The sequence below is a fragment of the Phalacrocorax carbo genome, chromosome 15 (assembly GCF_963921805.1).
Source record: "Phalacrocorax carbo chromosome 15, bPhaCar2.1, whole genome shotgun sequence".
Lineage (NCBI taxonomy): Eukaryota > Metazoa > Chordata > Aves > Suliformes > Phalacrocoracidae > Phalacrocorax > Phalacrocorax carbo.
In genome coordinates this window covers 16,860,305-17,421,048 of record NC_087527.1, presented here as the reverse complement: position 1 = coordinate 17,421,048, position 560,744 = coordinate 16,860,305, and the positions used below count along the sequence as shown (strand labels likewise).

Genomic DNA, 560,744 nt, shown 5'->3' with positions numbered 1-560,744 from the left:
AAAGGACATGGTGGAAGTCACCTGGATGCACAGCAATAGCTTAACCGATCCATAGGTTTTGCTCCCACGTAGGAATACCATGTAGAGCCCAACTACCACCTGCCGTTAAAAGACATACAGTAACTCAAGCATTACACCCTATACACGTACAAACCTGAAGACCGTTAGGATGTACTCTCAGCTAGCACTCTAGCTGCCAGCTACATTCATCCCCTTAACATCTACAAAATACTACTAATGTTACTGACCTTTCCCATTGCTTTTGGCTATCGGCTCTGCACAAGGCTACACAGGGTTTTACAGAAGTCTATGGATATTAACTATCCACTTGTATCGCTCTTCTTTTCCTAAAGAAACAGCATATATAAATTCCCATACGTAAAAGCATACGGAACACTCACCCTAACCCCTACCGCATCTTATCAATACCCTTAACAGTTAATGTCAACACCTTCCAGATTACACAAGAGAGTTAATGAAAATAATTTTAAGATTCAATAAAGTTGAGAATTCCAATAATAAAAAGAAACATACTTAAAACTAAAAAGAAAAAAATAACAGAACAGCATACTATCAAGCCATCTTACCACACCTGAACCTCCAATACAGTATTAGATAAGGAAAAACATATAAGTTTAGACACAAATGATCTTTCAAATTTAAATGCCACCAACCCTTATCGAGTTCTAAAAGCCTTACCTCCCACAAACATCTGCATTTCTTTAAATATCAAAACATACCTATGCAAAATATTTAAACAGCTCAAAACTTACAATTAAGTGCAGGAACACTAAAGCACCCACACTGGAGAAACCCAGGAGGAAAGTGAGCTCCCTCACCAGAGGCTGTGGCTCATATACCCCGGGCCCTGCCCACCACCCTTCCCACAATCACCTGGGAAAGGGGAGGGGTGAACCACCACAGGGTATAAAGGCAGCTGAAGGAACAGCAGGGAGTTTTCTCAAGTACTTTATGTTTACAGCATGGAAGAAAACTAAAAGAGTGGTTCTTACTGCAATTTTACTACCGTTTGTTTTTCTTCACCTACGTGTATTGCAGCAGCAATGTAGCCAGGTAAGAAATTACATTTCATTTTCCTGGGATGCATACAGGGAAAAACCATGTCTTACTAATTTATATAGAAGAACAGCTCCTGGATTATAACAACACTATTATGACTGTTAGTTGCATGTTTTACTTTTCTGTAAAACAGAAGAGTTATACAGTTATGGTTCACTTCTAGCAAAACCACACATACTATCTACATACTAGCAGAGCTATAGTCTAGCTATGACTGAATGGCAAAGTGAATTAAATCTCTGGTTCAAACAAAATTATTTTGTATAAATCACTGATAATTCAGAGTAATTTTGACACTCTCTGACTGATTTCCTTAAGAGATTGATAGCAGTCTCAAAGGACAAAAATTACAAAAGGGAAATACAGGAATGGTATCAAAAGTTATATGAAGAGTCCTAATGAGCATATAAGCAGCTAAATAAAGAATAAATGGGGAAGTGCAATAAAAACTCATTGAGACGCGTGTTGCTAAAAATAGATCCACGCTATTGATTCTCCAAGAACCTCGAGAGAAGATCAGAGCCACCTGTAGACATTTTTGGGGTACCAGATACCAAAGAGAAACATACAATAAGACAGAAAACAAATTAATTACTGCAGAGTCCAAAGATGGCTTTAGGAAAGGTTCTGGCAGAACAAGAGGCGTTGTCACAGGGATAGAAATAGTTTCTAATGGACCAGAGAAACTAAAGCAGTGGTGAGAATGCAGGAAGCGCAAAAGGGAATTCACCAAACTAACAGATATTCTCGGGGGAGCCGGAACAGGGGGGCGGCAAAGAATTGAGAAAACAAAATGGGGATCGGGGTAACAGATACCGACTCAGGAATAGAGCTGGAGGGTAAAGAGGGGTGCAGAGTGCCCTTCTGAGCTAGAACAGAGTCCTGGGCTATAGGGGATGTCTCACGGGAACTCAGCAAACGGAGCAGAGGAGTGCCGAGGGAGCCCGAGACACCAAAGAACCCTTGGAGCGGGAGCCTGAGGGAAGTCTAGGAAAGGACCGTGACTAGGATAGAAGATGTCCTGAGGAAGGCAGAGAGACAGAAAAATATTTGGGGATGTGACAATTACATCCAGAGGGCATCTGAGCTCAGTAAACGCAACGTGAGAAAGCCAGGGAACAAATGGAGGCACAAACAGAAGGAAGAAAGGACAGAATGACTGCTGTGCGCAGCATATACAGACTCGGGAAATTTTCAGATGGTGAGAGGGGCGCGAGTGCCGCGGCAAAGCTAAAAGCGCGCAGAATGCGACCTCAAGGGGACCGATAGGTGTGGTGGCACCCTGAGGGGTCCCGGATGAGGCGCAGAGACAAAAGAATGCTCTGGGAAATGAGGATACGGTCTGGAGGGGTGTGACCAAATTACAGATCTCCTCAGGAGCCGGGGACCGGCTGGAGGTACCGTAGTCAGCAGACGGTATGCTGAGAGTGCTCCGAGGCACAAGCAAACCCGAAGACTGGGTTCAGAGATAACAAGGGAAGACCAAAGTCCGCTACTGAGCTAAAACAGGGTTGTGGGACGCAAAGGGGCTCTCTGGACGCACGGTGACTGGGAGCAGAGGGGTCACGAAAGGCTCGCGGGGTAAGAGATTGAAAAGGAGAGTAAATGCTACCAAAATACTGTGGAGCACAGGGAAGGTCTCGGGAGGCATCCTAGATGGCATAGAAAAGAAAAAGATTGCTCTTTTTTGGGAACAGATGTCTCGGGAGAGGTGCGATTGTGACAAAAATGTGCTGCTGGGGAACGTCTAAGACGGTGAGGTAAAAGGACGATGAGGTAAAAGAAGAAATTTAAAAAGCTGTGACACTAACAAAAGACAAGAAATTATTCAAGTGCTAATACAGCCAATGGATAACATGAGGCAGAAAGGTTAAAAACTGATAGTAAAGAAATAGGGAAAAACATAAATACCAAAGGCCAATTGAATTGGAGATGTAGAAAAAAAAAAAATTAAACACTGAGGGATGTTAAAAAAACAAAGAGAAAAATGAAAAGACAGAGACAGCAAACTGAAACGGGAGCGAAAAGAAAGTTAAAATGCAGCGGTACTAATGAAAGATAAGAAATAATTCTGAGAAACAGCAAAGGGAATAACAGTAGACAGAACACTTAGGAAGCAAGACATTAGGAACGGGAAGGGCAAAAATAAACAGGGACCGCAATCTAAAAGAGAAAGCAAATTTTAAAATCTGTGACACTAAGGGAAGAGAAGAAGTAATTTTAAAATAAGACAGCAAAGGGAGTTAAAATTGGCATAGAAAAGGTTTAAAAAGCAAGGGGGATTATGGAAATAAAGATAAAATTTAACCCATAGGGACAGCAAACAGAGATGGATAAAGAAAACTGGTAAAGTGATGGTGTTAAGGGAAGACATATACTTTAAAGAAAACAGAGCAAAATAAGCACAGGACACTGGCTAAAGGAAGAAATCTGAAAAATGACGGGGATTAGGGAAACCGAGAGCAAACTATTAATAATAGGGATGAAAAATAGAAAAATATTATAAAAGCAAAGGTACTGCTACTAAAGACAAGAAATAACTCTAAAACATAAAGACACCAGATAAAATTATACAAAATTTTAGAGGCAAATACAATTCAAGAAATGAGGAAAAAGATTTAAAAATAGCAAAGGTCAAGTAAAATGGAAATGTAGAAAGTGGAAAAAGCAAGGTCATTAGTGAAAGAGAAGAAATAATTTTTTAAAACTTCCAAAGGAATGAGAGTTAACTTACAAATAACATTTAAAAAGGAAGGGCTTATAGGGAAATAAAAGAAAAAAATTAAAACAGAGACGGTAACCTAGAAGAGAGGTAGAAAGAAAATGGAAAAAGCGAGGGCGCTAGAGAGAGACGAGAAATAATTTTGCAAAGACAGCAAAGGGAACGGAGGTTGCTGTAGAAAGAATGCTTAGCAAGCAGTGAGTATTAGGAAATAAAGACAATCTTATGAAATAGGGACAGCGACCCCAAAAAAGACATGAAAAGGAAATGTAAAAAGCGAGAGCGCTATGAAAAAGAAAAATAAATGAGAAGTAACACCAGCGAAAGAGACAAAAGGAGAAAACTTTAAAAGCCAAGGGATTAAGAGACAATAATAACTAAAAAATAGTAACAGAATTAAAACACAGACATAAAATTTAAAAAGTGATGGTGCTAAGGAAAATGCTGAAAATGAACAAGTGACCACAGCAAAGGTGATAATAGTACACAAAAAGAACACGATAAAAGCAAGGGTGGTTACGGTACCAATGGAAAAAAATTAAAAGGGATTGAATAAGGAGTTCCGCTATCTCAAAGGGGGAAAAGCATTCTTCCCTGGGAATTTGCAGGGCTCGGGGAGGCGGCTTTAAGGGAGACTTGAAGGGAAAGGGATATAGCCAGGCTTGCTAAAGAAGAGCCTAGGGGCGGCGCGCCGAGCTCGAGGGTGAAATCGATATCCCAGCTTGAGCGTGTCTATCCTGGTGCACGTAGCACGGATGCCGTAAGGCAGGAGATAGAAGCTGTTGTGCAGCGGGATAGCTTTGGTTTTCTTGCCGTCGCAGACATCGCAGAATCATAGAACATTCTGGGTCAGAAGGGACCCACGAGGATTAGAGTCCAACTCCTTTCCCTGCACAGGACAACCCAAAATTCACCCCACGCCTCCAATGGTGTTGCCCTAGTGCTGCTTGATTATTGTCAGGCTTGGCGTTGTGCCTGCTTCCCTGGGGAGCCTGTTCCATGTTCCGTGGCCCTCTGAGTGAAAAACCTTTTCCTAATACCCACCCTAAACCTCCCCTGGCCCATCCTCCTGCCGTTCCCTCAGGTCCTATTGTTGGTCACCGGAGAAAAATGATTGGCACGTCCTCCACCCCTTGTGAGGAAGCTGCAGAGGGAGATGAGGTCTCCCTGTCTCTAGGCTTAATAAACCAAGTGACTTTAGCTGCTCCTAGTACAGTTTCTCACCAGATGCGGTGGGATGCCTCGTACGATTCGAGTGCTGTGATGGATGGCTCTAATCTCTTACGAAAGGTTAGGCAAGGAAGGAGATGTGGTGGGGTGGCTCTGTATGTTACGTACTGTTTTGGCTGTAGAGAGCTCAATGATTGGGAGGATGAGGTTGATGGCTTATGTGTAAGGATGAGGGGAAAGGCCAACGAGGCAGGTATCCAGCTGGGGGTCTGCTGTAGACCACCTGACTGTAATGAAGAAGTAGCTGAAGAATTCTACAGGCAGCTGGCAGAACTCTCCCAATTGCTACCCCTTATTTTCACAGGGCACTTGAACTTACCAGATGTCTGCTGGAAAGAAAACGCAGCAGAGGAAACTGTCTAGGAGGTTCGTGGAGCACGTGGAAGGTAACTTCCTGATGCAGCTGGTAAATGAGCCTACTGGGGAGGTGCCTCGACTGACCTGCTCTTTAGAAACAGAAGAACTGGTGGGAGATGGGGGGGTTGGAAGCCATTTTGTGCCTAGCGACTGCACCCTGATGGAATTCCTGATGCCTGGCAAAATAAGGAAGGGGGGCTGGCAAAATCTATACCGTGGACTTGCGGAGGGCAGGCTTTGGACTCTTCGGGACGCTGGTTAAAAGGGTTCCTTGGGAGGAAGTCCTGAAGGGCTAAGGGGTCCTGGAAGGCTGGACGTTCAAGAAGGAAATCTGGAAGGTACAGAACCAGGTTGTCCCCGTGTGTAGTAAGACAAACGGGCAGGAAGATGACAGGCCTGGCTGAACAGAGAGCTTTTGTGGTGGCTCGGTGGGGGGTGAGGGGAAAGGAGAGTTTACTGCTTTTGAAGACTGGGTAGGCAAGTCAAGAACAGAACACAGAGCTTGTTATGCCAATCGGAGAGCAAACCAGGAAGGCAAAAGCCCAGCTAGAACTCAACTGGCCACTGTTGTTAGAGATGACAAAACATGCTTTTACACATATGCTAACAGCAGAAAGAGAGCCAAAGAGAATCTCCATCCTCTACTGGGGCCGGGGTGGGGAATGCTGCCACTGAGGAATAGACTGAGGTACTTGATGCCTTCTTGGCCTCAGTCTCTAGTAGACTGGCTGTTTATCACCAGGGTAGTAATGGGTCACCTTCAGTGCATTCACCAGGCATGTACAGGATGACCAGGGGATCAGGCCCAGACACCACAGGTTCTTGAAAGGCAGGTTCTGCCTGACCAACCCAGTCTCCTTCTATGACCAGGTGACCCACCCAGTGGATGAGGGAAGGGCCGTGGATGTTATCTACCTGTACTTCAGTAAAGCCTTTGACACTGTCTCCCACAGCATTCTCCTGGAGAAGCTGGTGGTTCCTAGCTTGGACAGGTGTACTCCTTGAGTACAAAACTAGCTGGATGGCTGAGCCCCAAGAGTAGTGGTGACAGAGGTTAAACCAAATTTGTGGCTGGTCATGAGCACTGTTCCCCAGGGGTCAGCTTTAGGGCTAGTCTTGTTTCATGTCTATATCAATGATCTGAATGAGGGGACAGTGTGCCTTCAGTAAGTTTGCAGATGATACCAAGTTGGCCGGGAGTGTTCATCTGTCTGAGGGTAGGAAGGCTCTGCAGAGGGATCTGGACAGGCTGGACCCATGGCCTGACGTCAACTCTATGAGAATTAACAAGGCTGAGTGCCGGGTCCCGTGCTCGGGTCACAACGACCCCATGCAATGCTACAGGCTTGGGGAAGAGCGGCTGGAAAACTGTGCAGCAGAGAAGGACCCGGGGGTGCTGGTTGACAGCCGGCTGAATGTGAGGCGGTGGTCTGCCTGGGTTGGCAAGGAGGCCGATGGGGTCCTGCCTTGTATAAGAAATAGCGTGGCCAGCAGGAGTAGGGAAGTGATCGTACCCCCGACTTGGCACTGGTGAGGCCGCACCTTGAATATCGTGTTCCCTTTTGGGCCCTTCAGTACAAAAAGGACATTGAGTAGTTGGAGTATGTCCAGAGAAGGGCAACAAAGCTTGGGGAAGGGTCTGGAAAACAAGTCTTATGAAGAGCGGCTGAGGGAACTGGGGTGGTTTAAGTCTGCAGAAGAGGAGGCTCAGAGGAGGTTGTAGTAAACTGGGTGTAGGTTCCTTTTCCCAAAGAGCTAGTGATTGGACAAGAGGAAATGGTGTCGAGTTCCATCAGGGAATGATCAGATAGGGTATTAGGAAAAATTTCTTTACCCGAAGAGTCGTCAGGTATTGGAACAGGCTGTCCAGAGAGGTGGGGCAGTTGCCCTCCCTGGAGGCGTTCAAAAGATGCGTATACATGGTGCTTTAGGAGGCACGGTAGTGTTGGGTTGATGGTTGGACTCAATGATACCACAGGCCTTTTCCAACCTTATTAACTCTATAAAAAAAAACAGTCACCTTGATAAAATATTTTAAAAGCAATGGGGTGCATGACCAACAAATAACCCTTAAAATTAGGGATTGGCAGCTTCGTTAAACTAAACCTAGAAAGAGAATTTTAAAAGCAATGGAGTAAGGGTCAAACAGGAAAAAGTAAGAAATAGGGACCGCAAACTAAATCAATGAAGACAAACAAAATTGAAAAAGTGATTTAGTTGAGGACAGGCAGGAAGAAACAAACGTGGATGCGGAACTGAACGTAGACAGACAGCGCAAATGTAAAAATCAACGGGGTTCTGGCCATGTGGGTAGAAGTTAAATATCAAGAGAGGGAGACAGATAGATGGCCACAGAGAAAGGCCGTAGGAAGAGCAAGCCAGGGCAGAGCAGAGGGAGTCACTGAAATGGAGATAGGTCGCTGGGTAGAGGCAGACCTAGAAATGCAATTTTTACAAGTAATAGGGAAGAAAGAAATAATAGCAGGTGTGGAGCCAGAAAAGGAGAGGTATAGAAAGGACACATAGAAGGTGATGGGGTGCAGGGCAGTGTTGGCAGAAGACCAAAAAGCTTTGGTGAGCTGTGCAGCCTGAGAAGGAGACAGAGGCAGGGACAGGCAAGGAGGCAGACAGACACTGGGAAAAGCATAGCAGGGATAGGCCCAGGTGCATGGGAGGAGCTGTGCGACTCACTGCAGCTCCTGTTGTGGGCAGGACACCTTCACAGCCCTGAGGTTTCTCTCTCTCCCTCTGCCCCGTCCCCCTCCACAGTGCTGGCTGCCCAAACCATGCCCCTCCCGGAGCAGGAGGCGGGTGCCCCGACACTCCTCTCCGACCATGTTTCCTGGACGCACGGGGGCCAACACACATAGCCAACAGAGCTGCTGATATCCTGTTACCTTGTGCTGGTGGCGTGCTCTGGCCGGGACGGATCCTTCCTTGCTCAACGACACGCTGTTCCTGGCTGGAGGCACCTGCCTGTGGAACACCCTTCCTGTCACTCCTCAGCCAGCTCCTGCAGGCAGGAGTGTCCAGGCAGCCCTCTCCCCAGCTAGAGCCCCTTGGCACAGCAGGGCCAGCCCTGTCCTCGGACTCACCGGCTGCATCCAACAGCACATCACCTTCTCCCTTGGACCCAGCTGCAGGCACTCACCCCGAAGTCCAGGGGCTGCAAACGCATCTGGGAATGCGCAGGAGGCAGCGAAGCCTCGTCCCTTCACGCGCGTCAGATATGGTTGCAGTGAGCTGGCTACCAGGGGCAGCACCCAAAAGCAGTGTGACAGAGGAAAAAGAATAAATAGGGAGGAAGGACAGCGGAAAGAGCCGGAACAAGGCACATGGGAACAAGAAACGAAGAGGTGAAGCGTACAGGGCAGAATTGGCAAAAGAGCAACAACTTTTGGGTCACCAGAGAGGTAGGTGGACCAGAATCGGGGATTTGGGGGTGCATTAGTGCTGTGGCAGCAGCTCTCGCTCTGCGAGCGCAGCCCTGCAGGAGCAAGTCACCAACTGGGAGGATGGGCCCTGACTTGGAGAGGAAAAGGGATAAAGGGCAGCTTTAGAAAGCGCTTTTATAACTTCAGTACGTATGAAGGGGGGGTTGAGCTTCTGAAACCGTTCTATAAATAGTGTTTTTCTTAGTGTTGTAAAAACCCTATATAGCAGAGATATTTACACTGAAGTATCTACTTAAATATATGTATATTTAGGGAATACATAGATGTTTTATAACTTAATATCTGTTTACACTATCTATTGTGACTATATCTATATACATCTATAGAATATTTATGCATCTAGTTAGACATACCGATCAACACTTTTATCAGAACTTCTATTTAGCTATCTGTTTAAACTTACATATATTGTCACTAATTTTACACTTCTCTATTTAGACTGAGATATCTACTTATCTCTATACCTGTTTACGCTTATTTTATTATCTTTATTTAGATTACATAGGATATCTAACAGAAGGGTTGGACTAGATGATCCCTGAGAACCTTCCAACCTGTGACCCTGCAGTAGGCTTATTATAGAACACACACTAAATTCAGATAGCTTTATCCAGGCAGACGACTTCTTATATATTTTGAAAACCAATATTAACTTACAAATAAAGAAGAAACTTTAAAAAAACCTTTTACCTACTGTATAGTACAAAGAACTTTAAATTTTTTATATTCCAATTAGAAACATGTACAGGCTCTTAAAATATAAAAAACTTGTATAGACATAAAATAAATTTTTTGTGCATTTTAAACTCTATATAGAGGAAGGAATTCAAAATAGGAAAAAAAACCTTTTCCTTTATTGCAGTGTCACACACCCATACTTATAGTTTATAATATTTAATAATCCCCCCACGACTCTTTGGGGAGGGACCCCCCATTACACCCCCATTTGTAACAGGTTAGCAGGATTCCTATGCACAAAATTCACCCAACACATGATATTTCAAAAGCACAACAGTATTTATTGCTCTGTTAGAGCCTTGCAGAAGGAGTTACTAGCATATTGTTTTCCCCTCATCAGAGTCTGACCAACCCGACTATGCCCGAGACACCGCCGAGCGGGAGGGTGACCGCGAGCAAGGTCATCGCGGAGAAGGGAGGTAGGCGTGGCACCTTCAGGGTGTCCCCGGTGGTTCCCAGAGTGTGCTCTGTCTCCCCCCCCTCTCTGCTTTGAGCCGCCCCTTTTTATACCCTCAGCAGATTCAAGGCAGAAGTACTGCCTAGACGTTGCCGCACGCGTGGCCGGCACATGCAACAAGGCCTGCCGGGTACGTGCTCTGCCAGCTAACGGCGGTTCTGGGGTTGCAACAACATATTGTGCAATGACAATCCTCCGCTTCCCCCCTTCGAGGTTGCGTTCTCACAGCTGTGGTCAGCTTGTGATTCTTCCACTGTGGCCCTACACTGACCACCATCCAAAATCCCTCACGCACCATCCCCCCTCACCTGCTCCTCTGCTGCATCATTTCCCCCACACATAGTTGACATTAGTGTGCCCCGAGTAACAGGAAGCAAGTATGGGTGGGGACGTATTTACTGAGCATACCGAGATGCTTTCATCAAGATGTTGGAAAAACAAAAATCTAACTATGTCACCATATTAAAAAAATTGGAGCAGATGAAAATACAAACTGTTGTCAGCCTAAGGCATAGTATATCAGTTCAGTCAAAGGAGGTTTCTCAGTAAATGGATCAGCTTGAAACACAACATATCCTTTACAGCTTAAGTGAGTAGAACACTTAAACACTATTAACAGCTATTGATACTAAAAATCTGATCAAAATGGTACCACACTAAACATTCTTGCTGGTGTTAGAAAAAGCCTCATCCCTTCCTTACGGCACTGCTGCAGGGAGATAACCCTATGAGACCGCAGGGCAATGCTATAGCGTAACAAGAATCTATGCTTACCGATTCACCACCACAGCTACAGCTCTTTCACTGCTGCTGCTGCACATCATGCTTACTCAATGAAGCCCAAAGTGTCAAACCTGAAGGAGTAAAATCAGGGGAACACAGCTGCCCTTCTGAAGGCAGGCTGCCCGGGGTGAGGGGGGCAGCTGTGCGTCGGGGCACAGGGCAGCCAGGCAGACCAGATGCCAGCGGCTGCCCTGCAAAGGAGTTGTGCGCTGCTGAGCCTTGGGCTTCGTTGGCTTGGCAGCGCCTCGCCTCTGCACTGCCAGGACCCTGCTCTGCTCATCCTGCGTAAGCACAAGGCTTCAGCGAGCACACAACAGGAGAGCAGGGTAAGTGAGGGCATGTCACCAAGAAAAAACCCACACAGGAGAAAACCTCATGCAGGAGGCCCATTTCAGTGGAAGGGAGGGCACAGACACATGCAGAGGAAGGGTGGGGGAGGAGACAGACACTGCTGGACAGGGGCATGTCTGGGCAGACATGCCATGGGGAACGTGCATGGGGATGACTGACACCAGGGGGTCCCCCCAGGATAATCCACAACAGGCAACTCACCTGGGATAACCTGCAGCAGATGATGATGCGCTCCAGATAACTGATGCACTGCAGGAAACCCATTCCAGACAAGCCCCAGAAATGCCCTTCCAAATGCAGGTGTTTCACACCTAGTAATCCCCAAATTAGGATTTTCATGGTGTTTTTTTTAATAGGGTTGGGTTGGTCAATTATTGCTTTGTTTCTTTTTTGTTATCTTTGGGTTGTGTTGTTTTCCATTTTGCTGGGTTTCTTGGGGATTGGTGTTTTGGGTCCTTTTTTTTTTTCCCCATAATATAAAACTTGGGGTTGTTCTTCAAAAATATTGTATAAAGTGGGGGTGTGTGTGTTTTTGAACCACAAAAATTGGTCATTTTCAGTTTGTTTTGTGGATGAGAGTGGCTGGTCCATGGGTTTCTTCATTTGGAGTTTTTTGTAGGGTTTTTTTGTGGTGTGTGTTTGTTTTGTCACTCCCCAGCCCACCTACCTGATGTGCGGAAAGCGGACTCCACAATCTGTAAGATTGTGAAGTAGGTATGTTTGTTCAGCACGGGGGGTAGTCCCACCAAAGTCATGCGCGCCTGTGTGATAGTTTGTCTTCCATTTATATAGTAAAGCATTACAGATACATACAATTTCCCAATACGTCTATAGATATGCATGACCTTTCCCCACGTCGTATTAAATTAGCCAAAAAAGTAGTTTCCATAAATCTTTCCCAACTGAGCTTGCACAGTGCCTCCTCGTGGTGGTGATCGGGGGTAGTAAAGATGAAGGCTGCTGGCTCCTCTTCATCACCGCTAGTAACCTTTTGGTTTTGCGCAGACTCAGTTATCTCTTGACACTTGTCCAAACTACTGTTTTACCTGGTTCTTTAGACAATTTTCTATCCTTCTCAAGAATTTGTCCTTCGCAAGTGGATTCCAGGCCTCCTTGCTAATTATTTTACACAGCGGCTAGATAAGCGTTCCGCAACAATTAACTTTCAGCTGGATAAGCATTCAGAGATAGAACAGTTAACTTCTGGTTTTGCATCTTAAGAGCCCCTTCCCCCTTTCATACCCCCCAGCCATTTTCTTTCTTTCCCCCAAAACTGTTTGGGTTTTTGTTTAGTGTTTTTCTCTTTGCTTTGGTTCCACCACCCCCCACCACTGCAGACCCAGACTCGAAAGGTTTGGCGTTCTTTTGTGCCCTGGCAGCAGCTCCCATTCCGCATATGCAGCCCCAGAGGGGAAAATTCCCATTTGGGGGAATCGGGCCCACACTGGGATAGGAAAAGGAGAGGGCGAGAGGGGCAGCATTTGAAAGCGCATTTGTATCTTCAATTGATGGGGGGAGTTGAGGGGGGTTGTCCAATTTATAAATCCTGTGTATAAATAGGGTTTCTTTGCATTTTAAAAACCTTATATAGCATAGACATTTACACTTATGTGTCTACTTACACATCCATATGCTTATGGAATACATATATTTTACACATATCTATTTAGATATGTTTAGACTTGGCTATATTTACACTTACACAGAATAGCTATTTACACATACCTGTTTAGACTTACATATCAATGCATATATAGAACACCTATTTAGACTAGCTATCTGCTTACTTATACTTTTCTGACACTTTCATCTTTTTCAACTTCTCTATTTAGACATCTACTTACAATTACATGTATTTAGACTTATTTCACGATATGTATAATCTCTATTTAGATTAGACATCTACTTAGACTATGTAACACACAGTAAGTGTAGATGCTCACTCTAGTCAGACTTCCTTCTATTTTGAATTCCTTCATAAATCCTTTTTCTTCATCTTAAACTCCTTTATTTTTTTATTTTAAATATATGTAGACAGGCGAGTTACTTTTGTATTTTAAAATCCTGTATCTCAATGTAGAATTCTTTCTATCCTAAAATCCCTTTAGGGGAAGGACAGCGGAAAGAGCCGGAACAAGGCACATGGGAACAAGAAACGAAGAGGTGAAGCGTACAGGGCAGAATTGGCAAAAGAGCAACAACTTTTGGGTCACCAGAGAGGTAGGTGGACCAGAATCGGGGATTTGGGGGTGCATTAGTGCTGTGGCAGCAGCTCTCGCTCTGCGAGCGCAGCCCTGCAGGAGCAAGTCACCAACTGGGAGGATGGGCCCTGACTTGGAGAGGAAAAGGGATAAAGGGCAGCTTTAGAAAGCGCTTTTATAACTTCAGTACGTATGAAGGGGGGGTTGAGCTTCTGAAACCGTTCTATAAATAGTGTTTTTCTTAGTGTTGTAAAAACCCTATATAGCAGAGATATTTACACTGAAGTATCTACTTAAATATATGTATATTTAGGGAATACATAGATGTTTTATAACTTAATATCTGTTTACACTATCTATTGTGACTATATCTATATACATCTATAGAATATTTATGCATCTAGTTAGACATACCGATCAACACTTTTATCAGAACTTCTATTTAGCTATCTGTTTAAACTTACATATATTGTCACTAATTTTACACTTCTCTATTTAGACTGAGATATCTACTTATCTCTATACCTGTTTACGCTTATTTTATTATCTTTATTTAGATTACATAGGATATCTAACAGAAGGGTTGGACTAGATGATCCCTGAGAACCTTCCAACCTGTGACCCTGCAGTAGGCTTATTATAGAACACACACTAAATTCAGATAGCTTTATCCAGGCAGACGACTTCTTATATATTTTGAAAACCAATATTAACTTACAAATAAAGAAGAAACTTTAAAAAAACCTTTTACCTACTGTATAGTACAAAGAACTTTAAATTTTTTATATTCCAATTAGAAACATGTACAGGCTCTTAAAATATAAAAAACTTGTATAGACATAAAATAAATTTTTTGTGCATTTTAAACTCTATATAGAGGAAGGAATTCAAAATAGGAAAAAAAACCTTTTCCTTTATTGCAGTGTCACACACCCATACTTATAGTTTATAATATTTAATAATCCCCCCACGACTCTTTGGGGAGGGACCCCCCATTACACCCCCATTTGTAACAGGTTAGCAGGATTCCTATGCACAAAATTCACCCAACACATGATATTTCAAAAGCACAACAGTATTTATTGCTCTGTTAGAGCCTTGCAGAAGGAGTTACTAGCATATTGTTTTCCCCTCATCAGAGTCTGACCAACCCGACTATGCCCGAGACACCGCCGAGCGGGAGGGTGACCGCGAGCAAGGTCATCGCGGAGAAGGGAGGTAGGCGTGGCACCTTCAGGGTGTCCCCGGTGGTTCCCAGAGTGTGCTCTGTCTCCCCCCCCTCTCTGCTTTGAGCCGCCCCTTTTTATACCCTCAGCAGATTCAAGGCAGAAGTACTGCCTAGACGTTGCCGCACGCGTGGCCGGCACATGCAACAAGGCCTGCCGGGTACGTGCTCTGCCAGCTAACGGCGGTTCTGGGGTTGCAACAACATATTGTGCAATGACAATCCTCCGCTTCCCCCCTTCGAGGTTGCGTTCTCACAGCTGTGGTCAGCTTGTGATTCTTCCACTGTGGCCCTACACTGACCACCATCCAAAATCCCTCACGCACCATCCCCCCTCACCTGCTCCTCTGCTGCATCATTTCCCCCACACATAGTTGACATTAGTGTGCCCCGAGTAACAGGAAGCAAGTATGGGTGGGGACGTATTTACTGAGCATACCGAGATGCTTTCATCAAGATGTTGGAAAAACAAAAATCTAACTATGTCACCATATTAAAAAAATTGGAGCAGATGAAAATACAAACTGTTGTCAGCCTAAGGCATAGTATATCAGTTCAGTCAAAGGAGGTTTCTCAGTAAATGGATCAGCTTGAAACACAACATATCCTTTACAGCTTAAGTGAGTAGAACACTTAAACACTATTAACAGCTATTGATACTAAAAATCTGATCAAAATGGTACCACACTAAACATTCTTGCTGGTGTTAGAAAAAGCCTCATCCCTTCCTTACGGCACTGCTGCAGGGAGATAACCCTATGAGACCGCAGGGCAATGCTATAGGGTAACAAGAATCTATGCTTACCGATTCACCACCACAGCTACAGCTCTTTCACTGCTGCTGCTGCACATCATGCTTACTCAATGAAGCCCAAAGTGTCAAACCTGAAGGAGTAAAATCAGGGGAACACAGCTGCCCTTCTGAAGGCAGGCTGCCCGGGGTGAGGGGGGCAGCTGTGCGTCGGGGCACAGGGCAGCCAGGCAGACCAGATGCCAGCGGCTGCCCTGCAAAGGAGTTGTGCGCTGCTGAGCCTTGGGCTTCGTTGGCTTGGCAGCGCCTCGCCTCTGCACTGCCAGGACCCTGCTCTGCTCATCCTGCGTAAGCACAAGGCTTCAGCGAGCACACAACAGGAGAGCAGGGTAAGTGAGGGCATGTCACCAAGAAAAAACCCACACAGGAGAAAACCTCATGCAGGAGGCCCATTTCAGTGGAAGGGAGGGCACAGACACATGCAGAGGAAGGGTGGGGGAGGAGACAGACACTGCTGGACAGGGGCATGTCTGGGCAGACATGCCATGGGGAACGTGCATGGGGATGACTGACACCAGGGGGTCCCCCCAGGATAATCCACAACAGGCAACTCACCTGGGATAACCTGCAGCAGATGATGATGCGCTCCAGATAACTGATGCACTGCAGGAAACCCATTCCAGACAAGCCCCAGAAATGCCCTTCCAAATGCAGGTGTTTCACACCTAGTAATCCCCAAATTAGGATTTTCATGGTGTTTTTTTTAATAGGGTTGGGTTGGTCAATTATTGCTTTGTTTCTTTTTTGTTATCTTTGGGTTGTGTTGTTTTCCATTTTGCTGGGTTTCTTGGGGATTGGTGTTTTGGGTCCTTTTTTTTTTTCCCCATAATATAAAACTTGGGGTTGTTCTTCAAAAATATTGTATAAAGTGGGGGTGTGTGTGTTTTTGAACCACAAAAATTGGTCATTTTCAGTTTGTTTTGTGGATGAGAGTGGCTGGTCCATGGGTTTCTTCATTTGGAGTTTTTTGTAGGGTTTTTTTGTGGTGTGTGTTTGTTTTGTCACTCCCCAGCCCACCTACCTGATGTGCGGAAAGCGGACTCCACAATCTGTAAGATTGTGAAGTAGGTATGTTTGTTCAGCACGGGGGGTAGTCCCACCAAAGTCATGCGCGCCTGTGTGATAGTTTGTCTTCCATTTATATAGTAAAGCATTACAGATACATACAATTTCCCAATACGTCTATAGATATGCATGACCTTTCCCCACGTCGTATTAAATTAGCCAAAAAAGTAGTTTCCATAAATCTTTCCCAACTGAGCTTGCACAGTGCCTCCTCGTGGTGGTGATCGGGGGTAGTAAAGATGAAGGCTGCTGGCTCCTCTTCATCACCGCTAGTAACCTTTTGGTTTTGCGCAGACTCAGTTATCTCTTGACACTTGTCCAAACTACTGTTTTACCTGGTTCTTTAGACAATTTTCTATCCTTCTCAAGAATTTGTCCTTCGCAAGTGGATTCCAGGCCTCCTTGCTAATTATTTTACACAGCGGCTAGATAAGCGTTCCGCAACAATTAACTTTCAGCTGGATAAGCATTCAGAGATAGAACAGTTAACTTCTGGTTTTGCATCTTAAGAGCCCCTTCCCCCTTTCATACCCCCCAGCCATTTTCTTTCTTTCCCCCAAAACTGTTTGGGTTTTTGTTTAGTGTTTTTCTCTTTGCTTTGGTTCCACCACCCCCCACCACTGCAGACCCAGACTCGAAAGGTTTGGCGTTCTTTTGTGCCCTGGCAGCAGCTCCCATTCCGCATATGCAGCCCCAGAGGGGAAAATTCCCATTTGGGGGAATCGGGCCCACACTGGGATAGGAAAAGGAGAGGGCGAGAGGGGCAGCATTTGAAAGCGCATTTGTATCTTCAATTGATGGGGGGAGTTGAGGGGGGTTGTCCAATTTATAAATCCTGTGTATAAATAGGGTTTCTTTGCATTTTAAAAACCTTATATAGCATAGACATTTACACTTATGTGTCTACTTACACATCCATATGCTTATGGAATACATATATTTTACACATATCTATTTAGATATGTTTAGACTTGGCTATATTTACACTTACACAGAATAGCTATTTACACATACCTGTTTAGACTTACATATCAATGCATATATAGAACACCTATTTAGACTAGCTATCTGCTTACTTATACTTTTCTGACACTTTCATCTTTTTCAACTTCTCTATTTAGACATCTACTTACAATTACATGTATTTAGACTTATTTCACGATATGTATAATCTCTATTTAGATTAGACATCTACTTAGACTATGTAACACACAGTAAGTGTAGATGCTCACTCTAGTCAGACTTCCTTCTATTTTGAATTCCTTCATAAATCCTTTTTCTTCATCTTAAACTCCTTTATTTTTTTATTTTAAATATATGTAGACAGGCGAGTTACTTTTGTATTTTAAAATCCTGTATCTCAATGTAGAATTCTTTCTATCCTAAAATCCCTTTATACATCTACAAAGTAATAATACTTTTCAATATATATAAAATAAGAGGTTTTCTCTAATTCAGTGCCTCACACCCACGTTGGCTTAAAATATTTTTCTTAATAGCCCCCTGAATTTTCAGGCATTTTTGGGCTGCAACCCCCCTTTTTGAGGGGGGGAACCCCTAGATGACCCACACACACACTGACCTGCTCCTCTGATGCATTATCAGCTCCCCCAGTGACACTGGGGTGCCCTGCATGACATCATCACCCCCCCAGGACTCCCCCTATTTTATTATAGTAAGGTTGGACTAGGTGATCCCTGAGGTCCCTTCCAACCTGAGATTCTGTGATTCACCCCCAAGAAGGGCACTAAACAAGGGAATCTGCTCCAACCTGCAGCTCATTAAGAGTGTCATTTACAAAGGTACACACACCCACCCCCCAAAAAAAGGGGAGCTCTGCTAAAATCTAAAAGGTGGGGCAGCCCCCCCAGCCCCTGTCCGCAGGCTAGCGGCCGCCCCACGGCGGAGCGGGAGCGTGCCAGAGGACGGTGTCACGTCTCTCTCGGGCTCTGCTCGGCCATGCTCCCGCTCTGGGACGGGCTCCCCGGGGCGACAAACAGCCCCGGTCCCTGGGGGCCCCGACTCTCCCCACCAGGCAGCCCTCGTGGCCACACCTGTAGGGCACCCGCTGGAGACAGAGCCGGGAGCCCCCAGGCAGAGGGATGGCCCCTTACCTTCACCACGCTTAATGACCGGCAGGCAAACCCGGGCCGGGGGGCATCTCTTGAGCATCACGAGACACTGAGAAGACATCTGAAAAACAGAAATCCCAAACTATATTTCAGCACATTAATAAAATAGCAAAGAAGAAAATGGAGGAGCTCAGTCAGCACAAGGGATAGGAAGGAAATTGAGCCGCAGCAAGATTCTGGGCAAACGGGTCATGTCAAAACACAACACCTCCTTTAAAAGCTAGAGGGACTGGAACACTTGAAAACGGTATTAAGACTAACCGATACCATTTTGAACAGATTCTTCGCGTAACACTGAACACTCTGGCTGGTGCTGGAAAACGTCTCATCCCTTCCTTACGGCACCGCTGCGGGGAGATAACCCCGTGAGGCTGCGGGGCAAAGTTGTACCGTAACCGGAACCTCCGCTTACAGATCCACCGCAGCAGCTACAGCCCTCGCCCTGCCGCCGCACGTCTTGCTGCCTGGCTCAATGAAGCCTGAAGCGAAGCGTCAAACTTGAAAGAGTAACGTAAAAAATTAAGAATAAGTCTCAGTAATTCACTTTGTGCTGAGAAGGCGGGCGCGTGTTTACGCACATCCAATATGAACGTCTATGCTATAAAAGCTTTTTATTTTCCTTCTGCGTTCATTTAACTCGCACAGCCGTTCACGCGCGCCATTCCATTATCTATCTCCAAAATACACAGTAGTAATGTGACTAGGGGGTTTTGGCGTATTATGGAGTCGGGAGGGACGTCCGCCCAGCTGCCCTGCCCAAGAGATGCTGCTGAACTGCCAGGGAAACGCGCATCGAAAGCGAGACTGAAATAAAATACTTAAGAGCGCTCCCTCAAAATACTGGTGGGAAAAAACCGCCCCCACCCCAACATTCAGTCGCCCCTCATTAAATATTTACAACAAATACCTACCTGCTTAAGTACACCTAACAAATCGTACGCTACATCTGCTTGGCAGTTACAGCTGAAACAGCGCAAGTCACATCGTAAATCAGACGCTGTTAGCTTTTTTTAAACTTTCATTTATGATAGAAGAATCAGTGAGTGAAGAGATCCCCGATACAGTTTTACTTTTTTGGGGAAAAAAATAATACCACAACAAAAACCCACACAAATCAAATCCCCAGTGTTCCAATACATGGGGCTACCAAGAAGGACCGGCAGATATGCTAATGCGTTTGGCTGTACCGAAGCATGCAGGGGAACCGTATTTTTATGGTATCTCGACTGTTACAACTGAGAACCCAAGCACTACCAATGCCATCAACATTTGGAGTATGTGCTGTGCTTGGATCTCCGCAAGGACCATTGATTTTTTTTATCTTAAAAAAAAAAAGCAATACTTCGCAAGTCTTGTGCTGATGAGTTCTACTGACAAAGACATTGTCTCTAAGATGCACTCTGATGGCAAGTTCATAGAATGCAACCTCACTGAATAAGAAATATCTCAATTTTTCAAAACCTCTTCCTAACAAAAGTCACACTGTGGGGCTTTCAGATGGGTCAGGTTATGAATCCTTTCACAACAAGAAACACACCAGCTAACCAGCATAGTCTTGCAGTGGCCAGGTGCCTCTTCAGCATGTAAAAAAGAAAAAAACCCAGAGCCAGCAATAAGTATCACACGGGTCAACACAGACCTCTTCCAGAGCACCCCCCTCATCAAAACGAACATGCCCATCGGCTCACCTGCTCTGCACAGATTCCAGCATCACCCCCCGCTTCTGTCATCGCTTGGGGCACCAAATGTATCAACACACAGTAAACTACCATTACGCTCATGAGCAATCACCGCCCCGTGACTTCCTCATTACTACCCAGCTCGCTTCTAATGCTCATACGCCGTTCCAAAGATGGCCCACGTGTTACCTACAAAACTGAAGAGCTCGACGACGGACCACAGCATTCTCTGGTCTCAGATGCTGGCCGCTGCCCCACCTTCTCAGACCTCTCATAGGCATGCGGCAGCACCGCTCCGAGCCTGCCAGCGGCACCTGCAAAAAGCCAAGTGAAAAGGCACCTCCTGGGATGCTGCCCAATGCCACAGCCTGCCCGCACCGATCCCCGTCTCGCACCCCTTTCCCTCGACAGCCTCCCTCCCAGCCTACGCCACTTCCAGGTGCCATGTTCAGCTCGCCCGCCATCCGTAACACCCAAACGACACGCGTTGCTTATAACCAGCAACACAACGCCTCAGAAAAGAACTGCTACTTCAGCCCACCAATCACCACTTGCCTTGCTCGACTTGCCTCCGGTGCCCCAATCACGCTTTGCTCATTGCTACGCTACTTCAAACCCAAAACAAAAGAAACGCAAGGAGCAACAGAGTCATAGAGGCATCGGTCACATCTTCCCTCTATATACACCACGCACCACCTCACCCGCTTACATTGGTCCCCTCAGTTCCCCTCCGTCGCCCTGCACGACTCGTCCCTCGGCATCTCCAAAACCAATACCAAACAAGTCACCTGGTTGCATAGCAGTACCTTAACTGTTCCTGAAGACCGACTATAACCTGCCATTAAAACAAACATATGACATCAAACATGAAGCCCTACGCACGTACAAGCTTGAACACCCTGCAGAGGTAATCTGCTCAGCTGAACTCTAGCCGCCTCTCCCAGATAGCTACGGTCACGGCCTCCGAGCCCACAAAATGTCACGGTGATTACGGTCCTCGCCCGCTGAGGAGGGCCACTCAATCCGAGATGATGGTACAACCTTTCCCCCAACAGCCTTGGCACAGCAACAGATGAACCCTAAGCTCTCATCGCTGTGCCACCTACCCGACTCTACAGGGCCAGCAAGGCGGTCTGAGACAAACTCACAAACGCACACACCAACGCTATGAGAAACGCTACAAACTGCGCGCCTCCGAGACGAGAGAACGCTCTCGGCAAACAGAGGGACAACTGGACGGAAGAGCTCGTCCAGCAACAAGACCTGCAGAACCCTGACAGTGACGCAAGGAGGCCCTAACGCGATCCAAAAAGATTAGAAGAGCGTCAGGGCCCGTGACAAGAAGTTCCTCTCAAAACTGAGACGAAGGGTGCACAAGAAGCCCGGCTACAAGACCTAAGAACGTAAGGATGCAGGGAAGAAATTACACTCCTTGAAAACGGACAGCGACAGAGCAGAGCTGTTCACGCATCTGGGAACGATGTCGCAGACAACAACTGCCCAGAAACTCCTCAAACAACAGAGCGATCCACACTTTAAACTGTTAACGCAAAAGAAGAAGCACCCGAAGGGCGCCGGCCCCACAATTAGAACCTTGCCAGCCCCTCGGGATAGTGCTGTGCTCCTGAGAGTAAAGAGAACATCGTGACCCGAGAAAGGTCTAAGACGCCGAACACACACCACACAAACTACACAACACACGCAACCCCGAACAGCCCTGCCCAGCACAAACTAGCACCATGCTGAAGAGGAACTCGCTCCCCTTACCTGCCCAAAGGGGACTGCTTCCTGGACAGCCCTCGCCCCTAGGCTACCTTTAAAACCCCTTCCTGCCGTGGCCAACCTTGTCCCCACCCTACCCCGAACCCTTCCCCAGCACCCCTGCCTCAACTTAGCTTTCAGAGGGCCAGGAAGCTCAATCCATCCTCAAGAAGGAAGAGCACAGTCAGACCACTGGATTTGTCCTGCAGTTCCCAGGTGCCTCTTCATTGTCCAAAAAAGCTGGAGAGTGCTGTCAATCAGCATCACATCACAGACACTTCCCACAGCATTCCCCTCCTTACTCTACAGCAAGTCCAGAAAAGGCCACCACTGCTTTTAGAGGGCCGGGACACTCAATCCATCCTCAACAAGAAAAACACCAGCAGCCCACTAGATCAATCCTGCAGTTGCCAGGTGCCTCTTCACTATCAGAAAAAAAAAAAAAAAAACCAAACTCCCAACCCACAGACAACAAACCGTGCTGTCAGTCAGCAAAACATCAGTCAACACAGACCTTTCCCATATCATCCCCACCTCACATGTAGCCCGGGGTTCCGCTCAGCCGCTCTATGCCCCCTTCCAGACTTAGACAGTTGTCATCACTTGCAGTCCCTAGAGATACCGTAAGACACAAAATCACCGCTCTCCTTGCAAGAAGTCACCAGCCCCATGCTCCTCCTCACTGCAACCCAGCTCACCTGAAATGCTCCTCAAATACCCTTCAGTGGCATCTTCCCTTTAATCCTGCACAGGGACCTGCTGCCTTAGTGTGCTCTACTCAGCTCTGCTCTATCACACTGCACAGGTCAGACCAAAGGGAGGGCCAGAGGAGGAGGAGGAGGAGGACAACGAGCAGGTGCACAAGGGCAGGCAGAGGAAGAGGAGGAGGGGCCCGAGGAGGAAGATAGAGGGCCCAAGAGCAGGCCTGAGGGTGGGCTGAGGAGGAGGGGGAGGGGCCAGAGGGTGGGCCGATGAGGACAAGGAGGAGCCCAAGGGTGGGCACATGAGGACGAGAAGCAAGAAAAGGAGGAAGATAGCAGGGCCCAGGGCGAGCACAGGACAGTAGGAGGAGAGAAAAGCAGCATCCGGCTGGACGGGGGGGCGTGTGTACGTGTAGTGAGAAGGCACGAGGCAGGGAACAGGACGGCCAGAGAAGGACAGGGAGCCTGACGGAGGTGGAGATACAAGCAGCATAGAGAGGGGAAGAGAGGCAGCAGAAAGAGGGAAGAGCAGGACACAGACGAACAAAGAAGGAAGAGGAGCAGGCTGGAGACGCACAGAGAACCTGGGGCAGGCAGCATGACAGCGAGGGAGGGAAGAAGAATAGGGGCAGGAAGCTGGACCGAGCGTGATGGAGAAAGACAAGATAAGCGACAAGAACAGGGCAGAAAGGGAAGAATGAAGCCACGGGGACAGGGAGCCGAGACAGCCAATGACGGAGGGAAGGGGCCAGGGAGGGAACACCACAAAACAAACCATGGGGCTACGTGGTACAGAGCATGAGAAGGCAGAGAATTAACTATTAGGGACAGGGAGCCAGAGAAAAAAAAGAAACGAAAAAACACCAAAGGGAGATGGGGAGCAAAACGAATGGCAATGAGTACAGAAAGAAGAGAGAAACAATTCTAAAACAGGGACATGGGGAAGCCAGAGACGGCAAGATGGAGAAAGGACAAAAGCTACAGGGCAGAGAGGGAAGAATTAACAAACAGACACAGAGAGACGGGCAGAAAGAGATGGAGAAAGGCTGAAGATCACACGGCCAACAGGGAAGAGAGAAGAGAGGGAGGAATTTTCAAAACGGGGCAAGAAGCCAGAGAGAGGGAGAGAGAGGCAACAATAAAATGGGGACAGGCCACAGGGCAGCGAGGAGGGAATCGATGAATAAGAACAGGAGACCAAAGAGAACACAATGTAGAATGGAAAAAAGGAACAGCGGCCTAACAGGGAAGGAGGAATTAAAGATCAGGCACTGGGAGGCAGACAGAGACAAACGAAGAAACAAGTGGGAAAAAAACCAACAGCAATGGGCTACCAAGACAGAGAGGGAGGAAATGAGGAAATAAAACATAGCAGCAAGGAGCTGGACAGAGAGAGATGAGGACAAACAAACAGCACGGGTCTACGTGACAGAGAACGTGGAATTAGAACACAGAGAGAGGGAGCCGGACAGAGAGGGGCTGAGAGAAAATCTAGACAGGCTACAGTGGGCAGAGGCAGGAATTAAAACCTAGGGACAGGGAGCTGGACAGTTAGAGACAGAGATCACAGGGAACAGCGGTGGGTGCAGGAAGAACAGGAATTCATGAGTAGGGAAAGGGAGCTGGACAGAGAAGAACTGAGAAAGGCAAGAACAGTAGCAGGGTACAGAGCAGAGCAGACGAATTAAAAAGCGCGGCGGGAGCGTTGAGGCAGACAGAGAGAGATTAAGAAAAAAGTCACGGGCCAAGTGGCAAAGCAGGAGGAATTCAGAAACGGGGATGGCAACCAAGGGAGAGTGAGCTGGTGAAGGATAACGGGCATTCAAAGTGAGGGACGGGGAGCTGGGAAAAGCGAGAGGCAGAGAAAAACAGAATCACAGAGAGAATCACACAAAGCCAAAAAAGAAGAAACTGAACAACAGGAACAGGTGTAACCAAAGCGATGAAATCAACCAACCAGAGACGGTGTTACATTATGGGAACACGGAGCGTATGAATCAGCGTATCTGTTGATCTGCATTTTAGTCCCTAGGTAATCGTTAATGTGAACAGAAAAACAGACAATGTGCTTCTGTCAGAAAAGGATGACAAAATGCGGTTTCGTGTAGCAGACTGAGAAAACTAGCCAAGAGTACCAAGATTAAGAGCCAAGAAGGTAAAAGGTAATTCCGGCAGGAGGAAGATCGTGACCACCGACTCACGGACCACCACCGACCCAAGTAACACCACCTACTCAGAAGAGGACAACCGAGCCTGCGCAGTAATTTACATAAGGAACGAGCAAGTTTGTACAAATCAGTAGACAGGACAATAATGAGTACGTCTGACTACGTAAAATTTTGATCTATAAATTGTAGGGGAAAGGTGTGTGAGGTACGCACGCCAGGAGGAGCGATCCCCCGTGCATCCGGCGCCGTGAATAAAGAACGCCTGCTCTTTAATACTAAATTGGTGTTACAGAGTTGTTTCCAATTTTACCATGTTTTTTGGTAACACGGGGAGTCAGACCAAGAGAGCCAGAGAAAGACAAAATACCGACAGGCTACAGGACAGAGCAGGAGGAATACAAAATACGGAGCCAGAGCCAGGCAGAGAGAGGCGGAGAAAGAACAAGTAGCCACAGGCTACAGGACAGAGAGAGGGAGGACTGAAAAGACGGGGAGGCAGGGAGCCACTCAGAGCGAGATGGAGAAAGAAGGTGCGGGGGGTGGGGGGTGAGCGCAAAAAAAAATTAATTTTGCAGCAGGTAAGGAAAGAGAGGGGGCCGGGGGAGAGACAGGGAGGGTCCAGGACGCACAAGAGAGGCAACGGGGCCCCAGTGGCCCAGGACTCACCGCGACTCTCGCTCTCAGCGCTGCTGGCACAATTTAGCCGTTCAGATGCTTCTTTCCCCTTCTCTCCTCCCTGCCTCTTCTGCAGCTCCAGACTCTAGGCCGTCCTCCACCTGAAGAGAATACAAGGGTGTCTTACCGCTCTTACGAGATGAGGCTTCCTAGGCACGTAGCCTAGCTCGCTCGTGCACTACACGCCCGTACCCAACTCCCGGTTACGCGTACAGACCCTGCGGTGCACGTTGGTGGCCTGGCCCGCTGCGGGCTACGAAGGGGGATCCTTCCTCCCTCACCTGCAGGGACAGGCTCTCTCTTGCCTGCGGCAGGAAGGCAGCTGGCAGCCAGAGCGCCTTCAGTTTCTTCTGCTTTACCTTTCGTTGGCGTCTCCAGCTTCAGCCGAGGCAGCTCCTGTCCACAGCCGGGAAGGGCTCTGTGTGTCCCTTTTCGCCCCCGCGCTGCGAGGATGGCAACGCCGGGCAGAGAGAAGCCACGCAAGCCTGAGACGGTCGCAGTCAACGGCATCCCCGGGGGAAGGACAGACAACCACGTCCTCAGCACGGTCTCTGGGAGAGGGAAAGAAGAAACAGCGACCGTCATTACCGTCGATCGACCCTGGCCAAAGCCCCTCCTTGCACAGGGGCTTCTGGACACACCGCCCCTTCCCCGCGCTACTGCTAAGGGCCCCTGCGCCGAGGGGGAATCCAGTGCGCTCGAGGGCCGGCTCGCTGCCTTCACGACAGGGCCTGGGGGCGGCCAAGGGCTACGCAGCACGCTTCAGGGGAGGTGCCGGGGCTGGGGGCAGGCGCACGGGGCAAGGGGGGGGCCAGGGGAGGCTGAGCGGGAGCTCCGGTGAGCCGGGGAGGCGGCGGCCATCATCTGCGCCCTGGGCAGGGGGAAAAGGTCCTCCTCCTTTCCCTCTTCCCTTCTGTCAGCTCCCGGGGAACTCACCGCTTCTCGGGGAGCGGCCGCACCTGGAAGCCCCCAGAAATCAACACGAATCCAACCCCAAAAATACACCGCGCCTACCGTACGCGGCACGGCCGCCCGGCACCCGAGCGCCGGAACACCGCGCCTCCCGCCGCGCCCCGGCGAGCCACGTGACAGGGCCGGCAGCCACTGCGCCAGGACTACAGCTCCCGGCATGCTCTGCGCCACAACACGGCCGCCCGGCAGCCCCCCGCCACAAGGACTACAGCTCCCGCCATGCTCTGCGCCACAACACGGCCGCCCGGCAGCCCCCCGCCACAAGGACTACAGCTCCCGGCACGCTCTGCGCCACAACACGGCCGCCCGGCAGCCCCCCGCCGCAAGGACTACAGCTCCCGGCACGCTCTGCGTCACAACATGGCCGCCCGGCAGCCCCCCGCCGCAAGGACTACAGCTCCCGGCATGCTCTGCGCCACAACACGGCCGCCCGGCAGCCCCCCGCCACAAGGACTACAGCTCCCGCCATGCTCTGCGCCACAACACGGCCGCCCGGCAGCCCCCCGCCGCAAGGACTACAGCTCCCGCCATGCTCTGCGCCACAACACGGCAATTTGGTGGCAGATGAACACACATTCAGCAGGACTCAGCAAGGAAGTTAGAGGGTGAGGCTTACTTTCAGTCAGCTAGATTCTTGAGAGGTATTCACAGAGATACCTGCAGATACATACCCAGACACATCCAGTGTCTTGACCTACATGGAATACCATTATATACAAACCTAGTTTAAATACTTTAAGGGTTTTAAGATTTAAAAAGTATTTAACATTTGAACACAGAGAAGACTGTAAATGACTGGTGAGTCATTAGGTATAGTAGTTTATAGATGCTATCACTGAGAAATAGCTCATTGCATAGGCAGCGCTGCCTAAATAAAGAAAACATCTGAGCATCTGGACTTACCTGTGCTCGTCTGCCCATTGCTTTTGATAACTGCTGAGTGAGCTCCCCAGTGAAAGACTCTGGAACTTTATCCTTGCTTACATTTGTGTTAACAATGAACTCGGGCATCTTTGGATTGCGAGAGGGTTTTCTTTCAGCTCACCTTGTTCACAGCTTTATTTCTAACTCACCTGCAAGATGGCTTACCATACTGTACTCAGCACCTCAGGAGCCTTTACGTAGCGGTGCCTGCCTGAGGTGCGCTTGGAGAGGTGGGAGAGGCGAGGCTGCACGCACCATCTGCAGACTGCTGGTTGCTAATGCACATAGTCAATGTACAGCTTTCCTAGGAGGGAAAGCAGGCTTTTCGTAATCCAGAAATCAAAGCATCCAAAAGGACACTTCATATTTGGATACAGCCTGATCATGACAACCAGTGGAAAAGCAAGTGTTTCAGGGACTGTTTGAAAGTGCGAGAGTTATAATGTGCCTCTTTATGCAAGTCCTATAATTACTTAAAAAATGTAGATGGATGCCTCAGTTGTGAGGTCTGGAACTCTTTCTGTGGAATAGACCATAACAGAAAAACCCCAGTAGCACCTGTTGTGGAGACTTCCCTGAACTGTGACTAAGGCACAACAAAGATGCCTTAAAATCAGGGTCTTGATTTTCCACTGTGGTGAGCACTGAATTCTACATACGCAGAGGAGGGTTGTTTTTGGCTTGCTCCTTTGTTGTGCAAAAAGTCCCATAACAGTCAACAAGATCTCCTGAAAGACAGGAAATCCACAGGCTTTCTAAAATGAGTGGGTTTTATTCAGAGTGGAGTATGTGGCAGATCTGGGATCGGTTCTCTTTGCTGCCTAGTAGAGCCTTACATGAGAGAAGTGATTTAGAGGGGTCATATGGAATTTTGTAGGGAGTGTTCGCAGTGAGATATGTGTGGGGAAAGCAGGTTGAAAATGCTGATAGGGATAAAATAAATGGTTTGTTAATCTCTCCGTGTTAAAGGTGATGGGTGTCTTTATGCCCGATATTTTCTGAGTTAAGGGCTTCTCTACTCACTCCATTCCCCAGCCTGCAGAACAGGAGAACTTTCTATAGCTTGTGCTAAATGCTTGTACTGCAATAGTGTCATTTAAACAAATACTTTTAAATGGTGAAAACCTCCATATGAATACGCTTAAGTTGATTGCATGGTGTATATTGACTTTAAGTGAGCTCCTTCCCTGTAGCACCCTTGCTGTAAAAAGCCAGCAAATAAAAAGGTAGGAGTGTGGCCAGCAGGTCAAGGGAGGTTATCCTCCCCCTCTACTCTGCCCTAGTAAGACCACATTTGGAGTACTCTGTCCAGTTTTGGGCTCCCCAGTTTAAGAAGGACAGGGAACTGCTCGAGCAAGTCCAGCAGAGAGCTACCAAGGTGATCAGAGGGCTGGAGCATCTCCCTTATGAGGAAAGGCCGAGAGACTTGGGTTTGTTCAGCCTGGAGAAGAGAAGACTGAGGGGGGATTTCATCAATACCTATAAATATCTAAAGGGTGAGTGTCAGGAGGATGGGACTGGACTCTTTTCAATGGTGCCCAACGACAGGACAAGGGGCAACGGGCACAAGTTGGAAGTTCCACTTAAATATGAGAAAAACCTCCTTTCCTGTGAGGGTGCCAGAGCAGGGGCACAGGCTGCCCAGAGAGGCTGTGGAGTCTCCTTCCCTGGAGACACTCAAACTCCCGCCTAGACGCCGTCCTGTGCCACCTGTTCCAGCAGGGGGGTGGGACGAGATGATCTCCAGAGGTCCCTTCCAGCCCCCATTCTGTGATTCTGTGATCCTGAGAGATTAATTACTATGTGCCAGTGTTCATCTATAGCCCATGTTAGTGGATTGTGTCTCCTGTATCCAAAGCATTCTGAAAATAATGAAAATCCTGAAAAAATTTCCAGAAATAAAGTCTGTTTGTACAAACAGAATTTTCAGGGCATGTTTCCAAGCATTAAAAACAAACTCAAGTGACGGCTCCATCCATAAAGAGAGGAGCTTCTCTTTGTAATAATGGGGAACCTTCTCTTCGGAGATAGTTGAAAGCAGGTGGCATGAGCCAAAGCATTTAGTCACAAATCAAACTATAGTTGTTAGCGGTCACTTGGAAAAACTCAGACTGTATTTCTGATGAACTTCACAACCTATTTTTTCTGCTGGGTACAAAAATTGCTGGGTATTCCCAGCTTGTTTACATAACAAGAAAAAAACATTTCCAAAACAAACTCTTCCTTCCCTGAAAACATCTGATGTAATTCCCAGAAGCTTCTGTACCAGACTGGAAATCAGATCCTTAAATACCACAGATGCTTTTGGGAGTGTGCTGTATTTTATAGGAGCCATTTTACTTCTTTTGCATACAATAAGTAGTCTGTTTGGCTGGTCCTTCTCCCTGCCTGGAGTTACTAGGATGTTCTCCACTGAGACTTCCATTACATCTCCAGAAGTATTGTTGCGCAGTACAATTTCATTTTCAGTATTTTTTTTGCTGTTACCGTAGCTGGAACATTTTTCCTAATTTACTGCGCTGAGTTTGAAACCCATGTCTGCTCAGGTCACCCTAAACCACTTATCTAGCTTTTGCTCTATCAGCCTGCTAGGAAAATCTTAGAGACTTCTGTGTTTCCCCAGCCTCCTGAGTGATGATCATTTAGCCTTCTTAATCCTTCCTTCCCTTGGTTTGCCTTAACTTATTTCACTTGTTCCTTCATATTTCAGATACTCTTCCCTGAACTATTTGTCAGCAGTTTCCTGATTCTAAGTTTTGTACAGCTGGTGAGGTCTTGTTTAGGAAAGCTCAATAACAAACTGTTCAGATGTCTGTGACGTTGGACGGGACTCCTGGGAACAAGAGAGATCAACTGAGGCCCAGGGTTGTGGGACCAGGGCTGTGAGCCAAGCTTGTATGTATGTTCCTGTAGCAGGATTTGTGCCCTATGGACTGTTAACAAAATGTTTTAAAACTTCACAAGGTAGACTAGCATTAAAGGTGGGGTTTTTTTCTTTAGAAAAAAATATCGTTATAACCAGTAGATCTTAAAACTGAGTGATGAAATTGTCTGTGAAAATATTTAGATACAGCAAGAAATAATATTCTAGCATAATGAACTTCATATCTATGATTTAAAAAAAGAAAAAAGGAGTAAGACACAAAACAGCTTGCAGATTGTTTTTAATGTTTCCTGTTTAGTTCTGCAACATTTTTTCCTGTCTTTTCTAAGAGATGCAAATTTGTGTTCTGGACATTCAGAGTTTGGTGCAGAACAGCTGTTCCTTAGGAAAGTTATTTTCAGTGACTGAGGTTTCTTTTTTTCCAAAATTCAGCTTGTGGAACTCTGCTTTTATTTCCATGATTGACTTTCCCTTGGTCTCGGGGAGATACAGGTAGATGAAAATTGCTGATAAAGCAAGGATTCCCAAAAAGATAAGGAAGCAGAAGGGTCCAAGGTTATCCTGCAAGCAGAAATGGGAGACACTATAAGGAAAATAAAAATCTCATTTCTGTTTCCCTGCCCTTGGGTGCAAGTCTGTGTCTTAGTAATTAAAATTCAAAGGTGTTCTTAATACACAAACCAGGATGGGGGTATCAAAGAGAAGTTTCCAACTGCTGCTCCTCTAACAGGCTTGGGGGATTCCTGAGCAGGTTTGGTGTTTGGACAGAGCTCTAAGCTTTGCATGTCATTGCAACTTATTGCTATTATTTTGCTCCCTGTCAGCAGTTGGAAGTGGATTAGCCTGGAGGGAGGGATCCAGTTAGAGTCACTTACAACAATGAATGGAAAAATCATCCCCAGTACAAACAGTCCCATCCAGTTGATGCAGCCAACAATCAGAAAGGCTGATGGTCTGAATGACTGACTGAAGATTTCAACCATGATAGATATAGTGGCTCCAGCTGAAAGAGAAAAGCAAAACACAAACGAGGTATACTCCTTTGCTTGCTCCTGACAAAGACCCTCGCAACAGCAGTGGTAGAAAATGACAGACAGGCAGAATCAGTGGCCTGCTGGCAGGTAGGCTCTGCTATGAAGGTGAAAGACCTTGATTCCAGAAAGGGACTACAGCTGTTAATTTAGGTTTCTCTTGTACATACTGGAATCCTTTTTCTGATGCCAGTGGGTATGTGCAGTTCTATATTGCACTGGTAGCCATTATTAGTGCAGTAATTTATAAAACCAGCTCCCATTTTGGTTCCTGTGGTCAGTTCCCCATGAAGCATGTTGGTAGGCATAAAGCTTAACTTACTAAGTTAATGAAGATGATTACGGTAATATACCTGGCAATGCCTAGAATCTTGTTCTAGTTGAGTATTTTAGAAATCATCCTGAAATTTCTGTCTCACACCCTCTGGAGAGGATGATACTGTATTTTAAATTATTTAGATCATGTGATCGGCAATAAACTTAGAGATGTCTGTATCCTTTTCCTGCCTCCTACTTGCACATATTGGCCCTTTCCTCCTTAATTTCCAGAACTTTTTACCATGGGACTAGTCTGTTCTTCCTCTGCCAGTTGTGTCACCAGCCAATATGACGCAAAATTTCCTCTCAGCATTGCCACTGATGTACTCACATGGTCCAATTCCATAGAAGATAACGAACAGGAAGATCAAGATAACACTGAAGTAATGCATCCAGAAAACCTGATGCTAAAAGTGAGAAACCAGTGATATCAAACTGTTAGATACATGACAGAATGGCAGAGCTCTGTGTTTTCTGCCACCAACTCAAATTTTTGTACATATCCTGTGAGGCAAGACCAGAAAGGTCGGCTGATGCTGGGTAAGTAGCTAGAAGGCTGCTGCCTCATTACCTGCAGCGACAGGGTCATGGTAAGGAGCGCTAGCACAGAACACATCAGCGTGTATCCTCCCCATAGCAGCACCTTCCTCCCAAATCGGTCTATAAGGGCGCTCTGAAAAGCAGAAAACAGGGATCATAAATCCCAGTTCTCAAATGAAATAATTCCTCCCCTCTCCATGTGTTCTTCACAGAAGACTTATCTGAATAATAGCCAGAAATTGATGTCATTTGAGACTCTCTTAATTCCTAATGATTTTTATCAGCTTCTACAAAGCTAGTTCATTATTAATTAAGCTGTGTTTATTAGTCAACCCTAGGCTGTTGTTAGACAGTTCTCTTTCTTGATTGCTCTTAGATATCAAATAGTGCACACATACATACACACATCTAATCCAGAATATCAGAAAATTATTTTACAGAATAAAAATTAGTCTAAAGACATACAGTCCTGCAAATAATTTAGGAAAAGAGCTGCCTTTTATCCTGCATATGGTTTTGCAGAAGCAGGAAGGTGAATCTTAGATTACGCAAATCTTCTCCAAGCCCAGTTGTAAGTAAGAAAAAGTACAACTGTTGACCACAATAAATTTTTCCTTCAAACTCAAGTCTGAAGACTTACACACAGTATAGAGGATAAGCATTCACACAACCCAACTCCCAGGGACACGTATGGGATAAGGTATTCTTCAAACTTGGCTGTGTGGAATACTTCAAAAGAGTAGAAGTATATCTGAAAAATGCAGAGAGGAAATGCACCTGTGAAGAAAGTGTGGCAACTGTGATGCAATTCTAAAGTGGTGTAACAGCCAGTAACTTAGAGGGGTTTGTAATGCTGCCTAGTGTTGTCTCTTGTTCTGGGAATAAAGAGAGCACTCAACTGCATTGATTCCACAGAGCTGCAAGGTAGTCATGACAGTCATCAAGATGTAAAGTTGCCAGCGCAAAGATCGCTCCTTTATTACTTCGAGGACACGCAAGGTTTTCGTACTCGTCATTGCAACCTTCTCCTTCATAATGTCATCAATTTCTGCTTGATGGTCTCCTTCCCCCCAGAGCTTCCTGATGGCTGTTGGGGAGAAAGAAGGCAGTGGATTATTCTACCAGTATAGCTCCATCACAAGTGATTACATTAAACCTTTTAGTCTGCCTGTCCTTTGGCATAGGTGGTGGTGTTGGTGCTGTCTGTTTCTGCCATCTGGTTGGGTCTGGGGCAGTCAGCAAAGGGAAGAATTTGTTTCTCTGGTTGTCAGTATAGCATATCTTTCTAATGTTGTGTTGACTTAATTGGAAACAAAGCAAACATTTAAGTACCTTTTTATTTAATAAAAAATAAACTGCCTAAACTGTTCCCTTTAAAGAAATAAAGTAGTTCCCACCAAAGTGGGAAATCTTAGACATGCTAATATATATCTATCGTTCTTGTCTTAACTGATTAAATTAGACTGAGTGAGGCCCCAGGTTAATACAGATCTATTGCCGTAGGGTACCTCAGCTGTTTTATTTAGAGCTGCCTCTGCTATTACTCAATGGGACTGCACTGTGCTGCACAGCTCTGCCCTGCTCTCTTGTGTTCTACAGAGGCTGTCCCTCTAACGTACCAAATGAAGTGAAGAAAGTAGACACACTACCTTTCCTGCAGGCTTCCTCATTACCCTTCTGTATCAGAAGGTAGGATGGTGAATCAGGGAAAAATGGGAGGGTAACCAGTTGAACCAATGCTGACAGTCCACTAGATGCTAACAACCATGGCCACAAAGCTTCACTTCCTAAAATCTCCCTAGAAAGCATATGTGAAATAAAATTATGTTGAAATAATGGAATGAATGTTGAGAAAATTTTTCCTGAGTGATGAGGGCTGCTCAGAATCCATTCAAGGGTGCAGTGGAGCAAATATCTGAATTGATAATTCAGGAAATTTCATAAATTTGGCTATTTTGATTTCTGACAATCTTAAAGAAATTATTTGGCATTTTGAAAAACTTTCTAAATATCATCAGGATCCAATATAATGTCTAGAGAGCAGATGAGACTGATTTGACCACTGTTTGACCAAAAGTCCAATATATCTTGCTAACACTTTTCATGTAAGTGTAGTAAATTTTGAAGGGGGAGTCACCTAGTAGAAAGGGTGTGGAAATATGAAGAAAACATTATGAGTAATTAATTTTTCTTTCTCCTATATTTAACATTATGTTTGCCTCAAATATGATAAAAACTTTTCTTCTGGCATAAGCTAAGGCCTGTTTGGAGGAAGGTGAGAGGGTTTCTCAGTCCCTGACTAGGTGATAGGTTAAGGTCATAGAAAGATTTCTCCTACTTTTAGTGTAATCCAATAGAAAGACTGGAATATTTACCGTAGTCCAATAACCTGTCCTGTGAGTTTTCCCAGTGTCAGAAAAACAGCAACTGTGGAGTTGGTAAATCCACGCAGCTTCTTGGGTGAAATCTCTCCTACATACTGAGGATGTATATTGAGAGAAAAACCTTTGAGATAGAAGAGGATAAATGACTGTTAAACTACTGAGAAAAGCTTAACTTTCTGACTCCATCCTCTCTTACATTGTTCCCATTTATTCTGGTATTTGAATTAAAATTTCTTGTGAAAGAAATGATGTTGTTAACTTTTGTTAAGTGTCTAGTTTATTTGCTTTAAAAATAATTCTCCAAGAATGGCAATACCTACAGAGACATTTGTGGGACAGCAAGGATGCTTGCTCTCCACAGTGGCATGAGCACGTACCTGTACCAATGCCGTAGAGAAAGCGTCCAACCAGAATCATCTCAAAGGATTTGGCTGTTTTACTGAAGGCCATGAAAAGTGCAGCTACCAGCATGATCAGGTTGGTGCACATTTGGCACTTTTTTCTGGGAAAAAAAGCCCACAAGAATTCAGTGTGAAATCAGAATGTCTTGCCCTCTTTTGACTAATCTTGCTGTGACAGGAAGCATGGTACAGTTATTCCTGCTGTTTTGAGGAATGGCTGAAATAATTCTGACTTTGGATAGTCCAAGTGAATCTTTAGAATTTCAGGATCCTTAAGATTTGAATTAATTAATATTTCTTAGCTTAGAATTTAAAAAGTTGGAACACTTCATCAGCATTTCCACAGTACAAGTAGGGAAAGAGCTCAAAGAACTGGCCCAGGTTGTCACCAAGTTTTTTAAATGGCTAGAACTTCTCATAAAATGTCAGGTTGTTCCCCAGAAATAATCCGAGTCCATGGCTCCCCTGGACTAGAATGGCTCATATTAAAGATGCTCTTGGCTAAATGGATGTGATCTGAGATGGCCAAAACAGTTTTTAGAGGCATATTTCAAAAGACACTCTGTGAATTGTGGGCTGGTATTTTCACAACCCTGATGTCTCAGGCTCAGACCAAAGTCTTTTGCACTCAGTTATTTTTTTCGTGATGCTTGCTAGACAAGCATCCTCTTGTGTGTAGTAAGGATTCACACAGATCCTTTGTTTAGAAGGCTTTGATTCAGCAATTACATTATCATGTGTTAAATAACCCATGGGAGAAGTGTGTGATCTTGTTTCCAGTCTTGGGAGACCCTCTGAGTGTGGGATGAGGCAGTGTCCCACAAGAAATTTCTTGGGGGCACTTACCTGATAGGAAAGAACACAATTGCAGGCAGGCTAAGATGGTTTGTTGAGACCCATATGAGGGGCCTCTGGATCAGTGGGTTGTGGAGCAGATCTTTAAGTGGGTCACACCAAGTAGATATGTTTGCCAATTTCTCTGCAAATGAAATTAGTGGTGTTACACACAAGGCACTGAGAACAGATGAGAGGGTGAGCAATCCTTTGTCCATCCAGTGGGAAAGACAGTTTGGAACTGACTTTCATTAAAATGGATTGCCAAGAGCAGAGTTGCCTCTTGGATCATTTATTTGGTGCTGATTGTATCTTTACAGTGTAGTTACAGGGAATTTTTTTTTCCTATTCTGTTCACATTTTCATTAGCTTAGATCTGAATATTTAATATAACGTCATCACCCCAGAATGAGTGCATTTAAATGGAAATCTGGCTCTTCTATGACCCTTAAGGATATCTTCCACAGAGTGGTTTCCAGGTGGTTCGAGTAACTGCATATAGCGTGTTACAAGACATACAGCTCCTTTTTGGGGGTTTGTAGAGCTTGGGAGATTTTTATGAGAATCATAGGGGATCTTGAGGAGAACACGAGGCAGTTATGCTTTCCTGCTACTCCCAGAGGAACTGATCCAGTGATGTGATGATGAAGGCATCCTTTACAGAAATACAGTTCACTGGGGAGAGCAGGTAAACAAGCTAGAAGACTGCTTGCTACTTGAAAGAGGTGGATGTGCTGGCAAACCAAATCAGTTTAGTCTTCAGTCAGACTGCTTCAACCAAGAGGTTTATTTGTTCACCTTGGTATTTCCCTGTACTTTCTGACCGTTGAGCTGTTACAAGGAACACTTACTTCCTGTATTTTGTAGTCAGGTAGCCACAGCAGAGGCTCCCCAGGAATCCTCCTATCCCATAAACAGACACAATGAAGGACCACAACAGCATGATTGTCTCAGGATGGAGGGGAGAGCCATGTCGCTCTATCCAGGTTTCATTAATAAACTTCCTGATGTGCTGAAAAATAAAAGGAGATTTGACTAGACAATGGGTATAAGATCCCTTTGTATTATTTGGCTGTTGTACTTCAGATCTAGCCTGTGGTTCTAATATTAGACTCCTTTCGAGACTAACTTTCTTAGTAAAACAAGTTAGCTGAGATGACATTGCAAAATCTTGTTTGTATCAGTCAGTAAGCTTCCTGAGGAAGCACGCTAAAAGCACATTTTCTGCCTTCCTTTGGAGGCTTGTATACTATGTGGTAACAACTTATTTAAAACTGAAAGTACCATCCTGTCCTTTAAAGGAGAAAAAGTGCTCTACACACTTGATGTCACTCTTAGGCAAGGAAAAGGCATGGATGTATCAGCTGAATGCTCAGTAAATTTGAAATTTATGGTGGAATGATGAGCTCAAGCTCTACATTTTGTGTTTTCAGCCTCAGGGAGGTGGCTACTTACCACAGAAGGATAGTTGATGATAGAAATGTGGAATCCATATGGGAAACTACCACCAATTCCCAGCACTAAGATCATTTGAAATAGTCCCTGGAACTGAACCTGAAAAGCAAAAATAAAAATCTCCATCAGCTTCTCAATTATCTAGTTTTGTGCTTGGATTTAAACATTTTTCCAAAATGCCTCTAACCTACTGCCAAGGTACAATCATCAGCTACAGTGCCATAGCAAGACTAAGTGTAAGAGTGATAATCCACCACTTTGCTTTCAAGAAGGAGAAGGAGTTTTAAAATATGTTCCCAATAGTACAGTTCTCACTGTATGCCTGCAATATTTGACAGGTTAGCTGGATAAAGGTGTCAGTCCTGGATGTGGGGAAGAGGGAATCAGTTTCCTCGTCTGCAATCCACAGTAACCTATCTATATCAAACCACAATGTTATGCCACAAAAGTACAGCATTAAAAATCAACAACATTTTATCATATTCTCTGCTTTCATTTCTGACTGTTGTGTCTTTAAGAATAATAAAGAAAAGATCCTTCTAACATTCAACTTTTTCAGAAAGTCATGGACTACGAAAAGAAGATAATAATTTGGAATAGCCCCTATAATTGCATTAAAACAAAAATCTTCCTGACTTTGATTTAGAATATAATTTCTCCTTTCTTAATATTTTATTTTTCTAGTTATTTAACCATGAAAGTATGTGCTTGGCATCTTCCAGGCTAGGGAGATACTGTCCATCTGTAATTTCCTTGGTCAAGGTTTAGGGATTGAGATACACTGGCTGCTCTGAGGAATGAAATAATTTTAACTGTAAATACAGAAAAACAGAACATGTAACTACTCAGACCTTTTTGAGATATGTGATACCACTGGTTGTCTGTCCTGTTTCCAAGTGCCTGCAAGGCTAGATGGAGCTATCCTCAAACAGCTTATACTGTACCTAGCAGAGCAAACGTAGGACAATTTTGATTTTAACCCCATCAGGATCTGTTCAGGGTCTTTTGAGGTTTAACTGCTTCTCCCTTTTTATTCAGCACATTACAGACCAGGACAGTAACACCATCTCTGTACAGAGGACACTGTGCTCTGTGTTCTTTTCATGTCAGTTATGAACTTCATGAGCTCACAGCTTTTCGGAGATCAGTGCCTGGATGAAGAGAAGCTGGTAGAAAATGCAGTCAGGCTGGAACAAAGGAGTGTGAATAATGCTAGACTGGGAGATACTTAGAAGAATGCCCCTTTTTATAGTTCTTAGGTCTGTCTTTCAAGAGCTTGTTAGTGAATTAGTCCACAGCTGGATTTCCCAAGTTATCACATGACAAGAAGCTATGGACCAGAACACTCTACATTTCCTTTAAAATCCTGTCTCGAATTCAGTGCATTTTCTGATTGGGAAAAGCTTTCAAACAAATAAAGAACTCACCTTCTCACTTTTCCTTATTTTTGCAATAGACTTACAAATTAACAATTTTAATACTTAAAAAGGAAAGCAAAATAGCTTCTTGCTGGCAGTTGAGAAATGGAGCAAGAAGTACTTATCACTTCTTCCCTGTTTAAGACTATGGAAACTCTTGGTGGATCATATTAATCGTCTTTGGATGAAATGAGGAAAGTAATTTGTTTTAAACCTTATGTCATTAATTTCTTAGCCTGTTGCAGTACAGTTAATCTGTTCATTACTTTGGGAAGTAATTCGAGTGCTTAATAATTAGTATTGTTTTCAGTAATTCAGAAGACAAAAATACAGTAGCATTGCCAGTAGTAGAACTGCCAGGACTTTAGTTATTTTATTTTATTTTATTTTATTTTATTTTATTTTATTTTATTTTATTTTATTTTATATTTTAATCTTGTTGCATGGAACATTATTTTCATGGCCCCAAGCCCCATTGTTCTTGGTGATTTTTAAATGCAGAAGAGAAAGATGGTCTCTGTCCCAAAAGAGCTTATAATCTTTAAGGAACCTGGATCTTTACTATTTTGTTAGCTTTGTCCTTTATAAGTCAGAGCCCTGAGAAAAAGTGACCAGATACTCACCAGGTCAGAGAAGAAGGTAGCCATCTCCTATCAAAGAGCCGATTCCTGTTGCTTACTGGGTAGTACCTGCTGAAAGAACCAAATGCTCACATTATGCAATAGCAGTGTTAGTGAACTAGCCCGATGTTATTGAAGTTAAATTTTACTTCAAAGGTTTTTGAGTTAATTACACATATTTCAGCTAATGTACAAAGTTTAGAATTGTTGGATTAAATATTTCAACCAATGGTTGTGACTAGCCCAAGTAAACAAGATGGTCACCCTTGCAGGCAGTCTTGTGCTAGGGGGATAGGGAACTGAGACATAAATTTTAAACATTATTCCGATAATCATAACTTGCCTAGTTTTCAGTATAAGCTGAGAAATAAAAAGACAAAGATATCTGTTGGGAATTTTAGATGGGGCTTGGACAGTGAACTATAGGACTTTGGCATTTAATAGGAAAGAGCTATCCTCTCTTCACGTGACAGCAACTGGAGCACATCGTAACTTAATCATTACTTAAAGGAAGTGAAAAGCTCCGTCATTTTGGAATGGGGTGTAAACTTAACTATTCTGCAGTGGCGCACCAGGTTTGACCAGCCAGATGTTTAGTAGTAGCTTGGGAGAGGAAGATTCAACGTCATGCACAGTTTTGTCTGGCTTTTGCCATTAGTCAGTATGTTTATTTTTGTGTCTGTGAGAAAAAAAAATGCTTTGAAACTGTCCTGTAACCTCCATAGCTGGAGTGTTATCTCTTCCTTCAGATAGAAAAGTCTCAGGCTTTAACTTCATTTATTTCATAGTTAAGAGCGTTTTGTATGTATTAAGTTGGTAAATGGCTTAAATATAATTTTCCATGTTAGTTGCTAGCATCTGCCTTGCTTTGATGATACTGGGGGGAAGACACAAGCAGGCAGTAATACCTAGCTACCAGCATGGGGCATTCCTCCTCAAACACAGCCTGTTGCACATGTTTTCTTACATTCTGCTTCACCCACTTCGACTTAGTATACTTTATACATATTGCAACTTTTACTCCTTGCTCTTGTACTTTCATTTAGGATTCCTGCTTTTGGTAGATTAAGAGTCTTCCTCTCGTAATGCCCTTAATGCGTAATATCTTTTGCTTTTATGTTGATTAGTTACTGTACTGCTCTTCTGCCCTTATTACTCACACTGTGCAGAGGCCACCTTTATTAGATGTGCAGTTTCATAATTAGTGCTAACAACTAGTTAGCAGGTATCTTACAAGATATCCTTTAGTTGTAATTGTGATCAGGACAGTAAATCTCACAATATCAAGTCATTTAGTCATTTATCTTGCAATTTTACAGTCACATGTGACACAGCCAAGCTGTGCTAAGCCTTCCTTAATACAGACCAACTAGACCAGATCTATGTTTTTTGTGCCTATCTGACAGCAGTTCACTGGTTCAGTTTTTAAGTGTTTATATCTGCCTCAGTTGGAGTCAGTATTTGAGACATATCTTGCCTATCAGCTGATGTCTCTGGAAGGAAATGTACGTATTGTGTTCCTGAAACTTGTGAATGACTGTCCTCTTTGTCACCTCCTATGTATATCTGAACCATAGCTTTTCGCTGTTTCGTCCGTTGACCAGACTCTTACCAGCATACAGCTCTTGCTCCACTGAGTACAGGCAAAGGTTGACCTGTGCTCCAAATAGCTGTTCTGCTTTGTTGTCACGTTAATGTTCCACAGAGCATCTGCTTACTTTCTGGTGAGGATCTTATGAGGAAGACTTTCCTAATAACATCTAATGAATAACTGAGAGCAGAGAAGTGGCTCACTAGAGAGTCACTCCAGCAATGCTACCTGATGCCACTCTACTTGTGTTTCCAAAGACTTCAGGTATTGTTGTAATGGAATGAAGGCTGTTTTCCAAATGACTGGTTAGGAAAAGTGAATTCTGTTTTGCAAAAAGCTGAGATTTCTTTACTATATTGGTAGTTGTCTACCAACTATTGGTAGTTTTAAATCGCATTGTTATATATATATGGAACACTCCAAAATTATCGAGCTTTTCTGATTTTAAGGTCACTTCATGTTTCATAGATTATCTTCTAGCGCGAAGTCTTTAGTAGTGAGGAATCTCAATGCTAAAGACAGGAACAGTGGAAAACCCCAGTCATGGAAGGGCGTGTGCACGAATAACTTGTTTTCTAGTCAGCTGTCCCTCAGGGAGATGCTGATGTTGGGAAAGAAACATTTGTGGAGGCCAGAAGTATTATTACAAGGCAATCTGCCATTTTTATTATGGTTCACATTTCCGAATAAAAATACGCAGCAATTAAGACGAAAAATTGAATCAATATTTTGAATAGCCTTATTTGAGTTGAAGTAAATATGCCAGTCAAAGCAATACCAGAGTTAAAAACACTTATTTTACTGTGCAAGTCTAGAGTATAGATTTTAATTTGTATAGTGTGCTCCACTGCAAACCTTAGCTTTTTTTCATGTTCTTGCTAATAGTATTGCTTTGCTACTAGGACTGTGTGAGCCTCTCATTAATAGAGGGAAAAGTGCAGAAAATGAGACACTTTCTAAAGAAAAGAAAAGTCCCATGAGCTAGCACATTTTAAAAAAAGTTTCTGGTGAAATTAATTGCTGTGGTACTTTACAAGATCACGCTACCCTGTAAGGCTCACAAACTCTTTTCATGTTTAGCTATGTAGAGCAGGAAGAAGAATTAGGAATTCAGTGTCAGATTGCCATGAAGGTCATTCACAGTTTGAAAGCCTGCAGTATGTGAACTCAAGCATGGATGTTGATTATAGATCAGTGTAGAAAATTATATTGCACCCATTCCTACAACAGAGATCATTTGGAATGGAATATCACACTAAATCTGGAAGTTAGAAAACTTGCACATTATATATTTTAACATATTCTTTCGCTTTGTTTCCTTATCTTAGTGCACATTACATGCTTGTAAAAATGGCAAAATTCCTATGGTAAATGAAACCATGAATTGTTATAGGAAATGCTTAAATGAACACCTTGTAATTCTAACATAAGGAACTTCTATTTCCTACTTTCACTGTAAATGGGTCTGATAAAATATTTAGTCATCTCTATAGCTGTCAATCAGTACCTACAATTGCAGGGAACAATAACTGAGGAGTCTGTACTGATTGCACATCCCTGAAACATGAGGATATGTGATCACTTCTTAGTCATGATGGAGAAATACACCCCAGGCAGGAGCCCTGCCTGTATCAAGAGCTGAAGGACATGACCGAGCATTTGCTGACAGTATGCTGCACGTACAGCAATGTACTATATGGAGATTTTTTAGGAGAAACTGTAAAGCAAGAGGTATTCCATTACAGCCAGGATTCCAGACTGGGGTCTGGGGCGGTTCTTCTGGGGTAAACTGGATCCAGGTAGCCAAAATCGCACAAAGTAGCAGCTAAACTGTCACGGGATTCATAGCCTGTGAGATATCTGAGGGAACTGTCATGCTAGAAGAAGAGCTACAGAGTCACGATGATGACGGTGATGGGAAAGATAGCACAGAGTATCTAAAATGACTCTAGGTGCTTGTGTTTTATACCACTGGATTCCACCCGTAAGTCCTTTAGCTGTATTGCCACTGAAAGGCACTATCCCTTGAGAACAGTTGTATATGAACGTTCTCCCCATACTTTACCATGAACAATTCTGAGCTTGGAATCAAGTGGATGCATTTTTTAGCAAAAACTTAAATTTAAGTCAAAGCAAGGAGGGCTGCTGCCCTGGAAAACTTCAGTCCAAAAGGGTTGAAGTCTGTCAAGCTAGATACAACAGAATGACACGATGTTATGCATGGGAACCTGGCAAGGCTTGATTATTTGGTTGAGTCTAGAGAAACAAAGAATTTCTCTCCTATTCCACTCAACTTTTCTTTAATCTGTTATGGATTGAACCCTAGCCAGAGACAGCAAGTCAAGGACTTCACTATTCCCATTTCAGGGTTATAAAAACACACTCAGAAATCCTAGAGAGAGAGGGGATTGCAGGTCTTCCCTTCCTCTGTGGTCACCAGAGTGTTTATAAATTCTACATGTAGTTTCAGTGTGTATTAATTGCTCTGTTATAGAGGAGGTTTACACATCAGCAAATGAAGCCAAAATGCTCATGATTCATACAAATCTATCCTGTTAATACCAGCCATCGTCTCCTCTGTAAGCTGCCCAGAGTGGAGTGTTTGAGAAAGGTGCTGGTTTGGCAAAACGGGAACCTTGTAAGTGACAGATATGAAAGCTGACAGTCCATCTGGACTGACTTGCTAGTCAGAAAATGACAAATGTCTTTTTTTTCCTTCCTTTTAAGAAGCCTGACTCCCTCTAATGGTGGGTCAAAGCCTGGTGCAGAAGGTGTAATCCTCTGTGACATAATTTGGAGTTGCTGGAACATGCTTCTTTTTAAAGTTTAGCTTATTGAATTCTTCTGTGATTTCCACAATTGATTTCCCTTTTGTTTCTGGAAGGAACAGGTGGATAAGTGTCCCTGAAGTGAAAAGTACCCCCATAAAGATGAGGAAGCAGAAGTGCTTGAGTCTTTCCTGCAGGGAAGAGCAAAGTGAGAGAGAGAGCAAGATAAGCCTATCTTTTCTTCTGGCACTTTCTTGGCACAGTTTTTGTATTTGGGTCCCAAAGTACTTTGAATTTGATAAAGAGTTCTTGCATTTTGACCTTTGACAAATCACAGAATCACAGAAAATATTTCAGTCAGTAAATATTTCAGTCTGAATAAGTATCTTGGGCAAATCAGGGCCCTTCAGCTGCAAAAGTGGACTTGGGAGAGCAGGTGCCAAGGCCGGTTTAGTCTGACATGGCATTGTCATCTCCTGCTTCTCTTCCTGCTCCCATGGCCAACTTGAGCTTCGTGCCCCTGGGGAGTGTTCCAGGGAAAGTCACTCACCACGATGAATGGGAAGGTTGTTCCTATCACAAAGACTCCCAGCCAGTTGAGAACTGCACTGATCACAAAGGCGGATGGTCTGCATGAGACCTTGAAAATTTCAATCCTAATGGAAACTGTGGCACCAGCTGAAAGGAAAGAATAAGAATTATTACTTGTTGATGTGTTCGATTTGAACATTTGGTTGAAGCGTTACTGTTACACAGTCAGCAAGTAGGTGCTAATGTCATGGACTGGCATTCAAAAGACTTGAGTATGTCACTGGCTTTTAGAAAAGAGAATGTTTGTGGCATCTTATAAACTGCTAGACATCAGTTTATTAAAGTGGCAAATTATTCAAATACATTTACCGGGGAGATTCAAGAATTAAGGTGTTAACACTTGAGGAAGTCTGACACCTAATGAAGGAAGCTGTGTAAGGATGGAATAATAACAGCTATTACTACTAAGAAGAATTCCCAGCATGATACTGCTAGATCACCAATGAGTGATCTTCCAGATTCACTTCCTGGGCATTTCAGTTATGTTTTGAAGTCACAGGACTTTGACAGCTTTGAGTTAGGAAAATAATTCCGCCCTGCCATATAGTATGGCAAATATTTTAAGAACGAATAGGCTTTTAAAAAAAAAGTTTAAAAGGAGCAGGTGGTATATGCGAGGAAAATAATTACTCCAAAGTTGGTCTTCTGCACTGCTGTCTATGTGGGATAAGATGTAACATAATACAACACTGAATTTAAAAGAACACTTGCTTTTCTTTTTCGTTCTTTTTTTCTTAGTATTTTAAAAAAGAATCATTTATCCACCTGCTTTTGCTCTTTTTTTTCTGTATTTTTCCAGTGAATACTTTTTGTTCTCTTCTTTTCCTCACATTAGCAAAACCCAAACCTGATGGCGTTAAAGTTTCTGGCAAATGATTGGACCCACAGTGTTTAAATGACTACAGGATTAGGTTAAATGAATTTACTTATGCTAAATGTTATGCACCATTTTCCTAGCTGTATTAATAAGCTCACATGACTTGATTCCTTTATTTCTTGTGAATTAAGTACTCACCTGGCCCAACTCCAAAGACAACTACAAACAAGATAATCAGACAGAGGCTGCAGTATGGCATCCAGAAATACCAGTCCTGGGGAAAAAAAAAAAAAACTTCTAGGTGAAATTTGTTGATAACCATAGCTGAGAAATGCTGCTTGTCTTCCAGCACTGGCTCTCAAGAAAAAATATACAGTGTGGGGGAACTGACAGAGAAATATGTGTGCTTTTTCCTGTGGATGGAGCAGTGAGGTTTTTGTTAGGTGAGCAGAGAAGGAGGTTTGCTAGCAGCTGTCCAGCTTGGAAGCCTTCAATTACAGGAAGTCTGAATAGTACTTTTCCACCCTGTCCTTTCTTCTTGACCCCACAGTGCTTCCCCGAACACTTAGAGATATGAGAAAGCCAAATCATATCTTTCTTCACTTTTGTTAAGTGATAGGCTCAATAACTGGTACTGGAAGGGAACTTTCCTAGATCTTAGTCAAGAATATATGAGACGAGATTTCTCTCTCCTGTGTTTAAGAACGTACATGAATGAAGCAAAACTGGAAGTCTGCTGCTACCTTGCTTCAAGGCTAATTTTACAGTAGTGTCTGTAGAGCAGCTCTTGGATGAATACTGGTAACCCAGTAGATTTGCTTCTGAAGAAGCTACAGCGATGTCACAGTGTTATAAAGGTGAACTGGTCTCCAGTCTGTGAACAGATATGTGCATTCCTAGTGTCTTCTGCAGCAAAGTTAAATTTCAAATTAACTGATGCAAAAAGTCTGGGTTTTTATTGTTACCTGTTAAAAACTGCGAGAATAGAAAGGACCATTTTCCTAGGACCATCCTTTGATCTATGCTGGGTGGTGTTTGGTCCTTGCAGTCTGATGAAATCAGGAATCAGTGCTAGTCTCCCAGTATTTTATGTGCTCCTGTGCCGAGGCCATGGTGAAAGGAAGGCAGGAGTACAAGAGAGTACTTGCTGAGAGAGGGTTTAATCCTATGTATAGACAAGCTTGACCTTTAGGATATTCCCCTCCCAGAGGGTAATCTGTTAACACAGAAGTTATTTTGGCACTTCTAAGCCTAACTTTCCTTTCTCAGTAGCATGACCCTGCCCGTGAGCAGAAGTTAGAACAGATAATAGAAAGATCTGCCATGGGAAGGGTTTCCTTACCTGTAGGGAGAGAGTCACAGTGATACCAGCTAGCAGTGAACCCATGATCCAATACCCTCCTCTTAGGAGCACTTTTCTGCCCAGTCGCTCAATGATGGAGCTCTGAAGGACAGAAATCATACTGGTATCAGTGGCAGAAGAGCAAATTGTGGCCCATTCCTGTAGTAATGTGACTTACACAGATGACAGTAGCTACAAGTTCAGAGAGGCCAACACAGAGGGTCATATAGGAGATCATTCTTTCATCAAGGCCAGCTGCCTGGAGGACTTCAAAAGTATAAAAATAGATCTGGAAAAAAAAAATACATAAAACAGTAAGAGGAAAAAAAATTATTTCTTACCCATACTTGTGTGACATTGCCCTGGGTAGAAGCTGCTAAGCAAGGAGCATGCACCTCAGCTTTGGAGCGAGCTAGAATTCTGCACTCTTTTTGGTAGTATTCACTTTAGTGGCAGACAAAAAACATTATGAAATGTAATTAATTCATTCATTTGGTAAAAGATAAAATGCTGGGATAAAAGGACCTCCAGCTGCTGCAATGTAATTGGGTTTGCAGAGTCCCATTTAGGTGCTTTCAGAAACAGCCAGGTATATTGTCTTTTCTGGAGCCCATCCAAAAACATCATTGTAGGATATTCTCAAGAAAGAAGAGCATGTGTTATGGGGTCATGAGGGAGTAAAACAAGCACCTTTTCAGGTATCTCTGCTACTCTATGGAGATATGCTAAGGTGATAAAGATTTGGGTTTAAGCTGTGTTAGACTCAGCTGTGTATTTCCTTTACAGATGTTGCTGCATCGTGATGTTAGAGGCGGAAGAATCATGCAGGTAATTGCAAAGCTGTGGCTTCAAAACGATCCCAGAAACATGCTGCTGTGAGGAAGACGGGGAGAGCTGCAGAAGCTGCCAGAACAGTGAGCATGCTCATTGATTAGCTTTAAAGGTAGAGTAAGCATACTGCCATCCCAACTTCTTAGGCTGGTAAGAGCCAGGGGGCAAACAGCAGCAGTTGCAGGGAGCAGTAACATAAAACTACACTGCAGATTTTGCCAATATAGGGTGGGCTCATTTGTAAGAGTGGGTTCTGGGGCCTTGTAACAGCTTCCCAAAATGGCTGTTAAATAAGCCTAACTGAGGAAGGTAACTCCCGCAAGGACCAAGAGCTGGGCAAAGGGATGTCACGTGAAGACCCCAGCCAATCTTTGCGGACTGCTGCTGCTGTCCTGTAGGAGGGCTAGCAGACAGCAAGTTGTGGCCTGAGAAGCCTGAGAAAAATGGAGGAACTCCTGGAAGCCATAATGTGTCCTTTAAGATTGTCAGTAAGTGTTGAGACTTTTAAGGGCGAAATACACTCAACTGCATTGATGCCACATAGCTGAACTGTGGTGGTCAGAATAACTATCGTGTACAGCTGCCAACGGAAAGCTTGTTCTTTCATTAGCTCCAGGACACTCAAGATCTTGATGTTTTTCATTGTTGCCTTCTCTTTCATGATGTCATCAATCTCTGCTTGGTGATGGCCTTCACCCCAAAGCTGCCTTATGGCTGTGGAGGAGAAGGAGAGCAAGATCTGCCATGTTAGTTTGTCTGTGTTGTTTGTTGCCTAAGGAGTTTGTTGAGTAGTTGATGCATGTGTCTGGCAGCACAGCATGCATGAGCTGTGGCTGTGATGCAAGGCAGAGATATCCTATAGGATGTTCCAGAGCCCTGGTCCCCTTCTGCACAGAGGGACCTGTTTTGACAGAGGTGCCTAATGGGGTGCACGATGACTCCCTGCCCATGGGTCCTACTTTTCTCCCTTCTTCCTCTCAGGGTATGATCAGGGTACACAGCCAACAACCAGAGCTAAGAGGTGCCCTGTGGAGCCCTACAGTGCAAACAGCCATTTATCATTTACCATCAGAGCGATAGCACAGGTAGTGGCAGCTGAATGCAAAAGGCTTTGTAATACTGAACTGTAGAAAGAAGTAGTTTTGTGTTCTATGTGGGGACTACAATAAAAATATACATAGTAAGTATTCACAGAATCATCTTGGAAATGAGCAGGGAGAAGCTTTGTCCTGTTTATTTTTTACCATGTGGAGAGAGCAAACATCACAAAGCAATTGAAAGTCAAGTGAGGAACAGGAACCCGGAGCCCTCAGTTACCTTTTTTGCAGCCTTCCTGGTCTCCTTTATGCATGAGGAGATATGGTGGGGACTCAGGGAAGAAGGGCAGAGTAACCAGCTGGACCAGTGCTGGAAGTCCACAGGAGGCCATCAGCATGGGCCACAGGGACTTGCTGCCCAGCAGCTCTCTGGTGGGGATAAAATGTGCGTATAGAATCAAAGTTAATTGCATTGGTTTTGAGGACAGAAAGGAATGGATGGAAAAGCAGAGGAAGAAGCAAAATGTAGAGGGGATCCAGAAACTGATTGGGTGGGAAATCAATTGTATTCTACCTTTGTCCTGAAATTTGCCCTATGGCTTTTCCCAGTGACCAAAAGAAAGAGGAAGTAGAGTTTGCAAATCCACGTAGCTTCCTAGGGGAAATTTCTCCAACGTATTGATGATGTAGAGGAACACAAAGACCTTGAGGTGAGGAGAGAATTATGGGAGAGAAGAGAGAAGGCATTCATAACCATTGGAAATAAAATTGCATGTCAATAATTAAGCATTACAGAATATAGCTGCCACACACACCAAATTGTTTCTCATACCTCAACCCATGTATGAGATTTTTCAGTACTAGCTTTTCTAACCCTTTCTACAAAATGTTTGGTCCTCTTTTCGTAGTGCAGTTTCTGATCTTAAGAAATGTACAGTTTTCCCTTTGGGGTGTAGGTGAAGTCTCATCATAGTATCTCTTGTGAGCCTTAGCATAATTTAAAGGACACAGAGTACGCAAGTGCTGCATAACCAAACATCCTGTGGTAATATTAAATATGCTTGTAGTTAACCTGCATAATCTCAGCCTTTTCTGACATAATGCTGTAGAAGAGCTGTATGGTAGGTCCATTGCAGATTAAAATATACAGCGCTGTGTTCAACGTTGAATTGTACATGATTTAGGGAGAGACACAAGTATTTATTTTCCATTGTCCAGCAATAATTTTGATGACTTCAGGCAGAGTTGATGTTTCCAGCTATACGTGAAGTACTTAATTACTCAGACGTGCTGAAAACTAGACTGAACAAGAGCTTTCTCCTGATATGGTGGTCACAGCCCCTTCTCTCTGTTTTGAAAGCAACACGTTCTTCTCCTGGCTTTATGTGATGGCAAAGGAATACAGGTATGTGGTATCTTTAATAAAAGTTAAGTCTTTGCATGAAGCATGGTGCAGGTTCTAGACTATAGCAGGGCCCTTGTGGGTGGGTAGTTCTCAAAATACAACTGTAGTTCTTCAATACAACTGTATGTCAGAGAAGCAATGTACAAAATCTGGTTATTTGAAAAATAGATATGAATTTCTAATGAAATAAGTTAAAATAGGCATCCCTGTGAATATCCAAACTGAATGAAAAAGCAGCTTCTTGTGTAGGAGAGAAATACGAGGCATACTGACACCAGCACAGGATGTTTTTGCTGCATGTGATCTATCTGCCATGAGTGATTTTGCTTGATTATGTCCAGTTCTTTGTACTAAACCAAGGACTGACTTACTGCTTTGAAGCACGTTGAATAATCTTGTAGAACATCCTGAAATATGTTCAGAGTCAAAATTAAGTGGCCATGGCCTTGGACAGCCTGGTTCTCTGGAGCCTTATGAGAATACTAGCTTTGAACCATATACCATGTAATTTCCAGTGCTGCTAGCCAAAATTAAGGTAATATTATACATGTTTTTCCATCAGAAAAACCCCTTTGTTTCATGTTGTGTCAAAATATTTCTGACAGCTCTGAATATTTATGCACTTGGCAAAGCTGAATTTAATTTGGTATCAGCGAAATTAGTAGTAATTTTGCTCTTTATTGCTGGGTGTTATAGAAGATCTTCTGACAAGGGATCATTGACTTTAGTATTTTATTTTCTTAGTGGAAGGGTATTATTTACTTTGAATAAAGATGTAAAATTTTGGGAAAGCCTGCTGACCTGTGGGAGAAATCACTTTACCTGCACTTATTCCACACATGAAGCGCCCAATTAGAATCATCTCAAAGGACTGAGCTGTTTTACTGCAGCCCATGATGGATGCTGCCACTATCATGAGCAGATTGTTGCACAGGAGACATTTCTTTCTGTAAGTGCAAGAAAGCAAAAAAATTTTTTGTAAATCAGAAGGGAAATGGCACGTAAGCTCCTGGCATGTAGGATATCTTGGGTGAAATTGTCTTGCCAGTTTTGTGAAATTATACGTCAGTGGTCCAGGACAAAATAAGCCCTTCCACACTGTTGGCACCAGATATTCTGGACTCACGGTGTGTCTTGGCACATGGCTAGACCTAGGAGTTTGGAAACACTTTTGGGTTTTGTAGCAGAGAAAAGTTTTAAAGCTTTTCTGCACTTTAAAATATATCATGAAACATGTTGATGTAGCACTTAGGAGCATCTCAATGCTGCTATATTTTGAGTAGCACTTCCAAGAAACCTATTCTGTCTTTAGGCGGGGGTGGGGCTGCCTTTCCTCCTTGCCAAGACTAGTCCAACCTAAGTAACTGCATCTGGTGTGACAAGCTGGCAGCACAGCTGATTAGCCTGTGCCACAGGACAAGGGCAAGAAGCAGCAAAATCTGTTGACACCACTGCTAAGTTGGCAGTATTACAGCCGTGACTAAGCCTATGTCTGTCTCATGTTTGAAACCTCAACTGTAATTTCCTTAAGTTAAGATTCAGGTGACAAATCGTCTTTAAAATACATACTTGCCATACTTCACAGTTAGGTATCTACTTCCTGAAGAACCCAAGAGACCTCCTATACCAAAGACAGACACGGTGATAGACCATAGAAACAAGAGTTTATCCTCATGGATGGGGTAGCCATATCGCTCCAGCCAAGTTTCATTAATGAAAGCCTTAACATGCTGAGACAGAAAAAAAGAATTTTCATTAACAATAACTGTGACTCCAGTGCATGTATTTTATTATGTTTAGAACATAATTTTCTTGCTTCAGCTAAAGTCACTATTTCATAAAGACACACTATTTCATAAAGTGTGCATTAGCTAACGGACATAGTATAATAGAGTATGGGGTGTTCATTTTGCCATTAAAAGGAGTTCATTCTTTGTTTTTTTGTCCTTGAAATGTGAGGAACCGAGGCACGGACTTTTAGTGAAGAACAGTGTCAAATGAGACCACTTAAGTAGGCACATGTGCTGTAGGCTTACCGGGGAGACAGATGCCACCCCAATCAGTGTGCATCTTCTGACAAACAGTTCTATAAATAACAACTTATTGGTCTCCCTCTTGTCTTCTGTTTTCAATGCTTTGACATGTTCTGCTTTACATGATAGCATAGAAATGGCAAAGAATTGTGAGAGGGCAATATTGTGATTAAACCCTTGCTGACTGCCAGAGAGGAGCATCCTCAAGCAGGAAGGTAGACTCAGTGCTACCGTTAACCAGTGTGCCATATACATCTTTGCCTACCTGAGACATGTAGGTTATTGTAGAGATTTGAAAGCCAATTTGGAATGTTCCACCAATCCCCAGGACAGTGATAATTTGAAAGAGCCCCCGGTACTGCACCTGCAGAGGTAGAACAAAATCGTCTTAAGCTTGTAGTCACATCAGGCTGGTCTTGGAATGTGTCTTTCGTTCTCCAGACACATCTCATTTGTTCAAGGGATTTGCAGATAGGCATGTTCCCTTTGCTTACCCTGGTGTGAAGCATACATCCCACTGCGATTTCCCTACATCCAAATCAAGGAAATGCAGCCTTTATCTATGGAAACATTTCCCTCCCCTTCTCTATAATTAGTCAACAGAGTAGCAAGGTGAAGGTCATTCCACACTCCAGGGCTAAAGCACGTGAGAGTGGTTTTGGGGCAGGAGGTCTTACTTTTCTCTCTGCTGTCTGGGCAGTGGCCAGGCTACCTGCAGCTCAGACCTGTGCCCACAGTAGTGACCAGGCCCTCTGTACGCAGACCGTTCCTATCTTATCTGAGAGAGCAGCTGTTGTGCTAGCTACCCTTCAGGCCCTTGAATAGCAGGCAGTGATCCCTCAACTCAAGTTTTGTGGCAAAGCCTCCTGAAATCACCCACAGCAGCTAAAACTTTAGAAAAGTCTGAAATGGGGAGAAAAAAACCCAGACTGTTGTTGCTTGTAGCATGTTTTTCCACTCAGATTCCTGTCAGCATGGTAGCCCTTGGAAATCCATAGGTTTTTACCTAGATGGAGAGGAAGGAACAGCAAGGAAGGGTTTTGGGGCAGAAGTGCCCTACTGCGATGGTTCTGCTCAGGATGTGCTGTAGGAAGAAAGTGTCATTTCTAGCTCTTATCACCATCATCAGTTCTGAACTCTTGCCCCACCTGCCTGACTCAAGCAGCATGGTCATCTTAATATCTTGGGCGCTCTGAGAACAGGAATCACATTTTGACTGGATATTTTTTCTGATTTTTCTCTGGTTTATTACAGAGCTGAGAATACACAACCAGCACTGCGCTTGCTTAGGTTTATTCTACAGCAGCCTTTGCAGCAGGACATAGTGAATATGCCATGAATGAATGAAAAATCGACATCCTTTCAGAGGTGCCCTGCCATATTCCTCTTTCCTGAATGGGAGGTTAAATGTACCCAGCAGGAGCTGAGAGCTCTTTCTCAAAAAGGATTTGTCCGAATTGGAGGTATCTCACTGATGTGTGAGGGTTCAAGACTCAGCCATAGCCTGGATATATATGCTACAGGCCCCCACAAACATCCCTGTCAAGATGCTACAGCTGCCATCATCCGGTCCTGTTCCCCACCTTTCAAAACCTCTGCCTGCCATATCTTGCACTAAATAATTAGTCACATATTTAACAAAACTATTTTTTCAGCAGATAAGCAAAGCAAATGATGTTTGAAGGTAAGCAAATATTTTCCAGTAAATTAAAACATTTAAGAAATGTTAATATATCAATAAAAACATCATAAAGATGGATGACAGAGCATATGAAGTGCTAACATCTGTCATATGTCAAAACGGTGGGCAGAACCACTTCCAAAATGCTTTTAGCTAATAGAAGCCTTGTTGGTTTTATCAAGACAGTGATTTTTTTTCTATGAAACACTAGTAGCATCCAAAAATGTCACAGATGTAAATACCCCACCAAGCACTTACCAGGTCTGATAAAAAGCCGGTCATCTCTGGCTAGGGACTGGTTGTCCAGTGTGTGATGTGCCTTTGTCATCACAGGCTTCTGTGTCTCTGTCTCCCGCCTGCTGGTATGGCAGTGGGCATTTGGCTTCAAGGATCAGAGTTAAATTTTTACTATTTAGTCTTCACTCACTTACATTTACTTTGACTGCCAGATTAAATATTTCAGGAAATAATTGCATCTAGTCCAGTCCGCAGGGGGAAAGTTTCAAAGCAGAGGAAGTTTGCACCCTGGGGGGCAGGGGGGAAGAACAGTTCAGGCAAAAAAATCTAAACAGTTTTCCAGGAACAGTAAAATACTTTACTTCTGTGATACAGACTGAGGAGTACCTCTGCCGTAATCTACACAAAGCAAAAAGCAGCTGCTAAGAGGCTTAAGTACTGTTATTTATTATTAAGTAAAGTATGTGATGTTCTGTTTCAGATTCATTGGTATAGTAAATATAATTTATTACATGAAAAATATGCAAATTTCAAAGCCTAATTCTGCTGTTCTAGCTGTATATATCAATTAGACTGTACTGAGGAAAGGTATTTCTTGTCTGGTGTTTATAGGGATGTTTGTTGGCCAGGAGTGGTGAAAAGGCAGTAAGAGATAGATATTGTGCCCTGGCAGAGGCTTTTGGAATAAAGCACCTGGTCCTGAAGGCTCTGCTTGAAAGAGACAGTAACTGTAAGACCCACTTACTTGTGAGAGTAATCAAAGAAGGTAAAAATTCCTTAGGATGGGACAACTGGGATCTTAATCCCTCAGCTTTCAGCTTTGACACAGAACAACTCCAGAATCAATGTTGCAGCCATTAAAAAGTCACTTTTGGTTCCCAGAGGTTCTTCTTAGGTGAAGCCCAACCTGTAGCTCTATGTGTCTTCCACTAGAGACACCACTTGGAAGAAAGAAGTTTGTCCGGGGCTTTCATGCGTGGTTGGTGCCTTGTGCTGTTCCTGCTCTCAGTCCTCTGCTTGGTCTTATTCATGCCAGGGGACTTTTCCCCCTGCCCAAGGTTTGGGGTGGGGGCAGACAAGGCAATGGGGTTCTACCGAAGCTGTCAGTAAATGCCCAAGCTCACCCTCAGGACTTGTACTTTCAGTTCATAAAACACAGAACGCAATTATATACAGAAGGGTTTACTGCAAATACTGTGAGTCTACAGAAATGAGAAAAAATACATGGTGATCGTAAAACCTTGGTTACTTCTGTAATTCCAACTATTGCCTCTATAACTGCATAGCAGATGCTGTTAATTCTGGCTTGCAACAGCACTTAGATTGATTTGGCATTTTTGTAAGTATTTTCCCTTGAAGACCAACAATTTTAACATTTTGATTGTACAAAAATGAAAGTTGCATAGCTATTGACTATTTATTATTTCAAAATGTTAGTGTGCCCTTTTTATTACATTGTTTTTCTCGAATTGTATGGAAGTGTAGAGGGGTTTAAGTCATAAGGATTCCTACATTCCTTGAAAATAATTACTGAGTATCTCAAAGAGCAGCAAATTCCACCAGCTCACAGTGAAATTTCTCTTACATTTTTTGGGATTTCTGGTGATTCTGAGCTGCACATGACTGTATAGCATGGTACCATTTCACTTTATCAGCAGTTTTAGGAGGATTTTATCCTGAGAGTTTACCTCGTTTTTTGTCAAATCAATGGAATTGATTGTTTTTGTTAAAAATGTCACCTATATTCTAGAAAAAGCTCTGTTACGCTATGAAAGTTGTGCATGTTTAAGGAATTATCACACAGTTAAGGAGATCTTTCAGTTTGTTCTGCATAGACGTCTAAGGAATGTTTGCTGTGATATGGACAAACAAATGAAACTCACTTTTATGAGGTGTGTCTCATAAATTTGTCTAAAGAGCTGAAAGCTCTAAGCCAGCTCGATCTGGACTGCATTGTTCATTGTGGATGATTTATTGATTATTGTCTGCTCTCAGGTTTTTAAGGTGAAATGAGAGTGACTTTCATTCATGAAGATTCCACTTGTGTCTATGAAGGAATATTAATATATTTTCCAACAATAGAAAACAAATAATTTGCCTTTGTTTTGTTTTGCAGTCTGCAATTGTCAAGGTCTTTTATGACCTTACATAATATATGGTCCCTTTGCTGACCAGCTAGAAGCTAGTGTAAATGATATGCTCCTCAAGAGAATTATTTCTTCTAAAGGAATGAGTTCTCTTCCTAAAAAGTAAAGCGCCAAATTCTTTGGGTATTTCCATAACCAAGTTCCCCGTTGTCTCTGGAAGGAGGAGTTAGGTGAGGATGCCTGAGCTGAGGAGGCTTCCAGTAAAGATAAAGAAGCAGAAAGAGACAAGGTTCTCCTGAAATAAACCAAAGAAAGATAAATTTTTTTTGCTTCTCCTTTTACAGCACCTTGAACATGATAATATAATTATGACCATTGTAGGGGAATAGACAGGGATCGGCGACGGGAAGATCACGGGATGTGACGGAAAGATAGACTCCTCCCCATAGGAGTGGCAGGAACAGGAACCGCAAGAGCTATATAAGCGTGTGACGCAGCCAAATAGACGGACGTTTTGTATCCATCATATTGATGTCTGTGCATCACTGTCCCCAGGGTGGGTAGAGCCCTGTGTCCCGGAGGTATGCGGCCCAAGATAAGTTCTCCCGTAGAAGCGTACAGCTACAAGTGGTGACCCCGACGTGATTAGCGGGGAGGCTTGGCAGGTTCGCCGGGGGGAAAGAGAGCTTGGGGCAGGCAGGGGCGGGACGGGGAGCCGCAGGTTGGCGGGCGCGCCATGGAATCAGTCGTAAAGGTACTGAAGGGATTGGGGAAGGAATATGGTACTTCGATATCGAAGGCGCCTACCTCAAAGGCCATCCAATGGATGATTACGCAGGGGCTCATACGAAGTCCCGCAGACATATTTAATAAGGATAAGTGGGTGAGGATTAAAGAGGAGTTAGCCGAAAGGGCTATGATGGGAAAACCCCAGTACATACAGCTCTGGGGAAAGATACACCGATTACTATTGAAAGCTCGGGATGATCAGGAGACGTGGCGGCAGGCGCGGCGGTGCCTGCACGGTGCTACAGGCGACAGTAGCCCAGAAATAGACCCAGGAGGGGCGGTGGGGACGCAGACAGGGGCAAGCATCGCGGGGGATGGGAAAGAAGGGGAGAGTTCGGACGGAGTAGCCTGGCCAGCGACTCAGTCTGAGGCTCCCAAGGAGGTGGATCGGGAAGCGGCGGTGTTCCTTGTTGAGCCAGCAGGGCCTTTAGAGAGTCGTCCCCCCGCATACCCCTGGGATGATTTGACACAGGCTCGGGAGGCCGCGCGCGGGGAGAGTGACGTGGCAGCGGACGCAGCGGGAGTGACGGAGCGGAAGGAGAAAGATGACCAGCGCCGGCAGCGGCACTGCCCTCTGCCCGACCCTTGAGACTGGCTCCCGGGGCAACCCTTGAGATGGGAGTCGGACGAGGAGGGGGATTGGGGTGCCTGGAGGGGAGGACAGGGGGAGTATAGAACAACTTCGAGTAGCAGCGAATCAGAAATTGGGGGAGAAACCGATGCCCACATGTGGGAAGAGAGAGCAGCTTGTCTGCGGTGTGCAAAAAAGAGGCACAAAACAGCAGAGACTCGGAGGACCAGTCAGAAGGAGGGAGGAAAGGGACCGTCAAAAGGGGAGGCCCGGGGCGCTGCAGCTCTGGAGGGGTCTCCGGAGGACGCGCTGCGGCAGCTGCAGCAGGCTATGCGCGCACTAGGGGAAGTAACTCGGCGGCAGACAGGACTCTTAACGAAGGGTGCACCCCAGCGACAGTCAGTTGAGTTACCTAACTGGCGGCTGATAGCTAGAGATTGTAGCCTCGATGGAGTAAGGATAGAGATGCCCGGGATCTTCCCTGTCCGATTAGCTCCAGGAGGAGGAGTGGAGTGGACGCCGATAGATGCCAAGCTAGTGCGAAGTTTATGGCGAGAAATTAGAGAAAAGGGGCTCGAAGTACCCAAGAATGGTGTAAAGCTTGGAATATTGTATTAAAACACGGCATTGCTTACAATAGCACAGGGCAGGCAATAGTAGAACGCGCTCATCGCACCTTGAAAGCAAAAATAATACAGCTTGGGGAGGGGGAGGGGTATAAGGAAACTATACCCATAGCAGCTCAGCAAACTATTTTAATGCATGCATTATATTCGCTTAATCATTTTATACGCGGGCAGGAGCAAGTTACAGCAGTGGAGAAGCACTTTGGCAAAGCTCAAGCAGGCGAGCGCTATCCGCAGGTACGAGTAAGGTTCCCAGGCAGTGAGCAGTGGGAGAGAGGATGGAAACTGAGATGCCTGGGGAGGGGCTACGCCGCGGTTGAGAATGAAGGGCGCATAGAATGGGTGCCTGCAAAGTGTGTGAAAGCAGAACTGTGCAAGGATGTACAATGAATAATCCCTTTCTGAGTTGTCTCTTTGCAGGGTCTGCTGACATGGATCCTCATGCTAGCCGTACCATTGGGAAAAGAAATGAGCTCCTTGACAAGATCGCAAGCAATATTGCAACGAGAGCGACACTGGGAAAGGGCGGCAAAAGAGAGATATAAACTGGAACTGGATAGTAATAATTGGGGGGATCTTGTTGTGTGTAGTAATCATGGTTACTTGTGGGCTGCCATTGTTATGCTGTGTTATAAGACAAATCAAAGAGCGCCTGCGAGCGTTACATGACCGCAATATGTATCCGCTTACGCAAGTAGCTTTGTAGAATTTTAGTAGCATGGGGAGGGGGAGATGTAGGGGAATAGACAGGGATCGGCGACGGGAAGATCACGGGATGTGACGGAAAGATAGACTCCTCCCCATAGGAGTGGCAGGAACAGGAACCGCAAGAGCTATATAAGCGTGTGACGCAGCCAAATAGACGGACATTTTGCATCCATCATATTGGTGTCTGTGCATCACTGTCCCCAGGGTGGGTAGAGCCCTGTGTCCCGGAGGTATGCGGCCCAAGATAAGTTCTCCCGTAGAAGCGTACAGCTACAGACCATGATGGCAGAGTTTCACTTTGTAGCACACCTAAAGTCTGAGTAACACCCTGATGCAGTGCCCCTTACACACAACTGAGTGGGAAGGAACACACAGAGACCAACCCCTAGTGATACATAAGGAATAAGACCTTCCTCAAACCCAGGGGTGCACAGCACATTAAAAGTGCAGAAATAGATCTAGAAAGCACAACAGAAGAAAAAAACTTGCATTGGAAACAATAAATTGCATGTGCGATATCACCTTTAATGTCAGGACTGGTAAGCAAGCAAATGGGGTACATTTCCCCCAATGAGCTGTCCTTTTTGCTGATTGTTGAGAAAATACTTCTTTTCAAGAATGGGTTAGAAATAGAAAGTGTCTTTTAAAAAGCTTTTTGCATGCTTTTAACAGAAATAAACCACTATCATTTTAGTTTTCAGTCCTAGTCATCATCTGATGCAAGTCAGCTGTGGTCCAGAAAAACAAGTGATACACTTATCATCATCATTTAGTGTTGGACCTACAGAAGTGAAAATAGAGGTGTTAATGACAGGTGAATTTCCTGAGGAAGATGAGGGAATTCAAATGAAGCTTCTTCCTTTCTCTTTTCATTGTTGGTAGAGCTATTCTAGCCCCACCATGTCCAGGCAGGCCTAAGAAAAAGAGACGAAAATATGGGATGAGAAGGCTCTAGCAGGCAGTAGCTCGAAGAGACTGTGCTCTCTGCCTTCTAGCCAGTTTTAGTGGCCCTCCTGACAACAGCAGCAACAACTACTGAAGCCGTAATATTTACAGACCATAACTTCCTTTAAACAGATGCAAGCATAACCCTGTCACACTAATGGTGATGCCACGGCTTGTATTCAGTTCTGTTGGATGCCAGCTGCAGCCTCCTAACAGTGGTTTTGGCACTGATGCATGGGCCTGTACTGAAATAAGTAAGGATGGATGGCACCTAAATTTCCAACGACTTCTTGAGGGTGTTAGTCACAGCAATGGCACTGAAGCAGTAGCACAAAGATGAGAAAGCTAAAAGAAAAAAGCCTAGCTTACTTGTTTTATCTGTCCTTTTGGGTAAAAGATAGGCAGGGTGAGTAGTCAAAATAATTAGAGATGTTGCTTGCAGAAGTATGAGAAAAAGAGGCCTTGGCATCTCATGGGGTTAAAACAACACGCAAACATTAATTTTGGCAGGTTAATCATGTACTGTCTGGTTTATCAGTAACCGCAAGAGATGCAACAATAGTAAGCATTTGGGAGAACAGGCCTCCTAAGGTGGGACACGTTGGATTTGTGGAGCCTGGGAGGATGAACGCTTGAGATGGAAAGGTTCTTTAAGCCATGAAGTAGTGAAGGTGCCCAGCAAGACTACCTGCGAATGACTGACTTCTTGCAGGAGACACTGGAGCTATATCAGAGCAAGCATAGCTGGACTTCATAAGAGATGGACAGAGGGATCCAAAGCTCATGCTGTTAAACCTGACATGGTGTTGTGTGACAGGGATGAACAGTCCCTCTGCAACATTCTAGCTGTTCTTCTTTTGAGACCAGTTCCTGCAAAAGGACTAGGAAAGCCAACGTTACAGTGCCCAAGATTACAACAGAAAATTCTCTCTTCTGTATATGCAGAAAGGTTGAGGCTTCTGAAAATAAGATATGAAAAAGAGAAAGAGGAGAGTAAAATCAGAGAGAAGGAACTGACAAACGAAAGTGGAAGTTACCACAGCAGAATACACTATTGATCTGGTACTGTGCCAGTAGTGAACACTGATCCTAACATGTATTTTCCATATGTCTATTTAGTTAGCTACTGCATGGCTTTAATGTCCCTTCAGCGCAGTTCAGTAGTACTACCACTTGCAATTGCACCACATTGTGAAATCTGTGCAAACTGGGTAAAGAACAGCATGGAAGAAGATAAACGTTATATTTGTGTTCCGTTTGGTCTTATGCCATTATTTTCAAATAGGCAACTCAGGCATTAGACATTCCCCTTTACAACATTGTTAAGGGAAGCTTCAAGCTGTATAGAAGCACTGCCACAGAGGGCATGGGGGAAGCGGGCATGGTGGCAAAAAGAAGCAGAAGATTTCATCCTGGATGACAACAGCACCTTGTTAGCCTTTTTGGAATCAATGAGGTATGGGGGCACAGGAGCTGTGTGGGCAGATTAAAATACACAAGCCAGTCTGCCCCCAGCATTATTGCAGAATACATGTCCATAATTCAAAACTTCTTAAATAACACAGTGTATTTATATAGCACTTTGCCAGCTCAGTGAAGCTCTCTCTTTCTCTGTTCCGTAGACAGATAGCAAATGACAGGTTTCCAGATAAAGAGTGGTAGATGGATGGGCAAAACTATCCAAAGCCAAATCAGCAGCCAGTTGATGGCCAGGAGTAAATCTCCTGACAGCTTGACTCCCACCCAGACACAACTTCTTTTATAGTGTCTGCAAACTTAAACTGCAGAATTATGGATGCTTATGAGTTGTTTTAGTGAGTGGAGAGGGGAAGATACCCAACTGCATTAGTGCCAGAAAATTGCAGCTATGATCTCAACAATCAAAATGCACCGCTTTCCAGTGCAGAGTTTGGTCTTCCATCACACTCAGGATTTTGTTGTTTTCCACTGCTGCCTTTTGGTTTTGCAGATCGTCCACTTTCGCCTGGTGCTCCCACTCACCCCACAGTTTCTTCATAGCTGCGCAGAACAAAGAGGAAAGCTTGATACAACTGTACTATTCATGCATCATAATATTTGTACATTTTTACTTAGATTTACTTAGATTGCTAATTAGGTATTCCCCTAGGGTTTCAGATATCATGATATTAACAAGCATGGTATGAGAACACCAGACACATGTTTATATCCTGTGGTCACAGTCTTGCAGAAAAGATCCTATTTCACAGTTGTTAGTATATAAACCTTAATTAACACTATACAGTTGTCAAAACATCTCTTTCCCTTCTGATCACATGGCTCTTGTTACAGCACCTTGGAAGTGCCTTCCTTGAACCTGAACAGAGAAACTGGTCACAATCACTGGCAGTACCTTGCACTGATAACGTGTTTTGCATATTGATTCTTTAAAGGGCTGTGTGTTTGTATGCATGTCTGTTTTCATGTAGACTTACAAAGATGTGCTGTATCTGGGCAGATCTGTTGGAAAGAATTTGTAGTAAATCGATAAGGTAATTTGTGCAGTTTGCTGGCAAGATGAGACAGTTTCCTGTAGGCTGTCTGCTATTTCATTTAGGTGGTTGTGGTACCCAGATTACCTCATTTAAAACTACCTTATATGATATCTTTTGAAAATTTTGACTGCCCATGTTAATGTCTGTTAAGTGGAGAGACTGATGTGTTTGTTACCTGAGCATACCCACTCAAAGGCTGCTATAGTCTAGCTCATAGCCTTTTCTTCTGCAGAGAAGGGTGAATAGAAAAAGCTGGGAATGGAAACAATCTGCAACTTATTTTGGGAAGCATCCCTTACATTTTGACCCCACTACCAATGACTCCTGAAGATGCTGTATCTGCTTAAACTTTTCTTACTATGGCTGGTCATTGAGATTTGAAAGCCAGTTGTGAGGGTTCCACCGGTTCCCGACAGAAAGAGCATTACAACCAACCACTGGTACTGAACCTGCAAGGAATAGTACAAGCTCATCACAAAAGAAACTGGTGATATCATAGTCCCTGCATTTCTAGGATATCAACTTGTTTGATGATGCTTACATAATCTTAGCAGAACATGCAAAGCATCAATGCAAGAAAGGTCAGCCAGATAAAGGTTCTGGATTATCACTTTTGTTACTCTTCTTCACATTAATTAATTAACCAATCCAAACTTTATTTTCCAATGGTATTTCATATCACTGTCAGGCTACTAGCTAGGAATGCTTAGTAGTATTTCCGTTACACATGGGGAGATGTGGGAGCAGGTGAAAACAGTATGAAAATGCCTCACCGTTTAAGTACTAGAGGTCTTTTTAACCTCTTTTAAAAGATCAGTTTCTCTAACCAGCTGGAACTTCCTTCAAAGTTTCCGTGATGATTTAGTCCAGAAAGTTCATTCCCTGCCTTTTGATTTTTTTTTTAAATTTTAAGTGTTAGCTCTAATTTTTGCAGTAACAAAATCAAAAGGATTATTTAAAGAGCATCCACTGCCCACCCTATTATTTTGAAAATAGTTTGGTACATATATATGTATTGTATTTTCTTTAGGAATGGTAATTACATCAGATAACCTCTCAATCCTTTTGACAGCTTAATATTAGCATCTGATACTGCCAGCTGTAGTACTTACCAATTCTGAAAGGAGTTTTTTCATCTTATATCAAAAGCATGGCTGATCCCAGGCCAACAGAACTCTGTTAGATTGAGGAAGTGTCTTCTGTCATGCCTTTTCTGCACCTTCTGCTTAAGTAATCATCTGACTCAGACTCAGGTTAACGTTTACTTTGTATGATTTCTGTTGACTGATGTTTTTTGCAGCAATTGGACAGCACTTAGAATGGATGGTTAAATATTTCAATGACTCAACAGGAGAGGTCGCTCTGAATGGGAACATTTTGTAACATGAGTGCTCCCTGTTCAGATACAGGGAGTTGAACAAGATCAAATATAAAATCTAACCCAGGTTTCAGTTGCTGGAACACACACCGGCACTTTAATATCAGAACTTCTTCTGTGGCTATTCCTTTAGAAGTAGCAAGCACATGATTTGACATTTTTAAATAGAAAACTCCCCAAAACTCAACACTGTTGAGTGTGCTCCAGCACAATCATAGTCAATGATGTGAATGGTTAAATTGCAGAAGCACAGGACTTATGGTCCTACTAAAGAGGAGGCGTGGTATACCATTTGTAACTGTGACAGAAAATAATAATGGACTGTCCTATACAAAGGTAAAAGAATTTGGGGAGGGAAGTAATTACACGTTGCAGTGTTCAGGAGGATTAACAACTCTTGAATAGCAGCAGTACATGGGTGCTGTGGAGCATAGCAGCGATAAAGTGTAGTACTGTATGCTGATCTGCACTAGTAAGAGTGTAATGTGTCCTAGGCCAGTACATACCTAGCAGATGTTTGCTATCACAGCTTCTGCATTTTTTTGGAGCAGTTAATTATCTATAAAATGGGCTGGATTGTCAAAGTGTCTCCTCTCTCAGTACTTTCTCAAAGTCTCACTCCAAGGCTCTGGCCCTCTAGCTCTCAGCACTGCCTGTATGCTTATTAACCCTTGTGCCACCCATGAGGTACTCAGAATAAGGCTGAGAGCATTGCTTACACTACAAAAACTTGCTCCAGATTTTTCTACAACTGATATGTACGGAGGGTGCATTCAGTTTGCTCCAGTGGATGCAGGTGAGAGTTCTTCTGTACTAATTGCCCAGGGATGGGGGCTGATCCCTGACAGTCATTATAGAGACAATCAGGACATACAGTTACTTGATGTCAGCTCAAGAAAATAGAACAAAATTGAGTATCTGTTCATGTGCAGTGTTAATGATCAATACTAAGTCCTTTACAGTGTGATATCACAAAGTGATGACGTGAAAATTGTTTGCAAGAACTATGTTTATGTTTCATCCTCTCTTCATCCTGCTTTCAATCCTGAGCAGAGCTTTCTTACAAAGTAGCAAACATGAGGACAAATCCTGCTTCCTTAAAATTATAGCAAAGGAGGAAGACTTGAAATGTAATTGATGTTTTATGCCTGAAAATGTTTTCCATTTGCCAGTTATGAAAAGTGTCTGTAGTTACTAATGTCTTGCTGCTACAGAGCTGTTCTAGGAAGGAGCCTTTGTCTCTCACCATGAAAACCAAAGATGAATATAAAATAGGAGTACTTGGATTAATGACAGGCTATCTGTGGATTACTTTTTGGATTACATTTTACTGTGAAAAGTACATATTAAGGTTTAGCTTTCAGTTTGATTTTGAGACAGGGCTTTTTGTCAGTGGAAGTTGCTTATGGTGGCCTATCAGAGCTTGGTGCAGAATGTCTTTTCTTTGGTAGCATTCTTCTCCACAGTCAGATGACACTTCTTCTTATATTGGTGTGTTTTGAATTCCTCTGTGATTTCAGAGGTTGACTTCCCTTTTGTTTCTGGGAGGAACAGGTAGATGAGAACCGCTGAAATGATCAGGACAGCAGTAAAGATGAGGAAGCAAAAAGGACCAAGAAGCATCTGGAGATAAAAACAGAATAAGATGAGTGATTTCCCTGACAAAACTTGTCCCTATAGATTCTTGAAAGTTGTTGATTTGTCCCTGTGAAATGAGGAATAAACTGATTTTACAGAAGGAATATTTATTTATCTTCTCAATCTATTCTTGAGGCAGCAGAGGATGTCTGAAGTCTAGGGTATTGTTTTACATAAATGGCCTCCACATGCCAGTAGCAACAAGGGTTTCACAGCTTTAATCATCTACAAGGCATTTCATCCTACTCCCTGTCCAGACCAGCCTAGAAAGCCAGTTTAAACTGGTGGACTCAAAGAAGATTTGAATCAAATTACATACAACAGCAAAGGGGAAAATCATTCCAGTGAAAGTGAGGCCTAGCCAAATGACGATTCCACCAATTACGAATGCGGAGGACCGTGTCGAGAGGGTGAATATTTCATTCATGACAGATGCGACAGCTCCAGCTGAGGAAAAATCATAAAAACACAGTTAAAACATTGTTGTAGATAACCATATTCCTCAAAGAGAGTGAACTGATGTCACTGGTCAAACACAGCCCCAGTAAGTCAGGCTACTGTGAGAATATCTAAATTTGGGCCACACAGCCATCTCTATCTGAATTCCCTTGCAGACGTCTCTTACAGTCCATGGGGAGAGATGGACACCCCTGAAATGCAGTTTCTATCCACCTAAGATGTCTAAAATATGGGGATGAATGGCCCTAATGGGCTATTTCTCTCCATTTCCCACAGGAGACACCTGGGTTCTGCTACTGTGGGAATTCTGTTAGGTTTTCAAGACTTTCATGGTCCTTGTATAAAGCCATTACAATAATAGAGGCTGCCATTTCAATTTGCAGACTTGTAATAACTAAAAGTAGTGTTTAGTCAGGGAACTTTCAGAGTAAATATTGGTCATAGGTGAGTGAGGTCCTAATAAAGGCCTCTAAGTTTGGTTCTGGCATTACTGATGTAGGTGATTCAAAGTGACATTAAGAGAGGATGAGAAAGGACAGAGCAACGCTGAGACAGACGATGCATGCTATCAGGCATCATTCTTTAATAGTGTAGGATTTTACAGGTGAATTGAGAAAACCCTGGTATTTTGCTACCTCTGCCTTTGAGCAAGACAGAGACGGACCTGTTGAGCCTGTGTGCACCGAACGGCATTCACATCCTCCAAAACAAGTCTCAGTGAATAGATTAACAAGTAGTATTTTGGCTTTAACCTGTAATCCAGTGAGAGGAAACAGGGTCCTGATTCATCAGGATCTGAATCATTTCAGTGTCGCATTGGAGCATCTCTCTTATGAGGATAGGCTGAGAGACCTAGGTTTGGTCATCCTGGAGAAGACTGAGGGGTGATCTTATCAATGTTTATAAATATCTGAAGGGTGGATGTCAAGAGGATGGGGCCAGACTCTTTCCAGTGGTGCCCAACGACAGGCCAAGGGGCAACGGGCACAAGTTGAAAGTTCTACCTGAATACGAAGAAAAACTCCTTCCCTGTGCGGGTGCCAGAGCAGGGGCACAGGCTGCCCAGAGAGGCTGTGGGGTCCCTTCCCTGGAGACATTCACACCCTGCCTGGACGTGGTCCTGTGGCCCCTGCTCTGGGTGTGCCTGCTCAAGCAGAGGGGTTGGATGAGATCATCTCCAGAGGTTCCTTCCAACCCCTAGCATTCTGTGATCCTGTCACATTTAAATAATTTGTTAAAGAAATTGTTTCTCATTTCATAAATTCATCAAAAATTGGGACTCTCCCAATTTCAGTTCAAACTAAGCTGTTGATTTTCAAAGATGTATTCACACAGTCTAGTTTTACTTCCATATATCCATGGCCTGTGCTTATCCATGTGGTCCAAAGTTTCTTGTTGTTGCTTTTATTGTTGTACTCACCTGGTCCTATTCCATAGGCAATGATGAATAAAAAAATGAGAATAACACTGCAGTAACGCATCCAGAGGAACTGATCCTAGACAAAGGTGAAAGGAGGGAAGATAATGAAAATTAATTTTATAGCTGTATCATGGCTGATCCGAAAATACAGGAGAACCAAAATTCACGAAAAAGCCTATGGCGCTGGGGTCTGTAGTAGGTGCTCTCTAGAATTACTTATCTCTTGGTACTGAATATAGTTGAAGGGCAAAAGCAGCCTGTGGTGTCATATCTACAGAGTTGAGCTGAACTGCACCCTGGTCTGAAACATGGGTAACAAATTCCAAGCTAATTACAGCATGGGGAAAATTGTTAATGATTTAACCAAATTATCTTATTGAATTAGACAACTGCAGAGAAATGTTTAAATCTCTTGTGAACCAGAAGATATCTGTGAAACAGAAAGAAGCTGAAAGTGTATGAGCTTAGACCAAGTTTGCAATGCAGTGCAAAACACTGGCACTACTGAAGCCTCATCATAAAGTTCCTCACTATTCCATCCCGAATGGAAGTAGCTAGAGAGCTGCACTACGTAGCTGGATCACTTATATCAAGGGTGGAAACTGGTGGTCGTTGGAAGGGTCAGTACACACTGCTTCTGCTGTAGGAGGCATGGGATAGCAAATAGGAGAGGTGACAGCAGGGATGGTCATCTAGGGATTTAAAGGACAACAGAACAAGACACAGGTGAGGTTTAGAGAGGTCAGGCAGGCAGAGAGCTGGAGAAAAGCTATGCCAGGCCAGTGGTTTTACAAAAGGTTTTTCACTGGCTGTTTGAAAGCCTGATTAAAAAAGATGATCTACAAGGCAGGACAAAACAAGACAAAACAAGCCTTGCAGAGGGGATATGAGTTTGTATTCAGAAGATATTCTCACATATTATTTTGGGCAGGAAAGCTAAGGCTGACTATCTGCCACCATGCACAAAGAATGCTGATGCAGGCCCACCCCCAGAGAGACCTTTGCTTACGCTCAGTAGAAGGCTTGTTTCAAGCAACACCAGTATCAGTGCCATCAGCAAATAACCACCCCACAGGAGTATCCTGCGTCCAAAACGATCGATAATGGAGCTCTGAAGAGTAGAAAAAATTGCATGTCACTGGAGGCATGGCAAAATCCAGCTGTCAGCTGTCCAACAAATCAAGCATTCTTCTTGAGTTCTTTTTAGAGAACTTTAGAGGACACAAATCTTGTTGGGACCACATTTGTTATTTTATTGGGTTTTTTTCCTAGCCTCTCTAATGCTATGAATTGCCAGCATTGCAGCTACTTTTTCATAAACACTGTAACAAATGGAAGTATGCTATTATTCCATTTGAATATATATTTATACACAAATATATGGAAATAAGTATACGTATATATGTTTGAATGGCATTTCATTTATATCTGTATGAAAAAGAGAGGGATTTTTATAACAAATTACGGAGAATGAAGACGGGAAGAAAGATGTAGAAGATAGGACAAAATCTGGAGGGCATGGTAACAACCACTTTACAGATTTATGCAGTGTCACAGAAAAATTCTTTGGTTCACAAAGAGATTAATTTTCTTTAAGAAAGAGTAGACTCAACTCACATGCCCTTTAACTCTTAAAGCCCCAGAAAGATCTGACTTACACACAAGATGATAGAGATGAGCTCGGAGATTGCAACTCCTAGAGATACATATGGGATTATGCTTTCCTGCAGGCTGGCTGTCTGAAAAATTTCCGAGGTGTAAAAGGTGATCTGGGAAATAAACATTTTTAACATGTAGCATAGTCAATAGATGTGATATGTGCTTATCCAGCACCACTTTGAACTAGACTTGTCATCACTGCAAAAGCAACAGTACATTATTGGGGTTTAGTGGAGGTTACATATCTGCTTGAGATGTGAAAAATCAAAAGGTTAATGGAGATGAAGAAAAGGGATTTGAAAGCCCAGGAGAAAAGAAAGGAGTCGAAAGGACCATACTGCCTGTAAGACATGGGGAAATTATGTTGTTTTGGCAAAGAGGAAGAGGAAAGGAACAGGACAGGGAGTGAGGAAAAAGAAAAGCAGATCTCAGTCATAGCAGACCATACATCATCATTCAACAGTTGATTCTATCACCATTTTCCTGTTGCAAAGCAGAAGCTGCTCATCTGCAAGGTCCCTGATGGACTGAGCACCATTTCCCTGTCAGGAAAGTGCACAGGTGCCTTCTCTGCCCACATTGCTGGGAACTGTAACGAACAAACTCCAACAGAATGTGCAAGCTTAAGCAAGGCTTATGGAGAGAGACCCATAGGCAAGTGATAAAAATTACATCCAGGAGCATGATTATTAGCTTGGGCTGTATTGGGCTCAGCCACTTTGTCTGCAGAAACAACTGGAAGGAAATGGCTTAATGGATAAATCTCCATTATCAAATGGAATGCAAGTTGGGTGGCAATAGCTGGCCACCTGCTACCGCAGAAGTCAAAGAAATTGGAGATGGAAGTCTAGATAAATAGATCTCTGAGTTGTAGCAAGCCTTAGGGTATTTATAACCCTTTTTCCTACAAGGCCTTTGGTAATAGCGCCAGGGGAATGAAAGCAACAGTGCCCTTGCAGGAACTTCTGCTGAGTTGAATCCCTTGTATTCCCATCCCAGAAGTTTCCTTAAAGGCATGAAGAACATTAGTGATGATACCACAGAGCTTCACAGGCAGTGGGCTCTGTGTAAGAAGCAATAATGTAGTTTCAGAAGAAGGTGACAAGTTGGAATTGCGGCACTTTGGTTACTTAACAGTAGATCTAAGCATGGAAATAGGGTATACTCAACTGCGCTCAGGCCACAGAGCTGTAGACTCAGTAAAAGGAGGAGCATGGTACTCAGCTGTGGATATACCGATGGTTCCTTCAGCACCTCTAGGACATTCATGATTTTAGTGCCTTTTGTTACAGTCTTTTCCTTCATCATGTCATCAAAATCTGTGTGATAATTCCCTTCTCCCCAGACCTGCTTCATGGCTACAGAAAAGACAGAAGGAAGCATACTTCTCCCTCATCTGATCCACTCAGTTCTGTGTTTTTCAACTTTTAATGACATTTGCAACATTTGCAGTTCAGTCCATGGTTTGATTCGTCAGTCACTGAGCAAAGAAATACAACATGGTTTACTGGAACATGCTGAAACTTCCCTGGAAAATGGCTTTCAACTTGCTGTAGGGGTAGATCTTAAATATTTCTGATGACTGTTTCTAGTCTGGAGTAATATAATTCAATGCTATGATCTTTACAAGGTCTTTAATGATGTAATTATCAAGAAGTCTGTAGTTGGCTAATAGAAAAGCCGATTCCCAACACTTTCCCAAGTGTTATGGTTTAACAAATTAAGGATCTAAAGTTTTATTTTACCTTTCAAGCAGCCAGCCTTGTCTCCTTTTTGCAGCAAGAGATAGGGAGGGGACTCAGGAAAGAATGGCAAAAAGAGCAGTTGAATCAATGCGACAAACCCAGAGAAGGACAATAGCACATTCCATGTGTCTTCAGTTCCTAAAAGATCTCTACGAAAGCATGTTAGAGTGTATTTATAGTCCAGTACAGTTACAGTCTATAACTAGCTTGGTATTCTCTAGATCCTAGACTTGCTGAAGAAACACAATGTACATACAGACCTTGAAAAGATAAATTGAAATGGAAGATGTTTAGGCTAGGGAAAGGAAAATAGACTAATACTTTATTTCTACTGCAAGACTGAGATTTTTCTTGTAATTTGAATATTATCTAAAGATCAATGGAGTTTGAATATTCCCACAGCAGCTCTATGAACCAATACTGCAATTCTGCACGTTATCAAAAAAATTAGCAGAGATTTCAGATCTCAAAAGTTTATTAAGAGTGTTTACATACAATCTTTTCATATTAACTTCAGCAGAGACACTGCACCTCCAGAGATGGATTCATACTTTCTGAAGAGAAGGGCCTTTCTCTCCTCAGTGACTGGTATGGGGTAGATGCTTCCTTTTTGACAGCTGTAGTTAAGCAAAGTAAAACCCCACCCTTAGTGTATGTCCATTTCTAGGACTGGGAGAACAACTCCTTCCTGCCATACAGAAGACAAATACATAGAAAATAGGATGAGAAGGAGTAGCATAAGTACCGTAATCCAAGAATCCTTGCTACAGTTTTTCCCAGTGCAAGGAACACAGAGGAGGTCACGTTTACAAATCCACGCAACTTCTTAGGTGATATTTCTCCAGCATACTGAACATGGGCATTCATATGTATTCCTAAAGTGAAGAAAAGACATGAGAGCTAAAGCTATTGAAAGCAAGACAGGGGGTCCCTTTTCATTTCACGTCCAGCCAAAGGTAGCTCTCTTCTCTCTCTTCTGAATTGTTTTCTAGATAACCTCCACAATAATAGGCAGAAAATGTACCTTTTACTTTAAGCAAGGTGTTTAGCTAATCCGTCAGATGTCTCTCTCAACAAGACTTCTTGAAGGCAAAGGACAGCTCATCTTACCTTTTCCCAAGCTGTTCCTTGTTCCACTGGGGTTACTGTGCATGCCCAGATACTCCCAGCAGGAAGATTTCTGTATCCACCCCAAAGAAGTCACATTAACATGGAGTAGTGGGGAGTCCTACCAGCACCGATGCCCTCAAGGAAGCGCCCAATCAGGATCATCTCAAAGGATTTGGCTCTCCTACTGAAGCCAGTGTGCAGCGTGGCTACTATTAGGACCACATCGTTGAACAGCAGACATTTCTTCCTACAACAGCAAACACCATGTGGGTGTGATCCGTGTTTTACTTTTTCATCTTTAATTACTATCTGCCTGTTCCTCTGGATTTACAGACCAAGCCAAGGCCATGTTAAAAACCATCGCTTATAGGACATACAGGAAAAGGCATGATGTCTTCACAGGGGAGCAGAAAGGGAGAGGCAAGATTCCTCTTTTCCATGCTAATGCTATGTGAACATACCATGAGGATAAAGGATATTCCTGCAGGATAAGTACTGATAAGGAATGGTCTTATTCACTTTGTTCCTGTGGGCGAGGCTCCCATCTCAAACACTGCATGTGTCCCCAGAACAAGGCAAATCCAGCTTCACTGAGAACTTGCTTCACTGCCCACCTCAAGCTAGAGAGTTCTGGCTTTGTCTTTTATGGCCACCCTCAAAGAAAAAGATTCTGATTGTGGCCTGAGGGACTTCTGCTTATCTTTGACAAAGCTCTGATTATTCTCACAGAGGAATGAACCTGCACAATTTTTTTAAAGGCTGTGATCGATTAAAAAAAATTTAAAAAGACAAAAAAAGCAAAAAAAGCTTTTGCCCACAGAATATCTATCTCCTTCTGCACTACTGCAGTGTTGTTGGGCTCCCCAGGGCATTACTACCCAATAAATAAATTTCAGAGATTTCTTTTTTACTAAAGTTTCAGCAAAAGTACAGGAATTGTATGGCACCAAAAACTGTGACAAGGGAATCAGAAATAGTTGCTTATTCCTGTCTCTCCAGTATACATAGGTGTAGTTATACATGCTGAGGTGAGTAAATTCTGCACTGGAAGGGGGCAGTCAGAATTCTGACATCCATTACATTAGGTGACTAATATTTAATTGCTTCCCTTCTTGCATTCCTGATTAGTGAGCTGTTGGAGAGTATACTTACTTTCCATATTTTGCAGTCAGGTACCCACTACACAGACACCCTATCATTCCACCTACACAGTACATAGACACAATGAAGGACCACAATAATGTGAGTGTCTCCTGATGCAGCACAGAACCGTATCGCTCCAGCCAGGTTTCGTTGATAAACTTCTGAATGTACTGAAATGACAGGATTTCTGAATGACAGAAAAAGGGATTTGCTTTCCACTGATGCACTAATCACAATAGTTCTTTATTATGTTGACAACTTAAGCGAATTAAATTAATAGTTATTACTAAAAGCATTGCTATGGGACTTTTGTTTCTAAATTTGGATTGATATTTCCTCTCATACAGCCTAACAGTGTAAAAGAATCTTTCAGAAATTGATTATACTCTTTAGCCTGTAGAATCCTGACTCTCCTACACCAAAATATTGGGACCTTTTGATGCTTGTGAAGTGCAAATGTTCTTGAGTGCAAGCAGACAATAGAAAGACAAAAGGGCTAAACTGAAGATTGAGACTCAATCAGCTAGTTTTTAACCTTTTTCTTCATGGCACAATCTTTAAGGAGGGTGTTCCAATATGTTGTTTCTACACATTGCTCATTTTTAGAGAAGTTTTATAAAAGAAAAAAATAGTTTAAGGAGCTACCAAAACTTCCATTGTCCCTCCATCAGCTCTAGACCACAGCAGGAATAGTGTTGCCTTTCTGCTTTTTTCAGCTTTTCTGGTATTCTGTGGGAAGTTGTCTTTGGCGTACAGCTCCTAACATTCATGCAAACTCCTTTGACAGTACAGTACTGGAAAGCTCTGGGAATACACTCACATAGCAACCCCTAACAGATTTTTAGAGCGTCTTCAAAGTGTAAGGTCTAGTCCCATGAAGAGCAGTTACAGATATGATTTTATGAAGGCTTTGCTTACCGGAGAAGCATAATTGATCACAGACATTTGAAAACCAGATAGGTGGGTTCCACCAATTCCTAGCACCATAATCATTAGAAATAGCTTCCGGTACTGAACCTGCCAAAGATGATAAAACACACCCTAAGTTCCTGTTACCAGCATGGCTTTCAGACCATGAGTTTATGTATGAGATCTTATATCTTCACATTTCTATGATTAACAAGCCTTTAAAATGCAAAAAACACATTTTGAATTTTATAATAATCAAGCAAAATTGCTGGGAAATTGTTAAGATGTAAATCTGCACATTCCTTTATGTTCCTCTCCTGGTTATTAGCAGCCTGAAAAGTTGCAGTCTCTGATTTTGTTAGTTCTGCTAGCCATAGAAATAATAATTAAAACCAAAACTTGAAAGCCTTGTTCAGATAGTTTGTGTTTCCTTTTGTACTAGTAAGAAGCTAAAACTTTCTTGAATCCTTTTTTCCTTAAACTTTGCCTCCTCAGAGAATTTGTTCACCAGTTTCCAGAGATTAATCATCTGTCCTCTTAAAACTTACTTTGTTTGCATTCCACTTTTATTATCCCCATAGAAAACTGCATCTTTAGAGCCCCTAATTGAATGACTCCTGTTTGAAATGCTGTATTTCCATGATGTACACTGGATTTAGAGCACTCTTCACAAGCACATATGTTTTCAGGCACTTAGGTCACACTCTAAACAGATGAGTATACTCAAATATCCTTGAGAGTGCAGGGCAGTAGAGTGGGAGGGGTTTTCCTGTTTTGTCTTTTTCATTGCTGCTGTTTTCTCTATCTTCCTCAAAATGCCTATTCTTTCCTGGTTTCCCAGGTCCTCTTCTAAATCTCTCACTCTTTTGTATTTCTAATATATTTTCTGGAGATGCCGTGTAGTCAGTTTTATTGCTGAATCAGTGTTGTCCCCAGCCTGTGCTCTGCTGCTCATTTTTGTTACAAGGAAGGACTGTTTGATTCCCTTTGCTGTAATCTTTAAAGATCATGCTGCTGTTAGTGACTAGGGCTAGAAGACAAAAATTTGGGTACTCACCAGGTCTGAGAGGAAACCAGCCATTTCCCCTTGAAACCCTGCCTGCTCTGAGAGCCCTTGTCAAGTCTGTCAGATGAGATACAGGTTTTCTGTGCTTAGATTATAAGAAGTTAACAGATTTAACAGAAGTTAAATTCTAACTATGTGGCTTTTAGTGTGTTGTGTCTTCCTCCAAAACTGGCCAGGGACAATTCTTGCTGGTTTAATTATTTTAAGACACAGATATGCCAAGCCGATTATGACACTGGTAAATGTTTATCCTACTTGTATTGAGAGCGATCCCCCTTACTTGCACTGCTAAAACGACTGGTGTTCCTGTTGTGTGGGGAGTTAGATGATGCTACCATTTTTCCTTCAGGGGAACAGAGTCCCTCTTCATCTCTCTGACGTGACCCTGCTTAGGCAGAGTGTGTTTTCCTCCTCTCCAGTCCACCACAGAGATAAGCCACTTCGCATTGTAGCTGAGCTGTAATGCCTGTCTTCTTGCATGCTACAAAATTTTCAGTTCCTTGATGTGATTTGAACAATTTACCAATTGCAGGACATGAAGTATCTGAATATGGGCACTGAGAAGGAGCATGGTCCTTGCTAACACCCGGGTTCCTTTTAACTTCTTCCAGTTCCTGTATCGAATTTGAATGTCATATCTCTGTTTCCAGACCTTTTCATGCCGTACTGCTCCTTGCAAGTCCTTTTTTTTTTTTTCCTCCCTCTCAAATGGGTTCTGCCAGGCTAACAGCAAACCATTTTGCTGGACTCTGAAGCAGGGTTCAGGCACCTTAGAGTGGGAACATGGGCAGGAATCAGATGAGCCTGAATGAACCAGAGGGGAAGGGAGGATTTTTTCTCTGAGCTGAGGATGGGAAGCTTGGCTGCTGGAAGGAAGGACACACATGGCAGCTCTCGATCTTTCTGGAAGGCCTTTTAAACACACTGTCTGTGGCCAGATTTTAAGATCTGGTTGATCAGTCATTGCAGAGTCCTGTTCCTCCTGTTGTCTATGTTTCGCCCAGAATACTCATACTGCTGTCTCATTTCTATCTGGCCTCACACTTTTGTTCAGTGCTATAATACGTAAAAAGCAAGACTTAAATGCCTAGTATAGTTTTTATTCATCTTCCTAAAGAAGAGGGCAGGACAAGTCTTTCCACCTAGGATTTGAACACTACAAGAAACGTGCTTATTCCAGACCCAGTACCTGGCTCACCCAATACCCTTGGCTAGAAAGGATTTTGTTTTCAAAGATGCCATGTGTTGCACTTGTGTGATCCTGGAAATCAATAGATACATTGCAGATTCACAAGTACTACTTTAACCTTTATCCCAGTCCATGCAAGTTTATGGCAGTGTTAATGCTTTACCATGCTTTCCCTCTTGCAGACAGTATTTACTAGTAGGAGGAGAGCAGTCAGGCACGCTGGACAAGATCATGCTGTAGAAAGACATGTATAAGGAAATGAATTTTTAGTGTCTTATAAGACACTAAACATTTCTTCACTGGGAGCCAGTAAGGTTGAGAAAGACCAGGCCAAATAAAGATTTTTAAAATAATCCAGGTCTTACCTAATCCTTTCTTTTTAAAACATTTAAAAGTTTCTTCTTTTTTTTGTCCTGCACTTTTGACCAGAAGAACGAATGTTTGTTGGTTCTCTACTGTGGTAGTTTGCAATCCATGACATCTGGCCTTGAAGCTATAAACTTTGTCTAGCTTTTTTTGTAATATGATGATTATCATAGGAATGATGGCTGTGTTGGGGAAGTCCACTGCTCTTGGTATTAGCTCTTGGCACTGCTACAAATATTATTAGAGGATCGTGTGACGATAAAATAGCAGGAGCCTTAGGGCTGTGAAAGAAACTACTGCTTAATATGTAGGCCCTTTTGCAAATTTTATTGTGTAGCATCTACAATAGTCAGTAGTGAAGATCTTATTTCCAGAACAAGACAGGCACAATATTCCTTGACCCCAGCAACGCACTCCCAGAAACAGGCCCTCCTCTGTCCCTGAGTCTTCAATCAATGAAAACCAAATCCAGGCATGATCAGGTAGAATGTGTTTTCCTAGTCACTGCTTTTTTTTATTTCCTTCTCAGTAAAATGCAAAGCATGAAAAAGAGCAAGAGTGTGTCATGTCATATAGCAATGAAGACAAAAAGTTAAGCCCTTTTTACAATGTTTTGTAATGAAAATGTGATTGGGTTCTCCAGGAGAGGCACCACTCTTTTTTTGTCTTGTCTATATCAGTTACTCTTGGGAACTCAATCCCATTGTAACCCAGTGTTCATTCTCTCTGACATGAAATAACTCCAGGCTGAAGACATGATACATAGTTATCGCTAATGAAGAAGGAGAACCTGCCCACTGTGGATTAGCCCACTCATTATTTCCTGCAACTCTGCTTCCTTTGCTCATGATTTCTTTCAGTGCTGATATATCCCTGTTTGTCCCAACACAAGAATCTCCACAATCTAGGCAACGCACCCGATTGCCAAGCAAGAGGTTTGGCTTGAGATGATAGGTTATGCTTGGGTGCTTCTCTAGCATTGTGTCTCCTTTACACCAGGACCTTATATCTCCTTTACATTTTTTTACTTCAGACATAGCAATGACACTCCCTCCCCCCCCCCCAAAAAAAAAAAAAAAGGATGAAGACCATGCTGCAGGTCACAGAAGTGTGGTCATAAACCCTTCAAGAAAGTCCTAGTTGCCCCTGTACTATGTACTTGCTCTCAAGTCTAATTATAAGAGGGGGAAACATTGCATACCAGTTCTGGCTACTAATAGGCAAGGTACTCTTCTTTCACCAGATTAAAGAGCTAAACATCTGTTTTCATCTGGACTGAAGGTCCTTCTCTGGGAAAGGTCAGTAGCACTGACTTGTTAATAGGAGCAAATAATTTCAATGTGAAAGCTCTGTCTTCTTTTTCTCTCAATTTCACAAGTATGCTATACATCTGAACTTTCCACACTTACTTCCTCCAATACCTGTGGAGTCCAAGTTTTGGTAAGAAAAATAGCAGACCCTGTATTTTCAGTTTACACAGCTAATAACTTGCAGGGACTGGCAAAGATCTTATCTCTTTATACACTGTGTTTAATTTTTTTCTGCAGAGGATTTAATTCAGCTCATATTTCAGCAACTGGAGAGAACCACCATTCATCCTGCACCCTGCACTACAGGTGATTATTTTTAAAATACACATGCGTGCTGTTTGTGGAGCAACGGATTCTCTCTTGCTTGGTGAGGCTTCTGGGCACTACAGTAGTAAAAGAGTGAAATATGGAGTGGAGAGTTTGCTATTACAGTCTAGTAACAATCTTCACGGAGCAGTTACTCTGCTGTACAGCTGTCTGTCTCTTCTTTCCACGGTAGTTCAGGCAGTTGAACTCCTCCATGACCTGCAGTATGGTCTTTCCTTTGGTCTCTGGCATCACCAGGAAGACAAAGATAGCCATGGACAGACAGTACGTCAGGAAAATGATGAAACAGAAACTACCAAGACCTTCCTATAGGAAAAGAAAGAGACAAAATGTGTTCATATATATTGATCAAGATTTCTTTCTCTTATGATATGGAGTTTCTAGGTTTGTATTTACTAAAAAACTTGGTCAGGGATACAGCTGATGTAAACCCTGCTTGCTGCCACCTGGGGAATGGCACCGAGTGGTAAGATGAACCAATTCTCCTTTCCTGTTTTAAGGAGGAAAGTTGTATGCTCAGCAGACATTGAATGTCATTGCTTGACAATTCGGAGAAGTGCTGAGCCACAGTTACTCTTCCTTTCTGCTCCACGCTTCTCAGTCAGTGCTAGACTGGGGAAGGTATGTAGCGTATTAGCTCTGTCCCTCCTTGCACAGTCCAAAACTGCAAAGACTATAGTTTCCTGCTACTTACTAGTGCTCGGTGAGATCTCTGGGACTGCCCATTTTCCACATTAGCCCCAAAGGAGATGCACATACAGGAGAAAGGGGGAAAAGAAGGGAGCCCATCATGACATTCAAATGATGTCTGACAGTGTTGGTGCCTTTGTCACCGCTTCCATGTTTGCCACTGTCACACTCTGTGTGTAGAGTTAGAAGCATTTTGTGGTTTTGCTATGCTTTCACTAGATATCTGGGTAAAAAGAAAGAGGTCATCAGAACTGCAATTAGTTTGGGCTCTGTCTTTCACAAGAAGTGTTGAAAAAGAGAAGTACGCTCTGGGTTCGAGAAGGGTCTAACCTCCACTGAATTGAAGCAAAATAGCCTACTTTGCTTACCACAATAAAAGGGAACAAAAGTCCAAGGATGAAGAGTTGGATCCAGTTTGTAGCACCATTAAAAACATAAGCAGCTGGTCTGTATGACTGAATAAATATTTCTGTGGGCAAGGGGCATACTACTGCAGCTGAAAAAAATGTTGGAGAAAAAAGGAAGTTTAGAAAATTTGCAAGATGCTTCTGTAACTCACACTTTGTATTGCCACATAAGTTAATGGTTTTAACTGACCTGGAAGTGTTTGAGGTTCTGCTTGGCTCTTCAGGAGGAAGGCATGCAGAATTGCAATATGAGTCCCATGGAGAGGACAAGGGGGAATGGACATAAGTTGCTCTTGGGGAGATTACGATTGGACATGAGAGGGAAATTTTTCACAGTGAGGACAGTCACCGTTGGAATAATCTCCCCAGGGAAGGGGTTGACTCAGCCACGTTGGACACCTTCAGGAGCCGTCTGGACAGGGTGCTGGGCCGTCTTGTCTAGACTGTGCTCTGCCTAGAAAGGTTGGACTAGATGATCCCTGAGGTCCCTTCCAACCTGGGATTCTGTGATTCTGTGAAACGAAGTTTTACCTCCTACCACAGTATGGAGGGGAACATCTACCCTTGCGCTGAATTAGGAGTAGGGGTTCATGCTAACTGTGGAACAGCTATGCCTGGGACCTCTCCTAAAGGCTGCAGTGAGGAAGGAATGAATATATGAAACTGTTCCAGTAGAAAATACCAACCTGGCCCGATGCCAAAGCTCATGATGAAAATAAAGATAAGTGCAACAGAGCAGTATGGTACCCAGGAAAATGAATCCTATGGTAGGAAATGAAAAGCAAATAAAATCAGAAATTAAAATTTTATTTATCCAGCTCCATTAGAAACATTCATCACTGCTAAGTATGTTAATGTTAAGAATGCATCTGTTTCCTCTACTTCCAGAAACTTCATAAGGAGATAGTCTTGGCAGTGATCATGGATGTATAAAGCTATTGGCTTGATCTGCATATACGTGGCTGGGAACAGACCTCTGTTATTATGATGGTTAGCCCCAAAAATACTGATACTCCTACTAAAAAGTGATTTGTGGGGGAGGGAGGTAGTAATGATATCTGCCATACAATAAAGCATGAAGACAGGACACAGGTCTAATGCATAAGTGGGGTCTTACCTGTAGTGAAAGCGTGACTGTGAGGAGCCCTAAAGCCAAAGCCATAACACTGTAGCTTTTCCACAGCAGTGCCTTCCTCCCTGCACGCTCAATTAGGAAACCCTGCAACCAGGAGGACACACTGTCAGCTCCCAAGGACAGACCTTAAAGGCAGGCACTGGTGAGCTGCTCTGGTAGGTGCCTTCACCATCTCTGAAGAGTTGGGGACTGGGATAAGAGACCTCCTCTGGGAGGGTGAGAAAAGGCATCTGGGGGACTGAGCAGGACCAGGAGCTGCAGGGAGTTGGGTGGAAGGTAGGGAGGTGCAGGGCTGCATGGAGCATTGCCTGGGCAGAGGATGCCTGAGGGGGGCACGCTGCAGGCAAAGGATAGCCAGGGAGGACAGCAAAGTGGAAATGCTTGCACTGTTAATTGCCATGAATCCTACAGCCACGAGTCCTACTGACAAGCGGACACAGGGACTGTCATCTGCCCTAAGTACAGAGAGGAAATGGGGCTCCCAAGGCTTGCTCAGGCTGCACTGACTTTGAAGGAAAGACCCTCCTGTCCTCCCATAAACTGAATATAAATGCCCATGTTTGCAGGATGTGTGGAGATGATTTTGTGTGATCAGTGCAAAGTACTATAGTTGATTTGTTGCAGAAGTTTGATTCCTGAAGCTCCATTTACAGTAGTTCTAAAGATTGACATGAACCATGCATTGCAGCAGAAGGAAATTCAGCTGAAGAGCCACTTACACAGAGGACTGTGGTGAGGATCTCGGTGATCCCAACTCCCAGGGAGACATAGTGGATTTGATCAGGGGGGATTCCAGCCTTTATAAAGATATTGTATGCATAAAAGTAAACCTGGAAAGAATAGAAATGTGTGGAGGCTGTACCCATGTCATCATGTTTACACTAGCTTCTGTCTTTTTTGACAGAAAATAACTAATCAGGCCCTAACAAAAGAGCAAATCTTCTTGATTTCAGTAACTAATCCTCAGTGTTTTCACAAGGCTTATTTGTGCAGAACAGCTTTTACTAGCAGCTCTGTCTTGAACTCAGTAACAAATACAGCCTTTTTCTTCTATTTTTGCTTGCTTTTAGCAGAGCCTTTGTCTTATGGTAAAGGTTATAATTCTAGCTGACATATCTTTCACAGGTTTTAGTGTCTCATGTACTTTGAATGAGGAGCCTACAGAAATGTGGGCAATACATACTAAGCAAATGGTTTAAATTGTCTTTCTACATCATCTTTAAGCCTTTGCAGTGATTTTGAGAGTCACTGTTTTTCCAGATGTAAGCACTTCTAATGCACAAGAAATTCCACTGTTAATACCCTCAATTTCTACTGGTCCTTCGTGGTATAGTTACTGCTGCATTAGTGGGGGTAGAAAGGGCTCTTATGAATCTTGAAGTCTTTCTGAATTTGCAAAATTAACCTGGATTTTTGAACATTTATGCTTTTACTGTAAGCTTATTCTCTACAATAACTATTCCAATACTCAATAGTGTCTACTGAAACATAGATAGAGATATTTCCAGAGAAAAGATATATTAGAGAGTATATATCAGTAACTTTCACATATATTACTGGGATGTTGTAATTGTCTATAATGTGAGAAAGTGCAAAGTTAAAGGATTTAGAAAGAAACCCAAAGAGGTAAGAGTACAGAAATACACTATCAGTGTACATTACAAATCTAACTCAGTCTCTACTGAAATGGCTGAACAATTTTGGGCAGTGCATTCTGGAGTTCAGAGACCCAGAGGAGGTTATGCTGTTCTTTACTTGCTCTGTGTTTGAGATTTTATTTTATCCCCTTCCATTCTCTTATCATAATCGGGTAATCCATTGAGATGCCTTCAGATGTCACTTGCTAAAACACAGTTCTCGACTTATCCCAGGTCCCAAACTTCCATGGGGAAAGATTACAATAAACAGTAACAACTGTTCCCCTCCTTTCAGCCACTATTGTAATCAGCATTTTACTACTTGTTGCAGAGCTTACTTTCTTCCAAGAAACTGTAAGCAACCTAGAAAGAAAAGTAGGACACGTACCACATTGACGCCAATTAACTGCATGCATGAGGAGACAAGGAAGAGAGTGATGAACTGCCAACGGACAGCTTTGTCACGAAAAAGATCACAAACACTCTTAGCCTTCTCTCCACGGATGGCTTCTTGCTCTGCCATCATGTCATCTATTTCAGCCATATGGTCAGCGTCTCCCCAGAGCTGCTTCACAGCTGGAAGGAGAGGGAGAGAGAACATGACTCCTGGTCCAAGTTCACCACCACAGACAAATTCAGAGGATTACTTCCTGCCTTGCAGAGTCTTATTTGAGCTTCAGGCTCTTCGCTTGTGTGAACTTCCTAGAGGTCTGGGTTCAGATTAGACACACGTCCAGTTCATTGTTATCTATTTTTACCCATAAATCTTGATCACAACCCTACCTTTGGCCAATGGCTGCTTACAGTGTTTCAGGGTAATTCATGCCTAAATTTTTACCAATTCTTCCCCAAATACCCTCCTGCTAAAGGTGTAGTTCTAGTACATACACCAAAACACAGACAAGGAAAAATGACTCCTACATTAAAAGATAAGTCTACATCCAAAGAATTCTCTCTTTTGATAGTTAAGAACCCGCAATGGCTGTTTCTCTGTTTATGTCAGTAGTCACTGTTAGGGTTCTTGAAGAACTGGAATACTTACAGATATGGCATGACAGTAAAGAGCATCCCTTTCTTACAGAGAGCCAGAAGGTACTGTGTCCACACCCTGTTCAGGGCAGAATCTGTATTCATGGAAATACAAGCTCTGTGTGATCACATCCCTCAGAGTATACTGGCAGAGTGTAAGGGAACTACGAGTACCAAGAGCACTTAATATCCAAGCAGAAGAGGCTGTCTTTCATTACAGCTGAAGGTGGTTTCAGAGCCTAATGACCAAGCATCTGTTTCCCAACTGTACCTCTCTTCCAGGCGCATGTTGGGCTTCACTGTATTTTCCACTTTTTGCAAAAAGGAATGCTTTGTGGTCCATATCCTTACCTTTGATGCACCCCTCCTTGTCCTTTTTGTCAATGAGCAGGTAGCGGGGAGAGTCTGGGAAGAAGGGGAGGGTGAGAAGCTGAATGAGGGCAGGAAGTGCATTGACTGCCATGAGAATCGGCCAGAGAGCATCTACTCCGAGGACTTCTCTGAAACAAAACCAGCAGAGCAAGAGGAGCTAAGCAACCATGTGCACTGGCCATGTGAGCACACAGAGAGACAGGGTGGTCCCTCAGCCGTGCTGCATGTGTCCTGGCAGCTCCTACCCAGAAGTCTCCAGCATTTCTCAGCCCAGAAAAATTAAAATCTCGATGGGAGGCAGAAGGGTAGGGCAGAGTGCTGTTACCTGCAGCACACGAATCACACAGTATTGCCACCTGTGCTCAGTGGTGAGTGCAGCAAGGCTAACTGCATCCTCCTGCAACAGCTGAAGACCCACAGGGAGGAACAGTGTCCCCGCACAAGTGCTGAAGAAAGAATCCACAGAGGCTGATCCTTCTGTTTCTGACCCAAAGAGTCTTGGGTTACAATGAGGACAGGATTCCTGGGTTATCAGCCTGATACTGACTGTCCCAAATAGCTGCTGAGCTTCCTGCAGCTTTGAGAACACTGTGGCCAGAATGACGTGTGCCTGGAAATGGGACAGACCATCTTTGGCACAGGACAGGCAGAAGGAGCCTGTGTTGGGGCGGGAATGAATCCACCATAGGTTTCTGTTTTGTGTGTGTGTGTTTGATGGGTGGGTGTGCCGGTTGGTGTGTATTTTCAAGAAAGTTTGAATAGACCTGACATTTTCTGCTGCTTCTAAAAAAATTAAAATTAAAGGTTGGTTCTTACAAAAGATGGATTTCTTACAAACCCATTGAAATCTGCTAAAGGTTTTAATTATCTGTATTTTGATCTGTCTTTGCTGGGAAGCAACACTGTTCTTCAGGGTTAAATGTTTTGTATGATTTCTCTTTCCCATTCACTTAAGTCAGGAATTTTGGCTGAACTAATTCAGTCTGACTGCCTAGGATACCCTGAAAACATGTCTAAAAACAGTTGCTGATTTGCCTATCCATAGGCTTGCATTGTGTATATTTTAATAACAGAAGAAGTAAATTGGTCTCAGACCCCCTTACCTGAGACCCAGAGCAAATCCTACAAACTTTCCGATGGCAGTGGCAGTAGAAGCTGTTATGGCAATCAGGCCGCGGAGCTCCAGTGGGGCACATTCCCCAGCATACATGAGATGGATAATCAGAGCTAAACCTGCAGTGACAAATGACTGTCAGGGAAATTCAGACTCCCATAGGTCTGGTGTTTTGGAGGGGACCATTATGGGCAAAGCACATAACCTTAGGCTCTGAGATACTGTTTTGACTACACTGAGTATATGTCTGCCTCACAGGAAGCATGTTTCCAGTACTGTGGCCTTACGTGTTTGCTAAATATTAAACTAAGCAATTATGTTCCCCTGGGAAATCTGTTCTTCATCGGGCTGGCCACATATACTGGATCACTATTGCTCCCTTTAATCTCAGATTATATATTTCAATACCTACTTAGGATGCTATGTGCCTTATTATGTACTTTAAACCAACAAGTTATCAAATGCTGTATATTCCATTTGCTCCGTGAATGAATGAATGGATATTTATCCTCTCAAATTTTTTTGCTGATTAGTATTACCTTTATCTAGCTGCTCAGGGATTGAAAACACTGGCAGAATGTAACCTTCTGAGGCATCTGGAAATCAGAATTGCCCAGCTTGAAAACCATTCCCTAGTCTGTAATATGGAAGGCAGTATCAGCCACAACAAGTAGCAATAGAAACAGAGGTCAGCTTTCTATTGAGTGAGCATGCTCCTCTGAAATATTGTATGTTTGGGCTTTTTCACAAATTGTCAGCACTTTTTATATGGACTGGATGTAAAGATAATGAGAAATGGAGATGCCACACATTATTAATTTTCTTATGTTTGTATTTTTCTCATTTAATTAAAAATGCATTCAGTAATCAGGCCCTCTGCAGGGTTTAGTAAAAATCTGTGATACATATACTCAGTCTGGTAAATCCCTGTGACCCTCAGTCACTGCTCTCCCAACTATTTAATACCATAGGTAGGAATGCTAATTTACCTCCACACACTCCGGAAAATAATCTTCCAGCGATGATCATCTCAAAGGATCCACACAGCCGGCTAAGTCCCATCAGAGTTGCGCTCAGCAGAGCAGGGATATTGGTGAACAGCATGGCCTTCTTCCTGGAATTCATTTAAATTAATGTAACTATAAATATTGTCCATGTGTCATTCACAGCCTGACAGAAGTGTACCATGGTTAAAGACTTTGTGCTGGCTTCTGAGATCAGCTGCAGTGAAGTAAATGGGAAATGTGAATAGGAAAACTTTGTCACAGACTGATAAGCTAGTTGAAGCTTTTGATGCCTCCAGTGGAGCCAAGATCTACACTGAACAACAAGCTTTGTGAGCGGTTGTCTGTGAAGGGCTGCCCACAGTGCCACTTTACAAATAGTGTTTCTCCCAAGATGCACTCGCTTATTTTTGCAGTCGTGGGTGTAGACAGAAAGATTAATGTAATCAATATTCCTACCTTCCAAATCTAACAGACAAATATCCAGCAGACAAGGACCCCAGAAGCCCACCGATGCTGTAAATGGACACAACAAAGGACCACATCAAAGTAATCGTCTCTTCACTGGGAGAGGAGCTGTATCTCTTCAGCCAGGTCTCATGGATGAAACTTTTGATGTACTTTAAAAGAAAAACAGAAAGCAATGGACTCAGTCAACATGTTTTTGCATAATTGTACCTTTTTTTTTTTTACTTCTCTTACCTACTTACTGGTCTTTTTGATACGTTTCTATCGACACCTTGGTTGAAATCGTAGCCCTGGTGAAATCAAAAGGAATTTTGCCACTAACATCCCTGGAGTTAAAGTTTTAGTAACAAGGTGCAATAAATAAGCCAATGAATTAATACATCAATATTAAATATCAACAGTGAGTGCCATTAAGAGGGTGGCACATTGGTCTTTTGTTTATGTGCTAAACCCTGATTGTTTTGCTTATCCAATCTTCCCCTCCATTCCCACTTGTCTGTCTTGTCCATCTGTTGCATCCTGTCTGATGCCTTGGGTGAAATCTAGGTTTGACTTCAACTGACTTCAGTGAGACCAGGATTTGTCCCTCATTGTGGCCCATTGTGGGGGTCTTTCTGACCTACTGTCCATAACCTCCATGGCACTCTCGTTCTTGATGAGGGTTCCCAACGTGGTGATAGTATGAGCTCAATGTCCTCAGCGCTATTCAGGATGAGAAGCACCTCTCCTAATTTTCAATTTCCAGATGCAGGTATCAGTGCTGATCTCAGCTCTAGAGCTGAACTCCTTCCCTGTCCTATTTCACCTCACAGTCACTTAGACTAGTGTGTGTGGCCAAGGACGTGGTTCAAAGGACTCCCTGAGCGCTGGAAAGAGGAGAATGTCCTGTGAGCAATCCAACCCAGTAAGGGGAAAATGTCTGACTTTATAGACACCACTCATCCTCCCCTTTCCCAGTTCTGTCACACCAGACAAAAGTTAAAACCCAATGAAACACAAGAGCAATAGCAGCTACTCTTAGAACCAAGAAACCACATCAAGTCTAGTGTTGAGGGCAGAAGTGAAAAAGTTAGTGATTGCAAATAGTGGCAGGAATGCATGACAACATTGAAATCCATGCTGGCAGCTCAATTTTTTCAACTGTCCATGCTTACCTCAGCGGGAGAATTTATAATGGAGACCTGCAACCCATACTGGAAAGCTCCACCAATGCCCAGGACAAAAGCCAGGAGGAAGAGATTGTAGCTCATTTTCTGACAGGAAATAAAAACAGCAAACAAAGCTAGTATAGCTATTCAGACATGCCCTTTTTTACCTTCAGGAACCCTTACAGCTTGAGCAATGTTACGCACATGCCTCCTCTGAGACCAAGGAGGCAGTGCAGAGTGCAACAGACGACCACAGCTACTAAAGTGCAGGATAGTGAGAAATTTGAGGAGAAACAGAGCTGTTCCTATACTTCCTTGACTGGAAAGGATTATTTTCCATCATTTGGTGTTTACATCTCTCTGATACTTTGTTATTCATAACTCCTTTATTGTGGAGTACTTTTTCAGTCTTCTAGCCTTTCTCCAGCTATTACATCATGCAGCTTTTTTTTTTTGTTGCTCTGCTCTGAATGCCCTTGTTTTGTCTTCCTCTGTTATGTAGCAGACATTAAATATAAATATGCTCGTAAATACAGTTTTCTTTGTTTCTAAAAATAATTCCTTGCAAGATATTAGATATCTTTCAGGTACAACCTCATACTATTATTTTAACCATATCTGATTCAGATTTACTTTCCTTTCTGTACTTAATTTATACAGCAGGTATTTTAGAATAGCAGAAATGAAAAAAAAAAAATATGTACTGCAAAAATTCTGTTTGGGTAAAAAAAAGAGAAACATATACCAACTTGCATGCAAAGGTAGTCATCTCAGCTTGCAGGCTAGGTCTTTCCTGACGCTTTCTTTTGTTACTTTGGAAAAAGTCACTCTATATATAGAGAAAGAGGCACCTGAGATAATATTTCAACATGTGATTTCATTCTTTCTCAGTGTTTACACTCCTTTGGTTTGTCATGAAGTTCTTGCTATTTGGTTTGTCATTGTGTTGGTTACTGATGAAACTGAGGATAATTTTGGTGAGCTGTGCATTCATGTCAGGTCACTAGGGAAGAGAAGCTCCATCAGCGGCTGACAGGCAATAAGAGCTGCAGGAGATGAGTAAAGGACAATAAAAAAGGCATTGCTGGAAGCCAAAGTCCAGGGACTAGCGCAAACTAGAGTGAACTGGCTTGGACTCCCCAAGTCATAGTTTGGGTAATCAGTTATTACATTTAAAGGAAAAGTTCCTGACTGCTACTTTGAGTCTCAGTACAGCAAAGCCTTCTGAAGCCTGACTTGACCAAGCCTGACTAAGCCTGTGCATTCAACTCTTGAATTATGGGGTCAGTTGACACTTTAAGATTAATGCTTATGGCTTGACAAGTCTGTATCCCTGTAATATATGGTAGATGCTAGGAAAGTTGAATGTCAGATTTAAGTCCTGAGTGTAAAATTAATAAATGACATCTTTACTTTTATCCATAACTCTCAAAGGGCCTCTTTATCTAGCAGTCTCCAAGATGGTTCTGTTAAAAGGCTTTTACAAGTTATTCAAACAGCTTAGGGGGTAATTTCTTCTCCTGCTGAGTGGCTGCACTTGCCTTGCAATATTCCAGGCCACATCTCTTTTCATGGTCACTATCAGAGCTTCTTTCTCATATAAAACACTAAAGAGATGCAAGTGATTGCTTTGCCTTGGGAACCCACCACAATGAATGGAAAGGCTGTTCCAACCATAAATAGGTTGAACCAGAGCGGGGAGCCACAGATCATGTAAGTAGCTGGCCAGGACATTTGAGCAAAAGCCTCTGTGGGCAGAACTCATGTTACACCAGATAAAAAAGGAATGGCAAGAAAGTTATTAATACTGTTGACAATACATTAAAAACAAGAGAACACATACTGACAAGCAAACCCAACATGACATATATGAGAACAGTAAATTGTTATTCAGTAAATTATTCTCACTAGTCAACAATGCCAGAACAAGTGGTAATAGAGATTAACTGCAGTGGGAAGTTTTAGGTTAAATATTAAGGACTGGCTAATTATTCAAACTGTCTCATGTTAGAATGAACTGCCAGGAAAGGTTTTGTAATCCACACTATTCTCACCAGGACCCAGCTGCGAGAATGGCTTATAATTAATTCAACCCTATGGCACTGTAGCGACTGGGACAAGAAATTTCTGCCAACTCATGTGGCATGTGACACTGGCAGCTTGGTTCTTTTTTTACCTGCCTTCCTTCAAATTCACGTACGTGAACAGAGCCTCACATCTACTCACACACCAAGCAAACACCTGCACACACAGAGCCTGTGTACTGCCCCCAAAACCACAGAAACGAATTGATTCTGCCAAGAAAATGCATGTTAGTAGGCTAATTGTGCTTCCAGGTATCTGCAAGTAAATAATCAGTTGATGTAGCCAGCCATCAGATTAATGTAACCATCAATCTCAAGGGTTAAAGTGAAGCATTAGAAATGCTGGGCCCTAGTGGTTTGGGCAGCAAATAAAACCTTGTTGTCCATTTAAGACAAGAATCACCTCCAAGTGCCATCACAAGATGGCTGTAAGGAGAAATGACAGAGAATGACAGACTTTCCCTGCACAACACTGACTGACCAGGGACATGCAAGCCCCCATGAAACAGCGGAAAACTGCTGGCAGAAATTGCCTCATTCCTTTGAGAGTCCTGTGGCTAAAGAGGGTCTGAGAGTTTCCGTTAGCTGCTTGCACGCATCTCCAAGCCCCTGCTATGCCCAAAAGTTTCAGTAAAAACACTGAGGGAACTGACCTGAGCTGATTCCAAAGCTCAGGATGTCAGTGAAAATGCAGGCCATGCTGAGATAAGGCATCCAGCTAATCTGAGTCCACAGCCACAGAGACCAACATAAAACCAGTGAGGGCATTTATGCTTTGTCCTGGTTTTGGCTGGGATACGGTTAATTTTCTTCCTAGTAGCTAGTATAGTGCTGTGTTTGGGATTTAGTATGATAATAATGTTGATAACACACTGATATTCCTATGTAGTGCTTATACTAAGTCAAGGACTTTTCAGCTTCTCATGCTCTGCCAGGTGCACAAGAAGCTGGGAGTGGGCACAAGGGATATTCCATACCATATGAAGTGATGCTCAGTATATAAACTGGGGGGAGTTGGCAGGGGGGCAGCAATCGCTGCTCGGGGACGGGCTGGTCATCAGTCGGTGGGTCATGAGCAATTGCATCGTGCATCACTTACTTTGCATATTATTATTGTTATTACTACTACTACTACTATTTTACTTCCTTTTATCTAAATTATTAAACTGTTCTTACCTCAACCCATGAGTTTTCTCACTTTTACTCTTCTGATTCTCTCCCCCATCCCAGCAGGGTGGCAGTGAGCGATCGGCTGTGTGGTGCTTAGTTGCTGGCTAGGACTAAACTAGACACACTAATTTGCCACCACTAAACACCCAGCCAAATAAGAGGCAAAGCCTAACTCCATTCCACTTAAATAATTAAGTAAGATTTGTTACCTGCTGGCTCAGAGCAACCATGAAGACAATGGCCCATCCTGCCATGAAGATATATATATCCCCCCAGGAGCAGTGGCCTCTGACCAGTATAGTCTATAATCATTTAAGGAGGCTGGTAGAGTCACTGAACAAAATAATTGTGTTGGAAAGAAGTCTGCATTTCAATCTGCTTTGGACCGAACATGCAGGACTGTATGTTAAGAATATGCAATCAAACTTCTTGCTCTCTATCTGCCTAGTTAGTAGATCTCACATGCTCAGTGAGAGGCTGACAGTCACGCTAAACTCACCAGCATTCTTTGTCTCCACGGTCAATCAAGAGGTATCTGGGACTTTAAGGGAAGCAAGGCAGAGCCGTAAGGTGGATCAGGGCAGACACCACATTGCTAGCTAAAAGGAATGGCCAGCTTTCCTCCCTCCTAGTAGCTCCCTAGAGGAAAAAAAAAACCCAAAACACACCATTATTTGCACAGTACATTTTACAACCTGTCAAAGGCCCAGTATGGGCAGTGGAAGAGAGCGGGGTGGTGAAGGGGAAAAAGAAAGAAAAAAAAAGGTAGAAGAAAGATTTAATAAACTGGGCTTCTCGCTCTACATTACCTGAGTCCAACAACCTGCCCCAGCACCTACACCAGGGCTGTAAATGATGCAGAAGTTAGGGCCACAGTTCCTCTGAGCTTCTTTGGGACACTTTTCACATGGGCTGAATGGTCATGCTTACACGTGGGTGAGGCAGACAAATGCTGACCTCAGCATTTACATGTACATTTATCTGTACAACAGATATTAGGTCCATTCACACTCTGAGTGGTGTGACGTGAATATTAGAATAGGCTACAAATGTTGTTGTAAAATGGGAGGTGCCAAAGGCAGAAAAAACCCCCAGATTTTTAAACTATCTCACTCTAGTGCTGCATAGTATTAATAATCCATTGTCATTCACAAAGAATTTGGGACTATTTTGGGGCAAAGGCCTGCAAATGTCTTTGGTTTAATATTTAACGTTTATGCTTACAAGAAGTCAGTGCAAAAACCAGTAAATAATGGTAGAGACTGATGTTATGGCTTCAATTAATTCAATGCATTACCAAAACCTGTATTCACATGATGAATTATTCAAGAAGTATTGCCAAAGTTTAATGACTTCTGTCTCATATCTAACTAAGCTCTATTAGATGGAGCTTGTCTGTGATATTGGGGATTTTCTCATGGCTATTTATATCCAGTGTATTTCTGATTCATTGGCATGCTATTTCTTCTACCTTTTCATGGTAATGACACATATTTTAGTATGCTTCACATATTGTACAGAGCAGACAATGTCTCTGCTGAACTTTCTCAGACAGTTGTTCCTACACATTCTTGTGATTAGCAGCCTATAATTGTGTATTCAGGCAGAATATTTTCTACATTTTCAGTATTATGGGTAAAATATGGACAGACAGAGAGTCCTGTGCTGTATTCTGGTTTCCTTGGGGTCATTTCTTCATCAGTATTGTCCATTGCTTATATTGCTGTCTAACACCTCTGCCATGCCTGTGGAAGCACAAGCAGGTGAATGGGGCTGCTTCATGCAGCATTGTGGCATCGGGGTGTTGGTATAAAAGTGAGGTCTCTTGCCTTTCTGAAGGGTGTAGAACAAGCTGTCCTGGCTGACAGTATGGGAACTGAGAGCTCACTGGCAGGCTTGTGAGCAAAAATATGCATTTTTCTTCCCGTTGCAGCAAGCTGCCCTGAATGTATAAATGGGTGTCCCACATCAGAACAACACTGGGGCTAACATCCAGGTACACTGTGTAGAAACTTTCTAAAGAGGTTTGTTGATCTTTCCTCCTCTGTCATGTTTGTAAGCTTCAGGTCATTCTTGCCACTATTGCCTGGGCACTTTTTTGTACGACTGCCTTCAAACTGACCTACAGCTTCTGTAGAACAGCACAGCTGAGTGTCAGCAGCATCATGTCTCCACATTCAGCTCACTGTCCGTGAACATCCCTTCCTCGTTGCACACCACGCTGTTGGTTGGTCTCCCTCTGTGTCATCTCCCCATCCTTGTCCATTCACACCTATTTTGTGCCTGCGCCTTTGGTTTCCCTATCTGTATGTCAGAACCTGTGACTGGCAAACTGTGCCCCGATGGTGTCCTTGGACTGGGAGCACTGTCCCATGTCTCAAGGCCACTCTGAGCTTTCTGGGGGTCCCTGGCCTTTAGCCTGACTCCTCCTGCACAATGTTCTGTCTGGCCCAGGGTGAGGATGGCCTTTGCCAGCCCCTTGCTTGCAAACTCCTCTCAGTGGGACCGTTCTATGGGTGACATGAAGAGCCCATGCTCAGGCTTGGCTGTTCGCCTGCTAATGCAGGGCACCTCAGGCTAGACTGTGTTTTGCTACATGAATATGACCCCGTTGATCCTGAGAAGAACTTGGAGAACCCAAAGCTGGGGAGTTCTTTCTGCTCTACCTACTCATTTATTTCTTAAAGAGCCATCTACCAAAGAAAATTAAAGTTTTGCCTAGTCTCACAATAGCTCTAACATCACAAATTTAAATTATCTTAGATTTTTCCTTTCCTCAGAGCCTTCTCATGTAAATAATTTCCATACCAACCTAAGACAGGATGCTGTCCCTGGACAGAAATGAAGCCAGACTCTTCCAACCCTGCAGCAAGAAGAGGCTGAGCTCTCTCCTGTCCCAGTTAGAAGCGGGTATGTTTTGCTTGCACTGTCCTTGGCTACAGCACTTCCCTGTCTTGTTTCTGAGAGTTGATCTAAGTATTGTACACCTGGTATCTCTGCTCTTCCCAGTTATTCTAGTTCCCCAAGTGAGAGAGATCTCCTCTCCCTACAATAGCACATTTCTTTTTTAATCACAATGCGTAGAGATGTAACACTGCTCCTGCTCATTTCCCTGCCTTCATTATAGAGTACATCCCTTATCAGGTCCTGTATCACAGAGCTCTTTTGTGGACATGAGCTAAGGGAAAATGGTTTGCTTCTCCCTTCAGATGCCACCAAACAGTTCTGTGCTCAGAGATGAGCTGTATTTACAGGATGACCTTCCCAAATCTTCCTTAATGCCCGGCTTCTGCACTATTGTCCCAGCCACTGTGGTGGCATGCAGCTGCCAGGAGAGCCATTAGTCTGTCAGCTTTATCCCAAGGACTGTGATGAGTTGGACAAATACTTCTACAGAACCTGATAGTACTTACACAGCCTTATAAAGATTCAAATTTTTTAAAAAATGCTATGTCAACAATAATAGTAAAATAGAAGTTTTTTACTAGTCTCTGCACCTGGCTTATCCTCTTTGGTAGGTTTTCCTCTGTCTGCCAAAGTCTCTAGTACTCTCAAAAGTGCTCTAAAGGACTATTTGAATCTGCAGCATAAGAATGTGTATTTAGTCACCCATTATATTAGGATAAGACACTTGACTTGGCAGGTGTTTTGCCAGCTGATATACATTCTCAAAATGAGGCTACACATTCATTAGCCAGGCAGTTGAATTCATTTTTTTGGAAGTACATGGCAGTTTGGGGAAATGATTCTGCAAGATCCAGAGCTGCCTAAATCCTCTTGAAGACCAGTATGGTTTATGGCATAAATTCCCTCTCAAAGCATCTGGTACAGTTGCCCAGTAGTGCTTGTCTGATTAAGTGTGATCAAAGAAGAAGTAAACTACAGATTTTTTCCTGACTTTATTTGTCCTGGAACCCAATCTAGGATCTGAAAGACAAACCAGACTATTTGCCTTGGTCCTGTCAGTGACAGGAATGAACGCACCCCAAACTTTCCAAGTCCCTCATTATGGCAATCATTTTCACCATACTCCTGTCTATGTTCAGGTGACATACAGGCAATGCAGCTGTTGCTGAAAAGGGACTGTACACTGAAGCACAGAAGGCTGCAGGCCTGTTGCTTCTCTATACCCTGGCATAGAGCAAACAGCAACACAGCACTTGGTTTTGTCACTGATCAACCATCTCTGGCTTTCATTTCACAGGAGGGCTTTGCTTTCACATATGCCATATGACTTTTTTTACTTCTAAAGTGCATAATACATAATATGTATTATATTGTATATCACATTAAAGTGCATATTACATAATATGTAATATATCTACATAATATGTAGTGTTGCAGGTAGACCTTGTACTAAGGTGGGCATGGGAGAGTAGGCTGCTGGGGAAAGAACGAGTATCTGATCAAAATGTTCTCCGTTCATTTTGAGTTGTCACAACCTCTCGCAGAGCATTATCCTTCTTTAAGTCATCTTCTCCCTCCTCTCTAAGCCACAGGGGGAGAGAGAAGAGCCCTTCTAAGGACAATGGGGGCTGGTGTGGTCACACCTCGAGTGCTGTGGGCAGTGTTGGGCGCCGCAGGACATTGAGGGTATAAAGCTACTGGAGAGTGTCCAGAGAAGGGCCACGAAGCCGGTGAAGGGTTTAGAGGGGAACCCGTGCGAGGAGCGGCTGAAGCCCCTGGGTTTGTTCAGCTGGAGCAGAGGGGGCCGAGGGCAGCCCTCATGGCCTCTGCAGCCCCCTCCCAAGGGCAGGAGGAGGGGCAGGGCTGGTCTCTGCTCTCTGGTGACCAACGCCAGGCCCCGAGGGAACGGCAGGGAGATGTGCCAGGGGAGGGTTAGGCTGGGCATTAGGAGAAGGTCCTTCCCCCAGAGGGTGGGGGACCACTGGAATAGGATCCCCAGGGAGGCAGTTATGGTGCCAAGCCTGGCGATATTAAAGAAGCACTTAGACAACACCGTCAGAGACATGGTATGAATTTGGGGTTGTCCTGTGCAGGGACAGGAGTTGGACTGATGATCCTTCCAGGTCCCTTCCAACTCAGGACATTCTGTGATTCTATGATTATACATACGACTATAACTGGTGTTGTGCTTGGTAGGCATTGATCAAGGAATCAGCTGAGCTTCACCATAGTTGTTCACAGAGGCATGATGGAGGAGCCTTCGTATGATGGATTTATGTCACACCCTGGGAGTACAAAGTTGAAACTCACTTCTTTTTTAGTATCTTGGTTAAAAATTAAATAACTCTATGCAGTAAAAGCCCTGCCCCTACTCTTGAGGGCTCCAGCTAAATTCTAATGAGTCAAGAAGGTTTCATCCCACTGTAGTAGTGACTTCTTTGGTGCTCTCTCATCTTTGTCTTTTGGCTTATCTTTCACTAGCATGTGAGTTTTGTACTCTTCTGTTGTTAACTACCCATCATTTAATCAGGTCAGAGCAGCTGACAGGCATTGTGTAGCGGGTTTGACTCATGTGGTAGCTGCTTATTGTTCCAGAAATGGTTCCCTTTTTCCATGTAAGCTACAGAAGGCAGCAAGGCAGCAGTAACAGCAATGACAGGTTTGCTTCTTTCTGTAAAATAGAAAGACACTCCCTGGCAGTGAGAAATGGTGTATCCTCATGAACCCTAGAGAGAGGGCCCAGTGGAGATGGAGGCCTATTGCATTGCCAGCAATAATAGCATAGCTGATGTTTCATATAATATCTGGCCTTTAGGAGTAATCATGGTATTTTAACATCCTTTCATCCTGCAGAGTGTAATTTGTGAGAGGCCTGACAGATTTCAAAGTATTCAAAATAAGTGAAACTTTTTTTTTAAATGCCTCTTTGTCCCTCCTCAGATTTTACTATGCCTGTACAGAAATTTAAACCTGTTCCTCATCACAGAAGGATTCTCTTACGAATGCGTAAGTAGGGATGTGGTGCTGCATCAGCTGCAGCCACTAAGTGGCAGGAGAAGTACAAACTTTCCTGTATTAGGCTCTGAATCCAACATGTCAGCAGTTTGCTGCCTGTGGCTTGTGGCAGGAGTCAGAGGACTACTTTTAACAGCTTCCCAGACGATAACTTGTTCACTGGGGAAACAGACATAACTGTACATAACTGTACAAGTTAACAGCCACTGACGTATAGTTTAGGCAGCATGTATCACGAACAGTAATGCATTCAAAAAGGAAACCCCTAGTTTCTTCTTGCTGTCTATTTTGAATGAGACCAGGTTTGGGTAGATCTCTTCTAGGAAGAAAAACACATATTCTGTATTAGTCAAGAGCTTTCTCCTTTTTCCTAGCATCTTATAAGCAGGGACGACCTAGTGCATGTCTTTGTCCCCTCAGATGATGGCGTACAGGAGTTTCAACCTGCAGCTGCCCAGGTGGAGTGTCCCTGGTTGTTCTAGTCACTGAGATGTGTCACGGGAGCTTTTGAGGTAGATGGGCATTATTCCATTTCTAGCTCCCTAGACAGAGGCCAGCATGTCAAAGCATGTCTCTAGTTGGATAAGAGGCAAAGGAGTGTAGCTCATCCAGGCAGTCTGGTCTCCACCTGTTCCCTAGCCCTAAGTACCATGAATCTGATCCATCTGTCTTATTTCTGTTGCAGGCAAACATAGAAATATATTTTTCTGCAATGACCTGGTCAAGGACTGCCTTCTTAGACCATTGCATTGTCTTATTTTTCCAAGGCAATTATGTGCACGTTCTTCTATTTAACAAAAGACAAAGGCAGTATTCATCACAGTCCAAAGGAAATCCTTGAGGCACTGGACACCAATGCACAAGGACAGAATGAGAGAAAACTCATTCCTGCTGCTTTTATGTGGTGGTTAAAGCAGAGAGCTTGCAATGAAGTGAAGCAAGTGTCTATGGCAGTCTGGTCAGAGAAGGGAAATAGCAGGTGAGCTTACAGCAGCTCCAAGAGATGAGTGAAGTCCTGTGGGTAGGCAGAGGGATGCTGTGGACTGTGGCACAGGCTGTTCAGAAGCCTCCCTGTTCCATAAGGGGCATAAATTGGCTGTTGCTATGGCTAGATCTGTGTGTGCAGCCAGCTAGCTGGAAGTGGGAGAACCTGGAGGTTGTCCTCTGTCTTTTCTAGTAACAGCCACCTTGTTGAGGAGTGGATGGATAGATTTTTTTTCTCTTACATAGCATCTATATGACTTGTGCTTTGATGCTGACTGGTGTTCACATTGGTTGTTTCTAACTGGCTTCCCACTGCACCTTAAAAAAAAAATAGCATTCCAATGTTCAGTCCTTAGGATAAGTTCTCACAATTTCAGAGTCACAGCTGGTGTAGATGAGAAATATCCAGTCTCAGGGTCTGTCACCAGAGTATAAACACCACACTGTAGTTACCCAAACTCCTGGCTTTGGGAGCTATCACATAAACCCAGAAGGTTTCCAGCACCGCTACGGGGACCTACCACCCTCTTCCCTCACATACTTTTTCAATGAACTCAAATCAAGGTGAACTCATAATCAAGGTGAAATATGATGCCATGAGCATGGAAGAGTAGTTATTTGGAGAATGTGATGGCAGTCTCTCTCTGTAATTATCTGACTGCAGGAATAAGCAGTAATCCTACCATTAGGAAACACCATCAACACCTACTCTTTGATCTGCCATGCATGGAGAGGTTCCTATGTTTTAGAGTGTTTTCACTCCATGACCCTCTGGACCAATTGCAATTGCACTGCAAGAGGAGAAAAGGGGCTCCATTTCCATCTGTGAGGCTTGGATCTACAGGATGAATTCTGCCTACAAACACTACACTGTAAATCACAAGACAGATTTGGAGCTGTTCCCTGGCTGGTTGTTGGCTATCTCCCAACCTCTAGCCTGCCTATTTCTGTAAACCATTCTCTCTTTCCTGTAAGGACCATCACAGTGAAATACGAAATACCTCTGTCTGCTAGTCCTGACTCATGCAGGACTTGCTCAGAATACAGAACACAAATAACATCACCTACAAACAAGCAGCTTTCTCAAGAAACAGCCAGCAGATCTGCTGTTTTTATGGTGAAGGCAGTGTTTATGGAACTTAGCTGTTAAAACAGATTTTCTTTGTAGGAAATGAGTGCCCTGCTGTGACACTATTATTCTGTTCAGTAATGTTCCTTAGAAAAAAAACACAATTTATGTAAGTTCAAGTGTATAAGATCTTCAGGAAGTGGACTTCATTGCAGAGGTTTCTCAGGGCAGGGACCCAACGCTGACAGAGCTTCTGCTACCACAGAGTCACTGGGATGCTTTCCAGACCAGCAGGGATACATGGGAGCTGAGTCCTCTGAGGACACGAGGGCTGATACATCCAAGAGATCTAGCTGCATTTTTTTTTTTTGCCAGCTAGGAATTTTGGATGTCAGAAGAATGGCTCTATGTTCCGTGCATTGGATCAGCAGTCTGTATCTTCATCCTCCTGCTAAGGAATAGAGCTTCTGTGGGAAAACTGAGGAAGCCCAAAATACTAAAAATAACTGAAATACCCTTTTCTCAGTCCATTGTGACCTGTAGGTCATGCTGTGGCTGAACTATTCCCTTTCCTTCCTTCATTGGTTGAAATTGGGTGACCTGAAGGCCAGAGAGAACAAACTGTATGGTGGAACAAAATCTCTATTCCTGTGTGCAAGAGAAGAACATTTAGACTCTGCCAAATGGCAGTAAATGTTGCTGAATGTTCCTGTCAGAGGAGAGGAAGGTATGTGCAGCAATGTCAGAGTGTCAGACTCATCCTGATTTCCTATTTAACACTCACTTCAGATAGAGCTTTGTATTAGAGCTGTCCCCTGGCTTACAGAGAGGCACCTGGACTAGGACATATAGTCCTGCCTCTGGAGAAAACCAAAGTATAAACATGGTATATGACTCCTTGCAGAGGTCTTCAACAGCTGACAGCATGCTCAGTTGTACGCGCTGCTATTGTGTAGCTGAACATTGATCTCTTTTTATAACAAGCATTGTTTTTCAGTTCTCTTGTTGCTTTTGCCACACTGCTTATGAAACAGATGTTACAAAATAAAGGCCCTTGAAGGTTATTCCCCACTGACAGCTGTGGGAGGTGACCTATGGTGTAGAGGACAGATCACAAGGCAGAAGAATTTAACAGGAATGATTAAGTACTGGAAAAAAATAACTGTGCAGAGACAGACGTTTCCTTGCTTGATGTTTTCAACTCATGATCAGAAGTGGTTTTGGAAGAGGTGCTTTATTTGGATATGTGATCAGGCTCTGCTCAAGATTTAGGTGAGATCTTCTTTCTCATGATATGCCAGATACAAAGCTGTAATTTTGAACTACAAAACCCTAGGAAATTAAAAATAACATAAACTGATTTACAGCAAACCCTGTGCAAACCACATGGCCTTAGAGGGCTAAGCTCTAAGTGCTATCTTTAGTTTCTTTCTAACAAACAAATTAAAAACCCCATGCAATTCTGTTTGATTCACTTACTCCTGACTTTAGCCAGTACACTGTATAGTTAGCTGATTGGGACAGGAAATCCTTCAATGAAGGAGAAAGAATTTATATATGGCCATTAAACATCAAAAAGTAAACATTTCAAGTGCCTCGGGCAGTTATGATTACACAGCTTATCTATGCACAGCAGCTTCATGGAGCCTTGTTTCCAAACCTGGAGCAGAAACTCTTAGTGACTACTCTGTGCTGGATCTGGAGCTCTTGGCACCTGTTTTCCATGCCACCGAAGACTGAGTGTGAGAGCTGAAATAATCTTCCAGTAAGGTCCCTCTGGCTGTTGTGGCTTGCCTGTAGGGGAGCTCAGTGCTGCTATTTCTGAATGTGTTCCTAGTGCCAGTGCGTCAGTCATGCCTCTCGTAACTGGGGCTAACAGGGGTCTCAGGTATGGCGTGTCCTGGGGAGCACTAGGGTGGGTGAGACCTTGTGCAGAGCTCACAGAGCCTCACATCCTGGATGGGGGGAGTGTCTCAGGGTGGGTGGTGGGGAGATATCTTTGTCTTCAAATGAAGAAAAGAACTGGGGCCCTACTGCAGGGGGATGGAGCATTACTCCAGCCGAGGGGCTTGGGGTTAGGTGGTCAGGGAATGAACCCTGTCCATTGTGCGCCCTATAGCCCAGTTGGAGGAAGTGCCTATGTGCCATCAGGTCAGGTATGACTTGTCACAGTAGGACATGTAGCAAAAGGTCATCAGATGAATTTACAAACAAAATGCCAATGTCGTTACAGAGCAGAGGGCACATGCCACTGGCAGGTCACTCATCAAGTGCATGGCTGGGGGGCTGGTTTCCCGCCCCATCACCTGCTGATGGAGGTGAGCGCCCCTGCTGAGGGCGCCAATGCTCATTAAGGCCTGTGCTGACATGGCGCACAGCTGCTTTCATCCTGCGACCCCAGAGTGCTGGGCTGGGCAAAATGGGAGCTACTGCTTTTAAACAAAGCATCTGTTTATTCTTGAAACAATTAATGAGGGCAGTTAGATCTTGAACTCGTTACTGGGCCAAAAATAACTGCGATAAAACCAAGTTCCAGATGGGCTCAGAAGGAGTTGTTTTTGTCTTTAGTAAATTAGAATGGACTCCATGTCTTCAAGTTCCTCTGGCATTTATGGACAGGAAACATGAATTACACACAATAATTCCCTACAAACAAAAGAGACAAATGCTGCAACAGCTCATTTATCTTTTTCATGTGCCTTCTTGAGGTTTATGTGCTGTTTAACTCATGGGGAGAGTTAATAGCTTTTTTCTTTGTTTTCTAACTCTGTGCTATTTTCATTTGCAGAAACTGAGACAGGAAGTGTTGAGTTTCTGTTGCAGGGCTAAGCTTACCTGCAACCCCAGGCAAATGCTTGCACGTTCCTTAAAATCATCCCAGAAATGGGGAAAACTAAAAACAGAGGTAACAGGAGGGTCCAGTAGCAATCTGGCATTGTGTATGTGCAAAACTGTACCTTTCAGGAAACAGATATATTTTTAAATCAAGGGCCAAGTGGATCCACAGTGACGAGCGTGCAACACACATTATTTCTTCTTTTCCGGGAATATTTTCTTGTGAGTTCGTTTGTGGATTGTAAACATTTACAGCACAACAGTTATTATCACTAAGCCTGCAAATGCAGAATGGGTACTGTCTGGAAAAGAGAGTTGCTTCTGGTACCATCGTGTTTCTGTTCTTCCTGTGAGTGACTTGAGCAAAGGTTACAGGTAGTTCTTCCAACTAGTTCCCTCGGAAGCTTCAAGAGCCCCCAGACAGAGACCTTTTTCAAAGCCCATCCAAAATGGACCGAAGTCTAGGCATCAGACTTCAGAAACTCTCTTTACAGAAATTCTGAATTTCTGATGTCTTGAGTTTTGAAACTGATGCTACACATTGACATGAATTCAACTGCTCCCAAATGGAAGAGGAACCCAGAGGATGGCAGGCAGCAACAGTACATCATTGCTGCTCAGACCTGTGCTGACATCTGCTTTGGGTCCCTGGTCAGGGGGAGGACAATAGGACAAGGCAGAAAATCAGCAAAGAAACTCCTGAGCAGTGTTCCTGTTCTGGCAGACCCTTACACCTTGCTGCAGCTGAGACAAAGACTTTGGGTTTGCTTTTTTTCAGGTTTTTAGTGGGATTCCATGATTTGATAGAAGGCAGCATGTCAGCATCTCTACAAATGTGTATAATGTGAACTCAGCTATGCCGCTAGGCTGATGTGAAATCATGGGAGGACATAATTCCCATAACCCATAAAATGTGACAAGGATTATAATAAAGACTAAAGCTGACCCAGGGCGTACTGTAGTGCATGAAGTCAGCTTGGCTGAGCTCTGAAGGCAGTGAGATCATGAGCAGAAAGTAGCCTGGGAACTGGGGGTGTCACTGAGATTTGTTTGTTCTCCTCCAGTGTGAGATGGTGAGCTTTCCAATGCGTTTCATCTCTTCTTCCCCTTCCCCCCATGAATCTTAGAAAAGAAGGCCTGAAGTAGGAGCCTGGACAGTAGGGTTCTCCAGTCTTTGCTGACAAACAAGGGAAAAGAAGAAAAATGAGAAACTGATTACTTTTTTTTATTTATTTCATGGCACATCTGATTTGCACATAGTCCTCCACAGGGAGTAAGCAGGATTGATCATTTGGATTCTTGTCTCTGTGAAGCTAGTGGGATGTGAGCTGCAGGATGACAACCCCCTTCCAGCAGAAAGGCTCCCAGTGTTCACCTCCAGCCTTGGTTCAAACAAGGAAGGGGCAGGAATCGCAGTGCTTAAATTCAGCCTCTGATGAGGCCATTGCCCAAAGGCAGTGAGAGCAGATAGGAAACCTCTAGTCCCCAGTCCGAAGGAGCAGGATATCTATTAATTTATTTCATATGTCATTCATTTATTCACTCTCAGTTCTTCAACTCAGTTGCCCCTTCTGCTGGGACTGTGAGCTCTGCGGTGTACTGAAGGGCTGAGCTGCAGCAGCAGGGCATTTAGGCTGAAATAACCACATGAATATGAGCAGCCCTTTGCAGAGCTCCTGGCCATGATAAGTTGTCTTTCCCTGTAAACTCAGCTCTTCTCACCTGCCAGAGCTCTCACACCCATCCCAGCTCCCACCAAAAGCCTGTAACAATACAGCCAAGCTTATTGACACTGCTGCAGTTCAAGGTCCAAGAGTCCCCTTGACTCCATTCCCAGGATCCCTAATGCAGCTCTGATTATAGAGTGGTTTCTGCTTCCCCCCAGAGCAGCCCGGTCAGAGACAGCATTCAGCACTGCAGTGCCCAGGGCACTCAGGAACCTGTGCCCTGGTCTCAGGGGTGCCTGCCTGACTCTTGCCTTCTCCCCTCTCTCTCCCACTATATTCCTTTAACCTCCTGTCCCCTTATCTTTCGGCTGGGTTTTGAACTTCATCAAACGGCAGTCAGGGTGGAGGTGGTAGAAAACACAAAGACTCATTGCCCCACTACTGATTTAATTTCCCATTAACTGAGGGTTTAATCTTGGGGCTCATTAAGGCTCTGATGACCTCTTAACCCTCTCCTGCCTCCCTCTGAAACCAGGGTGGCTGTAAAGTTAGACCTGACTCCTGAGCACAGCAGCCAGCTCTGGAAAGCATAATCAGCAGGAGAGCAGAGGATGTCAGGTTTATGCAGACCTTTATCAGATCGTCCTTTCAAAGAGCATTTTGTAATTTATTTGACATAGTTATGTGCGGAGCAGACACTCTACTCTCTCGAGTGCTGAATGCAAATGCAGTCACCATTCCCCAGGGCTTCTCTGAGGCAGGCCTGATCCACTGCACCCAGTGGAACCGCACCATCTCTTGGCTTCTTCCAGGGACCTGGCACTGCCTGCTAAGATCTTGCACAGCTTGGGGAAGCACCTCGTTGCTCCAGCCAAGAGGAAGTAGAGGTTTTAGCATGAACTACTTAAAATCCGAAGCCTTTGTGTATTAGGGAAGGCAAGACCCTTCTGACCAGTGAAGCGCCTGACACACCCGCTGATGCATTCACACAGGCGCCCCTTTCCACGGCCCGGCTCTCAGCAGCGTGGCCCTCTCCCTCCGAGCCACCAGGTTCTCGGGTCGCAGGAATAACCCGCGGAGACGCCCCGGCTCCCGCACGCCGGAGGGCTGGCCGCGGGGGACCAGAGCCGTGCGCCCCGCAAGCCCCTCGGCCGCTGCAGGAGCCGGGCGCAGGCCTCGGCCCCCAGGCGGTACACCGCCCCGCAAGCCCCTCGGCCGCTGCAGGAGCCGGGCGCAGGCCTCGGCCCCCAGGCGGTACACCGCCCCGCAAGCCCCTCGGCCGCTGCAGGAGCCGGGCGCAGGCCTCGGCCCCCAGGCGGTACACCGCCCCGCAAGCCCCTCGGCCGCTGCAGGAGCCGGGCGCAGGCCTCGGCCCCCAGGCGGTACACCGCCCCGCAAGCCCCTCGGCCGCTGCAGGAGCCGGGCGCAGGCCTCGGCCCCCAGGCGGTACACCGCCCCGCAAGCCCCTCGGCCGCTGCAGGAGCCGGGCGCAGGCCTCGGCCCCCAGGCGGTACACCGCCCCGCAAGCCCCTCGGCCGCTGCAGGAGCCGGGCGCAGGCCTCGGCCCCCAGGCGGTACACCGCCCCGCAAGCCCCTCGGCCGCTGCAGGAGCCGGGCGCAGGCCTCGGCCCCCAGGCGGTACACCGCCCCGCAAGCCCCTCGGCCGCTGCAGGAGCCGGGCGCAGGCCTCGGCCCCCAGGGCGGTACACCGCCCCGCAAGCCCCTCGGCCGCTGCAGGAGCCGGGCGCAGGCCTCGGCCCCCAGGGCGGTACACCGCCCCGCAAGCCCCTCGGCCGCTGCAGGAGCCGGGCGCAGGCCTCGGCCCCCAGGCGGTACACCGCCCCGCAGCGCGGGCGCCCGCAGCCGCACCCCGCGGGCTAGCTCCGCTCCCAACGCTTCGCCCCGCTCCCTCGCTGATTGGCCTTCTCCTGGGAGGCACAGTGACCTGCCGTTTGCCTTCCCCGCCTTCGCTCAACCGCCTGTCACTAGGACTAACCGCTGCCATTGGCTACGGGGCCTCGCCCCGCCTCCAGGGGGCTGCACCCCCAGGGCTTTCCCTTCCCGGCCCGTCAGCAGCTGCAGCGGGTTCGTTCCGGGTTGGCGGCGGCGGGAGGCCGAGGGCATGAGGCGCGCCGCGATTGGCCAGCTCGCGCTGCCCGGCGCGGCGGCGGCGCGGCGGGGGGCGCGTTAAAGGGCCCGCGGCGCAGCTGGGCGCTGTTGCTGTGCGCCATGGCCTACCAGGGCTTCGCGCAGGAGTACTTGGGCATGCCGGCCGTGACGCGGACCTACACCACCGCCTGCGTGCTCACTACCGCCGCCGTGGTGAGGTCGGGGGGGCCCTGAGGTCGGGCCGTGCTGTGGTGGGGGAGCCAGGGGGTGGTTGAGGGTGGTGGGTGCCTGGCAGCGGGTGGCAGCTACTCTGCCTGTCTCTCGCAGCAGCTGGAGTTCATCACCCCCTTCCAGCTGTACTTCAACCCCGACCTCATCTTCAGGAAGTTCCAGGTGAGGCCTTGCTTGGGGTCCGGGGCCCCTCTTGCCCCTTCACAGCGAGGGGTGGGTGTGGCAGGCTGGGCCCTGGGTGTCCTGTGCCCAGGGTGGTCAGGGAGTGCTGTGTGATGCGAAGGGGCTTCTTTCCCACTACTCCAACCTTCTCCAGTTAGTGGGAGCTGGGTCCCTAACATAGTGTCCCCTTTTGTCACAGATGCTTGGTTGGAGATAACTTCCTCTAACCTTTCCCTGCCATGCACCATCTTGGCATTTCCCTTCTTCCTTTACTCAAAACCTGCCTCCTGCTTTTCTGTGCCACTGAGGTGTTTGGCCAGCTGATGTCAGGCTGGCTGGGGAAGGCTTATTGTAGAGGTGCGTGAACAGTGATTTACTTTGGCTCTGTGTGCTGAATCGTCACTGTTCGTCCCTTCCAGAAAAGTAGAGAAATCTTTCCCACACCTGGAAGGGCAATATACTCTGATGGAGAGAAGTCCTATTTGAAGGTGCAGCTGTCTGGTGTCCTGGGGTGGTTCTGAGTGGATGGGTGCATGACTGGGTGTTGCCAGTGGATAGGGTGATGAGCTGCTGTACATGGGATGGGGAGAGACCCATCTCTCCACCTCTTTTTCTCTCTCCTCCCTCTTCTCTTTCAGATATGGAGGCTGATCACCAACTTCCTCTTTTTTGGGCCCCTGGGATTCAGTTTCTTTTTCAACATGATATTTCTGTATCCTTTGGTCTCAGTGAAGCTCTCTGCTCCCTTTTTGGCTTAGATGTAATTCCACCTGTCCTAGGCTGACTTGTCAGTCTAGGGCTGTGGATTCTTCCCTTCGCTGTCCTGGTCTGAACTGAAGCCATTCCCCCAACAACTGTGGCTCTCTCCTGCACCTCCATCTCTGCTTGCTGCAGGGCAGCCCCTGCCAAAAGGCTGAAGAAGCTGGCAGTGCTGCTGTGGCTCACGCTGGAGAGCTGTGCCCATTCCTGGGGTGAGCTGTGGCTGGAGCACAGGAGATGCCTCTTTCTTTCCCTGGGGTCAGTGGTACGAGGTGAAGTTTGCACTGTTCTGCTCTGGGGCTTGGACACCTGGCTGACAGCTTCGTGTGATGAAATAGCTTGCAGCTGGCTTATTCCCTGTAAAGTTGTGCTGTGGGGACACAGGGTGGCTAGCTGTTAATTTCCTATACTGCAACCCCTCCCTTCTCTCCTGCTCTCAGGTACAGGTACTGCCGCATGCTAGAAGAAGGCTCCTTCCGTGGAAGGACAGCTGACTTTGTCTTCATGTTCCTCTTTGGAGGGTTTCTTATGACAGTATCCTTTCGAGTTGGTTGAGGCTCTTTGCCTTCTGACATGCTGTGGATAGTGTGGGGCTTGTCTGCTGGCGCTTTGGATCCCAGCTGCATTGTGTGGTCTGTAGCAGATACCTGCCTGCTGATCAGGACAGCTGGCTTGTGAATCTTCTTGATGCCATGGATCAGAGAACTGTGGTGTGCCCCAGGCCTGCCAGACTCATTCCCTGAGGCTTGGGAGAGCTCCGCTGAGCATGTGGTAGAGGGGCAACTTCTGGCTGTACGGCGCAGCTTGTGCTACTTGTCTTGCCCACCCTTCTCTTCTGGCCTGTGCCTCACCCAGTATGCTTAGAGCAGAAGCAAAATACAGAGGAAAGCTGCCTGTAATTGTGCTGGTGTCTGCAGAAGTACTGATGTACCTGGCAAGGGGATGGGCTGCCTGATCCCAGAAGAGGACATCTGGCAGTGTACTTAGGAAGCTCAGCCTGAAAGGAAGCCCCTTGTTACGCTCTGTGAGAAACTGTCCAGCTGTGGCAGGGTGATGGTGTCTGAGCTCTGGTGGGTGGAGTGCACTGCAGTGTGGCTATGATTAGCATGAGGCTGGCTCAGAAAACCGAGCTGCAGCTGAAGGGAAGAACATGAAGCTGTCAGGACAAGGAGTGGAGTGCCCACATACTGTCTGACATCAGCATGTCAAGCAGTGTGAGTGCAGCGCTCTGTCCTTGCAGCCTGTTAGTGGCTGGAGATACTGTCACACATCTTAAGTTCTTTTATTGTAGGACAAAATAGTCTGATGGGGAGAAGTATCTCCCCCCAAGTATAAAACCTTTTCTGAATGTCTTGCTTCTGTCTCATGCAGAGGGCTCAGAGCACTGCTCTACCCACACAGCTTTGCCTGAAGCTGTGTGAACTCTCGTGGCTGTCAGCCATCCTCCGGTGTTTGGATAGTCAGTGCCCAGGTGCTTGCAGCAGCCATGTGCTTGGCTGTAGGTGGATTTGAAGTCCAGCTACAACAAGGTTAGGGGAGCTTTTTGCATCTGGTTGTCTCCTTGTGCTCTGGAGAAGAGGGCTGTGAATTGCAACAGCCATATCACTGCTGAAATTATTCTGTAGAAGGCAGATACTGGATGTGAGGTAGTTGTTAGTAGGTGCCACATGTCCCAAGTGCAGTGAGAATGTAAAGGCCGTTCTCTAAAGGTCACTTTTGATGGTCACTTTGTAGAGGTGATTATATGAGTTCTCTGGTGGTTGTAGACAGCAGCTTAAGGAGTGAGAAATCTGTATGTGCCACTGCAGAGAGTCTTGTTCTGGGTTGGCAGGGGGTGAAATATGGGTGGGTGGGAATACACCACAGCCAGCCCAGGAAAGGTTTGGTGGCAGGGGCAATGTCTTGCACGCTGTGATCAGCTGCCTGTAGTTCTGGGTTTCCTAGTCACAAAGCTGGAGGTGGTGCACAGAGTGGGTAGGTTTTTCCTTGACTCCATAGTTCCTAGCTATTTGGACTCTTTGCCAGCCTGTTTTTCCTGGGCCAGGCTTTCACCATTATGCTGGTATATGTGTGGAGTCGCAGGAACCCTTATATCCGTATGAACTTCTTTGGGCTTCTTAACTTCCAGGCCCCCTTCTTGCCCTGGGTCCTGATGGGATTCTCTTTGCTCCTGGGCAACTCCATCATCATTGACTTACTGGGTATGTCAAAGTTGGCGGGTGCTGGGAACAAGGGCACTTTGCAGCCACAGCGCTCTCTAATCTCATAGATTCTACTGTGTCACTAGTGCTTTCTTGGTTCCATTTAAAATGGTGGGTTTCCTAAAGTGAGCTGGCTGAGGTTGCTGGGTGGCCAGCCTTGTGCCTGAGCTCTTGCTTGTGACCGGCATTGCGCTGTCTTCTCCAGGGGCAAAAGTTGAGTATGGTGAGCTCTGCCTGACACTTGTGCTGTGTCTCATCTCCTGGGTGCCTGGTACTGCCTTCAGGCTGACAGGCTCCCTGCCTGCTTGTGCACTGATTGCAGAGACAGCCTGGCCCTCTGGCACTGCAGTGCAGGCGGCTCTGGTAGGAGCTGGGCCATGGGTATACAGCTGAGGGATTCTTGGAGCTTCATCCTGCTTAAGCTTCTGCAGTTCTGGTTCGAGGGCAAAGGAGTCACAGCTAGTCCTGACCTTGATGACATCTCTCCCCAGGGATTGCAGTGGGTCACATCTATTATTTCTTGGAAGATGTTTTCCCCAACCAGCCTGGAGGAAAGAAGTTGCTGTTAACCCCCAGCTTCCTGTAAGTAAAGCTGATTCTTTCTGGGCTTTGCTGTTGCTTCCCAACCTGGGTCACTTTTATAGGAAACTGTGGTCTCTGACAGCATGGGGTGACTGTAGGATGCAATTGCACGCGGATAGCACCTCAGCTCAACCGGTTACACCTCTGCTGCAGAAAGCACTGGCACTTTGCATATTATATGCATATATACAAAAGGTCCATAAAGCAGCTGCTGGTACCTTAAGCTTTGCTAGCTGGAGTGTTCTTACTGCTTGTGGAAATGCAAGGTGCAGGCAGGATTTTTTTCTGATATGCTTCTGTAGTTTAAGAATGCAGACTATGTTCTACTTCATGCTGAGGATTAAAGCTGACCTAGAGATCAAGGAAGCAGGTACCATCATTGTTACATATTGTGCTGAGCAAAAGAACAGTTAGTGCTGGTGCAGTAGGTGGGTGGCTGTGGCGTACAGCAAAGCCCTGTAAAGGGCTAATGTGTTCCATGGAGGGCTGGGGTTTTTGTCCTTTGCTCACTTTCCTAACCTGCCTGCTTGTTGGGATGGGCATGACCCTTGCCAGGAAGATGGTATTTGACACACCTGAAGAGGATCCCAACTATAACCCTCTCCCTGAGGATCATCCAGAAAACCAACCTAGAGACCAAGGCCAGAACCAACAGCAGCATCCACAGTAACACAGGGGACTTCTCCATTTGGCCAGATTCCTCTCTTCTGGCCGGACTTAGGCTGTGGCCCAGAGATCCTACTGGAATAACACCAGTTGCCATTTCAATGTGTGATGTTTCACTGTTTGTATGGGTAACCCATCATCCCCTTGTACCAAGTGGTTCCACGGAGCTTTGCACATAAGAACTGAGAGTGCTTATGGACGTGTTCTAGGGACAGGGACTGGAATTTGTGATGGCTCCTCTGTTACCCCGTGGAAAATAAGTATCAAATGGGGTGTTAAACCAATTACTCCTTCTCTTGCTGTTAATGACTTGCTCTGTGCTGGGTCACTCTTGCCCTCTGTACAGACTGCTCTCACTGTGGGACATCTTTGTGGGCTTTCAATGAAGTAGTACTCCCAACTCTACCATGGTAGAAAGCAGCTCAGCCTCTTCCTTTCCTCTAAATCCCCCTCTTTGTTTTTCCTTGTTGTTTCCAAAGAGTCTTTACATTAAAGTCTTTATTTTTCAGTTGTGTGTCCATTTCTGCCAGGGGCAGAGGCGGTAATTCACCAGTACTCAGCAGGACTTTGCTCAAAACTGCCAGGCTGCTTGATTGGGCTTTTTCTTTTTCTTTTTTGTTTTTCTGGGCAAAGCAAAGTTAAAGCTAGCAGGAAGTTGTCCTTCCCCTCTTCTGTCAGCAGGACTGCAAAGCATGAGAAGGGTGGGGGGGGGTGGGGTGTGTCTAGTTGGAGAAGGGTATGCCTGGGAAAGGACAGGAGACAGAACTGGATACTTGATCCAGGCAGTGCCAGGAAGGAGCACTTGACACTGGTGATAAAGGCTGTCTGCACATGCAGTGTAACTCCACTCTTGTTGAATTTTTTCATTCTGAAACAAACATTGGAATTCTAGGGGAAAACTAAACAAGCTAGCCCCTACCATGAACAGCTGTACTAAAGTGTGTTGCTCATTCTTGCTAATGCAGTACACATGTGCTTGTACCAGACCTTAAAGCCTTTGGAGTATATCTGCAAACATTTTTATCTTAGGGTAGCTCGCTTGGTAATGTTGCCATCTGCTCAGGTAGACCAGCTTGCAAACCACCGCTAAACTAAGAGATACGTGTGTGACCAGTATGCCATTACGAATGATACAGAAGCCTGTGGCAAAGGAGGACTGAACCACAGTATCCACACACACGCATATATATTCCCACCTCCTCTGTGAGCTTCCCAAGAAAACACTTTTTTAATGAAAAAAATCAGACTTAATTTGAACAAGCTATTTTGCTGCACTTATGTTTCCCTCTAGGAAGACGATGAAAGAGCTGTATAGATGATACTCTCGTTCTAGAAGACACAGTGCTATTAAGGGCTAAGCAGCCTCAGACTCAACAAGTAATTGCCACATGATTTGCTTGTGACTTAGTAACACAGAGCTGGTTTTCAATCCCTGGAAGGAATTTGTCTTTAAAGTCTGCAAATATTCTGTTTTAAATTGCTTCCGAGATGGGACTTTGAAATGCAAAAGCTGGGCTACGCTTTTAGGTAGGATACTAGATCAGCCTAAGGAGTTGTGATTATAGAGCGAGAAAGCTGTTCCCTAGTAGTCCTAATGCACGGAGAAAGCTGGCTGAAGTTCTCATCTTCCTAGGACTTTTGCCCCTGGACTGTCCTACCTTGCCCCTGGCTGCTTGGAGGGACAATCCCTACAGCCTCTCTGGGGCTTGAGAAGCAGCAGGAGGTACCTGTAAACCCCCTACAGAAGCTGAAGTCCTTCTGTGTCCATACTGTGTTGTGAACTTCAGGTTCAGGTAACCACAAGTTTCACAGCAACTTAAAAATAGCACCACAGATGCTAGTTTAAGGCTACAGTAATTTCATGCTTGTTTTGGTCATGCTCCCTGAAGAGGCTGCTCACAGAGGTACCTGAGCATAACAGAAAGAGGTTGAAACATTCTCAGGAAGAGTTGGCGTTCTTATGTCTGTGGAAGAAAAGGAGTTCTGCATGGGAGGCTAAGATGCAGCAGCAGTCCCAGGTTTTGTCTTACTTGCTGAAATAACCTTTCAACCTCTCTAATTAATAAAGAATAGAGTACTACTTTGGCACAGGAGCCTAGGATAAGACTGCAATAATATTATTGCTAAATTTCAATGTTTTGGTTTCTGCAGACTAACATCTAGAAAAAGTTCCCTCCCACTCAGGAATCAGAACTGGTCTGTTATTACTCAAGACTAAACATGATAAATTAAGGCTGGAAAGTGTGTTTTTTTTTTTTTTCTGGCTGTGCTAGCAGTGTGGGTGGATCAGCAAGGATTATAAAACCTACTGGCTTTGTCATAAAGGCCTGAATGTAATTGTCCAGTTGCCAGCAAAATCTGCCCCACATGCAACACTTGTCAGTTCTGGCAGCTAATAGTAAGAACTCCATCAAAGAGCTGGTGTACCTCAACAGTGAGGTACATTCTAATTAAGCTGTTTAAGCAAGCTTTAATTTTTTTTAATCTCACTCCAATGGATTTTTCTGTTTTTAAACTCCCCAGGGAAAAACAGGTTGGTTTTTTTTTTCCCCCCCCTAGGGTTGCAAAACCCTGGCATTGCAGTGCAAAGGGTATTTAGGACACTCACTTTTCTTTGGGTGCTCTGTGCACTGTAACTGGTAGCTATGTGAGTTGACAATGACCAGAGCAAAGCCACTTGCCGAAGAGAATAATTGATTCATTAAAGTTGGAAAAGACCTCTAAGATTGAGTCCAACCATCAACCCAACACCCCCAGGCCTCTTAAACCACATCCCAAAGTGCCATGTCTATATGTTTTCTGAACACCCCCAGGGTCGGTGATTCCACCACCTCTCTGGGCAGCCTGTTACAGTGCCTGACCACTCTTTCAGTAAAGGAGTTTTTCTTATTGTAGAATCTAAACCACCCCTGATGCAACTTGAGGCCATTTCCTTTTGTACCATCACTAGTTACTTGGGAGAAGAGACACACACCCCACTACAGCCTCCTTTCAGGCAGCTGCAGAGAGCAATAAGGTCTCCCCTCAGCCTCCTCTTCTTCAGGCTAAACAATCCCCGTTCCCATACCAGAAGGTGCAGTCTCATCTCAGTGATTGCAGGCTTCAACTTTTGCACTAATTCAGAAACTTTGTGTTTTCCAGATGCATTCTTCACAGAAAAAAAGGGCTCACCACACAAGAGGTTGGCATCTAATGGAAATGTATGTTAAGTTTGTGGCTTCAGTTAAACTGTCCTACCCTTGCCAAGTAAGCCAGCTGAACACCTGAGTTTGTTACAGACTGCACCAAGTATCGTAACAGACCAGTCCTTTAGAGAGTTGTTTGCTGCTTCTAGTTTTACAGCTCATTCTCACTTTGCCCTGCAGCAAAAGGTTTTTGGGCTGTTTTATCTGTTGAAGTAAAGCACTCAGTTTCCACCATGCTTCAGGAAAACTGAATGCAGGCAAGTATTCATCATTATACCCAAAAGCATCAATATTAGGCCCCAGGACTGCTCAGTTACCAGAACAGCACAGAACATGGTGAGATTCACTATTTGTTCAAACTTACTGCACTCAACCTAAGTAGTACGCATTCCTTTTATTTAAAAAGTTGTCCTAATAGTGCCTGTTGCACCTATAGAAAAGAATCTTTACACTTTCCACACACACAGGTATATAAGGGCTCCAACTGTGGCCACAGGTCTCAGCTAGATCATGTGCTAACATAGCTTTCTTGGTATGTGGCTTTTAGGTGGAGGGGATGGGGGCAGAAGTCAGCAGTACTGGGAACTCTTGGCAAGTGGAATATATGTCCCCTTTAGGGACAGAAAGACCCCTGCCAATCCTAGATCCATTTGGGGAAAGGAGTAGGGATAAAGTCTGTACGAAGAGCACCAGTGTCACAACAGGAAGATTACCAGGCTGGAGCAGTATTGGCCAAACGTCTCATGCGCCTAGGAGAGAGAGAAAGAGGTACAGTGAGTGCTGCATTACAGTCATGTGAAGTCTTACTAAAAAACAGAACTTTTGAGGTGGCTGCTGCAGCTTTGTGGACTGTGTAGACAGGTTTATTGCATAGACAGATTTCCTTGGTTACCTGAGAGCACCCCTGTTGATAAGACTAAGACACTATTCTCAGTAACAGCTTTTTGGACACTTTTCCTCATCAACTTCGATTGAACTGATCGCTCCTGAAAGCTACTGAGACAGCCATAGCTGAGAAGCAAAATAATTACGCATGTTAATCAGCAGTAAAAAAAAATCCTGAGAAAGAGCTGAGCCAGCATATTTACTATTCCCACAGCATATCTTTTGGAGAGATTCTAGCAGTTCACTTATATCTGCCAGGGCATTTTCACCAAGAAGGAGCAAGTGCTCTTGACTGCTTGTCAAACACTGCTCAGTGGGTCTCTCTGGCAGGCAGAGCTCCTCCTGGAATCACAAGAGCACTCCCATGCCGGCAAACACGTCAACATCAGTCATGCTGGAGCTGGGAGCCTGCCCATTCCTACATCAAACAGCACTTTACCCTACATAAAAGGAAGCCTTGTGGCAGGATTCTAGGTAGCATGACAGTGCATTAAACTCCAATATTTTTGGTGAATGCGTTCCTATAGAAACAAATGCCCCTGCAAAAGCAGAGAGCCCAGGAAAAAGGGAAAAAAACCAAACCTGAAACTTTGCTTCAGGCAGGAGATGGTTAAAGTGGAGATTTAATTGTTTGTTGAGCAAGGTGATAACAGTTTAATAACCTGAAGCTAAAGGGATATGATTTTCTGTTGTGGTGTGCGAGTTTAAAATCCAGCCAGTTGGCTTTCAGCAGAGACACACAAACATCAAAGATTTTAACTTCTGACTTAGAGACAGACCAGAAGGAGAACTGTCTGAACAAGTGGCAGCACCTTGTATTTCTGTCCTGGTCTCTGATCTTCTTCTCCATCTCGGCATCTGTGAGGGTTTCCAGAAGAGGGCACCACTGGTCAGCATCCCCGGTGTTGCGAATGGCAATTTCCACAGTCGGCAAAGGGTTCTCACTGCAAGGCAGGGCAAAATGCAACAAAGCAACATTCATCCGTTGTTCTAGACCACTCCCCTGGGTTACCAGGTCAGATGCAAGACACAAGGACAAGAGAGCATCATTTACAGTGTTTCAGGCTTAAGCATTCATTCTTAGCCCTGCTTAGTACAGTCTGGTTCCCAGATGTACACCAGGGGCTGATGGTTAGTCTTGTGGAGCCTGAAGTTTCTGGGAGACCAACTATGACCATCTCCTTTCACCACCGGAGAAGGGTTTGTCAAAGCAACTGTGGCTGATGCCGTCCTCTCACGCAAAGGCTGTTACATAATTGGCTGACTGCATTCAAACCCAATAAGCACCAGCAAAGTTCATACCAGTTTATTAGTGCTGGGAGCACTTCTCCCAGAGCAGCCGCTGAGTAGGGACTGTTAACAGGGCTCTTTCTCCAGCTTTGCCATTCTGCAACTCTGACTTCCTAGCTGTAGTCTGCCTAACACACCTCTGATGGCTCTTCCCTGGCAGAAGTCTGGCTTTCTGGGAGTCTGGTAGGATGGGAGCCTGTTAGCTAATCAAGCATTGTTCTTGCAAATGCCATGGAAAGGGTAGTCTTTTAGGACCTGCTGTTGCAATCAGAAGCTGTGGCTACTCTCTGCACAAGCAATGAAACATCAGGCTCTGTCCCAGATAACAGGATTTGCTCCTCAGAGATCTCTCTGCCCTGACCAGCTGTAGTATCACATGCACAAAAATATTTACTGCTTCACTAGCCACTTTTCAGTAAAAGTCAACAGGAACTGACCAGGAGTAGCTTCCCAAATATTGACAGTGGAGCTGGAAGCCCAGCATAAACACAGAGGAGCCTCAGAATGTAAATGTTTGCTTTGAATTCTAGAAAGCAGCTCAGCCTGAGCTGCATGAAGTGTGTCTGTGAGAGGAGCCCCCTGCCAGGTGTGCACAGGCATCCAAGCCCCTGCCTCCCCAGGGTCATGGCTCCATGCACAAGATTTCAGCGCTCACGGGCAGCCCTCTCATTCCCCCAGGAAGGAACTCAAATGCTAATCACCATGGGAACAGACATCATCTGCATCAAAGCTATTAATCTAGAATAACAAGTCTTCAAAGTAATACCAATGAAAAATTAATCCAGGGCCTTTGGTATCTGGGAGGATACCTGGATCCTGGGAGGAAGCTTTAATCAAACTACTTCCAGTATTGCTGACATCTACTAAGCAACACTCAAATCCAGGAATTTCATCTTAGCCCCAGATTGCTGCACATTCCAGACTAAATGCTATATCTTAACTGGCTTTTTTGACCTGATAGCATTGTCTCTACCTCATCTACCATGCTTAACACTGAGCACCCACTAGAACTAAAAGGGGGTTGGAAAGCCAGCCTCATGCACATGACTTAACTGCAAGCCAACTCAGATACCACGCTTCTGTAGTGTGGAAACAGATAAACTGAAAAAAATCCTCCCTCATCTCACAACCTCCAAAGTAAGACAGCTCCTCCTCCCCTGTTATTTTTTGATCTAAAGGGCAGTGCTGCTAGCAGAATGACTGAAATGCACTATCAGCTGCAGGGTTCCCAGTAGAGCAAGACACACCCTCTGCTAGGGTCCAGGCCTCTGGCAGTAGTGTCGGGGCAATCCAACAGGGCAGGGAAGTGCCTCCTTGTGGAAAGGGTAACTCAGGCACGTGGCTTTGGTGTGCGAGAGAACCTGTGCCACCATTCAGGTCTTGAAGGTAAAACTCTGGCTATGAAGTGCTGCATGCTGCTGCTAGAAGCGCTCAGTACCGAGGTGTGAAACATCATAGCACATCATCCCTCTGAAAATCCCCTGAGCACTGGGTACCTGTCTGCTTCCAGTTATGCCCCGTCCGTTGGGCTTTCAGGCTCTCCGTTTTGCATAGAGCAGGCCAGCTGGAAGAACTGCCCTGGCTTTCATCAACTGGAAGACAGTTTTACCTCTTCCTTAGATGATTAACAGGCACATGACTTCTCAAACTCCCAGTCCCTTGAGATATTAAGGTTCTTTTGATACATCTAAAACAGACACTTTCCTTACATCAGTGGAATGACTCTGGAGCAACCACCACTCCTGTGGTTTGGAAATTCGGGAACTAACCAACCACAGAACCCAAATATCATTAATCACTGGAAGGTTTCAAAAGTACTGCTTTGCTGGAAGAAAAAAACAGGGAGGAGGAGGACATGTTTGTACTATGACACAAATGAGGTTTAAATTAGATGGTTTTCCCTCCCTGAACAGCTCGTGTCTACAGACTTTATTCTGTTGGGGTTCCCTTCCTAGCGTTTTTATTCTCGCATTGCAGTACTGCCACAGTCTAAAGAAGGCTTGAAATCCACCGGTTTGACTACCTCTAAAAGGAAGTGCTCTTTAGTAACCACAGCCAGATACGTTTTTAGAGAGGATAGCATGAAGTTGGCATTAATATGATATATCTGGAAGAGCCTGGGCAGCACTGACTAAAACTTTACTTGTTGCAAGTTACAGAGACTGATAGGAAGCAAAGGGACAAATGAACCCCCCTCACAATGGTTAACACATACACAGATTATTTCTTAACTCAGCTATCTGCAATACATGGAGAAGCACAGGAAGGAGAGAGAACATTTGGTGTCCACTAAACATGGACAAAGTCTGCTTCTGATGCACCAAGTGACCAGAGTTAGGAACGAATGCTGTGTGGGTTGGGAGGCAGTATGCTAAAAAGTTGTCGAAGTAAATTAAGTGGGAAGGTAAATAAATTGTGAGTAGAAAAGAGGCCTTCCTGGCCAGCATGGTGTGAACAGGGCCACCTCTCTACTTCAAGGAAGATATGAAAAAAGAAAACTCAAACTCCTGGGAATGCTCAGGCAACAAGGAGTCCTACTAAACCTTCCAGAAATGAACTTGCTCCCTGCCATAGCTAGCTTAAACTATAGGTCAAGTGTACTTCACCTTGGCTCCAAGGTCTGTGTCTACCAGCGGGAAGACACTTCCATTCTCTGTTATCGGAGGCTGCAATGCAGACCGTGCTAGCTCACTTCTGCCATGGTTATAATGTGTCCAGCAGCAGGGAAAGAGAGGCAGTACTACAGGTATCAGATTCTCATCTACCACCCTCCAAGGTCCCATCATTTCTCAGGAACGCACACCCACTGTTCTGTTGTTACAGTTCGATGTGGTCACATGCTCAGTCTGCAAATATCAGTCAACTGTCATGGATGGGAAGGTAGAAGTCACCTCCCCACCTCTGTGAGAAGGGGCAGCAGCAGGATGGACACACAATCTAACACTTTCAGTAAGAGTTTAATTCCTGCGTGGTATGAACCACTCTGGCGGTCATTTTAGAACCAAGTAGTTGCTATGGAAGATTTTCAGGATAAAAATAACCTCCAGAGGAAGCAGAGTGAGACTGGTCCAGAGCGCATCAGTACCCATTTTCCACAGAAGGTTGACCACACAGGAAACCTTTGGACAGAGGAGGAAGGAGCAGGGCTCACAGCAGCAACCAGCTTCCCCACAGCCTCCAGCTCCTCCTCACTTACCCCAACACCAACTACTCATTACCCTCTCCCTGAGGCAGGACAGGGCTGGGCATGTTTCCCTTTGCTGCCCAGGTAGGTCATCCTGCTTCCTTGAACTGACCTCTACAAAACTGGTGTCAGCAGTACCATTCCCTCACCTCTGCAAATATGTCATTTGCTGAACTCTCAAACTTCCTCAACTGTCACTGTGACCTGAGGTCAAAAAACCTCCCAAGCGCATGCTATGGGATACTTACAGCCTGCAGACTCAGCAACATGCTGAGGATAATAGCAGTACAGTAACTCACCGCAGAACACTGCACTGCACAACTGGAAACGATTATCGTGAGGAGACAAGTTCCAAAGCTGACTAACCAAACCTGACACTGCTGCATTCCAGCTGTGAGAATGGCCTATGATCAAGCCAACTTCAACATCAGCCAGGGTAGAGAGCTACAGTTTCAAGCAGTCTTAGTTCATAACATCAAAGCTTGAGACAGTGGATGGCCTGTCAGGCAAAGCCAACGAAACAGAAATGTATCTTGGGCTCATCATTAGCATACATTAGAAGAGGGAAACACAAGGTATTCAGTCACTGTTAATTACAACAGCCTTTCATTTTGCAGCAAAAGCTGACATTTCATCAAAATTTGGTCATGAAATGTATTACACCCAAAAGGAGAAGATACTTGAGCACAAGCACAAAAAAATCATAAGGACGACAGAATGGTGCAACCATTATGGGTGCAAGCCGTAAGGACCAACTTCAAATGAAACTTTCTGCATCAGGTCAGCTGTTCTAAGATTCACTTATGCTAACACCCATAAAGTACGAAAACACATCCATACCCATACTAGGAAGATGGCAGTTCTGTACCTGAAGGCATATGTCTTCTGATGCCAACTCAGCTGTCCCCGGATGCTGTAGGCAATAGTAGTGACAAACTCCCCACCCAGGCCAAGCTCTGAGCACAGCTTCAAGGCAAACTTCTCTGGTGAATTCTCCTTCTCTGACATGTCCCATTCAAACTGGTCTACAAGGGAGATGTTCCCTACATGGATATTTAGCTGGACAAGGGAAGAAACAGATAATTTGTTTCCATACTTGCAATACTTTGACAAAGGTAATTTAACTTAGGAGGCAGAGGCTGGAGAAGAGAAGCAGAGAGGTAACTCCTAGTTCATTGCATCTGCAGAGCTCCTTAACCAAATTCTGAATTCCAGTAGCATGAAGACAACGCAGCTTTGCTCCAGGGTTCAGTTCTTCCAAAAAAGACCCAACAACGCTTTCACTGAACTACTTCATCATCTTGGGCTGGCACATGAATGTTTAGTGATCTGCCACCTTGGTTCTGTTCTCAGTACAAAGGACGAAATGCGATCTGGACACAGGACTGCAATTAAGAGCTCCTTCATTCTGAGGGAAGCCTTTGTAGTCTTCCTCCCCCATAACATAACCAGAGAAACACAAATAGTTCAGCTCTCATTCTACTGCCTTTCTGTATTACCTTAATAATAACTCGTTGGTCTGACTGATCTTCTAGGATACTGTCAGTTGGGTACGACTCAATCTGTTGTCGGATGGCAGAGGCAATAGCAGGGACAAAGGTCAGAGGATTCAAATCCAGGTCATCACAGAGAATCTCAGAGAACATTTCTGGGGTCATTAGCTTTTCTGATGCAGAACAAGAATGAACATACTGTTAACTTTCTTAGAAATCAATGTCTCCCACTTACAGAATACACAAAATTAATCCCACAGCATGACAAAAGAAATCCCAACTCTATCACCTTTTGCTTTTAGATCAGTTTTGTAAGGACATGCACACTGACACAAGGACTTACAGCCTTCTTTACTTGCTACTGGCTCCGTGGAGATAACGTAGCTATGGTCTAATAATCCACATACACAACGGAGCCATACACATGAACTGTTTTGTATTTAAGGTACCTCAGCTAACAGAATAGTTTCAGACTGAGCTGATGAACTGGGTCAGGAGAAAAGGCCAGTCAACTCTTCAGACTACACGTGTCCAGGAGTGACTGGAAGCCACGGAAGTGGCAGAGCATTTGCTAAGAGACATGAGAGCTGAATATAATCCAAAGTGGGAGAGCTTTGAAATTTTGTGTATATGGGGCAAGGACATGCACACTCGTGCTTGTTCTCTCTTCATATTTGGTGATGGATACAACTACATCTCCCCAGCCTCAGGAAATTCTCCTTCCTACATACCATTCATGTTCCACGTAAAAGCATCTCTGAGTTTCTGCCCATCAATTTCCATATCAAGCCTGATTGGAACCAGAACCTCCGGCTGGGATGCATTCTCATGGATCACGGCTGGGTCATGATCATCAAAGCTAACACAAAGAGCAACAACATGGTATATGCAACTAGCACATGACACATCTGGCATCCATAGAGGGAAGGCAGTGTTTGTTGGAAGTAATCACCACACTCCAACTCCCTGATCAGTCTTTAGACAGACTTCTCAATGCAAGCTTACAGGGCTATGGCAGCCAACACCAGTTTATCTACTTTTATTGCATCATAATACAGTCCTGCAAATAAAACAAGGACACTTTCCAGGATTACGTTTTATCTTGGTTTCCTCAACTTTTATAATGGAAAACAAAACTTAGCCATGAGCCACAGCAGCATTTTCCATTGAATAAATTAGATCAAAGTTACTGGAATATGCCAGTGGGGGACAGCCTGTCCTTCACAGAGAGGGTTTGCAGGCTCCTCAGATGACAACTGCTCAGCAAATCAGCAGGAAGTAGAAGGAACTCATCAGGAAAAGAACGAACCATTTTCCTGACAAAAGGAAAGCCTCCTCTCTCAGCCATGGCTGGCTGCTGTAAGAGCCTCAAGACATACAGTTTAACTAAGAACCTCCAAATTAGTGACCTGTAGGTCTTTTGTCAGTCTGGGATGAATCACAACATTAAAACAACACATCAGCACTACCCTAGCAGCACATCATGTTGGTAACCGTTTCCACCTTTTAGAAGCAGGAAGCTGTCTTACCAGAGAGGGAAAGTCCTCTTCTTATCCCTGCCCATACGATTTCTGTTAATTGTTGTTGAGCATGGGACTGCATCCAGGTGATGAGAGCTGTTGGGCAGGGTCGGCACCCACTGGTTGTTTCTCTTTGCCTTCTGCTCTCTGAAGGAGGAGACTGTACATTAAACCACAGACCCTGGGCACCACTGCTAGTACTTAAGGAATAGTATAATTTTAAACTTCAGGTCCTATTATGAGTTCCTGCTAATTTATTCTGGAACCCTCAACAACATCGTTCCACTGAGAATTCATGTTCCACACTAGCCTCTGGAAAGCCCATTCGCCAGCTGACAATTATTCATCAGATATGAATCCAGGTGCACCATTATAAATACTAGGTTCGTATTTGGATTTTCTGTCTATACTTTATAAAGGGACTACTGATAAATGCGCCGTCTCCAGAAGACGGTACCTGCAGAGGGTGTGTTCTGCAAAACTTCTGCTACAGCTGCAATCCAGTAATTGCAAGAAGAGCTGTGTCATCAAACACTTACGTTCTACTTCCTGTTCTATGTAGGCTGTAACCCAATCCTTACGCTCTGGAGATCTTCATTTGCCCAACACTGCAAACAACTGTTAGCACAGGCTGGCAAGCACCCCCCTGCTCAATGTCCTGTGTTTATGCAATTTCTTGCACTCCTGCCCAAGCTGACATCTTCCAAACAGCTCCGTTCTGATCTTGGCCCTCACCGACGCTGGTTACCTGAGGTAGGTGGGAGGCTCTGTGCTGATAGACACTGCCTTATATTTCTCATCGTTCCCATCCAAGATTTCTTCCACTTCAGAGGCCTTTAACAGTGTCACGCTAGTGGCTAATGTTGTATAGCCATGATCTATTACCAGGAAAGATGCCAATAATTAACATGGAAAAGTACTACATAGCAATGTAGCATTAATAGGCTGCATAGTGAAAAGCCCTCCCTGCCACCACAGGAGGCACATGAATAGGTCACCCACTGGTATGAGTGTGTGCCCCAGAACTCCTTTGGGCTTCGTTTATCTTCTCGTAGACATTTAATTTTCAAGAAAGGTTTTGATATGGCATTTTGTATGCATGGGATAAATGGAGACGACAAAACTTCCTACTGTCATTTCTGAGTTGACAGAAGCCTCTGTACTCCCTCATGCACCAGGATGCTCTGCTACTGGGGTAGATTACTTGCACTGGAGTGACCAGAAGCCCAGCCACAGTGCCTGGCACTAAAGAAATATAATCCAGTTTTGACATCCACCTAAACATCAGGAATAAATGTGACTTGGGAGCAGCGGTGGAATGCCTTGTTAATGCATGGCAATCCCCACCACAAAGCCTAGAGAAGAAATACAATTCTCAAGACAAAAGCAGGATGACACCTTGGAATGGTTGCATAGTGACAGAGCAAAGATTTGCAAAAGGCATCAATATCTTTACCTTGCATAGCTACCCTGTTTATACGTTACTAAAACCATCTTTCATTTGGACTAGGAGTCGAGACACAGGGAGGGTTACAATTACATGAGCTTCCCTCAGATACGACCACTGGATGAACCTCACTCTTCTGGGGTACAACTTATTAATAGACTCTCGTCATTTCTGTTATGAAATTTACTTAGGATGGAAGTGAACACTACAAAAACAAAACTTCAGGAAAAAAGTCCTTAAATTCTCATGATTATTAGATAAACTTTAAATCTAACATGCTTTTACTTAAGGAGCAGAAGAGGAAAAAACATTCTTTCCTACTCTTGAGTTGCCCTTTGGAATCATATGGTTTAGCTCTGCAAACCTACATCTGCCAAAATGATGTAAAATCTCTTCCACAGCCTTCTGGGAGGAAAAGCCCAGAAAACTATAAAACCTCAGTGGAATTAGTTTGGAAATAAAGAGGCAATGTTCAGTAGAAAAGCTGGTGAGACTTGGGACAGGGGGAGAAACCTCAGGACAGCTCTTGCTGAATTAGAGACCATCTGCATTTGAGAGTCCTGCTACAGTTCTGAGAAAGAAGAGCTAAGCATGTGATCAAGATGCACAATTAGGGTGACCACAGGGAGAGAGCAGGGGAAGAAGATTAGACGTTAATATATATCGTAATAGCACAAAAGGTCACAGTAGAGATTCTTCCTCTAGCACAGCTAAGAATAACATGCAGATAAGACTTACATCTTCTGGGACTGTGAGACCGCTGATTTTCTGTTGAGAAGGGGGAGGAGGGCGGGGGGAGAAAAAGAAAGCAATAGGTCAGCAGGATACTTGGAGGAAGAAGACATAAGTCCAGAACTAACCATTTATTTTTATTATGCTTTAGTCTAAAGAGTGTACAAGTCATATTGCTAAGATATTTAACTGCTTGTTATTAGTCTCTCACCAAAAATAATACCGAGCCAGCTATATTCTCACTGTGGCAGTCACATCAGTAGCAACACGCCACCACAAATTCTGGGAGGCATAAACATTTAGTCCCTGCAAAAAGCAAAGTTAAACAAAGACACACATTTTCAAGGGGGCATCCTTGCAACAGTTCTGCTTATTTGACAAAAGAGACCCTCTTTGTCTATAAAAGCCTCTCTGGAATATGGTATTGATTTTGAGATGTGGCCTTTGCTTTGTGATGAATGCAGCCAACCCCAGGAAAGCCATGATGGATGTCTCATTTTTAGAACATTTTTGATCAGTTGATATTTGTTGCTAGGCTGAACCAGGAACTACCAGTGCCACTGCCACAGAGTGCTCCATCATTGGGGTAATCTGAAGTGACTCACACAGCCCTAAAGGTGCACAAGCTTCTGAATCACCAGAGAGTTTTTCAAGTCAAAATTTCAGATTTCAGATAAACAGTACTGGGAATGTTTACTCATCTGCTCACCATGTGAAGAGGCCACTATCTTCTTCCTTTCTTCCACCGTGGCTAGTCGCCTCCAGAGCGAGGGATATCTCTTGTACAGGGAACCCCGAAACATACGCAAGTAGTTTCCCACCTACAAGAAGAAAAGTGGAGAGGTGGCCTGGTGTTCCAGTATGGCCTGGTATTTCATTTAAGAGACTTTTAGCAGAAGATGAAACAAATCCAGCTCTTTGTAACGGTAAGAGGGACCTCCTAAGAGGATTTTTTTGTTGTTTTTCATGATAGACTGACTGCACTGGGTTTGGCATCATATAGCACTGCTATTTTTGCAGCAATACAGAAAACAAAATTTCTACTAGCACTTATTTTGCTAATCTGATACCAAAAAAAACCACCCCTCTGTGGCAATAATCCATTTAATAGGAAAAAAATCCATTCATTTTCATGTATTTCTGAACAACCTAATCTTTCTTTACTTCAATTTCTGCACAATGCACAGTAGGAATTAAATCAAACCAGACACCCAGCTCTCTGACAGTTATCATTTTAACTTTGAACCTCTGTGCCACCTAGACATTGCTTGAATACGGAAAATGCCCAGAGACTTGTATGTTGTTTTAAATCCTTTGAACACATAAAACATGATTGCTGCCCATAATCCTCTTTCAAAATTACCTACCATCTATAAAGCAGTTCCATTCTTCCTGGCACAATATCCTCACCTGTGCTGAAGGCTGCAGCAGGACTTGCTGAACAACAGAACTATTTCTAGACTCTGAAATCGAGTTTTTAGACTGGTAGCACACTGGCAGACTGCCACACAATAATGTTTTTAGTCCTTGCTTGACAAGACCCATTTTGTTCTTAACATCTATTTTCAGATAATTTTAAATTGTATTTGTTGCTCTACAGTGCTCATCAAGAAACAGAAATTAATGGCAGATAAAAGAGACAACCCTTCCTTCTAGTCTGGAAATCTCACATATTAGCTGCCTGAAGCTACAGCTCTTTCAGATCTTATGTTTCACATAAGAGAGCGAGGGGCCTTTAGTCCCTGCTCAACATATAAAACTGGAAATTTAAGTTATCCAGTATTTCCTTTTTTCCATCAAGGAGGGGGCTAAAGCATTGTTTTCCTGTTTCCAACTGTGACTATTTCCCTGGTGCTGAAGCACCAATGTTTCTTGCTTCAATAAGGCCGGTCTTTGGGGAGGCAGAACAGCCTCTCAGCATGAAAGACTATAATGTCAGCATGTACACTGGGTGCTAAAACGCTGCACCCCAGCATTTGTTGGCAAGGCTCATTTACACATGGCCGAGAACCTCAGCCGGCTGCTTTTGGTGGTGTTACTAAGCACAAAGACTTAGTAGCGTGGACTTAATTACCTCATGGCATGTCAAATAATCCAAAATTCTGAACAAGTGTGCTACCAAAATTCATGAGTGGAGTATGGGGGAGCGGGGCCTCAGGCCGCGATCAGGTGAGCGCCTAGTCCCTACCCACTCGTGCGTGTCTCCACGAGCCGCCCCTGCCGGCAGCGCTGGCCCCGGCGCGGCTGAGGCTTTCGCCAGCTCTCACCGCCCGGCCTCCGCGCAGCGGCCGGGCCCCCGCCGCCCCTGCGCCCCGCAAGCGGGGGGGGGGGGCACCCGCAGGGGCTGGGAGGGAGGCTGTCCCCCGTGACAGGGCTCCCCTCAGCCCCTTCCCCGCCCTGAACGCAGCCCCCCCCCCGGCCCGGCGCCCCGCTGCCTCCCCCGGGCCCGGTTCCCGCCGGGCCGTTGTGCGCGGGGCCGCACCTCGGAGCCGATCATGTAGAACTCGCCGTCCTCCTCCAGCTGGAACTTGACGGGCTTCTGCCCGAAGGTCTTGCTCAGCGCCATCATCATCATCGCGGCGGCGGGAGGGGGACGGCGGGACCGCCCGGCGTCCTAAGGGGAGGGGGGCCTGGGGGACCAGCGGCAGCGAGGAGGGCTACGACGGGCGGCGCCGCGGCCTACTCCAGTTGCGGTTCCGCGCATGCGCCGGCGCGCCCCGCCCTCGCCGCCCCGCCGCTGAGTGCGGGGCCTGCGTGAGGGGCGGCCTTCGAGGGGCGGGAGGGCGGCACTGACAGGCTGTGCTGAGGGAAGAGGCGGTTTATTGTTGCGGGGCGGTACGTAAATACAAGCGGTGCGCAGGTACGGCTGGGTACGTGCTGGCGCGCAGGCGGGAGGCAGCCGGCCTTCTACAGGCGTTTGCAGCTGCTCTCGTGAGGAGGGGCTGGCACCGAGGCTCTCGGGCCGCGGTACCGGGCACCCTCCGCGGCCCGGGTCCGGCAGTAGCCCGGCCTGCTCACTGGGGTGTCTCTGGCCGGTCCCCCGGGGTGGGGAACTGAGGGCCGGGGAGGGTTGAAAGGTGAAAAGGAAAAAAAACCTGACTGCAGCACCTCTGGGCTTTTTTGGCATGAGGTTATGTAGCAATGAGGGGTGTGCAAAGAGCTGGAGTGGTGCTGTACAGTGTCAGCCCCCAACCCAGTGTCCAGGTGGGCTGGGAACAGTGGTATGAGACTGATCAGTGCAGTCATGAGCAACCCAGGATGGGGAACCTAACTCAGTACAGGCACAGGGAGAGATGGGGCAGTGTCCAGCACTGGCACCCAGCACCGTGGAAGGAAGGGGGCCCCTTGTCTATATATAAATCAGTATAAAATCCTAACGTGTACTAGTGATACAACATAAAACTGGGAGTAGGGCTGCGACAGGGTCCTGACAGTCACTGCTGCAGGCCTGGCGAAGTGACCCTGGCAGCAGCCGCACGTCTGCATTTCTCTGCAGGCAGTGTCCTTCAAAGCCCCTGGCTAAGGCTGAGGGAGGTGCCTCAGGGTCTCAGCCCTCCTCCTCCCAGGCCAGGGTCTGAAGCAGCAAAGGGCTGCTGTTGTGAGCTATGTAAACATTGGACGTGCCACCAGATCGGTTCTACGTGATGGCGTCCAGGTTAATTAGGAGAGCATGATCCTGTTCCAGGCTGGCTTGATGGCTTTTGCTATTGCTGGAAGAGTGTGGCCACATTGAGGGTTTAGTGGCTGCTCTTGCCTGCAAAGAACATGGTGGATGCTTTTATATTGATGGCAACTGAAGCTGCGGCTGCTGGAACTTGAGCTAACTTTGTCACTTGTGACAGACACATGTTGTGTCAGATGCTGATCCTGGAAGGAAGCCAGGAACGCCAGAGGAAACCCTCCGTGTGGCTGCTGGAAGTAACAGTGATGAAAGGGGAGCGTAGAGGACAGAAGCACCCCCTTCATCTGAAGGAGTTGGAGGAAGGTGAACAGCTGAAGAAGTCCTGGCTGATGTGGCGTGGGTAGCCCTCCAGCACTTTCACCTGGACTGGATCAAACTTCCAGTAATCTCGGCCTCTCAGGAAATAGGCAAAACCTGTGGGTGAGAGAGGAACAGTTAGGAGAGACAGGGCTGGCACAGCTCAGAGATCTTTCCTAGCATTTTGTCTTGTTGACGCTCTGCAGCATGTGCAGTACCAAAAAAGAGCCTGCAAGAGACAGGAGATGCTCCTGCATTCATTTCACTTGAACTCGGGTTTGCAGCTTACATTGTTTTAGTTTTGATGGGAGAGTAAGCAGGACTTTATATTTCTTCTGGTTTTAAATATACTGTACCCAGTTAGTGGCCAGCTGTGAACAAGGCCTATGACAGGGAACTTGTGAAGACCTGCTGCAGAGCATCTGTTACTGCAGGGAAGCTGGTCTGGGATTTAGGCTCTGGAAGCAGTGGGGAGCTGTTCCAGTGCATCCTCTGGGAGCTGGGAGGAGAGAGGCAGTCACCACACCTGTCATCCCAAGCACCCTGTCTGTCTTCAGTGTTTCTGTGTGGCACTGCCATGCTGTCTTCAGCATGGGACACATCTGGGAGGACTAGGCAATGCCAAAAGCAGCCTGTTCATTTAGGACAGCTGCCTAGGCTGAAGTGTGAGCAGTGTTTCTGCTGTTTTCTCATCCCTTTCTTTATCATGAGTGGTAACAGCTGAGTGGGACTCTGTGACCATTTCTTAGTCAGAAGTTTGAATTCTCTCTATCAAACACTTAACCATTGATTCTTGCAATTAATAATGACTAAACTTCTCACTTTTATGGGAGGTCTCTGTTCCCTACCCACCAGAAGGAGCCACCTCTCTCTCTATACACTATATGGCACGTTCTGTGGCTGGGAAGCATCCACTACTACGAAATGTCTAGATCTGCCCAGTTCTTCATGCTGGGCAGTGGTGTCAGACTGAGCGCCCACCCCAGAGCAGGCCATGTCCCTGCTGCGCTGACCAAACTCATCCTGAAAAGCCGCGTCGATCTCCTGAGGGACGCCACGCCAGTCAGCCATGGTCCGGGGGTAGATGTTCTCCACCTGGCGCGTGTGAGGATTGAAGCGCCAGTAGTTGCCTCCGGTGAAGATGTAGATCTTGTTCTTCTCAGCTCCCCACACCAGAGCTGCCTGCACAGGGGATGCAGGGAGGCCCAGCTCCACAATCGGGGTGGGACCAGATACGCGTCTCTCACCATCGTAAATCCAGTACTGAGAATCTGGTGAGGAGACAGAAAAGGGAGACAGAAGCTGTTTGAAAATAAAATAAAATAAAAATGAAAGGGGTTCAAAAGCTCGTTGGTGTCTAATGATCAGACACTGTCACTGATGGGTGCCCAAAGTGCTGTTAGTGCAAGGAGTTCACTTCCCACCTCAGTCCAACCTGGAGGGTGTCAGTGGTGGGATGAGGAGGACTGTTTTAGCAGCTGTCTTTTCTCTATTTGTGGAAGTTATACTAAAAGACTTGGCTGGAGGGACCAGTCTCTACCCTGCAAACTCAGCACTTGGAGGAGAAAATATGTGGGCATGCAGCTGTAAAGGAGCAAGCTACAGACACCAGGAAGTAGTTGCCAAACTGAAATAAAGACTGGAAGCATACTTCTAGATTAGATTAAAATGGGAATCTCTGTAATTAACCTATGGCATGTAATACTTTATCTAATTTTAACTCATGGTAGGAGCCTGCCAATTTTAGCACTGTAACTCCTTGTGTGCAGGTCAGGTGCTAAGTAATCTGTTTATGCAGGAACACTGCCTGCAGAGCCATGTGGTGTGCCTTCTGGTACTTGGTTTCATGGTGCGCAGATGAGGCATGCACATCCAGAGTAGCTGGGTACCTACATGATTCTGCATCCCCACTATTAAATTTACTCTTGGAAAGAGCATTAAAGAAAACAGTGGAGCTTAAACAGGGGTTATTGCTGGTCTTGGACTCCAGAGATGGCCAGGAGGAGGTTTGGCCACCCGTGGGTGACTGGTTTTTAATCCTCGTGGTGGCAGGAGGTTGCCTGGTGCTGCATACAGGCTCCCTGTAGGCTCACTCACTCTGGGGGTGCTACAAAGCTCCACATTCAGGTCTCTGCGGAACAGAGAAGATGCTGTCCAGCCCCTGAGCAGGGCTCTAGGGGCATAGGCTCAGGAGTTTCACAACCTGTGAAAGTGTCTGGGGCTCTTTTGTGACACAGTGCTTCCCAGGACAGCTGGGGGGGATGCAGCAAGTGTTTCCTTCTTCCTCCTCTACCAGCAGCATTGCCAGGCCAGAGGCTCAAAATACACGTTTCTGTTCCAGAGGAGAAGAATGGGATATCTTGGCTGTGTCTAAAAGTGACACCTCATTTTCTCTTCCCCCCTCAATATCTGCTGAAAAGTTTAAACAGAGAGGAAACAAATAACAAGGATCACTGGATTGCTGAGGATGCCCAGAAGGTTTATGCTCCTAGAAACTTGTTGGGTCCTGAATACCCCTCAGTAAAGATGCATTTCCAAGCCATCTGCTCCCAGTCCAGCTCTTACCTTGGAAAAACCAGATATTGCCCAGAGGGTCCTCGAAGGTGGCATCAACAGAGCTGGGGATCCCCTGCCAGTGGCGGGAGGCCAAAGCTGGGTAGCCATCCTGCAGCTTTCCAGCTCGGAACCGCCACACATAGCGAGACTTGAAGAAGAACAGCTCCCCTCGAATGGTGGATGCGGCGTCAAAAGCTGTGTTGCAGGCGTCGGGCTGCACAGACTGCCAAAGCACAGCCGGTCAGGTGCTTGGACTCCTGGGAGCCCCCCTCGCCCAGGCTGGGTTCAGCGGACGGGAAGCCCCTGTGTCCAGGCAACTGTCCTGCCTTCAGCCAGTTTTGGTTGGGCACGTGGTGCCTGAAGATCCCCTACCCATGCATCCCACACTAGCTGGCAGTGCCAGCCGTGGGGTCTGGACCTGGGCTCAGCAGCATGGGTGGAAGACACAGACACCTAATGACATGTAAGCCTGCTGCTGGCATCATGGCGAGGACAGCCCCAGCAGCTGGGAACAAGCTGTGGTGTTAGAGGAGGACACAGACAAACTGATCACTCACCTCCATGTTGGTGATCTCATTTGTTTCGAGGTCTGGGTGGGGCAGGTCTGCTGGCTGAGTTGGGGTTGGGTTGGGATCTAGCTTGGGTTTCCCGTAGAGGTACTGGATACCTTGCTTGTCATCCTCACTCAGACTTAGCGGGTAGCGAAAGATGTAGAAAGGAGACATCAGTGACTTGGAGACGGCTGTGTGCTGCAGGCCCAGGACGTGGCCAAACTCATGAGCAGCCACTTGCAGGAGGTCAGTGCCTGCAAAGGGAAAAGATGGGAGATACTTCTGCCTGCTTCTGTGGGGGATGCCTGCCTCCTAGGCTCACTTCTACCAATTTTAAGCCACTATCAGGTAGGCTGTAGCATCCTAAGTCAAGGAAGGTAAATCTACCTCGACTACAGCGCTCACAGGTTTTTGTTCCCAGGGATTTACTGGAGCACTCTGAGTGAATTCATACAGTCAGGTGCTAGCCTGGGCATGTTGGTGATTTGTGATTCTGTTGCCAGTGGCTTCTGTACCCCATCAGCTATCAGGAAGAAAAGGGTTCTCCACATGCTTTTAGGTAGAAGAAATTTGCATGGAGAAAGAAGTCTGGCCCATAGAAGTAGGTGTTAGGGTGGTAAAGTTGGTTTTTGTCCACCCAGCCTTGCAGCAGTTCCCGGCTATGGCTGTAGTGTATCAGGTCCCATTCAGACCACATCCATTGTGGAAGATGCCTGCATCAGTGAGGATTAAAACTTGCTAATGGCCATTGTCACACAGACAGCGGAGGGAGCTCATTTATTGTTTGTGTGTGGACTGCAGCAAGAAGGTGACATTTAGAAATAAATCCATAAAAAATTATCCAGTGTTAAGGCCTGGGCCTTCTTCACCAGACTCAAGTAGATTTATGGGAGATCATGTTTTAGGAATACATGACCTTGGAGCGTCTAGAAAAGGAGAGGGGGGAAAGTGGATTTCAGTATGCAAAAATGTGTCATTTGGCAGGTGTTGTTTAGCTTCCAGTGGATCCTTTTTGAAGTTGATAAATTTCGGGGAAAGCTGGAAGTGAGGCATATTAAGCAGCAAAACATGGGAGCGGGTCTGTTTGTTGACAAGTCCCAGCATATTCATTCACTTGCCTTCAGCCAGAAATCCTCTGAGCTGCAGCCCAAGTGATGAGCAAGGCAGGGATGTGAGTCAGCCAGCCTTGCTGCTCCAAGCAGGATTTCCCTGCTGGCTCCAGGGGAGCAGGTCACTTCTCAGCACCAGGATGGGACAGGACAGGGGGGAGGGATGCAGCTGGGAGGAATGCCTGGGTAGTGTGAGGGGGAAGGTAAGCCCCTGCCTTCCTCTGCTGGTCAGCTTTACATTGAAGTGATTCATTTGCACAGCACTGACCCAATTAAAACAACACATCTAGGTCAGCTGAGAAAGTGGGATTTCTGTGTCAGTGATTTATTACAAACTTTCAGACACTTCTGTTTAGTTTGGCAGGCTCCTCACTTGATGCTTTCCAGTGTTGGCAGATCAGCTGTGCTATTGTCAGATTCCCTGGCGGGGGTGGACAACAGCACGCCTGAAGGAGCTGTGCTGGGGAGCATCACTGTGTCCCTCGCAGAAGGTCCTCCACGTGGAGTCCTACTTCCTGCAGGTGACCCCAGGGCACACCTTGGCCCTCCTCGTACTTCTGCTCTCCCTCTGTAAAATGAGGCTAAGGATTTCTCCATCTCACTGACAGCTGAGATAAGGATTTATCCACATTTATATTGTAAAGCTCTTTTCAGCATATTAAATGGCGATTAGCTGCAAAGAGCTTTTACCACATTTATTTATGGAAAATGTAGGGTGGGGGAGGAAGGGCCATGGAATAGGGCTGGATTCTGATGGGAACTGGCATCTATTTTCAGTTCCTGGTTTGCCTCCAACACTGTTTTTTGTGGCAGAATGTAGGAAATTCTTCAACAACATAGGCAGCTCCAACAGAGGGTGAAAAACAGCAGAGCCCACACTTCCCTAAGGAGCAGAAACGCTTCTGCAGAAATATTTGGTGCTCTGTGGTTCTTGTTTTGGGTCAGGATGAAAAGGGTTGGAGATGTAGCAGTCCTGTGCTCCATGCAGATACTCAAGCTGGCATACAACTGGCAATAAAGTGGACTTTGGGGGACCCCATCTGAGCCCTGAACATTGACATTGACAAAATGTTTGGGAAACCCCAGAGAGGCAGGGGTTTAACTTGTGCTTTGTGATTGTGTCTTTTTCCCTGTAGATAAACTGGGAGGGAGGAGGAGGGGCTGACCTGGCTTAATTTTGGTGGGTCTTGCAGAAACGGATGCTTTGGGCACTGATTCAGATGGTCCCACAGTGTCTAATGAGATACTGTGACAACAGACCCTGAGTGCCCAAGTAAAGACCTACCAGTTTGGATCTATTATTAGGAAAAAAAAAAAAGTCTTGACTCCATGTGGCGTTGTTCATGGTCAGAGCATTCCCAGGCCACAGGGGCAGAGCTGGAGCCTGGGTGGTTTCCCTTTATGGACTTGTTCAAAGGGAAAATACTTTGCAGGCAGGCTGTGAACAGTGCATGCAGGGACTGGGGCTGAGGCTGTCCTTTGGAAGACAACTGTGTCAGCTGGTGCTTGAGCCTCAGTTTTCCTTCATCCCTTCCCTGCTTTATTTCTAACAGCTCCTGCCAATGCTGGGTGCAACTTCCAAGTGGCAGGGCGTGAGGCTGGGCAAAGGAGCTGTCTCTCAGATGTGTCCTTCCTGCTCCCCCCACATAGGGTGACACCACTGGGAAAACATGGTCCTGGTGCTGGACACAGACTTTGCTGTGGCTGAAGGGTGACAAAAAAAAAAAAAAATCTGAATACTACCAGTAGGGCTGTAAGTGGTAGGAGTTGACAATACACACCACAAAAATGATTGCTGCCTCTCAGTTACAGAGTCCCTGTTTACACCACAACTGAATCATTTCCAGGTGCCCTGATAAGCATCCTGAAGCATCCACAGCTCCCCCTGGAACAATACCATACCCAGGTTGTTCCCAATTGTCCAGGTCTCATCATAGTCAAAATGGACGTCTCCCTCCCGGTGTGTCTTGGGGAAGAACGCGTGTGCCAGGATCCCTCCGGGCCCATCGAAAGGCAAGTTATCTCCATGCCAGTACCTGGAGAGAAGACACATTGCACCTCAGAGAAACAGCCGTGTACCTCCAGTGAACAGCATCATATGGCCAAAGGTGGGGAGCCACTGTGAGGGGACGGCAGCTTTCACTCCCATCCCAAGTTCACCAGTCCAGATTGATTGTTTTGAGTCCTTTGGGTTGCCATAAACTCGGTTCTGCATCAGGGCACTGAAGAAACAGACCTCAGTCACACCAAGCCCTGGGGACTTCATATGTTTTCTCAGGAATGTTACTCTCCTCCCCCTGTTCATCTTCCAGCCCAAAGCCGACCATGGAGCCTAAAGAATTAAGGAGGTGACTGCTTGAGCCAAGATTAAGTTGACGTAGTTGAGCGGCGGGGGGATGCAGAGAGGCAGTCAGCAGTGAACCCAGCCAAACCCTCAGGTCCTCACTCAAGACAAGCCCACTGTTGACTAATGAAGGAAACCCATGAGAGATGTGGCCACTTTAGAGGGCTGAGGGAGGCACAGGCAAATACACAGCATGCACATCGCATCACTGCTTGGATGCTTCCACTGCCTTTATTAGTTTTGTGCAAACATGCAGCAGAGGGAAGTCTTTGCCCCTGTGCGTATTCTGCCAAAAGTGAATTTCAGGCCAGGAGCCAAGATTCATTTAACCAGGAAACTATATTTGTCTTTGGGCAGACAGTTACATCGTTCGGTCAAGGGACAGGATGGAGGACCTGAAGATTGGAAATTCAAAACAAATGCTTAGGAAAACAGCCTGTGGGCAGAGAAACGTAAATGTACCAGGAAAATCAGTTAATGATCAGTAATGGTACTGTGCACAGCCAGCACGGAACAGCTGCACTTACACCAAGCAGCCCACAACTGACCAAAAAAAAAAAAACAAAAAAAAACACCCAGTGTCTGAAAGAACAAATATGAGCCTCCTCTTTAAGTGCCTAAGTTGTTTGCTGGCAGTGCTCTGCTCTCGTTAGAGGCTCGGGGTCTTGCCTGCAAGGCTGCTCCTCTGTCTGGGAGGAGGGTGCTACTGCCCTCGTGCTTACCTTGTGAAATCAATGACAATGTCAGCCCGGCCCTCCTGCACCTCAGTGAAGGTCAGTGGGGTTACATCACTCCAGACTTTCAAAGCTTCCTTGATGGTCCTTCTCACTTTAGTTTTTACAAGTTGCCACGGAAACCTGATAATTCTGAAAAGCAACAGACACTGGATGAGGAGAGCATCAGCCACTGTCCCATGGACACTGCTGTCATGAAGATACTAGCTCTAGGATCAACGTCACTAGGGCTGCCACTCCCTTTCACCACCGGTACATCTCTAATCCATACAGGCACTGCTCCGGCACCCTCTTCCAAGCAACATGTGCAGCAGATAAATCCCATCAGTGTTGAAACCCTCTGGCTGGTGAGCTCTCTGGAGAGCTTTGCAGATCTGTGTTTCTATGGAGTGTTGTGCTGCAGCATTTCCCAGGTCTGTCCCTTATGAGTCCAGCCCCACAGAGGTGGTGGGAGTGGTGTGATGTGATTTCTCCTCCTAAGTCTCTGCATTTTTTGCCCCTGGAAACCTGGGCTCACTTAGAGCAGCTGCTGCCTCTTCTGCCCTCCTATAACATAAGCAGACTGTAAAGTCTGCCATAGAGAGGGCTTTCTTTCCCTTCCATTAACGGTGTTGGTGTGTGTTCATCTGTGCTGTGTTTCTTTCTTTAACACTGTCGACCCAAAAAAAAAAAAAAGGAAGAAGCCTTTCTGTTATCTATCACCTCCTAATGCTATGAGAAGCTGTCTCCTGTACTTAATTACACAAAAGATGATTTATGTGCTGTCAAATCCATATGAGTGTGCTCACCTCTCCACTCATGCCCCTGTGGGCAACTGAGGAGGCAGCACAACCCTCCCGCAAGCCTGTTGAGCAGATTTGCAACTGAGAGTGTGTGGGGTGACTTGGGCAAAACTTTCCACTGAAGTCGTGCATATGGGAACATCAGTAACAGCTGAATAAAAAGGTCTTTTTAAAATAAACTGTGAAGTGAGCCCACAGCAGCGTGTCTGGGGGGAGCAAAGGCACAGCAGGGGAGGGCCAGTGGTAGAGGCTCAGCTCAGCATGTGTCAGGCATTTGATGTAGGGAAGTGAACGTATGCACATGGGGGTGTTGATGCAGGACTGACCGAGGGGTGATGCAATAGCTGTGCGGAATGTGTTTGGGCAGGGTTGGGTGGGCAGCTGTGTTTATGGCAGCGTGTGCATGAGGGGATGTGGAGGTGTTGGGTATGACCCTGCTGGTGGTTCAGCACCTGGCTCCCCTGCCCCCCATCTGGCAGTACCCAGTTTTTGGGCTGCCCTGCAGCTTTTATGATCACGTCACAGCACGCCGTGCTCCAGGGAACATCAGACTGAGGGTTTGGGGAGGGAGAAGCAAATGAGCCTGACTCCATATTCGGGCCTCTCTTACTTGTAGGTGAGATTGGTCTTGTCCCAGCGTCCACCGGAGAGGACAAACCGCTTCTGCCGGTTCCGTCCGTTCTGTCCGTCCAACGATGTGGGGAGGTCCGGCACGCCACACCGGGGTGGGTTCCAGTGTACCACCTGCTCATCCACGCCCACGGGGAAGCCCTTGGCAGGCACGCTGGTCCCCACAGCATTCACCAAGGAAGACAGCCAAGGACTCTGCTCCTTCCAGGTGTGATGCTTTCGAGACATGTCCTAAAAGGGAAAAGCAAAGCCATGACTTCACCGTCTGGGAAGAGAGGTCCTGATGCAGAGTGGTGGATGACTCCCCACAGCAGCCCTGCAGCGGTGAGTTCCGCCTCTGCCTGGGGCTGTTCCCCTACTGCTAGGGCACAAACTGCTCCCCACAAACATTGTCCATTCCCTGGGGTCTGCTGCTGTCGGCCGGGTCACACCTGGGAGGCACTGTGTCATGCCATGGCACCTCCTAAGTACTGGGCTATTTTTGGTCTGTTTTTCCTTGGCAGCTGGCCGGCAGGAAATGCTTTTGCAAACTGTGGATGAGAACCAGACCGGTCAAGAATGAAAAAAATCACTAGGGAGTAAATTCTCCCCCTTTGCCCCACATCCTTTATTCCCTCCTGGCCTCGGGTAGAGGTGATATTAATGGGAGGAAGCCTTTAGTCCCCAGCACACAGCTGTGCTCCCCATTGTGGCTCCCATGGAGTCCCCTTGCTGTCCTGGCATGATGAGCAGGCCCTCAGCATGGCTGGAGGACAGCGCAAGCTGGAAAACAGGACACGTGGATCTGGGGGGTGACTTTGAGCCCAGCCCATGGGGCAGAGAGCAGCAGTGACTGTCCCTGCAGACCCTATCACTGCCTGAGGTCACCAATGCTGCAGAGTACTCTACAGGACTGTTCCCCCTTGCCTCAACTGCGCCTGTGACTCTGCTTGGCGATAAGATCACCTGAGCTCTCCCACACTTAGCTGGAAAAGCACAGTTCCTCTTGGCAACAGCAATTAGTGCTAATTAGCTGACTTCCATTGGTTTCCCACCTGACAGCAGGACTATGGGGCCACCATGAAACATGGCCCAGGTGTAATCCCCAGCCTGCTGTGAGGCATGTGGGGTGAGAGGCTCATGGTCCCTGTGTCATCATGCTGCACAAGGCAGAGGTCCAAACTCAGATTTGTTTCTCTATTCTGTGCAGGCAAATTTAAAGCTGTTTGAGCAGCAGGAGAGGCTGAGATGCAGCAGTGACACACCTCTATTCAGACAGGCACACTCTGTCCCACACAGGTCCAGAGTGAAGACCTGGGGTTTAGAGGTCCCTTTCCTTCCCCTGCAAAGAGCTGCCTTCCTCCAGGCCAGCAATCCTAGCTGCCCTGCCAGGGGCACAAAGGTCAGGTGGGCACAATGCCAGGGCTGCCATGATGCCATGTAATCCGCGTGCTGCCGCCACTCTCTTCCCTACAATGAGCCCATTCATGCGGGCTGGAATGAAGTGTGAAGCCCTTGGCATTAATTCCGCCACCGAGATCCCAACTCTGTAATGGCCCCATGCTTCTGTGCAATGCATGGACGGACACAGGAGCCTGGGAGGTCACACAAGGTGCAGTTTAGGTGTTCAGCTCTTCGTGTATCCGTCACCATTCCAGCCTACTGGCTTGCTCTCCCCAGCCAGCCAGCCACTCTTGGTGGCTTGGTACCTGCCAGCCTTTGCCTTAGAAACCATTGACCCGGTCCTGGTGTCCCAGTGCACTTTCACACACCATGGGAACTGCACCATCAACACGTGGAAAGAGGAAAAGACATTTTACATCGTGAACAGCAAAGCCTGCCCAAGCCACCAGCCGTGGCACTGAGAATCCATCCGGTGCTTTGGTGGAAGGAGGCTGTCCCAGGGGAGTCTGCACTGGGCTGCTCCTGCTGAATGCTGGAGCCCTGCCAGGTCAGAGGTACCTGTCTCTCTAAGAGGAACTCTCCAAGAGCTGCCTGGCACCCTGCCTGGGCTGGCAGCTAGCACCTGTGAAGGACAGCTGGCAGGAGGAGCTGATAAGGTTCATGTTCTGGCCAACACCTGGCTCCCAGCCCTGATGAGACCCTCTGCCAAGCAAATAATGGCACCGAAGCCCAGCTGGAGGGCCGCTTGGCTCCTTGCTCCTGGGTGCGCTCAAGAGCACCTGCTGCCACCAGAGACAGGGCCTGCTGCCTGAGGTCATGAGGTGATTAATGTGTCTGGTTTCCCAGGACCAGGAGGTGCAGGACAGCTGCATCAAGGCACTTGGGGAGGAGTAGAGATGAACCCTGGGAAGACCCCTCACTGTGGAACTGGGAGCACTGGGAAACCCTCAGGAGTTTCCCAGGGAGGTGAGCGGACTGAGGCTGACCCAGATGGGCCTAGCCCTGGTTTTTTTGTCTTGGCTATGCTAAGCACATCCCCCAGTCTCCCAGAAAGGCCAGTTGTTGACTTCCTGGCTGGGGGCACTGGCATAAACTGGAGATTATCACCCTCCTCCAAGCAGGGGCAGAGGAGGAACTGCCTGTTTCCTTCTCGTCCTGTGGGATCCCATGTTCAGGGGAAGAGCAGAGCTAGGTTTTCTCTCTCCCCTTTGGTTAACTCAAGGCCACTGGCCTGAATCCCAGCTTCCAGCCATATAAACCCCACCTTGCCTTAGGCAGGAGCCTCCCTGCTCCAGCCTGCCTGCCCTCTGCCAAGACCCGGCCCTGGGAGGGGTCACAGCATGGCCCTGCGAATGGCTCTGGGTGGAGGCAGGAGGCAAGACCTGCCCTGCTGCCCCGTGTGCTTGCTGTGCACCCAGACAAATAGCAAGTCTCTCCCTGTCGTCACTGCACCGACATTAGCACCATTGCAGGAAAGGGCTGGAAAATGCCACTGCAGGCGCAGCTGGCAAGGGGATATGTGACAGTTAGAAACCACTTGCCAAACAATGCTCAGGAGACACGTCAGGCTGGAGATTTCAGTCTCCTTGGCTGGACACACCTCACTGCAGGCACTTCCCAAGGCTTAGATAACATCTCCTCTTGCTTAAGGTTGCATCCTTCCCAACCAGTGCTGAAGCCACCCTCTCTTGGAGAGATCCTGCTTTGTTCTCCTGAGCTGTGTTATAATGCCCCAAGTGTAAGCGTAGGGCTTTCCTTAGGGCTGTGCTGCTGCTGAAGCTAGTGCAAACCTGTGAAGAGAGGATGAGGAGGGCACTGGCTGCTGGGTAGCTATCAAGGCATCCCCACTCCACCCATCCCACACCACTGGAGGGGAAAGAATTACCAAAACCAAAAACAAAGGAAAATCCCTGCAACCCAGGGCAGATATTCAGACCAGCTGAGTGCAGAGCCGGATCTGAGCCTCTGGCTAAGGCTGTGTGCAGCCACTTGTGCTGCCCTTCCCAGTATAACCCACAGTTGGGGTGGCTGCTGTGTATGGGAACAGACAGCTTTTAGCCACGGGAAGAGGCCAGGGCTTTGCAATAGAGACTGAGCAGCAATATGTCTGCACAACACAAGCACAGAGAGGCTCCCAGGCCCGAGATCAAGGGCTGAGGGCAGTGAGGACAGCAGAGGAGCAAAGCTATACACAAAGAAGGCTGTACTGCAGGCTGGCCACAGCTCCTCACAAAGAAAGTGCCTCTTCCTAGCAGCCTTGTGACCAAAAGCCTGAGAGGGAACAGGAGGGGTAGGACAAATCCCACGGGAGAGCAGAAACCACAGTGGAGGTACAGACTGCCCACTCGGTTCCTCACAGCTTTATCAGCCCTCAAGTTCTGTGATACAACAGCCATCACTTCTGGGTCTGCTGGGGCCAGATGAACACCAGCCAAGCTTCCCAGGAAGTGTCCCAGCCATCCCGAGTAGCTGGGAGCATCTTTAACCTCATTGTGTTGGGCAGCACTTCACCCTCCAGCTCCTCCCAGGAGAAGCAGCCAAAGCAGCACAGCTACAGAGGAGTATCAGCAACGCTGTGTGTAAAAAACCTCATGTGTGTAAAAAAACTCAAGAGTGCCTGGTACTGACAAACCCAGTGCTCTCCTCTGCCTTGGTCCATCCTCTGCTGCCTGCCCTGAACTTAAACTGGTCTCCTCTGGGCTTCTGCCTGCTCCTGCAGCACGGATGTGAAAAGTGACTCCCCCCCACATCAGACAGGAGTGACTGGACAAGTTACAACACGAATCCCGTCTGTCTTGGATACTTCCCCTGCCATTGGGGGCTGATTCCTCTTCTGCTAAGGGATGAGCTCATGGGTTTTCTCCCCACCTCCCTGGCCCTTCTGCTGCTGCTTTTCAATTTCTCCCTGCTTTCTCCATCTGTTACTCAGAGTGTTTGACAAGGCCCTGGTGTTTGCTGCCTCTTTGGCTAGTAGCATTATCCTCCTCCCATCTATGAGCCTGCACCTCAGAGCACTCCTGCCCTTAGTTGAATGCAGGGGAAGGACAGCAGAGATGCTTTCTCCCGCAATTCTCATGTAAGACAGTTCTCTCACCCCATTTCTGTCCGCTGTCAGGTGGCTGTGCCTCCCAGGGCCTCTGCACCCCCTTAACAGGCTGCAGCAAAGTTCCTGCCTGAGATCAGCATTGTTGTCCTGATGCACAGAGCACCATCACCGGCTTTTTGGCCAGCCTGCCTCTCAGCCCAGCATGGATTTGCAGGGGTTGGATTTGAAAATGCAGCTACAGCTGATGGTTAATGGTAAAACTGGAGCCAGCTCCACTCCAGCCAGGTTGTGTCCCAGAAGCTGACTGGCCCCAGAAGGTTACAGCTAATACTGTAACCAAAATTTCTTGGCAGAAACATATTATGCTTGTGGTCTGGTCAGGCCCTCAGCAAAACGTGCTCCTGGTCAAGGCACTGTTAGTGGAAACAATGGAAACTTGGTGGAAAAAATGCCTAGGCAAAGCCACCGGATTTATTGATCCTACCTTCCCCAGAACAAGGCAGAGTCTCCTAACCCCTCTAATTATGAATTCTTTGCTTACACAAAATACTTCTGCTGCAGGAATGGCTCCTTCATGTTGGGCTGCAGCCCAGTCCTGCTGCAGACAGAGCCAGAGGGAATGCACAGGCTGAGGCCAAACTTTGGCCAAATGAGGCCAAACAGGAGGTACTGCAGTGCTTGGCTGTGCATACACAGTCGGAGGTCCCTCTCTGCTCACTTCCCATACTCCATGGCACCATCAAGCACTACCTCCTGGGGCCTGACAGTTTGTTTCCGGATTATTTGGTGGTAGTTGTTGTTGGCAACGAAAAAAGGAAAATGTTTATTTTTCCTAAGCAACGTGGAACATGAAACATTACGGACTGCAAATGTTTATGCCCACAGATAGAACGAGAAGACCCAGGCTCCGATGTAACAAGAGAAAGCAAATGAATAAACACTGCAGGACTGTTTTTATTATCAGACACTTTAATTACATGACAGATTGTAAGTCTAGTCCATCAACACCACCACAACCAAGCTGCTGGTGTCACCCAAGGAACAGTTTGCCAGAAACAGGAGTACTCACAAAGCAAACAAGCCCCAGGATTCCAGGATAGCAAAAGTTTTCAAGAGCTCTTAATCTGATGACCTAGAAATCCCCTTGAAACCAAGAATCTACTCTAGGATGCAGCACACCCGAGTCAGAGGAGAAAGTGGGTTGAGATGTTTTGTTCATTGTGCAATTACATCCAAGCTAAGGTGAGCAATGAGCTACCAGTGCCCAGCCCAAGGACAACAGCCAGGACATCTCCCACTGGATATGGCTGCCTGCCACAGTGCAGCCCTCTCTGGAGCTAACTGGGGGATGTTGTACCACAGAAACCCACAAAACAAGCACTGTCCCCCTGCCCAACCTCCCAGAGACATCTGGGGCGTTTTCCCCCACCACTAATTTTCACAGAGCCACTTCTGTGAGATGATCGTGCATCTCTTCTGCCCAAATCCCACTAAGAGGAAGTCTGGCTACCTGTCTGTCCTTGTAGGTCTCATCTGCACCAGGATCTCAGTGAACCTCTAAAAGCATGTCTGTGGCCCTCAGTGAACCCCTGAAGTGCTTTGCTTTTCATTTTGCTGGACAGCTATGTGCAGACTCAGCAGTGCTTCCATTCATGTTACAGGCTGAGCCATCCCCAGTGTAAGAATATCCAGGAACCCTTCATTTACCTGTCTGTGTATTTGGGATTCGTAGGAAACAGCTGACAGCACCTCTGGTGTGAAAAGTCTCTGAGGACAATTTTTCCACAGAAGATCCTTTTTTAAACAAGAAGACCTACACAGTGCACCCTGAGCCCCCTAAGTTACGGTGCCAGGGCAGCATATGCATGGGGGAAGCAAGTGAAGTGCAATGTGACCTGGAGTGGGGGATCCTCCCCAAAGTGCTTCTCTCATCCCTGCTCTCTTCTCCCTCCCCAGTCCGCTTTGCCAACTGCACGCCCCAAGTCTTGCCACAATGCAGGGTGTGCATGTGTGTTGCATGTGAAAGCACAAACACCACAAACCCGCTGGAGAATAACTGCTTACATGTGTCTTGAGTCTCTCCCAGAGCAGAGGATAAACATGCCTAAAACTACCCCAACATTCACTGCAGTATTTAAATAGCCAAACCAAACAGTGCCAATCAAACCCTTTCTGCGGGAGCTGCCTGAGCCCTGAGCGAGGCAGGCAGCCCCCCCAGCTCCTGGGCTGCAGGGAAGGCAGCACCATGCTTCCAGAGGGGAACCTGCTGGGTTCAGGGCGAGAGCTGCAGGATACAGCTCCCGAGGGATTACGCTGGCAGCTGGGAGGGTGCCCACCACTTCTCCAAGGAGAGACAGTTTCTCGGCAAATGGGCTGACTTTGATTTCCCAGGGGAGCTGAAAGCAATGCAGGAATTCAGTGTCTGCGTTTGCACTGCCCCGAGGACTGCAGATCTTTTGTTCTCAAGTTTTACAGTGGACACCAGACACAGCCTGTATTCTGCTCTCAGTTTTCTCTTTCTTTCTTTAGGTGCTAATGTAAAAGTGAAGGAGATCTACAGAGTTTGCTACAAACAACACAGCTCCTTCTGCCACTTGCCCTCTGTAGCCTGGCTTTAAAATGAATCTGAGCCCTTGATTCCCTCCCCTCTCAGTACTGCTGTTGTGAGTTGATACTGGAGCACCGAATAGTTGATACTGGAGCACCGAATAGTCACGGTGCGGTATCCTGCTGCGCGAGGTGCTGCCTAGCGTGGTCCTTGCCCACCCCATCGACTAGCACAGCTCAAGGAAGTCACCATTGTCTGTCTTGTAGGAGTGGGAGTCTCCTTTCCCAGCTCAGCCCCTCAGCTCCTTTCTCATTCATCACCCAACAGCAAAAGGTTCCCAGGCAGGAAATTAGCTGCTGTTAGACATACGGAAACATGTCTTTGTGCAGAGAGGCTAGAAGTAGCCAGAAAAGCGAACATGCGATGGTATGGCAGAGCTCTCTAGAAAGAGGAGGTAGAGAAGGGCTGAGGCCAGAAATTCACGCATGGGCTAGTGTCAGCCCAGCAATCCCACTTCAGCCATTCCACGCTGACATGCATACGCCAGTTGGAAGAGGAATGGGGTGTACTGCTGTCAACTTACTTACATCGTATGTGAGAGCAAGCACTGTGACACTGGCTTTACCTCACAGGCACTAGAACGACCTTCAGAAGCCTTGCCACCAGATAAGGAACCCAAAAGGGCAGCTATTTGGGATGAGAGGACTGCTATTTGAAAGGATGGGAAATCATCTGTCCACCTCCAACCCCAAACCAATGCAGCCACCAGCTCTACAAAGTCTGAGTGAAATACATTGATTTGAAACCCCGAGCTCCACATGGCTGGTCAAACACATGAGCACGAGATGTTCCTAAACAAAACATACCTGGAAAAGCATCACCTGGAGTTACTCCAGACAAGATGAAAGTATTAGCACTCATGATGCAGAGCATTAGCCTGGGATGAGGAAGAAATAATCTCTGGGCAGCAGACTCCCAACTCGGGGGGACCTTCTTCAGGAGTGTAGTGGTGGATTAGATGGACCAGGAGCCTGAGCAGACCTGGACCTCTGCATTAACTCTGTGCTCATCCAGCAGTTTGATGTATTCCCCTCGTTCAAGGGGTACTGGCCAAGGCAGATAAGCCCCAGCAACCTCTGCAGTCAGTCAGCAGCTGCGAGCACCAACAGAAGGCAATGAACAGTGCACATCGCAGCTGGACTGGACCCAAGGTCAGATGGTGTGAAACCCAGGCTGGCTCTCCCTTCCCTGGGGATCCCACACAGGTCCTTGCTGGCAGCAAGATAGGACCAGAGGCTGTGCAGGTCCCACCAGGAGGAGCAGCCTCTCAGCTTGCACACGGCAGAGCGTGAGGCGCATGGCAGCCCAACCAACATCCCTATAGGAACCAGCAGTCTCCAGCTTTACACAGGTCCCTCCCAGCCCGCCTCTTGCTGCATTCAGATGGGGATGAAATGTGCGGAGCTGTGTCGTAACTGGGGTGCAGAGTGCCACTGCCTGAGTGCTTGGGCTCACCTTTGTCAGCGGCAGAGCAGAGCCAACCACAGTGACATTTTGTTTGGAATAATACAAGCACTTTTGGGGCCAAGGCTGTTCTGTGCCAAGTCCCAGCCCACAGCATATTTAGCAGCCAAGTTAGAAAGTACTCCGATGACAGGGCTGATAATAAAACCATCGACAGAACCTGAACTAATCCCCTTGGGCTGCTACTGGGCATTTGCTCTGTCATTATTTTATGGCACACAAGCGAAGCACATGTATGTAACAACCCAGTTACGCATGCACACATACCCAGTCCAAGGAGCTCTCTGTCTTCTCCCGTCCCCCAAATCCCTCGCGCGCCGCTGCTCTTTTCTGGCAGCGCCAGTCCCTGCTCCTCGCAGCTCCATCCCAGGTGCTGGGATCTGGCAGGCATGTGCAGGAAGAAAAAGCCCTGCTGCTCCCCTCCTGCCAGCACGTTTGATTCATCCCTTTAGTCTCGTCTCCCCGTAACACCCCTCGGAATTGGCAGCACAGCATGCGGGGGGTGTTATTAGCAGGCAGCGAATGCACTGCTGCCTTTGAAGGAAAGGGGGATCCCGTGTCCTTTCGTAAGCCCTCCTTGTCCTTGTTTCTCCCTTGCTCGCTCCGCAGAAGCGAGCACGCCTGTGAAAACTCCCCTAACGTGCCACAAGGAGCCCGCGGAGCGGGGGTGCCCGGGCGGGGGGCGCCGCTGGGGCATCGGCGGGGCAGGGGCAGCCGTCCCCTGGCCGGTGACTCCCGGCAGCGCATCGCTGCCCGCGCCGGCAGCCCGAGGGCGGCTTGGGGGGGATGGAGAGGGGACGGCTCATCCCGCTCGGCGGAGGGTCCGCCGGGAAGATGCTCCCCTCGGGACCGCACCGGAGAGCCGCGAGTCCGGGGGCGGCTGGGACTTGGCGGGGGCACACGCACGGAGGCACCGGCTGGTCCCGACTCACCGGCTTGTGGCGGCGGGCGGGCGCGGCGGGCGCGCAGTGCAGCAAGGCGGCGGCCAGCAAGGCGGCGGCGGCGGGCAGCGGCGGACGGGCCATGCCGGGTGGCGGAGCGGGATCGGACATGGGGCGGGGGGGGGGGGTGGGTGTCCCCGCTGAGCCTTTTATCCCCACCGTGGCCGCCTGCCCTCCTCCCCGCGCCTCCTCCCGCTCCTGCCTTTTGTTCTCCCCAGCCGCGGCTGTACGGGCCGGGGGGACACGGCCCGGCGGCATCGCGGGAGAGGCGTCCCGCCCCGCTCCGCCCCGCCGGGCGGAGGGGAGGGGCGCGACGGGCGGGACCCCCCTCCCGCGCCTGCCCGGCACCGGGCCGTGGCTTCCGTGCAACCGGGTCGTCCCCAGCCGGAGCAGGCTGGGGAGGTCCCTGGGGCCGTGCATTGCTCCCGGGAGTGATAATCCGCCTCGCCGCCCGGCTTTTGCATCTGCGGCCGAGGGAGCAGCTGCTGGAGTCACCTAAGCCCGGCGTCAGGACTTCCAGTCCTGCAACTGGTTTCTATCTGGATTGGGATGGCTTTACACGCGTCAGTTTAAAGCTGTCTTCCACCTCTCCTGCTAAGGGGTACCAAGGACTAAACCCAATCCTCTTAGACCCTCAGTGCCCACCGAGACTGCTCAGTCCCCATGGGGAGTATGTGATCTGCAGGTTTAAATGTGTCTGCATCCCTGCTTTGCCTGTGCAGAGCTCTGCTGAAGCCATCTGTGTGTGCCTAGCCCTTCACTTACCGTTTGCAAGAAGGCTTTCCCTGTGTGGGATGCTGAGGAAGAGGAAGGAAGGGAGCACCTCTCATTCTGGAGATGCCAAAGCCTCCATCCACTTAGCCACCTGGAGATGGAGGCAGTAATGCACAGATCTGGTTTCTTGGTTCCTGTTTCTATGGGAGAAGCCCTGGACTGTGTCAGCATCCCCTCAGTAGACTGAGTTTAGCGGCAAATTGTTTCAAGAAAAGTACGCAAATAAGAAAATTTTGATCTCCAGCTGCCTTGACTGGTGTGCAGGGAGTGGATAAGGCTTCCTGACATCCCAGACTGTATTACTGTTATATTTGTCTGTGATCAGTTGTTCATATTTTGTTTTATGGCAACACACCGAGGATGTAAATACTGGGTACGGTAAGCAAATGTGAGAAGAAACAACCTGGTTGTGGCTGTGCTAGGAGGGTGCTGCTGTGCTTAGCTAGTGGGCTGTTAGCTAGATGTCCCTGCACCTGAGCAGCATGTTTGGTGTATCCCCGAGGCCTTACTTGTAAGAGGGGAGAGGGAAGGAGGGAAGAGGCAAAAGGGAAGAAGCCAGGAGCTGGTGTTCACTGGGCTCAGACTTTACACTGTGGAATTTACTCTTCTCCCGCTATTCTGGCTGTGCCCCGGGAATGCAGAGCAGATTCTACTTTGTTGCCTTTCTCTGAGCCAGACAGCTGGGTCCCAGCGAAAAAAGCTTTCCTGCCTTTGTCTCTCTTTTCTTTAGTGTCTTTTCTTTGAATGTTGGTGTCTCTGGGAACTTGGTCCCTTCCAGCCCATGGCAGTGGAGCCTGTTGGTACCCTGGGGAAGCCGGGAGAGGTGTAGGAGCCGCCCGTGAGGCAGCGACAGGCAGTTTGGTTCTTCTTAATAAAGGGAGACTTTTGAAGGTGGTGTTCTGGGAAACACGGTCCTTGCAGAGATGGGACCGCATGTGAGAACTGCTGGGTTCTGCCAAGGCACTTAACACAAAAGAAAGTGCATGGTGTGTTTGGGATTACAAGTATTTCCCAGCCAAGCAGGTAGATGTTTAGCAGCGTGAAAATGGCCCATTGGGTGTTTTAGGGGCTTGTGTGCTCACCTTCTGCAGAGGGCCCCATAGACAGCCTGCAGAAGTCCTTTTTGTTAGTGCTCCTGTGCTGGGAGCTCTCTCAGGCACTGTCTGTCCATGCAGCCCCCATCCCTACCTCAGTTTGCAGTTTGCTGAACGTACAGAGGCTGCTGGCAGATGAGCACAGGGCTCCCAGCCCAGCTCCAGAATGCTGATGGCCTGACACCTCTCAGTGCAGGTGCTGTCTGCTTGCTTTGCTGCAGTTCCTGCCAGACTGGAGCCAAATTTGGGGTTCAATGAGCTTGTGATGGCTGCAGGACCTCAGCAGTAGCCTTCATAACGAGAAGGTCACACAAGTCACCTATGTTGCTGATAGCATCCCCTGCCTAAGTGGTTCTTGCTTGGCACCTGCCTCAATGCCTTCCAGTCCTAGCAAGCGGCAGAGCTGTGATGGGTTGTCCAAGTCCTTCTGGCCACAAGCATTAGCTCTTCTTCCACTCCCCTAAGGCTTTCCAGCAAGGAGGGACCTTGTGAATGCCTGGGCAAGCTAAGCGGTATCGTGACATGAGTCTTGACAGGAACCACCAACAGGGGCTAGCCTCTCTCAGCAGTCCCCTTCCCAGTGGGTGTTTGGTGGAAAGAGACTGCAAGAGGGAGGAAGGTCCAATTCTGCTCTGTTGTGAGCAGCAAGGAGATAACTCTTTTGGTCCATGGGCCACTTGGGTGTGAAACTGCTGTAAGGCACTTTGTACTGAGAGGAGGTGGGGGAAGAGCTTTCTGATGAGAGCTCAGGGGAAAGGGAGGGAAGTGAGAGAGAAACTGAATTTAAATGGATTAAGCCTCTCTGTCCAAAGTCCTTTGCTTCCTGCCACATCCCTGGTGTGACTTTCACAGCTGTATTCTGTGTGGCTGGGGACCTGCTTTTAGATTCCCTGCAAAGTCAGCATGGAGCTTTACACCTCCTGGGCATTTCCTGGCGCAGCTGGAGGAGGGTCCAGGGGCCAAATCGTCAGGACAGAGAAACCCATTCGATTTCTCTCCTCTAATGTCTTTCCTCTCCTCTCTATAGGTGATGGCCTCATGAATTGGTGTCTCCAGCATCACTGCTCAGTGGGTGACAAATGGGGACACATCCCCATCAGGCAAGTCTCTGTTCTCACCCTCCCATTTTTGGGATTCCCCTGTACTGTGGCCCTGGCATCTTGTTTTCTTCTGGGCAGCCAGTGGGTATTTGAACAGGTGGCAGTAGGCGCAAACAAGGCTGGGGTCATGCACAGTGAACTGCCCTTGTAAACACCAGGGATGAGGAGTATTTCTTGAACAGGCCTTGAACTACTTGGTTCTCCTCCTCAGTTGGCAGCCCAAAGCATGGGCATGGGGAGGGGGCAACAAGAGGATATGGAGTTAGGGCAAATTTCATCTTTGGGCCTAGACTCACAAGTGGAAAGGTAAAGTAGTATGTAAAGTAAAGTAATATGTAAAAATGTCTGCTGGTCAGCAAAATGTTTTGCTTCAAAGCTTTTAGCTTTTAAAAATCTTTTAAAACAAGATGGCTGGAATTGCGCAGGCTGTCCTGAATCCAAACAGTGGACCTTGAAAATGCCAAAGTAAAATGTTTTGATTTTTTCCAGACTTCAGCTTAACTAGGCCAATGTAACAGTCTCAGTATGAATTTCCAGAAAGTTTTGCTTGATCTGCTACTACTTATTTTGCATTTGTTTGGTTTTGCCTTTAAAAAAAAACAAACCCTTCCTTGACCTTAATTCTGTGTTGAGCCCAGTGGTGCAGGGTCTGCCGAGGTTGGGATCTGCCTGGTGTACTGCCCTCATGAAATGAAGGGGCACGCATGGAGCTGAGCCCCTGGGCTGAGTGCATGACTGCCTACAGGGCTGCTGGGCTGGCACCACTGCCTCCTCCAACCTCCGAACAAGTGAGATGGTGGCAGGACTGTCCTGCCCCTCACCTTGCAGAGGTGCACTGCATCTGTGCAGGGGTCCAATTCAGGAGTGGGTCCCTAGGGAAGCCTCTAAGGCAGCCACAGCCCCATCCCTCATGTAGCTTGCACTGCAGCTCACTTGGTACTCGAGGAGCTGCAGGGTCCTGCAGGTCTTCCTCACCCTTCTCCTGGTGCAGCTGCAGCCAGCCTTGGGATTTGGCCCCCAAGAAGCAACTCCCTGCTGGGCCGTGGCCCCAGCAGAGCAGGGGCAGGCTGCAGCCCCTGGAGAAGTATGCCACAGTGTTTGTTGTCTAATCATCTCCTGCCCCCGTGCCAGGAGCCAAGCACATACAAACAGTGCCGGGCTCCGGTGAGAAGCACTGCCTACAAGATAAGCCAGGCAAGGAAAACACATCCATCTTCATGTCTCTTGGCCTGAGATGGAGTTTCATCTGCTGGCATTTTCCTGGCAGAGGCTCAGGGCACAACACAATTCACCTGAGGAGCCAGACACCGGGGAGCCAGCTCCCATTCCTGGCAAGAGGTGTCAGCCCCAGCTGGTGCAGATCGCGATGGCTGCAAGTAGCTGGTCACTGAGGCCCCGCTGGTGATGGGGAAGGGTGCTGACCCCAGGCTGAGCCCTGCGGCAGCCTGGACCTTGCTGTGGTCAACAACAGTTGTGTTCATCACCTGAGCAAAAGGGCAAGACTCCCTGCCCAGGGTCCCTGTGGCCAGCCGTGCACCCAGCACCCAGCAGAGCCCAGGATAAGAGCTTCCAGCCAGCGACCTGGCCACAGCAGAAATAACTGCTCTTTGGGAGATACAGAGCTGGAGTGCAAGAGCAGAGCAGAGACTTAACTCCAGCCTGCGGCTACTCAGTGTCTGATAAGGAGGTTGCTAGTGCTGTCTTGCAGCGCTCCCGACCTGCCAGCTCTGTGCAAATGAAACGTCCTGATGAAACGCCCCTCACCCTTGGCTCCCTCTGATCCCCTCTGAAGCTGAGCTGAGACTGGAATGTCTCCTGGGATGTGATTCCCTCTAGCCTAAGGGGGACTGCATTAATATAACCCAGTGTGAGACGATGGGGGAGGAGGCAGGCAGGGCTGGTGAGATGAGGCTTTTACAAACAAGTCACGAGTCTGCTGGAAATGTCCTGTCCTGTCCTCTCTCCCTCCCCCTGTCCCTGAAGCTGAGCTGTGGAATTCAGGATGTGGGTTGAGGCTTTTATTTATGCACATTTCTGCTAAAAGCAGCCAAGCCCCTCACCTCCCTCCCTCTCCCCCCTCCTCAGCACCTCCCTGCAACAGGTACCACTCCCCCCAGCCCCTCTCAGCTCAGCCTTGCTGCTGCTGGGACCCTCCTGCCCCTCCACATTGCTCGGGCATCATCACAGGGTGTGCTTTTCCTGTAATGCGTGGAAAGTGTCCATCCCTGGGGGTGCAGGCCAGCTTGGCAAGCAGTGCCAGTGGTAGCAAAGTGAGAGCGCTCCCCGCATCTCGGTAGGGTCCGTGGGTGGCTGTGCTCATGGCATGCAGGGAAGCAGCTGGGCTGGTTGGTGCCAGGTGAGCAGAAATCGGCATCCACGGGGCATCTGCCCAGCATCAGGGCAGTGCTGTGGGCTCTGACTGAATGAAGCCATGTGAAAGCAGGGAGGATGTAAGCCAGGATGAAAGAATGATAGGAGAGCAAGTCAACTCAGTCCAGGGGAGATAATCAGGAAGAGAGGTCATGGAAGCGTGGGGTTTGGTTGGCGTGAGTGCCCTCTTTGCTACCATTTGGATGCACTCTATGGTGGAGTTTGCAGCGGAAAGAACATTTCAGCAGAAATCTTGGCCAACCAGAGTGCATGACCAGGCTTCCATGCTCATTTGCTTGGGAAACAAGAGGAAGAGGAGATACCACTGGCTGCTTCTACCCAGGACAGAAAAGATGGGCTCCAGTATTTAGTTTCTGGCTGAGAAGAGATGTTGGGAGCTGATGGCTGGACAGCCTCAGTAGAGCAGGGAAAGCAATGTGGTGATTAATACCCATAAGACCTTTTTGGAGAGCTGAGACAGAAGACCCTGAATCATAGGTGGCTGTGAACTGTTTCTGTAAAGGCTGCAGCATCGCACAAGGTCTCTCTGGCTGCTATATGGGCTATGTCTTTGCTTTGGAAGGGGGAGATGGGGGGTGGTAGTTACTGTAATAATCTAGTTCAAAGCAGTAGCTGTTCATGGGTTGGTGCTAACAGCTTCCTAAAAGGTCACGGGTGCCTCTGCCTTACACACAGACCCGTTTCTTGCTTCTGTATTCACTTATGTGTTGTTTTACTACAGATGCCTCTGAGTTGTCAGCCCCCTGCCCCCCACCAGAGCTGTCCTTGGAGAACCACCAAGTACAGCTCTCTGGAATTGTTCGTTGTGTGTCTGCAACAGAGAGGAGGGAAACCAGACCGGCCAAGGAGCCGCTGTGCAAGGGTGGAGGGAAACAGCCTCTGGGTAGACATTTGGGTGAGGAGGAAATCCCAAGCCCATTGACTGGGGCAGCGCAGGCAAAGCAGGGAGCCTGTAAAAGTGTGAGATCCCTCCAGTGCCTGCTGAGCACTGTTACCTCCTGCAAGGGATGTGAACTTGCTGCTTGGGGATCCCTGAAACCATGTGGCAGATCCCAGCCAGAGGAGAGGCAGCAAAGGGCACTGTCTCATTGCTCAGATCCTCCAGACAAACACCAAACAAACCAGCACTGGCTTTTTAGCTGCACTGCCTATGGGGTGCTCTGCAGCTGTGAAGAAAACAAAACAAAATGTCCAGGCTCAGGTTTGCCATCTTCTGCTGTATTCAGCAGGTGAATTTGCAGAGCTTACAGTAGTTGGCATCCTCATGATCTGAGGATATACTGGAGGTGTTTTGGAAGAGGTAATTTCTTGACTAGGGCTGACTAAAGCCCTTCTTTTAGTTACAACGAATGGCATCAGCTAGGATCAGAACATGCCTCCGAGCATGCAAGCCCTGCTTCTGGATGTGTGGATACAAATGAGATCAAACTCCTGAGATGCAGCTTTCGCTGGGGAAGAGATCTGGGGAACTTCTTTCTACCACCCTCTCTTTCCCCACCAGGAGATGAGGGCATCCACATTCCACATTTGATACCTTCCGCCACCCACAGGTCACTAGAGTGGGTTTAAGTGGAACAGGTAAATGCAGAGATGTACCTATACCTCCCAGGACCCATGGGAATGGCTGAGAGAAGCCTATTCTGATAGGGAGGAGGTCTCTGGAAACCTTGAGCAGAGCAGTCTAGCTCAGGTGTCTTCCAGGATTCAGGCCCTGGGGTTCAAACAGGAAACACTCATAATGTGAATGGATTTGGGTCTGGAAGAGCCTTCAGACCAAAAGTGGGCTAGCACGAATGAGTTAAAAGCCTTTCACTTGCTTTGTGAAAGTTATTGAAAACTACATTGTTCATCTGCTGAAGCTTCACAGCTGTTGAGATTGCCCTCGGGTCAAACCACATCCAAGAAATATCATGTAGATCCTGGGAGAACAAGACTTGAAAGCTGAAATGGCACTCTGTAGTTCCCTTCCCTTCCCTTCCCTTCCCTTCCCTTCCCTTCCCTTCCCTTCCCTTCCCTTCCCTTCCCTTCCCTTCCCTTCCCTTCCCTTCCCTTCCCTTCCCTTCCCTTCCCTTCCCTTCCCTTCCCTTCCCTTCCCTTCCCTTCCCTTCCCTTCCCTTCCCTTCCCTTCCCTTCCCTTCCCTTCCCTTCCCTTCCCTTCCCTTTGATTCTGCATGTTTTTCTTACTCCCTTTTCTCAACCCTGACCCTTGCAGTACAGTCACTTCATTCCACAGCATTGTATTTTGGCTAAAAAGAGACTGAGGAAGGAGACAGACAGCAAGAGGTCTGTCTGTGTGGGGACAGCGTGCTCAAAGCCATGGCATCCAGTGTGAGATAGGGCTGTGTGCCCTGCTGCAGTGGTGGTGCCATCAAATATCACCTACCTCTGATGCTACAGCTTTGTTACTCCTTGGGAGAACAGCAGTGAGGCAGGACTGTGGGAAACGTGACCCTTTGCTCATGAAAAATCTGTGGATTCCTTTTAGTGGTAGCAACTGGCTTGATTTTTTTTTTAAATTATTATTTGTCAGTTACAACTTCTGCTTGCAAAAAACTTTATAGGATAAAAAGGTAGTGCTTGCATATTTACATCTGACCTGAAAGCTCCGTATAGACTTGGGAGGCTGGAATCAGCCACTCAACACAAGCAAAATTAGGACTAGCCAGATCTCAAAAGATGAAAATAAAAGCAGGACATGAGAGACCCACTGACTGCAATACATTCAGTCATAAATGATTCGTGCAGTAATTTTGGGTAGCAAACATATTGGTAAGAACTAGAGCATTTTTTTTCTTTTTCTGGGGGGTGATTGTCCACAAACAAAAATATTGGCTAATTCATCAGACGCTTTCTTCTGCTTTGAATAGTTTGCCCAGATCCCTGAGCAACTATCCTGTGCAATTTGCTGTTAACCTAAATAACTTAAATTCAGGTACACCCAGAGCACTGCCCAGATCTGCCCCTGCATGCAATAATTAGGGTTCTCCAAGCGCAAACCTGCAGCTTGGAGGCAAGTAGGCTCCACCAGCATCTCCAGATGGCTACCTGCTGGCAGTGGCCCATGGCAGGGATGGGGCAGGGATGCGCCGCAGTGTGGCATGGCTGCGTGGAGAAGGCTTCTGTGGAAACACGCCACTTGTGGGTGGCACCCTTCCTGTAAGCACACACCCCACGACACTGCGGCCTGGTAAAGACAGACCTGCTCTCTGTCACCCGATAGAGGGGCAGAGACATGGGAGACCCGGGGGGCCGGGTGTTGCATTCCTTACGTGTGAAATAACCCCTTGCAATCCAAACACTTGGGGAATTCCTAGATCTCTTTGTAGCCACATTTCGGCTGTGACAGCGTGAGGATTTAAGGGAGTCAAACTCTGAAGAGGTAGATTATTATCTGCTTTTAGAGCAATGGGGAGAAAGCAGTTGGAAACAGACCTGCTTTTTACAGACCTTGTCTTACCTGACCCTGCTGCTAACAGGAGGGAACATACAGGCCAGCCAGTGCACCGAGTTATTCAGAAATGACTGGTTTTGAGTAAATCTTTCCAGAACTATTCAGGAATTAGCTCCAGTCTTCCAGATTTATACGTCCCTTAATACAGATTTAACCTTCAAGTGTAGGCAAGCCCTAACACTTGAACTATGTAAGGAGGGATCTTCTGGAGCAGGGAAAGAGAAACAGGCAGAAACAATGCTACTTGATTGAATCAAAGATCAAATTTAGGCTGAAAAAATAGGGCAATTAGGAAGTTTGGCCAGGAAAAGCAATGACAACTGTTGTGGGGATATTTAGATGCGAACAGGCTAAGGCACCCAAGGGGAGGACGGCTCCTTGGCAGGGCTCTGCGCAGGGAGACCTAACACCATACTTCCAGCTCCGGCACTGAGGACTCTCCAGCTTGGAGCAGCGGGCTTGGAGTGGGTGGGGGGTGTGTGCGGGTGGAGTTGTGTACGCTCAGCCTTCTCAGCCATAATAAATTATCTCATTAGTAAACCCGGGGTAGCTGTGCTCCTCAGCACATACCCGGCCTCCCACAGCACAGAAAAACTTTGCGTCTCATTAACCAAATGAAAGGGTCCACCAGATGCAGCTTAAAGGGATGCGCTCAGCTTGAAGCCCGAGCTCCGTCAGCAAGTTGTTCTGCTCGTAGTGGAACTAATGAACTTCGACTTCCTAAGGCTGGAGGTCTGGCATTACCTGCAAATCTGTCCTCTCCTCCCCCGGCACGTGCCCAGCTTCTTCCTATGGCCAGGGACAACTGAGGATGGAAGAGGAGCCGGGGGTGCGGTAGCCCCAGCCCCACTCGCTGATGGGCTTGACCACACTCACGTGCCAATGGCAGAGCTGAGCTCTCCCCCCGGGGTCTGCTTCACCGTGAGGGGCTCCCTGAAGTCACCCTTTTCTTCCCTCCTGCCTTTATTTCTCACTTCTTTAATACCTCTGATTCCCGAAAAGTGCTCGTGGCTCGGCAGGATGGGGCTGCACAGGAAAAGAACCCCACTCCCCTAGGATGCATGGCTGGAAAAGGAAAATATGTAGGTACTGCTGATGCAGGGGCTTTTTAGTTGCATTTTTCTGTTTTTACAACTGCTTGGGCCCCTCTCCTCTTTATTAGTGGGCAAAAGACAGGCAAATGCTGAATGTAAAATGCCACTGCTCCAGCGGTAAACAGAACTGCACAGCACAGCTTCTGGGGCAGGCGAGCTCCCTGGTGCTGCAGGAGAAAGGATTTGGGGGTGTTAGCCCTCAGAAGAGAAGACCAAAGTCATGTTTGTTTGAGGCACAATCCTTTTCCTTAGAAGTGTAGGATTTGCAGCTCTCCCCCTGCCTGCCCATGCTCCTGTGCTGAGGGGGCGGCTTGCTTTACAAATGCTTTCCTCTTCCCCTCGTGCTGGAAATTTGATTCTACAAAAACACACAGCAGCTAATTACAACCCTTCCGTGACTTAGCTCTCCAATTCCTGCCAGTCAATGAACCAGCCCAAAGAGCTGGTTTTCATAACTTGCTGAATGTACGAACACAGCCCTGGAGACATAACACAGCTCAGATTTTTTTTTTTTTCCTGGACAACTTCTGGATCCTTCTCAGTTTTGGAAATTTCTTTCACTTCACAGGGCATAAGGAACATCCAAAGATGGAGCAGGCAACCAGGCCCATCCCACAGAGACATCTAGCAGACATGCACCCACAGGGGACCGGAGACCAGCCTGGGTGCCAGAGATGGTTGTCGAGAAATTGGTTTGAAGGTAAAACTGGCGTCGTCCAGCCTGTCTGTGATTTGCGGGCTCATCATCATTTCTCCATGGATTCCTACTTCCCAACAATGTCCACGCCTTGCAAAGGTTTCCTTGATCTGATGGTTTGTATCCAGAGGGCTGCTGCAAAAATTGTTGTGCTGGCCGCTGGCTTAGACCACATCATTCCTCCCCATGCTCCTCCCAGGCACCCTCTTTGCTCTGCCCCAGTTGTGGATGGTTCATCTTCCCCCTCCCAGCCCTTCGTTATCCACCTCTCCTCCACCCATCATCTCCCATGCAACAGAGATCCAGTCCATCATCCATTTCCAACAAGCCCCTTCACGCTCTCCTGTGCTCTGCTCCACACCTGGGAGAAGGAGCCCCACCGCGTCTCCCTCCTCGAAGCTCTTCTTTGCCATGACACCTGCAGAAACCCTCAGAGCAGAGCTGCAGTGCTTGCTCGTCGCCTGCTAGCTGCGGCTGCTCGCGTCCTCTCGCTGCCTGGGCCGCCTTGCGCCCAGCTGTCGTTTCTCCGTTCCTGCCTGGACTGCGCAGAGCTTGGCCTCCGTTGTAGGCTCTGGGGCTCCACAGCACTCAGCGGAACGTGGCCTTCACCCAGTGGCAGGAGCCCAGAAAGGAGCTGAGCCGTGTTTGGGCCGGTGACTCCGGAGCTGGTATCTTGCTTCATCTGCAGGTGCTGCACTGGGCACAGCGAGCTACCAGCTCGCCCTTGATGGCGCTTGCCGTCCCAGAGGGACCGCGGCGTAGTGGGACAAACTGAAATGCAAGGTCAGACCTCATTTTGGAGCGGGTCAGCGTCCCCTGTGGAGGCAGAAGCCATCGCATGAGATAAATCATTCGTCCTCTGCTGCGACCCCTCCCCTGTCACGGGGGGGGGAGGGCCGGGGCCGGGGCCGGGGCCGGGGCCGGGGCGGGGCCGGGGCGGGGCCGGGGCCGGGGCGGGGCCGGGGCGGGGCCGGGGCGGGGCCGGGGCGGGGCCGGGGCGGGGCCAGGGCCGGGGCGGGGCCGGGGCCGGGGCGGGGCCGGGGCCGGGGCGGGGCCGGGGCGGGGCCGGGCCGGGGCCGGGGCCGGGGCGGGGCCGGGGCGGGGCCGGGGCGGGGCCGGGGCGGGGCCGGGGCGGGGCCGGGGCCGGGGCGGGGCCGGGGCCGGGGCGGGGCCGGGGCCGGGGCGGGGCCGGGGCGGGGCCGGGGCGGGGCCGGGGCCGGGGCGGGGCCGGGGCCGGGGCGGGGCCGGGGCGCCCTCTGGCGGGCGCGGGCGGCGCAGGGCCGGGACACCGACGTCGCCGGGGGGGGGGGGGGGAGGGCAGTGGGAGGCACCCGGGCGGGACCGGGCCGCCCCGCCCTCCTCTGCGCATGCGCCCGGCGGAAGGCCCTGCCTTCCCTCAGAGGGGCGGGGCGGGCGCCTTCGGCCGCTGCGCTGGAGCATGCGCGCGGCCTCACGCGGCTGCAGCGGCGCCTCTTAAGGCGGCGCGCGGGGACGGGGTCAGAGAGCGGCGAGGTGATGGCGCGCGGCGGCAGGAGCGTGGGGCGGCGCGCGGCGGCCCCGGCCCCGGCCCCGGCCCCGGCCGCGGCCCCCGCCAGGTACCGGGGGTGGGTGCGTGGGTGCGTGGGTGCCGGTCCCCACCCGCCCACCGCTCGCTGACTCGCTTCTCTCCGCAGCCCGGCCCCGGCGCCGGCGGCGCAGCCCGGGCTGATGGCGCAGATGGCGAGCACGGCGGCGGGCGTGGCTGTGGGCTCCGCCGTGGGACACGTCGTGGGCAGCGCCCTCACCGGCGCCTTCAGCGGCGGCTCCTCTGAACCGGCCAAGGCGGCGGCTCCCGCCCAGGTGCGAGCGGGGCCGGGCCGGCGTCCTTGCCCTGCCCTTGCGGGGCGGGGGGCGGCGGGAGCTGGGCGGGCAGGGACCGCCGGCGCCTCTGAGGGCTGCCTGACCGGCGCCGTGAGGGACAGACGCACGGACGTACCGAGGTGGTCGGGTCGCTCCTGCTGAGCGGTGATAAGGAGCCGCCGTGTTTACTGAAGGACGTGCCTCTGCCCCCCCCCCCCCCCCCCCCCAGGCCGCCCTCCCTAACCAGGTCCTTGCCTGCAGGAGCCCAGGCAGCAGCCCGTGTACCAGCAGTCGCCCTATGGACCCTGCCACTATGAGATGAAGCAGTTTCTGGAATGTGCTACCACTGAGAGAGACCTGACCTTATGCGAGGGCTTCAACGAGGCTCTGAAGCAGTGCAAGTATAGCAATGGTGAGTCGGTGCCCTGGCCCTGCAGGAGGGTGGGCAGTGAGGGGACTGCTGCCAGGAGAATACCTGAGAGGTTTCAAAGGTTGCAGAAGCCACCTGTTGAGGTTATAGTGCCCCTTCAGGCTTCAAATAGGAAGCAGTTCTGCCTTTCCTGTGTCCTGGAATGTAGAAAGGAACTGGTAAAGGGCAGGAGACATGATTCTGACTGTGTCTGTGAGGGTGAGGAAGCTGTAGGTACCCTCTTGGAGGTTCCTTTCTTGCTGTTTTCCCTGCTTGATTCCCTAGTTCTTGCTGCACCTGTTAAAAGCAGATCAGGACCAAACTACTGATATCTGGTTACCCTAGGCAAGAGACCTTTTACTAATTCCAACTGGTGGAACACGTACTTAATGCTGAACTTGTGCTTTCTCCCCTGTAGGTGTTTCTTCTCTCCTGTGAAGAATCTGCCCCCTTGTAGAGAAGAGGAGGTTGGTGTGGAGCCTTGCAGGAAGCAGAAGGACAGACAGGGGATGAGCTGGAGGGAGCAGACTAGGCAGGAGTCTTCTAGTGGTAATGTACTTCTGGACAAGTAGGGAAGGAAAGAAATGGTTGGACCTGCGGGACTTGGAGTGCAGATAGTGCTGTATTACTACAGAAAAATAAAGGAGTTTATTTGGACCTATCACTTGTGCATGTTCTTTATTTAATTCTCAAGCTACAACTAAGCTACCAAAATGTTAACAGTATCAGCCACTTTAAAGCACAAGGCACAATTGTGTATTTCCTGCAAACAGAGGGTGCAGTCTAGTGCTTACATGACTTGGCAAAAGCAGATCCACAACTGAGCTGAGGCTGGATTGGCTGCCCTCCAGGCAGAGGAGGGGCTGGAGAGAGGTAATCTGAGATGCGTCCTACAATATTTTCAGTAACAAAGTATTTTATCTATATATCCTCTTCCTGAAGAGCTGTTCTGACCCCAGAGCTAAGAAATATGACCTGTCTGGCAGTATGACCCAGATACAGTCGGCTGATCTTATTTAAAGGTCTTAGCAGGTTACGCAGTGTTCTCAAGGTCACCAGCATCAAGGTAAGTTCAGAGCGGCTTTTCTCTTACAGTCACTGTAGCAGAGCAGTCCCATGAGTGCTGCTTGCAGAGTGGCCTCCAGCAGAGACCCTGTTCCTCATGCTGGTGTGGAAGAGAACTTTGAGGCTGAAGCAGAAGTTTTAGTGGCACAGGAGTGAAACTGTGGCACTTTCAGATGTTTAACTGACTTTTCATGGCAGAATTAATCTGTTAACTGCTGACCTCTGGCTGTTGAATATTGGCAAGTTCTCAGCCCCTTGCCTGGATCTTTGAGGAAATCCAGGTCTGCATGGTAAAAGTGGGCGGTAGATACTGGAGACTGGTTTTGAAAGTTCTGCCCCTTTTACATGTCAAGACCTAAGTTCTTTGTGGTAGAGAATGTCCTGAGCTGTGCCTGGCCTTATCTGGGGTGCCTTGTACTCTCCTGAGAGATAACAAAGGGAAAAAGTAAATACCAGAGACTCAAGCCCAAGCGCTGTGTGAGCGGGGGCAAACCCCTGTAATGAAGTTGTTTTAGATAACTCCCTTTAAGAAATAAGTGCTAGACTGGTGATGGTGTGTCCTGGTCTGGGTGGAGAAGCTGCTGAGGAAAACCATCAGGAGGACCTGCAGCAGGTGTGTGCTGTTTTCTGACCTGTCTCAGCTAAGTGCTAGCAATGCTCCTTCAAGTTGTGGAGACCGGATGCCTCCTGAGCTTTTCCCTGGTGACTGCAGCGGACAGTTTCTAGAATGCCACTGCCAGCATGGTGATGGTATTGAAGGTAGACTCATCTACTGATTCAGGTGCATTGAAAGGGGGTGCAGTTTCTTGTCACTTGGAAGTGCAGGCTATGCCATGGGAACATGAGAGACCCCTTGAAGCAGGAGGCTGCTGCTTATGCCTGGCTGTGGCGCTGCATTTGCGTGATTTGTCAGGATGCAGCTTTGGATGTGGTAGTGTGAACCTCTGAGAAGAGCAGGGGGATCCCAGGAAGAGGAGCTAAGTAGCAGAGGATTCTTGAGGACCTGGGGGGTCAGTGCCTAGGCAGTATGGCGTGGTGGCTGAACCTAGGTGGTCTCTGTGCTGCATTTGTTACTGTTAATGGGTCTGTTCCTCATCTAGGGGTGCCCTTGAGCCAAGCTCTTGCTCTATGAGGTGGGCCTGGCTGGGGTGCTGGTGAGGGGCTAAGCCCTTCTCTGCAAGGAGTCCCTCCTGCACTGGTCTTTCATCTAGGTATTTTCTGAGAGCTTCTGCAGCTGATCTGTGGAGCGGTCCCCTCCAGAGATGGGTGTGTTCTTTCTGTGTTGGTCAGTTGCCCCTTGGCATGTTGAGTGAGCCTATGCCACCCTGTGAGACTACAGCCTGGGAGAGGGACTTCTGGGTTTCCTGACCTCTCCTCTTGGCCTTCCCTCCCTGTTTGTTCCAAGGAAATGTCCCCTCTTTGCTTTGGACCTTTCCAAGCTGGGTGGGGAAAGGGGGCCTTCTGCCTGGGATGGGAGGGCAGCAGGTGTCTGCTGTCACACTAACTATGAGAGGTTCTCAAACCGGCTCTGGCTTCTGCTTGTCCCTTCTCTTGCTGCCTGAATTCACTTGCTGCCCACAGCCGTAACCAGTCCTGAAGCTCAGTGTTGTGAGGGGGCATAGTGGAATGCAGAGGGCAGTCCTACACATGGTGTACAAGGGCTGTGGTGGGGAGAGGAGTCATACCTGCACCCCAGCTCCTCTGTGGAGGTGAGGTGGGTGCCTGGCTCTTACCTGCTGGATCAGGGGAGTGCTTCTCCAGGTTCTCTAGCAAGGATTCATAGCAGGTGGCTTCAGAGCTTTTTCCTCCTGCCAGCAGGAATGGGAGAAATGAATTAATCTCTCTCCTGGCTGAAAACAGAAGTCAAGACCTGCAAGTGGGGCAGGTAGCTCTGACGAGGAAAGATTCCTCCTCTTCCAGAGCAGCCACTTTGGAGAACTACAAGTTTCAGCTCTAATTCTTAGAGCTCCTTAGAGCTACTGTGCCAGGTGAAAGTGACTGCTGAATAGAGCCCCTCTCCAAAGCTGCATCAAATGCCTCAAGTTGTGGCAGGGGAGGTTTAGATTTGATAATAGGAAAAATTTCTTTACTGAAAGAGTGGTCAGGCATTGAAACAGGCTGCCCAGAGAGGTGGTGGAGTCACCATCCCTGGGGGTGTTCAGAAAATGTAGACATGGTTTAGGAGGCATGGTGGTGTTGGGTTGATGGTTGAACTTTTGATGGTCTTAGAGGTCTTTTCCAACCTTAAGGATTCATGATCTTTATCTCTAGGAGGTGACAGGCTTTTCCTGGTGTGTGGGACAGTTACTTGAAATGGTGTGTGACACCACCTCCCCAAAGCAGACACTTCCTGGCTCAGTGGCTGAACTGTGCTGTCTTGCTGAGGAACTTACGGATGACTGAGGATGTAGCACTCCCTTTCCTGTAGGTATTTACTGGTGAATTCAGATGCAGGATTTTCCACTTTGCTCAAGTTCATCAGGGTGCCTGTTTCATCCAGATCGATGCAGTCTAAAGGGAGAGAGTTGTGGTGAAGAAAGTCCAATGTGTCTCTGCAGCCAGCATGAGCCTGTGGGGTTTAAAGGTATTTTCCTCAGCAAGTTATGCTTTGAAGAGATTCTTCTGAGGCCTAGAGGGGAGGAGGTTTGCCCCTTTCCCTGTGTTTTGGGATGATCTGGGATTCCCATGCAACATGTTTGTTATCCTCTGTTGCTCCTCTACAGGTGAGTGCTAGTCCCTCCAGTGACCACTGATCAGGAGCACTCATACCTTCAGGCCTGCGCCAACACTTCCTCTTCAGGTGAGCTGTGAGGATCAGGACAAGGCACTGCAGGTTCACCATCTCTTGGCAGTTGGCTGCAGACAGGGAATGAGACCCAAGATATGAGTGTGGTCACTCCAAATCCAGGGCCCTGTGGACATGGCAGGAGGCACAGTGGGTGGCTGAGATGTGCCTGCTGTCACAGCCAGCAAAGATAGGATTCCTGTGTGGCCATAGCAGGGCTTTGAGCTGCTGTATTACAGCCACGTGTGCTGGTGTTTGGTGCTGGGAAGGACCAAACACCAGGTTAGGAGCAGGGAAGAAATTTTGATTTGGGGAAAATGGTTCTGATTCATTAATTGTCTCTGTCCTTCAACTTTGTTTCATCAAATGTGAGTTGGAAAAAGCAGTGAGCCCTGGCCCTTGCTGGTCCCCTTCCACAAACCTGTCCCAGTCACAAGGGGAAAGAGCTGGAGATTGCAGCTGAGTCACCAGGGGACACTTTGGCCATGAACTCTCACCAAGTTTGTCATGACTGAGAAATCCCCAGGGCTGACACACGTCAATAGTCAGAGCTGGGGATCCAATTCAAATAGCAGAGGGACCAAAGGCTTAGGACCACGTGTGTCTGGTGGCTTTAGCTCCAAGTAAGTGTCTGGGGTCAGGCAAAGGCTCTCAGCCAACTGGGCAAGGCCAGGACAGGGTCTGCTTGTTCCCTCCCACCAGCTGCACATACCTGCTTTCTGAAGCTGAGGGCCAGGATTTGAGCCAGGGAACCCTTCCCATGCAGATGGGAGCAGAGGAGCTCTGCTGGCAGCTGTCACTTCTGCCCCATGGCTCTTCTGGGTGTGTCTAGATAAGCAGAACTCCCTCCAGTGATTCCCCAGAGCTGCAAGGCTGGGAACTCATCCTTGCCTCTAGCCTGTCTCCCTGCAATTAACTTACCTCTGCTGGGATGGTTTTCCTCCATGACTCATTGTGTAGAGGTTGGAGATCTTTCTTTTTATTTTTTTTTTTTCCTTTCCTAAATAGATGAGGCAAAGGATGCTGATGTGCCCTGGCAGAGCTCTCCTGCCCCCTAACCTCTGAGCACTGCTGTATGTCAAGGTGCCATGTCCCTTCCTGCTCCTCATGGGGCCACCACCTGGTGGTTATGAAGATAGTCCATGTGACCAGCCAGCCCCCAGAGCTGAGGCAAAGCTGGTGCTTTCCCCATGTACCTCTGTATCTTGTTGTAATGAACATGGTGCTTAGCATGCCTCTTTCCAGAGCTGCTGCCCTCTGGCAGGGGCCCACGACTGCGATGTGGGGGCTGCTCATGCCGGGTGCCATCCTGCAGGCAGCCGGGATGATGAAATACCCAATGGTGATGGTGTTAGCTCCTGGAGAGCCCAGGGGGCTGATTCCAACTGCTGCTGCTGTGGTTTCAGTAGCCAGATGTCCCAGCAATGGGGAGTAACCCCTGCAGATGCTTGTGCCTCCTGCAGTTGGGGATTGCGAGAAGTGGGGTAGTGCAGGGCCTGGGTTAAGCAACAGCCTGTTGAGAAGGCTACCTGCTCTGTGTGGTTCCAGCTGCTCCGAATTTCTGACTTTTTGCAGTCCTGTGGTGTTTCCTGCCCCCTCCTGTTTGTCCTGCAGCTTGTCTGGGCTGTGAAGGTGCCAGATCTGCCCACCCTGCTCCTAGCTGAGCCTAGCACTGCTGCAAGGGCAGCCATGGTCTCCTGGGAAAGATGGTCAGATGCCACTGGAAAAGCCTTCCCCAGGACCCTGCCTGGTCTGGTCCTACTCTGGAGTATGAGATAGCAGAGTTGTGCAGCTTGGGAGGAGCTGTGGGCTGTTGTTAGGACAGCAGCTGTACCTGCAGAGCAGCAGGAAGCCACAGGGCTTAGCAGCAAATGTGGGGTGGTGCAGCAGTAAGTCCTGGTTCACATTTTGCCCTGGCCTGACAGGGGTAGCTGTGCCTCATCAGTGACATGTCAATCTGGGATAAAACCTGCTTCGTTTGGGTGAGTTCCTTCTGTTCATCGAGCATCTCTCTTACCTCATGCAGGAGGAAATAAAGCTGGCAGAACAGGGTGAGCATGGGGCTGGGCTAGTATCTGTTCTTGTACTTTGCACAGCCAGGTACTTTCTTGCATCCCTGGGCCGTCAGAGCAACGTACATGGCTTATGCACCAGCTGCATCTTCCGTTTGGTGCCCAGTGTTGCTTAGGGGGCCCTGTAGCATCATCCCCTTTTCCTGTAGAGATGCTGGGACATATGGATGAAATCATGTTCCAGGGCTAGTCAGCAGGCATGGAGGACCTGAATGGTGGGAACCAGTAGCAATGCTGATATACTGCATATCCAGCGCTCGCTGCTCTGTGGACAAATTCCCTTTCTCCAAAATGCCCCTCTTTGTATGAGGAGGTGATTTCCTTCTGCCTTGGTGGGTCTTCATTTCACAGTAATCCATGGACTTGGTTTGCTTGGGGCTTGGTGGCAGGGTGTACGTGTGACACTCCTCACCTAGTACATACGTGCAGGGTGACTTGTGTTCACCTTGCCACCACCTTACAGAGTTTGGGGAGTGCTGGTGGGCAACAGCTGGAGCTCTCTGCTGTTTTCTCATACCCACATGGGCTTGGGGTCTGGCTGCATGAAACACAAGCTGGTAATATGCTGCAATAGCAGGGCTCCACAAGGCCAGAAGACATCAAGACAAAGCCCCAGCATTGAATGGGCTTTGGAGCTGATCTTGTGCAGCTGTTGCTCCCTGCTGTAGCCTGGCTCTAATAAGTGATACAGCAGGTTCACCTGGATGGGCACAGGTGGGACACATCCAGGCCTTACTGCATGTGCAGGGACTGCTCTGTGGCACTCATATGCTCTGCATTGCCCTGGCAGGTGTACAGCAGCCCTTGCTGCCTTCCTGTACTGCAGCTGCCTCTGCAACCCAGCTGTGCAAGGTGCTGTACGATCCCATCAGGTCTAACTGGCACCTTGCCGCTTCATGGCACTGCAGGTGCTGACTCTGCTCCATGGCATCTGTGTTACAGCTGCTATGATTGCCCCAGGCACTGTCTTTCATTCATTGTCCCCTCACTGCTCCCAAGGGAGGCTGTGTCACAGTAAATTGGGCGAGTTTGTGTGGGTAATAGTTGGTCTAACAAAAGCAGATAGAGAATGTGGAAAAAATAGATGAGCCGTTGGGCACACCAGCCCTTGTTCAGAGCACTGCAGTGTGGCATAGCAAAGCAAGTGTCCAGTTTTCTGGGTCACATCCTTGGGTGATGGTGGTTCTTCCTCTTTGGGATCTGCCTGTGCTAGAGACATGGTGCTGGGATGTTCTAATGAGACAGGACTCTGTCTCAGAGCTCCATTTTTCCCTCAAACCCAGAGTATGCATCAGCCAGTCATGTTAGGAACCACTTGCAAACATCTTTGGCTTGGGGATGCCTTGGGAGCAGGGCTGGGTGCTGCAGAGGGGAGGGAAAGGGTCATCACTGGATGGTGATGTGGTATATTTGGGAGGGACTGAGCCTGCCTGTGGAGGGCAGGAGGTACCCACTGGTTATGGGACACTGCAAGGTGCCTGCTGACCACCCTGCTGTGATGGACTACCATGGGCTAGTGGGTGCAGAGACGTGCTGGGGAAGGCCAGCCCTTGACCATGGCTGCCTGTGTAATGTGGTGTCTCTGGGCCCTGTGATGGGTGTTACAGACAGGAGGGGTTTCATGCCCGGTGAGTCTGGCAGCCTTTTGCTGTAATGGTCTGCTGTCTTTCCGCACACGGCACCAGCTGTGCTGCAGTCGTGTCTTGCTACACTGGCTCCCTTGGGAAATGCCTTTTATCAGCTGACTTCGGCAGCCTCCTCTGCATGTTTGCCTGTGGTTGCTCTTTCTGAGGCAGCCCTGGCAAAGAGGCAGCATGCTCGGTACTGTCAGCAGCTCGCAGCCTGTGCTGCGTGGCAGTCATGGTCACAGCAATGGAGCTGCATGGAGAAGGGAGCAGCAACTTTCCTCGTGTTGCTCTGCGGGGGGTGCTCTGGCACATCCTGTCTTTCATTGTCCCTGGTGGCAGCAGAGCCAGCTGGCTCCCAGCATGCTGCTACCACAGGGCATCCTTGGCATGGTGTGGCTCAGGCTCCTGGCCTCCTGTGCACCTGGTGGTGGAGGGCCTGAGGCAAAAGGTCTGAGTGTAAAACCACAGGGAAACTGCTCTGCTCCCCCCATCAGAGAGGGGAGATGATCAGTGATGCCTCCCCACTGCACCCCAGTGCCCAGGGTGGTGGTATGGACCGTTTGTGCATCAGCGCACCTGGAGGAAATGGCCTAGCCTGGGGCAAAGGAGGGCGGTCCATCGCAAAGCTCAGCTCTTGCCTCACTGCTTCCAGCCCCCTCACTGAAGCCCAGCTGCAGCAAAGTGAGCAACGCGGGGAGCTGGAATCCTCGAGCCTCCTGTGTTATTTACATGCACCTCACCAGTGGCACAGTAACCTAGGTTTTTGCAGCACCGCAGACCCTCTCCGAAATAGCCTCCCTTCCTCTGCTTCCTGCTATGTCCCTGAGTTTCATGGTCCTGCTCCTGGTGGAGGTGGTGGGGACAGGTAAGGGTGGTGTGGCTGAGCTAGCTGCTGTCTGGGGGGGGGGCACTGCAGGGTGGTGGGCAGGACTGGGCTGTACAAGGGGGATATTAGTCTGATTAGGGCATTTTGCTCCAGGGGTATGTAGTGTGATGAGCAGGATGGAGGTTGGGTAATGGGGTTGCCTCATGGGAGCAGGGGGACATTTTGGAGCTAAGGGCAATGGTGGTCATGGCTCAGCCCATCAGTAACTGCCTCCTTGGTGTGCGCAGCTTCCAGGGCTCAGCCCATGCTGACCCAGCCACCCTCTGTGTCGGTGTTGCCTGGGCAGACTGCTCGGCTATCGTGTACCCTGAGCCCCCAGTACAATATCAGCGAGTTCGGCATCTCCTGGTACCAGCAGCGGCCAGGGTACCCCCTGAGGTATCTGCTCTATTACAACTCTGAGCGAGACAAGCACAAGCCTGCCAAGACTCCTGACCGCTTCTCCGCTACCAAAGACCTTGCCCGCAATGCCTGCATCCTCATCATTGCATCCACCCGCCATGAAGACAACGGCAACTATTACTGCGCCCTGCCACGTGCCTTCAACTGGTTTTAGAAATGGGGAACAAAAGCTTTCTGCATCTTCCCTTGCAACCCTGATGCAAAGCCCTCAGCAGGGAGAATGGCAGCTTTAGCATGGAAAAAGACCTTCTTGCATGCTTGAGTAAGCCCAGCAGCACTGTGTTGTGCTGTGAAGTGCAGCAACCTCCTCTTCAACCCCAAACATTCCCCGTGGAGCATTAGGTAGCCTGACAGTGTGAGACCTGCCAGGGCTCAGCCCAGGAACACACAGGAGCAAGCATCCCCTGCTGTGGTGGGAGGATGGAGAGCTCTGCCACGGCTTGGTTCTCTTCAGCTCTTCCACCACTTGGCACAACATGGGCCTGATCCCTGCTCGGGCTTCTGTGCAGTTTGGCTCACCTGATAATAAAGGTTAATCCTCAGCCATGTGGCTTGTGTTATGTATGTGGTGTCCAAAGGAGCCCCTTAGGTCCCTGTCTTCTGCAGGGATAGGGCCGTGCCCCGGGGTACCTGAGTTAGGAGGGTGAGCCAAAGGTGCTATGGTGTGGAGTTTGGTGGAATCTGCCCTAGTGAGATTGGATTTGGAGTACAGGGCCCCCCAGTTTCAGAAGGACAGGCAACTGCTCGAGCAAGTCCAGCAGAGAGCTACCAAGGTGATCAGAGGGCTGCAGCATCTCCCTTACGAGGAAAGGCTGAGAGACTTGGGTTTGTTCAGCCTGGAGAAGACTGAGGGGGGATTTCATCAATACCTATAAATATCTAAAGGGTGAGTGTCAGGAGGATGGGACTGGACTCTTTTCAATGGTGCCCAACGACAGGACAAGGGGCCACAGGCACAAGTTGGAAGTTCCACTTAAATATGAGGAAAAACCCCTTCCCTGTGCGGGTGCCAGAGCAGGGGCACAGGCTGCCCAGAGAGGCTGTGGGGTCCCTTCCCTGGAGACATTCACCCCCCGCCTGGACGCGGCCCTGTGCCCCTGCTCTGGGGGTGCCTGCTCACGCAGGGGTGGGACGGGGTGAGCTCCAGAGGGCCCTGCCAGCCCCCACCACGCTGGGGTTCTGTGGATAGAGCTGTGTCGCCCACCGTGGCAGAGCCCATCTTCCCCAGAGCCGGAGCCCCCCCCAGCGCCGGTACTGCCCTCCGTGCGCTGCCCACAGGGACCCCTGTCCCCACGCCTTGAGGACCTGCCCCTCCCGGAGCACCCCCAGTGCCTCCTCACGGCGCCCCGGCCCCGTTCAGCCCGCATCTCCCCGCGCCGCTGCCTCCCCTCACCCCCCCCCCCTCACAGCCCCACCACCCCACGCAACATCTGAGGGGAAAAGGACACGTCTAACCACGCCGGCACTTGAGGGTACTTTATACGAACATTTTCACGCAGGAAGATAACGCATTTTTTCCGCGAAAATCCTACTGACGTCCTATTGACACGGGGGGGGGGGGGGGGCGGAAACACGCCAAATAGCACCGCCCCCGAGCACGGGAAACAACCGCGCCTCCGCGCTGCGCATGCTCAGCGCTGCGGGCACGCACGGGGCGGGGGCGGGCGTTAGGGCCTTTCACAGAGGCCGTCGTCACGTGGGGAGCTGATGGCGCTGCCATTGGCTCGAGGGAGGAGAAAACGAGGCGCGTCAGTTCCTGGTTCTGTCGGCGCGCGGGGCAGCGGCGGAGCGGGGCGGCGGAGCGGGGCGGCGAGCGGCGGAGGAGGGGGCCGGGCTGGGGGAGCGGCCCCGGGCCCGCAGGGTCAGCGTGAGGCGGCGGTTGGCCCGGCTCGCCCCGCTGCGGCGGCGCCCGCCGCCTTGGTCTCGCCGAGCAGCGCATTGCGTCGCCTGCGGCTGCGGGCGGGGGCGCGAGTGCCTGGCTCTCCCCGGTGGGAGCAGGCTGGGCCGTCCGTGCCGGGGGCTTGGGCATGCTGAGGGGTTGTTTCCTCCAAGCTGAATCTGAAAGAAATCCTTGCTGGACCCGTAATGGTTTGCCAGATTTTGCGAACGCCCTGGAGTGGCAAAAAGGCGTTGTGCTGTTCTGTTAAGTAACCTGGACTAGAACGCTCTCTTTCCTCCTGCCACGTGCAAAGTTGGTGTTAGTATTAGGGTGTCACCGAAATGGGGAATAAAAGTCCTTAATACCAACGTAGTATTAAGAAGCAGGCGTTCTTTATTATGTCGCTGGATGCACGGGGGATAATTCCTCCTACGGCGCATGCTGCAAGTCGTGATGGACAAAGCTTATATTGCTCAGTTACATACATATGCATTAGAGTTCCTGGAACTAATTATAATACTTGCATCTTAATTACTCGTGCATTTTAAGTCCCGTAGGAGCCTCTGAAGAGGTATCGGGTGGCCTCTGGTGGTCCCTAGTGGTTTGTTGAAGCAGGTTTTTTTGTGTCCTTTCCGTGAACTCCAAGTCCTTCAACATACGGTCATGAGTTGGCCCATTGAGTAGTTTTGTCACAGTGCATTGTAAGGTGTGTTCGTTTCAACTGGTGTTCTGGCTCTTATCTAAATGGACATGTCCTTAGCTCCTTTTTGTCTTGGTTTCGACTGGCCCCTGCTGCTAGGTTCTTTGCATCCCTCCTGGATGTTCCCCATCAGTCTTGCAAAGATCACGTCCTTGAGTGCATTCTTACAACAAGGGGACCTTCACATCCCACACCAGTGCAGTGCTCTACAGCTGAAGTTCAAGAAGCTGCTAGTTCCAGGAAAGATTCAGCACATCTTGTGCAGGAAACATCTGCACCAAGGAGAGCTATGACTACCTCAGGACTCTGGCTGGGGACACTCACATTGTTAGGGGGACTCTGAGGTAATGTTCTTGCTGCTGTTAATTCCTCAGCCCACCTACCTGCATGCTGTGGTTGTCTTGAAATCTGGGGAGTCCTTCAGCGTTAGTAATTCCTTAACTAGAATTCACCAGGACATGAAGCAGGGATTAGTAAGACTGAAGAAAGATTATTTTCTAGACCCTTCTGGTTGCAGTTGCAGCAGGGGGGACTGGGTGTGTGTGTGGGTAATATGTGCACTTGATTTTCTGGCACAAGTCTGTGTTTGCTATGAGGCAGCTGGAGTCCCCCCGCTGGCTGTGTAGTTGCAGGAACTGGGGACTTGGGTGTATGTGTTTATTTACTGTTGGATAGCCTTGAGGCTCCTGATGTCTGTGCAAATTCCCTGCTCTTCGCTCTACAGTTGCTCTTGCTGTGTGATACAAGTATCCAGCGGGTTTGCATATTGAAAGACACATTGCGTGCTTGAATAGCAAAAGGTGGGTTTGTGCCTTGTAATGTAGGAACCTTAAGGTGAGGGGTCTTTGGCTAATTTATAGGCTGTGCCTTTCTCCTTCTCAGGGCCTGAATTACCATGAAGAGAAAATTGTAACTGTCGGATGCTCCAGAATTGGGCTAATTCACAGCCATCAAGTTATTCCCTGGGGCAATGTGGCCAGCATGGCTCTGCTGCAGACACAGCTGGATGTGGACATTCTCAGCTCAGGACACAGCAACAGATTTGAAGCATTTAAAACTTAAAAAAAAATTCAACATCAGTCCGGGATCAGCTACAGGAGCCTAACAATGCATTGGAAACATGAGTGAGGGGAACCCTGAGCTGCGCAGTGCAGCAGAGCCCGTAGGCATTACCTGAAATATGTGCATTCACCTGCAAGTGTCTGCACACCATGCTGCACAGTGCTGGCAAAGTACTGTAAGGAGCACGAAGCCAGCTCTCTCCCTTCCCAGGGACCCCTTTGGGGCTCCCGTTGCCAGGGTTTTACTTTAGCCCACGCCTTGGGCTTGACAGCCTGGCAGTGGTGTGTCTGGGGATGGTGTGTGTGAGGGGAAGGGGAGTGGGTCTGGAGGAGCTGTGCTGCCCCAGAGGGATGCTCGTGGGTGGGTGATGCCGGAGTCGCAGGCTAAGGTGGCAGCAGAGGACGCTTCAGCAAGGTGGGGTAGAAAAGTGTTTCTACCATCCCTTGGCACGGGTCTTGGCCAAGGCTGTATTTACCAACACAAGAGTCGAGGAGCATTTGCACAGACACCTCGATCCAGCTGGTCAGAGCCTTGTGGCTCCTGAGAGAAAGCTGCTGCGGTGCCCTGGTGTGAAGCAGGACCTGGTTTTCCCAGCTGAGCGGCCCGGGGAGCAAGCAGCCCGGACTGATACTGGTGCCTTTGCTGGGCCAGAGACGTGCCTGCAGCGGGCAGGGGGAGCACTGGGACAGGAGCTGCCGGTGAGTGCTGGGGGCCACGCTTCCACAGAGGGGCCGTGTCGGGCAGGTTGGGGCTAAAGAGGGAGGTGTGTCCATGGCACAGCTCATCGGCGTGGGGACACGGAGCTGGTGGGATCATGCCGTAGCCTGGTCCCCTCTTGTCCTCGTGGTGCTCGTCCACGTCTCAGGTGCCCTGGCCAGATTTCTTGTGCCCAGTGGGGTCTTTGGGCACAGGATCTCCTCCTCATCCTGCTGACCGGGGAGGGCTGTGCTGCTGTGGCACTGGCTGACCCCCTTCTTTTCTCCCCTCTCTCCTCTCCCTCCGCAGGTTCCCTGGTCCAGGCAGCGCTGACTCAGCCGCCCTCGGTGTCAGCGAACCTGGGACAAACCATCCAGATCACCTGCTCCGGGCTTTACAGCAGCGGCGGCAGCAGCAATGGTGGGTGGTTCCAGCAGAAGGTGCCTGGCACTGCCCCTGTCACTGTGATCTATGGTAGCACCGACAGACCCTCGGGCATCCCTTCGCGATTCTCTGGATCCAAGTCTGGCTCCACAGGCACATTAACCATCTCTGGGGTGCAAGCCGAGGACGAGGCTGTCTATTACTGTGGTGGCTACGATGGCAGCAGCAGCAATGCTGCCACGGTGACACAAAGCAATGGGGAAGTGAGACAAAAACCTCCCGCCATCGCAGGGGCCAGTGAGGAGTCTCTGCTGTCCCGGTCTCATGGTGGGGCAGGTCCCTGCCACGTCCCAGCCCTTGATACCCTGCGCTGCAGCGGGCTGAGCCTGGTGTCCTGGCTGGGCTGTCCCATGGGGCCCCAGCCTGTGCCTGTCCCCTGTCATCTGTGGAGTCGATGACCCCCAGCAGCACTGTCCCTGCCCTGCGCTGCTTGTCCAACATCCCCTGCGCTCCCCGGCTGACACCCAGGGCCCTGCGAGTGCCTCCTGCCCTCCTGCCGGCCCAGCGGTGCCAGGAGTCCTTGGAGCATCATCCCAGGGGGGTTCAGCCCTGCTCAAACTGCAGCCCCAGCAGCAAGAGGTGGGGCCATGCCATGGGCTGGGGAGCTGGGCCGTAGCTTTGCCTTCCAAGCTGGGGAAGGGATGTTTCCCGTGCGTGCAGGAGCTCCAGGGCCATGCACGAGACTGCGTGGGCAGAGCAGGGGGTTGCAGGGGGCTGCTCTGTCATGCTAAAAGAGGGGCCCGTGGGCTACGCTGACACTGGCTGTGTTTGCACTTCTGTCCCCTAGGAAGCCCCTGGACATGGGCCATACCCCAGCACGGCTCCACAATATCCCGGGCTGTCCAGCACGCTGTGCCTGTCCTGCTGTGGGATCCTGGGACTGGGGATACCCCTGGGGACAAAGATGCCAGATACTTCATGTCATGACATGCCACCTGTTTTCGGCTTTGGTATATTCTGCATCTGCATGAGTGTGATGGGGCAGGAGACATGGGCTGAGGGTGAGGGTTTGTGATAGGGCCTGGCTGTAGGGAGGGGTACTGGCCCCATAAGGGCTGCATTTGTGGTGTCAGGTCCTAGGACGTGGGCAGCTGGGTCGCACATGACCTTGTCTCCCGGCAGTGTTTCCAGGACCATGTTGTTAGGGGCAAGGGCCATGTGCCATGGGCTGGGGCCAAGAGGGCACAGGCAGGCTGCACCAAGAACCCTTCAGTCCTCATGGATGAGGGCTACTCTGTGCTCCCTGACGAGCCTAGCTCCCAGCCCCACTTCCCTCACTCACTGCAGGTTAAAGTCCCACTTGATACCTTGGTAGCTATCTTGAGCTACCAAGATGATCAGGGGGCTGGACCACCTCCCTTACGAGGAAAGGCTGAGAGACCTGGGTTTGTTCAGCCTGGAGAAGAGAAGACTGAGGGGGGATCTCATCAATACTTGTAAATATCTGAAGGGTGGGTGTCAGGGGGATGGGACCGGGCTCTTTTCAGCGGTGCCCAACGCCAGGCCAAGGGGCCACGGGCACAAGCTGGAACACGGGAAGCTCCCCCTGAACATGAGGACAAACCCCTTCCCTGTGCGGGTGCCAGAGCAGGGGCACAGGCTGCCCAGAGAGGCTGTGGGGTCCCTTCCCTGGAGACATTCACCCCCCACCTGGACGCGGCCCTGTGCCCCTGCTCTGGGGGTGCCTGCTCCAGCAGGGGCTGGGACGGGGTGATCTCCAGAGGTCCCTTCCAACCCCTAGCATTGTGGGATTCTGCGATTTGGAGCTCATCGGTTGCAGATAACATTTAGGGTGGGTAGTTTGGAGGGATGGTAACAATAGGTTTTGCTCCTGCCTCTTCCCAGTGCTTTACCGATGTGATAGTGTACTTGGGTCCATCTAGAACCCAAAAGTCCAGCCAAGTGGCAATAGCCTGGGCAGGAGCTTGTCCTTCTGCTGCTGGCATGGGCATCAGCTAATTATCAACCCCCAAGTTGTGTGGGGGACGTAGGAGCTGCGGGCAATGCCTACCCCACATCCTCCTGCCCCGAGCAGCCCGGCTCTCCCACACCCTGCGGCCCTGCAGCCACTTGGCCTGGGCTGCGGATGGGGTGTCTGTGCTGGCGGGTTTTGGGCCGTGAGCTGGGACACGTCGCCTTGTCTCCGCTCCGTGCCTGGGGACAAGCCCCGCTGCATCTGGGGTGGTGGGGCTGGGCGTGGAGCGGGGAGAGGGGTGTGGGCAGGGTCTTGCCATGAGCGCGGGGTCAGATTTGCATGGCGGGGCTGTGCCCCACGCAGGCTGGGACTTAAAAGGGAGCCCGGGTCCGCAAAAGAGCCCCATCGGCGTGGAGACGCGGAACTGCTGGGATCGCGCCATGGCCTGGGCCCCTCTCCTCCTCGCGGTGCTCGTCCACGGCTCAGGTGCCACGGCCAGATTCGCTGTGCCCGGCTGGGCCTTGGCGCACGGGGGCCCCATCCCCGTCCTGCTGCCCGGGGAGGGCTGTGCTGCTGGGGCACCGGCTGACTGACCCCCGTCTTCTCCCCTCTCTCCTCTCCCTCTGCAGGTTCCCTGGTCCAGGCAGCGCTGACTCAGCCGCCCTCGGTGTCAGCGAACCTGGGAGATACCGTCCGGATCACCTGCTCCGGGCTTTACAGCAGCAGCAACTATGCTGGCTGGTACCAGCAGAAGGTGCCTGGCACTGCCCCTGTCACTGTGATCTATCAGAGCAACAAGAGACCCTCGGGCATCCCTTCGCGATGATCTGGATCCGGCTCCACAGCCACATTAACCATCTCTGGGGTGCAAGCCGAGGACGAGGCTGTCTATTACTGTGGTGGCTACGACAGCAGCAGCACTGCTGTTGTTGTGACAGAGAGGTGGGGACGTGAGCTACAGAGGAGTTTAAAATTTGAGTTTTTTCTGCATTTCTCCCTGACGGCTAAGCAGGGCTGTGGGGCTGAGGCAAGTTCCTGCCCCTGTCCCAGGACGTGTCTTGAATGTTCTCCCAACTGTACCATGCAGCGCTCGAGGTGGCTTGGGCCGGCTGCTTCATGTCTGTCCTTGCAGAAGGCATGGCATTGCCTTGTCCCCAGCCCCTCTGCCTCTTACTTCTGGCAGCCCTAGCCTCTGCTTGCTGTTAGCGTGGCCTGTGTGCTGGGATGCTCAAGGCTGGGGGGGCTCTGTTCCCCCATAACGTGCCTGTACCCTGACCAGCGCCCTGCACCAACTCTGGCACTCCCTATCCCTGCTTCTGCCTGCTCTTGTCACAGGGCCCCAGGGCTCTGGTCTTGGGCTCTGTGTGTGTTACTCTGGGTCCCTGTGTGGCATTGGAACCTTATGGAACAGGGGCCCTGGCCCCATCCCGCTGCCCAGGGTGGGCTGTGCTGCTGGGGCACCGGCTGACCCCCGTCTTCTCCCCTCTCTCCTCTCCCTCTGCAGGTTCCCTGGTCCAGGCAGCGCTGACTCAGCCGCCCTCGGCGTCAGCGAACCTGGGACAAACCATCCAGATCACCTGCTCCGGGATTAGCAGCAGCTATGGCACCTATGCTGGCTGGTACCAGCAGAAGGTGCCTGGCACTGCCCCTGTCACTGTGATCTATAACAGCAACAACAGACCCTCGGGCATCCCTTCGCGATTCTCTGGTTCTCAATCCGGCTCCACAGCCACATTAACCATCTCTGGGGTGCAAGCCGAGGACGAGGCTGTCTATTACTGTGGTGGCTCTGACGGCAGCTACAGCTATGGTGTCTGGTGGCAGTGAGTAACAGGTAGTGAACACAGCCTCTGAAATGAGAGCATGGTTTTCTGCCCTTCTCCCTTGTGGCCAGACAGAGTGATGGCTTTTGGACTGGGACAGGTTTGTGTCCCCTCTGCAAGGCCATGGCTGTGAATGTCCTCCCTTTTGTGTCCCAGGGCACTGGAGGCGAGTTTGTGGTTTGGGACAATTCTGCCTGTCCCTACTGAGGTGATAGTTTGTCCTTCTCCGCCAGCGGACTGCCTCTGGCTGCTGAAGACCGTGTCTTCCTGCTGCTGCCAGAGCTGCCTCTGGGCTGGGATTCGCTGGGCTGGGATCTGCTGCCGAAGTTTGCCTGTGACCATGCCCAGGTCCGATCTCTGGGGGTGGTGTTCCCTGTTGCACTGCCCAGGGAACCCCGCAGACCCTCTGGCTCCCTGGGAACTCCAGGCCCTGAGCAATGTCCCACTATGGCCCCGCGACAGCTAAGGGCAGCCCAGCACCCTGACACCATCCACGTCCCGTGTGGGGAGCTGCTGCTGGCCTTGTCCCTCTCCTCGTCGTGGTGCTCGTCCATGGGTCAGGGGCCCTGGCAGGCTCAGTGCGCCTGGCTTGGACTTTGGGCTGAGGGGTCTCGTCCTGCTGCCCGGGGAGGGCTGTGCTGCTGGGGCACCGGCTGACTGACCCCCGTCTTCTCCCCTCTCTCCTCTCCCTCTGCAGGTTCCCTGGTCCAGGCAGCGGTGACTCAGCCGCCCTCGGTGTCAGCGAACCTGGGACAAACCATCCAGATCACCTGCTCCGGGCTTAGCAGCAGCAGCAGCTACAGTGGCTATGCTGGCTGGTACCAGCAGAAGGTGCCTGGCACTGCCCCTGTCACTGTGATCTATGACAGCAACAACAGACCCTCGGGCATCCCTTCGCGATTCTCTGGATCCAAGTCTGGCTCCACAGCCACACTAACCATCTCTGGGGTGCAAGCCGAGGACGAGGCTGTCTATTACTGTGGTAGCTCTGACAGCAGCAGCAGCTATACTGCTGCCACAGTGACACACAGCAATGGGGAAGTGAGACAAAAACCTGCCGCCATCGCAGGGGCCAGTGAGGAGTCTCTGCTGTCCCGGTGAGACAGTGGGGCAGGTCCCAGCCTTTAGTTTCTGAGAGGTGGTTCCTGAGGCAGGGAGATGATGGCAGTGCTGAGTACAAATACCAGATTAGCCAACTACCAGTAATGTTTTCATATCTAAGACAGTGTTACACAGTGCAGCGAAAGTACAACCCTGACCCAGCTGCCAGCGGTGAAAAGCAGCACAGCAACTTTGAGAGCAAATAAATGAGCATTCTAATCAGCGACTAATACACCAACATATTGAATGCTTATAACAAATTTGCCTTAACACACTGTGGCCAGCTCTGTCATTATCTCAAGCTTCATGCCCCACATAAGGGGCCAAAAAGCACTGTTGGGGTTTAACCCACAGGCAGCTAAACACCACACAGCAGTTCACTCCTTCCCCTGCCCTCAGTGGCATGGGGGAGACAACGGGGGATAAAAAAGTGAAAAGCGTGGGTTGAGGTAAAGGCAGTTTAATAGGACAGAAAAGGAAAATTAAACAGCAACAGCAACACAGATAATGAGAGCTGCACAGTGCAGTTGCTCACTACCCAACAGCTGATGTCCAGCCAGTCCTGAGCAGCCATTGCCACCCCTGGCCAAACCCCCCAGCTTATATACTGAGCACGATATTGTACAGTATAGAATATCAGTTTGGCCAGTTTGGGTCAGCTGTCCTGGCTGTGACGCCTCCCAGCTTCTCGCTGGCAGGGTGTGGGAAGCTGAACAATACTGAACTACTGAAAGCACGGCTTAGTAACAGCGAAAACATCAGCGTGTCATCAACGCTATTCTCATACTAAATCAAAAACAAAGCATTATACCACCTCGCAGGAGAAAAAAATTAACGCTATCCCAGCAGAAACCAGGACATGCCCCATCGGCGTGGAGGCGTGGAGCTGCTGGGATCGCGCCATGGCCTGGGCCCCTCTCCTCCTCGCGGTGCTCGTCCAGAGGTGAGGTGCCATGGCCGGATTTACTGTGCCGAGCCAGGGCGGTGGGGCAGGGGCCCCATCCCCGTCCTGCTGCCCGGGGAGGGCTGTGCTGCTGGGGCACCGGCTGACTGACCCCCGTCTTCTCCCCTCTCTCCTCTCCCTCTGCAGGTTCCCTGGTCCAGGCAGCGCTGACTCAGCCGCCCTCGGTGTCAGCGAACCTGGGACAAACCATCCAGATCACCTGCTCCAGGATTAGCAGCAGCAGTTGGAATGGTGCTGGCTGGTTCCAGCAGAAGGTGCCTGGCACTGCCCCTGTCACTGTGATCTATGGTAGCACCACCAGACCCTCGGGCATCCCTTCGCGATTCTCTGGATCCAAGTCTGGCTCCACAGGCACACTAACCATCTCTGGGGTGCAAGCCGAGGACGAGGCTGTCTATTACTGTGGTGGCTACGATGGCAGCAGCTATACTGGTGACTTTGTCACGGAGCAATTGGGAAGTGACACAAAACTGTCCTGCTGTGGCAAGAGCCACCTCGGTGTCTGCTGCCCCTGTTTCATGGTGGGGCAGGTCCCCACCATGCCCCTGCCCCTGCTACCCTGCGCTGCAGGTTACCGTGCCTGGTGTCCCAGCTTGGCCATCCCTGTGGTGGCGGGGACAGCAGTGCTGATCGCCCTCCGGGTGCCCGCAGGGTGGGCATGGCTGTGTGCGCCGGCTGACCGCTACTGTCTGCCGTGCGTCGGTGGCAGCGATCCTGACAGTGGTGCTGGAGGCTGTGGAAGTGACACGGCTCCTGGTAACGCAGGCCCGTGGTGTGGCTGGTTACTCCTGGCTGCAAAGTGTGATGTTGGTGCTGGTGCTGTGTCTGATTTACTGTTGATTAGCCTTCACGCCAGGAGCACAAAGCCAGCTCTCTCCCTTCCCAGGGACCGCTTTGGGGCTCCTGTTACCAGGGTTTTACTTAGCCCACGCCTTGGGCATGACAGCCTGGCAGTGGTGTGTGGGAATGCTTCCTGGGCTAGGAGAGATGTGAGTTGCCACAGCTTCCTGAAGTCGTTTTTACCTTCTGGTGTCTTCCCAGAAGCTGCAGGCTAATGTTTTGTAGGAAATCATGCTTCTGAAGTCAGAGCCAGCTTAAATGTCTGAGCCTGAGATGACTTTGGCTGTTCGGCAGCCCTGAGTGCTGTTCTAGGCTAAGTGCAACTCTGCCCGAGATGCTCCTGTCAGTGCCTGCAAACTGCAGTGTTTCCCAGGTCCCTGCAGCCCCTGGCAACCGAGTGAATCAGAATACATAAGCATAAGGTACGCTAACAGCAAGAAGCAGAAGCTACTCGGGGAGATTGGCAAAGTGTGTGTTCTTGCCAGGAACATCGTCCCTTCATTTGTACTGGTGAATAGACAGGCTTCCACAGCTGTTGAGGACGCTGTGAAAGGAGGAAGAATTGAGTTGAAGAAGTACTGATTTGTGTTCAGACCTGCTTGTTGCCTTCTCACCACCTTTCATTCCTTCTCTTTCCGGTTAAGCTGAGGTGGAGGGTCGGCCACGGGGAGGGGAGGTGCGGGTGGGGGTGCTGCTGCGGTGTGTTGGACTGTAAAGCAGCCGCAAGACTTTACTGCTTGTGACCCTGAAAAAAAAAAATTAGTCTTGGTTCCCAACCAGAACGTGAAACAGGAGAAACTGATGATTAAGAGGAAGAGAGGCCTGTGGAAAATACCCTGTGTCTGAGGAGGAGCTGCTGTGCTCAAGGCCTAAGGGAGTCACAGGGGACGGCAGTGGTAGCTTGGCCTTGAACCTCTTCTGTAAAAGGGACACAAAAAAATAAACCCCTGTCTTCTTGAGGTGTCTAGTCGTTCCACTTTTAAAAGGTGAAGGGAGGCTGTGATTTGGTGTGAGGGGGCTCTGAGGGCTGAAGCAAAGGTGTTTTTTGCTTTGTGAGAGGCAGCCCTGAAAGGTTGCAGGATCTGTAGGAGATGCCCGAGGACTCCCAACTGCTTTGGCAGACCCATCTCACCTCCGGCTCAGGAGCAGACGGAAAGTCAGAGGCAGGTCTGGGCAGGGTGGTGTGGAGAGCTCTGCATGGGTGTGGGGCTGGGCAGGCTGGGCGTTTGCCCTCGTGCCCCAGCGCTTCTCGTCATCCCGCAGTGCTGCTGAGAGGTGGGAGCGTTTGTGCTGCCGGAGCGGCCCTGACCCTTGGCTGGGGGGGTCTCAGAGCGCCAGCCTGCAGTGGGGGTGCACTGTGGGCTTGTGCTGGGCTGGCCATGGGCGCAGAGCCCCGTGGAGAAGTGCCCGGGGAAGGGGAAGGGGAGCGGGTCTGGAGGAGCTGTGCTGCCCCAGAGGGATGCTCGTGGGTGGGTGATGCCGGAGTCGCAGGCTAAGGTGGCAGCAGAGGACGCTTCAGCAAGGTGGGGTAGAAAAGTGTTTCTACCATCCCTTGGCACGGGTCTTGGCCAAGGCTGTATTTACCAACACAAGAGTCGAGGAGCGTTTGCACAGACACCTCGATCCAGCTGGTCAGAGCCTTGTGGCTCCTGAGAGAAAGCTGCTGCGGTGCCCTGGTGTGAAGCAGGACCTGGTTTTCCCAGCTGAGCGGCCCGGGGAGCAAGCAGCCCGGACTGATCCTGGTGCCTTTACTGGGCCAGAGACGTGCCTGCAGCGGGCAGGGGGAGCACTGGGACAGGAGCTGCCGGTGAGTGCTGGGGGCCACGCTTCCACAGAGGGGCCGTGTCGGGCAGGCTGGGGCTAAAGAGGGAGGTGTGTCCATGGCACAGCTCATCGGCGTGGGGACACGGAGCTGGTGGGATCATGCCGTAGCCTGGTCCCCTCTCATCCTCGTGGTGCTCGTCCACGTCTCAGGTGCCCTGGCCAGATTTGCTGTGCCCAGCTGAGGCCTTGGGGCTCAGGGGTCTCGTCCTGCTGCCCGGGGGGGCTGTGCTGTGGCACTGGCTGACCCCCTTCTTTTCTCCCCTCTCTCCTCTCCCTCCGCAGGTTCCCTGGTCCAGGCAGCGCTGACTCAGCCGCCCTCGGTGTCAGCGAACCCGGGACAAACCATCCAGATCACCTGCTCCGGGCTTGACAGCAGCAGCAGCAGCTGGAATGGCTGGTTCCAGCAGAAGGTGCCTGGCACTGCCCCTGTCACTGTGATCTATAACGGCAACAACAGACCCTCGGGCATCCCTTCGCGATTCTCTGGATCTTACTCTGGCTCCACAAACACACTAACCATCTCTGGGGTGCAAGCCGAGGACGAGGCTGTCTATTACTGTGGTGGCTGGGAGAGCAGCAGCAGCTATGGTGTCTGGTGACAGTAAGAGGAAGTGAGACACAGACTCCAACATCAGAGGAAGGGTTTCAGCCCTTCTCCCTCCTGGCTGGCTGTGGAGCTGGGGCGGGTTGTGTCCCCTCTGCATGGCCATGTCTGTGAACGTCCCCACTGCCGCGCCCTAAGGCACACGGGGTGGTTCTGAGGCTGGGGGCAGTTCCTTTTCCTGTCTCTATAATGTAAATGGCACTGCCTCATCCCCTGCCCCATCCCCTGCCCTACTGCCTTCTGCGCCTGGCAGACCCATTCCTCCTGCTGCAGCTGGAGCTGCCTCTGCTGGGTTGCTCTGGGGCAGGCTGGGCTCTGCTCCCCAGAAGTTTCTGTAGCCACGAGCAGATCACCTCCCCACTGAGGGTGGTGTTCCACTTCCCTGCTGCTGCCAGCTCTCCTTGCAGGGCCATGGGTCCCTAGTCTTCAGCCCTGTCTGTGGGGCTGTGGGTCCCTCTGTGGCATCAGGGTATTTGGGCTCAGGGGTCTCGTCCTGCTGCCCGGGGAGGGCTGTGCTGCTGGGGCACCGGCTGACTGACCCCCGTCTTCTCCCCTCTCTCCTCTCCCTCTGCAGGTTCCCTGGTCCAGGCAGCGCTGACTCAGCCGCCCTCGGTGTCAGCGAACCTGGGACAAACCATCCAGATCACCTGCTCTGGGCTTAGCAGCGGCAGCTATGGCAGCCTTGCTGCTTGGTACCAGCAGAAGGTGCCTGGCACTGCCCCTGTCACTGTGATCTATAACAGCAACAACAGACCCTCGGGCATCCCTTCGCGATTCTCTGGTTCTCAATCCGGCTCCACAGGCACATTAACCATCTCTGGGGTGCAAGCCGAGGACGAGGCTGTCTATTACTGTGGTGGCTCTGACGGCAGCTACAGCTATGGTGTCTGGTGGCAGTGAGTAACAGGTAGTGAACACAGCCTCTGAAATGAGAGCATGGTTTTCTGCCCTTCTCCCTTGTGGCCAGACAGAGTGATGGCTTTTGGACTGGGGCAGGTTTGTGTCCCCTCTGCAAGGCCATGGCTGTGAATGTCCTCCCTTTTGTGTCCCAGGGCACTGGAGGCGAGTTTGTGGTTTGGGACAATTCTGCCTGTCCCTACTGAGGTGATAGTTTGTCCTTCTCCGCCAGCGGACTGCCTCTGGCTGCTGAAGACCGTGTCTTCCTGCTGCTGCCAGAGCTGCCTCTGGGCTGGGATTCGCTGGGCTGGGATCTGCTGCCGAAGTTTGCCTGTGACCATGCCCAGGTCCGATCTCTGGGGGTGGTGTTCCCTGTTGCACTGCCCAGGGTGGGCTGTGCTGCTGGGGCACCGGCTGACTGACCCCCGTCTTCTCCCCTCTCTCCTCTCCCTCTGCAGGTTCCCTGGTCCAGGCAGCGGTGACTCAGCCGCCCTCGGTGTCAGCGAACCTGGGACAAACCATCCAGATCACCTGCTCTGGGCTTGGCAGCAGCTACACAGCTGGCTGGTTCCAGCAGAAGGTGCCTGGCACTGCCCCTGTCACTGTGATCTACTGGGGCAACAAGAGACCCTCTGACATCCCTTCGCGATTCTCTGGTTCTCAATCTGGCACCACAGGCACATTAACCATCTCTGGGGTGCAAGCCGAGGACGAGGCTGTCTATTACTGTGGTGGCTACGATGGCAGCAGCTATACTGGTGACTTTGTCACGGAGCAATTGGGAAGTGACACAAAACTGTCCTGCTGTGGCAAGAGCCACCTCGGTGTCTGCTGCCCCTGTTTCATGGTGGGGCAGGTCCCCACCATGCCCCTGCCCCTGCTACCCTGCGCTGCAGGTTACCGTGCCTGGTGTCCCAGCTTGGCCATCCCTGTGGTGGCGGGGACAGCAGTGCTGATCGCCCTCCGGGTGCCCGCAGGGTGGGCATGGCTGTGTGCGCCGGCTGACCGCTACTGTCTGCCGTGCGTCGGTGGCAGCGATCCTGACAGTGGTGCTGGAGGCTGTGGAAGTGACACGGCTCCTGGTAACGCAGGCCCGTGGTGTGGCTGGTTACTCCTGGCTGCAAAGTGTCCTGCAGCCCAGAGAAGGTGGCAGAAATCCCGTTGTTATCTCTGGGCATCCCGCGCTGGTGCATGGGCTCCCTGCCAGTTCGGCGTTGATGCCCACCCTGCTCTGGTGAAGGCAGCTGTGCCCGAGGGCCCTGCGTGTGTGCGAGAGGCTCTCCCCTGTGAGCACTGTGTCCTGGGCAGGGTCCCACGCAGAAGCCCGGGAGGTTGTGGCAGGGCCTGGAGGAGTCTCTGGGCTTGGCTGAAGCTGTGGTCGGGGTGAGGGACAGCACGGGCAGATTCCTGCGCCGCGCTCTGCTTGCTCTCAGTTCCTCTGGTGCTGCCCCTGAGGGCCTTCTCGTGCCCGCACGGTGTCAGTGTGGCCCCGCAGCACGGTCCTGAGGTTCACGGGGCAGCCAGGAGCAAAGCAGCTGGGGACAGGCAGGTGCCAGTGTGTGGCAGCCAGGTGCAGGGCAGTCCCCGCAGACCCCTTGGGAGGCTGCTGTGGCCCGTGCTGTTGGCAGGTAGCAGAGGGGCTGCCCCCGGCCGGAGAAGCGTGGGAGGATGCTACGTGCACTTGATCGGTACGAATTCCAGCCCAAGTCTGTTCGTGGTTGCTGTGAAGCTGCTGGACACCCCCAGCTCACTCTGTCGCTGGAGGAACTGGGGGCTTGCGTTTCTTTACCGTTTGGAAGGCTTGAAGCTCCTGGTCTCCGTGTCGTTCCAGTCCCCTGCAAAATCCCAGTTCTCTGCTCTGCCGGTCCCTCGTGGCGCTTAACAGAGGCCCGGCTGTGGTGCCCTGGTTTGGAGCAGGAGCTGCCTTTGCCAGCCCTTCTGTCACTGCTGCTGAGCAGTGCGTGGGTAGCACGGCCGCCCAGGGACCAGCAAGTGCCGAGCAGAGTTGTGCGCTCCAGGGTCCACGTGCCAAAGCGGGGCTATGCCCTGCCTGCGCGCAGGAGTTCCCAGGGCAGCGAGGCCACGGTCCCGCGGGGCAGGGGCAGACACTGGGTGGACCCTGCCTAAGGTCAGAGCTCGGCAGCCATGTCGGGGAAGGAGCAGGTACCCGGGGAGCAAGCAGCCCGGACCGATCCTGGTGCCTTTGCTGGGCCAGAGACGTGCCTGCAGCGGGCAGGGGGAGCACTGGGACAGGAGCTGCCGGTGAGTGCTGGGGGCCACGCTTCCACGGAGGGGCCGTGTCGGGCAGGCTGGGGCTAAAGAGGGAGGTGTGTCCATGGCACAGCTCATCGGCGTGGGGACACGGAGCTGGTGGGATCATGCCGTAGCCTGGTCCCCTCTCGTCCTCGTGGTGCTCGTCCACGTCTCAGGTGCCCTGGCCAGATTTGCTGTGCCCAGCTGAGGCCTTGGGGCTCAGGGGTCTCGTCCTGCTGCCCGGGGGGGCTGTGCTGTGGCACTGGCTGACCCCCTTCTTTTCTCCCCTCTCTCCTCTCCCTCCGCAGGTTCCCTGGTCCAGGCAGCGCTGACTCAGCCGCCCTCGGTGTCAGCGAACCTGGGACAAACCATCCAGATCACCTGCTCCGGGCTTTACAGCAGCAGCAGCAGCTGGAATGGCTGGTACCAGCAGAAGGTGCCTGGCACTGCCCCTGTCACTGTGATCTATAATAGCAACCAGAGACCCTCTGACATCCCTTCGCGATTCTCTGGATCCAAGTCTGGCACCACAGGCACATTAACCATCTCTGGGGTGCAAGCCGAGGACGAGGCTGTCTATTACTGTGGTGGCTACGATGGCAGCAGCTATACTGGTGACTTTGTCACGGAGCAATTGGGAAGTGACACAAAACTGTCCTGCTGTGGCAAGAGCCACCTCGGTGTCTGCTGCCCCTGTTTCATGGTGGGGCAGGTCCCCACCATGCCCCTGCCCCTGCTACCCTGCGCTGCAGGTTACCGTGCCTGGTGTCCCAGCTTGGCCATCCCTTAGAGCCCCAGGTCCGTGCCTGTCCCTTGTCGTGTGGGGAGGAGAAGGGATAGGATAGAATGTTTCTGTTTGCAGGTACCTGCAATGAGCATCTAATACGACTGCCTGAGCCCTCCAGGGCTGAGCAAATTTACAGCCTCCTATTTAATCTATTGTCAAAAGGACTCTGTAACAGTGACAAGCTTGGGGCATCAGCCACTACTGTGGGAAGCCTGTGCATTGCTTGAGCACCCTCTCAGTAAAGAAATGCTGGGATGACCCCCAGCAGCACTGTCCCTGCCCTGCGCTGCTTGTCCAACATCCCCTGCGCTCCCCGGCTGACACCCAGGGCCCTGCGAGTGCCTCCTGCCCTCCTGCCGGCCCAGCGGTGCCAGGAGCCCTTGGAGCATCATCCCAGGGGGGTTCAGCCCTGCTCAAACTGCAGCCCCAGCAGCAAGAGGTGGGGCCATGCCATGGGCTGGGGAGCTGGGCCGTAGCTTTGCCTTCCAAGCTGGGGAAGGGATGTTTCCCGTGCGTGCAGGAGCTCCAGGGCCATGCACGAGACTGCGTGGGCAGAGCAGGGGGTTGCAGGGGGCTGCTCTGTCATGCTAAAAGAGGGGCCCGTGGGCTACTCTGACACTGGCTGTGTTTGCACTTCTGTCCCCTAGGAAGCCCCTGGACATGGGCCATACCCCAGCACGGCTCCACAATATCCCGGGCTGTCCAGCACGCTGTGCCTGTCCTGCTGTGGGATCCTGGGACTGGGGATACCCCTGGGGACAAAGATGCCAGATACTTCATGTCATGACATGCCACCTGTTTTCGGCTTTGGTATATTCTGCATCTGCATGAGTGTGATGGGGCAGGAGACATGGGCTGAGGGTGAGGGTTTGTGATAGGGCCTGGCTGTAGGGAGGGGTACTGGCCCCATAAGGGCTGCATTTGTGGTGTCAGGTCCTAGGACGTGGGCAGCTGGGTCGCACATGACCTTGTCTCCCGGCAGTGTTTCCAGGACCATGTTGTTAGGGGCAAGGGCCATGTGCCATGGGCTGGGGCCAAGAGGGCACAGGCAGGCTGCACCAAGAACCCTTCAGTCCTCATGGATGAGGGCTACTCTGTGCTCCCTGACGAGCCTAGCTCCCAGCCCCACTTCCCTCACTCACTGCAGGTTAAAGTCCCACTTGATACCTTGGTAGCTATCTTGAGCTACCAAGATGATCAGGGGGCTGGACCACCTCCCTTACGAGGAAAGGCTGAGAGACCTGGGTTTGTTCAGCCTGGAGAAGAGAAGCCTGGGGGGGGATCTCATCAATACTTGTAAATATCTGAAGGGTGGGTGTCAGGAGGATGGGGCCGGGCTCTTTTCAGCGGTGCCCAACGCCAGGCCAAGGGGCACCGGGCACAAGCTGGAACACGGGAGGTTCCCCCTGAACATGAGGACAAACCCCTTCCCTGTGCGGGTGCCAGAGCAGGGGCACAGGCTGCCCAGAGAGGCTGTGGGGTCCCTTCCCTGGAGACATTCACCCCCCGCCTGGACGCGGCCCTGTGCCCCTGCTCTGGGGGTGCCTGCTCACGCAGGGGGTGGGACGGGGTGATCTCCAGAGGTCCCTTCCAACCCCTAGCATTGTGGGATTCTGCGATTTGGAGCTCATCGGTTGCAGATAACATTTAGGGTGGGTAGTTTGGAGGGATGGTAACAATAGGTTTTGCTCCTGCCTCTTCCCAGTGCTTTACCGATGTGATAGTGTACTTGGGTCCATCTAGAACCCAAAAGTCCAGCCAAGTGGCAATAGCCTGGGCAGGAGCTTGTCCTTCTGCTGCTGGCATGGGCATCAGCTAATTGGCAACCCCCAAGTTGTGTGGGGGACGTAGGAGCTGCGGGCAATGCCTACCCCACATCCTCCTGCCCCGAGCAGCCCGGCTCTCCCACACCCTGCGGCCCTGCAGCCACTTGGCCTGGGCTGCGGATGGGGTGTCTGTGCTGGCGGGTTTTGGGCCGTGAGCTGGGACACGTCGCCTTGTCTCCGCTCCGTGCCTGGGGACAAGCCCCGCTGCATCTGGGGTGGTGGGGCTGGGCGTGGAGCGGGGAGAGGGGTGTGGGCAGGGTCTTGCCATGAGCGCGGGGTCAGATTTGCATGGCGGGGCTGTGCCCCACGCAGGCTGGGACTTAAAAGGGAGCCCGGGTCCGCAAAAGAGCCCCATCGGCGTGGAGACGCGGAACTGCTGGGATCGCGCCATGGCCTGGGCCCCTCTCCTCCTCGCGGTGCTCGTCCACGGCTCAGGTGCCACGGCCAGATTCGCTGTGCCCGGCTGGGCCTTGGCGCACGGGGGCCCCATCCCCGTCCTGCTGCCCGGGGAGGGCTGTGCTGCTGGGGCACCGGCTGACTGACCCCCGTCTTCTCCCCTCTCTCCTCTCCCTCCGCAGGTTCCCTGGTCCAGGCAGCGCTGACTCAGCCGCCCTCGGTGTCAGCGAACCTGGGACAAACCATCCAGATCACCTGCTCTGGGGTTAGCAGCAGCACCAGCTATGTTGGCTGGTACCAGCAGAAGGTGCCTGGCACTGCCCCTGTCACTGTGATCTATAACGGCAACAACAGACCCTCGGGCATCCCTTCGCGATTCTCTGGATCTTACTCTGGCTCCACAAACACACTAACCATCTCTGGGGTGCAAGCCGAGGACGAGGCTGTCTATTACTGTGGTGGCTGGGAGAGCAGCAGCAGCTATGGTGTCTGGTGACAGTAAGAGGAAGTGAGACACAGACTCCAACATCAGAGGAAGGGTTTCAGCCCTTCTCCCTCCTGGCTGGCTGTGGAGCTGGGGCGGGTTGTGTCCCCTCTGCATGGCCATGTCTGTGAACGTCCCCACTGCCGCGCCCTAAGGCACACGGGGTGGTTCTGAGGCTGGGGGCAGTTCCTTTTCCTGTCTCTATAATGTAAATGGCACTGCCTCATCCCCTGCCCCATCCCCTGCCCTACTGCCTTCTGCGCCTGGCAGACCCATTCCTCCTGCTGCAGCTGGAGCTGCCTCTGCTGGGTTGCTCTGGGGCAGGCTGGGCTCTGCTCCCCAGAAGTTTCTGTAGCCACGAGCAGATCACCTCCCCACTGAGGGTGGTGTTCCACTTCCCTGCTGCTGCCAGCTCTCCTTGCAGGGCCATGGGTCCCTAGTCTTCAGCCCTGTCTGTGGGGCTGTGGGTCCCTCTGTGGCATCAGGGTATTTGGGCTGAGGGGTCTCATCCTGCTGCCCGGGGAGGGCTGTGCTGCTGGGGCACCGGCTGACTGACCCCCGTCTTCTCCCCTCTCTCCTCTCCCTCTGCAGGTTCCCTGGTCCAGGCAGCGCTGACTCAGCCGCCCTCGGTGTCAGCGAACCTGGGAGATACCGTCCGGATCACCTGCTCCGGGCTTGACAGCAGCAGCAGCAGCAATGTAGGCTGGTACCAGCAGAAGGTGCCTGGCACTGCCCCTGTCACTGTGATCTATAACGGCAACAAGAGACCCTCGGGCATCCCTTCGCGATTCTCTGGATCTGCATCCGGCTCCACAGGCACATTAACCATCTCTGGGGTGCAAGCCGAGGACGAGGCTGTCTATTACTGTGGTAGCTACGACAGCAGCAGCACTGCTGTTGTTGTGACAGAGAGGTGGGGACGTGAGCTACAGAGGAGTTTAAAATTTGAGTTTTTTCTGCATTTCTCCCTGACGGCTAAGCAGGGCTGTGGGGCTGAGGCAAGTTCCTGCCCCTGTCCCAGGACGTGTCTTGAATGTTCTCCCAACTGTACCATGCAGCGCTCGAGGTGGCTTGGGCCGGCCGCTTCATGTCTGTCCTTGCAGAAGGCATGGCACTGCCTTGTCCCCAGCCCCTCTGCCTCTTACTTCTGGCAGCCCTAGCCTCTGCTTGCTGTTAGCGTGGCCTGTGTGCTGGGATGCTCAAGGCTGGGGGGGCTCTGTTCCCCCATAACGTGCCTGTACCCTGACCAGCGCCCTGCACCAACTCTGGCACTCCCTATCCCCGCTTCTGCCTGCTCTTGTCACAGGGCCCCAGGGCTCTGGTCTTGGGCTCTGTGTGTGTTACTCTGGGTCCCTGTGTGGCATTGGAACCTTATGGAACAGGGGCCCTGGCCCCATCCCGCTGCCCGGGGAGGGCTGTGCTGCTGGGGCACCGGCTGACTGACCCCCGTCTTCTCCCCTCTCTCCTCTCCCTCTGCAGGTTCCCTGGTCCAGGCAGCGCTGACTCAGCCGCCCTCGGTGTCAGCGAACCTGGGACAAACCATCCAGATCACCTGCTCCGGGCTTAGCGGCAGCAGCAGCAGTGCTGGCTGGTTCCAGCAGAAGGTGCCTGGCACTGCCCCTGTCACTGTGATCTATCAGAGCAACAAGAGACCCTCGGGCATCCCTTCGCGATTCTCTGGATCTGCATCTGGCTCCACAGGCACATTAACCATCTCTGGGGTGCAAGCCGAGGACGAGGCTGTCTATTACTGTGGTAGCTGGGACAGCAGCAGTGATGGTGCTATAATGACACAGAGACATATGGAAGTGAGATGCAGAGGAGCTGAAAGTTGGGGTTCTCTACCCATCTCCTTCATGGGTGAACAGGGCTGTGGGGCTGGGGCAGGTTTGTGTCCCCTCTGTATGGCCATGGCTGCAAATGTCCTCTGAGTTGTGCCTCATGGTGCGGGAGGTGACTCTGGCACTGTGGGTACCCTGTCCCTGTCCATCTGGAATGCATGGCGTTGCCTTGTCGTCAGCCCCTCTGCCTCTTGCTGCAGGAATCTCCGTCTTTCTGGGGCGGCTTGTTCTCTTTGCCGGGCCACAGCGCTCTGGTCTTGGGCTCTGTGTGTGGGTCTCTCGTTTCCTTAGTGGCATCACGCCCTTTGGGCACCGAGGCTCCGTCCTGCTGCTCGGGGAGGGCTGTGCTGCTGGCGCACCGGCTGACTGACCCCCGTCTTCTCCCCTCTCTCCTCTCCCTCTGCAGGTTCCCTGGTCCAGGCAGCGCTGACTCAGCCGCCCTCGGTGTCAGCGAACCTGGGACAAACCATCCAGATCACCTGCTCTGGGCTTAGCAGCGGCAGCAGCTACAGTGGCTATGCTGGCTGGTACCAGCAGAAGGTGCCTGGCACTGCCCCTGTCACTGTGATCTATGACAGCAACAACAGACCCTCGGGCATCCCTTCGCGATTCTCTGGTTCTCAATCCGGCTCCACAGGCACATTAACCATCTCTGGGGTGCAAGCCGAGGACGAGGCTGTCTATTACTGTGGTGGCTCTGACGGCAGCTACAGCTATGGTGTCTGGTGGCAGTGAGTAACAGGTAGTGAACACAGCCTCTGAAATGAGAGCATGGTTTTCTGCCCTTCTCCCTTGTGGCCAGACAGAGTGATGGCTTTTGGACTGGGGCAGGTTTGTGTCCCCTCTGCAAGGCCATGGCTGTGAATGTCCTCCCTTTTGTGTCCCAGGGCACTGGAGGCGAGTTTGTGGTTTGGGACAATTCTGCCTGTCCCTACTGAGGTGATAGTTTGTCCTTCTCCGCCAGCGGACTGCCTCTGGCTGCTGAAGACCGTGTCTTCCTGCTGCTGCCAGAGCTGCCTCTGGGCTGGGATTCGCTGGGCTGGGATCTGCTGCCGAAGTTTGCCTGTGACCATGCCCAGGTCCGATCTCTGGGGGTGGTGTTCCCTGTTGCACTGCCCAGGGAACCCCGCAGACCCTCTGGCTCCCTGGGAACTCCAGGCCCTGAGCAATGTCCCACTATGGCCCCGCGACAGCTAAGGGCAGCCCAGCACCCTGACACCATCCACGTCCCGTGTGGGGAGCTGCTGCTGGCCTTGTCCCTCTCCTCGTCGTGGTGCTCGTCCATGGGTCAGGGGCCCTGGCAGGCTCAGTGCGCCTGGCTTGGACTTTGGGCTGAGGGGTCTCGTCCTGCTGCCCGGGGAGGGCTGTGCTGCTGGGGCACCGGCTGACTGACCCCCGTCTTCTCCCCTCTCTCCTCTCCCTCTGCAGGTTCCCTGGTCCAGGCAGCGCTGACTCAGCCGCCCTCGGTGTCAGCGAACCTGGGACAAACCATCCAGATCACCTGCTCCGGGCTTAGCAGCAGCTACAGTGGCTATGCTGGCTGGTACCAGCAGAAGGTGCCTGGCACTGCCCCTGTCACTGTGATCTATGACAGCAACAACAGACCCTCGGGCATCCCTTCGCGATTCTCTGGTTCTCAATCTGGCACCACAGGCACATTAACCATCTCTGGGGTGCAAGCCGAGGACGAGGCTGTCTATTACTGTAGTGGCTACGAAGGCAGCAGCTATACTGGTGACTTTGTCACGGAGCAATTGGGAAGTGACACAAAACTGTCCTGCTGTGGCAAGAGCCACCTCGGTGTCTGCTGCCCCTGTTTCATGGTGGGGCAGGTCCCCACCATGCCCCTGCCCCTGCTACCCTGCGCTGCAGGTTACCGTGCCTGGTGTCCCAGCTTGGCCATCCCTGTGGTGGCGGGGACAGCAGTGCTGATCGCCCTCCGGGTGCCCGCAGGGTGGGCATGGCTGTGTGCGCCGGCTGACCGCTACTGTCTGCCGTGCGTCGGTGGCAGCGATCCTGACAGTGGTGCTGGAGGCTGTGGAAGTGACACGGCTCCTGGTAACGCAGGCCCGTGGTGTGGCTGGTTACTCCTGGCTGCAAAGTGTCCTGCAGCCCAGAGAAGGTGGCAGAAATCCCGTTGTTATCTCTGGGCATCCCGCGCTGGTGCATGGGCTCCCTGCCAGTTCGGCGTTGATGCCCACCCTGCTCTGGTGAAGGCAGCTGTGCCCGAGGGCCCTGCGTGTGTGCGAGAGGCTCTCCCCTGTGAGCACTGTGTCCTGGGCAGGGTCCCACGCAGAAGCCCGGGAGGTTGTGGCAGGGCCTGGAGGAGTCTCTGGGCTTGGCTGAAGCTGTGGTCGGGGTGAGGGACAGCACGGGCAGATTCCTGCGCCGCGCTCTGCTTGCTCTCAGTTCCTCTGGTGCTGCCCCTGAGGGCCTTCTCGTGCCCGCACGGTGTCAGTGTGGCCCCGCAGCACGGTCCTGAGGTTCACGGGGCAGCCAGGAGCAAAGCAGCTGGGGACAGGCAGGTGCCAGTGTGTGGCAGCCAGGTGCAGGGCAGTCCCCGCAGACCCCTTGGGAGGCTGCTGTGGCCCGTGCTGTTGGCAGGTAGCAGAGGGGCTGCCCCCGGCCGGAGAAGCGTGGGAGGATGCTACGTGCACTTGATCGGTACGAATTCCAGCCCAAGTCTGTTCGTGGTTGCTGTGAAGCTGCTGGACACCCCCAGCTCACTCTGTCGCTGGAGGAACTGGGGGCTTGCGTTTCTTTACCGTTTGGAAGGCTTGAAGCTCCTGGTCTCCGTGTCGTTCCAGTCCCCTGCAAAATCCCAGTTCTCTGCTCTGCCGGTCCCTCGTGGCGCTTAACAGAGGCCCGGCTGTGGTGCCCTGGTTTGGAGCAGGAGCTGCCTTTGCCAGCCCTTCTGTCACTGCTGCTGAGCAGTGCGTGGGTAGCACGGCCGCCCAGGGACCAGCAAGTGCCGAGCAGAGTTGTGCGCTCCAGGGTCCACGTGCCAAAGCGGGGCTATGCCCTGCCTGCGCGCAGGAGTTCCCAGGGCAGCGAGGCCACGGTCCCGCGGGGCAGGGGCAGACACTGGGTGGACCCTGCCTAAGGTCAGAGCTCGGCAGCCATGTCGGGGAAGGAGCAGGTACCCGGGGAGCAAGCAGCCCGGACCGATCCTGGTGCCTTTGCTGGGCCAGAGACGTGCCTGCAGCGGGCAGGGGGAGCACTGGGACAGGAGCTGCCGGTGAGTGCTGGGGGCCACGCTTCCACGGAGGGGCCGTGTCGGGCAGGCTGGGGCTAAAGAGGGAGGTGTGTCCATGGCACAGCTCATCGGCGTGGGGACACGGAGCTGGTGGGATCATGCCGTAGCCTGGTCCCCTCTCGTCCTCGTGGTGCTCGTCCACGTCTCAGGTGCCCTGGCCAGATTTGCTGTGCCCAGCTGAGGCCTTGGGGCTCAGGGGTCTCGTCCTGCTGCCCGGGGGGGCTGTGCTGTGGCACTGGCTGACCCCCTTCTTTTCTCCCCTCTCTCCTCTCCCTCTGCAGGTTCCCTGGTCCAGGCAGCGCTGACTCAGCCGCCCTCGGTGTCAGCGAACCTGGGACAAACCATCCAGATCACCTGCTCCGGGATTAGCAGCGGCAACAGAGCTGGCTGGTACCAGCAGAAGGTGCCTGGCACTGCCCCTGTCACTGTGATCTATAATAGCAACCAGAGACCCTCTGACATCCCTTCGCGATTCTCTGGATCCAAGTCTGGCACCACAGCCACACTAACCATCTCTGGGGTGCAAGCCGAGGACGAGGCTGTCTATTACTGTGGTGGCTACGATGGCAGCAGCTATACTGGTGACTTTGTCACGGAGCAATTGGGAAGTGACACAAAACTGTCCTGCTGTGGCAAGAGCCACCTCGGTGTCTGCTGCCCCTGTTTCATGGTGGGGCAGGTCCCCACCATGCCCCTGCCCCTGCTACCCTGCGCTGCAGGTTACCGTGCCTGGTGTCCCAGCTTGGCCATCCCTTAGAGCCCCAGGTCCGTGCCTGTCCCTTGTCGTGTGGGGAGGAGAAGGGATAGGATAGAATGTTTCTGTTTGCAGGTACCTGCAATGAGCATCTAATACGACTGCCTGAGCCCTCCAGGGCTGAGCAAATTTACAGCCTCCTATTTAATCTATTGTCAAAAGGACTCTGTAACAGTGACAAGCTTGGGGCATCAGCCACTACTGTGGGAAGCCTGTGCATTGCTTGAGCACCCTCTCAGTAAAGAAATGCTGGGATGACCCCCAGCAGCACTGTCCCTGCCCTGCGCTGCTTGTCCAACATCCCCTGCGCTCCCCGGCTGACACCCAGGGCCCTGCGAGTGCCTCCTGCCCTCCTGCCGGCCCAGCGGTGCCAGGAGTCCTTGGAGCATCATCCCAGGGGGGTTCAGCCCTGCTCAAACTGCAGCCCCAGCAGCAAGAGGTGGGGCCATGCCATGGGCTGGGGAGCTGGGCCGTAGCTTTGCCTTCCAAGCTGGGGAAGGGATGTTTCCCGTGCGTGCAGGAGCTCCAGGGCCATGCACGAGACTGCGTGGGCAGAGCAGGGGGTTGCAGGGGGCTGCTCTGTCATGCTAAAAGAGGGGCCCGTGGGCTACTCTGACACTGGCTGTGTTTGCACTTCTGTCCCCTAGGAAGCCCCTGGACATGGGCCATACCCCACCACGGCTCCACAATATCCCGGGCTTTCCAGCACACTGTGCCTGTCCTGCTGTGGGATCCTGGGACTGGGGATACCCCTGGGGACAAAGATGCCAGATACTTCATGTCATGACATGCCACCTGTTTTCGGCTTTGGTATATTCTGCATCTGCATGAGTGTGATGGGGCAGGAGACATGGGCTGAGGGTGAGGGTTTGTGATAGGGCCTGGCTGTAGGGAGGGGTACTGGCCCCATAAGGGCTGCATTTGTGGTGTCAGGTCCTAGGACATGGGCAGCTGGGTCGCACATGACCTTGTCTCCCGGCAGTGTTTCCAGGACCATGTTGTTAGGGGCAAGGGCCATGTGCCATGGGCTGGGGCCAAGAGGGCACAGGCAGGCTGCACCAAGAACCCTTCAGTCCTCATGGATGAGGGCTACTCTGTGCTCCCTGACGAGCCTAGCTCCCAGCCTCACTTCCCTCACTCACTGCAGGTTAAAGTCCCACTTGATACCTTGGTAGCTATCTTGAGCTACCAAGATGATCAGGGGGCTGGACCACCTCCCTTACGAGGAAAGGCTGAGAGACCTGGGTTTGTTCAGCCTGGAGAAGAGAAGCCTGGGGGGGGATCTCATCAATACTTGTAAATATCTGAAGGGTGGGTGTCAGGATGATGGGACCGGGCTCTTTTCAGCGGTGCCCAACGCCAGGCCAAGGGGCACCGGGCACAAGCTGGAACACGGGAGGTTCCCCCTGAACATGAGGACAAACCCCTTCCCTGTGCGGGTGCCAGAGCAGGGGCACAGGCTGCCCAGAGAGGCTGTGGGGTCCCTTCCCTGGAGACATTCACCCCCCGCCTGGACGCGGCCCTGTGCCCCTGCTCTGGGGGTGCCTGCTCCAGCAGGGGTGGGACGGGGTGATCTCCAGAGGTCCCTTCCAACCCCTAGCATTGTGGGATTCTGCGATTTGGAGCTCATCGGTTGCAGATAACATTTAGGGTGGGTAGTTTGGAGGGATGGTAACAATAGGTTTTGCTCCTGCCTCTTCCCAGTGCTTTACCGATGTGATAGTGTACTTGGGTCCATCTAGAACCCAAAAGTCCAGCCAAGTGGCAATAGCCTGGGCAGGAGCTTGTCCTTCTGCTGCTGGCATGGGCATCAGCTAATTGGCAACCCCCAAGTTGTGTGGGGGACGTAGGAGCTGCGGGCAATGCCTACCCCACATCCTCCTGCCCCGAGCAGCCCGGCTCTCCCACACCCTGCGGCCCTGCAGCCACTTGGCCTGGGCTGCGGATGGGGTGTCTGTGCTGGCGGGTTTTGGGCCGTGAGCTGGGACACGTCGCCTTGTCTCCGCTCCGTGCCTGGGGACAAGCCCCGCTGCATCTGGGGTGGTGGGGCTGGGCGTGGAGCGGGGAGAGGGGTGTGGGCAGGGTCTTGCCATGAGCGCGGGGTCAGATTTGCATGGCGGGGCTGTGCCCCACGCAGGCTGGGACTTAAAAGGGAGCCCGGGTCCGCAAAAGAGCCCCATCGGCGTGGAGACGCGGAACTGCTGGGATCGCGCCATGGCCTGGGCCCCTCTCCTCCTCGCGGTGCTCGTCCACGGCTCAGGTGCCACGGCCAGATTCGCTGTGCCCGGCTGGGCCTTGGCGCACGGGGGCCCCATCCCCGTCCTGCTGCCCGGGGAGGGCTGTGCTGCTGGGGCACCGGCTGACTGACCCCCGTCTTCTCCCCTCTCTCCTCTCCCTCCGCAGGTTCCCTGGTCCAGGCAGCGCTGACTCAGCCGCCCTCGGCGTCAGCGAACCCAGGACAAACCATCCAGATCACCTGCTCCGGAATTGACAGCAGCAGTTGGAATGATGCTGGCTGGTTCCAGCAGAAGGTGCCTGGCACTGCCCCTGTCACTGTGATCTATCAGAGCAACAAGAGACCCTCGGGCATCCCTTCGCGATTCTCTGGATCCAAGTCTGGCTCCACAGGCACATTAACCATCTCTGGGGTGCAAGCCGAGGACGAGGCTGTCTATTACTGTGGTGGCTACGATGGCAGCAGCAATGCTGCCACGGTGACACAAAGCAATGGGGAAGTGAGACAAAAACCTCCCGCCATCGCAGGGGCCAGTGAGGAGTCTCTGCTGTCCCGGTCTCATGGTGGGGCAGGTCCCTGCCACGTCCCAGCCCTTGATACCCTGCGCTGCAGCGGGCTGAGCCTGGTGTCCTGGCTGGGCTGTCCCATGGGGCCCCAGCCTGTGCCTGTCCCCTGTGACCTGGGGAGGGGATGCCAGCACCTGGGCACATGCCATTCTCCATGGCCACGTCACCCGTGCCTGGCGTCCAGGCGGCGGCAGGGGCTGTCTCTCCCTGTGCCGGCTGGGCAGCCAGCGCTGATCGGGGTCACGGTGACTCTCAGCACTGGGGAAGTGAGACACAAAGCCCCGGTTGCGCCAGGGCCCCTCAGGTGCCGCCTGCTGCTGCTGCTGCTTGGAGGCGGTGGAGGAGCAGCACATGTGCCCGTGAGGCAGCTCCGGCCGTGGCGCACGTGCTCTGCCCCAGCAGGTCCCCTCCGTGCTGCCCACGGGGAGACCGTCGTCCTGCAGCCCTGCCTGTGCCCATGGGGCTCTCTGTGCCCCGGGTCACCCTGGGGAGGGCAGCGTCGGGGACAGGCAGGGGTTGTGTGCATGGGGGCGTTTCCCGTGGGCACAGCAGCTCTTGGGCTGGACACGAGGCTGCCGGAGGGGGCCACAATCCCTGTGCCCTGGGTCAGAGCAGGGCTGGCCGGGGGCTGCCCCGGCAGCTGTGAGCAGAGCCCCTGGGCTGCCCCGGCTCTGGCGGCATTTGCCCAGTGCCAGCCTGCTGGGCTCTTGATGAACTGTGGGGAGGCATTGCTGGAGCCCCAGGGCTCAGTGCCAGGCGGCTCCCGTTGTGCTGGGGAGTGGAGACCTGGGAAGAGCAGAGGCCTTGAGCCATGGGCCCGGGCTTGCAGGTGAAGAGACAGGGCAGAAAAGCAGCAAAGCGATGGGTAGCGCTGGGGCTGGGGCTGGGGCAAGCCCCAGAATCTGGGGCTGCTGCTGGAGGTGCCAGTGGAGATTGTCCCGTCTCACCCGCTGCTCAAAGCTGCCTAGGCTACTGCAGGCTGCCCACAGCCTGTCCAGGTAGGCTTTGAATATCCCCAAGGATGGGGGCTTTGCAGCTCTCTGGGCAACCCATTCCAGAGTTTGACCGTCCTTGCAGCAGGAAAATCGCTTTGGCTATGTTTCAGCAGATTTTCCTGTGTTTCACCCTGTGCCCATTGCCTCCTGTGCTGTCAGTGGACCCCTCTGAGAGAAATCACACACAGAATCGCAGAATCCCAGGTTGGAAGGGACCTCAGGGATCATCTAGTCCAACCTTTCTGGGCAGAGCCCAGCCTAGACAAGACGGCCCAGCACCCTGTCCAGACGGCTCCTGAAGGTGTCCAACGTGGCCGAGCCAACCCCTTCCCTGGGGAGATTATTCCAACGGTGACTGTCCTCACTGTGAAAAATTTCCTTCTCGTGTCCAATCGGAATCTCCCCAAGAGCAACTTGTGTCCATCCCCCTTGTCCTCTCCATGGGACTCCGTGTGAAAAGGGAGTCTTCATCTTCTTTGTAGCTGCCCCTTAAGTACTGGTACACGGTGACGAGATCCCCTCTGAGCCTCCTTTTCTCAAGGCTGAACAAACCCAGCTCTCCCAGCCCATCCTCGTATGGCAGCTTCCCAGTCCTTGGATCATCTTGGTGGCCCTTCTTTGGGCCCGTTCCAGCCTGGCCACATCCTTTTTGTACGGCGGGGACCAGAACTGCACACAGCACTCCAGGTGTGGCCTGAGAAGTGCTGAGTAGAGCAGGATGATGACTTCTTTCTCTCTGCTGGTGATGCCCTGTTTGATGCAACCCAGCAGCCTGTTGGCCTTCTTGGCCGCAGCAGCCACTGTTCGCTCATGTTGAGCTTCCCCCCACCAGGACCCCCAGGTCCCTTTGGGCAGAGCTGCTCTCCTGCCAGGTGGATCCCAGTCTGTGCTGCACTCCCGGATTATGTTTTCCCAGGTGCGTGACCTTACACTGGTCCCTGTTGGCATTCATAAGGTTCTTGTTAGCCCACTCTCGCAGCCTATCCAGATCTTCCTGCAGGGCAGATCTCCCTCCTGGAGTGTCTACGTCCCCCCTCAATTTGGTGTCATCTGCAAACTTCATCTGGCTCCATCATCTTTGCTGCCCTCAGGAGGTATTTACAGTGTTGATAAGATGCCCCTGAGGCTTCCCACCGTGGGCTCAGCCATCCCGGCTCACGTCACCTCTCTCCACAGCAGTGATACCCCTGAGCCCTTCATCATCCTCGCGGCCCTTCCCTGGCCTCGCTCCCATCTGCCCCCATCACTGGCTGGGGAACCCAGAGCTGGCCCAGTGCTGGGCTGAGCCTTAGGGTGCTGAGCCGAGGGGAAGTATCCTCTCTATGGGTGCTGCCAACGCTCCTGCTAACGCAGCCCGTGGGTGCTTTGTTGGCTGCTGCGCAAACCGGTGCCATCCCAGGGCCTTTTCTGCCACGGGGCTGCCAGTCAGTTGGTGTCCCCCCCCAGGGGCAGGGTGCTGCGGCGCTGTTGCAAGAGAAGGGGCAAGGGCAGCGCTGCAGGGCCCCAGGTGCATCGGGGAAGGGCAGGAAGAGCCAAGACCTGTGCAGGGCCCGGGAAACCCATAGGAGGGCACGGTGCCGAGCGTGGGGTGGGGGGTGCTGGGGGTTACGTCGTCCCAACCCCGTCACTGGGAGCTGTGAGCACCCCCTCCTGCCCCGAGCAGCCCGGCTCTCCCACACCCTGCGGCCCTGCAGCCACTTGGCCTGGGCTGCGGATGGGGTGTCTGTGCTGGCGGGTTTTGGGCCGTGAGCTGGGACACGTTGCCTTGTCTCCGCTCCGTGCCTGGGGACAAGCCCCGCTGCATCTGGGGTGGTGGGGCTGGGCGTGGAGCGGGGAGAGGGGTGTGGGCAGGGTCTTGCCATGAGCGCGGGGTCAGATTTGCATGGCGGGGCTGTGCCCCACGCAGGCTGGGACTTAAAAGGGAGCCCGGGTCCGCAAAAGAGCCCCATCGGCGTGGAGACGCGGAACTGCTGGGATCGCGCCATGGCCTGGGCCCCTCTCCTCCTCGCGGTGCTCGTCCACGGCTCAGGTGCCACGGCCAGATTCGCTGTGCCCGGCTGGGCCTTGGCGCACGGGGGCCCCATCCCCGTCCTGCTGCCCGGGGAGGGCTGTGCTGCTGGGGCACCGGCTGACTGACCCCCGTCTTCTCCCCTCTCTCCTCTCCCTCCGCAGGTTCCCTGGTCCAGGCAGCGCTGACTCAGCCGCCCTCGGCGTCAGCGAACCCAGGACAAACCATCCAGATCACCTGCTCCGGAATTGACAGCAGCAGTTGGAATGATGCTGGCTGGTTCCAGCAGAAGGTGCCTGGCACTGCCCCTGTCACTGTGATCTATCAGAGCAACAAGAGACCCTCGGGCATCCCTTCGCGATTCTCTGGATCCAAGTCTGGCTCCACAGGCACATTAACCATCTCTGGGGTGCAAGCCGAGGACGAGGCTGTCTATTACTGTGGTGGCTACGATGGCAGCAGCAATGCTGCCACGGTGACACAAAGCAATGGGGAAGTGAGACAAAAACCTCCCGCCATCGCAGGGGCCAGTGAGGAGTCTCTGCTGTCCCGGTCTCATGGTGGGGCAGGTCCCTGCCACGTCCCAGCCCTTGATACCCTGCGCTGCAGCGGGCTGAGCCTGGTGTCCTGGCTGGGCTGTCCCATGGGGCCCCAGCCTGTGCCTGTCCCCTGTGACCTGGGGAGGGGATGCCAGCACCTGGGCACATGCCATTCTCCATGGCCACGTCACCCGTGCCTGGCGTCCAGGCGGCGGCAGGGGCTGTCTCTCCCTGTGCCGGCTGGGCAGCCAGCGCTGATCGGGGTCACGGTGACTCTCAGCACTGGGGAAGTGAGACACAAAGCCCCGGTTGCACCAGGGCCCCTCAGGTGCCGCCTGCTGCTGCTGCTGCTTGGAGGCGGTGGAGGAGCAGCACATGTGCCCGTGAGGCAGCTCCGGCCGTGGCGCACGTGCTCTGCCCCAGCAGGTCCCCTCCGTGCTGCCCACGGGGAGACCGTCGTCCTGCAGCCCTGCCTGTGCCCATGGGGCTCTCTGTGCCCCGGGTCACCCTGGGGAGGGCAGCGTCGGGGACAGGCAGGGGTTGTGTGCATGGGGGCGTTTCCCGTGGGCACAGCAGCTCTTGGGCTGGACACGAGGCTGCCGGAGGGGGCCACAATCCCTGTGCCCTGGGTCAGAGCAGGGCTGGCCGGGGGCTGCCCCGGCAGCTGTGAGCAGAGCCCCTGGGCTGCCCCGGCTCTGGCGGCATTTGCCCAGTGCCAGCCTGCTGGGCTCTTGATGAACTGTGGGGAGGCATTGCTGGAGCCCCAGGGCTCAGTGCCAGGCGGCTCCCGTTGTGCTGGGGAGTGGAGACCTGGGAAGAGCAGAGGCCTTGAGCCATGGGCCCGGGCTTGCAGGTGAAGAGACAGGGCAGAAAAGCAGCAAAGCGATGGGTAGCGCTGGGGCTGGGGCTGGGGCAAGCCCCAGAATCTGGGGCTGCTGCTGGAGGTGCCAGTGGAGATTGTCCCGTCTCACCCGCTGCTCAAAGCTGCCTAGGCTACTGCAGGCTGCCCACAGCCTGTCCAGGTAGGCTTTGAATATCCCCAAGGATGGGGGCTTTGCAGCTCTCTGGGCAACCCATTCCAGAGTTTGACCGTCCTTGCAGCAGGAAAATCGCTTTGGCTATGTTTCAGCAGATTTTCCTGTGTTTCACCCTGTGCCCATTGCCTCCTGTGCTGTCAGTGGACCCCTCTGAGAGAAATCACACACAGAATCGCAGAATCCCAGGTTGGAAGGGACCTCAGGGATCATCTAGTCCAACCTTTCTGGGCAGAGCCCAGCCTAGACAAGACAGCCCAGCACCCTGTCCAGACGGCTCCTGAAGGTGTCCAACGTGGCCGAGCCAACCCCTTCCCTGGGGAGATTATTCCAACGGTGACTGTCCTCACTGTGAAAAATTTCCTTCTCGTGTCCAATCGGAATCTCCCCAAGAGCAACTTGTGTCCATCCCCCTTGTCCTCTCCATGGGACTCCGTGTGAAAAGGGAGTCTTCATCTTCTTTGTAGCTGCCCCTTAAGTACTGGTACACGGTGACGAGATCCCCTCTGAGCCTCCTTTTCTCAAGGCTGAACAAACCCAGCTCTCCCAGCCTACCCTTGTACGGCAGCTTCCCAGTCCTTGGATCATCTTGGTGGCCCTTCTTTGGGCCCGTTCCAGCCTGGCCACATCCTTTTTGTACGGCGGGGACCAGAACTGCACACAGCACTCCAGGTGTGGCCTGAGAAGTGCTGAGTAGAGCAGGATGATGACTTCTTTCTCTCTGCTGGTGATGCCCTGTTTGATGCAACCCAGCAGCCTGTTGGCCTTCTTGGCCGCAGCAGCCACTGTTCGCTCATGTTGAGCTTCCCCCCACCAGGACCCCCAGGTCCCTTTGGGCAGAGCTGCTCTCCTGCCAGGTGGATCCCAGTCTGTGCTGCACTCCCGGATTATGTTTTCCCAGGTGCGTGACCTTACACTGGTCCCTGTTGGCATTCATAAGGTTCTTGTTAGCCCACTCTCGCAGCCTATCCAGATCTTCCTGCAGGGCAGATCTCCCTCCTGGAGTGTCTACGTCCCCCCTCAATTTGGTGTCATCTGCAAACTTCATCTGGCTCCATCATCTTTGCTGCCCTCAGGAGGTATTTACAGTGTTGATAAGATGCCCCTGAGGCTTCCCACCGTGGGCTCAGCCATCCCGGCTCACGTCACCTCTCTCCACAGCAGTGATACCCCTGAGCCCTTCATCATCCTCGCGGCCCTTCCCTGGCCTCGCTCCCATCTGCCCCCATCACTGGCTGGGGAACCCAGAGCTGGCCCAGTGCTGGGCTGAGCCTTAGGGTGCTGAGCCGAGGGGAAGTATCCTCTCTATGGGTGCTGCCAACGCTCCTGCTAACGCAGCCCGTGGGTGCTTTGTTGGCTGCTGCGCAAACCGGTGCCATCCCAGGGCCTTTTCTGCCACGGGGCTGCCAGTCAGTTGGTGTCCCCCCCCAGGGGCAGGGTGCTGCGGCGCTGTTGCAAGAGAAGGGGCAAGGGCAGCGCTGCAGGGCCCCAGGTGCATCGGGGAAGGGCAGGAAGAGCCAAGACCTGTGCAGGGCCCGGGAAACCCATAGGAGGGCACGGTGCCGAGCGTGGGGTGGGGGGTGCTGGGGGGTTACGTCGTCCCAACCCCGTCACTGGGAGCTGTGAGCACCCCCTCCTGCCCCGAGCAGCCCGGCTCTCCCACACCCTGCGGCCCTGCAGCCACTTGGCCTGGGCTGCGGATGGGGTGTCTGTGCTGGCGGGTTTTGGGCCGTGAGCTGGGACACGTTGCCTTGTCTCCGCTCCGTGCCTGGGGACAAGCCCCGCTGCATCTGGGGTGGTGGGGCTGGGCGTGGAGCGGGGAGAGGGGTGTGGGCAGGGTCTTGCCATGAGCGCGGGGTCAGATTTGCATGGCGGGGCTGTGCCCCACGCAGGCTGGGACTTAAAAGGGAGCCCGGGTCCGCAAAAGAGCCCCATCGGCGTGGAGACGCGGAACTGCTGGGATCGCGCCATGGCCTGGGCCCCTCTCCTCCTCGCGGTGCTCGTCCACGGCTCAGGTGCCACGGCCAGATTCGCTGTGCCCGGCTGGGCCTTGGCGCATGGGGGCCCCATCCCCGTCCTGCTGCCCGGGGAGGGCTGTGCTGCTGGGGCACCGGCTGACTGACCCCCGTCTTCTCCCCTCTCTCCTCTCCCTCCGCAGGTTCCCTGGTCCAGGCAGCGCTGACTCAGCCGCCCTCGGTGTCAGCGAACCCAGGACAAACCATCCAGATCACCTGCTCCGGGGTTTACAGCAGTGGCAATGTTGGCTGGTACCAGCAGAAGGTGCCTGGCACTGCCCCTGTCACTGTGATCTATGACAGTGACAACAGACCCTCGGGCATCCCTTCGCGATTCTCTGGATCTTACTCCGGCTCCACAGCCACATTAACCATCTCTGGGGTGCAAGCCGAGGACGAGGCTGTCTATTACTGTGGTAGCTACGAAGGCAGCAGCTATACTGCTGCCACAGTGACACAAAGCAATGGGGAAGTGAGACAAAAACCTCCCGCCATCGCAGGGGCCAGTGAGGAGTCTCTGCTGTCCCGGTCTCATGGTGGGGCAGGTCCCTGCCACGTCCCAGCCCTTGATACCCTGCGCTGCAGCGGGCTGAGCCTGGTGTCCTGGCTGGGCTGTCCCATGGGGCCCCAGCCTGTGCCTGTCCCCATCATTTGAGGAAGGGATGAGGAAGCCCTGTTCCTGCCCCATTCTACAGGTCCATGGTACCGTGCACTCCCTAGCTGCACTGTGGGCCCTGCAGGTTGCCTCCCTGTTCTCTTCCAAGCTCAGCTACTGCAGGAGCCCCTCTGCACTGGGCACCTGCTCCCACCGGCCAAGCCCATAGAGGAAGCAGGTTCTGGGGCAGATATTTGCACAAGCCATGACAGGCCAGTTTCAGGATGGTCTATGCTTTAAGGCTGCTTGGCACATCCTACCCCATCCCTTCCAGTTTGCTTCTAGGCCTGATTGGGTAATCCATGTGTCAGCAGCAGAGAGCACATGGCGGGGCCTCCGCTGCTCACGCCTGGCAGCTGGGACACAGTAGTCATGTGTAGCCCCCCCTGTGCTCCCCTGGCACCAGCACCCCTTCACCTACTGCCGTTCCTGCCAAGACCACATGCAAGGTGGGTGCTGAAGCATCAATAACCCTGATGTGTCCAGCACAGCATCAGTCCTCCTCCATGCCTCCCTCCAAGGAGAAGAGATGGACTTTTGAGCTGAATGTTGTCACCCTTTATTGTCATCCCCGAAAATGGAACTGAAACCCCGTCGAAGCCTGAGAAATGCTCAGAAACATGTCGTCCACAATAGACGGCACTGGCTTCATTTAAATGCTTTGCATAGACAATTTCAGTGATTTTTTTTTGGGGGGGGGGGCTAGTTTCAGCCTTTGCACCAATGCATAAGCCTATCCAGAGGAAAACCAAACCTCTGAAACAGAAAGTGCCTCAAACCACAAAATCTGCAAAGCATCATTTATTTTCTAGTGACTCAGGAGGTTCACTGACTCTGCCTCTTTCTATAACCCCTTCCACAAACCACAGCATTTGAATATTTTGGATTTCAATTTAAGTTGGTGCTACTGAAAAGCAGCGCTCCAAAAGTTTGTTTGCTCTGAGCCGAGCACCCTGTGCCCTTTGAGTTTGTCACCACGCTGGGAAAACACTTTACAAAGCAGCAGCCGAACCTTCCCTGGGGAATCTGAAGTTAATGAGTCTTAACTGAAACCCATCCTGGCTCACCCTGCCTTAGCTATTGCAGCTGTATGTAGGCACCCATAACCCTTTCATGATTTTCTCCGCTAGTCCCAGCTCTTCCCCTTTACCAACAGCCTCTGATGCCTCTTCTCCAACCCCCTTCACATGCCCTGGCCCCTGGCAGATGCTCCCAGGAGCCGTCACCTCAGGGCTGCTGCTCCAAGAGGCTAGGAAGGCAGGGGCTAAGAGGGCACTACTAGTAGCAGCAGCCTGGGGGATGCAGCATGGGCAGGGGCAGCTCTGCAGGAACCTGAGCTCCTGGGTGGTTGGGGTACTGCTGGCAGGGTGCTTGGAGCAAACCCACAGGTCTCTGAGATCTCCCTGTCTCCTGTGCAAGAAAAAAACATCTGCCATGCCCTTCTGTCCATGCTGCTCCTCCCTGCTGCTCCGGAGCTGGCTTAGCTGGTGGAGCAGCACCATCCTCCACCCCAGTGCCTTGGGAAGCAGCCACCACCTTGGCAGAACCAGGTGAGATGGGTTTAAGTGCTCCTCTCGGCACTGAAGGCTGCTCTGTCACCATCCAGCTCAGCCGCCAAAGGCAGGAGGGTGCCCAGGGCAGGACCGGCAGCACACAGGCTGCCTGCCCTCCACTGCGCTCACCTGGCAGTAACGCATGTTCCCCCTCAGCATACACATGAACCGGCACCTGCTGCTCTCGCTCGCCCTTGACTTCATGCTCCTCGCACTCCCCTGGCCACTGTCTTGCCCATAGCCCAGACCACCCACTCAGGGCTGCTGGTGCTCGGTGCATCTCTGGCATCTCCGCAAGGCCCAGCCTGGGGAGGAGGGGTGCTGCGGTGCTCAATCAGGGTGAAGCTGGACCTGGCGAGCTGCCACCCCCTCCCCAGAGCAAGGATGGGACTGACCATAAGGCCGCTAAAGGCAGACTGGCCCAATCTGGGGGGGGGGGGGGGCAACCTTCACTAAAGCTTGTGAGCCAGGGAGCATTTTACACAGGGGATGTTTGGAGGGTGATGGACATGTGATTTCAGCCAAGACCTTGACCAACAGTGTCACGGCTGCTGGATATCCCTTGGGCGAGACGAGCAGAGGAGAGAATGCACAAATGCCGTCCCTACTCTGTCATCCCCAGCAAGTGGCACCGCACAAGCTGCGCCAGTGGCTTGGAGCCGGGCTGCCTCCCTGCCGTGCTCATGGGGTGCTGGTGCCGCTGTCTGGGCATAGGCAGCTGCTTTGGCTCCTTCTGTGCACCAATGTGTCACTGCATTTATTTACTTGGCAGTGGGACCCAGCTGACCATCCTCAGTAAGTTGCTCTGACGATCACATCAGGGGCTGTATGGGCTCTTTCTGGGGTTTGAGGTGTTTGGGGTTTTTTTTTATTTCTTCGACTTCTCCATTTGGTTATAGTAGCATGTCCTCCGTTTGTCTAACCACACTAAAACATATTCATGTGCTTTTCTTTGACAGGAGGAAACGGATTTATGAGCTAATTGGGCTTTGCTGCTTGCAAAACATTTTTGGCCCTTTCAAATCTGCAGACCCTCTACTGATCCCATGGGTCGCGTTCAACTTGTCTGAATGCAGGAGTTACTGGGTAAAAATATATCTATATATTTGCCAGACAGCCAAATTTTATTGGAGTTTATGAAAGAGAGGTTTCTTAACATTTCTCTCTCTCCTAGGGAGAAACTCCCAGTTGTGTTCTACGATGTGGAAATATATCGAGTGCTGAAATGGAAGGGCTTCAAGTCTGAGCAGACAGGTTGGGATTGCTGTCTGAGGACAAGGCTGTCTCTTGACGTCTCAATGGCAGACAGGAGGACGTCTGCCTCTTCAGCTGCCAAAAAGCAGCGTAGCTGAGTTTTGGCTACAGCTGCACAAGCGCGTGGCGCAGGGCCGAGGCATGGGATGCTGGTGATTCTGATCCTGATGGGGTGCTGGTGATGCTGATCCTGCAGACATGCACACTGGGTGTCCTCCAGAGCGCCGGGGCCTCTTACCTCCAGGGCAGCCTTTTTAGATTGCTAGGCAGAATATTAAGAAATAAGCTGACCGCAAAGGCCTTGAGCTATTAGCTCCTTTGCTGGTGGTGGGAGCTGCACTGAAAGACTCCAGCCAGGACCAAACCCCATGGGTGTCCACACTTTAAAGACTTTCCTCCTTCCACATCCACCTCCCAGTGCCGATCCCTCCCCGCAGGCCAGCCCAAGGTCTCCCCCACTGTCCAGCTCTTCCTGCTGTCCCTTGAGGAGCTCTTGGCACAGAGCAAAGCCGCTCTGGTGTGTCTGCTGGGAGACTTCTATGCCAGTACCATGCAGGTGGCCTGGACGCCTGACAGCTGTGCCCGCACCGATGGCATTGCGACCAGACAGCCCTAGCGGCGGGCAGACCAACAACCAGTACGTGGCCAGCCATGACGCCGACTGGAAGAGCCATGAGACCTACGTCTGCCAGGTCACACATGAGACCGGCACCTTCGAGAAGGTCCTGAATAGATCTGAGTGCTCCCAGCTGCACTGGAGAATGGACAACCCTGGCCCTGGAACATCACAGCTCCTGGCACAGTTCTTCACCACCTGCCCCACCTTCTGTGCAAGTCTCTGCCACCTCTGTGGGCCCTTCCTTCTCCCCCTGCCTGAATCCCACCCATCTCCCCTGCTCTGTCCCCTCATCCTAGGCATCATCCAAATAAACCCTGAACTAGTGCTGGCCCTGCATCCACATCTCCCAGTCCTTCCTCCTTGGTCAAATAGGATCATGACACTGCAACAAAACATGGTCCCAGTACACTGAGAGATTAACTGCTCACTCCCACATCTTAGGCTCACTGGGTTAGTGCATTTTCCCCTGTGATGGCCAGGTGTCCCCAGCTGGCTGATGCCCCTAGCCCTCCCCTCCACCTGCAGACCATGACCACCAGCCAAGGCAGGGCATTAAGTCTGAGACCTGTGCTGAGCCCTGTTAGGGCAGAAATAAAAAAAAATAGTGAATAGAGCCTTCAGTCTTCACCCACTGGTGCCCAATAGGTGCCTTCAGCAGTCATCCCAAGGTGTAATCCCCTATCATGGCTGGCAGGCTTCGTTGGCTCAGCGGGCTCTGACCTCCCCCACACCAGAGCCAACCCTGCATCAGTGACTTTGCCAGTGCCAAGATGCCAGGTGTGACAGAGAGAAGTGCTTATTTACCCTCAGTGGGCTGGTCCAGCGCCCGGCACCCAGCCCTGAGAGCAGGGCTGAGCTCTGGCACAGCAGTGGGTGCACCGCAACGGCAGCCAGGGCTGCCCCGCTCCTCTGCCCTGGACTGCCCCAGCACGGGACACCACCCTGGCACAGCTGCTGCAAGGAGGCTCGCCTTCCTGACAGACACCGAAAGTCCTGCCCAGGTAAGGGCGTGGGCTATGCCTGGGTCCAATTTTGCCCTGGAGAGCAATGCCAGGCTGCAGGGTGGCATGGGCACCAGGAGGTGGGTTCCCTATGAAACCCCAGGACCTACGCCAGCAGTGGGGTTTCTGGGCAGTGGGAAGGACGGATGGATGGTTTATTCATGAGGTTTACCTGCACACATACTGCCCGATAGCTGGTGGTCCCCACCTGATCTGGCCGCAGCCACAGCGTGGCCCGAGGGGTGGCAGGACAGTGGCCAGTGCCCCCAAGGGCAGCCCTCAGCCACCTGCATGGCAGCAGTGCAGGTCGAGGCGAAGTGCTGCCTCTTGTGCCTTAGGGGCACCCAAAGCCTCCACCAGCCCTTCTTCACCTGGGATTAACACCCCCACACCACCGGCAGGGACACGGGCTTGTAATGAGCAGAAGGCACATGGTCCTGGGTAGCAGTGTGTCCCTGGAGCAGCCAGTGATGCAGCCACAGCTCTGGAGAGCCTGGCCAACATGGACCATGCAGGATGGTGGGGCCAAGGCCTTGCACAGGACCAGGACATTTCCAGCAAGGACACACAGCCATCCCCATATGGCAGTCCTGCCCTGCCACATCCACCGGGGCACATCCAGCACCGCACACCCAGCCTGCTGTGTCCATCAGAACAGCTCCACCCCGGCACATTCATCCTGCGGTGTCCACTGGGGAATCTCCATCCCATCACCTCCATCCTGCTGCATCCATTAAGGCATCACCATCCCATCACCTCCATCCTGCTGCATCCATTAAGGCATCACCATCCCATCACCTCCATCCTGCTGCATCCATTAAGGCATCACCATCCCATCACCTCCATCCTGCTGCATCCATTAAGGCATCACCATCCCATCACCTCCATCCTGCTGCATCCATGGGGCACCGAACTGCTCCTGCCATGGCACAGGAGGTTTTTGCATAGCCCTGTATCACTGTGTGGTGTTTTCGGGCCCGGGACCATGCTGACCGTCCTAGGTGAGTCGCCGACTTCTCGGGCTTTCCTTCCCCACTGTGAAATTGTGACATTTTGTCGATTTTTTTTGTGATTTGGGGATTTTTTTCTTGGACTTGGCACTGGGCTGGGGTCTGCCACCAGTTTGGGGATGGGCACTAAGTGCGGCATTGCGGGCTGTGTCTTGTCCGTACGGACTTGGAGGGCTCTGGTGCACACCATGGAGGATTGGGGGGGGGTATTTTCTCAATTTAAAGATCTTAAAATTTGGCCGGGAAATGTGTGTGAGGTCTCAGGGAGCCTATTTCAGAAACTCAGGTTTGCGTCGCTAAGAAAGTAAATTTTTGTCTTTGTAAAAGAAATTAGTCATTGGTCTAAGGTCTAAGTCCTGAACTCTTAGTCCAGAGGACTAAGTCTGTTGCCCTCGGTGAGGAGCAGGGTCTTCTCTGTGGGGTCCCCCAGCCAAGGCTGTGGGCGCTGCGAAATGGCAGCCTGTTCTTGGCCGTGAGCGGGCTGAAGTTGCATCCAACTTTGTGTTAAAATGTCACATCCCTGGGTCCTTAACTAAAAGTTTTCAGGGTTATCTTAAAGAGCCCGTTGTCCAGGTAAGCCATGTCAAAAATGGAGGTTATTGTGTTACAAATGCTGTCAGGAACATCATTTGTCTGTCTTTGTCTGTAATTTTTAAAAGGTTTTTGCTAAAAATCCTGTTCTGAACCAAATTACAAAGGGCATAAGATCAAGAAAAGTGTAGTTTACCAATTTCTTCAGCAGAAAGTTTTTAATGGTGGTGTCCTCCTGGTTTTTGCATAGAGATAGTAGAGATAGAGATAGAGACCTTGTACATTAGAGAAGGCGGCAGGATCACCTCAGAAAGACCAAACATCTTTTCTCCATCTTCCTTCGGGTGTTTCTTAAGTGTACTTTTTCTGAGACAAGTCTGAAAGCAGAACTGGGCACAAAACAGGGTGATTTTCTTTGAAATTTTGATTTTTTAAAAAATTACCTTGCAAAAGGGAAGAAATGGTTTATGGCAACTAAACAGATTTTGGTTTCTCTATTATATATTATATATAAATATATAATATATTAATATATTACTATATTACTATATTAATTAATTATATTGATTATCTAAATTAAATATATAGATAATATATCCATTATTAAATAATTAATATATTAATATATGAAAATACAAATACATAAATGTTTATATTATATATATTATGTCGTTATACATATATTTATATAACAATATATACTACATATATGTAGCATATTGTGTATTTTATGTATGTAACATATAATATAAATGTATATGACATATATTAGCTGTATACAAAAAATATCTATATATAGTGTGTATGTGCACATATATACATAATATATGTATAACATATATAAGTGTGTATAGGATATATATGTACATATATACACATACATGTATATTTTATATGTATAAATACACATATATACACATATACATGTATATTTTTATGTATATACGTGTATCCCAAATCTAACTACATTGGAGTTATAAGGGATAAACGCTCGTCTGTGGGGGAAGCGGGGAGTTTCTGGGCGGCGGCAGCTGGTGCGGGCAGGGCGGGCAGGCAGGGCGCGCCGGGGGGGCACAGGGCCCTCCCTGACCCCGTGCCCTTCTCTCCTCTTGCAGGCCAGCCCAAGGTCTCCCCCACCGTCCACCTCTTCCCGCCCTCCAAGGACCAGCTCTCGACGCAGAACAAAGCCACCCTGGTGTGTCTGATGGGAGACTTCTACCCCGGTGCCGTGCAGGTGAGCTGGACGGCCGACGGCAAGGCCCTCAGCAGTGGCGTCGAGACCAGCCAGCCCCAGCGGCAGACCAACAACCAGTACATGGCCAGCAGCTACCTGACACTGAGTGCCTCCGAATGGCAGCGATACGACACCTTCGCCTGCAAGGTCACACACGAGGCAGGCAATGTGGAGAAAAGCCTGAAGAGATCCCAGTGCTCCTAATGCTGCCAGGACCTTCCTGCGCCCGGTGGCCCCCCGCCGGCCCCCTCCCTCTTCCCTGCTGCTGGGGACAGCAGCTCCCCCCCCACACAGATGTCTCTCCCCACATCCCCCTGTCCCCTGCTCCTGACCCCCCCGCCCTGAGTGTCACATGAATAAACACCGACACTGAACTAGCGCTGGCTCAGCATCCCTGCCTCTGTGTCCTTCCAACGCGTCCGCTCCTGCCCCATGCCACCTGGCATCGCCCCAGTGGCACCAGTATGGAGGAGGGTGGGATGGGAACACGCATGCACACACACGTGCACATAGCTGGGGCATATGCAGCTCTCGCGCACCCCAGGGAACCTGCCGAACCCTCCCTGGCACTGCCAAGACTGGGGGGGTTGAACATCTTGGGGCACTGGCCTGGTCTAAGCTCCTGTGCCGGCGGCGAGCACATGGCCTTGGCTGTGCCGCCCTTGTCCCTTACCCACTGGCCTCTGGGCACCAGGTCCTGCGCAGGGACACGTGGCTTGTGGTGGGGCCATGGCCAGCCCTGTCCCTTTGCTGGCCAGCCCTGCCTCTGTCCCCATTTCCTTGGGCACCCCTGTGTCCCCCTGGGATGGGCGTGCTGGTGTAGCCACCGGGGCATGCACATGCACCAGTCTGTCCCTTGCAGCCTGGGCCACAGCAGCCTGGGCCCCTGCATGCCACACGCCCCCAACCCCAGCACAGCCCCAGGGAAGTTTCCCTGCAGCCCTGCTCATAGAGGGACTCACAGCCACAGCTGTGCCGAGAGCACCGGTGCTTACCTGCGGCTGCCCCATCTGAGCTGACAGGAGCCACCCCAGAGACAGGGGATGGGAGCACCCAGTCATATAGTGTGCAGTTCTGGGGAAGATGCCCCCTCCCCAGCCTCTTGGTGAAGGTGGGGTGGCCCCACCACATCCCCCTTCCCAGGCTGTGTCAGTGCCAGTGGCGTGCCCAGCCCCACCAGGCTTTGGGTTGCCCTGCGCTCCTGCTGGCGCCTTCTGGGGACACAGCATCATAGAAGCACAAAATCATTTGGGTTGGAAGGGTCCTTTAAAGGTCATCTAGTCCAACTCCCTGCAGTGAGCAGGGACCTCTTCAACCAGATCAGGTCGCTCAGAGCCCTGTCCAGCCTGACCTTGAATGTTGCCGGGGACGGGGCATCGACCACCTCTCTGGGAACCTGTGCCAGTGTTTCACCACGCTCACTGTAAAAAAAAAATTTAATCTTAATATCTAGTCTGAATCCACACTCTTTTAGTTTAAAATCATTACCCCTTGTCCTATTGCTAAAGGCCCTGCTAAAAACTTTGTCCCCATCTTTCTTATTAGCTCCCTTTAAGCACTGAAAGGCCGCAATAAGGTCTCCCCGCAGCTTTCTCTTCTCCAGGCTGAACAACCCCAACTCTCTCAGCATTTCCCCATAGTAGAGGTGTTCCACCCCTCTGATAATTTCTGAGGCCTCCTCCAGACCTGCTCCAACAAGTCAGTGTCTCTCCCGTGCTGGGGACCCCAGAGCTGGAGGCGGTGCTGCAGGGGTGTCCCCCCAGAGCAGAGCAGAGGGGCAGAACCCCCTCCCTCACCCTGCTCCCCACGCTGCTGGGGATGCAGCCCAGGGGACGGCTGTCATTCTGGTAAGGGGGCAGGGGACAGCCCCACCACATCCCTCTCCCTGGGCTGTGTCAGTGTCAGTGGGGTGCCCAGCCCCATCGGGCTCTGGGTTGCCATGTGTCCCAGCAGGCGCCTTCTGCAGGCGTCTCTCAGGGCACGGGAGGGATGACCAGACCCCCAGGAGCCTGGGCATGGGAGTGACCCCCAATGAGGCACAGAGGTCAGCCCCGCTCAGGGCAGTCGCCGTGTCCCTCCCAGGGACCTGGACCCCCCACCACCACCACGGCTCCTCCCTGCCTTCAGCTGGCAATCGGCTGCTCCGGGAAGGCCAGGGACCATCCAACACCTTCACTCTGGGATGGGCACTCTCCATATTGGCCTTGCCTGGGGCAAAGCCCCCAGCATCCAGCAAGGACAAAACACTGCTCTGTGCAGCGCTGCTGCCTGTGTCCCCTCCCTGCTGTATCCGCGTGTCCTGTCCACCGCACAACCTCTGTCCTGTCCACCCCAGTGACTCCATCCATCCTGCCCACCCCAACAGCTCCATCCATCCTACCCATCACAATGCCTCCATCCATCCCAGAAAGCTCTCATGGAACCCAGCCATTCAGCAACCACTTGAGGATTTGTCGGAAAATGAAGCCAAAACAGAAGCAAAAATCTTCTGCCTGACTCAGACCCTATGAGACAAGATCCGAAGGAGCAGTTTCTGCTCTCCGCATTGTTCCTTGGTTGGTGAAACATCTAAGGGAGCAGAGCCTCCCATGGAACAAGCACTGCAGCAGCAACCCCAAACTTGCCAGCAAAGCAAATACCAAAGAGAAACTTTGAGTGGAATTAGGACTCTTTCATCCATCTCTTGCTCATATGGAGATGCCAGGGCAGGCAATGATGGCCTGTACATAGCACTGGTCCTGCTACTGGCTAAGGGAGCCCCGTGTCCCCCAGCGTTTCTGGGGACCTCTCAGCAATGCCAACATGGTGTTTTAGCATTTCAGAAGACTTTATTCTGATGGGAAGATGCTGCTGATTACTCAGATAAGGTGCCTTTTCCCAGCATGTATTTCTGCAGGGCGTGCAGCTCTTCAGCCAGCTCCGGGTTCACAGTAAAATCTGTGGCACCAGCCCAGGGCTCCCAGCTGGAACAGCATCCCTGTCCCTGTTCTCATCCTTCCCCATTGCTGCTGGAGACAGCAGCTCCCCAATCCATGCTGTCCCCATGCCCAAACCACAAACAGCTCGCCCCTGCTCTGCCTACGTCCCCTGCGCCCAGGGGTCACCCAGGCAAACAGTGCCACTGAGCTCACACTGGCTCTGCATGGATGGCCACGTCTCCTGCACTCCCCCATCCATTCCCATGCCGGCATTATCTCCACGTGCATTAAAATCAGCTTTTGCCAAGCTGCGGGGCTGTTTGCAGCTGCCATTTCTCGCTCACTGCCTGGTGACCCTGCAGCCCCTGGGGGTGGCGTGGCACTGGGAGGTGCACCGACTGCCCCAGGCCTCTGCTAGCCTGTGTGCCTGCCTGCCTGTCACCAAAGGGGTCATCTTGGCTGGTGCAGGCAGGGTCTCAGCGCCTGCAGCACAGCCCACCCTGACCCCCAACAAAGCCTCACCCCTTGCTGCGCCTGGGTCCGCCCTGGGCTGCCCCGCTCTGGGGCTGGGATGTGTGTCAGCCCTGTGGGGGCTGCAGGCACTGTGCAGTTCTGGCAGGGCACAGACAGGCGGTGCATGTTGGGATGTGAGCCCTGGTCTGCCCCAGCCCTCCTACCCTCCTGCTTTCTGTCAGGGAGCTGGCAGCAGGGCCTGGACCCCACCAGACATGCCAAGAGGTACCTTGTGCTCCGAACCAACTTTTTTGGATTTATTCTGGCTTTATTCTGACTTTGTTCTGACTTCATCCTGCTCCCCAGCCAGGCAAGAGAGACCCTGCCATAGCACAGCCCTGTGCATGGGGCAAACCCCCTTCCCATCGCCCTGCATGGGGGACTAGGCCAATGGAGGCAGTCGCAGTGTCCCTGCCCATGAGTGGGCTGACACGCTCGGGGTTTTCCCAGGAAACCCCATCCTCCCAGAGCAAACCCATGCCCAGGCCGGATCACAGCCCCCTGGGCTGCCACTGACCCCAGGGAAGGCGCCAGCAGTGGGATGGATGCTCAGCCTGCATCGCAGCAGAGGAAGGAAGGGCGATGGAGGCTTCTGTCCTGATGTGTTTCAAGATAAGCTCCTTCAAGACACATTTTTCCAGGGAGAGAGAGCCCGCAGAGGCAGAGCGGCAGCTGGTCCTGGGGGGCTGTCTGGCTGCGGTGCCTGCAGTAGGGGGTCTGGGAGGCACGGGTCCCTGCAGCGCAGCTCGCTGCTGGAGGGGAACATGAACTCAGAGGCAGCACCAGCTCCTCCACCCCGGCACTGAGCCCTTTTCCATGGGCAGGCAAGGTTATTCCCTGGCAAACCCCTGCCCACAGCATCCTCATCCCTGGCCTCATGGTGCTGCCAGGGGTTTCACCAGGGCGAGCTGCTGCCTGGGTTTCTGCCAGCCAAAAATGCCCCAAGGACTGAGACCTGCTGGCAGGAAGGATGCTTGCTTCTTTTTCCGCTGAGAAAGCTGAAGCTTTGGTAATTATTCATTCCAGTAGCTGGCAAATCACGTCCTTAAGCACTAGTTGAGGCTGGAGTGAATGATGGGGTTACACAGGAGCCCTGGTCCCAGACATGCTGCCAGGTTTTACCCTGCTAAATGCCACACTGGGGCGGGGGGGGGTAGGGGGGTGGCAGGAGGGGGGCAGCAGGGCAGTACTTTCATGGGGCTTGTAATCCATCTTGATGCCTCATGGGTAAAGCCTGTCCCTTGGGTACAGGACACTGGGCCCAGCTTTTCATGGGCTCAGTTTGGGGCAGGCCCTGCTGGGCCACAAGCTGGGCGCTCGCTTTGGCTCAGGTCTGGGTGAGCAGAGCCCAGGCATATCTCTGACTCTGGGGGCAGGAAACCTCACTAATTATTGATTAAAAGATTTTGCTAAATCCTTTCCATAAGCAATAACAACTGGCAAGGAAAAACCTGCTGAATTATAGATCAGTGGCCCCGGCCCCTCCCCCCCACCCCTGGCCCCCATACTCCCCTGCCACCCACATCACGGTGAATTTTCAGCCACCTTTTTACCCATAACGAGCCCCTCAACAAGGCTAGAAAGCTGCTGCTGGGAATCACACTGGGATGTGGGGCCTGATCCAGCCCCCGGTGGGGAGGGAAGCAGTGCCTGGGAAGTGAAGGCACATCCTGCTCCCACAGCTGCCATCCGTGGGGTTTTCTGGTGAGCGAATGTGCTGAGCAAAACTGAAAACCACCCCTTTCCCCAGCTGCAGCTCTCGGTCTTGCTCTGCCTTCTCTGGTGCTGCAATTTTAAACAGTAATTTATTTTTTTGTTTTCCCTTCTCACTGTTAATTCTAAATCAAGGGGGATCTAATTTAGTAAATGAGATGCTTCAGGAAGGCTTTAGTTAGCTGCAGAGAGAGGCAGCGGGTCCCACAAAGGGGTTGGGGCTTGGTGGGAGCTGCGCTCCCATGCCGAGGCTTGCAGGCAAGGGCTTAGCAAGGCCTTCAGGGGCTTTAGTAAACCCAGGTGGTTTAGATGCTTTGGGCTTGGAGGGGCCCCACAGCTGAGACCGGAGGGAGGGATGTGGGATGGAGGCAGAGGGGTGTGGGGCCCCAGGACCTCTTGCAACCCTTGCCCCAAAACAGTCCCCCCCACAGCCCCAGAGGGCAAAGCTCTGCTGTGGTCCCCAAACCCTGCCCTGGGGCGAGGGCAGCTCCCACACCCATGGCCTTGCACTTGGGGGTGGCCGCATCAGACCCTCTTTGCAGGGACCACCTCCGGCCAGGTTTGTCCCCCCGAAACCAGCCCAGGCTTGCTTTCTTCTTATTGCACATCACTCGGTGATTTCCCCAGGCCACAGCCAGTCCCAGCATCTCATGCCAGGAGGATTTGGGGTCTCCCCTTGTGGGGACGTGGCAGGAGCTGAGCGAGTGCACCTGGGGCTGATGAAACACCTCGTCTGGAGAGATATGGGTGACGTGGCACAGCCAGAGGGACCGGGGGGTCCCGCCTGCCCTCCCCGCAGCAGCTGCAGCCACCCAAACAGCCGCAGTTCCTGGAGGCAGCAGGGCTGAAACTCGAAAGCAAGAGCTGGGTCCGAGAACAGCCCCAGCCCAGGCTGGGGGGAGCGGGGCAGAGCCAGACTCTGCTGGGGTGGCTGTGCGAGGACGGCACGAGTTCCTGCGCTTTGGCTCTGTGGCTGCGCCAAGCTCGGACGATACCTGTCAGCCTCTGCCCTGCCTGAGCTGGGGAGGGGGCGTGCAGCCCCTCAGCACCTGGAGGGGTGGCTGGTGGCTCCTGCACCCCATCCCGACATCCGCCCCCGCTCATGTAGCTGCCTTCTCCAAAGGGTTTGGGGTAAGGCTGTGCAGAGCCCAGGCTGTGCCACGCCAGCCCTGGCCCCCCCCAGCCCCCCCAGCCGGCACCGCTGCGCAGCTGTGTGGCCGCGGGGCACCCCCCAGCTAAATTTACTCCTCACCCGCCACAATCTCCAATCAGAAACTCGAAGCGGGGGACAAAAAAAGGAAGCGAAACCATCTGTGGTGGGTGCTGATGTGTGAAGGCGAGTGGGTGCCACGCAGACGAGCCCCGAGTCAGCTCAGCCCCAAGATGGTTGCCAGCGCTTTGCTGAGGCGAGCTTTGCCCTTGCCTCCCCAGGCTGCCTCCTCGCAGGACTGTCAGCTATGGCAGCGGGGGACAGGTTTTGGGGCAGCCTGAGGCTGCCCAAAACTGACAGGCTGGGTAGTGTTGGGGGACCAGGGACGCGCTGGGGGCTGGTGTCAAGGCTGGCGTGGGGCTGCGTGTCCCTGCCAGGGGGCATGTCCCCAGCCCAGGGTCACCCCGCCTGTCTCATGAAGGGTCCCTGGTAGGGCCCTCCCCAGTGGGGTCTCGCCTGGCAGAGTGGTCCCTGCCCCAGTGTAGGGTGTCTCAGCTGCCACAGCTGCACATACATGCACACCCCTGAAAACATGTGTGCACACAGTGGCACATGTATGCACAAACATTCACACGCGCGCGCGCGCTCCCCCAGTGATTACGGTGCGTCCAGGCCCCCCGGCTGGGCTCCGCTGACCCCACACATGGAGTTCAGAGCCAGGGCTGGCTGTGACACTGCCCAGCTTCATGGCCTTGTCCCCCTGTGCCGCTGCCACCCCGCTGCTGGGTCACCCCAAATTCTCTTTCATTAACTGAATTAAAATAACCAGTCTCTGCCTCCTGCCAGGCAGGCCCTTAGCTGGGCTTGTCCATCAGTCCGACGTGCCATGAGAGACATGGGACAGCCTCCATGCTCCCACAATATGGGCCATATTTCCCAAATCTGTGAAATAAAATATTGCTTATGAATTAATAAAATGTGGTTTATAAATTATAAAATACAGATTATGAGTTATAAAATAGTATGAAACTCCCTGGCCAGCCCTGGGTCAAAGCCTCAGCTGGGGACAGCCGATGTTTATTGCCCTGCAATTGAAAGGGAATTAAATGACATAAATAAATGTTTGAGGCTGGCGTGGTCAAAAACACAACCTGAGCAATCAAGCCCACTTGCAAAGAGGAGAACATTTGCATAACTCTGTCAAAACAGCAACCGCCACGGCACGCAGCTGGCAGCCAGCAGGAAGGCACCGGGAGGGGTGGCTGGACCCCTCACTGGGTTTTTGTTTATATGTGTATTAAAACCTAGCCACAGCCTGGGGAGAGGTAAACAGCCCCAAAGATAAATGCTCAGGCTTGTAAACAGGTTGTAAACAAGCTGAACCAACTCAAAAATAAACACCTTTCAGCTGCTTCAAAATATTTATCATCTCAAGGTTAGCGTGGTAATAAAATAAACCTCCCAGCAGAGCTGCAGCCCTGGTCTGCAGACCAAGCAAACCCTTGTTTTCTGCTCATACTCGGTGTAAACAGCCGCACCTCCCCAGGCAGGTGTGCTGATGGAGAGGTTTTATCACAGGGCTGGTACTGCCTGTCTGGAGAAATATGGTCGTCCAGTTTCAGCCCTTGTTAGGACTCCCAAGATGGCAGGTTTTTTTAGCTTAATGTTAAGCATCTAGGTAGGGAGCATTGGCAGCAGGGTGATGGCAAGGTGGAGGCAGTGGTGCCTGGTAGGTGTGATGGAGGCAGCCACCGCAGCCCTCGCCAGGCCCGCAGGAGGGAGCAGAAGGGTTTGACTCAACTAGTTAGGGAGGACTTTACGCCAAATTTGGTTTTCTCCCCCTCCACGGCCTGCTGGGGTGTGCAATGCAAGTGCCACAGCTTTTGCAGCCAGCGCGGGAAGGGGAATGTGGGGTGCACCCGAGGTCTGGATCCTGCACCCTGGACAGTGCCACCCCCTCCAGCAGCCTCCCCACCCCGAGCAAACGCCACTGGACCCAGCCGCAGCAGAGCACCAGCTCTTTCCCCTTCCTCTGCAGCCGTGTGTGGGGAAGAACACCAGGTTTAAGCATTTCAGCCATGTTTTGGGCACTTTTGGTCAGGCACTCTGGGCTGGCTGTGGGCAGAGGGGTGCCGACATGCATCGCTGGCCCCCCCAGCTGAGCTGGTGCTCTACCTGGGCAGCTGTGCTGACCGCAGCCCTGCTGCTCAGGAACAGGCTTTGCTAAAATTACAGCCCAGCTGAAAACAAGAGCCCGCTTCAGCCAAACACCAGCTGGGAGCCAGGAATAGCCCCAGCCCCAGCAAGTGCTGCTTCCTCGGCAAACTTTCCAACACGTGGCACACGTGCCTGGCCCTGCCAAGGGCAGGGTAGGAGGCGGGAAAAGCCATTTTTTTTGGCCCCATTTCAGCAATGCTTCTGGGGGGCCACAGGCTCCAGGCCCTTTTCCCAGGCAGCCAAGGAAGCCCAGCGTTCCCAGAGGGAGGCACAGCACCTCTCCAGATCTGGGGTCCCGGCAGGCTGCACACTGTGTGCCGAGCCCGTGGGGTGGTTTCGGTGTCTGGCCATGCAGAGGACTTTGGCTGCCAGACCCTGCCTGTTGCCACTACTGTCCTCTGCCAGGGGCGCTGGGGCTGGCCGGGATGGGTCCCCCAGGGGACAGGGAGCCGGAGCACAGGGCGCCTTCTCCCAGGGCACCTGCCAGGCATTTCGGCTCTTGGGGAGCCACAGCCCTCAATGGACCCCCCCCTCAGCAGGCAACATCTGGCCCGCTGCCCAGGTGCCCCTCACCCCCTGGCCTGGTGCAGGTATTGGAGGGGACTGGGGGGACTGCAGCCATTTGGGGCTCACCATGGCTGACCCGGTCCTGCCACACCTTGTGGCTGAACCCGCCACTCATGCCAGCTGGGCCTGGGACCACCCTGGTCTGGACACCAACATATTTGTGGGGCAGCCATCCGTAGCCTGTGGGTGCGAGGGGCTGGAGCTGGGCTGTCCAGTGGGGCAGGGGGCACAGGGGGACTGGGTCACAGGGGAACAGTGGGACATGGAGGGACATGGGGGCACAGACAGCATGGAGGACACGAGGCTAACATGGGGGGACAAGGGGCACAGGGGGGCAGTGTGGGACACAGGGGGACATGATGGGACACAGTGGGAAACAGAGGGCACAGTAGGGTGGACACAGAGAGGCGGCACAGGGGGCACAGGGGCACGAGGGCACGGGGTCACAGTGGCACGAGGGCACGAGGGCACAGCGGCATGAGGGCACGGAGGCAGGAGGGCACAGCGGCACGGGGGCACGAGGGCACGAGGGCACGGGGGCACGAGGGTGCGGGGGCACGGGGGCACAGTGGCACAAGGGCACAGCAGCACGGGGCCATGAGGGCACGGGGGCATGGGGACACAGGGGCACGAGGGCACGAGGGCGCGGGGGCACGAGGGCACAGTGGCACGGGGGCGCGGGGGCGCGGGGGCGCGGGGGCGCGGGGGCACGAGGGCGCGGGGGCACGAGGGCGCGGGGGCACGAGGGCGCGGGGGCGCGGGGGCACGAGGGCGCGGGGGCGCGGGGGCGCGGGGGCGCGGGGGCGCGGGGGCGCGGGGGCGCAGGGGCACGAGGGCGCGGGGGCGCGGGGGCGCGGGGGCGCGGGGGCACGAGGGCGCGGGGGCACGAGGGCGCGGGGGCGCGGGGGCGCGGGGGCGCGGGGGCGCGGGGGCGCGGGGGCGCGAGGGCGCGGGGGCGCGGCGGCACGAGGGCGCGGGGGCGCGGGGGCGCGGGGGCGCGGGGGCGCGGGGGCGCGGGGGCGCGGGGGCACGAGGGCGCGGGGGCACGAGGGCGCGGGGGCGCGGGGGCGCGGGGGCGCGGGGGCGCGGGGGCGCGGGGGCGCGGGGGCGCGAGGGCGCGGGGGCGCGGCGGCACGAGGGCGCGGGGGCGCGGGGGCGCGGGGGCGCGGGGGCGCGGGGGCGCGGGGGCGCGGGGGCGCGGCTGGCCGCGGCTCGGCCGTACGCGGGTGCCCGCAGCGGGAGGCGGGCGCCCCCTGGCGGCTCCGCGGCGCCGGGCTCCGGCCCGGGGCGGCCCCTGGGGAGGGGCCCCCGAGGCCGCGGCAGCCCGGGGTGCCCGCGGGCAGACGGGGCCGGCGCGGCCCCACGCGTGCCGCCTCTCCCCGGCCTAAGCCCCCCGCACGCGCTAACGAGGTCCTTTACGAAAGGTCACCGCGTGGGCCCTGAGCGGGGCTGCTGCTTCCCGCCGGCGCCGGCCGGAGCCCGGCGGGCGTTACCGAGCTGAGCCGCGGCCACCGCCACGCCGGCGGGCAGGGGGCCGCGGCAGCCCGCGCTCAGCACCCGGCACGCCCGGGCACCAGCACCAGCGCTGCCCCCTCCGCCCCCCGGACCCGGGCAGCTGCTCCGAGACCCCAGACCCGAGCTCTGGGGTGAGAGCCCCAGTACCCGCAGGGGGCCTGTGAGACCCCCCCCGCGGCGTGGGGAATCTCGGGATCTTTGGCTAGGCCCCCTCTACCCTCCGGAGATGCCTCTTCCCCGCTGCAGGCTTCAGAGGAAGCCAAAGCCTCGTGCCAAGAGGGTGCTCAGGCCCCCTGCCCGCATGGGTGCCGCAGACACCCCTTGGGCTGGAGCCCTGTGCTGGCAGCAGTTTCGTGCCAGAAATGATGAAAAAACCTCAACCTGCTCCGCACTGCTCCCAGATAACAGCCTGTGCTCTTACGCCCATAATTTAGGAGGAGACAGGAACACGCCTGGAGCTTCAGCGCATTAATTATGAACGACCCCATTCGCCCAGACCCTGGCCCTGCCCCTGCCTTGCCATGTAGTGCAGGAACAGCACTGGCAGCCACAGCCATTTCTAACAGTGTAAAATTAGCTCCATGGGAAAAGCCATTGGTTCCCTGCGCCCCTGTCCTGGTTTTGGCTGGGATAGAGTTAATTTTCTTCCTAGTAGCTGGTACCGTGCTGTGTTTTGGATTTAGCATGAGAATAATGTGATAACACACTGATGTTTTAGTTGTTGCTAAGCAGTGTTTATACTAAGTCAAGGACTTTTCAGCTCCCCGTGCTCTGCCAGGTGCACAACAAGCTGGGAGGGCGCACAGCCAGGACAGCTGACCCAAACTGGCCAAAGGGATATTCCATACCATATGACGTCATGCTCAGTATGTAAACCAGGGGGAGCTGGCAGAGGGCAGCAATCGCTGCTCAGGGGTGGGCTGGGCATCAATCAGTGGGTCATGAGCAGTTGCATCACTTGTTTTTTCCTGGGTTTTGTTCGTGTCTTTTGTTGCTTTTAATTGCTGCTATTTTTTATTGCTATTATTATTATTATTATTTCCACTGTCCTTATCTCAACCCATGAGTTTTCTTAGTTTTGCCATCCCACCAGGGCAGGGAGGGTGAGCGAGCAGCTGTGTGGTGCTTGGTCGCTGACTGGGGCTAAACCAGTCCTGCCCCAAGGCACTGAGGGGTGCCATGTCCCCTGGGGAGAGCCCCATCCCTCCATCAGCCAGCCCCCAACCCTGGGAAAAGCAACAGGGCAGTGTCTGCAAGCACAGGGACTGCAAGGACCCTGAGCCACATGCACGGGCTGGGATTTGGCCCTGGGGATTTACTGCATGGGGAGGAGAGGGGGAGCCTCACACCCACCTGCGCAGCCGTGCACAGGGCCAGTATCCCCGAGTGCCACCTAGACAGTGTCCCCCAGCCCCCTCCCCTCCCCTGTGCCAAGCACCCTGCCCCAGCAACACCAAAGGGACACCGAGCCAAAGAGGCAGCAACCCGCAGCCACCAGTGAGGACCTCGGCTTTATTCCAGCATTCCCTCCTGGTGGCTCCCACAGCCTGGCTACAGGGGCGTCACGGGGAGGCTCCAGGCTTGCAGAGGTTCACCCCTGCAGAGATCCAGGTTTGCAAAAATCTTCACCCAGCCGAGGGAGGTCTCAATTTCCTTCTTTTGTTGTTGTTCTTTCCCCCCCCCACACCCATTTACCCATGAACCAGATGTGTTGCCTCCCTGTCGCATTGCAGCGGGGTGATGCTCATGTGGGGACTGGCGAAAGGCTGGGCCAGACCCTATGGGGTTGGCAAGAGGGGGCCAAGCAGGACCAGGAGGAGCAGGGGGGAGAGGAGCTGGTGGTGGCCCCCGTGCGGGGGCCCACCGCTGGCCGTAGCCACCCTGGAGGCGAAGACCGTCCGGCTGCGGAGGGGCTGCGGTGGGCGGAAGTTGTTGGTCATTTTCAGGAGCGTGGAGCCGGTGGCCGGGAAGTGGAGGGTGCTGACAAATGCCTGCAGCTGTGCAGGGGGAGAGGCAGGGTGGGCAACTGCTTTACCAGCCACCCCGAGCCCCAACCCGCTTGTAAGCCCCTTTTTGTGCTGCCCCACTGCCGATGGCACAGGACCCGTGGCATGGCCCCGTGCTGGCGGGTGTCCTCCCACCACCCCTCACTGCTCTCCTGAAACTAGACCTGGAGGGGAAGTACCTGAGCCTGGGCCTTGCAAGGATCGGCTCTTGAGTTTTAAAGGAGCTAATCACGTTTCACTGCCTGTGCTGACCACTTAAAGAGCAGCTGGCCCACGACACCGTCAAGGAAGTACGTCTGCTAAGATGCTTGGGCAGCAGAGGAGAACTCACTCAATCCATCCACCCATCCACGCACCCACCCACCCCCTTGGAGCCTCTTCTGAGCTCCAGTGGGCTCACTCCCCCTGCACTTTCTGAATATTGGGGCTGGGAGAGCCCTATGGAAGGGATTTCTCCCCGTTGGCAGGTGGCCATGGCTCTGTTACTTAACCCTCATAAAATTAATTAATTGCCAGGTTGCCAGGAGCGTTATTAGAGAGATGACTTTCGCTGTGCTCTTGCTTAGGGGTCAGGAAGTGCAAGGAGAGGGGCCACCCAGGAGGTCCAGCCCTTTGGGCACTGGAGCATGTGGCTGTGCACGCTGGTACCTGCTCCCGGCCGATCTCCACCGGCTCCTCGAAGACGGTCCAGACAACCACCTCGCTGCAGTCAGGGGTGGTGAGGGAGCCCTGGTAGCGGTAGTACCCGGATAGCCGGCCGGCACGCGGCAGCAGGGTGCTCAGGCGGAAGGTGGAGGCCAAATCCACGGAGTCCCCTGTGGGGCGAGACATGGCTGCTCAGCCCATCCCATGCCGGGGACAGCAGGGCCACCCCCATCAGTTTCCCTTCAGCCAGACAGCCCCACAGACTGGCAGGTCCCCCCACCCAACCGGCCGGGGCGCACCCCTGCCCTCCTGCACTGGGGTCTCCCCCCTTTCCACTTCTGCCCCGACAAGGAGGCAACTCACCAGCACGGGAGACATTCCTCAGCCCCGCCACAATGGTGTTATAGTTGGTGTTAGGGGTTTCGGTGACCTGTGGAGGGGGAGAGTACGCAGCTGGGGCAGGGCAGAGCCGGGTCAGCCTGCTCTGCCGAGCACCCACAGGCAGAGCCGAGCCCGGCCCCGCGCCGCCGCAGAGCAGCGGTGGGGATGGGTGAGCTCGCAGCCGGCACCCTCCCGCACGAAGCTGGCAGAGGGGTCACAGCATCTTTCACAACTGAGGTTCCCCAGCACCTCCTGGCCTTGACCCAGCCTTCCTGCCCCTTTTCGCTCCCTCGGGGCAGGCATACAATGCTCCCCCACCACACCACGAGCAGCCGGTTCCGGGGGGGTGCCCTCCCACCGGCAGCGTGAGCCCCCGCAGACCCACCTGGAAGAAGAAGCCGAGGACGGCCAGCCCGTTGGGGTGCCCCTTGGCCTCCGCCAGCGTCCGGTACTTGACATTGATGTGGACAATGTGCAGCTGGGGAAAGCACAGAGGGGCAAAGCTTGGGCAACCGCCCCCGGCCGACCGCCCAGCAGCAGGACACTCACCCACAGATCTCCCAGGACAGCCCGGGGTAGCCAGATGCTGAGCCAGCCACCCCCCAGACCCGCTAGCCACCCTCCCGGTCCCATGGGCGCTTCTGTGGGGAAACTGCTTAGAGGATCAAAGCACCCCAATGAAGCGAGCATCCTTTGAAGAGGCTGGGGAAAAGGGGCCAGCCATCCTATAGCACCCGCCAGCTGCAATACATAAATTTTTCTCTCCCCTGGCAGATAATTAATATTTTAGAGGTGCAGTGTCTCTATCGCCCAGAAGGATCCTGATGTGCTTGGCACAGCACGCTCCCACACACTCTTGCTTCCATTCACTGACTCAGCGTGTGGTCCCGGCGGAGCGCAGAGCCCTCCGAACATCACCGAGTGCCTCCAATGAGGCAGCTTGGCCCACGCACAGTAAAGAAAAGCCTTGAGTCTCATGTCAGCTGCTTTTTAAACACCCAGTTGCTCTGTGCAGCGGCTGTCCATATCCCCATCTGCTGTGATGGGGAGCACGGCCGAATCCGCCAGTGCAGCATCACCAAGCCTGGTCTCCCCACTCTGCGCCAGCCTTGGGACACACCAGCATCACACCTTCCCATCGCACCAAGGACCTGGGGCACCCCAGAGAGCCTGATGGGTGCTTTTTCTCACCTACCTCCATGGGGAGCTGGCGCCCGTCAAGGGTGTGCTCAGAGCCATTCCCGGCTGGGCTGCCCCAGTGGAAGTGGAGCTGCAGTGCACGGTACCTGCCGGGGAGGCCTCCACCGCTGACGGCGATGTGCTCAGAGGCCGACTCGCTCGCCAGGCTCAGCATCACTGCAAGGACAACAGATGGGGTAAGGATGGGAGACAGCCCTGTCTTTCTCCCCACAGCTCACCAGACCACAGGCTTCATCCTCCCTGGGCTTCATCCCAGTGTTAACACAAACCCACAGGGCAGGAGCTGCCCTGGAACCCTGCAGCTCAAGGGCAGGGAGCACCCAGGAGCAGTGGCAGAGCCAAGCCCTGGCCAGGACAGTGCCGGGGAAGCCAGGGCAGGGGAGGGTGCCCGGCCGCAGCACGCACCCGTGTGCCCATCGTTCGCCAGCCTCCACTTGCCCGGGGGAGCCTGGTCGTAGCCCTCGAAGAGGATGTCCCCAAGGCCACCATCCCGCTGCAGCTGGCGCCTGTCAATGTTCACGGGGGACTGCTTGTTGCCGCCGCACGTGGCTTTCAGCTCCTTCCAGTGGCTGGGACCTGCAGAGGAGCAAGGGCAAAGCGGGCAGCCATTGACCCGCTGCCACCCCCAGGGGGGACACAAGGCCAAGGGTGGCCAGGTCCCCAGCCAGCCCTGCTGCCCCTGCCACGCTTGCCTGCATCCCGCAGGAGCTGCCCTCCTGCCCAGCCAACCTTCCTCCCTGCTGATGAGCAGGGGCTTATTACAGCCTCATCCATAATTCAGCAGGATTTCCTCATGGGTCGGGGGCTATATTTAGCCTGGCAGCAGCATCTGTCCCTCCACGCTGCTGCTGGTGAAGGGCAGGCTTTCCTCCCAGCCGCTGCTACCCATCCCTGCAAGCAAAACCCCGTCTGCAGGTCTGTGCCAGCTGCCACCCCCACCACGGCCCCCGGGCTGGGGCTCACCCTGGGGCTGGGCAGGGGGTTGCTCTATGCAGAGAGAGCAAACTACCCCATACACCACCTGCGAGGGAAGGACAGACAGGAGCTGCTGAGAAGGGGGGACGGAGGACTTAAGGCCCATTCACAGAGCAGAGAGCTTGGTTTTAATCACATTTTACCCTACCCATGCTGGTTTTGTCCAGTTGTGGCAGGTGACAGCACACAACTGGGGCCACCCGGTAGCACCTGGCCACGCAACTTGTCCTGGGGCAAACCCCAGGCGGGGTCCAGGGTGACTGCGCAATGCCCATTGGCAGCTCCTGGGGTGGGGGTCATCGTGGCAGGAGCTGGGTGAGGATGCAGCAGCACTCGCAGCCAGCTGGGTCTGCCGCAAACCTGCAGCACTGCCCGGGCATTGTGAGTGGCGGTCCCTATAGCTGCCACCACGGCCAGACCCCACACACGTGTGGCTCAGTGTCCCCATCATCCCAGCATCATCTCTTCTTGTAACATTCATTGGGGTCCATGGCCGTGGGACTTGGCCAGCCACCCTGCCGGCCACTGCTCCAGCGCAGCTGCCGTGACACCCTGCTCCTTCGCCTAATGGCCCGGGGCAGCCTGAGCTGCAGATGCCCAGGGCAGAGGTGCTGGCACTGGGCACTGCTGGCAGCTGGGCTGTGGCTCCAGCCATGGAACGGGCACTCCCATGGGGTCTCCAGCCCCATCCACCCAGGGCACCCCCAGGCCAACAGGAGCTCAGGGCTTCCCTCCACAGGCACTGCTGGCTCTGCTCTGGCACCCATCATGGTGGGCAGCCTCTGACTGACCCACATGCTGTTACCCCCTGTATCCCCTACAACCACGGTCTGGGTGGCTGTTCCCCCAGCAGCATCCCGTGGCTCAGCTCTCACCTTTACCAACCTTCCTCTTGGGCTGTCAAAACCACAGGCACACGCTCAACTCCACCTCCTGCCCCCCAGAGCTCAGGCCTGTATCCTTCCCTTTTCCTCTCCTTACTCCAGGCAGCTTTTTGCCTGGAAACCCTGGGAGCCACAGCCTGCCCGTGCCGCTGCCCCACCAGCTCCCTGGCACGGTGCCACCGGGTGGCCCCACAAATTACCCAGTGCCTTCATTAAGGGACTCTTCCCCGCGGCCCTGCTGCGGGCACGTGGCTGGCTCCACGCTGTCCAAGCCACGTCCCACTGGCCCCCCCTGCCCTGCCAAATTCTGCCCTCGCCGCCGGCCCAGTGAGGTTAAATCACCGGCGATGCCAAGTGTTGGTCCGGGAGGGATCAGCAGAGCCCAGTGGTTCCCAGCTAATGTGCCACAGTGGCTAGGCACAGGGTGCGTGCACCCAAGAGCTATAAAACAGCTGGGCCGTAACGGCTGATTAAATGCTCGTTGATCCTTAATTAACCTTTTACAAGCTATTTGCATGCTTTGAAACAAAGTGTCCCCAGCCATGCTTCCCTTCCCCAGCGTGGGTAGGCAAGGCTTGCTGCCTGCCCAAACGGAGCCATCCATCCTCAGGTCAGACCCCTGTGCCCCATGGCCCGCCGATGCCTGTGCCTTGCTGGGGGTCACTAATGGCATATGTTAAATCTGGGCTTTAATTCGCTTCAGGTGGAACAGGGGAGGCCAGTGCTCCCCCGGGGGCACCCTGACCGGGCTGGGGCCGGGACCGAGCAGCTCCGAGGGCCTCAGGCACTTGTTTCCCATCTCTATACCAGCATATCTGAAAGTGAAGCTCCTCTAACCATTCCCACCTTGGCGTGGTATGGGTGAATTTGCCTTCTCCAAGCCACGCTCCTTGCTGTGGCCTCGCTGATGCTGCCCAGGGGGCCCTCAGCCGGGCACTGTGGGGAGATGTGGGGGCTAAGCCCCACACAGCCCTGACACCCCCCGTCCTGCACATGCCACCACTCACCGCATTTGGGGTCCTGCGAGTCGTAACACCACTGCCCTGCAAGAGAGAGGAGAGCTCAGGGCAGGTGATAGAGACAGGCACCCCCTCCCCAAACCCACCCACGGCCATGCCCAACACCCTGATGGCGAGGGCACCCCTCGTCGCAGCCGGGGGTCCCACCAGCACTCATGATCATCCCAGTTATTCTCAGCGCTGGTGTTTTCACGCGTTCACACCCTCCCTGCCTCCCCCGGCCGCTCCGCAGGGAAACCTCCCTCAGCATTGATCTGCTCCAAGGCTCCCAAACCTTGCTGCTTGTGGGGACCCTTCAGCAGCTGCTGTGTGGCTGTCCCCTCCCTTACCCATCCTGGGGAGCCAAGGCAGCCCCTTGCCCCGCACCAGATGCCTTGCCCACCCCCAGCAGCCCTGGGTGAGGAGGGAGCTGAGGGTGGGCTGCTGCAGCTCTCCCCTGGTGCTTCCTGCAGGCGGGCTGGCAGCAGGAGGCAGTTGCTGGGGGCTGCAGCAGGCAGGGGGTGGCGGTGGGCAGGCCTGCGCCCACGCTGTGGGACGACGGCTTACCCCGTCACTCGTCACTCAGGGCCACCTCAGCCGGAGCTGACGAACTCCCACCAGCGCTGCTGCCCGCACTCAGGGCAGCCACAGGGACTGCGTGCTCAGTGATGGGTGCCGGCGCAGCAGATGCGGGGATGCTGAAGGGATGCCGAGGGGATGCCCAGGAAGCCAGAGCCCAGCTCCTGCTGTATGCACATCCACCCAGGGCCATCAGCTCTGCAATCGGAGCCAGGCAGTGCACCCCTTCCCTCCTCAGCTCCCCATCCTGCTCCTGGTGGGAGGCACGGAGCTGGTGCCCAGCGTGCTGCCCGGGGCCAGCCTGCTCGAGTGGTCCCTGCTGATGGCTGAGGGGCCATGCCAGCCGACCGGCTGCAGGTAAGCCAAGCCACATTCTCGTGCCAGCTGCAGCCACTCAGACAGGCAGGACAAAGGCAGGCCTGCCTGCCTCCACCTGTGCTGCTTGTGGCCCCAACCTGCAGCACTGCATCCAAATCCTTGCGGTACGGGAGACACCAGCCTCAGAGGAGAGCTGGGAGCACAGGATGGTGCAGGACTCAGAGGGTCCTCAGGGCAGCGACCTCAGGCTTTTCCTCCCTGTCCTGGGGAAGCCCAGCTCCTGGGAGACCCTCGGATCTGCACCCACAGCCCTCACTCAACCTCAAGCATCATCCAGCAGGAGCCAGGGAAGTGCTTGCTACCACCAGCCTGGGCCAAAAGCAGGTGAGCACCCCAGCGCCTCAGCCCCAGAACAGCAGCGCAGGTTTGCTTGGAGGTTTCATCCTTATTGGTGTTGCCTGGTGGGGCAGGTCTGTGGGGCAGATGGGCTGGACCCCAAGACCCAAATGCCTCAGTGCCCACCCACTCCAAGGGGACCCCAGCCTGGACACCCCCTGCCATGACAGACAGCCCCAGGTGGGCTGAGATCTCCCGAGCCCAGTGGCACAGTGGGGACATCCTCCAGTGGGGAGGAGGATGGTGGGAGGTCACGAGTCGGCTCCTGGGCCAGACCAGGTCCCCTGGTCCCTGCCTCCAGCCCTGCTGGTGTGGCTGCGCCCAGCACCCCGGCCCTGCGTCACCCCCCAGCATGTGGGAAAGGAAAGGGAATAAATGGGGCTGGCACAGGTGCACCCTACCCGGCACCCCGCGATCCCCCATCCTCTCCCACCACAGGGACCCTCCGTTCCCTCCAGCCACCTCAGATGCCCAGGAGGAGGGTGGGCAGGCTCCGCATCTCACCTCCCGCGGCTGCTTGCACGACGAGAGGCAAAGTCAGAAAAGTTATCCCCAGCCCCTGTGTCCCCATGCCGGCGGTCGGGATGGGCAGCAGCGGGCAGGCGGCCCCTCCGCGACACCCCGTCCTCCTCCGCAGTGCGCCCGGGCAGGCAGCGGGGCTGGGGCGGGAGGCAGCGCTGCCAGCCCGGAGAAATCCTCCGCTCCAGCCTGTGCACTGCTGTTAAATATTCATCACAAGGGCTGAGTTTTTAACTCCTCGGCTGCTAGGAGGGAGCGGGGGGAGCAGCCCGGCCCCCAGCCAGCCCCTCTCGGCCGTGCCAGGCCGCTGCCCAGGATGCCAGCCCAAGGGCAGGTGGCAGGGACAAGGCAGGGGAGCGGGGGGCTGGCAAAGCCTGGGGGTGCAGCATGCTCCCTGGCCCGCTCCCCTCTGAGAGGCGAGGGGGTGGCACCCAGGTACCATCCTGCTCTCCATCCCAAAGGGGTTTAGCAGCACCTCCGCTGTGCCCCATCCATCCCATCCCCCGAATGGTGCCGTGGGGCCATGAATGGGCTTGTGGGAGGCTGTCGGTAGGCGGAAGGGGCTGGGGCCACCAGCTCTGCCCCATCCATATTCTTTGCAGGTACAAGCCATGAGACCACCTTTCCCCTGCCCCAGCTTTGGCAACCCCCAGCCAGCAGCAGGTCCTGCACCCCCCACTCCTGGAGAGCAGCGGCTCCCATCAGGCACCTGATGTGGGGTGGGCAGTGTCATGTACTGAATCCAGCTCATCCCCACAAAGAGGGGCCCCTCAGACCCTCCCCAGGCAAAGGCTACTGGGCGCCCATGGCACCTTGGCCATGGTAAGTGCAGCTCCCAGGCTTGGGGCACAAGCGGCCTCTGCAGCTGTGCTACAGGGGACCCTCAGCCCCTGGGGTCACTGAGGAGCAGCACACTGGCGGGGCAGGATTCAGCCCTTTCCCCTCCAGCGGCAGGAGGCTGCATCGTGCCGTAGCAGCTCAGGCTCTCGCAGCCACCCAGCACCGTCTGAGCAGGGCAGGGGAGCAGCGCTGGGGCATGGCCTCGGCATGTCCCAGGGAGCCTCGGCACCCACCCAGGCATCACAGAGCCCCGCGTGAGCATCCTGTGCTCAGGGACGTGGCTGTTTGGCTCCTCAGCACAGAGGCAGTGCGCACCATCCCCATTGCGCCCATCCAGGCAGGTCCCACAGGAGCCAGTGTCGCTCCAGCAGAGCTACGCTCCTGCAGCGGGTGGGTAGAAAGTGGGGGCTGAAAACACAGGAGCGTGGTGGTGTCACATTCTCCTAAAATATCCCTGCCCTCTTCAGGCAGCAGTGGAAAGGAGGCCACGGGGCCCAGCCCACAGGTCCGCTCGCCAGCACTCAGCCCTGCCCGGGACGCTGCCAGGATGAGCAAACCCGGCAGCAGCACGAGGGCAGCGGGAAGAAGCCTCCTGCTGCCGGCTTGGCCAGGGATGTGCTCTGGCTCAGCAGAGCTGCTCGGTTCCATGTGCGGCAAGGGGACAACACACCCGGTGGGGCTGGTCCTCAATGGGGGATCTTTGGGGCACCTTCGTCCCCCCCAGGCAGAGCCAGCCCCAGGCAGGTGCCTGGGCAGCACCGAGCTGCATGTTTGGGCACCGGCACAGGGTACAGAGAAGGGTAGCAGCACAGGGCTCCCCCAAGCTGCTCTGGATTTGTGCCATGGTTGACGCTTGGCCCCTGCTCCAGGGATGAGGTAGTTTGCAGAGGGCTGTGATCATCCTTCCGGACCAAGCCGCAAAGGGCGGGCAAGGCGGAGGGTCTCACCAGGTCTGCAGCCTGCTGCTGATGGCTGCCAGAAAGGAGAGGAGCTGCTCAGGCACCTGGGGGAGACCAAGACCTCCCTCGGAGATGTGAGCCCACCAAGTGGGACGAGCACCTCTGCCACCCGCCTGTGGTGGGACAGCCTGTAGTGCCAGGCAGTGGGGGAGAAGTCCAGACCCTCAGGGCTCAGGAGCTGATGGGACCCACTGACCCTGCACTATTCCCCCCCAGAGCATCAACCAGGGCAGAGGTGATCCCCAGGATGTCTTTTTAGGTTTTCAGGCTTCTCCAGTAGTGATTTTCGCAAGGAGAGCAAGAGCAGAGGCGACACCCCAGAGACCGCGTGGCCAGGAACACCGGCAGCACCGTGACGCAGCACGCGACCTGACATGCGGAGGGAACGAGTCCCTTGTCCCACAAAGGGCCCTGCCAGGGCAAGGAGTGGCACCTCCAGCCGGGGGTCCCACAGGGTCCAGAAAGCCGTGCACGGCTGGAGGTGGATGCAGAGCCCTGGCAGGGCTCAGCACAGCCCCGCCAAAGGACAAGAGCCAGCAAGGAAGCAAAGGGGGCTGTAAGGCACCGGGAAAGGCAATGGCAGCACCAAGGTGCTGTGCTGTACCCCACTCCCACCCGTCCCCGGCTGCCCTGCTCCCCAGGGCACACCACCGGCTGCTGGCACCGGCACCAAGCAGGAGCAACCTCCAGTTTCTATAGGAACCAGAGCAAACCTTGAACGAGCCACACCGTACTTGCCAGTCTCTCGCTGCCGTGGTGGTGTGGAGCTCACAGCTGATCCTGCAGCTCTGCGCTGTCCTTGTAGGGAGAAACCACGTCCATCATCCTGCCATCGCGGAGCCAGGAGGCAGACAAGGTCCCTACAGACACGCATGCTCACAGCACCAAGGGCGAGAGCCATGATAGGGGGAAAAAAAATGCTGCTGAAAAATAAAAATAGTTACTTAAGCTGCAGCCATCGACCAGTCGTGGGCACGGTGCCACCCTGCTGGGAAACCCCACCACGTGCACTGTCAGTAAGTGCTCCGCCAGCACACAGCAGAGGTGCCAAGATCACTCCTGGAGGTAAATCCTCCACTGCTGCCTGGAAGCCTGGCTGAAGACCTGGGCTGATGGGGACAGTGACAAGACAAGGACTTGAGCCGCCAGAGCGTGGTTCACATCACCCAGGGACAGGGGCACGAAGGGCTGTGGACATCCAGAGAAACAAGTGCAGGGGCAAGACGAAGTTCAAGGGGAACACATATCCCAGAACTTCTGATCTTCCGTTAAAATCTTTGATCTCCGCAATAAGCTGCTGCTAGCCTGGGGAGAAAGCTGGGAGCAGGGCAGGGAGCGCAGCCAGTGCCCGCACAAAGGAGGCACTGTGGCCAGCAGATGCGCGCTGGCCGCACGCCGCTGCACAGCCCCTTCATTCATCCCGCGCTCCCGCCATCACCGGGGTCAGCGACGTCTCCCCCCGCCCGGTGAGGCCGGCCAGCCCCCCACGGCCTGGCAGCCCCTGGGGTCACTGCCAACTCACAGCCCCTGCACGCATCCGCCCCACAGCCCCAAGCCCCTGGCGTTATCCGAGCGCCCCAGACGCACCACGCTGAGCAGAGCTGCTGATCACCCTCCCAGGAAAATGCATTTTATGCTGGTAAGAGCCCAGTGTGATCTGAGTGTCAATGCTGACAGCTGCCCCCCCTTGCAGGGGGACGCGCAGCTGTGAACACGAGTGGTGGTGAGCCCCAAGAGCAGTGGATGTGCTCATGCACTCCTGGCTGCTCCCTGCAGCTGCAGCATCGCCCCTGTCCCCCGGCAACAGGAGGGCAGAGAAGCTGTATCTGCACAGGGTCTTGCATTGTCAGCAGAGCCCCATGGGGTCCCTGCCACTCGGAACCCCCGCTAGCACTCACAACATCAGGTGGCTCCTATAGAGAGACTCCTGTCCCCCCGTGAGACCAGCAGTGAAGGAAGGCCTGCATCCCGTCACCCTCAGCTGAACCAGCATCTCCCAGACCAGAGCTGAAGCTCTGGGGGCTGCGCTGGTTCAGGTCCAGCAGTGACGGAGGCAGCTGCGGTGGCCACCGCCCTCTGCGGGCACAGGAAAGGGAGATGGAGCCCTCCGTGGTGCCCACAGCGACGATGACGCTGCGCACTGGACGGCTTTCAGCGCTGAACGCATCCTGCGGCCGCGAGCAGGGCACGGGGACAGCCCAGCAACGCTGCGGGGACTTGTTCCGCAGCGCTCAGAGCAAACTCTGCAAGCTCAGCAGCTCGTAAAAAGAAAAAAAAACAACCACAGAAAAACCCACACCACACACACACACACACACAAAAAAAAAACCCAAAACCCAACCAAAACAGTGCATATTTCTAGGACCTGAGCTGCCAGCCCAGAGCGCAGGCAGGCATCACTGGGGCCAGGTCCGGACTGTGCAAAAAGGAGATGCTGCTTTTTCCCCCTGCCTGAAAACAGCCCCTCTCATGGTGGGCTGGGAGCAGGAGGTCAATTCAAATTTAATTCTTAAGCTAATTCCCCCCAGGTAAAGCAGATTTGACTTTGCATGGCTCCAGAAAATCCGACTGCAGAGCTGTCACCGGGCAGGGCTGAGGGCGCAGGGGCTCCGCGGCCCCGCGCTTGCAGCCCAGGCTGCTCCAGAAGAGGCAGGGGCCGGGGCCAGCAGCTCTCCCCGCTCCAGAAGGACCCATCCTCCGACCCGCGCGCTGACCCTGTTTGGAGCCTCCAGCCGTGCTGCCGTGAGCACAGGCGACAGGACGCGCCGCGTCCACGGCAGCGGTGCCACGCGCGCCTTGCGGGGCCCGGAGAGGTGCGACTCTCCGGCCCAGCGTTGGTGTTGCTCCATCCCGCACCCCACCAGCCCCAGCTGCAAGCCCACGCTACTAAACCTTTTAAAGACGCTTATATACCCAGCAAGGCCTTTTGGGGGAATATTCCCTGCCATCGGCCACCTTTATCGGATAATTTAGAATGACAGGCTCTCTCAAGAGAGGCAGCACCAGCTCCCAGCTCGCTGCAGCCAAGGGCGCGGGGCAGCAGAGCCGCCTCTCCCCCGCGCGCCGTTTCGCTTCTGCTCAGCTCCGAAGGAGCAGCTCGGGGCCGCCTTGAGCAGAAACGCCATCTGCTGTACACCTCCCCACGGGGCAGACGGGAACCCCCTGCGCCCCCCAAAACACGGCGCTCAGCCAAGGCCTCTCCTGCCAGGTCAACCCAGGGCGCTCCTCCTCGCCCCCGTACCGTGCCGGGGGTGTAAAACACCATGAAGGGAAGGGGGCAGTACCCAAACCCTTCCTTTAGGCATTTGACGAAAAGTTTGGAGCTCTGGTTCTGCAACAGCTGAAGAGGCCAGGACAGCGGGACCTCGTCAGGCCTTCCCACCAGCCTCCCAGGGCCGGCTGGGTGCGCGGAGGTGGCACGGCCAAGCGTTAGCACTGTCCCCCTCCGACTCCGCGTCAAGTCTCCCGTGGACGTGGCCCATTCCCCAGAGCCCTGCTGCCCCGCGCCGGGGGCCAGCACCCCTCTCCTGTCCAACACAAGCACCTGCACCTTGGCACCTTCCACGCCGGTTTGGAGAGGGCAGTACCAGTCAGCTGCACTTCACCTTCTTGGGGATACGGTCAAGATTTTCTTAACATTACAGTAATATATGTAGATGCCACCGGAATTTGTACGCAAAGGGACATCAGCAGCCTCCCTGCTTGACGTTAAATGCGACCGTTGATCCTTTTGCAAGATCACAGCTCAGAAGTGTGATTTAACATGGCTTTTCTTTGCGCTGCTGAGGAACCACATCGATGCAGAAATCAGGAGACATTGGGGCAGGCCACTTCTCTTACAGAACACAATTTATTTGGCATTTGGATGAAATGTTTCTCACAGCATCTTGAGAAAAAGAAAGATTAGTGCCAACCCCAAAGAAAGAGTTAAAACAAAAAACCAGTGTCACAGGGACTGAATTATTATAGTATCAAATTTAAATTCTACATGGTATTTCACAGAATATCAAAATCTTTTATACACTGCCACAGTTAAGTCCAGTCACAAACCAACTACACAGGAGAAGCCTGCAAATGCAGCGCTGGCTAATGTTATTTTCCAGAAGGTAAAAAGCAGTGTGTCTCTCTCGCAACCTCCCAGGCATCCGCCAGCCCGACCGCCGGGGCACGGCGCAGCACGGCCACGCACGCAGCCTGCGAGTGCAGCATCTCCGCTGGCATCCACTCCAACCCGCTCAATGTCCAAGGTGCACAAAACTGGAAAATTAAAGCTATGTCGTACCGTAGCAGGCAGGTAATGCAGGCTGTTGTTAGGGGAAGCAGATCTTTACTACCGAAAGCATCTATTCCAAAGAAACAGGTACTTCATTTGGAACTGGGGGACGTCAGAAGCAAACTGTATGGAATTTGATCTCCCTCCTCTACACTAATCTGCTCTTAATTTTAGGGTCCAGCTCCCAGCTTGCAAGGGAAATTTAAAAGACATTTTTGAATGTTGCATGTTCCTTAGCTAGTGAGGAAAAAAGACGTTTCAGCAACTGGAAAAAAAAAAAAGGCGCACGTTATTGGGTTGTGTGAGGCAACTTAGAACTCAGTGCTTTGCCACTGAAAACCCACACTTGAAAGATAAAAACACCTTTAAGAACAGCTTCAAATTCATTTAACATTAGATGGGAAAAGAAGAGTAATTACTGGTCACAAAAAACATTTTCTTTCCAGGTGAAACTCAAGAGACATCTGAACAGGCCATCACCCTGTGACACCTGTGGAGGCAGAACACCCACTGACTCTAAGATTAAGCCTTCAGGAAGAATCTTCCACCTACTTCATTCTTCTTGTAGATCAGTGTCCTGCCACGAATGGGGAAGGAATAGTCTGAGGCTCAAAACTAGTCAAGACTGAACATTACGCAGACAAGCTCTTTATACATCTGAAAGACAGTTTTGATCTTCTAGCACAGAACGAAGCCCACTGTGCTTCTAACATTACAACACTCTACAACTCACCTAGTAGAAAAATTAGAGGCTGCTGTGAGACTGTGTACGGATATCACTGATAGCACAGACAGAAGTAAGTATCCAGGGCCGTTCTCGAAGGAGCGGCAGAGACCTCAATATGGCACCACAGTACGTCGTAAGGATGGGGAACCTGTGCGAGGCCACAACGGGAGGTGCGAGCCCTGCGACTCTACCACGACTGAGGTCAAGGACATCCCAAGAGCAATGCACGCTGCTCACGTGCGCTGCTGGGAATGGTGTGGTAACGCCATCTCCCCCGCTGGGTCCGGAGGGGCGTCAAGGATGCACTGTAGTTAAGAAAATCATACAGAGAAGTGAGCGGGGGGGGGGTGGTGGAAATCAATGCACAAAACCCCAAAGATGTCATCAATCTAATGGCAATCAAAACAGGTCTTCCCCAGGCAAGCATCAACCCTCTGTAATCGGTGCTCAGGACGAACGGCTCACCAGTCACCTTGCCAAGCGCAGGGAAGGTTTGCTAAGGAGTCAACTGCTGTCAAGAAAACTTTTCCCCAGTTGGTCCAGAAGTCTGAGTAGTTGTGACATCTACTACAAAGGCTCTTACTCCAAGAGAAAGTACTCAACGTGAGAAAGCTACATTAAAAAGGGAAATAAAATGACAGTTTTATTGCCAAATTAGCAGCTCACAGAGAGGTAAATGAGCTCTACTTTGTGAGCTGCTCCGTTGAAGGCAAAAATTCCCTTGTTTACAGTTAAGATGAAGCAGGACAGGGGGGGGAAAAGAAGAAATAGCAGCCTCCATGCCAATATACAAGTGGGAAAGGCTCAGAAGCAATAGGGAAAAATATCACACCGAGGCTTTACAAAGAAGCCTCCATTTGGAACAGCTACAACCAGGAGCCATCATGAAGTTGCCAGTTGTAACAGAGCTTATTTTCAAATAAAATTCACCACAGAACCAAAAGTAAAACAATCAAACAGATTCCCGCAGTGTTAAAAGTGCGAGGTATCCGTTCACCTCATCCACAAAACACAGCTTCAGAGACTAAACCAAGCCAACAGGCCTTTTGTTATTGTGCTAGGATACTACAAAGAACAAGTATTCCATCTGGCTTCAAAAGAAATTGGAAGTTTTCTATTTTGCACTGCTAACAAAATATTTTTCAGGAACAGATTGTAGTAGCATAGACTTTTCATCCTACTTAAGAGTGTACACTATCACAGCCTGTCCTACAACAGAGTGTAGCCAGCTTGAGAGAAGTATTAACCCTAAGAGCCTACTTGACATCCCAGTGCTTAGCTTCACCTAGCTGGACACAGCACAAAGGTTACCATCTACAGTATGTGTATATATATAATCTCCCCACCCAGAAACTCACACGCGCACACGCATTCGTACCTATAAAACTAAAGAAAAATCAGTACATACAATGTATAAAACGTATGGATGTGCTCAAAAATGCACAAAACCCGCTTTATTTTCACACTTCAGAAATGCTCGATAATTTTTATGCATGGTTCTGACTACTGCTATCCACCCACTTCATTAGCCCAGGACTTGAACTCAGAGGAGGAGACGGAAAGGCACCCCACAGGGTGGGGAACTGCTCCTCTCGTTTTGTACCACTGCTGTTAGAGCCAGTCAAACCAGAGAGCAGGACGCGGGCGGCGGCAGGCTCCAGGCGCAGAGGCCTCCTAACCCAGCTGCCTCCCACCCGCGTGCCAGCAGCGCGCCCCACGGCTGTGATTCACGCTCTCCCGTGGATTCAAGATTGTTAGCGAGTGTCTGAGTGTCAGGACACCAGACACGATCTCAATAACGACACTCACGGTTTTCTGTGCAAAAGGAGTTGAATTGTCAAGACCAATCCCCACGTACAGTATAAGCCTACAGGCAAGACAGAATAGAAAGTAGCAGCATATTCAATGGGGAAAGAGTCAGCTGCATTGGGAAACCACAACAGTGGGTTAGGATTTGTCATACAAGGATGATTTCTCATCATTACTAGAAAAATAGATCACGTACACCCCCCTGTGCAGTACTTTCTCCCTGTCCCTCTGGGCTCGTACCCTTCATAAGGTAAGAGAACACTCACTAGGGGCATTCTTTACAAATTCCTCATAATTCATCTCGTCTGCTGACTGATACAGTAAGTCAAGGAGAAGCAGAGGCAAGAGGAGGTTGGGGGAAAGGGTTAATTTGTACACTGAAATCCAAACTTAAATTTTAAAATCACTTGTAGAGATTATTTTGCACTCATCAAAACCAACAGTGCTTGACTTGGGTTTAGTGGGGGAGAGGATGAATCTTTTTGCCATCTGTAAATTAGAGAGTTCAGTCTGAGGGGGAAGTTTAAGATGACGTATCAGACTGAAGCGAACGGCTTTGTTGATTTAAGTACGCTAACCTCATTATAACCTGTGGGACCTGGATAAATGGTTTGGGGGGCTCGGGGGAAATCCCTAGAATAGATTTGGCAATTTATCGACTCCAATAAGGAAAGGGTGACCAATTTGAATGAAACATCATGTATAGTGCGTGTTGATCACTGTTTTTAAATGGTATTTGTAGAACTATGAAGAAGTGAAGTGGAGGGGAGGGAACACACTTACATGCTGAATATAGCATGCAATAAGGAAAGCAAGAAGCATGGTCTTTTATCCTGCCAGTCTTGTACAACTGTTCACTGTAAAGGAGTTAACTACAAAGAAAAATACCTCAAGTCTTCCCTGTGGGATTATAACAAGCAAGGGCTTCATACGGTGAAGTCTGACTGCATCAAAGTTAACTGCTCCCTGTCTCTTCCCTAAAGTACTACCTAACAAGCATGAGGATTCTATCGAAGGGACACAAGCATTACACAGACCCAGTTTTCTTTACGGGCCAGAAGTTTACCTGACAATATGAGATTTTGCAGCTACCAACAACAAATAATTGTAATTGCAAATCCTAGTTTTCTTAGTACCCACTTGTCACATACTGTGTAGATCATTCACCCTCCAGTCCCTACGGTGTTCTGAAACAGCAAGGCAGATCAAAACATGCAAATGTTTTATGCTGTGTTACTTGGTGGCATGTGTTTTAGCTCCTCAGTGTTCCCGCTCTGTAAAACAGGCCCCCAGCCCCTTCCCCTGCAGTTCTGTCTTCTCTGCCTTTTCCAAGTGTAGCACTGAAGCAAGAGAGAAAGCAACTGATTGAATGGTGACTGCCCCCACCCTCCTTCTCCATCATCTGTTCCCTGGGTCCAGTGGCACCCAGCCAAATTCAAGCAGCTTTTTTTCTGATATAGATTTTGTTTCCTCTCCGGTTAGGAAAACAAAAACAAACAAAAAACCCCAAAACAAAACAAAAACCCAACCCCAAAACCCCAAAACAACAAAAACCCATCCAACCTACCCATACTTTTTACCTCCTTAGAAGTCAAAGAAATTCTCTGCACTCTTTTCCATGGCCAATGGAAAAAAAAGAGCAGTTATACAATCCATATTTACATGACAAACTGATTAGTGAATGAATAACAACAGCCAAAAAACGAGAGGCACAATCCTAATCTAGAACATAAAAGCAGTGTTCAAAAACCAAATTGGAGATTCCTTCTGAAGTTCAAACCACGTATTAGTGTTTGTCTGTGCAAACAGTTGCTAAAACTATTTCTGACCGGCAGTCAGCTTTTTACTCCTTTATACAATGGTATTGACAGAACAGTGGCTGTGACGGCTGCCCGTGAGAGTTTCTGCCGGTGTGTTTTCATTTAGCGGCGTGTCAGGAGGGACAAGAAAGGTGCTGCTGTCAGCAGAGTCTTCCAGCTCCACTGGAGAAGGACCAACTGAGGGAGGAAGAGACCCCTCTGTAAGCTGTGGCGATACATCACAGTTTCCTAGTGACGGAGGACTGCTTTGCACAGTCTGAGAAAGAACTCCATCTGCAAAGGACAAAAAAACAAGCAGAATCAGAACATGAAGTAAATCTATTTGGGAATGTGACATGATATACTCTCTGTATTTCTGGAAGCTCTGAGTTTTTCCTGGTTTCGCATTAATGCAGGAAGAGATGACACTGCAAAAGAAGAAAATTATGTAGCAAAAATAAAACTTCAATATATAAATATTTGCACTAATCAGGCTCACTTATCTTGTGAGAAATGCTGCTGTAAAATCCCAAATTGGAATGATTTCTACAGTATGCGAATATCACAGCTGCAACACTGAAGAGCACTGAGTGAATCATTAGAAAGTGATATTTTTGGTCAATTTTGGGGGGATGTGGGAGGGGGAAGCGGGGAGGAGAGAAGATGCTGGATATATTTTATTCAAAATCTCTTGTACTTGACGTTTGTTCTACTTTTTAATACCAGCCTCTATAGACCTATCCCCAAAAGACCAGAAAAAGTACCAGCATAGTGGAAACTAGGTAACCAGGTAACCTATCCAAGGTAAGGCTTGAAAATAGATAAGGTCTAAGAGTTAAACTGCTTGCAGCATGGATTCCGCTTGTAATTTAGGTGATCCAAAGAACCTTTGGGAAAAAAAACAAGCTTAATAATACATTTTAACAAGTGACTTTTCCATCACAGAAATAGGAACTATATTTCCCCATCACAATCACTAAAAAACACGTGATTATAGTTTAAAAAAAATCTACCCTCTAGCCAAAATGAAGAAGAGGAAGAGAATTTATTGCCTGCATACCTGGAGTAGAACAAAGGATGCTGTCTGGGTTGACAGAAGCCTCATAAGGAGGAGGTGGGTCATCTGGATGTTGAATATCTGGATACTTGTAAGCAGTATAGGGTGGAGGCGGATCATGGAAATGAAATGCCCCACCTTCCCCATCATCTGAAAGATGCAGTGGAGTAAGGCCAGTTCCAAAACCATCAGGACCGTAATCAAAACCAGGCATCCTGCGGCCCAAGTTAAAATGGTGCACTATTTCAAGAGAAGGAAAAAGTAGTAAGTGACTTTACCCCGTGCTTTCTTCTTCAGTTTAAGGCAGATATCAACACCTTTTTCTGCTTTTCACACCCAAGGAACTCACGTCTCCTGAAGACCTAAAAAAGTCTGCACAACCTATACAAGTCAACTCACTGCAGTTACACGATACCCAGGCCCACCTGCTCCCAGCCTGTTTGTCCTGCATCACATCTGAATTTGAACCTAACCTCTTCAAACTAAGGAGATCATTCACACACAGAAGGTATTTCAGATTTGGACCACTTACAAACAAAAAATATTTTTCCATTATCGGCTAAAAAAGTCCAAGTCTTAAGAACCTACCAAGACACACACAGAGGCACAGTCAAGCAAGACCATGACATTTCCCACTTTTACATACATCGATCTGTTCATAATAAGGATGAGGCACAAGATAAGTGTTGATATAACTGTTTTTCTTTGATTGTGGCGTGATTCAGAGAACCAAAACTTGTACAAATCACGACCAGTTCAGAAACATGGTGAAAAGCTACGCTTGGGTACAGTACTGACTTGAATCTATAACCAGACTTCTGCTGTTTTCCACAGATTTGTGTTTCTTCTGCTCTCTTTATGCTGAAACACATACACTACGCACATCAAGACTCATTACAGATAAAGGCTACTTACAATTTGCTCCAATCAAAGACTCTATGCGCTCTCTCCGCCTCTGGCGTAGCCGGTGGACCATGAAAAGCAGCAGAGAGAGGATGAGGAAGGAGGAAATGCAGCTAACGATCAGTCGCATTCCACCAGCCATTGAGTCAAACAAACTGTTGCCATCTATTACATAAAACATATAAAGAAGTCTGTTACTTTTGTTCAGTACTCATTTTTCTTGATGTTCTTCTGTCAGTAATGGACAGATATATGCAGAGCAGAGATTCATTAGCCTGGTTTAACATTTCTCCATAATTCAAAAACTTAAGAAAATTATGACTCATCAGGTGATTTATTGATTTATTACAAGAATATCTAACTGTTTCTAAAAATATCAATCAGCAAAAGGGCAGAATATTGAAGACTTCAGGTCTCTGAAAACAGGGAAAAAGGAAAGGTTAACAGCATTTTGCACATCCACTTGTCTCCCTGGCATGGCTGAGGATGTTATGCTGAAGTCCTGGAAGCTATGGGAAAGGCGTAAGAACTGGCAAAGCTACATGCTATTTCTACGTGACTTCTGGACATCTTATGTTTTACATTTCCAACAACAAAATCTCTAAACATTGTCATTATCACCAAGATGTGGTCATCTGAATACCATACGTCACTGATACATTGGTTAGCGCCACTAAGTGACAGGAACTAAAAATACCTTGAAAAGGTGCATCAACATGATAATCATCTTTCAAGAACTGAAGAGATTAAGGTAAACTGGAATTAAATCTTTTCCTAGAACCACACAGGAAGCAGAACATGAAACAGCAAGGAGCTTCGGCCTTTGAGAGCTCTGTACCGTTGCTAACCAGATCCACACTCGGAAGGCTGTGGCGAGCAAATTATCCCTGTTTTACCAGTGTCAGACTTGAGAGGTATTAGTTTTTCACAACTCAACTAATCACACTTGGTTATGCTTAAGCAGCACGCGCCCGTACAGACACTCTACACAAATAAAAATTACCTAAAAGTGATTGTGCTGTGCTCTTTGCACCAGTTTCCCATTAAAGAGATCTGAATGAGAAATGCCGCAGGTTAGGTGTGGATAAGAAACAGAAGTGGCTGCACAGCCTGGTCACCTACAGGTACAGGACACAAGCACTACCAGGTACGAAGCCCCCTGCCCAGCCACCGCAGTGCCATCGCACTCCCTCAGGCACCCAGCCAGACCCTGGCCACCTCCCCTTTCCCACACCCACCACAGCTGCAAGAGCTCTCTCAATACTTCTCCTTTCACTAACAGCAGCTAAAGCTGTATCGAAGATTCCTTACAGAAGAAAGCTAAAAGCCTCACAAAAGTTATTGGTACCGACTCACTACAAATGCTAGTAACAGGAAAATCCACCTAACTTACATGTCATTAAAGAGCATGGCTAAGAGGCTGGTATTTATTACAGAATGCATTCCTGGCAACAAGAAATTTATTTAACAGTGCACTATGCATACAGCCTGAACATCACACCCTCTCAAATCTGGCTGTGCAGTACCAAAGCCTTGGTGCTGTCAAATCTTTTAGCAACTCTTACTGTCAGAACTTAAAGCAATGCGGTCACACTCCTACCAACCAACACGCCCTCCGGAACCCCACAGACCTGCCGCTGTTTGTCCTCCGTTTCATGGCAATGCTGACTTTGTGAACATCATAAATCGGTGCTAATAACTGCCTTAAATAAAGTGACTTAACTAAAATATACACACAGGCAAGCATGACGCAATCTTGTAGCCTAACTTCCACATATTCTCTGTATATATACAGAGCATGTATACAATATACATTATTATATGTATAGAGAGTGTGTGTGTATATATATATAATATATATATACAATAATAAGTATAGAGTATAACTGTGATTCTTGGACCTTCTGAGGCGTTTTGGGTCTCTATCACACTGCTCCCAGCCTGTGAGAGCTCCTAACATTCAACATGTTTGGCTGGATAAACTATTGTCAAGTCCTAGATTAAAAAAAAAGGGGAAAAAAAAAAAGAAAAAAGACAAAGACACAGCTTGTACAGAACAAGATACGTCATCGCAGATATTTCCAACCCACATAACTACACCTAGATTATTTCAGAAAGGCTGTTTTACACTCAGTGTAGTAGTGGTACCCTGTAACTGCCCCAGTTTAGTCACTAGAAAAGCTTCTGCACCATCAGCTCTTTCAAAAGTATTTTATTTATTACCTTGTCACGAGTAAGAGCTGCAGGTCTGTCTAAACAAGAAACACACAGAAAAATTATTTTCTACGACATCCATGAAGCCGCAATGGACAGACTACCTCAGTTTCAGCATTAGTACCCGAAAGATTTTCCTCTTCTATGTATCTTCAACTAAATGAGGAGAGCATCTTTCAAGAGAGTATAGATGCGATTGCTCAGCTTACTCCTACCACTGAAAAACTACCCTACTACCAAGTCCTTGAGTAATGTTCGTTATCCACTTGTAATCACTGCTCACCCACTCACACTGCGATAGCTGATTACCTGCCAACCCAACAGCAGGATTTGATTCCCCCGGTCTCTCCTTGGGTGATTAATTTACTTACTGTTGATTAGTAAACTGTTTTCTTTCCTTTGCAGAGCTTAGGGAAGATATATGTAAGAATTGGACAGAGACAAATACATGCTGATTAAAGAAAGCAATTCATTAATTTTGTTATCTGGAATAGTCATTTATAAACACCCAGAGGGAAAACCGAAATGCTTCATTTAAAAATTTCAGTGTTTATCACTAGCTGAAGTAACTTCATTATGAAGGAAGTTTGACAACTGCCTGATGATTCTTCTCTCAAAAACTAAGTTACTGAAAAAAACCACAACACTTCAGGCAAGAGTATAATGAAACAGTCTTATTTAGCCTCAGTATAGAAAGAGCTTAAGGATCAGAAAGGATGTGGTAAAATACAATCTTCAAATCAGTATTCATGAAATAGTTCAGACCCACAGCAATAGGCAAGGATTAAAGAACATGGCACGAGGTTATCCCAGGTCATCTTATCCTGTCTGCTGGATGATGCTTTGCTGACACTGTTCCTCAAGATTAAAGAAGTGAAGACAAAGTCTTAACTCTGCTGGTAAGTGTAGTAGGAAGACTCCTGCTTTTCCCCCCACTTTTTCACTGACTAACCTGCAACACTAGCTACAAACATCTGTTAAGCTTAACCCTCAGAACAAATGCGAATGACAGCAGGAGCCAGCAGTGGCCTTTAATGATTAACTTCTGTAGTAACGACAAATAAAGACTGCAAATTTGGAAGCCAGTAAGCACCCCTATTTTGTAACAGACTGAAAGAGAAGCCTCTGATAGGAAGAGTTCACCTTCCATGTTTTCCACAGGAGTTCAGAACAACAGCTTCTTTGTGCTCTCAGATAAGATTAGATTCTTTTAAAATACCAGGAAATAACAGTATCACAAAATGGTTGAGGTTGGAAGGGAAATCCTGAAATCATCTAGCCCAACCGCTGCTCAAGCAGCATCAGCTAGAGCAGATTGCCCAGGACAGAGACCAATCAGGTGCTGAATATCCCCACAGATGGAGACTCCACAAGCAATCTGCTCCAGTATTTGACCACCCTCGCAGTAAATTCCAAGTAAGAGACATTTCTTTTTGCAAGTCTCTCTAAAGAAAAACAACCCCCAAAATGCTACATCCCCAAATGGTGACTGACAAACAGTTCAGAGTCAACCAAAAACTTCACTGATCCAAAACAAGAAGCTGCACTGAAATACCAAATCCAATAAACAAGGTTGTATGCCCCGATTATTATTGAAACTCTATATCATTTATAAACTTTCCTTCCCACGAGATCCCTGCAAACTTACACACACAAATGCTCATGCCAGAAAAGGATGCTGAATTAGTGCTCAAGAGAAAAGCCCTTCTGTGTCATGACAAAGGAACCATGCAAGACGCTTTACTAAAAATCCACAGTAGTGTCAACCTCCACACAGGAAAAAAAAGCTACTGCTTTCTCCTGTATAAGTAGTGTCAAGGACAACTAATTATTTCTAGCCACAGTCTGAAGTGTTTCATTTCCTGTGATTTGAGATCCTTCCCCACAGAGGGTTTGTAGCCAGCAATGTTGAGGCACTGAAAGGATTCATCTTTCCAAACAATGTTATACCCAGATATAACCGAGTTGAACACTGAACTCATTTTTCTTGACTAAACTTTAGCAGTCAACTCTTACCTGTGTCTAAACATGTAAATTTGCAGCATTCCTTAGGGTCTTTGCGGTACTGCTGACACCCCTGGGGCCGTTCACACAAAGCAGCCACACACATTTCAGGTTCACCGTTGTGACACGTGCAGCTCAAACAGGGATCATTCCCTTTTGGAGTGAAATAGTAGCCTTCATCAACAATGTTGTCTTTGATATCAACGCAAGTCTGGCCTAGAACAGAAACACACATCAATATCCAAGTGTCTGTGAGCCTGCCAGACAGGAGCCCAGCTTATTCTGTCACATTAAGTGATTTGTAAACTTAAGCAGACCACCAGTTTAAAAGCCACGCCTTCACATTAAAGCAACTTTGAAAAAGGATCTCCAAGGAGTGGGGAAGATAATGGATAGTCTGAAGGCACGCGGGGATGATTCACTGCTCAAAACTGACAAAGCGAGTTTTAAGTATTTAATGGAATTGACACTTCCAGGCATCCTCTCCCAGACACAGGAAAGCAAGTGCTCTGAGAAGTTTAAGCTTCACTGTCAATGCCTGTTACAGCTCCCTCCCTCTCTCCTGGTGCTTAGGAAAAGCTGGATCATCTCTGGACCAGACCTGAAGGACACTCTTAACAGGCCAGGCCTAAAAAAGGAAGCCAGGTAATAGTACTCCCACTGCCCTAGCTGCACCTTGATCCCTGCCCAGCGGAGGAAGTTTAGGTGTCTTCTGTCCGCTGTGCTTTCCTCCCACTGACCCAAGGGCAGGCACCAACACCAGAGCGGGGGAACGGAGACAGCCCTGGGACCCACCAGCTGCAGCAACTGCTCAGGGAGCGTGGCCTGCCCCCTCCGCCCTACGGACAGGTCAGCTCGAGGGTCCACAGGGAAGTTCAGACTGGAAGAGACCTGAGGAAGTCTCCAGCTCAATCTCCTGCTCAAAGCAGGGTCAGCTATGATGTCCCAACAGGTTGCTCAGGGTTTTATCTAATCTGGTCATAAAATCCTCCAAGGACAGAGGCTGCACAACCTCCCTAGGAGTCTGTTCCACTCGTGACTACCATCACGATTAAACAGTCTTCCTCGGCGTCAATTCAAATCTCTTATTGCAACTTAACCTCCCTTGACTCCTGCCACGCACCACTGTAAAGAGCCTGGCTCCGACTTCACAATAACCTTCTTGTAAGTACTGGCAGGCTGTTATCAGGTCCCCTGGAAGCCTTCCCTTCTCCAGGCTGAAGGGAGTCCCATTCTCTCTGCCTCACCTCACTGGGTATTAGGAAAAAGTTCTTCACCCCAAGGGTGGTGGAGCACCGCAACAGGCCCCCCAGGGAGGGATCACGGCACCAAGGCTGGCGATATTCAAGAAGCACTTGGACAACACCCTCAGAGACACGGTGTGAACTTGGGGTTGTCCTGTGCAGGGAGTTGCACTGACGATCCTTGCGGGTCCCTTCCAACCCAGGACACTCTGTGATTCTATGATTCAAAGGACAGGCACTTCAGCTCACGTCACCATCTTGCTGGCCCCCACTGAACTCGCCTCACTTTGACAAGGTCACGTCAACATTTTTCTTGTACTGCAAGGCCAGAAATTGGATACAGCATTCTTCTGCTCAACTTATACATGTGATACCCTCACCCTCTGGTTAATGTTTTGGCAGAGCTATTGTCTTCCTTACAACATCATCCCAAAAAGATGACCAAAAGGCTGATTTTTTGATCATCATTTTGACTGAACACGCGTCCTTCAATATCAGATTACAAGATTTTATTACATCTCAAGGTAGACAAGATAATATCCTGTCTTCCTAGTTTTCAAAGTATCAGGTCCAAGAACAGGCAAAGGGCTGAATTTTCTCCCCCTGCCCTTCTGAAAGTCTTTTTCCTGCTTTAGAGAAAAAGCAAACTAGAAAAAACTTCAAGAACTGCAGTAAGAGTTCAACAAGCTTCCTCCTCCTTGCAGAGAAGCACCATCTGTATCAGGTATCTTAAATATTACTTGAAAATACTGCCAATATCTCTGCTGGTAGAAGGCCTTTTGGAGTAAAGAACTACAAGATACAGAATTAAAGCTTTTTTTTTTTCCCCCCCACTTTGTCAGTAGCTCCACTTGCCTATTTTCCCCCCTCCTAGTTCTAAAAATTGTCTAGAAAGAATTTAATAGAATTTTCTATATTCAAAATAAACGAGAAGCGTTTCCTCATTTTCATGTGAAGTTAGTATTTAAGAATAATATTTACTAATAAGGTGCTTTTGTAACTTTTTTTTCAAGTATACTTTATTTTGGGTCTGATGTAGCTGCTTAACAATAATGTTTTAGTGAAAATCTGTACTGTGGCTGACAACCACACATTATGATGCTCTTATTTATTTAAACCTAGCAGAAATTTAAACACACACACACACACCCCCTTTTTTTAATTCACTGGGCAAAAGGTAGAAAGGATAACTAATCAATTTCCCCATATTTGTTATAGGCATACTTGAACACGCAACACAGGTTAACGCTGAACTAAAGCCAACTTACTCCTTTTGCAGAGGAATGAAGATTTCTCATAGCAGTTTTCAGCATACCAGCTGTGTAAACCATGGTGCCGAAGGGTAGGAAAATGGAAACACTGAAGCTGGGCACAAAGAACGTTTTCATTTTCAGACATAGCCGTACCAAAGATAGGGTCAGGGGGTAAAAATACTTCTGAAGAGCCTAGAACAAGATGCATTGGTATAAGCAGCCTGCGGGCATGCACAGCTTTAGAAAGGCTCTGTAACATCACTCATTTCATGCACACCAACTCTGCTACAAGGCGACTGTCCTCTAGCCTGAGCTCCCACTAGCAACACTCCTCCAGGGGAAGGCAAACAGCGGAGGGGGAAGGGGTGACTCAGAGAGAAGAGGCTGCTGTTTTCAAAGTACTGGCTAATTTTGTCATTCTGCACCAGTAGGAGTAATGTTCTGATATCTCTACAAGTGCTGCTTTCCAGAGTCCCGCGGGGTTTGCCTGCCTATACTTATGCACCCCTTCAAACAAGCCTGAGTTTGGCCACTTTTGCTGCTAGTGGAGCAAGAACCCATACTAATCTTGCACCTGGTGCTCCAAGCACCTACTGCTGCTTCCAAAGATGGGCGCGCATCTGTCCCGTGCAGCACACTGCAGAGCCTCTGCCCCGCGTCGCACGCTGCTCGGTCAGAGCGCAGAGCGGTGCTCTGCGCAGAACAAGGTTGCCAGGCCACCTCTGCTGCGGCGGCGGCGGCGGCATCGACCATTCGGTCCTTCCAGCTCACGGAATTGTTAAGAGACTGTATCGTGCTGGCTTCCAAACAGCGCAGGACGGTGTTGGGGGCATTTTATAACTTTTAAAATGTTGTTTCTGACCAGTGTCTTGCTTCACCATTAAGTCTCCTAGTATGCAAAGCTGCAGAGATTAATGAGAGACCAAGACACAGCAACTGTGAAAATTAGCCTATTTTGTATGTTTTCAGCAGCCTACTTTCCAAATCTGTGCGCTTAAATATTGAGTTTAACAGCTCTCGCAGTTAACATGTTATGCGGTCTTCTCACGTGATGGTCCTTTCAAATACTGTTAGGTATTATGGGTTTTTGTTTAATTTTTTTAAATACAACTAAGTTCCGCTATAATTTTTTTGAGGGTTTACCTTCCACATCTCCCAGTAATGGATTAAAATTTCCAAGCTATAGGACCTTAAATGACTTTTCAAACAGACTCCAGGAATTCAGAGTCTGCCTTACTACAAGTCAATGAAGCTTAAGTAAAGCTTTTTTAGAAGCTACTGAATGCTACTATGTACTTTATTTCGTACAGGTATCCCTTTAATAAATAGAAAGCTTGCAAACGAAAGAATATATGGCACTGAGAGGGCTTAAGTTTATATAACGCATCAAATTAAAACTTATGATAAAAACAGGTATCATGATTTTTTTATAACGTCAGCCTCCCCAGTTGTAAACACTGTCAGCAGATGGCAGTGCGGTCAGCTTTACAAAGAGCAAAGAAAGGTCCTTTTAAGGAAAATTTTTTTTTTCTTGGCCTTCACAGCAGAAACCCACCTATATAAACAGTTTTGTCTAGACCAGAAACCCCTATATGAGAAAAAGTTGGACATTCCTCCCTCCCTTTCCGGTGATGTCCAAAGACATCTTTAGGTGCTTTACTTTAAGGAACTAATGTAAATGTTCTGCCTCCAGGAGAAGCAGCAGTTTCCTCTGAATAGTCAGTCAACTCTGTTCACTTAAATGACAAAAGAAATCAACGTCTTTGTGCATGGCAGCACAGTAAACAAGTACTGTCATCAGAAAACTATGCAGGGTTCTACTACTTCTCAGTGTCAAGGGAAGTATTTTTCAAGAGGTAAACATTCAGCTAAATTGTGTTCATAACTATGTATCTGTACCTAATGTAAAGTTTTCCTTCCAGATTTTCCATTACTGAAAGTTGTATATGGGAAGAAAAATATTCAGATTAGTTTTCAAATGCTACACTGGAATCCACAGTGCTGATGCTTTAAAAAACCACAACACAACTCTTTGTTTTAACTTTTCTATTACCTGAACTAGTACAGCATTTAGACATTCAATTCTACACATAAGGGTTCATATAATGACTTTAATCTTAACTAATCCCTCAACTGAATTAGTTAAAAATAAAAGATATAGAAACATAACTTTGCATTTTCAGCAGAGGGAGCGGCTTGTTTTGCAATTGAGAAAGTTCATCCATTGACGCCTATCAGATTAATGTTCAGTTTTTCATATAAACTGGGATTTATTTCTGGGATTAGGCAAATTTTGTCTTAACTATCTGAAGTACTTTAAAATGAAAAAAAAATTGGGTAATTCTGCAAAATTCAAGTTTTTTTCAGTATATAAAAATCTACTAATTTTAAAAAGCTAAAACTCCTGAATATCCCACATTAGTCTGTGCAAATACTAGAATCAGGAATCAGCAATTCATCTAGACATTAACCACAAAGAATGAGAAACTACAGAGTAATTTCCTTTTTCTTATCTTATTCAAAGGCAAAGCCCAAATAAACTTAAAAACACATTCTTTCCACAAGATGTCAATGTGAAAAACTATGAAACTTCTTACACTTGTAAATAAGGCGTGTAGCAAGTATCAAACTCTTCCGTTTTGAAACTGTAAAGCAAAGCAGTTCCCCTACACTATTTCAACACTATCACTGAAGTTGTGTTGTTCTTGCAAATAATATTGATACTTTATGACAGTAATTTAGTAATAAGTAATAATTTGCAAGGCCTACCTTTATAAGCTACTTCCCAGTGACCTTCCAGAGAGTGATTTCGATTGGTGATGACATACTGATAGCCAACCCAGAACCTACAAAAGAAATTAGATTCTAAACATACAAGCCGAAAGCACACTAACAAATTAAACTACACAGAACCTTCCAATGTCTTTATACTTAAAAGCTGACTTTCAAAACATTCTGATTATTTTTTTCCTTAACTTTTCAGCCCATACATTGGCAATGTAGGGAAACAGACTACATTTGAGGGATAGAGGAAAATACCCGATTGTTTTCTATGTTTACAAATGATAACTCACCCTGTCTTTTACTTCTACTCATAAGCACCTTATTCTGTTGTTATGATGGCATTTCAGCATCTCCAACCCAAAAGTCACACAAAAGCATCCAAAAGTCAAATATTTTATAAACATATACAACTTATATCAGACTGATCCAGACCAAACCATCTAACTCCCCAGAGACAGAGATACACCGTTACTGAACCATTCCTGGCAATCTATCATGGCAGCACATGAGATTGAAAAAAAAAAAAGGGCGGGGGGATTTCTTGCAGCTGAAAATGGCTTTTTCTTTCATTCTTATCTCAAACTTGCAATCTTTGTTAGAGCGATTGGTACTTAATGGAAACAGAAATTCTGTTGAAAAATTTAAAGATTTCTTTCTATACAAGGCATTGCAGCAGTGAGTCGTCGTAAAATCCACCTTCCCTGTTGCAGTTCAAGAACACTGGTACGTTGCTGAGGCAGCCTGAAGATAGAGACTCTGGTGAATTGCAGACTACCTGTTAATATTAATTAAAACATAAAATACAGGTGACCACTGCCAAACAGTCAACCAGCGTGCTCTTACTGGGTTGTTCGCCTGAAGTCAATTTTACCATTAGATTTTCTAAGCAAGCCGAATTACCAGCATTTGTATCACACAGAAACCATTCTCAAGCAACATGAGATCTTTATCCTGTCCCTCCTACTCACCTACGCTGGTCCTTCCTTACAAATGTTTTTTCTTCCAAGTCCCACTCCTGTGCCAAGATAAACCTCAGCTCCTGGTCTGCAGTGAAGGTGGCGAGGGATCCATTCACCCGCTGACATGTCTGCACAGCGTCCCAGTAGTTCTCCCCATTTAAATAGACTCTATAACAGCTGGCTGTGCCCTCATAGTGGTGCCATCCTGTTGGGCACTTTCCTAGGAAACATGAAGAATAGAAGGGAAACCATTCCCCCCAAATTAGGATCTTCAAGATAATGCATCGTAATCAGTTTATGACAAGGCAATGCATAATCACTTGTATGCGTACACACAACATACCGTGTATACTTTACCTCACCAGGAGATGCATACATTACACTACAGCTTTTGATAAAGGAATTTTTTTAAAATTGCATTTAAAAAGATGCAACTCCTAGTAATGTTTCATTGCACTGTGACAGCTTTTGAAGTCTTGAATTAAGACTGATGATCTCCTGTGGAAAATATTTCCCTGCACATCTTTATAAACCCAATCAGTTCAATCAATCCAAGTCAAAACAAGGAGCAAAACCAGGAAGAAATAAACCAGGAGGTGGCCAATTTAACGATTCTGTCTTTCTATTAGGTGGTTAGCAATACATCCAGCTTGCTGTGAAGTTTTCAACCGACTTTTACAGTCTCAGTAGTATTCACATAATCCTGCTCCCATAGTCAATCACTAAAGATGATGAGGGTTCTGGGGCAATTGTTGTTTGCTCTGGATAAAACATCGCTGCCAAGTGGGTATTTAGGAAGTAAGAAGGTGATAGTGTGAACTGCTGCCTCTGCTTTCTCAGGTAACTCAACTGAGGGATTAAGCAACAGAAGCCTTGAGGCGTTTCTGGATGAAACAGGCCTGTGAGCTTTTGACTGGCATTCTTGGGGGTGATGGGTAGCTAATAAAATTATGGAGACAAGCAGATGAAATTTAAAACAGACATGAAATATGATTTTAGCACCTGCATTTGCAGTATTAATTTTGCACAACACCTAAGAAAGGAACTTTAAAATCTCGGACTGTTTTACGTCCTTTGCATGCATTCAGAGTTCCTGTTCAAGCCTCTTTATTCCCTTCAGAAACAGTGGTCTTTATCATCAAATAATGATATACAAACTTAGTTTTGAAGCCCTTTAATTAAATATCTTTCCTTATTCTCCATTTATATGGGATATTTTAAGATCTACTGTTCACATCACTAAGATGGGACAGAACTGCAGAGCATATTAGATATTGCTGTATCAATTTTTCTAAATTGCTTTGTTGTCCTCTATGAATTTTACTAACATAATTTAGCTACTAGAATCCATGACAAATCAAAACACCTATTTTAGTATCCATTTTTGTAAAAAAAAAAATAAATATCTACAACAAAGAGGTGAATTTTTACTTCTGCTAATCACTTCTCTTTTTCAGAAAATCACCATAGCCAAAGCAATCGTTCCCAGTTACTGCCATACTGTCTTCCCCCCACGTCCTCTTCCTAACCTGTCCCATCTCTCCCTCCAAGGCTCATTGGTGCGGTCTCACATTCCCAAATCACTGGAGCAAAGAGGGAACCAAGATAACAGGGAGAAGGCAGGGGAGATTTAGATGTTTAGGGCCTGGAGAGATTCAGAGGCAGCAGTCACTACAAGCTGCCATCATTGGGAAGGACACTTGCAGGACATTTATGATGCTTTAGGTAAGGCTGGGACTAGGGTGCCGGCAGTAGCACTAGCGGGTGAGGGGTAGAATGACATTGAAGTGGTATTTTTGAAGATTTCCGATTGATTGATGGGGGTAACATGGCAAAACCCATTCAAGTGCTACATACTTCCTTGACAGACTGTCTTCAGATCAGCAAATGAAGAATTTCCTTAATTCCCCACTCCCTAAATAATATCTGCCCTATTAAAAAGAATACAGAACTCAAAATATCAGAGATGCACTTTATTAATAATAGTGCAACATCTTTAAGATATCCTCAAAATTACTTCAATTAAAAGCAATTTTGGTTCCCCCCACCCACTTTTCAGGGGATCAATCCTACATGCAAGCTCACATCAAGAGACAAGGATTAGGCTATCACCCCTGCTGCAGGCTGAAGCCATCACTTAAACCACAGGTTTAGTTGTCCGTAATTGCAACGAGTTATAACAGAAAATTGCAACTCTGGTTTCACAGAAACAGGATTACTAGGAAAGCAGACTTCTTTGCATGTATTGGCCTGGCATATAAACTATGCAATGCAACAGGACATATATAAAAGACATCTACAAAAACCTTAAAAAGCACTGCATATGAATAAAATCTGATCAAAAAGCTATGCGAGAGAATAACATCTCCTTGTTAAAAAAAAAAAACAAGTCTAAATTGCTATTTCAATTAGCAGAAAGATGGCCCAGATTTCCCAGTCTGCAACTTACTGCTAAATCGGACAGGCTGTGCCACATTGACAGTGTGAAAGCGGGTTGTCTCTCCTCCTCTCCCTCGACTGTGCCTGGAGTCCACATTCTCCTTCCCATGGTAAGTTCGCTGGTCCCCTGTCAAGCCTAGGGATCAGAAGGAATAGTCAGTACTGGTGAAAGATGCAAGCAAACTCAGATTTCATTTTATTAAACCTTCTCTGGGTTTTAATTCAGGGCATATATGATAAGTAGCATAGTCAGGTAAACAAAGACTGTAGATCCCTGCAATAATAGCTTGGCCATTTTACATAGTACATAACCAAAATACCTACAACTGAAAAGAACCAACAAGCCATCACATGAGTCTTGCAGAGTAAGCTAAATATTTTGGCAGATTCTCAAAGCCTGCAGTTGCACACAGGACTTGACACTCGTCGTTTCAATTGCCGCAGCAAATCTATCATCCCCAGTGCATTTTATTTGTCCCTGTTTACAGAGCTACCCCCTCTCCAGCTGCTTTGTTTCTCAGTTGGGTGCTCAAGGATATAAGATGACTCCAGTACATTTTCCAACACATCCTCTGAGATCTCGGACAAAATTAAAGCCAGGAAAGGAAACCTATCTGCAGTCAGAAGAACAAGGTTTTCCATTCACTCTCAAGCTTCTACAGGAAATTTTGTTTCAGAATTAATGGACTAACAACATACACACCCTCGTCTCAGCATCAGGGCTTCTAACGGGCATACGTGACAACTGGATTCAGGAACTTAGGAAGAACACAGTGCAAGATGTTATTCCAGAAAAGGGGCTGGGGTCTCCATGTGCCTACCAGGGGTAAATAAGAAGTGCATAGGTCAGGTGGAGACACTGCAGATGTGCCGCAGCCAGCAAAACTAGCAAGATCCTAAGCAGGAAGGCTGGCATGGTGGTGGGGAGAAACCTTTGAGAAGCGCTCCTTGGAACAAAAGTTGGCACCAATGAGCAAAAAAAATCACTAGCTGGAGCCCTGGAACAGCAGAGTAGTTTTGCATTAATCTCTCTAGCATACTGAGTTTGCCCTGGGTTAATGGGATAAGCAAGGGATATTTAATTATTACGTTATCCTAGGAATTACATGTCTATAGAGATCACCCATTAAGAAATGGCTGTGCATAATACACTCACATGGCCTTACAGGAATAGAGTAGTAATGCTACTGTTCAATATTAGAATATGCTATTTATCATAGGCAAGAAGTTAGTGCCAAGAAATTCACTACTTATACATTTCAAAGGACACAAAATGGTGGAATAATTTGACAGTGAAGATCACTAATTATTTTTTATTACTTCAAAGCCCAATCTGTTTTTAGTTTTATAATTTGATTGTTCTTAATCCTAATGGTTCAGTAGTAGTATTTACACTATGATTTTCAGAGCAATATTGAGACACTGAAAAGCAAGCTTTTAGTTATAGTAAGACTTTAACAATTACTAATGTAGAATGTTTTATCAAAGATGAACTGAGCTCAGCATGAGAAGCTCTATTTTCCCATGGCATTAAATGGCAACAACTAAACCCAAAGAGTGAGTAAGGACCAAATGCACAAAGAATTAGTACCCTTTCAGAAGTGAGAGCAGATGCAACACCATATGGCTGACCCTCCACAGCTAAACAGAACACCCACAAGGACTTAACAATTTACCTCCCCTGGGAATAAAACCAAAGTTCACAGGTTTTTACATGCGAGGTTAAGAAAGGGTTACTTGGGCTAACATCTTAAATTGACAGAATTTATGCCAGATGCTTTGAAAAACAGTGACGCAGATCCCACACAAAGTGAGTTCAATCAGTCCTCACCCAGGAAGCAGGACACTCATTCCTTCCTCAGTATCTGCCCGTGTCAGCAGACTCACCACTGAAATCAGGCAGCACCGAAAAGGCAGAAAGCAGCCACCACAAGTCACTTCTCCTTCAAGCCCAACACTACCAGCTGCTTAATAAGCTGGTGCTCTTCAAATATTAAATTGCTTCTATTTGACCTGAATTTCCTCTGAGAAAAGCAATGATGACAAGTGTTTTCCGGGGCAATAAAGGAAGAGATGCTAGCAAGCCTTTAAGTCACTTGACTACCATGAAAAGCCACTGCAGATTCTGGTGTCAAAGGTGGAATTGGACTGGTTTTCTATTGCACTTTTTCAATACTCTGCAGAAGAACTTTCTGTGTACTCTGCTGTTCCTGCTTCCTTTATAAAAATATTTTTATCTTTAAAAATAAATTAGTTGTGCCCTGGACTAAGCTTTATAACAACCTAAGCCAGAAGATCACAACCTAACCATGTTTGAGTGTTTCAGAAAGGAAAAGCCATCATTTTTATTGCTTATGTGCACACTTAATATTCTGAAAGCTGTCAAATTTTGGAAGATCAATTTTTTCCACAACCTTTATTCTTCTGCATACAACCACAGGCAGCAACAGCAGTATGTTTTCTAGCCAAAACCTAGTTCTGTTTCCTTTGACTTCATACAATTATATCAGAAATGTAATTTGCTTGTTAGTTGGTGGGGAAAGGGAAAAATGGGTTCAAGGAAAAATTCGTGGGGCGCTATTTTTTCTCCTCCCCTCGAATACTACAGCATCATGGACACACGCATCCTCCAATCTGTTTCCAAATGGATCAAGTCATGACTAGTACTCACCCAGCTCCTTCGAATTTACAGCTGCCATCTAATTCACTCTAGCACAACTACAGTCTAAGTATAGTGCTATACATCAAGAAAATTGCCCAACGCTGCTGATTTTGTGACTATTTTCAGCTTTCTAAAAACTTCAGGCTACCAATTCACCATGGAAGTTTGCCATGCTGGATGGCTCCTACTACATTTCAAAAATTTTCAGATCTGAAACAAAACTGTTCAACGATTGTTCAGAACAAAAACAAAGAGATTGGAAGGGGAAGGAATTTTGCTTACATTTCTAACCACCTTTTAGTTGAACAAGTGCTGTCACTGCAGCCTGCAAAACACAGCCCTGCTAACTCACAGAAAAAGCTTTGTGCCATGTGTACAAGTTTTGCTGTTCATGTTGGGGACACTGAAAAAATGGAGGGGACAAATGCAGACAAGTTTAAGTCTGAAAGAGCTATGAGCTTGTCCATTATTCATAGAGGCTGGAAGGAATTCAGTTACATCCATGTACATCCATGGAGATTGATCTGCCGCATTTATCCACAGGATCTCAGCAATGCTTTTTCTTTGCACACTGTGCCTCATTAGAGGAAGCCAAGCACACAAGCAGAGCAGAAAGCTCCTTTTTCATGCCCCTCAGTGACTCCATCACTCGGACCAAGTTAAAGGAAGCAAAAAGCCAAGTAGTGCAAATGTAACGTGAGCCGAGGAGCTGAGCACACAAAAGTGAGAGCTGGCACCAGCTGAGATGGGAACAGGCTAGAACGTACGTGTGCCCACCAGCACTGCATGGGGGAACAAACATGATGCCAAATGGAAAACTGCGCTCAGAGGAGCTAGAAGAGAAACTGCAACCTGACACACACACCGGGGTCTGCTTCACAAGAAAAGAAAAGGGGGGTGGGGGGTGGGCAGACAGAAGACACTGACTGTAATATAGAGAGGTCTTTGTAGGGTCAGGACTCAAAGGGGTAAATATTGGATTTTGGGGAATTGAACCAGTTTCCAGAGTTACTGTGTCACAGATGACAAGTCACTCAAGCCAAACACTTCACAAGGATGGATGTACTACGTCAAATTATGTCAAAATTAAACTGTTTGTGAAGCAACCAGGTCCTGTCATATCTTATTTGTTCCAGGATTTGAGTTGCTCCTGTTTAAACACATAGATTCTCAAAATTTACATAAAAAGCTGCCTTGTCCCCTAAGCTTCAAATTTTCTGTCCAGCACATTAACTAGTAAAAGCTTGGAAAGCTTTTTATTTTATCTGGTAATGTGAGAGGTGAGAGAACTTCAGAATTAAACCCAGTTTTGTGCCTAAAGATTTGGAAATACAGTTCAGAAGTCCCCAGAGAGGAGTGACTCTTCTCAGACCAAGCAGCTCCATGCTTTGCATTATCAATTGTAGGAAATTGTAGGAAACAGATGCCAACCAAGAACAGCAGCCTGCTGTGCTGAGCACTACTCAAAGTAATAGACTGACAGTAGAGAGCTTACAATTTAAACACCGTGAAGTAGGGTAAAAAGGATGCATCATATAGGAGTTCAGCAAAGACTCAGAAAAGGTGTGGAAATCAGAGGTTATCATCATTATTATCTACCTATCTATTAAAAAGTGCACAAATATCAACAGTCACTTAAACCGCGCGCAATATCCTTGGCAAAACAAAACAAAACTGTTAATGATCACTGTAAAAGAGTGTGCTGCGGCTGCTGCTTCATCAGTTCTGGTCATACCTTCAGCTGGCTCCACAAAGGAGTCTTTGCAGACTCAAAGATGATGTAGTGTGTATATGCTGGGGCAAGTGACCTCCAAGTCTGCACGTTTCCTCCTGATAGAGTATCTGGGGAAGTCCTTAAGAACAGCATACAAGATGACGCTGCTCAAGATCAGCATTTACTGATGCATTTACAGTTAGCTTCCTAGCAAGATTGTTTCTGTATAAAATCAGGCTCCCAATCTCAACATAAAAGCTTGTAAAATTGTACTGTTTGCCATGGAACTCCAGGGCAGCTCATACCACTGCTAGCCACCGCTTGCAACTGCTGTCCTGGGACGGCCGCCGCCAGGGTGGCCAGCTGTCCGGTGCCGATTGCTGCCACAGGCTCGGGGGGCGAGGGGAACCCTAAGAATTCAGCTCAGCTCGCTGAAACTTTCTACTGTCCTTGTTTCTGACCAAGCAGGTCTAGAAAACAGTACTGAGAAATACCTTATAAAGGAAGAATGTGGCATTAGGCAAGCACTTACACTACAGAGCACGCTGGAGGTTTTCATATTCAGCTGCTGGGAGAAACCCAAGGACAGCTGACAGCACAATCTGATCACTTATTCCTGGGAAGAATTCCATTAAAAAAAAAATAAAGGAAGGAAGGAAACACAGTGATCACCAACATAACTGCATGCTGGAAAACTGGTATGGATAGGATTTATGAAAGGCACTGGAAATTAAGGCATTGTTCTCTCTCCATACGAAACAGGAACAAACATCAAGCCTGTAGCATAATTAAAAAACAGAGGGAAAGAGCCAGAGCTATACTGAACTCTGCTCCACTTGTACTGCTGAAAATTAGTTTTGACCAGAAGGCCTGCAAAGAAGGTAGGATATTTGGAGAAGCTTATCTGATACTCTGGTAGAAGCAAAGCTGAAAATCCAACGAGCAGTAAAAGGCAAACTGGAGAGCCCTTCCTTCTTAGGAGTTTAAATCCAGAACTTTTACAAAAGTGGAAAAGCTATGTTACTACTTTGATGACTTGTGTGGAAGCGTAAGAGGGAGCATAGAAATAATAAATTCCTCTCTATAAAAGTCCCTGTTGAAGATACTAATATGTTTCTACCATTTCACTGAATACACTACTTTGGAATAAACTACTTTTAGGATCAATTACTGTTGATATGGAACAGTATACAAATTTCATGAGTCTTCACTGCTTAGGTAGAGAAGAGTTGCAGGCACATGCTACATAAAGCCTCCCAGAAATTTTAGTATGCTCACAACAGCAAGCAGCCAATGGTTTCTGTCTGCCAAAGGTGAGCTGAGGGTAGTCATTGCTGCAGATTCCACTGACATTTGCCTGCCTAGTGGGAAGGGCAGGGGGATGGCACTTTACACATCTCAAGTTTGGGACTGAAGGAATTCCATGTTTTAAAGGAAAATGGTCATTCTGAAAAGAGACAGTAAGAATAAAAACAGCTACGACTACTACCTTCAGAGGAATATATGGTTTGCCAAAACTAGGCTTTTCATACACCTATTTAGATTGTCTATGAATTAGTGTCTTACCTAATTGTGTTCCGCCCCCTCCGCCCGCCCGCGCCCCCCCCCCCCCCCCAAAAAAAAAAAGGCATAAAGAATTTAACAAAAAAGTCTTAGGGTTTGGGGTGTTTCTGGTACTTCACACAACACAATCACCAAGCTGATATATTAATTAATGATCCTCTTATTTTAATAGGAGCTTTGTTACTAACATTATTTAAATCAGGCCTAAAATAGGTGAACTAAACCAACAGTGCCAACTAACTTACAATGGCTTTCTGTTAAACCTTTGAAAATGCCAACATGACTAAGTGGTCATTGAAACACACCTTGATCATCACCACAAAACCCTAATTCAGTGTCATTGATCTTTTCCAAGTTGCTCATGTTGGAGAGTGCCATTAGTAGCTCAAAGGCTGAAAAAGTAACAAGCTTCCCAACCGGATTCAGAGCCCTTCCTTGCAAGCTTTCTTTTCATGTTTCAGAGTTTTCCTATCTTTTAATTTCAAGATATTTAAATTCTCCAAGTTTCACAAGTCCAGGTGGCTTCATTAACTAGTTTTCAGTGTTCAGTGTGCCTTTACTGAAATTAAGAATCTTAATTTAAAAATATTTAAATTTAGCTGAATCATCTCATGATGGCTCATCTAAATCCAAAGGTATTTTCTAAACTTAATGCTGCATCATTTCTCATTAATTCAGGGGCCAAAGAAGAAAGTTATCACTCTGAAGTAGGACTATGTGCTACTATCATTAGCAGCATTAGCTCTGCAACCAACGTCCCAGGACTTGGTCTCTCCTATGACTGGTCACATATCTGTTGCTTTCCCCAACATAAGAAAACCATGCTCTTCCAAACTCATTCTGGCCTCAGATTTACCTTCATTCATGCTATTCCTTTTTATATTCCAGCATGCCATTCACATGCACACCAAACTGTCCTTATTCTTGACAGTTCTGAATAACGCATGCCCTTCAACACCCATTTCAGGTCACAACGCTATCCCACCAATTTTTTATTGCAAGTATAATAGAGTTTTTCATCCTACACCAGTAGCTCTTTTTCCTCATTTGCCGGCTATGCTCCTTACATTACAGTACAAATATATCAGTTCTCTCAAATGCCACATGCCCAGCTTTCTGGCTGTTTTACTGAGCACAGCCTTTTCACCAATTACTTATCCAATTACTCTTCTCATCAAGTGGAATACTTTCCTTCTCTATGCTGTCCATCATTTTCCTCTCTAGTATTCCTTATGCACATTATTCCCCTCTTCCTGTGCACAGACATGGCGATGAATCAAGTCTCTCACAGTCATCTCACTTCATTTCTTAACTTGAAGTTCTCATCACATCAGGCCAGACAGTCCAGTGAGGCCTACACCCCAACATTTCTCCTGAGAAATGTTACTTGCAGAAAGTCCTCTTCCTTGCCATATACCAAATATCCTTTGTAACTCCAGTCCTTGAGTCAACATCAACCCGTTGCATCCTCCATGCAACAACTTAAATTGCTAACTAATAGGCTAAGTAACAAGAGAAGATAAAAATACTGTTTTCTATTAATGTTGATGTTCCAATATTCCCACAAGTGAAGCCTTCAGTGCTTTCATGTTAATGTTTGGATTTACTCAGGCTCTGCTTTCCCCTAGCAACTGACTTCCATTAACCTCCAGAATTTTATTAGGTCCCTATTTTTCCACATTTGGCCAAAGTTATCTAGAAAGAAGGAAGAATAACAGCACAACTATAAAAGCATCTTTCTTTAGGACATCCACATCGTAAAGAATATCCTTAAAGAGAGTATCAATGACACAGCTTAATTTTCAACATCAGAAGAAACTACATACAGTTTTTTCCCCTATGCTGCAAATATATTTACACTCACACAGAGTGGCCAAAAGCTTTCTAAGAAGAGTACTCAACACGTTCTTTTAATTATTTGTGCATAGCACATAGTGGGGAGATGTCTAACTATAACAGTTTTAAGTTTGAGTGTTAGGTTTACTTCCCTAATTCCACTAGAAAGTTTGAATAGAAGAGGCTGTTTCTGTAAAATACTGATCTTACTATTTAGTAGCACCTCTCTAAAATAGCTCAAAACTCAGAATGATGACGGACTGAATGCTGTGATGACAATGCCACAAAGTTCAAGTTTCAAATTATGGCACAGTTGAATTAATGCTTTCAGACTCATGCTTCATTGTTAGCAAAAAAAAAAAAATTATTACAGGTCCCTTCACTTTCATGACGCGCAGAATTGCACTGGCCTGTTGGTCAAGAACAAATGAAAACATTCAAAATTGTGATTATATATTCACAATGAAAAATTTTTGTTTGCTTGTTTTTTAAAGACAGCTCAGCATCCAGTAGCTTAAGCAGAGGACCACTGCTGGTGATAGGCTCCTGAAAGCAAAGGATCACAAGAGTTTATGAAGAGTAAACCAGCTTGTTTGGCAGAACAAAGTTCTCCACTTAAGCACAAGAAGCACAATCAGAACAGGGAACAATAAAACAAGCTCTCTACCTAAGTGCAACAATGTCACCCGGCACAGTTTGAGTGATATACTCATGCAACCAAAAACAATAATTCCGAATTTAACCACAGGCCTATGTGGCATTTAGGTTTAATTGCAACGTGATTTCTTCCTTGTCATGAAAAGTCTCTTTTTAGATTACAAACTCTCCTCTTTTCCAGCATACCTACTCAGACTGTAAGAATGGAAAGATAATTCAGACAAGCAAAAAACCGTTTGTAGCATTAGTTGCACAAAATGAAGAGAAGCCAACTCAAAGTTTGATAATAATGGGTACAGTTCTACCAAACAACCTCCTCTTCCAAATAAAAATAAGCAAGCAATCTTAAAGTACTGCTGCAAAACAAGCTGACACTGGGATGAGTAGTCTTCTCAGCTTTCCTTACCTGGACAGTCAACTTCATCACTCTCATCCTCGCAGGTGGGCCACCCATCACACTGCCAATTTGAAGGGATGCACTGGATGGTACCACTCCGACACGCAAACTGCCCTGGGATGCAGCGGAGCTCTAGGAAAGAAGTTGTGCTTTGTTTGAGTGTTATTTACTCTTGCAAGCCTATACATATATTAATCATCCATCATGTAATGCATCCCTGAAGCGTAATGGACTAAACCTCTGGATAACTCAGCCTGTTAAAAACTGCTTCATTTCATATCACTCCCATGTTTTACACTGCATGTTTGTGGTTTTAAGAGGCAGGAGGGCTGGCTTCCAGTGCTTGGGAAAGAATTCTCTCACACACCCGTAATAAAAACTTCTGATAAAGCTACCATGTGAGCAGCTATCACCATAGCATTACCCATTTACTTCTTGTGGGGGACTGAGAACTACTTGTTCGCTTTTCTCAGAACCAAAGTTCAACAAAAATATGCTATGGTAGTTAAGTGCTAGATTATGCAATAAATTCAGAATCCTATTTCCATTCCAATCACTAGATACACCAGGACCTGCTAGACTTGCACAAGTGTCCAGCCTGATTTAGAGCCATTTCATAGAACTATTTGTAAAAATTTATATATCCATGCACCTGTTTTCACTTTCTAGCTTAAGCTCTTTTGTAGAGTTTCTTCATACGAACACATCCTTTACAAGAAACTGTCAATATCTGCAAACATGTAGTTCCTGCTTCTGCAAGAGTACTGCCTACTTGCCATCATTATACTGGCAGGCCTAATTAGCATTATAATAAGTACAATTTTTTCAAAGCTTTTTTAGATCAAATCCATCTATCAAATGCCAGAACCTAATAATTCAGCTTCGTTTTGTGTCCCTCAAAACTTTTTGCGGGGGGTGTGTGGATAAAAATCTATCTACACAAGTGAACAATTCTAAGCTTCTTTACAGGTGGCAGGTCTGCAAGTCGCCATTAGCATCCATAAGCTCTCTCGCATCAGACCATCGCCATCCATCTTTCTTCTGGATGGTGGCTGTCAATCTTCTAACCAATGTTTTTGAACAGTTTAGCACATTTTCCTCTCAGCAAGCTACAATAATCCCAGGTAAGCTGTGTCTAGAGAACAAGTGGTTCGGTTTTTTTTTAAAAAATGTTTAAATAAAACACACTCATTCCCGATTTTGAAAGGATCAAGTAGGTAACACTTTTGCAGGGAGAAACCTCAAAGAAAATCTAAAATATAGCTATGTATTCTCTCATCCATGGTTTACAACCTAAGAGCAGAGCTGTAATTGCAGTTGTTACCTTCTAGAAACACGTCTAAACTAAATCAAGACAGAGGTTACATATAAGCGTTCAGACAACACGACTGGGCATAAACCAGTCATCATGCACTCTCAGTAAAGAAAAGCTGTACCCCTACACCTAGTAATTGGTACAGGATATTGATAACAGGCTTCTAATTCAATGTTAGGCTAAAATCCAGTTCTAGTACTGGTTTCTCTTCAAAGCACAGACCTGCTCTTCTAGAAAAATAAAAGCAGGCACAACCTCTTAGCAACGACCTACTCAGAGCAAACATTCAGGTCACAAAATGCAGAACTCCACACAGACCTGCCAGACTACCGACAGCAACAACAGACCTTACAGCAAGACAAGAGTGTTCTCACCCATTCAGAATTTCACCCAGTCCAAACAGCTAACAGTGACTGAGCACAGGGGAAACGTAAAAGAAAACAATCTACCAGCTTAGGACATCATGATCCCCCCCACTCCGAACAAAACCTGAAGTGATTTGTTTAGCCCAAAGAGGGAAAGGGGGAATAAAGACTTTTATTCCTCCTGATTAGGGGAGTAAAAGGTTACGCTTCACTTGCCCAATGTAGCATGAGATAAAATATAAAATCCATCTTTAAGTTGGGGGGGGGGGGGGAACAAACCACCAAACCGAACACACACAAAACCTCAAGGTGAAATTAAAAGTATACAAATTTCAAGTTCACAGAAAAGAGTCAACTCTCCAGTAAATGATTGCAGCTTCATTCACCACCTTTGCACAATGTCAGCACACAGTGGAAGGTTTCTTAGAAAGTTCTACTATCAGTTTCAAGTATGGAATTTACACTGGAGCCTGCGGTAGGTATTTTAACACTTGAAAGACTATCCGCAGCTCAGCTCCAGGTTTCCATTGCATCCACCTGCAGTTACGGCAAAATTCAACACTTTAAATAAACTCTGAAGTTTTTTTACAGCTTGATTTTAATGGAAGTCACACACACATCCTGTGAAGAAAGCTATTCTATAGCCCTCTGGTTTCACAGGCAGCATCCACCAGGAGAGCACCACAAGCCAACATACACCTGGAAGAAACAGTCAAGAATATTTTTGTCTCTAGAATTTCATACATGCTATTACTGTTTCATGTAGAATTACATATGACTGGTTCAGATAAAAGGATGACTCCATCTGAATACTATGGGCATTAAAAACATGGCAGTTACATGCCACAATGTCATTACCTCCTGTATTACAGACACTCCTCTCTGAAGAATGTGGATACATGGAAGAGTACAAAACATGTCTATTAAAACACCACTCAAACCAGCTGAACAATTGTTCCCAATGGAAACCACGCTATGTCAGATGCACTAATTATTTCAGGCAAGGGAACACAGACTGCTATGCAATTCTATTGCAGAGGGGGAAAAAAGTGACAGTAAAAGAAATACAGCAAAATTAAAATCTCCGTGTTCTGTGAACACTGTCAATAACACCTGAGCCATCCTAACCCAGGGCCCATATCCCCAACGAGTTATTGGACTACCTAGATGACTGTGCAATTTCTGGAAAAGTTTCATCTGAATTGTTTTCCTTCTACATGCTGCCTGCGATGGTTTAGCACGCAGAGAAACAAGATGCAACCATCTGGGAAAATCTAACCGCCTCTTTTGCTTGTGCTCAGGGGGATCTGGACTGATGCTTAAGGCCAGCTCTTTCGGAAGCCCCTCGGCATTGATGGAGTGCAGATTTCCACCAAGGCCCCACCACACGCATACCGGTGGGCTGCGGTCCGGGCAAGATATGGCACTGCGCGGGCAGTTCAGCAGCGCGGGCAGCATCTGGCAAGGGCCACCCGCCGGCACCATCCCCTCGGCCCCATGTGCCCCACATGGCCCTGCGCACCGGGCTCAGGACTCGCAGAGAGCACATCAGCTAGCCAGGGCAGGAGCCTTCAGAGGTAAATACAGACATGAAAATACAGAGCCTATAACGAACCTGGGGGATACTCGGAACAGAGGAATTTGGGAGGGGCAAGGATGCACAGGAGAGGTGCACAACCCTGTCAAGCACTTCATTTCAGTAGCCTATTTTTAAGTCAGAACAGCAGAAAAATGAAAACATTTCAAGCCTGTCTCTTTTACTGCAGAGAAAAGGCAAGTCATGCTGCCAGCAGCAGAACAGGATTCATGTGCAGCTCTGAAGACATACGAGCAGTGGCAAACAGCAGTACAACATAATCATCCATCTCTCCTGAAATGTGATTACTTAACACACATTCAGACATTGTATTTCTGAGAAGCATGGTAAATAAACACTGTCTCCATCCACACAAGATTTCCAGTTCTTCAAAGGAATAGCAAATTTTCAAAAATACCCGTCCCACTTCTGTCACTGAATTCAGATATCCCACGCTGTTCATACCTATCGATGGTAACTCACAGCAGGAGCGAATGAGAAAGAAAAGTATCAAACTGTCACCCCCTAGCAGCCTAAAAACAGGTATTTTCCACGACCTGTTAAACCAGAAATATTTTGTATTTTCAATATTGCTAGAAAACATGTAATGGCACAAGTTCAGCTACAAGTAAGCAGCTGTTACAGCAGAGGCATCGATACCTTAGCTAACAGCATCGACAACTGCCTAGAAGTGAAAAAATGGAGATGCAACCATCTCCAGCATTCATGTATGACGTGATGAGTTACATCAGCAGTATTATGATTCCCATATGAAATTCTAACATAAAAGGCTTCTTTTTCTTTTAAGACTCAGGTGCAGCCTTTCCTATGCTACAGCACAAAATTTAGTAGACTGAAATCTCATTTTAGAGCAATTAAATTCATCTGGCATTTGCTGGGAAGAAGGGAGGAACATAAAACACTGGAAATAGGAGCAACTGTAGTTTTTGCACTGTGCATAATATGAACATACAAAACATCACCAAGTTCAAGCAGTGTGAGAACATGAAAACACTTCAAGCAGTAAGGTGTCATTATAGTCTCTTCACTTCATCATCTCAAAGCACTTCTACAATGTTAACCCTCAATAACCTTGCCAACCACTGCATCCTTCTGCCAGCGGTTACAATGAAGTACAGAAAAAACACATAGCTTGCCAAAGGCTACAGGTAAGATGATCCTACGAGCAGAAGTCAGCTGTCCTGACTGTGCTTCTATGCTTTCACGACAACACCGTGTTTCTTCCCTAAAACCCAGGCAGCCTGCCCGTTCGCCAGCTCACTCCTACCTGAAGGAACATTTGTCTTTCAGAAATATCAACAATAACAGCGTATTCTCTGGTAACACATCCCCTCTTCTCTCTAGCAACAGTCTATTACCAGCTATAAATTGGCCAGAGGCTCAAACTGGCAAGAAACTCCTTAACTTTATGTAAAAAGCAGAGAAGAAAATTTTAAATCAGGTTTAGACCACGTATTAGTTCTAGAAGCTTAATAAATAACCCAAGATAAACCTTATTGTCAAGTGAAGGCCAAAAAACCCCATACCAATTTGCTGGGAGACATTATTAGATAATATAACCTGCCCACAAGTTACTCACCTGAAAGAAGTCTTGCCAAAGTTAGTGGTGGACCTGTTATTCGAAACTTAAAAGAAAACTTATAAAAAAGTCGGAAACTTAATTACTCAAACACCAGAAATAACAGGCAAGATTATAAGCAAACAGTGCCATACAAACAGGAGCTCTTCACCTCCTTTAGAAAAACAGTATTTGACAGCTAAGTTAGTCAAAGATCTTGTCTGTTTTGTTACTGACTAACAGAAAAATCTAGGTTCCACACAGGAAAAAACTACGTTTTCGACGCGGCTGCATCCGCTCTTACAGAAAGCTTTTGTTCCAAAGATTTTCCCAATTACACATTAAATGCCAGGTGTTTCACAGTGCTCATCACGCATTTCAATATAGGGCTCAAGTAACCTTAAGTTTTCTTTACAGCACGCTAATTTCCAGATTTTCCGCTAAGTACTCAAAATAGACATTTACAACAAGCATTATCCACAGGGAGGACTTCATGACAGGTGAATAAAATAAACACCCTCCCACCCTGCTTTAATTTCCAGCCAGCTTCACATGTTTCATAAAACACCTTTTTGCTATTATAAAATGATCCAGGGAGCCCTTTCAGGTTTAATCATCTCATGTAATCTTTCTGTGTGATTGAGAATGTTTTCCTTCTGCAGCCTGAGTGCTGGGAAGTCACAGAGCATCTGATGCACACCAGGTCAGCAATGCACACTAAGTCTTTCAGAGGTGCATTTGGACTAGGACACCTCCTACTTGCATTCAAACTGGAACTGATTCCTTATTCATCTTCTCCTATTTTATGCAAGAGAAGGGATAATTAGTTACTCAAAATAATTGTTTCATTTGAAAGAAAGGCAGATGGGATCTATATCCAGTATCTGAGAGTACTTTTCAAGACATTAAATCATTTTCATTTCAGAACTTCCAATATCAGATCAAGCCTGTAATATGCATATGAGACAAAGTGTTGAATCAGTACAAGTTCACCTTGCTAGTTCAGTTTTCTGAATGAATTTGATGAGTTGGCTTTGAAACAGCCAGCTTCAGATCAAATAAAGCTATTGTCTCTCCACATTAATTTTAAGTCAGATCAGATATGGTTTGTCCCTCTGCAACCAGAAAGATTACACACTTTAGTTCAGCAGAAATATGGTTCTCCAGATTCAGTATCAATGAATGTGGAACTGGGGGCTCATAACACTTGTCTGCCAATGAAGCTAGAACATCTACTAATGGGTTTAATTTTTTTTTTTTTTAAACATCAGCTCTAATCGAAGACCTTTTCTGATACACTGGGATTACACACATCTCAGAGAGAGAACAGCCAGCTTCAGCCCCGTGCTACCAGAAGCGGCCCTGTGAACAGAGCTGGGACCTTCACCCCCATACCGTAAGAAAAGCCTCGATTACTGACTACAGTCACAGCTCTGACCCATGAAGGGCTGTACCAGGTCACACCACCACAGGGGTAAGGGAAGCTGCAGGGGTGGAAATCGCTCTTGGGAATGGGCAAAAACCAGCAAGCTGTGAAAATTTCTGCCAAGTAACAGAAGCCAACTGCCCATGAACCTCAAAAAAGCACCCCTCTAGTCTACAAGCACTATTTACTCATCAAAACACTTCTGCAAAGATAAGCTGGTGGGTGAAAGAGAATGCTTCGGTACTGTCTTCACAGGATTATGTATCCTCCCTCAGTTCAAGACAGAGATATAAAAGGAATTCAGGCTGAAGAAATGCTGCATCCAATAAAAATGCCAGAGGCCCCGTCTCAGGTACATGTTATAAACCACCTCCTTTAAAGCATTAGATGACACAAAGTTTTCAAAACTCTAAATTTCAGCCTTATATCTCCAAGACACTGAAGTTCACCACCACAGGAACCAGTGGAAAAAGTAAGACTAGAAAGCCCAATCTCTTCTAAGGTAGAAACTTATCCCTGACAGACAGAAGATTCCACTTACTTAGAAACCACATGTTCCTAACTCAGATACATAAACCACTAGTGGTACAAAAAACTTGATTTCTTGTCAATTCACAATCTAAGAGGTGGGTAAATGCATGAAACAATACACGAGGAGCCAGAGCTCCGAACTAAGTCTCAACTCAGGAGAATGCTTTTATACAAAGACTAAACTGAGTGACTGCAATCATTGATCATGAAAGTTCAGGTTCTTCTAGCTGCAATGACTTAATTTCTCTTTATTAATGAGATGCACCACTCAAAGTCTGACATTAAGATATTCTTTTGGTAACTAAGACTACGATGCGTATCAGGTTTTAGCATTTACACAGCTATTATAGATTTGAATCTATTTTAGTTTTTAATAAAAAAATGCCACTTTTCATTTGCTACACTAATTGCTTGTTCTTGTCTGCTGAGCTTCATTTGTATGGGAACTGAAATTTGATTAAATGCACAAACCCAGCATTTAATGCTATTCCAATTACAAGCTGTTACTCTAACTGAAATGCATGTATTGGAAAAGATAAGCTTGAAGTACATTGTTTGGTTTTGTACGTAAGCTTTTAACAAACAACGCCAGTTTTGCGTGTACCTCATGTACTTCTGTTGTTTTGGCCACATTTGTCAAGACTGGATCTGGTAGATCCTCTGGCATCACTTTTATTTACTGACTGAAGGAAAAGAGAAGACAAAAAAAACTTCCTGCTTTCTCAGTGTAAGTCATTCATTGCCTCAAACCAGATGAACCAACCTGTAAGAAAATATTCTGTTCAGATTTCACGAGGCAATTACAGCTATCAAAAGCCGATTAAGCATTAAGAAAAACTCTAACTACAGGTGCTTAGGCAAGTAACTCTTCTCACTCAGATTTTAACTTGTCCAACAGGTCTTTGCTACATTACTAAACTCATATACTTAAGTTAGTAGCTGTACCTACATGTTGCACTACCATTTCATATTTTAACACACTTAAGTTTACTAAAACTGAAAATTGTTTTTTCTTAAAATACTGTTCCTACATATCCTCCCCGTGCTAAACTGTACAAGCGTAATCAGATCCTAGCATCTTCGGCGAGATGCCTAATCACCTAGCTCCTCAGCTTCTGCAGATCTTACTCTGTATCAGTGCTCAATAAATGCCTGCAAACAAGCATCAGAAACAACACAAGAAACACCACACCCTAACCATCAAAAACACATACAGCTCCACATCTAATATTTACACTCAAGAGGAAGCATAGCATAACCAGTATTTCTCTAGACTCATATTTACTGAGGTAACAGAAACTTTGAAATATCCTTAATATTCCGAATACAACAATACCACAATGGGTCTCTGATTTCAATCCTCAGAGATGTGAAAAAACTGTCCGTAGGCTTGTCCTCTGCACCTGAAAAGCAGTTTTCATAACTCGGACTTCTCTCAAGCCCACTGCTGATGTTCACCGGAGCAGGTGCCATACCTCGCCCAGAACTGCTGGCAATCTGCCCTGCCCGGCCTCCGTGCCTGGTGGCCAGCAGTCTGCTGAACAACGCGTGTTCAGCGACAGAGAAGCTGACTACAAACTTGGGGATGTTCTGACATAGCCTTTGAACAGATTTTCTTGTTTTTAACTTGTCTCTGAGGTATCACTGATCCCACTCAAAGGCTCTGCTCTCAGGCAAGTGAACCCATACCAAAGGGGTATTTCCCCTCAGCTCCAGATCATGGGGAAGTTTTCACTATCCATTCATCTCCCAGCAGGTTTCCTTATGTCACTGGGTGAATTTTACTTCCATTACATGTTTTTAGATTGATCCTTACCCCACCCACTTTATAACAAAGCCATAGTAGGAGAACAGACAGATTATGGTAACACCACATTATTTTCAGAGAAGAAAACCATTTGTCAAGCTCACAAGTCACCACCAGACAATTATCCAATCCACATATTAAGTTTATTAAAAGTTTCTCAATAAAATTGGTTCTGTTTACTGTTCTTCAGATTAGAAGCCTACAGAAGAACAGACCACTGTTTCAGTTCCACATTAGATATGATGCTCGCCCGTTCATCTGTGCTACTGAAAATGTGCCTAAGCATGACCTTTAGGTCAGGTAGCTTTCACTCATCATGGCCCGAGTCCGTGAAAGCGCAACGGCACAGAGCCCAGGAAAGCAAAAGGGCCCTGTGCTAGGTACAGAGATAAACACAACCCACACCTATTCTCGAACTTAATTCCAGCTCCTGAAAGCCAGATTCTGGAGTTATAAGCCTATTTAGTAGGAACTCATCAATTCAATAAATAAATAATACATGTTAGAAGCAACAGCATTTTCTGCATGACCTCAGCGTGCAGTTTCATGGAGCAATTAAGATTGTGACAAGACTCCAGTTGAAAACTGTAAATCCTTAATGAATAACTAATGAACATTCTCTATTACTCAGTGTTCTGTCATAGTAAGTTGTGCTAGATGACCCCAACATCCACCAAAAGATTTTAGAGCACGTTAAGGAACGCTGGCGGTCTCTTTCCCCTCATCCCCTCTCGTCGATATTATACCTCTGCTCTGCACAAGCTTGGAACTGACCCAGTTTCTCCTTGCTCACAAGTGTCATTCACTGTAATTCACTGTCTGCTCTTTGTCTGGAGGGCAGACTCAATGCAGTAAGGATAAAAAAAAATCAAAACAAAAAAAAAGCTAAGGCAGCACAAGAGTTACCCAGCATTTGCCAAAGCAACAACATCAGAGCTTCTTGAATGGGAACCCTGGCTATGGTTTCCTAAGACCTAGAAAATTAGAAAGTATAGACTTTGTGCTTTATGAATGTGGACACTTATTCCTAAGACTGAAACAGAAAAAATATATATCCCAATTCCCCATTACTGCTAAAACCAAACAGAAAAAACACTTGCTACTTGAATTAAGCCAAAAGAATACTGCGAATTAGGCAGTGCAGCATTCCAGACTGAAAAGTTTATTTTCATAGCAGTGAGGATACCAGCTAAGCAACAGGCAGTGTTCCCCCCACCCCGAAACCATTATGACAGTAAGCAAATAGGCAGAAGGGAAAAGCATAATACACCACTGGCACAAAGAACACTCAGTACAAACAAAATCAAATCCATGGGTACTTGAGAACCCTTCAATATGCCTCAAAATTAAAGCCTATAGTTCCTCTATACTAGAAACCTTGTTGAGGACTTCAGGTATTTTGCAGTCATCTTAGGTGGGGCTTAACTGTTTTCGTACAACAGTGACAAGCAACAGAAACCCATGCAGCACCAAATTTTTGACCCTTTCCCTAAAGAAAGCCCGAGCAGTAAGTGTCTCAGTGAAAGTGCCAATCACACCTCACGATTAAATTCACTAACCAATTTCAAGCAAGCCTGAGAAAAACGCAGTATGCAGCACACGTTTTAGAAAGCCTAGAGCCAGCATAAGGGAAGGAAATGACGACTGCCTTAAACGTCAGAGGGCAGGAAACCCCCACGTGGTTTGCACTGTTCCGCAGTTGCCAGCCCACCAGCACATCCGCGTGTGGTGCCGTCGCCGCAGCGGGGTGGCTTTCCAGCTGGCGGCAGAGTGAAGCGGTGAGCTGGGGTAACCAAACCCTTGCATGAGACCTGCGGGACTCCCAGCTTCCCCATGCCAGAGGACCTATTGTGGGCAGACAGAAAGGACATGGGGAAGTCATAGCCATATTGAATCAGAGGTGTCAGGCAAAGGTACTACAGCAGAGGAAATATAGGGACATAGGAGACAAGCCCGCTGGAGCCCAGGTTTCATTAAACCCCCACTATTTACGAAACATGCTCACAGGTGCTAAGAACATAGCACCATTCCTCACATGGAATTTATATACAGTCACACACACAACATGAATTCTCTCAACAATGCAGCAAAGTCCATTAAGAACACCACTGGTAGCAAAATACTCAGCAAGTCATCAATTCTGTCCAGCAAAGAGCACCATCGCAAACGGTACTTTCTCCCCTACGATCCATATGCCCAGGTTGGAACAGACAGATTATCCCACATGCACCACAAATACTTAAACCACCTGGGTACCTCACCTTAGCTACTTACAGATTCCATCCTCAGTTCCCACCTCAAACCCTCACCTTCTTCTAAACACACCTTTTACAACAAGATCCTCATACTCCATTGTGTCTAAATCCTCTAAAATATCATATTAATGTACATGTACTCTTCTTGCTCATTTGCAGTTCTTTCCAAAGCTGGAGTCATTCTGAGCAAGGAAAAAGCATCTGGTTCTCAGCTCTGTCTTCACAAGTTTTCAGTATTACCTGCACCTCTGTCCTCCCAGGAGGGATCTACACCGGTCTTTCACCAATATGATCCCCAGTACATTTCAGAGTCACCTCTGGGATGTTCAGAGCTACACAGTGGTGCCAGCAACCCCAGAAGGACCAGTCTGGTAACCAGAAGTATTTGAATACCAGGAACTTATTTTTTCCTTCCAATTTCTGAGAGCCTCTGCACAAGCTGCTTGTTGGAAAGCCTCTAAAAAGCGATCTAGAGAAACTACCGATAAAAATAATCTAGAAAGTACTTAAAAAACCTTAAGCTATGACCTGGTAGCTGCATACCCAAAATTACCCCCAAAAAAATCTAAGTATGTGAGGTGGTTCCTTTCATCTTCCAACTAACTGTATTCTCAGGATTAGAAAAGTAAACACCCTATCAAGTCAGTTTGGACCAATATTTGTTCCTATGCAAAAACAGCTTTCACTTAAGAAGGATCACCAGGGAAAGAAACTATATTCCTTTTGGAGAAAAAAAAAAAACCAAACACACACAAAAACAAACAAACAAAAAAACCCACTACCACAAAAAAAAAAAACCAAAAACCACCAGCTAAAACCCAGCAAATACTCTATGGAGATCGGAGCTTTCCACAGAGGAAAGAAAAATTTAAATCTAAAGTTTTACTTAGTTGTAGCAGTATTTTCTTTAGATCAGGTTTCAGCAAGAAGAGTATTCAGATGAAACACGATAACAGCAATTCAAGAACTGTCAGAGCAATCAAGGCTAATTTGTAGCCACCATTAAATTGAAAGTAGGAATTGCCAGATTGCAGCAATATTAGTTAGTAAGCTCGTTTACTTTCAACAAGACAACACATGTTCCTACTTTGCTGGAAAACAAAAAAGTTAATAACTCCCCCCCCCCAAACAGTATTCAATAGTATTTGAGCATATCCTTAAACCTTCCGCATGTGAGCAATCCACAAATCTAATGAAAATGCACAATTTAACCCCAAGTATGCGTTTCGAATACCTTGCTGAATTAAAACATGAGGAACTACAACAGCCTTTAATGCCAAACAGGTGACAAAATCCTACCTATCAAGTTGGGTCTTTTTAACCACTCCACTCTCCAAAAAGTAATGCCATTTCTTAATTTCAAAATCTAATGAACATGGAAGCAGCTCTCTACAGACCTTAAACAAGACTAACAATTCAGGGAGACAAGAAACCTGCACACGAGCACTATTTAAATGCAGATCACACTAAAAAAAAGCTTTTGCTCCTTTTTCTTTTTTCTTCACATCTTGTGCAAGACTTGACGAACAAGCACCTAAAACACTTAAAAACAAAAATTCGATATACAGAAATATCCTGACCTCGAATATGGAAAACCCATTTTATCCTTTGCACACTAGCTGGTGCAGTGGCTGTTGTGTACTGGAGCAAATGGTTCACGCTTTGAATAGCATTCCCCAGCTCAACCGAAGCCGAACGTGGCAGGAATGTAGGCAACAGTAGTCACCGCTGCCTTTGTCCACATTGTACGAGATACTGTGCTGTCTTCTTCCATGGTAGGACAAATACATGAACAGAAATTTCATATATGAAACCCCTAAGTGTAATGCTTCTATCAGAAGTAGCAAATAAAAGTCGAACCCATTTATAAAAAGCCACTTAAAACCCTTTAAGAGTAGTTTTCTCAATTCCCATACCTTCTAACAGCTCAAGTACTGGCCGGCACTCTTCAGCTCTTCAACAGCTTCTATTATGCACACGTGGCAGGTACTGTACTATGGGACTTGATCTTTCCCATATTTTAGCTGTCACATCAATAGAAAAATTACATTGAACTCCATTATGACTCAGAAAGACACAGGTGAGCACTCACACACGATAGCGTCCTTGGACCATTTCTCTCCAATCTGCTTACTACCAGAATTGAGGGGGGAATGATGCTTCTGATTAAATCTTTGCACTTGGATCTCAATCCTGCAAGATCCCTGATTTTTCGTAAAGATTCTTCCAAGATCTCATTAATAGAGTACATTTGTTACTGTATTTTAATTGGTAAAGAGTAATTTAAGCATAACAAGCAACTTCAACAGAGAGAAAGCACAAGCGCAGTTTTGACCATCCCTATGTTAAAAGAAGCAGTAACATGTTTCAGAAGTTTGGCATTCACAAAGCAGAATGCAACGTGGGCACAAACTCAAACCAAGCAGGTGTCAGAAGCAGGATTATTTGTTTTCTTTTAACATGCATAAAAGACAACATGTTACTTTTAACTCAGAAGAAACCTTTTTATTTAAATTGCTAAAGAAATATTAGGATAGACGAAACGTACAGACACTGAAGGACAACACTAACTCAGTTTTACATTAAGTTCTTCTCACTCAAGCAAAGGCAACGCTTGGCACCTACCCTTGTGTCCCCCCATCTATCTTCCCACAGAGATCTGAGGGCAGAGCTGAGATGGGAGGGCCACAGTCCAGGCTGGAGCTGACCTCCCTCCACACGGATCCAAGGGCCCTGCTCGACCACTTCAAACCTCAGCCGCTGTGGTATTGCCCACTCTGCAATGCAGACTGCAGTGTCAAAACACAAAAGGGAGGCTTCCACATTTCATAGTGACATCTGAAGCTCCCTCCAGAAAACCCAGTTGCAGTCAGCCCAGAACACCCAGCATCGTTCTACCAGAAACAGCACTTAATCCCATTTTTCTAATAGCTTCGGTTCCCAAATAATTTCACTGGGTACCCCAAGTAACTGCTCTCACAGTAGGAAAGGTACGAGGAAGCACAGCAGAGGTGGTCTACGGAAGAGAAGACAACACAGGGAAAAAAAGTTACACAAATTAAAACACGACACAGACAAATCAGTAAGTTAAAGGACAAAAGAGCAGGGAACATCCCAAGAGCAGTCACCAAAAGCTAATTCTACATTTCCACGCACCAAACTGGCTGACAATTGTCAAGTGCTAATCAATAAACAGAACAGAAGCTAAATGTAAATGTTAGATCAACCAACTGTAATTTTAATTAACTAGGAAGTCAAATGTTATTTTGTATAGCTATAGTTAATGAGGCAACTATAAATTTCCATTAAATTTAAAATTATATTTCTAAATAATCTAAGTGGTAGGCAAACACTAATATTAACTTCCTTAGGAGTTCCAGATAGCAAATACCATTAAAATGCTGTTCATCGAACCCAAAATTGGCAGGCCGACCCTTTAATACAGAGGCAAAATTAAAAGTTTCACAGGAAACCACAAGATGCCAGAGGATTTCACAGTTTGGGGAATGCAATTAAAGGTTAATCCCAAACTCACATTTTTAAGCAACTCAGTTGCAGGAGTTCTGCTACAGCTAATGAATGACTTCACGAACAATCTGTGATTTCTCCTTGACTCAGCAGGTTCTCTACAAAATCACTGCTGACGTACAATGCAAAGGTGTGAGCCTGCCATGAATGGCACATAAACCCTTCCAGAGCGCAGAGAGCCAGGACGGAGCAGGCATTGCCAGGCACCCACCACACTTGTTGCTGCTGAAAAACTGGCGGGTCCTGGCAACCGAACGGTCTCGGGAAGCTGGCAAACTGTTCTTTGTAACTGTAGGATGAGGGGGACGTGCACGACACCGTTTTTAGACAGGGAAATAAGCTGCAACAGCAGAACCAGCAACTAGACTAACCAAAAGAGTCTGGTGTTCGGAGTCTCTATCACAGGAAATCATTAAAAATGTGCTAGACAAATACCCTTCATGACTGCCTGGGTTTACCAGATTTTGGTTTGGGACAGGAAGACAGATGACCCAATCTCTTAGCACCGCATCTAGCCATAACTTTCTACCAGTCTACATAGAACAAAAGATAGTCAAGCCTTTCCCGTCACAGGTTAGCCTTTGAGATCACACAGGCAAAGATCAGCAGAGCCTGTCATCAAGCCTGCCATTAGCCGCAATCTGTCTCTTCCCTATCTCAAGGACTTCCTTGCTCAGGCTATCAGTGCAAGAACCCCTCGTACTTGTTCCATTTCAAAATACAAAACAAACCGGAGCAGCCACGTGGTGCTGAAGGGCAGGAGCGGCAATGCCGCCGCGCCGTCTGCAGGCTCTGCTCTGGCCACGCTTCAGGCAGCACAAGTTCGACTCGGGGTACCCCGGCTCTGCCACGGTGCAACGGGAAGCACTGCTAACCACGAAGTAAGTTATTTATATGCATCCCATAGGATGTAACAAGACCCTGCAGAAGTTGCAAGAAATCACCACGTAAAAACCCAGAGACCCAGGCGTTACTCAAAGACGGATTCTAAAGGCAGTTACTACTCTTGCATTACAATTCAACATCAAAATCAGCCCTAACAAAGCTAATTCCTGGGGACGGAATAATTCATTGAAGTCTCAGCTGGTTTTCTGACATGCACTGGGGGATTTTACATCTTTTATACTTAGTACGTAAAATTCTTCTCTCTTCCAGCTAGCTGTGCCTTTCCCCACAACTACTGAGAAAAAAGAAGCACTACTACCGCTGCCTCCTCCCACTACAGAGAAAGGCTGCAGCGGTGCTCTCTTCTCCATCACCTCTGCTGTTCTGGCCTAATCTTCCTCTACTCCCAAACCTACCATGGGGACATAGAAATCGTATGTTTGCAAACCCCCAAGCTCCCTTTCTGTTTTGTTATTTCTCAGAACCAGAGCAATGCATGCAAACAGCCCTCTGCCTACTGATGCCTTTCTTTGCCTTTACTTTGTACCCACAGCCAGTCGCAAACCCACTCACACCTCAAAGATTTTGCCTTATCATTAACATTAGGAATTACCAGTCTTAAAAGTATCAGACCTGCTAAAAAGGTCTGATACCTTCTGCCTTGTCTCTCTGCTACACTGACAGCAGCCGCAAGAAAGCCTTTTCAAATCCATCAGCCTCGCAGCACGTAACAACAGCAAACAGCAGAGCACAGGAACACCAGGAAAAGAGCACACTAATACATAACAATAGGAAGAAAAAACCACACCTAAACCCAGTAGATTAAGTAGTAAGGGGATTGGGGGGCCGTAAGACTTGAAGACAGGCCAGCCCTACTTTCAGCAAAACTAACCGAGGAGGTGTGATAAAAACCCTTCTGCCCCTCACACCTAGAAGCGCGCACTTGGAAATTCAGCTCAATACATAGACAGGGACTGTAGTTAGCGACAACGTGGAACCGAATAAATATTACTCACCACAGCTCTCACTAAGGCAGAGGCAGTAAACAAAAAGCAAAATAAGGGCTCCTTCTTGCCTACCAATGAAGTCCCTCTAGAGCAGAGGAACGCTGGGCCCAGGTCACGTTTTATGACTGATACATTTGTGTCTCCAATTGAATTAACCAACACAATTCAACTAACCAAAGCCAGACGCATTGTCACAGCACACAAGTGGATCACCTTGAATTTATGTTGACTGGGGGTTGGTTTAGACTTCTACTCCAAGGAGCTCTGCCTTGCATTTAAGACCTATAACTTTTCACTAAGTGACAGGAAAAAGCTGGCAATTTAAACACGCTTGTATTGTGTCAAGATACCAACACCCCACCAGTACAAGCACAACCTCCAGCTGCTAACAAGCAAGCACTAAAGTGTATGAAAAGTTCAAACTTCAAGCTAAAGTTGTGGAGCTTTTTAATTAGACCACTTGTACTGGCATTTCTTTCTAAGCATTGCCGATTAGGTAAATTGTGCAAAATTTTTAAAAGCAGAACTTGGATAATAAAATTACTTCCTCTAGTTCGCTTTGAAGTGGAAAAAAAAAATGCTGCAAGAACAAGAACTCAATTGGCTTTTAGCTGCCTGGCAAGTGCTCTAATAAGAGAGCCCGATGACCTACATTCACAAGGCTCTGTACTAAACCACTATTACAAAATCCAATATAAAGCCTGACCATGTTTAAGTGTTTTCCATTAGCAAGCAGCAGTATCTTGTTAGAGAAATATGAAAACATGTTATTGCCTTTAGCGATGATGATCTTAATTAATCCTCTAAACACTATCCTGAAACATGTCATTCTGATCATTCCAGACTGTTTAAGTTCTCAATGTTACGTAAAGACACTGAAACCTTTGCTTTTCGATTGTGCAATGGGATGTTAACAGACACAGAAACTTCTTACATATTCTCAAGCTGTGCTCCAAAACTGAATTTATAACAATTGCTGATGCTGTTTCAACAACAGACAGAAATGCACTAGTGTTCAGAAACTGAGCCTAAATCCAAGCTAGCACCAGTACAGTTTATTGTGACTCAGTCAACACACCACTGAAATGTTTCTTTGCATAAAGAAAACAGCTCTTAGCCAGCTAGTCAGATAAACCAGATGTTTTGAGTTGTCCCAGAAAAGATATTACTAAGCCAAAACTTACTTTGGTAAATATCCCCAAAACCAAGTGTCTGAACACCAGATATAATCAATTCAGTAAGCGTTTAAAGTGTTTAAAGGAAATATTAAGTTAGCCCTTCACTGTACACCCATATAGTTGGAAGAGTCCGATACATTCAGCTTCGATTCACATTAGGAGCTTCTGAACACATAATGAGTAACACAACTCAAGGAGAAATGCCCCACTTGAAAGAGTTTTGGGGTTTTTTTTTCCCCGTTTAAACAATGCATTATAAAGGGGGCAACTAGTCAAAACAAGCAGCTTATCATCAAAACAGTTAGAAGGGGAAAAAGGGAAACACTGGGACAAAAAAATCCAAGTGGATATTCTCAAAGGCATAAAATTACCATTAAAAGTCTACAGGCTCAGAAAAATCTAACTGCCCACAGTACCTTCAGGCACCCAGCTCTCCACAGCTAGGGCTGATGCCATGGTGTGTAGGATGTACCTGATGCTGTTAGTGATGCTAGTAGCGTAAAGCAGACTCGTGTAACCATGATAGAAAAAAATCAGGAAAAAAAAGGAAATTTTAATTACTTTCTTTCCTAATTTACTAAAATCCATCTCACCCTAAATGCAGAAAAAACAGGTCCACATAAAATCACTGCCTTTCAGATTGCCTGAAAAGATACTATAGTTGGGCAGGCTTAAAAGGTTTTATTTATCTGAAGAGCACAGCAAGAACACAGATACAAAGCTAGTGTCAAATTAACATGGAAGTACAAAGAGGTGCCTGATTCGCTGGGACTGAATTGTGAAGGGACTACACATTCATCTCAGAGTACATAAAACCTCCCATCACTCTGCAGCACTCATTTGATAGCTCCAAGTACAGATTTAAACTAAGCAAGCTGCAGGCATCCTTTCTAAACCAATAAGACAGTTGCTACAATACACAGGTTTAAAGAAGCAAAAAGAAAAACAAACGCTACTAGGAAAATAAATTATAAGTCCAAATACTCTTCTTTTTCTGAGGAAATCCATGCATCTCACCCCAGAAAAACCAAGGGAGACTACTTCACCGTTGATTAAAATTATAAATTTGGCCTGTACATCCTGTTCTTGCATGAACCAGATTTTCCCTATTTGCACCTTTTGTTTCAGGATCAACCCGTATACTATTTCATCTACTAAAGAGGTGAGCTATTGGAGGCAGTAGACTCAAGGTACTAAACGAAGCTAAAAAGCTAACAACACTGGCAAAAAGACGTGAGGCCACCCTGAAGTGATGGGCTCTCTTCGGAGGAGGGAGAGGCATCACCATGGACAGCTCAAGCACCACACTCATCCGGAGCCTCAAGTAAACAGGATGGACGAGCGTATTCCAAATGGAATTCAGAGTTCCTCATACAGCAGGAATTCCAACTGCAACGGTACATCCAGTTGGATTACTTCACATTACAGTTCAGGAATACATACGGTTTGAGCAAAATTTGAGGAATGCCTATGGAGTTGCCACAGAGGAATCCTAGTGCTACAGGTTTCAAAGCCAGTGGTGTGTAACCTGAGCAGATGAGAGTTAGGGTTTGTTCACACAAAGGATGCTTCAGCCAGTGTGGCTACAGCACCACATATCTCTAAAGAAGATACGTTAGAGCACCAGTGAAAAAAATGCATTTGCCTTAAGGAAGCAAACCTCGGGGGAAAACTTGTCTTCATCCATCACGCGTTGGCCGCTGACAGGGATTTGTTATCAAACTGGAGCGACAAGTGTTCTGGCACAATATGGAAAATGCTGTTTTCTAATTCTAGGAGACTACAATGCTCAACACCGACCATGTTCAGGGCCAAATCTACCCACCTGTAAATGTACACAGCCAGCTACGAATCTCTGCTGAAACTTTTCAACCAGCAATTCAGCTGTCTGCAGCACTTAGTGCCAACTATCAAGGAATTTGCTTGAAATCAGTCTTACATAGTATCTTCTCCCACATACAAGCCTCTAGCTGCAATAATACTAGGTTAACAACTCCATGGAGGTTTTTTTGGCTACTTAAGAGCATATCATAAGCCCTACATATACACTGCACTGCCCGAAAACCAAAACAAAGCACATACAGAGCGGTTTCAACATCTAAGTTAGTTGTCTTAGTAAGACTGCCTACACTGACCCAATTCTGTTCCAGCTGTACTGGGAACTTGCTTAAACGCAGGTCACTAATACAGCATTGTTTTATTAGTCTGGGTCATGAAAGTAATTTTCAAGAGAAAGAACAAGGTGACTCTGAAGTTACAGTAACACCGTCATTCTTACTCTGCTATTTACACAGGAGCGAGTATCAGCCAGGAGCAGTTGCACTGTGTGATACAGGGACGGTTTCCAAACCTGCAAAGCCACTCCAGGCAGCCCCACGCTTTGGCTATTGATGCTCTTTGGCAAGAGCAGCCCGAGATATGTAAGGGCTCTGCCAACTCCAAGTGAGTTCAACACCCAAAAAGAAACTCCAACTGAGCGATGTAGCTAGAAAAACAGGGGTTTTCAATCAGCAAACATCAACCATTTATTGAAAGTTAATCACCTTAACATTTTAAAGCACAGTGCCTAGCAGCTACCACACAAACTCCATCACTAAACTACTCCCACAGTAGAAGCAAGAACCGAACTAGGAAGATGATATACGAATTGAGATGCAACAGGGTTTGTTTTCTTCCTTTTTGGCATGATCATATGGCGCTTTGAGAGCAAGGTTTTTGTCTTGTTTTGCTGGCACCTAAGGCCCACAACAGAAGAGTAGGTAAGGAAGAAGCACCTGAAAACTCCGTCATGCAGCCACATTGCCACTGCTAATTAGCTGTGGGATTATGCAGTTTTCTACCTAAGCTTTCAAAGTTTAAACGAATTCTCTCGCCCCAACTCACAGTCCTCCCAAGACCCCGCCAGCCAGCACGGGGGACCGGCGCTTCACCCCACGCTCGGCGGGGTCACGGCCCCGTTACCGCAGCGACAGAGCCCTAACCGACCCCCGGGCCGGCTGCGGGCCGCGGCGACCCCGGGGCTGGGCTCCCCCCCGTGCCCCGGCGCCCCTCCGCACCCGCCCGCCCGACCTCCCGGGGACGCGGCTCACCGCAGGCCAACCCGGCCGGCCTCCCGCGCCCGCCCCAGGGGACCCCGCCGGCCCCGCGTCCGCACGGCGCTGGGCCCGGGACCCGCCCGCAGGCTGCGCACGGAGGACCGGCACCCCCGGCCCCGCCGCCCCTACCTGGCCGCAGCGGCTCGGTGATGCTCAGCACCAGGAGGAAGAGGAGGAGGAAGGTGCCGCTGTCCGCCTTGGGCACCATTTATCCTCCGTTCATCCTCCTCCGGCGCAGCGCCACAAACCCGCGGGGAGGGACGCGAGGAGCGGCGGGAGGAGGGGCCGCCGCCGCCGGGCCCGTGGGGGGCCCCCGTCCGCACCGAGCTCTTCCCCTCCCCCGTCCGCCGCCGCCCCCGGGCGGGAGCCAGCGGTCCTGGCTGCGGCGGCGGCTGCGGCGGGAGCAGCGCGGTGTCGGGCGGCGCCACGCTGCGGGCCCCTCGCCTGGCTCCGCCGACGGACAAGATGGCGGCCGCGCCTCCCCGCCGCCTTCCCCCCCGCGCCGCCACGCCCCCCTCCCCGCCGCGCGCCGCCCGGCCAATCGGCGGCGCGGGGGCGGGGCCGACCGCTCGTGTCCGCACACGCCCCGCCCACCTACGGGGAGGGGCGGAGCCGAGCGGCGGCGGGGCCCGGGCGTGCGGCTCAAGGGCGGTGTCCGCCCCGCCCCCCCACCGGGACGGCCTCCGCCGGTCCCCTCCGCCCCCCCACCCCCCACCGGGACGGCCTCCGCCGGTCCCCTCCGCCCCCCCACCCCCCACCGGGACGGCCTCCGCCGGTCCCCTCCGCCCCCCCACCCCTCACCGGGACGGCCTCCGCCGGTCCCCTCCGCCCCCCCACCCCTCACCGGGACGGCCTCCGCCGGTCCCCTCCGCCCCCCCACCCCTCACCGGGACGGCCTCCGCCGGTCCCCTCCGCCCCCCCACCCCCCACCGGGACGGCCTCCGCCGGTCCCCTCCGCCCCCCCACCCCCCACCGGGACGGCCTCCGCCGGTCCCCTCCGCCCCGCCCCCCCACTGGGACGGCCTCCGCCGGTCCCCTCCGCCCCCCCACTGGGACGGCCTCCGCCGGTCCCCTCCGCCCCCCTACCCCCCACTGGGACGGCCTCCGCCGGTCCCCTCCGCCCCCCCACTGGGACGGCCTCCGCCGGTCCCCTCCGCCCCCCCACCCCTCACTGGGACGGCCTCCGCCGGTCCCCTCCGCCCCCCCACCCCTCACTGGGACGGCCTCCGCCGGTCCCCTCCGCCCCCCCACCCCTCCCGGGACGGCCTCCGCCGGTCCCCTCCGCCCCCCCACCCCTCACTGGGACGGCCTCCGCCGGTCCCCTCCGCCCCCCCACCCCTCACCGGGACGGCCTCCGCCGGTCCCCTCCGCCCCCCCACCCCCCACCGGAACGGCCTCCGCCGGTCCCCTCCGCCCCCCCACCCCTCCCGGGACGGCCTCCGCCGGTCCCCTCCGCCCCCCCACCCCCCACCGGAACGGCCTCCGCCGGTCCCCTCCACAACCCCCCCCCTCCCCGGATTGCCTCCTCCTGTGCCCTCCGCGCCCCCAGATGGCCATTGCCCGCCACCACCGTCCCGCCCGGGCCGGCCTCCACCCCAACTCCCGGGACTGCCTCCGCCGGTCCCCTCTGTCCCCCGCAGGACGGCCTCCGCCGGTGCCCTCCGCGTCCCCCGGGGTGGCCTTGCCCAGTTCCTTCCGTCCCCCAGGGCAGCCGTCGCCAGCCGCCTCCATCGCGCCAGACTGGCCTCCACGGGTCCCCTCCATCCCCCCAGGACAGCCTTTCCCCATCCCCAGCTGGGGTGGCCTTTCCCAGTCCCCACCAGACAGCCTTCCCGTGCTCCCCCCATAACAGCCTCAGCCAGCTCCCTCAGTCCCCAGGAGGGCCCGGGCCGGCCCCCTCCAGCCCCGCTGTGGCAGCCCTGTCCCCCCCCGGCCCGCAGCGCAGGCGGGGAGCGCTGGCACGTCCAGCCCCAGCGGCCTCCCAGGTTGACCATCATTCGCCTGCTTCACCACCCTGCTCCCGGCAGCCCACCGTGGGGTGAGCGGACCCTGTTTCCACGCGTCTGCAGGGGCGACACCAACACGCAGCGCCCGGTGCTGGGCCGTCCCCAGAGCCAGGGCCCCGCAGCGTTTCCATACCTCCTGGAAACACCACGTTCCTGGTTACCAGGCCCAGGCAGAGAGGAAACACTTAAAGAAAACTAATTGTGCAGCTCAGATCATTGTTAATGGCCCTGCATGTGACAGGTGTCTTTAGGAATTTGTCCCGTGGTGCTGCACGTCAGGTAGGGTGGTGGCTGTCGCTGCCAGGGAGCCCAGCCTGGGGAGGTGGCACCATCGCCGGTGCCCCAGCTCTCCTGGTGCTGGGGCTCAGCTCGGGTGACGTTTGGGATCAAAATGCAGTTTTACGTTCAATGCCCGCTGCCCAGATGGATCTGGAATTTCCTCCAACAATGAGAAGCGAAGCAGCCACATTCGGGCAGCACCAGGGCACGGTGGCCAACCCACAGTGGCTGCTGGGGTTGCAGGGAACCAGAGCCTTCCTCTGCAGGGATTTCCAGCTTTTCAGTAAAAACCCTCTAGAGTCAAAGCCAAAAGCAGTGAAGCTGCCTGGGAAGTTGTTTAATTTAACAAAATTTTAAAAAACCAAAGTATCTGGAGATATCTAACAAGAAAGTGTTTTTCACCTTCATACTACAATGTGAAGTTTTCAAATAGAGCATGGAGATTCCAGTAAGGACTAGTTTAGCCCAATCATACACTCCCTGTTTCCCTGTTAATACCAATTACTCACTATACCCAGGGGCAAACCGCCCTCAGGAGTATTCCCAGTGGATCTACAGATCCCTCTGCTCTCGCAGTGCTTCTGCTTCCCCCAGCCACTGCCCGGCCAGGCGCCAGCTGCCGACCTGCAGGCAGCGGGACAGGAGCTGCCGCCGGTTTTCTTGGGCGGTTGCTGCCTCTGGTCCCACAGGAGCTGTTCCTGTGCTGAGGGCAGCAGCACTCAGGAGATGCTATTTCCAAAGCTAAATGTAAAATTTAACATAGCAGTGGAAATTGATGCCCACAAAGACCCCAGGGGTGGGACAGCAGCAAGTGTGATCCACAGCTCCATCACCCAGGGCAGTGAGCCCTGCAGGGCCCCAGGAGGGCTGTGTGACAGGGGTCGTGTGTGCTTGGGGACCTGCAGGAGTGCGTCACGAGCAGCAGGAGATTGCCTGAAGATTTAGGCCAAACCCCATTTTGCTAGCTCACGTGCTGCCAAATACTGTCATGATCCGAGTGTCCGTGGGGACCTGAAGCGTGACAACATCCTCCGGCACAAAGGCACGAGTGTCAAACACCCCAGCTTTGTTCCTCCCAAGGGATGCTATGGGGAGAGGCTGTTCTCAGCCCAGCTTCCTGCAGCCCAGCTGCACATGCTGACCCCAGACTGATCCAGGACATTCCTTACCCACCCCAAGCCCGTGACACCCATTTGTAAGTAAATGCCCTGCGATGCCTCTAGCAGGAGAGCAGCGCTCCCCTTACAGTCAGGGCACAGGCTGCTTCTCCCTGGCTTTTGACCCAAGAAAACACAGACATCATCTCCCCGCACTGCAGCCCACGGTGCCCCGCCAGCTCTGAACAGAGGCGGGTCTGAAGCATGCACATGTGCCAGGCAACCACCACAACCTGCTCAGCACCTCTGAGTAAACAGGCAATAAATGGCCCAGCCACCCAGGAGCACAAAGGTGAAGGGTAAGCGGCACCCATTTCGCCGGGCTGTGCCGTGGTGCCAGCGCTGTAACCCTGGCAGGGACCGACATTACGGGATTGCCAACACCCTGGCCGAGCCACCGGCAGGTGCGAGGCAGGGCCACGCTGTGCAGGCACACCAGCCCCGAGCCCCCACGCAGGGGGCCGTGGCTCCAGGGGCTGCGCCAGGGGCAGCCTGATGCCCCGAGCACGAGGGGCAGGGACAGAGCGTGCTAGCAAAAACACGCCGAGCACCTCTGCCCAGGGTGCGTGGGAGCTGGCACATCCCAGGCGCTCCCAGTTTCCCACTGGGAACAAGTGTTTCTCTAACCCATGAGTGCAGATCTCCTGTGCCCAAAAAGCAGTGGTGAAAAGCTGCTGTGCCCGGGAAGAGCAGAGGGAAGGGGCTCACAGGAAGCGTGGCCAAACCCAGCTCTGCCCCTGCCCTGACTCTGAGCTGGGGTTTGCAGCCAGCTGCAGTGAGTGCAGGGAGCTGGGATTGAGGCAACAAATACACGTATGAGGAAGCTCAATCTCCCCCTCCCTGCGAAACAACAAAGCATCTCCAATCTCAGCTTCTCTTCTGAACTAAATCATCAGAGAAATAGAAAGCAGTGCAGAGCCCCAGCCCTTACTGGAACCCGCTTTCGGGTGGGTGCAAAGCTGCAGCCCCTACACCATGACAAGGACAGCTACCTCTGCCCAAGGGAAATGCTCTCGGCCCTGAAGGTGAGCTGCAGAGGGAAGCTGCTTGGGGCTCGTTGCAGACTCAGATCCCTGCCGCAAGACACGGCTCATCTGGGCCGCAGGGGACCAACAGAACTAAGCTGGAGTGCAGCCTCCTGCCCCAAGGCAGTGCCCCCGCTGCTCCCCTGGCCACTCCAGCCGGGCTGTTTGCTCAAAGTGTGGTTGGGGTGATTGTGAGTTTCTCAACCCCTCGCCTCACCAAACCCTGTGTTGCTGCTCATCTGCTGCTCACATCTTCTTACCTGTGCCCCACGCAGAGAAGAGCAGCAGTCACCTCTGGTGTAATCAGTGTTTTGCTTAAGGCATCTGAGCCTGCCTTCTCCGGGTGGGTTACATGAACTCATCCCTCGTCCTCACTGGCTCTTCACTTACAGTTCTTGCGACTTTCTAGGAATAACATCCTGCTACTCCCCAAATGAACCATAATCGCCCCTCTTTCCCGTCCACTTACAAGAACAAGACCACCCTTGTGGTCCCTCATCTTCTTTCCTGCATGGAGCAAGGAGCCAAGCCCCGAACTGCACGTGCAAGCACTCACAGACTCTGCATGCAGTGACGTTACAGCCCCACATCACACCGCACAGCCCCAGGTCCGCTGGGGCTCCCACGATCTCTTGCGAGCAGCCGGTAACCCAGCGCAGCCAGCCCTGCCACCCAGGAGAGCCCTGCTGCCGCCGCCGCTCGCCGCCGACCGCCTCTGCGGCGTTCGGAGAGCTCTGGGTGCTATTTTGGCTGAGGGAGCAAGCATGCTTGGGCCTTGCACGTCAGAAAATGCAGACGTACAGAAACAGCAAAAGGAAAATAACCCTCTGAAAAACTGGGGGGGGGGGGGGGGGGGGATAAAACACAAGTCATCAAGGACCAAGATGGTTTTTCACACTGGATTTAGCCCCGTAAAGCACATTATCTACTAGGGCTACAGCAGCAAAACCATCTGGCAACAAAGAGTTCACCAATTCCCTATTTACAGGTAGCAGGGGCTGAACTGCAGCAGGAAGCAGAGACTAGACATTACAGCAGGCGTTACAGGAATAGCCGATCTGAAGAGCACTACATTCCCTTCAAGAGATCCAGTTTATAGCATTTCATTGAAAATAAATTACATTCCCAGCAAACACGTGAAGACCCTTCAGACTGGCAGAATTGAGACTGATTTTAGTAGGGCTGTCTAGGTTAATTCACTTGAGGGTGAACACAAACCCAACTTCATCCCACAGGGTATTTAATGCAATCTGCTTTTAAGCAGGAATTGCACAACATGGAACTAATCGTCCTTACACCTCATATTCCCCTCTCTGTTATTCCAGCTACATCTTGGTATGAGCACAACCAGTTTGAAACGGCGTGGAAGACGCATGCCCCATCCTGCCCGACCCGCGTGTACACCACACCCACAGTCCCGCAAACACTGCGCAGCCTTTACTTGCATCCCGTGCCCAGAAGGGAGAGCTCCCGCACCCAGCGAACAGGTAGGAATCACGTAAGAAGAAGATGGAGGCGATCAAGGATGCCAATTACAGCCTGCTTCTGCACATCCAGCCCATATCCCAGCTTCTCTCCACGTTCCCATGCTTGTTCTTCTCTAATGCCTCCCTTTCCCTAACTCTCATCTCCTCCCAAAAAACACCCCCTCTAATTACTTCTTCCCCTTGGGCCGTCTTGCCACATCCGTAGCCAAATTTGTTGTTTCTGACACCTCTCGGTGGGTCACCTCCACCTCACCAGGTTCCACGCCCCAGGTGGTCCCCACGCTCCTCCTCAGTCACCCGTGAAGCTCAGCCGTTTCCCCGGGTGCTTTCAGCCATCCAGCAGCCACCTGCCACACCTGCCCCCGGCCATCCCTCCCGCCTCGTCTGTTCGGTGACCCAGCGGCAGGCCAGGGCCCGACCATCTGCCTGCGCGCCCGAACAGAGAGGCCCTACGTTTGATGGACATAAGCTGATTGTGCGATCATTATGAAAAAAATAATTATTTTTTTAAATTACCTAAAACTTAATTGTTATTTAGCCAGTTCAGTCCTTAAAGGACATCTCCGAAGGCACAGAAATATTAGTAAATGGATTCCCTTCACATTCATTCCTGAGTACCTGAGAATAATCTTTTTGCTTAAAGAAAAAACTTCGCCTTCAATTATTTCTGAACTTAAAGAAAAAATAACTAATTTCTTGCAGTCACTATTCCTAGCAACGCCATGTTGATCAATTGGTTCTTACAAGGCGCACTGTAAAAAGGGTTTTTCACAGTCAGGCAGACAAGTTTTGGAAGTGGCAGTGGAAACTGCGTGAGAGGAAGCTCTTCACCAAGACACAACATCAAACGCCCCAGACTTTACAGAAGGCTGCAGGCACTGCTCAAAGAGCTGCATAAGATGTTCTACGGATGTTCCCTGGGTGAAACATCACCTGATTATAGCAAATGTCAAGACTGCCACGTGTTGCACAGGCTGTCTTGTACTCAGGCGTGGTGCAAGCGTACACATCTGGCTACGCCTGCTTCCTGCTAAAGGGTGCTCGGTGCTTCTCCAGGCTGGATCACACCGCACGAGTGCTCGTCCCACACTCAAAGGTCAGCTCATCCTGGAGCAACCACAGCAGGCCACGTATGGTTAAAACTGCTCTTCCTTTTTTTGGCTTATTACAAAAGTTAGCAAAAAGTTTCAAAGTAAGGGAGGAAAAAGCCAAACAAAAGCCCCAGTGTGGCTGCATTAGTACCACTTCTGCTCTTCAGAATGACGCTGTCATCCACGGTGGTGGACAAAGCAGGATTGTCCCTAGCCCCTGCGTTGTGATCATCCACACCATCACGTCCTTGGAGACACACACACGGCAGCTGTAAAAACAGATTTGAAAAAGCTGAAATCAACGCAAAGCAAGAAGCCCGAGAGGCTGATTACAGTGAGGCAATCAGCATGCAGGGCAGTAACCCTCAGAGCCCGTGCGAGGAAGGTGATGGCGGTGTGAGCCTTTCTCAAGAATGCCAGGAGCCGGAAGCCGAAACGTAACTCCCCCACTGAGTACGGGTGTAAGAAAAAGCCAGCTGCAAAGCCCACAAAAGCAGCCAATTGTCAGAGCTACAAATGGAGGGGCTGGATGAAGAGCAAGGAAATGAACTTAAGAGAAGCCACCTCCTTCCCCTAAAAAGCCCATGAGGAAAAAAAAAAAAACCCAACAACCCAGTTCTTGAACACAGTCCCGGTAAAGACAAGAATCCCACCCTTTCTGAAGAAAGCTGGCCAAGGAGGAGCAAGGGCACCGAACACCAGAAGCAAACCCATGTGGGGCCTGAAAGATCACCCAAGTCATACAAAAAAACAGACAAAATTTTGCCTAACGTGAATAAATATATGACAACTTAGGTACATTTCAGGAAAGAAAAACATTTAAGCTACTTCCATCCTGTTGGTGAAACTAAACATAGATCGTTTTATGGAGAAGGCAGAGCACAACTGATGTCTCTCAGTGACGTGACTTCCTCAGGAAGAAAACACCCAAAGAATCTGACACCAAAGACTCAGGCATATTGCAAAGAAGCATGAAATCACTGAAGGATTCTCCAAAGCCAGCCCTTTACTGGATGACGTCATCCAGTAGCTTTACAAAAGGACTGAAGGGTCCTTCCAAGCAGCCACCTTCCATGGTGGCTGCTGTGACATCACACAGCGGCCAGCACTGGGGTGCCCACCCGCCCGCCGCGCCAGCGCCAGGGCAGCCACCATGGCGCGTGAGCACGCCACCGGCCACCACGCATGATGCACACCAGCACCAACTCGTGCAGCCCCCCCCAGCTCTCCCACCATGGATGACGCTGTGGTGCTTGGAAAGAAAGGCTACAGCCTCAGCAACACGCTAGGAGAAGGCTCTTATGGCAAAGTGAAATCTGCCTACTGCAGCCGGCTGAAGTGCAATGTGGCCATCAAGATAATTGACAAGAGGAAAACTCCTCAGGACTTCATTGAAAGATTTCTCCCCAGGGAAATAGAGGCTTTGAGATGTTTGCACCACCCCTCCATCATCAAAACCTATGAGATCTTTGAGACATCAGCTGGGAAAGTGTACATCGTGATGGAGCTGGGGGAAAAGGGAGACCTCCTGGACTACATCAAGATCACGGGAGCTATGAAGGAGGACATCGCTCGCACCAAGTTTCAGCAGTTGGCTTCTGCCATCAAGCACTGCCACGACTCAGACTTTGCTCACAGGGACCTGAAATGTGAGAACATCCTTCTTGATGAAAGCCTCAATATCAAGCTGTCAGACTTTGGCTTTTCCAAATCCTTGTCTCGGGATGAAAACGGAAGAACTATTCTCAGCAAAACCTTCTGCGGGTCTGCTGCGTACGCAGCCCCTGAAGTGCTACAGGGCATTCCTTGCGACCCCAGGATTTCTGACATATGGAGCATGGGTGTCATCCTCTATACAATGGTCTACGCTTTAATGCCATTTGATGATTCCAACATCAGGAAAATGATCTCTATTCAGAAACAACACAGGATTCCCTTCCCCAACTCAAAATACCTGACTGTAGAGTGCAAGGACCTCATTTACCACCTGCTCCAGCCCAACGTGTCTCAGAGGCTGTGCATAGATGAAGTTTTGAAACACTCGTGGTTGCAGACTCCAAGATCCACAGTCCCCTCCCCTCTACCAGCCTCAGAAGAGGGTGAGTGTTCCCAAAACCTGCGTGAAAAAAAGCCTGAGCACAAGCAGCAAGCCAAATCCCATTCCACAGAAGGGGTAGGAGAAAAGAAAATGGGATCCCCTTAAGGAAGGCTGGTTTCAACAGCATCACAAAGTTGGTCTAACGTGGGAACTGCTGGTTCTCAACTTCAGCTTCTCTGGACCCTTTCAGCATTAGTCACCATCTTTTGCTTTACAAAGCATAGCAACAGAAGACCTAGTACATCTGCTGAGGTGAATTAACAGCTTAGCACTATTATTCTCAAAAGACCCGTCTTTGATATGGTTTGTGGGGATGAGAAGTTACTGTCAAAACACACTGGAAAGCTTCTTTCAGTGCTTCTGACACTTAACAGCTCACGTTTCTCAAGCTCCTGACTACACCAGCTGCAGAATTCACACGTGCATCAGCCACACTGTGGATTTAGTAAGTAAGAGGGCAGGTTATTAGGAAGCGTGAATGGATGTCTGAAACCGTACGCATGCTGTTCTCATAACATACCAACTCTCTTGACAGGCCCACTGTACATTCAAGAGCATCAGTTTAAACTCCACTTAAATTAAAGAGAAGCCCTCTAAAATTCTGGGTCACGTCTCAATATATACATGGTTTTATCCCCTCTTCTGCAAAGTACAAAACCAAATAACTTTGACAAGCTGGAAGAAAGTCCAGTTCAACCTTTTAGGAAGGCTTACCACGTTTTATAGACATGTCTGTACAGAAACGTATTGAAATGCATGGCCATCTTAAAAAGAAATAGATCTTGAAAAAATTATCGCCTTTTCCAAGAGTCCAGAATCTTCTCTGCCATTGCAGGAAGCATCCTTTTGCTACAGCGGCCCTGTGCATCCCCCACCCATGCAGTTCAAAGGGAAGTTATACCACAGCAGGAGATACTCTGATTCCAAAAAGCACATCACAGGCTATTTTAGCTCTATAGCCTAGAGTAGCGCTGGTCCCAGATGTTGCAACCGCTGGCTTCCACTCTGGCAGCTGTATCTAGACACCCCTTTCTACCGATGGCCCACAACGTCCAGGTTGGACAGCTGAGCACAGCCCGTTCACTATCGCCTTGCTGGTGACTGGAATATTCAGAAGAAATCAGATGCCTTCCTTCTTTTAGGAAGCTGCAGTAAATTGTCTGTGATCGATGTAGTATCCTGAGTTACCGGCGTCTGAGATACTGTCCTAGACTGTGGGGTGCTCGTGGGTGTATGAGGCCCACTTGCTGGGGTCTTGTAACCAGGAGTTCCCGTGTGGGCTGGGGAAGGAGTATAGCTGGCTCGCAGGGCTTTGTCAGTATATTTACTTGCAGTCCTGTTTACTAGTCTCTGCAAAGCTGGTGACATTGCTGGGCTTAGTCCTTTCGGAGTGAGGCTGGAATAAACAGTTTTAAAAGATTTTACACTAAAAATCTGACAAAATTTATCAGGAAGATCATCAGTGCTTCCACAGGCGAGCTCAGTGTCCACCCTGCCCCCAGAGCAGACCCACTAGTGGCTGCAGAAGTCATTCTGCCAGCAGGTAAATGCGGCCTGTCTCTCTAGAGAGGCAAGTGACAGAGAAACCTCTTACATCCCTCCCAAACCTGAGTGGCACTGCCTGCCCTTTCCTTTGAGCCTGTTCTGTCCTTCCCGTGACCCAGCCAAGCAAGGCTTACCGTGCCTCCTCTTTGCAATGAGGCAAGACACCGAACCAGGTGCATTGCTGGGTGGCTGCAGGGCAGACCAGTAATACTGACGAGAGGGAATATCAGGGATGGCCACCAACCACCTTCCCTCACTAATTCTTTTAATTTCTAAAATCTTCTAGTTTGACTGTACCTCTTCCCGCTTCCAGTACTCTTATCAGCCCTCCCTTTCTATGTATGTTAATTTAAATCTCATCAGAAAATACCCATCCCCAGTTCTGCTGTCAGAACAGAAGCCTCACCTGGCCAAGTTTTCTGTCACTTTTCGAAGCGCCTCCTGCTTCTTTGCTCTGTTCTTAGCTGCCACTTCATTGGCCATCTTGAGTCCTAACCTCTCACGGCGCCCCGGCTCCAGGATCTATAAATGCATCACACAGTTCACTTGCCAAGGCACTCATGAATGCTGCATAAATGAGGCAAAGCACCTTCACAGTTGGACTCCAGCCTACAGGGATCTGAACTGGGGACAACTAGGGTCAGCCCACACCTCTTCTGCTGCTATATAAAAGCCAGAGAGGACACAGAGAGACCTTCAACCCGCCTTAGCAAGTAACAAAAATGGTAAAACCAGTTCAGTCAAGGAAGCAGCCATTACCTCTGGCATTTCCTCCTGCTGCCTCTCCTAGACAAACAATGTCACCTGTGCCTTGCCTAGCCTGGCCTGCAGCCAGCCAGCTCTCAGGCAAACACAAACATTGCTAAACAACAGGAAAACCAGTCAAGGGCTTCAGAGCCTGACAAAACAGAGGCACATACAGCAAATTACACCTTTCTTAGACTAGTAGTCTCACAGCTCCCATTCACTGACACCAGCAGGAGACAGGTGGCATGCAGGGTCAGGTGCCATTAGCAAAGCTAGAGTGCCCTTCCTACTCTGAAGTGATACACCCACCTCAGGCTGTGATAGCAAGAAGATCAAGACAGAGGGAAATCCTACAATTTCTACCCTTTCACACAATAAAATCAGAGAAATCATGTGTCTCTTCAGCTTCTTCTGAAAGCCCCTCTCTCTGGGCCCATCATCAAATACTGAGTCTCACTCTCCTGCCAACAGTGCGTGTTCCACCTCAGGTATGTCCACCAAGTAGCTTTCATGTGGAGCCATGTTCACCTCCACCCTCCAAGCAGAACCCAGATTATTAGTCTCACGGACTGGGAACACAGCCCAGAGATGTGTCACACTCCCACAACAACGTTAATCTATTAGTTAGTCACTTGCCTTTCCCTTCTTAGTCCTTCCCCCCTCAAAAAGAATGACATGCTGACTCCTGACATGAAATACCTTGAAGGCTGGTCCAGGTGTTCTGTCCACATATGGTGTTTCTGATCCTTCTAGACGCAAAGGGGTGCTTTCGATTTCACCCCATGTCATAAAAGGAGACTCATTCACACCTAAAAACAAATTTTAAAAAAGTCATGCTCATGCAAGACGCTTGATTATTCATTCACCACAAAAAACCAACAGAGAATCAAATTATGAAATGCAGCAAATTCATCAGCTCACAAAGGAGCCCCTCCACTGCAGAGGAAAGCACAGCCAATGTTCAATAGTAACATGTGGTTCCCATTAAAAGGGCATGACCTTAAACTCACAGGATTACCTGTGGCTGTGTCACCCTCTAGGTTACAACATCCCAAGCACTGTCCTTTGTATTTGTTTTTCCATTTGGTGAGCTTTTCCTTAGTGACACTTTCATTTTTTTTTCTCCACATTTTCTCTACATTACTAGTCTTCCCCTCTGCTATTGTATGAAACCTTCTTCAACACAGGGAACTATTTAAAAGCAGGGAAACAGGCAGAGGATTTAAGATATATGGTAATAGCCAAACATATCCTGAGTTCATCTTGAGGCTAGCCTGTACCAAACAGCGAGTACACCTTGTCTAACAGCTACAACTGCAGGATAGATGCTAAGAGCCCGATTAAGTCCATGGCTAGAAAATCCAGCTGTCCAGGGTTTGGAAAAGGCATTTACAAAGGAGAAAGGAGGTGCGCTCCAAATGCCACCTACAGGCTTTCCGGAGGAAAAACCTCAGAATGTTCACCTTTTAGGATAATAACAAGAGACAGGGAAACATGATGGCTGGTGAAGAACAGCTGAAAATTCAGATACCACATTTCAACTGGAAGAAAAATAATCAGTTTGCTCTAACTGAAAGTATCCTGCAGCTAATACATCTGAACAAATCTATAATTCACAAGTGTATTATAGATGTGAAATGGTTGAATTCTTATCTTTAAGCTCTAGAGAAGCATCACCCAGGGATAAACCAAGCAGCCACTGCACCCCAGGTGCCTAGAAAAGCTCACCACCCTCTAGATGATTCCTAAGCAATGGCATGGCAGCTTCCTCGGAGCGTCTCGGGTACAGCATGACTTCTCTTGCCCAGTGTATTGGACTAGGATTCAAGCACTGCACTGAGCTGGCATACACGGTATACAAGAAAGTCACTAGCTCGTGACACACATACAGATAGAAGGCGTATCTCCTTGTTTAAACCAACAATGCTATCCCAGTGCTGAACAAACAGAGCATCAAAATAAGTGCAGTAGCAGTCCTCTTACGTCAGAAAAAATATGACTGCCCTCTTACCAGGAGCAGGAGAGGGGGTAGCCACATATCCATATCCGTTCACTTTCGGAGACTCTTGGGGTATCAGTTCTTTCCCATCTGGTCCCACTTTGCCCTGTTTGTACTGAAATCACAAAGGCAACGCCATTCATGTGGAGAAAGGTGTGAGTCAGCCGTATCTAGCACACACACACAGTTCTCCTGGTTGATGAACACCACCAGAGGGCAGAGTCTAACTAGGTTTTAGTCAGAAGTAAACTTCTCCAACCTGAGCATTGAGGGCTGCAGCTTGCTGGAGCTGTGATTTGCTCACGGCTTGGCTAAAAGGGTCCTTCACAAAACGGGTGTTTCGATGCACGACTTCCCTGGGCTTCTTAAATGCGTCATCCTCATCAGGTACACCTTGAAAACCAAAATGCCTTTTAAGAAAGGGCTCAGGTAACACCAGACAATGTGCTCTAAAGCTCCTGACCAACGTGACACTTGCCACCCATTCCTACACAATACAGAATCCATCAGCAATGGCAGTGTGTAACCTCTAGCAATCGAAAACAAAATTTGTGCCAGATGTATGCTTTGTAACATCTGAAATCTATAAATTAATATCAGATTTTTTTTTAAGAAAACAGTCAACAAAACTTTCTTTACTTCACTGGTTTGCAGAAATTATCAATTATACATTTATAGGCAAAAAGAAAACTGTTTAGAAAATGATGTAATTTTCTACAGCAACCAAGGGATCAACAAGCCCAAGGAACACTCGTTGAGCAGAAGCAAAGAATGAACAAAGATGACAAGAAAGTGCTTATAAATACGATAGACTAAACTGGACTGAGCTTTGCCTCCCAAAAACAAGTGCTTCTATAATACAGATAATGAGCTTCTTAATGAGAAATAGAAGATCATCAAACTTTGCAATCAGAGGCAAAGGAGCAAGGTCCAAAGAAAGAAAAAGAGGGGGGAAAAAAAGAACTTGTTTAAACACTTTACATATCTGAGCTTCACAGAAGAAAAAGTGCAGTATGACCAGTAAGAGCTGCTCAGTCATCTACAGAAGTGCTGTAAGCACTGTTTGGAGTCACCCCACCTAGAAACAATGCCTCTCCTGAGAAACCTGTCTGCCTCACCTGTAGGATAATACATGAGGGTGTTGCGAGCCGTGTACTCCCAGGTCTCCAGTCCAGCTTTCACACTCTCCAGAGCTTGCTGCTCTGCTGAAGGAAGTGCCAGGTTCTCATTTCGTCGCTGAAAGGGTGATGGAAAAAAAATAAAAGAAAAGAATCAGGTCTGAAACAGACTCCTGCAACCTTTTAATCAGGCACACACAACTTGGAGAGCTCAATCACGAGCTCAGCTACATGCCCTAGCACACTTTGCACCTGGTGTGGCACAAGCACTCTCTCTGGCCAGTGGCTTTTGAGAAACTATCCTATTCCCAGGTGAGCTTGCAAAAACAACTCTACATGAAGTTCTGCTATAAAATGAAGTGAGAACTAAAGAATTAACTTCTCAGAAAGATTATGTTTATGACTTTGTTACATCTTGCAACGGTTCAAACTTTTTCTGCTTTCTCTATCTACAAATCAAAATTCAAATAAGGCATTCATCGCTAAATAAGGGAAGCACAACAGATGACACATATCCAATATAAAGGCAGCCTACAAGGCTTTGGCATGTAACCTTGGGAGAATATTTGTACCATCCTAGTCTCGTGCAAACTCTATTAGCTGAGGCAAGCATTAACAACAGAACAGACACTTCTTCAACACTGAGAGAGCTTTCAAATATTTCCATATGCAGTACAGGTACGGAAGCATTTGACATGTTCACACCATTACTTGTGTGCTGTCACCAGCATACTAGTATCACTGATACCAAAACAAAACTAATAGAATTCAGTCATCCACTGAGAAGTTACACCATTTTAAAATATTCACACTAATTAAACTAGATAATTACTGCCAGAGCTATATATTAAATACATCAGCTGATGTTGTCTTTAATTGGCATTGTCCACATACATTTAAATAGCAGTTATGTCACTGAATACATTAAATAAGGCAGAGCAAAGTTGTCTGTTACACAGACAGGCATGCTGTGCAAGGAAAGGCAAGGTCTGATCAGAGTGCTGGCTGACAGAACACAGGACGTCGGCACAAGACGGGCTCCAGCAACTTCACCTTGACCTGAAACAACCCTGTGCTTTGGGAATGTTCTCTTGCCGCCCGCATTTGAATTCTGGATGAAAACATTCGAGCAGAGAAGTTGCATAAGGAGCCACAGAGGGCATTTTTGTTCTAATAGACTCTGAGGGTCTACATTAGCTAGGATAAAAACGTAACACGCACTCACAACAACATCAGTAAACACTCACACGTAAGTGCCAAACTTCATTAAAAGGCACTGCAGCTCACATCCAGCACTGACACATCTGGCAACACTGCCAGCTGCCCGCTGCTGATGGTGAAAGATTGACATGGCAGCCCCCGAACAGCCTCTGAACCTCCCACGAAGCTAGCTGAGGGAGACTGCGCAGCCAGCCATGCTGTGTACAGTACTTTACTTTGAATGGATTATTACTGATAATAGAAACAGAAAACTGAAATAAGACAGACAATCTAACTGTAAATAATAAAGGGCTGACGGACGAACTGCTCTCCCTGGTATTGCTGCTTATGGAAGAGGCTGCCGAGAACAGCAATACTTGCACTTAGTGCAACGCTTCACAGCCTCAAAGCTTCAGGAAGAGGCAGATCCTCAGCAACTATGTCAACACTGTTCTTGCGTTACAGATGGGGAAGAGGAAGCTATGAGCTGTCACGGGACCCAGGAAACTCAGGCTTAGCTTAGATCAGCAAGTGATCACCACATGCACCTACTATTCAAAATCAAGACCTTTCTATTCTTATTCAATACTATGAGTAATTCAACAGTCTAACACAATAGCCCCATGCTCAGAGCCAACAAGTTCTCATCCATATTTATAGCAGGATTCAAAAACAGAACGTAAGATAATATTCTGTTTAAGTCAAACAAGAAAGGAATACAGTAAAATGGTATTTCCCTGTTGTGTCACTTTGGAAGAGCAGAGATACAGCTGAGCCGTTTCCCTACCTGGGCATACTCCTCTTCTGCACTGTACAACCAAGCGTGCTTGACTTTCTCCTTCTCTTTGGCCACTTCCATGATCTGCTCAAACGAAGCATTATCTTCACTCGTGTGTTTTGCTAAGAAGCTGTCCAGACTGGGAAGCTCATCTTTGTTGTCTTTTTCTGCTTCTCCTAACAAGAGGGAAGAAGCCTGAGAAAGGTTAATACCTCCCCTTCTTATGACAGCACTATACATAACTCTTAATCCCTTCTAACAGTGAGCATTCTACAGACCCACTGATAATTAACACGAAGCTTGGTGGAAAAAAATATATACACACAGAGAGCTACAAAACAAAATATTTTTTGGAAGACATAGAAAAAACTTTCGCATAAAAGCTTTTATGGCGTTTACAGCTATTTTTGTTAAAGGGAAAATGCATGAGTGGCCAGCTGCTAGCAGACATTTTTAATATACTACACAAATAGCTCTGCCCCTACAATCTTTGCTTTCTTACAGAATTAATCTCAGGTGACACAGGAAAAATTTACTGCCTTTGAAGAAATTGGCCAAGTTAAGAATTTACACAGCCATAAAGCGACTCAAAATTGAGAATTCACACACATGATATAAAACATTACACCAAGTTCAACTTCAGAGAGATAATTTTCACCTACTAGAAGGTTAAAGGAAACAGCATAAACATCTGCTAAATGACCAAAATCCTTACAGGAGACAGAGGTCACAGAAGTATTTACCTGCTGCTGAAAAATACAGCTAGAGAAACATCATCCTCCTACCTTCCTCTGCAGCTTTGATGCCAGCTTTGGATTTATTCCCCAGTGGAAGACCACCTGGATGCACTTCTGGGGTTTCAAATGTGGCTGGAGTAACATCTGTGACAGGAAAAAGGCTCACATGGTTACTAGAGCATGGAACACGACACTTGCTGTGACAGCTTTCTCCATAGTAAGTCACAGAAGTCATGTCAAGAAAAGAAGAATTTAATTAAAAAGTTGTGATGAAACTCCAAAATATTCTATTCAATTCTGTCCCAACCACTGAACAAGATTTTGCTCTCATCTAAGATATTATTTTTCTTCTGCTGTGAAAAATTCACAGGAAAGCAACCACCCAGTATATTTGCCACCCCATCTACAGCTTTAACCAACAGAAGCAAGCAGCAGCATAACAATCCAAACATAGGCCAGGGCCAGCACCTACAGCGGAGGAGGAAGGTAAATCACTTGGTGACACATGCCCTTTGCCCAAACCCCACCATGAGAGCTCAGCCAGGGACTGTCCTTTAGCGTAAGAAACACCTGACCTTGAAGCGAATGCAAACATACAACAGGGCATTGCATGCCTGCTAGGTGAAACCTCTGATAATCACAAGCTTCCAACACCTTCTGTCCCCAATATACGAAGGTCTTACACATCTGTAGATGTAACAAGAACTCCTAAAACTATAATAAGGATTCAAAACATAGCTTAGAGTTTTTCAGAGTAAAATATTGCACGTTAGAACATGCAACGTTCCCTAAGGTGCAGGAACTTGGCAAAAGATACCTATTAGGAATGGTTATTCAATAGCTGTTTTTCCAAACCCATTCCCTCAAGAGGAAATTATTAGACACCAACGAGAAATTCATCATCTGCCATCAGATACTGGTTACTGCCCAATTCTGTATACTAATTCCCATGCAACGCCAAACTTGATTCTCTAAGATAAGCACTGCCTGCACAAAGTTAGATAAATGAGAGCAGTAATAGCAGATATAAAACCTTTATGTGCCTGTTAGCCAGGTCTTACAGGGTGCAGGGGTGTCCCTCGATGTTTTACCCAAGGAGGAACCAAACTTGATGGCAATTTGCCTCATTTTCTCCAAGTCACCATTTTCTTCAGCTTCCAGATATTCCTTCTGCGCCCGCAACTTCTCCACGTCAGGAAAGAAGTCTCGCTGAATGATCTTCTCTAGACTCTGCAAACAGAGAGAGGGCTGCAATGCGGCGCTGGGGCGCCTCGGAGTGCCGGCGCGGCTCGGGGCCGGCCCCGCGCAGCGCAGGGGAAGGGCGGGCAGCCCACGGGCGCCTCGAGCCGAGGCTGGGCCGGCGGCAGCCCACGGGCAGCTGCCGCCGCGGGGGGTGCGGGAGCCCCAGGGCGGCTCCAGGCCCGACCCGCAGCCGGGGCTGCAGCGGCCGTGGTGGGGCCGAGCCGGGCCAGGCGGGAAGCTGATCGGCCCAGGGGCCAGGAGAACGGGGCCTCCCGGGCCCAGGCCCCGGCCCGGGCTCGGCCTCGGGCTTCGGCTCGGGTCCGCCGGCCTACCTCAATGTAGGCCTCCTCATCCAGGATCTTCTTCGGGCGCCTCGGGACCGGCGGGGTCGCCTCCTTCCCCGTGTCCGCGGCGGCGGCGGGCACCAGGGCGCCGGAGGAGGCCGCCGGAACCGCCGCCGGAACCGCCGCCGCCTCCATTGCGCCCGAGTCCAGGGCGGCCGGGAGCGCCCTGACCCTCCGCAGCCGCCGTCGGGAACGCGACGCTCCGTGACGTCACGCCGCCGCGCCACGGAGAGCCGGGGCGTCCCGCTCCCGTCGCCCCGCCCAGGAGACGCAGGGGGCCGTGGGCGCGGCGGCCAGCGCGCCCCCTGCCGGCCGGGAGGTCCCGCCCGGTCCCGCTCCGTGACAGCGGCCCGTGGCGGCGGCGGCCTGGCGGCCTGGGCTCTGCCGGGGCGCTGCGGCGGGGGGCTGGGCCGCGCGTCGGGCCGCCCCCCGCTGGCGCCGCCCCCGGACTCCCCAGAAACACCGCGGGGAGCGGGGCCCGCCGGCGGGTGCGGGACGGCCGCGGGGTCCGCCCGGGGCGCGGGGCGGGCGGAGGCCCCGCGGGGAGCGGGCCCCCCACAGCACGCACAGAGGCGACGGGAACTCGGTTTTATTTCTCTCGCTGCTTTACAGCCCCGCCGGGACACGGACACCGCTGGCTCTGCAGGGGAGGGCAGGGGCCGGCCCCGGGCTGAGCTGCCCGCTCGCTGCGCCGACCCCTCTCACCGGAGCAGGACCACCTCTCCCACGGGCTGCGGGGAGAAACCCGTGTTTCTTGCTTAAGGAACGAATCGCCTGTTCAGTAAACTCAACCCCAAAAGCAACTCTAGATGCCAGTGAGGTGCTGAAAATAGGAAACATTCATTTGCAGGATGTTTTGCAAACCTACAGTAGTAAAACAAGCACAAATACTACGTGCACAGAGCAAAGGCAAGAAGGGGAGTCTCCCCTTCTCCTGAAGCACACACATTTAACACTGGTACAGCTCTGTCCCCTGCACGGGCTTTTGGCAGTGGTTTCTGCTTCAGCACCTGAGGGTCACACCTGGTGAGTTCTTTGCCACGTGAACTGGGTTTGGAAGAGAAACTGGGATGTGAAAGTACCATGTCTGCTTTTGCCCGTCCTCCTCCTCGGGGAATCGGAGATTCCCTTTTGCTTCCTCAGTCCCCCTCGGGCTACCGGCCTGTGGAACCTGTCAGCTACGGGAAAGGGATGCTCTTGGCGTTCGTCTGCTGGGACGCAGCCTGCAACCTCTAACAGCCCTCCTCGGGGGGCTTCTTGGTGCCTTGAAGGATCAGCGCTGAAGCAGATGCCCTCTTCTGATGCCGCCACTTGGCCCGCCGATTTTTAAACCAAACCTAGAAAGTGCAAAACAAGAACTTTTGCATTTCATGTGTTACGTGGAGGGGGGCAGGCAGTCGCGCTCCTGGGCTATACAGCATAAGCTTTAGGATACTGCAATATATTTCCAGATATAAAAGTTTCATACAAAATTTAATCAGTCCCTCCCCTGCAGTCCTGCTCAGATACATGTAAGGGGCACAAGGGAGCTGGGACCCCCCATGGCAGATTCAGAAGTCACGCAGATCACATAAATAAGGACTGTACACTCAGGTGCAGGGGATGGGCAGAGCTGGGCACGTCTGCGTTTGTGTAGGTGAATCTAGGCGAGACTGAGTGAGTTTACGGGACTGGATACCAGAACAAAGCAGCCCAGCAGAACTGTTCTATATTCTGCTGTTGCTTGACACACCTAAACTGTGTTTTGCCAAATGCCCAAGAACAGTCATTTTAAAGACTGTTACAATGAGGCCCTGAGTCTGCAGCTCCCAAAAAAGACAGTGCATTGCCGTGGTCTGTGTTCTCAGGGGGTCGCAGCAAACGGCACCTTACCGAGTGGCGGGATCTCACCTCCACCCTCTCCTCCTTCAAGTGAATGCGGTTTGCCAGGTGCTCGCGGGTGATGACGTCTGGGTACTGGTTCTGATGGAAAAGTGTCTCCAGGGCCTGCAGCTGGTCCTCGGTGAATATGGTGCGATGCCGGCGTGTCCGGCGCTGGATCTGATGGAAAGTCTGCAGCTTGCTCGGGCTCCCGTGGGGACTCTTGCAGACCCTGACTGCCGAGTGGAATAGCTGCATGGGCCAGGGGAACCGGGCGTCTGCAGGGGGAGAGGGGCATTAGGGGCTGAAACACTCATCTTGCTCAATGCAGTTCAGACGCAAGCTGCTTCCACATGTGTGGCTTGGAAGGAGGCAGCTGGCCACCTGGGTGATCACCATGCAAGTGGGAGAAGGGCTTAGGGCATCACCTTGGGACAAGTGTGCAGGCGGGAGCACTGGCTGAGTTTTCCTTGTTTACTTACCAATTGCACTATGGCCGCCTCCAGAAAATGGACAGACACTCACAGCCCAGCTGGGAGCTGTGTTTCAGCCCTGACATGGGGCACTTCTGAACTTGCGGGCGCTCTTGAACTGCATTTTTAAGGGTTTGATACTTTTTCTTGCTTTCCCCCCCCCCCTCCCAGCTGCAGTAATTTTGCTAGGTGTAGCCAAAACCTCTTTTCCTTAAGGGACAAGTGAGGTTCCCCAGGGCTGGTGTTGTCGGGAAGCACAGGCACAGCTCTGCGCGTGGGCAGCATGACCATGGGGCTCCACTCTCCACAGAGGACTTCCACCCCTAGAAGCGTCATCCTCTCGAGTGTTGTACATTAAAACAGTTAATATACACTAGTAAATAGCCCCTGGTGCTTTTAAAAACCTGGATAGCATTGTAGGTAAAAGTGCCTGCTCTTAGGAGCTATGCTGAGAATAGATCCTGCTGCCCCTTGCTGGCGCTGGGGTCCTGGAAGACCACCGTGGTGGCAGGCCAGACGCTACACTATCACTCAGTGCCCAGGTTTTGCCCCTCCACCGGCTCTGCGCCGTGAAGCAAACCCAAACACTCACCCAGCCAACTCGGCACGTCCTGCCGGGAACGGGCGCTTGTGTGAGAACAGCAGCAGCAGTTGCAGCCTGCCCCGTCCAGCTCTTCCTCCTCCTCCTCCTCCTCCTCCTGCGGGGGGCTGGCCGGGAGGGCCTCCAGCTCACACAGCCCCTTGGGTGTGCTGTCCAAGATGCCTCGCAGGCACAGCGGGACCAGGACCTGGGGGCTTTTCTCTGCTGGGCTGGAGAGGATGTCCTCGATGCTGAACGAACACGGCTTCTTCAGGCCTCTCCTGCTGGCGTCGGCGTCCGATGCTGGCTCCGAAGACATCCTCTGCCAGCAGCAGCGGCCACAGGAACGGGCAGCTCACGCTGAGCGGGGTTTGCTTTCCGTGCACTAACTCTGGAGAGGGGTCTCGCGGGAAAGAAGACAGCTTACGTAGCTTTTAAAACGGACTGGCAAAGCCATCCAGAATCGCTGCTTTGTCTTGGCGTTTCAAGTGACTGTCATTCTTGCAGCCGAGTTTTTATTTTATACGCACAAACACTTTTTATCCCTCTAACCGAGCTGCTTTATGACTGAAGCCACCCTAAATATATATATAGCGAGATATAATCCCTTTGGAAAGAAAACCGTAAACCCCCCTGTGAATAAAATAAATTCTAACTAATCTTGGCAGCTTTGTGAAGGGTTAGTGTGGATCTAAGATTTAGCTAATCCCACAAAAATGACTGGAGGAAGAAATCTGATTTCTCCATCTCGGGTGTAGATTTGAGGTGGTTATGATCTCCATTGTGCTGCCACCTCTGATTCAAGGAAGGGGGAGGATAGCTGTTCCCAGCCCGGAAATGGACCAGAGGATTAACTCCTTAAAAGAAGCAAATTATCCCTTTCTCTGGCCAAATGAAAGCTTTCCCATCAAAAGAGAGCTGTCATATCATACGATATGAGAAAGGGGAGAGTTCAGCTTAATAAGAAATCATTTTTAATGATAGCACAGCCTTTGGCTGCACCAGAAGTCTCTGTGAAAGTTGATTTATTTTCTGCTGAAAGCAGAAAAATTGTATTTTCCTTCCTTCCCCTTTCCCCCACTTTCACTGCCTTAATCATAGTGATAATGCAGATGCTTTGCATGTATCCAACATACTCTGTGCAATGATTCAAAGCCCTTAAGAAATTAGATTACTGGCAGGTCATGGCAGCTCTGTGGCATAGCTCAGTGGCACACAGCCACCTCCTGTACAGCCGAGCTGTACCCCTGCTTGGCGCTGGGAAGGGGAGGAGAGCTGCCTGCTGCCTCCACGTGCAGGCAGGCAGCGAGGTCCCGCAGCAGCTCGGGCAGGAGCGTGGTCTCGGTGCCGCAGCTAACGGAGGGTTTGGTGGCCCAGAGAGGGCAGGGTGGCTGCCTGGGGCTGCCAGGCTTCCCCAAAGCTTTGTCAGTCCAATTCCCACCTCTGTTCAACAAGAGAAACTGGAGTGAGGCTGAGAGCAGCGACTCAGGACAGGAGGGGACACCCAGCACTGACCCTCCTGGGGGCAAACAGCAAGGCCTGGCAGATGCAATCCACAGGAGGAGAGGGGACATCTTCCATTTTGGGTTTATAACTGAAAGGAGTAGCTGGCGTTAAAATAGAGAACTTGGGGTCGAGCTCAGGTTGCTTAGGAAAGTTTAAATCCCAAGTTCTCTTTCCCTCATTGTGGTTTAAGCCAAGGTGCGTAGTGGGGCTTTGGGAGCTGACACGGGGAACTCTCCTGCTTGGTGTTCCTTCACAGGGGAGAGGAGATACCAGTCCCACTCATGGTACACTGAGGAGATGCTCAGGTGAGTGCTGTGAAACCACTGGGCATCAAAGGGCCTCGTGGCACCTCGTGACTTCACGCTGAACAGCCCAGCAACCCCTCCAGCATCACGTGGAAATGAGAGCCAGTCTCCCAGAGCCCTCTCTCAGTCCCCTTTATTTTCTCCTTGGCCCTGCTTTCTGCCTGCTCTTCCTCACCCTGCTTCCTCCCAGTGCCAAGAAGAGATGCCCCATAGCCACTCTACCTGTGACCCTCAAACATCTGTAAAATCTCACTTAAAACCAAACACTATTTATTTCTTCCATCCCTTTATTTGCCTCTCCTTCAGCTGTTCCAGTAGTGTAACATAAATTATAACCATGTTCTATGAATCTTTACATATTTGCTGTAGGTTTGAGAGGAAGGTGCCTTTGTAGCTGCCTGGTTTGGGTATGTTGCCTGCTGCCCTGCCAAGGCATCAGCACTCCAGAGAGGCACTGGCAAGGCACTGACACCAGGGATCATCGCAAACTGCTCCCAGCTTTCATTTAGATATATTATATACACACCCAAATGCTGACACAGGAGATGGCTGTGGGGGCAGGTTCTGCTCCCCACACCGTGCTGGTCCAGAGTGACAGCAGGGCAGGCAAGCTGGGGCATGCCATGGGCAGGTGCAGGATCCAACCCTTTCTGCTCCTGGCTATAATAATCATAGTCCTGAAGCGGATTGATTCTCCTTCCCCGTCCTTAACAAAGGACACCTTTCCCTGGCCTCCCCTGCCCGTCCCTGCCTTCCCACCGCACATGCACTTAGCCTATTAGGATCTCCGCTGATTGCTTTCTTTCATTCCTCCAGTACCTTTCACTTTAGAAAATGGACTGGTAATACTTCTTTTATCAAAGAATTATGGGATTTAGGACCCAGATCTTACAAAGAGACTTTTGATAGCTGCTGGTAATCAAATCCCAATCGGCAGACACTTCTCTGCACCCTGTTACCGGAGAGGAATAAAGGAAAGGGATTATTGATGTTCTGTTTACTGAGCCTCCAGGAGATAGGATCGCTAGTCTATTTCATATTAGAAAAGAAAAGGAAAATAAAACAAGAAGGAAAAAAAATACAGACAAGGGAGGACAATATAGATATAGATAAAAAGAAAAGAAACAGGCTCTTATCATTTTCTTATTGGTTAAGGAGATTCCAAAGCCATTATAGAGGATTAGCAAAAAGGTTAATCTGCTTTAGCCATTCGCTTGTCAAAAGTGAATTTATAGGGTTTGAAAATCCTTCCTGTGGTGAAACCAGAAAATAAAACCCTCTTCCTCGCCTGCCCCTCCCTTCTGCAGGCAGCACAAGGGGATGGGAGCAGGAGCTTCAGAGACGCTGAAACACGGCAGCACCCTCCCTCGCCTTGCCCCTGCTTGGGCGCTGGCACCCGTGGGAGCTCTGGTTGGGCAGTGCCTCCCCCCACTCCCTAACCCATGCAGGGTGGCCACAGGGCTTGGGGAGTGGAGGAGCAGGCCCGAGGGACATTGACCACCCTCCTACACTGCTCTGCCCTACCTGGGGTAAATCCCGGGCTGTTTCACTGGTTGGCATTGGCAGCAGTCAGGGCAACCCTGGGCCCACGGCTGTATCTGGGCATCCAGGTTGATTTCTAAAGTGGAACAGAGGCGGACGCTGCTGCCAAATGTTGCCAAACAGGACAGGCTTGGGCTTCTCTGTTCCCCAAGCACAGCACTCACCCAGGGAGCTACATCTCAGCATCCTCCTTGTCACACAGTGCAGACACTGGCCCGTCCCAGCCGCGCTTTCCTGGGCTGTCCGTGCCACTGATTCGCTCAAGCGGCTGATGCCCATTGCTCACCCCGGTGCCACTGTGAGAGACAATCCCAGGGAAAAACAATCCTTCAAGCTCAAAACCAGCCAGGGGCACTTTCTTGACAGTTCAGTGGCATGCATTAGTCAGGAGTTATAACTATGTTTAATAAAGATGCAGAAATCAGAGAGTTATAGAGTGGTTTGGGTTGGAAGGGACCTTTAAAGGTCATCTAGTCCAACCCCCAAATCACACCTGTTAAAATAGTTCAACCCTGTGCCAAGCGACAAAAAGAATCCAGATAAAATAATTTGATTTTGTTGAAAATTGACATCAAGCGTTACAATAAATCTGTTTCTCCCTCCGAAGACCATTCCATCCTGCAGGAAGAAGCAGAGTCCCTCCGCTAGCCGTTGGTGTTAATCGGGCTGCTGGCGAACGGCGGCAGCGCCTGGCACGGCTGGAGGACGGTGGGGCCCAAACCCCACATGGTGGAGAGAGAACAACTATTTCGGTCCGAAGCATTTCATTTGGCATCTCAGAGACCTTGCGGCCACCATCTCACGCTGTCCAGCTGCCTCTGCGCTCGGCAGCGACCGCCATCTCCCCGGTTTTCAGCCCTTCGGGGGGCTCTTGCTCCCCACCCACTACGGAAACAGCTTTAGATGATGTTGCTTTTTAACCCCGATCTTGCAGCCTGCGGTGGATCCAGCGTCGTCCGGAAGGGTGCGGGCGAAGGCGAGCCTCCCGGCCCGGGTAGAGCCGACCTTCGCCCGCCGCCTCCGGCACGACCAGCGCTGCCAGGAGCTTTCCCCACGCCCCGAGCCCCCGGCCCGGCCCGGACCCCCTCCCCGCCCCGAGCTCCCCTCCCCGCCCGGACCCCCCACGGCCCGAGCCTCCCTCCCCGCCCGAAGTCCGCCCCCCCCCCCCCCAACCCCGAGCCCCCCTCCCCGCCCGGGCCCGCTCCCACGCCCCGGGCCCGCTCCCACGCCCCGGGCCCGCTCCCACGCCCCGGGCCCGCCCGGCCGGCGGGGGGCAGCGCTAGGGGGGGCCGCTGAGGCGGCCGGAGCGCGGCGGGCTCGATGGCGGCGGCCGTGGGAGCCGAGCGGGAGGCGCGGGCCTGCGCTGCCTTCTACGGGGCGCTGGGCATCGCGCAGCCGGTGCTCTCCTGCCTGCGCTGCCTGCGGCAATTCGCGGGGTAAGCGGGCGGGCCCCGGGCGAGCAGCCTGCGGCATCCCCCGGGCGCGGGTCCCCCGGCGCGGAGCCCCGGCCATCCCCCCCGGGCGCGGGTCCCCCGGCCGCCCCCCGGGTGCAGGTGCCCTCCGAGGGCCCCCCGAGCATCCCCCCCCAGGCGCGGGTCGGGAGGGAGGTTCGGCGGGTCCCCCGGCATGGGGACCGAGCCACCCCCACTTGCCCTCATCCCCTTCCAGACGGCCCTGCAGCAGCACGGCAGCAGGTTTTAGGGGTTTTTTGGGCCCTCCTGCATCCCCCCCTCGCACCCTCCCTCCCCTCCCAGGGCTTGCGTTTGCCAGAACAAGCTGGGTTGTGGACTCTGAGCTTTGAGGAGTTCTCTGTGCGCACACGCACCCCGACCCCCCCCCGACCCCCCGTGCAATGTTGAGTGCAGCTGCGAAAGCCGAGCATCACGAGCTGGGGCACTCGATCCAGAACCCCCATCAAGCTGGGCCACCCCAACCCCAGCCAAAATCAAGCTGGGGTACCCCAACCCTTATCCCCACCACGATGAGGCACCCCCACCCCAGTCCTAATTGAGCTATGGTACCCCCCACTCCAATCCACAGTGAACTGGGGCACCCCAGCTCGCATCTCCACCAAGCCGCGTTATTCCCCACCCCACTGAGCTGGGGTATCCTCACCGTTCACTTCACCCTCACTGGGGTATCTGCGTTCTGTTTCAGGAGTACTGCCAAGAGATGCAAAGACAAGCACCTGGAGGAGGCTTTGCTGCTGTCGCAGGCGCTGAGTGAGGGTCTGCGGGCACTGGGTGAGGCAGAGGTACGGCCCCTGCTCCGCTGCATCCTGGCTTTCCAGATGGAGGCAACCGGTAGCTCCAGCTCCTTCCAGAAACTGGAACAGGTCTGTAATGCAGCCAGCTGGGCTGCAGCTTCAGAGCTCTATTAGCCACAAGCGTAAGCAGTGGTCTCGCCCAGCTCTGCCTGCCGCTGGCACAGCCCTGGCACGGTGCATCCTTACGGGCAAAGGGCCCTTGGTGAAGCCGCAGAGCTCCACTGAAAGCACATTGCAGCTGGTATCCCTTGGGGGACCGGGCAGACTGGCTGACTTGGGGTGTCTCTCGGCAGATTGTGACCCAGCTGGCGGTGGGGAAGGAAGCCCTGCTGGCCCAGGAGGTGGGCGCGCTGCTGGCCGGCCTGGCGCCACAGGGAGAGGTGAGAGTAGCCTGGTTGTGCAGGGGCACCGCTTTTGCGGGGCACTTTGCTGGAGCCCACGTGTGACAGGGACCTCCTGGGGTTGCCTGGGGTCCTTTGCCTCTCTTCCTGCCATGCTGGGGGCTTGCCCTTGCTTGCAGCTGGCAGCACGTGGCTACCCCTCGCACCAGCCCCTTGCTCATCGCTGGGACAGCTTCTGGCACAGGCAGAACCCCCATGTGCAAGGCACCAAGCCCCAGTGTGTCGCCACGTGGGACAAACCTTCCTTTTGCCCCCACAGGTGCTGTCTCCTGGGGACCTTCAGTCAGGTCAGTCTCTGCTCCTTCCCCCCTAGGGGCTTCTCCCAGCCCACACCACCAACGCACAGGACAGCCATGTCCACGCACACCAAGTCTTCTGTGCTTGTGGGAGGGGGAGCAGGGATCAGCCAGACCGTGGGATATCTGCAGCGGTCCCAGCAGTACCCAATGGTTCTGCCCACCTGCACGGGGCAGCCGGCAGCCAGAGCAGCCAAAGCAGCCCCTGCATCCCAGCCCCCTTCGTACCCAGCTTACAGGCAGCACAGCCCTTGGCTTAACCGGGAACAGGGCCAGCCACAGGCACACTGCCAGGAGGGCCAGGGGCTGATGCTGTCCCCTTGCCCACAGTGTGCATGTTCATGGAGGAGAGCAGCCTGGGCCGGCAGCACTGGCGGCAGAACCTGGCCCCGCTGCTGCAGCGCCTGGCCACCACCTTGCGCTGGGTGCTGGACATCCAGCCTGCGCCCAGCAGCACGTGGGGCTACCTGGCTGTCAAGGTAAGAGCTGAATTTCAGCGGAGGGGGGAAGGATCAGTCCCTGCAAGGACAGTGCCCTGCTGGAGCCCCCTCCCAGCCGGGCCCTGTCCAGGAGGGAAGTGGCACACAGCACCGTTTTGAACGGCCGTCCCTGGGGAATTGCTGCTTTTTGAGAGGTGAGGGATGCTGACAGCCATCCCCATGGCCCCCGTCCCTCCTCTTCCTCCAGGCCTGCCTCCAGCTCTTCCAGGTGCTGCCAAAGGACGTGTCCCCCCTGGTGTGGAGCTCAGCAGGGAAGAGTGAAGCTCTGCAGAGCCTCTTGGGGCTGCTGCTGGAGGTGGCATGGGGGAAGGTGCGTATGGCCCCAGGGTGGAACGGTGCTGTCTGTCCCAAGGAGCAGAGCGCTGCTGTCCTTCCCAGGTTCTTTCCCATCCCACTCCCCAGCCAGAGCCTGCAGAGGCAGCCCCAGTGCCTGGGGTGTCCGAGGGACCCTGCATAGTTGCCTGCACAGGCATGGAGGGAGGGTTAAGTTGGGTGTGTTTTGCAAATGGTGTTTTGAGCGGTGCCTTTGCCTCCCCTGCGAGTCCAGGCCCTCAACAAGGACACGCGGCTGCTGGCAGGTACAGCGCTGAGCATGCTGGTGAACACAGCCCCCCAGCCTGAGCGCGGGGCCAGCGCCGTGCTGGCCCTCTTCCAGCTCCCTGACCAAGGTGCGTGCTCCATCCTGAGCTGGGGACGGCCTCTGGCGAAGGGGATGGTGGGGACAGGCATTTTTGGGTGTGAGGGGACAGAGGCCAGTGCCACTCACCAGCAAGCCAAGCTGGACTCTGCTGCTGTGTCCTGCTCTGGGGGTGTGGGAGCCCCAGCTGCCACCAGCCACCTCCTGCGGCCGCTCTGGGATGAGCCAGGGCAGTTCGCTCGCAGGGCAGCATTTTGGTTTGCCATCTAACGCAGCCATTTCCAACCAGGCATGGGGGAACTGAAGTTTGGGGAGCTGGCAGTGGAGGCCTCCCCCATCCTGGAGCCAGACGGGCTGGAGAAGCTGGTGCTCACCAGAGGTTTGCTGACGTGCTGCAAGATGGACATCCTCAGCTGCCATCTGGAGAGCTTCGCCCATACGGTAGGAGAGCACAAACCCAAGGGACAAGGATTTGGAGAGCCCCTTGTGCACGGCTGGTAGCCACCAGCAGGGGCTGTGGATCCCCAGGAAACGTACCCAGGCTGCACCACTCCACACCAGCGGCTCCATGCATCCTGCTGAGCACAGCGCATTAGCCAGGAGCTTGCTTTTTCCCCAAAAACATCTGAGCAGGGATTTCCCTCTCCTGGGGGGGGCGAGAATCCTGGTGGCACCAAAAGTAGCCCCCGCACAAGTGAAGCGGCAGCGGCATCCCATCTGCAGCATCTCCCGAGTCCTCAGGAGCTGAGGACTTCCAGACAGGGAGCAAAAGCTGCCAATAAGCTGCTGTAAGAGCAGAAAAACCACACCGTGCTCTCGCCTGTCTCATGGCGGGGGCTTCTCACCCTGGAAAACCTGTGCCTGCCAGCTCCCTTACCCACTGTGCTCCCACAGGCCTGCCTGCTGCTGGACGTGATCTTTCCCGCTGTGTGTGCCCTGGCCAAGGAGCAGGACTGCCACTACTACTGCTTCCAAGGTAGGAGATGATGACCCTGCTGCGGTGGTGGGGTTTGAAGGATTCACTGTGCTGGTGATGCACAGAGCCCCCACAGTGCTTCATTTTCTCCTGGGAAAGATGCTTTTCTGGATCTTGGTGGCTGGTCTGGAAATGGCTATTAATATCTGCTCAGCCCAATGGGCACTAACCATCTCAGGCTCTCATGTACCTAGCAGGGAAACTGCTTCCCTTGCACACAGTGTCCGTAAGCTCCCCAGCAGCCCACACGAGCTCTGCCATAGGCAAGTCTTGGGGCGAGGGCTGCAGCAGCGCTCTCTGCTTTTGCAGCCTGTGCCCTGTGGCTGCAGCGCCTGCGGGAGAGCCTGCCTGTCATCTGGCACCTGAAGGGCCGCCGGATCCTGGCCCGGGACGCCAAGCTCCTCCAGCAGCTCACCCAGCTAGTGTGGGACAACGCTGAGACGCCGGTAAGGCCAGGGTGCTGAAAGGCTGTGCCACAGCAACCAGAAACAGCCCTTTCCCTGCCCATAACACAGCCCTGCCTGTTTTGGCTCCATTGACCAGATACAAGCCCCTTGCCCATGGCTGCCTTCCTTTGGCAGGGCAGAGGCACCCACGCTGCTGAGGCCAGGGCACTCATCACACATGTCCTCTGCAGGATTGTGTCCCAGTACTTCACCCTCCCCAGGAAGCACTCACGGGTGCAGTCCCAGCCAGTCCACACCTGCTGGCTCACCTCCCGCCATCCTCACGTCCCCAGCTCCTAACCCCCTGGTTACCAGACAGTGCTGGAAGTCCACTGCCACTAGAAAGCAGGGAGTCCTTCCTCACACGCTGAGACAGAAGGAGGAATCCACCCTAGCCTCTCCTGTTTGCTGTCCTTCTCCCTCCAGGCGGAAGGTGTGTCCGAGTTCATCCACAGCTCCTTCCGACTGCTCCTGGAGATCTACCACCTTGAGTGCCAGCACTTCCAGGACCAGGAGAGACCCCTCTACCAACAGATGCTGAAGAGGGTGGTCTCGATGCCATGGCAAATCAAAGCCAGATACGTGCCCCTGTGTGCCATCATCCCCTACGTGGGCAGCCAGCAGGTAGGGAAGGAGAGGCGGTGGGGAGGCTCACTCCCAGCTGGCACTGCTGAGAGTGGCACAGCCTCCGTCCGCTGCCTGTCACCTTCCCCTGCCCAGCTCAGCCACGCAGGCAGGCAGCCTTCCCAGCCAGGGGGCTGCTTTAGCGTCACCCAAGGGATAGTGTCCCTGTTTGGGTAGCAAGCTGCAGCAACAGCGATGCATCCCTGGGGACCGCCAGCAGGGAGGGGAGCTTTGCCAGTTGATGCCCACCAAGATCTGGCCAAAGGCAGCTTGGGGTACCAGAGATGCTCAGCGCCATAGGTGACCAGTGTGGTCTGTGCCCAGATCTGTCCCCACCATACGGAGCCTTCAGCCTGGCAGGGGGATCATAGAGTCATTTAGACTGGAGAAGACCTTTATGAGGGGTCATCTGGCTTTCTCCCAGGTGTTGGATGCCTACCCAGTCCTGCCACAGCACCTCCTGAGCTGCCTCTCCACCAACCACCTGTGTCCCCCGGCCACCGAGGTCTACAAGGCCCTGGTGCAGCAGCAGCGCGCCGAGCAGCAGGGCACGGAGGCAGCTCTGGCAGAGCTGTGGGCACTGCGCTGGCTGCCCCTGCTCTCCCAGGCGCTCTGCTCCCCCCTGCCCATCCTGCAGAGCAATGCCACCAACCACCTCCTCACCTGGACCCTGCGGCAGCTCCCAGCCGCCCAGGCACCACTGGCCGCCCAGTTCAGTGGTCAGGACACGGCATCACTCCGGGCTTGGGTCTCGCTGCTGAAGGCACAGAAGAGTGTGGTGGGGTCCCTGCCGCTGCAGGGCAAGACACTGGAGCGACTCTCCTGCTGCCTGGGTGCCCACGAGGAGGGCATTCGGCTGGCGGCGCTGGGTCTCCTCTGCTGCAGCCCCAGCACCAACCAGCCCCTCTCAGGTACTGAGGTGCAGCTGCTGCGGGAGTTCCTGCCCCTCAACCTCAACTGCGACTCCTCCTCGTTCCGGCAGCTGCTGCAGGCGGCAGTGAGGAAGGCGCTGGTCCGGCTGCGGGACAGCTCGCTGGCCCAGCTTCGAGGCAAGGCGCCCCGGGGCACCGAGCAGGGCGAGGGAGCAGGGCAGCTCGCCCAGGCAGTAGGTGAGGCGGCTGCCCTGGCACCCCCGCGGGAGTGGGGAGGGGGTGGCCAGGCTGGCATCACTTGCTGCGACGCTCTCTGCCCACAGGCTTTGTGGAGTGGCTGCTGCAGCTCAGCGTCGCTTCGCTCAGCCCAGGCTCCAACTACCAGAGGAAGAAGACGGCTCTGCTCCTCCTGGCCACTGTTTTGGAGACCTGCACAGACACCTGGAGCCCCAACAGGAAGAAAGGCCAGCCCCCGCGTGAGTGCAGGCAGCCTGCCCAGAGCACCACTGCTCGGCTGCAGGGGTGCTCCCCACCAGCCCTGTCCCACCGCCCCGTGTCCCCACCACAGGGACTATGGCCACGCTGCTGAGCTACGCCAGGCAGAGCGGCTGCTGGGACTTCTTCTCCCAGCCCAATTTGTTGGCACTGCTGAGCTGCTTGCAGGACAGCACTAATGAGGTGACCCTTAACGGCTGTAAAGCCACCTGCCTGAGCCCTGAACGGGTTCAGAGGGGAAGGGTGGCGGGCTTCCCCTCCTACCCTACCGCAGCTGCTTTCCCCTGGTGTTCCAATTCCCCCTACCTCTCGTGTCTTGGCAGATCAGAGACTTGGCCTCAGACCTGCTCGTCCACTACTTCCCCGCCACATTCCCCGAGCCCATTGCCCTGGCTCTCTTCCAGCTGGCCCAGGAGGCCCTGGGCAGCCCACGAGTGCAGGAGGCTGAAGCTGGAGCCGTGCTGATGAAGACCATCCTGCAGAAGTACGAGCTCACGGCCTCCCCCTCCCCACAGTGGCACGGCAGCCCCTGAGAGCACATCAGCAGCGCTGGTGTCTTGCTGAAGGCCACATGTACAACTCAGGGCAGCAGTGGCTTGTGTTCGAAATAGCCTTGACATGGGGAGCTGGGTAGGGTTGGGGTGCAGGACCCTGAGCCGGAGGAGGAAGGAGCCACACAGCATGAGTCATGCAGAAAACCCTTGTCCTCACAGCAGTCTCTGCCCCTTCCCCCAGGTCAGACAGTGGCACCATGAAGAGCCTGGCCCTGGAGGCTGAAGCAGCCCCCACGCTGCCCAACCGAGGCCTCTGCTTCGCTCAGCACCTTCTCCACATGCTGCAAGCCCAGTATGCGGCAGCGTGCCGGGACCTGCTGCAGGCAGCAGCCACTGCACCGATGCACGGTACGTCCCCAGCCGGGCAGGGCTCCTCCCTGGCGACTTGGAGCAGGCAGGAATTGCACAGGCAGGGCTGAGGCCACAGCTCAGTGCTGATGCCACAGCCCTGCCTCAGTTTCCCCGTATCGCTGCTCCACCTGCCCCGCGAGCCCTTCCCCTCGGGGCGCTGCTCGCAGAGCTGGGGCCGCGCTGGCTGCCGCTGTGACGGGGGCGGGTGTTCGTGCAGGAGCCATCGCAGCGCTGCGGAGGTGCCTGCTCCAGGTGCCGGAGGTGGCTGCCTCCATGCAGGCGGCAGAGTTGGCGCAGAGCTGGCAGGAGCTCCTCACCCGCCTTGTGACCACAGCGAGAGACATCACCTCCTTCCTCCTGGGTGCTCTGCAGAGCCAGCAAGGCCCCGGTGCCGATGAGCACGGTGAGCGTGTCCCCGGGGGGCACCAGCCCCAGGAACCACTGGCACCTCCATCACAGCTGGCCTTGACCCAGCAGCCCTCCAGCCTGTGGGGAAGGCCCTTCCCTTTGGGCTCACTGCCTCTAGCAGGGGACAGCAGTGGGGCCGGGCAGGGAAGGTTAGCCCAGGAGTGAGGTCCAAAGCAGGACGCCTGGGCAAGGATGCTCCAGGTCTTGGGCAGATGATCCTGGAAACCACAGGAGCAGAGCAGCTAGTGCCTGGTTTTGGGTCCCTTTCTCAACTACATGTCAGAACAGCAGCAGCAGCGGCAGCAAAAACCTTCCAGAAGCAGTGAGGTGCTTGCCAGGCTGAAGCACCTGGGAGAGCAGGGGCTGGCAGGACCCTTACAGCAACGGCTCAGAAAGAACAGTGGGGCAAAGTGCAGTGGCACTCCTGAGCAGGACACGTTGCAGGGCAGGAGCCGCTGCCACTTCTGCATACTCTGAACAGGGGACAGCACCCCCCACCCCCCAGCAGCATTCCCCCTCCCTCTGCCCCACACAGCCCCACTCTGACCAGGCTTCTCCCTTTCACAGCTGCTGCCCCATCGTTTGCAGACATGGGGAATGCCATCGGCTCCCTCATTATGCTGGGGAAGGGCCATGGGCAGCAGGAGGAGGACTCAGTCCTGCTGTCAGAAGAGCACAGCCTGATCCTGACCTGCTGCTGGGTGTCGGTGAAGGTAGGCACAGCTCCCCACGGCACCAGGGAGAGGGATACCCCAGCATGGCACCCACTCCCCAGCCCACCCCACCCCAGCACTGGGCTCTCCAGCACCCCTTGGGGTGTTCACCTTCCCTGAGAACAAACAAGGGGAAATCTCTACCCTTACCTTAGAGGTGCTACAGGCCACACTCTGCTAGGGAGGGTGCAACCACAACCCTCCCCAAAAGCAGCTACCTCCCTCCCTGCCTGCCCTTATATAGCCCAGCTGGTTCCCATCACTGATAGGCTTCAGCTGCAGCAGGGTCAGGCCCGCTGGCTTGTAGCCCTGTGGCTGCCCATCACAACTCCTTTCTGACAGCTGCCCATCCAGTGGCTGCCGGGAAAAAGGCCACCTCTGCCATGCACGCCTTGCAGCTGGCTGGGAAACCACCGTACTCCAGAGCCGCTGCGTGCTCACGGGCATCCCACCGGCTATGCTGCCTGACAGCGCTGGCAACCGAGAGTGCTCGTGCTGGGGGGCAACAGCAGCACCCACTGCGCTTCTCTGCGGCCGCAACGGCGGGGCCCGACAGGAGCAGGACAGGCGAGGAATGGGGCAGCTCCACTGCCGGTCCCCGTGACCTTCTGCTTCTTCCCAGGAGATAGGACTGCTCTTGGGGGGCCTGGCGGAGCTGCTGCTGGCCCCAGCGCTGCCGGCTGGATCGGGGCCCCTCCTGCCACTCCCGACCCTGCAGACAGCCGCAAAGGTGTTCCAGGAAATCCTGCTGCGGTGCCGGCACTGGGTAAGAGCGTGTCCTGCCTGGGGTGGCTTGGCCCCTTGCCTGCCCCTCCGGTCCCGACCCTGCCCCGGGACAATAGCCAGGGACTCTCGCCAGCGTGCAGGGGGGCCAAGCGCAGCAGGGCAGGGTCTGCGCTGGGGCCGGACACGGGACGCGGCTGGGATCCTGGTGCCAAACCCCATTACGGCCCCATGCCGTCATGTCTTCTCGCTTTCTCCTTCCCCTTTACAAAGAGGTTTCTGGGGGTTGAGGGGGGCTGGTGGGCACAGCCTTGGGGGTGCGGGGGTCTGATGCGGCTCTGCCCTAGGGAGCGGTGGAGGGATGCAGCATGGGCTTCACCAAATTTTGCACCGCTCTGTTGAACCACCCAGACACGGAGCTGCAGGCAATCCCACAGACCATGCTGGAGCAGGTACCACACTCATTCTGCCCCACATCCCGCGTGTGCCCCGGGGAGCCCCAGGGCTATGTCCCTGTGTCCCCTCACCCTGGGGTGAGGGCCCGTGTGGCAGCTGGGATGCCACAGTGTGGGGCTGGTGCAGCCAGTGCCCTCCCCTGCAGAGCAGCTGCAGGCTCCAGCCACCAGGTTTCCAGCCATATCTTGGGTGGGTTTTGTTCCTCAGGGCTTAGAAGCGCTGAGCGGACCCCGGAGCAGCTCAATCACACGCCGTGCTGCTGGCTTCCCCATGCTCTTCCTCTGCATCGTCAGCGGGGAGGCCCCGACGCAGACACGGCCACTGCTGACCCGCTGCGTCCAGACGCTGCTGGCCTTGGCCACCACAGCCCTGCCGCAGGACTGGGACCAGACCCTCGACCTCCCGCAGGTGAGCGCGGCGGGTGCTGGGCTCCTGCCCGCTGTAGCCCGTTCGGGGACAGGGTGATCTGCATGAGGTCTCCTAAAGGGAGCCACAGCGGGTACCCCAGCATGAGGCTGCACCACCGCAGAGACCTCAGGGTGAGCAAAACCCTGCAGCCCTGGCCACGCTGCCCATCCTGGCAGCCCGCGAGCTGACGGCCCCTTGGCTCCCCCATGTCTTCCCACCATCTTCTTCTTTGCACGGAAGCATGAGCCCCCTCCCCACACAGTGCTGCTGAGCCCCGCGCGCTCTCCCCAGGTGTGTGCCGTCCATGTGCTGCAGACGCTGGTCCGCGGCGCGGGGCTGGGCGGTGCGCTGCTGCGGCACGCCACGCCGATGGTGGCCCTGGCGCTGCGGGGCCTGAGCTCACCGTGCTGGGCCATGAGGAACGCGGCCATCCAGCTCTTCAGTAAGTACTGACGGGGAGAGGCAAGAGATGCCTGCAGGACCGATGCAGCCTCTGGGATCCGGAGCCTGGTCGGGGTGAAGCGTGGTGGGCCAGGCAGAGGGTAGAGGGGACCTGATGCTGCTTTCTGCCCTGTCTCTGCAGGCGCCCTCACGTCCCGGCTGCTGGGCCAGCAGCGGAGCGGTGGGGAGGGCTGCCTGGCAGAGGGGGTGAGCCTGCAAGCCTTCCTCGGGCAGCACCCCCAGCTGGGTGCCATGCTGCTGGGTGAGCTGGAGGCGGCCGCGGAGCCTGTGCCGGGGGGACCCCGCCTGCGCCCCGCGCTCCACGCCGTCCTCACCCTCCTGGCCCAGCTGCAGCCTGGCGTTGACAGCCCCAGCAGGTGAGGGGGCAGCAGGGATGCTCTGCCCCAGCCAAGGGCTTCTGTGGCAGGAGGTGGTCCTGTGGTGCTGGGGCTGGCCCTGGCTCTGCGGTGGGGTTCGGTCCAGCTGGAGCGTCACCACGTAGCACCCTTTTTGCTCCACAGCCCCTCTGCTCGCTTCCTGCGGCCGCTGCTGGGGCTGGCAGGGAGCCCCATCTACGCCGTGCGAGCGATGGCTGCCAAGGTGCTGGTGCCAGTTGTCCCACCGCCCCGGCGCCGGGGGCTCCTCTTGCAGCTGGCCCGGCAACTCCCCACCACGCCTGGACAAGTCCGCTCTCACAACGCTCTGCATGGGCGCCTGCTGCAGATGCGGGCGCTGCTGGCCCCTGCCCCAGGCACCAACGGGTGAGTGGTCGCCCACCATCCCACCGCCCATGGCCCCTGTGGTCGCTCTGTGCCGAGATGCAGCTTTTTGGCCAAAAAGCGGCACTCGCCCCTGTGCTGCAGGCCCTGTGGTGAGGCTGCGCGTCTCTCCACAGGCTGTCGGCCGAGGCGCTGCACCCTGTGGCTCTGCAGCTGGAGGCGCGGGGCTGGCTGCTCACCCCTGCCCAGCGCTGCCCGCTCGTCCGTGCCGCCTTCCTCCACGTCCTTGCCCTCCTGCCCACGTCCTTTAGCCCCGGCTTCGCCCAGAGCATCCGTGATGCTGTCAGCACTGAGCTGGGCATCCTCCCACCGGGGGGACGGCCAAGATGTGCCGAGCTGCAGGTACCGCTGTCTGCCAAGAAAATCAGAGCCGTGGCCTCCCTGACGGCACGCCCAGGGATGGGAGGTGGGGACCCCCTACTCAGGGGCCACAAACCCCACTCGAGGCCAAGTGTTGCAAGGGGGATTGTGGTTTTCCTCCAGGTGGGCTCGGCCATCCTTCACCAAACCATGGCCTGCTTCCTGTGCAGCGAGGCAGCCCAGCTGGCTGACAGCCGGCGGATTGGCGCTGTCTGCTCACTTCTCCGGCAGCCAAATCCCGATGTCCAGGTTGCCATCCTGAGCTGGACCATCGCCAGGGAGGGAGGAACGTGCGAGGAGCTGGAGAACGCGCTCGGGCTGACGCTGCTGGTACGATGGGGCTCAAAAGTCACCGAGTAAAGCGGAGGGTCCCCAATGCACCACGCAGACAGGATCCTGGGTGCTCACGGAGCAGCACGGTGCTGCCCAGGCTGAGGGTGCATGGGTGCGGGGTGCTCGCCCGGTTGTGCTGAGGTCGCCACCCCACGGTGCCAGGGCCACTAACCGTGTACCTTCTTTCCCACTGTCAATTAGGAGAGCTTGGGGTCGGTGCTGCGAGAGAGGAGGGACAAAGAGTTCCTGAGATTGTACCTTGAGGCTTTGCTGCATCTTTACAGAGATCCCTTGTCGTGGTCCCAGGAAGCTTCCCGTAAGCTCCAGGGCTCCTCGGCAGCATGCCTGGAGATGCTGCTGCACATGATGGAGGCTGAGTGTCCTGGGCCCGACCTCCTCTTCCAGGCACTGTGTGCCGCCAGCCTGCTGCTCGCCCGCTGGTAGGTCCCGGCTGCTGCCAGGGGGCTCCGCCTGACCCTTCCAGGAGATTTCTCCTTAGTCATTGCTGGAAACAGAGCCACAACGTCTCACCTGTAAATAACAGCTGGCGTTGCGCCTGTGTCCTGTGGTCTCAGGGCAGCCAGCGGCCTTTGGACTCCTGGACGGAGCTGGAAGGTGTGCCTGAATTCCCTCTCCTTCCCCGGCCCCTGACAGGTTTGAGGACAAGGATGGCACCCTGGTCGAGCGATGGTGCGCGGTGCTGGAGGAGTGCAGCCGGTCTGCTTCGTACGAGGTGCTGCGGCTGGCGGCCGCCCGCTCCCTGCAGACGGCAGGTGCCCAGGTGGTGCAGCGATCCCTGCGCGCTGCCCGTGCCGCGCTTGTCCCCGTGGCTCTGCGGTAGGTCCTTGCGGGAGCAGCGCTGCCCACAGCCCCGGGTTGTTGCAGGTTGATAGGCTGACCCTGCGAAAGGCGATGTTCCCTTTGAGAAATTCAAGGGCATTAAACCTGCACGCATTCAAAAATCACCAGCACCCAAGAGCTTGCAGCCTACAAAAAATTTGTGGGTGGCCTTTTAATAGAAGCAGCCAGTCCCTCACGAGCAATAAACTGTATTGATGGCTCCCTTGATCCCCATCGCGGTCCCTGCCCTCCCAAGCAGTGAGGTCTTGGGTGGTGGCTGTGCCTTTCACAACCCGGGAGAAAAGTCCCTCAAGGAAGCATTGCTCTGGGGGGGTCTTGTCTGTCCCCAACCCTACAGGCAGGCTGGGGGTGCCCTGGGGAGTGCAGTGGCCTTCTCTTCCCTTCCCTTTCCCCAGGCTGATAAATGCAGGCATTCACCTTCTGCAAGACGAGGAGCGGGAGGTCCGGCACGAGGCCTCGGGTTTCGCCAGCCTCCTGCGGCAGGACCCCAGCAAACCACTCCGAGAGAGCTGCGTTTTTGTGCAGGACAACGCGGGCCTCCTGGGCCTTCTGCAGCTCCTCCTGGCGGAGTTTGGGGAGCACCCGGAAACCTTCAACTTGCTGCTGCAGCATCTCCCTGTCCTAGATCTCAGGAGCATTGTGGAGGAGCTGGAGGCCAACAAGTGAGTTGCCAGACCCCTGGGCTGGATACGAGGGCGCATGGGGGGGCCGTGGGGCCGGCTCTCGGCTTCACCTGCGCCTCGGCTTTCCCGCTGCCAGAGCCGCCAGCCTGTACAAGGAGGACGACCCCAACGTTTTTGCAGAGCCGGCCATCCTGGCACGGCAGCTGCTCCCCGTCCTGCTGCAGCTGCTGGAGAAGGCGCCCGCTGGCAGCCCGGTCCGTGCCTCAGCTCTGCGCTGGCTGGCGGCCGCGGGCCCGGGCGTCCTGTGCGACCTGCGCGACTGCAGGCTGCGCTGGAGCCACGGTACGGCGTGGGGGGCGCGGGCAGCGCGGAGCCCCCGGGACAGGCGGGCGGGTGGCCTCGTCCCCTGGGTGCGCTCTGCCTGCGGGGGGGACCCTACGCCGCTCACGGCTCCTTCGCCGCTCTCTCCGCAGAGGCTGCTGCCCGCTGGGGGATGAAGGCGCTGGGCTGTGCGAAGCTGCACGTAGCTGTGGCCGTGCTGCTGGTGAGGGCTCGGCTGGCAGCGCAGGCGCTGCAGGTGCTGGGGGAAGGTGCCACCGCCATGCTGGGGCTGGGCTGCGGTGCCCAGGAGCTGGAACAGGAGCTTGAGCTGGTGCAGGGGCTGCTGGCGCAGCATGGGCTGGCCCCCACGCTGAGCCAGGGTGAGGTGCTGGGGGAGCCGGGACCACCGCCTGGGCTTGCCTGATAGCTCCAGCCATGGAGCGTCACACCAGGCCCCGCAGCCACAAGGCTCCTGGTCTGTGCTGCCACATCCCTCCATTTGCCGGATGCTCTGGCTGCCAGCCAGGACTGCAAGGTCGGTGGTGTAACTCAGGGGAATCCCACTCGCCGTGCAGGACACGCTGCCTTTGTTTTATAACTCTCCATCTCAAGGACACCAGTGCAGCACTACCTTGACCCGTGCCTGCGCTGCTGCCTGCAGCATCCCTGCCCTTGGGTCCAGCGGGGAGGAGGGAACACATGCCCCAGAGCCCTCACACCACGTTGTGCTGCTTGACTCCCACTACCTTTTTTTTAAACTAACATTTTAGCTTCTCTTTTGTGACGAACCTGGGCTTTTATCCCAAATAAACAGGCCAAGAACGGCCCCAGCGTTGAAGTCTTTTAATTTCCCTGCTCAGGAAGAGGGTGGCAGGGGGAGGTGGGTGGCAGCCAAATGGATCGTGGGGCAGCAAATGGTCAACAGCCACCAGCTGCAGCTGGGGAGGTCCAAACACCAAAGCAAACAAGAGCCACAGGACCACCGAGCCCCGTGGGTGCAGCCTAGCTCACAGCTGCAGGCGGTAAATGGGCAGGTGAAGACCCAGTGACCAGCTGAGCCCCTCCATCATCAGAGCCGCCCCACTGGGCCACACACACCCCCCCCACACTGCCCCGCTCTGGTACCAGCCCTGTGGCCACATCTGCTTCCCCCGGCCACCTGCCCAGCACCGGCCTGGCAGCAGCGAGGGACCCCGCTGGGCATCTGGGCTTGGGGAGCACCAGGGGGGACAACACCATTAGCACCCCTGGGGACAGCTGGTCTTGGTGAGCCCCAAGCAGTGCCACAGCCCTGGCCTGGCGTATAGAGCAGTGCTCAGAATGAGCACACCCCCGACCCATCCTCATGCCCTCCTCGCCTGCTGCAGGGGCAGCACAAGCACAGCCAGGCCAAAGCGCATCGAGTCCGAGGAGGAGGAGAAATGCTCAGCCTGGCGCAGTTCAGCCTCTGCAAGGACATCTTGACCCCCAAGAGCAGCGGGTACAAGAACACACTGGCCCGGCAGCGTGCCTGGGAGGAGACCGCAGCCACGGCCAGCTCCCTCAGCCCCCCCAGTCTGGCACACACCCCATGAGAGCTGCAAGAACTGGCACAACAGGTCATCAACACCTGCAGGGAGCTGGCTGTGGAGAAAGCACGCAGTGCTCCACCAGCGGCCCCAGGAGAAGATCTCACACCACATCTTTGCCCTTTTCAACAAGCCTGGCCCAGGGCTGCTGGAACCATTGCTCTCAGCCCTCACAGCCAGGGCAGCCAGTGGCCTCTGCCACTCTGTCCCCCACGGATGCTGGACGTTACCCTGGCCTTGCTCCTGCCCGGCCAGAGCAGTGCTGCTGCCCCGGGGCAGGGGCTGCCCTGCCCTGCCCTGCGGGGACCCTGCCAGCCCTGACCCTGTGCCTGAGAGCCTCCTTGGTATAGCCAGCAGGGAGCCCAACTCCAAGCTTGCTCTTGGCAGCATGAAAAACAGCCTGCAGCCTCCCAGCATGGCCCCCACAGCCCCCAGCCTGCCTGTGGCTGAGATGCTCCCAGCGGCAGCTCCCGGTCCCACCTCGCGCAGGGCTGGGGTGCAGCAGGGCTGGTCCGGTGCTGCCATCCAGCTCCCCCGAGGCTCCCGCACCCTTCCGCATCAAGTGGCCCCTGAGCCCAGCGCTGGCGCGGACGTGCCTCGGCGTGATGACAAGCCCGGCGACGCAGAGCCGGAGAACAGACAGCCCCGGCCCCCTGGCCTTGGACAACAGCGAGGCACCCGCGTTGTTGCTGGACGCTGCCTTCCTCCCTAGCGCCCACCGAGCTGGGTGTGCTGGACCCTCGCTGCGGCTTCCAGCCCCGTCCCCAAGCCGAGTGGGTTGCAGAGCTGCAGCAGCCCTCTCCAGGCAGCGGCTTCTCCTTTGCTGTGGACAAGCTGTCCAAAACCCACATTGTTACAAGAGAAAAGTCCCCTCGCTCACCCTGCTGGTCTCAGCTCCCTCATCGGAGCAGCTGTGCCCTGCCCTGATCCCGCTGGCCACCGCCAGCACATGGAGGAGGCTCGGAGGGGAAAGCTGAATCCTGCAGGGTTAAGCTTTTGGGAGGCTGGGGTACAGCTGGCAGGGAGCAGTCCTAGGGTCTGATTTCAGCATTGCCAGTCCATCCCGGCAGCCTGAAGTGGCAGGGCTGGGAGGGCCATGCAGGGATGGCAGGGGCACTGAGGGGAGAGAAAATGCAGGAGCAGGTGGTTCCCTGCAGCTCTGCATCCCCTTGCTGGCTCTAACAGACTGCTCTGCTCTGCTCAGGCAGCCCTTCAGTGCTGAAGGGGTCCCAGCCCGTGGGGCTGTGTCAGCACAGCCAGGGAGTGGTGGGAGAAGCAGAGCCAGCTGCAGACAAAGATCCTGGAGCTGCAGAAGGAAAAGATCCTGCTGGAGAAGGAGGAGGTCCTCCTGGAAATCATCAAACTCTGCAGGGAGCTGGGCTCCTGATGGTCCTCCGCAGGCACTGGGGCAGCCCAGGGCCACGGTCCCCACTGCGGGGACAGGGACAGCCCGCTCCCCACCTGGGGATGGGAACTGGCTGCCCACCTGCAGCCAGGGTCCCACAGGAGGAGGGATGGCAGTGCCATGAGCTGCCCTTTCCTTCCCGCTTTCTTTCCCAGATCTGGGGCTGTGCCCACTTTGGGCTCCCTGCTGCCTTTCTACACACCTTTGGCTAGCCTGGTGAGAGCCAGCCCCGCAGGGCGCATCATTCGCTGCAGGAGCCTCATCCTGCCGATGCTGAGGTTTGGATGGGTGCTTGTGGTGTGGGCCAGCCCAGCCCAGCCCAGCCCAGCCCAGCCCTGCTCCCTCCAGTGGGGGCTGCTGAGCCCCACGGCTGGACCTGGGCACCCACTGCCACCATCGACCACACGCAGAATTTGTGTGTCTGCGTTTAATTTCTCACTGCAAGCCACAGCGCGCAGCTGAGCCGCCCTTCACGCCTCGCCCAACGGCTTTCTGCAGTCGGGCTGGCCCGAACGCAGAGGGAGGATGCTATCGTCATCCTCATGTTGCTCGCCAATGGCAGCTTCTTGCAAGGCATGATGTCATGGCTGAGCATGACATCATCACACTGTCCTCCCACGTCACTGCCACATCATCTTCTCACCCAGATTTAACCTCAGCATGATGTTCTTCCACCATGAATCACCATACTTTAGCAATTCCCTTATTTTTAATCTTTATAAGCAGGGTTTTCTTCCCATTCTTCAACAAAATACTTAATGGAAAACGCAGGGAGTCAGCTCCAAGGGCAAGCAGCGAGCCTGCGGAAGGGTGAAATTATAAACGACACCACGTTTTTATTTAATTCCCCGCCTCCCCAGCCAGGAGCATCGGCACAGGGAGGCTCAGCTCACCTTCCCGGTGGGATGCTACACAAAGATGAGGGCCGGTGGGGGGCAGACACAGCCCTCCTGCAGCCCCTCCTGCACCCATGAGCCCTGGCATCCTGCCACAGAGGCAGCCACCCAAAACGTCCTGGAAGGGAAAGCTGGTGAGAGCTACGGCGCGCTGTGGCTAATTAAATATAATTTTTTTTAATCTATATTGTTATATATATAATCCATATGACCGTGTATATATATATAATAACATATTGGCAATTAGACCAGAAGGTCATTGTAGGTCCCTTCCAAATGAAATATTCTACTCTATATAAATAAATTTATTTTTATATTAAGTATTATTGATTTATAGTACATCGTATTGATTTATCTTATAACGTTATGGTATATTATAATACTATAATACTCTGTCATATCCTAATATAATATTAGTTTTATATATAAATATAATTAAGAAAATAAACGGAAGATGCCTTCAGGACACAAACAGCTGCTCTTCCATGGCGGGGAAGGTCCCTTCGGAAGCGCAACGTCTTGCACCTCTGAAGGGGCGTCTCCCCCTGAGACCACCACCTACCTGGCTCCTTGCAGCCCATGCCCAGCGCAGTGGGGACGGCGGTGGGATGCGTCCCCCCGGCACTCGACGCACACCCGCTTGTCCCGGTGCAGCCGGCGGCTCCAGGGCTGCCCGCGGCAGGGGGGCCCTACCTGCGTCAGGCGGAAATAGCCGCAGTAGCTGGGGAGGGGGAAAAATGGGGGGGGAAAAGTGGGGAAAATGGTGGTTGGAGGGTAGGGCAGAGGTTGTGGTGGTTTCTCAATGGATGGGGCGTGTAAAGGGGCCATGGGTTTGGGGGTGCAAAGGGGCCACAGTCTGGGAGCTGGGATAATGGCTCTAGGGGAGTGCAAAGGGTGCGTGGGTGTGCAAAGGGGCCATGGTTTGGGGGGAGTGGGGAAAGGGACCACAGCTTTTGGGGGTTGCAAAGGGGCATGGTTTTGTAGCGGGGTGCAAAGGGTCCATGGCTTGGGGCAGGGTGCAAAGAGGCCATGGCTGGGATGCGGGAGAAGGGTAATGGCTCTGGGGGATGCAAAGGGGCCATGGTTTGAGGGGATATAATGGCTCTGGGCTGGGGTGCAAAGGGGCCATGGCTGCAGAGGGGTGCGCAGAGGGGCCCCAGTTTTGGGGGGGTGTGTGCAAAGGGGCCCTAGCTCCAGGATGGAGTTGCAGAGAGGCCCCAGCCCCACACCTACCCAGAAGGCTCCTCCGGCAGCAGCAGCCCAGCTCTTTGCCAGGGATCCCTGAAGTCCCGGCTGAAGGAGTCAGGTAATATCTTGGCCACCTCTGGCAGAAGAGCAGCCGGGGGGGACAACACGTGGATGGTTAAAGATGCCCCAGGACAGGCAGAGGGACGGTCACGCACGAGGGAAGTGGGCATCCCTGCGGGACCCACGTTACCTTTGGCCATCCCGCAAGCCGGGTGCTCCCCTAGGCACCCGCGGCGCTGCTTGAGGTCAGGACAGGGCTCCCCTCCGTGCCGGGGCGGGACGGTGACCTGGCGGCTGCGGGCCTTGCTGCCGACCCCGCACGGGGAGCTGCACCCGCTCCACGGCCCCCAGGGCCCCACCGCGCAGCCCACCGCTGCCGGCAGGACAGAGGAGGGGAAAGAGCTTCAGCGGGGTGAGGGATGGATGGCGGGCAGGGGAGACGCAGCACGGGGGAGCGGGAGAGGGGAGGCAAGGGAAGGGGCAGGGTGACCCCGGCAGTCCCTCTCCCCCCACCCCCGGGCAGAGGCTGCCCCGCCAGCGCAGTGGCATTGTGCACCGCTTCCGCAGGCCTTTATCCCCACGCCGCTGCCGTGTCTGCATCGCGCTGAGCTGGGACCCCGCTAATATCCCGGAGATTAGGGAGGGCTGACTGCTGCAATTGTCCAGGGGGCTGCAGCTGGCGCCTGCCTGGGTTTGGGCCCCCAGGGTGGGCTGGCTCTGCACCCCCCAAACCCACCCTCCCTGTTTGTCACCCCAGCGCAGCCCTGGGCCCCGGTTCCCACGTCCCCGTGCAAGGCACCGCCCGAGGCAGTGACAGGGGTGATGCCGGGGCTCATCCCACCCGTGTCCCATACGGACAGCTCCAAGGCTTGCAACAACAGCGCTTCCGCCATCCTGTTATTCTCAGCTGCAGACCAGAGACCACCCCTGCGGGCTCTTACGGCACAGGGAGCAGCCAGACGTTCAGCGTGGAAAAAAGCAGAAAATCAGGATATTGCTCCAAATCCAGGCCAGCTGGCATCCCCACACGTCTTGTTACCGCTCAAAGCATGGGGCTAACAGATTATAGCAAACACCTGCCACCAAAAGCAGCAGCCCAGGCTGGCATCCCCAGCCCCGGGGCTTCCCCCCCAGCACGGGGCCCAGCCGTGCCACCCATCCCGACACTCACCGGCGTGGCGGCATGCGGCGTGGTAGTCCTCGCAGCAGTCGCCCGTCCTCTCGCAGTAGGAGTCGCAGTAGCAGCGAGCCCGGCGGGCGCCCGGGGCCCAGCACGTGTTGTTCCTGCCCGGGCAGCACTGGTGCCAGCAGCCGCCCGCGGCACCCGCCAGGCAGCCCGTGGCCAGCAGCGAGCCCCCGCAGAGCAGCAGGCCCCACATGGCACCAAGAGCCCACAAACCACCGAGGGACAGCCTTCCCCGCCGTGGGACGGCTTCCCCACGCCAGCAAACACTGGGTGAGCAGCGAGGGCTGAAGCCCCGTCTGCACCGCCCCTGGGCTGGGCAGGGGGACAAAGCCCGTTCCTTTCTGCTCCACCGACCCTCGCTGTCCCAGCATTTTGCTCTGTGGCTGGGGCGAGGACTTAATAAAATTAACTGGGATGGTTAATAAAACGCTGTGCGTGGGACAAGGCAACCCGGAGCTGCCTGGGAGCAGCTGTGAAGGGGCAACGCTTGGCTGAAGCTCATGCTCCCCTGGGAACACCGGCCCAGCCTTGGAGGGCGGCAGGACTGGGGCGCAATGGGGGACCCCATTCCCAATCCCCACCTGCACCCCAGGAGCCACTTGCCGCCCACTGAGAACTGCCCGGACACCAAAACAGCTGCTAAAGCCAGACTGATTTTATTCAAATTGCGAATGTAAAACAGAATAATAAAAAAACCGACTAAACAAACAAAAAATAACCCAACCATCACTGGCTGCAGAGCAGAAAGCCGCAGGTAAACCGCGCCCAGGCTTTCCTTCTCCTCCTTTGCCCTCCCGTGTTAAGGCTGCATTCGTCACTGGTGACAGGAAGGACGAGGGACGGGGTGAGCCCCGGCTCTGCGGCAGGAAGTTTGGCACAAATCTGGTGCGGCCGAGCCCAGAGTGGGGCAGGGCAGGGCTCTGTCCCCATGGCCATGGGTGTTAGTGGGTCAGTGTGAAGCTCTGAAAGCTACGGGATTACCTACAGGGCCGCAGCAAGGTAAGGGTAGATGGGGGGAATGTGGCAGAAGAAGGGGTTTGCACCCCCGGCCGAGGGGCCAGGGCTGCGGCGCAGGGCTGCGCCTCCCCACCCTGGCTTGCACACGTGTCTTGACTGTAAACAGCAAGTGATGGGGGCACCCAGCTCGCCCCAGTCCCACCCCGCGGTGAAAAGAACTAAAGGCCTGGCTGTATGTGCAATTTTGGGCTGTGCCTGCTCAGCAGCCCAGGGCTGAGCGGGAGCAGGGGGCTGGGATGCTGCATGCCAGGGGGCCTCGGTGCTGGCAGGAAGGAGGGAAGGAGGGAGCCTGGGGCTGTGCCAGCGGGTCACTGACCTCCTGTCCCAGGGGGTGCAGGGCTGGCAGGCACCCCTGGAGCCTCTGTGAGAGCTGGTGCATCGCTCCCAGCCAGCGGTCAGCCCCAAGAGCCTCCACCAGCTGCAATGCCTGGTGCACAGCTTGGCCATTGCACCCACATGGCTCCAGGGGGCTCTCGGCATCCCCAAAAAGTGCTGGCCCTTGGGCAGCCGGCAGCTCCTGGCTGCCAGAGGCCCCAGGGGTGCAGGGCCACCGTCCCAGGGGACACCTCACCCTGGATAACCTTGCAGGTGATGCAGGACCAGGGGAAAGTGACACCAGGGGATCAGGGCAGGCATAAGTGGGATGCTGGGGGTGTGGGTGCTGGGATGCTGCTCCCTCCCTGCTCCTTTCAGCACACAAATGATAATTTAACCTGCTCCAGAACCTGTTCCTAAACATAAAGGTGGCCGGGTGTGGGGGGGGTGTGTGCGCGTGAGGGGCAGACTCGGCCCCGGGCCGTGCCGGCGGGCAGCTGCAGGCTTGGTCACAGCTCTCCAGCCGCAGCCCCGCGGGGCAATGGAGGCCGGGGCTGCCCCGGCCCACCCCACTCAGTCCGTTTTCCACACTTTGTTGAGGAACTTGACCACCTCGTCGTAGATGACGAAGACGATGGCCACGTCGAGGCACACGCGGCCCAGGCGGGGCACTGTGCCCTTGTAAAACCTGCCAGGGATAGAATGGGTCGTGGGGCCAGGCTGCACTCGCAGCCCCCTCCCCATCCATCCTACCTGCCCTGGCCGCCCCCCGTGCCTCCCACTGGGGCTGACCCCACTGCCGGCCCTTGCCCGCCCACGCCACAGGACTTACGCCAGTGGCCCTTCGTGTTTCATGATCTGGTAGGCACAGTCCCAGGTGCTCTTGTACTTGTGCGCTTCCAGCCCCTGCAAATGGGAAAAGCAAGGTCAGAGGCCGCAGCCAGGGGTGCATCCAGGGGGAATTTTGGCGGATGGTGGGTGGCAGAGAGCTGGGGGTGCGCCAGGAGGAACCAATCCCCCTTTGCTGCTGTGGGCAACCGAACCTGGCAGGGATGTCCCCACCTCCGTGCAAACACTTCCCGGCACCCCCACAGCCCGGCTGCGACGGGGCAGCGTCCCCAGGCATCTCCCAAACCTTGCCAGCATCAGGCACCTGCCCCAGGGGCTGCACAAAGCCGTGGGTGACCCCAGCCCGCCGCAGGCAGAGCGGTCCCCCACCACGCCCCGGTGCCGTACCTGCATCCTGGTCTTCACCACATCCAAGGGGGTGTTGCCGAAGACGCTTGCAGCTCCAGCAAGGGCTCCAAACACCCCCGTGACAAAGGGGTTGATGACCTTGTTGGGATTGTCCCCTGGGAAGGCGGAGAGGTTGAGGGCAGAGTGGGGGAGGGGGATGAAGCATAACATCCCCAAGGGAGCCCGCAGGGAAGGTGTCACATCTGGCTGCTTGTGGTCACAGCTGGTGCCATGCTGAGTTGGGGACCCAGGGCGTTTGGAGGCGACTGTCCAGTGGCACCAGCCCCACAGAGCCCATGCAGCACTGGGGAGCCCAGGGTGGGAGTGGAAGTGATGTTCTAGCACTGGGATGCTTCAACCCCACAAACTGAGGCCTCCTTGCCCTGGCTTTCACCTTCCTCCATCACAAGAGGCTGAGCCACGAGAAGTGGAGGATGCTCTGGTGGAAAGCCCAAGCCTGGCTCTCAAGGAGGTGCCCGGGGAGCCGGCGCAGCTTGGGTGTCCTGGGGGAACAGGGCCACCGTACCTTTGTACCAGTTCTTGAGGGAGGTCATGACGAAGAAGCGGATGGCCTGGTTTGATCCTTGCTTGAGAACAGTCGCGGTTAAGCCCTGGTAGGTCCCCTTTAGTCCTGCAGCAAGTCAGGGCATTGGAGGGGAGTAGCAGCCTCACTCAGGCAGAGAAAAACCTCCCCAGCCAGCCAGTCCTAGCCCTCACCCGTCCCCCACCTCCCGCTCCATCCCCCCCCAGCATGGGGGTAGCAGAGGGAGACAGGACATCACTTCCCTGGGACTCACCCTGTTCCCGAACGATCTCCCGGACGCCGTGGAAGAAACCGCGGTATTTGGGCTTCGGGGAGCACTGGTCATGGATAAACTTCACCTGCAGGGAGATGACGCGCTCGTCCTGGCTGAGGCGAGGGGGGATGTGACGGCCCCGAAGGGCTGCTGGCCACCTCTTGCCTTCCTCTGGGGATGGTCCTGAGACCGGAGCCGGCCCATGTGGCCAGGCCGTGCCGGGTGAGGTCACGGGGGACGCTTGCACCCCTGGCCAGTGGCGTGCTTTGCAGAGGAAAACCTGGGAAACTACCTCTGCAAGCGACCACACGGATTTTACAGCCCTAGAATGGGTGACAGGATAGCTCCTGGGTGAGGGGCTCCTCCCCAGAGATGGGACGGGGCCATGGCCACAGGGTCTGACCCTTCCATGGGGCTTTCCAGCATCTACTTCTCCCCTACAAAACCAGCCCAAGCAAACCACGTGGTCCTCGGCTCCCCAGAGACCTGCCCCCCAAAAGCCAGGCATCCCTGGCTCCTGCCCCCTCCTGACCTGGCCTGGGGAGGGATGCCAGGGTGGGGGAACACTGGCAGCTGCCTCCCACCTTTATGGTCTCCATGGGGCAGACCACCACCACTGCCTCGGCCACGCCGGCGCCCAGCCCGCAGATAAGGCCCCGTGTGCTGTCCAGCCGCCCCTGCTCATCTCTCATCTGGTTGCTGAGGAACTCGAACATCCCGAACCTGCGGAGGAGCCACTGTGCCAATGCCCGGGTGCCCAGCCAGGGGGGTGCCCCCCCGCCCTGGGTCTGTCCCTGGCACAACCGCGCACCCTGCAAGACGGCCCTCCCAGTCTGGGAAAGCACCCGGCTTCGGCAAAGTGCCCCTGGGGACATCGAGACCAAACCCACCCCCCAGTTTGCTGCCACCCGGGGTCCCCTCCACTCACCCCGTGCCATGGGGCACACCTACCTGACAGCAGCCTTGGGGATGGAGCCATAGACCAGCGAGCTGAGCCCCCGGTACAGCCCCCGGATGCCATGGTCCCGGACGGTCTGCTTCACGCAGTCCCCTGCGGCAGAGCACAGCGGCGCCACTGTCACCCCCCACGCCGAGGGCCACCACACCGCCCCACCGTTTCCCCCCCGGCTCCAGCCAGGCTCCCGGGAGCCTCCGAATCCGGCCAGCAGGCTGGGGCAGGCCACTGGGCACGCACTCACCGATGCCCTTGTAGCGGGGAGGGTTTGCCTTCTCATCCAGCTGCAGCTGCGTCTTCACATACTCGGTGGGGAATGTGATGCAGATCTCGATCCCTCCGGCCAGGCCACCTGGGCAGGGAAGAAGGGGATGCTGGGGCTGGGAGCAGCACCGTGCCCGACCAGCGCCACGTGGCTGCTGCCGGCTCCACGACAGCTGAACCCGAGACCATGGGAAGCCAGGTCTGGGCTGGGACGTGGTGCCCCTGTCCTCGCCAAACCCCTGGGGACTTCACACAGCAGCACAGCCCCACGCCAGCCTGGCACCCTGCACAGGCATCACCACCCGGCCATGGCAAGAGCTGGCGGGGGGACTGGCCACAGGGGTGGGAAAACCAGGCAGAACACCACACCCGCGGCTGCGGATTCAGCGTCGTCTCCCCCTCAAAGGCGCCCCTCCCCTTCCGGAGCCCCGCACCCCGCAGGTGAGCTGCCAGCATGGGGGTTTATGAACCCGACAGAGCGCAACGGCACTGCACGAGGCCCAGCGCCGCTCCTCGCCCAGCGCCAGCGGGAGCCCATCTGCAGACCGGGCTGTGCCAGCGCGGAAGCGCAGTTATCATCAAGCCCGTCTGGCCGCCCAGGCTCAGGCAGCGGCAGCTGCAGGACACTGATTACACCGGCTGAAGCCTTTCCCACCGCGGCCCGGGGACCCACCAGCACCCCGGCAGCGAGTGACACTGGCTCTCGGCGGAGCACCCGCAGCCGGCCCCGCCACGAGCTGCTCGGGGCAGCTGAGCTGGCCCGGCTGGGCTGGAGGGCCCTGGGAGCGAGGCTCACGGCCGGCCAGCTAACAGCCACGCAGCTCCTCTCCTCGCATCAAAGCGCAGCTGGGTCCTGCTGAGCACAGCAAGAGCTCTTTGTGCCGGTGCAAGGAGGAAGCGTGGGGCTGAGCCGGGCTCCCCCAGGCCTCACAGAGGCAAACCCCGCTGCAGCCCAGGGCAGGGCACAAGGCAAGGGCAAAGCCCCTGCCCGGCAGCCTCCCCGGGACGAGGCGCTGCACCGTGCGATGCTGAGGAGCCCCGGGATGCTGCCGCTGGGGCTGGGCACCCACCAGAGCAGCCCCTGCGGGCCGCCTGGCTCCTTGCCCGGGGAGGGCAACCGGGGCCCCAGCCGGCAGGACACGGCCCGGCGCGGGATCAGGTCGGCTGCCAGCTCGCAGCCGCAGGTCTGCCATCCGCCTCCGCCAGCCCCGCCCAGCCACGTCCTCGGCGTGAGGCAGCTCCCGCGCCACAGCCCAGGGGACACCCGGTGTCCCAGGCAGTACCCTGCCGCCGTCGCGGGAACGGCCAGCGCAGGGGCTGGGGGCGGCGGCGGGTCGCCCCGCTCTGCGGCCAAGCGCGGGCCCGGGGCCACGTGGTAGAGCACAGCTCTGCTTATCAGCACCCTCCAAAGCACCCTGAGAGGGGACGCAGATAAGGGACACCGCGGCCCACGGGACGGGGAGCTGGGCCACAGCGGCTCCCCGTGACAGCAGCAGCCAGCCCCAGCTCCTCAGACCAGGGGAGTTGCTCATATAGTCTTATTTCTTCTGTATGGTCTCCAGATTTACAAGAGAGACCCTTAATCACTCTGGTGCTGCCTCCTGCTCCCTCCCGCAGCGTGCCACCAGGGGAGCCGCTCACCCAGCAAGGGGGAGTCCCTGCAGGCAGGCTGGCAGCCCCTGGGGCACCGCTGGGTCCTTCTGGAGGGAAAGGAATGCAGCCTCACTGCGCTCCCTCCAGCACCTGGGCAGCACCCACCTTAAAGCAGCCTTATCCTGTTTTTTTCCACCCAGGCAGAAGCAGCAGCAGGCCGCGCTCATCCTCCCCGAGGCAGCCAAGAAGCTCTTCCAGGGCTCGGCACAGCCTGGGACAATGGGAAAGCCCAGCCCTGCGCTCCAAGAGTATCCTCCTCCTCCTCCTGCAGGCACAGCAGGGATAGGGACACCATAGCACCGAGTGCTGGCCCCCCATCCCCAGGGTAGGACCCACCAGCCGAGCCCAGCAGCATTCCAGCCTCGCAGGGTGCTGGGATGGGGCACGAGGCCAGCCCAGCTCTGCCGCAGCGCACAAAGGCTCCTTGTTTCCCCCTGCGTTCCCAGGAGGGGCCGTAGCTGCTCAGCCTGGGCGAGGCAGGCGCATCCCGGGAGGCGGCGATGGGCGACCACCACCGGCCTTTACGCCTCCGCGGCACCCTGTGCTTCAGCAGCGTGGGAGGCAGCCACTGGCAGCCGCAGCGGGGCCAGCTCACGGCGCTGCGGCCAGCTGCCGGCTCTCACCCGGGGCAGCTCAGGAGGACAGCCCCCATCCCTAGGGCCCCCAGAGCTCTCCCGCTGCCCCTCAACTCTCTCCCAGCCTTGGCACGTCTGAGGTCAGAGGTGGCAGACACTGCTGGTGCCATGGCACAGGGCTGGCCAGGCACTGTAATTTCTGCTGCAAAGCCAAAGAGCTCCTGCGGGAGCAGCTGGCGGGTCCCCAGTGAGCAGTGTGCTGAGGAGCAGCATCCTTCAGCTGGGTGTAATGGTCCTCGAAAAGCCCAGCGCCAGCTGGCACCCCTCTGCACCGCTACACATTGCTGTGCCACCAGCCCCGCTGCCACGCAAATGCCCCAGGGGCTGGCAAGGCCACCTCCCTCCCACCTCCTGTGCTGCAATCCTGGAGTGCTGGACACTTAAAATAAGAGCCATAGATGTTCCCACTCGGTTCCCCAGCACCAGCTGCTGCCCCAGCATCCCCCAGAGCTGGGCAGCAGGGAAGCAGCTGGGACAAGCACCAGTCCAGGGGCAGCTGCACCAAACAGCACGGGGAACGATGCTGCACCTCCTGCAACCTGCCCACAGCCTCGGCAGCCCCCAGGATTAAGGATGTTTGTCCGTGTGTGGGAGGCAGGGAGGCTCTGCCTGACATCCTGGGGGCAAAGCCACATCCACAGGCGTCCTGGAGCCTGCGAAGTGCCCTGGCAAAGGGACAGTGTGCCCCCCCGGGAACCAGCAGCCTCTGGGGTGCTGGGGCAACCCGAGCCGAGGAAGGAGGAACAGGGCATCTGCGCTGGCTCCCCGCGGCAAACCAGGTAGCTGGACACAAAAGCTGTCCCCATCCCAGAGCCACCACAAGAGTGGCTGCCTCCCTGGGACACCGCAGCACACCCATCGCCTCGGCTGCGGCAGGGGACACGCCAGGGCTTGCACAGAGCGGCCGGGGCACGGCTGGACACTGGCATCCTGATCACTTCTGTCACCGCTCACTGGGACAGATGAGGGCAGGGGAGCGGGCCCAAAGGCTGCCTTGCTGCTGCTGCACAGCTCCGAGACTCCTCCGGCAGCTGCACAGACACAAATCACAGGGCAGGGGAAGAGGGAAAGGCACCGAGAGGAGGATCTTCTCCCTTGCCCTGCTCGGGGACGTGTGCTGCCTGCACCCCTGGTGCTGCTCTGACCCAAATCCCACGGGAAGGGGCACCCAGCAGGGTGCACTCTGTGGCTTGGGGCAATTTTTTCCTGCTCTCTTCTGCCTGCAGAGAGACAGAGCAGCACAAACCACCTGCCTGCAGCCCCCTCCCTCCCTGGAAGCAAGACCCATCCGAGGTCTGGCTCCGCTGTCACGCATCCTCTCCCCATGCCATTTTACTCCAGTAGAAATTTTATTCTATCCAAATAAATCACCCCACTGCCAGGAGAAGCAGCTCCTTCCAACCCCGCCTCCCTCGCCAGGGCTTTGCAACCTGTTTACCCGGACTTTAACCGGCAGCTTCAGCTCTTGCAACACTGCGGAGTCAGCATGAACAGCCGGCAGCGAGCGCTCAGGAGGTGAAAGACCAAGCAGGGCAGCCCGGCCGCCAGACCAAGGCTCTCAGCTGTTAGCTGGATACAGCGGAGCCAGAGGAGAGAGGACGTCCTTCAGAGAAGGTCGCTTTGCCCAGCCCCAGAGAAGGTGCTGCTGGCCGGGGGACCCCTCTCCCGGCACGAGGAATGGCTCCGCGCCCGCAGAGAGCCTGCAAGCGCCCCAGCTGCCAGCAATCCCAACCCCGCAGGCCCAGTGAGGAAGGGAAAAATACCTGTTTGTCAGCCACTTGGCATCATTTTCCCAGAAAAAGTTTAGCTGTCCTTTGTGGAGGGGCCAGTGGAGTTATCTGAGGACATGGCCACAGCCCTTGCGCTGGGGAGAGTTGGCAGGAAGGAGGAGAGGGTTTCTGGGGACAGCTGGGGTGCTGCCCCTGCAACACGCAGCACGGGATGGCACTGGTGCATGCAGGTTCAGCTAACGACCTCAAACCCCATCAGCGAGCAACTGCTGGGGTCACCACCAGCCCCCCCGGGGCCAGCCCCTCCCAGGGAACCCAGCTCTGGCACCCAGGACAGGGCGGATGCCGAGGGCAGGAGGATGCGGCCGTGATGGGGAAGACGAGCAGAGTCCTGGGGGCCGACACAAACCAGGGCTGGCACCGCCAACCCCTGCAAACCCCTACCCGGGGGCAAGTGCCCCAGCGAACGCCCACCGCCCTGTTCGGGAGCCACAGAGGGGCAGGAGGTGGCACCGGCCCTCTGCCACTCCTGCAAAAGCATCCTGCTCCTGCGGATGGAGCAGCAGGACTCTGGCAGCTCTGATGAGAAGTGAACACCTGGAGAGCAATTTCAGCCTCTCCATTTTAAGGGTAATTTCACATGCAGATACACAAGCACCTGATTTCCATACAAAAAGCTCCTTTTAACTTCAGATTTGCCAGGATCCTTTCAGGTCAGAGGAAATTTTTCCTAAGGGTCTGGAAGCAAAGCAGCAGAGCTCTCACAGGACCCATGCTGGAAGCCTGCCCTTCCTGCCAGCTGCACGGCTCGGGGCAGTGGGAAGGCACAAACAGGCTTCCCGCTCCCCTCCAGAGCACCAGCACAAGCTGGCCCCCGCGCCCCCCCTGTTCGGAGGGCACCCGGCCCACTTGCAGAAGGTGCGGGTGTACGGGGTGAGCTGAGCAGCCGAGACTCGGGGCACGGACCGCACGCTGCGGGCACAGCAGGCACTCCTGCCTGCCTCCTGGATGCCCTGCTTATGGTTCCTACCCTCAGGAGGGCACTTGGTGGCCTGCCCCGTGAGCCAAGGTAGCCTTCAGAGCTGGGGGATAAAAACCAAATAAATAAGAAAATCAAAGACCAGCAGGGTGCTACAAATCAGGGAGGTGGATATACCCACCTCCAGCTCATCACAGTTCTCTGCAGCCCAGGGGCTGCCCTGCAGCAGCACAGACCCCTCTGCCCGCCTGTCCCTAGGCATCCACCGCCTCTTGGCAGCCGAGCTCCCGGCTCCAGAGCCATGCCATTAACATAACCCAGGCCCTAGTGGAGAAATCCTGCGGTGCCTGCAGTGGTGAAACGGGTTTAACAGCTCCGCCCTCGGCCGAGCCCATCCCACCACGGGCCATCTTGCGAAACAGGCTCGGGGCAGAGCCCGGCTCAAGCAGCAGGCAGGCGCCGCTGGGGATGGCCATCTCCCAGACAGCTTTTGGCAGGGCTGGCACCGCAGCCCTCGCCCGGGCACCTCCTGCCGCGCACAGCCCTTCGCCGCGCCCCCGCGGCCCCATCCTTGAGGAACACCAGCAGCACAGGGCTGCTCTGGGGGAAAGGTGGTGCACAGCGCTGAGACTGGGGAGGGCTGTATGCACGGCACGGCCACTTCCCCAAACCGGATTGCCAGAGGATTACTCGTGTTTTGGTTAGAAGGGGAAAAAAAAACATGTCCTGTGACAGGCCAACCCTTCTCCGAGAGCAACCGCCGGCTGCTCGGGGGCCAGGGACCCTGGAAGGTCTCCTATCTGACGGGGCAAGGCCAGCAGCGGACACGGGGGTTCAGCGTGTCCATCGGTAAATACGCACGTGGCTGCTTTCATCACGGGAGCACGCTACGGCCAGGCTGGCAAAAGTCTGATCCCCCGCCGGGGATACACAGAACGACAAACATGAAACGCACCTCTCTGTACCCTGTGCCATCGGGTGGGTAAACAGCCCCATGCAAACAGCACCGCAGATAATGCTGTGGATGGGATGGAGTAATTTGTCCCTAATCTTACTGGAACCGTCCTGTTTCAACAGGCCACCTTTTCACAACGCGCTCATTCATCTCTTTGCATTTACATCTCAATGTGCCAATACTGCAATAAATCATTATTATATTTTAAATTTCTTGGGTGTGAGTATGACAGCAAAAGTCATTTGCCTTTGCTCACAGCCACAGCATCATCTGCCTTTGGTGCCGACTCCACCTTTGGGGACTGCCAAGTCCCCCGTCTCGGCTAAACTCGCCTTCTCCCTGCTGTCCTGCGCACCTTGGGGCCCTGGCTCCACCACCATGAGCTGGTTCCCAGCCAACCCATCACCCCACTTCAGACACCTACTTCTCAATTGTCCAAAAACCTTTCTAAAGACAGGCAACAGGGAGCTGATGTCAGAGCACAGGCCTGCTGGATGCCTTCCCCAGCATAGCCCCCGCATCTCGATGAAGGAGCCACTGCTGGGACTGAGGCTTCCCCGTAGACAGGCTCTGGTCCCCCAGACTGCTGTACCAGACACTGGAGCACAGGGAGAGAGAAGAGACGGCAAAAAATCAACCCCTGCTGTCAGGAGGTGACCTCAGACCTCGGGGCACAGCACAGGGTCACCACCGCCCAGGCAGGAGCCGGGAGGCTTCATTAGCATGCACCACACAAGGCCGTCAGAGATGAGAGACGCTGCAACATCCCTGAGCTGTCAGTTCGCTGTGCTCATCGCCTCCAGGAAGATGGATGGCTCCTTCCGATTATTTACATCGACCCAGAGAAAATGGTTGCCTGCAGAATGTCAAGCAGAGCATCAGGCACGTGAAAATCTCAGAAGCTCACATTTCAAAGCTCCAGGTTAACCCTAGCTCACACAAAATTCAGTCAAAGTGAAGGAGCTGGGCACCCAGATGTGGTTTCCCAGTCCTGGGGCTGGCAGCCTCCTCCCACCAGAAGCCTTACGGCTGCTCTAGGTTTCCGCAGCTGCAGTCCACGAGGGCTCACAGGCAGGCAAAGACACACTCATGGCCACTGGGCTCCTTTTGCCCCCCTCCTCATACAGACGACAGCCAGAAGAGGCAACCCCAGGGGAACCACAGCCAGGCGTGATGCAGCAAGGGCCAACACACCTGGCAAGGCTGGAGGGCCACACTCACTAATCCTCCCTCACAGCTGTGTTCAGCCCACCAGCCGGCTCCCCCAGCTCAGCATTGAGGGCGGAACATCCCCTACTCTGCTGCGAGCACCAGGCACCCATCTAAAGGCCAGGGAGCGTGCCGGCCCAGCGCCATTCCCAGCAGCACCACCTCTCTCCCACCCTCGCAGGAGGGCAATGGCCCTGGAAGCCCAGCTGGACTTGGGACTTTTGGGAAATATGTCCTACTCCGCAAGAAGCAACTCACAGCTTTCAGACCCAGTCCCTGACTCTTCTCTTCCCTAGGTACAGCATTTCCTAAGAAAGATCATATCAAGAGATTAACAAAGAAGAGGAAACTGAAGCTCTAACTACTGCTTTGTTTCTCACGTGATCCTGGGCTCCCTGGTAATTCGTGCCCTACCCTGCAGGCCCTTCTCGTTCTCCCTGCAGAGCCCCTCTCTCTCCTGCCCCCACTCCTCCTGGGACCTCGGTGCATGTCGCTGCTATTTCCCAGTGGTACTCAATGTTTGTAGCAAACGACGGAGCAAGAGCCACAACCACTGCGAGCTCTTTCCAAATCAAGCACCATGTAGGATGGCATCCAGGCATCCTGCCTCCCTGACCGGGCAGGATTAGGTGTGGGCAGGAATAGCAACTGTGCACCAGCCCCCGGGCAAGCAGAGGTACAATGCGAAGAGCAAGGCAGCTGGGAGCTTCTCCACAGAACGAAGCAGACCCCAGGCTTCAAAGCTCACTAAAAGAAGAGTAAGCCTGTACTTAACTCTGGGCAGGGCAGGCAAGGCCTTTCATCAAGCAGCTGCTGCTAACCAGGAGCAAAGTTCTCAGGAGGAGGGCAGGGGAGCAGGGGTTAGCCTGCAAAATGGTGAGGACCATTTGCACTGGGCTCCAAACAGTCCACTAGCTCGAGCTGACCTAGCGGCCAAGAAAACCCAGCAAGCAGCCCTGCAGGGAAGCACAGGGGTGACCAGCTCTGCAGTCAGAACTCCTGCCTTACCACATGCTGCCTTTATTTCGAGCTCCCCACTTGGCCACTGCGGCATGGCCCCATGCTGGGAGCCGCGCAGGGGACCAGCAGCACCAGGAGGCTGCCGGGAGGGACAGGAGCCTGGCGGGCTAATGGGTTTGCTTGGAAACCATGGCGCAGAAATGGAAAGCTGGCTGTGGAGAGGCTGGTCAACTCCCGGGTCTGCCTGCGAACAGGTTATTACCCAGCAGAAGAGACACAAGCCAGCCCTCAAACGAGCTTACAGGTTCACAGGGAAATTATGCCAGCTTTAAAACAGGTAACTGAGCCAGCAGCTGAGTTAGAAAGACACAGATAATACCCATTTCAGCATAAAGCCTGCATATTTACCAGTCTTTTAACCAAGTTTAAGCTAAGCCACGCTATGCCAAACTTAAGTGTCCTACAGCCATGTCACTTTTGATGCAGTGCCGGGTCCCCCAAACCCACTTTGTTCCATCAGTTCAGAGCCTGGGGGGCTCCTTCCCTTGCAAAGCAGGGGTAGGGGTCAAACAGCGGCAGGGACCCACGGCCCAGTCTGCGTGCAGCGCTCTCAAGACCAAGTCCTGGCAGCGACACCCACCCAACCGGCCAGGATGGCCAAGCTGCCTTCGTGTGCTCAGGCCACACACCGCGGGGCACAGCACCGGCACCGCCGGCGTGGTCACAGCAAGGTGAAGCGCTGCCCGGGCACACAACAACTGCTTGGACAAACGACAGCCCATTAGCAAATTAATTTTTAACTTTGCATTTGTCATTTGCGACAACTGAAGGAGAAGAGCTCTTGGCAGCCAGAGCTTCACTTGCATCTCTTCAGAAGAGCCTGCTCAGGTCTGGGCAGCACGAGGGGGCTGTGCGTCCCTGGCAGAGGATCTCAGTTACACACAGGATCTGGGAGCAGATATACACCCAGGGCAGGATGACGGCTGCTTATTTAACTCTGCCAGAACTAGGCAGATGAAGCACAGAACAGTAGGAACAGTCCCTCTTGAACACCTCCAGCTCTCCAGGAGGTTCAGCTTGGGAGCACTCACCCCTGTTGTGCAGACAGATGTCAGATGAGAAACCCTGAGAGAATCAGCGAACCCCTTAAAGTCAGCAGAGGCAGCCACAAATGGCACGGCATGTCCCCAGCAAGGGGCTGGAGGCCAGAGCAGACCAGGACGCAGGGAGTTAACAGCAGCTTTCTCCCATTTCTGTGGTTCTCTAATACAATTAGATGCCACAGAGGCTTCGCTGGACTTCTGCCCGTTAACCAATTACTCTGATTTGCTGCGTGTGAGGAGACTAGCATCTCAACAGGGTCCTTCTTCCACCTCTGCAGCCTCACGTGGACCCAGAAGGGCTCCTCCAAGCGGGGGCATGTGCAGCTTTGTGCCGTGTTGCCCAACCTAACACCTGGCCAAGGCCACAAACACCACGTTCCCCCCTTTATGCCAGAACAGCTTCCAGGCACACCCACAGCAACTGTCCTGGCAGGGGAGAGCTGGGCAAGTCTGCTGCAGCCTCTTCCAGAGTATGCCAACAGGGCATCTACAGCTGATGATCCCCCATTACAGACCTGCGCAAGGCCTGTGATGGTCTCCCAGTACAGCGGCCCAGGCAGTGACAACCTGATGCACCACATGTGGGCAGTGAGTTGGGAGAGACTGGGAAGGCTGGATGGGGAACAAACTGCCTGTCTTTCCCATACTAAGCTTGGATTAAATCCCATTTAAAAGACCTCTAAACAAAAGAGAATAAGATGAGGCCTGAACTAACAACCCTCTTTGCGGGGGTGGCAGCACAAGTCTTGAGACCCCTGCAGAGCCCGGCCTCGCCAAAGGTCTCATTTGACTGAGGAGGCACCCCCTCATTTGGCCGCGGCTGCCGCCTCCTCGTGCCCCGGCTCTGTGGCCCGGCAGCCCGGGTGGCGGCACAGACTCCTCCAGGCAACGTGACACTGGGAGGCCTCGTCACCCTTCGCATGCTCCGGCGCTTGCATCCATTTCCAGAGCGCTGCAGTTCTCCAGAGCTGCGCGACAGGAGGCCGCCCGCCGAGGCAGGGGCAGCGCTGGCAGGCAGAGCCGGAGCGGCAAGGGCTCGGCGCCCCGCGCCCGGCCGGAGGGCAGCTAGACCCTTGATCCTCTCGGGTCCTGGCTGCAGGAGGCTGGAGCCCTGCCCTCGGAGGGGAGCAGGGAGCTGGACAGATGAACAAAGGCACAATCACAGGAGGGGGAACTGGCTGGAAAACACAGAAGCTCTAAACATGCCAATCCGGTCGGGGCCACGATAGCTGGTTTCAAAGGGAAGATGCTAATCTCCACTCTGGGAATCGTCCTGAGTGGCAGGAGAAGCCAGGGGGCTAAGGAACGGCTACAAAGGAGTTTAACAAGGCTGTAACTGTCTTGGACTCCATTCAGCACAAAGCTCAAACCAGCCACAAGAAGGAGGAAGCGTGTTAACTCTGCAGTTCCCGCTGCACTTGGAGCCTATTTAGATCCCATGGAAACGGGCAGAACCGGACAGGAAAACATGCCCTGATCTACGGGGATCGATGCTGAGGCACAAAGGAGGGACCAGGAAGCCGTAAGAGCAGCTGTTTCAAAGCAGCATGCCAGACACGGCTGGAGCGGGAACGACCCGAGCGCTGCCGCTTCAGCTTTCCTCCTTAACATCTTCAGGGGGCACGTAAGAAGTACCCCCGCTGCTGCCCCTTCCCCCAGTTCAACTCCCTCCTGCGAAGGCGAAAACCCGCCCTGCTAAACAAGGCGAGCGCCGGGAGCGGCGCGTTGGCCCTGCAGCACGCAGCGGGGACACCAGCACCTTCCCAGCAGGGCCACAGGTAGCGGGGACAGCCGGCGCTGCGACCCCCGCCCGGCGCAGCCCGGAGAGCTGCCGCCCGAGCTCGGGGCGCTGCTGCCGGGGGGAGACCGCGGCTCGCCGCGGGCCGCCGCCCGGGGCGGGGGGTGACGGCTGCCGGGATGCCGGGGGCGTTTCGAGGGCTGGCTGCGGGGCCACCCCCGGGGTGGGGGGGGGTGTGACGGGACCCCCGGGCGGGATGGAGCCCCCAGCGGGCCGCGGCAGCCTCCGCCCCGCAGGATGCCCACGCTGGCAGCGGCGCGGCGCGGCGCGCTTACCTGCCAGGATGGCCTTGCCGGGGTGGGTGAGCTTGGCCTTGCCGGCGGGGGCGGCGGCGGCCAGGCGGCGGGGCGCGGCGGGGGCGGGCATGGCCGCGCTGCGCCGCGGCTCCTGCGCTGCCCGGCGGCGGCGGCGGCGGCGGCGGCGGCCGGGGCCGTATTTCAGGGCCGCGGCCGCGGGGGGGGCGGCCCCGGCGGCGTCACATCCTCAGGCGGCGGGGCGGGGCGGGGCGGGGCGGGGCGGGGCGGGGCGGGGCGGGGCGGGGCGGGGCGGGGCGGGGCGGGGCGGGGCGGGGCGGGGCGGGCAGAGCATCCTCGGGCCCGGCTGGGGCTTCGCTAGTGCGCAAATTTTCTGCCCCGCGCCCAGAAATCTGTGGAAACCCCCCCTCCGCGTGGGGGAGGGCAGGAGGAAGAGGAGGAGGAGGAGGAGGAGGAGGAGGAGTCAGCCCTGCCAGCCGCAGGCGTGAGGCGCCTTGGCTCCCACCGCCTTCTCCCCTCCGAACAACGGCAGGCAACTGATGTGGCAAGCAGCAGCCCCTGGGCCCACTGAGGCCAGGATGAGCTGTAAAAAGCACCCTAAAAAACACTCGGCCAGTAAGATTTGCACAACATCATGCTCGCTGCTCCTGGACGAAGGCAGATTTGGCCTTGACACGTCCAAGTGCACTTTAAACAGGTGCTTTTGCTCCTCTCATGCCTTTTGCTTGAATCATTTATGTTCAAGTCAGCGAGGAAGGGAGACAAGGCAACTCCCAGGGTAGCAACCGCGTGTGAACACCTAACACTAACTGGAAGAGCAATCTAAACATTCTCAAATTACAAGACTGCAGATCACACCACTACTTGGTTTGGCTTTATCTGCAGACATAGGAAGAGAGCCCCTCACTAATTCGTGTCTGAAAGCTGTATTTACAGGAATGCTGGAGAGAGAAACCAACGCTGCTTTCCTTCGTGTCTGGGATTTCACAGAAAGCAGCAAACAGGGGAGCCGGACGCCAGAGCTGTGCTCTCCCTTTCACCTGGAGCAGCCGCCCCATTCCCAAGAGAGAACACTCTGGGTAAGAAGTCGCCCCTGGCCCCGCGCAGAGCGTGCTCCTGTTAGGACTTGCCCTCTGCACGCTTGGTGGCGTGACTTTCGCTTAACGAGACTCAGCAATCACCCAGCTGGATTCCGGCGCCAGCCTCACCTGGAAGCGCGCTCTGCCGCTCCAGCGCAGCAACAGAGCTCTGGCTTCGTGGCTAAATCGACTGCAGAAGGACCATTTGGGAACCTGGAGCACCTTTATTCTGCCAGGGTTAAAAGCAAATGAATGTACACTTGCACTGGAGAACTCATCTCCGGACGATGCCAGAACTACACGTGGTTTCAGAACAGTTAAGACAGTCACAGAGGCAAGCCCACTGAGGTTGTCCCATGTCAAGTTGAGGCCACCCACCTCCAGCACTGGGAAGTAAGGGGGGAAAAAATAATGCGTGAAGGGTACATGGAAGGAACGAACATTCACAGTCGCAGGTGAAGAGCTCAGGTTAGCAGTACGGGAATGACAGAGTGAGATACATCCTTTCACAGATGGCAAACAAATGGAAATGCATTTGGATTTGCAATTAATCTCTGCAACTTTCCATCAAATTACCGTAACGTTCATGTATGCTTCCAGACATGTACACCCACTGCTGCGAGGCCGTGATTAACTTCAGCACAGACATTGGCTCTTACAGATTCCTGGGTCAAGTCAGAAAGGCCTTGTGAACAATCTCATCCTGTCCAAGAAAATACTAGGCCACATGATTAATTCTCAGCAGCCTCAGTGGGATTCATGACAGTGCTTACTTTGCTGAACAGGGAAAGGATTATTCATATTTAATCACACGCAGATTGCAATCCATCTCAGCTTGACCTCCAAGAAGCCGCTAACAACACTTGTCAGCAGAAAGCCTGAGGACAAGAGCATCTAAGGAAGATAAGCAACCCCTGAAATACCAGAGGCTGCAAAATGTGCACTGGAAATCCCATACGTGACTTTCATGTAAGTAAGGACGCGACTGGACTTGCGTGGTCAAGAGCATCTCCTAAGAAATGGGTGGTCAGAGCATGAAAGAGCAGCTACTGTTATGGACAGGATATCAAGCCCACTCTCTTGCTGCTTTCACTTTGGGAATTTTCATGGAAACAACCCTCTGACAACCTGAAACCATTTCCGCTGCTGGAGGCTGGTGCTTCTTTCTGCCACCTTAGACAGATACAAGAATTGTTAAATACAAAAGCAATTTCTATGATTTATTTTTTAAACACCGACTGCAGACGGAGATTTCTGGATCCTAGGAAGCACATAAGCAGTGACCCCACTTGATCAGTTCCACCTTATCCCTCCCTTGCCCCACCTCAAAATGATTTTTTTTAAGTTGGCACAGCTTGAGGCACCCAGCAGCGCACAATAGTTTCAGAGACCATAAGGGGTCAACATGGGGCAGGTAACTTCCTATTGTGTGCCCTTGAATCAGAGAATCTCTTCATTTCACTGAACAGCTGTATTACCTGAACTGTTACAGCTCATCAACTGCTACAAACCTTCCCACGCGTTATTAATCCGCATCACTTGGGGTCTTATGGTAAAATAAGAAAGCTCATTTCCTCTTGGGTTCCCTGACAAGAACAGATGATTCCTTTAGGCCTAACAGATCCTGCACATAACGGGCTTCAGGAAGGGGTCGCACTGAAGATTTGAGTAAGCATTTCCCCAGCTTTCAAGTGTGTGCAGCAGGAGCTACCGTGACTATAAGAAAGATGACGCTCTTCCAAATCAACCTGCATGATTCCCACTTGAGGACAGATGCAAAAAGAGCTCCTGCTGATACTCAAGATTATTCACCGAGATTACCAAGACTGAGCCTCTCAGGAGCCCGGCAGAAGTCCCTGTTAAATTAACATTTGAGTGGGTCTGACTCATCCCAGAAGTCATTGAAATCCTCGTACTGCACACAGCATTTACAGGTTATCATTCTGCTACTAGACAGTGGTCACGCTTCCCTCACAGCGTGATACACTGCTGAAAGAAACTCCGCCAGCTGACAAACCCTGTTCGCAGTTTACCCTAAATGAGACCATTTCCCCACCCTCTCACTGAAAACAAAAATCTTCCAAAAGGAAGGCAATTCAAAGATTTACTAACCGCCCCTTCCCACCCACATCCACTCCTAGCTCCCCAGCTGGATAACCAGCACTTTGGGAATTTGTGCTCTGCATAATATTGGAGACCTCATCACTGTGGAAAAGAACATGCCAGATAACTTTGTCAGTCCTTCCTTTCACAGCCACTAGGGGAAAAAGGAGAAATACAGATTTTTTAGATGAAGATATTTTAAAGTCTTCATTAAAACCACAGCAGCCAGAAAAAAAAAAATTCCCGAGTCATTACATTCAGAAGAACGCATGACTGAACAAACTCAGAATTTGCCTCAGAATTTTTAAATTCTGACACATAAAAAAGCAAGGTAGGGCTTACCCTTCAATGGATGTATTTCAAATTTTTACCATCTTAACACTTAAAAGCTGGCAACATTACAGTCTATTTCAGCTTGGAAGAAAACGGATGGATTTTGCTACCTTCCTGAAAGATCTCAAAGGCTCCAGACCAAAACACATACCTATGCTAACAATTTTGCAACATTTTATTAGTAAAACATGAGTCAGGATCTGTCATTATGTTTGGAAAGACGCCCACAGAAGACGCACAGTATCGAAAACCAAGAAAGCTACACTAGAAACAAACGCTCTGAAGGCTGAATGCTTGCTGAAGTGAAGACGCAGCAGAAGACAGAGACTCCAGATCCTTAAGGTGCACCTGCAGGTTGCTATAGCAAGTGTTAATTCACTTGGCAAAACACAGCCTAATTACACACCAGTGTCACAAAGCACTCTGGTGTCGTGTGCTCCAGCCTTATGCTCCGTGACATTTTATCACAAATTCAAGATGCCCCACATTTTACTCCATGGGAACAAATGAGACTGATGCAGTCTTGCGGTACTCTGTAAAGCAAAAGAAATGAAACACAGTCAGCTTGGAAACCAGTGACAAGCCAAACCATTTACAGCAGAACAGGAAGAACCCAGAAAGACTGGAAGAAGTTCTACAGGTGAGAAATACGCCCTGTCACACCTTCTAACTGCTTGTTATGGGAAGCTGGTACCTGCAGTGCTACCTGTTCCAAGATTTGCAAGATTTCTAGCCTCTTTTTTTTTTTTCAGTACAGATTGGATCCATTGTCAAGCTGGTTTAATCACACTAAGAGTTTCTCAGTGGCCAAGTTCTATCCTGCCAATTAAAATGTTACACATTGAAGCATAAACATTAACTATACAGCAGTTGAACAGTCAGCGTTGCCGCGTATATCACATGTGCCCAAGTGCAAAAGTTATCCACGCTCATCTATGTGGGCACCAGACAAGAAAGGCTTTGTCTGTCAGCTTTGGAGTTCAAAAAACAGGAGAAATCTTTTATGCCTCTGAGTAACTGCTGCTGGTTTTGCTAGGGAAAAGAAGCTGTTCCTTTTTTCACGCAGCCTTATAAAGGGATCCATGTCATCCAGTAAGTGCCAGCTCTCAGCACTGCAGTTGCTAAAAAAAGAAGCTATAAAAATCAAAATTAAGTTTTGTACCTCACAGTTACTACTGTGTTTCCTGTATCATCCCCATAATTTGTACTCACTTGAATAGGCTTCATCTGCCTATAATTTTTATTTTTTAAGGAGCAAAATAGCTTAGGAGCATTTTCTTCTAGTATGCTACCATTTAATTAGGCCTAAAAAGCAGGGCTTGGGCGGGGGGTGAAGAGAAAAAGAAGTCTTGTAAAACACCACGTTACGTAGCCAATAAGGACAGAACTTACCCCAGCGAGGCACTCCTCCCGAGTTCATGGGGCTGGCTCATCTGGCCCAACAGAGCAGACAGCAGCCTCCACCAGAGCTCTGCTTCTAGCAGCAGCTTTGTTAGACATTCTTCCTCCCACCTCCTTTCATGTGGTGTTTGTACCAAAAGAAACCAGTCACCTCTCAAGATGCAAGGGAGCAAAGGATAGCGTAAGGAGCTCAAGTGCTGGCACACAGTGAGCAGCTGAATGCAGGTCAGAATTTTACGTCAAGAGCAGCACATGTCTTTGCAGTCGTTTGTGGAGAGACCAGTTTCTGCCCAGCTCACGAGACTTTAAAGCAGCTGCACGGCAATGCTTGTGAATTGCTTGTCATCTCTAATACCGGATCTGTAGCTGCCCAAAGTTTGCCAGATCGGGGAAAATCCCCCTAAGGTCTGACAAACAGCAAAAGCTGTTACAGAAGGAAGCCCATACTGTCTGTCACAGGAAAAGCACGAGTTGGCAAAAGCCTGTATGTAGGTCCAAGCAAGTTACTATTTCACAGTATCATAAGCCCAGAAGGTAGCTCGCGCGCTCTGCGGCGTGTTCTGCACGAGCAGATCATTTAACTTGACAGCACTAGCCCCGTCTCACTGAAGTGGTGGGAATTAGTGTAGTAGTTTTAAAGGTTTTCCGCAAAATAATCTTACCCAAGTCTTCAAAAAGTTGTATGGGCACTAGAACTTCATAAACTGTAATAAGTCCTCTACTTAACCCACTAAAAGAGGGGTTATTTGCTGCTGAGAATGACTTAAGTGTTCAAGAAACAGTGAAGTATGCAGGAGTTTGTTCCACATTTTAGGTACAGCTGCACTGTAATGGCAGGGAATATGTGTTTCTAGGTGCATTTTACAATGCAAGATCACAAAATTTATAAAAGCCATTACACTTAGGAAGAGCTTAAGATACCAGAAGAGCAACTAAAGCAAGACTATTCGTCAGAGCTGGCAGCTTTGCTTTCCTTGACAACTCAGTCATTCCTGTAATTAGATTTCTAGACTGCAGCTATTAAGGATCCCCAAGCTAACTCAATTCTCTACAGGTCATGAGCTGTTCTAATATTTAATCTAGCAGTTTACTGTATTCCACCATCAGCTTTTAATTGTTGCTGTAAAGTCACAGTAAATTTTCAAGCTGAGAAGAAGGAAACTCCTACAGTCAATCTAACCCTAGAGCTGGTCTTCAGTTCCAGCTGCCTCACCCAAACGCCTTTTGACTCGTAAGGAACAAGTTATAATACACGAGTCTGGAAAATAGCGTGCTACCTGGCTAATTCCTGCTAGGAGTAAGTCTGGAGAGAGTGCAGATTGGCTTGAACTCATTAGCTGCTCAGGAGGAGCTGCTGAGCACTGATCAGTACAAAGCTGAGGTCAGTATGTTACGTGGGCGCTTGGAGCGCCCCGGCCTGTATCGGGAAGGCGGACACTGCATCTCTCTGCCATTGCTCTCACAGTGCAGTGACCAAGGGAGACAACGTACTAGTTAGAATTGTGCCAAAGCAGTCTGCTGTTACTGATTTCACAACCCTGGCAGTCTCTGCTGGTTGGCATTTGAAGATATTTTGCCCCATTAAAGCAGAATTTAGTATGAAAAGGTGTGGCTTACCGCTACTGCTGCTATAGTACTGTATTTTAGTGGGGAAGACACGACCTGCAGCCTCCCTCTCAGCACAGGACCGAAGCTTTTCCAGTCCTGTGAATGAAGTCACGTAAGCATGTGACTGCCTCCTGCAGCGTGACCTCCACACGTGACAGTGTGCTGATGTGTCCAGTGAAGGGACTGCAACTCCCTTTTAAGTTAACTGCTAAGCCATCTATGCTAGGTGCTTTGGCACGAGTTTCCCTTTTTCCTGCCTGGCATCCTTAGTTGTCAGATTAGGAAACCTGATGCTATTAGTGGTAGCATATCACTACTATCCAGTCCCCACCCCCAAGATATTAAGACTAGAACCACACAGTGGATACTGCAGTTTTACATTTATAGTTGGACTTTTATAATATTCAAGATTAGCACAAGATTCATAACCATAAATTATACATTGTTATCTAAGTACATAAAACGTTAATGATACATGTATTTGAAGAGTGGCACAAAGTAATAATACATCCCTGTTGGCATTCCCAAAGAAAGAGGTGGGTGATGGACAAGCTGTTGATACTGCTGCAGCATAGCAGAACTGAGTCACTGCACCCCGTTAATGCCGGTGGTGCCGACTCTGCCCACCAGACAGGGTCGGAACATGGTGTGGCAGAAAGCCAATGCCAGAATCAGTTAAAGGTGCAAATAAAGTCAGGATTATGGCCCTCCCTACTGCCTCAAAATTCTAGCAGCGTGCCCCCCATCCCAACCCTGACACTGTGCTCTTGCATCTCTAGTACTTCGGCAGCCCATGCACACTCCTATGTTCACTTGCCACACATAGCTGAGGTTTCCTTTAGTACCATTTAACATCAACAAGTAACATGCTCTCTTCTTGTTAAACAAAAAGGATCTGGGAAGTGTTTGCTCTCTGGCATGAGAAGATTTATTTTCTTCAAGTCTCAGATCTACTCCAGAAAATATAGAACAGACTCCAACAGCATTGAACCCCAACAGCATTATTGTCCAGAAAAGGAAACTTTCCCAATATTCCTCTAAACATTCAGAGCACAAATATTAGAAAGCCCATTTTCTTTTGCACGTGAGACTGCAAATGAAACAGGGTAGTCAGATGTACACAAGTTTTCAACAATTCATTATTAACGAGATGCTTCACTGAATTGTTAACAACCCTGCTACTTCAGTAGCTTCAGCTAAAGCTTTAACAACTTGGTGCCAGGCAATTTCCCAGCTGCCTTCAATGGGCTTTGCAAAAGAAAGAAAAATATGCTCTCTTCCCCCTGGCCTCAAGCAGTTATTGCTATATGAGTTAGTGAAATAGTGCCTTAACTTCAGACAAGAGTCTCACAATGTCATTAACAAAAGCTGCCTTTCAGAGGTTGAAATGTAACCGGACAATAATCAATAAATAACAGTAATAGGCATCCCGTTGAAATCTCCTCACTGAGCCGGGCAGCAAGTGTGTTCAGCCAACAGAAGGTCATCTGTGCCTTTAGGACCATTGTACACTTCTTGGAGAAGTTAAAAAGGGACGGGAAGGAAGAGAACAGAGACAGTGAAGGTCTGTCAGAGAGCTAGTTACATATTAAAACCATAAACAGGCGGCTGGGTGAATCCTGGTGTTGTGTATCCATATGGGAAGTTTGCCTGGGGTGGTACTGCGCTGGGGCCCGCTGTTAACATCAACTGCTGGCCTATAAAAGCATGAGAGAAAAAACAAAGTTAGTTTAAGAACCCAAGCTTCCCTAATGCTAGCTGTGCTATGGGATTATGCACAGGATTATGAGGCTTTAGGTACAAAAAAAAAAAAGCCAGCCACTGTGCAAGCATACACTAGCAAGTCACACCGTTACTCAGCATGCACCAGAGTGGGTACCTAGCCCATCTGCTCTTGCCACCAGGAAACTACAAAAGCGAGGCAGGGCTCACAGGGAAGATGAGCCTCAGCTGTCCTTGAGGGCATGATAAACCTGGCATGTTTTGAAAAGATCATACTGAAAGCTAAACAAACTGATACTATTTAACCCATGCATGGTCAGAACCAAGAAGTACAGCAATGAAAGCAAATAGTCTGTTAGGTCTCACAGTCTGGAGAGTACTGCAAAAGGCCTGAACATACCTTAACAGATTTGTCTTCATCACTAGGAGCACACACGCCTCATGCATATGTTAAATTCAGGTTAACATTTACATCAGACAGTGAACTAGTCACATCCTTCCCTTACCAGCCACTTCTAGGTGCTTGTTAGCAGAATGCCTCTTCAGAAGGGCTTCTAAAATAGCAGCGCACTTGAGGACAGCCATGGTTTTTTGGCTGCACGTGTCTTAAAATGGGTGAGCTAGAAAGCCAGTCTGCCTCTCTACTTGGAAGAGCAGAAGGCAGATGACAGACATATTCCTCTTAGACAGGAATAACAGGAGGAATTTGCGTGCTCTGTAAGTTATTCCTGGGGTTGTGCAAACCTTGGTATTCCCTGTCCTGTTACCATACTGAAAGACTCTTCCTAAGCTAGAGTTCTAAGCCATGTAAGAGGAGCAATGCTTTAGCTGAAGAGTAGAAGTACTGTAAGAGTGAGATGTCACTTCAACAGCTTACGCAGTTGTTCTAGCAGAGACAACCATTGTACTACCTAGTTGAAACCAGTTTACTTCGACTGGAGGTAGTCATTTACGTTACCTCCACACAGAGAGACCAGAGTGATAATAGGTAATCAATTAAAACAGAGTCTTTCACCTACCAAATACTATTGGAGTGGGTTCAGTTACTTGTTCCTCTTCTTTTCTTAGGCTTTCAGAAGCATCAAGTTTATCCACCTACATTGAAGTGAACAGGAGATGTGTGAAGGCCTCATCTAGGAATTGCACCATCGTGTGAAGCTTTTCATGCCTGGTACCTTAGCTATCAAGTGTTCCTTTTATTAGCACAGAAGTCTGTGTGTTCCCAGCAAGCTATGTTGTAAACCTGCCCTCCCAATTGCTTTAGGTCTATTGCAATACATGACGGCTTTCAAATGCAGCTGTCATCATTACCTTCAAGTGAAGCACTTTTTGGGGCCCTATTCTAGCCACTGTTCACTCTATGACCCAGAAAACAAGCCCATCAGATTACAGTTCCAAGCATCATCTCAAACGGGCCTAACCTACACTTATTCGTTAACCTCCAATCCCTCTGCCCTTCAATGAGAGGACCCAGATATTTGCAAATATTCCAGACCCGTGAAGTCTGACCTTATCTAGAGACAACAGCCTAACCTGGGCTGCAGAGCACTGCTTTAACTGTGGTAGTATTCACATAAACTCCTTTTAGAGGAAACTCTAGAACCATCATGGAAACTGGTCTAATTGTATCAGCCTTATACAGATCCCAGTGTTGTGCCAAATAAAGCTCTGTTCATGCTAGACACATGTGTGAAAGAGCTACAGTGATGCAGGAGCCCTGAACACAACTTTGAACCGGGGCGCAGCCTGAGAAGGCACCAGTACCTTCCTTCTCTCAGGCTTAACAAGTTGTATCTTCCATAAGAGCCACTGAGACTGACGACTGCAAGACATAAAAATCACACAGCTTCACATCCAGATACAGGCAGTACTAACATCCTGGGCAAACCTACATTTAGCCCAACGCTGTATTTCAGCTCTGCCTCATCCTCTGTTCCCATTGCAGGAATCGCACCTGGTCTGAGAAGCGCTGCAAGAGGGGACTCCAGTATACTTTGGAGGTGTTATCTAGATCTGGTGTTTAACAGTTTCCTGGACTTTTTGAAGTTTGCAACTCAAATAATAACTTGAGTGGCAGCAGGTCTTTAACTGGTTCATTTACAGCTGCCAGCCTGACAGCTCTGCAGGATAACACTAAGTATTTGTGTTACAAATGCTATGCATATTACTATGGATCAAAGCAGTCGACAGCTACTGGTTTCAAACCAGTTGTATTGCTCTACTTATGACCTGGGATTCCCACTCTCTCTTGGAGTGGACTTTCCTCTTTACTGCCCCTAAAGCATTACGGAGCTTTGAACAAAAGTGCAGTTACTCCCTCTGTTGGAGAAACAGCAAGCATGCCAAGAGCAGACATCCTGAAGAAGGGGCAAGAGCAGCTCTCCAGGAAAGCCTGAACATGTCTGATGTGCTGCCTAGAAGTGAAGTTGTTCAAAAGGTTTCCAAATGACTGACATCATACTTTGTGTGTCTGGCCCCTTCTGGGACATAGGCTATTCTGTGCTTTACCACCTTTTTATGCATTAAAAAAAAGGTAAGTTCTGGAAGACACACACACCCCGCTGATAAACTAACCTTTTGTACTTTTGAAGTTAGTTACATGACAGTTTTAGACATACCACATTTATAAAGCCCATTCTCCAATTCCATGTTTTGCAGTTAATTCAACAGACTAAATTAGTTCCACTGTAAACCACTTTTGCCATGCAGATTTTCCTTCTGGCAAGTTATCCCGTATTTAGTACATGTGATTACTTGTAAATCCAACCAGCAGTTTAAAAACCATCATCTTAGACCTAAACCTCACATGGAAGTGTACAGATGAACTTGTGTGGCAAGTTTCTCCTCAGTGGAATATGAGGAGGAGGAGTTAAAGATCTGTGCAAGTACTTTCATCATACTAACAGAAGTTATGTTAACTTACAGAAGCTTTACGCTACTATTCAAGCTCACCATGCCTGAAAGATTGCACACTTCAGTAATTTACAGCATAACAAGCAATTTCACTGAGAACACATCCTGTTACATGGCGACTGCTTTTATTTACTTATGAACAACATCCTCTCTGCCACAAGATATCTGTAATACAAGAGCCCAAACACTCAAGTCCTCCTCAATCACTTGCTTATGTTTCCCATGAAGAGGAGCAGTCTGGTTGGATTTTCAAGTTGCTGGTGAATAGTTATCCTTTTAGCATTAGAAAGTGAACAGGAAATGAGTTAGAGCTAAATTACACTGCTCTTGTGGCAGAAGCTACAGCTAGATTCCTGTAAAAGAATCCTAGGATATTGAGGGACACAAATGAACACAAAGAGTTTGAAATCAGAGTGTCACCTTATAGAACAGCCCATCAACCTGCAAGAAAATTCAGAGGGGAATACTTAACACGACTGATTAGAGGCAACCTGAAGCAGTCACTTTTAAATCACTCATTTTAATGAACTTCTCTACTGTGATGCCCTATGCAACCCTAGAGCCTTCTATGGAAGTATCTTAGCTTAGTATCTTAGAGCTGGTTGAGACAAGCATTTCAGGACCACACGTGTTCAGAATCTCTTCTCTTTCAGTTGAGGACTAGCTATTGGTATCAGTATAGTACAGCCAGACTATGCATCCAAAGTCAGCCTACTCCTATGGCTGATATAGGAGTAAGTGTGTACTGAGTTATTCAAAACCTACGCTCTCTGTAACAAGGAAACAGAGTACTTTTGTAGTTACATGAAGTAGAGTTACAGGTTGTCCTCACCAACCAGAGGTTGTTTTCACCTCTGAAAAGCACACAGTTGCTTATGTCCACTGTTTAATTAGACCTCCTTCAAGTCTCAAGGCATCTATTTATAAGTTTTGCTAGCTAGCCTGAAGTGATTAAACCCACAGAACTTCTTAGTTAGAAGACTTTGTCTATGAGGAACAACAATATTCTAATTGCATGCAAAGAGCTCTCATTTCATAATGCTAATCATCCAGCAGACTAGAGGGCTTAACTTCTTCGCCTAAGCAATACTCACTTTGGTAAGGTACTCTCTCATCACTTGGATGAAATAAGGCATTGCAAAGTCCATGATGTTATGCCTCCATGCCAACTCAAGGACTACATCTGGGTGCAGCAAGTCATAACACGTGAAAAGGCAGGCTGCAAAGCACTCCTGCTTGCCTTCTTCCAGGAACCACTGAAGCAGCTTCTCAGCTAGTTCTGCATCTTTGGACTCTGCAGCATACTGCATAGCATCCTACAGAAAAGAACAACAGTTAAGCTTGACCCTTACCTGTCAGCACTTTTCTCTACACCTTATCTGCATGTTATTGCTAGCTAGATAAACTAGGTATTTGGCATACCATGAAGTTAGTCTTTATCAACACCAGGCATATTCTGTAGGAGCCAATCTACAGTACATACACTCAAGTAAGTCCTCTTATTTTGAGGCAACCCAAATACTTGTATTAACAGGCTTTCCTTAAGTACTTCAAGTGGCCTGAAAAGATTTTGCTTAGTTTTGTAACCAGACAATCTTCCTGGTATCCCACCTACCTCACCATTAGATATTAAGGATTACCCAAAGCAGAAGAGATTATTGCATCATCTGCCTGCATCGAGACAGAAGACTATTTGCCAGCTATCCTACAGGAATAGGTGAAAATTGGCCCATGTGAACTCACTACAGGCTTGAAGACTATACCACTGTAATGTTTCATCTGTACCCTACAAGGGCCTTCAGTTCTATGGAGGATGTTCCATACTGATACGGAAAACTGTACAGATGCCATTGACTGATATAGACAGATCTCCAAGAACAGGTTAACATTATGAAATTAGATTTAAGATATGCATTTGAAATTGCAAACACTTCTGTTCTAAGAGTCTTTCCTTAAACTTCAAGTGAAGGGCTAAGACTAATTAGAACTCCAGATCTGAAGCTAAAGAAACACATTCGGTATTCAGATCTATGCTTCAAAGCTCACACTTCTTTTTGACAGACAGGGAGAAAGGCTGCATTAACTCACCTTGTACAGACGGTCTTTCTTGCATAGCTCCACACTCTGTTTCCAGCGGTTGTTACCCTTATACAAATATGCTGCAATACGCCTAAATTCAATTAGTTCATGCTTTTCCAGACGCTGAGCCAATGTTATATTATCAAAGTTGTCATAGGCATCAATGGAAGCTCTCAAACCCTGTTTGAGAGAGAACTGTTAGACGGGCTTCCAGATGGTAGTAGGCAAGAACCTACAGTAGGGAAGCATCTAAGCATGATGCGTAAGTGTTTAGGTTCTGCCAGCTGGATGTTGACACTATGGCTACACCTTGTTTACCCTGTGTATTTCATGCATCTCTCCAAAAGATGATTTTTAACAAAGCAAGATGCTAACTCAGCCATACTGACTTCACTTGGCAGAGCAGAAAAGCTAATTACCTTTAGAAGACAAAGCATGTCTCTTCCAAATAGCAGCCAATGGGGCCAGAAGCAAATCTGTTTACAGAAGTGTTGCCCAGTAGAGTACATACCTAATATAGACCTTTATGAAGTCTGTTGTTCTGAGAGAAATAACTGTGGCATCTGCTTTGTTTACAAATCACCACAGTGTCTCAAGACTCCTGCCTGCAAAAGGTCTGATTCCACCCCCACTACTGTTGCATTGCAGAACTTATCTTCTACACCAGGGCATTACTTTGTGTCAGATGGGGAACAACCAAACTACAGCCTCTTGTTGTTGGAGACAGAGGAGCTAGGTGAATTTAGGTGGAGATTGCTAGGCTCACCTGGTAATCTTCCTCCTCTGTTAAAAGGTTGTTTAGAGCTTCATTAACTCCTTTATTGTTGTGGTTCTGGACTGAACGCAGATAAGGCTTTACTAGAAGTAGCCTATTAACCTGGAATTAAGATGATTCCAATACAAGATTAAGTACATCAATTTGACACTTCATACTCCTGAAAGGTTCCCACTTGTTATTACAAGAGTTTGTGCTTACTGTCAGGACCCTTTAGACAAAGCATCTTGTATTACCAGAAGTAAAATAAAACAGCCTCCTAGGCCAGTTATGTGAACTCTTCCAGTGTTTCCCGTATCAAGCCAGGATTAGGCTCCTTCTCAGTCCTTTATGCTGGAGGCAAAGCCACCTGACAGATGTCAACGCTTTTTTCCAAGCCAGAGGCTGGAATGTCTTAACTTGAGCAAAAGGCTTTGTTATTTATCTACCATCTCCCAAACTCACCTTTGAGAAAAAATTGACGGTCCTAGTGTGATCCAGTCGTGGAGATAATACAAGCAGGAGATCATTGATCAGCAGAGGTTTGTAGTCTAAGTAGAACTGCAAGGCTTTGTAGTACAGCTCCACATTGGCCACCTGCATGGTTAGACACTAGTTAGTACTTCAGACACAAGTAAGCCTAAGGGGCTTAGTTTGGATCACCTAACTCAGCACAAGGTTTATCTGACTCAAATAAAAGCTTAAGTTCCCTCCTAGAGGCCAGAAGTGTTACACTTACATGCACAATTCTCATTCAAACGTATGACTGCTTCTTGTGCCATCTGCTTCCAGATAGCGAAGTCACAAGCTACCAGGGGTAGTACAAACCAATTCTAACCCGTCCACAGTCGGACAGATCCTGGCACAGGCACCCCACTGGAGTTAATGTGACCATCTGTGAACTCCTACAGCCAGTAAAAGCTGTAGTCTTAACCAGTCTTTAAGTTGTTGCCTTGAAACCCGTAAGACCAATAAGAATGTGTTCAGTCTCAAATCTTGTCTGAACTATTCATCAATTCACTGTTCTCTGCTGCATTCATGGGACTGCCCAGTGCAATTCTCCCACTGGAACAGCTGGAAACATGTGCAGAGATCCTTCAAGAACAGTCAGACTCTGGCTAAGGCAGCAGTCAGCTCAAAGGTATTAAGGAGGTTACGCCTCTTGTTTGTGACCTAGGATCCTGAGCAGTCTCTGAAAACATCCTGTGCTAGCTGCTGCCACTCAACAGAATGTGCTGCACAGCAGAAAACAAAGGGTATATGATTAGATTAATTCTTGTGCTAAAGTGATTGGAAGTTGTTTGAAGTACAGCAGGGAAACTGAGTAGCAGCTTAAGCAAACTAATCTTCTAACAGCAATTCTGTTGTGCATTTTTGCCTCTGTTCTGAAAGAAACTTCCAGCGGTTTGATTCAGTTAACTAGTTACTTACCTTGGCAATTATGTCTTTAAACTGCCCTTCTTTCCAGGCATCAGTGGGATGATTCATCATAGTAATTATTGCATTGTCATACTCCTCGTACTTGTCATAGAGGAATACAAGTTCTGCCCAGAGATGAGCCTGTTCTGCAGCTCTGAGCACCTGACAAAACAGGAAATCAGTTTGATCCACTGATAACTTCCCAACTTCACTTGCAGTGTAGCTACCTTACTGCATACCTTTGGAATATTAACTCTAGACCAGAAAAGCTCCAGATGTTCCCTCATTTTCTGAGGCTTGAATTTGGAGTATAAGATGGCAAGTTCAGTAAACATTCCCATGTGAGCACGCTCTAGGCCCAAAGCGGCTTCCAAAAGGGCAATCAGTTCTTCAAAGTAGCCACGATCCTGGATGTTAGGCAAATAAGGATTAACTGCAAATTCATGAGCAACTGGCACTTAAGGCTTGCTAAAAATGCATATTAAAATTCAACATGCTTTGTTTTTCCCTCCAAATGAGTGTGCTTAAACTTGTAAGACATGATTCCAATGAGGCACCAGAACTGAAAAAGAAGGATAAACAAAAAACTACCACCCTGCCATTTACTACAGAAAAAAATGCATGCAAGTATTCAGAAAAGGAGATGGAGGAAGAACAAATTTAAAAGATCAGCCCCATGGGGTGCCAGGTTTTATCTGTGACCACTTTACTAGCAGATGCAAGTATGCTGTCCAAAGTCTCCTAGGATATTAACAGTGACCTAACCTGATAGTAACTGATCAGCTCTTCGAGTTCATCAGCGTGGATGACTATGTGTAAGCCACAGATCTGTGCCAAGCGGAATTCTTTTCCATCCACACAGGCGAAGCACACCTGTAATGAGAATTAGCAAATAGTCAGTTAACAGGAAAATACTGCAATGCTTATTTAATCTCCTTATATTAAAGGCAAAGTTAATGAGCAAAGCTTTACCAAATTTGAGGCATATATACAGTTCCAAATAGGTGTTTCCATAATGCTTGATCTAGAATTAAAAACTCTGCCATTCTTTTTACACTGCTTTGAAATGAAGCTTTATTACCTTGGGCATGAGGGCAGCTTATAAAGCTACAAACGTACTCTGTAGCCAGAAACAGTTAGCAAGCTACCAGAGCTAACTGTAGGTAGTTAGGAATTAACTCTTCTTTAATTCCCATGTTACCAACAGCGCAAAAGAGTCCGATTACGCTCCAGAGCAACATGCTCAGAAGCAACAGTAGAGCACATTCTACAGACTATTAAGAACATGAGCTTAAGTTACCTCCTTCCAAGTCCTTGTGCTGTTGGCTTTGCGGCCACTGTCCACTGCCGCCTGATACTCCCCAAGGTGCACCAAGGTAGATGCCAGGCGAGCAAAGTTAGATACGTTGTTATAGAGTAGTTTTGCTGCTTCATACATCCCCTCTTCATAACAGCGATCACCAACCTGGATTAGGAGTCCAAGGTAAACAAGGGTAACAGCAAGAATCAGGAGTCAGCTAACCAGCAAGTCATACATGAGAACTGTGGATCAAGACATACCTGTTGTATATGGGCATTATTAGGGCCACTAATAAACTCCTCCAGTTCTGACAGACGATTAGTTTTTGCCAAAGCAAAAATAAGTTCCGTCTCTACATAAGACTCTCTAGCCTTCTTCCTGGCCATCTGTAAGAACTTGACTAGGTCCTCCCAGTTATCTTGGAGAGAAGAGATATTTAAGATCCTCTGTTTAGTCATTCTGTATTGCTCACCTTGCCCACCTTAGGAACAGTTTTCACTAGTACTCTCAAGGATCTCCTCCACGATGATACTAAGCCATTTGCGTTTTGAGTTAAGGAATTCCCTGCTAAACACCAAGGCACCTTCACGTAAGGTTGAACTTGCAGCTATCTTAAAATCCAGTTGGCAAGCAATTCTGCCACAGACAGCTAAATACATTATGCTTGGCTCTATTTTAGATTATAACAGTCCAAATTATCTCCACGTGAAGGTCTATCTTTGGTGTAGGAACACAGACAGGCTTGTTGTCAGGAATCTCACTCAACATTGACTCATCCATTCCATATACTGACTGCTCCCATTTTCTCTGAAACAGAATTCGAAGCCTCAGGAATCCCTGCTGCTCAATGTAAATGCAATAACCTAGCTCACATCCAAACAATCTTATGTCTAAGGATGCTTTGCCTTACCATTTCTATTAGCTGCTTGAACAACCTCCATGTAGGCAGATGGATCATCTGCCTTTATATAGGAGTCAATGGCTTCTTTCACCAAGTCCTTCTGGAGCTGTGCTCTGGCTAGCTGGCTCCATACTGCTGGTTCGTTACATCTCTCTGCAAATTCGTAAGCACGGTCCAAGTTCCCAATGTGCTCAATCAGCACCTGTTTGAAATTGAAGTTGCAAGTTAAAAAAAAAATAAAATCAAAGCTTTATAACATTGTCCTTTCTAACAGAACTCTTCCTTCAAGCGCATACACTGCTCTGTGTAAGCGATATGAAGCTAACTGCTTTTAGAACAGCCACTTCTGTCCAGTGAAGCAGAAACAGTGAGAGTAAGACTGATTGCTACCATTGCTGCTCTGCCTTAGAGAAGTCAGTAACAGTGGCCTAAAGACAATGCCTGGTGGCATTTGCCTCTCCCGCACCTTTCAAGTATGAGTCTCCAAGGCAGCCACTCTGAATCAAATGCAGTGCACACACCCCAAGCATATAGTGCAATACACCAACAATTTTTGTTTATTTTGACCAGATCAGCATCTGAAGTCACTATTTGTGACATTGTTTTGCTATTCTTTGCACATAATCCCACTTCCCTCTGCAACTTGGTATCACATGGGAACTGTACTCTTAAGTCTCAATGATTTAAGTGACTATCACTCCTTGAGAATCAATTAACAGTACACTTCCCGTTCTCTCTATTACTAGCATTCTAAACCTTCATGCAGGAACCATGCCTCACCTGAATTGCCGAAGTATTAACGTCAAATTTCCTGAATATAGCAAAGGCTTCTTCATATAGCTCATTACTGATGGCAATGTTTGCAATATCTGGGGCATCATAGTTATCCAGCCGATTGATGTACTCCATCACACGAGTGCGGTCAGCCTTAATGGCCGTCAGGATCAGCAGATTCTGGAGATTCCTTTGGTTAACAGAAGGCAGAGGCTCTTAGCAGTGCACCAAAACACCTGCTTAAGTGACACGTATTGTACGTGCGAAACAATAAACCCGCTCGTTGTCACTAGCAACAACCCTTCATACCCAGACTAAGAAGCACTGATATTTGCCTTCAAAAAGAAATTGCCTACCACTATCAGTGTTTTCTTCTCTCAGCACATCACTGCAAACTGCATAGTGTGAACTATCTCTGTTCTTAAAGCAAGGAGCACTTTAAAGTCTGCTTTTTCACCTGATTATACACATTTAAGAGTGCTTAGGTCCTGTAACCAAGAGGCCCACAAGTAACTTGGGTCACTTCACAACCTAAACAAAGGCACTGAATAGGCTAAAAACTTGTGGACAAAGCTCTCATCTTACCTGTGTTCACTGAATACAGAATTATCCAAGACAATTTTTTCCAATAACTCAATCAATTCATTAGGCAGGTCAGCAGTCATGAAAGCTTTCACAGTTACAGAAACCTCCTCCGGATCCTGAGTCTCTGATAAAGCTGTTTGGACAACCTGAATTTGAAGGCAGGGAAGTATTCAGTGTTTTCCCCAAATGAGATATTTGCCAACCTATTCCAGTAAACTACAAATTAAGGCTTCAGAACTTTGAGAGTATTTTGTCGTAGAGAGCAGGAAAGAGCTACTTCTATACTGGATATACCTATTAAAGTCACACCTTAGGTCTGTACAGGGAGCAAATTCACTACAGGTAGGTCACTCCACAGGGCAGAAATAATACCTTACTGATAGCTAAGTTTTCTGACCGTGAAGGTCAGAGTTAATACCTGCCACTCAAACTCTTCAAATTTTCTGTATAGTTGAGATGGAGCCTCAAGGGACCTTGTGGGGGAAGATAGCTATTTTAACGCTCCACAATGTTTCTGAGATGTCCTGAGGTCTCCTCACACTGAAAGTTTAGCCTTTGGGCTGTACCTGGTCAATAAGCTGCCGCCTGAACGGGTTGTTTTCTTCCAGAACATTTGCCCAGAGCTCAGGGTCCTTCCTGCGCACCAGATAGCGAGCCTCACTCTTGAACAGAGAGTTCTCATTGCAGACCTGAAGAAGTTACAAATATTGGCATTAGTGTTAACAAGTTAGTACTGCAAGACAGGTTTAGCTAGCTATGAATCAGACAGTCTAGAAGACTGACTAGAACTAATTGCTGACCAATGCTAAATGCCACAGACAAGTTCTTACCCAACCTCTGATCAGGAAGGCTCATGGAGAAGGTCTCCAGCAGAATTTCTATAGCTTCTCTTGGTTTTGCCCGACACACAAATACTGTGACAGTGGCTTCACAGTAACTATTTGCTTCTGTTTGAAGTGAAGACCTGCAGAAGCCTGAAGAACTTAAGTTTTAAATCTAGAAAGGGAGCCACTTGCCTGGGCAGTGTTAAGTAGTGAACTGAGGAATGGTGCTTGCTTTTAAAGCTAGAAATAGGTTACGTGTTTGGTGTCATTAGCTTTACACTAGAAGTGTTCAGAGTAGCAAGTGGCTTGGATTCCCCTGTTAAAAGGTTAAGGGTACAGAATAAATGTGAAATCTCCTATAAAAGTGCAGTAAGGTAGAGTTATGATCCTATTAGTACCACTAGCTTCAATTTCCAAATAGAAGAGTAGAAACCTGAAGGCCTATTCCATCTTCCACCAACAGGTCATGTTTTGTTAGTATCCGAATTAGCTCTTGGAATCGCAAGTACTTTGCTGTAAGCAAATTAGTAGTAGCGCAATTTTGCTTTATGTTGTACATCTCTTAGTTGCAGGAGTTGAGCCCTCTTCTAGGAGGCAACAACGTCTCAAGAATAATTCTTGCAGGAGGAAGGTCTTTTCTCCATAACCAGAAACACCTGCTCAGCATATCAGTTCAAGGAAGAAACTGGTACTGACAGGTTTTTATGGTTAACCAGATCGTTAAAGCTTATCCTAAGCAAAGTTTCCTAGCAAAAACAACTCGGAGCCACCTTCATATCCTGAAATAAAAAAGCCAAATGCACCCAGCCATTTTTTCACAGCTACGGAGGAGGTATTACTTCAAAAATAGCTGCTTCAGGCTGGGAAGTCACCCCCTTTCAGCAGCAAGCCTAGATTATACCACCATTCTAACACTCACAGGGTAGGCCTTACCAGGGAACAGTGTTCCTTCCTTTCAAACAGGTCAGCACAAGCTAGCTCTTACCCCTACACAGCTGACATTCTTTGCATATACTAGTGCGAAAGTGCAGGTAGGAGGAGAATGTTTTCTTTCTCAGCAGCCACAAGCACTGCAAACTGGCATTAGGCTCCGGTGTTCAGTTTGAGAGTAGGATGTGCTCGGACAACCCTGGGAATTTCACTTGCCCCTGAACTTCTCAGGGACGTTCTAGGAATCAACAAACTTAAGATAGGAGAGGAATGTTACTGGAACAAGTCCTTGCAGTTTGACTGTAAACATTTATCTTCCTCATTTCTGGATAAGTATTGGAGCAACTCTAAGTGTCAACCACAGTAAGGGAAAAATTACAAGCCCATTCTAGTTTCAGGAAAGCTTTTCCTCCTACTGTAGAGTCAAGCTAGGTGACAGCCTGTCCCTTCTGCTGATCAAGTGCTCAAGGCTCAGAAATAGAAAAAAAATTAACAAAGGTTTAACAGTAGGCATATTCATTAGTTGGGCGCAACAGACTATTTATTTTTGAGCAGACTCAGTGGATGAAAGACTTGAATGGTACCTTAAAGCTGCAGAGTTATACAATTTTAGTTTGGACACATAGTGTAAGAGTTGTTCTCATCAGCATAAAAATTACTGTCTCCATATAGAAGAATCCTGCCTACCTCAACTCCTGCATGAGACTGCAAGACAGGATTCTGCAATGTTAGACAAACAGCCAGCTAGGCTTCCACTTCAGGCAGCAAGTAGTTCTTTAATATGTTTATAAATGCAGTTTTGCTAACCTTTATGAGTTCCAGATCACATTGCCCCCTCTCATAAGCAACGCAGGCCAGATGAGGGTCCCTCTTTTCACAATATTTGCCAACTACACGGCTGTCATAGTAAGGATTCTCACGAAGGAACCGCTCTGGATTATTATTACTGTCAATGTAGATTTTGGCCAAGGCATTATGAGTCGCAGGTTCTTCACAGCCTTCATGAATCCTTGATTCAAGCCATGGCAACAGCAACTTAAGCCTTTGAAGAAGCAAACATTTTAGGTTTGTAAGTCAGACTGTGGTATGCTTGACAGCTACCCATTAATACCTGGCCTTCCCTTCAAGCAAGTCTGCTGATCAGACTTAGAAGCAGATGGAGACCAGCCAGTTATTTTTAATAAGCCTTAAATGAGCGGGGGCCAAATCTGCAGTTGAACATTAGGGAAGGCTGCAGATGCCACTAATTCTGCAATCTTCCCTTTCAATCCCTGTTCTGTTGGCTGGCTCTTCACACTTAAAGCTGTTTGTTCATTTTACAGGTAACTACAAACTAATTACACTAGCTGCTCTGTGCCTACAACAAGACTGTCAGGACAGTTTTATCCAGATTTATTCCAAAGGCACATCCCAGGGCTGACTGTACAGGAAGTGTTCAAAAGCCATTTTGTTCATCATGCAGTGCTGTCAGGTATTCCTATATGGCCCAAACAATCAAGAGACACTAGCAAATCTAAGCTGCTTTTCTATAAAGAAATGTAAAACTATATTAGTATTTTATCATTCAACAAAACTGGATCCAATTCCATTTGGGTGTATACCAGAGTCAGGAAAGCCCAACACTGGTGTCTACAGATGCATTTTCATTACCGATTTCTTTTTTCCACTTCAGCCACCAGCTCATCTGTTGAGAACTGGCCTCTAACCACCATGATCAGGTTCTTAATGACATCTTCAGAACAATCCACATCAAGAAGTCCTCCAACCACTGCTGGTATGCGGCTAGGATTCACCTAGAATAAGCCACCATTGTTAAAATTAGCTGTCAGCATTACTAATAACCCACCCCCAGTCTTCCACATGAGAAAGTTCTAGTTAACAATTTAAACTATGCTTCAGAACAGTGAATTTTAAGTTACTAACACATTTGTATATACATTCCAGGAAAAACTGCACTTATAGGTTTGTAATAGACAAAGGCTTATTGAAAAGCCTCTGCACTAGAAGCGTGAGCATGACAGAGACATAGCAGTCTTCAGTTTACTGAAAGGTTAAGTTCCTTCTAAGGACGGAAAGAGCAAGAGCTTAAAACCGGATTCTCCTTACCTTCTGTACATAGATCTCTATATACTTCTGCAGGTTATTGCGATATAAATAGAGCACCAGGTCATGGACAAAGTCAAATCGATCACAGACAATGATCAGAGGAAGCTGGTCTGTGAGCTTTGCCTCCTGTATTTCATGTAAAAAAAAAAAACCAAAACAAAACAAAACAAAAAAACCCAGAAACAAAAAAACACAAAAGTAAGCAAGCAACCACCATTTGCTGAAGCATTTTCAAAGCAGCCAAGTCTGACCAAGTTCTCTTAGCACTAGAAGTCACAAAACATTCAAATTTAAGGCTGCCAAGCAGACAGTTGACTTCAAAAGCAAATTATGCACCGTGAATACCGTGCAGCCAGTCTATCAGTTGAGTTTTAAGTTTAGGCTCTTCACAAAGTGCCACATTAGGCCTACATATCTAGCTTCAAATTACTATCAATTCACATATCAACTCAGAAGACAGTCACTGGGCCAAAAACTTAACAATGCAAAATGAAGTGGCATTAAAATCCCATTTTAACAGTCACAAAGCATGCGAAGTGTTGTAGTACAGGATGACTAGTTTTAATCAGCTTTGTCTAGCCAATATCCTTGATAAAGCTTCTGCTTAATACTTCAGCATAGTCCTTCCTTCTGCCAACCTGGATTCACCTACTCTTAGGTGACAACATATTCATGATTTTGGTACAAGTAATATCATACAGGCTAATTTTAAAGGAATACTGAACTTGTGCTTGTTTTCTGAGAGACAGCCTTAGAAGGACCTATTATGTGCCTGAAATAGGATGGGACTCCTATTCTGGCTACACAGTATACTACTCACAGCCATGCCAGCTAAAGGTTGATCTGTTTTTTCCCTCCATTAGAAGTTAGAAGGCTGCAGTTCTGCTGCTAAGCAGAACATACAGGTGACTGCCCGATCCATTGGACAGAATTTTTACCTTCAGAAAGTTCTTCACCCGTTCTGGGTTGTAGCAGTTACTTTCACGGCAGATTCTTTCTACTTCCTTTATCTGACCAGTCTTGCAAGCTGCCTGGATGTACTTGAAGTGAACATCTGGATCCTGGCTGAAGTTTACAATGGAACCCAAGAAATAGAACAGTCCTAGAAAGAGTCACATGTTTTTAACACCGTTAGAAGGGTAAGTGAAGCAAGTGTAGACTGTTACAGGCTTCAGCTTGCGTCTTAGTTCAACCCTGCTGGAAGAGCAGCTTTCATTCAACTGCAGGAAAAATCAGAAGGATTTTCTCCCCCCCCCTTTCAGGTTTCATCTTGCTTTCTTGTCTTTACTCAAGAGTGTGAAGAAATTATCTAGAACAAAGCTACCCCTAGAACTCACTGTTATGAGCTCACTTTGATAAATGCATCCTAAGGTCCAGCTATGTGACAAGTACCTCACCCATAAAAGCTACAATCCTTATATTAGCTTCAATCGAGTAGCGCTTCCAAGTAAATGGCTTCCCTCTTAACACTATACCTTCATAGCTTTTGAAAGATTCAAAAAGCTCCACAAGAGACTGGGTACCAAGCTGCTCATGGTATTTAGAAGCAACTTGCACACAGAGCTGTAGGTTTTGCCTAATGTTGGCTGACAGCATGGCACGCAAACACTCCACAGAGTCTTCAACTGAGAGAGAGCCAAAGAAGTTCACAAGCCACTGCAAAGAGAAAGAAGTTTTACTCAGTAACTCATACAGGATTTGACTGACTTCTAAAATATGGCAACAAGCCAGAGGTTCTATCCCAGCTACTAGAGACAAGTCTTGGATGTGCTAAGACCAAAGATGTAAAAAAACAGGCGCTTACCATCTTTACAACTACAAAAATGCAGTTTCGAAGTAAGATTTGAACCTCCCACCTGGCAAACTGAGGTCAGGTTTAAGCCATCGAAAGTATAAATTACTGTTTAATCATTAACTGGACAAGTGTTCTTGAATCACAGCTACGTGTGCTACTTCGATACCTGCAAACCATTTTAGAGCAGCTGCAGGGATTTTTGCAGCTACAGAAGTGCTAAAGAGTGTTCACTTACGCTTTCACTTTCTTACTCTGTACAACAGACTTACCTCAGGATTCAAGAGGTGCGTATGAACGACAGCACGTTTAATATCGTAGAGATCCGTGTAGTGTTCCAAAGCTCGCTGGAGCAAGCCTGCCTTTTCACACAACTGGGCAATATGAGCACGATCATAGTGTGTAAACATCTGGTTTCCAAGAATGGCATCTGCAACCTAGGAGGTAACATTTTGTATTCAGACTATCAGAGAATCACAGCAGCTCCGCCTAAAAATTGTCGAAAAGTCACAGCAGTGACTCATTAGTAGTCTTTGATGTTGCTAAACTACTTACAGATATCAGCATCAGACATCATATTCTCGTGCAAGCCTCCTATTGTCTCTCCTTCACTTTTTGGAGGAACTAGGTTAAGAGGTCTTACCTGTGGGGCATGAATCAAATTCATTTCCAGGAGACGAGTCTGAAGGTGGCCTTCTGCGGGGCGGTTATTTTTCAGGGCATCCAACAGAAAGGACGTGCACTGCTGAATAAGACTGTTCTCCATGAACACATCCACAATCTATTGAGATGGATCAAGTTAGAGAAGGGGTCTATATACACACACATGCACATTTATCTATATATACTAATGGCCTGGCTAGAAAGGCAGCTCATCACAGCACCTAGTACGCTATATTCCCTTTGTTTTCATAGGATTACTACCATGGTAATAGAGAGACAGGTTTCGCGCTTTGTTTTCTTTTTCTCTAGAACGTAAGCAACACATTACTTTGAGCTATTATGCCAGATTTTGCCACCCACTCTATTTAGTTTCAACACAGCATGCAAATCCCATCCCTTCTCTCTTGTTGGGATAGTTGCTACAAGAAAAGCTGAGACTTTTCCTAAGTAGCTTTAATTATTTAATAATGTAAATTATTGCCTTATTTCTCTGTCCGTTTTAGCCAGAAGTGGCCACTGGCAGCCAGCAGTCAGCTGTTTGTCTTCCTGTAAATTCTCTGCATGGGAAGACTTAATGTATGCTCCATTAAAGCCAACAGTAGGACAGTAACACTCTCATGCTTAGACTAAGACTGTGGCAGATTCACTATCAATATTACAGTAGCAAGCCAGAAAGCTTCCACAAGAACTTGAGAGCACACTTGCCTCTAAAGACTTAATGGTAACCAAGCCTGACTAGAATAGCTCAGTCACTTTTCTAAGCCAGCTAGAGACCTGAACTGGCCTTACCAGTTCTCAGAACGGTACTATGCTATTACCTCTGTCTAGAAAGAGACCAGTACACTTGTTGTAGGCATCACCTGGTTAATGTTAGCCAGTGGCTCCTCATCCTGTACCAGCATCTGAGAAAACTGCAGGCCTTGATCCGGACTGACTCTCATCACACTTCTCAGTAAGAAGATCCAGTCAGGGGTATAGCCAACCTAGAGATTTCAGAAAGAGTCATGCATGTCTGGGAAGCTCTACACACCCTTTAAGCCTTCAGATTATTTAGCATAGGCACTATGAACTGCTGTGAGGTTGCCATGCCCATCCCCCATCTTCCAGGAATTCTCAAAGGCATTGCTTGTCTGTTGACACAGAAATTCAGTGTTCACCTACTTAGTAACTGAACTTGCGCCACGGCATTTCTCTTGCTAGGTAAGAAAACTCTAGGAACAAATCTTTCAATAGTCTTAAGGCACTATCTATCAAGTAAGGCCCTAAGTCTACAAATGGACATCGGGCAAATTGTTTTGTAATCTGTCCAAGAAAGAGCATCCTAAGAATTTAGGAAGAATCTTATCTTTATACTCCAGAATAAGCTTGCACCAGTCCATTAATTTGATAGTTCATAAAATTCTGGATACTCTGAATTTAGTTTTTTGCAGACTGCTCATACCTTAGTCACAAACTATGATGTGCCCTATGACAATGAAGATAAAACTGTTTCACAATCTTTCCTACCTATTGGTTTCAAGTAACAGGAACCAAACTTATCTCATGGGAGATAGTTTTGAGAGTGTACACATTAAACATAAGATAAAGTCTAGCAGTTTGTGACAAACAACTTTACCTTTTTAGCATACAGCACTATTTTCTGGAATTGACCAGTTTCAGCAAAGCACTGAATCACTTTGTTTGGCACATTAGCACGAAGATAGACACTGAGCGCAAGGGTTGGGTCAGCTGTCTTCACCAAGTCACCCAGCTCCTCTGAGCACTCCAGCTAAAATCAGAAGTGGTATTTTGTCAAGCAGAAGAATTCAGAGATGTAGTATCAGCAAAAGTATTGTTCACACTCAATTGTTACAAGGCAACACAATTCAGCTACTGTAATAATCGAGCCTACCTTGTCTTCCTTCAGCCACTTCTCCAGAAGCTGTTTACGGCCCTGCTGCAGGACAGGGCGACAGAGCTCCAGAGACTCAAACTTGTTCAGCTGTCCCTGGTCAAGCAATATTCCAAAGTACTGGAGCAGGGGAGAGGCCTGCCCAGGCTGAGCTGGTACACTCTGGAACTTCCTGATTGTATCACTGGTACGTAGAATTCCCTGAAGAGGCACAAGATGGAGAGAAGCAACATTTAATTAGTGAAAGCTGAATAATATTAGTCAAAAAACAGGTGTTAAGCTATACACTGAAGCATCTACTCTTAAGCCTTCAGGGTGGAGATCTTCATCAGACTAATGACATTCTAGCAAGAAGTCAGTGGCCGCAGCAAGTCCAGTCTATGGTTGCAAAATCCTTTATGGGATACAGGAGAATATATTAGTCAGAACAACAACTGAACGGCAAGGAACTAAGGCTAGTATTGCAGCACTTTAGCTTTTGAACATCAGGTACTGAAATAAGTGAGCTAAGCAAGTCCACTAAGCTAAGGTAAATCCCCATGACTTCCAAGCTTTACCTTTGGAGTTATTTACCTTTGGTGCAGATGCAGCTACTTTAGCAGCATCTGCGTAGCTTCCTTGAGCAAACAGTGTGTTGAACTTTCTGGCAAATAATTCCTCTGCCCCAGCTAGATTACTACGTATAGCCATACGCAGGCCTAGGTCAGGATTCTGGAGAACATTCGTAGCATAGTTCACTATGTTGTCTTCCTCAACACATACAGAAAGCACCTGGAAAGGACAAAAAGCATACTGACGAGCACTGTCCATTCCACAACTACTATGAAATATAGCAACCAAATGGCTACGCAGCCCGTCAGTGAAGTAAATTATGAAAAAACCAAGTTCCTCCCCAAGCAGTCCTGTACTAGGAGAGGTTAAAAACTGACTAATCAAATAGCTACTTGGTCCCTTGCATGGCATTTGTTGCATCAAGTCACTCATTAGATTTGTTACATTCCATCTGAGTTTTAGAAGGCTCAAAACCAGAATGCTGGATTTGTTACCTGTCCTTTTTTATTCACACCAATAATGCCTGAGGTAGGTTCATGAGGAGCTGTGACAAAGATAGTATCAGCACTAATACGGTTCATGTAGATGCACACTCCAGATTCCAAGTCATACATGTGAATATATCCATACTTTGTGATCAGGTAGATAACACCATGCTTGATTCCAATCTGCCAAAAGATGAGCTTTTATTAGTCAAGACTAAGACTGTAACAGTTAAGACAGCTGCCTTTAGCCTAGTCACAAGACAGTACTGCAGTGACATGCCTTTGCACTGACACTAAGAACAGATATAGCTTCGGGCTTCTTCCTTACAGACTCAAAGCAATGAACAGCTCTGCGGGCCATTTGGAGCCATAGCTCCAATGAACAGAGGTTGAAGGGAAATTAAAATTAATCTGCAGCAAAGGACACACTCCTCATCCTAATGAGCCAGGCCGCAGGAGAAAGTTTGGGCACAATTAGCAGTCTAGTCTAGATATGCCAGTTCAAGCTTCTGTTCAGAAGCGTTAAGATAATCCCACGCTCTTCCAACAAGGCCTACCCAAAGCACCAGCAGAACCTAAACCACGCTCAGCTACTGCATACTCTAGCTTACCTGTCAAGTCACTTAAACCAGGGAGGCTTTCAAGCCAAAATGGTCTTCAGACAAAGAATTACTTTTACTTTGGAACAAGTCTTCAGATGTTTTGTTAATTAAGCCTAAAGCTGAATTACAGAGCCACAGGAATCCTGCCATGTAGACAGCTTGCTTTGCTTACCTTAGTTTAAGGCATCTCTTAAATTAGTTTATGAAGCTGGTCTATTAGACTGGTCAGCAGTTGCATCCTGTGAGATAGTTTGCTTTTATTACACAATTTCTAGTCCTGCAGACATGCTAAGTGAAGTTTGGTCTGCCAAGGCTATGCTCTTTCCTAAAAAGCGTCCCATTAATGTCTCAGATTGCCTTTTCTGTGCTGCTGCTACAGGAGGTATGCTGATATAGCACTCCCCAACTCCATTTGTCTTTAATGGCGACATCTACTGTAGATGAAATGCCACTTTCCCGTGAAGCTACATCAAGCACCATAACATTCTTATCTAGAACTCTGAACAGTAGTAGGAATTTCAGTAGCCAAAGTGATGCTAGAGACATGCTACGAAAAGGAACTACCGAGATTTGTTTTGGGTCTGTTTGTTGCTGTTGCTGGCAAGGGGCTGGTAGGAGGTTTGTTGGGGCATTTTTTGTCGTGGTTTTGGGTTTTTTGGTTTGGTTTGTTTTTTAAATACAACCTTAAGTTGACATATAGGCTGTTCCTGCATTTGTCCAGATATATTTGTGTTTGAGTTACTGTTTCAATGTCCAGGCTACTTCCCACAAATCTATTAACACCCCTCCCAGAACTAGGAGGAACGACAGTAAAGCATTAGTAGAAAGCATTCTTTACGACAGAGATGTCAACTGCTTGCCAGACTATAAAGTTGATTTTTTTGGGGGTCAAACATTTACCTGCATTGCCACAGGAAAGTCTGTCTGTGCCTCAGGTGGGAAAAACACATCAACAGCTTTCTTAACAAATGGCTGATTTCCAGTAGCTGGCTGACCTACTTCGATTATGTGCAGCTAGGAAGAAAAGAGTACATGTCACAAAATTGCTCGCAGGTACAACCACATGAAAGAAGTTCCTGTCTTCGGGTATGCTACTGAAGTCATCTGCCATACTTGGCTGATGAATATCTGCCCAATCCTGAACCAACTATTTATCAAAGGGACAAGTTTTCCAGACTGGAAATAAAACCCAGGAAAATTAAAAAAAAAAAATTTAAAAAAGAAAAAAATCAAAAGCAGACTGTATTTCTAGTCAAGACAACTACTTCTAGATGTTTTGAATGAGCCTTGTCAATTCATCAACAATTTGTCCAGGACAAGACTAGAAAGTTCAAGACATTTTAGTGTTACCTCAGCTCTTTACAGACTGCTCAGCAGTTGTAGCATATTCAACTGCTGCTGAATTCCACTACCAGTTTGATGCAAACAACATAACTACAGCACTAAGGTTTATCTAGTGTCTTTCTGTTCTGGATTGAAGCTGTGAGAGGCTGATAAATGACTTAACTTCATACCCACAAAACACCACGCGGGCATAAATTGATGCTTTAACACCCTGAGCTCAGTTCTCATTGCATCTACATTTGTTCTTATGTCTAAGTTTCACCCAAGGGACTCAGACTTTTTGGAGTTTCTATTCTATTGAGAGAAACCACACTGATGCTGATGAAATATGTTGCACACGTGGTTTCCAAGCTGTTTGTTAGAAAGCATACACTAAACTGTGTGATCACTGAAGATCTATTAGTTGCGAGTTCTGGAAAACAGAACATGAAAACAGTTGCAGACTTTACCTTGCCCCCTGCAGGACTCCTCACGGCAAAACAGAAGAGGGTAGAAGGTTTGGCATTTCCCTCTATTTTGAATTCTGCAAAAGCTGCTGCATGGCCCTCTATAGGTTGGGAGACTTTTCTATCAACTGAGTAGAGCTGCATTGCACCAACCACACGATTTTGCTAGAAAAAAGAAGAAAGGTCAGCTTTGAGAGATAAGATTTCAAACATTTATAGAAAGACCTTTGGGACAGTAAACTAAAAAGCAGCAAATGCCTCTCATCCCCTCCTCCAACACTTTAATTGCATTAAAGGCCAGGATATTCCTACACAAAAGAATTTTGAATTTTTGATCTATAGAAACCAAAGTTAAAAACTAGAGCAGCTATTAAGTGAAGCAGGGCCACAGCTCTCCCAATTGTTTTCATAGCATGCTATTTCCAGGTAACTTACCTGTGCTGAAATTCCTATCAGCAGCAGCCATTTTTGGTGTTCATCTGTTCTGTAATTGATGATTTGGCAGCCCGCAAGACTAGCATGCCTGTCAAACATCTTCTGGGGTTGCGATTCTCCCTCCATGCTCCAGTGGTAGACTGCTGTCTCTGTCACCAAGGCAACTGTATTCACAGATATCCATTTCCAGAAGATCACTTCCTCTGCCATCGTGTGGGCTTTCATTTTACTTTTCATCTCAATGTTAAAGATCTGAAGTGTTTTCCCAGCTAGTATGACAAAACCCAAGAAACATCACAGATCGATTACCACAATGGCCATCCTGTAGCCTGCCTATTTACAAGCATCCCATTTAACCCACTATTTCAGTGATGTCAGAGGCAGGGTCAGTTGCCTGCCACTTCTGAGTCTCCTTTGATACTTGACTCATATCAAACAGAATCCCCTTCCTCACCCCCAACACCTCTATCGCCCCTGAAGCAAAAAAGTCTACTTCTTATGGACACTTACATGGACATTCCAACAAGTGACAAGCATAGACATTTTAATTAATTATAAGCTGTACTTAAAAGACAGTCTAAGCTACGGAGCTTGTGTAAACTCCAGTTAAATTAGCAGCATCGGTCTACCAAATTGTGTCTAGTAGATGTCATTCAGTATAATTAAGAGAAAGAATGGCTCCAGTTTGTGTCAATTTAGTAGCTGATGTAGATCACCTGGACCCAGTCCAACAGCACACCACCTGCAACAGCTCCTGATAGCCAAAGACCACACCTTCCATTCTATTTTTCTGTTGAACAAACTGCACACTTAACTAGGAGGTGGATGGGCTCTGTACAACAGTAATACAACACGTGCCTAGTGAAGAGGCCAGCCAAAAGTTCAGAAAGATTGTAGAAAGGTTTGGAGCTTTAGTTCCACTTAAGGTTACTGCTTCATGATTTAGGTAATTATACTGCAGGTTTAAGGTTTACTTTAGTATTCCTTTTAACCACAAGAAGCAGCTAGTAAGGGTAGACGTAAATCTAATGTTAATTGAACCAACCTATAAAGAATACAGGTCTCCATTCCTTTCAGGAAGTCAAAGTGATGTTTTACTCCACTGCAGATGAGACGACTCAGCTCTAGGAATATTGTTTTCTGTTCACAAGACACCCACTCAGACTGCTAGAGTATTGGCTTGTAATGCTGTTATTTCTATCCACATTTCAGGAGCATTTTCCTTGCTAGTAACACTTCTGACTGTCAAACTGGTAGATATTGCTTCTGCTGGGAAGTTTTGTAGATGAAGGCTGCTGGCCACTGAGGAACCGTTTTCCAGAGATACTAACTCTAAGTTAATATGCATCTCAAACTGCTCTACAATGTTTTAGCATAACTAATACAGTAAATTGATCATATTAGTTTAATGCAGCGCCAAGAGACAACACAAGACTTAAATGCTACATGTGGTACCTCTGAAGTTCCCTGGATTAACCGCATTAAGAACTGTTAACCTGATCAACTACTTTGCAGGAGAACTTGCTAGCTTTCCTGGGACCAAAAGCAGCCTGTTTCTGACCGCCTTGCTCTGCACACGCAGTTGCTGTACTGTGCAAGTGCAAGAAGCCCAGGCCTAACACCGCCTGTAAACTGATAGTTGGAGCAGCATATTTACTGTACTGGACAAAAATTTGTCCAGCAGCAGACTGGTGCTACCAAGGGATTGATTTTGGAACTTCCACAGTGTGCAGTCTCACATGGAGAGGGCACACAAGTAGTTCTGGAAGGGCTCTAGTCACCATCTAAACAGGAATACCAGTATGTGCATACAGACACTGCTCTCAAAGTCAGTATTCCTGAAAAGGAAGCAGGATGTCCTTCCTGGTTTTAAGAACACAGAAGAAACCTATAAGTTACTAGAACAAGCTAAAAACTCATGCTTGTCTATTTTCTAGGCTAAATTTGACTGCTCTGTTACAGCTGGAAATGGCTTTAGAAGCTTCATCAGGCAGTCAGCTCTGGATGTTGGGTGCCTCAGGAGCCACAGCAATACAATTTCTTAAGTGCGGCAACATAAATTCAAACTTCAAAACTCTGAACTGCAATTAAACTACCAAAAAAAAAAATCTGCTATTTGGATTAAGAGAGAGCAGAACCTGCTATAAAGTCATAGTGAGGGCAAGCATGAGTCTAAGTCTTATGTCTACTTGAATGCTTTCTTAGGCCAAGATCTGACACAAAGAGCCAGACTCTCAGAAGTTTTTCTGATCAAGCTACCAGACTGATAGACTATTCTCTAAAGGTGTAGTCAAGTAAGCAGGTTCGTTTTTTGAACACTGGCATGAGAGTTTACATTTCAGTTCACTGGAGCACGAAGTTTCTCCATTCCACAAAGAATGGAAGCACCCCTGAGTGCTGCATTCTCCACTTACATCAACTGGGGAGTACTCTCAGTACAGAGCAAAGCAAGAGAATCATGATCACAAAGACAAAGCATAAATCTTAGTACACCAGGAGAACGTCACATGCAATCCAGAAATGAAATTGTGCATACTGTATTTCAGTTTAAATCAAGAACCATTTCATTTCTTTTTCTGAGGGTGGGTTTGTATGTTTATTGCTCAGTAATCCTCAGATTATGAGCAACTCCCAATCATGGCACACTGAGTCACAATATGCAACAGTTTTGACTACTGAAGTCTCAGTCAATCAGCAGGGAAAGTCTGGCGTGACAGACTGATTTAAGCCACGTCCAGTGCAGTTCACTCTAGTTCTGCTTGTTATTGTGGGTAACAACATATTGGTTAGGTAGCTCTATTCATTCTCTTTTCTACCCAAGCCTTTGGTCATTAGATTATTGATAGAAGAAATCATTAAACCTGCAATACCTGACAACACAACTTTGCATGTCAGTGTGACATCATTCACTCAACCTCATCTGTTTAGAGGACAAGCTTATTCACTCTGCATGGGTGGGACTACACTCCTTTTGAGCAAGTTTTAACACTGGCAGGAATAAAGATATATTCTTCGAAGCTGATGATAATCCATTTAGCTAGTAGGTGAGTTTTAAAACCAATGATATAGTTTCCTTTTCAGAGCTAGATGAAGCTCTGTTAGTGTAGAGAAGGCACTTTCCTTGCCAATATGGTTTGTTTAAAGGGGTCCAAGATTAAGGACAGTGAACTCTTAACAGATCTGAAATTTTTTTTTTATTGTTACTTTTACCCACACCCCAGGTAAGGCAGTCCTTTGCAAGATATATATGCATCTTAGCTGAATCACAGATTCAGCTGAAGTCAAACATTAACACATTAATTTCCCCCTAATGTCAGCAATAAGCCTGAGATCAAAGATAAGATATTACAGGTTTTGTGCCAGTTCTGAGGACAGTTATTTCTTGGACCCCTAAGAAATTTCACCATGATTTTTCACAAATAAAAAAAACCACACTTAGGCAGAAATGAATAGCACAGAGGACATGCTAGCAGAGGTCTCTCATAAAAATACTGCAACTTGGTTTTGCCTATCAACTGTACTTCCATCATATATATATACACACACAAACAAACATTAAGAGCACACCTCTCTCCTTCACTTGGTACAGTCAATAGTCAAAGCAGCCAAATCGTTAGCAACAAGCCAATTTTCACTATAATACCAGGTGAGGATTAAGATCCCCCCACCTGGCTACGAAGTGAACTGTCAAATGGCTACCTTAGAGTTCAGTACTTTTTATGAGATGAGACCATTCTGTACTACCAAACATGAAATGTCACGACAAAGTTCACTCACCATCTGTTTAGATAAGATGCAAGAAGAAAAGTACATAGTCAGTAACGGTTATTGAGATCAAATACCAGAAGTAGGTCATTTTAAAAAAGAGCCAGAGATGCATTAAAAATTATTTCTTTGAGCTCAGAGTGCTACTTAAAGGCAGTATCAACACCACAGGTACTGGTAAGCAGAGGTCTTCTATCTGCAAGATCTCATGATTGCTAAACTTAACATGCTTGTACATTCAGAATTTCACAGTTACTGGCCATCCTTATGATGTTTTGCTATCTAGTAAGCTCCTCAGAGCTACAAGAAAGGGCCAGGACAGAGCAGAGAGTAACAATGGCTTTACACCCCTATTCTTCTTCACAAGGGTCCATCATGTTTACAACACCACTTTAAAGGAAAGTTTTCCATATGTTGACCTGGTCCTCAGTGAGATTAGGAGGCTGCAGTGCCAAGCCCAAGCATCTCGCACCTACTTGGAGGCAAATCATCCAAAGATTACTGAAAAATCCACTGCCAAAAATACAGCATGCAAGCTCAGGCAAGAATTTTTGTCCTCATATACATTCTTCTTAGAAAGTTTACATAAATCTTAAGCTTAAGAGCATACATAAGCAGCAATACAGCTAAACAGTAGGTTTCATACTGCAATAATAAAGGGTTACTCACCTTTTAGTGCAATTACTTTAGAGGCTGGATTCATGATGGCACTTTCGGCAGAAATTGGACGCCTGATGGGTGTTGTTGGATCGCTCATATCAATTATCACTACTTGTGCCTGCTCTCCCACTTTCTCCCTGATGCAGATGAACTTGTCAGATTCCATTGTTAGGGTACTGAATCCAATGTTTGCTGGGTTAATGCCCAAATTTTGGAGCTAGAAAGACAGAAGAGAGTGCTTTATTATCCTTTCCATGTTGAAGGTCTAACTCAACTCTCTGTCTAAAGACTCCTCCAGAAGGAAATGCAAGACTGGCATATTCCTCTGACAAGAGTGTGTATTTTGGAACGACAATTCGTCTTCTGATTCTCTTTGTTCCATAGGTAAAGAACTACACAATTCTCAGCATTCAAGTCCTAAAGATATTCCATAGTTGTGCTATTGATGCAAACTAAAAGGATTTTTAACTTAAGCATTTATTGCTTAACCTGGTGGTTCTAGTAATGTGATAGGCTGTATACTATCAGTAGCATCACTATTGCAGATTTAGCAAGGCTGGTAAATTTGATACTGAAAACCTATTAAGTAGCAGAACTACAACATACAGCATCAGTGGGTCTTATGGAAAGAACCAATTACCCTTATGCAAGCCACTTCTAGCAACATTATAGAATGAAGTCTACACAGCAGTTCTCAAATGGCCTATTTTTACAACTGGACTGGTTCATCTTGCTTCTTAGAATCTAATCCTCACCAGTGAGAGCTAAGAAAGATGCATTAAAATAATCAGTTATTCCATCTCTGGTTGCCCAAGATGTCATGCCATTTGGCTCAACAACAAAGGCAGGGATTTCAGTGCAGGTCCCCTCCAGCCTTATGTTGTCCAACTCTCAAAACATAACTTGCGCTCAATCACAAAACAGTAGGTACAAAGCAGTTACTCTTAATGTAACTTAAAGTAATTTTATGCCACTGAATAGACTGCCCTAGAAGATGACTATTTCCCATTTTCATCCTTTTGTGTTAACTCTGTTTCCATTCACGTCCAGGTTCAGGTTAATGAGAGGAGGTGGAAGTAAATGAGTATCGCTATGTCAATTGGTCTGCAGTAAATCAGATTTACCTATGCAGCGCACCCTGGCTTGGTGTGGATGAAAGCTGCATCTATATGCCAGGAACTGTGACACGCCTGAGCGCCTGCTTTATGCCCCAGAGCAATGTTTTTTTAAGTGGAGGAACTGTATCAGCTTCACAGAAGCTTCTTCAAGGATTAACCTATACTGCTTTTCAGTGCACCACAAGTGAAGGAGACAGGGCAGAAACTACCACCAGCATCAGTCATTAGACTCCTTTGATGCATACCACCAGGACCTTGATACAGTAGAAAAAACCCCTTGGGCAACAAGTCCCACAGTGGTGTCACAAACACTGTTCTAGTGCGTTTCGGTCTGGCTGATCATGGCTTTTTACAGCTTCTGTAAAGCTACTCAGTAAATCGTAAATTGGGTATGTAACAGAGATAGCATGGTGTGTCAGGACTGTGCCCAAGAATACCTCAGGAGTTGTTTGTTTTCTGTTTAGCCTACTAATGAAGAGCTATTCAACTCAGTAACTGCTAATCCCAACATACTCAAGTGTCACTAATGCAATACAAGCCAAATGCATGCATGTGTAAAAAGACATTTACTCCCTCCCGCAAGTGTGTCTCAGTAAAATTGAGCCTCATTCAGCTAACACCTCACTTTATAGGTAAATCCTTCAATACACACTAGTAAATTTCAGTAGGTGCCATTCATTCTGAGAGAATCAAAGTTTAGGCACAAGAACATCAGAAGCTGCTTGCAACTAGAGTTTTGAAAGGAAGTCCACTGGGCACATGGCTACTACAGGCTTCTGTGTCAGTAAGGAAAGAAACTTCCATATCAAGACAACTCATGTACTTTTCATGTGTAATGCAGAGAATTTTAGTACCCAATAAACACGTAAGTTGCAGCTCCATCAACCTCTGTGACCTTGAACAACAGAGGAATAAGGGATGGGCTCTTAATTTCACTGTGCTTGGTTACATGCTCTAGACAAATTATGTGTTTGCATAGCAGACACTTGAGCACTTCAATGTTGAGCATGATCCGAGTCATCTACCAACAGAGTATAGTCCACTCTAAGAGACTGATTAAGTGTCACAAGACTGGTCGAAAGATTTAACTGCAGCATAGCCAAGCTCCTAACTTTAATCCAAACTCGGACATATTTCCAGAGTACTGAAGTAGAAACACAGCCTTTTCAAGGTCTCTTCTCAACTACTGTGTCTCAGCTTGACCTAGTCTTCAAGAGACAGCCCCGGCCACTCATTCTGCAAGGTGAGAGTCTTGAGGCACAAGCCTGCTTGAAGTTCAGCTTTAAGCCCAATGTTATTCAGTCCAAAATATGGTCCATGTTGAAGAATAACAATTTGGTTATCTTCACTAACGTAAGTCTTTGCATCAAGTTCTGGTATTAAGATATGCCATTTTAACTGTTATGATATCTAGCAAAGCTTTCAGAAAATGTAACGTTAAATGATGCATGAGTATCACTGCCATCCTTATTAGCAGGGAATTCAATCACATATTTTAAACGCAAAATGTCAGTACTTCCTAAAGGATGGTCATGTGAATACTGCAAGCCTCAGTGAATGATGACGATGCTTCACATTTCAGCAGTCTGAAAACAGCAAAGACTGTTCCTACCATCAGGGGAGTGGATAAGTATCCTCATCAGATCATACAGGCTCCTGTAACATGGAAGCAGTGTAAGAGGCATATTCCTTATGACTATACGTAAGAACATGAGCAGAATCCCTTTACCACCAAATAAAGGGACATTAGCCAGCATTGCTTCTATCTTGAATGGGACAAACCTGCCAAGACAATCTGGACTGTGTTGTTCTAAAGCACCTTCACCCCTTCCTCAAGCACAGAATTAAGAAAACTTTATTACAGGAGGTAACAAGCATTTAGCTATATATCTTAAAAGGCCTCAAGTGAAGGTGTTACAGGTCATTACTGAAGTTTGCATATATCAACCAGAGATTTTGCAGTTTATTTCTGTAAAGGAGTGAACATCAGGCCTCTCAACTGCTATTAAATTTTTATTTTTTAGTACGCTTCTTAGGCAAGCAGTACTCTCTAAGGTTGCCGCCTTCTGAAAAGGATTCCATATTACAAAGTCACTCCAGAGACATGTACTATGAGGATAGCCTCCTTCCATGATTTTACCCTACACTTTACTTCTGGGTAACCCAGTTAAACCCTACCAAGCACCCCAACATAGGTTACTGTAAGCCTCGCTGCAGAGGGAAGGATTACATTCTCTTCTCCTACCCTTTCATGCCCTAATGCCCTTTATCTACATGAACAGTGTAGAACTATCTTCACTATCAGGCTGAATGAAACAGATAAAAGATTTTTGCTTCATAGATAGCTAGTATTACTGCAGGCTGGATTAGATACCAAACTTACTTTTAAGCATATTATAGATAATGAGAACTTACTGACATGGTAGAGATTAACCTGAGACGTATTATTTGATTCTCAACCTGAAAGAAGATACACAGGTTCTACACTTAGGATGAAATACAACTATTAATCTGAGATTTAGTCTTTCCCCATTCCACTTCACCGACATGATACCATTTGCTAAGAAATGGAGTTGAGATGTTTTTACACAAGAGTTCTACTAAATACTGGGCTTTCTAATGCATCTCCCTTTCCATGGAGTGCAGTGATCCAGACTGAGCCAGCACAGACCAACTCAGACACTGATACTACCAGTCTTCAAACTAAGTCCATTTCTCTAATGGGAAATACTTACGCCTAACTTACCATCTGTTCAAGACTGACACTCCAATACCTGGGACCTACCACCTGTTAAATGCTGAAGTCAGAAGAACTCTGTGAATTTAAGATCCCTCCAGGGTTCATTAAATATCCCATTTAAGCTTTATGCCACACAGCTCTAGTAGAAATGCTTTTTAGAGGCAACCAACTATTGTTTAAGCCCATTAGAAAAGAGTACGGCTTGGACAGAGGCTATAAGTACCCAAATATTAAAAACTGCCTGCTAAGAGCTCTGTAAGCGCATATTACTTTAAGCATAACAAAACAAGAACGCAGTAGTGCAGATTCTCAGAACTCTTTTACTCATGTGAGTATATGAAGTTGTAATCACACTCAGTAAGGATCTGCATATAGCTGTTGGACATCCCCTCTCGACTTCCCACCCTCACCTCACCTCCTGCTATAGTTCCTGTCTTGACAGGCGAGGGACATCAAGGAAATATGCAAGAGCTAAAACGTGAAACAGCACAAGCTCACAGGTTTTAGCCGCAGTTAGGCTTTCATCTTAAATGACAGTTACTCCCTACACAAAGATTTGTTCTTGTATGTCTGTGATGAGGCTTAGATTCCCTACCAAATGAGTCTCCGTATCACAAGTGGGGCACTTTTCAATCCAGTGAGCAAATATGGTCTCCTCAATGCAAAATAGCTGGATCAAGTCATGATATTTAGCCCTGACTTTCGAATACAACTCCAAAAAGTCATTTACAACTTGCAAACATCCTGAGTGCTTTCAAGTCTACATGTCTAGCCAAAGCAAACTCATGAAAGGCATCGCACTCCAGCTCAGTCATGCCTATTGCACAACCGACAGTAATTCTTAGCAAGACATCTCAGACTATCCAAATAGAAAGTGTTTTTGTCCAGAAAATGACAGAAGTCTACATCCTTTATGTTTAAAACCAGGATACCTTAGCTTCTCAGCGCTACACCAAGATACATAAGACTTATGCATCAAGGGCATGTCATGCACACACATTTTTTCACATTAGTTGGCTGTGCTCAAGAGCCTGTATTAGTTACTCAACAGAAAGCAGAACCCTGTCTACAGATCCATGTGTCTATCTATCTAAGGGATGAAGCCCCCCAACTTAAGAACCCGAGACTTTGTATGAACAACAGCTTTCTCTGCAGGCAAGCAGAGATTTTTGCTAGTGAAAACTCAAAAAAGCTCAAAAGGGGACAACGACAAGGTTTTAAGAGCAAACCAATGACTAAGTAAAGGAGAAGTTTAATTTTAGATCAAGAACACTTTGTACACTGAATTCCATTAGTATTGCTTCCAGTCTGTGTACCAGTATATTTAGACTTTTACAGCATTTCCATTGTAAACTACGCCCCCTTGGAAGAGTTTAATCTGGTAAATAATTTATAATTCACTGCTCCAACAGAAGCACTAGAGTTAAGAACCTGATTAAGTCACAGTAGCTCAAGTAGTATGTACCAGTACTTCACTATTGCAGAGCTGGCATAGTTTGTACTGCTGCTGCAGCTGGTCAGACATCAGACAGATAAAAAGCCTCCCTTGCCACGGGACTTAACTACGATATCCTCTGTGGGAAGAATGAGCAAGGTACAAGTTGTTTATGAATTTGCCAAGACTCATAGCTAGAGTTCACATCTAAAAACAACTGTTCAATTGCGTTAAACAGAGCTCAACAAACAGCAAAACTGCAGTGCATTTTCAGCTTGACTACTACATCAAGACCTGGGTATCTTTCTTTTACTGCAGCTACTCTCCATCTTTCAGCTCACGTGCTCATGCAGGACTTGTATATTCAAGCTGTAACAACTTCAAATTTCACATGCACGGTGACTGGCAGTCACTCCTCCTGCATAGGCTTGGAGTTCAGTTAGAAGGATGACCAACATACAGCAAAACAAGCTGCACAAGGAATGCAAACAATCTGCTGACCTCTAGCACTCCTCCAATTTTATGTGGACCAAGACTGCCGTTTCATTTCACACTATCATTTATCTACTTCCAGCTAGACAGAGTGGGAGAGAAGAGTTCAGTATGTAGCACTGCAACTTAGTTTCTCTGGAGAGCACTTTCTGCATGCTTCAGTCCTTCCTTCAGCAAAGTACATACAACTATCTTGGGAAGACTCTGAACTTCGGTGAAATAATGTTTCATCAGCAACAGGCTGAAACTGGGATTGAGTAACTGCAGCGCTAACAGATATTCTAACTACTTGAAGCCATATAAGGGGGATAAACAGTACACAGATTGACTTAAGGTACAGAAAGATTTAATGTAGGATCACTGAAACACAGCACAATTACAGGGAATTGTAATTTTTTTGGCTGTAACATCATAAAGCAGCATACTAGATCTGTTATGCTAATTTTAAATATGGCAATTTAACTGTAGCCAAGCCAATTTCTTGGAAGTAATGGTGGGGGGCAGGAAGAGAGATTAAGCTGATAAAGCTAAATTATGGGTGCTAGCAAAGCATTATGAAGAGGAATGAAGGCCTAATATTTTCAAGAATTCCCTACCAGGCAACGATAAGCAGAATGTATAATTTATTCATGACTCTAGATGTTTACAACACATCATATTAAGTTAGAGCTGATAAAACTGTACTGCAGGTGTCCAGCCAGAGCAAACCCTACCAGTTCCCACACTCCTCCTGATTTCCTCCCCATTTATCCCACCACGTAGGCACAACTGCAAATGCAGCACTGAGGAGGCTGACTATATTCCTACTCCCAGCTACTACTAATCTCAGTTTCACTTTAGCAGATTTCCACTTTGGAGCTACTGCACTCAAATTGGGTGGAGAAGCAAGAAAGAGTGAGTCCTGAAGGAGAGTTTGGTCCTACATGTTAGCAGCAGGGATCCCAAGGTATCTCCTGCTCCTCTATGCAGCCTCCATGCTGGGGAAAAGTCCCTCAAGCACAAGTTTAGTCCTTTCAATAAGATCAAATTATTTAAGAGGAAAAGCAGGTGGTGGCAAAAAACAGACTATGACTTCAGTACAAATCCCTTGAGAAGTTGCTAACCCCCCACCCAAAACAGAAGTACTACAATGATAATATTTGCAGTGTTACAAGACACACAATGCTAGCCACCACAGTCATTTAATATGCAAAGCAGCATATTACATCTATGACATATTAAGCGTGATGCTTTCTCATCATTATTGTACAGACCAAATACAATCAGCAGGATTGGTTATGTTTGCCAGTTTTAAATTGTAACAACTATATCCTTCTTTCTAAGGAGAGCCAACATCAAAAATGCTTTTATCCTGAGTTTCTTACTCAGGCAGCTGTACTGTAGCTCTTAAGAATTCATCTGAGGTTACTACAGTCACTGCTATACTGGACATCGGAGGGGGAGGCGGGGAGAGAAGTGACAGCATAATTCTTCTTCACCATGTTAAATTCTCTTAACCCATGACAAGTCTGAGGAGACAGGTGTGTCTGCTCCCTTGGGCACAGAGATTAGATATTTCTAGAGCTTGCCAGCCCTACTACTGTTTTCAGGCTAGGGCTCCTTGTGGAGTGACCGAGACGGTTCTTTCAGTCCAGCAGAAAAACAGCTCCCAAAAGGAGCTGGAAGTGGCAATAACCATTTCCCAAGCCGAAACGCTTGAAGTGGCACACAGTCCACGCTGGTGGGTGACATCCAGTTTGTATTTTGAAATGGATGCCTGATTTGACAGAGAGGGGCGGTACAGAGACAGAGGGATGACTTGCCAAGTCCACTTCCTGTTCTCTCATTCATTTAGCAAATTCCTTTAATTCCTGCCTTAAACTGCGTGTTCAGAGACGGCTGTTCTCTCACTCCATTTACAACCCTCCCTCGCCACCAGTTCACAAGGAAACAGATAAACCGGTTTGTCTGTGCTGCATCCATTAGTCATGGATCTTTTCCAAGGCTGGCATTATAGTTTTCACAGGCTATTAAGAACAGAACTATGTCATTTTTAAGGAGACTGTTTTTTTTTTTTTTTAATAATGTTATGTTTGGAAGGAGAGGGCTGTGCAGCTTCCAAGTCCAAATGGTTTCTTGCACCTCATCTCACCAATTTCCTTCCAGTTCACAGCTGCACAGACAGAGGCTCCCAGGAACCTCCACGGTCTGGAGGCTGACCTTTAGGTGAAAGAGAAGCCCCTCGACCCCTCCGCGGGGTGAAGGCGCCCACCTCAGCCGAGGCGGGGGAGCCCGCGGTGCCCGGGGGCAGCAGCCCGGCCCCGGCCCGGCGCCTCCCCCTCCCCGGAGCGGGAGGTCCCTCAGGCGCCGAGTGACTCTGCAGAAATCGCGGCCGCTCCGCACGCCGCGGAGAGGCAGCCCGAGGGATGGACAGACGGACGGACGGACGGAGGCGGCAGCCCACACCGGGGACGGGCTCGGCCCCGCGCGCCTTCCCGCGGCGCCCAGCGAGACGGCGGTCCCTCACCGGAGGGGACGGAGAAGGGATCCCCCCGCCGCGGCGGCCGCAGGAGGCGCCCCCGCGGCCTACACCCCCCCAGCGCGCCCCCAGCCCCCGCTAGGCCGCGGCCTCCCCGCTCCGAGGGACGGGGTGAGGCAGGGGAAGGGAAGCCCCGTCCCTGCGCCCCCACCGCCCCTCTCCGCTCACCTGGAAGTGCTCCTGGAAGCGAATGGGCAGTATCTGGGCCATGGCTGGGGGCGAGCTGTCCGGGACAGGGGCAGGGGCGCGGGGCAGGGGCCGGCGGCGGCGGGGCGGGCGCCGCTGCACCCCACACGGCGGCGGGGCGGGGAGGGAGCGGGAGGGGAGGGGGAGGCGGCGCAGGCGCACTGCCCTGGCTGGGATGGCGCCCCGCCGCGCTGCGCTCGCCTCCCTGCGCTGCCTCGGCGCGGGGCCGCTCACTCCGGAGGCGGGATCACTCCGCACCTCGATAGCCTGCCAGGGTCTCCTCAAATAGTCCCTCCCCACAGCGCCTCTTCCCCCGCCCCGCCGCCCCCGCACCACGCCTGCCCGCCCCCTCTGCCCCGCCGCCCCCCACTGCCGCAGAGCGGCAGGGCTGGGGAGGGGGCTCCCGGGGGCGGGGGCGCCCCGCCAGCAGCCAGCGGGGAGGGGTGGGAGGGGTTGTCAGAACCCAGGTATCCTTCCGCTGCTGCCACACGCACTCACGTGACCCCGCCCCCCGCCCGGCTCCCCACGGCGGCGGCGGGCGGGTGGTGCGACACCCTGCAGCGCCCCGGGGCCCCCCGCGGCCCCCCGGGAGCCCCCCGCGCCCTCTGCCTCACACGGACCCCCGGGAGCCCCCCAGCTGTCCAGCGGCGTCCCTTCCCGCCGTTTCCCTCAGCAGGGGCGAGGATGCGGGGGGCGACGCTCCCCTCCGGGCCCCGGCGCTCCCGCCGTGGGTGAGGAGAAGGGCGGGGGGCTCCCCGGCGCTGCCCGTGTGCCCCGTGGTGGGCACTGAAGGCCGGGAGCAGGCCGGCCTCGTGTGCCTGTGGGGCCAGCACCTGCCATCGTGGCAAAGAGCAGCTTCCCTCGTCCTCCTCATCCTCCTCCTCGGGCGGGCACCCCTCGTCCCGCCGCAGGGGAGCAGAGGCACGCGTGGCCTTCGACGGTCGTGGCCTCCATTCGGGGCGCAAGGGCCAGGGCAGCCCCTCGGGCGGCGTGGCTGCCCTCGGCCCACCCGCAGGCCGTGGCGCGGCGTGGGCTTCGCTCCCTACTGCCGTGCCCAGGGGCTGCTGCTGAGCTCTGTGACTGGTACCAGGTGTGTCTGAAAAGCCGTCCCGCTCTTCTGCCCTCTTGGATTTCTGAATGGCAATAGGGTTCCTTCCCTGGAGAGCTGATGTCATAAATTGAGAAGTTACTGAAAAACGAAGTGGAGGGCCCAACATGCAAGAGGCGTATCAACACCCTCACTCCCAATTGACCCATTAGCATCAGATGGGGCAGGTGAAGGTAGCGCTACTGCCATTATGTTTCTTCTAAATTACAATAATCCTTTGAGATAGAGACTGATGGCTGAGGTGTTGCTAGCTCCAGCAGCTTTATCATGAGCACGGTGTTGTCCACATTTTCCCAGAGAGCCCAGCTAACAGGAAAGACAAGATTACAGGAGAATCTCTGATTTAATTTTTGTAAATTAGTTTCTCATGATGTGGGCTGCAAAGAAAAGCTGAACAAGGGACCCCTGAAGACTCAAAACCAGAAGGCAGATTAAAACAATTCCAAATAGGTTACAATTTAAAACCCCATTATTTTTACTTGACCTCATTCATTCTAATACACGGAGCTGGGAGTTACCAAAACTGGGTTAGGTTTCCGAAGGAATCGTAGGCATGGCTCTGCTGAGACATCTTGGTCCCTACTGCCATGCACAATCGCAGGCTGCAGCCGTGGGGACCCTGTTGCCACGCGTGGGAGATGTGGAGGTCTACAGCTGGACTGAGGAAACCCTGAACAGCCCATTGAGCAGGTGGCAGAAGGAGCTGGGACTGAGGTGCCGCTAAAGCCCCATCCCTCGGGGAATCTGGGATCTGTAGCTCGCCCCGGAGGACTCACAGTTGGAGTTAGGCACCAAGGTCTGTTCTCTCAAAAGGAAGCGAACACGGAGCTGAGGTAGAGCCAACTTTTCTTTACGTGGTCTCCAAAGGGGGTTGAGTAGCATCTCTTGCGTATGTTTGCTAGTAGCAGTATGTTTATGGTTCATTAGCTGTAGCATCTTCTAAATGAGGGCGAGTCAACAGTGCTGCAGAGACAAGACCACCAGTGGGACGTCAGGACGTGATCTGTCACCAGCCCACTCTGGTATAATGAGCTTGTTCTGTGTTTGCCTGTGTCAACTACCCTCCTTCACAATCGCTTTATGGATGCTAGTTAGTTATATCCAAAGCTCCAATTACTAGCTTTTGCTTTCCAATTTATAGCTAACGAGGTCTGGTTAAAAAAAAAAAAACCAAGCCACAGACTTTCATCACTTATTTCACAAATGAATTAGGACCTCTTAAGTAATGTACATAGTTATAGGATATATATTTTTATATCATTTATATTTTTAAAAATGTGGCACAAGGAAGAAACAACAGGTTTGTCTCAGATATTTTTATTATTGAGAATTACAAGTGCACAAAAATCACTGTGTACTGTGTGCAATCAGTCTTAGTAGTCTGGCACTGAACTGCTGACACGAACTAGAGGGATCACTGGCTAAGGAAATCAAGAATCTTTTAAAGTATAATTAAAATTAAAACTCTATTATATTTCTTCAATCTAATTTTAATAATATAATGCTTCATGCCCACTCCCAGCTGGCCAAATCCTAATTACAACATCCCGTAATTTCTGCAGTAGAAAAAGCATCTCTACGTAAAAGTGCTTTGCCACACTTTTGTCTGCTGAGGTCTTTCTCATTTGTACCTTCTTTATGCTGTTCTGTGTTTAAATATCTGTTCGTTTCACCACTTGGCTTTGCTGATCGCAAGGGTTAGACCCTTCGCAAGCGCGATCAGCTCTAAGAGCTAGCTGATGGTGTTCGGGATCTGGAACAAATGAAAAAAATGGGAAATGTCCTTTGCCATCTTTTCTCCACTTTGCAACAAGCTAAGCTTCCATAGCTAAAGAGACTGTCCTCTGTACGGCCAGCTGTGTGCACGGATGTTTTAACTGAGTCTTTTAACCTTGTTTTCTGTGTTTGGCTTGGGAGCCCTCAATGGAAAGACACTACTGGCCTTATTTAACATAAGTCTCCTACAGTCTGTGGTCTATTAAAAGGCACTGTAAAGGGTCTCAAGCTTCTAAGCGTGTGCTGTGCCGGTACCCCTCTGATGAGCTAACTGCTGCTCTCTTGCTGGTGCGTAGCAGAGCCACAGAGCTTACCAGCTGGGAAGGGTGTAATCCCTAGCAATCCTTCAACCACGCAAATGGAAATGCTCCTGTTAAATGTTTCTCTATTTTTTCAGAGGTTGCTCTCCTCCAGGTGTTTGGTTTTCTGGCTCCTCCTACGGATGGCAGACTGATGCTCTGTTTCAGCATTTGAAAGCAGCCCTGAGAAGAGCTGCATTTTTGCCTTGGAGAGGCTGTTATTTACTTGGAAAAATGTTATATGTATTGTACATGTTCCTGGTCGTCTTCCCACAGAATCAGCCAAGGAAGTCTCACTGGAAAACCAACGTGCCTTTCTCTTAAGCATTCCTCTCAGAGTCTTGCTCCACAACATCAGTTCAAATCACCGTTCAACTACAAGTGTGTTCCACTTGCGAATGTTTGGCCACTTTACTGCTTTGAATAAAAAACCCCAAGAGGCACTAGCACATACTCTGGCCTGTGTGACTTGCTGGCAGCGGGAGACCTGCCTGAGCGTGAACAAGCGAAGCTCCAAGCGACAGGGAGCCTGCACGACCGTGCAGCTGACCACGACAAACTGCTGGAGAGCTGATGCGGATGGCACGGAATTGAACGCAGATGTTTGATCCACATCTGTTCCCAGCTGCATGCTGACTGGCGCTGTCTGAGTGTCAATGTTTTGCCTGACAAATGCGAACCTTAGGAACGCTGTATCAGCAGTCACAGCACGACGATGTTGTGGTGCAGCAAAGGCAGAGCGTCACAACAGCTCCAAAAGTTCTGATTTGGTCTCACAGGGAAAATGGATGTTTCGTGCACCTCAAGGCCCTCACTGACTGCCCTGCTTGCTTCAGGATCCAGTTTGAAATAGTACTGCTTGTTTTTCAAACCACACCCTCACTCCTTGGACTTCTTTCCAGCTTGTCTCCTGGAGACTGTGGAGCCCTCCCCTTTCCTCCCATCTGTCCTTCTCTCATTCCAACAGGCTCCTCACTGCTGAGTGAAGAACTGTCTCCTCTCATCATCTCACATCCAGAACTGACTCCCTGTTCATGTCCTGCTGTCATTCTCAATTTTAGTGCAAATTTCCATTCAGATAATGCTCTTTTCCCCTGGAATTCAGTTCTCCTTTTCCCATCTGTTCTTACTGAACGCATAACTGGGTCATACAAAGCTCTCTGAGGCTCTGGATGAGTTTCTGCTGAGGTTTTTGTAAGGCATTGCACAAGCTCCTGAGAGCAGACTCGTAAAAATTGTAATGCTTTTGGAGAAATTATTTGAAATGTAAAGATTCTGTTGCGGAGCTGTTTAATATGTAACTTTAATGTTTAGATTTCCTCTAGTTCATTCTCTGGCAGGAGAATTTCGTTGCACATGCTTGCTTAGTGTTTAAAGGAAATCCCCTGTTCTGGTGGTGACGTGTTCTTGATAAAGGCCACTTTATGAATTTAGTTTGGTATGTGAAAGCCCATCCTGTGTTCCCCGTGCATGGAAAGCTCCACTGGAGATGATAGATTCTGATGGCATTTAATGTCAAAATGAACAGAAGTGTCTTGAGGCAGTAGCAGTGCAGGCTGGAGGTCTTTAGATGCCCCACAGAGCTAATGCCACGATGATACATAATTTACTTTTAACTTGCAAACAATATGCCTGTCTTTCTTCCCAGAAGCGTTTCCATTTAAAGAGTCATTTCTGCCTTTGTGCAGTGCGCTGACATTCACGCTCTCTGCATTCATACAGTCATTTGCTTCTTCTCTGGACACTTGCGTTCTCCAGGGTTTGCAGTGAGATGCTGAATGACTTGGACGGCAGTGTATTAGCTGAAGCTGCAACTCCTCCAGCCCGGCCGTGTAAAAACAGAGGTCTACTGGTCAGTGACGCAAGGTGGAATAAAGGGCACGGGAGTCAACGTCTGTCCTCAAAATCATGACAGATGGGTCAGGGCTGCTTGCTACGTCAACCTTTTAGAAGCTGAATTCCTCAGAGTGTTTCCTCTGGCAGGTCATCCATCAAGTGGATAGGCGGTGAACGTGTTCACTGAAAATATAACTAATGGAAAGAAATGAGGTAGCCAATGTAAATCAAATGTGCATCTATTGCTAATTTCACTAGTTCTGGAATGTCAGAAACCGAGCTACACTTCTAAGTAGACCAAGTAAAGTCTTAGCCTAAATGGTCTGAGTGGTTAAATACCATTTAGGAACACAACTAGTAAGTGTGCATAAACAGGATATGGGAATAAAAGGCTGGAAAGGACCCGGAGGGGTCTTCTGGGTATTACCTCTGTCCTACAGCAAGACTGAATGAGCCAATGTTTTCTAATTGCAGATTAATGGGGTAATTTGGGAAATGCTGAATATATTTACTGTTTGGGCCTTTTAGCTATTTCCTTTGAAATAGACCCTTGACAGGGAAACCTCAGTGTTCATTTTCCTAACATCATTATTATATTATCCAGGAAATAGAATAAAGCCAAGAAAAGCAGAAACCCCATTACATTTTAGAGTACAGCAGTAAACCATGCAGATGGTAAACAGACTTTTAATTTTCTATAGGGCCTTTACAATATATTTCCCCTTCTCTTAGTCCTGGAAAGAAGCACTCTATAAATTCATAAGCTATGAATTCCCCACGTCCCCGGGAGGAAACGAGTCTTTTATGGCTGTGCTTTCCCTACGTTTGCCTGTTGCCTTTTCCCCACCATAGTAAGTTTTGAGACCATTGGCTAAATTCAGCCATATGTGATAGAGAGGAATAAGCTCAAAGATAGTAGATTTCTACAAGTTTCATGAAAATAGGCAGCCAGAGCGTGGAGAAAGCCTTTTATTTAGAAGGAATGGCTCAAGTGGGAGCTCAGGCTTGACTGGCAAATCTATGAAGTGGTCAACCCAAATAATGGAAAAAACATCTTTGACCAAGGTCTACACCTTCTTGAATTAGTTTCATTGTTCATGAAATATTTTTGTTCCCTATTTTTATGTCCAAATTCCTGCTTTTGTATGAATCTGTACCTTTGTCTGCATTAACTTGAGAGGTACATTCAGAAATCCCCTCCTGAAAACAGCTTTGTTTCCTGAACTATGTTCTCCCCTTCAAAAACAGTTTTTTATTAGACCATGTAATACAAAGGCCCTGGGTTTTTTCTGTCAGCTTGTAGGATCTCAGGAAGCTGAAGATAAAAGCCACCCTAATTTTCTTACTCACTCTTGTCTTTCTCTGCCTTGAATTGTTTGTGGAACAGGTTTTAATGGAAGTTCTCTGTATTTCATGGTTCTTAATGACATATATAACCTGAATGTTACAGACTGGCTTTTCTGGAACTTCAGTCTTAACTAGAGTTTTAAAGACACAAACGCAGCACAAAGATGTTTCCCAGAGAGGTTCAACACCATACGCATTTGCTACCTTTTAGATTTTTGAGAAAATAACAAGCAAGATGGCTGAGCTAGAATAAAATGTAGGTAAGCACAGACTTACAAGCTCAAAGTCCTCATAATGAAATGTCTAAATTACCTTTAAAAACATTCCTACCAGTGGTAGCAGAAGCAATTATAAGCACTTTTGCTACCCTGTCACTAGATGAATTTAGATGACACAAGCTTAAGACAGCTGTGCCCCTTCATGCCAGTGCTTTCACTGTAACTGACACTACTTCTATGAGGGATGTTAAATAAAGGGAGAAAAACCTCTTGTGCAGATGTAGCCTTAACAAGCACCAGAAGGGAATTTACAATCCTATCTTTTAGAGCATAGTTAATCTTTTTAGAAATGCCTATCTTTTTAGAAAGACCTCCCTGAATTTAAAGAGTATTTGGTGCTTCCTGCTTTTCTAAGGGCCTGAGAGGTGCCCTGCAATGTAAAAAGAGTGATGTAAATTTTTGTCAAACTGTGCTGTTCCAGATATGCAGAGTGTCTTTAGCAAATGCAAAAATGAAAGGGGAAGCATACAAAGTGCTAGTTACCCAATTATTCAGCATTTTCTGGTCGCATTTCTATGCAGATCTTTGGTCCTCATCATGGAAAAATCTGACCTAATGAAGTACTGATTTCAAAGGGAATGTGGGGAGGTGCAGTTATGGCGTAGCTTTTAGTTGCCTCCCCCTGTCTGCACCATGCAATTCCACATCCAGGAAGCAAAGGAATGGTTTCTAGTCCCAGTGTCAGAGTTTTCCCTCTCCACAAGTCGTTTGCTCTGACTCAACCAGAGTCTAGCATGAACACATTTAGCATTCTGGATCGAGTAAGGCTCTGTAGCCAGAGCACATCAGAAGTGAGTCATCTTTGTGTGTTTCTATCCATTTCCATTTCATGAAGACTGAAGCATAACTGTTAAGAATAATAAGCCGCTCTTCTTTTGTTTCTTTGGTTATGCTGGAAGAGGAGAAGTGAAAAAAACAGGCTTTGTGTTAAGAAGTAACCACTTTCACGGGCCCTCGCAAAGATCCTTAAATATTTATCTGCATGTTTCTCTTTCAGCTCAGAATGTGACTGAGACAGCACATGATGTGTTGCCTGATGCAAGAACTATGTTCAGTTAATGCATATTGCCAAGTTTGTGTCTGGAAACGGGAGCTTGATTTGCTGTGTCTGGGCTGTGACCGATCCTACTCATTCACAAAGGGAGCAAACAAACGGCTGTATAAATGTCTGGTAGAATACAGGAAACTGCCCTGAGCTTTTTGGTCAAATATTCCAAAACAAAGATGGTCAAATATAGGCCATAGGATGAAAACACCCCCTGGGTCCATCCTCATTTGTAATATAAAGGTAAACATTTTGGAATGGTCTGTCCCTTCCCACTCTTGTCAAAAAATGATGCAGTTGGATTTGCTGGCGATACCAAGACTCTGGTAAGCTCTCGGCAGGGTCCCTCCCGTTAGCTGGGGCTTCCTGGTTTGTTTGGCTGGTGTGTTACCTCCTCAGCTGTTGGGCTACGAAGCGATAAGGCAGCATGTGTGATACCGCTTATCTCGGCTAGTGCTTTCTCTCTGTTCATCTCCGTTCCTCGTTACATACGACATGCAGTATTATTTTCAGCTATATTTGGCTTACGTGTAATCCAACTTCCCAGTTCCTCGTGGTATTATGTAAATACAACAGCAGGGAGAGGCAGCCTTTTGTCCCCCTGTGCCAGGAGGATATGCTGATCATCAACACGGGCATGTTCCTGAAGACCAAACTGTTTTCTGGAAGACTGCTCACAGATTTCATAATCCATCTGTTTTCTGTAGAACACAGTTATTTAAAGCAACAAAGTTCACTTCAGAGACATTGTAGAGTAGCTGCTGTTTATGTCGATATTTCTGATGAGGCTCAATATTGTCTATTTTCCATTATATCTCAAGACTGCCTTTAATTGCCTCTTTCCACCAGATTTACATATTATCCCTGCCGCCTGTTCACACACAGACTTTCCTTTACTTGGCAATCTTCCAGCCTCTCCATACTACAGTCAGAGGTACTGAAACAGCAGAGCAGTTGATGAGAGTCAAAATAAAACCACGCTGTGTTATACTACATGGCCTACGGATGCCTGAACAATTAAACAACAGAGCGTCCGAGGCTGTCACCGGAAGCTCTTTCCCTTTTCTTCATACTGTTCATCTGGAGTCTTTTCAGGCAGGTACATAACAAGGTTGTAGAGGCCTAACAAACACCCCTTCAAATGTTATCTAATTCTGGTATTTGTCCCTGCTCCAAGGAAGGGCAAGTCGGAGTGAATGATTCTCTCAAATACCAAATGAAAATTGTTCTTACAGGAACTGGCTTCGTAACCCTGACACTTGAGACACTTGGGGCAGCAGAGATGTTCCCTGGAGATTCACACAGATGATTAACGCGGCCAGACCGACTCAGCAACACATCTACACGTGCCTAGCTGCAAAGATGTACGGAAGCTTAATGGTTTTAATGTGACGCGCAACACAAGTACGCGCCTATTTCGTAAGTACGGTCTTGAGTTAAGGCTCCAGCCTCTCGCCTTCCAGCACACCCAAACCCCGTGGCTCTGTCATTGCCACTAGCTGCTGGCGCCCAGGGACACGTGGAAACTGGCAACGCGCTGCTGTACCCTACGGTGAAGAGCTGCTTTGGCTGTGCTGGCCATCGTACCCCACTGGGGCACAGGAGGAGCCCTCGGGCTCCTGGCACACTGCCTCTGGAAACCCAGCACAGCTCACGTTAGCTTGAGTGGGGCATAAGGCCTCAATATTGTGTGTCAAACACTGAGTATTAACATGTGTGTTTAGCTTATAGAGATTGCAGAAAGGAAAACAGCTCCAGAAATTCAAAGCTAGGAAAGGTAGAGCAGTCAGGTACATCGGATTCCTAAGAATGGCTGCCTTCCCACCACCTTCAGCGGCAAGGATGGCAGTCTGTCCGTCCGTGCTGTCTGTCTCAGGCACTGTGCTGGGCAAGCAGCTGAAACGCAGCTCAACAAAAAGCAATTTGAAGGGGTCAAGAGCAAGGATTCAGGAATTAAACACCTGGAGATGGAAAAATCCGTCTCCATTTTTCCTCCCACATGTTTTGGAATCCTTGTGCCAGGAAATTACTAAACCACACAAATTTCAGTAATGAGTGCATTGCTTGGATGGCACATAAAATCGCTGAGGGATACAGCTAAGGAAAAAAGCTTTTCAGAGTCAGCAGTGATGAAAGATCAGATAGAGGAGCTCAACTACAGCTTATACGCGCTTCTGAAAAGAGTACTGATACGGGAGGATATTCCCGATGGGTACAAGTGAGCATTAAGAGGAAGCGTGTGCACAGAAAGGAGGGGAACCTGTTTAATATTGTCTGCTGTGATTCAGCACAAAGATTCCCCGTGATATTTTTGTTTAGCTGGGAAGACTCTGCCACTTAATCAGGAGTGGGAGAAAGCAGACCTGCTAAAGCACTTCTGTATTCTCAAGGCCATTTTTATGTCTTTTGAGAACAAGGCTAGTTGTGCTGTGCCACAAATGCCAGTTTGTAGCACACTAGAGTTGTCCTGTGGCTTAATAAGGTTGGTGCATTGATAACAGGACGCTGACAAGCTAGTTTTCTCACCTGCACTTTGCTTAATGTTGCAGCTCCTTTTTAGTTTATTAGATCTTGCTTAATATGTACCAACAAAAATTAACCCATCACCAAGTTATTGCAACTATGTCACTTAGGAAAGAACATCCTCCTCTCCATATCGTGACACAGTGTGTTCTAATTAATGTTTTCTGTGTGGCTCTGTCACAGCTGAACATGGAGCACGTGGAGGAGAGGCTGGCCACGGCGAAGCAGGCTGCTGCATTGCTGCTGACCGCGCTGGTGCTGCCACTCCGAGCACACGTGGGGAGGTGGGGAGAACCCCACGGGTGGGGACTGAGGATCAGCAGCCACAGCTGCTGCCAGCTCCCATCCATACTGTATTACTGCATGCGGCTTTGGGAGTAAGTGCCAGAAACGCCAACAGCCTATAGCGCAACAATGTATGATGCAGCAGATAAAATGACTCACAGGTCTCCCCTGCAGCGATGTTCACAGCCTACATATTTTCAGGGCAGAAGGCTGCAGAACTTTGAATTGTCTCAGTCTCCATCAAACTCCTGCCTTTTAAGAGTCCTTGGCTTTCCACAAGTCAAATTACAAGTAACGAGTCCACAGACATTCAGTCCTGGTCATCCTGCATGCATTAGTCCAGGAGGAATAATGTCCCTCCCTCGCAAAGCTTTCTGCAGGGGCAGGTGGATGCAATTGGGTTTTAACCCTTGCTTTCTCCTGTGAGTTTTGTAACCTTACTATTTACATCACACTGCTGGATTTCTTGGCAGCCTCTCTGCCTCCTCTTCAGTCGAAGCAGGAAGGAACATCCTGTTGTCATCACCCAAGAGGACCAGCAGGCAGAGATGTAAACAGATTGGCCAGTCCAGACACAAGGTGATGGTGAAAATAGGGCAATGAAGTTGAGACTATCAAGACCTTACGAGCATTGGTACGCAGTAACTTAGTACTGCCGTTGCTGGGGATCTTACTGGAAGCCAAGAGCAGGCTGCGGCACCACCCCTTTCAGTTGCTCCACACAAGGGAATTCCTGCAGGAACTTCTCTTCAAAGGCACCTGAAGACGCTCGCCAGTAAACACCACCCAGCCAACAAATATTAGATGCAAACAAACGCCGGGGCTGCACAGAAATTCTAAGAGAATTCTGGGGCTCAAACCTTAGGGCAAGTCAGATTTTAGTACTGACGTAACTTGAACTCAATTAGGACTTGCAAAATTAATATACTGGTGAGAGCGTATTGAAGAAAAGCTGTTCTGCTAGCTGTTTCTTTCCCATAGGATAGAGTGGGTGAATTTAAAGGATGAAAGAGCAAGGAAAAAAATTGGGAAAGATGTAGGAAATGTTCAGTGAGACAAGGCAAATGTTTGATTTATAACTTGCCTGAATTTAGGGAGAGACTAAAAGTCAGGAATAAAGAGGCCAGACTTTACCTGCTTTACACAATACATAATGTCAGTAGGAAATATTGTGGAGTAAAATCAAAGGAAAATCATTAAACTGTATAATTTTTCCCAACATCTCTAACATGCCTGTTCTTAAACTTTTTTGGGCAGTGTCTCCCACCCTCTAGGGCTGTCAGCACCCAACATACACATTCCAAACAGTGTTGTTTTTTTCTGTACCGAAGGGCCAACAGGTACAGCACGGCCTTGGTGGCACACGTCGTACTCTTGCGGCCCCAGCTGGCCCTGGAAGGCTGCAAGACACACTGGAGCTGGGCAAAGGTTTCTTCTTCCAAGCAATAGAAATTCTAGCGGCTCTTCAGAATGCGGATCTGCTGGCAGAGCTCACCACTGGCAAATGACCGCTATCCATTAACAGAAATTTACAATGTTAATTTACAACTAACATAGGGGAAAAAGAAGGATCGTCTAGAATGAAGACACCACAGAGGTCCATTGTTTTCCCCCAAATATCCACAGCTAGAGCTGGAAGCCCATTTTCTAGAAGGTTCTGCCTGCCAACAGCAAAGTCGCAACCCATCTGTGCTTTCTGTGACTGAGGCAGGGCCCCAGCGCCTCTGTGTTCAGAAAACCCTGCCCGGCACTCAGGGATCTTCCCGATTTTGCAGTCTGTTTATCCTGGGGATGCTTCCCTGCTTTCTTTCAAGTGAGCCTTACCAAGCCTTCAGTTCTGGCCCCAATGCAGTTGCTCTTCATGTTTTCCCATTTCAGGCATATGTACTGTATTTCTCTGGAAGCAAACAAACCAACCAGCCACCTGCCAAAATGAAATGAAAGTTGCAGAACGTCCTCCTAAAACCAAACCTCTTTTCAGAAGCGCGGACGAGGCAGGCAGAAGCATCCCGAGGGCACCCGCTCTGCCTGGTTTTACATACACGCATGAGCGTCTCTTACCTCCCCTTCCATCCCTCGTTTCCCAGAAAGGCAGGGACTGTGTTGTACGTGAGGAGGCCCTGGAGGAAACGCAGAAGGGTTGAAATGCCCGAACAGCCATCAATAAGCAGGTCTGTGTGAAATAATCCCTCAGACTCAGACTGATTCTCCGTGCAAGCAGAGCAGGATAATAATAATATTCCCGGCAGAGATCCAGAATCCACGGCGCTGCCCCACTCTCTGCTGCCTTCCACTGTGCTCTCTGCATTATTTTGATTTTTCTATATGCAACAATAAAGTGCAGAGGTGGAGGAGCTCTCAATTCCCAGCTGCTGAAGAACTCTCAGCATAAAGGCAGCGAAAGTTACCAGAATTAAAAAAAAAAAACAATCTGTCAATCTCTATCATATTGACTTTCCCTTTTCAGAGCTTTTGTGACAGCACTTCTGAACGTCTGCTTTGTGGTATCAAACAAAATTAAACTCTAATACAAAATAAAGTGCAGAAGCCAAGTTCCTCCCTTTGTGTACAGGTAAGACCCCACGTCCTGAAGGCCAGGACATGCTGACGTTTCCTGCCACACCAGATTTGGGACCACACAGGAATATTCCATACCTGTAGGTGTTAAGTTTTCAGGACGGTAGGTGTGGGTTTTTTTGCCTTACTCCTGCCCCACCTGCCCTGTGCACGCACACATCCAGTTTATGATACTCCTGATAATGCCGAGCACTATGGCAAGATTACTTTTCAAGCAACATCTTGAATTATTTTATCATCACAAGTTAAAGGTTTACACAAATAAATGCCTGTTTGCATTCCTCCTCCAGGATGCAGAAGAATCTATTCAAGAGTCAAGTAGAAGTGTAATACCCTCTTTTTATTCCCAGAAAACAAAACACACCAGCTGCAAAATTGTTGCCATTCTGGCACAGACCTGAGAGCAGGTCCAGCATTCTAACACATCTTATTAAGGGAAAGAAGTGTCAATGAAGTTGTAATCAAAGAATTTTGGGAAATAAATGCAAACACTCTCCATTATCAATAAGCACCTTTATTGACCACTTTACCATTCAACACTCATTTTGTTCAGTCTCCTGAATTGCCGATCCACACTCCAGTTTAGCATTTAAAGAAAAGAAAAAGATATTTCAATTTGATTTGTATAAAAAGTGTTATACCTGGGTGGCACGGAATTAAAGTACTATTTAAGAAAGCCGTAGACGCAAATAATCACTACTTGTGATTTTGAAAATTAAGCCCCATGTATTTCAAAGTCAACATTAACACATATCCTCCGCATGATGTTATGCTTGTAAAAATGCCTACAAAAATCTGTCGAGAAGGCAGAGTGGTTGGAAAGTATTTTCTATTTCACCATTTAACAAACGACATCACTTCACAAAAACAAGGCAGCAAAATATTTCAGACAAATTTCACACATTAAAACCCCCCCGACACCATATTGTGTCCCAGCGATTTCAGGAGGCCAACAGTTCAGCACAGCAACAAGTGTTTGTAGTACAGACTAAAATTCAGCTACGCATCATTTGTTACAATATTTAATTCAATGCTCAGGAAATATAAAAATCAAACACACCTAGGAATCAGTAGTCAGATACTGGTTATGCCCACTTCGGTTTTCTTCCTTGCCATTTTTAGAGTATGTTTTCTTATAGCTACGTTATGAAGGGTATGCAACTTCCTGGCATTTAAAAACCTTTTCAAAATGTATTAGCAAACATTTTGAGAAAACAATCCCTTTTTATGAAGATGACTTTTTTTTTTTTCCCTATCTTCTTCTGACCGTAATATTAAGCCTCTACTCAAGCCAGTAAGAATGAAATTAACCAGAGCTAGTTTGCTGCAAGGACACCAATTTCTATGCCAGCATGAGTATTCAGGCAAAATCATTTATCAAGCTAGCGCTTGAGTGTAAATTACATTTCTTCTGGAAGTCCTATACCCTGCACAAGGTAAATTTTTCAACAGTATCCAAGAAGAAATAAAACTCTAGCTCGGGAAATAGTAAGTACAGTAATACAGAGAAATTCTGTAATAGTAATACAGAAATAGCTCCTTCATAACACACGCAAAATGACGTTTCCTGTAGAGGCAAAAATAATGGTTTTGGTTTTTTCCTAATTTCTCCTTTTTGCAGGATGGAAAGTTATTGTAACGAGCAAAGAAAGTCCATCACTATTACAAAATAGTGTTGTCTCCTCAGGTCAGTTGGACTTAAGTTCTTTATCAGCATAAAGCATCCATATGCAAGCTGAGAAAGGGAATTCAGTTTTTGGCAGAAATCCATTTATACCCATGCACAATCTATTTTTCCCCACAAGAGAAAGCTGGTGTGGGAAATAATCCTTTAAAACAAGACCATTTTAAAAAATCAAAAATAAATAGAGCAGGAAAGCCTAAGCAAACAAAACCATACATTGCTGAGACAGTGAATGGGACTGTTAGGAGATGAGAAATTAGACCCCTGTTTAAATTCCACATGGCTGAGATCCTGGTTTTCCAGTCTGTTTGGATCACAAGGTTCTCAAAGCAGAAACAGGGATTCATTTTTTTAATTCCCCTTCTCTGCCTGTCTTTTTAAAGGCATCAAAGATATCCAGGGAACAGTAAACATTTAATAAGGCTTATACAACTAAACAGTTGACCAAAACCTTGACTTCGTTTTGTGAAATAATTTAGGCTAAGAAGATGGAACAGCTTACATCAGAGAGGCAACACACTTCACCCGAACATCAATACAAATTTTTGCTGGGATTCACACTCCACGTCTTATTACACTGAACAACCAGATCCTCCAGCTACGTTTTGCCTCCATTAACCATCGCTCAGCGGAGGTCTCAGTGCACATCCCGGTTACCAAATTCTTGCTCCGGAAAAAATTTAGTTGTTAAATAGTTGCATCCAGGTGAAGGCAGACTTCACACTGAAAGGAGAGTTATTAACTACTCTGCAGTTTTCTGTGTCCTCTGTTCTGGAGAGAATTTATGCATCCTTTCTAAGATGCAAGCATTTCTGTTAACCAGCACTGGGATAAGGGAAAACACAAGTCTCTTCACCCTTGTCATTAAAAGGAGAAGGTGAAATAAGAAACTAAAAATTTCAATCTTCCTTCATCGAGGTACTTAACATTTTGAAAACTATGATTGTGTCATTTACTAAATAAGTGTATGAACCATCTTGAGACATCACATCATACCATTCATAAATATTCTATCAGAGTAAGAGAATCAGTTGTGGTATACGCTCAAGCAGTTAGATGATACACTGGTATTAATAAGGCTTTTTTATGGTTCCAAATGAGCATAAGTGACACAAACTGAAAATTAAAAAGCAGTTACTCAATAGCTCTTGAAGTTTTATGTCCCTGCAAAACACTTTTTCAGGGACTGAAATCAACGACATCATTAGCATAAGGGGAAACAAAGGCTCACCTCACATCTAATTCACAACTCTACTGTGCTACTAACCCCAGGAATAGTATTTTCTTCCATAATACTATGTCCAAGTTTAGCTTTTTTAGTGATTTATTTTTCTACAAAGGAACTTTCAGGAGAGAAAGTAAAACATAAAAGGCTCATGCTCTGTTATCTCCTTAACAACTGGGTGCACTTTGTACCAGGCGAGCTCAAGGTAACAGATCCCTTGCAGAAAAGGGAGGGTGTTCATGTGATGTTCCTGAAGGACACAAGCTTGTTTGCCCTGAACACCAAGGTCCTCCTTCGATTCATAACACACCGTGGCACCAGCTCAAAAAAGTACCTCTCTCTCCTGAGCCGCTCACTGTCAGTCGTGACACGGGTGTCCCAATACTGACAGAGGTCCCTCGGCCTCTCCCAACCCAAGTAACTTGTTTTCAAGACAGACAGCAAGTTGTCAGTGTCATGTCTTCAGGCTGGAGCAGAATTGCAATTATTTTGTTCTACAGTGATACAAAAGAATAAAGCAAATTGGAAGGCCCAATTTGTGCCTGGAAGACTCAAAAACATTTTTGAGCTTTTCTTTATCGGCAGGAACTTTCCACGCCTGCCGAGCCAATGCAGGTACGTGAACCATAGCCGAGTTTCTTAAAAACAGTCACATTACCCAGGAAAACACAGCATCTGCTCAACACCTAACCACAACTGAAATAAGTGTTAAATAAGAACGATCTCCTACGACCTCTTTGTGCAATATCAGATCAACTCTCCATTTCTAAAATGGAAGCTATTTTTCAAACGACCGCCTCACTGAATAAGCTGAGAAAGTGCAGAAAATAAAAAAGCAGATGGTGACAATCTCTACAAATGAATCTTTAAGAGAACATACGTTTAAGTCCTGATTTTGTTATCCAAATTTCTTGGGTCACTGTCAGTCAGCATCCCTTGCAGACCATAAGATACCCTTAGAGATCTTTACTGAAAATACTAACGGTGACAGCATTTAGTGACCCAAACGTAAAACCCACGGTTTGTGGATCCACTGTTTTTCTCAAGATGACTTTTGCCAAGGGAACACACAGAGGATATTATCGTTACTGCACAACACCCTTGATATTTTACAACTTCCACAGAACATTTTGTTCCTTAAGCCCCCGAAATGCCAGAGAACAGTCACTTCAAATTATTTTTACAGCTGGAAATCAGCATTTTTTCAGAATTTAAAATAGCTGTAGGTAAACAGAATTAGCAACGTTTGTTCTGCACAAAGCAGCATTCTGTTCCCCCTCTCCAGAACAGAGGCGAAACGCAGCTCCTTCTCTCATCACAGCTCCCAGGCCCAGGACGCTGAAGGTTTGCAGCGGCACGTTCCTCCATGCGCGTGACGCGCGGTTACACAATTGAGCAGGGTGTCCAGCACAAAAGCATCTACCGAGTGCCGAGAGGTTTTACTCAACACGCACTTCTCCCATGTACATAAAGAAGAAATTTAAGGTATTATGCTGCACTTAGGATTATGCAATTTTAATGATAACAAAATCAGTAATATATCAGAATAAAGAGAAACTGACACTGTCCAAGATTTTTTAAGAGACCGGTTGAGATAAGACATCCAAGAAGAACTGACGCTGATGAAAAAATTTCTAAAAATCCTTTAAAGTTGCCGGACTTTTTTATCAGTGCTTTTAATATTGACGTCCAGTGTCTCTACTTTTTTTGTTAGCCGATCCAGCATATCATCTTGCTCATCTATTTCTGTCTGCAGACCCAGAGCTAGGTTCTTCAGACGACTCAACCCAGAAGACATCTCATCTGTCAACGAAGAGAGGGACCATAAAGAGCGAAGCAGTATAAAGCATACTGTTTAAATGGACACTACCACGATTCCCTCTTCTCCAAAGCCCTGGGTTGGAAAACATTAGTTACAACTGCTCAAGTCTGACAGTTCTTCTCCAATAGTGGAAGCACCGGTATTTTAACAATTCTACCACGTTACTACCAGAAATAATCACTTCCTTCTTTCTTCCATTACAAGTTAACTACAAATGCTTAAAATCAGATTGGATCTTTATAAAACTATATACTCTGTCATGTAGTTTTTACTTTTTTTTAAAAGCATATTTTGTAGAAAGTTGGGTACATCTTTTCTCCGCTCAGTATACAGCATAAGCTCACTACCTCAGCTGTTCGTTAAGCTTCATGCAGAGGTATCATCAACAGACTGAAGATTTAAGCAGTTAAGTTTATTTAAGATAGATGGAAAAATCCCGTTTCCAGATTTTCTAATTTGGCTACAAGGAAACTATTTTATTGCATGATCGATTGGTATAAATGCTTCTGAGGCAATTAAGTTTTGCACGGCTTGGGAGTAGAACAAGTTGTGCTTCCTTTAACTCTTATGCTTGTCTATTTCTCTTTGATCTATTCCTTTCTGATTTCTTTCCAATTTCTTCTTTCTAGGTCAGCTGCATAGTGACACATGTAAGCAAAGAGGCACTTTGTATATGTGCTACAGAACAAAGGAAGAGAAAGTCAGCTGAATGGTTTTGGGAAGTAATAAAAGAAATGCAGCAAATTCACAAATTAAATATTTAGTGCCTTTGGATTCTTCTATTTTCTGCAAAACATGTTTATTTCAAAAGCTGTGCACAGTTGTAAATTCTCTGGGTCCAAACCGATGGTCAATTTAATATCTGAGTTTAACTGTCGGTTCGGTAAGCGGAATGCATCCTTCAGGGTAAGTGGTAAGCTTTAGGAGAAGAGGTAGGACGTATCCATACTGGTATAATCTGGAAGTCGATTCGAAGCAGTACTCCCTTATTAATGCTACTAGTACCTGCTTAATAAGGCTTTTCAGAACGCACAGATAAGGCTGCTTGTCCCAGTGATATTCCAGTCAGCTTACAGGATGGCTCACAGAAACATTTTCATATCCCGAATGCAAGGGTTTGGGGATACTTTGGCACCATTTCCTCATGCAAATGACAAGAGATTTGCTGGCTTATTCACAGCTGGTAAGTGTTTGTCAATGTGTGATCGAAGGGGACTCATGCTTTTGGGTGGGGGGTTTTCCCCCAGGTCCCTTTGCTCAGGGACAGTTCAAAATCCAACTATTTCTAAAGCACAAGCACGCTACAAAAGAGTCAAAATATTGGTGCCAATAGCGTATCGGTTTCCGCAGCAGATTAGTACTATTCCAGGCATCCTAGCCAGTTCCTTTCGAGCTGGTTTCACACTAAATGCATTTCTAACTCAGATCTGTTATTAATATTTACAAGTAGTTGACCCACGGACATCCCACAGCATTCTACCATTCAATGTATGTTGAAATAAAACTTTGGATTCTGCCACGTAGATAGTTTTGAAACAAAGAATACAAGCAAATTTTTTTTTAGTTACCAGATTTCACATGTGAACTAAATGAAAAAGAGTTTGTTGGCAATATATTACTTAGTAATCTTCTCTGGTTAGGAACAAAAAATTGAAAATTTATTACATAAAACAGCTTCAATTTTCTCACCTAAGTTGTTATCAATTTTCTGGTGGTAAGCTCGCAGATGTTGGTTCTTCGGGTAAGAATCCGTTTGCACTGAAGAAACTAAATCTGCTCTGAAATCATTGTCTGTTAAAGAGTATAAAATACAGATTATTATATAACAAAGAAAAGCTAGCAGGAAAAGGCTTTAAAGTTTTAGAAAGGCTGTTAAAGATTAGTCCGACCACAGCTGCCGTGTAATCACATAATCTGCTAGCAGGAGTATCAAACGTAACCCACCACCACTATCTACAGGGCACCCCCCAAGACGAACAGTTACTAAGCTACACTTATTCTCTTTTGGGCTGCCTTTTGTAGGTCTACTAGGTAGCTGAGAGAAAAAAGAAAATAACAGCCACCCGACGAACGAAGCAGGAAGGCTGGTAACTCCTACCAGCAGTTAGCGTTCCCCCAGGTCAAGGCACCAGAGGGTTGTTTCTGCCCTCTATTGGTCAGACACTGAATATTACGTGGAGTGGAACGGAGATCAATGTTACCGAAAAGCATTCCTTTACTTACAGAACTACAACGATAAAGATACCCTGCTGCTTTCTCACTCTTACTAAGCTAAATAATTGAGCCTCACTTTATAAAGGAACAGTTACTTCGTAAGTACAAGCCATCACAGAAGTTAACGTATTGTGAGAATGGGGAACAAGACCAAACCCTGTACGCTTCCCGCATGAATCACGTAACGACTTCAGTTGGTGCAGCATAAATCCCCCGCAGTAAGGGCTAAATAAAATCTGTACCCAAGTAAAAAAATTTCATGTCTTCAGTGTGGGTATAAGGAGTTTTAGGGGAAACATGAAGGCTGGGATACAGGTCTCCAGGCGTCAGGTGGCAACGCAAGTCAGCAGTTGGGCAAGGCCGAGGGGTCTCTGCCTTCACCACCATGCAAGTTTGGCCCATGTTGATGATTACATTCAGTGTAAAATAGAGTTAACAAACCTGGATTATCTAGCTTCCTCAAATTTGGATGACTCTCCTGGTATTTTGACTCTTGTCCTTTACTAGATATCATTGCTTCTTTTAATCTAGTAATAAAGAGAAGAAAAAGAAAACACTCCTATGGACCACAGGCCTCATTCCGAATCTGTTAAACAAGAACAGGTGTCAAATTTATACAAAAGCAGCAAATTTGTTAGATCTGATCCAAAATGTTCCTTTAAAATTAACTAATAGCATTTGTCGTCAGTGAAAGCAGAACTGGTCGCTTTAGTGCTGAAAATAGCGTGTGGAAACTTGGTATCAAAACCGAAGCTCTATCTTCCGTCTTGGAAGCAAGCTATTCCTTTCTTCTAGTGGAGGATGGAGGGGGAAGGGAAGGAGGAAATCAATCCACGCAGCATTACCAGGCTGCACATGGATTTCTCAGCTAGAGAGAGAAGTACTGTAAGACAGAGTCATTTCAGAGCAATTAATTTTTATTTACAGCTTTTAATAGAAACTAGGGAAATAGACATAATAGTTAACTGGAAGCATGTCAATGCTACAGATCATGACTTCCTGATAAGACTGAAGTAAGCAGGATAATTCAGAAGAATAAAGAATTACTTGTGTAATTGTTTGAATCAATTTCCCACAAACACAAAGTTATTCTTACCACTACAAATACAAATAAAGGTAAAACTATTTTTCTCAAAGGAAAAAGGGAGCTAGACACCATCTCAGGAATTTACTTGACAGAATCAACAGATCTTTTAAGTAAGTTCTTATTTTCTGGTGACATTTCAGAGATGCTGTGGGAGATAAGTCCCAAGTAAAACACATATTTTTACTTACCTACTGTTAGCGTAATATTCAGGGGTTCCATTCTGCTCTGGCTTGCTCTCTGGAGGTTTGGCTTTGAAGTAGTTTACCAAGCCCCCCCAAACACTCTTAATGCTATTTATGTGCCTTTGACTAGTCTTCAAGTCCTGGTCCATTTTATCTACCATCTGTTCTGTGCGCTTCAGTGCCTCTCCTTGACGTACAAGCTCCTAACAGATATTGACAGAAAAAGAGATGCTAGTAAAGCCAAGATAAACTGAAACAGCAAATATTTTTAGCAGAAAGAAAAATAACAGAGTTCCTTCATCTGTGTAGATTATTTCTAAAGGCATGCAGTTTTTTCCTCACTCTTCCTCCAGGGCATTTCAGTCAAGAGTCGTTAGTCAGCCACAGCGTTGACCAGCTATAAAATCCCCATCACCACTCAGTGCCAGGCTCCTGACACCCACTACAAACAGCCCCTAGGAATCTCCTGTGTTGGCCTCTTGTCAGGGTGACATTTGTGTCTCCTCTTGGTGGAACAAGCATGGCACCGGCCAGGTGACAGAGCGAAAATGCAAAGGGTTATCGAGGCAAAATGAGCAAGCAGAACTATTTCTAGCTGCCAATGCCACCTTCACTGAGAAGGGATACTACTGTTCCTGATAATTTACAAGGAGAATAACCAAAGGAGAATAACCAAAGGAAATGAACACCAATAGAGTTCTCCCATACTGCAGAAATAATCTTTAGCTGATACTAACAGGGCAGGGATTTAGAAATTCTGATAGACACAGTTATATTGTTTTCTAATTCAGCGGCACAAACACTATTCCAAAATAAACCGGAGATTAATGCTGGCAAGAAGGTTGCCTGCAGCTAACATTAGCGCAAAACAAAGAACTTGTGTTCATGTTCTCTCTAAACTTTGGGGAATTCTGGTTGGATGCGCTTTTCTTCCCCTCAATAAAGCAGCAAACACATACACTGCAAGTTTTACCACGAACCACGCGCTAAGCCTAAATTCTTGATTCCTCCTCTGCGCTTTTCTGCGCAAACAAATCACGAGGCTTTCACAAGTTCGCAGAGGCGCGGCCGGGAGCGCCCCCTCAGCAGGGGCGCCCCCCCACCCCCCCCCCCAGCAGGGGCGCCCCCCCACCCCCCCTCAGCAGGGGCGCCCCCCCCCACCCCCCCTCAGCAGGGGCGCCCCCCCCACCCCCCCCCCCAGCAGGGGCGCCCCCCCACCCCCCCTCAGCAGGGGCGCCCCCCCCACCCCCCCCCCCAGCAGGGGCGCCCCCCCACCCCCCCTCAGCAGGGGCGCCCCCCCCACCCCCCCCTCAGCAGGGGCGCCCCACCCCCCCCCCCAGCAGGGGCGCCCCCCCACCCCCCCCCCCAGCAGGGGCGCCCCCGCCCCCCCCTCAGCAGGGGCGCCCCCGCCCCCCCCCAGCAGGGGCGCCCACCACCCCCACACCCAGCAGGGGCGCCCCCGCCCCCCCCAGCAGGGGCGCCCACCACCCCCCCCAGCAGGGGCGCCCCCCCCCCCCCCCCAGCAGGGGCGCCCACCCCCCCCACACCCAGCAGGGGCGGCCGGGCCGTTACACCGCTCGGGACAACACCGCGTGGGCAGGTGACGCCACGGACGGGCCTTCACGCGCGACGCCTCGAGCGCACGCGGTGCCCGAACCGAGCGCCGAGGGACGACGGAAATGATTAATCGGGGTGAAGCGAGCGCAACGCGAGCAACTGACCGAGCAGGCCGCTCGCGTCAGCAAGAGACGGGCTGAAAACTTTTCGGACGGGTAAAGATTTACGTAATCGCCGTTAGCACGGCTTGCGGCAATCGCTAAAGGCAGGCGGAAGCGCGGGCAGAGGTGGTCAGAGAACAGCACCCAGAAAATCAGCCCGCAGTAACACACGGGGGGACGGGCCTCCGAGGCGCTGGGTGACTCTGGAGAGAGATGTTTCGGGGGGGTGGGGGGAAGGAGAACGAGACCCCCCCAGGTTTCAGCCGCAGGACCGGGGGGGGGCCCGGTGGCCCCTCTCCCCGGCGGCCGGTACCCACCTCGGAAGCCGCCACGCCGATCCGCTCGGACTCGTAAAGCAGCGAGAGGGAGCGGGCGGTGCTGTCGGCGGTGGCGGCGGAGCGGCGCAGCACCTCCTGCCGCAGGTACCGCTGCCGCTCGGTGCCGCCCGCCTCCCCGCCGCCCCCCGCCGCCGCCGCCGCCCACCCCACTGCCGCCTCCTCCTCCTCCTCCTCCTCGGCGAAGGGGTTGTAGCTCCTCGGGGGGGCCGACATCGCGCCGTCGGCCGCAGAGGAGGCGGCGTCCTCAGCCCGCTCCTCACGGCGAGCCCCCTCAGGCCGCGGCCCGCTCCCCGCCGCTCCTTCCGCCCGCAGGCCGCCGCGCGCCGGGCGGAACCACCGCACCGCACCGCGCCGCCCCCCCCGTGCGCGAGAAACGCAGCGGGCGGCGCTGAGGCGGGCGGTGGCTGGGCGGGACCAACCGCGCCGGAGGGCGGGGGAGAAGGGGGTGGGCGCGGCCATTTGCAGAGCTGGGCCTGGGGGGCGGGGCACCGGCAGGGGCGGGGCACCGGCAGGGGCGGGGCACCGGCAGGGGCGGGGCACCGGCAGGGGCGGCCGTGAAGCCGCCCCGGGCGGCGCCATCTCTGTGGCGTGATTGGTGTTCCCTGGTCCCGCGGCAAGTGCTGCTCTCGCGAGAGGGGCGGGGCGGGCGACGCGTCGGCCTCCCGCAACATGGCGGCCGCGGTGGCGGCGGCGGCGGCTGCTGCTGCGACGGCTGCGACGGCGGCCGCGGCGACCACCGCGGCGGCGGCCCCGGCGGCTCCCCCCGCGGGCGCGGGGCGGGGGGGCGGCGTGGGCACCGCGCGCGGCTTCTACTTCAACACCGTGCTGTCGCTGGCCCGGTCGCTGGCGGTGCAGAGCCCGGCGCCGCTGGAGAAGGTGAGGGGGGGTCCCGCGCGGCTGTGTGTGTGGGAGAGGCCGTCACGCGTGCGGGGGGGACGGGTGGGCTGCGCCTGTGGGGGCCGCGGGAGGGGTTGTCACGCGTGGGGCGGGCGGACGATGTGCGGGTGGGGACTGTGCGCGTGCACGTCCCGCGAGCAGAGCCTGCGCGGGAGGGTGGGCGGCGGGGCGCTGGGCCCCTCGCCGGTGGGGGCTGCCCTGCGGCGGGGGGTGGGGGGCGTTAGTGCGTGCGGGGGGGCCCGCTGGGCCCCTGTCACGGTCGCCTGGCCCGGAACCGCCCCCGAGCGGGCAGAGCAGCCCCCGGGCCCCCGCGGGGAGCGCGGGGCGCGGCCCCGTAGGTGTGAGGGCGCCGGCTGGAGGCTGAGCCCGAGCGGGTGCGGTCGGCCCGAGGTGCGATCTGCCCGGCGGAGACAAACCTCGGCGGGGCGGCTCCCCGCGGGGGGCTCGGCGGCTGGCGGGGAGCAGCCGGCGGGGTCCCGGGCCCGCGGGAGGGTCCCGACCCGTGCGTCGGGGCTTGGCTGCCCGGGCTGGAAGCGATCGAAGCTCCGCGTTGCCTCGCGCGGTAACGAAGGGTGGCGGGGCTGCGGAGAGCGCGGCTCCGGCGGCGGGAAGCCGTGGCGCTTGTTCTTGGCCAGCTCTCGCAGGCTTCTCTTCTCAGTTCTCGTTCTGGAAACCTACCATTGCTCTGACAGCTAGCTGTGAATAATTTTTTTAAGTCCTGCTGTTGGTTCACTAATATCCGGGGATTTATTTTCTTTTTTTTCCTTTTAGTTTGAGAGATTACAGTAGGCGTTAAATGATATTAACTGTCCGTATCTAGCTAAAGTTACTCACTCCTGTTATTGCAAATATTAACCCCGTGTGAGGCGCGTGCATCAGAAGTTATTTTCCAAAGCTGGTATTTCATCTGCTGTGTTTTGTATTAAGCAAGAGGATTATTTGTGTTGTGTTACAGGTCTTGTAATTGTGAAGTCTGGCAGTTTAAGGACCAGAATCTGAAATCCCACTAGGCATCCAGGAAATTCTTCTGATCCTCTAGGGAAATAGTTTCTTGATTTAGAAATTTCAAGGTGGGGTGTTTAAAGGGTTATCTAAATAGGAAGTAACTTACATTCAAACGCAAAACATTCAAACATAGGTATTTATCATGGCAGTACTTTTTTTGGTAATATTTATTAACATCAAGGAGATTTGTAAAAAGACAATGTGCTTGTTGCATTTTCCCTTTCTTAACATAGAAAAAACAAAGTATTTGGGAGATTTGATGTATACTTTAGAAGTGTGTTTGCTGGGTATGGAGTGAAGTAATAGGTAAGTAGTGAGAAAATAATAGTTCTGGAAGCTTAAGCTGTTGCGTGAAAAGGACCCAAGCCAAGTCGTACTCAGCTAGGCACCAGGCTATTGCACGGTGCTGAATATGAAGAAGGCACTGGTGCGGCTGTCACCAAAGCTCCATCCCGATGGCTTTTGTTTATAGGAATTGAGTAAATACCATATACGTGCCTGCCGCATATTTCTTGCACATCCAGAACGCCTAGTGAATTAGTGGAAGGAAGGCTTTGCTGTACGGGGGATGCAGGGATGAGCTCTGTAAATGTGAAATGCTTCAGAAATTCTCTTGAGTTGAAAACAAGCAATCAAACAGCTTGATCAATGTTGAAGAAAACTTAAAACGAGCTGTGTTGTGGTAAAAATGTTTGACATCTACTTGAAATTTTTCTGTCTTTTCCTAGCTTCTGTCATCATCCCTTTCCTAGCCTTAGGTGCTCTCATTAAGATTGATGACTAGAGGAGGGTAATGTGGCCATCTGTCTGTCGTCCAGAAGATGGAAAGTCTACTGTCCACATCAAACTGAGGAGCTTTGAATAAGTCTTGAAAACCACAGCCTGCCAGCTTGTTTCTCTGCTGTGGAAGTATTTGCAGTTGTGTTAGTGCTACCCCGGCCCGTTGCTTGGGGTGCTCTGGGCCGTGGACGTGAGGCTCAGCCCCAGGAAGGAGCAGCTGGGGGCTGTTGGTGTCGCTTCCCTGATGCTGCCGGTGGGTTTGTGAAAGGCAGTTTTAACACATGTACCGTTGTTTCCTTGGAGTGTTTTGGCACTTTCAGTCTTGTTCTACTGTCCTTTCCCTCCGCTGTTTTTCAGGTACAAAAGCTGCTCTGTATGTGTCCAGTGGATTTCCATGGGATCTTCCAGTTAGATGAACGTCGCAGAGATGCTGTTATTGCTTTAGGAATCTTTCTCATTGAATCTGACCTTCAGGTATTTTTTCCCACTTCAGTTAACTCTGCTTGACTTGAAAGGTTTTGGATTAATTCAAATGTAATTGTTCAGTGAATGAAAAGTTCGTATTTTCTATCCATAAAAATAAATGAAAAAATCGTAGATAACGGGTGCAGGCAGGAGAGCACAAGGGAGCAAGGACAGTACTGATGAGTGCGATAGACTGTAGTTGTGGCACTGCCACAGCCAAACTGCTGTCATGGTTTTTGGTCATCATAGCTTAAGGAGACAAAAGAGAGGCTATACAGGAGGATTTGCTCGAACCATATGTGTTGTTGTGTGTTCTTCCCCACGTGCTTCAAAATGACAGGTGTGTTCCACCTTACTCCTGAATGTCAGGTTTTTTGTAGGCCTTTTCCTGCCTGGCACTAGCCAGGATATAAACACAAACAGTGCACATAGGCTGCATTGTATACGGACATCGCTTCTGAGGCAGTCGCCCTGTTTGTGACAAGCTGGTTCTCCTCCCTTCGAACTCTGGACACGGTATTGTTTTGTGCAGAGGAAAGGGAGGATGTACAGAGTCCTAGGTCCAAAGTCATTAGACCTCGCTTTAAGTTGTTTAATGTTGCTGGGGTTTGCATCTGGCCTGAATCTCCTCCTATTTAGTATCTGTTTACTGTGGTACAGCTGCATGCATATTATTAACATTGTCCTTTTTGTGTTTTCTGTAGTGTGGAGTTTAAATAAGGCAGCTGCATTCATGTTTCTTAGCATTTTTATGATGTTTTCAAAGCCAGCAGTTAGTATTAATTAATCCAGCTCTACGAGGAAGGAAAGTGCTGTCCTTAGGTTTGCAGACAGGAGGCTGAAGTGTTACACAGATGTGTTAAGTGACTTGCATAAGGCCATGGGATGGATCACATACACTGAATTGTGACTAGCACTCTGAATTTCTAGCTGCCTTAAATTATTTTGTGACCTTGCTGCCAACTAATAAATTGGGGTTAATTACTGTTTTGGAACTCTTTTCTCCAACGTTTATGGAGAATGAACTGTTGCCTAGAATGAAAGGATTTGATTTATGGCATTGAACTGGTTTACTTTCATTTGCCTGTGTTGAAATCGATTTTGCAATATTCAAAAGCCTGTGGAGTAATCATTAGAAGGGAGTTCTGTGTGTGGTTAATGTAGTTGATCCATATCTCTAAAATATCCTGAGATTATAAGGTTCAGCCTTTCTTCTCCATGTTAAATAGAGTCTTTTCCTCTTTAGCACAAAGACAATGTGGTTCCTTACCTCCTCCGACTTCTGAAGGGTCTTCCCAAAGTCCAATGGATAGAAGAAAGCAACGCACGGAAAGGCAGAGGTGATGTTTGGGTTTTTGATCAGTCTCATGGAATGCCAGCCGGGAAATAGACATAACGAAGGTCATTCGGGACGCGGTACAGGGGAGGTGAAAGCTCCTGCTAGGTTCTTGGCTCCTGACACAACAGCCTTTAATACTGATTTTCGTTAATAGCAAAGAGGAAGTGGAATAGCTCCCAGCTTTCTTGCTTGACTGCCTTGTGATAAACTGCACTTCCCAAATAATGCTACGTTCAATATGTTTTGTTACTAAATTGGAGAAGATTTTGTGGTAGTTAGAGCAGGAGAGTGGAACCTGAGTTTTTTACGCTCTACTTTTAGCTTTGATGCTTAGTTGCTATTTACATTGCTTCAATTCTTGCTCCCTTAATATCTGTTAAAATTAATATCAGAATACTTTTTCTCAAGGGGTATTATAAAATTTAATATTTTTTCAATTACTTGAAAGCCTGGGAAACTTCTTAATAATTAAAATTGTTCTTTTAACATTTCATGCTGAAATTATGATGGTTAGAGTGTACTTCTAAATTTTGTATGTCATACTGTATTTTTGTACAGTGTCTGTCAGAACTGTGACATGAGAATCGCTTATGCCTTCTTGCTTTGTTATTATTTGCTCTTTCTATGTTGATTCCCTGTAACAATGCTTAAGTTGCTTGTTTTCTGCCCGTTACTTTGCAGGCTTGCTTCCAGTTGCAGAAAACTTCAGCTTCTGCTTGGTAACCTTGTTATCAGATGTTGCTTACAGGGATGCGTCTCTCAGAGAGCAGGTAGAGTTTATTTTAAGTTTGTGCTCGTGCACCCAGTTCTCCAGTGGTACAGTACTGACTAATGTGGAGAGAAGAGCACACCACAGCAGCTTGCTTTCCTGCAAAGGGATTGATGCTTTAATGTGTACTGTTGCATTATTTTGCTTGTGTTAATTAATAGTCAGGTCCCTACAAGATATGTGTCTGCTGTTACTTCCAGGTGTCAGAGGGTGTCAGTCGCTGAGCCCAGAGTGTTAAAATTCAAGTTTTGATATGGAGATGAGGGTTGCTGCCGTTTTGTTCTGTTAGTGCATACCAGCTCACTGCAGACTTCACAAAAGAAGCTCTGTAAGCTGAGTGAGGGCAATATACTTTTTTAGTCACACAGCGTTAGAAAAACTTGCTGGCAGGGGCGCTTATGTTAATATTTGCAAGTTTCATTTGTTGTAGTGATGTAGCGTAAGATAACGATATCTCTTTACCAAAAGATATTTTTGTATGTCTGTCTTGATTACTTTAGATTTTAGATGCAATTTTGCAAGTAATGCAGTTCCTGTTGGGAATGTGCCAGACCCCACAAATGCATGATAAAGGTACAGTTACAATTGTTACCATATTTGTAACTCCTGTCCTCTGAACTTCTCTTGTGTTCTCTAATTTTCAGGATTGCTCCTGAAAAGTGAGCAGCTTTTTCTTTCGACTTCTCTTAGTACATATTTATTCTGTTTGCTGCTGACTGGTAAATACAGAAGCAGTAGTAGTGCACTAATATGTGATACCTTCATGGCTTTTCTCTACTTGCACAAATAAGTCTCTGTAAAGCCCATCAAGCTGAAACAGTTTAGTGAAGTAGTAGCAAAACTGTGAAGGGGAAGCTCTAAGATACTGTTCATTTACTGTTATCACACCATTACATGTGTGTTTCTTTTCCAGAATATTTATGCAAGTATGCAGTGCCCTGCCTGATAGGAATTTCTCGAGCCTTTGGTCGCTACAGCAATTCAGAGGAGGCTCTCCTTTCAAAGCTTTTCCCAAAAATTCCCCCGCATTCCCTGAGAGTTCCAGAAGAGCTTGAAGGAATTCGCCGACGATCCTTTAATGATTTCAGATCAATTCTTCCCAGTTCTCTACTCACTGTTTGCCAAGAAGGAACACTAAAGAGAAAGGCTAGCAGTGTGTCTAGTATCTCACAGGTCTGTATGACTTGCTCTTGTGTTGGAGCAAGCACTTAGGTGATTTCATGGTCTTGGTGGAGTTAAGAGGGCATTAAGCCTGGATATGCAGACTGTCTCTTAACATGTTTGACCAGTTACAGAGATCTTTTTTTGGTTCTGTGGCTGAGTTTCAAAATAATTTCGTAGTTTCTGAGCTACAGGACAGACAGTGACAGTTAAACTAATAACTGTACTAACAAGTCTTCACATGGAACAATTGAAAAATCTATTCCTTGTGTTATTCCCATGAAAAACTGAGTTTGGGAAGCTGGCACTTAATGGCTTAAGTTCCCAGAAGTGCTGAGGATACGCGAGCTCTCACTGGTTTCACCAGGAGCTGTGGATGTTCATTGTCTTAGGGGAAGAATGGATTCAGATGCCAGTTTTGAAACCAAGGATTTTTATTAGCATAGTTTTGTACAGTGCAGGAGTCGTCATTCTGATTTCTTCCCTTTAGTCAAAAGCACTGAACTAGCTTTTTTTAACTTTCCTTTTTTGGCTGGAATTGAGCTGTCAGGCCCAGCAATATGTGGTTCCTGTTAGTTTTGCTTGAAGCTGTGTTTCATTCTAAAGTGTACGAACCATTCTCTGGAATGTTTTTCAACATTTTTAAACTAGTTTTTTAATTATGCCTTTTGTGTGATGTTTCAGGTTAGTCCTGAACGTGGAATTCCGCCTCCCAGCTCTCCTGGAGGATCTGCAATTCATTACTTCGAAGGTAAATTATTTTCCAAAGGAATAGTGTGTGATTCAGGGGTTCTGTTGCTATTTATAGAAAATAGAAAACCAAAATCCTTTGGACCCGTTTTTCTGCCCTTTAGAATTCCTGTAGCAGTTCTGTGGCACATGCCTCCTAGGATTCTGAAAAATTTTGGGGTATAAAGACAGTAGGAAGTTATTTAACACCAGTAGTTTCCAGGCTCAGTTTTTTCTGGCAGGTTTCTGGCAGATTTCCTTACTGCTAGGCTGTGCCTGGGACTGAAGAGCATAATCCAGCTAGGGCAGAAATATTTCAGGAGATCAGGCTGAGTGACTTTGAGAAACAAGGGTTCGTATTGTGCTTCACTAGGCAACTAAATTGTTGCACTTGTGTCTGGAATTTTGAGACCTTTGTGGCACATTGTATAACTCTAAAACCGCTGCTCCATTTGAAGTAAACGTGATATGGGTCATTGTGTGAGACCTAGTAATTTGCTGAAGTGAGAAATAATGAAGGAGACACTGAAGTCGAGTGCTCACTAATGTATATTAATTAATTAATGTATCATATGTATCATAAACGGCAGACACGTGAAAAATTTTCATGAGTTTGATATTAGCTCTTAACCACTGAGTTTTGGTAGAGGTGTAGCTATGAGTTCTGCGTAAAAGCAGGACTTAAAAATAAACTGTCTTTCATGAATCAAGTGGAGGACTAGCTGTGCATCTGAGGTGTTTCGGTGTCTCTGGTTTTGTCTGGCCCTTTGAGGTTTTCAATAATTTGGGCATTCTCTGTTTCTGGGTCATTCTTTTCTCCAAAGCCCTGGCTTAAATTAATTTCTTCCACATTACTTTTCTTTTTCCTTTGTGTACTATTTGTAGAGGCATCTGTCTTCCTCAGCCATGTCATGGGATTGCAGGGTAATTCAGATATCATTCTTAAATTGCTAAGTACGAAGAGACCTGTTTGTCTCCTGTCTATGCTGTTGAACCAACCTATACTTCTTCAATTTTACAGTCTCTTTTTTTTTTTTTTTTTAATTCAAAACACGAAGCTGCAGGTTAGAGAGGGGCTATAGCAGTAGAACAAACACCGTCTTAATTAAAACTGTAGATGGATAGGGGACAACTTTGTAAAAATTTCAGAATCATTTTAATTGTGTCTTTGGCAGAGTTATGAGTATTCCCATCAGGATTTTTTCAATACTACCTTCTACCAGATATTTCAGATAGAGGCAACCCTTGTATTATTTCTGATAATATAGTTTGTGATAATCCTACTTTCTGAAGAAGATGAGCAATGGCCTTGGTTTTATTTTGGCCAAGGCTAACAGTTTAAAAAAAAAAAAAAGGACTGAAAACATTTTTGTTGTTGCCATCAATAAATAGTGCTGCCTGAAAGCCTATTAATCACAAGAACATTACTTCAGCACAGACAGCTGAGTAGTTTAAAAAGGCAGAGATGTAATTTCTACAGCGGAAACAGTGCCAAAAGCAGTATGCTTAGCATGTTGTTTGCTTAATAGAATGCGTGAATCTGAATGATTTGATTACTCTTTACCTTCAAATTGCAGTAGCGAATTGGTGCCTCTTCTAAGATGAAAGCGGTGCCACATGTTCGTTTGATCTTATGTAGGGGAAAGTCTTTCAAGATTGTTTTGACTTAACCTGTTCTTTGTACCTCTGTGCTTTTGAACGCAATGGCATTTACGAGTGTTTCCAGGTAAATGTACACCAGTAGCGTGGGAAGACTTGTCAGCAATGTCTCTGACATGAACACAAGTCACTGAAATGAATTCTTCCATTGTGACATTAAACTTGTAATGAACAAATGTATTTTTTCATCAGTTTTCTGCCTTGATATACCAGATTAGCTGAAACACGCCGCTTGATGGCTTGCGAGTTAAAGATTGTACCTGTGTTGAAAATAACTCTTTAGTAGTGACTCTCCAAAGTTTATATATCCTCTCTTTCCCCAATCTTCTATTATTTTTTCTGATCAGGTTCATATCTTCCTGATGGGAGTGCGCTGGATCCTGATTATTACTTCTCTACAATCAGCTCCAGCTTTTCAGTTTCTCCTCTGTTCAATGGCGTTAACAATAAAGAGTTTAATATCCCACTGGAAATGCTCCGCCAGCTGTTGAACATGGTATGTGATTGGTTCTTATGAAGGCTGCTGTGAGGCTGCATTCTAGATATTCGTGCTAGAAATAGATGCAGTTTAAGTTTAAGCTTTTAGAATTGCAAATAAAAAGATGGTGTTTGTGTCTCAAGCTTTGTGTAACGTTATTTTCATGCCATTTGATGTCGTGCTTCCATAGTATTCCTAAAAAGCTGTTATATGAAACATGAAGAATTTGGAAAATCAAATCTGTTTGTCAAGTTCTTCCGGTTTGAGTCTTGTAGACTGCTGACCTGAGGTAGCTTACATACTGCTGGCTGCTGAAATACAAGATTGGATTTGCTGTGAGAGTACGACCCTTTTCTTAGAAGGGTTTAGTTGCTGGGAATTCACGCAAATGGCAGAAACTACTGGCTGTGTGTGCTTCCTGCACCAGCTCTTTTGGATCAGCACACACAGGCTCAAAAATGTTTATTCTTGTTGCAGGCAGAAATTCTTTTAGCCTTAAATTCATCTGATGCTTTGTAGTCAAGTGACTTGTGTTTTCTGTTCACGGGCAAATTTGTTTTGTATTCCTATCTAGAGTCACCAACAGGAAACATCCTTTTTAAAAATTTTTTTTACCTCTGTAGGTAAAACAGATTGTTGGGGATTCTCTGCTAAAGGCCTTAGATGCGGTTGTAGCTGAAGTTGCAGAGGTATGTTTTTTTAATGACTCTAATGACTTGAATACTTTATGGTTTTGTCTTAATAATTAATACTTGGAAAATTAGTCTTTTACCTATGTGAGGTATGCCTTCTTCTTTGCAAAATTATACTAATTTCCTGTTTGAACTGTTCTTTCAGTGGTTTAAATCTGGCCTCGGACTGTGTAAAATGGGGTTTGAAGGGGGAATGTTGTTCAGTAGCATAAAGGAAATATTTATTCTCTTAAAAAATGAACTATTCTCTCAGTTTAGCTTCGTTATCCTACTAAATTACAGCACTGGCTTCCTAAAACTGGTTTACTGTAGTCTAAGGCCTTTATTGCATGTTGCAGTAACATTGTGTGTTTTTCACGTCGGCAAAATGTGTTGGTTGTTTTCGTTTTCTGGCTTGGAAGTGACTGCTGCTCTCTTAGGTGTCATTTCTACAAGTTGAATAGCATTACAGTTTGTGGACCTTTACTTTCAGAGGTGGCATGTTGGCTTCTGTAGTTCTGCGAGTCGTTCTCCCCTTCCCTGGGTGCAGTTCTGTACAGCCCTCACCACATTTTATGGAGTTAGCCTCCTCTCCTTGGGGCGTAAAGCTGTGTTGGAAAGGGCATGTGTTGAGTTGTGTGGGAACATGGCTTTGCTGTTCTCTCCAGTCTTCCTTTGAGTACTGCCGTATTTGAAACGTTCCGCCTAAGTGGAGACAGCTTCAGTTTCTCTTTTTGCTATCTCAGTAAAATGACAGGTTTGAATCTTCTTTTTCTTTCTTTTTTTTCCTTACAACACTGTTAGAGAGAAGATATATGTGGCCTTCAACTTGAAAAAGTGACTGAATCTTATTTAATGCACTGAATGGCTGTACTCTTGATAAACGTAAGGGGGAAAAGCTGTGAGGCTACTTCTGGTACCTGTTTAAATGCTTGTTTACATTGTAGAGAAAGACAGTTCTGTGACTGAAACAAGATGATTTATTTATCCATACAATGGAAAACACTTAATTTTGAATCTAGCAGGTTGATTCTTTTCTCTTTCAGACGGGTGTTAATGCAGATCTCTATTATAAAACATTCAGTGACCCTCTCTATCTTGCTCAATTTAAAATGCTGAGAGACACCTTATATTATATGAAAGGTACAGTATATGTATTTTTTTAATTTATCCTTCATTATGTTTAGGATCAAAAGCATTGTCTGTGTGGTACTGAGTGCTTGAACCATAGGGGTTTGCATTTCCTGGGAGCTCTGCGTATGCTGTAAAATTTGTATTTTGAAATGTTTCCGTATGAGAAAGGTGCTATGGAAATAGAAGAAGAAATATTTTGAGCACCCTAGAAGGATTAATGGATGGCAATTCAGTGTCTGCTTACTGGTGGGCTTTGCTATGAAACTTATCTTTCAGGCAGGGGATGAACTTTATGAATTCATTTAATTTATAATGTAGCAATGGATTTTATATGTGCTGTCATTCTGATACGCTGACTGTCATCCTTCTAGTATAATGCTATTTGCTTTTATTTCTTTAGACCTTCCCAACTCATTTGTGAAGGAAATCCATGATTTTGTGCTAGAACAATTCAACAGCAGTCAGTCAGAACTTCAGAAAATCCTTCATGATGTGGATCGACTGCACAATGAACTGAGTCCTTTGAAGCTGCGTTGCCAGGCTAATGCTGCCTGTGTGGATCTCATGGTGTGGGCTGTGAAAGACGAGCAAGGTGAAAAATACTCTTCAGTCTCTGGAATGTCTGTTCTCATTTTTCTTTTAAGTTGTAGGAATACTTACAAGGTCTCTGAGAGTAGATGATGCTCAGAGAAATGCAAATTCCAGTGGAATGCTTTTTACTGTTAGAATACAGGAGTAAAACTTCCATCAAAAAATTGTCAGATTGGTTGGCTAGGTAGTTGGACATCTCTTCATAGAAATGGAAACAGAAACATCCTATTGGCTTATCTATAAGAGACGGTATAATTGCTGCATTATATGCAGCTGCTTATTTTCCAGTTTATTTTATATTTTCAATTATTGCTGTTAGTGTCTTAAGTGTTTCTCAGTCATTCTTTTAAAGAAAATGTTTTTTTTTTTCTTTGCTAACGGGAATGGGAAGCTCTTTCTCACTTTTTCTCAATTTTTTTCTTGTTGTACAATTCTTACACATCCTCTGAATATGTGAAGGGTTTTTTCCTTTGGACCTTGCAATACTTAATTTCTGTCAAATGTGAAGTGTGCTCAGAATCAGCTTTAAGTACTGTCATTCTTTCAGTCATAGTGTTTGACAGAGCTGTTTGCTGCAGACACTGTTTCCAAAACTGTTTTCGCAAAAGAAGCACTAAATCTCTTTGAAGAATTGTAGTGTGAGGAGGGCAAAGCTGATAAATTTTCTGTGGTGTTTTAGAAATTCCAGTAAGCATTGGGTTGTGTGTGGCCTAATAATAAATCCAATAAACATAAATATTTCTGTTGGATTTTTCATTTAAGGTGCAGAAAACCTGTGCATCAAGTTATCAGAGAAGCTGCAGTCAAAAACGTCAAGCAAAGTCATCATTGCTCACTTGCCACTGCTTATTTGCTGTTTGCAGGTCTGTTTTTGCAGAATATGACATCACTGTATCAATGAGTGAGAGTTTGGGGAGTCTTACAGGCTGCTGGAATAATACTTTTTATCTGCTGCTTGTATTACTCTCCATCAATGTGTTCTGTGTTTGGATTTTAGAGGTCTGGCATGGAAACTAGAACTGCAGTAGAGTAGTGCTTTCAAGATTTTCTTAGCTCAACTGCTTTTGAAGAATAATATTAATGAGTTTTTTTTAAACCAGTATTTAATTTGTGAAATATTTAGCTGCTTAGTCCATTACATAAACAGTTAAAATACTGGGACTGGCAGATCACTGAGTTTTAAAACTAAGGCTTGGTTGTTTGAATTTTAATGTCTTCTTATTGGGCACTTATTCATAGTCTTATAAATGTGCTGTTTTCCACCACATAGTAAATAGTAAATTATCAGGATTCTCTAAATGTTGGAACTTGTCCAGTAACTTCATTACTAGAGAGTGCAGTTCACTTACGGAATCATTAAGATTGGAAAAGACCTCTAAGATCATCAAGGCCAACCGCCAACCCAACACCCCCAGGCCTCCTAAACCGTGCCCTGAAGTGCCACGTCTACATGTTTTTGAACACCTCCAGGGACAGTGAGTCCACCACCTCTCTGGGCAGCCTGTTTGAATCCCTGACAACCCTTTCAGTGAAGTAATAGCTCCTAATATGCGATCTAAACCTCTCCTGACGCAACTTGAGGCCATTTCCTCTCTGCCAGATGTGGTGTCATCTGCAAACTCACTGAGGGTGCACTCGATCCCCTCATCCAGATCATTGATAAAGATACTAAACAAGACTGGCCCCAACACTGAGCCCTGGGGAACCCCGCTCGTGACCGGCCGCCAGCTGGATTCAGCTCCAGTCACCACGGCTCTCTGGGCTTGGCCATCCAGCCAGTTTGTTACCCAGCGAAGGGGCCACCCGCCCAAGCCATGAGCCGCCAGCTTCTCTAGGAGGGGGCTGCAGGAGACAGTGCCAAAGGCTTTGCTAAAGCCCGGGCAGACGCATCCACAGCCTTTCCCTCCCCCACCAGGCGGGTCACCCTGTCACAGAAGGAGCTCAGGGCGGTCAGGCAGCACCTGCCTTTCATGAAGCCGTGCTGGCTGGGCCGGATCCCCTGGCTGTCCTGCACATGCCTGGTGAGCTCACTCAAGATGAGCTGCTTGTAGTCTTCCCCGGTACCGAGGTCAGGCTGACAGGCCTGTAGTTCCCCAGGTTCTCCTTCCGGCCCTTCCTGGAGACGGGCGTCACATCAGCAAGCCCCCAGCCATCTGGGACCTCCCCTGTTAACCAGGGCTGCTGATAAATGATGGAGAGTGGCGTGGCGAGCTCCTCCGCCAGCTCCCTCAGTGCTCTTGGGTAGATCCCATCGGCCCCAGAGACTTGTGAGTGTCCAGGTAGAGCAGCAGGTCATAAACTGTGTCCTCCTGGATTATGCAACTCCTGTGAACTCACCCAGGAAGAGCAGCAAGGCTTTACTGGGATGACGCACTCTAGGGTTATCTAAAAAAATTAGAGACTTGAAATGTCTAAATCTTACGCTGAAAATTGAATCCCTCAGAACTATGTATGGTTTGTCTTGGTTTGGGTGTTTCCCTGCTGAGCTGAAGTTGCAAGCTTACCGTTGAAATAGAAATTGTGCTGTGTTATTCTAAACCTATGTTCCTTTCTTCTTTTCTTTTTTTCTTTTTTTAGGGTCTAGGTCGTTTGTGTGAGAGGTTCCCTGTTGTAGTTCATTCTGTCAATCCATCCTTGAGAGACTTTCTTGTGATACCTTCCCCAGTGCTTGTGAAACTTTACAAGTATCATAGCCAGTATCACACAGGTAAAGGAAAAAGGCCATGTTCCAAAGGATATGCTAGTGATTGTTTTCCCGCTTGTGTGGCTTTTTGATGCATTTGGATATTTTGTGGTGATGGAGCTGTAGGAGGAAACGGAGATGCATTTGTGATTGTTTTGGAGGTGGAGAGGAGGAATGCAAATCAGTTTCTGGTAGAAGTGTATCTAAGAGCAAGCAGTATACGTAGAACTACACTTTATCCTAGCAGCAGTGTGCTGTGCCTATTCTGCTGAAACCGAGATAGCCTTATCTCAAGCACTTTTGTCCTGAGATCACCAACAACCGTAGTGTGATGCTGCAGTACTGAAGGTTGTACTATGCGTGTCAACCTCCTGCATTCAGTTCAGAGCAGCTTGCTTAGGGCTTTGTCCACATGAGCCTTCAGGAACCCCTGAGGACAGAGATTCCACAACCTAAGTCAAGGCCCGTGACCATCGTGATGGCATTTGGCAGTTTTTTTGTTGCTGTTTTTAAATTGTAATACCAAGTCATGATTTCAAAAAAGAAAACGTTCAATTTAAGTCACTTGCTAATGCAAAAGCAGTATCATAATGCTAAAGCAGAACAGGGAAAATGGGAACTGAAGGTGACTAAATTTAGGAATAATTGTTTAGGAATAGTTAAATGCCTTAGTCTTGCATAGCTAGTGACAACACATGCGCTTGCAGAGTTCTTCAGCTCAAGTCTCTGAGCTGTAAAGTGGGCTGTTTTGCACTCACGAGATATTGCTCTGCCTGTCTGCTCTCATCTTGGGGGAAAAAAGGTGTTTCAAATGGTGTTGATTTCCATACTCTGTGTTCTTAGTAGGTGGTAATGACATCAAGATTAGTGTAACCAATGAGCATTCAGAGTCCACTCTAAATGTAATGCCTGGCAAGAAAAGTCAACCGTCCATGTACGAGCAGCTGCGTGACATTGCCATAGACAACATCTGCAGGTAAGAGAGAGGCCTGCACCATGTTGGAACGGGTTCTGTTTCCCTAGCAGAAAAGTATTGTGACTGTTCAGAAGGTGCTGCTTGGTGCTGCTGTGAAGGCTTTTTGCCTTTTTTAATGACGATTTCATTTTCCTACAGACATCACTTAGTTCTCTTTATGTCTTAATTGTAAAATAATAGTTCAGTTTCATTGTTTAGCTTCCCACATCTGTAATCGTGCTAGTCACCATTTTGATACTTGGGGAGGTTTTTGTTTTCTGCTTAGATTATAATTTTGAGCGAGCCTCCTGTAAGAGAAGGATTGTTGCACACTCAAATGTGGGCTGTGCAATGATTATCCTTCACTTCTAGACAGCTACAGACAGTTGGAGGACACACAAATAGTTGGTGACTAGAGACAAAGTATTAAAGTTTCTAAAGCAGTAGATCCTGAATTTACCTTATTGCATATCCCCATCTTTATTTTTGCTGGAGAAAGCAGCAGTGGAAACTCTGCTAATTTTTTTAAATACATCCGCAGTGTTCCTAGGCAATCAGTTCTTATACTTTAGTATAAACTTTTTTCCCTTATACCTGGCATGCATTTACAGTAGTAAAAAGTTAAAATGTTTAATTCGTGCTTTGTTTTTTCCTCTGGCTTTTCGAGCAAGTTTTCTGTTCATTGTTATTCCAGATGCTTGAAAGCTGGCTTGACTATAGATTCGGTGATTGTTGAGGCCTTTCTTGCCAGTTTATCTAACCGTCTGTACATCTCTCAAGAGAGTGATAAGTAAGTTTTTAGTCATCAAACCAATTTTTTCCTTCACTCAATGAACCTGAAGCTTGATAGAAGTATGGGCAGCATTATTTTGGAATTGTCTCAGAGATTAGTGAGCTTGTATGTGGGGTCGAGATCTTCCCATGCACCTCTGCAGAGCTGAGCCCTTGTTTTCATTTGGAGAGGTATGGATTCATTTTTATCTGATTGAATCAGCAAATCTTTGGTGAGTAGTAGCCAATTTTGAGCTCTATATTGAGTGATGCTCCCTCTGCTGAATCCTTCAGGCTTCAGCTGTCTTGTATGGCTAGACACAGCTTGTCACTTGTGGTGTTTGACTTGCTTCACTTTTAAGAGACTCTCCAAGCAAGAAACCTCTGAGGGGAGGGCCTGTGGTAGCTGGTCTGACTGTCTCGTCTTAATGTTTTGTAGATCACTTTTACCTCTTCTCACTGTTGCTTCTAGAACAGTGAGTTCATAGATTAGTGTGGGTTTCTTGGATAGTGCATTTGGGGGGTTTTTTGTTTTTTATTTTGAAGACCAACTTGTGCAAGTATATCTCTAATGTTAATGTTGGGAGTAGATGGGTATATAGAGTGGCAATATTAAAGCTGTTAGTGATGTTTAAATTTAGTACACGAACTGTTTCATACATGAAATGCAACCATGCTTGGAGGTCTTGACTAACTGCAACCGTTACATGTATGGTTTGGGTTTTTTTTTTGTTGTGTTTTTTTTTTTGTAACAGGGAAGCTCATTTGATTCCTGACCACACAATTCGTGCTCTAGGGCACATTGCAGTGGCACTGAGGGACACCCCAAAAATGATGGAACCCATCCTGCAGATCTTACAGCAGAAGTTTTGCCAGCCACCTTCTCATCTTGATGTACTCATCATTGATCAGCTGGGCTGCTTGGTCATCACTGGAAATGTAAGGAAAGAACTGGCCAAGAGAGTGCCAGTTCAGGATCCCTTTCCTTTCCAAAGGAAACGTATTTTAGAAATTGCATTTGCAGAAAGGTTTTAAGGTTTTTTTCTTCACCGCAGGTATGCGCTTGTACAAACCTCATGTCCCTGTGATATTAGCAAGAGCTAATTAGTAATGTGTGAAATGTTGTCCCTGTAAAGATTAGTCCCGATAAAAAATAAGTTGTTTTTTTAAAAAACAAACTATAAAAACCAATCAAACTTAATGTTTTCAAAAGCTAAGAAGCTTATAAACTTGGCCTATGTCCCGAATAGGTGCACAGGATCTTTTTTCATATCATCAATTAACTTTCAAAGTCTTGTAGGTCCATACATTTAAAAGTATAGATTGCCTTCTTCAGTCATACAAGGATTAACTGACTTACCTTTTCCGAATGTAATTTGTGCCTCTGAGTGAGGAATTAATTGCCAGAACTCAGAAACCTGGAAAAAAGTTTTCCACCAGGAAGGTGGAGCTAAAGAACTAAATAAATTTTGCAAAATTTGAGCAATTAAATCTCTAATGAAAGCACTTCCACTGTGTGCTTTATGGAAGCCGAAACCACTGCTCGGGCTATACTAGATACTTGTCTGAAGAACTTGGTAATACTTAGTCTGTTTTACAGGGTGGTTCTTTCGGGAGGTTGTATTCAATAAGCTCTACTTAGTGGTTTGTTGGGGTTTTTTTACAGCAATATATTTACCAGGAGGTGTGGAATCTGTTTCAGCAAATCAGTGTTAAAGCAAGCTCAGTTGTTTACTCTGCCACAAAAGACTATAAGGATCATGGATACAGGTAACACTTAGCTGTGTCCCTTAACTGTATGAACACTGTATCGAATATCCTTTATACTACAGCAGCAATTTTCACTTTTTTCCACGTTTTATAACAAGGTTATAAATAGTACTCTTCTTTTTTCCTTTGATGTTAGAAAGTAATATATTGGTTTTAAAATAGTGGCACTTCATAATGTAGAGATTTCTAAAAATGTTTTTGACTACAGGTAGTATTGATTGCTGCCCTCCCCCCACCCCCCCAGGAGTTAATGTTTCTAAATGATAATTGACATTGATGACCTGCGTTATCTGTAAGCAGAGCAATTAATCTCCTAGCCTAGAACAGTTAATGGAGTTCCACTGGGTTTTGTGTATGTGTAGTTTTGTTTTTTTTTTTTCCTTTTTCCCACTACTTGGAAGGGTTAAATGCAAACCATTAACAATTTAATTCTTAGTATGCACTGTAGTCCCTGTTATAACTAAAGATTATCACTGGCTTTGTTGATAGTTGGGGTAGGCTTGGTATCTTTTAATGTAGTGTGCGAGTAACTGAGAGGACTGCTCTTGTCAGTATGTTTTTAACATACTGCCTGACCAATGCAGCCTCAGCTTTAACAACAACTGATACTAGTTCTGATTCTTCTGCTCAAGAGCTTTCCCAATCCAGAAACACAGCCCTTTGCTGCTTGTTACCTGTAGCCGTATCTGCTACAGGAAAGTAACTTCCTTTTGGCCATGACAGCATCAGAAGTGAAATGTCCTCCAGAGGCGAAGCTTGCAAATCATTGTTCAGTTAAATACCATTTGCATTTCAATTATTAGTAAAGTGATGTGCTATTCATAAAACACAAAACAACACCCCCCCAAAAAAACCCCTCTGAATGAAAGTTGTCAGCAGCCTTGTCACAAGAAGAGTTACTATCAGCATTATGAAGAAAGCACTGAAAATATAAGTCTTTGAGGAATTGCTTGTTCATCATCACTGTTCTTTCTTCTCAGACACTGTTCCTTAGCAGTCATTAACGCCCTAGCTAACATCGCTGCTAACATTCAAGGAGAACACCTTGTGGATGAACTACTGATGAACTTGCTGGAACTGTTTGTCCAGCTTGGGCTGGAAGGAAAGAGAGCTAGTGAGAGAGCAAGTGAGAAAGGACCGGCACTGAAGGTTGGCTATTCACTGTTTTTTTAATTGTATGCATTTAATTGTGTGCATTTATATGGATGGCGCTACTAAACATAGTCTTCTGTATGGCTTTTTTAAACCAAAACCTTACCCTTGCACACAGAGAAGAAAAAATCACGCTTCATTAAACCTAAGAATGTGTTCTGATCATGGAATATGAGTGCAGGTCTGTAATGCCTTTCAAACACCTAACCAACCTGTGCATAGTAGCTGAGATAAAGCAGTGGTATACCTGTTCAGCTGAGCCTGGTTCTGTGTGAGGCTGAGGGAACTGTCTGCAGTGTTCAGCTGTTAGAGGCAGAGCTGCAAAGAGAAATACGGAATGCTGACTACTGAACGCCTCTTACTCATTCTTAAAAGTGTCTTTAGATGTGACAGAATTGTACTTCTAATTTTAGTGGTGTTATAGGATCATAGCAAAACTCAGGTTTGGAAGTCATCTAGGCCAACCTCCAGCTTGAAGTAGTCAGTGTATGTGTTCCTGATTAATCCTGAATTGCTGCTATGAGTGGGTGCATCTTGATCTTTTTTTCCTAAGTTGATGCAGGCCTACCTGTCTAGGCTTATAATGGAAACAGTGCAGTGAAGTGAAAATTCCAGATTTAATAAAAATCGCTGATTATTTTAAGGGTGCTTTATTTAGAGAGCAAGTTTATCCAAAAAGCCTGCCTAAGGAGGATGAGACTTGTCTCTTAGATTAATTTGCGTGGTAGGAATACTTTGCAGAAGACACTGAGTGGTTTTGCTTTAAAATGGAGTTCTTTTTAAATGCAATTTTCAATTGCAGTTTGTAAAATTTAACATATGCTGGCCTTTAAAAGTCTATGAGAAGGTTTGGAAGAGGAGTGTCTTTAAATGCGAACTAAATTTCTTCAGCAGCAGTTTATATGCAGTTACCTTATTCAGTCAGAACTCTCTGCTTGCTTTCTTACGTGAGGACTTTTTCACCTCACTTCGTATTAGCTTTTCTTCCCATTCCCATAAAGTATCCAGAGCACTTGAAGTGCCTATTCTATTGAAGAAGCAAACAAAAATCTCAGCTGTTCCCACAATACCTTCCTTTAATCTTTGCTCTAAAATGTACTCATAAACAAGGTGTTAACCTTGACTGTTGCTCTTGACTATGTATTATTGTTTGAAAAGCTTCTTATTCATCAAAAATCAGAGCCTTCCTCCAGTCACGTTCCTCCCTAGTGTTCAAATGCTGTAACCTCTTGGCATTTATGCACTTCCTTAGAATAACTTGTAAAAACTCATGGTGTTTGATAGTGATTCTTTATCCAAAAAATACACTTTTATGTTTTAATAATTCAAATGTGTCCATCCTGGAAATTTAAGGTCTTCTTGGAGATGTGGTTTGAGAGCTGTTCCCTGCTTTTTGGGGCAGAGAGGTAACACTTCCTTTTGGAATAGGCACATTTGGTAGCACTAAGGGGAGCAACGTGGTTTTTTCCTTTTTAAGCTCTTTTTCCCTCTCCTGTGCCTGCCTTAATAGTACTAAGTTCTTTCTTTATCCTTTTATGGGATGGGTGAACTCCTGGTAAATCCATCTGAAATGAATCTGTTTGCTTTAAAGATAGACTGCATTTAATCAGGGATGCCAGCTCTTCTCTTAAAAGGGAACTAGGATGTGCCCAGACTCTGCCTTTCATGAAGTCTCTGGTGGAAAATTTCTGTCCCTGGGTTTCTTTTTTTTTTAACCACAGATAAGTGATGTGAAATGGTGAAAGGCAGATTGTAATCACTGCTCTAAAGTGACGCTTCTAAATTAGGTTCCCCTTCCTCCTTTCAGGGATGTTTTTCCACTGTTTCAGTTTTGGAATCGCTATGGGAGACAAGCTGCTGCACTGACTTAAAGCTGCCTGCAAGCGGAAAAATGTGCAATTGATTTAACATGGATTTGAGCTAGGAGGCAGTGTTTCTTTAGTATGAAGGTACTGATAGCAGTGTTCACTAGAACACTCTTTACTCAATGTAGAGTAGAAGTTGTGAAAGGTATCCTGAAGACTGGGTTACTTCATTTGCAAGAAGAGATAAAGTAGGAAAAACACTGCACATGCTGTACTCCCAGCAAAGGCAATTTTTTTCTTCGGTAGTTTGCTTCTGTCCTCTGCTTCCCAGCATAACTTTTTATGGACTTAAATTTTCTTGCTAACTGTTAAAATGCTTCAGTGGCTTATTTGCTCTGGTTTAAACCAGAATTTTCAACCATGCAAAAGTGTCTTCTGTGAGGGGAAGAAATGTTTACTTTATTATATATACTTTATTATCATTAAGAGGCTGAGACTTCAGTTTTGTAACAAAAATGCTAGTAGAAAAGTGGGTTTTCTACAGCTCTATCTGTTGGTGTCACACGCTGGATTCTGGCTACCTCAGTTAGCTGCCATCTCTGACTCTGCAGCAGTTTGTCATGTGTAGTGGACGGTCCTGATGCTAGCAAAAATAAAAAATTACGTTCCCGTTGTTCCTATCCCTTAGTGACTTGAGTGCTGTTCTTTCATTCCCTTCAAAAATATTTAAGGTCTGTCTTTTGTTTTGCTTTATCTTGGACACTACAGGAGAGATAACTAAAATGTGTTTTACTTGGGTTGTATCATTATTGTTTCATCTGAAGACTATTTGGCACATGCGCCCCCCACCCCCCCATTTTTTGTTTATGCCCCTTCATTCAAAGCTGTGTGCTGCTGGCATGCCTGCCTCGCCCCCTCCCTGCAGGAGCAGCGGTCTCTGTACCTGGTCTCTCTTGTAAGGAGGAGGCCGGACAGTCGTCTCCCTCCCAGACCCAGTGTGGAGGGGTATGGGAGTAGAGGAGGACTTTAGAGGGGAGGTGGCTGAGTGTGCTCTCTGTGCTGTGACTGTTTGCCTTATCAGAGAAGGTGAGAGGCAATGTGCTGTGTGCAGTGAATGTTTTCTGTTTTTAAACACTGTATTTGGCCTTATTTTTCTTGTATCTCAATGGAAAAGGCTGCTCCCCCTGCTTAAATAAGTTCTTGCAAATGGTGTCTTTTTACAAACTTGGGGTTTTTTGGCTTCATTTTGGTAGTAAAATGAGACTTTCAGTAAGCACTTGTCACTTGTCTGTGGCCACCCATTTAATGCGAGCGTTTTTCTTGCAGTTGTTGCGTGTCAGAGTAGACATGGTGTCAGTGAGTATTTCCCCCCACCTTAGCTCAAGGTGCATGTAACTTCCAAACATTCAAGACCCTGTGCTTGAAGAGGAAAAAAAATCCCTTCAATAGTCCATGAGGATCCACCTGGGTCTTTCAACAAAGCTTCACCAGGGTGTGCCCAGTCCTGTGGATTTTTGGGGTGCTCTCGTGGCCACCTTGTGCACGTCTGTTTGGAAGACAGAGTTGTAATCGGCAATGTATGTTTTAATTTGCATAGACAGTAGGAATGTCTGGTGCTTGAAATATGTCTTGTAGCAGGTATTTTAGAAATGCTTTTGCAGAGGCTTTGATAATTTCCTTTTTCTTTTCCAGGCCTCCAGTAGCGCAGGGAATCTGGGTGTGCTTATTCCTGTTATTGCTGTGGTGAGTATCCAATGGTTGGGTTGTTGCAGAGTAATTTTTCTCACATATATCAAATTTCAGTGCTATTTCATGGTCAAATGGTTTCATTAACAGCTAGGCAGAAGCAAGCATCCAAGAGAAATCTAACAGTATTGTAAAATAATATTTCTTGCTCTAAGAGGGGAGGAAACATTTGTTTAATAATGACATATCTCTTAAAATAATTAGTCTTTTGTAATTCAGGGTTAGGTCGTTGCTGGCCATGAAATCAAGAGATTCATGGGCTAAGTAACACCACAGGGGATATTTCTTTGAAGAGTGTTTGGCATGCAAAGTCATAAACAGCACGTGTCTGTGGCCTGAGGAGAAAAGTGAAAAACAAAAGTTAATAGAAACAGAGTTAAAATGAATATTAGTTTGGCAGCACAGTGAATTCTGCTTCTTAAAAGGAAAAAAAAAAAAGAAAAGAACGATTGAGAAAGGAGGGAGGAAGTGTCCTGTGTCTTCTGAAACTAGAATTGGCTGTCATGCCAAAAGCATCTTAGGAAATGTGCAAGGACACTGATGTCTATTCGAGACTCATTTATTTTGATGTATATCTGGTTTTGGTCTTGGATGACAACTTTTTCTGGGGGGAAAAACATTTTTTTTAAAACAGAGCATAACTACTAATTCAGCTAAAAAATGGTGTGCAACCATTCTAGATCTCCAGCAGAAAATTGCATGCATCCAAGCTGGGTTTCCAAGTCAGTAAGACTAGTTGCCTAACTGCTGTAGCTTCCACAAAACACATCATGTCTCAGAGATCCACAGCCAAACTTAAATTTACTGGGAGACAAAAAGCATCGTGTCACTTTCTCCCTACCTGAAGTTGAAGTCTTCTGTGGAACCTTTCCTGCACAGCTAGTGGGACAAAAGGGGAAGATGTATTACATGCAGCAGGCATGCCTACTTGTAACTCGCTCGTGCTGCACATCCGTTAACAAGCAGAAGAATATAATTCATTTTGTACTCTGCCCTCACAAACCTCAAAACTGAAGCTTTGCAGAGAGAAGAGCCTAAAATTAGTACCAGTTAAAGATCATCAAAGAACTGTTCCTTTCCTTGCCCTGTCTCTTCCACCAGTTTCCAACATAAGCTCTTCCTGACTTCACCAGCAATGGCAAGGGCCAGATCCTGGCTTCACAGCAGTGGGTTTATTAACGCCTTGGATGGCTGTTATTCAGCTGCTCAGTTTTTGCATGAGCTAGGTAGTCCTGTGCTGAGACACATGTTCTAGCTGGTAGTAGCACTGATTTCAGTGAAAGCAGGATCATTTTTTCCATATTGAGAAAAGATTAGTGCTTGTTAGAGACTTAATGTAAAAGTTATGGAAGTACTTTCCTGTTCCAAATTTTTATTGATGATATATTTGCTCTGAATAGCTGGTGATAATTGTATTTTTCTTAACCAATGTGACCTTTAAATGGAGTCAGATAGTGCCAGAATCTGAAGCAAGAGTTAATGGTTACATTATGGTTGTTGAAGCAAATATTTGACTTTCTTGCACAATGTATGAAGATCATGAGTTCTGAGCAGTAGCTGATTTGCTTTTCTGCTTGACCTCTTTCCCTTGAATAATCCCTGTTACTTCGGTCTAAAACCCCCCATATTTCAGATGCTGCAGCTCATTTAATCATTGATAAACCAATTAAATCTGCAGCATGAATATTTATTCTTTTGAATAGCCTTTTCTTCTTGAATATAAATAAAACAATGTGTATATGAATGTTAATTATTTCTGTTGTGAACCTTCAATACTGAAAATTGTCCCCTGCACAGTGGGGTAGGAAGTAAGCACAATGGGAGACAGGAATAGAGGGAAACATCTGAGCTTGCTATTCAATATCAGCTCTTCATTACTCTTCATCATCTAATGCCGATATTTCACTGGCTGTCATGTTAAAAAGCTTTCTGTACGGGGCAAATAATTGTAGTAGTTGCAAAATTATGAAGGGCAGTGGGCAAAAGCAAAATGAAATCAGTAAGTTAATATTGGAAAACACCCTTTAAACAGACTTCCTCATCCTTAAAATAACTTGGTTTATAGCTTGATATGCATATTTCTGCTAACATAAGACAAATTTATATTATGAGTATATTTAGATGGATACAATGTTTGATACCACAAATAAAAATAAAAATACACTCACTGGATTGTGAGGCACGATTTTTTTAAAAGGTATGATGCAACACAAGGTATGCAAAGGTGAGTATGTTCCTAGGCTTTATTCACTTGAATGTAAGGTGCAACTCTGTTCCCTGTAGGGGGGAGGCAGTAAGAAGCTACAGAGTGCAGGTAGATCTTCTCTCTTTCAAATGTGAAACAGGCTCTGTACGGCATTCATGTTGTTACCAGAATGATTCAGAAAGTTTACAGTCTTAGTTTAAGGCTTGAAATGTTTTGTACATTGAATCAAGTGAGGAGTGTATTTGATTTCTTACCAAATGTGATTGCTATAAATCACTCTCCTTTGCAGAGAGGAGTAGGTGATAGTGAGCCGGTGAAAGGAACATTTTGCTAGCTGCTTTCCCTGTAGAGGTTACTCTGAGGATCTTTATATAACTTACTTGGTTGGCCTGATTCTGATATTGCTTGTACTGATGAAGGTCCAAGAACTGTATTGAAATGATACAAGTTAGGTTGGGGAAAAATAGGGGCTCCCTTAGTACTTCATTCCTCCAAGACATTTTTGGTACACTGGTCCATAAGGCTCATTGTGTGTATCAGTCTACTGAATGTTAAATGATGCAAGCAAAAGAATGACCGTAGACACCTACTCTTCTTCAAGTTAGATCATGTAACATACATAGGAGAGACTTAAGTTTCTAAGGCTGGTCAGGTATTCAGGATTTCCTTATTCCTTTTTATTATAAATAGGCATCCTAGCACAAATTTAGACCTAAACTTCAAGAATCAAGATAGTCTGAATATTTTATTGATTACATTTTATACACTGACGTAGAACACAAAGTCTAAGTTACTTTGTGATTTATTTTTTTAATATACTTGTATCAATACGTGGCACTAACCATTTTAAATTGCAGTCAAATTATCTACTGCTCTGAGTCCATTCATGTGAAACTACCTGTAGGTAATATATTTTCTTTTGATACCAGTGGCTTTTGTATTAGCTAACATGACAATAAAATTTCATTTATGATACTGGTATATTAACGTGTAATTATACAGCCCATGTATAACAGTGTGTTGGAGGTCAGCTCTGCTTTTAAGACTTGGCTGGGTTGACAACTCTGCCCATGAACAGGAGGCAACTGGTACGATGTTCGTAGATCAGAAACAAAAAGGGGCGGTCGACAATAAAGCGAATCTGAGCAGAGAGGGGCATAAACCCGACGTTGGTTATTGCTCCAGCCTCTGTGCCCTCCTCATTCACAGTGATTGTGCCTTGATGATTGAACTGTTAAACAAACAAAAAAGAAATTGAGGATCTTGTAAGTATACCCCAGCGATGTGCTCGCAGCCCTCCCGCCCTCCACGTCCCGCGCGTGGCTCCCTTGTGGCGCTCTGGCTGGTAACTCCTGTGCGGCAGCAGTCCTTTGGTTTTGGTTGGGGATATGCCTGTTCCTGACTGAGCACAGCACTTTTAGTGCCTTTGACTTTGGATTAAACATGTTCCTCGTTGCATAAATAGACAACGACATGCAGAGGAACCCATACCCCCCCTATGTCCTCCAGCAGAGATGAGGAAAAAATATTATTTTAGCTTACTGTGAATTATTTTTACTGTGTTGCCATGTTTTCAGGTGATATAGTTTAATCAGAAGGGAAGTGAAAAGAGGAGTAAATACCCTGTCAATGGTGACTTTCTCATCCGATATACCAGAGTAGTTGCCTTTTTCATTGAACAGTTCTTCTATTCCCATGGATCTCAGATAATCAATCAAGTTATAACTCTTCTCCAGCTTAAATTTAGGCAGAACCACTTCTCTTGTTCTAGTAAAAATAAAAACGAAAATGAAGAATCATAGAGGAGATGCATACTTGCATGACTCTTCTGCTTTACCTATCTGTTGAGGTTTGGTTTTTTTGCTGTCTTCAGCAAGCAGGACACAGAAATGTACAGGACTGTTTACTGTACTCTTAATATGAAAACTTGGGTATCATTACTTTAAAGCTGTGTTTTAAAAAATTAATTCCCCTCCTGCAACTGTTGGTTTATCAATTTACTATTTCACTTATGATCACTTACATTATTTGCGTGTAAGATATATGGCTTTGAGCAGTTCAGTACGTGGCTGGATATGCTTGTAATAAATGTTGAACTGTCAGATTTTCTGGAGTACTAAATTGGTTGGCTTCTGAATAGCGCGTCAAATCAGCTCTTTTTATCGAGTCTGAAGACAGATACCACCTAGTCTGTCATCTTGCACAAGAGGCTACATCACTTTTTCTCTCCTGTAATCGTGATGTCCGTTGTTGATTACTGAACGCATGCCTTTGCGGAACAGGTATGTTGGAATGCATAGTGCTGAAATGAACGTAGGCTGCTTTCCATGTGACCGAGATTATTCTGCACAAATAACCTGTTGTTGTCATACTCCTGTTTTTCCTCCTCATTGTAAACTTTTTTGGTAAGAACTTTTTTCTTTAAATCTACAATGTTAAATATTTAATAGAAAGAATTTTGGAATTCTGTGAGAATTTTCCACCTCAATCATCCGTGATTTCCTGACAGCATTTAAATTTTGAAAGGTCCCTGGTCCTGACTTTTAATTCAATAAATCCATCTTTTTGGGGTGGTTGTTAAGGTTTTTAATCAAAACATCGTATGTTGTATTCAGTACTCTTTACTTACCTGTGTCAATCTCATCAAGAAAATACGCTAAGACTTTAACAAGATGCACTTTTCAGCAGATACCTGTTTGTCATGCTCTTCTGCCATTTTTCCACCACTTGAGGCGTTATCTGCTTTTCTAGGGCTTTCATGCCAGAGAGTTTGTGTGGCAATACAATCAGCATGCTGATGTTCCCCACGAACGGGAGCTGCATCACGCCACAGTCTAGCTCGGGGTCCGCAGCAGCTAGGAAGTTCCCTTTAGTCTGCATCATAGGAACCTTTATTGTTTGCTTCTCATTCAGTCGGAAACTTCTCTTTGTTGTCATTTCCACTGGAAACTTATTCTCCCAAGTTCCTGTTAATACAATGCAGAAGACAGATAAACAAAAAACCCCAAGATCCTTGTTTGATAAAATATTCCCAGAATATTACTTAGCATTAAGTTTTAGTTCATGTGAATTGGGAATTGCTGTAGGAGATTGTTGATTTCAATTAAGCCTGACTAAGAAGACAAGTTTTAAAGTGACTTTAAAATTCCCGGCTTTCTTTCTAACTTAACGTGTCTGATTGGGCTATTCTGAATTACAAAAGCAGGTAAACACAAACGGGAGATCTGAAAGGGCTTGGTATGAACGATTGTTTTCTACAAGGAACCTGGAAATTACAAAAGTTTAAACAGATGCAAAATATTTGACAGGGTTTGCACCTAGAAACAACTGGCACAGCTATATTTTCTGAGAGATCTGATACCTGAAACCAGGCTGTTTCGAGCATCAGAAGCATCAAGCTAAGTAATGGTTGTTTTCATTTTGCATAGATGATGTTATGCTGAAGGCATTACCTTCCTTAGTCCATTCAAGCCAGTTAAGTTTGTGTTAAGACACCCTGAAAAGTTTGGGTGATGATCGCTTAATTCTGTGACCCAGTTTAATGTGGTTTCAGCACACCTACGTGAGCCTGTCGTCGGACAGGTTTATGCCCAAAGAATACGATTCAACATATTTTGCAGCACAGCTTCGTCATCAGGGCTTGAGTCTTTCTATGTGAAGATTCTTTGGGCATCCCAAGTAGTTATTGACTGTAAAAGAAGGTGCTTTTTTAAAGTGGTGTTCCTAATGATGTCCTTTCACAACCAAGGATCTGGAAAAGGCATAATTTTTTCTTAATGGGCAAACAAAGCTAGAATTTCAGAGTGGAAATAGGGTTACTGATATTTCCTGTTTAAAACTCTGGATTTTAGGTCACTGTTGGCAAGCAATTACGTGGGGAGTGTGGCTGTGACTGTGTGGAAAGACTACAAATTTAACCTTAATGGGTAACGTTTTTTTAAAAGGTTGCAAGTGATTCTGAGATCGTTAATCTCACTTTGCCAAATTGGCTGTGAAGTAACAAAAAAAGCCTTAAATCCAACCGTCATTCTAATATTTTCTTCATATGTTGGGCTGATGGGGAGCAGATTGAAAAGTGATTAGTGTTCTGAAGGGAATGGGATATAAAATGGATTATGCTAGTCCCAAACAAATTGTCTCACTTCTCAGGAAAAACCAACATCTGGCTGTTCTTCAGGCAGCAGAATTAGCAGGCGTAGGACTCTGGCTAGCTAGAGACACGAAGCTGCTGTAGGTCGGGGGAGCTTCAGCAGCACAGTTATCACCTGAGGAATGGGAGACATTTATCAGCCCTTCCTAGTAAGAGAGAGGAGCTGGGGAGCTTTTGTCTTGAATTCAGTTTCGCGGATGTGTTTGTCTTGGGGTAAAATGCTGTCCTCCAGCAGGAGCCACGTGGTCTTCTGGGGTCGGCTGAAACCAGCTGGCACTTTACTGGCTGCTGTGACTTCCCGTTTTGGATCTTCCCACCAAGATGCCTTTTGGATCCATCTGTGGTGGCAGATGTTGCTCCACTGGTTGACTTCTCTTGCATTCGTTACTAGAATCTCATAGAAGCAATTTTGGGTCTGTCAAAATTTGTGAATTATGGAAAGCTGCTGTGATACCGTGGCTAAAATTAAGCAGATCCTGCTTGATAGGAAGCTCGTAAATGATTGTTCAGACCTCTGCAGAATGGAGGGTAGATCTCAGTTAGAGGTAGGCTGGATACCTATACAAGATAAAACTTGCTTCTTACCAGTGTGAATGGTTTCCAATAGTTTCTTGACGGTGTTTAATTTAAAGGAAGCTTGAGATTTCATGGTGGTTGGCAAGTGTCCCATTACTCAGTATCGCTTGTACCGAGCATCTCTGTGTACCTGAGAATACTCACAGGTTTTTTAGCTCTGAGGGCTTAACAGAGCTTGTCTGCAATGATACGGACAGTGTAAATATTGTAAGGGGAAAGATGTGGACAAAAATTAGCACGTCTAGGACTAGTGGGGAAACTAGGAAACCCAGAAGCAGAGCTTGCTTTTAAAAAGTTCAGTTCAACTCAGAATAGAATTACCAGGAGACCGATGCTATAAGGTGAAAGAATGGGAGACAGCAATAAAGAATTGATCTTTTTGGTTTGTGAGGGTTAGAAATTACAGCCTTCAGCAGATAGCATCAAGGCAACTTGGACTAACAGGACTTCATGGGGAGAAGAAAAAGCCAGAAGTCTCTTTGGTCTTGATGAGTCAAGAGATCCAATACTAAAGCTATTTAATTTTTGGTGGTGTGTTTAGTTATTTTGAAATGGCAAAAGTGAGGGGGTGAAGGTACGCTTCATAAACATAAAGGAACGGTGTTCCTGTAAGTTCCCATCATCAAATGCTGAGAAGGCAGGTGTAAGAGAGCCCTTGAGCGTTTGTTTCCTGGAAGCAGACACATAACTGGAAAAAAGAATCTCCTTTATAAGTTATGGGAAGGAGTATGTAGTACTTCCAAACATTGTTATCCTTTTGTGTTAATCTCTCTTTCCTTACCAGCGTTTTAAGTCACCATCATCCAATTTTCATCTTAATTGGTCAGTAACAGATCTCCTTTTTTTTTTTCTTAGTTCCTCTTTCGTTGGCACCTCCCACCTTTTGGTCATTTAATACCACTTCAAAAGTTTGTTGAAAATTACCAAGCCTTCTAGCTGAGGCAGATAACCAGAGTTGAAAATCTCACCACAGACTCTTAGTTTAAATGTAAAGAAATTGAAAATAAGGATTTATAATAAGAATATATTATACAGTCTTTACTTCAAGCCTCTTTAACTGTTCAGCCTATAGTGAATGTGTAGGGGCCTATATCAGTGGATGGTTCATGCTGAATTAACTGAAATATTCCAAGTAGTAAATGCATTTTTAAAAAATATTTAGTTTTAGAGGAATACTGTTTTGGTTCTTCCTTTTAGTCCCCTCTGTAGGCTTGTTGACAACGATCATGCTCTGATCATGTAAAAAATACATACTTTAAGCAGAAATTCTTTATAGTCATTCGTATGAATCCTGCATATTTCAGAAATGTTAAGTGTTTTAACTGAAATCAACCTGTACCATTTCAGTGAAGCCAATGACTTGAAGGAGGACTGAATGTGACTGATAACTTGCACATGAAGTAATACCTCACCATCAAGGACTCCTACAAAGCTTATGCTTTCTGAGGCCATTCTGCATTCAAGTGTTGTTTTTTAGTCTCACTTTTAGACTATAAAGTTTTGGATATAATGAGCATTTGCTGTATTTGTACAATACCCAGTAACTTCAGGGCATGACTGGAAAATCAGTGTGCTACAGAAACATGCAAAAACTGGGCTAATAGAGTTTCTTCTTAATGAGGGAGTTAGGCTTTTTTTGAACTGTAGACTAGAGTCAAGCTTACTCTGGGGTTTCTAATGAAGCATGCAGTGCATTGCAAACTGAGAAAGTCGATTGCTAAGATTGAATTAAAAGATTCTTACCCTTAAAGTAAAGACAGTTGAGAATCATCATCAGCGTTGTTGGGTTTACATTCACAAGAGCTTCCTTTATTAATCCTTTGGTCAGCTTCAAGATGCGTTCGTTGGTTTTAGTTATGAAGTTAGGATCCGAAAAATCAGCTGGTTGGGCATCAGCAAAGTAGTATGTTTTCATACTGTTTCTGAAATCACTCAGAATAGAAAAGTCCTTCTGAATATAAAGGTCGTTGACAGACCTCAGTGTATAACCAAAATTGCGCCTGAACAGCCGATGAGTGAGTTTGCGGAAGAGATTATGAACAGTCATGAGCTCGTATTTGGTGCTGGCATTAATGAAGTCTTGAAAGCCAAGAACAGATAACACCTCCTGATGGGTCTGACCCTTCAGACCCAGAGAAATCATAGCCATTGCAGTGGAAATGCCGACAGGAGCCATGAGAATATTATCTGAAGAGTTGGCTTTGTCTGCCACGCTGCGGTAAAGGTTGAAGCCAAAGTTTGCATTGAGGATATTGAGGCGCTGGATTCTGGTTTTGCCTTGGAATAGTTCAAGAATATTTCCTTGCTGAATTTCAGAAACCATGTATGGGCCAGCATCAATAATGTCACTGTAGTCATCTTCACCCAGTATCTTGTCGAGATCTAGATAGTCCTCTTCCTCCTCCTCTTCAGGAATCAAGTCATTAGTGATAGTGTTTTCTCTGTGGAACTCAGGTGGTAAGTTTGGCATATCATAGGTCCCATTTTCAGGTGGCTGTGAATCTTTCAGGCTTTCAAAATGCTCAGTGAAGTCCTTGACTCCACAAAATGTGGAGGTTATGGTGAGAACAAAGGCAAGCAAATGAAATAGGAACTTCATTCTGACAGGTCAAAACCTGGAAGACAGCATAACACCGTTGAGAGAGCATAAAGTAGTTGAATTTTTGTTGTCTGTTCCCTAATTTTAGGTCCATGCTGAATTCTGTCACAGCAGAAGGTCTATAGTTACCTTATTGGACAGCTTTTTTTTTTTTTTTTTTTAAAATGGAACAGAGCTTAATTAGATGGATAAATCTGCTTTGCTGGTAATTGGTTTTGCTTACATAATGCCTCCAGCCTGCCAACGAATTGGTTGACCTCCTGCTGTAAAAGTTGTCATTACTGGCATATTTCAGCAGTAACAAACTCATTATCTAAAATATGTGGGACTCTTTATAAGCCTGTAACACTTAAAATGTGTACTGTTACTAGTGTATGCTAAAAACAAGACATGAAGGTAAGTTTGAAGATGCGAGCTCGGGAGGGGGAGGGACTAGGCATCCACTACAGGAGCATAGCAGAAGGATGAGGTGTACCGAACAATTTAAGAAACAGACATCCTGTAGCTACAACAACAGTGGGAGTTTTATGGGACTATTTTTGGAAGAACAAGGCTGAAATTTGATGGAATAGAGATCTGGGTATGTAGCAACAAACCTGGAGGAAGATGTGTATTTGCATTAAATGCCGTTAGTGGGGCTGCGCTGTGGGAAGCGTTAGGCGTACACATAGGTCCTGGCCACTCGTGGTCGTACTCCGCTGTGGTACTACATGTCTGTGCACGCTTTTTGCAGCTGCGAATACTATTCTGCTGGTTCTGTGAAGGATTGGCTTGATTCTGCTTTTTGTTTAGTTAGGTTTCGTTTTGGTTTACCTTTGTGTAGCCCTGCGCAACATGTGCTCTCCGTTTTCTTCGTGACAGCTTCCTGTTCAGAACTTTGTTTCTCTAGTCTTAGTGTTACCCCGATGCTGGACTCTTAATCTCACTTCTTTCGTGTGCGGATATGCTTAAGTAGAACACGCATTTTTCTAAAGGGATACCTAATCTCTTCATCTACTGAGCATTGGACTGTTGCATTTTTTGAATTATTTTTAAAATGAAGAGCTCTCTTAGATACGTATTGTTTGAAGAGAATGCATTGGCCTTACTCGGCTGTAAAACACTGCACCAAGAAGTGGGTCTGAGAGACCTTTCACCACAACATCGGGTTGCCATAATTACAGTGCTCTTAAAAAGATGTGAGAAAGTGCAATTCCTTCTTGTGACAGTCCAAGAAAGGCTGAACTGTAAGTGTTCAATAACTGCACCAACTGAAACTGTGAAATGGGTGTCTAAATGCCAGGGTCTTGGTTTTTGCTCAGACTTCTTTAGAAAGTCACTTGATGGCTTTTTATAAAGTCAATTTCTGCTGATAGTACTTTTTTGAGTAAAATGGCAAATACAGTATAATCTAGGACAGAACACTGAATACAGTTAAACCAAAAATCTTACTAATATGTTAATTTAAATGTTTTAAATTAGCAAATAGTCCAAAGAGCTGTTCTGCAGAAGTAAAACATACAGGTATACACTCCTGCACGCCTGTGAATCCAACCAATGCTAAAAGGAAAATATGTTCAAACGTGTTGTAGCGGGACTGGAGTAACTGAACTAACAGTTTAATTTTCAAATCTCTCCTCCCCAGCTAATTAGCCTGAAATACAACAACCATTTCAGGTGATTATCCCATATAAAAAATGAATTGTTTTACAACAATGAAGGACCCATAGACAGCACTTTTTAAATGGTTTTACACTGTGACTGAAGGACTCGACTTAGTATTTTTGCTGTTTCTTCATAAATTTGTCACTTTTTTCCCCCGCCCCGAGAAGTCAGGCCCTTAGGGCTGAGATACTCTGTCCAGTAACCATTGATAAATGTTTTCTGCTTTTGGCACAGAAGAATTTGCTGCCTCTAGTTCCCAGCTTTACATTCTCGTCTTCACCAAAGTTCAATTATTGCTTAGCTGCACTTACACAGGCAAAGCATTCCCTCACTCTGCAGTATATATGTCCTTGGTTAGATCTACCTAAAATAACAGCAGATATAAGTGAAGCTTACCTTTAAGCCCGTGTACAGAAGATGGAAGGCATGTGTTGAGTAGCTCAAGTAAGGGGAATGGCAGGGTTTAAATCTGAACTTTGACGCTAGTTTTTTGTGTATCTCCCAAAGTAAACATTCCCTAAACCAAACACTGCTAAACTTACTTCGTCAGCCAAAATCCCTCCCTTGCTTAGAGATCGCTGCTGAATTGTGTGTTGTTTGTTGAACTACTTCTATGGCTTTGCAGGTACTTGCTCACTTTTGAGGAAGATCTTTGAGCAAAAATTGGTGTGTATGTAAGGTTTCAAAGTCAAGCATGCACATAAACTTGACTGTTCATGACTAGTAAAAGCTATGTCGCTGCTATTTTGTGCTGAAATGGAAATGGGGGGACATCTTTCTGCAGATGTGGTTGAGGCCTCTGTGGTTGTGATGGTCGGGCTTCTTCAGTCAGTGTTACATTGGTGCAAACGGTTGTGTTGCACAAGCAGCTTCTTACCATAGTGCCATTCACCAGCTTAAACTCAGAGTAATTTTACTGTAATACACGGATTTCTTTTTTTTTTTTTTAAATGAACAGTCTGCCTCATGATTTACAAATATATCCAAAGTTGGCTTTATATAAGGTTTCAGTGAAATAGTGCTGGCTTTCATACCTCAAGGGAATTATTGTACAGTTAGAGAAAACTCCTTCAAGCTAGATTAGAATCTAAGGTTTTCTTAATAAAGTTTACAGTAATAGTGTACAGTCATATTGAATAAAGCTTGCCGTTTAATGGGCTATTTCTTTCACTTTTTAAACACAGCCTGTGCTTCTCACACTTTTAAGGATTACACACTGTGAGCTTTGTTATATAAATTTGTCTAGCGTTGCATATCATGTTGGCTGTATAAACTGTGCTCCTCCAGCGGCAGCAGCTGTTTGGGCAAAAAGTATCAGCGAATTTTAATAACTGTGTTGAAAATAATGCTCTTTTACTTGATTGTTTAGACAGTAAATTCTCCAGACCTGATGTCACTGTGTGCGTGGGTGCAAACAATGAAAGATCCCCGATCGGTGCCTCAATGTATTTCCACAAAGCCAATAAAGAATAGCAACCAGAAGTATGTTTGACTAATATTTATTTGGTTTTGAGTTCCTTTGCACTGAAGCAAAGCTGCATGCATTGTCTTCAACACAGTTTAAAGGACCATGTGGTCGCTTCCTCTCTGCAGTTGATAGTATACTAATATTATGTATTCTCCTCAGAGGTTACTGTATCAGCATGGTATTATTCCTGTGTAAAACAAAAGGAATTGTTACTTCAGGCATCTCAAGTGAGAATTTAAGATATTCTAACAAGATCTAAGTTTCTCTATACAGCAATAGCAATGTAATACTAGTCTTCATAGATGACAAAGAATATAACCTTTGTAAATCATAGTAAAGAACGTACATGAATTGATCCTTTAGCATGGAATCAAGTTATTGTAACCCCATTGTTTTGTTTATTTTTTTGGTAGCTCACTAGGCGCTTGCCACCCATCAAGGAGGCCAAGCCCAGGTTGCAAAAGCTGTTCCGTGACTTCTGGCTGTATTCAGTGCTGATGGGATTTGCTGTGGAAGGATCAGGTAGTGTAAATTCTGAGAGAACAACATTGCTGCTCACATATAAACCCTTGGTTTAGGTATGTGTAACTGTATGTAAACCATTCACAGCGGGCTGAGAAAATATACAGGCATAACGACACTACAAAGCAAACAGCTTACACGACAATTCTCTGGTAGTATTTCTTTACATCTTAGCTCTGTTTTGCTGTGAGAGTCAGCACAGTACAATTTGTACTTACGGGTTTTCTTCTAAGCTAATACAGCAGTTAGGCTTAGTTAAGTATGAGTTTTGATAGCCGAGTTCCTGAAATGGAAGATCAGACACATGGGGTACAAGGGTAATCAAGTGAAAACTTCTAATCCAGTGAGAAACTTCATGTGGAATTACCGAAATGTTTCTTATGTTTGGAACGTGGATCACTTGTGTTGAGTGTTTGTGCTTAAGTGCATGAAAAATTGGCCCTAGGAAGTAGTACAAAGTTGATAACGCTAGTTAACTTTGTGAATCCCAACACTGTTTTTCTTCTCCACCCCACCCTCCTCTTTATACTTGTGCTTCAGGTCTCTGGCCAGAAGAATGGTATGAAGGTGTCTGTGAAATTGCCACCAAGTCTCCATTACTCACGTTTCCCAGCAAAGAACCACTTCGATCTGTTCTCCAGTACAATTCTGCCATGAAGAATGATACCGTGACTTCTGTAAGAATTAATTTCTTCTATTATCTCCTCCCATAATGTCCATCAGAGTTAAATGATAGAGTAACCATGATATATTGAAATAGCACAATACCCCTTCAACCAGCCTATTAGTGAAAAACAGCTTTTTTACACTGCTCTTACATCAGCAGTGTAAATGACTTGGGTTTAGTTTTGTTCAGTGTTAATAAAAGTGTTTAGGTGGTAGCTACGCTATTTTGATTAGGTGTAGAAGCAAAATCTCTGTGGAGATGGAAGCCTTTTAATTATTTTTTCATCCATTTAGTATCAGACAGACAAAAATAGCACTATTAAAAAAAACCCAAAACCAACCAAACAAAAAAAACTCAACAAAACAAAACAACAGACTTTGGAAGGAAACTACACATTCAGTCTTTAAAACAAATGTTAAGTGAGCTTTTTCCCTTTTTATCCTCTGGCTTGGTACTGGTATGCTTCTCTCTCCCTAGTGTTCGCAGGATAGATTTTACCTGAGGATTATCTGTGGTAGCAGCGTAAAATGGGTTGAAGAGTTGCAGCTTATGAAAGGTCTTTGGCTCCCAGATAATAGAGAAATCTGGATTGTGCCTAGATATTTAGTTCTGTGACATCAAAGAATGACACAACAGAGCCTTGAAGTTTCAGAAGCTGGACAAGGTTGATGTTGATCAAAATTACATGCATTTTTTGTAGGAATTGTATTTCTTTGTTGGTAGAACTGCACGGAAAGTAGCAGTTATTTCAGCAGGGAGCTTGACTCCAGTATTTAATTGTGATTAATTCTGTATTTGAAGAATCGTGACTTGCTGAGTCAAAGCAGGTTGGTCTTAGTCTGCAGACAGAGGCATCCTGGTGTATTGTTTGTGAAGGTTAAAAAGTAAAGACTAATAACTGAAAACAAACGTTTTCAGAACGCAAACTAATATAGTACTCCCACTTACAACCTCATGTATTCCTCTCTAGGCTGAACTAAACGAATTGCGGAGTACCATAATAAACCTCTTGGATCCTCCTCCAGAAGTGTCAGCGTTGATCAATAAGTTGGACTTTGCCATGTCTACCTATCTCCTTTCTGTTTACCGCCTAGAGTATATGAGGTATAGATATATTTTTTTCACTAATAAATAAAAAAAGAAAAGTAAAACTGTGCATGTTGAAGTCAGACTCGCCAGACACTAAGATAAGTGAGAATTGTTAGCTCTGTTGAAGATTCCGAGACTGGGAAATCATCTCTGCAAAAATGCCTTTAGAGCCATTAAAAAGGATGGAATAATATAGTAGGGCCCCAAAAATGGGATCTCCTCTGTGTAGGGACGAATAGACGATGGACAAAAGGGCTCTTCAAAGGAATGTCTTGCAAGCGTAATGTGCTCTCTGCAGAGTCTTGTGCTTGCACCCTTGGAGGGCAGCGGAGGCACGTGCCGATTCTGCAAGGTTAGGGTAATGTAGGAGCTGAGAAATTTTTTTTGTACTTTTTTCCCCTCAGTAGTTTGTAGTAGGTTGAACTAATCAAACGTACTGAACTCACAGACTTTTTTTTTTTTTTTCTTTAAAAGTGTATTTGTTACTGCTGTTCAAAGTGTGTAGGTGAAAGCTGAGGCGGAGGTCTAGCAGAGAGGGAAGTAGGAGGAAGCTTCTCCATCACGTTTTTACTTTGACAGTAACTGACAACAGGGATGACCATTTCCAGAAACATCATGGCTGTATTTTAGAAATATTTTTTTAATAAGTGATCTTTCCATCATATGCAAATTCAACAGATGCAAAGCCTGTAGAAATGTCAAAGTTTGTACCGTGTTTATACGCTTGTGTTAATAAGTGCATTACCTTCAGGTTTCCTGCTCCTGAGGTGTGATGGTTTGTGACAAACCAGCATTTTATGATCTGAGCCCTGTTTGTTGAATGTAGGAGGAATTAGCAATATCACACTTACTAGACACTTAAAATTATCACGAAATGAACATTGATTGTACGCGTGTGGTGTGTACTGTGGTGTTAAGGTACATATGTTTGCGTTGAAGATCTTTAAAAGAAAAGAAAAAAAATGAACCAACAAAACAAGCGAACCCACAAAACTCTACTTTTCTTAGGGTGTTGCGCTCAACTGACCAAGATCGCTTCCAAGTTATGTTTTGCTATTTTGAGGATAAAGCAATTCAAAAAGACAAATCTGGTAAGATCACCTGCCTACATTATCTTGCAACTTGAGATATTAGGAAGTTATCTCCAGGTATGCAAAACTAAAACAAATCAAGCAACTATATAACAAAATTAATCACGTCCACTAGACTGCTCTTGCTTTATTCTTGCCAAGAGTGCTGGTTTTGTTTTGAAACAGCTTGGTTCAGTGTTGGCTGAGTAAACATAAACACTTTTTACCTGTTAAACATGGTTTATAAAGCAAATGTAATTCTGATAATCAAACCTTTCACCTCTCTCAACTCCTCAGGCATGATGCAGTGTGTGATCGCTGTTGCTGATAAGGTGTTTGAAGCTTTCCTGACAATGATGGCTGATAAAGTAGGTTACATAGAAACTAAATTTTTACATTTGTATGAAAGTTATAATTTGAGTTTATGAAAGTGCTCTTGTCTTTTTCCTTAAGAGGTTTATACTTTTCTTTGGCATGCTTTTTAGCCTAAAACCAAGGAGAATGAAGAAGAGCTGGAGAGACATGCTCAGTTCTTACTGGTGAATTTTAACCATATTCACAAGAGGATCAGGAGAGTTGCAGACAAATACTTATCTGGTCTGGTAGACAAGTGAGTACAGGTTTCATTTTCCTGTTCTCTTTTCACACTGACTGCTTAGTGATTACTTATGCAATTGATGACGACGGTCAAGTGGGTTTCTTGGCTGGTACTTCTGAAACATCTCCTTGAAAAATAACGTTCAATAGTATTTTTAGCCTGGACTCTGAAACCCCTGCTTAAAATGTCTGTGTCTGCTTAGTATTCCCATGGATGGAGCAAAGTGCCCGTGAAATAAGGCAATCTCAGCTCCTGTGAAACAGCTCTGCTAAGATTCTTTTAGAGAGCTTTTGACTCTCTATTGAGCTAGGCTGTCATGAGCCATGGCAAGCGTTGTGATTTCTGTTGAGTATGAGCTTACTTCGTGATGTATATAGCTACCTCCTTGAGCAGCTCCACTTCTTGATAAAATTGCTTCCTTCCTCAGCTCTCCGTGGTTACGGTGTTTCTGAATCCTGTCTCGTTCTAGATTCCCTCACTTGCTGTGGAGCGGAACTGTGCTGAAGACAATGCTCGATATTCTGCAGACACTCTCACTGTCTCTCAGTGCAGTAAGTTCCTTTTTAAGTAATGCTATCAGGGAAATGAAATGTATGTTTCTATTTTTATTTTTATTTTTCAGAGAACTGATTCTGTTTTGCTTTGTTTTGCATTTATTTGAGTTCTTAGCTGGTTTTTGCTCTCATCACTAAGATTGATTAAAACCTTAGGTTCTGTGAAGTAAGGAGTGCATACCCCTATTTCGTAGGTAGTAAAACTAGTGCTAGAAAGTTGTTGTCAAATGCGGTTCAGAAAGTAAAATTTAGCATCAAGAATAAAACACTGGGTTACCAATTGTGGGTTGTAACTGTTGAACTGTCTCATTTGAAATAACAGTTTGGTAATGTTTTTTTGGTTTGTGTTTTATTATGAATTATGGTTGTCAGATTATATTCTTTCTAGTCTGTGTATGTGTATCCATATTCCTTGGATTTATTAGATCCTAGTACTCCTGAAGATGGAAATGCTTTATAGAATTTTGGTTTTGTACTGTATGTTGAGGGGAGGGCATTGGATCTTTAAAATTATTTATACTGAGAACCAAACGGGAATATAGACTGTTTCTTAGAGCTACTCAGGTTGACTTTGAGAGCAAATACTAGCAAAAAGGTTGGGGAGAGTGCTACTTGTAGTGTTCAAGTTAAGTGATGATGGATTTTATCTTATTGAGAATTGACAATTGGTTTTGTTTAGGACATTCACAAGGACCAACCATATTACGACATTCCTGATGCTCCATATAGAATAACTGTCCCTGACACACACGAAGCCAGAGAGGTAGGTGGTCGTCTTTGATTTATCAAACAACAATAACATACCTGATTATTTTTTCTATGTCTGGGAGATAAATTAGTGACCTACTCCAAATGGTCCTTTTTTTTTTTTTTTTAATACCTCCCTAGGTCAGGTTTTTCAAATACAATATGACACTTGGTATTTATGTTTTTTCTGAATCTTACTATTTCAATTGACTTTAAGTGTGACAGTTCATTGCTTACCAAGGGTATATCTAATTGTTAGAGAAAATTTTAGCCTTACCATGTTGCTGCAACCTGTCTTACTCCCTGTTACTTATTACACCATTAAAACCAGTGCCTCCTGTTAAATGTCCTGTATTTTACTGATTGTATTGATGCTTTCCAATTCTAGAGTATAGTAAAGGATTTTGCTGCACGCTGTGGGATGATTCTGCAAGAAGCAATGAAATGGGCTCCTTCAGTTACCAAATCTCATCTACAGGTAATGAGCCTGCTTCTCTGAAAGAATTTGATCTTTGCAGATCTTCAAAATGAGAATTAAATTATGTGATGTTTTTTATTCTTCAGGCTATCCAAGCACCATTTTAAATTTTTCTGTTGCTCTAAGATTTTCCTTATAGCACTGGCAGAGAATGTAATTTTTTTATTTGATGTGACTTCTGATGTAGTCCAAACATGTTATCTTGTAAATAACAGGTTTGTAAAACGTTGATCACCCCGGATTTACTTCAGAAGTCAGAATTTGGTATAATAGAATGCTCTGCCTCACAAAGTTTGTTTTAATGCTGGTGCATTAGCTGAAAATATCAGCTGGAAAATGTATGATTAGAGTGTAAAGCTTGTTTCTGTTTCCCTCTTGGGAGGATGTTTTTTCTGTCTTTGTTGGTTTGGTTTTGGGTTTTTTTGTTTTGTTTTTCTTTTTTAAACTACGGAGAAACACTGCTAATAATGAGAACACTGTGAACTACAGACTTCAGTTTGAGTGTGAGTGCAGTAAATGCTCACATGAGGCAGAATTCCGTCGAAAGCTGTGACAAGACCATGAGCAAAGACCGTAAAGGGCTATTTATGATGTACTAATAAAATAAATAAAATACCTTTTATGTAAACAAGAAGTCTCACTAAAGTAAAATGCAGGTCTCTGTTAATCCTTTGCTGAGTAACTGAAGAAACTATGTGGTCCAGGTTAGACTAGCCTTCTGTCTAGAGGTGCCTGACCTAAGTGCTGATAGCAGAATTTCTGGGGAGGCTCAAGATCTTTGACACTGCAAATCTACCTCAAGTTTATATTTCCCTCCCTAAAAGAAACTCAAGGATTCTATCCTTACGGAAAAGGATAACTAATTATATTCCATTCCTCTGTGAAGCCCAAAGCATTTCCTGTTGTAAGGTTCTTTTTGTGAAAGGTGATTCTTTTTAAAGGAGACCTCATCCTTCAATATCTGTCTAGATCACTTTATCTTTTTCCAAAATGGAACGAGTCTTACTCTTTATGTGTTTGGGAGGACATTCAGAGCTTCTTATTGCTGGGGGAGCAGTGTCTAAAAGGGATGAGTAGAGACAGTCTACTTGTTGTCATGTATGTGTAATTAAGTTTTCTGGTAGTTTGCAATGAATGCTACGGTTGCTTATGAGCTGCCTTGTTTTGAAAAAGACAGTAGTGTTCCAACAAACACTTTTTGTTTGTTTGTTTTTTGGGTGTGTTTCTCTTTTGTCAGGAGTACCTAAACAAACATCAGAACTGGGTATCGGGTTTGTCCCAGCACACAGGACTGGCCATGGCTACAGAAAGCGTTTTGCACTTCGCAGGCTACAACAGACAGAACACCACTCTGGGCGTGAGTCTTGTTTGTTTGCTTGTGCAGCTGTATAGCCATCCTGTTAATTTTATTACGTTCAGTATAGCCACATAACACAGAATTTCTAAATTGCCTTTGGCATAGTACTTGAACGCTACTCGGGAAGATACCTTATTTCCTTCCATCCCAAATCAAGGTATCTTCCAACCATGTTGTTCTGTAAAATACTGACAAGATGGTAACAAGCAAGAAAATAAAACTGTATCTAATGCTGTTTAAGTGTTTTCTGTAGATGGTTCTTAGTGATTTGGAAGTAGTATCTTTGTGTAAGGCTGAAATGAGCTGCTTTCTAGAGTAGTAACGTAGGTGAGTATCAGGTGACAACCGTTTGCTCTGAGTTTTACATAGGTTTGCTCAACACATGCCTTTGCATTGAACGTTTCATGCAGTATATGCGGTTTTTTACAGTTCATTCTTTCTTATTTGTGGTTATAATTTCTGATCTCCTGGAGAGACATCCAGTAGAATCTGTTGTATCATCAGCCAGGTTGTTTTTCAGCAGCAGCTCTGAAACTGCCTCCATGCCCAGCTTTAGCAGCATTTCCACTTGGTTCTCTGTTACAGTTGTCCTTCTAGACAGCATTGGTCGCTAAGTGTAAATAGGAGGAAGAATTCCCAGGACTCGGGAGTGCAGTCGTGTAGTCCCCTAAAGGGGCAAGGTGAACAAACTTGATAGAATAAAGGCTGTGCTGGAAGAAACTAGAACTTCATAACTGGAAAGGAAACGAGAAACAACTTTCTCATTTTCTTGATATGTTAACAGTCTTTGTGCCTGGGACTGTCCTGCATGTCAACCAAGTGACAAAAGCTCTCTCAGGAAGCTTTCAGATTGCTAGCAGCTTGTTTTTCCTCTTGCTTTGTCCCCATGGACTGGACATTGCTAATGCAAAGGTGATAGTACGCAAGTTCTACATCCACGACATGTAATAAGAATTGTTCTCAAAAGCTGATCCGTTGCTGAGCCAAGCTAGCCCTTAGCAGTACTGAAGCAAAGCGTTGCAGGAGTGTTGAATTTTTGACAGTTTTGCTGGCCTCGTATTTTAGTATTAAATCTTCAGTGTAAAAAATTCATGTTACAGTATAAAGGATCATTCTTTTTTTGCTTGTTTTTGAGGAGAAACCTCTGAGTCACACATTCCTGAATGCTTCTGCAAAGGGAAACATTGATTACTAGTGTACTTTTTAAAGACGGGAACAAAATACTGGCTCTGTATTACTGTCAGTTCAGCAAGCCGTTGCATGGAGAGGGCAGAACCACGATCACATCTGCTCTTCTGTTGTCTTCCTTACCGGTTCATGTAAAGGGAGCAGCAGTCCCAGAGATTCTACCATTTTTATGCCTTTTTTTGGTCCTTCAAAAATTATATACAAGTACACATATATTTCAAACTGTATAGATGGAATTAATGCACATGTTCTTATTTAATTTCTATCAGGTAATGCTATACCTAATAGTTCTGATACTATTCTGTTTATTACCATAAGGAAAACTAAACTCAAAGCATATGTGAAGGTATAAATAGAAAAAAAGACAAGTGGTTGCATATGAACAGTATAAACATCTGTGTATGGTCTGGTCATAGGCAACCCAGCTGACTGAAAGACCAACTTGCGTAAAGAAGGACTACTCCAACTTCATGGCTTCTCTTAACTTGCGCAACCGCTATGCAGGAGAGGTAAGTACAGGATTTCTTGTGCGTGTGGAGTGTCCACGAGCTCTGGTGTGGCTTTTCAGCCATGGCTGGACAGGCTTCTCCAGCCTAAACTATTGTATGGTTCTATGTTATTTTAAGTATGGACTCTGAAGTTAAATTCTTTCAAGATATAGGGTATCATTTTCCTAGGTTATTGAGCAGATCATTTTACTGTTGGTCTTGCAGAGAGTTCTTAGATTGCAGTTAAAGCTAAAGATTTAGCAAGGTAGTAAAAAAAAAAAAAGATGTCTCTGGAGTTCCTTAATCTGCACATGACCAAAACCAAACTAGATTCCTGAAAATACTGTTCCCCGTTGAAAAACCCCTTATATTTTACAGGTTTCTGGAATGATTCAGTTCTCAAATGCTACAGGACGAACATCTGACCTGAATAAACTGATGGTCAAAGAGCTGAATGATGCTCTTGAGTCAGGCCACACTGAGTTCTACACCCAGGCCATGTTTAAGTTAACTGCACTGCTAATAAGCAGCAAAGGTAATGGAAAAACAAATGGAGCTCTGCTTTCTGGCTGTGAATGCCAAGAGTAATAAACTACAAAAACTATTCGTATACAAACCCAGTACACATCAACTTGAGGCAAATTTGTGTTTTGAGTTTTTTCAGTTAGGCTTATACTGGGGAAAAGCCTTCTTAAACTAGAAAGGTTTTATTAGGAATTTATTATTGCACGCTGTGCGCACCAATTTCATGCTGATGTGAAAAGCATTAATTTATTCTATTGGAGAAATCTGAGCAAATGTTTGTTTGCAGACTGTGATCCCCAGCTCCTTCATCATCTGTGTTGGGGACCCCTGCGAATGTTCAATGAACATGGGATGGAAACAGCAATTGCTTGCTGGGAGTGGCTGCTTGCTGCCAAGAATGGAATAGAAGTGCCGGTAGGAAGCTGTTTAACAACTCTTTCTCTGCCCCTGCATGGGGAGAAGAAAATTTTGGGAGATTCACAGCTATTGTGAATCTGCGTCAAGTGAGGATGATAAATGCAGTGTTAATCACTTTAGCCTGCCAGGAAATCTGCTCGTGTATTGCTGGGGTCTGAGCACCCTCACGGAGCAGACTGTGGGAAATGGATCTTTCTCAGCACCAGCAATGATATAGCAAAGGAAATCTGTTAGGATCTCAGCTGTACGATTTACTTTGCTGCTGAGGTACCCGAGCTGCTCATGAACCAGGATCTGAAGTACCATGATTTATAGAATGGTATTTTGAAACAAATAGAAGTCTGTGTCCCTGCTCATCAGTCAGAGCCTCTGGTATCTGGCATTGCACCCTTGCATTAAAAACTAGGCCTGCAAGTGTCCTAGATGAGCTGTACTTTGTGAAGTGGGGACGAATCTAATAGTAATAAAACAACTGAGCATGGTGTAGTGACAGTCCACACACAGCTGAGAAAGCTGCCTCTGGTAGTTGCTCCAGTCAGTGAGCACTACCCGTTTCACTTGCTGGAGAAACTTACTTAGGTCAGTTTACGTGCACATTTCAGTTTTACCTTCGGAAGCATTGGTTTCAGTTTTCTTTAGGTTTCTGGGAAATGTCTTTGTATCTTGTTGAGGAGATCAGGTAAGCACTGTTGGTTACTGGGCCTCCTTTCTACCAGAGGATGCTGCTCCCTAGGGCAGGTTCAGCAAAAGTGAATTATGAGCCGTCTTTATGTCGTGCACTTCGTCAGCAGTGCGTGCTCATGAGGCAGGCGGCGCCCTGCAGTACATGAGGACCTGGCGTATGCTGGTCTCTGCTGCCCCGGTGTTGGAGGCAGCAACCTTCAGCAGAGTGGGAGGGCGGACGGCACTAGCTGATCTAACAGTTCAGTCTCCCAACAAAATGCAGCGCTTGTCGGCCGTTGCCCTTAGTCTTTCTGTTACTAGCTGAACTTCCTTGGGGGGAGCCTTTCTTCCCGTTGCTATTTAGGATGGGGAAGAAATGTTTTATTTCGGGTGGGATATATAGACCTGTCTCTGCCTCTGAATTAATATTGTGGTGAATTTTAATTGATGTATTAGATTCTTTGTGCCCTATGGAGAAAGATTGTGCTTTCTGTATGAGAAGATGCTCTTGAAACAGGAAACACTGTTACCTTCCTTTTTGCAGTTCATGCGGGAAATGGCGGGAGCCTGGCAAATGACAGTGGAGCAGAAAGTCGGCCTGTTTTCTGCTGAGCAGAAAGAGGCAGATCCATTAGCAGCCTCAGAAGAGAGCCAGCCGAGGCCTTGTCCACCAGAGGTGACTCCACATTACATCTGGATAGAGGTGTGTGTACTCTGAACGTCCCACGTATGGCAGCCTTGCAGTGACACTGTGATCGAGCTGCTCTGCACCGTTCGTTCTCGCGATCAGGGAGGGAGTGGAGGCATGAGGGTAGTCCCTCTGTCTCAGAGCCAGGAGCCAAACTCTTTTCAACGAGCGTAACTGATGGGGAGAGAGGTGTTTGAAACAGAAGACTTGGGGTTTTTTGAGATGGAAAAAAAGGTCAAAGGAAGCATGGCATGTCTTTCTCTCTCAGTTTTTGGTGCAGAGATTTGAAATAGCCAAGTACTGCAGTTCTGACCAAATAGAGATCTTCTCCAGCCTGCTCCAGCGGTCTCTTTCGTTGAACATTGGAGGGGCGAAAGGCAGTTTGAATAGGCATGTGGCAGCAATTGGACCCCGGTTTAAGTGAGTAGTTTTGGTTTCTTCCTTGGTGGAGGAAATAAGGTTATAGAGGGATGGGAGAAAAAACCTAAACACTGAATGTATAACTTGTTTTTGGCTTCAACTGGTGAAAATTCCTTTAAAAGCCTGGAACGATGTAGAGTCTAAGCTCTGTTTTCAAAGTAGAAGTAGCTGACTTTATCCTGAGAGTAATTTTTGGTGCTTCAGAAACTTCATGGGATAATTTCATATAGTGAATTGCCCACATCGTGGATCCAGTCAGTGACCAGTTGGGGATAATTTTGTTCCACCATTTTTTTTTTCTTTCACTTTTTGTGACTTGAAGGCATCAATGTTTTATGGTTCAGTAGTTACAGCTTTAGGAACAGACTGATAATAATGAAAAGTTTGCCAAGAGCTCTGAAACAGACACTTCTCAGAGAGTTACAGCTGTAGCTGTGGTTTGTATGGTGTTGCACTGGTCACCATTTTAGGAATGCCAAAATTGTCATTCTCTATTTTGCTTATTAGGTTGCTGACTCTGGGGTTGTCTTTGCTGCATGCTGATGTGGTTCCAAATGCAACTATTCGAAACGTTTTGAGAGAAAAGATTTATTCAACTGCCTTTGATTATTTCAGGTACTTTTTTATTTGCAACTGCTCACTGAAAGTGTGTGTGGTTTCCTGAGCCTTCTGTGATAAGTAGCTGTCTTTCTCTTCTAGTGATTTAACTTCTTCCTTTCCTTTTCCAGCCATTTTAATAAAAACTTTTCTTTTCCTTGTGATTTTCTATAGTTCATAAACGATCTCAAAGAGGCTTCGATATAAGTTCCAGTTTTTATGTGTGGTTTATAAAGTAGTACCTTCAGGAATGTTTCTGTTCTGTTCTTTCTTTCCTTATTTTGGAGCCTATCCAATGCTCAAAACCATACCTAGATTTATAAGATTTAAAGAATTGCTGTTACAGTGTGTGTGGCTGAAATACAGTTTCACTGTTTTGAAAATACACCCACACTGAATCTGATGATGCCAACGTTTGACCCGGGCACACAGAAGATAATTGATAGGAACGTCTGAATGTGAGGAGGTCAGTCAGTCATATTAAATTAATCCAAGATTCTGACAGACTGCTGCGTAATTTTCAGTTACAATGGGAAGTTTGTACTCTTCAGTCAGACAGGATAAAGCAATGAGGATAAACTGTAGTAATGTGTAGTCTCGTCTCGTTCTGGTCAGAATAAGAAATATGACTTGGTAAAATTTGTGTGGGTTTTGTTTTTTTCCAGTATATTCAACTTCATGCTATTTGTGTGATTTCTTTAAGTTGTCCCTCAAAGTTCCCTACACAAGCAGAAAAGAGGCTTCGTGAGGATATCAGCATATTGATCAAGTTTTGGACAGCGATGTTCTCAGACAAGAAGTATCTGACAGCCAGCCAGCTTGTGCCACCAGGCGAGTCCCTTTCTGTGCCGTTTCAAAAGCCTGTTGTTTCTTTGATCGGATTCTACATCAGATCTGTGCTCTGTTGTTAGATAATCAAGATACCAGGAGCAACCTGGATATCAACGTTGGATCTCGGCAGCAGGCTACTCAAGGATGGATAAATACTTACCCTTTGTCCAGTGGCATGTCAACCATATCTAAAAAATCAGGTATCTTTTTGATGGATACCAGCTCACTGAAGCCAACTTCACAGCATATTTTATATGCAGGTGTTGCTTAAAGTTCTTATTTACCTTTAACATTGGGCTCTTGTTCTTCTGGCAGGGTATTTAATTACTGGTGCCAAACTTCGGAGAGGGGGCAGAAAAAGTCTCACTGGTAGCAAGCAGAAAAGTTTTGAAATTACCTGATCTGTTTGATAGAATGTTCAATTCCGTAGTGCAGAAAAAATAAGGCTGGAGGTCAAGATATGTTGAAATCCTGTAAGGAAATGGCTTTATTTCTGCCAACGTGCCCCTAATGCTTTTTGTGGGCGGCAGAGTGACGTTAGACTGGGGCTGTGGTTTGTACAGTTGTAATCTGTGTGCTCTTCCTTCTTAGCAGGCTGTCTTGTTTCTCAGGTGAATGCCGCACTGGCTGAGCTGATACCCCGGTAGCCTGTTGTACTCCCTGTATTCAGAGAACAGCTGTACGCTGAGTAACAGCAGTGCTGACTCTCTGAAGTCACTCTGATCTACATCTACAAGTGTCCTATGGTTATTCAGTTCTTACGTGTTGATGTTGCCTGGCACAGAGAGTTTGAAAGCAGCATTTAACGTACTGAACAAAAGCCACTGAAACCATTCTTTATCCTTTTCTCAAGGAATGTCTAAGAAGACTAACAGAGGTACGCAGCTACACAAGTACTACATGAAGCGAAGAACGTTACTGCTCTCGTTGCTGGTGGGTCATCGGAAGAACGGGGAAACTCTGTGAATTTCTAAGACCCCATTGTTGTTGTAAGATACATAAACTAAAGTACGAAACTAGGAGTGGGTTTTTTTTCTCCCAGAAAACACTTTTTTTCCCTGTTTCCCTCAGGCTACTGAGATCGAACGCTTAATCACATGGTACAATCCACTGTCTTCCCCTGAGCTAGAGTTGGATCAAAGTGGAGAGAGCAGTGTAGCAAACTGGAGGTCTAAGTATATCAGTCTTAGTGAGAAGCAATGGAAGGATAACGTAAATCTGGCTTGGAGCATTTCTCCCCATCTGGCTGTACAGCTGCCTACCAGGTAAGATATTTCAGAAGAGACAACTGATGTAATTCCTGCTGCCTTAGAAGTTGAGCGAGTACTTACACTGAAAGCACTGATGGCGCTCGCTGCTGTTTACAGCCCCCTCGCATACTTTCACAGCTGGTTAAGACCTTTGAAATGAAAAGGACTGGATTACTTAATATACTGATTTGGCTCAGGCTGTGGTGGAGCCCAGATTCCCTTCCTGCCACCCGTTCCTCACTAACACTTAGTGTTTTGTTCAGAAGAAATCGTTTGTTTTCTAATGGCGTTTAACCCATTAGCAGGCATAGCCTTTAACCAGTGCTAAAAGTGTCTTTGAAGTGTTTTAGCTATATATTGGCTTCCGCTTTAATAAGTATTACAGGAGAATTAGCATAGTTGGCTCTGGAAGGGAAAGGAAATTCTTTCGCCCTTACAACAGTGATAGTTTTTGCCAAGTAGAGTTCTGCACACTGGTTTCTGTAGAATCCCAGACAGTATATTTCAGCCAAGAATCTAATAGTGGGCTAAAATACTAGTGGTTTATACAAGAGCATTGGATGAGGACCAGGTTCCTGAATCCTCTTCTGACAGCATATTGGTCCCTCAGTGTGTATTATTTCATAGTTGGACTATTTGTTTATTAAGCATATACTTTTCTGCCTTTTGCTGTCCTCATCTTCACATAAACAGAAGAGGTTGTCAAAATTTTGATAATGTTATTGTATTCCATGTTATACTTAGATTTAAGAACACTGAAGCTATTGGAACAGAAGTGACCCGTCTGGTTCGGTTGGACCCTGGAGCTGTTAGTGACGTTCCTGAAGCAATAAAGGTACTTGTGAATATTTATACTGTTACAGGGCCCCAGAATGTGTGTTTTATTCAGATATATTGGAAAATACAACCTTGATTTAACACCGTGTATGTTCAAGTGCTAGCTGTAGCTCTGTAGGAGGGAATAACAGAACAGCTTTGGAAACAGGGTGCTGAGGCAAGACTCACAGTAATAAGAGTAGGTTGGTAGTTATGTAATTGTACATCCTGCTCCTCAAAACTCATCACATGCAGTACAGCCACCATTTCAGACCACTGGACCGAGTCACGGTGAGTGCTGCTGCTGAAATTGCTTCAAGCTTAAGCCATTCTGTGCATGAAGAGGCCAAGCCTCTTGAAAAGGAGGGGGCTTATGCCAATCTGCAGAGAGGCACTCAGCTCATGTGAGGGACAGTCTTGTCAGAGCTGCATTCTGTACAGCACCTGTAAAATAGATGACAGGAGAACGGAGCCATCTTGTGACTTTTATTAAGGGCTCATCCTTCCTCCCTGTGCTAGAATTCCTGTATTGTGCTTTTAGTAACCTGACTTCACTAACTTCATCTGGTGATCTGGGAGGTGAGGCGATTCCAATGGTTACATTTCCGTAGGAAAAAAGTGCTTTAGATAAAATAGCTGTGGTTTTGTAAATAATATGTACCACGTTTCACTTCCCCGACTATAGGAAGCTAGATTATAGCATTACTGCCTGATGTGCGTTACCCAGACGTTACTGGGTGCTGTAAACTCCTAACGTGTCTGACGTGCTTTTTCAGTACCTGGTTACCTGGCATACAATTGATGCTGATGCACCTGAGCTCAGCCACGTTCTGTGCTGGGCACCAACAGATCCGCCAACTGGCCTTTCCTATTTTTCAAGCATGTATCCACCTCATCCTCTAACAGCTCAGTATGGGGTTAAAGTCCTGCGATCTTTTCCTCCGGTAAGATGAGTTCCAAGAGTGCCTTAACACTCCAACTAAAATTACGGCCTTAGTCATTGTGGCAGGAGGCTTCATTTTAATACCATGGAGAGACGTGCATGCTAAATGAGCACACCACATTGCAGAATGCGAATAGATTGGGATGAAAGGTTACAGTTGATTGTCCCACGTAATACTGGCTTGTGTACTTGCAACTTTTTTGTCGTACATCGCACTAAGCTGAATTCTTCAGACTGCTCTTTTCAAATTGTTCCTTTTGAATCTTCTCTCAGTGGAAAGGCATTTCTTCTAAACCAGCACAAGGCTGGATTTTTAACACTTGTCAGGCTTGTATTAGGACTGTAAAATACCTAATTATTGATGATATTTTTGAAGGGGGTAACTGGACAGAAAAATACTTTGATTTGAGGAGGTGGCATATATATGTAGTTTGAAATAAAGAGGCAGTGGTACTTGATTCATCACCTAACTGGAGGGAGCTTTTCTCTGTGCATGTGACTTTCCTTCCGACTGCTAAAACAGTAACAAAAGAAACCCTGCTATCTTTTCTCTTTCAGGATGCCATTTTATTCTACATTCCACAGATTGTGCAGGCACTTCGATATGACAAGGTGAGGATATGAAACAGCTGCATAGGAACAAAACAGATTTTTAAAGCAGCTTTTAGACTTAAAACTGCAAATCAGAGAAAACTTAAGCTTAAACTGATGCTGCTTATTATTGTGCTATATCTAATACATGGAAGAAAATTGTCTCTAGAGGCTGGCTTGCTTTGGATACACCTGTTCATGAAGAGGTGAACCTGAGCAACCACAGGCTATATAGCTCATCTGTCAGAACAGAGATTATGGGAAACCCCAGATGAGGACTCTGTCTCATTAACGCTTTTGAAGGTCTGCATGAGACAATCAGTAATTAAATTAAATCACTATCCTTAATCATTTTGCTGTGGAGTTACCTAGAAAAGGCATCTAGGGCGTGTCTTGTGCTCCATCATGGGTATGATATCAGATCTTAGCTTCATCTTGCAGAAGCCAGAAGTAAAGCTTCACAACCAAGCTCAGTTCATTAACGTGAGGTCACCGTTATCTGCCCACAAGGTATGTGAACTCTGGTCAGTGCATTATTGTCAGGTGAAGGCATCCCCAGCCAGCAGTGCAGGTGACTGTATATAGTTACTCTTTGAGAACTTTGCATAGATAAGTATCCTCTGCAATGCAGAGCACGAACATCAGACGTCATGTCTGTTAGTATCAGTCAAACATAAACACCTACAGAAGTAGCGACAGGTAGAGGAAAGGGAATGCAGCTTGTGGAATGAGTAGGATTCCCATGTACGCTTCATCTTCTTCCGTAAGTTTGTTCTTATTTTCTTGAATTTCTGTGGAACTGTGCCAGCATGTGCAGTTTTTGCCACCAAAATGTGCAGTCCACGTGACACTGCCTAGATTTCTGGTATTACAGGAGCACTTAGTGATGGCAAGAAAGACCAATGTCTCTATTGCACTGTGCTTTGTACCCGTACTAGGAGATGCCCTAAGCTCAAAAAGATATGAAATCCAAATAGAACAGGCAGAAAATTGTACAGAGGTGAGAAAAAGGTTGGTTACAATAACGGAACAGGCCAGCAGTAAAGCTGAAAACAGTTCAGGTCAATTCACTACCTGTTAAAATATATTGTCATTCTTCAAAGGTCTTTTTAGCAACATGAATGAGAGTACAGAGGTGTCCTTTTGATCTGTTAAATATTTTTGAGTTTGAAGAATAGCTGTTAGAAGCAGTAATATCAAGTCTGCTAGAGTTGTAACGATCTTTAATCCTTACTGGACTGGATATGCTTGCAGATGGGTTACGTTAGAGAATACATCCTGTGGGCAGCTGCCAAATCCCAGCTCTTGGCTCACCAATTCATCTGGAACATGAAAACTAATATCTACCTGGATGAAGAAGGACACCAAAAAGATCGTGAGTGCTCTAAAATACAATCTAGCTTGACTCCTTTCCTTGTTTCAGTTCAGACTGGATCTCCTTCCTGCTGTCTTGGCAGGAGGAATCCTTTTAGCTAGGAACTTCTTTTGCTTGTAGAGGTAGGGCCCGTGCTGTAGAAGTGTCCTACCTGACTGAATGCATCAGAAGAGATGCGGTAATGTTTTCATCAGTACTTTTTTTTTTTTTTTTGAATGCTCCCTGAAGGTGGCTATTTCCATCACCCATATCATTTAGCTTTCTGAAATCAGCTTCTGACACAAATGCTTCCTTTGTCAAATGCAGCTGACATTGGGGAACTTCTGGAGCAGCTAGTAGAGGAGATAACTGGCTCATTATCTGGCCCAGCCAAGGAGTTCTACCAACGGGAATTTGATTTCTTCAATAAAATTACTAATGTTTCAGCCATTATCAAGTAAGTATTGTACTTCAGAAACTGCTCTTTTGGGGCTCACTGTTCTGTTAATTACCAGTGTCCTGATTAAGAGGCTAAGTTGCCTTTAGGAGTATTGGGATAGTGTTTTCAGGAAAAAGAGTTAATGAATTATATGACAAGAAAAATAGTTTTTTCTTAAATGTAACTTAAGAGTTGTAGTAGGGTGCAAAAGCTCTTTTTAGTTTAACTTTTAGGGGTAATTCATATCTGCTCTGATCTCAGTGCTCGTGCTTTGAGCTAGCAGTCCATCTGAAACAGCTATAACTTTTAACTTTGGAAGCAGGTGATTCTAAACTTGAACTTTATTTGATAAAACCAGATTAAAAACTACATTGTGGTTGGTAATAGTGGAATGAGGCTCCATAGAAAAGTGCACTGATATGGGAATGGAATCGGTAAAGCAATCGGTGCTCTTGTCCTAGTTGAAATCCCCTCCGTCTAGTTGTCACCTGCATCATTAACTTGGCTTTTTGGATACGCTGCCAGTGTTCCCCTGTACAGTAAGCAGAGCTTGATTCAGGCAAGAAAAACAGCACTTCTCTCTTTAGGCCTACCAGATTGATTGTCTTTTTTGTTTTGCTTGTTATAACTTGATATCTGCATTTTGTGTGGAGTTTAAAACCAAACCAAAACAAAAAACCACCACAAAATCAAAAAACCTCATGCTCAAACACCATGAAATTGTCTTCTCAGAGAGATGTCATTGCGCAGTGTAATACAAAGATGTTTGTTATTTTTGCATATATAAGTCTCTTTCCTTCATTCCTGAATTGTGGTTGTGGAGAAAGATTTGGTGTCATAAACATTGGATTGTTGGTATCTTAAAACTGAAAGTCAGGCTCACAGAGACATTCTCAGTGTTGACTGTAAAGACTGCAGTAAGATGTAATTTAACTTTTATGCACTTGCCAGTGGATGGCAGCAGCTCAGCACACAAGCTCTAAGTCTGTAAGTGTGGTTTCGTTGCATATTTTTAAAACGTTCTCTGGTGTATGAAAGTATTTGAAAGTCCTATAAAATGTATTTTTTGGAACATACCTCCTTTAAAATGAAGCTTTGCAAACCACCAGTACAAGGGAATCAGGCTAAAGGACACAACACAGAAACAATCAATATTAGGTGCCTTCTATGTGCATGTTCAGATGTTTTCACCCAGTACGATGAGTTAAAAGTGGGGGTTAGGATCTGAATATCTTGATATTTAGAATGAAGTAAATCCACTGTTTGTTAGTACGGAGCCATAATTAAGCAACTGATAATAATTGTGCTTTACAAGCGTTGCATTTTGCACCCGAGCCTTAAAATGAATCTGGTTCTTGTGCATCTCCAATGTAAAGACAACATAGAGGAGATGTTGTTTGCTCTGTAGAAGGTATAAATGAATAAATGTATCATCTGTGATGATTTCATTGTCTTAAGTGTTACGTTGCTGCTTCGGTAATCTGCTGTACTGCTTAAAGGTAGAGCACAAGTAATACCTTCCAGTTGCATGCTGCAACAGCGGGTGAGCAGGCAGTTGTGTGACCGTCTTCAATAGACGGTTAACACAAGTGCCTGTGCAAATTGGGTAATTGTACGTACTAATCGTTAACCATGTTGCCAATTATCCAGTTGGCACCTGCAGTCGTGCTAAGTATGTGAACAAATTAGGCGTGTAATTGCATAGGCATTTTACTGGCTTGTCCTTTTCCAGTTAGCAATGTTCTTATTCTTGAATAAGTTCCACAAGGGAAAATTATATTTGTATGCGGTGCTTACAAAGGTATAATTATGCTCTAATTTCTGTATAAGGAAGAGCCTTCATGTATTTCGTTCACATCTCTTATGCTGTTTGGGTTTGTCAACAACCCATATATCAAGTCAATGTTAAATCTATAAAGGGAAGACTATAACCTTCATTAAGATAGAAAATATTCTGGTTAGCTATTGAGCCTGTAAGTTCTCTTGGAGTGGTGCAGTAAGAGATCTTTGTCGTTATAAGAAGAAACGTTTTTAGTGGCGTTTGTATAAATTTGAAACAAATTTGAGGCTAATACATAGAATAACATATCGTATGCAGATAAATAAAATGTCATTCATCTTTCTAGGCCATTCCCTAAAGGAGATGAAAGAAAAAAAGCTTGTTTGAGTGCTCTATCTGAGGTGAAAGTGCAGCCTGGTAAGAAGTGATTTAATTGCATAATATAGTGGGCTTTTTGCATTCAGCACGAGCGCTGTATTTTCTGCAAATGGATCTTGAAATCTCGCAAGTGGCAGCTCTCAGTTTTGGTGCTGATGGCTGTTCTTCTGTTACAGTTGATTATTTCTCTCTTGAAACAATTAAAATATTTTTACCCCCCAATAATTTTTATATGGTGCATCAAAACTTGGCAAAAAGAGCAAGTTAAATAACGCACATCATGGATAGAAATTATGTTATCTCAGGAATGAAGCGTGTCCAGTTCCTTTCATTCTCCCATCAGGAATTCCCTTGAAACATCATTGTCTGATGGTCCTTACAAATCTGGAACATCTGTTTTCCCAATCTGAGTCTTCTCTTTAAAATGGAGTTTGATGAAAGCTTTTCCTGATCTCTGTCTGACAGGTCTTAATTCTCCTACCATGTGTTGGCTGCTAAGGGCCTTCCCTAGTGCACTGGGACGTACTGCCACATCGCATTAGGGACTGTCGTGAAAGAAGTCCTGTCTGTACATCTCTGTCATACAGATTCTGCAGTGTTAGTTCAAAACTGTTCATTTCTGGCACTGACTCGCTGATGCAAAAGATACTGCATCCTTTGTGGCTCACAGACTGTCATCTCCTGTTTGTCTCTAACATCTTACTTAATTCAAAACTATGACCTGAAGTTATAGACACTAACATCAGTTATTCTGCAGCCTGCACTGTTGCTCTAACCAGTGGATTTGTTCTCAGCTGTCTGCTCCATTTTGCAGGCTGTTACTTGCCCAGCAATCCTGAAGCTATTGTTCTGGACATTGATTACAAGTCAGGAACTCCTATGCAGAGGTACCATGCTCTTGTTATATTCTCCCATTAAGTGAATTCATGATATTTAGGTACTTTTCTAGAAATTCTTGTTTGGCTAACTTGCACTCATCGTCATCTTTGTTTTTATTACAATTTAGTGCAGCAAAAGCGCCCTACCTGGCCAAATTTAAAGTGAAACGATGTGGAGTTAGTGAGCTTGAAAAAGAAGGTTGGTAACTGCATCTTATCCTTGACACTACTAATTGAGAGTCAGCAATTCCTTTAAAATCACCTGCTTTTAGTGACCTGTACTGCTGCAGTGGAATTATTTCCATGTTGAACTGTGTCTGCAATGGTTTGACTCAGAAATGAAGCTGGATCAAAGAGAGAAGAAAATTCTGAAAACTTACATCAATTTTTTACCACCCCCCCTTTATTTTAAGTCCCAAGAAGCAAGCCACATAGGTATCTTGAAGAAATGTTAGCAGCTACTTTAGACTAACATAGACATTGATTGCCTTTCCCTGGTTTTTAGACTGTAGGAAATACCAGGTTTTGGCAGTTTTTTTCTCATCATAAATTTTGTGGGATGCTCTAGCTGACTAGCTTAGTGCAATCCAGGCATTTATCAGGTAAATCAACACTACTTTGGTATGTCCCGGCAGACAAAGGGACTATCTTACGGCATTCGCCTTGCAAGGCAGAAATATCTGTAGTGCACCTGCAGGGAAATGTCGTGTTTTTGAGTGCGGAGGGCTTCTCGTGATAGAAAGTTACTAATTAAAGTCCGTGTCTGGGTTTTGCTTTGTACTTTTCTTGCAGGTCTGCGTTGTCGTTCTGATTCCATAGATGAAAGTGCAGAAGAAGGGGTGGACAGTAAGAAAATCTGTTGGCAGGCAGCTATCTTTAAAGTGGGCGACGACTGCAGACAGGTACAAAGCTATCAGGCTTTGCAGCTGTAGAAGACAGATTTGTAGGTGACAATATATAAGAAGAAAATAATTTTAGTACAGAAATATTTTTCTTTGGAATTTTGAGAATCTCCAATAATTATGGACTGAGGGAGAGAACTGTGTTGTAGCACTAGAAAAAATCTGGTTTGGAAACAAAGGCCATTCTTTCAAGACAGTTTATCACAACTTAAAATTCTTTTTCAGAGTTTATTTTTTGATCGAACTATTGGTAGCATAGCAGTAGTTTCCAAAGTGATATCTTGCACATCAAAGATTGATTGGTTTTGATTGGGGGGGGGGGGTGGAATGCTAGGTGTTACCCCTGGAGTCATTAGTAGCCCTCTTATCAAAGAGTGATGGAAAAGTTTGTTCTTCATAGGTCAGCGGTTAAATCTTCACTGTTGCTTGCTACCCACTTACACAGCATTCATCTTTTCCCTTTTCGATTTCCCCCAGAGTCACAGTGCACGCACAAGCACACATCTGCAGACCTGCTGGGGTAACTTATTGCTCACTTCAGAGTTCTTCGGTGCATTTCTGTAATCTAGCTTATGACCCATAACCCCTGTAATGCTTGTGCCATTTCTCTCTTGTATAACAGGACATGTTAGCTTTACAAATCATTGATCTCTTCAAGAACATATTTCAGCTGGTAGGCCTGGATCTCTTTGTGTTTCCATACAGAGTGGTAGCCACAGCTCCTGGGGTAAGTGGGCAATTACCTGTACTGCTGTAGAACATAGTTCCTAATTAAAAAAGGCTTTCTCTTCCAGCACTGCCCACATCACTTACGCCAAATATTTGGAGTACCAGCGACAAAAAAGAGTCTTTCCTCTCCCGCTTCCTCTTTTCTAAGGCTTTCGGCTCTAATTTTGCTGCCTGTGGTTATTCATGTTGTTTGATTTCTGGGACTACATTGCACAAGTCAGTGGAAAGTCATAGAGCCTGTCTTATGTTGCATAGAAATCCTAAAACACTGGATATACCTTTTTTTTTAATGAATAAACTAGAAGTTCTGTATTCTGTGATCTGTAGGTTTCCCCACATTTCCCAGGGGACCTGTATGACTGCCAAGAGCCAAGAACAAAATATATGTTGGGAGCGTGCCTTACAGACCTGTTCCTCTTCTTCCCCTCCAGTGTGGCGTTATTGAATGCATTCCTGACTGCACATCCCGTGACCAGCTGGGCAGGCAGACAGACTTTGGGATGTATGATTACTTTACAAGGCAATATGGAGATGAGTCTACCCTTGCGTTCCAGAAGGTAAAATATCAGTTGGCAAACACAGCGAAATATCAACTGAGAAACGTTCTAGCTACAAGAAATATCGACAAATAATTGGATAATGACTACCATAATGCTGTATCTGGTTTCTGGTGCTGATAATCCATTTTTAGCTATGAGTGAGTTAGCTAAAGCAGTTATTGCAGCTTTAGATGTATGGAGAATATAATTGAACATTGCTTCAAACTAATCATGAATGGAAAAAAAAAAAAAAAAAGAAAAAAATTCATTCAGCTGTATGTGCTCCTGGGATGGAGAGCTATTTAATTCTCTGTGTTCTGATTTGTTCTAACTTCTCATTTGTACAGGCTCGCTATAATTTCATCCGCAGTATGGCTGCGTATAGTCTTCTCCTGTTTCTGCTCCAGATCAAAGACAGGCATAACGGCAACATCATGCTGGACAAAAAGGGACACATCATTCATATTGGTCAGTCGTACCTGCATTCGAATTTCAGTAGTTACCTTTCCCTTCTGCTGTAAATCATTGCTCATAGAAGACAGTAAGCCGCCTCCCTTTCAGGATCAATCTATATACTGATTTCACAGTTTGTAAATATACATGGGACTTTTTCATGCCTGTTCAGTATTGTAGGTATATTTGTGTGGGCTGCTTCTGTGTAAATTTAGCTTTGCAAAGTTCTCCCAACTTCAGGGAAGAATATACATATGTATGGATTATGTATGTGTACGTACTTACGCATTCGTACATACATACGTGTGTGTGTATATATGTGTAAATATGAGTGTATCTTTGGGTTCCTTTCATCACTTTATGGGTTTGAACTAAATTTGACAAGTAAACTTATATAATTGTGTGAGGCTGCAACGTCTGCTTTAGCTTTGCTTCTCTGGAGCTGCGCAGATGTTTCAGCAAGGAGTTTATCTGATATCATCATTCTTATGTCTAGTCTAATGTCACGGTGATGATTCTTTTGTTGGTGGTGTTATGCTTCACCAAAGCTTTTTTCCAGTCGGAGTTGAAATGTTGGTAGAAAAAGTAGGTATTAACATGAGATCCACCTCTCCTTTCTTCTGTCAGCTTTGATGGCGCACAATTAACCAGTAACATTTATGAGGCAGCTTATCTTTTGTGCACAGATTTTGGATTCATGTTTGAAAGCTCACCTGGTGGAAATCTGGGCTGGGAGCCTGACATCAAGCTGACTGACGAGATGGTGATGATAATGGGAGGAAAGATGGAGGCAACTCCATTCAAATGGTTTATGGAGATGTGTGTCAGAGGCTATCTGGCTGTCAGGTAAGGTGTTCATAACTGCTCAAAAGTGGAAGTGATTGCATGCCTAAAACCTGATGAGAAGATAAATAGTAATAAACATTTGTCTGTAGGGGGTCTGAGCCTGTCAGACTGTCCTGGTACATCTTGCAAACTTCAAAACAACTTAATAATCCTTCAGTTTTACAGCCTAACTTTGTGGGGGTTTTTCTGTTCTTATGTTACATTTGAAAATTTTATATATTAAATTCAATTTATAAATGTGATGTTACAGACATTTACAGACAGTTTAGTGTGCTGTTAAAGCTTTGCAGTAGGAAACTACGGGAGAATCAAAATCTTTCTTGTTTTCCCAAATAGGACGATCACATTCATCACCACTTCAGCTGGTTAATTAGGTAGGAGCTGCGAAAAGCGCTATGATTTTCTGATGTAAAATGTGCAGGGGTTTTGGTAGCTCAGCTCTTCAGCTGTGGTTGCCAGCCAGTCACAGTAAAGATTTGCAAGTTTACCTTGCTCCATACCAAGCAAACAGGGTTTGCTTTAACATGCAGGAGCACTAATAAATCTGTATGAAGAGGATGTTGCACATGGGAAGGAGGACAGTCCAGTAGGGTCCAGATAAAAGCTCATTCTATCACAAGTATAAAGTATTATCGATGTTATCTTCCAGAAGCAAACTTTCTTGAGCTAGTAGCCCCAGAAGGGGCTGTCTTGGAGTCAAGATCAGTTTGGTTCCTTGAAGCAGAAGCAGTCTGGAGAAAGTTTTGTGTCAAGGCAAAAATGACACACAAGCAGCAGAGTAGCAGCTTGGTAGGTAATAGATGTTCTCCGTGGGAGGAGAGGAAGGAGAAGGGTAGCTGGGCTGATGTAGCAGAGAATTACATAGCATAATTAGGAATGAGAAGGTAATCCGTTACTGAGGGATTGCTGGTTTCAGCCTTTTGTACTGTTTTAATGCACTGATTCACCTTTCTGATGCCATAGAAATGTTGTTTACTAAAGCATGGCTTCGTATAATCCTCCTTGAGACTGTTCATCTTGAAGCATTCTGGGTATCTGGTAGTCCAGCATAAAGGAGTGAAATTTAATTAAAGTGACAGATTGCAAGCAGTGGTGTGGCTCCACCAGCAAATGTAAGAGGATTACATGTGTTGATTTAATTACAGAAAAAGGTGTGATCCAGCTCGTTGAACTCCTCAGCTTGCCTGCTGTACCTACTAAGGCTGCAGAAGTTTGAGTGCCATAACCTTTTTATCCTCTTTTTCTCTAGGCCGTATATGGATGCTGTTGTCTCACTGGTTACATTAATGTTGGACACAGGGCTGCCCTGTTTCCGAGGGCAGACAATCAAGCTGTTGAAGTAAGTCTGCATATGTATGGACTGGAAAATGTCTGTATGTTCTTCACAGAATGTATACTGTCACAACGTGTGCAGTGAGTATAGGTGCCATGCCACTCGAATATCTTAAATGTCTTAGCGTTGTAAAAATGATAACTTTTGTTTACGGAATATCTCTAAAACTAGGAATTCCAGAGGCCTTTTCATAGAATTAAGTTCAATCTGTTCAATGACTGTGCAAGTATGTCATCTTTATGTTCACAGAATGTAAAATAAAAGCAAAAATAAGAGCAAAATAAGACTGTAAAGAAAAGATCTGCTTTAATTGAGAGGTAATGTGTTGCAGAGTCTGATGCCCTCTGAAATGGTGTTGGGCTCTGAAGAGAACAGCATCTTAAAACTTGTTCTGCAGATAATGCAGCACTGAATGGGACTATGTTGTAACATCCAGCAGCTCAGGCAAATACGGATTCTAATGTGACACTTTAAGCAGCCCTTCAGGCTTATGCCTCCAGAGTTAGCTCCAGAGCGAGCAGAGTTAGCTCCGCATTTCCTGCGTATAACTTCCTACACCTTCCTGCAGACAAGCACAGATTTGTGAAGTATGATGGGCTGGAGCTCAAGGGCAGCGCTAGGTACAAAGGTATTTTAAAAGCAGCAGCTGCCTTGATAGAGGGATCTGCTGTTCCTAAAGTTACCGCTAGACTGATGAAAAGTTCATGACCTCTGTCTCCACTGTAAGACTAACAGCAAGTGCTTATTAAAACACTACATAATTTGTATGAGGTAGTCTCACAAGAAGTAGGTACTCACAGCAAGTGAAATCAACGCCTGGCTGAGCTTGTGCAAAGACACATTTCTATTGTGCTCAAAGGAAACCTTACTAATTTTACTCTTGCTTTTTGTGATTTTCTGCATAAAGACACAGGTTCAGCCCCAACATGACTGAACGGGAGGCTGCAACTTTCATCATCAAGATCATCCAGAACTGTTTCCTCAGCAACAGGTTTGGCATCTATGCATGTCTTTTCCCTATGGCTAAAGGAAGGTCATCAAGCTCTAAGCAGAGCTAAAAACTAGAGTTTTATCAGTTGGGCACTAAACATTTTTGAGTTGTTGATATTTAGATAACGCAGGAAAGCAGCTTTGCTTCTGAACATGCTACATCTCTTCCCTTTTATGCTGGGAAGGAAGGCTTAAGTTCAGGCTGGTCAAATAGCAAGGCCAGCTAGTCTAAAGAATAGAACATTTTCTGTCAGAGTGAATCTTTAGCCCAAAGTTAAGCATTTGGCACGGCCAGCTGTACTAGTAGGGTTATATGCCAAATTGTGGTATCCCCTCTGTAGTAGGGTAGGGTCACCTCCATGAGTAAAGGGATAAGCAGTAAAGAATGGTATTGAATGGCAACAGGAACAGCGTGCCTTCTGGTCAGAATGAAGAGACTGATCTTGAAGCTTGTTCCCTTTTATTATGTAAGAAGAAGGTTTCTTAAAAACAATATGCATGGTCCATTGGTCTGAGTAAGAATGAAGCTGAAACAGGCCTACAGTGACTTTTCAAAATCTTTTTTATACTTGCTTGTAGGCATTAAGTTGCCTGAATACCCTGAAATTCAAAGCTGCTGTTCTGTGCAAAAGTGTATTTGACTCTTCTCTAGAAATGAGTTCTAATCTTTCTACTAATTTTTTCTTCATGAATTGATATTACATTAACATATTAATCATTTTGCTAGACCATGTTACTGTATAATGTTGTCTAGGGAAAAGGCCTCAGGTAGACAACACTGGCAGTGCGGTTTCTTAATGTCTTTGTAGCTGGGCCACATTCATTTGCTATGTACTGTTCAGTATGCGGAATGCAATAATCAGCTCTTAGGAATTTAAAAATTAGCTTAATCACCAGCTAGCCAATTAACTGTAGATTTTTTCCTCTGCAAGTATACAAATAGTTTGGTATCTTGTGCAAAATTTTTGAAAGGAAATTGCATGTAAAATGTAATTTTAATACATTTAATACTTTAAATATAATAAATTTAATACTTACACATCTTAAGTGCATAATTTATTATTATCCCAGATAACAGAGACTTTGTGGGATATGTTGGAGAGTCTAATACAAACTCTTGTGTAGTTCCATATGGGGTCAGCTTGAGACTAGTAAGGCTTACTGGCTCAGATACAGCCCTGTTAGAACTGAATTGGATTTTCTAGTGCTTGCTGGTGCATCTGCTCAGAATCTTAGATTAACCTTGGGTGTTACGAAGGCAGTCACACCGCTGTGTGAATGCCCAGAGCCAGCTTTGTTCTGACAAGCTGGAGCTTCTCTACCTGTGCCATGGTCAGTGTGTGACCTGAACGCGCTCTGCCCATGGGTAACTGAGGTATCTGTGAGACGGCTTAGCATTGTTTGTCCAGTCACTCATCAGAGATGCTGCTATTAATGCTGTTATTTCCCCTGCACTTTGATTTCCATTATTAGCAGTCTCCTTAATTAAGTTTACTTTTATTTCCACATAATCCTGTCTCCACAGAGCCCTGATCTTGCTTTGTTCATTGTGCATTTCCTTCTCCTAAAACAAACTGCCAGTGCAATGTGAGGTGCTTCTGGTTTATCGACACACAGGATCCAAGCTACTGTTGCTGTTGCCACACTGAGAAGCATGGAAGGGCTTTTTTTTTTTTTTTTTTTTTACCTAGTTTAAACAAGAGCAGGATGTTTTGTGCTGTACTGCCCAGGCAGTAAATGGGCCTTCACAATGCCTTCAGAGCATGTAGGGCTAGATTTGATTAGCAGCTAATTTCCTTCACCTGTGTTTTGTTTCTGTGGGATCTTGACTTTGTTTCAGTGTGAGTGGGTGCAGTGGTGGGTTTTTTTTTTAAAAAAACAAACAAACTTTTACTGACACCTGGCTTTGCTTTTCTTCTCTAGGAGTAGAACATATGACATGATCCAGTACTACCAGAATGACATCCCATACTGAGAGACACTAGAGATTCACTGCCAAAGTGAAACATGCAGCCCCATGCCCTCGCTCCAAACTTGTAATAAATAGGAGATGTTCAGTCACACCTCGCTATCCTCCATATATTGTGTATGTGTGCGTACATGTGGGTACATTTTTCCTGGACATTGCAACAATCAGTCTGATTCATTCCTTTCTCTATACCAGGTTATATATATTTGTTTTTCCCTGGATTTTTGGAGTTGGGCTGCAATCACAATAAGAATTGTACTACGATTATGAATGTGTGAAGGTCAAGCTTGTGGAGTTTGATAAATTTTTCATGCAATGCAAGGATTTTATAATACCTTTAAAAAGTAAAAAAACCCACCCCCAAAAAACCCACAATGCTTTCCTGCACCATCCCACAAAATGCCATGGAAAGGAAGTGTATGGATTTTCCTTTGGAAGCAGAAACGTTGACTTATTCTAATTTTACTGTAGAAAAAGCCTGATAATCATCCAAGGTGGTGATGTCTGTGTAGTTCTGTTCATATTTGCACTGTACATGGTCCCTGCTATGTGGTCAGTATTTCATATGTACATGAAGAATGTATTTTTTCCTTTTGTGTGTTTTAAAAGAGGCTCTACTGAAGATATATTTAATCTATAAAATGTAATAAAAGACCTTAGACTTTGTGTCTGTTACAAATCTTTTGCCATGTGCTGAGTTTAGTTTATACATTACATCATTCAGTACATTTCTGTACTCTTCATTATATTGTGACCTTTATTTCTACTGGAGAAATCAGATTTCTTCTTCAGCTTCTCATCCATCTTAAATGAAACTTTTTTATTCATAGATGTTTTGCGCAGGATTTGCGTACAGAGCTGAAATGTAGGACTGAGGTAAAGCTTCCCCTGTGCTGCTTACGAAGTAGCCCCCTCTTGGGCTGGGACACAGGTCTTTGAAAAATGCATATACTTTCTACAGCCTTGTCCTTCTAGAATGTGCTCCTGAAAATTCAGGTGGTCCCAGTTTTAGGCTTTGGTTTAGGGTTTTTTGTTATTTTCCCCAGGATGCCCAGCTCATGCCTGCTCTGGGCAGGAGTGGGGCTGTTGCCCAGGGAAAGGGCCCTTGCGGTGCCCCGGGCATGGTGCCTTTTGTGGGGAGCAGCAGGCAGGGCTGACCTGGCTCTCCACAGCTGTGGCTGATGAGGCCATCAGGAGCACCTGAGCGGGCCCAGCCCTGAGGAGAAGCTGTGCCCAGAGGGACCCAGTCCTGAGGTGGGCCCAGCCCTGAGGAGAAGCCATGGCCGGAGGGGCCCAGCACTAAAGCAGGGAGCCAGCTCTCAGGAGAAGCTGGGCTCTGAGGGACTCAGCCCTGAGGAGAAGCCATGGCCAGAGGGACCCAGCCCTGAGGAGAAGCCATGGCCGGAGGGGCCCAGCACTAAAGCAGGGGCCCAGCCCTGAGGAGAAGCCATGGCCGGAGGGGCCCAGCACTAAAGCAGGGGCCCAGCCCTGAGGAGAAGCCATGGCCGGAGGGGCCCAGCACTAAAGCAGGGGCCCAGCCCTGAGGAGAAGCCATGGCCGGAGGGGCCCGGCACTAAAGCAGGGGGCCAGCTCTCAGGAGAAGCTGGGCTCTGAGGGACTCAGCCCTGAGGAGAAGCCATGCCCAGAGGGGCCCAGCTGCGAGGTGGATTCAGCCTGAGGAGAAGCCATGCCTGGAGGGGCCCAGCATTAAAGCAGGGACCCAGCCCTGAGGAGAAGCCAGGCCTGGAGGGGCCCAGCCCTGAGGTAGGGCACGCTAAAGCAGGGGCTCAGGCCTGAGGAGAAGCCGTGCCCTGAGGGGGCCAAGCCCTGAGGTGGGGCACACTAAAGTGGGGGCCTAGCCCTGAGGGGGCTCAGCCCCCAGGCGGACTCAATACTGAGGGCGCAGGTGTCGTGAGGGTAGCCCGGCCCTGAGGCGGGGCTGCGCCATGAGGTGGGTTCGGCCCTGAGGCGGGGCTGTGCTGTGAGGGGGCCTGGTCCCGGCGGGCGGGTGGGCAGGGAGAGGCGGTGGCTGCAAGGGGAAGGGCCCTGGGCCGTGGCTGCCCGGCGCGGGCTGTTGGGGCTACGCAGGAGCTGGGCTGCAGCAGAGGCCGAGCCTTGCAGGGCGCTGGGAGGTCTGTCTGCGAGGGGACAGTGGGGCGCCTGCCCTGCAGGGCGGATGGTGTGGCCACACACACTTCTTCCCATTGCTAGCATGCTCTTTTGAGCACTGTTGAGTCAGTACTTGAATCTCCCTGGGTGAGCTTCTGCTTTGCCGAGGGAACTCACAGCGTGCCTGCAGCTGGAGATGCTTAGGGGGCAGCTGGCCTAAAGCTGGGCTGGCCAAGGGGGTCCCTGCTGGAGATGGCAGCTGAGGCGGTGGCAGGACGATGAGATGCTGCGCTTGCAGCTCAGGGAGGCAGCGAGGTCAGCGTGCCTTGGCTCTGCTTGTGAGGTGGATGGCCAGGCCCTTACCCAGTACAGAAGGGCTGCAGCCTGCCTGTTTCATTCAAAAATGGCTTGGGTTTTTGCCACAGGTGTTAAAATGGGTCTTGTGCCAATGTCTGTTGCCTGTGCGGTGGGTGGCTCACAGGAAGGTGGGCTCTGAGCTCCTTATCAGCAACAAGGGGAGGTGCCACTGGCTTTCTAAAAATGTTTGGAGGTTCACTGGGGAGAAGAGGTATGCAAGAGCTGCTTTAATTATTGATTTAGTTCAGCTTTATTATACAAGCCACTGGGACATGGAGTGATTTTTGTGCTCCGTGGCTAGTTGTACCTATTCGGGCTCCCTAGGAAAAGGAGCTGATTGATGCTACAAATGTGATATTTGCACCTTTCCTGTAATGGGGAGCAGGAGGAGCGATGAGACGTGAAGCCTTCTCAGGGGAGGTGGTGAGGCTTTCCAGTATTTTGCTAATTCAAGTTAATGCTTATGTGCATGTATCTTCCTTTCCTACACCCCAAAATAAAGGCACTGTATAAAATGAAAACTCAAATGAGTGTCTCAAGCAGCGTTATGAGAAGATCAGTTAAGAGCTAGCGTAAATGGAGATAGCATGGAAGTTGCTCTCTTGAATGACTATAGGATAAATGGACACTGATAGGTGTAAACTTCCTAACAAAAGCCTGGGGCTAGAAGTGACTATTAGCTGGTGAATAATAATAAATGGAGCTCTGCTAATGCTGGCCTTCAGAAAGTCACTCCGAGCTGCCAATCTCAACCCAAGTAGCACTTTCTGTGTGTTCTGGCATAGGATGCACAGAACTTGCTAGAGTGCAATTAAAGCCATCCAGGGTTTTGTATCAGAAAGTGAATGAGTTTGGGTGTTGTTCACAGTGCTCATTTATTTTGCATACTTCAGGCTGCCTGGAGAGTTGACATGATCTTAGGTTCTTCTGTCAAGTTTGTCCAGAGAAATGAAAGCAGCTGGAGCCAATTGCATGTAGAGGTCAGCTGGAGTTATCACAAAAGCGAGTTGGTTTGTAGTATGCTCTTAAAAACTCCAGGAGATCTCAAATGCAGTCATCTTAGTCATTATCATTTTTTTCTGCTATGAAGCTTGCAGAAATGTTGTGAATGTGTTAAAACTCCATGCTAGTAAGAAAGACGAGCTCTTGTGACTTCTTTTCTCGCTGTGGTTTCTGGTGGTGGTGTGTGCCAAAGCTCACCTGCTGACTCCCTGCAGATTTAATTTTTGCAAGTTGACTGTGCCTTCTTCCCCTCCCCTCAGGGTTCCTGCCTGCAGCACAGAGGTGGGAGAAAGCTCCCCGATCGCTGAGTTACAGAGGGGATTAGGTAGTTTACGTTTGATCATGCAAGGCAGTACCCTAAAGCTGATTCTTCCTAAATGGGATGCATTCTGTATCTTCTTCTAGGGAGGCTGAGGAAGTGACGACACTAAGATGCTCTAGTATTTTGCAAGCACTTCGGAGATACTGAGTCAATGCAGTTGGAGATGGCGTAGACTTACCTCACCTTCATCCTCCCACCAGGGGAGGATACATCCTTTCTGCAAGGAGGCTGACAGGACTCTCAGAATCACTCAGGTAACTAAGAACAGATAAAATTAAGAGCTACAGGAAGGTATTCTGAAGGTTTTTGTCCCTGAACCTTATGCCAGAATATGTCCTGATATCTCCACAGCCCAGGGAGAAGAGAGACATCAAAAAGGGGGGTAAAATGCTCTTTAAAAAAAAAATCATCTAAGCAAAGATGTTCCCATGGTTTCTCTACTCTCAGAAATCCCAGGTCATGGTGAGAGACAGAATTCCATGGCTGTCCCCACTGCAGTTCTTTCTGTGTTGGCCATGCATATAAAGAGCCTTTAAGAAAGGAGCAAAATTTATAGTGATTCATTTGCATCTGATGGACCCAGGGTTCAGTGCCACTGGTAACTTGATCAGCACTATTCAAATGCTAATCCCATTATGTGTGGCAGAGACTGAAGCGCAGCAATCCACCTCCATCAGCACAACGTGCCTCTGTGATGTTCTGGCTGGTGCGCAGGGCCCGGTACCCCCTGTGGGCAGCCGGCACATGGTGCGTGGCATCCGGGTTGGTATCCGCAGAGAATGGGAACTCGGTGGAGGAGCCAATGAAATGAGCAAATGTGGGAAGAGGAGCTGGAGTCCTCTTGGGAAAATGCTGGAGAGGGGGAAAGGGATTGTGGCCAACAGAACAGTTTAGATTAGACCTTTTTTTTTCCTTTTCACCATAAATATATGCATCCTTTCCCCTCGCTTGCACATGAATGCTGTCAAAAAAAGAGCGGTAAACAAAAGAATTTGTCCTGAATGTAGATACAGTTTAAAAGCATGATTAATAATTTTGTCCCTATGGAAGTATTATGCCTGTGGTGTTTGGTGTGAAGACATGGCATTTTTGCTTGTCCTATGTAACAAGGACCAAAATCTGCTGGGCAGCACGTGGCACACTCAAAGACGGCATGCACGGGGATTATTTCTAGATAAAGGTTTTCTGACAGAACCTTGTTACTGAAAGCATCTTGAAATAACATTTGGAGGTGCTGCTGCAGTCCCCAGGCCTGGTGCGAAGGAGGCCTACCCCAGGCCGTTACCTACAGCATGTCAGTGGTGGGTTGGTTTGTTTGAGTGTTTTTGTGCCTCATCTGCTTTTGTAAGGATTCTGCATTTGGGAGGTCACAGGAGTTATAATCCTGAAGGAGCAAGGTTTGTAAGGTGACATAGTGTACTTATTAGCTAAGCTACTTAGCTGGCAAAAGCAGATGAGCTCTGATAACGTGCAGTCCTGGCATCAGCTGGCTTATTAAATAGCACGACTTCCCCAAAAGGACTCTTTTTCTGATTGGCAGTTGCAACTGCAGCAGCCCTACTACTAGAGCTTTGTAGTTCTAAGTGATGCCTCTGTGTTTATTCCTGGTGCAGTGTCAGTTGCCTACAGTGATAGTGTTTCTGGGAGTCATCATGCTAACGCGCCCCTCCCCAGGGTCAGCATGGCCACGGTTAGCCTCAGTGCTTACAGTAGCAGCAACAAACTGCAAAAGCACTTGTGTTAAGGTTTATGAACGTTATCCGTGGCTCTGCTGCCTGGGGAGAGCAGAACAGGGAGGATGACACAGTGACATAGATAAGCAATCACAGTAATCAAGCAGGCAAACAACGCTGGCAGCAGTTACCTACCTGACTGCATTTAGGTATCTCTTCCCAAGGGAAGCCTGGCAGCCAAAAGGGGAAGGGAGTTGGGAGTGACTGTTGGGAGTGTGGGTGTAAGTGCCTACACAAATGCTACGTTACATGCCCTGATGCTCCTCCCCCCACCTTTGGGAATAAGAACCCCCTCACTGGTGACAGATACAGAGCTAGGAATGTGTCTTGGTCTGTTCTTAAGCAAGTTTTCTCAGCTTCACAGCGACAAGCCTGGCAAAACAAACTCTGCTTTGGTGTGGGAGAGGAAAAAATGTTTGAATTGTAGCAAATCTAAGGGCAAGTCCCAGCTGCATGTATGGATTAGGAGTGAATGTGTGGGGTGGTACCTTTGATCCTGACATAAGAAGGGGCTAGTTGTGGAATTCTGTCCTTGTAGAGGTACAGGTGTGATGCCTCACAGAGCAGAAAAGGCCTCTGGATAACAAAAAGATAAGGGAGAAAATAATTTATTGCTATCATGTAGTACTCTTCCCCAGTGCAAGACTTGATGAGTTATATTTTGATTGCTGCATCTAAGCTTTTTTAAGATACTTGCTGTTAGTATGCAGATGAAGGCTATATGCACGCATCTTCAGATGCACACACGCAAACAGTTTCCTTGCTGAGAATTTCACGTTACTCTTTGGAGCGCAGACCTAGTAGCTTTGCAGTACCCAAGTTCATCATGCAGAGAATCCTGTATGTATTGCAGAGCTATTTCTTGTGCAGGACAGTGCTGTGCCTGGGTGGTAGCTGATTGCGCAGGAGTGAGTGACCTAATAAAGCTACTTACGGGTGTTGTGCTTGAAAGAACTTTACTAACCTAGGTAAGTAACGAATTGCAGAAATACATTGTTTGGGCACTGAGAGTCAGAAACTTGAATCTTAGTGTCAGGCCTGGCTGCCTGCACCAGCTTGAACAGAAACAGTAAGGGTAGAGTGAGGATTATTGGAGCTGTGAGGATAACTGACTGGCTAAACAATTTTGCCAAATATTAGAGGTTTTAAGTTAGGAGAACCTTCTAGAATATCTGGTATCTTACCACCTAGATAGACTGTTTCTGTGCAGTTTTCAGAGGCCCCCTGACCCCCAAAGGGATTCCTGGCTCCACATCTTGGGCTAGGGCAGGATGAAAGTCAGCTTTCCTACGTCCTTTGGAGACAGGAGTTACCCTTCACTCATGTGCCTTGGGCTGCATGGAAGAAGGGTAAAACTGGCCCCCATGGCTACAGAGGGGGGATCCCAGCAGCACCAGCGCAGGGGGCATCTGCTGCGTTTTCTGCCCTGCATCCCAGGCAAGAGGAACTGGGCAAGAGCTTTGTGAGGTGTGCGAGGTGAGCTGAGGTTACAGTTGCCCCAGAAAACAGACCTGAAAATCCATTGTCGGTGGCAGTGCTGTCCAAACCTGTTGCCTTTAGCGCTCTGGTAATTAGAGCCAGACCCTGAGCTCGGGTGTCAGCCCTAGCACGGGGCTCTGAGCTGAATGCGAGGCTACACAGTGCTGAGTGCTGTCTGTCCTTAACCGAGATGCTGCTCGTTTTCTCGGCCCCGTTAACTGCAGCCTCGCAGCTCTGTGGGCTGGGCGGCAGAGGGCACTCCGAAACAAGCCATGGTGCCTGGGACACACGGGCCGAGCAATTGAGGAGAAACAATCTGCCTTTCCTGTGAGGCGAGCAAGTCTGGCAGGGGAAAACTTGCCGTGACCTTTAGTTGTGGCATATCTGTCACGGCAGGCCCTGAGCGGTAGAGCTAGCGAGTACCTGAATATCAGATATGAAATTGCTCAAGAGCCTGACAGTTTGTATTACGGCATATTCTGCTGGGGAGGTTTTTGACCTTCCAAGGGACATAAAGGAAACGTGTTTTGCTGACTCTGCACTGTTGTCTCAGGTGAAGCCTTTGAATGTATGGGTCTCTTCTGGTATAGCAACCGTGCAGAAATCCACAGTGCATTTACCAAAAAAACAGAGGTGTGTTGTGGACAGTTCAGTACTTCTCCTTGCTATTATCGCACTGTGTTGGATGAGCAGCAGCTCTGTTCAGCTCCAGAGCTGACTATATTTCTGTGGTTCTGCACACGTACATTTTTGGAAAGTGCTTTGGAGTGAGAGGTACTCCATATGCAGGCTCTGATGTAAGTTGTCCATTATTTTAAGGTTCATGAGTACTTACTAAAAAATAAAAACCTCCCCACGTAACAGTAGTTCAACATTCTCTCTTACCTTCGAGCAACTTGCCTTGGGCTTCTCCTTCTCAGTAGACAAAGTGGGTAGGTGGCACTGTGAAGTCTTTAAGCTTCTCAGGATAAGCAGCACACAGGTGGTAGGGTGGGGGAAGAAAACAGGTCCAAGAGAAGAAAACACTTGCAATCGGTGCAGCTATAAAGAGCTCATTGATCATGAATAATTCCTGTGGTCATTTAGAGGGCAGTCTTCCCCGTTCTATCTGTGACAAAAGTGGGATCAGGTGTTTGGAATCCTCTGCCATGAAGATAGCCCTGGTCTGTGCTGTTACCAGGCTTAAAAAGCACTGTCTAGGGATGGATCCCAGCAGAAACCTGGGCTCTGAGAAGTGCTTTCTCCCTTACCCTACGTGTAAACTGGGATTTGAATTTCAATGTTTTCAGCATCAATAGCCTGGCCTTTAGGCTGCAACCCCAGACAATACAGAAAGAAGCAAGTCCAGCTACAGCTGTTGTTGTGTCAAAGATCAGAGCTCAAACGGAGTGGCAAACAAATACATGGTAATTTCAAGCTCATTATCTTGCAGACAGGATGACTGGATCAGAGGGAGGGATTAAGCTCTAGGTAAGAAGGCAAGGAAACACCTGAGCTGGATCTGTGGTGAAACCTCAGAAAGGCCTCAGGAACCTGAAAACCCAGTTGGTTTCCAGGACAGTGCTGAAATTAGGTTTTTTCCCTGCCTCTCTGCTGACGCTGTGATCCTTCTTCCAAGTTGAAGAGAGTTTCTTTCCTCTGAGATGTAGCTCTTATCACCATGTGGGACAAGTGACTCAGTGCAGTGCCTGAGGCTATGGGCAGGCTGTGGTAACTGAGTTCTTGCCCATCAGCTGAGCCTGGAAAATGAATTATGTTTGTGTTCCTGCTTTGTCTCAGCTGAAGGGTAAAACTCCAGCTTAAATCTCACGGAAGATTCCTTAAAACCGAGGCAGGCTTAAGATCAGGTACACCAGCTCCCAGCTTCACCAAGGAGCAGGAATTCATGTTGCTATAACGCTGTCACATGGGATATATGGTGAGCCAAATTCCTTTAGAAATGCCTGAAGTGAGACGTAGGGAGCCTGATTTCTTGCAAAGATGTGCTCTGAATTTGGGAGCTGCTTTGGCTGCTCAATTCTTGGGGAACTTGAACCCAACAGGATGTAAATTGGAAACCCAAAATCAGCTGCTACTTTTTGAGAAGTGAGACGTCTGCGTGCCTGTGCAAGGGAGCTCTTCAAAGTACAAATTGAGATTTGAGTCCTTCTTCCTCTGGTATCCGTTACTAGGTGGTTTGAGCAATATTGGTAACAGTATAGGTAAAAGTGACATTTCAGCAGGTGCAAATTTTATGCTGAGAATGACTCTCAAATTTAAAACTTTTACAAATGAGCCTGCTGCTGATCGCTGTCCCTCAGTTTCTGTGGTTTGCTCTTTTCCCAGGAGATTGTATCTACTAATTGTTTGAAGTGGTAGGAAAAGCAATGCTTGCCCTTCACTTGATTAGGGAGCCTTTGCAAAAAGCACTCCTCAGTGCAGATGGCTTTTGCTGAAATGGTGAGGCTGTTCTGCCTCTCAAAATGCTGATGCACTTTGGGAGAGTTATTCCCTGGACCTGCAATTGCACTGTGTTCTGAGGGGATGTTTGGGACGTGGAGGTGGGTACCATGTGTATGCCCATACAAGCTGCCACCACTAGATGACACCATGACTCTGACAACAAGGTCCAGGTGAACCCTAAAACCAGGGGCATTTTGCCTGTTTTGGAGGGTTTGTTGCAAACCCAGAAGACCGGCTGGATCTGCAAACCTTTCAGTGAACCGGGGGTCAAGTTTCCCCCAAATGCAGGCTGAGGTTTGAGCAGAGTGGGCTCAGTTCCAGGTGACAGGGTGGGATTTACAATTTGGGGTGGAAACCATCTGAACGTTTGACTTGCAACCAGGCTGATCTTGGCTGTGGTTATGCTTGGAGAGCCTGCGTGTGTTTGAAACAAAATCTCAGACCGAGGTTCAGAGAATATGAGCCTGCCTGAGCCAAAACCAGAAGGGGTTTGCACGACCCTGCTGTGAACTGCTGTAAGAAGGTTTCACGTGACTTCGTTGCTCACCCGAGGTGGGTCCAGGCACAAACCCAAAAGCAGTTTGCAGATATGGTCAGCGGTAGCCCCGCTTCCCTTTTAGTCCGTTGTCACTGTGGGTGGTAGGTAACTAAACACTTGACAGGGAGTCAGCAAGTGCACCTTGCCAGGCTGCGGCCACACCTAGCTTAGCAGCTCGCCATAGCGTAATGGTGGCTCAGCTGCTACAGGGGCAGCCTTGTCTCCAGGAGGACTCTGCTCTCTGATCAACTGACTGACTTGTTACCTGCCACCAGAAGGTATCTGTTTCTCCTGGAGTGTCTTTCTGGGCTCTCTTTAAATTGCACAGGGTCTAGCAGGTACAACTCTGCAACTGGACATTGAGTGGTGGCTCTTGCTTGCAACTTCTTGCTCTCTTTTTTTTTTTATTTTTTGTGCAGAAGAAATGCTTAGTTATTCCCTAGCCTGGAAAAGCTTTCTAGTCCTGTAATTACTGTGTATGTAGGCCTACTCAAGTCATCTTTCCATTGCTTTTTTTTTTATCCCTTTTAATGAGACTTGGAGGATGTTCACATGAAGCATGTTAATAAACCAACTTGCATGTCTTCTCCTCTTGCAAAGGGTATCTCTGCATACCAAAGTTTGGCAACTCTCCTGTAATTATGTGGCTCCAAGGATAGATTCAGGGAATTGATAATCTAAGAGATGTTTGTACAATGCTCTGACACCTCCTTTGAAATTCTTGTCTTTCCACTACCACCTCAGTGACAACCCTCGCATGCAAACTGGTTAAATATCTTGTTGCAAGGAGTCAGCACAGAGTAAGGGCATTCACCTAATGAGCACATTGTGTGTAAGCTACCCCAAACGCCTGTTGTCCCTGTGTCCCGCACTAGTCGTGGCCTAGAGGGATCCCAGCAGTTTGAGGGAGGTCTTTTTGGTAACGCTGTGACTCCCCATAGTGCTTGGAGACTTGGATTTTATTTTGGCAAATTTGTAGTACATGGGAATTTCCCAAGTTATTACTTCATACATTGATATTTTCATAGGATGCTCAGATGGCTAGCTAAAACAAATAAGCTGTATTAATATGCCCATCTGATGCTAATTTGCTGTACTCTTGTCAAAATAACATTCATAAAAGCTTCATTACTATTGCAAGGTTAAGCATCACAGAAAACCCCACTACAATTGTTTTGGTTTATTGTTTGTTTTTGTAGTACCTTGAATCATCCCGAAGGTTTGCTCTGGTTGGAATATGGTTTTATGGAAGTCAGCTTTTATGTAAGGCTGGAATTTATATTTCTGGTGCTTGACAATAGTATGTCTTTTGCTATATTCACTGATGCAGCCAGAGAATTCTAAAGGATTAGTTTTACAAAAACCCTGTTCGTAGCCTATCATGGAACAGCAGTATCACTATTCCTATTTTTAATTAACATCTAAATGAATTTACCAGCATACAGCATTTTAGTCTGTAGCTCTCAGAAAACCCTGAGGGTCTTTTTGAAATAGAGGTACACTTGTTACCTTGCAAGGCTGCAACACTGTCGCTGGTTTTAATGAGACATTGTGTATTTTTATTCACAGTTTAGACGCTTCATTCTTATGGACCTTCACAGGATTAGGCATTGTTTGGTGGGAGGGGCAAGACTCTAGGCAGGAGAAATAAGAGGCAAGGTCCTTCCTTTTTACACTGTGATAATTCAGCGCAACATACTCTGCCGCAAGTGTTGTGTAAAACTGGCACCAGGATAGATCAGGGGAGGCAACAGATATGGGTAGATAATAGAAGTAAAACAAATGGGTACTCGTAACCTAGAATGTCAGTTGTCATATGGATGTGTTGTCTGTATTGGCTTGTTCCTGGCCAAGTCTGGAACAGCAGGAGTGGCGTTCAGGTGCCACTGAGCTCAGTCAGTCCCATGTGATGCTTCTCCTGGCAGAGCATCAGGTAACTTTCATCCCTGATAGGCCTTCCAAAATTCATTGCAAAAATTTTTGCATTGAAAGCCTTTATTGCTTAAAGTACTACTTTCCAAGCAGTGTGTTTTACTGCAGAGATTTCTTGCTGTACCCTAAAACAAGATACAGGTATATCCAGCACTCAGCACTATGCTGTCTAAACTTGTGCTGCTCTTAATGGTTTTCCTGAAGTCCTGTGTGAGCTCCTCTTGTTCCAAAGGGCCAATATACCACAGGCACATCTTTTTTCCTTTGCCTGCAAAGTACCTCTGGAGCAGATGTGTGAGGGAGCTGAGTGGAGCTGCCACAAGCACCCTCCAGGGCTCTGTGCAGCTCTGACTGCTCCAGAATTAAGGGCATTGGTCTCTGTGAATGTTGAGACTATTCTGCAGGTGTTCCTTCTAACCCTTAACCTTTCTTCCTCCACTGACATGTGCCAGGTATGGATGGGGAAAGGAATAACTCCTGTATCTCTTAGTGCCCCCACCCCGCCCTGATCTGCCAGGCTTACAGTATTCAAGTAGCTTTTTCCAGTGGTGGAGCATTGACAGCCTCCAGCACAGACACTGGAGTGAGGAAACACCAAACACCAAACATCTGTGCTGAGGGCACTGTACACCTTGAACTATGAAAATCCTTATGCCTTGCAGGAAACAGCAATGTTAATGAAACATCATCAGTGGTTGTAAATGTGGATTTCTGATTTATTCTGTGCCTGACTTCTACTTAAGGGCCCGGAGACCTTCTGAAAGGCCAACTCTCCTGCAGACTGTCTGGGAGGCAGGCTGTTTAACAGGATGAAATGTCACTGCAGCAAGACTCTTTGGTGCATATTCCTATAATGCTTGTAGCTTTCTGTTTGGCTGGGGCTGGGGTATCTCTTGCCTGAGAACTGATACTCTGCAAGTTACTGCTTGCTGTCTGCTCATGCTGTCTGAATGCTGATGTGACAGAGAAGCAACCCAGGGAGCCAATGGAGAGTCAGAGAACTGCTGTAGTTTGGAGAAGAGACACTTGTGAACACCAGTGTGGTCATCCTTCCGTTCTGCTGCCTGTGCCTGATCATTTGTTGCCACATCTGCACGCAGGATAGCAAAGTGGGTAACAGCTTGGCCTTGCGCTGGGTTCTCCAGCTAAAATCAGCAGCTAGTGTCGTCTTTGCTAGCCAAATTTCACTAGTGCTGCTTTAATGCCATACTGCATCCACTCTCCAACCAGCCTCTGCAAAGTTGCATGGATGCAAGAGTCCCACAGGTTGCTCAGGCAGGTAACCTAAATGGTGAGAATGGTGCATGGAGCTGCCAAAATGAGAAGCTCTTCTCAGCCGTGTCACTTGATGGGCTGCATTATGTTGGGAAGTTCAGCAAGACAGCCTGGGTCTGTTTGCCTGTCTGTAACCTGTAACACAGGATGATGTGAAGAGCCTCATATTGAAATTGCTCTGTGACCCCTGGGCTGGAAGTGCCGAGGCTTGGCATTTCATCAGAAGAACTGTCGGGCTCCAAGCATTGCTTCTCTTTGTTGGGCCTGCTGAGACCCCAGTGGGGAAGGATTTTCATCTTCTCTTTTACAGCTGGGAAAATAGAGGCCTAAACAGACTTGAGTTGGTGATGCGGACTCCCACATGCTCAGCTCTAGCCCAACAGCTGCTGGTGCCCATCATGGAGAGGTTTGAAAGCTGAAGAGCTTAAGCAGGGCACTGAAGCTCTCACTAAAAGTGAACCAGAAGTCTGGGGGGCCATTCTTTGGGGCCCCAACCAGTGAGTTGCCAGTAGGTCATGGCAGGGTAGGACAGACAGACATCCTGCTTCTTTGGGGGATGAGAGCATAACTGCAGGGAATGAAGAAGTAGGCAAAGCTTCTTGCCTGAAGTTCTGCCTGTAGAAAAGGAGCTTCAGCAAAGGCTGTCGCTCTCCCATTTGGTTTTTCTTTCTCTCTTTCATTTTTCCATCTCCCTGTCTGGCCATTTGTGCTGCCTGCCTGTTTGTTTGTTGGCTGAGTGCCTGCTGAATTATTTACCAGCCTGACTGAATTAAGCAGCAGCAAAAGCAGGCGAGTGAATCCCACCTGAGACTCTTCCAGGGAGAGGGGGGTGGAGAAGTCAGGGGGGTGTGTGGGGGTGTTGATACATAGTGCTTAATTAAATGTACTAGCCCATTCCAGGCAAAACCTTGTGGGAGGAGAAACTCTATTGCCCTGAGACAGGGCTGAAGAAGGCTGAGCACGTGGCTAACACACCAGCTCAGGTGGCAGCGTGCCCCGTTTCCAAGCGGAGTGGGGGTCCTGCTGCTGGGAGTTGCCTTCAGCCCTGGCAAGTGTCATTTAGCATGTTGGGATGTGGCAGAGCTGTCAAGCAGCTGTTCCCCTCCACCACATCAGTTGTGTTGTTTGTGATGGTTGTTGTGCTGTGTGGGGTTAATTGGGTTAATGAGTGCATTGTACATTATTAGAGGCTGAATTGGCAATTATGCTAATTATTGTGTCTCCCAAAGTGCCACAGTTACTGAGGATGTTTAAAAGGACAGGGGTTCTTGTACCACACGCTACATCAGAGCTGAGTGTCTGGACACAAAGGACCTCCCTTTACCAAATGGTGGTGCACTGGGTGTTTGATGTAAGGAAATGTCTCCTTGTTGGCATATCCCTACCAGCAAGAATGTCCAAGCTTGAGTCCTTAGCTCATGTGGGTCCTTTCCTGTCTGTGCATGTCTCAGCGGTAAGTCTTACAGATGGGGAAAATGAGATACAGATGATTCTGTGACGTATCTGGTCCGGTTACTCTCTCCCTAGAGCACATGTGCTCCAGTATGGTTGCTTCCCACAAGCCAGTGCTCCCTGCCCTGTGGTGGACACAGCCTTGTGACTCTGGAACATGCCCTCATTGCAGTTCTTCAGCCCGTAGCAGGTGGTTGAAATGCCCAAGATCTTCCCAGGAACTGTTCTTCCCATCACGCTCTGCCTGTGCTGAAAAGCAGCAATCTTCCCACAGGTCACTATCTGCCAAGGTGCAGAAGCAGATTCTGATTTATTTGGACTCCCTCTAGGTTGCATTGCTTTGTCATGTGATTGATTGTTACTGTCATGCCCCTGTAGTAATGCCATCCTGGTTCTTCCTGCTATGTAGGTCTCCCAGTAAAGACAACTGAGGGGTGCCTTTGTGCCCAAAACCTAGCTTTGGAACATTCTTTCTAGGTACTGAGCAGTTGCAAACTATGAAGTAGTATGGGGGTTGTCTTCCCTAGTCCCATGGGCTCACATGCAGTGCTCACCAAGATTACTGCTGGCTTCAGTGAGAGAACTGGGGAGTGCCACAGTGTGCTCCAGGTCATCCTTGATGCTGCTCTGAAAGGTGCCTGTTCAAAGCCATGTAGTACCAGTGCATGGGCTGCACAGCCTTTCCAAAAGGCTGGTTAGGTATCCGGTGGTTAACCAGTGCCAAGCTCGTGCTGGCTGCAGAGTCTCCAGTTACTCCTTAGGTGTAGCCATGCTCATGTGGTATAGCTAAAAACTGGGGGTTAGTTTAGACTGCAGAATTTATAACATCTGAGACCTAAACCAGTAATTGATGTACCTTTTAAATCTATAGACTGTTTCTCTCCTATTGTTGTTTCCCTGAAAGTGTTTTCATCTTGCCTGGTTTAGCAGGGAAAGCCATCCATCTACTAAGTGATTTGTGAACCTGAGAGCGCTTTAGTTGTGCATGTACGGTACAGAGCATCTTTGTCTTAGGCCAGCTGATTGAAAACTGGTCCCTGTCAGCCCATTCTTTCACATATGGATACATGTGCTTGAGTATATTAGGAGAGATGTAACCCCTCCAGTCAGCCTGCCTGCGCTGCTATCTCCCAGACTTCTGACTGCTTAAGGCATCTCTTCCCTTCCAGAACATGGCATGTCAGAAGAGGCAAACAATGCAGGCTAGTTCTTACTGTCCATCGATTTACATGTGAGGTGGAATACTGTCTCCGGAAGGTAGATAAAGAGGAGCTGGAAATGGCAAGACACGAGAAGAGCACTGTGTGATCAAAAGCATATGCCTCATGAATTTATCGTGAACTAACTCTGTGGGACTCTTGCTACATAAATCAACTGATAACTCACCATGTAAAAGATCATATACAACAATTCACCATTTCCTTTCCATTTCTGCTCTATCCCTCCTTCTGAAATGCATTGTACAATTGGTGTGAAAGTGCTCACGCACACTGCTCTGTTGCAGAGATATGTATATGTGTGCAAGATAATGGATTTTTCTTGAATAACCTATGCAAATACTGTCATGTTTTGCATCAACAGTAAGGGATTTCATATTGCATAAAGCAAGGAGTTTAAAAGAGATGATGACCCTTTTTGGCTTTGTTCCAGATGGAGTTGTGTGGGTTACTGCCCAACCTTTTCCGATAAGTTAATTCCCGCTCTTAGAATTGTAATGGCTGCACTGAGCTGTGCTCCCCTCCATAATGGTTTCTTACAGAAAAGAAAAAGTGCTTTTCTACTCAACTGCAGCATTCCTGCTCATGCCTTGCCAGCATTTTGTGCAGGTGCCTAGACTTCGCACTTGCTGTGAAAACTGAGGCATCAGGTCTGAAACTGCTGCCGACATGAGCATACGTGTCATGTTCTAAGGCTCTGCTGCAACTTTTGAGTCAACCAGTTCTATACTGTCCTTGTGTCTATAACTAATGTATTTCTTTAATACGAAAACTTAACTGTCTTGGATCATCAGCAGATGTTGTCTAGCTGGATTTCAGCAAAGCACTTTATAAGGTATCTCATGGAAATACTATGCGCTCAGAGAAAACGGGGATTAGCACTTAGTACAGTAGAAAAGGGGCTAGCGATGGGAGACCGCACAGGAAGGAAAGTCATAAGGGTGGAATTCTGCCAGCACAAGGTTGATGTATTTACAAATGTTAATTCTACTATTTATGTACAGATTCACTGGACAATATTAGGATTCTGCAGAAGCATCTGTATATACAAACGTGTCAGAGGAGCTGAGGGCCCCTCTTCCTTCACCTTTGTGCCCATTGAACGGTACTTCCCTGCCCTAGTCTCTGCTAGAGGAAATGACCCTTTCTGGTGCTACCATCCCCTGCTGTGTTTCAGAGAGATTTACTGCTCTCTGCTCGCCAACTGTACTCAGGAGCTGGTAGAAAAGCAAATACCTAAGGGATGCATGCGTCAGCAAAACTTGTTCTCCCTGATTCCTCAAGTTAGGCCACAGATGGGCTTCCTGTCAAAGGAAGGATTGTAAGTCTTCCTCAGGTGAGGTCAGAATTTCCCCCTAAGTCTGCTCCTGTCTGCACGTCTGAGTTTGGAAGGAGGAGGGGATAGTCCTACCTAACACATCAAAAGAGAGACAACATTCATCGCTGATACCAATACCAATGTCAAAGGGAGATCTTTTTTCTATGGCACATATAACCAGGCAGATAGCAGTACGTGAGCACTGGGGTCATCCTCCCTCAGTCACGTAACAGCCAGTGCAGCTGCCACTGCTGTACAATGGCAATGTAACGGTCGTTTCCCCGCTTGGCAGACTTGGCAGGGAGAAGATGGAGGAGATGCACCTGGGGGAGCAGGTACTTGGTGGAATGACTGAGGGAGTCCCAGGTAGTACAAGAGGGAGAGATTCAGAGATGACGAGGGAGAAGAGATCATATGGGACTGGAAGAGAGGAAGGAAGGGATCCAGAATAAAATTAAAATAAGGGGTGGAGTACTGTGGGAGGATACAGACAGAGACTTATCTTGGCAGCAGCCTGGAGAGGATGCTTTTTTCCTCTTCCCTTTTTTTTTTCCCCAGCTTCTATCCTTTCTCCCTTTTCCCACACAGATATCTTAACCAGGTTCCCCCTTGGCAAGTCAGTCCAGTACGTATTCTGCTCTGCTCAGCTCTCAGTGGCTGGTAGATTTGTGCTGTTTCTTTTTGTTGAGGTGCTCTTCTCCTTTTTCAATTTTCCCATGTGGGCATTTGCTACCAAGAACAATCAATCAGGTCTGTCCCACCAGCGGGAGGCGATGTGTTAACAGAAGTGAAGGGAGCCATCCATGGAGCTATGTCCTCTTCCCACTCACAGATGTTTGCTAAAGAGGTGTTTTGGTTTAACTGTAGCTTATTGGAATATGTGATTATGGCATTTGAATTCTGTATTAGATCTTTTCTATCTTGGTCCTTGGGGTTGAGAAGGACTTGTTTTCTGGCCTTTGATGTGTTTGAAAAGTCAGGCTATTTGTATCACTGCTCCTTTGCTTTGATTCTTTGACTTCTCTGGGGAGCATTCTGATGTGCAGAGCTCAGCTTTGTGTGTGTCTGCTACATGGGATGTCTTTGTGGTTTGTTTTTGTACTGGGCACAAATCACCCCTCCTGCTCCCTTCTTTGCAAGCTGTCATGAAAGCATTTGGTCAGCTATTGCTGACCAGTTCTTTTGGAAAACTTGTGTTTCTTGAAGGCTGTACAGAAAATCCAGTATTTTATGAGACACACAGTACCTTTGCTTGGAGGGGATGGGCGGCATTGCAGGGTGGTATAGCAGCAATGCTCCAGTTTCCCCTCAGCTCCTTTCTCCTGTGTCTAGAAAAAAATCTGATAGTTCACTTATCAAAAGAATATTCCTTATGTTATGCTGTATCTGTTCTTTCCTGATGATTTTGACTGAGGTGCTAGGAAAAGACTCATCCTAACCCCACAGTGGGAAGTGAGAAGCTTCTACTCCGGTGCTTTGCTACAAAGCAGCACCCTGTGAGCAGAATATCAGAGAAGGGAAATTTGCTTAGCCTGCAAGAAAAGGTCAGGTCTGGCCCAGTAAACCCTGCCAAGAAGGGTCAGTGTGGTGAACCAACTTACGCTTCATTTGTCACCTGTCAGTGCTGAGCGCGATAAACTTAATAGCACGGTAGTGGAAAGGACAAAGGGTATTTCTGATGGGGAGAAGTGAGGTAAGCCATAATTAACTAGAACGCTGAAGGAGAAACTCCATCTTAGAGCTGCTGAGTTTCTCTTCTGAGCTCAGATGTTTTCACATGTGCTCCAAACACACAGCACGGTCCCTCCTGTATGCCCTAACACCCGTCCACGGTTGCATTCTCCACTGTGCACTGTATCGGGAAATGGAACCAAATAAAAGGATGAAACTTTGTGGTCATAGGCAATGAATGCAGTATGAAGATCTGAGGCTGAGCATTCCTGCCAATGCAGAGAGGAGTCTCCCATGCCTATGCTAATTCTGGAATTAACCTCCCCACACAGCATGGGTGAAAAAGGGGCTCACTGGCCCCGAGGAGAGCAGTGGTGGTGTTAATGGTCACCCCAGCAAAAAGAAACAAGGGATCCCCCCCTTCCTTTCCCTGTAGGATGAACTAATGCCTGTATCTGGCTGGTTTGTGTATAATCTCTCCTGCATGAACAGTTACTGCTGCATTCCTGCTTTTCCCAACACTGAGAACATGCATGTTTTCTCCTTTTGCTGCTGAGTGTTTTCTAGCCAGTGCCATGTCCCTATGTAATGTACCTGCCTGTAGCCCATGGCACAGGCTGCTTGAGTGTTGAAGCATATGCTAGTTGGAAACAAGCAATTTGGTGACCTCTTTTTCTCCCAAGGCATAGTTTGGAGATAGCTTTGCAAGGGCTGCCAGTGCTCAAGCAGTGATTTGGTTCCCACATCCTGCTCATCATATGTGAAAGCTGCTCTCGTTTTGCATGGCGACAACTGGCAGAGCAGGCTGTGAATGCCGAGCCTGTGTTCTACCTTGTCCCCAGTACTTGTAACTTAAGTGGGCCCAAACTATTTTTAAAGGAAACCTTTCAAGTGTCGATAACAACAAAGTCATAATGGCAGCCTCTGACACAGCTGGAAAACATCTGCAAACACTTGGAACAGGTAACAGTTTGATGAGGGCAAAGTTGTATCAGACAGCACACGACTTTTGGAGATAAAAAGCCTTAGCTGGTGGGGTTAGCTTTTTAGTATTCACAGAAATTATGGCAAGAGCAATGACAAAAAGAGTGAGTCCTATATACGAATAAATATTTGTGATGGTTCTTTTGCTACATTTGCTCTGAGAAGTGTGTGTATGGTCTGGATGTGGTTTTTACGTTCCTGCTATTTTGGCTTGAGATCTGTGTGGTGGTAGGGAGACGGTAACTGAGGGTCACACTGTGTTGTGAATATAGTAAAAAGACAGTGTTGTGTTTGGTGTCCTCTCTGCCTACCACCCCAGGATTACCATTGTTTCAACAATTTAATTTATTATTTCATTAGTATTTTAACTGAAATGCCAGTTGAAGTACAGTTGGAGATCAAGGTATTTTTCTGATCATAGTGGAGCCATTAAACAACACGGCAGTTGCCCTGTACATGATGCTATTATTTTTGATGTCAGGGAAGCCACAGGTCATCTTATTTTCTCCTCTCCTAATAAGACATACTTCTCACTTGAAGCATGTGCACTCAGAGCATGGAGGACCTCCTCAATACAGTAAAAGAAAGCAGAGCTTCAGTGCTGCAGCAATGGCTCACGGAGTCCTCTGGACCTGTCTGGTGCTCTTTGGCAGAGCAGTCCAAACTGCTGCAAGGTAAGATGTCCACTAGAAAGACTCTGACTTTATGGTCCTCTCGTTTTAGTTTTATCAGACATGCTTTATGCAGAGTAAATAATGTCAGAAGACCTTGTTGGAAAGACCATGGCACAAGATCTACATCTGCACAGTAACCTATGTGTTGGAGACTATTACTGAGTCAGGGTCTACCTAGAAGGCTTTTCAGGGTTTGCAGAGAGGGGGAGAGGGCTTGGCTTTTAAAGCTTAGTTAAAGGGGAGAACTCAGTTTAAATATTTTCTTCTAGTTTCAAACCTGATTTAAGACTACCTCAGAAAACAACTAATACTCTTCCTCTTCCCCACCATCACCTTTAAGTTTACTCTAAGTACCTGGTAGTACTTTAACCACTTTGTTACTTGCTATATCAATCATCATGAGAAGGCTTTTCTGTGGGATGTCCAACTGACCTCAATTTGAGCATTCTTGAGAGTGGAGCAGAGAGGCATGTGTCTACAAGCAAAACCAGGGAATACTGGGCTTCAAAACTTGGTCTTAGTATCTGCATAAATTATTTTGGTAAGGAGTAGGGTTCTTTGCCAAAAGCACTGGGACAGCCTCGAGGCTATATAAAATTATGCAGATACGAGGACATGTTAACAGATGCGTATGTTAATTCATTAACATTATCCTCTTCCCCTAAAAAAACACTTGCATCACAGTTAGAGACAAACGTTGTCTTCCAGATTCAGCTGTGCTAGTGAGAGAAGTTACCATCACCAGCTGATGTTACTCTCTGTGCTGATCACTGGAAGAGCCCCAGGCAAAGTTGAGTGTCTGTCTTAAGCAGTTCCAATTGTTGGCCACAGCAAACCTGTTGGCTCCGCCTGAAGAAAATTAGGCACTCCTCACAGGAAGTGTTCCTTTGGCAAATTGGTGGAAACACAACCTCTGTAAGGAGGACAGAGGAGATGGGAGGAGTAAGTGAGCAGCTGGGGGAGGTAAGCTCTGGTTGTGTTGGTGATGCCTGGCCTTGTCGTTAAACACCTCTGTACCACCGGAGTGAGAGCAGAAAACTGGCTGCATGTAGACACATCTTTTGTTATTGCTTACAGAGAAAAGTTTCCACAAATATTAGATTATTTCTTTATCTGCCATAAAGAAGCAAATTTTATATAATTCTTAAGGTGCCTGCCCAAGGCTATGTGAAGTCAGCAGCAGTGACAGACCTAGAAACAGAATGCAGGGGTCCTGGCTTTTTAGCTGTCCTCACTAACTATTAGATAATACTTCCTCCAGATGTTTCAATAAGGAGTGCTATAAAAAGTTCTTGACATTGCTGTTGCAATTCCTCATTTCCAAAGGGCTGTCTGCCTTTATGTTTTTAATATCATTGCTTTGAAGCACCATAGCTAGAAGTGGCAGCGCCAGATATAAGAATAACAATAATAATCTGCATAGCACAACAGGCATTTTACCAGCATGTAGGAAGACAAAGGTCTCTGTGTGTTTTGTATTAGCACACTGAAAAAGTCTTATTGAGCCTATCTGGAATGCATAGGTGGGAACCTTAACCCCTCATGTGCTGAGAAGAAAATTGTATGCAGACCTGAGAGCTGAATTAAATGAATAAAAGGACACATAAGCTTCATTCCTTTGGCAGTGGGAGGTCTTTCTGGACCATATGCCTTGACAGCCTTGTTCGACCTTAGGTATTTAATATCCATGTAATACCAGAGTAGCTAATTTACAAGTATTTTTCCAGTTTCTTCAGTCATATTTAATTATTCTTTACCATAGACAAGAAGAGACAGAGGAAAGGCAAAAGCTAACCCAAACCTTAAAATTATTTTTTCCCCTGCAAATTCCATCCTTATTTCTGCCATGACCCATGTTCAAAACCCAAACAATAAAACATACAGCTGTGACATAGGGGAATTGTCCAAAAAGGACGATGTCTGAAGGTTTATGATTAGGTTTTATATTCCCTCTGTCTACAGAGCAGCACTTCCTGAATGTTTCTGTGGTGGGAAAAGCATCCCAGCCATTTCCCCTTGTGGATGATGGTGTAATTAGAGCTGTAAAGAAAGAACCCATGACACTAAAAGGCTATAAGTGCTGCAGATTTAGGACAACAGGTTTCTATGGAAACCGAAGTGAAAATAGGACCTTAAATGGGTGAATAACAACAATATAGAGTTCTCAGTTTGGATCAGTCTGTAAGTTGCACTAAAATACAGCCTGCCTTTCTGGCAGTTATTTGCATAACCTTTTCCATGGTGATCTCAATGAAACCTTGCCCCCTCAACTCTTAATTTCTATACGGAAACATTCTTTCCTTAAAAAAGAAAGATGAGGAATTTCCAATGCATGGCATGCACCCATTTATAGATGGTACCAAAATAGTTTGAGCTTAATATAGGGAAAGATGCAACATAACAAGTTATGGCATCTATTGTCATTGCTAGTGGTAGTGTGTTGGAGTCTTTGGTAGGAGCCAAAAATTTTCCTGCATCAGGTGGAGTATGAAGTTGTCGTGTATTCTGGTTCAGTGATGGTGCCCCGGAAAGGCGAGGAATGCCAGTGATACCTTTGCAATACCTCTGTGTAATTCACTGTGTGCTGTACTTGCCAATTCTTGATAGCTAATTGTCTCCTGAAATCCTGCTGGAATGTTGTGCAGTCTGAGTCTAGTTCTTGTGTCTGCAGTGGGAGATCCTTTCCTTTGGCTCTCCAGTTTCTAAGGAAATTGGGAACAGTCTCTCACTGGCGGGAAACCTTTACAGGCTTTTCAGTAGAATATGGTGTCTTGCGTTGGCAACATCTGAAAATGCCACCGCTAGAAACATTCCCGGAAAGAACAAAGGGGAACTTGGCATTCTTTGTGCTGTGATTTTTCTTCTTGAGCATTTAACAACAGTGGAAGAAATGAAACTGCAGCAAGGAAAAGATTGACCTGCTAGTGAGAGAACTGCCCATATGGTCCTGATTCTTTCTGTAGAAACAGCCATGCAAACTTTGTAGTAATAAATATACTAAGTCAGGGATATTTAGGAGAAAACTATTGTAGATGACAGACTTCTCTGCAGCTACTCTGTATAGGCTAAATATATAGAAATGTATATGTGGAATTATTACTAAAATCAGTGGCAACTGAACTGGGACACATCTGTGCAGTAATTGACCTTAAGAGCTTATCATCCCCCTGGCACTCTGAATGGTTCACATTCTACAGACTGAAACATGAATTAATTTTGCAAGCAATGGGCTAAAAGTCACATACGCTGCAGTTTAACTCTTTGCAAACCATCCCAGAAGAAGAGCCAGCCTCATAACATGCTGGGTCTCTGTCACTGCCTCCATTGGTGCAAAAACACTCTTCTAAATGGAAACCACTTAAACCAGTTGGTTGCCAGTTGTAGAGTCTGAGTCAAGATCCTGGTTTGTGGGAGTGGAGTCTACAGCAGCACCATGTGTCCAAATGCCAATGATTTCTGGTCCGAAGCTTGTGTCCTACCATTTGAGTTTTAGTGAAATAATACAGGCTTCCCTGACTCTCCAGGTTTATGTTGCCATAGATGAGGGAGAAACTGCTGCTCTGTGCATATGTCCAGAATCTCTCCTTGCATGGCAAGCCAGGCAGACTCATGATTCTGGCTGCTCTGCTTGTGCGGGCTCAGGGCAACATCCAGATGCTGACACGCTGGCTCCAGACAGCCTCCCCACAGAATAAATGCTGTTAAATTCTTGATCTGATTGGCAGCCCTGGGAATTCAATTGAAGTCCCTGGGGAGAGGCAGGAGAGCATTTCTTTTCTCTGTGGCTATTGTCATGAAAATGAGTAAATCCTCCTCCCTCCCCCTCCATCCTCAGGTTGTCAGTGGCCTGGATTAATTTTGTGTACAGTTTTTCGTATTCCTGCCCCAGCTCCTTCTTCAGGAGGGGATTGCCTAATTCTCTGTTCAAGTTCAAAGCAAAGCCAAGCAACCTGGTAGGTGTGAGACCAGGAAGCAGAAACAAGCGACCTGACTGAAGCTGCTCCAGCCTGATTGCTCTCTGAATTCCTGGTGCCCCAGTTGTCATACCCTGGTAAAGAGAGGGGCTCGCAGGGGCGACGGGAGTGAGGCTGGCACACTGTCCGTTTCCTTTAGCACATCTCATCATCATAATCTTCCTGTTAAGACAGTACTTGATGATTTGCCCATGGATTTACCCATTCTTCGAGGCAGATGTAAGTTGTTCACGGCTGGGCTGGGGCCTAGTGTGCTTCTCTTGTCTGCCTCCTATTCATCTGTGTGACATCTAACATGGGATATTAGCTCACGGCACTCACCAGTGAAGAGAGCAAGCCCCTGTGCCGCAGCGTGGGTTAGGTCAGGCACAAATGAATTGGAGGTGAACAGCAGCTGGGACCCCGCGCAGGGGCTGGGCTGCAGCATACAGCAATCGCCAAGTGCCCTGGGGATGCTGCGCTGCAGACGGTAGCCAGCCTACGGTGTCAGGAGAGAGACCACAGGGACTGGCCCTAACATGCCTATCTGAGCAAACCCTGTCTAGCTTTGTTTCAGCAGAGCGTTTAAGCGTAGTTAAACTTCAGGCTTATGAAAGACCTTCCAGGGGAAAAATGGAAAAACAGATTTTTGCACTGAATTTTTATTCACTGAAACTTTCTCCTCTCTTTCCTTTTGAAGGGAAAAATGAAAATAAAAATTTAGGTGGTTCTGGAAGAAACTTTTTAGTTTTGAAAACACTTTTTAAAGATCTGGGTTATGGTTAGTGAAATAAAATATTTTAATTGAAATAAAAACCTCCCCCGGAATTTTCTTTAGAAAAGCAACCAATATTTCTCAACCAGCTTTATTTATATGTTTTAAATTACTTACATGCTCAAGCATCTTTCTGAATCAGAACTTTAAAACACAAACCTTTTCTTATCTTAGCTACAATACCCATTTTCTCTTATGTAGGACATGAACTATAATAGTTATATGCACTCTCATCTCTCTCAATTATAGGTCTTAAAACCTTTTTTTTTTTTTAAAAGTGCATGTAATTATTATATAAATCGGAGTTTTTACCTTTAAATGTCAGGCATTTGCATAAAAATTTACCTGTATTAATGCTAATCAGGGCCATTGACCTGAGGAAGAGAAACAGAATTTCACTAAACTCCTTGTTCTGAATTAGTACTCCCGTGTCAGAGGTCGGGCTGAAAATACAGATGTTGACCCCAGCTGTATTCCCCAAATCCTCTCATCATTGCAAAATTGTCTGATGTTTCTGTTGGTCATGATTCTGTTGGGCTGGTTGGGAGTGCTGACGCGCACGTTGCTGCTGCTGTGCTGTAGTGTTAACACCTTGTTCTGCTGAATGAGAAGCTTGCACCTCTTTTTAAGGCAATTGATTTAGTGATTTATAATCTGCGGTCTGGATGCTCCCGGGGGCTCTTCTGAGGGCGCCGGAGGAACGTGAGCCTGTTGTCAGCGTACTTAGATTTGCTATACAAAGCCTAGAACAGCCACTGGGAAATTTTTGGGGTCTACAACCTGGAAATGGTTGATAACTGTTGATTTAGACTGTCGGCAGTCGCAGCAGCCAGAGCTGCTCCTGGTTAAGATCTGGACGTTTCCCCTCCAGCCTTTACCTGGGGTTCTGGCTTCATTCTCAGTCATTCTGTGTTCAAAAAAGCATTATAAAAATAGAAAGTGTTCAGGGAGAAGTGGTTATTCTTAGAAATATGAGGCAGCTTCCACACAAAAAGAGGTTATTGAGGTTGGAGAGGGGGTAATAATGGAGAGTTATCATAGAAGCATGTGAAATGAGGGCTAGTATGATGATGGTAAGGAACTCCCCTTTCTGCATTTTACAGTAGAAGAGGAAGGAGAAGTTGGATAACTTTGAAAGGCAACATTTTAAAAATGGCTAAACAAAATGTTCTGTCATGTGCTGCAGAACATCTTGCCAAAAGGTAGCAGTGGGCCAGGATCAGGATCCAGAGGACTGAAGAGAATTTTTCCAAGGCAGGAAAACCGAGCTGGACATCGAGCTCCCTGTGGAAATTAATTGAATGCTGAACCTGCATTCATGATCTTGAGACCCCCTCCTTAACAGTTTAATTCAAAAGGATAAAGTAAAATAAAATGGTAAAGCTACAAGAACACTGTGTGTCAAGGCATAAACCTCTGACTTGTGCCTGCTAGGAAAGAGCTTTCCCTCTGGGCAGATTGTTCTGTAACTTCCCTGCTGTGAAGCTTCCTGCATTTACATCTTTGCAAGGGATTGTTTAACAAAAAGGAAAACAAGCAAAAAAATTTCCAGTTTATGAAGCACTGAAATTCCGGAGTGCATGAAATCCTGAGCCGTTGAACAGACTTCCCATCCCTCCGAAGCAGGGTGAAGATGCGGCCGCTCACACGGGCGGAGCTGTGCTGTGCTGGCTGCTTGTCTGCAGCCGTCCCGCCTGGCGCTCGCCTCTGTTGAATTTGGAATGGGAAGGAAAGCTGAGCGTGCTTGAAGGGGAAACTATTTAACATCAACATTCAAACAAGTTCAGAGAATTTATCATGTTTTGTGATAAATATTTGAGTATCTGCAAGCTTTTCTTCTTCAATAGTGCAACAAATCTGCAGTGGCCCAGAGCAGCCTTCCCCAGCACCTAAATCTTGTATAGAAGGATATGTTTCAAAGCACAGGCCTCCTGCATATAAGCTAAATGAACATATTCTCATTTAGGAAGTAATTAATTTATGACGAGCAAGGGCTGAAAAGGAGATGGAGGCACTGTAGCCAAGTAGTATCAGCATTTAGGTACAGCATTTGTATCTGCAGATAAAGATTTGTATCTGCTATAATAGTAGTGTTCTGTTTGTCTGTGTAACGTGAAAATGGCATGTACACAGGCAGGTATGGGGAAGGAAACCATTCCATTTTCTTTGAGACCTGCCTTTGTGCTCTTTTAAGATGGCATCATTTTCTAATAGTGATAGAGGCAAGCTTGCTGTGGTTTATAAACCTTTAACTCAGCAGTGGTCCAGGATGGAAAAAGACCCCACCTACCTGCATAAAAGTCACCCCCCTGCATCTTGCTTGCAGTTTGAATGCTAGAAAAGCAGGGCTTTTTAAGCCAAATTAATATGTAAAAGCTAAGCTATATCCAGTTGTGAGACATCTAAGGCAATTTTAGTGTCAGTCTTTGGGAGTATGATTTACACTGCAGATGCCTTTTAAGCGTCGCATAGAATAGCTTTAAAGTATGTTCTGATTGAACACGTGCTGCTGCCATCTTTGTACTGGGATGGGCACAGTCAGAATCCACAGGCGTTTAGAGTAGAGCTTAGTGTCTTTATTAGAATGTACTTTTTTTTCTTTATGGCTTTGATTTACAATTTTTTTCTGTCTGAGCCATAGTGAAAAAACCCTAGAATTTTTGATAAATTATTTTTTTGTGGAAAACAGCAAGAAAGTGTTATCTTTCACAATCTATAGTCACTTTAAAAAAAAAATCATATTTTGGTAGAGATGAGACCTGTGTACATTCAAGGAACGTTTCAGAAAGCTCAGTACATAACATTACTAGAAAGGGGCACAAAGGGTAGAAGAATGTGTTCCACAGCTTCCATTCATATTAGCAGATCTGATTTGGCAGCTGTGGGGACGAGTTTAATCTGGAATGACCCTGACTGATGAGCTGGGGAGAAGATGTGAGCGCACTATCATGCTCATACCTGGGCTGAAAAGGGCAGAATCAGGCCCAGTGAATGTTGAGAGTCAGGCAGAATAGAGCTGGTGGTATATTGCAGGGAGGGTATCTGAGTTGGAGGCTTCTCAGGTACATGTACAGCTAGTTTGTGCAATATGCTGCAGAGGTTCTGTACATGTTTTATTGCTGTAGAGGACAGTGTGTGCCTTGGAAATTGTTTTTACTGCTTAGTGTTTGATCGTTACACTAATTTGCTAGACACAGAGCAGTTGTTGCAGATTACACTGATGGCATCTGGACAGATTACTAGGACCTGCGGTTTGCTGCAGGGCAGCAACCCATGTGATAGAGACTAGGGGTCAAATTCTGCTCCCCTGTATACCCTTGTAAATATCGATAATCTAATTGATTTTATCAAAGTAACTCTGGATTTAAACTGGTGTGATTAAGGGCATCTGACCTTGTTGTTTTGTTATGTTTGTTAATATACACAATACTGTACAGCAGCAGGCTTTGTAATGGCTAGGAGAGGAATCGATAGAAGAGATTCCAATATGTTGCTGAGATTTTTTGAAGGAGTCTAAATAACTGTAACGTGAGTTTTCATTAACTTCAGTGGTCCCATATTTAAGTGTCAGAAAATCTCAGCCATACAGTGTAAAATAGAAATGATGTTATACTGCAGCTTTATGCAACACCCTCCGAAGAGAATGCCCTCATTTCAGACGGAGCTGTGAGGAGGAGCAGTGTGCTGCAGGATGTTGCAGAGACAGCATGATACACAAGATACATAACACTGATTGTACAAGATGAACAGGCAAGTGAATGCAAGTAACATCAGTGGTAACTCATGGATTTAGGACTTGATGTTATTACCACCAAAGCCTGTAACAAAACTTCCCCCAGTGCTTGGGGTGGGAGGATCAAACCCTGCTGTTACACCAGGACAGCATAGCTGTCTCATACGTGCTGCAGAGAGAGTAGTGCACCGTAATGCAGATTACACTGGTTTGCTGCTGTGTCAGGGAATCTCCTGGTGCTGTGTGGTCTGGAATAGAAATGTCACTTAGCCTCCCTGCTTTTAAAAATAAGTGTAGTTATTTTAATACTACTCTTGTAAATTCACAGCTGCTACAACATCTCTGAGTGGCAGGAGTGAGCCAGTTTTACCTGCAGCCACCCTGGCAGGCTGCAGGATTTTGATGCTTGTTCCTCCAAGGAAGAACAGCAATTTTGTTCTCATACTGCCCACCTGACCTTGTGGTTCCATTACTGAGCAAATGTTGCAGGGAGGCTCATGGTAGGGGCGTGGGACAGATAAATTTCTCCTGTCCGTGCAAGGGGAGGCAGCCTTTGCCCACTGCTGCCCTGTGGCTCTGCTACTTGCTTTGCCTCCCTGAGTGGAAGGAGCCAGGGACTAGTGCCTCTCTTGGCCTTAGAAGTGGGCGCCATCCCTGGCAGTGTGGGAGGCTCTGGCTCACAGAGGAAAGACCATAGGTTACCAGCTATCAAAACGACAGTCACAGACCTGATAAATGAAACTTATTTTTTCCTGGTGCTTGATATAGAAGAAGACCTGCCCTCTTTTCCCATTTACTAGAGGCACTCATTGACTAAATGCAGGAGTGCAGGCAAGCAGTGACAGTACAGACTTCCCCTTGTGCTCTGCAAGGCAAAACGTGAATAAAGCAGTGCTGGTGTGGTGTCTTGGTGAAACTCTGAGCTAGTACACAAGAGGCTCAAGCTCTTTCCCAGCCCCATTTCTGGTCTGTTCTGTTGCCTTTAGCTCCTCAACTGCATGCCTTGTTCCCCACCCATCTGGTGAAATTTCAAGACTTCAGAGCCAAGGACTGTAGCATGTTAGCATGTCATCTAACAAGGTAGGCAGGACTTTAGTCTCTGGGTGGAGTTTTTAAGCCAGGCGCAAATGTGATCGGTGCTTGGTGCCCTATCTGGTTTGTTTTAAAACACCATAACCTGTCTGGGTGTGAGTCCGATTCTCTTGCAGTGCCAAGCATTGCAGCAGGTGATTCTCTAATGTGGCTGTAGGTGTTGTCATACGAACAGTGAGCAGGTCCCATGAATGAACACTGCAGAAAGGGTCCCTTCTCTTTTGGGATGTAGAGAATTCTGGTAAATGCTTAGAATGCAAAATATTCTCATTTTATTCATTGCCTTGTCTCCTCCTCTGTCTCTTCCTTCTGTTCCACCCACCTGTTGTGCCTGTCATTAACTGAGAGTATAATCAGTTCAAAGCAGTTTTTGCTTAAATAAAAGTAGACGTAAATATTCATAGAATTTCTAGCATGATAGGCAATGCGTTGCTACTTTTGTAGACAATATTGGCTAATAGAAACAACAAAAATAAGCTTTTACTCTTTCCTGTCATCTCTGCATTATCTACAAAGCTGGACTGTACTCTGTTTAAAAATTATCAATAGATAGATTACAGGATCCATCCCCTCTGGCCTGTGCCCCACAGAAAGTGATGGGGTCACAGTCTTTTGGTAACTTGGACTGAAGACCTCTTATTAATGGAGTTGATCACCAGTAGCAAAGGGTCAGAGTTGAACATATAGCTGAATTTGCCTCACTGACTTTTCATCTTTTTGGTGTGAAAACTGGTAGTGTTTACAGTCCGGTTTCTGGAAGACAGCTACATGGAGCCCTGTGCTGTTGATTTTAATTAACTGTCTGAGCAGAAGCAGCCTCCGAAGGAAGTGTTGAGGCTGTAACTTCATTGCGAGGTAGCTGTTGTGTTGTGCAGTGGCAGGGATGAGTGTGCCAAGGCTGACTTAGCTTGCAGGTCTGAGAAGTTTCTGTTACCAGTTCTTCCGTTCATGAAAAGAAAATCCCATTAATTTTTCTTCTACCCAGTTCTACCCTCTGTACATTAATTAGAGGGATTTAACCCATGGCATGCAGAGTAGGAATTTTGAAGCAGACTCATTTGCTTCCTTGACAGTCCCATCATATCACCTGACTAGCGGCTGTGTACTGACCTACTAAGGACTGCTAGCCCTCAGTGCATTAGTTTATCTCCCAATTTCCTGCCCTCAAGAGCTAGACTCTGCAGTAGGCTAGGTGGCATATAAGATCTGGGTGAGTGTTAAATGGATTTATGCAGCTTTGACACAGTCAGAATCACTGCTTCTCAGCTCTGTCATATTACTATAACTTCTTAATTACTTGATTTCCAGTTGCTATTTTATTCTTGTTGTAGGCACTGTATAAACATACAAAAAAATTCTGGCCTCTACCCTGAAGCTCTTGCAGTCTTGCGTACACAACGAGAGACAGCAGACTGATGCAATGAACGCGTATTACCAGACAATTAAAAATATAACGCAACAGTTGGGTTTTAGCCTCAGGTCCTCATGGCTGTTAGGTGCTGCTCTTGTGGTTACATTCAAGTTTGCCTTCTGCTGCATGCAATGGGACAGGCTTGCTTGTATTTCTTTTATGCAAGTGTGTATACTTTGGTGTTTAAACAATGCAAAACATTGTTTTAGTGCACAGCTTGAATGAGACAAGAAGCCTGAGGTAACTGTTGGGACTGTCTGGTGCCAGGTAGAGCTGAACGGCCGCTGACAAAAGGCACTGATGGATAGTTGATGGTTTTCATTGCCCTGTCTCAGCTTCATTGCAGATTCTGGTATGTATTATCAAAATATCATTCCCATGATACCTCTGATTTCCTCTGTTGGCTTCCCCAGGGTACTCTGACCAAAGCAGTTTAGTTCAGATGTTGGGAAAAGGAGAGACTCTTGTAGATACTTACATTAACTATGGACATATGCAAGTATTCATGCTGAAAAAGTCAATAGCTACTATGAAATCTGATTTTGATTCTGGGAGGTGTCTAGTCAGGCAGCAAAACCAGAAACGTGATCTAGACAATTAGTCACACTGGACAGATAAACTCCAACAAAGGACACTCAAAGTCAACAGTTGTGGCAAGTTGTTAGCAAATATTCCAGATAAGTAAGGTATTCCAGGGAGTATTGCAAATATTCTGCTGTATAGTATGTTTGCATAAACCACCAGATAAGGCTGTGTTACACTGTTAAAACAGTGATTAGAAGTATCTGTTTCTGGGTTTTTTTTTTAATTGTGTGGCTTAGGCTTGGCTTGAAATTTTAATAATTTAACTAACTGTGGTTAGGCAATATGACTTTTTGCTGGTATGGTTGCAGTGGTAAAAAGTCATAGTACAAAGGCAGGTATGGTGATACATAGGTCATTAGCAGGCTGTATTCCAAGCCAGCCAGGAGGAAGCAAGGATACTGTCAGAGCTCAGGAGGAGCCAGGAGGGATTGCCTTGCAGGGAGGCAAGATTCAGCCATCAGCTGCTCCCAGCGAGCAGCTGTGCTGGGCTCCTGCCCCTGGGCTCTGACTCCCTGCGGCTGATGGGTGGTGTTTCGCTTCTGTGCAAGGTCCTTCCAGGCATTTAGCATGCAGCTGTTGGACTCAAAAGAAGAGGGGAGGGGCAGCATGTTGCAAAGGAGGGAAAAAGAAGGGTAACATGCCTTTGTGTATCACTGTGCTCTGGGCAGTGCTGCAAGAGGTGACTGTCCCATTTTCCCTATGGGAATAGCAAAATCTGTGTAGAACACCTCTAAGACAAGGTCTGTCTGTCTGGGGATGTTTGAAGGTATCTTGCACCACAAAGTGGTGCAGCTTGCTAGTGCAGACCGAGCCCCAGGCAAAGCTCCAGACGGGAGCAGTCATGTTCCTCTTCGACACCGTATGACATGCTTTTAGAGATGTGGGGAACCACAAGCTGTAGGGGCGTTTGCTTCCTTCATAAAACCTAATGTGCTCTACGTGACACCAATGAACAGGGTTAATCATTTCTGGGAGGTAGCTCTGTGTATGTCAGTACCTCAAGGCACTGAAATCTGATGAGAAGTTGCTCTGATACTTGTCTGTTAGTGACAGTACTGGAGTCTGATAGGTCACAGTTTTATAAAACTGGCCTCTCTTATTTTAATCTCTTCTTGAAAACCACTTTACTTCCTTTGTTTCATCACTGGCCAATACACGGTCTCTCCAAATGTGTAACTTGCATTGGCATCCAGTCTTTTTGGCTGTTCTTGCAGAAGAGGTTATTTGTATCACTGAAGTTTGCAGGATCTGACTTGTCTTCATCCATATGTAACTAGTAACTCTTTGATATATTAAAGTTCTACCCAAGTAAGCATGTAGAATCCCATCATCTTGGAGTAAGTGTTCTTACACTCTGGTTTTGGGAGAACATCAGCAAGAAACACATTTCTTTGGTGCTTTATTTAACAGACAAAAGAAACAAGTCATACCACCAATCTCTGATTTAATTCAGCCATAAGAGCCAGTGTTTGTGTGTTTTGTGTTTATTGTGTGGAGTCGGAAACAATTACAAAAGTAGTTTTATCCAACATTAGAGATCTTTCCTGACACACCAGCCTTTTTGTCTTATCAGATGTTTTTTTTTTGTTTGGGTCTTGCTGCTTTCATGTTATTTTCTTAAGCCCTCTTTGCTGACACTGAACTTTTTGATATATTCTGCTTTTGAAGTACTAGTAGTTATTGCCTGTTTTGTTCTGGCTTCTCTGCCATTGTTTTCTTCTTATTGATGGCCTTGCAGGCTGCTATCTGCTTGCTTTTAATGAACCAGCTATCTTTCTGAAGCTCCTTCAGAAATGATGCCTTATATGCTGTGAGATTACATGTAATGAGGAGTCTTTGCCTGTTCAAACATTTCTTTTTCCATGGGCGGGATTTGTGGCTGGACTTTGCAGGGATGCCATGGATAAGGAGATGGCCAAGAATCTTGGATGTCTATGCTGCAGTTGCAGGCTTTGGAGGGGAAAACATGGAAGGCAACTACCACAGCAAAGGAGTGTGTGAAAGCAGTCATTAAGCCTTTTCTTGTCCTGAGTTGCATGTAACTAATTTTAGTTGAAGTCAGTGCAGTAGCTAGTGTACTAATACAGGGCAGGGGGGAGATGGCAGAACCAGGACCATAATTTTTACAGGAGTAGGCTTGCAATAAACAATACTGAACTAAGCAAGCCCTGTACAAATGGCCTTTTCAGGTGAGCTTGTGCAAGATAGACCACGCTTCCCAGAAAACCTAATTAGTCCAGGCGGAATGGCATATTAACACAGCTGTATTGCTTCTAGTTCCTCACTAGTGCTGAGCAAGCTTTGCTGGAATTATTTGGCTCGCTCTATGTGGCAGAGATTGATCCTTCTCCCTTCCCATTGCTTTAGTTACCGCTCAGTTTGGGAAGGAGCTGAAATGAGCATGGCTCTTTCTGTACTAACACAGGTTGCTGGGACAGCTGTACTGTTCTGTATTGCTGATCCACCCCTCTTTGTGAGCCTGGCAAGAATGACTGTTGTCAGCAGAGCCTTGGGACGGCTGTCTTTGGGAATGCTGCTGCTTAGGCTCCTAAGGAAGGAGCATAAAGTGCTGTTTCTATGCTGCGGTTAAAAAGTAGGAGGAGTAATTAGATTTCCCTCTCCTTGCTTTTCATGGTGGCATTTAAAAGAAGGCATTTTGAATCTGGAGCATGTACTTCATCAGTTTGCTAGGGAGGTGAGACCTGGGGTCTGAAAACTTGGGTGGAGTCTTAAGAAAGACCCTAGCAAATAAATGGTTAACCAATAAGGCAGAGCATAGAAATAGGATGGAGGAGTGTAATTATCATGGGATAAGCAAATGATTAGAGTGTTATGATGCTCAAAGTATAGCCCTAGAGTCAGGCACTTAATTATTAATATTATTATTCATGGATGGATCTTTATGATGTGGGAAATGAATATTTCTGTTACTGGAAGGCGATGTAAGACACCAGTTTAATATGCCAAGCAGGGTTTACGAGACAGTGGTGTGCTTCACATATATTAAATCTACCCGTTAGCCATGTGCTCTTCACTGGGGATGGACTCTTCACCCACTTGCTTCCTAAAGCTGCTCACACAATATGAAATTTTTAAAAAAATAACTCTCTCCTTATAGTATGTTTTTGCAGGTAAATAAAGATGTTAGAAATGGAGGAGAAAGACAGGTGAAGGAACACACAGGTGAAGGCTCTGGGCTCAGGGGAGGCAGGGCTGAGAGCCTGGTCTTGGTGATGAGCCTGGGTCTGTTTTTCAGGTAGCACTGGCTGTATTCTCCTTTCACTGAGGTACCTCGTAACCTCACAAATCCACAGTGTGTGAGTGGTTAGCAGCACATGTCGGAGCAGATGCCAAACGGCACTGCAGCTTTTGTGCTGACATAAGCATCAGCTGCAGCGTCCCCAAGGCCAGGCATGCTAATCTTTGTTTTGGAACCGTTGTCACATCGGATGTTTTGGTGTGCGCTTGTTGCATTCCTGTGCTGAACTCCCTCATAGCAAAGGCTTGTTTGTCTGGGACTTAGCTGTACATGGTAGTGATTTGACTGATAATCTGTGGACCGCTTTGGAGGCCACGGTGTAAAGGGCTGGGTTAGTCCTTATTGGACAACAGTATGGACTTGATTCAAACGGGCATCCCAAGCACATCCAGGAAAAACAGTAAATGAGACTGCTGTAGTGAAATAAAGGGAAAAGGCTGTTTCGCTTGGCCTCTGGTCACTGAGGGCTGACATCAGCATTTGCAAACTAGCTTGTGAGCAGCTCCCTCTCGAGCAGAGGTGGACAATGTGAATAAACACACTGCTTAGGCATTAGCTGTCCTTAGAGCAAAGGAGTTATGTCCCTGTTTGCATAAGGGGTGCTGGGTAAAGCCTTGTCTCTAGGTAAATAGTACATAATTTAGCAGTGGGAGAAGTGGTGTATAAAGTGTTCCAGGGAATGGAGGCTGTGTGCACACTGAGCATGCTGCTGCACTTCTAAATGAGTGATGCCTGTTTTCTTCCCCGTGGGTATCCAGCTTTTTGGCAGTGTGGCTCTTAAAAACTGTGTTCATCTTTCACTCCAGTCCTAAAATGATGTGCTCTTGCAAAGTGCCTGTGAGTGTGGTGGGGCAGGCGAGCAGTGGGAGACATGCCTTTCCTCTTTCTTTCTTTCTTCCCCCCCTCTTTTTTTTTTTTTTTTTTCTTTATTACAATCCTGCTTTTTTGGTCTTGCTTCCTGCAATATTATGAGGACTGCAATGTATTGCTATGGCAACTGGCCAACCAGGCCTGCATACTAAATGGAGACACCTCCACGAGGGCTCACAGAGGAAGGAGATAAAAGCCCAAACGATGCAAACAGACAGAACAAACTCCCAACAACAGCAGTTGCACCACTTGAATGCCTTACCCTGTAGGATGGGATAGGGAACATAAAGGACGGAGCCCAGTATTGCTGGCAGCCTCAGGGCGAGAACTTTTTGTCAGGCACCAGCAGGATAGAAACATCACGCTCTTCTGCTCCCCCTCCCTCAGCAGCCTCCACCACAAGCAGATATCAAGCAGACATGTTAGTCTGTAAATATAGGTGGACTGCTAATTTGCGGGGTTGGCTGTGTGAAATCGGGGATGCAAATGTTCAATTATTGCAGCTTGACAGTGATGAATGGAGAGGGGAAGGGGCTGCATGGCTGGGTTCCTCCTCTGGGTGCTTCTGTTCTGGTTGGTCTGAGCTGCATCCTGGGCCCGTGGCTCTGGGGAGTGCTGGGCAGGAGGGGGGAGCATAGCAGAGCAAAAATGCCTCCTCGGCGTGGGGCAGGGTCAGCTGATGATAGGGTAGGTCTCTGTTTAATGAAACTGGGCAGAGATGTTGGTTCCTAAATATCTGGCAGAGGAGACTAGGAGATGGGAGGGGTATGTGTTTTTCCCTGGCATGCTTGGCTTTATCTCCACCTTCGTCTCCCCCCAGACTCCCAGTCACAAGCCCATATGTCGACTGCCCCTCCCCACACCGGAAGGAGCCAGCCTTTTTGCCAGAGAAGGAGGGGGGGAGTGCATGGTGGGAGGGAGGGGGCTGGTGCTGCTGTCAGGGCCAGATGGCCCTGAAGGGCCTCCAGCAGCCTGGGGGTGCTCATTGTGTGCTGCTCCCTGGCTCAGACCTTTTCAGCTCCTTTATCTCTGCTTGTCTCTGCCCAGCTCAATGGGCAATATCTGCTGTAACAGGGACCACTTGAACCTGGCACCCTCATTAAAAACTCACGGGCACCCTCATCTTGCCAGGCTGCAGGATGAACATGAGCAGGCTCACTCCATTGCCCAGGCCAAGGGAAGTGGAGAGCGCTCGGCCCTGTGCTGCAGCAGGGCAGCCTGTCTGAGTGTGCCTGTGGCCCAGGAAGACATGCCAGGTACAGAGGCGTTCAGCAGATGTGCATATCTAGCTCTAGTCCAGGCCAAGGCCGCTTAGAGCTCGGCACAGAGAGTATGACAGTGCCTTGGCCACACTTTTCTTCCAAAGAGCTCCATGAGCCTTTCCCAGCTTGTCTTTTCTATCTGTGCTTTGCTGAGAACAAACTCACACTTGTCTCCTGTGGGTGCACACGGGATGACAATTTTGCCCTTCACCCAGAAGGAAAGCCACTGTGTGCTAAAGCAACACGTTTTTACAGGCAGGGCAAAGTGCTTACCCTGTCACCACGCAGTTTCTTGAAACCAGTTGCAGGGACACAAACCTGATAAAGGAGCAGGACTTCACAGAGCGCGAGAGGTGACAGTGAATGCTAGAGAAAGAGGCAGACCTACTCTTCCATAAAACATAACTATCTTTATAAATTAATGAACCCTGCTTGAAAAACAGTGTGTAATGGACAAAATGTGCATTTAGCGGTACTTTCACCCAGTTTTAATGATTTGGAGCCCTGCACAGAAAAGCAAATAGTGTTGTTCTGGGGCTCTGATTCTGGCAGTAATATTTGCAGGTGCTTACCAAACTGACAGCCAGCAGAGGGGCCGTGCTGTCCTGCAGAGCACGGCTCTGACAGTGTCGGGGCCAGCACATTTATGGCATGGTTCTGCATACAGCGCTCCATACAGATCAGCCTGCTTTTACAGTATGTCTTCACTGCAGAATTAATGGCTTCTTTTTTTCTTATCCTCCTCCTTGGCTTGTTTTAGATAGCTCACCTGCAGTTTTGCACTGCGGCTGACTCTGCTGCTTTACTCACCATCAGCCACACTGTGAAGGTGTCTGGGTTCACATCCCATAGCTCTCTGTGCCGTGGTACAATGAACCACTCTTGAATACATTTTCCATTGAGTTTGTCTGTCCTGTTGTGTATGAAAGCATTGGAGAGCTATCAGAACTTGAGCAATTCTCAAAATTGCTCAAAATGGATTTGAGTTACCAAAATGAGAACACCCGTGGTGTTACGTCCCCTCTTGGGCTCTGCAGTAGCATGTTGCTAAAGTTGGGGGGCTGCTCATGGCAGACTTACTGTGTGCGTGTTGCAAGGAACCCTCGTCCCATTGCTATGTGCACGACATTAACAGGCTTGCTAAATCCGAGATGCTGAGCAGATTTAAACCACTGATTTTGTTCCTCTGCTCCCTGATACAGCTCACACACTTGCATTGTATCGCTATGGCCTCCCCGTCTCTGTGATCTGTGCCCCAGATGGCTGTCACCATGGTCCTTCTGCCACCACGTAGCCAGGTACTCTTTCACATGTGAATGAAGCAGATGCTTTGAAGATTTGCAGAATTAGTTCCTAATGCATTGGTGGAGCAGCATATAGGGGCTAAATGGGCGATGGAGTCAGCCTCCTGTCTGTTCCAGCGGTGGTGTTGGTAATGCTACGATAGCAGGAAGCATCTCAGATACCATGATAGGTAACAACTACATAAATATATAACTAGAGTTTCTAACTGTTCATAAAGTGCGTCAAAGAGGCCAGAGCTATAACAAGTGTTTACTGCTGCGCACAAGCCCCTTTCAGTGTGGTAGCTATGTAAAAATCCTAGACCCGCCTCTGAACCTCTGCAGAGGCTGGGGAATGCAGATCCCAAGGCAGGAGTCTGAGGAGCTCTGCAGGAGCCAGGCTTTGGATGCCGACATTGAGTTCCCATGAAATTCTGCATCCTTCCAGAAGTGGGCTGCAACAATGTGGCCCTTCCACAAAATATTTTCAGTTGACTTTCCTTTGCCAGTTTCAATATGTTGTTGTTCCATTTGCGGGGCTGTACCAGGCTCCCTGTGGTTGGTAATTAAACACAGTGGAAATTCTTCTGCTTTCATTTTTGACCAAAGGACCCTAGGCTGGCTGGCACAAAGGGATAAAGTTTGCTGACTTTGGTGTAGGAGGCCCTGAGTTCAGATTCTCTTCCCTTTCTCAGCACTTTTCTCATTCTAATGAAAACAATAAAAAGAAGAGAGATGTGATCAGAAGGCACTTGACAAGTACGAAAATATTGGAAATGGGATGTTTGCTGCAAAAATGGGATGAAGTTAAACAGGCTGAGCCTTGGAATTGGCCAAGTTAAATAAGCAGCAAGCCCTGATAACTTGGCCCTTTTTTTTTTTAAGGTTCATACACCCACATATGGGATCTCAAAAGGGTGAGCCAATGTAACCCTAATTGTATCGTATTTATCTTGGCTGTTTAAGCAGCTCACCATGCTGTAACTTGGCCCCTTCCACAGCGATTGCATCTTTATACAGTTGACCTTTTCTTTCCCCTCCAGTTTTTTTGTATGTGCTACAAGTTTTCATGTCAGATATAATTAACTGAACCCCCGTAGGCTGTAAGGATAAGGTTTCAGCCATTTTTGGCAATGGGGTTCTTTCCCAGGGCTGCAGATGGGTTAGGTGAACCAGATGTACTCAGATAAGTTTGCAATTTCTCTCTGTTTTTTGGGTTATGCTTCAAAGGATGGCCTCTGTGCTTAGGGGTCGGTTGCCTTATAAATTGTAACTTATATTTTCACCGTTGTGATGAGGGCATTTTTCATTTCATTGAAATCTGGCTTAAATGATCATGTTCTTGCAGGTTCCCTTCTAGAACTTGGGATGTGACAGTTGTGTGTGTTCACTGGTATGTAAGTGCTTTGACTGAGGTTGAAAAATAAAATATTAAAAGATGTTTGGGAATCAGAGGCAACTCTGCTGCTGCTGTACTGTATCACCTGAAGCAAGCTCTGTGTAAGGGGCTGCTCTGTAACGGCACCAAGTTTATCTGAGAGACAAAGACACTGCTTGGGCATCAGAGCTGTGTGTGTACCACTGCACAGCTGGCCTTCTGCTGCCTTCCCCTGCTGCCCCCAGCGCTACCCAGCCACTCCTGCAGCTGCAGCTCGGTCTGATTCTTACAGATTACTGGTGGGCTGGAAAGTAGGCAGGTTGGTGAGCTGCTAATTAATTGTTTTATTATTTCTACTGAGAGACTACAAATTGCTGTCTGAGGTCAGGCTGCCCCTTTCGCTATTTTGCTAGGCACTAGAAGAGCACATGGGCAGGACACTTTCTACTTCGATTTGGTTTCTGTCTCTGTAGGCAAGAGTAGGGAAGAAGGACATGTTGTAACCTGATTTTGCAGAAGGGGTATGGTGGTGGTGGTGAGTGCAGGATTTGGCCAAGGCTGCACAGAGACTCTGGCTGAGCCAGGAAGTAATGTCAGCTTTCCCCGACTCCTGTGCAGGGCCTGTATCGCAGGGCATCCTTGGTTCTCACTGAAGCTTTCTCTTGTAAAATTCCTCCATCTTAGGATTCCCATGCTGAGTTACAACCTCTTTTCTTCCCCCCCCCATCTCTCATGCTCTCACCCCATCTCCCTGGACTTAGAGCCACAATACTAATATTTGCTAGGAATAGCACCATTTTGGAGCAGGGCACAAAATGTGTTTCAAGTGACGGCGCTGTTCAGCTGCACAACTTATAAGGGGTGGAAGGGGAGTGCAAGGAGCTTACTGGCTTTTGTCAGTGAGTTGGTGGGATTTTCCTCCTTTCTGCAGATGCCACCCAGGAGCACCTCCTGATTTCTGGTAGAGCCCTGTTCCCTGACAGAGCCACGGGCCACGCGCTGAACTCTGCCAAGCCCCAGCTGCACTGATGGAAGGCCGTCAGAGCTCACAGTGCTCAGACCCCTCAGGAATTAGCTCCATTTTTTTTTTTTAATTTTATGTTTTTGTCTGTTTGGGAGGTGACCAGTGGCACTTAATGTGGGTCAAGCCTGGCAAACTGATCTCCATGGCAACCTTTAATGAATGCCATTGGCTTGGTGGTTCCATCCCTGCATCTCATTAAATTTCAATGACTTTCATGGGGCTCGGACATGTAATTAATATCAAACACATGGTATTCAGCAGGATAAGGTTTAACAGCAGGCAACGTGTGCAGGAGTGGGAGAGTGACATGGGGGGGATGTTTGGGTTCTGTCCCCAAACACCACAGGAACAGACAGCCCGTGAAAAAGAAATGCAAGACAGAGCCTGGCGGTTGCTGCTCACAGCCCGGCAGAGTGTCAACGGGCTCTTTAGCCCTGTTTGCTGTGGTGAAGATTGGGATACAGTTCTGTGATTGGCACGTTAGAGAGTGGTTCTCAGTTGCTTTGTGACCAGCTGCCGTCTCGCTGAAGGCAACGTAGTCCCCTTGTAGGAGATAGGGGTTTATGTGCTGGCTAAAGGAAACTCCTCAAAGGCCAGGGAGGCTGGAGGAAGTGCTGCAAGGTGGGAAGACAACTTGAGATGCATTTCTTTGATTTCTTTTCATCGTGTACAGGTACAGCCTCTGTGGCACATAGCAAACTCTTCCCACCCCCAGCACAGCAGCGTCACAGAATAGCTTCCAAAGCCCTCACAAGAAATTGCTGTGGACCTGGAGAAATCTTGTGCTTATGGTTAGGGTTGAGTGAATCGTAAGACTGTCTTCAAAAGCAAGCCAGAGAAATTCAGGCCAGAGGTGCAGCAGTAGGAGCAGCGGCACAATGTCAGCACAGAGCCCACCTGAGCCTTGTGCCATCCAGCTGCCCACCAGGGCGGGGGACTGGATGATCCTAGAGGTCTTTTCCAACCTTAATGATTCTATGATTCTCTGCAGGAAGGGGCAGGTGCCAGAACACGGGGGGAGTGGTGAAGAGTGACTTCTGTTTTTTGCCAAAATGAATTTGAATTTTCTAGGGTTTGCCTGCCTCTAATAAAGATCTCAGTCATTTCAGCTGTATTAAAATCTTGCAGCATCTTATCTCCCATGGATTAATGTTATCAGACGAAATGAAACAAAAAGGTGGGGGGAATGGAGGAAATAACCTCTGCTAATTACTAATATGCAAAATGAGTAATGAGATGAAGAAATAATGCGCTATCAGATACAATCCTGGGGTTTTTAAAACGAACTATTTCATCTTCAGCTGCATTGCTGCTATTCCCCAGGGAATAATATACGATTCCCACAAGGATATGAGTGTATAATTCAGTGGCAGCTCTGCTGAAGTTATATTCAGTTTAATGAACGTCGGTGGGAAGCTAAGATTGAATTATTGCCTGAGTGCTCTGTCAGGTTGCCTCATGTTGTTATGCAGGATATAAAGAAAATTATTATTGACAATACTAAGGAGATTCATTTTGTCTGAGTGAAGGAGGCAAAGGAGGTGTATTGAATATGTGACGTAGTGGGAGAAGGTTAATCACGACTGTAATGTGGGATGGGGAGATCGATCATGCGTGGATCACAGGGATGGATATTTAATGTGTATGTGACGCAGCGGGGGAAGTTTTACTGGCTAGGATGTGTGGAAGGGACAGAGCTGGAGGCAATAACAATGACTTACTGTGTGACTAGTAAATAACAGCGTGGGGAGGACAGTGTTCAGGGATGCGTGTGCCCACTAGAAGGTGCAGCAATGCGGGGAGAGTGAATGGGATTTCCGGCAGAGTTAGGCTAAATTCCAGGCATCTCTACGTCTGCAAAGAAAACCCAGGCCTCTGCAAGTGTTGCAAATGGCAGTCGGCCGTTTACCCGGGTGCTGCTCGTCCTCTCTTGCCATTAGGTGGCAGCACCTTGATGCGCAAAACGTGGTGCTGAGCGTTGACAGAGTCCTTGCGCTCCGGGAGCCCCAACGGCATCTCCAGGGCCTGGGGGCTGGGGCTCGCGCCGCCTGTTCACACGGAGAAGTACCGCGCCCAGGTGCCCCGTGGGGGTCCGACGCGCAGAGCGTTACGTGGTTACGGCACGGCGCTGCGGGCGAGGTGCGGCAGAACTGGAACCTAAATTCAGTTTCTGTAGATCCCAAGCTGTGTCTTTACTTTCCTGCCGTGTTACAGCTGGGGACTCCGGTCACGTTCTCCGGGGCTGTTTGCTCACAGCGTGCTGGGAGAACAGCTCAGCCTGGGAAAGGTGACGTTGGGACACAGTGACACGTGTCAGATGAAGGATGACAGGGCTTTCAGGGTATCCCTGTACTGTACAGGCAGATGAACCTTGGAAGCTTTTGGCATAAAGCTGGAGGGCAACGAAGAGGATGATGGATAGTTTTCTGAACTGGCCTTGCGCTTGCTCTGTGCTCCGCACCCTGCACTGGATAGGCCAGGCTTGCTGGCCCGCAACTGGAGTTGCATGTGGTATGAGGGAGTACTCTTGTTCAGTTGTCTCTCCAGCAGTGAATAAATGATGCTTAGACTCATTTAATGTATCTCATTTTCTAGTCCTCAGCCTGCTTATCCTTCTCTAAATGTCTTTACTATTCTATTTGCTTCTTTCTGCCTTTTCTTTCCTTTCCTTTTCCCAACCCACTTGCTGCTTACAGAAGCATAGACAAATTGAGCTGTAAGGGATCTCGGAAGAGAACCAAAGTTGTTATTCTGACTTGGGGTAGGCTCAGCTTTCCTGGTGCCACTCCTGGGAGATGTCCAGCCTGTTCTTAGAGCTCTCCAAGCTTCTGCAGCCTCTCAGGCGATCCAGTCCTATTGCTTCATTATTTCTCGCCATAAGAAATGGCTTCTTGGTGTCTTACCTTGACTGTCCCTGGCTCATTTTACATCCATTTTTATTATATCCACCATGGATGTGGAGAATATATTGCCTCATTGCCACATCCTTTTCTGTGTTTGAGTACTTCCATCATATTTTTCCATAGGTTTTTCTTATTCCTTAAGAGTCTAAACTGAACAACCTAAATTCCTGTAATTTCTGCTTGTAAAGTAGATTTGCTTAGGCTCTCATCATTCTCACTGCTCTCTTCTGGGCTCAGTAGTAGAGGAGGATGGGCGTCAAAATTTTGGTTAGTTAAGCTACATTTGCAGAAGAACTTAGCTAGCTTCCCTGGCTCCACAGAGAGTAGTAGACTGACAGTCCCATCAGTTTGAGGTATTTCATGACAGTCTTGACCTGCATCAGAAAAGAGATGTGTAAAAAATGCAAAGTAACTATGTGCAAAACGCTGTGCAGAATTAGCAAAACCAGTTTTTGCTATAGCCAGATTTGAGTATCTTTGAGATCTCTGTATCTGTCAAATTTAGTTTACATTGGCCAATGAGTTACAACTAAAAAACAATAAGTAGTGTATGGTATCGTAATAAATATTAATAAATCACAAAATTATTAATAGAGAGGCTTGCACAAACATGTACTTACATGTACAGCAGGATTGTGTAAGACTTGTTTTCTCAGGAAACCAGCTGATAAATAATGGAGGGTTTGGAAAGAAGGATCTGAACATTTTCAAACTTCCAAGAAATGTTTGCTTAAAAATAGACATTAGAAATGCTTTTTTAAAAAATTATCAAATATCTTTCTTATCTTGCCCATTCCTACACAGGAAATTAATGATTTATTTTTCAAGATCTCATTGCACACACTTAGAAGGCAGAGGTCATTGATTTGTTTGATTAGTCAAACTTTCCGTATTGACAAATTTAACCTCCAGTTTTGAGTACCATTAGGGTAAAGGGAGATTTGCATCTGGAGCACTGGATGAGGCCCATCTCCACTATGGAACTGAGTTGGCACCTATTAGAAGGAAACAAATGTATTGAAATCTAGTGCAAACGATTATAAGCAAAGCAGCTGGTGGTCTTGTTTCAGCAAATTCCATTAGCTTGCAACATAGGAGATCTGTCCAAAAATCCTTTTCACATTTTTTCTTGCCGTCCACAAACAACTTCAAAAGCAGATTGAATTCCGTCTCCTTGGACCTGTCCACCACATTTCATTTTAATATTTTCTTGGGAAAAAAATCCTACAGCAAAATATGGAGATGATTGTTTAATTTGCTCACCCTGTCATTCACAGCATTCAAAGTGCAGTCCGTTGCAGTCAGCACATTTCCATTACAAATGGGAGGAGCACCTGGTCCAGACCATCCAGAACTTCCCCGGTGATGGGATTTGGAGCAGCGTGGACCATTTTATTGGTCTGTGTCTGCTGAGGTGAAAAGAGTGATAGTCAGAGAAATGAATAAATAGAAACAAATTCTGTAATGGCTGAAACAGAAGATTCTCTCACAAATAATAGAATACTTTTGAGTTAGAAGAGACCGCTGAAGGTCATTTTGTCCAATCTTCTGCTCAAATTCCTCATTAAACATATTTGGATTTTGATATCCTAGACCTCACTGTCACGTTCCTACACTTTTGGTTCTTTTAATATTTACCAAAGTCCCATGGATAACTTTCTTAACAATTCTGCTTACAGCATCTTATATTCTTGATATTGCTCTTTATTGCACATAACAAGAGACAGTCCTTAGATGCAAAATTGAGAGCTACATTCAGAATCATCATCTCAGGAAAAGTCTGTGCTAAAATGGAGCTGAAGTTGGGACTATATATCAGTAATTTAAGAGTAAAACATTGCAAGGATATATTATATGTATCGTTCCAGAAGTGTGCATTATGTGCCCAGGGAATTCAGAGTTGAGACAAAATTCTAAAGGAATCTAAATAAAGGAAGGAATGGAAAACCATCCAAAAATACCTAACTCTTCTTTGCAGAGATACAGATTTGTTATTATGATAGAGATGTCATAGTGCTTGTGGTCAAAAGTAAACAGATATTAAGGAACACTAGATTTTACCCATTAGAATTTTTTTTTAATTAGCATCATTTAAAACATGCTGATGACAGAGAACAGCTATCGCATTTCTTAATGCACCCCAATATTAGTTTTTCTTTGTGAGCCAAATAGTAAAATATATCTGTAAATTCACCAGTGATTCCTGCTGTAAAACCAGAATTCAAAGTTTTTATTCTTAGAAGATACCAAACTTTTCCTTATGAAACAAAGATGTTTGATTTTTAGGAAAGTCTTTTTAGAAATGACCCTGCCTTGACCTTGTGTACCTGGCACATGAATGGGGTGGGTGTGGATTGATGTGTGGAGAGGAAAGCAGAGTCTGTGATGAGATCTATTGTTTTGCAAGTGTGATGGTCACAGACCTGATGAGAACCTGGCAGAACCGTATTCATAACTGACAATAGGCACAGAGTGATCGCGCTTTAATTAATTTGTTTTTTTTAAACGTCAAAATACATGAGTCACAGGCAGGACATGCCCCCAGAGTTTGGGTACTGAATTGGCTCATGTAAGGCTCACTCTTACCTCTCCCCCATCTCCAGCTAGAGTCTTGCAGATCTGTTTACATCCTGTCAAAGTCAATAGGAAGGTTGTTCCTGAAAGCACACTTTTACTTTTTCCTTTGTTTTGGGTGATGGAGGAAGAGGAGGAGATCTGCGGAGGTGCTACTTCCAAGCTTTCTGGCATAGAAAACAGTTGCTGCATCACACCAGGCACCATTTTGACTACTGTAAGGGCAAGGTGCTTGCTGAAATCTGTGGCTGCCTACTGGAGGCCAAATAAAAGCTAGCAAAGACAGGTAAGTTAGAAATGCTACAACTGCATTCCCTGGTAAAAGGTTACTGTAGTTAAATGTGCAGAAGCAGTGGGCTTGGGGACTGAAAAGGGGAACCGTAATGGGAAGATGAAACCTGTAAAGGTCCGTCACCCTTTCTTCTAGCCTCAGGTCGGCAGTGAATGAGATTTTAGTTCTCCCATGGCTGCTGCAGGGTGCTGGTTCTTTAGTCCCTTTACCAGAGCATTGTGTTGTGCCTAGCGCAGAGGCTGCTTCCTGATGGAGGTGTGGCACTTGTTCTCCATTTTCCCCAGGGTATCAGTGGAGGCAAACTGTGTATCTCAAACCCACCTGTCCTAAATCTCATACGTGGCACGCAGGGTGGTTTCTTTTTATCTTTTTTGTGAGGGGGAAGTACCCACTTTGGCCCGGTAGAAAATCAAGCCTGAGGAAGGGGTACAGGTTAGCACAGCTTTGTCTTAGGTACTGAAGGGTGAAGAGGGAACCAGGTGCTGTGAAGCTGATGGAGAAGGAGGCTTCCTTCAGCTGGAGCCCTCTGAGCACTAGTGCGCAAGACCGGCGTTGGCACCATCTGATCCAAGCCTGCAGCATGGAGCCTATGCAGAGCTCCGAGTCAGGTGTTGCTGCTATTGCCTTGTGTATGGCAGTTCCCTTGTTTCCTGTTCCGGGGCCCAAAATTGCTGAGGGCTTGGCATGGATGGGGAGTTGTGGTCATTGAAACAACTCAGGGTGTCTGGTTCCCAGCTTCTGCTTACAGCTCCCTGCTGGGGCTGCAGCTGAGCCACTGGTCGCATGGAACGAAAAGCTGGCAGCCCAGGGTTTCCCAAGGCTCCTGCCCAGTAACTGCTCTGGCAAATGAAGCCTTGTCACTGAAATACAGTTCCAGCCTCCTGTCTAGAAAGATGGCAAGTCCCTTTTGCTGTGTGCAGATCTCTCTCTCTCTCATATTAGCTAGTCAGCGTGTTCGGGGGCTCTATGCATTAAATAGATTTATGTGTTTAATAATTATTAGTTTCAAAGATTTACAGTGCCCTGCTGCTGCTTCTGTGACTCTGCCTCCCTGGGGGGTTGAGAAAGTGAAAATCCTTCATCAAGGGAAAGGGAAAAATTAGAAACTTTAAATCTTCCATCATTTGGGAAATAGGTCATGGAGAGAATAAACTCACATTCTCTGAATGTTGCTGTGCTAGGTGGGTGCCTGCGCGTGTCTTGGGGTTTGCACGTTGCACACATGTTTAGGGAATGCATAAAGGTCTGGATATGCTCATCTCCTCCCTTCTTGCTTTAAAAGACACATTGAGACAAGTTAGGGGGCATAACCAGAGGAAACTTCACAGCTGTTCTGCCACCATTTTGTTGTGCAGTGACAATTCCATAGAAAGAAGCAGCCCAGATTTATCAAGAAAAAAGGAGTGGGATTTACCAGTAAGATGAATGAAGATTCATTAGATAATAATACTAGAGGCATGAGGAGTTAGGGATGCAACTTACAGAAATTTCATTTAAATGATTCATTTTGAAATGAGAGTTACATTTGGAAAGGAGAACCACCCCACTTTGGATGACATGGTTATTTATAACAGTGAAAGCGTTAATGAATTTTGTGCTAATCCTGATTTGCTTAGGCTGTCATAAAAAAACTAGAGGTTGCACAATAGAACTTAAAGAGAAGTAGCATGAAACTGGAAAGCGTGTGATGCTTCTGGGAAGAGAAAGTTAAGGGAAAGCATATATTGTGAAAGATGAGAATTATACAGTAAAGAATTGTGTTTCCAGAGTTTCCCGAGGCCCTTGGCATTTCCAGGATCCCAGAGGGATGACAGACGTGTAGGAAGCACTGAAGTTCCTGCCATAAAACAAATCCTGAAATCACAGGAATAGCGGGGTTGTATGGAAAATGTAAGTCAAAGCACAAGGGCGTATCTCCCTTCTGATAAAGGGAGGTCCTCATTATGCAGAACACAAAGAAGTGCTCTTTAATTTGGAACTAACGTTACTGAGTGTTGAGGACAAGAACTGCATGGTGAAATGGCAGAGCTCTGAGAGGCAAGCAAGCTTTATGTCATTTGAACATTGAACTCCGGGCACCTGCTTACCCCAGCTCTGCAGCTCCATCAAATCACAGGAAGTCTCTGTCTTCTTCCCAGCCCTGACCCGAGCAGTTCCAGTGGCCTTGGTAGGAAGGACTGAGCTGTCTGACCTGGTTTGCACACCTAGGCCTGCAGACCCCAGTATTGCTACCAGGCTCACGCTGACATTAAGGGGGTGGGACAGAGGTTTATCTTGAAATTTGGCAGCACAGAGAGGTAGATAATATTTGAGCAAAGTTGTGAAGAGCCTGCCAAAACACCCTCAGGGCCTTAGCAAATTGGAGCTTTTGAAGGACTAAGCTGCATTTTTTGCTTGTGATTTAATTTTAAGAAACCCTGTGGGAAAATCCCTTTGTAACTGGCCTTGCAACCTTAGGTCGCTAATTCAGACCCGATCAGCGCAGTCAAGGCAGACTCCAAACTATGGTTCATGGACAGCTGTCTGGAGGAGCAGATAACAAACAGCTGGCAAAACAAACCCTTTATATGCAGGGGATCAAATATGGTGTGCTTCAAAAGCAGCGGTGTCAGTAACGTAGCATCTCTGCCACCTCTTCCTGCAGTAGCAGCTTCTGGTCTAGCATGAACAAGTGCAAGGAGTGGACGGTGTCTGGGCTCTGGCTGGCAGCTGCAGGGGCTGGTCCGCTGGCGGGCAAAGGTCAGCCCTTAGAGCAATCCCTGCTTCTGGTGCAGATGAAGAAAACCCCTTGTGGACGCTACTGTCCGAGTTCACTGTGTTGAGGAGCGTGTTTAGTAGGCTGCGTGCAAAGGTTTCATGTGGTGCAAGTGGTTTGCAGGGTTTGGGGCTTAGTATGCTCTGGTTATAGAAGCAAGCTGCTCGTATGTCTGATAGATGGAGAATCTGGAGAGCCCTTTCTACCTTGGAGTAATCTGTAATATGACTTCAACCAGTTTGCTTTTCTACTGCAGTTGTAGCAACGAGGTCTTGCGCTCAGATAACCAACTCAAAGCAAGTTGGTGCTATTGTACCAGCAGTACACAGCATAGTTTGTGCATAACTGCAGAGAGAGACAAGCTTTCCTGCACTACCAGCCTCTTGCTTCTAACTGCAGGGGTTTGCAGGATTGGAAAGCCCCTTCTCCTTCACCAGCGTTTGCAAGTGTCAGTGCCTTGTTCCCATGTGAGCTGAACCCCTTCTTGCATGTGTTACAGTTTAACACCTTTAAGGAGTAAAACATCACACCGTGGGGGGGTGCTCTCACCTGAAATGGCCATTTGCTAAGCTATGTTTGCAGCCCCAAGAAGAACAAGAGGGAGAAAAGGACAAATGGAGAAGTGAGGGTTTTCTATTAATGGGAGGGTTGGTATGAATGTGTGTGGCAGTGGAGATGTGTTTGCACACAAACATGCTTGAAAGTCTTAATTGCGTCTGTTTGAATACTTGTATTTATTATGCTGGAGCTAAACATTTGTTTTCTCCTGCTGCTGTTAACTCTGCTTGCTTTTTGTGAATGCTTCGTGACATTAAACATGCTTGTTGATGTAAGCAGTACATAGATACCTTCATGTGCCTACGGCCTTCAAGGGACATATGAGGACATAGGACTTCTCCGTATCCTATGTATGAAATGCTTGTTTCAGTCTTTTTTTTTATCCTCTAAAGAAGAAATGTTTTGATTTCCACCCCCACCCCCCCCCCACGATTAGTGCTTACTGGCCGAAGGTGTCTCAGCCCTCTGTGGCTGTAATCTGTGCTATGCATAGCAGAAGTGTTCAGGAGAGTGGAGAGGTAGATGAAGTGTTGCATTACCATCGTTGCAGCCTGTGTCCCTGCCTGTCCCAAATGAGTAGTCGACAGGCTGCTTTTGATTTCCAAAAGCCCCCTGTTCCTCAAAATGCTGGGAGCAGAAGAGAGGAGATGCTTCCCAGCATGGTATTACTTAGGAAAAGGAGATTTTTGAGTCAGCTCCTCCTGTATTTTTATATCCTTTTTGACTTCAGCCCATAGGTGCTGTATCTGTGCCAGGCACTCAGTTCTGTGGTGACCCAAGGGTGGCTTGGATCAGCCCCTCTCAGTGACAGTCTCCCAAGTGCCTGTCTTCCCATACCTTTAGAACAGAAGGCAGGAGTTGCATTTCTTCAGATGTGGCTGGAAGATGATCAGAATTGGCTGTAGCTCTGGCTCAGTTGTGCGTGATGGGGCAGGACCCAATCTCAATAAGACTTGGCTTGAAAACTTGGCGCTGTTGAAGTCGGTGGGATTGTTTCATTTGAGTTACTTCATTACTTAAACCTGTCTCTGGCAAATGCTGAAGATTTATAGTTGTCTTTTCAGCATATTCTTAATGCATTTGCAACGCACTTGTAATAGGATTACTGTTTCGTTATCATCCTTCTATAGTCAGTGCAATTGTTCTACTTTTAAGGTAACAAAGCTAGAATTTAATATTTTTAAATGGATTATTCTAAAATGGGAGAGTTGCATTATAGGCATTAAAAGCATGTGGCTGCATTTATGCATTTATGCATTTCTACAGGTGAAATGCAACTTCATTCTTTTAGTCCCAAATAGTAACATGTAAGGAATATAAGGACAAGCGATAACGTCTCTGTGTAAGAGCTCTGTAGTATGTTTTTCAGCAGGCTGTGCTGACTTGAGAACAAGACAGTTGCTGTTTACACAGAAAGTTCATTCACAGAAATGTAAAGGCACATGAATAGCAAAGGAGAGAACAGTGATAAACTGTCTCTGCCACTTAGGTGCTGCTGAATGAGTTTCTGCATCCTCAGCTTGTGTGAGAACCTGGGATCTCTGGCACCTGCCATTTACAGCACCATCTTGTACGGTGACCTGGTGACTCTGTGCTGGAAAAGAGCACTCAGGGGATTAAAGAGGTCTTTCTTGGCTTCTTATACCTTTCTGTGATAGCTTTGCATAGAAAAATGTAGCTGTACCTGAAGAGGATTAGCCTGCTATGTATCTGCATAGGTTATTATTCTATCACTCTAGGTAGAGAATTGCCAGCAGTGTACTGAAGTCTTCTGTCGGGCAGTTGTGACAGTGTTAAAAAGTAGGTCATTTGAATGCATTGCTGATAACAGTAATGGATTCACACATCAGCTGGCTGCTCCATACACATGTAACCTCTGCCCAATGTCACCTCCAGAGTGGTTCACTCCCACGCAGTGGAATGTGCCATTTTGCTAATGCGCATATGCATACTTTGCATTTCAAACTGAGGAGAGCTGAGAGCTTAGAAAATGCTAGTAATAGCTATTCCCTACAAAAAAAATCTCAGACCTGGACTCTTGTCACTAGCCATTTGGGAAGGCTACAAGGCTGGGATATATGAAGTGGTATCAGGATTAGAAATTGCTTAAAAAGTTACGGGTTGCAGAAAGGCTGGTTTAAAAAAAAAAAAAAAATTTAAACCATCATGCTCTCTTTCTGGAGCGCACACACCGGGAGATGCATGTTCAGTAATGTCTGTGGGCTGCTCTGTCAGCGCAGCGCCCTTTGGAGCATCCTTTCTGCTTCCCCAGCTGTGCTGCAGTGTGCGCTGGTGAAATGGGGGGTGTGGCTGACACTGACCCAGCTCTGCAGTCAGCAGGCGCTGGGGAGACTGGGATGCTCAGTGCCCAGGGGGTGTAGACTCTGTAATCAACAGCTCTGCATCGCTTTGCGCGAGTAGTCGTTTCTTCCTACTTCCAGGAGAGCTTGAAACTAACTTCTGAACGTTGAAATCTTAAATACTATATGTACTTCCTTCGGCTGTCCCCTAAACGGCCTAAAGTGATGGCAACCACCAAGAGCACCCAGGAGCCTGCGTTACATCTGCATATGCTGCTGTAGCTGTAGTTGAGCCACAGGAAGCAGCAGTAAGCCCCTGTCCTCCCCAACGAGCAGCATTACGTTAGGTAGCAACTGCAAACACAGTTATGCTAGCAGATCACAAGGGCAGAGGCAGAGCTCGGCCTAGGGAGTTAGCATCACCATTTGGCTGCTGCATGCAGAGCAAGAGGTGTGACCAGAGACTAACAGAGACATTTCCAGCCACTGTAACCACCCTCTGGTGAAGCAGGCTTTAGTTCCCATGGAGAGGATAGTTCACTTGTGGAGCAAAATCCATAACCTTTACTTGATCTCACCTAAGAGAGCCACAATAATTTTGTGCTTGCTATCCAAAATGAAATTAACTACAGAAACATCACAGAAATAATTTGCTTTTAAACTGGAAGAAGCAAAACAAAGCAAAGGCAAGGCTAATCTCTTCTTAGTACGTCTAAAACACCAGGGCTGGGGTACGTGTACTTTGAAATGCAAGTTAGGAAAGCCCAAGAAATAAGGTTAACTGTTTGCTAATTGATTGTGCCATTAAAGGAAGGGGGCATTACTTAGACTGTGGAGTGTGCCTTTCAGTAGTAGTGCTGGACAGTACAAAACCTTGCTTGATAGGTGAAAGTAGCCTGGTTAAGGTCACACATGGCCTTTGCCTTCCTCCCTAGTTCTGCGACGACTGAGAGTCATGCGTATCTCTTAGCTACTTAACAATATTTTATTGTTGGATTCACTTTTCTCGTATAAAGATTCAGGAATCGCTGATGAGGCCAAAACCTGCAGCTTTAGAGAGAATGTGTCTGAAGAGTCAGCAGCGATACGCCACCACAGGCTGTTTCTGTGCATGCCTGTGGTAGGAGGTTAGCTTTTCTAGCGCAGCATAACGCAGCGAGTTGATGGAAAGCTGAGTGTGATACAGGCTTGGCTAATTGGAGCACTCCTGGGAGGATGTGAATTGCACAGTTTCTATAATGAGTAGAGAGAAAAGATAGTTTACATCCCCTAATGTAACAGCGTCAGAACAAGATTAATAGCAGAACCACAGCGGCGATGTCTATCAGACACTTCATTATTAAAGGGACTGAGTTTTGCTAATGGTGTTTTGCTGGTGATGGGTGCTGTGAGTCAGTAGGCAAAATCCCTTCCCTGGGTCTCCCCCAACTTTCTTATCACCAAAGCCCAAGCTTATAATGGACACATGAACACAGAGATTTTTCTGTTATGAGATGCAATTAAATTGTGGTTCAGCTGCCAAACTACACTGGAAATAGAGTCATCTGAATGCACAATGGTCCACGGATCTTTTATTCTGTTGCCGCTTTATACAGGGTCATCTCAGGAAAGTTAATGAAGAGTCATTAGTTTCAGGTTAGGGAGATGGAGGGGATTTGTGTAAACATGCCATTTTCTTTCTTATTTTGAGTGCACTGTGCACTCTGGCTAAGTTATCAGTGATATTGAGATGTGTCTCGGCCTGGAGAACACTTCTGCATACAACTTGGGCAGCACAAATTTGGAAAACAGTTGCCTTTTTTGGCAATTGTTGCCCTGGAATGGGATGGCAGGGGGTGTTACAAATTGGCATGCACCAGATTTGAGTGGGAGACCTTTGCTCTGAGAAGTGTTACAGAGTTAGAAACCAAAAAGGTCATTTTGCCATCATTTCAGATATTTATTAGAATACAAGATGTGGTGGTGTTTGCAACGAGGCTAGGAAAAGACTTTTGAGTCCCCACTCAAGGGGAAAAGGTAAGATGTATGCCTTTTTGCTGCTGGTTTTGGGGAAAGTCCCAATCAGCAATTTCTTACGATCTGTGCTAGCAAAAAGGCTGTGCGTTTTCCAGATGCACTGTTTGCAGGAGGTGCCTTTGTCACACAAATACTACTTGGGTTAACACTAGATAGGTGTCTCTAATCCCAGCGCATGATAGATAAAACCTAATCCCATACTGGTGAAGTGAAAGTTTTAGTGCAGATTTAGATCGGTTTTGTACATAAATCTGTTCCCCCTTCCTGGACAGATTTGTATGTCTGTTGGCATGTGCACCCTCAGCTCTTGAAGGACACAGTGCCAACTGCCCAGAGTCAAGACCCTCACTGGTGCCAGAACTCTACCATTTCCAGTGTTCAGTATTGTGATAGCTCTGATAAACTCAGAGGTCCCATTTTGCTCTGTCCAGTCCTGTTGTTAGAGGCTTCACATGCTCCAACCTTGGCTTAGAACGGAGTGGAAGGTAAATCTAAGATGCAGTAACTGTTTCTGAACAAATCCTTGTAAATACTTGGTCATTACTCAGAGTGCAATGGCAGTTCTATGTTCTGTTTGGTAACTGAGAGGGGAACTTCTGAAGCCAAAATTACAGAGAGCTCTGAGTCTGCCATAAACAACGTACATGCAGTCATCTGAAGAATTCTTCTCTGCAGTTACCATGATTACACACCTATGGAGCAAAGAAACTGAGAGTCTGGGGGTGCTCTGGGCATACAGCCCTCTTTCCTTGTGGCAGCCTGTGTGTGCATCCAAAGGTGGTACCTGCCTGGCCTGCTCTTCTGAGTTTGTTCTTTGCTTCAATTGCCCAGGTCATCTTAAGAGTGCTTGTAAACAGCAAGTTTCCTTCTCTCTCTCTCTTTTTTTTTTTTAAATGGAGTTAACCGCAACTCAATATTTGTATCATTCAAGCTCAATTAAATGCACACACAAAAAAGTTCATGAATAATCTGCTTCTAATGAAGAGGCATACTTTCATAACAGCCGACGTTCAAAGATACTTTTAACAACAAGAGCAAAGGATTTACGATGTAAGTATTTTAGTCATTAGAAAACTGGAATTGTTTCCTTGGAGAAAACAAACAGGCTTTGGGCTCTTCCTAAGAGCAGTATGAACTCAGCGGCTGGCAGCTAGTTAGCCCCCCTGCAGTATGAATTAATGATAAAACTGCTTTCGTTCAGAAGGGAATTTTATTGGGCAGGATGCCGGGTACCAACACAATGAGGTCTCCAGGCACCCCTCCCTCTAGGGGTCTTCAATTACACTTCGTAATGAGCACTGTTTCATTAGTGAGGAAAGCAAAAGTCGGCACTAATTAAAATTAAATTAGGACACACTCAAGTTGTGTCACACAGTGTGCTGAGATATTAATAAAAGAGAAGCTGCCTTGAACAAGCATGGACCAAAGGGTCAAGTGATAATAATTAAAATATTGGATGCAATGTCAATGCTTGAATTTTTAACACTCCAGTTTTGGCTCTGTGTATGGAAAGATGATGTCTGGACTGGTTTCTGTAAGCTGGAAGAGGCATTGCATCTACATCTGTCAACATGATGTCTGACAGAACATTTTCCTGAAGCTTGCGTATTTGCCAGAGTATTTCACAAGAACACATGCATGTGCACATGTGCCTGCAATCTGGTGTTCACGCACGCTGTTGAGCTGACGTGTGAAAATAAGATGTACATTTCACGTGAAAACCCTGCATAAACTCCTGCTGACATGCAAAAGGTGTCTTGGTGTAGCGCTCATGTAGCAGAGCAGTGCATCTGCACCGTGACATGTATATACCATGTGATAAGCCTATATTTTTGTATGTATATATTTCACATGAAGGTGGTATCTTCGAAGAACAGCTGAGTTCCAGTCCCAGCTCTTGGCTCCCTTCCTAGGATACTTTGTTCACCTTCATATTTGTGTGATGCTCTTGACAGCAATCCTCGGACATTTTGCAGATGAGCTGCCCCTAGGTTTGGAGCACTGCTGCGCTTCCTCCCTGGTTCACTTTTTAAATTTTCCAGCTTTTACTTCTTTTGCTGTGCGCTGCCTCAGGGCCTTGTGCTGTTGCTCCTTGGGACGGCTGTGTGGTGTGCTGCCAGGAGTGCAGTGCAGGCAGCCGCGCTGACCTTGCCCAGTGCCAGCGCAGGTCTGGCAGAGCACAGTCACCCCAGCTCCAGCTCTCCAGCTGCATCGTTCTGTGCCTGTAGCTAATTGTTCAGGCTAGTCGCTGTAAGCGTTTCTGAGGAAAACTTACTGCCCAATTTAACTGTGGTGTTTAATTAAGTTAGTTCCAAAGGCATTTGCCAAAATATTAAAATATATTTGACCTTCAAAATGGATTGAATAGACATGATGTTCAGCGAGGCAAATTACAGTGAACATCTGTACATTTTGTGTTTAAATGTACACATGTGGAGCTTGCTGGGCTGGTGAATGGATATGGAATATTCAGCACATACAGATGGCAATCTGGGAAAGAATTTGTTATTCTCATTGAATATATTCTTGCACATTAGTAAAATTGAGGCCAAGGCACTTCACATAGTGTGCATCTGTTTGCCTGTGTAATAATTATTAATGCCTGCTATGGTACAGCAGTAGATCATGCGTGAGGCTTGGGTGGAAAACCGAGCAGAAACAGCATCCTGGTGTTACATAAGAATCGGTGGAGGCTCGGGCACCGACTGCCAGCCCACCCAAATGCCCATGTCTGTTTAAATGTGTTTCAAAGAATGGACTAGGCATCATCACTGGCCCATCGTCGTCTTTTGCGTAAGTCCTTTTTCCTCAGGGCTAAGGCAGTTGGTTCCTTTAAGCTTTCTGCTTGCTTAAATACCTGCTGTCCTTTCTGGATGTTTCCTATTGTGGCAACTACAAAAAAAGCTCTCAGTCCTGTGAGACTGTCCCTGTTTATCTGAGGTAAAGCTGCCAAATATTTAAGGGCCAGCACTGGAAGCTGACTGCTTACATTTCCTTCATGTGTATTTACAGGACAGATCATGAAGCCTGTAAATATGTGTTATAATAAAAACATCCCTGATGTGTAACTGAATGCTCTGCCATAACCACTCCGCACGGGCTGTTACTTGCTGTGAGGGCTATAACCTGCGTTGCAATAATTTCCTTATGTCTGGCTTAACAAAGACCCTGACTTCCCTAGGTCATTTATTTACAATTCTATAAATGCTCTACTTTTTTAGTACAGTCAAAACATGCATTTGTGGATCTTGTGGGGTTTTTGTTTCTTTTCTAGTTGTATTTGATTATAATGACGTACATTTGCACTGTGCTCAGATAAAATGTGCGTGACTTCACCGCTGACACACAAGTCACTCAGAGGTGGGGCCAAGCATCTGCTGAATACTGCACATAGACCAGTTTAAAGAGTTTTAAGAGATGCTTAAAATCCCATGTCCTGCCCAGAAAAATCTGAGCTAACAATCCAGAGTTGCTGAAAGTGAGTGTTAAAATCCGCTAAGCAGAGCATTGATTACCTGGGGAAAGATGCAAAGGGGAAAAAAAGGATCGAACAGATCACTGGAAAGCGCCTTAGCTTTCCTAGATGCCTCCATTCGTATGAGACCTAACTCTGATTAGCCTTGAGGCAGGACGGTCTGTAAGGCTTCCAGCTATTGTTTAGCTCTTTTTAAAATTTGTATGTACTCAGAGTCAAGTACCAGCCCCGGTGCTACTCCACTGAGTCCCAGGCTGCAGACAACGAGCATTATAAAGATCAACAATCCTAAGCTGAAGTAGTTAGTAATAAGATGCCATAGAGACCTCAGCGTGGCTGGTCACCTTAAAGGAGGTGAATTTGGGAGGTCTCAGACTTCCACATCCCCAAACCTGTGGAGAGACCCAGGCGGGCATTGGCAGTCTCAGAGGTACCCCAAGGGGAGCCCAGCAGTCCCCACTGGGTCACCCCTTGAAGATGGCAGCACGTGGCTGAGACCGGCTGCTTGCGTTACGTGCAGCGGGCAGCGGATGGCTGAAGATTCCAGCCTCTAGAGCTGGTAGTCCAGCATTTTAAAGCTGTAAGAAAAAGAAAGGGTGGGGGGAAAAAGAGAGAGGACTCTTCCTAAGTAGGTTTCTAGTCAATGTACCTCCCTGTCGATTTAATCTGCACTCACAAAAGGTACAAGCAGGCTCACCGTGGATGAGTAAGTAGGCAGTACACCAACATGCACAGACTGCGCTATTATACTGGCATGCCTTGTTCAGGCATTTTCTTGCTAGTTCCTCTTGCCTTTCACTTAACTTGCTGGGGATTGCAAAGGAACATGCTTCTGCGTTTGCTTATATTGAATCAGAGGATGATACAGATCTTTGCTCTGTTACCTAAGACTGCCTGGTCCCATTCAGGAGCAGAGCCGTTTCTTTTTGTTGTACAGAGGTACTTGCTTTTGCCTGCTGCAGCCCTTTCTTAGTGGTGAATGGAGAGTGCCTGAGAGTGCGTGTGTGTGTGTGTGTGTGAGCGAGCTTTACAAATCCCCTTATACACACCCTTTTGGCAACCTCTTTTATGAAATTTTTATTAGTATGTTCAGCAATGTGCATGTCCTCAGGAATAACAAACAGCACAGAGAGAATATATGGCCACTCAAATGGTCCAGGGGCTTCAGAAGGGAGGTGAACAATGCTACTTTAAATATAGCAGGATGGTTTACAACCCTGAGGGAGGAGGTGTGGGGGAGGAGAGGGGAAGAGCAGATGGGCACAGTGTCCATTTAAGGTGGTCTGGCACAATTATTGGTCAGCAACCATGTTTTATGTTTGGAGGCTCCTTCCAGCTCCTCTTTTTCTCCTGAGTTTGCATATGTCTGTCCCTGCAAATGTTACCTTGGATCAGGGGATTCTCCAGCTAAGTTGTGTCATAGTGATTAGGTTTAAAGATTGACAAAACATTTCAGAGATCATTTTCTTTAGATCGGATGGGTGCCTGACATGGCTGACATGCCCTGTGCTAGGGGGCTGACATGGCAGGTAGTGCTACCTGCCTGAGCTGCTGTAAGCCAGTCTCAAATCACAAGGAGATGTGTGCCTGTCACCAGGATCTGCTGAGGTCAAAACCCCTGGTAGGACCTGAAAAACATTCAGAAACATCACTGGCCGTTATCCCAGACACCAGACTGGCTCCAGGCTGTGCAACAAGGGGAATGAAAAAACTGTTATTCCGGGCTTTTGGCTCCATGAGCTTTGGAAGTGCAGAAGATCCTTGCATTGACTGAAGGCCTCGTGTTAGAGTAATCCTTAACAAAGAGCCTCATACTGCAAGGGTCTTAGTATGTGTGGTTTCCACACTGGTCAGTGGGAGTTGAGGGTGCTCTTGTATCATGGTTGGAGCTGCAGAGGTTATGCAGATTCTGGCAGCCTTGGCTTGCAAAGAAATCACCAGACTCTGCTGTTAGTATACATGCAAATCATGTTGGTGTGTTCCTTGCTCCTTTTTGAGTGCAGGAGCTCTGAGGCTGGTGGGCACAGAGCTGTTAGCTTCCTTGGGAGAAAAGGGACCCGATATCTCCAGCAGTATAGGTATCTGTCTACAGTTACGGCTTGGTTTATCTGCTAGTTAAATTTTGCTGAATGGGATTGTATTTATGTTTGCCAATTCTCCTCCCCCAGTGACCCATTAAATCATGTTAATCCCTCCACTCCACTCTGTTCTTCCACTAAAATCCATGTCTTCCTGTAACTTGCTTCTCATAATCAGCCCATATGCCTGTGCTTCCATCTGAGGTGGAGGACATTTAGCCTGGTGGTCAGCAAATGGAGTTTATAGACTAGCAACAGGTAGGTCATCTTGGCTCCAGTTTTCACTCACTGTGTGATCCCCTGAAAGGCCTCTGACTTTTTGCTTCCATTTCCCCATCTGCAAAATTATTACCGCATTGCAAGGCTTAATGCAGTAAGGTCATTGAGGAAGCTGATATGTAAAAGCTAAGGAAGAACATTTATACTCACAGGAGCCTTGATATTGATAACAGAATCAGCCTCATTCCCCTGGTTTACTACCAACAGCAGTATCAGACTCCATAATAAACGAAAACTGCCTGTGTAAGAGTTCTGGTTTATCTGTTTGCAGGATTATTCTATTCATCGGCGTGGCAGCATGGTGCAATATCACCTAAGAGAATTAGAAGTGAACTTCGGGGTCTTCAGGTGTGTGTTTTGTGTATGGAGGGGCAGGCAATGATGCTTTAATGGCATATAGAAGGACCGGTATTTGTATTTCCTTAAGTGTGGGATGATAATACACTATCAAGTATTCAGCTCTTCATGATGCTACAAGAATAATAAGAAAGGAACATGATATTGTGCTGAACAGACACTGAGAAGTCTTTGGGGCAGGAACCATCATTTCTATAATGTATGCACTGTCTCTAGCATGATAAGCAGTGTGTCCTTGAGATTATTAAGGATTCCATTGGAAAAATGTCACCACAGGCTTGCCTGTGTGATGAAATTTGCAGAGAATGGTCTGATATTTTAAGGGTATACATGCAAAATATTCAAGAGTTGGCTGTCTGCTGCTTGGAAACCCAATTTTGTCCTTTTGCGTTGACTTGCTTCAGCTGTTCTGGGGTCCTGAGGCCTGTGACAGGAAGGGCTGTATGACAGCCTTACTCAGTTTTCTGATGTCTGGAGCATACAGGCACAATTAAACCAATGGAGCTTAAGGGTATGGCCAGGCATGTACAGTATCCAGCCACTAGAGTAGTCAAAATGGGTGTGACCCAACAGGAGGCTGGAAAACCACCTGACACACTTGGCAAGTGATGTAATGCTCCATTCTCAGGAGGAAATTCTTTATTGAACCCCTCTAGCAATGAACTTTTGGCCTGAAGCTGGAGTTTGGATTGCACAAGCTCAATAAATGTGTAATTATAAATACCAGAGACACACCAAGCCCCCCCCCCATACAAGTAGGACCTGTTTCAGAAGTTGGGAAGGAGCAAACATCTAGGCGGTGAACCCACTGCAGGAGCCAGCTGCTTGAAGGAGAGCAGCCTCTGCTCAGGGTGTGGGCCCTGCAGGAGATGGCTCCTGCCCAAGAAAGTGTCATCGGTCATCCTGGGCATCGTGGCAGCCAATCAAGCCAGAAAAGGCATCAAACTTTCAGCCTCCTCCTCAGGTCTTGCTGCTTTGAATTGGCTGCTTGACAAGTGTGTGGTAATTCTGCTTTTACCTGAAGCCTAATTTAGTTTGCAACTTTGCCGTTTAGGAGCCAGAGCTGGATAGGAAGCCCACGGCTGTTGGGCTCTCTCTGATGTGGGAGATGGTATCATGCGGAGGGGGACGATCTCAACTTTCATAAAACATCAGTCTCTGATCTTTTTTTTCTTCCTCTCTTCTTAAATTAGAGTGACTACACTGTAATGCAGAGATACCAAACCACTTTGATGGTAGAAATCTACCTGCAGCAGCTCAAACCTCAGCATAGGTAGACCTACCCTGCTCCCCTCACTCCAGAGGAAAGGTGGTTCATGGTCTAATGACACTTTCACACCAGTAATATAGTACTTTGAGTGGCAGTAGAAATCAATGGGAGGGTCACTCAGGCATGAATGCTTATGTCATGGTTTAACCTCAGCCAGCAAAAGCCGTGCACACAGGCAAAGCAGAACAAGGAGGTCATTCACTGCTTCCCACGGGCAGGCAGGTGTTCAGCCATCCCCAGGAGAGCAGGGCTCCGTCACATCTAACGGTGACTCGGGAAGGCAAATGGCACCACCCCGAACACCCCCCTCTTCCACCTTCTTCCCCCAGCTCTATACGCTGAGCATGGCGCCATACGGTGTGGGTCAGTCGGGGTCAGCTGTCCCGGCCGTGTTTTGCACCCCCAGCCACTCGCTGGTGGGGTGAGGAGCAGAAAAGGCCTTGGCTCTGTGTGAGCCCTGCTCACCAGGACTGAAAACATCCCTGGGTTATCAGTGCTGTCTCCAGCACAAATCCAGAACGCAGCCCCATGCTAGCCACGGTGGAGAAAATTAACTCCATCCCAAGCGGAACCAGGATGGCTTACTAGGTGATTTCAGGGCAAAGTATGTTTATGACATTCTGGGCTAAGTGTGTGTGCGCCCACCAGTTCCAAAGTTAACAACCTGATTTTCAGTCTTGTGACTTGAACTATTGTATTTCACATACATCTGTGCTGAATGGGGTGAGGCTGGGATGGATGAAAATGGTTTACATCTTCATTTCAACTACGACAGTGTGGGGTGGTAGAGGAAGAGTCATCACTCTGCTTGAAAAGTTGGAGAAATTGGTTTTATGGAGCTAACCAAAACCATGTAGCTCTGTCTGCATGTAAGGCTTCTGCACAAACTCTGCTAGTTTGCATGATGGCTTGCTCAGCCTTTCGTGTATAGCCTTTCGTGGATCCAGTGCTGAAATAAGCACAGGAAAAGGCTGTTGAAGGAAGGGTTAGGAGTAGCACTGAGAGGTGGCATGTTCAGTCCTTGCTGTAGGCCAGGAAGGCCAGTCCAACCTGCTCGCTGCCATTATTAGATTACCAGCAGAACTCAATACCATTTTGAAAAGTCTGCCAGACATCTAACTGCAAACATTAGAATTGACTGTCACTGAACGAAATCAGGCAAAGGCAAAAGCCAAAGAATCATTACCCTATGTGAGGTTGGAGAGTGGAAAAAAGAATCCTCGTCCTACAGTGTTTGGAGCAGATGCCCCAAAGCTGTGATGCACCGTGCAGTACCGCCATGCTTGGAAGTGCTACGGTAGAACTAGGGGGGGTGTGCACACGTGTGTGTGTGCATGCATGTCAGGGTTAGCAAATGGAAATGTTTTCATTTCTGCCTGAATATGTATTTATCTTCCTGCTTTAATGCACCTACTGCATGTCCATTTCAAAACTATGCAAGTGCCAGTCATGAAGCACTGTCTGCAATGACTGTTAACTGGGCCACCTGAGTGATGATCTAGGTGTGAGGGGCTTTAGGCAGGGCTCTCTAAACCTCAGCAGCATGTTTCTTGGAGCTCCAGAGGACATCCGAAGGGGTTGTGGAACAGTCTGAATGTTCCTCCGCAGGACATGGTAGATGATAGTAGAGCTACAATGCTGCTTGCTATTACAGTAGGAAGGGCAGCATAGCTTTGTTTTGGAGGTTTACTTAGTGTTCTTCAGGTATGTGCGTATTAAACAAATGTGACCAAATAATTTGTTACTGCATGTGTGCAGTTCGCTTATTTTGTTAGTCCTATATAGGAAAGGGAAGTCAAACATCTCTGTGACCATTTTAACCATGTTGTTTTATAACCCTCCCAGCATCCTCTTCCTTCAAATTCTGTAAAGTGATTCCCTTTGCCAGTCTTTTCCCTCTTCTCTTTGAAGACTGCTGGGTGTGTAACCTTCTGTTTCCTTTTGTTCTGCCTGTGGACTTCAATTTGTTTTGGCACTTTCTGCAATTGTGAAACTTGAAATTAAGCTAAGTTTTTTTTATATGTGCTGAATTAGTTGCCTTAGGTGTGGCTGAGTGGAAGAATGTGAAAGTGTCATGTACACAGATCAGCGTATTTGTTTTAGCTGTAATCGTAGTACAATATTATAATATCAAGGTAGATTATAGTTTATTATGGTGTATTATTGCAGTTAGTAAACAATGCTATCTGGTGTAATTGTTGTATCAATATGACTGTTTCAAGGACCTACCAATGTTTGTACTAGAAAACTAGATTTCAAGGGTTTATAATTCATCCATTATATATTGCCTGAAGGTGGAACTTAACACAGTATGTACCAATATTGGGGAAATCCCTGTTCTCTTTGTACAATCCACTGGATTGAGGCCTATCATGCTTGGAGGAAGATCCAAGCTCCTAGAGCTATGGCTGTGGAGGCTTATCTTTATGGTTAGGAATCCGTGCCAATCCCTGCAACTGAAGGTAGGTATTTACTCTCTCCAGCTTCTAAGAAATGTATCTAAGTTTTCTTTCTTGATTTGCTCTCCAACTGACTCATTTTACACTTTCGGAGGAAGGGAGTGATAGAAAAAGCGGGAAATGTTTAAGGAGAAACTTGTTTGCCAGTCAGCAAAGAGATGAGAGTAAAAAATTCCTAGAGGCAAAGTCCCGGTCCCAAAATGTTAGCTGCTCCCTGACAGTCAATGCTTATTCCTGAATTTCCAGAGGGAGGGAGGTATGATGCACTCAAATGAGTCATACTCCTATCTCCCTAACCCCAGGGTGTGTTCTGGGGAGCTTTCTCCTGCCTTAACCCCAGGGAACCTAAATGGTGTGTCTCTAGGAGATTTTTGAGTTTTATTTTCAAAGATTGCCCCCTAGAAGTCTGTTTTTCTCGCCTTCTCCCCAGAGCCTGCTCTCGTTTTATTTAAGGATGGGTCTATCTATGTCAACTTCCCTCTTTGCCCCTTGATAGGAGACCCCAAACCCACTGTTCCTTTCTTGATGCTTGTCGGCATCATGGTATCAGACACAGGTTTAGGGTATTCGAGTATGGATGTTTACATATATTAATTTATTACTGATGAAGTGCTTACAAAGAACCAGATGGGAACATGAGACTAGGCAGTGAGTCACAGAGGGCACGGGTGAGCAGCGAGGCTGCCGATGCGAGGTGCTGCTGTCAGTGTTGCGAATGCCCTCATCCGGAGGCAGTGTGCCGCATGCACGGAGGAGCTCTGTGCTGGGAGATCCCCCGGCCGAGGGAGGTGCTGTGTCTGAGTGGCTGCTAAAGGGAGCTATGGGCCTTTTGTACAGAGGCACCAGAGGTGAGGCCTGAGATCCACTGGATCCATGAGTTAGCGGTGGTGTGTCCTGCAAGCCTGTTAAGATAGTAATAGCAATAATGATGGTCATACTTAACAGAGTTTCAGGGTGGAAGAATTTCAGGGAGATCTGCTGTGAATTGTTTATGCTCGCTATCTATTGTGCATGTGCATTCATAGGCAGGTGTAGGTAAGTCTGAGAGTGAAAACCCAGGCAGAAGCACTGGAGCCATACCTCTTCCCCACTCCGTATGCAAAGAGGAACGCAACAAGGATGGTATTCCAGAATGGGAGGAAAATGAACGAGCTTTCTGGCCTGCGGTGGACCCTGGGAACAGCAAGCTCTGCAACTCCTCGCGAGTGCAGGAGCAGCGAGGGCCAGTATGGGTAGGGGTGAGCTGAAACCAGCTGTTCCCGGGTTGATTCAGGGGAATCTTCTCATGACTCTCACCCATCCTCCCTTCCCACAGGTTTCATACGGGAGGGTGAAACCCAGTTTGCAATCAGAACATTGTCAAATTAGTAGTAATTGGCAGTTCAAAAAATAATCTGCAATAACAGGAACAAGTGCTAGGGGGAGCAGAAGAGCTGTTGGTGGGACACCCATCACTTAGACAGTAGGTGTTGCTGGTGGCTTGCAGCAGTGGTTAGCAAGTCTTTAAATTTATAAAATGTAGCACTAGATGCACTTAAAAGAGATATTAATGTGTTTTAAAGCTTCCTGTGTGATTGGCTGTATCACCTAGAATTCCACCTTATCAGTTGCACTTACCTTAAACTATAATAGGCTGTGTTCTTGGATAGCACTGGTCTCTCTGTAGGAAGCAACACAGTGTAACAGATTAACTCAGAGAGTTTTTCACTCTCTAGTCTGATGCAGCTTGGGTGAAATACAAAAGTTAACCAACAAGACTTCATAGCAGAGTTTGGGAGGGGCACAAAATGCTGAGATTTTATATCGGCTGCCCTGGTGAAATCTGGAATAGTTCTGTCAGTGGAACTGTTTGATTTATATCCATGTACAAAATCTAGCCTTAAAAATGTCTCCAGCAGAAACTGCTTCAAAACGTTAGCAATAATTTGGCCAGAAAATAGTGTCTAAGGCAATTTCTGCTGGGAATGCAGTTCACAGATGTATGTACGCCAGCTGTATGCACTGGCTTGGGTTCACATATGTATCTCTGGGTTGCACTCACGGCAAAGAGGATAGTATGCACATAAGCTATATTACTACACTGAAAAGCGTTATGGAACCCAAAAGGAGACAGGACAAAGCTTTCCTGTCACATCCCAACATCATGTGAGACTTGCATGTACTCACCCAAGAGGCATTCTCCTTTGCTGGTCTGGCTGTGTTTTATACAACAGGGTTATGATACTAGCAATTTGATTATGGTGCAAGTGAGGGATTATTAAGGATTTACGTTTCCTGTGGTACAATTTTATGATTCTATGTGCAGAATTACTGTGATATTACTCAAACTGTCTACAGAAAAGACATTTCAATATAAACATTTTGGCAATACTTGGTTTTTCCTCCTCTTTAGGAAGAGTTCTTTCTACTGCAGTGCATCGTTGGTTTGTTGCCTAGGGGCTTGCTGAAGAGCAGTACTAGGTCTCTGCACTTGTCTGGAAGTTAATTCTTCTTCGTTCTGCCACGTGCCTTTTCTCTTTCAAACAGCTCTCGATACCATCCACCTTGTTCTTCTCTTCCCTTCTGTGTGCTCATAGCTACCTGTTGCTTCAATAATCGCTACAGTGTTGATAGTACTTTGTAGATTTGTCTTCATGTGAATATTTATTCTATTGCAAAGCACTCTGCATAGCAATAGAGCATTCGTTCATTTGATGGATGCATAAGGTACCTACCTCTTCAGTCATGTGCTGATCTGAAAGCAAAGCTGCTCCACTCAGACAATGAAGCTGGGCAAATATAGACCAATACATGGCAAAAGCAAATGTAAACCCATTAGATGAATCTTCCCTCAATAAAAAGTTTAGTCTGGCAAAGTGAAGGCTGAGAGAAAGTCTATAAATATACTGGGACAAGAGGAAAAGGGGAGGTAAATGCCAGCGAGGGAGAACAACTGCTTAAACTAAAGGCAACACTGGCACAAGAACAGATTGGTATCATCTAGCCAGAAGTAACTTTAGGCTGGTAATTAGAAGGTTCCTAACCATCAGAGGAGAGAGATTCTGGAGCAGACTTCCAGCAAAAAGTGATGCTTTTTGCTGGCTTTTTGTTTGTTTGTTTGCTTTTCTTCTTGATGCTGTGAGCTGAGTTTAAGACAGAGCTCACTAAGCTGGCATGAGGGCTTATATTATCTGATGTACTGGCCGTGTTTGCACATGTCCCTCATCCTGTGTCCCTGCAGTTCTCAGCGAGCGGAAGGGGTGGAGGACAGAATAGCACGTAAGTGAACGTCAGCATCTGTGTGGTGTGAGTTCATCTGGGGTGTTTTCATCCTTCCCATCCTTGGACTGTGGGAGAGGAAATAGCCAAGAGCTCTCTTTTGTGTCCCTGTACACAAAGTCCCAGCACTAATTCCTGGTGCTTAAGGCCTGAAGATACGAGGAGGCAAGAAAACTCACCCTGGGGAGTCTGTCCCTCTACAAAGGATCGCAGGGTGGTCCTCCCTAGCACTGGAGCAGACCAGCCTGGACCACAATGTCAGATCTAAACATCTATAGGTTTTTCAGCTTGTCAACTCCAAATCTGGAGTCCACAGCATGAGCCTGTCTCCAATGGCATCTCATTGAATCTGAATCACTTCTGCTGCTAACGTACAACAGGCAGATGCGTATTCTCACACCCACTGCTCACCTGTGATTCTGTTTTTCTATTTAGTAATTGTGCAAGTCACCTGATAATTCAGCAAAAAGCTCTTATGAGACATTACATAATGTCCTCGGAGAAACCCTGTCTGCTGTAACATTGGGCAGATTATTATGTAAAACTTTCTCTCTTTTTCTCAGTTGTTTGTTTTTGGGAGGGGAGTCAGGCTGGATTTCCACTTGGCTGAACCTAAAAGGTTTCAGGTTTACACTGGATTGCTGCACTATTTTATTAATCTCTGGAGACTCTGCTGGAATTGGCCTTAGCATCACAAGTGAAATGAGTTTGGCAGGGCTCTCTGGAGTCTAAGCAGCACACCTGGCCGTGCTCTGAGGTGCGATTCAGCTCAAGTGGTAACACTTACTCAAGAAAGCCCTCAGCTCTAATGTGATGATTTAATTAGCATCACTGGACCAGCTCCGTGGGATCAAACCTTCCCCCAATATTCCCTCAGGACTGCAGAGCTTTCTATATGCACAAGTAATGCTGAAGGGATCGTGTGCTGCTTGCAGACGTGGGCAGGAGAGCCACGGGCAGGCCTCTGTTGAGCAGGATGAGCACAAAGAGGCAGATCCCAGCTTACCTACTGAAACCCCTGCCTGTGGCTTCTCTTCCTTGGGTGGCAGTTGAAGGCTTGAGCAGAAGGACTGGCTTGCTCACTCTTCCCTTTCTTGCTCAAGACCTTGAGGCCCTGCCTGCTCTAATGAATGGCCCGTGGGTGACACTGAGCCCCTGGGAGGTCTGAAGGAAGGTTAGAAGTTAACAACCCCAGAGCATTGGGGCACCCAGCCATTCTTCAGCTTCCTGCTTCTGTCTGCGTCTTGAAAAATCTCCAACCCCAGCTGCTAGGGTGGGGGGGAGCAAGCAGAGCTCTACTAGTAGCTTCCCCCAGCTGAAGCAGTATCAGAGAAGTGACCGGGCGTTAGCGGTCATTGTCACCACCACATCATTGCGTGAGTGCTGGAGGAGCTGATTCATCTCTGTGGGTCTCCAACCCTCATCTGCATTCTTGCACCAGCATCCTCTCTGCTGTCCTGACTGGCGCTGCGTAGTTCATCATCTGCCCCAGCAGAGACTGGGAGCTTGTCAGGGCTGTGGTGTAGGCAGCGTTTTGTTACAGGAGTGGATAGGAGAGCAGGGCTGAGAGCCTTGAGCTGATGTCCTGGGCAGAGGATATGCCAAGGGACTCTGCTCCCCGAGCACCCTGGCAGGGTGCCCATGCGGGCAAGGGGGAAGCTGTGCACCAAAGCTCAGGTCAGCAGAGCTCATCAAGAACCATTTTCCATAAGTTCTGAATGGTAACATATTCTCTGAGACACTGCTTTTGGCTGGATGTATTTCAAAACACAATAAAAAATTTTGTTTCAGCTCAAAGTGTTCTCGTTGAATTGAAATTTCAAGAAAACCTTTTCTTCTTGAAAACTGAGATTAAAGAAAGGCATCAACTGCAGAAAAATTTCAGTTGAGGAATCTATCAAAAAGTGCAAAATATTAGTTTAAAAAAATTCCCCTACTGAGGGGGAGAAAAAACCCAATGATTTTTAACAGCTATGTTCTTTCAAAGGGAAATTTTTCCAGTCAGAAAAGTATCAAACAGCTCTATCAAAATTGTGTTTCCATCTGCTTGTTCGCTTCTCTTTTTTTCCCTTATTTGGGACATCCTGTAACAACCAAGAATCCAGAAAGTCTTTTTTCCCCAAAGGTTTGCAAACCTCCTTGATGAACAAGCTTGAGGCTTGTCATGAAACCTGAACCCAAGGAAGGTTTCCTGGCTTCAGTTTTCACTCTGATGTTGCACATGGCTCTGGCTCAGAGGATTGCTTTAGTATTGGAGCAGGGATGGGAAATCCACTTGTGCAGAGGAAAAAAGATGGAAAGTGTATGGGCTGCAGTGTGGAAAATGCAGCTGCAGGGCAGCCTCTCTGTCCCTGCTCCTAAACCCCAGGCTGGTCTTATGCTGCAGTTTTCACCAGCTTTGGCAGCTGAGCTTGATTGCTGTGGACCACCTTAAATGTTTTCCATGCCAGCTGAGCACAGAAAGCTGCTGAAATGGGTCTCTGCTGTGTAGTGCGCACTCTCTCTTAGTAATGCCCTCATGGTGACTCAGTCCCATTCCCCCGCTTCTTTTAACCCACAGCAGGTCAAGAGTTTAACAAAGTGACTGGGGCTGGGAGCCAAGTCCCCAGAGTTGCAATCTGCAGCCAGCATGCCAGCATCTGGAAAGCGTTTGTGACCAATAAAAAATGAATGTGCAGACTCCGCCAAAGCAGCAATCATTTGGCATCTCAAGCCCAGATCTTTACAAGATGATTCTTCTGAGGCTTGGAAAGGCTTGCCTTAGTGTTTTCTAATAAAAACAGTTCTGGGCTGGGCCAATAGTCGGGTGAATAGTGCTGTGCATCGCCACATGGGAGACAGCCAGCCGGGAATGGGAAGACATTGCTAGAGCCTAAACTCTCCGGCTGGCTGGGGCTGGATGCCTCATGTTGGTGATGCTCTTGCTCATGCTAGGGACAGGGCACTGTGGGTGCTCCAAGAGCTGCCATTCAAAGCATGCTCTGACCTCGGGCTGTTTTATCCAGTGCCTCAGGACTCCTGGGCAAGGACACATGGAGGAACAGATGGTAGAGAATACCCTACCATTAGGGCACGAAGCTCTTGGTCAGTTTGACAGGAGCTACCTTACACTAACCCATGATAAAGCAGTTTCCAGTACTTAGCAGCCGCCTTTGCAGCAGGCACAGCTTAAACACGGAAGATTATCTCTGCAGGGTACAGTTGCATTCCCACCTCTTTGTCAGTTCCTGACTGCAAGAGATCAGTGGGATTGTAGGGAGCTGCTTCCAGGCCTTCTGAGGTACAGGTAACAGCGTAGGCCCATGTCCAGCCTTGAAGAGACCAAAGAGAAGAGGTTTGGTACCTTGGAGTGGTACAAGCCTGCTAGAGGCATTCAAGAAGGGGGAAAGCACAGTATGACATGCGAATGCTGCCATTGGTAGTCCTTGCCAGCAGCTAGCTCATACTGCTGCTGTTGAGCACATGCAAGAGTCTTTCCCGTTGCTTCCAAGCTCTGTCCCTAAGGATGTGTTGAACTTGGCACCCTGCTCCTCCTTGCAACGCTCGGTGGGATGGGTTTGTCCATATGCATGTTCCGTGTTCCCTCCTTTCTGTTGCTTTATCTCTCTTCTCTGGAGCGACCATGACTGGCAGTCATGTGCAAGCCTCTAGGGCTGTTTGGACTCTGCCACCACGTATTCTGAATTCCACTGTGAGGAAACAAACACAAATGAGTAGAAGCTTAGTAATTGTCTTGCAAGTTGCCAGAGTGTTTTTTGCTGGAAATAGATGGATGTTGTTCCTATGGTGTCATCCTTGTGACCGCAGAACCAACACAGCGCTATAGCTAAAGCAGTGCAGCTGGGGTGCAAGAAACCCCACGGCTAAACCCCAGCCTTAACTCTGAAGACAGCGACAAGGAACTCATGCTTGGTTGTTCCCCTAATACTGAGCATGATCTGCAGAGGGACTGCCACCACAGAAAAGGAAGCTGGCATCCGAACTGTGGGATTAGAGCACAGATACAATCCAGATGCTCCAGTTTCCTGCATTTGATCTTGCCTTTGAGGGGCATCAAAACTGATGATTGGGAGGGTGTTTGGAGGATAAGAAATCCTGTAGGTGAAAGAATTTTATCTTGTTTACGTTTCAAACTGCAGATATTTGAAGTGAGGTCCCCTGGGACTGCCAGAGCTGTGCATTAACACTGCCATTTTTCTAAGTTTGGTTTTGACTCAGCACTGTTTGTGCTCACCTGGGTCCTGTGTGCAATAGGAAAATAAGACAGAGTGAGCCAGTGTCAACTACTGCATGTCAATGTGCTCTTCCATATGTTTGCAAAGAGTAGGTTAGGGTGGCTGACGCAGGGTGGTTAAAACCAACATCGTTTGAAGAGATGTTACTGGTCTGGGTCAAGCTATAGTATTGCTAAAATCTCCCCTTGTGTTCCTGGTCTTGGCAGGATTAACCAAACAAGACCAAACCTCTGCCCCAACACTTTTTACTTTGAGTTTGTGTCACACATGCAAAATCCCTCCAAAGGAAACTCTGTCAAATCCACTTTATTTGCCCTGGTTTGGAAATTTTAGATTGGGCAAAGTTGGATTTAAAAGTTGAGTGACTCTTGGCCAAAACAGCCTCAGTTCAAATCTTGGAATAAAGAGAAATCCAGGTGCATATTTAGTTTTGCTTTGGGACATTTCTTAGAACCCTAAAGTTATTGTCACTTACGCCTGTAGTCAGTTTAAAATCAGTCCTTCGGAGATGGCCTGTTCATGTCAGCCGTGCTCTCCAGAAGTTTCAATTCGTTTTCCTTTTCTTACTTTTAATGCTTTTTTTTGGTGAGAGGTGCCTTATTAGCCCTAGTAAGAGATTATTTAGAGCTTGCAAAAAATACGTCGTGACTACTCAGCACTTCCCATGCATCCCTGAACACTGCTTCTATTTCCTCTGGATGGAGACAGGGCTGGTCGCTTTGCTTCTGTTGTCCACACAGCAGTTTCCTCGCAGCATTAAAAATGTTCCACTTCCTACATGTGCTGGACTGGGGTTGCGTTAACCCTAGCAGTGCTGCTGCATTGACAGGGCCTGTTGAGTCTCCCAGTGATAAGAAGCTGCTTTTTTAACAGAAGGGGCTAATGCCGCAGCCACCCCTGGGAGATAGCGGAGTGCTAGGCAGGCAGACCCATAACAAAAGAGCAAGGAGGTATAGGGCTGTGGCACGTCCTGGGCACCTGGGCGATGCAGCAGGCGTTGGTGTGGATGCTGCATCCGTAGGGTGGCAGCTGGAAGGCTGGAGGTATGGAGATAGATGACAGTCGAGACAGCAGTGGGATGCAGGAGAGCTGTGCAGTAATGCAGAATGTACATCCCGGGAGGCAGGTACTGAGCACGCTGGTGAGCAACAAGCAGACAGCGTGCGCGCATCACAAGGTGGCGGTGATGTGTGAATGAGGCAGTTCTTGTGATGATCCTGGGGCTGAAAATCTTTCACCGTTTTGATTTCTAGTGGCTTAAGATCATTAACCCTCTTGCATGCAGCAGGCTGCTGTCTGCGTGGTCACAGAATACTTCTGCTATTTACCCTTAAACTTGCTAAAACAAAGGCTGCTGCATTATATCTAATAATTCTCCAGCTGCTGCACCGTTCTCCTCTTCCCTGCCTCTCTGACAGTGAAGGGTTAAATCCACCTTTTCTCCTGTGCCTGCAGATGAACTGTGAATATGCAGCTAGGACCTATTTTCACGCATATGTCCCTTCCTATAATCCAATCTTCTCCACTGTGGCACAGACCTGGAGGCTCTTCTGCAGCCTAGTATAGCAGGTCTGCTGCTACAGGATAAGGAGCAGTAGGACGATTTACATAATCACATATGCAAATAAGCCAAATCAGGGTTCTTTCATTCAGCTTTGGTTTTAAGGGGACTCTGTCCATGGGCTGAGCAAGCGCAAAGAGATTTGAAAGGGTGGTTCCTGAGCTCTTCTGAAACAGAGCGCACCCACAAAACAGTACTGCTGTTACCAGACGTGTACAGCCCAGTGGGCATAAATGATTAATTGTGCAAAACCACCTGATAACCCATCCCATGCAAATGCACCCTTACCCTCTAGGCCTACATCATCTGTTCCCTCTACTAGAAGTGTGGACTGCATCCTTACGCAGGAAATGAAAGAAACTCCATCTCTGAGGAACAAAGGGAATTCATCTCTTCGTCTGGTGGAACATTTAAAAGATGTTAAGAGCAGCAACAGCCTCACACCTGTGGCATGCCAGATGAGCGCTGGTGGAGACACGTGGGGAGGTCATTTCAATGTGTGCCCTTAAAAATGCTACAGAGAATAAATCAGAGCACGGCAGTGTCTGTCAGCACTCAGAACGAGGACTCCAAACATTTGTGCTTCTACTTGGTTCAGTTTCTCTTAGTCCTACATATTCCCTCCATCCTGCAGGGATGCTGGCCAGCCTGATGTGGGCTTCAGGAAAGCTCCCAAAGGGCCAGAAGAGAATGGTGTGAGCCATCCATTGTGAATTCATTGACCAGTTCAGTGACCTTGTGTCCAGGAGTGACCCTTGCAGGGTTCCCAAGGGACACTCCAAAACAAATGAGGCTAACGAGGTACCTGTTAAGGCGGTACCTGTTCTTGACTTGTTAGGACAGGACAGGTGCCAGCAGCTTTGCACATTTTAGCCTGGCTGATGGAGTGCTCTAAAGACCTAATGAATGAATGAATGATTGAAAGAGGCTATCTTTAATCAAATTTCTGTAATCCTTTAAAAAAAAAAAACAAAATTAGTAAGATATTCAGCCCTCTCTTACAACAGTGGGACTAGAGGTAAATTTGATGTGTTAATTAAACATTGAATAAAAAATAATGACCTTTTGTCAATTTTAAGTGCTTTGCCTTTAGAGATCCACTGATTTTTAGGGAATGTGTATCTTGCTGTGCTGTTCTGCCTGAGTGATTAACCCTTGCTTGAACATACATGCAACTTTCCAATTTGCTTTAAGGTTTTAGATGAGGGAAAATATGGCCAGGTACCCTGGCTGAATGTCACAGATTAAGAAAAATAAAAACAAACCCAAGATATGCAGTAGCTGGGTGCTGTTGACTCTTCTGTCCATTACAAATTCTGATGGCATGAAGCATATAACAGTGGGCATTCAGAGGTAGGTAAAGCTGTGTCTTTAGCTTGAGGCAGTCTCCACAGTGAGGGAAAAATATTTTTATCTAAGTCTGCTAAGTGGCTTCATCATCCTGGAGTTTATAGCTGCAGACTCCAGGCTGCTCTAGGGGTGCAGTGCAGTGGCCCTTGTCATACCCTGCTACCCAGAGGTTGGCAGAGCTCTGAAAAAATGCCAAATGGATTGCTTTGGTGGTGTTAGGAGACTCCCTTTGACATCTGGTTAAGTCACCTCTTCGGTCTCTTTACCCCTGGAGCAACTCAAAGTTGCCATAGATAGGATCAGAGTTGGCTCATTAGAAGTGTGTAAGCTGTTACTGCCCACCCTCCTTGCACACTCCATTGCACCCAGCAGGTCTCTCAGTTCTTCTAAATCAGTATCTACTGCAGAGGACTAAGAGCATTCATCTACACTAGCAGGATATCTTAGAGGAGCAAAGAACCAAAGATCTTGTGGTTCTTCTAAGAACTGGCTAGTACTGAAGAGAAATACATCATCTCTGCATTCCTGAGAGCACTGGTGACTGTGGTAGTAATGAAGCCATGTCCCATCTTTTGCAACTGTAATGCTTGTACAGCAACAGTGTTGAGGGTATTGTGTGTTCTCTGAAGCTTACTCTCAAAATGAAGCTGAGCACAGTTTTAGTGCTAGAAAACAGGGCTACTGTTAGCACTTGATCTGAGTTCAGGCTCTCATGCCCAAGGGATAGGCCCTCGCTGCTGAGATGTGTTGAATTTGTATAGTGTTTTGCAGCACCAGTGCACACTGGGTAGAACTAGTTAAGGCAGGCAGTGCTCTGCTTGAGTTGGTGCACCACAGACAAGAAACTAGTACAACCTCTTCTTGACTACGAGTGGATAAACTCAGGTGGCCGCTACTGCCACCGCTGCCTTTCTTCAGCAAGCCTGTTAGCAGCTGAGGCAGGAGGAGTAGGGGATTAAAGGAGGACTAGTGGCTTTTTTTCCTTGAAAGGTGAGCTTTTGAAAGCTAAGCTGAGTTTGCATGTCAGGCAGAAGCTGGGCGTGCCTGACAGCCTCTCCTGTGGTCTCATGGAGAGTCTGGGTCTGGAAGGCTGGGGCAGCAGCAGCAGCTTTTAAAAGTGCTCATCCATGTAATTTGATTCTGTGTTTTGCCTCTACAGTCAGTAGGGATGTCTTTGCCATCACTTGATCCTTATCCCAGTGATAAGCCTGACCTGGACCGCAGGTGTCACCCAGCATCGGATTTCTGGGTTCTGACCAAATCCATGTTGGGTGGGATGGGAGGCATACTGACCAGCTCTGCTTTTACATGCAGAAGTATTTGCCATAGCATAGAATCTTGCAAGTGTGAGTGTGTGTATTTATAGGGAGGCAGATGTAAACCACATTTGTCCTGTGTTTCTGGCAAAGAGAGAGCGTGAAATATTTGTGACCCGAGTCATTGGCTTTCCTGCCATTTGTATAAAAATTTCCAGATGTGATTGTTGATGCCTCACCTGGGACCAATTAAAGAAAGAAGGAATATCCAGAACCAACTGTGCTCATGTGGATACTTGACTTGTTTGTGTGTGTGCGTGCGTGTGCGCATCTCTGTTGCAATGTGTGTGTTTTAAAGTAAAGCAGAATTTCAGTTCAAAGAACTTGTGTTCTCTCCTTCCAGGGCCTTCCTTTTGTCTACATTATCCTTTCCTCCTCAGATTGTCCCTGTCCCACAAACCAGGATCAATTTGGGTTCCTTAGACACTTTCTCTCCTCACATTCATCCCCACACCTTTTCTGTTATGCCTTCCAATAGCTGCTCTGTGGCTCACCTTGATCACAGTGCTCTTCGATGCAGGCACAGCAAGGTTTTCTGGAGAAGAAGGTTCCTGAATGCTATGAACTTCTAGAAAGACAGTGTGAAATTGCTAGTAACACAACAGCGACTAACCAAAACAGGGTCCAGGACAACATTTGGACTGCTCACCACCAAGTGACCCCTGTTCTCTGGTCTCCTGCCCTCACATTTCTCACCTATTACTTCGGCTGTCAGTCTGCTGGGTCCATATTAGATAGGCTCTGCCTGGAAATTAAAGTCCTGGCTCTCCCCTTCCAGGCTGTGTCCACAAGAACTTTCTCCTGACCACCTGTGTTGTCACCATTTTCTTCACTGTGCTAATGACTGAAACTTCTATCCCTCTTGCTTATTTTCTGTTGAGTTTCTCCGTACTTTTTTTGTCTTCCCTGAGTGTATTTACCAAGCTACCTCCCTAACTTAGTCATATTCTGCTGGAAAGCAGCTCTGAAGTCATCCAGTCTTCTTCCTTTCTTTTGTTGTTGTTTTTGCAAGGGGAGTTCAAACAAACAAACACCCTCCCAACATCTGGTGCCTTTCAGGAACCTTAAATTCCTGGCCAGAATGAGCATGCGGAAGGAAAGGCAGGATGGGAATCTAGCTAGCTTGTAAAACCTAGGCATGGGCCCAAAGGCACAGACTTATTCTAATTTAAAGTCATCAAGAACAAAATTTGTACTTTTCTGCTTATCAGTCATCCCCTTTAGCCATGATCAAGCCCATTTTGTGCACTTCCCTCCATGCCCACTGGCGTCACCTACTTTGCTGCATGGGCACAAGGCCTTCCCTGTGCAAGCATTTATTCTAAAAAGGGAAGAATGCAGGCTCCTGTCTGCAGGAGGAATCAGTGGACAGAGGGCCTGGAACCAGCACTGTTGCCGGAGGGGCTGTTCCTGTATAACTTCAAACCCAGCGTGGCAAGTATCAGGTCCAAACGAACTTTGCTTTCTTCTGATTTTTTAGCATTCCTCAAGGGGATTTGGATACGTTTAAGTTTCTTTCCAACACAGAGGATAATGAAAATGTAATTGTGAATGCTAGTGCATGTTTTACACAGTCATTTGTTCATTAACAAGACGTTTCCAGGGTAGTTATGTTTTAGCTCCTGAGTTTTAGCTAGGATTTTATTCTTCTAACAACAGATATCATAGCTAGACTAGAATCGACAGTCTTATTAGATGACGTGTTAAAACAGGGCTACAACTCAAGCATAGATTTATCTTTTCTGTGTCTGCTGGGGAGAGATACACGTGCTCTAACCAGCTGATTATAGTCTTTCTGAAAGGGCTATTTTTGTTTCTGTGGAATATAATAAAGGGAAATTATTCAGTGTATGGTGGTGCCCTGGAAAACGTTTTAAACTGTTAAAATTTTTCTGCTTCATTTTTTATGATTAAAAAGGACAAACACATTCAGAAAATAAGGACATGGCTGTCATTTGCACAGTGAAGCTTTTAGGTGTCTATATGTATTTGAAGTGATATTGTTCTCTTCTTGAAGTTCTAGCTGGCATGGGTGTAAACCGCTCAGACTTTGCCCGTAGTTTTGTGCTGCATCACCAGCCCTTGACAGACACACCTCTCTGCAGCGTGGATCGCTGTGTTCTAACTCCATTGCGATGTTGCGGGTGTCAGGTTCTCCAGCTGCCCACTGTTGAGTCTCTGCTTCTGTGTTGCAACCAAGTAAGAAAAATAAATGCAGTGCTACAATATTACCCTTTCTGCTCGGTTTCCTTGCAAACATTCCAGCTGCCCTGGGCTTTATACCGCACTGTGCCATGGGCTGTGCTATGTACAGCTAGTCCCAGAGAGGAAGGGTAAAGATAAACTGAAGCAGTGAGTTTAGCAATGCATCAGCCAGGTTATCTCAGCTTCCTGCATGGTGCCAAAACTTCCCCAAGTTGGCTCTTTGATGCTTGGCCTCTTTGTCTTTAACCCTAGGAAGACCAGAGCGGTGGTTTTCACCCTTCCATGGGCTATGAGCCATAGCCTCTCCAAAGAGGGGGTGACACAACAGTGCCCAAAGGGCAAGTGTGGGAGGAATGAGGGTGGGCAGCTGCAAGCCTGGGGGATGGGACACCGGCTGCTCTTGGGGCAGCGAGCACTGTGTTGGCCCCGGGGCAGCGCAGGAAGACTGGGGTTAGAGGGAAGCTGCCTAAAAAAGATCAAATGGAAGATAGAAGTGGATGAAGATTCATGGCTATATTAGAGCAGGGGGGCGGAGTGCTAATATAATGGTGGCATGATCAGGTATCTGGCAGGGTTTGTTTGCAGCAAGGCCAAGCTGAGTATTTTGCTGCAGAAATGATTCCTCACTTTGCGGGAATTTCTGCCAAGTCCATTCTTCTGGCTCCCAGGTCTGTGTGTCTTGCTCAAGTTGTGGGGCTTCCAACCAGTTTCCTGGCTGCTGCAGACTAAGGTGGTGCCAGTACTTCTAAATGCAGGCTGTGCTCTCTCCTCCTCTTCTTCACTTTGGTGAATTCCTGCCTCCTCCCTTTCAGGCAATGCTTATTCAGCTTTCCTTGCTAGATTCTTCCCTGCTCTGGAGCATACTGAGCCCTGACCCGAGGAGTGGAGTAGGTAACGCAGGAGGGGCAATTTTAGGAAATACGCAGCCTTCCTGCTATTACGAGAAAGGTCTGACTGCTCTGAGCTGGTTTCTACCTTCAGCACTTGCTTGTTTGTCCCAGCAATGCTTCAATGAACTCTAATTTTAAAGTTTTGCGGTTTTTTCTCCTATCTGAAGGGAGACTTGTATTGTTGTGGACCTGGCCCAGTTCCTGTGTACTTTACTCAATGCTGGACTGTGCTTTAAACTGCAAGGACTGGGGGGCAAAGACTCCCCCAGGTACACAGCACCCGCCGATGGGTGCCGGTATGGAGGGTGGTAGGGGAAGGGAACCCCAGTCATGGCTGCAAGCATGGAAGCAGGGAAGGGCTTGTGCCCCACTAGAGTGGGGCCATGGGCCACCTCTCCGCCCACGTGAGCAGAGCTATTGCATTGCTACAGCGAAGCTCCCGGGCACCCTCCAGGCTGGGGGGAGGAAGGGGGTTCACCTCATCCTTCCAGTGGCTGCGGGCTGCTGCATGCCGGAGCAGAGGTGGGTGACGGCCAGGAGCTGGGCTCCGGGGCAGGCCGCCTTAGGAGGCAGGGGTGGTGCAGTGGGGCTGGCGCGAGCTCTTCCAGCAAGGCAGCGCCCGTGTTGGTCTGGGGGGAGGCCTGTGGGCGAGGAGGAGAGGCGGGGGGGTGCCTAAGGCAAGTGGCTGTCTGCTTGTCTTGTATGTCAGATGTGATTAGATTTGGCTGGGGCGAAGGCCTCCACGCTGTGAGGGGTGGGGTCTGGCTGGAGGGGCAGAGCCAGGCCCTCCTTCTTTTATGTGCTGCTGAAAAGTGGCCTTTGTTGTGGGGTTTGCAGGCTTTGTCCCCTCCTGGAAGCAGTGCCCCTTTCTCTGGGCTTCAGCCCCCCAGAGAGGTGAGCAACCGTGCCTTTCTGTGTCAGATCTGAGCTCTGGCTTGCGCCTGTGCTTCGGTCTCGCACTGACCCCCCAGGGGTCGAGAGAAACATTTTTCCTGCTAGTTTGGAGTTGTTAACTTGAAACTGCATCTGGCGAGGATCCAGCAAGGTGTTAAGCTACTTTCAGACAGGATTTCCCCCCCAAGTCGTCATCCCTCCCCCCATCCCATTTCTTCAACCCTTTATGAAAGGGTTAGAAGAACAACTGGAGATAGAAACTCTTCTGCAAACATGTCCCCTTCAGCCTGAGTGATCAGCAGTCAGCAACTTCCCATAGGGCTTTCCATCTTAAGGTTTTGTCTTGATAGTATTAATTCTGAGCAGCATAACTGACTGGGAGTAAGCAACCCTTAGCTGACTTTATGGACCCCTGAGCTCAGGGATGGGTGACTGTTCAGGCCCTACAAACTGCATACCAAAATCCTCCTGTGTCAGAGAGCCCCAAGATGTATATCCCCCAAACCAGAGAGCTTGGTGGGTGGGAAGGCAAAAGGTGGGTGCTCTAGAGAGCGATTTTCAGACCTTGGGTCCCAGGGGTCTTGCCTCTCTACTGTGGGCTTGAGCTGGACTGATGTCCAAGGACGGCGCAGTGGTATTGCTGCACTGCTTCCTGGTGCTGAAGGCTTGGGCTGCCCAGCGGTCCTTGTACCACCATGGGCCCCTTGTTGTAAGTAATCTGAGCTACGTTAACTGCTTTTGGGGTATATGCTGCTCAGAAGTGCCACAGTTTATCTGCTTATGCTCCAGTGTATGTGCTGCTGTATACACTAGGTGCTTTATTTTCAAAGTTGTATAGAAGAGATGCCCCTTAAGGTCACTTTCTGAACATAACCTAACCAAACACTGGGTCTCAGGGCTGAAGCAGGGAACCCTTCCTAAGGCTCCCCGTGCTGGCCATCCACTCTCACCAGGGCAATACCAGAAGAGCTACTCTGGAGAGGGGTGGGTAAGTTGCCATCTTGCAGTGGCCCATTGCACCCGCAACACATTGGTCCCTATGCTGTGCGCTTCACAGGCTTTTAGCTTGTCCAAGGCCAGGTAAGCACAAGGGCAAGGAAACCATTTTCAGATGACAATTAGTTTTATGGTATTTACTATGTGTTTTCATTTCTTTGGCTAAAATTAATTTCAGAATACAGTAGCTGGAGCTCTGGCTATCTGTCTGTAGGCAATGGATCTTTAATATGGCCTGTCCCTCCTGTGGTGCCTTTGGGAATGATGATTGACCTAAAGATTTCTTCTATGCAGACTAATGCTCTCATTGCCCTGGGCATGCATAAAGGTTTGGCACTGCAGGGGTTAAGTAGCTTGAGAAGGGTGGAGGATTCTTCAGCCAAACCCAAACTGATTGCACCTGGTTTGCTCAACCTGTGTGTAAATGACACCATGGTCTTCCCACCCCCACCCCAGCAAATGCCACAGGGGCTGCCAAGGTATACGTGCAGGCAGGGCTGTGCGAGCAGGTGTGGGGCCTGCAGCAGTAGGAGGCTCCTCGCCCTGGCCGGGGGAGCAGCCGTGCCAGTCACACACACACAGGAGCCTTGTAAGCTGTAATCGCCATAAGCCACTGAAATGACAGGGAGACAAAGTAAAAAGTCTCCTTTGTTAAAATTTGCAGCCTCCTGCAAAACCTACTTGGTGGTTACCGGCAGGGCGTAGTAGGGTCTGCTCCTCTTGAGCAGGAAAAGTGCAAATTTTGGTAAGCGTGGGTCGGGCAGCCTGCTCAGCCCGTGGGTGCTCTGACTGCTCTGCGTGCAGTGTGCATGGCTCTGAGCTCGCAGCCGGGCTGGTCTATGGCAAGCCCCGCTCCTGTCTTTGCTCAGCTGTCCCTCTGGGACAGTGCTCGCTGAACGTGTAGAAGAATTGGAAGTGAGGAGGTTGCTCACACATGCAAGCATTGCTCTGCTGTCCTGGGGAGGTGATGAACGGTTTGGCACCATAGACTTGGGACTTGGAATTTAGTCTTTGGGAATTTAGAGTCTTAGGGAATTGCTAAGGAGGCAATGAATTCGTTACAGGAAACTAGTCTGCAAGTGTATTCTGGGGAACTGTGCTTCTTTTAGTGTGGGTGCCTTGTGCAGCTCTGAAAATGATCACTGTCGTGTAGTAGAGAGGATGAAATTATTCACATTTATTCTCTCTTCCCCCACCCGGACACCAGGCAGAGCCAGTCCTTCCTTTTCCAGTCCACAAAGGTAATTGTCACTGCATCATCCTGCTCTGCAGTATCCCATGCTTTTTTACGTATCAACCAAGATACTGTTAATTTCTTGCATCTGTGTCCACCTAGCATAAATCTGTGGGAGTAAATGGTGCTATTCTGCTGATTTCAGTAAAGTTTTACCCAGCTCCAGTGCAGGGAATTTGGCCCAGAGCTCCTGAAGGCTGACCTGCATATGGGTTTTCTTTGGCGTTGTATGAAGGCTCTGAGGTGAGTGGTAA

At 48.2% G+C, this 560,744-nt stretch overlaps 23 protein-coding genes, 5 long non-coding RNA genes and 3 gene segments (V, D, J or C); 14 read left to right on the top strand and 17 right to left on the bottom strand.

The window, feature by feature from the left end:
* Positions 1-15,401: 15,401 nt before the first annotated feature.
* Positions 15,402-26,654, bottom strand: LOC135315860 (uncharacterized). 7 transcript variants are annotated; one of them, XR_010375345.1, is made up of 6 exons: positions 26,528-26,652; positions 25,951-26,142; positions 25,583-25,692; positions 18,875-19,104; positions 18,590-18,668; positions 15,402-16,933 (listed from the first exon to the last, which is right to left on the bottom strand). It is a non-coding gene; the product is annotated as an uncharacterized LOC135315860 (long non-coding RNA). The 7 variants fall into 7 exon arrangements; XR_010375344.1 differs by lacking the exon at positions 15,402-16,933 and having other exon boundaries at positions 17,170-18,668; positions 18,869-19,104; positions 26,528-26,651; XR_010375343.1 differs by lacking the exon at positions 15,402-16,933 and having other exon boundaries at positions 17,171-18,668; positions 26,528-26,651.
* A 3,988-nt stretch (positions 26,655-30,642) lies between these two features.
* On the bottom strand, positions 30,643-37,475 carry LOC104053644 (solute carrier family 2, facilitated glucose transporter member 11). 2 transcript variants are annotated; one of them, XM_009515105.2, is made up of 11 exons: positions 37,335-37,475; positions 36,731-36,891; positions 35,022-35,146; positions 34,636-34,765; positions 33,910-34,058; positions 33,160-33,347; positions 32,901-33,011; positions 32,292-32,393; positions 32,052-32,127; positions 31,247-31,374; positions 30,643-30,932 (listed from the first exon to the last, which is right to left on the bottom strand). In XM_009515105.2, the coding sequence occupies exons 1-11, from the start codon at positions 37,458-37,460 to the stop codon at positions 30,726-30,728; spliced, it is 1,503 nt and encodes a 500-aa protein (XP_009513400.2). In that variant the 5' UTR covers positions 37,461-37,475; the 3' UTR covers positions 30,643-30,725. The 2 variants fall into 2 exon arrangements, with proteins under 2 accessions (XP_009513400.2, XP_064322714.1); XM_064466644.1 differs by lacking the exon at positions 37,335-37,475 and adding an exon at positions 35,892-36,024 and having other exon boundaries at positions 36,731-36,821.
* LOC104053643 (solute carrier family 2, facilitated glucose transporter member 11) lies at positions 37,346-53,976 on the bottom strand. 3 transcript variants are annotated; one of them, XM_064466649.1, is made up of 13 exons: positions 53,727-53,974; positions 52,053-52,151; positions 51,324-51,484; positions 50,577-50,701; positions 48,924-49,053; positions 48,630-48,778; positions 47,839-48,026; positions 46,660-46,770; positions 46,482-46,583; positions 45,338-45,413; positions 44,282-44,409; positions 39,376-39,441; positions 37,346-37,433 (listed from the first exon to the last, which is right to left on the bottom strand). In XM_064466649.1, exons 1-12 carry the CDS (start codon positions 53,748-53,750, stop codon positions 39,406-39,408), a joined length of 1,329 nt encoding a protein of 442 aa, XP_064322719.1. In that variant the 5' UTR covers positions 53,751-53,974; the 3' UTR covers positions 37,346-37,433; positions 39,376-39,405. The 3 variants fall into 3 exon arrangements, with proteins under 3 accessions (XP_064322719.1, XP_009513399.1, XP_064322718.1); XM_009515104.2 differs by lacking the exons at positions 37,346-37,433; positions 39,376-39,441 and adding an exon at positions 41,429-43,922 and having other exon boundaries at positions 53,727-53,976; XM_064466648.1 differs by lacking the exons at positions 37,346-37,433; positions 39,376-39,441; positions 46,660-46,770 and adding an exon at positions 41,429-43,922 and having other exon boundaries at positions 53,727-53,976.
* Positions 53,977-54,130: 154 nt separating this feature from the next.
* LOC104047541 (solute carrier family 2, facilitated glucose transporter member 11) lies at positions 54,131-74,618 on the bottom strand. Of its 3 annotated transcripts, XM_064466645.1 has the most exons (14): positions 74,463-74,618; positions 73,415-73,513; positions 72,506-72,666; positions 71,476-71,600; positions 70,989-71,118; positions 70,244-70,392; positions 69,669-69,856; positions 68,498-68,608; positions 67,849-67,950; positions 66,840-66,915; positions 65,280-65,407; positions 63,057-64,945; positions 61,273-61,450; positions 54,131-56,087 (listed from the first exon to the last, which is right to left on the bottom strand). In XM_064466645.1, the coding sequence occupies exons 1-12, from the start codon at positions 74,484-74,486 to the stop codon at positions 64,739-64,741; spliced, it is 1,500 nt and encodes a 499-aa protein (XP_064322715.1). In that variant the 5' UTR covers positions 74,487-74,618; the 3' UTR covers positions 54,131-56,087; positions 61,273-61,450; positions 63,057-64,738. The 3 variants fall into 3 exon arrangements, with proteins under 3 accessions (XP_064322715.1, XP_009506162.1, XP_064322716.1); XM_009507867.2 differs by lacking the exon at positions 54,131-56,087 and having other exon boundaries at positions 58,987-61,450; XM_064466646.1 differs by lacking the exons at positions 54,131-56,087; positions 72,506-72,666; positions 74,463-74,618 and having other exon boundaries at positions 58,987-61,450; positions 73,415-73,507.
* Positions 74,619-76,296: 1,678 nt separating this feature from the next.
* Positions 76,297-87,467, bottom strand: LOC104047540 (solute carrier family 2, facilitated glucose transporter member 11). Of its 8 annotated transcripts, none has more exons than XM_064466637.1 (12): positions 87,413-87,459; positions 86,674-86,772; positions 85,511-85,671; positions 85,037-85,161; positions 84,037-84,166; positions 82,913-83,061; positions 81,921-82,108; positions 80,615-80,692; positions 79,878-79,979; positions 79,447-79,522; positions 78,722-78,849; positions 76,297-77,969 (listed from the first exon to the last, which is right to left on the bottom strand). In XM_064466637.1, the coding sequence occupies exons 1-12, from the start codon at positions 87,434-87,436 to the stop codon at positions 77,763-77,765; spliced, it is 1,467 nt and encodes a 488-aa protein (XP_064322707.1). In that variant the 5' UTR covers positions 87,437-87,459; the 3' UTR covers positions 76,297-77,762. The 8 variants fall into 8 exon arrangements, with proteins under 8 accessions (XP_064322707.1, XP_064322711.1, XP_064322710.1 ...); XM_064466636.1 differs by having other exon boundaries at positions 76,299-77,969; positions 80,615-80,725; XM_009507866.2 differs by having other exon boundaries at positions 76,301-77,969; positions 80,615-80,725; positions 87,417-87,467.
* Positions 87,468-104,489: 17,022 nt separating this feature from the next.
* LOC104042271 (derlin-2-like) lies at positions 104,490-109,210 on the top strand. 5 transcript variants are annotated; one of them, XM_064466632.1, is made up of 7 exons: positions 104,490-104,720; positions 104,838-104,900; positions 105,539-105,612; positions 106,100-106,193; positions 107,665-107,860; positions 108,352-108,442; positions 108,998-109,210. In XM_064466632.1, the coding sequence occupies exons 1-7, from the start codon at positions 104,628-104,630 to the stop codon at positions 109,110-109,112; spliced, it is 726 nt and encodes a 241-aa protein (XP_064322702.1). In that variant the 5' UTR covers positions 104,490-104,627; the 3' UTR covers positions 109,113-109,210. The 5 variants fall into 5 exon arrangements, with proteins under 5 accessions (XP_064322702.1, XP_064322701.1, XP_064322704.1 ...); XM_064466631.1 differs by having other exon boundaries at positions 104,835-104,900; XM_064466634.1 differs by lacking the exon at positions 105,539-105,612 and having other exon boundaries at positions 104,490-104,725.
* Positions 109,211-112,672: 3,462 nt separating this feature from the next.
* On the bottom strand, positions 112,673-125,569 carry SMARCB1 (SWI/SNF related, matrix associated, actin dependent regulator of chromatin, subfamily b, member 1). Of its 2 annotated transcripts, XM_064466628.1 has the most exons (10): positions 125,327-125,569; positions 123,554-123,665; positions 122,851-122,880; positions 121,414-121,543; positions 120,675-120,812; positions 119,877-120,004; positions 119,152-119,318; positions 118,521-118,711; positions 113,991-114,122; positions 112,673-113,042 (listed from the first exon to the last, which is right to left on the bottom strand). In XM_064466628.1, the coding sequence occupies exons 1-10, from the start codon at positions 125,417-125,419 to the stop codon at positions 113,003-113,005; spliced, it is 1,161 nt and encodes a 386-aa protein (XP_064322698.1). In that variant the 5' UTR covers positions 125,420-125,569; the 3' UTR covers positions 112,673-113,002. The 2 variants fall into 2 exon arrangements, with proteins under 2 accessions (XP_064322698.1, XP_064322699.1); XM_064466629.1 differs by lacking the exon at positions 122,851-122,880.
* Positions 125,570-125,649: 80 nt separating this feature from the next.
* MMP11 (matrix metallopeptidase 11) lies at positions 125,650-145,252 on the bottom strand. Its single transcript, XM_064466627.1, has 8 exons — positions 144,963-145,252; positions 135,510-135,760; positions 134,106-134,249; positions 132,942-133,075; positions 129,937-130,184; positions 129,389-129,602; positions 127,837-128,094; positions 125,650-126,940 (listed from the first exon to the last, which is right to left on the bottom strand). Exons 1-8 carry the CDS (start codon positions 145,227-145,229, stop codon positions 126,807-126,809), a joined length of 1,650 nt encoding a protein of 549 aa, XP_064322697.1. The 5' UTR covers positions 145,230-145,252; the 3' UTR covers positions 125,650-126,806.
* Positions 135,749-147,940, top strand: LOC135315859 (uncharacterized). Its single transcript, XR_010375339.1, has 3 exons — positions 135,749-135,853; positions 137,759-137,878; positions 147,867-147,940. It is a non-coding gene; the product is annotated as an uncharacterized LOC135315859 (long non-coding RNA).
* Positions 147,941-157,041: 9,101 nt separating this feature from the next.
* Positions 157,042-158,481, top strand: CHCHD10 (coiled-coil-helix-coiled-coil-helix domain containing 10). Of its 3 annotated transcripts, none has more exons than XM_064466625.1 (4): positions 157,042-157,167; positions 157,246-157,411; positions 157,673-157,823; positions 158,239-158,481. In XM_064466625.1, the coding sequence occupies exons 1-4, from the start codon at positions 157,088-157,090 to the stop codon at positions 158,256-158,258; spliced, it is 417 nt and encodes a 138-aa protein (XP_064322695.1). In that variant the 5' UTR covers positions 157,042-157,087; the 3' UTR covers positions 158,259-158,481. The 3 variants fall into 3 exon arrangements, with proteins under 3 accessions (XP_064322695.1, XP_064322696.1, XP_064322694.1); XM_064466626.1 differs by having other exon boundaries at positions 157,057-157,167; positions 157,252-157,411; XM_064466624.1 differs by having other exon boundaries at positions 157,057-157,176; positions 157,252-157,411.
* Positions 158,482-166,186: 7,705 nt separating this feature from the next.
* On the top strand, positions 166,187-166,812 carry VPREB3 (V-set pre-B cell surrogate light chain 3). Its single transcript, XM_009511649.1, has 2 exons — positions 166,187-166,235; positions 166,484-166,812. The coding sequence occupies exons 1-2, from the start codon at positions 166,187-166,189 to the stop codon at positions 166,810-166,812; spliced, it is 378 nt and encodes a 125-aa protein (XP_009509944.1).
* A 7,170-nt stretch (positions 166,813-173,982) lies between these two features.
* On the top strand, positions 173,983-175,181 carry LOC135315817 (immunoglobulin lambda-1 light chain-like; the record flags this gene model as incomplete). The annotated part of the gene is given in 2 exon segments (XM_064466316.1): positions 173,983-174,304; positions 174,793-175,181. Coding segments are annotated over 2 exon segments (711 nt in total), but the record flags the coding sequence as incomplete, so codon positions are not given.
* Positions 175,182-186,636: 11,455 nt separating this feature from the next.
* Positions 186,637-187,165, top strand: LOC135315857 (Ig lambda chain V-1 region-like). The segment is given in 2 exon segments: positions 186,637-186,708; positions 186,852-187,165. Coding segments are annotated over 2 exon segments (360 nt in total).
* An 8,034-nt stretch (positions 187,166-195,199) lies between these two features.
* On the top strand, positions 195,200-197,725 carry LOC135315871 (Ig lambda chain V-1 region-like). The segment is given in 3 exon segments: positions 195,200-195,264; positions 195,408-195,803; positions 197,718-197,725. Coding segments are annotated over 3 exon segments (450 nt in total).
* Positions 197,726-198,765: 1,040 nt separating this feature from the next.
* Positions 198,766-201,291, top strand: LOC135315870 (Ig lambda chain V-1 region-like). The segment is given in 3 exon segments: positions 198,766-198,830; positions 198,974-199,369; positions 201,284-201,291. Coding segments are annotated over 3 exon segments (450 nt in total).
* A 1,034-nt stretch (positions 201,292-202,325) lies between these two features.
* On the top strand, positions 202,326-210,645 carry LOC135315858 (immunoglobulin lambda-1 light chain-like). Its single transcript, XM_064466623.1, has 4 exons — positions 202,326-202,397; positions 202,541-202,835; positions 208,443-208,480; positions 210,136-210,645. Exons 1-4 carry the CDS (start codon positions 202,352-202,354, stop codon positions 210,456-210,458), a joined length of 702 nt encoding a protein of 233 aa, XP_064322693.1. The 5' UTR covers positions 202,326-202,351; the 3' UTR covers positions 210,459-210,645.
* Positions 210,646-222,317: 11,672 nt separating this feature from the next.
* On the bottom strand, positions 222,318-229,938 carry LOC135315856 (carbonic anhydrase 15-like). Its single transcript, XM_064466618.1, has 8 exons — positions 229,734-229,938; positions 227,946-227,981; positions 225,485-225,655; positions 225,075-225,235; positions 224,265-224,357; positions 223,862-223,928; positions 223,502-223,668; positions 222,318-222,844 (listed from the first exon to the last, which is right to left on the bottom strand). Exons 1-8 carry the CDS (start codon positions 229,798-229,800, stop codon positions 222,626-222,628), a joined length of 981 nt encoding a protein of 326 aa, XP_064322688.1. The 5' UTR covers positions 229,801-229,938; the 3' UTR covers positions 222,318-222,625.
* Positions 229,939-235,378: 5,440 nt separating this feature from the next.
* On the bottom strand, positions 235,379-284,883 carry DGCR2 (DiGeorge syndrome critical region gene 2). Of its 2 annotated transcripts, none has more exons than XM_064466616.1 (10): positions 284,518-284,883; positions 263,851-263,973; positions 255,023-255,148; positions 252,583-252,802; positions 251,600-251,676; positions 248,846-249,022; positions 246,346-246,549; positions 242,128-242,280; positions 241,216-241,452; positions 235,379-240,449 (listed from the first exon to the last, which is right to left on the bottom strand). In XM_064466616.1, the coding sequence occupies exons 1-10, from the start codon at positions 284,594-284,596 to the stop codon at positions 240,208-240,210; spliced, it is 1,638 nt and encodes a 545-aa protein (XP_064322686.1). In that variant the 5' UTR covers positions 284,597-284,883; the 3' UTR covers positions 235,379-240,207. The 2 variants fall into 2 exon arrangements, with proteins under 2 accessions (XP_064322686.1, XP_064322687.1); XM_064466617.1 differs by having other exon boundaries at positions 252,583-252,793.
* Positions 284,884-286,997: 2,114 nt separating this feature from the next.
* ESS2 (ess-2 splicing factor homolog) lies at positions 286,998-303,453 on the bottom strand. 2 transcript variants are annotated; one of them, XM_064466615.1, is made up of 10 exons: positions 303,230-303,453; positions 302,717-302,885; positions 301,704-301,799; positions 300,928-301,094; positions 298,941-299,058; positions 298,082-298,215; positions 297,835-297,937; positions 296,523-296,632; positions 295,483-295,598; positions 286,998-291,702 (listed from the first exon to the last, which is right to left on the bottom strand). In XM_064466615.1, exons 1-10 carry the CDS (start codon positions 303,374-303,376, stop codon positions 291,597-291,599), a joined length of 1,266 nt encoding a protein of 421 aa, XP_064322685.1. In that variant the 5' UTR covers positions 303,377-303,453; the 3' UTR covers positions 286,998-291,596. The 2 variants fall into 2 exon arrangements, with proteins under 2 accessions (XP_064322685.1, XP_064322684.1); XM_064466614.1 differs by lacking the exon at positions 286,998-291,702 and adding an exon at positions 294,218-294,927 and having other exon boundaries at positions 303,230-303,452.
* TSSK2 (testis specific serine kinase 2) lies at positions 292,668-293,636 on the top strand. Its single transcript, XM_009501263.1, has one exon. The coding sequence runs from the start codon at positions 292,668-292,670 to the stop codon at positions 293,634-293,636; it is 969 nt and encodes a 322-aa protein (XP_009499558.1).
* A 348-nt stretch (positions 303,454-303,801) lies between the features above and the next one.
* Positions 303,802-307,235, bottom strand: GSC2 (goosecoid homeobox 2). Its single transcript, XM_009503084.2, has 3 exons — positions 306,167-307,235; positions 305,132-305,379; positions 303,802-304,578 (listed from the first exon to the last, which is right to left on the bottom strand). Exons 1-3 carry the CDS (start codon positions 306,471-306,473, stop codon positions 304,474-304,476), a joined length of 660 nt encoding a protein of 219 aa, XP_009501379.2. The 5' UTR covers positions 306,474-307,235; the 3' UTR covers positions 303,802-304,473.
* A 3,536-nt stretch (positions 307,236-310,771) lies between these two features.
* LOC135315852 (tRNA (32-2'-O)-methyltransferase regulator THADA-like) lies at positions 310,772-325,177 on the top strand. The gene is given in 31 exon segments (XM_064466606.1): positions 310,772-310,943; positions 311,665-311,842; positions 312,067-312,153; positions 312,434-312,461; positions 312,801-312,949; positions 313,158-313,280; positions 313,518-313,638; positions 313,897-314,048; positions 314,502-314,583; positions 314,893-315,029; positions 315,456-315,653; positions 316,078-316,762; positions 316,849-317,001; positions 317,094-317,296; positions 317,299-317,504; positions 317,756-317,922; positions 318,143-318,328; positions 318,901-319,046; positions 319,669-319,812; positions 320,117-320,221; positions 320,433-320,633; positions 320,925-321,075; positions 321,217-321,451; positions 321,596-321,835; positions 321,970-322,195; positions 322,337-322,543; positions 322,748-322,986; positions 323,201-323,383; positions 323,803-324,069; positions 324,167-324,372; positions 324,504-325,177. Coding segments are annotated over 31 exon segments (5,793 nt in total). The 5' UTR covers positions 310,772-310,827; the 3' UTR covers positions 324,776-325,177.
* Positions 325,178-326,775: 1,598 nt separating this feature from the next.
* LOC135315853 (somatomedin-B and thrombospondin type-1 domain-containing protein-like) lies at positions 326,776-331,155 on the bottom strand. Its single transcript, XM_064466612.1, has 5 exons — positions 330,640-331,155; positions 329,659-329,841; positions 329,462-329,544; positions 328,783-328,964; positions 326,776-328,338 (listed from the first exon to the last, which is right to left on the bottom strand). The coding sequence occupies exons 1-5, from the start codon at positions 330,845-330,847 to the stop codon at positions 328,233-328,235; spliced, it is 762 nt and encodes a 253-aa protein (XP_064322682.1). The 5' UTR covers positions 330,848-331,155; the 3' UTR covers positions 326,776-328,232.
* Positions 331,156-331,288: 133 nt separating this feature from the next.
* Positions 331,289-346,687, bottom strand: SLC25A1 (solute carrier family 25 member 1). Its single transcript, XM_064466611.1, has 9 exons — positions 346,536-346,687; positions 335,219-335,326; positions 334,971-335,070; positions 334,604-334,742; positions 334,020-334,104; positions 333,749-333,853; positions 333,223-333,338; positions 332,819-332,892; positions 331,289-332,674 (listed from the first exon to the last, which is right to left on the bottom strand). The coding sequence occupies exons 1-9, from the start codon at positions 346,624-346,626 to the stop codon at positions 332,560-332,562; spliced, it is 933 nt and encodes a 310-aa protein (XP_064322681.1). The 5' UTR covers positions 346,627-346,687; the 3' UTR covers positions 331,289-332,559.
* On the bottom strand, positions 336,993-344,629 carry LOC135315854 (uncharacterized). The gene is made up of 2 exons (XR_010375337.1): positions 342,488-344,629; positions 336,993-342,046 (listed from the first exon to the last, which is right to left on the bottom strand). It is a non-coding gene; the product is annotated as an uncharacterized LOC135315854 (long non-coding RNA).
* Positions 346,157-356,442, top strand: LOC135315855 (uncharacterized). The gene is made up of 2 exons (XR_010375338.1): positions 346,157-346,240; positions 347,439-356,442. It is a non-coding gene; the product is annotated as an uncharacterized LOC135315855 (long non-coding RNA).
* Positions 353,404-390,706, bottom strand: CLTCL1 (clathrin heavy chain like 1). 4 transcript variants are annotated; one of them, XM_064466607.1, is made up of 33 exons: positions 390,452-390,704; positions 381,990-382,197; positions 377,556-377,824; positions 377,124-377,285; positions 376,231-376,344; positions 374,738-374,911; positions 374,265-374,462; positions 373,692-373,892; positions 373,416-373,568; positions 372,661-372,783; positions 371,781-371,918; positions 371,410-371,574; positions 370,821-371,001; positions 370,284-370,447; positions 369,346-369,471; positions 368,890-369,032; positions 368,047-368,281; positions 366,052-366,174; positions 365,486-365,631; positions 364,907-365,090; positions 364,136-364,328; positions 363,486-363,643; positions 363,226-363,390; positions 362,691-362,798; positions 362,165-362,332; positions 361,938-362,087; positions 360,972-361,103; positions 360,519-360,629; positions 359,762-359,932; positions 358,768-358,989; positions 358,094-358,114; positions 355,780-355,855; positions 353,404-354,735 (listed from the first exon to the last, which is right to left on the bottom strand). In XM_064466607.1, exons 1-33 carry the CDS (start codon positions 390,491-390,493, stop codon positions 354,620-354,622), a joined length of 5,040 nt encoding a protein of 1,679 aa, XP_064322677.1. In that variant the 5' UTR covers positions 390,494-390,704; the 3' UTR covers positions 353,404-354,619. The 4 variants fall into 4 exon arrangements, with proteins under 4 accessions (XP_064322677.1, XP_064322679.1, XP_064322680.1 ...); XM_064466609.1 differs by lacking the exon at positions 360,519-360,629 and having other exon boundaries at positions 390,452-390,706; XM_064466610.1 differs by lacking the exon at positions 355,780-355,855 and having other exon boundaries at positions 390,452-390,705.
* Positions 390,707-390,979: 273 nt separating this feature from the next.
* Positions 390,980-402,185, top strand: LOC135315851 (uncharacterized). Its single transcript, XR_010375336.1, has 3 exons — positions 390,980-392,410; positions 399,394-399,562; positions 400,865-402,185. It is a non-coding gene; the product is annotated as an uncharacterized LOC135315851 (long non-coding RNA).
* A 1,856-nt stretch (positions 402,186-404,041) lies between these two features.
* On the bottom strand, positions 404,042-414,198 carry SNAP29 (synaptosome associated protein 29). The gene is made up of 5 exons (XM_064466605.1): positions 413,793-414,198; positions 411,764-411,960; positions 410,930-411,015; positions 409,964-410,065; positions 404,042-408,255 (listed from the first exon to the last, which is right to left on the bottom strand). The coding sequence occupies exons 1-5, from the start codon at positions 414,024-414,026 to the stop codon at positions 408,098-408,100; spliced, it is 777 nt and encodes a 258-aa protein (XP_064322675.1). The 5' UTR covers positions 414,027-414,198; the 3' UTR covers positions 404,042-408,097.
* PI4KA (phosphatidylinositol 4-kinase alpha) lies at positions 413,511-478,771 on the top strand. Of its 3 annotated transcripts, none has more exons than XM_064466603.1 (55): positions 413,511-413,529; positions 416,853-416,969; positions 418,207-418,300; positions 418,981-419,069; positions 419,569-419,641; positions 419,982-420,241; positions 420,914-420,980; positions 422,965-423,113; positions 423,719-423,784; positions 424,813-424,909; positions 425,301-425,492; positions 426,254-426,354; positions 428,069-428,198; positions 429,018-429,150; positions 429,824-429,919; positions 430,656-430,839; positions 431,567-431,670; positions 432,651-432,819; positions 436,320-436,370; positions 449,430-449,538; positions 450,079-450,215; positions 451,176-451,309; positions 452,303-452,385; positions 452,662-452,732; positions 452,850-452,974; positions 453,432-453,513; positions 454,196-454,279; positions 454,652-454,741; positions 455,979-456,098; positions 457,703-457,795; positions 458,153-458,309; positions 458,586-458,713; positions 459,924-460,082; positions 460,336-460,487; positions 460,995-461,102; positions 461,788-461,915; positions 461,996-462,115; positions 462,769-462,848; positions 462,987-463,180; positions 463,910-464,000; positions 464,758-464,925; positions 465,483-465,536; positions 466,770-466,890; positions 467,197-467,326; positions 469,435-469,505; positions 470,281-470,353; positions 470,473-470,543; positions 471,137-471,246; positions 471,869-471,973; positions 472,407-472,532; positions 472,862-472,982; positions 473,654-473,813; positions 475,063-475,152; positions 476,054-476,137; positions 478,060-478,771. In XM_064466603.1, the coding sequence occupies exons 2-55, from the start codon at positions 416,871-416,873 to the stop codon at positions 478,109-478,111; spliced, it is 6,135 nt and encodes a 2,044-aa protein (XP_064322673.1). In that variant the 5' UTR covers positions 413,511-413,529; positions 416,853-416,870; the 3' UTR covers positions 478,112-478,771. The 3 variants fall into 3 exon arrangements, with proteins under 3 accessions (XP_064322673.1, XP_064322672.1, XP_064322671.1); XM_064466602.1 differs by lacking the exon at positions 413,511-413,529 and adding an exon at positions 414,470-414,689 and having other exon boundaries at positions 429,021-429,150; XM_064466601.1 differs by lacking the exon at positions 413,511-413,529 and adding an exon at positions 414,470-414,689.
* On the bottom strand, positions 439,306-448,049 carry SERPIND1 (serpin family D member 1). The gene is made up of 5 exons (XM_009505461.2): positions 447,945-448,049; positions 445,049-445,920; positions 441,272-441,545; positions 440,202-440,346; positions 439,306-439,810 (listed from the first exon to the last, which is right to left on the bottom strand). The coding sequence occupies exons 2-5, from the start codon at positions 445,902-445,904 to the stop codon at positions 439,619-439,621; spliced, it is 1,467 nt and encodes a 488-aa protein (XP_009503756.2). The 5' UTR covers positions 445,905-445,920; positions 447,945-448,049; the 3' UTR covers positions 439,306-439,618.
* Positions 478,772-560,744: the final 81,973 nt, after the last annotated feature.

Coding starts and splice junctions, on each gene's coding strand:
- LOC135315856 (XM_064466618.1), bottom strand. CDS start 229,800: ATGGGGACACAGGGGCTGGGGATAACTTTTCTGACTTTGCCTCTCGTC. Junction 227,982..229,733: donor CGTGCAAGCAGCCGCGGGAG/GTGAGATGCGGA, acceptor TCTCTCTTGCAG/GGCAGTGGTGTTACGACTCG. Junction 223,669..223,861: donor GAGGAATGTCTCCCGTGCTG/GTGAGTTGCCTC, acceptor CTCGCCCCACAG/GGGACTCCGTGGATTTGGCC.
- ESS2 (XM_064466614.1), bottom strand. CDS start 303,376: ATGGAGGCGGCGGCGGTTCCGGCGGCGGTTCCGGCGGCCTCCTCCGGC. Junction 299,059..300,927: donor CAGAAGAGGAGTATGCCCAG/GTAGGGAAACGG, acceptor TCACCCTTTCAG/CGACGAAATGAGAACCTGGC. Junction 295,599..296,522: donor CACCTGGACCAGCCTTCAAG/GTATTTCATGTC, acceptor ATGCATTTATAG/ATCCTGGAGCCGGGGCGCCG.
- SERPIND1 (XM_009505461.2), bottom strand. CDS start 445,904: ATGAAGTTCCTATTTCATTTGCTTGCCTTTGTTCTCACCATAACCTCC. Junction 440,347..441,271: donor CAGAAGAGCATGACAAACAG/GTATCTGCTGAA, acceptor TATTTTTACTAG/AACAAGAGAAGTGGTTCTGC. Junction 439,811..440,201: donor AGAAAGTCACCATTGACAGG/GTATTTACTCCT, acceptor TTTGTTTAACAG/TTCAATCATCAAGGCACAAT.
- CHCHD10 (XM_064466624.1), top strand. CDS start 157,088: ATGGCGCGCGGCGGCAGGAGCGTGGGGCGGCGCGCGGCGGCCCCGGCC. Junction 157,412..157,672: donor AGGCGGCGGCTCCCGCCCAG/GTGCGAGCGGGG, acceptor CCTTGCCTGCAG/GAGCCCAGGCAGCAGCCCGT. Junction 157,824..158,238: donor GCAGTGCAAGTATAGCAATG/GTGAGTCGGTGC, acceptor TCTCCCCTGTAG/GTGTTTCTTCTCTCCTGTGA.
- LOC104047541 (XM_064466645.1), bottom strand. CDS start 74,486: ATGGCTGGTTTCCTCTCAGACCTG. Junction 65,408..66,839: donor TGCCTATGGAATAGGACCAG/GTGAGTACAACA, acceptor ATTTTTCCTCAG/CTGGAGCTGTCGCATCTGTC. Junction 64,946..65,279: donor TGATTTTCCCCTTTGCTGTT/GTATGTAATTTG, acceptor TTTTATCTCCAG/ATGCTTCTTGGTCCTTTTTG.
- SLC25A1 (XM_064466611.1), bottom strand. CDS start 346,626: ATGCCCGCCCCCGCCGCGCCCCGCCGCCTGGCCGCCGCCGCCCCCGCC. Junction 335,071..335,218: donor TCCCCGCTACAAGGGCATCG/GTGAGTGCGTGC, acceptor GCTCTGCCGCAG/GGGACTGCGTGAAGCAGACC. Junction 332,893..333,222: donor TGGTGAAGACCAGGATGCAG/GTACGGCACCGG, acceptor TCCCATTTGCAG/GGGCTGGAAGCGCACAAGTA.
- LOC104047540 (XM_064466636.1), bottom strand. CDS start 87,436: ATGACTACCTTTGCATGCAAGTTG. Junction 85,672..86,673: donor TTATAAATTCTCCCGCTGAG/GTAAGCATGGAC, acceptor TTTCTTTTAAAG/TACATCAAAAGTTTCATCCA. Junction 85,162..85,510: donor TTGTCTGTTAGATTTGGAAG/GTAGGAATATTG, acceptor AATGAATTCCAG/GAAGAAGGCCATGCTGTTCA.
- SNAP29 (XM_064466605.1), bottom strand. CDS start 414,026: ATGTCGGCCCCCCCGAGGAGCTACAACCCCTTCGCCGAGGAGGAGGAG. Junction 411,016..411,763: donor GAATATTACGCTAACAGTAG/GTAAGTAAAAAT, acceptor CTTTATTACTAG/ATTAAAAGAAGCAATGATAT. Junction 410,066..410,929: donor GAGGAAGCTAGATAATCCAG/GTTTGTTAACTC, acceptor ACTCTTTAACAG/ACAATGATTTCAGAGCAGAT.
- LOC135315853 (XM_064466612.1), bottom strand. CDS start 330,847: ATGTGGGGCCTGCTGCTCTGCGGGGGCTCGCTGCTGGCCACGGGCTGC. Junction 329,842..330,639: donor CGCCGCATGCCGCCACGCCG/GTGAGTGTCGGG, acceptor TCCTGCCGGCAG/CGGTGGGCTGCGCGGTGGGG. Junction 329,545..329,658: donor GGCTTGCGGGATGGCCAAAG/GTAACGTGGGTC, acceptor CTCTTCTGCCAG/AGGTGGCCAAGATATTACCT.
- DGCR2 (XM_064466616.1), bottom strand. CDS start 284,596: ATGGTGCCCAAGGCGGACAGCGGCACCTTCCTCCTCCTCTTCCTCCTG. Junction 255,149..263,850: donor TGATGAAGTTGACTGTCCAG/GTAAGGAAAGCT, acceptor TCTGATCCCTAG/GCTTGACAGGGGACCAGCGA. Junction 240,450..241,215: donor CATCCTTTGTTCTACTCCAG/GTATGCAGGCAA, acceptor TGTCCTTTGCAG/ATGGAGTTCTTTCTCAGACT.
- LOC104053644 (XM_009515105.2), bottom strand. CDS start 37,460: ATGGAGATTTTTATTTTTGCTTTTCAGGTTCAGTTCCAGGGACTATTT. Junction 34,766..35,021: donor TCTCTACGGCATTGGTACAG/GTACGTGCTCAT, acceptor TCTATCTCAAAG/GTTTTTCTCTCAATATACAT. Junction 33,348..33,909: donor TGAGGAAGCCTGCAGGAAAG/GTAGTGTGTCTA, acceptor TCTCCCCAACAG/CCATCAGGAAGCTCTGGGGG.
- GSC2 (XM_009503084.2), bottom strand. CDS start 306,473: ATGTCTTCGGAGCCAGCATCGGACGCCGACGCCAGCAGGAGAGGCCTG. Junction 305,380..306,166: donor GGACGTGCCGAGTTGGCTGG/GTGAGTGTTTGG, acceptor CTCCCCCTGCAG/ACGCCCGGTTCCCCTGGCCC. Junction 304,579..305,131: donor TGAAGGAGGAGAGGGTGGAG/GTGAGATCCCGC, acceptor TGCACTTTCTAG/GTTTGGTTTAAAAATCGGCG.
- LOC135315858 (XM_064466623.1), top strand. CDS start 202,352: ATGGCCTGGGCCCCTCTCCTCCTCGCGGTGCTCGTCCACGGCTCAG. Junction 202,836..208,442: donor AGCTACGAAGGCAGCAGCTA/TACTGCTGCCAC, acceptor TGTATCACTGTG/TGGTGTTTTCGGGCCCGGGA. Junction 208,481..210,135: donor GACCATGCTGACCGTCCTAG/GTGAGTCGCCGA, acceptor CTCCTCTTGCAG/GCCAGCCCAAGGTCTCCCCC.
- SMARCB1 (XM_064466628.1), bottom strand. CDS start 125,419: ATGATGATGATGGCGCTGAGCAAGACCTTCGGGCAGAAGCCCGTCAAG. Junction 121,544..122,850: donor GTCTCACAGTCCCAGAAGAT/GTAAGTCTTATC, acceptor TCCTGGTAATAG/ATCATGGCTATACAACATTA. Junction 113,043..113,990: donor GACCAGGACAGAAATACAAG/GTGCTGCCACTT, acceptor TCTCTCTCCTAG/GCGCATGAGACGTTTGGCCA.
- CLTCL1 (XM_064466607.1), bottom strand. CDS start 390,493: ATGGCCCAGATACTGCCCATTCGCTTCCAGGAGCACTTCCAG. Junction 377,286..377,555: donor TGATAGGAATTTCAGCACAG/GTAAGTTACCTG, acceptor TCTTTTTTCTAG/CAAAATCGTGTGGTTGGTGC. Junction 363,644..364,135: donor TCAAGCAGCTAATAGAAATG/GTAAGGCAAAGC, acceptor CTTCTCTCCAAG/ATAACTGGGAGGACCTAGTC.
- LOC104042271 (XM_064466631.1), top strand. CDS start 104,628: ATGGCCTACCAGGGCTTCGCGCAGGAGTACTTGGGCATGCCGGCCGTG. Junction 104,721..104,834: donor TGCTCACTACCGCCGCCGTG/GTGAGGTCGGGG, acceptor TGTCTCTCGCAG/CAGCTGGAGTTCATCACCCC. Junction 105,613..106,099: donor TTTTTCAACATGATATTTCT/GTATCCTTTGGT, acceptor TCCTGCTCTCAG/GTACAGGTACTGCCGCATGC.
- PI4KA (XM_064466601.1), top strand. CDS start 414,483: ATGGCGGCCGCGGTGGCGGCGGCGGCGGCTGCTGCTGCGACGGCTGCG. Junction 419,642..419,981: donor CCCACAAATGCATGATAAAG/GTACAGTTACAA, acceptor TTTCTTTTCCAG/AATATTTATGCAAGTATGCA. Junction 454,280..454,651: donor ACACACACGAAGCCAGAGAG/GTAGGTGGTCGT, acceptor TTCCAATTCTAG/AGTATAGTAAAGGATTTTGC.
- VPREB3 (XM_009511649.1), top strand. CDS start 166,187: ATGTCCCTGAGTTTCATGGTCCTGCTCCTGGTGGAGGTGGTGGGGACA. Junction 166,236..166,483: donor GGTGGAGGTGGTGGGGACAG/GTAAGGGTGGTG, acceptor TGGTGTGCGCAG/CTTCCAGGGCTCAGCCCATG.
- TSSK2 (XM_009501263.1), top strand. CDS start 292,668: ATGGATGACGCTGTGGTGCTTGGAAAGAAAGGCTACAGCCTCAGCAAC.
- MMP11 (XM_064466627.1), bottom strand. CDS start 145,229: ATGCCGCCGGGCCGTGTCCCCCCGGCCCGTACAGCCGCGGCTGGGGAG. Junction 134,250..135,509: donor AAGACCAATCTCACCTACAA/GTAAGAGAGGCC, acceptor GTTGCTTTTCAG/AATTATCAGGTTTCCGTGGC. Junction 128,095..129,388: donor CAATATCTGGTTTTTCCAAG/GTAAGAGCTGGA, acceptor TCTCCTCACCAG/ATTCTCAGTACTGGATTTAC.
- LOC104053643 (XM_009515104.2), bottom strand. CDS start 53,750: ATGACCGGCTTTTTATCAGACCTG. Junction 46,584..46,659: donor TTGTAGCTACTGTCATCTGT/GTAAGTCACATT, acceptor TCTGTCCTTCAG/AGCTCCATCATTGAGCGACT. Junction 45,414..46,481: donor CTGTGACTCTCTCCCTACAG/GTAAGGAAACCC, acceptor TTTTTTCCCCAG/GACTGGTATTTCTGGATGCC.